This window comes from Hypanus sabinus, chromosome 28, assembly GCF_030144855.1.
Source record: "Hypanus sabinus isolate sHypSab1 chromosome 28, sHypSab1.hap1, whole genome shotgun sequence".
Taxonomy (NCBI): Eukaryota; Metazoa; Chordata; class Chondrichthyes; order Myliobatiformes; family Dasyatidae; genus Hypanus; species Hypanus sabinus.
The window spans coordinates 3,511,673-4,088,388 of NC_082733.1; the positions used below are offsets into that span (position 1 = coordinate 3,511,673).

General features: G+C 39.1%; 1 protein-coding gene across 3 annotated transcripts; it reads left to right on the top strand.

Annotated features, from left to right (window-relative positions):
• Positions 1-1,079: 1,079 nt before the first annotated feature.
• On the top strand, positions 1,080-246,147 carry cep152 (centrosomal protein 152). 3 transcript variants are annotated; one of them, XM_059952527.1, is made up of 28 exons: positions 1,080-1,213; positions 20,273-20,384; positions 77,746-77,849; positions 80,747-80,858; positions 88,917-89,073; positions 102,508-102,648; positions 104,452-104,591; positions 117,074-117,274; positions 117,609-117,756; positions 122,008-122,099; positions 122,614-122,777; positions 125,131-125,347; positions 126,787-126,906; positions 127,010-127,140; positions 133,574-133,702; positions 157,947-158,082; positions 161,036-161,215; positions 165,525-165,806; positions 171,500-171,631; positions 186,717-187,364; positions 195,537-195,672; positions 196,073-196,252; positions 199,714-199,813; positions 218,893-218,996; positions 230,733-230,889; positions 232,337-232,443; positions 234,244-234,414; positions 245,578-246,147. In XM_059952527.1, the coding sequence occupies exons 2-28, from the start codon at positions 20,298-20,300 to the stop codon at positions 245,673-245,675; spliced, it is 4,374 nt and encodes a 1,457-aa protein (XP_059808510.1). In that variant the 5' UTR covers positions 1,080-1,213; positions 20,273-20,297; the 3' UTR covers positions 245,676-246,147. The 3 variants fall into 3 exon arrangements, with proteins under 3 accessions (XP_059808510.1, XP_059808511.1, XP_059808509.1); XM_059952528.1 differs by lacking the exon at positions 245,578-246,147 and adding an exon at positions 233,779-233,864 and having other exon boundaries at positions 234,244-234,365; XM_059952526.1 differs by lacking the exon at positions 245,578-246,147 and having other exon boundaries at positions 234,244-235,629.
• Positions 246,148-576,716: the final 330,569 nt, after the last annotated feature.

Genomic DNA, 576,716 nt, shown 5'->3' on the forward strand with positions numbered 1-576,716 from the left:
ATACAGTTTTGTGTATAAATTGTGTTGCCCATAATTTATGAGTAATATAAACTCATATTTTATCATACTTTGTCAAGTATATTTTGTAAACTTGCAAATTATAATACTTTATAATTGACATACTTTTTAAAGCAGGGAACTAAGTTCTCTTAAAATGTTTATATCCCTTTTGTAGCTTATGGTATTGTAGAGATTATGAATCTATACTCATAATCCTTAATTTATCACAATCAATTATTATCACTGGCATGTAACCTGAAATTTGTTAATTTAGCAACAGCAGCAGTTCAATGCAATACATCATATAGGACAAAAAAAATAATAATTAAGTAAATCAATTACAGTACGTATATTCAATCGATTAACACGTGCAATAAACAGAAACACTAATTAAAAGTGAGGTATGATTCAATGTCCATTTAGGAATCGGATGGCAGAGGTGAAGAAGCTGTTCCTGAATCGCTGAGTGTGTGCCTTCAGGCTTCTGTACCTCCTACCTGATGGTAACAGTGAGAAAAGGGCATGTCCTGGGTGCTGGGGGTCCTTAATAATGGACACTGCCTTTCTGAAACATCGCTCCCTAAAGATATCCTGGGTACTTTGTAGGCTAGTACCGAAAGATGGAGCTGACCAGATTTACAGCCCTCTGCAGCTTCTTTTGGTCCTGTGCTCTCGCCCCTCCATACCAGACAGTGATGCAGCCAGTCAGAATGCTCTCAACGGTGCCCCGCCATAACATAACAAGTTGGTCAGAATCTCTAAAAATCATAAACACAAGGTTACCGTTATGTATGGCCGCTTTCACTAACAACTGTTTATAAATTGAATGGAGAGAGATCGCCCAATAGACTGGCACCTTTAGGTGAGATTGGTCAATAGCAACCGCTCATTGGATAAAATATGGCCAATGAGCGGCTGGCCTTTTCCCGCGGCGTTCAAGCGCCAGCTTCCATTCTACGGCGGGCGAGCGTCATTGCGTCCCAGAACAGCATCACCGGAAGTCCCGCCTCTCTGACTCTGATTGGAGACTAGCCCATTTCAAAGCTTGGTCCGACCTTGTCCTTGGCTTTATCGGATGTCAATTATGTCCGGTGTCCAGGCAAGTTTACCTCGTTGTAGTGGAAAAGGAAGAGTTAAGTGTAGTGGTCGGTGGTTGTTCCTTATGACCTCTTCACCCGTAATGACAGGGCTGTGGTGTTGAATTTAACATTTGGTAAGTGTCAGTTATTTCACCGGCTCGTGTATCACCATATTTGAGAATCGGGTCTATGTCTGCTTAAGTTCAGGCCGTGGCCGGCCTAAAGTTGCTGCAGGAGCCCGGCTCCGGGAAACTTATTACAGTCCTGGGAACATACTCTGTCGTCACCATGAGCAGCCGCTCATTACTGAGAGTTTAGATAAATACATCTTCAAATTAATGACACAGAGCAATGCAGCTTAGTATTAACTAATTTCTGCTGAATCAGTGCACACAGCCTGGTACGTAGCCCAAGCCCCATCCTTCACGTAGTTATCCAATTACTACTTAAATGAATTTATAATTAGTTCCTCTGACAGCTCATTCCATATACTCACCGCTCTGCGTTTAAAAATAAAATCCCCCTCAGGTCTTTCCTTCTCAGCCATCCGCAATTATGAATTCTCTTATCCTGGTGGAAAAAGACTGTTACCATTCTCCTGTGTCTTTCGTAATTTTATGAAACTCGAAAAAAGTCACTTCTCATTTTCCTCTGCTCCACGTAAAGATCTATCTTAGCAAAAACTCAGGCCTTCTAATTCCAGCAATATCATTGTATATCTTTGCACTCTTTCCAATTCAACCACATTTTCTTATAGTGGTAGTTATAGACAAACTCATTTAAAGTATAAAGCAACACAAGTTTACACAAATCGAGTAAACTTTGGTGTATTGGACAATGCAGTGGTTATTAAAAGTTACGGGGAGGGGATATTGATCAACTGAGGAATTGGACCTATGAATAGAAAATGGAGTTTAAATTCAGGTGATGGTGTATTTTGGAAAGTCAAATCCAGTCAGGACTTGCACAGTGAAGCACGGGACTTTGTAAAAGAGGGGACTTGAAGTATAAGCACATGGTTTACTGAAAGTGGAGTCACAGGTAGACAGCGTCATAAGGTTTACAGGATGCTGTTGAGTTTGTGCCCTGCTATAGGAAAGATATTAAACTGAAATGAATGCAGAAAAAAATACAAGGATGTTGTTAGTACTCGAGTGGGTCCATTATAGTGAGATTTTGGACACGTCAGGATTTTATTCTTCAGAGTGTAGGAACCTGATATTGTATCTCTCGGTAAAAGATGTATGAAATCATAGGATGAATTCACTCGGTCCTTTTCTCAAGGGTATGAACAGCTAGAGGGAATAGGTTTACAGAGAGAGGGGAGTTGTTTAAGAATAACTTGAAGAGCAGCTTTTTTAGCCACCCTAAGTAGTTAACTACCAGTGGACATGGTTGAAGCAAGGACAATGATAACTTTAAAAAAACATTTGAACAAGTACATGGATTGGAAAGGTTGAGAAGCTGTGGCCCAAATGGGAATGGCTTGCATGCGGCATCTTGGTTTGCACTGAGCAGTTGTATTGAAGGGTTTACTTTCATGCTCTATAAATCAACTGCTTGACTCTGATAGAAGGATCAATCAACTTGGGGTGAAAGTACTAAGTAGCTGCAATTTCCAGTCTTTTGATGTCGTTTGTCATCAGCGGAATGCTTTGATGGGACAACAAAATTAATATTGTGATCAGATAGGGATTCTATGACAATGCAAGAAGTCAGGGAAGAGATTGCTTGTCTGTTGTAGAGGTATTTGTATCATGAGCAGAATAAAGGAAATTATAGGCCAGTTAGTCTGCCCTCAGTGTGACACTGCAGTCAAATGTTAGGATGTGGTTTCAGGATAATCGGGCACATGATAAAATAGGAATAACTCAGAAAATGTGTAGCTTGGGTGGTTGATGGTTGGTTGAGTTGAGTTTCCATAATGGTGACCAGGCAACTGATTGATAAGTATATTAAGGCCAAGCATTCGGAGGACACATCACAAGTGAACAGCACACTGATCATGTCTCCTTTTATAGTGACAAAACATTTGCAATAGATTGCCGAGATTGGAAAATAACTCCACCCAACATGCCGAAGTCAGCATGGTTTCCTTAAGGTGTAATCTTACAGAACAAATCTGGAATTATTTGAAGAAATAAGGAGCAAGATAAACCAAGGAGAATTGTTTGATTTTGGATTTGCAGAAGGCTTTTGATAAGGTGCCATCCATGAGGCTGCTTAACAAGAAAAGAGCCCATAGAATTACAGGAAAGATGGATAAAGTGGTCGCAAACAAGTGAAAATCTATATGCTGGAAATGCAAGCAACACAAACAAAAAGCTGGGGGAATTCAGCAGGCCATGCAGTGCCTATGGAAAAGAGTACAGTCAACATTTCAGGCCAAGACCTTTCAGTATAGGACTGAAGCAGTGGCTGATTGCTAGGTGGGAATAAAGGGAGCCTTTTCTGGTCGGCTGCCGATGACTCGTGGTGTTGCATAAGAGTTTGTATTGGGATTGCTTTTTTATGTTATATTCAGAGATTTGGATGAAGGATTTAATGGCTTTGTGACCATGTTTGCAGACAAAATGAAGACAGGTGGAGTGGCAGGTAGTTTTGAGGAAGCAGAGAGGCTATAGAAGGACTTGGACAGATTAGGAGAATGGGCAAAGAAGTGGCACGTGGAATGCAGTGTTGGGAAGTGTATATTCATACACATTGTAGAAGAAATAAAATCTCTTTTTCTAAATGGAGGGAAAATTTAAAAAAAATCTGAGGGGCAAAGGGAATATGGAATCCTTGTGTAGGATTCCTGGAAGGTTAATTTGCAGGTTGAGTTGGTGGTGAGGAAGGGAAATTCATTTTGAGACTAGAATATAAAAGCTTTATAAAGCTTTTGTTGAGACTTCGTAAAGCACTGGTGTATTGAGAGCAGTTTTGGGCCACTTATCAAAGAAAGGATATTCCCACATTGGAGAGGGTTCAAAGGAGGTTCACAAAAATGATTCTGAGATTGAAAGGCTTGTCCTATGAGGAGCGTTTGATGGCTTTGGGCCCATACTCACTGTAAGTTCAGAAGAATGAGGGAGTATCTCATTGAATCCTATTGAATGTTGAAAGACCCCAATAGAGTGTATGTGGAGAGGAGGTGGCGGAATCTAAGACCAGATGGGCACAGCCTCAGTATAGAGTCACGTCATTTAGAATAGAGATGAGGAGGAGAAATTTCTTTAGCCAGAGGGTGAATGAAATGGTGAATTTCACCATGATGAAATGGTGGATCAGACTCCTAATTCCTGTCTTGTATCAAGTCAAGACAAATTCATTGTCATTTAACTATATAATGTAATTAGAAACGAGACAATGTTTCTCTGAACCAGGGTGTAAAGCACAGTAGTACTCATAACTCATGATGACTTATGAAGGTAAGGATAAAATCTACAGGTGAATCACAGATAAATAACAAAATAAAGTACGTTCATTTTAAATAATGGAAGATACGGAATTGATTAGCCAGTGACACTTTGAATAAGGGAGTTCCCCGGAGGAAGAAGCTTTCTCATCCTGACCGTTCTTGTTTTTATTCATTGTAGTCTCCTGCCTGATGGTAGGAAGTCGAAGGGGAAGCTGGGTGGATGGGTGTGATCTTTAATAATACCAAGGGCCCTGTGTATGTATGCAGCGCTCCTGATAAATGTTCCTGATGGATGGTAGGGAGACACCTATGATCCTCTCAGCTGTTCTCACAGACCTTTGTAGGGATTTCCGGTCCAATGCTGGACTGCTTCCATACCAGATGTAGATGCAACTTGTCAGGAGCATCATGCTTACAATGATGGTCTTGTAAAAGGTAGTTAAGACGGGGGGGTGGGAGCCACAATCTTAGTGGAGGCACGGCTGTGCTGTCTTGTTCAGGGAGGTGAACTTGATGCACTTTACTCTCTCCACCGAGGTGCCACATATTCATGGGGCATGGTTTGTCTGCACCTTCCTTTGCCATTTGTCTTAGGTTGTTCTTCTCACACCAATCCACCAGCTGCTCCATTTCCTCTTTATACTCCATCTCGTCATCGTTCTTGATAAACCCAACCACTGTTGTGTAATCCGCAAATTTGATGACGCAGTTTGAGCTGGATCCGGCAACTCGTCAAGCATCAGCAGTGTGAATGGTGGCGCCAGTGCTCAGTGTAATGGGACGAAATGCGTTGCTGCCCACATGGACTGACTATGGTCTTACTGTTATGAAGTCCAGTGTTGAGACCCAGCGAGGACGGTTTCCCCCACCAGGTTCTGGGGTAAGATGGTGTTGAACGCTGAACTGAAGTCTATATACAGCAGCCTCGCAAGTGAGACACCATTTTCCAGGTGGGACAAGACAGAGTGGAGGGCATCAGTTGATTTGTAGCTTGGAGAAATATTTTAATGTGTTCTATGACCAGCTGCTCAAAGCATTTAATAATGGTTGATAATGCCACCAGACAGTAGTCATTTGGGCAGGTTATTGTCTCCTTCTTTGGCAATGGAATGATGGTTGCTGCCTTGAAAACCGAGGGCACAATGGATTGTTCCAGAGAGGTATTGAATACATATCCATTACATCTCCGTCAGCTGGGATGTGCAGTCTTTCAGAACGTGACCTGGTAAATTATCGGGCCCTGCAGCTTCGTGTGGGTTGACTCTAGCCAGGGTCTTCCTCACCTCGGGTGCCTTCCTCGTTAGCACTTTGTTCTGTGCATCAACCTGGGTATGGAAGACATTTGGTCTTTCAGAGAGTGAAGCATCCTGGTCACTGACATGCAGGGTAGACTTGTAGTCTAATTCTCTGAATTTCCTGCTACGTGCACCTCGTGTCTGGTATCTGTTATGGTCATCTAAGCTGCAGCTGAGACATTGTGCCTCCTGTTTAAGAAAGGCTTTGTGGAAAAACTTCATATGTACAGTCCAGTGAGCCCAATGTCAGTGGTGGGTAAGTTGCTGGAGGGAATATTTAGGGACTGAATCCACCAGCATTTAGAAAGGCAAGAGCTGATCTAGGGATTGCTGGCATGGATTTGTTTGTATGAAGTTATTTCTCTTGAACTTGATAACTTTTTGAAGTGGTGAACAAGAGTTCAGATGAGGGCAATAGATGTTTTGTATGTGGATTTTAGCAAGGTCTTTGACAAGGCCTTGGATCATTTAGACCAGGGGTGGCCAACCTTTTACATTCCATGTGTCATTTTTCACATACGAGTTCAGATGAGCCGTACAACTCTTGTACCCCGATTCAATTCTTGTAAAAATATGTTAATATAGACATATTTAGCATTTTTACATGATATATTGATTTAATATAAAAACAAGATAAACATTACTTACCTTAATGAGACTTTTAACAAATATATTTTGTCTGCTTTTGATTTCTTCCTTTTTCTTAATCACATATTCTCTCCGTAACTCAAACCCAAGCACTAGCTTCAGTTTTCCTTCTATTTCAGTCTGATGTTGTGTTTTATAGTGTCTATTAAGATCATGTCTTCTATTATGTGAGGAAGTGTTTTCACAAACAATGCACAACGGTTTTCCTGATGGACCCGCTATAAATAAGAACTAATTTTCCCACTGTTCATTGAATTCGCCCTTACTATCACTTTCTGCTTTTCTTTTGCACCGTGATAGGTAACTGAATGTAAAAACAAGGCTTAATTTTCAAAAAAGGACAAAACTGAAAATGTTCACAAAGGACGAACAAAGCACAACTCCGTACGTAGTGCACGAGTGTCAGTTGTAAACTGACTGGCAAAAACCTGCAGTGCACCGTTGGTGCAGACGCTTGGTGCCTCAAACAAGCATCAAACGTGTATTGAACAGTTATGGAACGACTACAGAACAAAAGTTCTTATTTCCTAGTTTGACTCATTGAACATTTTTAAAATTTGAAAACAGGTTAATGTGAAAGAAGATAACATTTGCCAGAAGTTGTGCATGAAATAATAAAATTGAAAAGATTTAGATTTATTCTCAGTAAAACCCATTTCTAGCTCTAAGCTATTTGAATTCCTGTTATAGCTTTTTTTCTACAATTTGGTTTTTGGTTAACACTTTTTGCATGAGTATGATTTTTTTAAATTATTAATATTACTGGGATGCAATGCACCTCTTCTAATCATCCAATGTGCCACTTTTGGCGCATGCGCCATAGGTTGGCCATCCCTGAGTTAGACAATACAAACACTATGTAAGGGTGTTGTTGGTTGACTGTAACTCAGCATTTAACACCATCATTCCTACAATCCTGATTGGAAAAACTACAGAACCTGGGACTCTGTACCTCTCTCAACTTCCTATTGGAAGACCACAATCTGTGTGGATTGGTAATAACATCTCCACCTTGCTGACAATCAACACTGGCCCACTGCTCTTCTTCCTCTACACCCATGACTAGGCGTACTGTAGCTCCAATGCTATCTATAAATTTGCTAATGATATAGCCATAATTGGCAGAATCACAGATGGTGAAGAGAACACTTACAGGAGTGAGATATAGCAGCTAGTTGACTGGTGTCACAGCAATAACCTTGCACACACGTCAGTGAGACTAAAGAGCTGATTGGGTAAGTTGAGGGAACACACCAATCCTCATGGAGGGATCAGATTTCAAGAGTGAGCAGTCTCAAGTTCCTGGCTGTTAATATCTCTGAGTACTTAACCTGGTCCCAACATATGGATGCAGCTATGAAGAAGGCAAGACAGCAGTTATTTTTCATTGTGAGTTTGAGGGGATTTAATATGTCACCTAAAACATTTGAAAATTTCTGCAGATGTAGCTTGGAGAGCACTTTGATTGGCTGCATCACTATCTGGTATGGAGGGGTGGCTACTGCACAGGATCAAAGTAAGCTGCAGAGTGTTGTAAAATTGGTCATCTCCATTGTGGATACTAGCCTCCATAGTATCCAAGACCTCTTCAATGAGTGGTGCCTCAAAAAGGTGGTGTCCATCATTAAGGGCCCCCACCACTCAGCACATGTCCTTTTCTCATTGTTACCATCAGGAAGGAGGTACACACTCAGTGATTCAGGAACAGCTTCTTCTCCTCTGACAGTTGATTTCAGAATAGACATTGAACCCATGAACACTTGTCTTAAATTTCTGTTTTTACACTACCTATTTAACTATTTGACATTGATATATATACTTACTGTTATTCACTTTTTCTATATGATCATATATTGCATTATATTGCTGCTGCAAAGTTAACAAATTACATGCCATTGTCGGTGATATTAAACCTTTATTCTGATTCTGAGGTAGCTACTATAAAGTAGGCTAGTCAGAAAAGTCGATCACATTTGTTCCAGGATGAGTTAGCCAATTGGATGCAAAATTGACGATGGTATGAGACTCAGTGTTTGTGTACTAAGGAGGGCAATGAGCAGTTGGTGATGAGCCAAAGAGCCCATTTCTTTGCTATACAAAACCATAAGACATATGAGCAGAATTAGACCATTAGCCCGACGAGCCTGCTCTGCCATTCAATCATGGCTGATCCTTTTTTCCCCTCCTCATCCCCACTCCCCCGCCTTTGGTGCCATGTCCAATCAAGAATCTATGAAGCTCTCCCTTAAATAGACCCAACGACCTGGCCTCCACAGCTACTTGTGGTAACGTATTCCACGCAAATTCACCATCCTCTGGCTAAAAAAAAATTCTGCTTTTCTTTTAAATGGACGCTCCTCAATTGTGAGGCTGTGCCGTTTTGTATTAGATTCTCCCCACCATGGAAACAATCTTTCCACATCTACACTATTTAGGCCTTGCAACATTCAAAAGGTTTCATTGAGAACTCCCTCTTCCTTCTAAATTCCAGTGAGTACAGACCCAGAGCTAGCAAACATTCTTTGTTATATGGGCTATTATACAATTACAGCACGGAAAAAGGCCATCTCGGCCCTAATAGTCTGTGCCGAACGCTTACTCTCACCTAGTCCCACCGACCTGCACTCAGCCCATAATCCTCCCTTCCTTTCCTGTCCATATACCTATCCAATTTTACTTTAACTTTAAATGACAATATCGCTCCTTTCACTCCGAGAATCGCCCTTGTGAACCTCCTCTGAACCTGCTGCAATGCCAGCACATCTCTTAGATGAGGAGCCCAAAACTGTTCACAATACCCAAGGTGAGGTCTCACCAGTGCCTTATAAAGCCTCAGCCTCACATTCCTGCTCTTGTATTCTACACCTCTTGAAATGAATACTAGCATTGCATTTGGCTCCTCAACACTGACTCTACCTGCAAGTTAACCTTTAGGTTGCTCCGCACAAGGACTCCCAAGTCCCTTTGCACCTCAGATTTTTGGATTTTCTCCCTGTTCAGAAAGTAGTCTGCACATTTATTTCTACTACCAAATTGCATGAACATGCATTTTCCAACGTTGTATTTCATTTGCCACTCTCTTGCCCATTCTTCTAATCTGTCTTTCTGTAGCCTACCTGTTTCCTTAATTCCTCCAGCCCCCCCACTAATCTTCATATCACCTGCAAACTTGGCAACAAAGCTATCTATTCCATCATCTTAAATCATTGATATACAGCATAAAATGAAGTGGTCCCAAAACTGACCCCGAGGAACACCAATAGTCACTGGTGGCCAACCAGAAAATGATCCTTTTATTCCCAAATAAAAACACAAAATGCTGGCAGAACTCAGCAGGCCAGACAGCATCTATGGGAGGAGGTAGTGACAACGTTTCGGGTTGAAACCCTTCATCAGGAGTGAAGTAACATGGAATGGTGGAGAGGGGATAAGAAGTTGGGGGAGGGATGAAGTACAAAGCTGGGAAGTGATAGTCTGGAGGGAAATGTGCTTGGGGGAAGGTGGAGAATTATGGGAAATAAAAGAGAAAGAAAGATAGGGCTGGGGGGAGATTATAGTGAGGGGGAAAAAAGAGAGAGAAAGAGAACCAGACTAAAATAATAGATAGGGATGGGAGTAAGGGGAGGCAGGGGTATCAACTGAGGTCTGTGAGTTGGATGTTCATGCCAGCAGGTAGGAGGCTACCTAGGTGGGAGATAAAGTATTGCTCCATCGACCTGCGTGTGGCCTCATCTTGACGGTAGAGGAAGCCATGGATAGACATGTCGGAGTGGGAATGGTCTGTGGAATTGAAGTGTGTGGCCACGGCGAGATCCCGCCACTGCTGGAGGACCGAGCACCGGTGTTCGGCAAAATGGTCTCCCAGTCTGCGGCGGGTCTCCCCAATGTATAAATGACCATATCGGGAGCACCGGATACAGTATATCACCCCAGTTGACTCGCAGGTGAAGTGGTGCCTCACCTGAAAGGACTGTCTGGGGCCTGGGATGGTGGTGAGGGAAGAAGTGTGGGGGCAGGTGTAGCACTTCTTCTGTTTGCAGGAATTCACTCGTGTGCCGTTTATTCCCACTAGCTTTCTCCTATCAATTAGCGAATGCTCTCATCATGCCAGCAACTTTACTGTAATACTATGGGCTCTTAACTTGGTAAGCAGCCTCATGTGTGGAACCTTGTCAAAGGCCTTCTGAAAGTCCATATATACAACATCCACTGAGTCCCCTTTATCTATCCTACGTGTAATCTCCTCAAAGAATTCCAACAGGTTTGTTTCAGATTTTCCCTGAAGGAAACCATGTTGATTTTGTCCTATCTTGTCCTGTGTCTTCAAGTACTCCATATCCTCACCCTTATCAACTGACTCCAACAACTTCCTAACCACTGAGGTCAGGCTAACTGGTCTATAATTGCCTTTCTGTTGCCTCCTCTTTTCTTAAAGAGATCTTACTCTGTCTCTATAGTGAACAGTGAGTACCTGGTGTTTTTCTGGTTACCCTTTGGCATTTGTGATTTTGGTGACCGTGTCAGCTTTTTGATTAATGTTTGACAAGATTGAAAATGTTGAAGTGATAAACATGTTTAAAAAAGGGAAATGGTTCAGGGAGATTAGGGGCATCAGCATGTCGATGCAGGCATTGTGTCCTGATGATTGTTAGAGTTGAAATGTGAGCAACTTACTCAGATTTCAGCAGGAAAAGAGAATACTTTCCCGAAGCTGCTGAGCCAATCACAGATGTTTCTGGTGCCAGTATCTTTAAAGTGGGTCAACCTAACATGAGCTGATGGTGAAGCTATAAGATCAGGTTATATGGTGGAAGCTGTTGCACAAAAAAAACGTAAGGGTGCACCAACCATTTTATGGAAAATCGGCTTCCAATTTAAACTACAGTCTTGCAGTTCTAACAGCTCACAAATGACAAATTATTTGATAAATCATAATTTGTTATAATTCAAATTTATGAACAAGTTTTGATGGGTAGAGCAATATCTATGTGAGATAGAACATAGAATAGTACAGCACATTACAGGCCCTTCGGCCCACAATGTTGTGCCGACCCTCAAACCCTGCCTCCCATATACCCCCCCCACCTTAAATTCCTCCTTATTCTTGTCTAGTAGTCTCTTAAACTTCACTAGTGTGTTTGCCTCCACCACTGATTCAGGCAGTGCATTCTCTGAGTGAAAAACCTTCCTCTAATATCCCCCTTGAACTTCCCTCCCCTTACCTTAAAGCCATGTCCTCTTGTATTGAGCAGTGGTGCCCTGGGGAAGAGGCGTTGGCTGTCCACACTGTCTATTCCACTTAATATCTTGTACATCTTGTAATATCTATCATGTCTCCTCTCATCCTCCTTCTCTCCAGAGTAAAGCCCTAGCTCCCTTAATCTCTGATCATAATGCATACTCTCTAAACTAGGCAGCATCCAGTAAATCTCCTCTGTACCCTTTCCAATGCTTCCACATCCTTCCTATAGTGAGGCGACCAGAACTGGATGAATAGAAAGACAAATGTATTTTAGTAGGCTACAGTTTAAGTACCTAAATTTGGCTGTGTTTTTTCTTCTCTAGCCTTGCACAAAATCCAAGGATACGCTCAGTCAGGTCTTGGAAATTTGTCCACCTTAATGTGCTGTAAGCCTGCAAATATTTCCTCCCTAAAAATATAACTGTCTGTGATGTTGGTTTAGTGTTATTCACACCCATACTTTGAAACAAGTCGTTCAGGGTTTGAATCTGGTCGGCTCCTTGCACACTATCCATCTGTCTGGCAACTTGGCTTTGTAGAGCAGACAAACACTAAAGAAATGGCTGCCCGATGCATCAAAAAATGCATGGGGAGGAACTTCACTTTTTTTACCTTTTATAAATATCCTCTAAAACATCTTTACTTGTTTAACTTACCTTTTGAGCAACTGTATAACCATAACCATATAACAATTACAGCAGGGAAACAGGCCATCTCGGCCATTTTAGTCCATGCCAAACGCTTGCTCTCACCTAGTCCCACCGACTTGAACTCAGCCCATAACTCTTCATTCCTTTCCTGTCCATATACCTATCCAACTTTACTTTAAATGACAATATCGAACCTGCCTCTACCACTTCTACTGGAAGCTTGTTCTACACAGCTACCACTCTCTGAGTAAAGAAAGTCCCCCTCGTGTTACCCCTAAACTTTTGCCCCCTAACTCTCAGCTCATGTCCTCTTGTTTGAATCTCCCCTACTCTCAATGAAAAAAGCCTATCCACGTCAACTCTATCTATCCCCCTCATAATTGTAAATACCTCTATCAAGTCCCCCCTCAACCTTCTATGCTCCAAGGAATAAAGACCTAACTTGTTCAACCTTTCTCTGTAACTTAGGTGCTGAAACCCAGGTAACATTCTAGTAAGTCTTCTCTGTGCTCTCTCTATTTTGTTGACATCTTTCTTATAATTCGGCGACCAGAACTGTACACAATACTCCAAATTTGGCCTTACCAATGCCTTTTACAATTTTTACATTACATCCCAACTCCTATACTCAATGCTCTGATTTATAAAGGCCAGCATACCAAAAGCTTTCTGCACCACCCTATCCATATCAGATTCCACCTTCAGGGAACTATGCACCATTATTCCCAGATCACTCTGTTCTTCTGCATTCTTCCTACTATTTAACATGTATGACCTATTTTTACTATTCCTACCAAAATGCAGCAACTCACACTCATCAGCATTAAACTCCATCTGCCATCTTTCAGCCCACTCTTCTAACTGTCCTAAATCTCTCTGCAAGCTTTGAAAACCTACTTCATTATCCACAACGCCACCTATCTTAGTATCATCTGCATATTTACTAATCCAGTCTACCACCCCATCATCTGGACCTTTAATGTATATGATCTCTGAGGCACACCACTAGTCACTGGCCTTCAACCTGACAAACAGTTATCCACCACTACTCCCATCCAGCCACTGTTGAATCCATTTTACTACTTAAATATTAATACCTAACGATTGAACCTTCCTATCTATACTTCCGTGTGGAACCCTGTCAAAGGCCTTAATGAAGTCCATATATACAACATCCACTGCTCATCCCTTTTCAACTGTCCTCATAACCTCTTCAAAAAATTCAATAAGATTTGTCAAACATGACCTTCCACGCACAAATCCATGTTGACCGTTCCTAATCAGACCCTGTCTATCCAGATAATTATATATACCATCTCTAAGAATACTTTCCATTAATTTACCCACCACTGACATCAAACTTACAGGCCTATTATTGCTAGTTTTACTCTTAGAACTCTTTTTAAACAATGGAAGAACATGAGCAATACGCCAATCCTCCGGCACCATCCCCATTTCTAATGACATTTGAAATATATCTGTCAGAGCTCCTACTATTTGTACACTAACTTCCCTCAAGGTCCTAGGGAATATCACATCAGGGCCCGGAGACTTATCCACTTTTATATTCCTTAAGTGCCAGTACTTCCTCCTCTTTAATCATAGTTTCCATAACTTCCCTACTTGTTTCCCTTATCTTACACAATTCAATATCCTACTCCTTAGTGAATACTGAAGAAAATAAATTGTTCAAAATCTCCCCCATCTCTTAGCTGTCCACTCTGATTCTCTGAGAGACCAATTTTATCCCTTACTATCCGTTTGCTATTAATATAACTGTAGAAACCCTTTGGATTTATTTTCACCTTACTTGCCAAAGCAACCTCGTATCTTTTAGCTTTTCTAATTTCTTTCTTAAGATTCTTTTTACATTCTTTATATTCCTCGAGCACCTCATTTACTCCATGCTGCCTATATTTATTGTAGATCTCTCTCTTTTTCCAAACCAAGTTTCCAATATCCTTTGAAAACCATGGCTCTCTCAACCTTTTAATCTTTCCTTTCAACCTAACAGGAGCATAAAGATTCTGTACCCTCAAAATTTCACCTTTAAATGACCTCCATTTCTCTATTACGTCCTTCCCATAAAACAAATTGTCCCAATCCACTCCTTCTAAATCCTTCCGCATCTCCTCAAAGTTAGCCTTTCTCCAATCAAAAATCCCAACCCTGGGTCCAGTCCTATCCTTCTCCATAATTATATTGAAACTAATGGTATTGTGATCACTGGACCTGAAGTACTCCCCAACACATAGCTCCATCACCTGATCTATCTCATTTCCTAACAGGAGATCCAACACAGCCCCTTTTCTACTTGGTACCTCTGTGTATTGCTGCTAAAAAAAACTACTCTGCACACATTTTACAAACTCCAAACCATCTAGTCCTTTTACAGTATGGGCTTCCCAGTCTATGTGTGGAAATTTAAAATCTCCCACAATCACAACCCTGTGCTTACTACAAATATCTGCTATCTCCTTACAAATTTGTTCCTCCAATTCTCGCTCCCCATTAGATGGTCTATAATACACCCCTATTAGTGTTACTACACCTTTCCCATTCCTCAATTCCACCCAAACAGACTCCCCAGATGAGCCCTCTAATCTATTCTGCCAGAGCACCACTGTAATATTTTCTCTTACAAGCAATGCAACACCTTTGTCCCTCTAATTCTATCACACCTGAAGCAATGAAATCCAGGAATATTTAGTTGCCAATCACACCCCTCCTGCAACCATGTTTCACTAATAGCTACGATGTCATATTTCAAGATATCAATCCATGCTCTAAGCTCATCCACCTTTCTTACAATGCTCTTAGCATTAAAATAAATGCATTTAAAAAATTCTCCATCTCTTCCTCTCTGTTTATCTCTAATGGTGCAAACAACTTTACATCTTCTGTTTCTTCCTTCTCCCATACATCTGTTCCTGCACTCTGGTTCCCTTCCCCCCTTATATCTAGTTTAAATCCACTGGAGCCTCTTTAGTAAACCAACCTGCAAAAAATATTTGTTCCCTCCAGTTCAGATGTAAGCTGTCCTGCCAGAACAGGTCCCACCTTCTGTGGAAAACTGCCCAATTATCTATAAATCTGAAGTCCTCACTCCTGAATCATGCCTTCAGCCACGTGTTGATCTGTGCTATCTTACTATTTCTAAACCTGCCTGCATGTTGCACTGGTACATTGCTATCCTGGAGGTCCTGTCCTTTAACTTGGTGCCTAACTCCCTAAACTCACCTTTCAGTACCTCCTCACTCTTCCTACCCACGTCATTGGTCCCTACATGACCATGATTGTCTCCTTAGTAAAATGAGGAGATATATTTATTAAAATCCCAATCATCCCTTGTGGCTGAAGAAAGAAGTGGCCCTGCTGATCTCTAAAGGGATCTATTTTCTTCAGAGCACCCCTAATACTGCTGTATAAATCTCTTGGAATTTTCTTTAACCTTGCCTGCCAGATGCATCTCATACCCTTTCTTTGTACTGCTGATTTACCTCAGAGTATTCCTAATCTTTTTGTAGTTTTTAAGGGAATTGTTTGATTCTGACATTCTCAACTTCATGTATGCTTCTTTCTTGACAAGTATGTCTTGCTTCTTAGAGAATAGACAATAGGTGCAGAAGTAGACCATTCGGCCCTTTGAGCCTGCACTGCCATTTTGAGATCATGGCTGATCATCTACTATCAATCCCGGTTCCTGCCTTGTCCCCATATCCCTTGATTCCCCAGCCATAAGATACCTATCTAGCTCCTTCTTGAAAGCATCCAGAGAATTGGCCTCCACTACCTTCCGAGGCAGTGCATTCCAGACCCCCACAACTCTGGGAGAAGAAGTTTTTCCTTAACTCTGTCCTAAATGACCTACCCCTTATTCTCAAACCATGCCCTCTGGTACTGGACTCTCACAGCATCTGGAACATATTTCCTGCCTCTATCTTGTCCAATCCCTTATTAATCTTATATGTTTAAATCAGATCCCCTCTCAATCTCCTTAATTCCAGTGTGTACAAGCCCAGTCTCTCTAACCTCTCTGCGTAAGACAGTCCTGACATCCCAGGAATTAACCTCGTGAATCTATGTTGCGCTTCCTCTACAGCCAGGATGTCCTTCCTTAACCCTGGAGACCAAAACTGTACACAATACTCCAGGTGTGGTCTCACCAGGGCTCTGTACAAATGCAAGAGGATTTCCTTGCTCTTGTACTCAATTCCCTTTGTAATAAAGGCCAACATTCCATTAGCCTTCTTCACTGCCTGAGGCACTTGCTCATTCACCTTCACTGACTGATGAACAAGGACTCCTAGATCGCTTTGTATTTCTCCCTTACCTAACTTTACACCATTCAGATAATAATCTGCCTTCCTGTTCTTACTCCCAAAGTGGATAACCTCACACTTATTCACATTAAACATCAGCTGCCAAGTGTCTGCCCACTCACCCAGCCTATCCAAGTCACCCTGAATTCTCCTAACATCCTCATCATATGTCACACTGCCACCCAGCTTAGTATCATCAGCAAATTTGCTGATGTTATTCTCCATGGCTTCATCTAACTCGTTGACATAAATAATAAACAGCTGTGGTCCCAATACCGAGCCCTGTGGCACCCCGCTAGTCACCACCTGCCATTCCGAGAAACACCCATTCACCGCTACCCTTTGCTTTCTATCTGCCAACCAGTTTTCTATCCATGTCAATGTCTTCCCCCCGATGCCCTGAGCTTTGATTTTACCCACCAATCTCCTAAGTGGGACCTTATCGAATGCCTTCTGAAAATCGAGGTACACCACATCCACTGGATCTCTCCCGTCTAACTTCCTGGTTACATCCTCAAAAGTCCAACAGATTAGTCAAGCATGATTTACCCTTGGTAAATCCATGCTGGCTCGGCCCAATCCTATCACTGCTATCTAGATATGCCACTATTTCATCCTTAATAATGGACTCTAGCATCTTCCCCACCACCGATGTCAGTCTGACAGATCGATAGTTCTTTGTTTTCTCCCTCCCTCCTTTCTTAAAAAGTGGGATAACATTAGCCATTCTCCAATCCTAAGGAACAGATCCTGAATCTAAGGAACATTGGAAAATGATTACCAATGCATCCGCAATTTCCAGGGCCACCTCATTTAGTACCCTATGATGCAGACCATCTGGACCCGGGGATTTGTCCGCCTTCAGTCCCATCAGTCTTCTCATCACCGTTTCCTTCCTAATGTCAATCTGCTTCATTTCCCCTGTTACCCTATGTCCTTGGCCCATCCATACATCTGGGAGATTGCTTGTGTCTTCCTTAGTGAAAACAGATCTAAATTCTTCTGCCATTTCTCTGTTTCCCATAGCAATTTCACCCAATTCATTCTTCAAGGGCCCAACATTGTTCTTAACTACTTTCTCTTCACATACCTAAAAAAGCTTTTGCTATCTTCCTTTATATTCCTGGCTAGCTTGCGTTCGTACCTCATTTTTTTTCTCCCCGTATTGCCTTTTTAGTTAAGTTCTGTTGTTCCTTAAAAACTTCCCAATCATCTGTCCTCCCACTCACCTTAGCTCTGTCATACTTCCTTATTTTTAATGCTATACAATCTATGACTTCCTTTGTCAATCACTTCCCCCCTTTGAATCCTTCCTTCTCTGGGGGATGAACTGATTTTGCACCTTGTGCATTATTCCCAAGAATACCTGACATTGCTGTTCCACTGTCTTTTCTGCTCGGCTATCCATCTAGTCAGCTTTGGCCAGCTCCTCCATCATGGCTCCATAGTTTCCCCTGTTCACCTGTAACACTGACACCTCCGAGCTGCCCTTATCCTTCTCAAATTGCAGATAAAAACTTATCATATTATGATCACTACCTGCTAATGGCTCCTTTGCTGCAAGATCGCTTATCAAATCCTGTTCATTACATAACACTAAATCCAGAATAGTCTTGTCCCTACTCTCGTTCAAGCTGTTCCAAGAATGCATCCTGTAGGCACTCTACAAACTCCCTATCCTGTGGTCCAGCACCAACCTGATTCTCCCAGTTCACCTGCATATTGAAATCCCCCACAACTACTGTGACATTACCTTTGCCACATGCCAATGTTAACTCCCTATTCAACTTGCACCCAATATCCACTTACCAGTTTTACACTTCATCTCAACAGGAACTTCCTCTGAACATTTGATACACTAACTTGTATATCTTTGAAAGCATGTAAATCTTTTTCCCCCTTTCTAGATTACTGACAAATGTAAATTGTTCATGAATGATTTAAATGTATTTAACTTGATTAATTTGGAAGAGAAATGGTTGACGTTGACTTTTACTTTCCATTAAGAATAATGACCCTGCTGCACTTCTGCTAAGATAACCAGGAGTAGACTCAGATTGATTTCCTAGTCTGCATGTTAGAACTAGCATGTTTTGTGCTCTCACCTGTGGATCATGAGGAGTCCAAGTGCAGAATACAGTGATCCAGTTAATGGCTGTAACCAAATGGATGCTTGAACTTTTGCTTGTCATCTATAAAGACAATGGAGCAGAATTAGGCCATTTGGCCCATTGGATCTGCTCTGCTATTCCATCATGGCTGATCTATTATCCCTCAACCCCATTCTCCAGCTTTCTCCCTGTAACCTTTGCCACCCTTATTAATCAGAATCTATCAATTTCTGCTTTAAATGTACCAAATGATTGACATTACAGCCATCTGGAAATGAATTCCACAGATTCAAGACCCTTTGGCTAGAAAAAATTCTTACTCATTATGTTCTAAAGGGACATCTGAGGCTGTGTCTTCTGGTCTTCGACTTCGTCAGTATAGGAAACATCATCTCCACCTCCACTCTTCTAGGCCTTTCAACATTCAATAGCTTTCAATGAGATTTGGCTCCACCCTGTCATTCTTCTAAATTCCAGTGACTACAGGCCCAGGCCATCTGTTGCTCCACGTACATTAACCTTTCATTCTGTCTTCTAGACTGTTTCCAATGCCAGCATGTCTGATCTTAAATAAGTGATCACATCTACTCACAGTACTTCAAAAGGCAGTCTGACCAACACCTTAAAAACCCTCAACCTTGCATTCTTGCTTTTACATTCTAGTCCAGTTGAAATGAATGCTAACATTGCATTTGCCTTTCTTCCTTCTGACTCAACCTGCAAGTTAACCTTAGAGTATCCTGCAAGAGAACTCTTTGAACCTGATTTCTGAATTTACCCTCCATTTAGAAAATAGTCTGTCTTCTGCCCCCTGTTGCACTCAATTTTCTGGCATCCACCATGAAGACTGACAAAATATTTAAGTTCATCTGCCATTACTACTTCTCCAGTGTCATCGTCCAGTGACCAGTGATATCCATTCTTGCCTGTCTTGCTGTGATCCCTGCCAGTGTTCCCTTCCAATCAACTTTGGGCAGCTCCTCTCTCCTTCTTTAGTTCCTTTTAACCCACTATAATACTGACATATTTGATATTTAGCTTTTCCCTCGTATACTGTGCTCACTGCATTTCTAAAGATTCCTTTACCTTAATCTGCGTAATGAAATCTGGAGTTACACACACAGACACATACACAAAAAAAAACAGTTTAGAACATGTTAACTTGGATATTTTTGTGGAATATCTGTCTATTTAGCATCAGGCGGTAGTGATTTTTGACTTGGAAATGGTTACAGAAAAGTTGTTGAGGCCAAAGGGGGAATTCAACTTCAAGACACTTTTAAATTTAGGTTTTTTTTGTAAACCTGTAATGAATGGAGGATGAAACATGAGGGTATTTTAAAAAATGTTGAAGGTGACTAAAGGCATGAATGGATGTTTCACTGGGCTGAAATTATTGTTTAATAACATGTACAATGTGTTAATTTAGTTATAAAACTTCAAGTTCTTCCTTGAAATTATGTAGAGCAAAGTTGTGATATACGATCTGCATTTTAAACAAAAAATGGTTCTATTACACTGTTAGGTTTGTTACACTAAATCAGTTGAAGATGTCCATGGACTTTGACAGTGCAGCTTTGCCAACCCAACATGAAGATGAAGAGTATGACAAAGAAGATTACGAACGAGAACAGGAGGTAAATGCCAAACTACTTCTCTCTCTGCCACCCTTCCTATCTTATTTCTCAGATGGATTTTGTTTTAATTAAAATTTAATGTGTGCAGACTTTTACATGTTCATTGTGATGTTTCAAGGTCCGGTTTGCCATTCAATATGATAATGGTTATCCTTTGCTTGAACTCTTGCTTTCCTGATGGAGCTCTGCATCTTTGATGCCTCTCATGTCCTAAATTCTTATAATCCCCTAAATATGCTGGACATCCATGGTTCTCTCATATGAACAGTACAGCACAGGACAAGCTCTTTGGCCAATAAGATTGTGGTGAAATAATTAGGCCAAGTCTTCCTCATGAATTTAATCCTCCTTCCTATATTGATTCAATTTCTCCCTTCTCTGCATATTCACACGCTCTTCTAAAAATCTCTTAAATGCTCCTTTGCTATCTGGCTGCACTACCATTCATGGCAGTGCTTTCCTGGCTCACCATCACTCTTTTTAAAAGAAAAACAGTTGTTCTGCACATCTCCTTTGTGCATTCTGTCTCATTTTAGATATGGTAAAATGATGCTGGCTGCCTATATATACTTTGTATAATTTTATAAACTTTCACTAAATTTCTGCTGCTCTAGAGAAAACAGCCCTAGCTTTTTCAATCTGTTATAGCATGTCTGCCAAGCAGAAAGCATCTTGATAAACTTGTGCATTCTCTCCAAAGCCTTGACATCCTTTGTAATAACAACAATACTACAGATGAAGCCAGGAGTTCCAAGTGCTCCTGTCACGTTTTGTCACCTTGTAACCTATCCTTCAATCTCTCTGAATTATGGAGGACAGCATGTGTATAAATGTCTCTCTCCAGCAGACTTCATCATGATCATCATGACTCCAGTATTTCTACTGTTTTTAAAATGTTTCTTAATTGTACATATGATTTTTTTTAATGTTTTATTGCTGAGCAGCAATGAACCATCTGATTGGCCTATCAGAGTTCTCTTTGGAAAATAGTTGACTAAATCCACATTTCTGATCTGGCTATTGTTCACGATTGCACTTAATTTAAAAAAAACACAAAACAAAACTCAGGAGATTTATAAATATGTAACATAAGTTCCTGTCTCTTGAAATTACTGCTTCACTAATGAAGATAAACTTGCCAGTTGCTGCCTTTAGTACCCTATAAAACTTGTGTAACCACTTTTAGGGAGCCATGTACCTTGATCCCAAGGCACCTCTATTCATCATTTTTGTTAAAAGATTCTGCCACTCACAGTGTGCTCACCCTTTATGTTGGATCTTACAAAGTGCAACACTGCACATTTAAATTGAATCTGCTACTTCTGCACTCATATCCCCAACTGATCTGTATCCTTTGGCCATCCACCACGACCCTCTGTCTTCTATGGGCAAGATGATCTTGTTTCCAATTTCATGTGGTGGAGTGGAGATGCGTCTCTACCAAAGGAGGTGTAATGAGCTCCTTTGCTCCACTAGCCTTTATATTCTTGACTAGTTTACCTTCGTACTTCATTTTTTCTTGGCGTATTGCCTTTTTTGTTATTTTCTGTTGCTCTTTAAAAGCTTCCCAGTCCTCCGGTTTCCCTCTCATCTTTGCTATGTTATACTTCTCTTTTATTTTTATACTGCCCTTTACTTCCCTCGTCAGCCACGGCCGCCCCTTACTCCCTTAAGGATCTTTCTTCCGCTTTGGAATGAGCCAATCCTGCACCTTCTTCATTATTCCCAGAAATACCTGCCATTTTTGTTCCACTGTCTTCCCTGCTAGGGTATTGTTCCATTGAACTTTGGCCAGCTCCTCCCTCATAGCTCCATAGTTCCCTTTGTTCAGCTCTAATACTGACCCATTGGATTTTCCCTTCTCCTTCTCAAATTGTAGGTTAAAACATATCATATTATGGTCACTACCTCCTAATGGTTCCTTTACTTCGAGGTCCCTGATCAAATCTGGTTCATTGCACAACACTAAATGTAGAATTGCCTTCTCCCTGGTAGGCTCCAGTACAAGCTGTTCTAAGAATCCATCTCAGAGGCACTCCACAAACTCCCTTTCTTGGAGTCCAGTACCATTCTGATTCCCCCAGTCTACCTGCATGTTGAAATCCCCCATGACAACTGTATCATTACCTTTGTGACATGCCAATTTTAACTCTTCATTCAACTTAGAAGGGCCTGCACCTACTGTCTATTGGATGGTTGTATGAGTAGCTGGTGTATATCACAAGTACTGGCTATGTGACACTGCCCAGAAGACAGCCATGATAACTTATTTGTAGAAAAACTTGCCAAGAGCAGTATTGGTTATGGAAAGACCATTGATTACCCACATCATAGGACACAACACATAATGAACGAACTGATTTTGTATCCATTCAGCCAACTTGCTGTAAATCCCAAGTTTTGTCATTTCCTGAACGAGCCTTACTTGCCAAATGCTGCCTGTACAACTTCCATTAATCATTTTCATGACTTCTTCGAATAACAATCACATTAATTAGGTATGCCTTGCCCCCAGATTAAGCTTTCCTAGTTGCCTTTTATTAGTCTGCAATGATAGGCAACACACCACAGCCTGGATTACCATTAATGCTGATGCCCCATAAGGCTATCTCCTCAAGCCCCTACCTTATTTCCTGAACATTCAGGACCTGCTGTAACTCCATGTACAGGTTAGAAAACAACACCACAGTAGTGGGAAAATCTCAAATGAGCCTGAGTACAGGAAGGAGATGGACAGCCTAGTGTCAAGGTGTAGTGCCAAAACCTTCCCCTCAACGTCAGCAAAACAAGATGTGATTATTGCCTGTAGAAAGAGCTCCTGTTTATATTAATTGTGCTGAGGTCACAAAATTTCACATTCTTAAAGAGTGGTTATCACTGATAACGTGTCTTGGTCCAACCACGTAGATGCAGGAGCCAAGAAGGAGCTTCAAATTTCTGCGCTATTTCCTTCTATTTTTGCTTGACCTCAGAACTAGACATGACTACCTTAGCTTAATTAATTATGACTACATAAACCAATTCTGGATCAAATTATTTTTATAACTCTACTGATAATGTTTGCACTACCTAATGACCTCATTACATTCTCTAATTAATGTGATTTTTGTCTGTCAAGACTATTTTCATCAATTTACTCTTATGGTGTCAGTTTATGGGTAACAGAGGTAATGTTTGTTATTCTCCTCACTCAAAATTATGTAGCTCACTGATAACTGCCACTTTGAAGTGGCCTGGATATTATAGATATGCAATTTTTCAGCCATTTCTCTATAAAATTATTAAATTGTACCTTCTGAATTTGCTTATTTTATTACTTTTGGTTGTATGAAGCACACTTGTTTCTGTCACTCACTTTAACTTGTCATACCACATTACTTTAGTTGCACATTTCTTTCTGTTGGCATAGATTCATAGAATAATGCAACAAGGAAACAGGCACTTTGGCCTAACTTGTCCAAGCTGATTATGTTGCCCATCAAGCTGGTCCTATTTGCCTGCATTTGACACGTGTCCCTTCAAACCTTTTCTTATCCCTGTACCTATACAAGTCTCTGATCCTGAATTAGGGGGTCATGTTGTTAATGAAGCAGGTTACAATGAACTAAAAAGGGATCCTGATCAGTTAAACCAAGGTAAGACCTATATATTAAATGGCAGGAGAATAACTAGTGTTGTGGAACAGGGGGACCTTGAGTACGAGTGCATAGTTTGCTGAATGTAGGTGTGCAGATAGATAAGGTGGTGAAGAAGGCATTTTGCATACTGGCCTTTATCATTCAGGATATCGGGTTTAGGGGTAGACCATGTTGCAGTTAATAGTGAGACTGCAGTTGGAGTGTTGTGTACAGTTTTGGTCATCCTCTTTGTAGGAAAGACATTGTTAAGGTAGAGAGCATATACAAGATTTAGAAGGATATTACCTGGACTAGAGGGCCTGAGTTATAGGGAGAGGTTATCTGTGCTGGATCTTTATTTCTTGTGATAGAGGACAATGAGAAGTTTAAAAATTCATGGATATGGTGGATGGTCATAGTCTTTTACCCCAGGGTTGGGGAGACCAAAACAAAAGGTTAAGATACGATATGAGGGGCAACGTTTAAAAGAGATCTGAGATGTAGCGTTACGTAGAGCTGTTGCAACAGCAATTTTGCACTCGACATCAATATACTCAAGAAATTGATTGTAGACTTTAGTCTAGTAGAAGTTAGGAGAACACACTCCAGTCCTAATCAAGTGGTCAAAAGTGGACAGGTCAGCAGCTTCAAGTTCCTGAGCTTCAACTTCTTTGAAGGTCTATCCTGGATGCAACATAATTGATGCAACTGTGAAGAAGGCATGACAGTAATTGTATTTCATTAGGAATCTGAGGTTGAATTAGTACATAAGATTAGTATGTGAATTAGTACAGCAAGATTAGTAAATATCCACAGATGTTTCGTGGAGAGTACTCTGAAAAATGAATCAGTGGGGTGTAGACTCAGACAGCTCCATCATTTTCACTAGTCTCCTCACCAAGTTAGGGGACGTACCATCGAGGGCATATTCAAAAGACAATACCTTAAGGAGGCAGCATCCCTTACCATCCAGGACATACCCTCTTCTAATTCCTACTGTCAGGGAGGAGATACATAGCCTGAAGATGCACTCTGTGCTTTTGGAACAACTTCTTCCCTCCACTATCAGATATCTGAACGGTCCATGAACTATTCCCTTTTTGCACTAATTTTTAAAACATTTCTTATTGTAACTTTTAATAATTTATGTATTGTGCTACTGCAAAACAAATTTCACAATGCATGTCAGCGATAATAAACTTGATTCTGAGTACCTGTAATGAGCTGCTAGGGGAAGTGTTTGAGGTGGGTACAATTGTAACATTTGGGCTACAGTGAATTCTAGTTAATTGTGCCATTGGTTAATTGGGGCAGCTTTTTATGTTTGGGATGCTTCTTAAAAGAAAATCTTAAAAGTAGCCAGAATTTGCTTTGTTTGTTTGGGACACTGTGCTGCTTAATTGGGACAGGAGATTTGCCGAACAGTTTGAAAATAGTGTTAGTTGCGTGCACTTGTGTGACTGTTAGACACCAAGTTGCATTTAGAGCAAACCTTTTTTAGTAGGGTCAGTTGCGGTCAAAAAACAGTGATTTTTTTTGTCACTTATAGTTGGTGAAAAATAAGTAGTATGACAATTTGGAGCTGTTTTGCTCATTGCTGCTTTAAGCATGAGGCTTGGAAATGCCAGAAACCAATTTTGCTACTTCAACAGTTATACTCTCTTATGTTTTGTAACTCCAAAACATGATATTAATTGGAAGAAAAACAAGGGAGTAGGGAGGTGTGTATCTTTGTTGTTACTTTAAGCACATAATGTGGTGGCATAATGATGTATGTCATTTGTGTGCTTTTACGTATAGTCCATAATATATTTTGTAAACCACAAAAAGTATGTAATCAAACAATATATTTACAATATTACTAAAATACAACTGAAATATTAAATACATACAGTGCCTATAAAAATATTCACACCCCTCCCTTGGAAGTTTTCATGTTTTACAGCAATGAATCACAGTGGATTTAATATGGCTTTTTGACACTGATCAACAGTGAACTGTCAAAGTGAAAACGGATCTCTATAAAGTGATCTAAATTAATTACAAATGTAAAACACAAAATAATTGATTGCATAAGTATTCACCCCCTTCAAGTCAGTATTTAGTAGATGCACCTTTGGCAACAGTTATGGCCTTGAGTCTGTGTGGATAGGCCTCTATTGGCTTTGCACATCTGTACATACCCCCATTCTTCTTTAAAACACTGGTCAAGCTCTGTCAGATCATTCTCAATCGGATTGAGGTCTGGTCTCTGACTTAGCCACTCCAGGGCATTAATTTTATTGTTCTTAAGCCTTTTGTGGCTTTATTCTATGTTTGGGATCACTGTTTTGCTTGGAAACAAACCTTCCAAATTGCAGTTCTCTTGCAGACTGCATCAGGTTTTCCTCCAGGATTTCCTACTATTTTGCTGCATTCATTTAATCCTCTGTCTTCACAAGACATGGAAGGCTTGCTGTAGTGAAGCATCCCCACAGCTTGATGCAGGGATCAATAAGTCCTAGGGATAGTGCATTTTTGATGATGTGCATAAGCCAGATATAGCATTAGTCTGGCCAAAAATACTCCTTTTTAGTTTTATTAAATCATAGAACCTTCTTCCACCTGACTTTAGAATCTCCCACATGCCATCTGGCAAACTCCAGCCAAGATTTCATGTGAGATTTTTCAATAGTGGCCTTTTCTTTGCATTTTCTCATAAAGCTGCAACTGGTAAAGCACCTGGGCAACAGTTGTTGAATGCACAGTCTCTCCCATCTCAGCTACTGACGCTTGTAACTCCTCCAGAGTTGTTACAGGGCTCTTGGTGGCTTCCCTCACTAGTCCCCCTCCTTGCACTTGGTGGACATTCAGTAACTTGGAAATTTTCTTCAATCTATCTGATGTGTGCTTTTCCATAACCTTTTTGTGGAGTTGCTTGGAGTGTTCTTTTGTCTTCATGGTGTAGTTTTTGCCAGGGCACTGACTCATCAGCAGTTGAACCTTCCAGATACAGGTGTATTTTTACCACCATCAGTGGAAACACCTGAATGCACACGGGTCTCCCAAAAAAAAAATCTCCATTTAACTAATCATGTGACTTCCAAAGCTGTACAGGTGATGATTTGGTGTGTCATATTAAAGGGGGTGAGTACCTATGTAACAAATTATTTTGTGTTTTTATATTAGGTATTCATTTTGATAACTTTGTAGAGTTGAGTTTTCACTTTGCCATGGAAGTCTTTTTCTGTTGATCAGTGTCAACAAAAAACAAATTAAATCCACTATGATTTAATGTTGTAAAACAATAAAAGATGATAACTACCCCAGAGGTGAATACTTTTTGTAGACAGACACAGATAGAGACGGGCAGGCAGGCGGGGAGACACATGGGTGCAGAGGTGGAGGGGGGGTGCAGGGGGAGAGGGACCCTATAGTAAATTTTAACTGTCCCATTCAGACCTAAAGATTGAATCACTGTGGAGGATTTCTTACTTTTGAGGGATAATGTTTTTCCTGCTAAAGGTGGTCACTGCTTGTGGCAATCTCGGGTTCTGGGGCCTCCGACATTATGGTTGTAGAAGTTGATTCTGGGACCGCAGAATATGTTTTTGACAGTTCTGGATACTTCTCATCTGGATGTGGTGGCATCCTGAACAGTGCATGGCAAGCTTCACTGGACAACGTGGCTCATAATGTATGAGTACCAGTGTCTGATGTTATCATTTCTTTTGTCTTTTGGAAAACCAGCTGATGTTGCACACTGGAAAGGGTGAGTAATTTCAAATTCCTGTGTGTCATCATTTGTGAGCATCTAATCAGGGTCCAAAATATTGATGCATTTATAAACAGTGGCTGTATTTCTTTACGAGTTTGTAGAGATTTGGTATGTTAGCAAAGATGCTTGCAGATTTCTGCAGATGTAATGTGGAGAGCATTCTAACTGGCTGTGTCACTATCTGGTATGGTGGTAGGGCACTGCACAGGATCAAAAAATCTGTAGAAAGTTGTAAGCTCAATCACCTCCATCACGGACACTAACCTACCCAGCATCCACTACACCTTCAAGCAGCAATGCTTCAAAAAGGCAGCATCCATCATTAAGGACCCCCACCCACTACCTAGGTCAAGCCCTCTTATTGTTGCCATCAGGAAAGAAGCACAGTATGCTGAAGCCACGTTCCCAACAGTTTGGTAGGAAACTGTTATATTACTTGACAAATCCTAAAATGAACTGCATTTGTGATGTGGCATCCATCACTGTGTGAATTTTCTCAGCCTACTTGTGTAAAACTTAGGTGTCAATGTGTGTTTGGTTTATTGAATTCACACTTGTTGCATTATGCTCTAAGGCCATAATCTTATCTTTTCAACTCTGTCTTGAGATTTTGGTGGTGTTCCTTGTCATTTTACAGGTAATGATGTCAACTAAGTAACACTTGAGTGCCTGGGCAGCTTTGCCACACCTGGTTTATAGCTTTCTCAGCGAGCAGATGCTACTCCAAAAATAAGCCGATTGTAGCCACAAAACCCTTGTGAATCTTTACTTGATGAAAAACTTGGACCTTTCTTCCATTTCCACTGGCGTTATCCATGAACTCCACTCAACCTTGGAAAGAATTCCTGTAGATTCCGTGCAATTTTGCTCACTGGCTACTTTATCATCGATGGTATAAGCAACTGGATGGGTTTTGCAAATCTATAGATGTGGCATTTTTCATATAACACGATTTTACATATTTTAGTTTCCAGTGACATCCTTGAACACTGCTACGGCCTCATCTAGTACAGTTGGCCCTCCTTATCCACGAGAGTTTGGTTCCGGGACCACTCGCGGATACCAAAATTCATGGATGCTCAAGTCCCTTATTCAACTTGTCTCAATGCGGTGGGGCTTAGGACCCAGCGGAACCCCAGACCTTATTTAACTTGTCTCAGTGCGGTGGATATTAAGACCTGGCGGCAGAGCTCTGTATCCACAGTGTTTCTGTTCACAAAAATAATCACGATCACGATTGAAAATAAAGTGGAAATAATAAAGCGTTTGGAAAGAGGTGAAACGCCATCGGTCATTGGAAAAGCATTAGGCTACATCAGTCAATGATAGGAACAATTTTAAGGGATAAAGTGAGAAAGGCTCTGCCTGATGAAAGCTACAATCATACTAAGCAACGCAGTGGTTTAATTGTGGGGTTTTGGGTTTTTGATCTTCCACATCAACCCGGCACAGTGGAGAGCGCACTCGGGAGTGATCTGTAATTTCCGTTCCTGAGCCCGGTGCTGAAACATACGTTCTTAAGCGTTTTATATGCGTAGAAAGGTAAAATATATACTATATACTAAGACAAATTTCTTTGACTAACTGACACTAAATAATACTGGATGTAGCTGTTCCGACTTACTTAGTAAGAGAACTTCTGATTTTTTTTATCCTGATTGATGATAACCTACGCACATTATCTTGTATACTTTAAATCATCTCTACATAATACCTAATACAATGTAAATATGTAAAATAGTTGTAATACTGCATTATTTAGGGAATAATGACAAGAAAAAAAGGTCTGTACATGCTCTAACAACAAGTGCAGGAAGATCACTTCCAGGTTTTCACGATTCGCGGTTGGTTGAATTCGGGCATGCGGAATTCGTGGATAAGGAGGGCTGACTGTACTATTCTTAATTCCATTTTAATTGACTGTATTTCTGTGGATGTGACATGCAAATTGTGGACAGATTTCCAATCAAGTTGTAGTTGTCTCAGCTGCTCATTTCCATGATGCTGGTTTTCCTGTTTCTACCACATATAAGTTCAGTATGGCTTGTTAGCTGTTCTGTTTCATTATTATGAATGTCATTCCCGCAGGCTTCAGTTCAGTATCTTTAAAATACTGTTCAAACTCATTTTGTATAAAGACTGAAGCAGCTGAGTCAGTGTACAATTCCATTTTAATTATTTGCTGTTCACTTCTGGTGTAAGCCATATTGCTTGTCTATTCACAAATGTGAAAATCTGCAGATGCCAGAAGAGCTCAGTAGGCCAGGTAGATCTATGGAAATAAGCATTGTTGACTTATTGGGCCAAAGCCCTTTAGCAGAACTGGAGGGAAAAAAAATGAGTAGATTTGAAAGGTGGGGAGAAGGGAGAGAGAAAAACCAGGTGATGGGTGAAATTTGGAAGGGGAGAGATGAAGCAAATAGCTAGGAAGTTGATTGCTGAAAGAGACAGAAGGCCAAGGAAAGGTAGGGGAGGGGGAGCAGCTCCAGAGGGAGACAATGTGTGGGCAAGGAGATAAAATGAGAGAGGGAAAAGGGATTGGAAATGTTGAGGGGGGAGGCATTACTGGAAGTTTGAGAAATCAATGTTCATGCCATCAGGTTGTGGTTACCTAAATGGAATACAAGGTTTTGTTCCTCTGACCTAAGTGTGGCCTATTTCAACTGCTCTTCTAAATGCAAGTTGTGCTTCAGTGGAGGAAGGCATGGATGGATGTTTGGGAATGGGTGGCCATTGGGAGATCCTGCTTGTTCTGGCGCACAGAACGCAGATGCTTGGTGAAGCAGTCTCCCAGTCTACGTTGAGTCTCACCGACATACAGGAGGCCACATTGGGAGCATTGAACACAGTATAAGACCCCCAACAAGTGTTGCTTCACCTGGAAGGACTGCTTGGGACCCTGAATGGTAGTGAGGGAGGAGGTGTAGGGGCAGGTGTAGCACTTGTTCTGCTTGTAAGATTAAGTACCAGGAGGGAGATCGGTGGGGAAGGACAAATGGACAAGGGAGTCATGTAGGGAGTGTTCCCTGCAGAAAGTAGATAGTGGAGGGGGGGAGGGATGTGTTTGGTTAGTTTTCAGATTGTAAATATCAAGGCTACTCAGTCTTGTGTCACTTTCATAGTTATCAGATGTTTCATCGACAGCATGCAGGTTAGTGCTCTTTTTGAAACTGCAGCTTCACATTTTAGCCTTTTTCTCTTCCCTGTTACAGGCCATTTATTTTTGTTTGCCCAACATGTTCTTGGTATGTCCTCCTTTGTTGTGTTTTCTGCACATTTTGCCTTCAAACCTGTATTAGTCTGGTGCATGTGATCCCTTGCCACAATGGTAATACAGCTTGTTTGGCCAGGTTGGTTTCTGTTTCAACTTTGCAATTTTGTTCGTGCTGACTTTCGTTCCTGACTGGAACTCTATTGCATCTGCTGATTCTATTGATACAACTATTTCAACTGCTCTTCGAAATGCAAGTTGTGCTTCAGTTAGCTGTTTCTCAATGCTTTCTTGTAAGATTCCACAATCTAAATAATCTTTCAGTCCATCATTAAGTCCATCACTAAACTGAAAGTTCAGGCAGTTTCTTCAATTTAGCCCAAGGGTGGGCAAACTTTTTGACTTGTGGGCCACAAAGGGTTCTAAAATTTGACAGGGGGGCCAGACCAGGAGCAGATGGACAGAGTGTATTGGTAATACACCTCATAAGAGAAAATAAAATATCATGGGATATGCAGAAAACATGTGCTTTAATTTCAATTGAAAATGAACAAATGCAATACAACAAAATATCTGTCTTTGACCATGGTATTTAGCTATTTATTGAAATGACTTTTAAAACACTGAAAATTAAATTTAAAAAAATTAGCTTTTTTAATAGTAAAAGTTTTATTTTAAAGCACTGAAAATTCTGTTATCCTTCAAGATATTATCATCATCACTCTCCTCCTGACTGTCTTTATTTCAAAAACGGTAGGAGATGCAGGTCTACTTGTCCTGCTCCTTCTTATTCAATTGTCCCCTGTGCCAAAACTCAACAACGACCAGCACAAAGATAGAACAGTGACAGCGCGCCAGTATGCGGAGCGCGTTATTTGATCTGGAGCGCATTTTTTATTTTGAGAACGTACGTGCACCTGCGCACTACTCATGTCCATCACTTAACAGAAATGACATGTAACATGTAAGGTTTATTGAAAAAAATATTTTCAAATGCATTTTTTACATAACACAACGAAGAAACTTATTTTTAATTTCAGTGGGAACAGTGTTGTTGGTCTCCCTTTTTAGCCAGCGCATCAAAGTCTGGATTTAGTTTTGTTGTGGCGATTCTCAGGAAGGATCTGAGGTGTTGGTCAGTTAACTTGGATCTGTGGCTGGCTTTGTTGATGTTCATGACGCTGAACACCTGTTCACACAAATAGGTTGAGCCGAACAAAGAGTAAAGCGCAAATGTGGAGTAATACGCTGCACCTCAACAAAGGTCAATGTATATAGAGTGCATCATCTATTGGGAAAACGCCAGAATTGTGGGGAAAAAACGTTAACAAGGTTTATTAATATAATTTCATCAAGTTCTGCGGGCCGGATTAAAAAGCTTAACGGGCCACATATGGCCCGCGGGCCGTAGTTTGCCCATGCCTGATTTAGCCTCACTAAATGAACCCCCCCTTCATTTTGTTTCCACTTATGAAGCCTAAAGTGCTCTGTAATCAACTTTCAGTTCTAAATATTTGTAGATTACTTTCACAATCAGTAAAACCCATTTTGGCTGGTTTGGATGGAGCTGTTAATTTTCTAAGCACACTGTATGCCTTTAAACACAAAGCTGGCACCAACTTATTGTCTGTTCCATTTGCTTTCAAATATTGTGCAGTTCACTCAGTACACGTGAACCAATTATCTGTTGTGCAATCTTTTTTTTGTGTTGGCACGTGGCCTAGTGGATTAGGCATCGGACTAGTAACCTGAAGGTCACTGGTTTGAGCCTCAGCTGAGGCAGCGTGTTTGTGTCTTTGAGCAAGGCACTTAACAACACATTGCACAGTGATGTCACCAGTGCCAAGCTGCATGGGTCCTAGTGCCCTTCCCTTGGACAACATTGGTGGCGTGGAGAGGGGAAGGCCTGCACCTTGGGCAATTGTACACATTGGAATTGAGGAGATTGAGAGGGGATCTGATTGAAACGTTTAAGATAATTAAAGGATTTGATAGGATTGAGGCAGGAAATATGTTCCAGATGTTGGGAGAGTCCAGTACCAGAGGGCATGGATTGAGAATAAGAGGTCAGTTACTTAAAACAGAGTTGAGGAAGAGCTTCTTCTCCCAGAGAAGAAACCCTGCCCAGGCCTGTGCCCTGGAAACTGCAGGCGCAGATCCATGGTCTCTCGAGACAGACGGATGCCACCAATCTCTTTTTGATTTGAGTATCAGGAGAGGGAAGGGGAATAGACAGAATGAGCAGAGCACCCCGTGGCTGTTCCCATCAATAGTAAGTATACCATTTTGGATACTGTTGGTGGTGATGACTTACCAGGGACAAGTTGCAGTGGTTGCGTCTCTGGCACCGAGACTGGACCCTCAGCTCAGAAAGGAAGGAGGGAAAAGAGGAGAGCAATATTGATAGGGGATTCAATAGTTAGGGGGACAGATAAGAGGTTCTGTGGAAGTGATGGAGAATCCCAGATGGTCTGTTGCCTCCCTGGTGCCAGGGTCCGTGATATCTCAGATTGAGTTCTCTGTATTCTCAAGAGGGATGTCGTAGTCCATGTAGAGACCAATGATGTGGGTAGGAAAAGTGAGGAGGTCCTGAAAGGTGAGTTTAGGGAGTTAGGTGCCAAGTTAAAGGACAGGACCTCCAGGATAGCAATCTCAGGATTGCTACCAGTGCCATGTGCAGGTGGGTTTAGAAATAGTAAGATAGCACAGATAAACACGTGGCTGAAGACATGATGCAGGAGTGAGGGCTTCAGAATTATAGATAATTGGGCAGTTTTCCAGGGAAGGTGGGACCTGTTCCAGAGGGACGGTTTACATCTGAACTGGAGGGGGACAAATATTTTTGCAGGTAGGTTTGCTAGAGAGGCTCCAGTGGATTTAAACCAGATATGGGGGGGGGGGGGGCGGGGGAAGAGAAAACCAGAGTGTAGGAACAGATGTATAGGAGAAGGAAGAGAAAGAAGATTTAAAATTGTTTGTGCCATCAGAGATGAACAGAGAGGAAGAGGTGGAGAGTTTCTTAAATGCATTTATTTTAATGCTAGGAGCATTGTAAGAAAGGTAGATGAGCTTAGAGCATGGATGTTGAAATATGATGTTGTAGCTATTGGTGAAATATGGTTGCAGGAGGGGTGTGATTGGCAACTAAATATTCCTGGATTTAGTTGCTTCAGGTGTGATAGAATTGGAGGGACATGCAGGGGAGATGTTGCATTGCTGGTCAGAGAAAATATTACAGCGGTGCTCTGGCAGAATAGGTTATAGACCACTTAATGGGGAGCGAGAATTGGAGGATCAAATTTGTAAGGAGATAGCAGATATTTGTTGTAAGCACAGGATTGTGATTGTGGGAGATTTTAAATTTCCACACATAGACTGGGAAGCCCATACTGTAAAAGGACTAGATGGTTTGGAGTTTGTAAAATGTGTGCAGGATAGTTTTTTTGCAGCAATACATACAGGTACCAAATAGAGAAGGGGCAGTGTTAGATATCCTGTTAGGGAATGAGATAGGTCAGGTGACGGAGGTATGTGTTGGGGAGCACTTTGGGTCCGGTGATCACAATGCCATTAGTTTCAATATAATTATGGAGAAGGATAGGACTGGACCCAGGGTTGAGATTTTTGATTGGAGAAAGGTTAACTTTGAGGAGACACAGAAGGATTTAGAAGGAGTGGATTAGGACAATCTATTTTATGGGAAGGATGTAATAGAGAAATGGAGGTCATTTAAAGGTGAAATTCTGAGGGTACAGAATCTTTCTGTTATAGACAATAGACAATAGGTGCAGAAGTAGACCATTCGGCCCCTCGAGTCTGCACCGCCATTCTGAGATCATGGCTGATCATTCACTATCAATACCCAGTCCCTGCCTTGTCCCCATATCCCTTGATTCCCCTATCCATCAGATATCTATCTAGCTCCTTCTTGAAAACATCCAGAGAATTGGCCTCCACCGTCTTCCGAGGCAGTGCATTCCACACCTCCACAACTCTCTGGGAGAAGAAGCTCTTCCTCAACTCTGTTTTAAGTAACTGACGTCTTATTCTCAATCCAGGCCCTCTGGTACTGGACTCTCCCAACATCTGGAACATATTTCCTGCCTCAATCCTATCAAATCCTTTAATTATCTTAAACGTTTCAATCAGATCCCCTCTCAATCTCCTCAATTCCAGTGTGTACAAGCCCAATCTCTCCAATCTCTCTGCGTAAGACAGCCCTGCCATCCCAGGAATCAACCTAGTGAATCTACGCTGCACTTCCTCAATTGCCAGAATGTCCTTCCTTAAACTTGGAGACCAAAACTGTACACAATATTTCAGGTGTGGTCTCACCAGGGCCCTGTACAAATGCAAAAGGACATCCTTGCTCTTGTACTCAATTCCCCTTGTAATAAAGGCCAACATTCCATTTGCCCTCTTCACTGCCTGTTGCACTTGCTCATTCACCTTCATTGACTGGTGAACTAGGACTCCTAGGTCTCTTTGCATTTCTCCCTTACCTAACTCTACACCGTTCAGACAATACTCTGCCCTCTTGTTCCTGCTTCCAAAGTGGATAACTTCACATTTATTCACATTGAATGACATCTGCCAAGTATCTGCCCACTCACCCAGCCTATCCAAGTCTCCCTGTATTCTCCTAACGTCCTCTTCGCATGTCACATTGCCACCCAGTTTAGTATCGTCAGCAAACTTGCTGATATAGTTTTCAATGCCCTCATCTAAATCGTTGACATAAATCGTAAAGAGCTGTGGTCCCAATACAGAGCCCTGTGGTACCCCACTAGTCACCTCCAGCCAGTCCGAGAAACACCAATTCACTGCTACCCTTTGCTTTCTATCTGCCAACCAGTTTTCTATCCATGTTGAAACCCTGCCCCCAATGCCATGAGCTCTGATTTTACTCACCAATCTCCTATGTGGCACCTTATCGAATGCCTTCTGAAAATCTAGGTACACAACATCCACTGGCTTACCCTCGTCTAACATCCTTGTTACACCCTCAAAAAACTCCAACAGATTAGTCAAGCATGATTTGCCCTTGGTAAATCCATGCTGGCTCGGCCTAATCCTATTTCCATCAAGATGTGCCACTATTTCGTCCTTAATAATGGACTCAAGCATCTTCCCCACGACTGACGTTAGGCTAACAGGGCGATAGTTCTCCATTTTCTCCTTCCCTCCCTTCTTGAAAAGTGGGATAACATTAGCCACTCTCCAATCTTCAGGAACTGATCCTGAATCTAAGGAACATTGGAAAATGATTACCAATGCATCCGCAATTTCCTGAGCCACCTCTTTTAGAACCCTCGGATGCAGACCACCTGGACCCGGGGATTTATTAGCCTTCAGTCCTACCAGTCTACTCATCACAGTTTCTTTCCTAATGTCAATCTGTCTCAATTCCTCTGATATCTTATGACCCTGGCCCATCCATACATCTGGGAGATTGCTTGTGTCCTCCCTGGTGAAGACAGATCTAAAGTATGCATTAAATTCTGTTGCCATTTCCCTGTTTCCCATAACAATTTCTCCCAATTCATTCTTCAAGGGGCCAACATTGTTCTTAACTATCTTCTTTCTCCTCACATAGCTAAAAAAGCTTTTGCTATCTCCTTTTATATTCCTGGCTAGACTGAGATCATACCTGATTTTTTCTCTCCGTATTGCTTTTTTAGTTTTTGTTCCCGTTAGGTTGAAAGGAAAGGTTAAATGTTTGAGAGCGCCATGGTTTTCAAGGGATGTTGGAAACTTGGTTTGGAAAAAGAGAGTTATCTACATTAAATATAGGCAGCATGGAGTAAATGAGGTGCTTGGAATATAAAGAATGTAAAAAGAATCTTAAGAAAGAAATTAGAAAAGCTAAAAGAAGATACGAGGTTGCTTTGGCAAGTAAGGTGAAAATAAATCCAAAGGGTTTCTACAGTTATATTTATAGCAAAAGGATAGTGAGGGATAAAATTGGTCCCTTGGAGAATCAGAGTGGAGCCAAAAGAGATGAGGGAGATTTTGAACAATTTTTTTTTCTTCTGTATTCACTAAGGAGAAGGATATTGAATTATGTAAGGTTAGGGAAACATGTAGGGAAGTTATGGAAACTATGATTAAAGAGGAGGAAGTTCTGGCACTTTTAAGGAATATAAAAGTGGATAAATCTCCGGGCCCTGATGTGATATTCCCTAGGACCTTGAGGGAAATTAGTGTAGAAATAGTAGGAGCTCTGATAGATATATTTCAAATGTCATTAGAAATGGGGAGGATTGGCGTATTGCTCATATTGTTCCATTGTTTAAAAAGAGTTCTAAGAGTAAAACTAACAATAATAGGCCTGTAAGTTTGATGACAGTGGTGGGTAAATTAATGGAAAGTATTCTTAGAGATGGTATGTATAATTATTCGGATAGACAGGGTCTGATTAGGAACAGTCAACATGGATTTGTGCGTGGAAGGTCATGTTTGACAAATTGTATTGAATTTTTTTTGAAGAGGTTACTAGGAAAGTTGACGAGGGTAAAGCAGTGGATGTTGTCAATATGGACTTCAGTAAGGCCTTTGACAAGGTTCCGCACGGAAGGTTAGTTAGGAAGGTTCAATCGTTGGATATTAATACTGAAGTAGTAAAATAGATTCACAGTGGCTGGATGGGAGATGCCAGAGGGTAGCGTTGGATAACTTTGTCAGGTTGGAGGCCGGTGACTAGTGGTGTGCCTCAGGGATCTGTACTGGGTCCAATGTTGTTTGTCATATACATTAATGATCTGGATGGTGGGGTGGTAAATTGGATATGTAAGTATGCAGATGATACGAAGATAGGTGACGTTGTGGATAATGAAGTAGGTTTTCAAAGCTTGCATAGAGATTTAGACCAGTTCGAAGAATGGACTGAAAGATGGCAGATGGAGTTTAATGCTGATTAGTGTGAGGTGCTACATGTTGGTTGGACTAATTAAAATAGGACATACATGGTAAAAGGTAGGGCATTGAAGAATGCAGTAGAACAGAATGGTGCTTTGTTCCCTGAAGGTGGAATCTCATGTGGATAGGATGGTGAAGAAAGCTTTTGGTATGTTGGTCTTTATAAATCAGAGCATTGGGTATTGACAATAGGAGCAGAAGTAGACTATTCGGCCCCTCGAGTCTGCACCGCCATTCTGAGATCATGGCTGATCATTCACTATCAATACCCAGGCCCTGCCTTGTCCCCATATCCCTTGATTCCCCTATCCATCAGTTACCTATCTAGCTCCTTCTTGAAAGCATCCAGAGAATTGGCCTCCACCGTCTTCCGAGGCAGTGCATTCCACACCTCCACAACTCTCTGGTTGAAGAAGTTCTTCCTCAACTCTGTTTTAAATAACTGACCTCTTATTCTCAATCCATGCCCTCTGGTACTGGACTCTCCCAACATCTGGAACATATTTCCTGCCTCAATCCTATCAAATCCTTTAATTATCTTAAACGTTTCAATCAGATCCCCTCTCAATCTCCTCAATTCCAGTGTGTACAAGCCCAATCTCTCCAATCTCTCTGCGTAAGACAGCCCTGCCATCCCAGGAATCAACCTAGTGAATCTACGCTGCACTTCCTCAATTGCCAGAATGTCCTTCCTTAAACCTGGAGACCAAAACTGTACACAATATTTCAGGTGTGGTCTCACCAGGGCCCTGTACAAATGCAAAAGGACATCCTTGCTCTTGTACTCAATTCCCCTTGTAATAAAGGCCAACATTCCATTTGCCCTCTTCACTGCCTGTTGCACTTGCTCATTCACCTTCATTGACTGGTGAACTAGGACTCCTAGGTCTCTTTGCATTTCTCCCTTACCTAACTCTACACCGTTCAGACAATACTCTGCCCTCTTGTTCCTGCTTCCAAAGTGGATAACTTCACATTTATTCACATTGAATGACATCTACCAAGTATCTGCCCACTCACCCAGCCTATCCAAGTCTCCCTGTATTCTCCTAACGTCCTCTTCGCATGTCACACTGCCACCCAGTTTAGTATCGTCAGCAAACTTGCTGATATAGTTTTCAATGCCCTCATCTAAATCATTGACATAAATCGTAAAGAGCTGTGGTCCCAATACAGAGCCCTGTGGTACCCCACTAGTCACCTCCAGCCAGTCCGAGAAACATCCATTCACTGCTACCCTTTGCTTTCTATCTGCCAACCAGTTTTCTATCCATGTTGAAACCCTGCCGCCAATGCCATGAGCTCTGATTTTACTCACCAATCTCCTATGTGGCACCTTATCGAATGCCTTCTGAAAATCTAGGTATACAACAACCACTGGCTTACCCTCGTCTAACATCCTTGTTACACCCTCAAAAAACTCCAACAGATTAGTCAAGCATGATTTGCCCTTGGTAAATCCATGCTGGCTCAGCCTAATCCTATTATTGCCATCAAGATATGCCACTATTTCGTCCTTAATAATGGACTCAAGCATCTTCCCCACGACTGACGTTAGGCTAACAGGGCGATAGTTCTCTGTTTTCTCCTTCCCTCCTTCTTGAAAAGTCGGATAACATTAGCCATTCTCCAATCTTCAGGAACTGATCCTGAATCTAAGGAACATTGGAAAATGATTACCAATGCATCTGCAATTTCCTGAGCCACCTCTTTTAGAACCCTTGGATGCAGACCATCTGGTACAAGGCATTAGTAAGGCCAAATTTGGAGTATTGTGTACAGTTCTGTTCACCGAAATATAGGAAAGATGTCAATGAAATAGAGAGTACAGAGAAGGTTTACTAGAATGTTACCTGGGTTTCAGCACCTAAGTTACAGAGAAAGGTTGAACAAGTTAGGTCTTTATTCATTGGAACATGTTTAAGATTTCTTGATAGAGGTATTTAAAATTATGAGGGGGATAGATAGAGTTGACGTGGATAGGCTTTTTTCCATTGAGAGTAGGGGAGATTCAAACAAGAGGACATGAGTTGAGAGTTAGGGGTCAAATGTTTAGGGGTAACACGAGGGGGAACTTCCTTTATTCAGAGAGTGGTAGCTGTGTGGAATGAGCTTCCAGTAGAAGTGGTAGAGGCAGGTTTGATATTGTCAGTTAAAGTAAAATTGGGTAGGTATATGGACAGGAAAAGAATGGAGGGTTATGGGTTGAATGCAAGTCGGTGGGACTAGGTGAGAGTAAGCGTTCAGCACGGACTAGAATGGCCGAGATAGCCTGTTTCCATGCTGTAATTGTTATATGGTTATCACCTCGTATTCACTGATTATGAATGTGTGAATTTGTCAATTTCTTGAAAAGAAAGCATACTGTGCTTTAAAAAAAATTGACTGTCTCATTGTGCTTTTTATTTAAAACTACAATGTTTTGTTGCACTTCGATAGGTAGGTGGTTGTCTGGGGTTCATTTTAAAACTTGTTCATCGCCCCTTTTAAGTTTTGTGACTGTGAAACAAAAGTAATTGGAAGACAAACTGAGTTGGAAGATGTGCTTCTTAGTTTGATTTTCTCTTTAAGCAAAGCACAAGCGATGCCCCTTATAATAATGATCAATGAGGCACAGAGAATCTTTACTTACCAACAAATAACTTGTATTGTCTCAACTAAAAAGCACTTCTGTTCACAAACTAACTACCTGTGTGCAAACACGTGAGAATCTCTGACCCTCCGTGATTCATCAATTAAGTGAAAAGCTATTACCTGGGAAAGGAATCTGTGCTAGCCAGGTGTTTCTTGTGGTTTCATAGAAACATAGCAAAACCACAGCATAATGCAGGCCCTTAGGCCCATAATACTGTGCCGAGCATGTACACCATATCCTCGTTATATGCGTCTTCAGACTATGCGGATTCACAGTTATTCAAGGAACCTATTTCTACCAATGTCTCCTTTATGTGTCCAAAATTTGTGCGAGGAGCACTGCTTTCCCGCCAATGCAAGTCACGTGCGCGCACCTCATAATCTCACTCCTGCCAGTCTTGCATTGGTTTTGGCAAGGTGTGGATGTGCAATTTTGCGCTCTTAAATTTTTGTTGGTTTTACCAACGGTGCAGCGATTTTGTGCTTGAAATATTTAACTTTGCCTCCTAAGTGTCCGAAGTTATGTTCTGTGCCATCAGCCGAGCCGCTGAGAACCACTTTAACACTTGAAAAAAAGTTGGAAATTATAAGCAGCACAGCATCGGGTGAAGCTAACACTGCTCTGGGACACTGCAGCTGGGAACAGAATCTTGCCTTTTAAAGTTCTTTTGTTGCTTGACAATACGCCAGTCCATCCTAAACGTTTGGACAGCATTCATCCTAACTTAAATGCGTTTCCTGGCGCCTAACACAACATCGCTGATTCAGCCACTGAACCAAGGTGTGATCTGCATTCAAGCGTATTTATTTTATGGCGAACTGTCTTGCAGATGCTGCAAGCAACAGACAATTTTGAAAACCTTGGGAGTTTACCCGGTGAGGGATTGGTAGAAGTCAGAACACTTGGCAGAAATGGCGATGGACATGGACCCAAGTTTAGAACGAATTCAGCATTTCAGTTGTTCTCTGCTGTCAACCCTTCTTCCCTAGGAGCAAATTTATGCTGAAAAACAAAATGCTGCCAAGCAAACGACCCTCACCACTTTCTTCAAACCGGTGCCAGTAGTTCTAAGAGTTCTGTGAGTCTCCCTTCACCCCTTGCTTGATATGATCCTGACGACCACAACCATCCATGCACCTTATCCACGTAAAGCTGCCCAACACCACAATAACCACTCATCTCCCGGAGTGAACACACCTGCCACTGTTAGTGAGTACTGTGTATACCCTAGTATGTTAACTTTCTATTATTTATTACATTGAATATTACCTTAAATTGATGAAATATAATACGAATGTGCTTTAAGGTACTGGTTTTGTGTTGTATTGGTATGAAAATGTGAATAAATTATAGATAAAACATATTTCAGAAGCCCTCTGGAACACATCCCTATTTTCTCCATTTAAATAATTATTCACATTATGTGTCGACTTTGAGGAACCTATCCCCTGCATATAATGAGGATAGGGTGTACTTAACTTTACAAATTACCTGGTGTTACCCAAAGCCCTCTGTTTTTCTAAGCTCCATGTACCTATCCAGGAGTCTCTTAAAAGACCCTTTTGTATCTGCCTCCACCACCATCACCTACAGCCCTTTTAAGAACTGTGTTCTTAAAAAAAATCCTAACATCTCCTCTGTACCTACTTCCAAGCACCTTACAACTGTGCCCTCTCATGATAGCCATTTCAGACTATCCACACGATCAATGCTTCTCATCATCTCATACACCTCTATCAGGACACCTCATCTTCTGTCACTCCAAGCAGAAAAGGCAAGTTCACTCAACCTATTCTGGTAAGGCATACTCCCCAATCCAGGCAACATCTTTGTAAATCTCCTCTGCACCCTTTCTATAGTTTCCACATCCTCCTTGTAGTGAGGTGACCAGAACTGAGCAGCGTACTCCAAGTGGGATCTGACCAGGGTCCGATATAGCTGTAACATTACCTCAGCTTTAAACTTAATCCCTCGATTGATGAAGGCCAATGCACTGTATGCCGCCTAAACCACAGGGTCAACCTGCACAGCAGGTTTGAGTGTCCTGTGGACTTGGACTCCAAGATCCCTCTGATCCTGCACAGTGCCAAGAGTCTTACCATTAATACTATAAACTGCCATCATATTTGGCCTACCATAATGAACCATCTCACACTTATCTGGGTTGAACTCCATCTGCCACTTCTCAGCTCAGTTTTGCACCCTATCGCTGTCCGGCTGTAACCTCTGACAGCCCTCCAGATTATCCCCAATACCTCCAACCTTTGTGTCATCAGCAAATTCAGTTACCCATCCCACCACTTCCTCATCCAGGTCATTTATAAAAATCTTAAATAGAAGGTGTCCCAGAACAGATCCCTGAGGCACACCACTGGTCACCGGCCTCCATGCAGAATATGACTCGTCTACAACCACTCTTTGCCTTCTGTGGGCAAGCCAGTTCTGGATCCAGAAAGCAAGGTCCCCTTGGATCCCATTCCTCCTTACTTTCTCAATAAGCCTTACATGGGGTACCTTATCAAATGCCATATACACTACATCTACTATTCTACCATCATCAACGTGCGTAGTCACATCCTCAAATAATTCAATCAGGCTCGTTATACATGATCTGCCTTTGACAAAGCCATGTTGACTATTTCTAATCATATTATGCGTTTCCAAATGTTCATAAATCCTGCCTTTCGGGATCTTTTCCATCAACTTATCAACCTCTGAAGTAAGACTCACTGGTTAATAATTTACTCCTCTACTCCCTTTCTTGAATAATGGAACAACATCTGCAACACTCCGATCTTCCTGAACCCTCCCCCCCCCCCGTCCCCATTGATGTTGAAAACATCATTGCCAGAGGCTCAGCAATCTCTTCCCTCGCCTCCCAAAGTAGCCTGGGGTCCATCTTGTCCAGTCCCAGAGACTTTTCCAACCTGATACTTTCCATAAGCTCCAGCACATCTCCTTTCTTACTGTCTGTATGCTCAAGCTTTTCAGTCCGCTGTAAGTCATCCCTACAATTGCCAATATCGTTTTCCATAGTGAATACTGAAGCAAAGTACACATCAAGTACCTCTGCTCTCTCCTCTGGTTCCATACATACATTTCCACTGTCACACTTGATTGGTCCTTTTCTCTCACATCTTATCCTCTTGCTTTTCACATACTTGTAGAATGCTTTGGGGTTTTCCTTAATCCTGTCCACCATGGCCTTCTCATGGCCCCTTCTGGCTCTTTTAATTTCATTCTTAAGCTCCTTTCTGCTAACATAATCTTCTAGATCTCTATATCATTACCTCGTTCTTTGAACCTTTTGTAAGCTTTTCTTCTTGACTAGATTTCCAACAGCTTTTGTACACCATGGCTCCTGAATCCTACCATCCTTGTCTCATTGGAATGTCCCTATGCAGAATCCCATGCAAATATCCCCTGAACATTTGCCACATTTCTGCTGTACATTTCTCTGAGAACATCTGTTCCCAATTTATATTTCCAAGTTCCTGCCTGATAGCCTGATATTTCTCCTTAATCTAATTAAACGCTTTGCTAACCTGTCTGTTCCTATCCCTCTCTAATGCTATGATAAAGGAGGTAGAATTGTGATCACTATCTCCAAAATACTCTCCCACTGAGAGGTCTGTCACCTGACCAGGTTCATTTCCCAATACCAGGTCAAGTACAGCCTCTCCTCTTGTAGGCTTATCTACAGTGTCAGGAAACCTTCCTGAACATACCTAATAAACTCCACCCCATCTAAACCCCTTGCTCTAGCGAGATGCCAATCAATATTTAGGAAATTAAAATGTCCCACCATGACAACTCTTATTACTACATCTTTACAGAATCTGTTTCCCTATCTGCTCCTCGATGTTCCTGTTACTATCGGGTGGTCTATAAAAAACACCCAGTAGAGATATTGACCCCTTCCTGTTTCTAACTTCCACCCACAGAGACTCTGTAGACAATCCCTCCATGACTTCCTCCTTTTCTGCAGCTGTGACAGTATCTCTGATCAGCAGTGCCATGCTCCCACCTCTTTTGCCTCCCTCCCTGTCCTTTCTTTCAATACATCTTTCTTTCTTTTTCAATCTTTTTATTATTATTACTAATATCAATATAATAAGATTAATAGATAATGGGATTACAAACATACAAATTTCAACTGAACATGAAAGGATACATAAGCATAGTTACAATATAAATGAGACTTCCCAAATCATGGACGATACAAGTAACATATAAACAAAGCAAACCTAGGTATATCATAACATATATTTTAAAAAAAACAGAAAAGAGAAAAAGAAAAAAAAATTGTGCTAGAATAACTAATAAGGAAAAAATGAAAAAAGAAAAAGAAAAAAAAAAGAAAAAAGAGCTGTTTATAATATCTAACAAAAATACAAAATCATCAGTGTTGTCAACTCCGATCCTCTCAACATATGTAAAATCAAAACTGGAAAAACAAATAGGCTTGGAACAGGGTCACATTACATCATATGAAAATATTGAATAAATGGTCTCCATATCTTTTCAAATTTAATAGAAGTATCAAATACAACACTTCTAATTTTTTCTAAATTTAGACATAATTGAGAAAACCAATGAAATACTGTAGGAGGATTAATTTCTTTCCAATTCAACAAAATAGATATTCTAGCCATTAATGTAAGAAATGCAATCATTTGACAAGCAGAAGAGGATAAGTGGACTGAGTCCATCACTGGTAAACCAAAAATTGCAGTAATAGGATGAGGTTGTAAATCAATGTTCAATACCGTGGAAATAATATCAAAAATGTCTTTCCAATATTTTTTCAAAAGTGGACAAGACCAAAACATATGAGTTAAAGACGCTATCTGAGAATGACATCTGTCACAAATAGGATTTATATAGGAATAAAAATGAGCCAATTTATCCTTGGACGTATGAGCCCTATGCACAACTTTAATCTGTATTAATGAATGTTTAGCACATATAGATGATGAATTAACTAATTGAAGAATTTTATCCCAATTCTCAATAGGGATAGTAAGGTTAAGTTCTCTTTCCCAATCATTTTTAATCTTATAGAAGGGCTCTGAATGTATCTTCATAATTATATTGTAGAGTTTTGATATTACCCCTTTCTGAGAAGGAATTAGTTCAAACAAATTCTCCAAAATACCTGAAGACACAAGATTTGGAAAGGTAGGAAGTACAGTATTTAAGAAATTCCTAATCTGTAAATATCTAAAAAAAAAATGAAATCTAGGCATATTATATTTATAAGATAATTGTTCAAAAGACATAAAACAATTATTCAAAAATAAATCGGAAAATCGTAGTAATCCTTTAGTCTTCCAAGCTGAATAAGCTTGGTCTATAATAGAAGGATAAAAAAAGCAATCGGATACAATAGGAATATTTAAAGCAAACTGAGTCAACCCAAAAAATTTCCAAAATTGAAACCATATACGTAAAGTATGTTTAACTATCGGATTGTCAATTCGTTTCTGCAAGTTAGAAAGAGCAAAGGGAAGAGAAGACCCTAAAATAGAACCCAATGAAAATCCTTGTACAGATTTAATTTCCAGGTTCACCCAATGAGGGCTAAAAGATAAATCCCAATCCTTTAACCAACATATCAAATATCGGATATTGACTGCCCAATAATAAAATCTAAAATTAGGCAATGCCAATCCACCTTCCTTCCTTGCCTTCTGTAAATACTTTTTACCTAATCTAGGATTTTTATTCTGCCATATATATGAGGAAATTTTTGAATCAACATTAGCAAAAAAAGATTTTTGAATAAAAATTGGTACCGCTTGAAATATATATAAAAACTTGGGTAAAATAACCATCTTAATAGCATTAATCCAACCTATCAGAGATAAAGATAATGGTGACCATTTAGTAATCTGATCGATTAGGGGTAAAAAATTAACCTTAAATAAGTCCTTATAATTTTTTGTGATTTTAATCCCTAAGTAAATAAAAGAGTCATTAACTAATTTAAAAAGTAAATTTCCATAAATCGGAACCTGTCTATTTAAAGGAAACAATTCACTCTTATTAAGATTTAATTTATACCCAGAAAAATTACTAAATTGAGCCAACAGTGATATAACTGCAGGAATGGATTTCTCAGGATCAGAAATAAATAATAATAAATCATCTGCATATAATGATAGCTTATGTATATCCGTTCCACAAGTAATGCCAAAAATGTTCTGTGATTCTCTGTTAGCAATTGCCAAGGGTTCTAAAGCAATATCAAATAATAACAGACTAAGAGGACAGCCTTGTCTAGTACCCCAAAATAAACAAAAAAAGGGAGATCTTTGATTGTTAGTAAACACCGAGGCTACTGGAGTATGATATATCAGTTTAATCCAGGAAATGAATGTCGGATTAAAATTAAACTTCTCAAGCACGGTAAATAAGTATGGCCATTCAACTTTATCAAATGCTTTCTCCGCATCTAATGAAATGACACATTCTGAAGTGCTATGTGGAGTATGAACAATATTCAATAATCTCCTGACATTGAAAAAAGAATAGCGATTTTTAATAAAACCAGTTTGATCTTCCGAGATAATTTGAGGTAATACCTTCTCCAGCCTGGATGCCAGTAACTTGGAAAAGATCTTGGAATCTACATTCAATAAGGATATTGGTCTATAGGATGCACAGTCAGTAGGGTCTTTATCTTTCTTCAATATTAAAGAAATGGAAGCTCTATAAAAAGATTGTGGCAGATTACCCAATCTAATTGCTTCTTCAAAAACCCTGCATGACCAAGGAGAAAGAGTAGAGGAAAAACATTTTAAAAGTTCTACTGTATACCCATCTGGACCTGGTGCTTTCCCAGAATTCATAGAGGAAATAACCCCTTTAATTTCTGCATCCATAATAGGAGTTTCTAATATTGAAAGATAATCTGATGATAATTGTGGAAAATTCAATTTCCCAAGAAAATCATACATGATATTATAATCATGAGGGAATTCAGAATGATACAGGGAGGTATAAAAATCTTGAAAAGATTTGTTTATCTCATCATGGTTAACTGTCAGATCCCCATTCTGCTGACGAATCTTAATAATTTGGTGTTTAACCAAAGCATTCTTCAATTGACTAGCTAACAGTTTACCCGATTTATCACTATGTATATAAAAATCAGATCTGGTTTTTTTTTGTAAGTAATAAACTATGTTCCATTTGAAGTTCAACCCTTTGTTTGTAAAGATCCTTACTAGGAGAAGTCGAATATTTCTTGTCAATCTCTTTAATTTTATCAACCAATAAAAGAGTTTCCTCCTTAATGCATTTTCTCAAACCAACAGAATAGGAGATAATCTGTCCACATATATATGCTTTAAAAGTGTCCCAAAGTGTTCTGCAAGAAATATCATCCTTGGAATTAGTTGAAAAGAAGAAATCGATCTGTTCCTTCATAAATTTAATAAAATCCGGATCTTGCAGTAAGGTAGAATCAAATCGCCATTGTCTTGCACTAGAAGCTGTAACCGTAAATTTAATAGAAAGTTTTAATGGAGTATGGTCAGAGATGGCTATAATATCATAATTACAACCAATTACCGATGGAATGAAACAAGAGTCAATAAAAAAAATAATCAATTCTCGAGTAAGAATGATAAACATGTGAGAAAAATGAAAACTCTTTGTCCTTAGAATGCCGAAATCTCCAAATATCAAAAATTCCATTATCAGTCAAAAGAGAGTTAATATAAGTGGCCAACTTATTAGGTAAAGTCTGAGTAGATATAGATCTGTCCAACAAAGGATTTAAACAACAATTAAAGTCACCACCCATTATTAACCTATATTCATTTACATTAGGTAGAGAAGTAAATAAGGACTTAAAAAAATCAGGATAATCCACATTTGGAGCATAAACATTAACCATAGCAACCTTTTTGTTAAAAAGTAACCCAGTAATTAACAAAAATCTACCATTCGGATCTGAAAAAATATCGTGTAGGACAAATGCAATAGAGGAGTCAATAAAAATTGAAACTCCCTTTACTTTAGCATTCAAATTCGAGTGGTACTGTTGACCTCTCCAAAACGATGATTGTCCTCTTTCCTCACATGAGTTTCTTGTACAAAAATAATATGTGCATTCAATCTTTGGAATACTTTGAAAATCTTTTTCCGTTTAATCGGATGGTTTAAGCCATTAATATTCCAAGAGACAAAATTAATGGTCTGACCCATATTTCTGAAATCAACCCTTTGGTGTATAAAGGGTTAACCAAATTATGAACTCATGCACCCAGAAGAGGGGCGGACCTGGAAATGATGACATCGCGGACATTTTAGTAGTTTAAAATCAGCCCAAATGAAAAAACTAAACAAACTGATATAAAGAACATTAGATTTAGGAAAAAAACCCCACCCCCCCACCCAAGAAGAGAAAGTTATACTCCAGCCAGGAGAAGGCTGGGAAGAAAGAGAAATGAAACTAAATCTATCCCCATATCAGCAGAAGGCAACTCCGTATATAAAGGAAAAAGAAGATCCACCCAAACTCTTTAAAAAAAAGATCACTATACTAAAACCAAACTTCTTAATATAATTGCTAGTAAAAAAAAAATCAAAAAGAATATAATCACTAGTAACTTGTATATCGGGTTAAAACCCAAACAAACCAAAAAAAAAATTTAAACTGTGATAAGAAATGCATTATAGGAAGAAGACGAGAGAAAAAAAATAGCGAAATCAAAAAAAAGCAAAAAATATTTTAGAGAAGAAACCGCCATCTTAGTAAAAAAAGAATTTGCCTTCGAAGGATTAATAATAATGACCAAAGATAAAGTACAGTGATTGAAGTAAGTAAAATAAAAATATTAGTACGTCGAAAAAAAAACTTTAATTAGAGTATAAAATATAGAGTAAACCTACACCAATAGCCAGAAACTAAATCTGGTTTTGGAAACAAAAACTATCTTGTAACGATCAAAATCACTCATTTATTAGAGACGAGAATCCGCAGCAGTAGGGTAATTCTCATTCAGAAAGCATCGAGCTTCAGATGTAGAAAGGAAAACACGCCGTGGTGCATTAGGAGGCGAGATTCTGAGCTTCGCAGGGTATAAGAGCGCAGGTTTTAAATTTTTCTCCTAACATTCGGACATCAGAGGTTTAAAAAGAAGCCTTGCCTTCATTACTTCTGGACTAAAATCCTCCACTAATCGAAAATCGAATTCTTGGAATTTGACCATCCCTAACCGCCAAGCCACACGAATAAGTTGCTCTTTAACATGCACATAGTGAAATCGGACAATTACAACCGGTGGTTTAGCTGAAGCACTTGGTGATCGACGCATAATTCTGTGAGCGCGATCAAGTAACGGAGGACTGTCTGGGAATACAGAAGGGAACACATCCTTTAAAAGTTGAGCAAAATACTTCGAGGGATCCCCTTGTTCAATACCTTCCGGGAGACCAGGTATGCGTAAGTTCTGTCTTCTGGACCGATTCTCGAAGTCGACACTCTTGGCTTTAAGTGCTTCCACCTGTTTAATCGTCGAAGATAATTTCTGCTCCAGTTTTTCGATTATCAAGTCTCGCTTCCGAGCGTCCTCTTGCAAAGTTGCGATTAGAGCTTGCTGCTGGATAACTACTGAATCAGTCTTATCCAAATAATCCTGAAAAGCCTTTATATCTTGTTTGAAAATTTGTCGTTGTTCTTCAAATTTTTTCATTTAAAAGCTCCAATAATATTTCATAAGTCAATTCAGTGTGCTTAGGATCGGTCTTTTTCTTCTTTCCGTTCCCGTTAGAATCTTTCCCAGGTTCTCGCCCTTTAGATCTCAAAGCCACTTCTGTATTCATTTCTTCAAAATTCACAATAGACTCTTAAAGATAAGTCCAAAAAAGTGGCAAGGATCTTTTGGTGTAGGTAAAAGTAAGTTAAATAAGGGTGATCATAGGTTAAAAAAAATTAAGGTTATAGAGCGAATTTGAAACAGTGCTCACTCCATGAGCGTCTCCTGCTGACCTCCTGATACATCTAAAACCCGGCACTCTAAGTAACCATTCCTGCCCCTGAGCCATCCAACTCTGTAATAGCCACAACATCATAGCTTCAAGTACTGATCTGCACTCTAAGCTCATCTGCTTTGTTCATGATGCTTCCTGCATTAAAATAGACAGTACATGCTTGATAGAGCTAGTTAGAAAAGCATATAATTCAGAATGGTAGTAGAATCATTTCAAGCATGTATAAGGGGTTGCCAAATCTTAAAACACATTCGACTTCATACATTAAAACAAAATGGGAGAAGGAAGGAAGGATAATTATATCTGAGGAAGAATGGACAATAATATGGAGGTATCAATGGAAGTGTTCCAGTTCACAGAAATGGAGGGAGTTTGGATGGAAAAACTTGATAAGATATTTTATTACACCCTCTCAGAAATCCCATTATGATAGTAACCTCCCTGTTTTGCTGGAGAAATTGTGGAAATCAAAATGCAAATTATTATCATATTTTTTGGGACTGCCCTGTAATCAAAGACTATTGGAGGGGGATACACAATGCCCTACAAGACACCTTTAAATGTGAAATACCCTTAGAGAGTAAGACCATATATTTTGGCTATATACCTCAAGAATGGTTGAAAAGAAATAAATATTTAATGAATATACTGTTGGTGGCAGGTAAAAAGACTCTTACTAGGAAATGGTTATCACAGGAGAGACCAACTTTAAATGCATGGATGGAAATTACAATGGACATTTACAAAATGGAGAAGATAACAGCATCTGTTAATCATAAGCTGGAACAATTTGATTCATACTGGGAAAAATGGTTTAACTACATAATGCCTCATAGGCCTGATTTTATTCTCACAAATCAATGAATATGTTGTAAAAAAAAAAGATCACTCCCTACTTGTACATGGGTTTTTCCTTTTGCTTGTTTTTTTCTTTCCCCTCTTTTCTATGTGCATACCTCAGATAAATACTATGTGGAGATTTTTACATATATGATTATATGATATACATGTACAATGTCTGAAATACATCTTATGGAAATGTTTGATGATGAACGTCAATAAAAAAAATAAATTGCAAAAAAAAATGGACACATCTCAAACCATTGGTCTGAATGAATCCCTTCTCATCACCTGTCTATCCTTCCTCTCGCACTGTCTGCAAGTTTTCTCCATATGTGAACTAACTGCTCCTTCCTCTGTCTGTTCAGTTTGGTTCCCACCACCCCCCCCCCCCCCCCGCCAGTAATTCTAATTTAAACTCTTCCTAATAGCCTTAGCAAACCTCCCCACTGGGATACTGAACCCCTGGGATTCAAATGCAACCCATCCTTTTTGTACAGGTCATGCTTGCCCCAAAAGAGGTCCCAATGATCCAGAAATATGAATCCCTGCTCCCTGCTTCAATCCCTCAGCCACGTATTTATCCTCCACCTCATTCTATTCCTATGCTCACTGTCGTGAGACACAGGCAGTAATCCTGAGATTACTACCTTTGAGGTCCTGCTTCTCAACTTCCTTCCTAACTCCTGTAGTGTGTTTTCAGGACCTCTTCCCTTTTCCTACCTATGTCATTGGTACCAATATATACCACAATCTTTGACTGTTCTCCTTCCCGCTTCAGGATATCATGGATGCGATCAGAAACATCCTGGACCCTGGCACCTGGGAGTCAAACTACCATCCGCATTTCTTTCCTGTGTCCACAGAATCGCTTGTCTGACCCCTTAACTATAGAGTCCGCTTTTACTGTTGCCTCCTTCCTTTCCCTACCCTTCTGAGCCACAGAGTCAGCCTCTGTGCCAGAGGCGCAGCCACTGTCGCTTCCCTCAGGTAGGCTGTCTCACCCCACCCCCCCAACAGTACTCAAACAAGAGTACTTATTGTTAAGGGGGACAGCCACAGGGGTATTTTCTGGTATCTGACTCTTGACCTTCCCTCTTCTGACTTACCCACTTATCTGTCTCCCAAGTCCCCAGTGTGACTACTTGCCTATAGCTCCTCCCTATCATCTGCTCACTTTCCCTGACCAGATGAAGGTCATCGAGCTGCATCTCCAGTTCCATAACCTGATCCCCAAGGAGCTGCAACCCAACGCCCCTGGTACAGATGTGGCTGGGAGTCTCCCGGACTTCCCACATCTGACACCCAGTACAGAACACCGGCCTCACGGACATACTTCCTGTTTCTATTCCTCACAGGTAACTTAGCTCGCCAAAGCCCTACCAGTCTGCCTCAGAGCACTCCGTCGATGACCACTGCTTTGTTGACAGCTCCACTAGGCAGTGTCTCCCTTTTATGCCCAAACCTTCCCTGCTATTTAACTCATGGATCATTCTCTGGTTATTGCTGCTGATAGGCCGTGTACAATGGACTAACACACTCGAAGCTCCCTTTTTAAATAACTGTCACTGACCTATGAGAAATTCCTCTTGGTAAAACTCTCTTGATGCCGCTGATAGGCCACATACAGTAGGTTCCGATCCCCGCATGTCCGTGGGGTCCTCCTTATCCACGAGAGTTGGTGTCTGGTGCTGGAGAGTTACTGCCCCTGCATATTTAGAGCTCCTGACTCTTGTGGTGTTCCTCATCAACTGAACTGGTAGATCCTCATCCCATTGGCTCAAGGTCACCTGACTTACCTGGCTCACCTTCTTACTGGTTCTTGTACAGGGCTGCAATCAACATTATTAAATGATTCTGCTCACCCAGCCTTGTGTATTTGTATCTTTCAACTCTGACTGGTCCAAACCAGTTAAATAAGGTGACCCAGATGGAGTCTACTGAGACTGTAGGTTGCTTCTTTGGTAGGTCTGGCATTTTACAGAAAAAGTAGCTACTCATCTGAGAATGGTCTCAGATTTAGCAAGTCATTGCCTGAAGCACATTCAATTGCTCTGATTAGATTATCCAAGAACAAGAGTGAGTACAGAGTCCACAAAATGGGGGGAAATAAAGCCAACTGGTTTGTCTGCTTCCCCTGTCCTTGATTGACTGTAGTTTCTTCTGGCCCTTCTTTTAGACTGTTTCTTCTAGACTGTGTGTTTATGTGACTGCAAAATGTACTTTTACCTGCAGCCCAGAATGTATTAATTAAACAGTATTTAATATTTGAGTAATACAAAACAGGAACTTTGAACACTTTAAAGGTATTGACAATAATCTTGAGCGTTTTGATGAAAATTAAGATTTGCAGGATGCAGTCTTATCTGCACTAAGTGTCTGGATTGACTGTGATGAACAAAATCAATCAAAAGAACATAGCCACAACACTGGATAAATTCTTTTGTCGATGAACATTAGGAACTAACGCACAGTTTGATTGAACTGTAGTCATTGCCATGGCTATCTCTCGAGGTCGAGGATGATGGTCTTTGTTCCATTGATCAGATGTGGCCCACAGAGCGAAGATGCTTGTGCGTGTATTTGCTTAACGTGTACTTGATGTTGCACTCCAAGAAGCACACAATGCGTCACAAATCAGCCAACTGATTCCAATAGTATGGAAATCACAACAATTGGAGCTGATGGATTTGTTGCAGCCTTCATCCGCCTTCACACCCATTGAGTTCGAAGTAACTTCTTCCGCCTGTTCCACCGTTGAGGTCTTGGTGAATTGTATTAGTATTGCCAGAGTCCTAATTTGTTCTGTATGTCATTTAAATACATATTTTGTTACTTAGTTAAATGCTAGTTTGTCTTTTTTACTATACCTTTGAACTATTTCCATGAAATTTCAGCTAATAGGGACAGCTGCTTAATTGTGTCAAAATATACTGGTCCTCCATGTATCTCAATTAGTCAGCATTCTTGGAGGGAAGGTCTTAGAGGGCTATGGGTCAAATTCAGATACCTGGAACTAGCAGAGGGGATTTGACATGGACCAGTTGTATAGAGGGGCCTATATTCAATGCTATTTTACTGCCCCTCTGATATCCTTTCAACAAAGTTCAAGGTATCAGTCAGAAAAAAGAGGCATAAAAAAAAGGGTTAGACAAATTTTTGTGTCTAAATATTGAAGAGGAAAATGAGGGTAAATGAGATGGATCTTGCAGGTAAGGTTAAAGAAAATCCTTGGAGATTTTACCGCTATGTTAAAGATTTGAAGTGCATTCGTTATCAAAATATGTATGCAGTATATAGCCCTGAGATTTGTCTCCCTGCAGACAGCCATGAAACAAAGAAACGCCATAGATCCCATTCCTGATTTATTTAATACCGTCATTCCCACAATCCTGATTGAGAAGTTGCAGAACCTGGGCATCTGTACCTGCGTCTGCCATTGGATCCTCAACTTCCTAACTGGAAGAACACAGTCTGTGCGGGTAATATAAATTCCTCGCTAATGATCAATACTGGCACACCTCGGGTGTGTGCTAAGCCCACTGCTCTACTCTATATACACATGACTGTGTGGCTAGGCACAGCTCAAATGCCATCTATAAATTTGTTGATGATACAACCATTGTTGGTAGAAACGCAGATGGTGACGAGAGGACGAGAGGGTGAGATATGCCAACTAGTGGAATGGTGCCGCAGCAACAACCTGGCACTCAACGTCAGTAAGATGAAAGAGCTGATTGTGCACTTCAGGAAGGGTAAGATGTAGGAACACTTACCAAACCTCATGGAGGGATCAGAAGAGGATTGAGTGAGCAGCTTCAAATTCCTGGGTGTCAAGATGTAACCTGGACCCAACATATCGATGTAGTTCTAAAGAAGACAAGTCAGTGGCTATACATTATTATGAGTTTGAAGAGATTTGGCATGTCAACAAATACACTCAAAAACCTCGATAGATGTACTGCGGAGAACATTCTGACAAGCTGTATTATCATTTGGTATGGAAGTGCACAGGACTGAAAGGAGCTGCAGAGGGTTGTAAATTTAGTCAGCTCCATCTTGGGTACTAGTCTACAAAGTACCTAGGACATCTTCAAGGAGTGGTGTCTCAGAAAGGCAGCGTCCATTGCTAAGGACCTATTCTCACTGTTGCCATCAGGTACAGAAGCCTGAAGGCACACACTCAGCGATTCAGGAACAGCTTTTTCTCCTTTGCCATCTGATTCCTAAATTGACATTGAAGCTTTGGACACTACCTGACTTTTTTATAATATACAGTATTTCTGTTTTTGCACATTTAAACAAAAAATCTATTCAATACATGTAATTGATTTATTTGTTTATTATTATTGTGTTTTTTATTATTTTTTTCTGGCTGCTAGATTATGTATTGTATTGAACTGCTGCTGCTAAGTTAACAAATTTCATGTCAAATACTGGTGATAATAAACCTGATTCTGGTTCAAAGAAAACATCAAGAAAACATAGAAGTAGTAGAGGCCAGTTCAGTTGTGTCATTTAAGGTAAAATTGGATAGGTATATGGACAGGAAAGGAGTGGACGGTTATGGGCTGAGTGCGGGTAGGTGGGACTAGGTGAGATTAAGAGTTCGGCACGGACTAGGAGGGCCGAGATGGCCTGTTTCCGTGCTCTGATTGTTATATGGTTATATGTTATATCAATGTGCAAAAAGAAGTCCAAATCATGCAAATGACACGAAGCCAGTGAATAACGCATTGAATATTAAACATAAAACCACAGGGTCATTGATACAATCTAGGTTTACTTCAGTTTAGTTTATTTCAGTTCAATTTAGAGTTGTCATCTGCATGAAGGAGTTGGAGCTGGAACTTGATGAGGGGTGATAGACAGGACAGAGAGGTAGTTGCACGCAAGCTGCAGGGCATAGGAAACTGGTGACAGGAGGCTGAAAGTGGTTAAGCAGCCAATGCAGAGCACCCTTGTGGCCACCCACCTCAACAACAGGGTGCTGTTGGAGTGGATGACCGAGCAGAGGAAAGTCACAGCTGTCATATCTCTGGCACTATGGCTCAACAGGGAAGAGGGGTGAAGAGATAAGCTCTAGTGATAAGGGATTTATTAGGGGACTAGAAAGAAGATTTTGTGGATGAGCAGGAGATTCCCAGATATGTTGCCTTGCGGGTGTAGGTCCAGGGCACCTCGGATCGAGTTCTCAGCTTTCTTAAGTGAGAGACTGAGTGGCCAGAGGTCATGGTCCATATAGGTACCAATGGTAGGAACTGGGATGATGTTCTGCAATGTGAGTTAGGTGCTAAGTTAAAGGATGGGACCTCTGGAGTTATGATCTTAGAATTGCTTATGCCACCTGCTAGTGAGGCCAGAAGTTGGAAGATTGTGTAGTTTATCATGTAGCTAAGGAGTTTATGTAGGAGGGAGGTCTTCAGATTTTTTTGGATCATTGGGCTTCCTTCCAGATAAGTTGGGACCTATACAGAAGAGCTCGGGGATGGCTCAACTTGGATTCGAACTCGGGAGCCTTCGCTCTGGAGTCCGGTGCTGATGGCATTGCATCACCAGCCAGACAGAAAAGCCCAGTGAAGAAAAAAAAATGGTGTTTAACAGGTATAGTCAGGTAGTTGAATATAAAGAAGGCAAGAGAACACTTACTAAGGAAATTAAAAGGGCTATAAGAAGGCATGAGGTTGCAATAGACAAGATGGAGGAGAATCCTAAGGGCCTCCATAGAATGTTAAGAGCAAAAGGATTGCAAAGGACAAAATTAGTCTTTTGGAAGATCATAATGGTAATCTGTGCGTAGAACCAAAAGAGAGAGTAAATGGGTTTTATGCTTCTGGATTTACTTGGGAGTCTAGAGAAGTGAGGCAAAGCAGCAGTGAGCTCCAGTTAACCACATTATCATCCAGATCATTGATCTAGATGGCAAAGAACAATGGACACAGTACCAATCCCTGTGGCACTCTACTAGTCACGGGCATTTAGTCCATGTAGAAAACATCCGCTGCCTTGTACATATTACAAAGAAAGAGGTATATGCAAATCTGGGTGGACAAATCCCCAGGGCCTGATGAGGTGCTCCCTCAAACCTTGTGGGAGGCAAGTGCAGAAATCGCAGGGCCCTAGCAGAGATAATTTAAATCATACTTAGTGATGTGTGATGTGCTGAGAATTGGAGGATAGCTAAATGTTTGCTGTTTGAGAAAGGCTCTAAGAATAAACCAGGAAGTTACAAATCGGTGAGCCTGACATCAGTAGTGGGAAAGTTATTGGAAGGTATCCTGAAGGATCGGGTTTGAGTATTTGGATAGACAGGGATTGATTAGTGATAGCATAGGTTTGTGCATAGTAGGTTTTGTCTAGCCAATCTTACAGCGTTTTTGGAGGATGTTACCAGGACAGTTGTTAAAAGCAAGGCATGTTGCCCGGTCTACAAAGTTTCAAGGTTTGTTTATTATCAAAATATACAACTGCGAAACTCTTCTTCTGTAGGTGGCCATGAAACCAAGAAAGGGAAGAACTCCAGGAAAATAGAGGGCTTTGGGTAACCTTAGGTAATTTCTAAGTAAGTACATGTTTGGCACAGCATTGTGGGCCAAAGGGCTTGTATTGTGCTGTAGGTTTTCGATGTTTCTATGTTAACTGCAGCATGATCATCAACCCCCAAATCCATCCTCCATACACAAAAATATGAATAAAAATGGAACAGACACATTGAACTCCAATTCCCCCTTAAAAAAAAGAGAATGATCAGTCAAAAAAAATATAGAACATAGAACAATACAGTACAGTACAGGCCCTTCGGCCCACAATGTTGTGCCGACCTTTAAATGCTGCCTCCCATATAACCCCCCACCTTAAATTCCTCCATATACCTGTCTAGTAGTCTCTTAAGTTTCACTAGTGTATCTGCTTCCACCACGGACTCAGGCAGTGCATTCCACACACCAACCACTCTCTGAGTAAAAAACCTTCCTCTAATATCCCCCTTGAACTTTCCTCCCCATACCTTAAAGCCATGTCCTCTTGTATTGAGCAACAGTGCCCTGGGGAAGAGGAGCTGGCTGTCCACTCTATCTATTCCTCTTTACATCTTGTATACCTCTATCATGTCTCCTCTCATCCTCCTTCTCTCTAGAGAGTAAAGCCCTAGCTCCCTTAATCTCTGATCATAATGCATACTCTTTAAACCAGGCAATATCCTGGTAAATCTCCTCTGTACCCTTTCAAATGCTTCCTCATTCTTCCTATAAAGTACACAGAATATAAAAGCCTATAAGACAGGGGAAAAAAAAGGTCCAAGTCCATATCCAAAATGCAGAAAACCTAGATAACATTCTCCGTGCACAGAAGCTGGCCTTTCCCTCTCCGGCTTCAGAGTGATTTTCCACAGTGATCGAAAGGCAGTCCTACCTCTCCATAGCAGAGTGATCCCACTAGTGATCAAAAAACAGTCTCACCTCTCCATAGAAGAGGTATTTCATCAGACAGCAAGGCATTTGACAAGGAGATTGGTCAAGAAAGGTCAAGAAAGTTCAGTTTCTTGGCATTCAAGATGAGCTAGCAGATTGGATTAGACATTGGTTTTGTGGCAAATCCAAAGTGTTGTAGTATGTGGTTGCCTCTCTGGCTGGAGGCCTGTGACTAGTGGAGTGCCACGGGGATTGGATCTGGGTCTGTTGTTGTTTGTCATCTGAATTAAAGATTTGGATGTGGTTAACTGGATCTGCAAATTTGCAGTTGTAGTGGACACCGAAGAAGACTGAAAGCTTGTCAGTCTGAACCAGCTGAGAAAATGGAAGATGAAATTTAATGCAGACAAGTGTGAGGTGTTGCACTTTGGGAGGACCAACCTGGGTAGGTCTTACACAGAGACTGGTAGGGCACTAAGGAGTACAGTAGAACAAGGGGATCTGGGAATACAGGTCCATAATTTATTGAAAGAGGTATCACTAGTAGATGAGGTCATTAAGAAAACTTAACACATTGGCCTTCATAGGTCAAAGTATTGAGTACAGGAGTTGGGATATTATGTTGAAGTTGCACAAGACCAGGGGTTCCCCTTGGTTAATAATCAGGGTCCGTGGCCTAAAGATGGATGAAGGCCCCTGTATAAGATTTTGGTGAGGTCTAACTTGGAGTATTGGGTGCAGTTTTCTCACCTACCTGCACAGAAGATGTAAGTAAGTTTGAAAAAGTACAGAGAAAATTTGCAACAATATTGCTGGACCTGGTGGACCTGTTATAAGGAAAGATTGAATAGGTGAGAATTTTATTCCTTAGAAATTAGAAGACTGAGAGGAGATTTGATAGAGGTATACAAAATTATGAGGGGTATATACAAAGTAAATGCAATCAGGCTTTTGATTTTGGGGGGACAACTGGAAGTCATGATTTAAGGATGAAAGAGGAAAAGTTTAAGGGGAACATGAGAGGAAACTTCTTCAGCCATAGGGTTGTGAGAGTGTGGAACGAGCTGCCAATGTAAGTTGTCTAGTTGCCTATGAGATGGCTTTTCACAGCAGCTCGTGGTTGAGCCCACCAGAGGATCAGTTCTTCTGGATTGAGTATTGTGCAATGAACCAGAATTGATTAGAGGGCTTAAGGTAAAAGGAGCCTTGGGGGCAAGTGATCATAATATCAAATTCACCTCGAAATCTGAGAACAAGCATTAGGGTCAGATGTATCAGTGGAGTAAAGGGAATTGCAGAGGCATGAGAGAGAGGTTAGCCAAAATTGATTAGAAAACAACATCACAGGGAATTTCTGGAAGCAATTCGGAAGGCACAGGATATATACATTCCAAAGGGAAAGAAATATTCTTAAGGAAAGATGACACAACCATGGCTTACGAGAAGTCAAAGCCAACATAAAATTAAAAGAGGGTATATACAGTAGCATGCAAAAGTTTGGGTACCCCAGTCAAAATTTTTGTTACTGTGAATAGTTAAGAGTCGAGGATGAACTGATTTCCAAAAGTCATAAAGTTAAAGATGAAACATTATTTTCAACATTTTAAGCAAGGTTAGTGTATTATTTTTGTTTTGTAAAATTTTTAGAGTAAAAAAAGGAAAGGAGCACCATGCAAAAGTTTGGGCAGCCCAAGAGATTTGAGCTGTCAGATAACTTTTACCAAGGTCTTAAACCTTAATTAGCTTGTTAGGGCTATGGCTTGTTCACAGTCATCATTAGGAAAGGCTAGGTGATGCAAATTTCAAAGCTTTATAAATACCTGACTGCTCAAATCTTGTCCCAACTATCATCACCCATGGGCTCCTTGAAGCAGCTGCCTAGCACTCTGAAAATTAAAATAAATTATGCCCACAAAGCAGGAGAAGGCTATAAGAAGATAGCAAAGCGTTTTTAGGTAGCCGTTTCCTCAGTTCGTAATGTGATTAAGAAATGGCAGTTAACAGGAATGGTGGAGGTCAAGTTGAGGTCTGGAAGACCAAGAAAACTTTCCTAGAGATCCGCTCATAGGATTGCTAGAAAGGCAAATCAAACTGCCCGTTTGACTGCAAATGACCTTCAGGAAGATTTAGCAGACTCTGGAGTGGCGGTGCACTGTTCTACTGTGCAGCAACACCTGCATAAGTATGACCTTCATGGAAGAGTCGTCTGAAGAAAACCTTTCCTACGTCCTTAACACAAAATTCAACTTCAGAAGTTAAAAAGGAACATCTAAACAAGCCTGATGCGCTTTGGAAACAAGTCCTGTGGACTGATGAAGTTAAAATAGAACTTTTTGGCTGCAATGAGCAAAGGTATGTTTGGAGAAAAAGGGTGCGGAATTTCATGAAAAGAACACCTCTCCAACTGTTGAGCATGGGGGTGGATCAATCATGCTTTGGGCTTGTGTTGCATGGGGAACATTTCACTGGTAGAGGGAAGAATGAATTCAATTAAATACCAGTAAATTCTGGAAGCAAACATCAGACTGTCTGTTTAAAAAAAAAGCTGAAGATGAAAAGAGGATGGCTTCTATAACAGGATAATGAACACTCTTCAAAATCCACAATGGACTACCTCAAGAGGCGCAAGCAGGAGGTTTTGCCGTGGCCCTTACAGTCCCCAGACCTAAACATCATTGAAAATCTGTGGATAGACCTCAAAAGAGCAGTGCATGCAAGACGGCCCAAGAATCTCACAGAACTAGAAGCCTTTTGCAAGGAAGAATGGGCAAACCTCCCCCCCCCCCCCCAAACAAGAATTAAAAGACTCTTAGCTGGCAACAGAAAGCATTTACAAGCTGTGATACTTGTCAAAGAAAGCAGGATCTCCCAGTGGTCACGCATTTCAATTCCATGTCCCATTCCCATTCTGATATGTCTATCCATTGGTCTCTTTTACCGTCGGGATGAAGCCACACTCAGGTTGGAGGAACAACACCTTATATACTGGCTGGGTGGCCTCCAACCTATTTTATTTATCTTTATTCTTTATTTCTTGAGACAACACAGAATAGGCCATTCAAGCACCTCAAGCTACCCTGCCCAGCAACCCCCAATTTAACCCTGGCCTAATCATGGGACAATTTATGTTGACCAATTACTCTACCAACTAGTACATTTTTGGATTGTGTGAGGAAACTGGAGCACCCAGAGGGAATCCATGCAGTGACAGGGAGACTTACAACTTGCGGCAGTGGCTCGAATTGAACTCATATTGCTGGTTCATGTAGAAAGTGGCCAGTGAGTGAGCGGGCCAGTGAAGGAGTGATGCTTTGAGGCTTTGACTTGTGAGATTCTGGCAGTTTTGCAGTTGGACTGTGCAGTCAAGTCAATCAAGATTTGAAGAGCTCAGCAGAAAGCAGCTGATTGGGCAATTGAGGTCAGGTGACCAAGCAGTTTGAAAAGTTCAAACAAATAAATAGAGGGGTAGCTCAAGTGGAGCAGCATGTGGAAAGAGGCCAAGTGAGTGAGCGGGCCAGTGAAGGAGTGGAACTTTGAGGCTTTGACTGGAGAGGCTTCGACAAGAAGAGGTGGAAAACGAGTTTGTTCCCAGTTAGTCTTGACAATGCCTCCTGAGATAGTGATGTGCCTCTCCTGTGAGATGTGGCAGTCTTGAGGCAACTACCCTCTTCCGCAGAGTCACATCTGCCAGAAGTGCATGTGGCTGGGCAATCTGGAAGACTGTGTGAGGAACCTGGAGTAGCAGCTGGATGACCTTCGACTCATAAGGGAAAATGAGGCAGTCGTAGATGAGAGCTACCGGGACGTAGCCACACCTAGGCTGCCGGAAGCAGGTTGTTGGGTGGCAGTCAGAGGGTGGGAAAGCGAAGGTGAGTAGACAGGTAGTGCAGAGCACCCCTGTAGCCATTCCCCTGAATAATAAGTTTACCACCCTGGATACTGTTGGCAAGGACAACCGACCAGGTGTGAGCCACGGTGGCAGGGTCTCTGGCACTAAGTATGAACCTGTAGTGCAGAAGATGGGACGGAGAAGAGGAGAGCTGTCATCATTGGAGACTCTATAGCCGGGGAGCAGACAGGAGATTCTGTGGACGTGAGAAGAACACCCGCATGGTTAGTTGCCTCCCAGGTGCCAGGGTCCGGGATTTCTCTGATCTGGTGCATGACCTGGTACGAGAGGGAAAGCAACCAGAAGTCGTGATGCATATTGGTACCAACAACATAGGCAGGAAGAGGGATGAGGTCCTGAAGTGTGAGTTTTGGGAACTAGGCAGAAGGCTGAAGAACAGGACCTCAAGGGTGGCATTCTCAGGATTGCTGCAACTTCCACGTGATAGGGATGGTAAGCATTGGAGGAGATGGCAGTTGAATGCGTGGCTGAGGAATTGGTTCCGAAGGCAGGGTTTTAGATTTTTGGACCATTGGGATCTCTTCTGAGGAAGGTGGGACCTGTACGGATTGGATGGGTTTCACCTGAACTCGAGGGGGAGGAATATCCTTGCTGGTAGGTTTGCTAGCATGGTTCGGGAGGGTTTAAACTAATTTGGAAGGGGGATGGGACTCGGAGTAATAGAGCAGTGAAAGAAGTGCATGGAGTAAAGCCAGATCTAACAAATAGAGAGGCTTTGAGGAAAGAGCAGCGGAATAAAGGGTATAAGGGTAGTAAGGTAAAAGGGCTAAAGTGTGTGTACTTCAATGCAAGAAGCATCAGGGACAAAGGTGATGAACTGAGAGCTTGGATACATACATGGAATTATGATGTAGTGTCTATTACGGAGACTTGGCTGGCACCAGAGCAGGAATGGATTCTGAATATTCCTGGATTTCAGTTCTTTAAAAGCGATGGGGGGGGGGGGGGGAGCGGGGGAGGGGTGGCATTACTGGTCAGGGATACCATTACAGCTGCAGAAAGTGTGGGTAATGTAGCAGGATCCTCTTTTGAGTCAGTATGGGTGGAAGTCAGGAACAGGAAGGGAGCAGTTACTCTACTGGGGGTACTCTATTGGTCCCCTGGTAGCAGCAGAGATACCGAGGAGCAGATTGGGAGGCAGATTTTGGAAAGGTGCAAAAATAACAGGGTTGTTAACATGGGTGACTTTAACTTCCCTAATATTGATTGGCACTTGATTAGTTCCAAGAGTTTAGATGGGGCAGAGTTTGTTAAGTGTGTCCAGGATGGATTCCTGTTACAGTATGTTGACAGGCCAATTAGGGGGAATGCCATACTAGATCTAGTACTAGGTAACAAACCGGATCAGGTCACAGATCTGTCAGTGGGTGAGCATCTGGGGGACAGTGATCACTGCTCCCTGACCTTTAGCATTATCACGGGAAAGGATCGAATTAGAGAGGATAGGAAAATTTTTAATTGGGGAAAGGCAAATTATGAGGCTATAAAGTTAGAACTTGTGGGTGTGAATTGGGATGGTGTTTTTGCAGGGAAGTGTACGATGGACATGTGGTCAATGTTTAGGATCTCTTACAGGTTGTTAGGGATAAATTTGTCCCGGTGAAGGAACCATGGGTGACAAGTGAAGTGGAAGAAGGCAGCATGCATGAGGTTTAGGAAGCAAGGATCAGATGTGTCTATTGAGGAATATAGGGTAGCAAGAAAGGAACTTAAGAAGGGTCTGAGAAGAGCAAGAAGGGGGCATGAGAAGGCCTTGGCGAGTAGGGTAACAGAAAACCTCAAGGCATTCTTCAATTATGTGAAGATCAAAAGGATGACAGGAGTGAAGGTAGGACCAATTAGAGATAAAAGTGGGAAGATGAGCCTGGAGGCTGTGGAAGTGAGCGAGGTCCTCAATGAATGCTTCCCTTCAGTATTCACCACTGAAAGGGAACTTGATGACATTGAGGACAATATGAGTGAGATTGATGTCCTGGAGCATGTTGATATTAAGGGAGAGGAGATGTTGGAGTTGTTAAAATACATTAGGATGGATAAATCCCCGGAGCCTGATGAAATATTCCCCAGGCTGTTCCATGAGGCAAGGGAAGAGATTGCTGAACCTCTGGCTAGGATCTTTGTGTCCTCGTTGTCCATGGGAATGGTACCGGAGGATTGGAGGGAGGCGAATGTTGTCCCCTTCGTCAAAAAAGGTAGTAGGGATAGTCCAGGTAATTATAGACCAGTGAGCCTTACGTCTGTGATGGGAAAGCTGTTGGAAATGATTCTTAGAGACAGGATCTATGGGCATTTAGAGAATCATGGTCTGATCAGGGACAGATCAGAATGGTTTTGTGAAGGGCAGATCGTGCCTAACAAGCCTGATAGAGTTCTTTGAGGAGGTGACCAGGCATATAGATGAGAGTAGTGCAGTGGATGTGATCTACATGGATTTTAGTAAGGCATTTGACAAGGTTCCACACGGTAGGCTTATTCAGAAAGTCAGAAGGTATGGGATCCAGGAAAGTTTGGCCAGGTGGATTCAGAATTGGCTTGCCTGCAGAAGGCAGAGGGTTGTGGTGGAGGGAGTACATTCAGATTGGAGGGTTGTGACTAGTGGTGTCCCACAAGGATCTGTTCTGGGACCTCTACTTTTTGTGATTTTTATTAACGACCTGAATGTGGGGTTAGAAGGGTGGGTTGGCAAGTTTGCAGACGACACAAAGGTTGGTGGTGGTGTAGATAGTGTAGAGGATTGTCATAAAGATTGCAGAGAGACATTGATAGGATGCAGAAGTGAGCTGAGAAGTGGCAGATGGAGTTCAACCCAGAGAAGTGTGAGGTGGTACACTTTGGGGGGACAAACTCCCAAGGCAGAGTATAAAGTAAATGGCAGGATACTTGGTAGTGTGGAGGAGCAGAGGGATCTGTGGGTACATGTCCACAGATCCCTGAAAGTTGCCTCACAGGTAGATAGGGTAGTTAAGAAAGCTTATGGGGTGTTAGCTTTCATAAGTCAAGGGATAGAGTTTAAGAGACACGCTGTAATGATGCAGCTCTATAAAACTCTAGTTAGGCCACACTTGGAGTACTATGTCCAGTTCTGGTCGCTTCACTATAGGAAGGATGTGGAAGCATTGAAAAGGGTACAGAGGAGATTTACCAGGATGCTGCCTGGTTTAGAGTGTATGGATTATGATCAGAGATTAAGGGAGCTAGGGCTTTACTTTTTGGAGAGAAGGAGGATGAGAGGAGACATGATAGAGGTGTACAAGATATTAAGAGGAATAGACAGAGTGGACAGCCAGCACACCTCTGCTCAGTACAAGCGGACATGGCCTTAAGGTAAGGGGAGGGAAGTTCAAGGGGGATATTAGAGGAAGGTTTTTCACTCAGAGAGTGGTTGGTGTGTGGAATGCACTGCTTGCGTCAGTGGTGGAGGCAGATACACTAGTGAAGTTTAAGAGACTACTAGACAGGTATATGGAGGAATTTAAGGTAGGGGGTTATATGGGAGGCAGGTTTTGAGGGTCGGCACAACATTGTGGGCCGAAGGGCCTGTACTGTTCTGTGTTCAACCTGATGGCATGAACATTGACTTCTCTAACTTCTGTTAATGCCCCTCCTCCCCTTCTTACCTCATCCCTGATATATTTAGTTTCCCCCCCCCCCCTGTTTTTTTTCTCTCTCTCTGCCCATCACCCTGCCTGTTCTCCATCTCCCTCTGGTGCTCCACTCCTCCTTTCTTTCTCCCTAAGCCTCCCGTCCAATGATCGTTTCCCTTCTCCAGCTATGTATCCCTTTTGCCAATCACCTTTCCGGCTCTCAGCTTCACCCCACCTCCTCGGTTTACTCCTATCATTTCGCATTTTCCCCTCGCCCTGCTACTTTCAAGTCTCTTATTATCTTTCCTTCCAGTTAGCCCTGACAAAGGGTCTTGGCCCGAAACATCGACAGTGTTTCTCCTTATAGATGCTGCCTGGCCTGCTGTATTCCACCAGAATTTTGTGTGTGATACTTGCCAAAGGGGGATTACTAAGTATTGACAATGCACGGTGCCCAAAGTTTTGCTTTGGGCCATTTTCCTTTTTTGAATTTTGAACGATGGAAATAAAAAAGTAATCTTGCTTAAAATATTAAAGAAATGTAATTAACTTTATATCTATTGGAAATCAGGTCATCTTTTACTCGCTTAGCTATTCACAGTAACAGAAATTTTGACCAGGAGTGCCCAAACTTTTGGATACCAACGTCATAGAGCAAAAATTAGTGGGAAGTTAGAAATATTGGGAAGCTTTTCACAAACCAACAGAAGGCAACCTAAAATGTCATTAAGAAGGTGAAGATGGAATATGAAAGGAAGCTAGTCAATAATGGAGGGTACCAAAAGTTTCTTCTGATACCTAAAGAGTGGCGGGAGTGGTTATTGGACTGCTGGAAATTGCAGGAAAAGTCGTAATGGGGGGACAAGAAAATGGAGGATGAACTGAATAAGTATTTTGTGTCAATCTACACTGTGGAAGACACTAGCAGTATTGTGGAAGTTCTGGATGTCGGGTCATGAAGTGTGTGAAGTTACCCTAACTAGAGAGCAGGTTCTTGGGAAACTGAATGGTCACCTGCACCAGTTGGGTTCCAAAAGAGGTGGCTGAAGAGGTTGTGGAGACATTTGTAATGATCTTTCAAGAATCACTAGATTTTGGAATGTTTCTGGAAGACTGGGAAATTGCAAATGTCACTGCAGTCTTCAAGGAGGGAGAGGGGTAGAAGAAAAGAAACTGTAGGCCAGTTTGAGCTCAGTAGCTGGGAAGATGTTAGGGTCAATTATTAAGGCTGGGGTCTCAGGGTGCTTGAAGGGACATGATAAGATAGGCTGTAGTCAGCATAGTTTCCTCAGGGGAAAATCTTTACTGATAAATCTGTTAGAATTCTTTAAAGAAATAACAAACAAGAGAGACAAAGGTGTACTTGGATTTTCAGAAGGCCCTTGACAAGATGCCACACATGAGGCTGCTTAACAATCTATGAGCCCATGGTATTACAACAAAGATTCTAGCATTGATAAAATAGTGGCTGATTGGCAGAAGGCAAAGAGTGGGGAATAAAGGGAGCCTTTTCTGGTTGGCTGCCGGTAACTAGTGGTGTTTCACCGGGGTCTGTGTTGGGACTGATTCTTTTTACATTATATCATTGATTTGAATGATGGAATTGATGGCGTTGTTGTAAAGTTTTTGAGGAAGTGGAGAGGTTACAGAAGGACCTAAACAGGCAAGGAGAATGGGAAAGAAATGGCAGATGGAATACAGTGTTGGGAACTGTATAGTCATGCACTTTGGTAGAAGAAATGAAAGAGTTGGCTGTTTTTTAAGTGGAGAGGAGATACAAAAAACAGGGGCAAAGGGACTTGGGAGTCATTGTACAGGATTCCCTAAAGGTTAATTTGCAGTTTGAGTCTGTGGTGAGGAAGGCAATTGCAATGTTAGCATTCTTTTCAAGAGGACTAGAGTATAAATGTTGAGATGTAATGTTTAGACTTTTATCAGTCACTGGTGAGGCCTCATGGAATATTGTGAGCAGGGTTGAGCCCCCGTCTTAGAAACAATGTGCTGAAACTGGAGAGGGGTCAAAGGAGGTTCACGAAAATGATTCCAGGGTTGAATGAATGGCTTGTCATATGAAGAGCATTTGCTGACTCTGGACTAGGATGCAGAAGAGTGAAGAGTGAAACCTATGGAATGGTAAAAGGCCTTGATGGAGTGGATGTGGAGAGGATGTTTTATAACTATCTTGACTATACCTCTTCCCACCCTGCCCAATGCAAAAATGCCATTCCCTATTCCCAGTTCCTCCGCCTCCGCCACATCTGCTCCCAGGATGAGGCTTTCCGTTTCAGGACTTCTCAAATGTCCTCTTTCTTTCAGGATCGTGGTTTCCCTTCTGGCGTCATCAAAGATGCCCTCACCCGTATCTCCTCCGCTTCCCACACTTCAGCCCTTAACCCATCCTCCCGTCACCACAACAGGGACAGGGACTTGTCCTCATCTACCACCCCACCAGCCTCCGGATCCAACATATTATCCTCCACAACTTCTGCAGCCTTCAACAGGACCCCACCACCAAGCACATCTTTTCCTCCCTACCCCTCTCAGCTTTTCGCAGGGATCGTTCCCTCTGCGACTACCTGGTGCACACGTCCCTCCCCACATCCCTACAAGCGCAAATGCTACGCCTGTCCGCACACCTCCCCCCTTTACCACCATGCCTGGCCCTAGACTGTCCTTCCAGGTGAGGCAACACTTCACCTGCAAGTCTGCTGGAGTTGTCTATTGCATCCAGTGCTCCCGGTGTGGCGAGACCCGACGCAGATTGGGGGACCGCTTCGTCGAGCACCTATGCTCCATCTGTCACAATAGACAGGACCTCCCGGTTGCCACCCACTTCAACTCTGCCTCTCATTCCTATTTAGATATGTCCATACATGGCCTCCTCTACTTAATGAGGTCAAACACAGGTTGGAGGAGCAACACCAAATCCACTGTCTGGGTAGCCTCCACCATGGTGGTATGAACATTGAATTCTCCAATTTCTGGTAATTCCCTCCTCTTCCCCCTATCCCAGGTCCCTCTCTGCCACTCTCCCCTTTTAACTTTCTGCTTCTTTATCTCTACAGCTCTTTCATGCTTATCCACTCCCCTCCCCCCTTTATCTTTCCTCTGATTGGTTTTCCACCTGGCATCTCTAGGCCCTACCACCCTCCCCTATCTCTATTACTGGGCTTCGGCCCTCTCTCCCCCCCCCCCCATTCCTGATGAAGGGTCTTTGCCCAAAACGTTGGCTACTCTTTTCTCACAGGTGCTGCCTGACCTGCTGAGTTCTTCTAGCGTTGTGTACGTATTCTTTGATAGATTCTTAATTGATCAGGGCATGAAGGTGTATGGTGTATTGGCCTTCATCGATCGTGGAATTGATTTTAGGAGCCGAGAGGTGATGTTGCAGCTATATAGGACCCTGGTCAGACCCCACTTGGAGTACTGTGCTTAGTTCTGGTTGCCTCACTGCAGGATGGTTGTGGAAGCCATAGAAAGGGTGCAAAGGAGATCTACAAGGATGTTGTCTGGATTGGGGAGCATGCCTTATGAGAATAGGTTGAGTGAAGGAGGATGAGAGGTGACCTAATAGAGGTGTACAAGATGATGAGAGGCATTGATCATCCAAGAGGCTCTTAAATACCCCTAATGTTTTAGCCTCCACCACCATCCCTGGCAAGTCATTCCAGGCACTCACAACCCTCTGTGTAAAAAAACAAACAAAAAAAAACACAAACAAACTTACTCCTGATGTCTCGCCTAAACTTCCCTCCCTTAATTTTGTACCTATGCCCTCTGGTGTTTGCTATTGGTGCCCTGGGAAACAGGTACTGACTATCCACCCTATCTATGCCTCTCATAATCTTGAAGACCTCTATCAGGTCCCCTCTCATTCTTCTATGCTCCAAAGAGAAAAGTCCCAGCCCTGCTAACCTTGCTTCATATGACTTGTTCTCCAATCCAGGCAACATCCTGGTAAATCTCCTCTGCACCCTCTCCATAGCTTCCACATCCTAATTCCACATTCCATATACTATATACTGAGACAAACGTTTGACAAACTGATGCTAAATAATACCGGATGTACTTGTTCCGACTTCCATACAAATCCGACTTAAAGACGGACTCAGGAACGGAACTGGTACGTAAACTGGGGACGGCCTGTATTAACTTCTACTCCTAAGTAACTTGTGTCCTGAAACTTTTTGGTGACTGTACTTTATTAACAAAACCTGTACTCTGTATGTTTTGAGATTCCAATAGCCATTTAAAATAATAAGCACTTTTATGTGTCATTGAATACAGCATAAGAAATAAAATGGATGATCCTGAAATTCAGCTTTTGATTGGCAAGTATAATGTTGGCTGCCATTGGGAACCGAACATCCAAGCATATACAGTGTATTGGAAAGATAGGCTAGTAGGCAGAAGGGGTGGTGTGGCTCTGTGTATAAGAAATAATAATAAGTCATTAGAAAATGACATCCTTGGACCAGAAGGTGTAGAGTCTCTATGGGTTGTGTTAAGAAATGGCAAGGGTAAAAGGACCCTGATGACAATTGTATACTGGTCTTGGAATGTGGATTACAAATTACAGCAGGAGATAGAAAAGGTGTGTCAAAAGGGCAGTGTTATGATCATTGGAGATTTTAACATGAAAGTGGATTGGGAAAACCAGGCCAGTACTGAACCTCAAGAGAGAATTTGTAGAAGGTCTAAGGGATGGCTTTTTAGGACAACTTGTTGTTGAGCCCACGAGGGGATCGGCGGTGCTTGACTGGGTGTTGTGCATTGATCCAGAGGTGATAAGAGAGCTTAAGGTTAAGGAACCCTTAGGTTATTGTAATCACAATATGATCAAGTTCACTTTGAATTTTGAGAAGGAGAAACTTAATTCCAATGTGTCAGTACTTCAGTGGAATAAAGGTATGAGACCTTTAAAGGTACAATGGCATGAGAGGGGAACTGGCCAAGGTTAACTGGAAAGGGACACTAGCAGGAAGGGCAGCAGAGCAGCAATGGCTGGAGTTTCTGTGAAAAATAAGGGAAGGGCAAGACAGATATATTCCAAATAAGAAGAAATGTTTGAATGGAAGAAGGACACTACTGTGGCTGACAACTGAAGTAAGAGCCAAAGTAAAAGCAAGTGAGACGGCATACAATGAAGTCAAAGCTAGTGGGAAGATAGAGGATTTGGGAAGCTTTTTAAAAACTTGCAGAAGGAAACTAAGAAGGTCATTAGGAAGGAAAAGATTGATTATGACAGGAAGCTGGTGACTAATATCAAAGAAGATACTGAAAGCTTTTTTAAGTATATAAAGGGTAAAAGAGAGTATACGACCAGTAGAAAATGACACTGGAGATATTGTAATGAGAGATGCAGAGATGGCAGAGGAAATAAATGTGAATTTTGCATCAGTTTTCATAGTGGAAGATATCTGCAGTATACCGGACATTCAAGAGTGATCTATGTACAGTGAAAATTACGACTGAGAATGTGCTCAGGAAGCTTAATGGTCTGAAGGTTGATAAATCTCCTAGACATGATGGAATGCACCCTCGGATTCCCAAGGAAGTAGCTGCAGAGATTGTGGAGGCATTAACAATGATCTTTGAGGAATCGATAGATTCTGGCAATGTACTGGATGACTGGAAAAGTGTAAATGTTACTCCTGTTACAAACCCGTAGGTTTTGTTTACTATGGACTGTCACTTTAAGAGAGCGCTTCAGTGAGGCAAGACTATGATGTTGTTCATTGACTGACTGGCAGCTTGTTTACCTTTAAAACAAGGATGCAGACAGTCATAGTCACAGTCAGAAGAAGAGAGAGAGAGAGTGGAGCGAACCTGGAAAAGGATAGCCGCTCCAGCTTGTCGAAGCTGGGGAATTCGGAACTCTGCTACACCCTCAAGGGTGGGTTGATTATCGATCCAGTGCACATCGAATGTGTGGCTGTCACTTCGTATAATCCATAGAAGTGGATTAAGGAATGTCCTGTGGGACCACTCGAAGTTAATCCTTGCCTGGGTATGTTATGTGGTAACATTTTGAAAACGACATCCCTGCGACAGATCACTTTGGTGGTAATTCGTATGTGGATTTGGATGGAGGATCTTCGACCACTGATATTTATCAATTACCGTGGAACCTGTAGAATTCAACGTAATTGCCTTCTCTCTACATTTTACTTTGGATTACAAATATCTCTCTCCCATCATTTATTCCGTGGATGAACTGAATTTTTATACTTTACCATCTCAAGACCCTAAGCCTTGTTCCCCCAAGCTCAATAGTTTGGGAGTTATATTTACACACGTACATATGCTGCTGTTAACTTTCGTTTATCTTGTTTAAGTTACAATATTATAAGTAGTTATTAATAAAGATAGTGGTTTTAACATCAAAACCAGACTCCAGGTGTAATCTATTGCTATTGGTTTGTTTCCAAAACGTTACAGTTTGTAACACTCCACTATTTAAGAGGGGTGGGAGGCAGTAGAAAGGAAACTATATTCCTGTTAGCCTAACATTAGTGGTTGGAAAGTTGTTGGAAATGATATTTAGGGATGGGATTACGGAGTACCTGGAGGCATATGACAAGATAGGCCAAAGCCAGCATTGTTTCCTGAAAGGAAAATCCTGCATGACTAACCTATTGTAATTTTTTGGGGAAATTTCAAGCAGGCTAGACAAAGGAGATGCAGTGAATGTGGTGTATTTGGATTTCCAGAAGGCTTTGAACAAGGTGCCCCCCCAGGAAGCTGCTTAGCAAGATAAGAGCCCATGGAATTACAGAGAAGTTACTAGCATGGGTGGAGTATTGATTAATTGGCAGAAAGCAGAGAGTGAAAATAAAGGGATCCTATTCTGGCTGGCTGCAGGTTACCAGTGGAGTTCCACAAGGGTTGGTGTTGGAACCACTGCTTTTTACAATGTATGTCAAGGATTTGGACTGTGGGATTAATGGATATGTGGCTAAGTTCACCGATGATACAAAGATAGGTGAAGAATCAGATAGTGTTGAGGAAACAGAGAGCCTGCAGAGAGACTTAGATAGTTTAGGAGGAATGGGCAAAGAAGTGGCAAATGAAATACAAACACAGATATGGAAAGGGACCCTAAAGATTACCCTCCAGTTTGAATCTGTGACGAAGAAGGCGAATGCAATGTTGGTATTCATTTCTAGAGGTATAGAATATAAGAGCAGGGATGTGATGTTGAAGCTCTATAAAGCACTCCAGAGACCACACTTGGATTATTGTGTGCAGTTTTGGGCTTTTTTTTAGAAAAGATATACTGATATTGAAGAAGATTTAGAGAAGATTCCCGAGAGTGATTCCAGGAACGAAAGGGTTACTGTACGAGGAACATCGGGCAGCTCTTGGGCTGAATTCCCTGGAGTTCAGGAGAATGAGGGGGAATCTCATAGAAAAATTCTGAATGTTGAAAGGCCTGATCAGATTAGATATGGTAAAGTTATTTCCCATGGTAGGGGAGTCTAGGACAAGAGGGCACTACTTCAGAATTGAAGGACGTCTATCTGGAATAGAGATGCAGAAAAATTAATTACGTCAGAGGTTGGTAAATCTGTGGAATTGAGCGGCTGTTGTTGGGTGCATTTAAGGCAGAGATAGATAGGTTCTTGATTAGCCACAGTATCAAAGGGCATGTGGTGAAGGCAGGGGAGTTAGAATAACTAGAAGAATTGGATCAGCCATGATTGAATGGCAGAGCAGACTTGGTGGGCTGAATGGCTTACTTCTGCTCCTGTATGTTATGGTCTTATTTGGCTGTGATTTGTACTTGGGTGTCTTTTCAATTTTGCAGAAGCCATTGCTTCGTTTGTAAGTTGTTTGCCACAGACTAGGCAATGAAATAGGACAACTTGAATTACTAATCCACATAAAACCTATTGTTAAGTAGTTTTCATTGTAAAGACTGACTTCTTTTGTGTCCATTGTTGCACTTGTGCAGTAAAATGTCTCAGAAGATTGAACTTCAAAGATTGTCACATTAGACTGTGAAACAGGTCTGTAAAACAAAGGAGTCAATAAAATATAAAAATGGGTGAATCCATGCAATGCTCGGATGAAGCACTCCTCGCTCCTCATCAGCCTATCATCCTTCCCTCTGTGCAATACAGCACAGGCCAATTACACTGGACAACAAAGATTTTGCTTCCTGAATACCTTTAGGTGTATCTTATGAACCTTGGGCTACTAATCATGAAATTTCCCTATTACACCCTATTTTTTGAAATCGCTTATGTTTATTATTTCAATTCATAATTCAAGTCAATTAAAATGTTGCCTACAATGTAAGCTGGAAAGTTTCCTATCTTGTCCAGGCATGCTTGGGTATACAGCTGCTGCATGGCAGGACAGGTTTTAGTAATAATTATTGGGTTCAAGACTGTAAGGATGGAATTTGCTATCACCAGGCACAAAAATTTCTATGAAAGATTTTGATATTTGAGACAGATACTTCACAGAATAATTGATGCCAAGATTAAGGAAAGCATTTTTGTTGGTCCACAAATCAAACAGGTCATCAATGACAGGCAATTTGAAGAATTTCTAGTGGAACTGGAGAAAATCACATGGAAGGCATTTAAGGAAGTTGATGAAATTTTTCTCGGCATCTACAGAGCACCAAACTACACGCAGCTGGTTGAAAGCAAGCTTCAAGCATATAAAATCATGAAATGAAACACGTCACTAAAGATTCATTTTCTGCATTCCCATTTAGACTTCTTCCCTGCAAATCTTGGTGCTGTAGTGACGAGCATGGTGAAAGGTTTCACTAGGACATTGTGGTCATGGGGAAAAGATACCAAGGCAACTGGAATCCATCAATGCTGGTGAATTATTGTCGGACACTTAAGCGAGAAGCCTCAGGCACTGAGTACAAATGGAAGTCTTTAACAAAATATTTTTAACTTAGTTGAACTTAGTTGAAATTTCCAAGATGGCGGCGCAATGCAGCTTGCAGCGGCCACTCCGGAGCTGATTATCTGTTATTTGTGAAGTGGGGTGCCGGGCGCAATCATAATCGATTGAAAACAGACGTGGGAGCATGGAGGAACATCGGAAAATCTCCAGGAAGATCATCTTTGTTGCTGCTGCTGCTGTGAGGTCTGGGACACTGCTGGGAAGAACAGGCCCTCAGTCCTTGGGGTCGCATTGCCAATGGCCGTTGACAGGGCCGTCTTAATACACTCAGCAGAGGATGGTGCTCAGAGAAGCTGTGCCGGAGGGGATGGTCGTCGGCTCAGATCTTCGATGGACTCGGAGTCTGCTGCAGTCAGGTCGCTTTCCGTGTGTGCTGCGTCTGCGAGGCTGGGTTCGACGGAGCTTTCATTGTGTGCTGCGTCTGCGAGGCTGAGTCGGGCAGTGCCATGGAAGACCATAGCAGGGGTATTCCCTTCTGCCATCGGCGTGGGATGGCGAGTCTGTCGGGACCCTGGGGACTTGTGGAAACTGTGTGGTGATTTCTTTTGAACTTATAGTCCTTTAACATCTTTGGACTATTTTTACTAGTATATTTAACATCCATGGTCTGCTTTTTATCAATTATGCTATTGTTTGCGCTGTTGTAACTATATGGTTTTGTGCAAGTCTTGTAGTTTTAGTTTTTGGTCTTGTTTGTCTGGTGGATTTGGAGCTCCTTTCCAGGGAACGTGCTAAAATGGTAGCGCAATATTAATACGCAGCAGCCTCTCCGGACTCTGGATTGCCAAACGTTATGTGGATTTTCTGGTGTAGTCTGTTTTGTCATATGCTTTTGTGATATCATTCTGGAGGAACATTGTCTCATTTTTTAACTGCATTGCATTTGTGGTTTCTAAATGACAATAAACTGAATCTGAATCTATTGCAAAGCATCAGCACCATCATGCAATTAAATACATTATATTCAATAAAAGTTAATTTGTTGTTTCTACAAATTCCTACATGATGCAAGTAGTCTGAAATTATATTTGTGTTCATCTTCAAGCAGTCTATCATAAACAAAAAACATTCTGAGAACGCAACACTTTTGAAAAAATTTGTTGACCATTGTTATCAACCCCTATCTCGCGTCAAAAACAAAGATGGACACAACCAAATAAAGATGGTCTTACTGCACACGGGCAAGGAACAGTAGATTGCCTTCTCCAATGATAGCAGATCCAGTATAGAAATGGGTTCTTGCACCCACCTTGTCCTGTGCACTTAGTCCTGTACAGCTCGTTAATACAAATATATAATTTGCCTATCATTTGGCAGCAACTCAATGCATAAAAACATACAGACATTGTTTAGTTGTTGTTCAGGCCGAATATCAGAATGGGAAAAAAGGGATCTAACTGACTGACTGTGGAATGGTTGTTGGGACCAGACAGGGTGTTTTGAGGATCTCAGAAACTGCTGATCTCCTGCAATTTTTATGCACAAAGTCTCTGGAGCTTGCTGAGAATGATGTGAAAATTTAAAAAAGCATCCAATGATTGGGAGTTCTGTGGGTGAAAATGCCTTGTTGAGAGAAGCTAGAGAAGAATGACCAGACTAGTTCAAGCTGGCAGGAAGGTGCCAGTAACTCAAATAACCATGCCTTGCAATAGTGGTCTGCAGAATGGCATTTCTGAACAAACAATACATTGAAATATGAAGTGAATGGGCTTACAGCTACAGAAGACTACAAGCATACACTCAATGGCTATATTTTAAAGTACAGAAGGTGCTGGATAAAGTGGTTACTGTGTGTATAATATTCTATAATGATTGTAGTTTGATACAGGAATTTATGTTTCTAGTGCAATACCATCATAGAATGTGATATTTTCAGTAACCGTCCTCTTGGATAGTGACTAGTGTATATTTGACTTTATATTTTGCTATATTTAGGTTTATTATCACTGAAATATGTTGTGAAATTTGTTATGAACATATGAATGTAGCAACAATAGAGTGAAAGAGGTAAAGATTACTATAAGTTACAAAAATAAGCAGTGCAAAAGACAAATGTTGAGGTAGTGTCATGAACAGTTCAAAAATCTGATGGTAGAGGTTCAAAAGCTGTTCTTAAAATGTTCTGTGGGTCTTCATGGTTCTGTATCTCCTCCACAAAGGTGGTAATGGAGTGGTCATGTTCCAGTTGGTGAGGACCTTCAATGATGGGTGCTGACTTCTTGAAGCACCACCCCTTAAACATGCCTTGGATAGCAGAGAGGGTTGTGTATTAACTTTCTGCTGCATTTAGCATTGTACATTGTAGGCTTCATATCAGTCCGTGATTCAACCAGTCACAATGTTCTCCATTATGCATAGGTAGAAATGTGCTGATAAGTGGTAGCAAACCAAATCTCCTCAAACTTCTAATGATAAGTGGAAATCCTTTCTGTTTTGAACACAAGCATGAAATCCTTGTGGGTTAAAGGAGCAGAATATGGTATTTGGTACATGTCTGTTTAATTGTTGTACTAATGTTTTATTTATTTATTTTATACTCAGCTACACCAGTTGTTGATGACTGATCTTCCTGATGATATGTTGGAGGACAGCAGAGACATTATTTCTCCAGAGCTGAATTTCTCCAACTACACTGCTAATAACAGGTTTTTATTTTAATAATTGTTATATTTGGACTTGCATGTATTACAAATAGATGTAATTATACATTTGTTAAGAGGTTGGATATATGGAAAGGAGTGGGCCAATTGACGATGGGTACAAATATGAACCAGAAAATGTGAGTACCTGGAAATGTAATAAACCAAGATCCGGTATAATAAAGTTCATGCTGGCATCAGTGGCAATATTGATTAGAAGAAGAAGAGACTACAGTTGCTTGAATCTAAAACTTAAAAACAAGTCCTGCTAGTGACTCCAGCAGCTTGTTTAACTATTTTATCATTTAAAGAATTATGGTGGCTGGACCCAAAGTGTACGGCACGGACTAGAAGGGCCGAGATGGTCTGTTTCTGTGCTGTAATTGTTATATGTTATGTTCTCCACTGACGTATCACCCACTTGCAGAGCTTCATTTTTGAAAGGGAGATCAAAAGCCTATTTCTTAAGAGGAGCAACATTCAGCTGCTGAATGGTGTGATTTATTTGCATTTGGAAGCGCAAAGGCTGACAAAGAATAGTCAGCATGGCTTTTTGTGTGGGAAATTAATTATGTATCATGATGTGTATTTTTTGAAGAGGTGACCACAGGGAGTGACAAGCCTTTGCCAAGGTCCTGCAGGGTAGGTTGATGTGAAAGGTTAGAACATGTGAACAGGGCAGTTGGATACAGAATTGGCTTGGTGGTAGAGGCAAAGTTTTCTCAGAAAACATTCCTGAATACATTTAAGAAATTCAGTCCCATCTAATACCTTAACACTATGGCACTTAATAGTCAGTGTCAGGGAAGTTAGGGAGGTTGAAATCAGCTACAATGACAACCCTGTCATAGTTACATTTGCCTATGATTTATCTATATATTGCTCCTCTAATTCCTTCTGACTATGGAGGGAGGACCGATAGTATTATTTCATCACATCAATGTGATTACATTTACTTCTAAAATTCTACAAATGTAGCCTCACTGGGCAGGCCCCTGGGAATATCCTCTCGAAGTGCTGATGTGATGTTCATCATAATCACAAATGTAACTCCACCACCACCCGCCACTCCTCTCTTACCTCTATCTCTATCATAGCTGTAGTTTCTACATCTTGCACCATTAAGCTGCATTAACCATATAACAATCACAGCACGGAAACAGGCCATCTCGGCCCTCCTAGTCCGTGCCGAACTCTTAATCTCACCTCGTCCCACCTACCCACACTCAGCCCATAACCCTCCACTCCTTTCCTGTCCATATACCTATCCAATTTTACCTTAAATGACACAACTGAACTGGCTTCTACTACTTCTACAGGAAGCTCATTCCACACAGCTATCACTCTCTGAGTAAAGAAATACCCCCTCGTGTTTCCCTTAAACTTCTGCCCCCTAACTCTCAAATCATGTCCTCTCATTTGAATTCTTGCCCGTTGCTCAATAACTGTGACTCTAATCATCAGATATCCCTTTACCTCCTGAAAGCCTCTTGCAATCAACCTATAATAACAATAAAATTATCCCCTGTGCCAATCCATGACCCAAGATAGCCTAGCTTACCTGTCAAGTTTCTTGCTTTAAAATAAATACATTTAAGCTATCAGACCAACTTTCTCCCTGCCTTGTTTGGCCTGCTACCTGGCTTGCTCATTTTTAACCTCAATACTTTTTCATCTGTTAATTTGGGTATCAACTCCATCCAGACTGGTTTAAACCTCTTGAGTAGCTTTAGTAGATCTCCCCACCAAGCTATTGACTTTTTCCCTTCCAGTTCAGGTCCCTTGTGTACAGGACAATTCCAGTGACCCAAGAAATTCCAGTGGACCAGGAACCTGAATCCCTCCTCCTGCAACTGTTCCTCAGCCATGCACTTATCTGGCATTTCCTCCTATTCCTACTTGTGTGTGGAAGAGGGTATTGGAAACCTAGAGGTCCTATTTCTTTTACTTTTTCTTAACTCCCTGTATATACTCTGAAGGACCACATCCCTTTTTCCATCTTTGTAATTGTGTAAAATTATCTCTAACTGCTTGCCCTCCCTCTTGAGAAAGTTCTGTACTTAGTCAAAGACATCCTTAATCTTGGGAAGGAGATGCTGTAGGTGTAATGTCTCTTAACACTGTATCCCTCCTTCTCTCGCATCAGAGCCTGTTGTGCCACAAACTTGGCAGATGAAGTTGCTCTCCTCTTAAAGGCCATCTCCTTCTCTCAGCCGGCTACCCAATAGCATCCACTTGTTATTGAAAGGAATGGCTAAGTGGAAGTCCTGCACTCCATCTGCCATTTCATTCTTTCCAGTGTGGTGACCTGTTGCCTGAACCTTTTGATTAACCACCTCACTAAAACTCCTGTCTGTAAAGCATCACAAATACACTTCAGTAAGTCCAATTGTAGCTCCATCCGTGTTGTGTGGGTAGTAAGAACTGCCTTGATTTGCCATCTCTTGACCACTAAGATAACAATGCTCTGTCACTTCAGCACTTGTACTTCAAACACAGCATTTTAAAATCACACTCACTCCAAAATGGCCACTCTGCTGGAGTTTGGGTGTTTTAAACGGCTCCTTTCCCTTCTTAATCCACTTGCTAGGCTTGTTTGCCATGAGGAGTTTCATTCAGGAAGTTCCTGCAGGGAATCTACCCCAGGTAACTGCAAAACTAGCAGTTGCTTTATATCTAGAAAATTCCAGGCCATCGTGTATTAATATTAATAGGGTAACACAACACAGAATCGGTTCCCTCATCCCAACTGTTTCATGGCTTCCAAGATGCCCAACAAAGCTAGTTTAGTTTCCCAGGATTTGGATTACATACCTCTAAGCCTTTCTTATTATAAATCTTCCCTGTCCATGAATTACTTAAAAACATCTGTTTCATTTTTTATATGAAATTGTTTCTTCCAGAGGACATCAAATCTGGGAACAGAAGGGAGATTGGAATGATCATGGAGCAAACAACAGTACAACAGATGTTTGTTATTCTGCAGAAAATCCAGTGCACAAAGGGCAGAGCAGGGTAAGTTGTAAGTAACATTTATTTCAGTGTATTTAGAAGTTTTGGATCTGGATAAGAATAATATGTTTTTATTGTTCATTTATACTATGAATTTTACATATTTGTAACTAGATATTCTTAAATCCAGGTTGTAAAGTAATTGAGTCATAGAGTCAACATGAATATAAGCTCCTTGTTTTATCTGGTCCATGATGACCACAGCATCCTTCCTGCCAGTCCCAGTTGCCTGCCCATAACCTGCCCTCTATGTACCCATCCAAATGAGTTGTACCTGCCTTTATGTCAGGTCTCTCTGATATAGAGGAAGCTGCACTAGCAGCACTGGATGCAGTAGCTGACTCCAACAGGCCTGCAGATGAAGTGTTGCTTGACCTGAAAGGACTGTTTGAGAACATGAATGGTGGTGAGGGAAGAAGTGTCAGGATGGATGTAGCTTATGCAATAAGTGCCCTGAGATTACTGGGAGGAACAAGTGAACAAGAATTAGAATTGGGTTTAATGTCCCTGGCATGTGTTGTGAAATGTGCTGTTTTGTGGCAGCAGTACATTGGAATAGATAAAAACTGTCAATTAGAATAATATAATAGAAGAAATTTAAGTCAGTTGTGCAAAAAGAGAGGGTGATAATAGTGAGGTAGTGTTAGTGGGTTCATTGTCCATTTGGAAATCTGCTGATGAAAGGGAAGAAGGTGTTCCTGAAACATTGAGTGTGTGTCTTCAGGCTCCTGTACCACCTCCTTGATGGTAGCATGAGAAGAGGGAATGTTCTGGGTGATGAGGCTTTTTAATGATGAATGCTGCCTTTTTGATGGCGTTGCCTTTTGAGGATGTCCTGAATGCTGGGAAGAGTAGTACCTTTGAAGCTGGCTGAGTTTACAATGTTCTACAGATTTTCCCAAACTTGTTCAGTTGCCCAACAGTGATACAACCAGTTAGAAGGTTCTCCACAGTACATCTAGAAATTTGTGAGTGTCTTTGGTGACACACCAATTCTGCTCGAACTTGTAATGAAATGTAGCTGCTGTCGTGTCATGTTTGGAGCTTGTTGATGAGACCTGAGGGTATGATTGTGTTGAATGCTGAGCTGTAGTCAATAAACATCAGCCTAACATAGGTATTACTAATATGCAGGGGATTCAAGGTCGAGTGGTGAGCTAGTGAGATTGCATCTGCTGTAGAGCCATTATGGCGATAGACAAATCGCAGTGGGTCCAGCCATGACCAATCTCTTAAAGCTAAGTAGGTATTGATTACCACTGGATGATAGTTGTTCAGGCAGCTCACCCTTTCTTCTTCAGCACTGGTATGATTGTTGCCCACTTGAAGTAGTTGGGACCCTCTGACTGCAGCAATGAGAGATTGAAGATGTCCTTAAACAATTCCGCAAATTGGTTGGTACAGGTTTTCAGAGCCTAACCAGGTACTCCATTGGTGCGTGTCATTTTGCAAGGGTTCACTGTCTTGAAAGATATTGTGACATCAGTTTCCAAGACAGAGATCACAAGGTCACCAGATGCTGCAGCGATTCGCACAGGTGTAGTTTTATTCTCCCATTCAAAGCTTGCATAAGAGGTATTGAGTTCATCTGGGAGTGAAGCATCACAGCTATTCATGATGTTAGGTTTTGCTTTGTATGAAGTAATAGCCTTAAACGCTGCCAGAGCTGATGTGCATCTGATTCTGACTGTAACAGCAGTAAGAATTATTTTTTTGCCCTTAAAATAGTCTTCTGAAGGTCATACGTGGAATTCTCATGTAGTTCTGGATCATTGGTCTTGAATGCACAGATGTAGCTCTTAGCATACTACAAATCTCCTGGTTCATCCACTGCTTTTGCTTTGGGTACGTCCAGTATGTTCTGGAAGGCACAGACTCACCTACACGGGTCTTGCTGAAGTCAGTGACAACTGTGGTGTATTCAGGCTCAAAGATGTATTCCTAAATATTGCCCAGTCCACTAACTCAAAGCAGTCCTGTAAACTTTCCTCCCCCTCTGTTGACCATACCACTTCCAGGTCCTTACCACTGTTGCAGCAGTCTTGGAGTCCTGTATGCTTGGAGTAGAAATACAGTACATCCAAGTGATCATACTTTCCAAAGTGTGGCTGTGGGATGGTATGGTGAGCGTTCTTGATGGTAATATAACAGTGGTCATGTATGTTGGTTCCTCTGGTTCCAAAGGTGACTATATTGGTGGTAGTTGTTCAGAAACTTCTTCAAACTTGCCTGGTTGAAATCTCCCACAATTATAAGGAAGGTGTCAAGGTGCGATATTTTATGACTGCTGATTATGTTGCTCAGTGCCTGCCTGGTGCTGGCCTGAGGGGGAATGTACACCACTATCAAGATGACAGAAATCTCCCTCAATTAGAATAGACAATATTTAGCTGCTACATGTTCCAGGTCAGGTGAGCAGGATGGAAACAATACCATCATGTTTGTGCATCACGATGAGATAATCATAAAGCTACTCCACCTTCTCTGCCTTTAAGACACTGAGCTTCGCTGTCTTTGTGGACATTGGTGAAGCCATCGAGCTGCAGTTCTGTCTGAAGTGGTGGGGTATAGCCATGTTTCCATGAAGTGAAGTACACAGTGCTCCCTAATTTCTCTCTGATACAACAATCTTGCTCTGAGATCCTGATTTTTTTCCCCCAGAGACTGCATTTGCCCGCAGGATAATTGGGAGTGGAAGTCAATTATATCCGTAAACCAGCACAGTGTCCCCGCTTCCGTTTTCTTAGAGGGAACTGCGCTTGTAATCTGAGTCTGCCATCTGAGCTTTGTCAGTTTCTTCAGTTTTGAGTATTGATATTTGAAATGTCTTAAGACGATGCTGCTTATGAAGTACCCGTGGCTGTGTCTGTGGATTTCAGCTGCTGTATTCCTAAGCAGGAATATTTGATGATTCCCTTTGGAATTGTACGCAAACAGTTGCCACTTAATGGCCATCTCACAGATCTCGTTAGAGATGGCAGAAGTTATGAAAAATGATGTGATGGATGAAGAGGCTCATGAGACAGTTCCTGTTGTGGTGGCAAGGTGGGTGGATGTCCAGGAAATGGAGGAGATGCAGGGGAGGGCAGCATTGGATGCAGAGGAAGGGAAATCAGTTCATTGAAGAAGGGTGGAACCTCTGAATTTTTGGAATGGGAAACCTCATCCTGAGGATAGATGCGGTAGAGATGAAGCAACTGAGAGGGAAGTAGCATGATTTCAAGTGGCATTCTATCATGGCTGATGCAGGCTGAGTACCCTTACCTGAAATGCTTGTGGATAGAAGTGTTTTGGATTCGGGATTTTTTAGAATTTGGAGCAATGGCAGGTTTCCAGTATCCACCTATGAAGTCAAGTTTTGATTACACGGTATTTGTATTTTTTTTTAAGTTTTATGTAAGGTCTAAAAACAATCAACTACATAGACTTGTTCTGGAGCTAATTTTTCATGATCATCAGATTCTTTAAAAAGTTAATGCTGTGCCTTTTCTTAAATTTCTGTAATTAGCCTGCTGAATACTCACAATTACCTTCAATTTTTAGATTGTTGTTCATAGAACTTTGCTTGTTTTATGAACAACATACTATTAAGTGGCATATGTTCACTCCTAAGCTAACAATCTAAGATCGAGATTTTCATTTTTTGCTTTATACAGTGTTTCTCTATTCTTCTGTTCTTTATTTATGTGAGGTCACTTTTCAGAGCCGTCTGGTATGCAGAGACGTGTGCATCACCTGGGAACTTTCCTAGCACCTTGTCATAAATTAAGAATTTCACGTCATAGCAGTGTTTAAAAAAAAATCTGCGTTTGAATGTTTTCAGATTCTGGATAAGGGGTACTCAACCTGTATATTATTCTTCCCAACTCCATTTTCTTGTCTTCTCGCTATAATTTTTGACTTCCTTACAAATCAAAAACCTATCAAATACTGCTTTAAATACAGTGGCACGCAGAAGTTTGGGCACCCCTGGTCAAAATTTCTCTTACTGTGAATAATTAAGTGAGTAGAAGGTGAACTGATCTCCAAAAGTCATAAAGTTAAAGATGAAACATTCTTTTCAACATTTTAAGCAAGATTTTTGTTTTGTACAATTTTAGAGTGGAAAAAAAGGAAAGGAGTACCATGCAAAAGTTTGGGCAGTCCAAGAGATTTGAGCTCTCAGATAACTTTTACCAAGGTCTTAGACCATAATTAGCTTGTTAGGGCAATGGCTTGTTCACTGTCATTGTTAGGAAAGGCCAGGTGATGCAAATTTCAAAGCTTTATAAATACCCTGACTGCTCAAACCTTGTCCCAACAATCAGCAGCCATGGGCTCCTCTAAGCAGCCGCCTAGCACTCTGTCATCTTCTTAAGGGAAGATGCCTGGGCATGTTTAGTCTGGTGGAATTTTACCCCTGTATTCCGTCCCTCCCAATCGGCTAATCTTCATTCAATCAGGTTTCTGCTCTCCCAACTTGTTTACAATCAAATTCAAGTACTTAGAGCAATACTTTTCTTCCAGTATTATTTCAATGGCTTCTTTTACTAGGTGGTCCCAAAAGCCATTGACGTGGCATGGTAGTTTTGTGCCATTGAAGTCAATCCGATGGCCATTACAAATGCAATGTCCTGCTTCTGCTGATTTCTCTGCGTACCCCAAACGAATGCTCCTCCTATGCTCCTTGATATGTGTTTCTACCGTGTGTTCAGCCTGGCTGCCTTACATTGTTCCGTATTACAGAGACAAAAGGGCACAACCTCAGGATGGAGAGCTGCAGAGAAATTTCTTTATAAAGTAGTGGTGAATTTGTAGAATTTGTTGCCACATGCAGCTGTGGAGGCCACGTCATTGACTGTATTTAAGGCACAGATTGATTGGCTCTTAATTGGACATGGCATCAAAGGTTACGAGGAGAAGGCCAGGAACAGTGGTTGAGGATTAAAAAAAAGGATCAGCCATGATTGAATGCCAGAGTAGACTCGATGGGCCAGATGGCCTAAATCTGCTCCTATGTCTTATGGAATCCTCTGAATGGCAGCTGACCTGCGCCCCAGGTCAATTTTTGAATCATAGAATAGTACAGCATATTACAGGCCCTTCAGCCCACAATGTTGTGCTGACCCTCAAACCCTGCCCACCATATAACCCCCCCACCGTAAATTCCTCCATATGCCTGTCTAATAGTCTCTTAAGCTTCTCTAGTGTATCTTCCTCCACCACTGACTCAGGCAGTGCATTCCACGCACCAACCACTCTCTGAGTGAAAAACCTTCCTCTGATATCCCCCTTGAACTTCCCTCCCCTTACCTTAAAGCCATGTCCTCTTGTACTGTGCAGTGGTGCCCTGGGGAAGAGGTGCTGGCTGTTCACTCTGTCTGTTTCTCTTAGTATCTTGTACTCCTCTATCATGTCTCCTCTCATCCTCCTGCTCTCCAAAGAGTAAAGCCCTAGCTCCCTTAATCTCTGATCATAATGCATACCCTCTAAACCAGGCAGCATCCTGGTAAATCTGCTCTGTATCCTTTCCAATGCTTCCACATCCTTCCTATAGTGAAGCGACCAGGATTGGACATAGTACTCCAAGTGTGGCCTAACTAGAGTTTTATAGAGCTGCATCATTACCCCACGACTCTTAAACTCTATCCCTCAACTTATGAAAGCTAACACCATAAGCTTTCTAAACTACCCTATCTACCTGTGAGGCAACTTTCAGGGATCTGTGGACATGTACCCCCAGATCCCTCTGCTCCTCCACACTACCAAGTATCCTGCCATTTACTTTGCACTTTACCTTGGAGTTTATCCTTCCAAAGTGTACCACCTCACACTTCTCTGGGTTGAACTCCATCTGCCACTTCTCAGCCCACTTTCCATCCTATCACTGTCTCTCTGCAATCTTCAACAATCCTCTACACTATCTACAACACCAACAACCTTTGTGTCACCTGCAAACTTGCCAACCCACCCTTCTACCCCTACATCCAGGTCATTAATAAAAATCACAAAAAGTAGAGGTCCTAGAACAGATCCTTGTGGGATACCACTAGTCACAACCTTCCAATCTGAATATACTCAGTCCACCACGACCCTCTGCCTTTGCAGGCAAGCCAATTCTGAATCCACCTGGCCAAACTTCCCTGGATCCCATACCTTCTGACTTTCTGAATAAGCCTTTGACCCACATAAGCTGTGACTTGAGCTTTCTTATAGGTTTGTGGATGGTGTTAATCCGGTATTTCTTCAGGATCCTGGCAATCCTTCCCGAAACCGTGGAAATATAGGAAAGACAGGCGGTAGTGAAGAGTTCCTCCTTGTTTTTAAGTTTCCTGGTTTTTCTGTTAGTCCTTTTAAGGGCCTGATTGATTTCTTTCCCTTTAGCCAGTCTGTAAGAAGGATGTGCTTAATTGTCTTATTTCCTCAGAGAAACTCTCCATGTCCGTAATAGTTTTCGCACGGTTAATCAAAGTAGAAAGAACTGCTCTGCATTGGGAGGTGTGATGGTGGCTCTTATTGTTGAGGTATAAGCACGTGTGAATAGGTTTCCGATAGATTCCATGTCCAAGGCTACCGTCTAGTTTCCGTCATTATTTGTTATTACCAAATTATTTTGCTTCCACAGCCATCTGAGGCAATGAATTCCACAGATTCACCATCCTCAGGCTAAAGAAATTCATTTTTCTCTCTGCTCTAAAGGGACATTGTTGCATTCTAAGGTTGTGCCCCACTGGTCCTAGATTCCCCACTCTAGGAAGCATTCTCTCCATATCCACTGTATCTGGACCTTTCAATATTTGATCATTTTCAAAGAGATTTGCCCTGCCTCTTTTTTTCTAAACAATATAGCCCCATAGCCATCAAACACTCCTCATGGGAGAGTAAGTGTTGACTGTTTACTCTTCCGTGGATGCTGCCTGGCCTGCTGTGTTCCTCCAGCATTTTTTGTGTGTTGCTTTATTTTTAATGTTAATTTTTCAGATAAAGTATCTGGAAAAGTATTAGCATAAATGGAATGCATTGCCAGAAAGTTTAGTTGAAAGAGATAAAGTTATAATATTCAAAAGGGAATTGGATAAATATTTTCAGGAGAAGAAAGTTACCGAACTATAGGAAATGGATAAGATGATTGGGCTGATTGCTGCCTGTATTAACCACTTTACCATTGTGGATCATAGATTGGCTTCATGCTTTTCAGCTTTGGTGGCTTGGATCAGATATATCCTCTCCTTTATAATAATCGCCTTTTTTAACAAAAAATAGTGGAAATTCTCATTGTTCCATCCCGAATCTTCAAATTATTTCCTAACTGGCGTTACATTTTCTTCCTTAACCTTGAGTTAGATTAAATTCTGCTATCTATATCCTGGCACCTGGCATCCTAGCCCTCTTGATCAGTGCTTCATATTTAAAATTCCATAGTGTTCCTGTCCCTTCATTGCTTCACTTCATTTTGTCCTGTAGCCTCAGGTTTTCTCCATTACTGTGTCTTTTGTTCCACTCTTTTCACACAGCTATTGCATCATCTTTAGTTACCTTGCTTTCTCTTATAAGATAGTAAAACCATAAGATATAGGAGTAGAATTAGGCCAATTGGCTCATCAAGACTTCCCACCATTTCATCATGGTTGATCCATTTTTCCTCTCCTGTCTTCTTCCCGTATCCCTTCATGCTCTGATGAATCAAGAATCACCCTCTGCCTTAAATATACATAAGGATGGCTTCCACTGTTTTCCACAGATTCACCATTCTGTGGCTAAAGAAATTCCTCTTCATCTTTATTCTAAAAGGGCACCCTACTATTTTAAGCCTATGTCCTCTGGTCTTAGAGTCTCCCACCATAGGAAATAACATCCTTTCACCGTTTCATAGGTTTCAATTATGAATTTCAGTGAATACAGGCCCAGAGCCATCAGACATTCTTCATATGACGTGTATTTGTAGCATTGTAAATATAAGTCAATTTAAAATGGGTTGTGTTTTATTGATCAATGGTGTAGTCTAATTTGCCATGTAGCTTCTGTAGAGTTATTTATAATAATGTAGAAAACCTTAACATTTTATTTGCATACCTTCCACAGCATTTTATCACAAATGAAACTGCAGGCCTATACAAAGTGAAATATAACCCTTATCCTGCTGCTAATCCACCGGGAGAGTCTTGTAAAATAGATAAAATCCAAAGTACAGGAAACAGATTGGAGCCAAAGCAGAGCAAATTCCTCGATAGTGGAGAAGGTCAGAAATTATTCCTTTGATTTTATGTGCGTTTTGCATTTTAAGTCATGATAAGCTTGGCATTCTGAATCACAAATTAAAGAATGCATCCAATGTTATTTTTTCAAGTGTTATTTATTTAATTTTATTTATCTTTATTCTTTATTTCTTGAGACAACACAGAATAGGCCATTCAAGCACCTCAAGCTACCCTGCCCAGCAACCCCCAATTTAACCCTGGCCTAATCATGGGACAATTTATGTTGACCAATTACCCTACCAACTGGTACACTTTTGGATTGTGTGAGGAAACTGGAGCACTCAGAGGGAACCCATGCGGTGACAGGGAGACGTACAACTTGTGGCAGTGGCTCGAATTGAACTCATATTGCTGGTTCATTTAGAAAGCGGCCAGTGAGAGAGCGGACCAGTGAAGGAGCGATGCTTTGAGGCTTTGACTTGGGAGATTCTGGCAGTTTTGGCAGTTGGACTTTGCAGTCAAGTCGATCAAGATTTGAAGAGCTCAGCAGAAAGCTGTTGATTAGACAATCAAGATTTGAATAGCTCAGACTCAGCAGAAAGCAGCTGATTGGGCAATTGACATCAGGTGACCAAGCAGTTTGAAAAGTTCAAACAAATAAATAGAGGGGTAGCTCAAGTGGAGCGGCGTGTGGAAAGAGGCCGAGTGAGTGAGCGGGCCAGTGAAGGAGTGGAACTTTGAGGCTTTGACTGGAGAGGCTTCGACAAGAAGAGGTGGAAAACGAGTTTGTTCCCAGTTAGTCTTGACAATGCCTCCTGAGATAGTGATGTGCCTCTCCTGTGAGATGTGGCAGTCTTGAGGCAACTACCCTCTTCCGCAGAGTCACGTCTGCCAGAAGTGCATGTGGCTGGGCAATCTGGAAGACTGTGTGAGGAACCTGGAGTAGCAGCTGGATGACCTTCGACTCATAAGGGAAAATGAGGCAGTCGTAGATGAGAGCTACCGGGACGTAGCCACACCTAGGCTGCCGGAAGCAGGTTGTTGGGTGGCAGTCAGAGGGTGGGAAAGCGAAGGTGAGTAGACAGGTAGTGCAGAGCACCCCTGTAGCCATTCCCCTGAATAATAAGTTTACCACCCTGGATACTGTTGGCAAGGATGACCGACCAGGTGTGAGCCACGGTGGCAGGGTCTCTGGCACTGAGTATGAACCTGTAGTGCAGAAGGATGGGACGGAGAAGAGGAGAGCTGTCATCATTGGAGACTCTATAGCCGGGGAGCAGACAGGAGATTCTGTGGACTTGAGAAGAACACCCGCATGGTTAGTTGCCTCCCGGGTGCCAGGGTCCGGGATGTCTCTGATCTGGTGCATGACCTGGTACGAGAGGGAAAACAACCAGAAGTCGTGATACATATTGGTACCAACAACATAGGCAGGAAGAGGGATGAGGTCCTGAAGTGTGAGTTTTGGGAACTAGGCAGAAGGCTGAAGAACAGGACCTCAAGGGTGGCATTCTCAGGATTGCTGCAACTGCTACGTGATAGGGATGGTAAGCATTGGAGGAGATGGCAGTTGAATGCGTGGCTGAGGAGTTGGTTCCGAAGGCAGGGTTTTAGATTTTGGGACCATTGGGATCTCTTCTGGGGAAGGTGGGACCTGTACGGATTGGATGGGTTTCACCTGAACTCGAGGGGGAGCAATATCCTTGCTGGTAGGTTTGCTAGCATGGTTCGGGAGGGTTTAAACTAATTTGGAAGGGGGATGGGACCCGGAGTGATAGAGCAGTGAAAGAAGTGCATGGAGTAAAGCCAGATCTAACAAATAGAGAGGCTTTGAGGAAGGAGCAGCAGAATAAAGGGTGTAAAGGTAGTAAGGTAAAAGGGCCAAAGTGTGTGTACTTCAATGCAAGAAGCATCAGGAACAAAGGTGATGAACTGAGAGCTTGGAATCATGCATGGAATTATGATGTAGTGGCCATTACAGAGACTTGGCTGGCACCAAGGCAGGAATGGATATTCCTGGATTTCAGTGCTTTAAAGAGGGGGGAAAGTGGAGGAGGGGTGGCATTACTGGTCAGGGGTATTATTGCAGCTACAGAAAGGGTGGATAATGTAGCAGGAACCTCTTTTGAGTCAGTATGGGTGGAAATCAGGAACAAGAAGGGAGCAGTTATTCTACGGGAGGTATTTTATAGGCCCCCGGTAGCAGCAGAGATACCAAGGAGCAGATTGGGAGGCAGATTTTGGAAAGGTGTAAAAATAACAGGGTTGTTATCATGGGTGACTTTAACTTCCCTAATATTGATTGGCACTTGATTAGTTCCAAGGGTTTAGATGGGGCAGAGTTTGTTAAGTGTGTCCAGGATGGATTCCTGTTACAGTATGTTGACAGGCCAATTAGGGGGAATGCCAGACTAGATCTACTATTAGGTAACGAACCGGGTCAGGCCACAGATCTGTCAGTGGGTGAGCATCTGGGGGACAGTGATCACCGCTCCCTGGCCTTTAGCATTATCATGGAAAAGGATAGAATCAGAGAGGACAGGAACATTTTTAATTGGGGAAGGGCAAATTATGAGGCTATAAGGCTAGAACTTGCGGGTGTGTATTGGGATGATGTTTTTGCAGGGAAATGCACGATGGACATGTGGTCGATGTTTAAGGATCTCTTGCAGGATATTAGGGATAAATTTGTCCCAGTGAGGAAGATAAAGAATGGTAGCGTGAAGGAACCATGGGTGACAAGTGAGGTGGAAAATCTAGTCAGGTGGAAGAATGTTTAGGAAGCAAGGATCAGATGGGTCTATTGAGGAATATAGGGTAGCAAGAAAGGAGCTTAAGATGGGGCTGAGAAGAGCAAGAAAGGGGCATGAGAAGGCCTTGGCGAGTAGGGTAAAGGAAAACCCCAAGGCATTCTTCAGTTATGTGAAGAACAAAAGGATGACAGGAGTGAAGGTAGGACCATTAGAGATAAAAGTATTAAGATGTGCCTGGAGGCTGTGGATGTGAGCGAAGTCCTCAATGTATACCACTCTTCGGTATTCACCAATGAGAGGGAACTTGTTGACAGTGAGGACAATATGAGTGAGGTTGATGTTCTGGAGCATGTTGATATTAAGGGAGAGGAGGTGTTGGAGTTGTTAAAATATATTAGGATGGATAAGTCCCCGGGGTCTGACGGAATGTTCCCCAGGCTGCTCCACGTGGCGAGGGAAGAGATTGCTGAGCCTCTGGCTAGAATCTTTATGTCCTCGTTGTCCATGGGAATGGTACCGGAGGATTGGAGGGAGGCGAATGTTGTCCCCTTGTTCAAAAAAGGTAGTAGGTGATATTATTAGGTGATATTGAAGGGATAAAACCAAAACTCAAACTAAATAAATACCAGAAAGAATTTATAAAAATTGCACTGGCAGTAGCCAAAAAAGCTATTGCAGTTACTTGGAAATCGGATACATATTTAAGTATAGACTCTTGGAAGAAAGAAATCTATGGTTGTATTCCATTAGAAAAAATTACTTATAATTTAAGAGATAAATATGAAACATTTCTGAAAATTTGGAGCCCTTATTTACAAAAGACAGGATTAAATCTATAGATGCTCTGAAGATGAAACAATTGGTCATTTGGGGAAAGAAATAAATATGCATATTAAAGTTTTTACGAATTCCATGGATCATGTGGAGATCTTCCAACAACCAGACAATCTTTCTTTCTTTCTTTTTTTTTTTCTCTTTCTCTTTTTTTTTCTATAGGGCAGTTAGGGGGGAGGGGGGAAGGGTTATATACATTTTTTTTTCATACTTCATTTTGTAACTACTTAAAAATGCAATAAAAAAAGGTTTTCAAAAAAAAAGGTAGTAGGGATCATCCAGGTAATCATAGGACCAGTGAACCTTGCGTCTGTGGTGGGAAAGCTGTTGGAAATGATTCTTAGAGACAGGATCTATGGGCATTTAGAGAATCATGGTCTGATCAGGGACAGTCAGCATGGTTTTGTGAAGGGCAGATCGTGCCTAACAAGCCTGATAGAGTTCTTTGAGGAGGTGACCAGGCATATAGATGAGGGTAGTGCAGTGGATGTGATCTACATGCATTTGACAAGGTTCCACACAGTAGGCTTATTCAGAAAGTCAGAAGGCATGGGATCCAGGGAAGTTTGGCCAGGTGGATTCAGAGTTGGCTTGCCTGCAAAGGCAGAGGGTCGTGGTGGACGGAGTATATTCAGATTGGAAGGTTGTGACTAGTGGTATCCCACAAGGATCTGTTCTGGGACCTCTACTTTTTGTGATTTTTATTAATGACCTGGATGTAGGAGTAGAAGGGTGGGTTGGCAAGTTTGCAGATGACACAAAGGTGGTTGGTGTTGTAGATAGTGTAGAGGATTGTTGAAGATTGCAGAGAGACAGTGATAGGATGGAAAGTGGGCTGAGAAGTGGCAGATGGAGTTCAACCCAGAGAAGTGTGAGGTGGTACACTTTGGAAGGATAAACTCCAAGGTAGAGTACAAAGTAAATGGCAGGATACTTGGTAGTGTGGAGGAGCAGAGGGATCTGGGGATACATGTCCATAGATCCCTGAAAGTTGCCTCGCAAGTAGATAGAATAGTTATGGGGTGTTAGCTTTCATAAGTTGAGGAAAAGAGTTTAAGAGTCGCGATGTAATGATGCAGCTGTATAAAACTCTGGTTTGGCCACACTTGGATTACTGTGTCCAGTTCTAGTCGCCTCACCTTAGGAAGGATGTGGAAGCACTGGAAAGGGTACAGAGGCGATTTACCAGGATGCTGCCTGGTTTAGAGAGTATGGATTATGATCAGAGATTAAGGGAGCTAGGGCTTTACTCTCTGGAGAGGAGGAGAATGAGAGGAGACATGTTAGAGGTATACAAGATATTAAGAGGAATAGATAGAGTGGACAGCCAGCACCTCTTCCCCAGGGCACCACTGCACAGTACAAGAGGACATGGCTTTAAGGTAAGGGGAGGGAGGTTCAAGGGGGATGTTAGAGGAAGGTTATTCACTCAGAGAGTGGTCGGTGCGTGGAATGCACTGCCTGAGTTAGTGGTGGAGGCAGATACACTAGAGATGTTTAAGAGACTACTAGACAGGTATATGGAGGAATTTAAGGTGGGGGGTAATACGGGAGGCAGGGTTTGAGGGCCGGCACAACATTGTGGGCCAAAGGGCCTATAGTGTGCTGTACTATTCTATGTTTTGCAAAGCATTGTGCTAGCCAGTATGCTACCATGGTGCCCAATTGAATTAAGATGGAAGAAGCCTCTTATAACTTGATGTTTCTGTTTGTGTGATATTGCTGTGTGCAAATAGCCTAAAGTTTTCACAGAAATTTCCATTATAGAAAAGTGCCCTTTCAGTCCACCTCACCATGCAATCCTTGATACTTATTTATGGAAATTCCATTAGGTTGCATTGGGCCTTTATCCATCTGTGTATTCCAACTATTATAGGTGTTTTGCCGCTACCAGTTCTTCCGGCAGTTTGATCCAGATGGACCAAACCACTCCCATCTCTGTGTTTGAAAAAAAAATATAACAATAATTACCTCTTAGATTTCTTAAATTTTTCCCCTTTCACCTTTAAACCTCTTACTACTTTTATATCTCCCCTTCCCTGGGGAAATAGATTGACCATCTATATGATCTATGTCCCTCATAATTTTATAAACCTTCAGAAGGTCACCTGTGTTCCAGCTAGTCTAGTCTCTAAGGGTTATATTTCAGTACTCCATTCCAGGGCATGTATTCTCTGTTTCTTCAGTGTGGTGGCCAGAATTGTACACTATATCAGTGGGGAAAGTGGTGACTGAGTACAGCTGCAAATGTAATCATCAAATATTCCCATTTAGGGCTATCTCAGCTGAAATCCACAGTCACAGCCATGGATGCTTCAGTAAGCAACATTGTGTTAAGCTGTTTAAAAAAATCTATTGATCCTCAAACTCAGTGGACTGCAGAATTAGGTCATGAGTGCAATTTTGCTTTAATAAAAGGAAATGTGTAAAGCTTGCTGGGCTGCAGATAAGCTTGACATTCAAAGCCTCTAAGCCCGCACTTCCTACTATCTTGCTGGTGAATGTACAGTCTCTGGAAAATGAAACTGATGACCTCAGAGCTAGTTTGTAGTGCCAGGGGATATCAGAGACTGCCCTGTGCTTTGCTTCACAAAATGTGGTTCACCCTTACTATTTTGGATGCAGCGGTGCAGCCATCCACTGCATGGACAGGACAGTAGAGTCTCTTAATCAAGGTAGTGTGGGCAGAAGGTGCTTCATGGTTAACTCATTGTGGTGCATAGTCCTGCTCATCTGACCTGGAACATCTGGAAGCCAGCAATCAACTATTTTATCTGCTGAAGGAGTTTTCCACTGACATCATGTACCAATGTACATTTCACACCTGTCCAACCTGAGGTAGGCACTGGAGCAGATGAGAATCAAGATCAGTGATCATGAAACAATCTACACCAGTGCCTTCCTGATCATTGTGAGTGATTTCAACCAGGGTGGATTGAAGAAGTCTTTGACCGACTATCACCAACATACCACCAGTGAAATCAAAGGAGCCAACACCTTTGTGCAAGTCTGATCATCTGGCTGTAATTCTATTCCCAGGGCATGGGCAAAGACTAATGATTGCAGCACGTGGTGATAACTAAAGGGAGGTTTACAAGAGTGCTTTGAATCGGTGGACTGGACTGTAATCATGGGTTCATTTTCAAATCTGAATGTCGTTGACTTCATCAAGATGTGTGGATGAGTGTGTGCCTTCGTAAACATGTTGAACATACTCAAACCAAAACCCTGGATGAACCAGTAGATTTGCAGTCTGCTGAGGTGATCCAGAACTATACTGATTTGACTCACGGAAGGTTATTATAAGAATATAAAAACTATTCCATTTGAAGTTAGAGATGGAATCATATGCACATCAGCTCTGACTGGGTTTGCAGGCCATTATTTCTTACAAGTCGAAACCTAACATCATAAACAGCTGTTATGGTTCACTTCCAGCTGAGCTCAACACTTTTCATGCAGTTTTTCAAAAGGTGGATAAAACTACACCTGTGCAAATCCCTGCAGCATCTGATAATCCTGTGATCTCAGTCTCAAAGAACATCTGTCATGTGAATCCTCCCAAGCTATGTGATCCTGATGGTGTTCACTGAAAACCTGTGCTAGCCAACAGATGGGAATGTTCAAGGACATTTTCAGTCTCTCACTGCTGCGATTGGAGGTCCTCAGCTGCTTCAAGAGTCCATCAATCATACCAGTGCCCAAGAAGGGAAGGGTGAGCTGCCTCAATGACTATCGCTCAGATGCACTCATGTCTACTATGATGAAGTGGTTTGACAGTTTGGTCATGGCCAGAATCAACTCTTGGACCTACTGCAATTTGCCTATTGTCACAATTGGCCTACAGCAGATGCTTCTCACTGGCTCTCCTCTCAGCTTTGAGCCACACAGACAACAGTAATATCAATATCAGGCTGCTGTTTATTGACTGCAGCTCAGCATTCAACATTTTCATACCCTCAGTCCAAATCAACAAGCTTCAAAACCTGGGTCTCTGCAAATGAATCCTTGACATCCTCATTGGGAGACTACAGTCAGTGTGAATCAGAACTAACATCTCCTCACTGACAGCCAACACCAGTGTACCTCAAAGATGTGTTCTTAATCTATTGTTCTACTCTCTACACTGAAGACTGTGTGACAAGGCATAGCTTAAACACCATCTACAAATTTGCCAATGGTACACCTGTTGTTGGTAGAATTTCAGAGGGTGTCGAGGAGGTATGTAGAAGTGAGATAGATCAGTTGGTTGAGTGGTGTCATATTAACCTTGTGATCAACTTTAGGAAAGAGAAGTCAAGAGAATTTGCACCAGCTCTCATTGAGAGATCAGCAGTGGAAAGGGTATCAATAGCTCTGATCAGGGTATTCTGATCCCAAAATATTGATGCAATTACAAAGAAGGCATGTCATTGGCTATATTTCATTAGGAGTTTGAGTCAGTTTGGTATGTCATCAAAGTCTGTAACAAATTTCTACTGATGTATTATGGAGAGTATTCCAACTAGTTGTACCACTGTCTGGTATAGAAAATCCTCAGGCTAGGATTGGAAAAAATTGTAGAAAGTTGTAAATTCAGCTTGCTCCAGCATGGGCAGGGATAGCTGTAACATTGAGGACATCTTCAAAAGGTGATGCCTTAGAAAGGTGGTGGCACCTGTTACGAATGTGCCACAACTCTGAGGGGCCGAAGGGTACAAAGTAGCCCCCTTCTTTGTGAGAATCGCAAGATCGCTATTAATTCGGATCTGGGACCCAGGAAATGAGAGAGAGACATGCAGAATCCACAAGGGTTTGGAATGTGTCCTGGTCTCAGCAAGACGGAACCATTGATAACAGCTATTGTCTCTTGGAGACGGAATTGTGTATTGAGAACTGTACTATTCATTGACGCCCTCAGGGGATGACCAGAGTGGGCTGGTTGAGGGATTGCATCATCCCAACTTGATTGACATCTGAGACCCCATGAGTAAGGATAAAAGAGGGTCTGGGGAACAACCCCTTTAGACGCACCAGGAGAAACGCTAGAAATCCCGTGACAGCGTTTAATAGCGACGGCCGGTGGGGGGCTAGCATGCGTCCTTTTCCCTTGCCTGGGAATTGGCGGCCTCACCACGGAAGAACGGCTTTAGCTAAAGGAGAGGCCACAAGTGACCGGCCACACCAACGGAACTCTCGAAGGATCGAAATCATAAAAAGGAAAAGCTGGCAAGTTTCTAAAAATCTCTTTCTTGACTCCAACCAAAGGGTGCAGCCTGAATGAACTGAGTGACTTTTATATTTCCATCGGACAATACATTATTCCCTAGACAACGATAGAGCTTATTTCTTATTGATTATTATTTTACCCGCACTTTTAGATTTAGTATTGACGATGTATATTATCTGTATGTTTGCATTGATATTATTTTTGTGTATTTTTACTAATAAATACTGTTAAAAATAGTACCATCAGACCTCTCTATCTTTGCTGGTAAGTGACCCAGTTATGGGGTTCATAACACACCCATCACCCAGGACATGCCGATTTCTCATTGCTGTCATGAAAGAGGAGGTACTGGAGCTTGAAGACACACACTCAGTGTTTTAAGAACAGCTTCTTCATCTCCATGGACAACACAGCTGCAAAACAACATGACTTGGGCCAGTGTAATTAGCCCTGATTCTGATTCTACATACAGAATGTTGTCTAAGTAATGTTTGTGTATTTGTGTAGAACAACTTTTTTCCCTTCCACCACCATCACTCCGCAATTCTGTCTCTCTCAGTTCCATCGCCAGCTCTTGGCCCCTTGGAGACTTCATCTTCCTCTCACCCCACCATCCCTGAACACCCCAAACCTCCCTTCTCCTCAGACACTACCAATCCCTTCCCCCCCCCCCCCCCCTCCGATTTGTGCCAGGTTTTCACCATTCCCTCTGGCCTTACTCTCTCTCAGAGGCTGAACGTTCTGTCCTCAGTTTGCACCCATCTCAGATAGTTCTGTGCCTGCCATGACTGAGAATTTCTTTCACCACCTCCATCTCCAAACCTACTTCTTTGGCAAGGACTCCCCACCCCACACCGATGGCCTCTTCTCCGGTCTTCAATCCTCATCCTCTTCCCGGATACTCCACCATGGTCTTCTGTCTGCTCCAGACCTTTTCATTGCCAACTGCCATCAACTATCCCAACTTCTGCACTCCTCTCCAATGCCAACCTCACCCCTTCAAACACTCTGCTCTCCACTCCCTCCACACTAATCTTAACCTCACCATCAAACTGCATATAAAGGGAGTGATGTAGTATTCTGGTGAACTGACCTCTACCTTGCTGAGGCCCAGCGACAGCTCTCAGATACTTCTTCTTACTTCCCCTTCAAACAGGATCTGACTAACCGCAACCAGCTTCATAGTTCCCGCACTCTGCACTTCCCACTTCTACCTCCTACCCAAGATCCACAAATCCGTTTGCCAAGGTAGACCCATTGTTTCAGCTTGTTCCACTGAACTCTTATTTGCATACCTCAACTCTGTCTTATCCCCTGGTCCGGTCCCTTCCTATTAACATCCGTGACACTTCACATGCTCTGAATCTTTTCAGTGATTTCAAGTTCTCTGACCCCCATTAGCTTATTTTCACTCTGGATGTCCAGTCCCTATAGACCTCCATTCCCCATCAGGAAGGACTCAAAGCTCTCTGTTTCTTTCTGGACACTAGACCCAACCAGTTTCCCTTCACCACTACCCTCCTCTGACTGGCGGAACTTGTCCTCGCTCTTAATAACTTATCCTTTGGCTCCTCCCTCTTCCTACAAACGAAAGGTATAGCGATGGGCACTTGCATGAGTTCCAGCAATGACTGCCTTTTTGTCAGCTACATGCAACAGTCAATGCTCTTAAGCCCCCCACTTTTCCTACGCTACATCGACGATTGCAGTGGTGCTGCTTCCTGCACCCATGCTGAACTCGTCGACTTCATCTTGCCTCCAACTGCGACCTGCCCTCAAATTTATCTGGTCTATTTCCAACACCTCCCTCTCCTTTTTCGATCTCATTATCTCTATCTCTGGAGACAGCTTATCTACTGATGTCTATTATAAACCCACAGATTCTCACAGCTACCTGGACTATACCTCTTCCCACCCTGTTACTTGTAAAAATGCCATCCCTTTCTCTCAATTCCTCCATTTCCGCCTCAGCTGCTCTCAGGATGCGGCTTTTCATTCCAGAATGAAGGAAATGTCCTTCTTTTTCAAAGAAAAGGGCTTCCCTTCCTCCACCATCAATGCTGCCCTAAACCACATCTCTTCCAATCAATGCATGTCTGCTCTTAACCCATTCTGCCACCACTCTATCAGCCTCTGCGTTCAGGTACGCTTCCAAAAGGACCCTTCTTTTCCTCACCTAGTATCCCACCAGCCTCTGCGTCCAGCATATAATTCTCTGAAACTTCCGCCACCTCCAACGGGATCCCACTACTAAGCACATCATTCCCTCCCCCACGTTCTGCTTTCCACAGGGATCGTTCCCTATGTGACTCCCTTGCCCATTCGTTCCTCTCCATTAATCTCCCTCCTGGTACTTACCCTTGCAAGTGGAACAGGTGCTACACCTGCCCCTACACCTCCTCCCTCACTACCATTCAGAGTCCCAAACAGTCCTTCCAGATGAGGCAACAGTTCACTTGTGTGTCTTTTGGGGTCAGATACTGTGTCTGGTGCTCCCAGTGTAGCCTCCTGTATATCGGTGAAACCCAACGTAGATTGGGAGACTGTTTCACCAAGCACCTATGCTCCCTCCACCAGAACAAGTGGGATCTCCCAGTAGCCACCCATTTTAATTTCACTTGCCATTTCCATTCCAATGTGTCAATCCATGGCCTCTTCTACTGTTGTGATGAGGCACACTCAGGTTGGAGGAACACCTTATCATCTGGGTAGCCTCCAACCTGATGGCATGAATAACGATTTCTCGAACTTTGGTAATGTACCATCCCCCCCTCCATTACCCATCCCCTTTTTCCTCTCTCACCTTATCTCCTTGCCTGCCCATCGCTTCCCTCTGGTGCTCCTTTTCTTTCTTCCATGGCCTATTCTATCGGACTCCACCCCCCCCCCCCACCCCTGCTCCAGCCCTGTATCTCTTTCACCAAATCAACTTCCCAGCTGTTTACTTCATCCCTCCCCCTTCCGGTTTCACCTATCACCTCGTGTTTCTCTCTTTCCTCCCCCATCTTTTAAATCTACTCCCCATCTTTTTTCTCTCCAGTCCTGTCAAAGTGTCTTGGCCCAAAAAATCAACTGCTTTTTTGCATAGATGCTGCCTGGCCTGCTGAGTTCCTCCGGCATTTTGTGTGGTGCTTGGATTTCCAGCATCTGCAGATTTTTTCGTTTTGTATAGTTTTATTGGTACTGTATTTGTTTTATACAAACTAGAAATAGGAACTCTTACATTTATTAAGTATATGAACAAGCACTTGAATCGCAAAAGGGTGGAAGGTTATGGAACAACTGTTGTTAAATGGGATTGACATAGATGGGTAGTTGATGATTGGCCAGCTATTCAGGAATGATCGTGGTTTGGTATCACACTGTAATAAAAGAACGAAAGGAGGCAAACGGACTGGGATAGCTGCCCAAAATGTCTGACATATTTCCTCCACTCACCCTATTTAACTTCTCAAAATGCATCACTTCCCACTTTCTAGAGTTAAATTCCAAAAGTAATTCCCTACCTGACTTTCCCAGTTGATCGACATCCTGTTGCAGCTGTAAACAGCCTTTTCGCTGTCCACAATGCCACCAATTTTAGTGTCATCTTCAAACTTACATGCCACTTGTGCTCTCACAACATGTATCAAGGTGTTTGTAAAGAAAGTTCACTTAGGTAATTTCAGAAGTTGTTAAACGTTAGCATAAGGAATTCTGCTTTTAATATATTGTGCCTACCCTTAGTCATATATGATAAATGGAATGCAATGTATGCTCAAATTTAGTGTTGACTTTGTAACTTTGCAGCATTTTTATTATATGCTACTTAAGTGTTTTAAGCTAAAAATTAAACATTTTTCTTCTTCAAAATCAAAGAATTTGTAATTTTATATTTAATGTGTGCCAAATACAGTGAAATATAATCTGGCTTTAATTGCCTTGTTAAGCCATTTGAAGTGTGCTATTCATCCTGATGAATACACTCTAGGTGGCCACTTTATTAGATAAATCCTGATTAAATGGCATGTTCATGGTCTTCCTCTACTGTAGCCCATCCACTACAAGTTTCGATGTGTGTTCAGAGTTGCTCTTCTGCACACCACTGTTGTAACGTATGGTTGTTTGATTACTGTCATCTTCTTGTCAGCTTGAACCAATCTGGCCATTCTCCTCTGATATTTCTCATTAACAAAGCATTTTCACCTAAGACCTGCCACTCACAGGATATTTGTAGATTTTCACACCATTCTGTGTAAACTCTAGAGACTGTTGTGCATGAAAATCCCAGGAAATCACCAACTTCAGAGATACTCAAACCTCCCTATATGACACTAACCACTTTTCCACAGTCAGAGTCACTTAGATCGTATTTCTTCCCCATTTTGATGCTTGGCCTGAACAACAACTTTTATAGATTGAGCTGCTGCTTGTGATGTTTGCATTGACCAGCAGGTGTACTGGTCTTTCTAATAAATTGGCCACTGAGTGCACGTTTGTGCTGGATGCCATGTATGTTAGGCAAAGTAGAGTAAGAAGATTCAGGGTTACATTTTCCTAAAATAAGGGTAATTATTTTGTGATTTATGTTTGATTTCATTTTGCAGCTGTATCAAATACATATTTTTTTTAAAAGCTAATGTTTGTCTATCTTAATATTCTCATTTGTTTCTATCACTAAAAGATTACCTCTTCTACAGGTTCCATGGAAGCTCATCGATTTGCACAGTTACAGATACTTTATGATGCACGAGGAAGAATGATAGAGGAAATGCAACAAAAGGGAGAGGAATGTGCCCGTGAAATCAGATATTTGAATCATCAGCTGGCAATGACTAAAGGTAACAGAAAAATTTAAATATTCAGCAGATATTAAATAATGATTTTAAAAAGTCAAATTGGCCAGTGTTATTGATAATATGCTGTTGTTTATGATGAATCACCAGGGAGGAAAATGTTGATAGGTTAGGCACAAGCCACAGCTGAGCTTGTTACAAAAGGATAACTCTTTCATATTGGAATGTGCTCTGCAGCCAAATAAAGAGAGGCAGCTCTGTGCAAGTGAAGATGGTGAGAGACCAAGAGATCTGGGTGGCCGACAAATACCAGAAACAGCTGTTGTTACTCCTTCACTGTGCCGGCCAGTGGTGAGCCCTGACCCCTCATCACAGCTCATTGCTGAGCCAAGCATGCTTAACACCTGACCTTACCCCTACCGGTAGCCTCGACTGTTGTTTTGCTAGTGAAATGTCAGCATAGGGATGCAACAATTGAGCTCCTCATTTTGGCAAGTAGGGAGGTGAAGTTCATGCCAACACAACTCAAACAGATATCTCTTTAAGTTGGGGAGATTCACCATTGTAAATCAGCACACTATTGGATGGTCCTAACTGGGATACCAGTGTATTCTGTTCATGGCTTTCAAACTGAGAGTACAGAATCTTGGCCTTTTTGAAATCTATCTGATTTTGAAATTGATTTGAAGTAGATTTATCATTTAAGGGAGGGTGGAGCTAGAAACAGGCTGGAAACACAAGAGGTTACAGTTGCTGTATTGTGACGAGAGTGGATGAGGCTGAGAGAGAATCTGATTAAGTTTAAAAACAAAAAATTATGATTAGCTTAAATAATAGTTAACTCCCCCATGGACAGTCCCAAGTCTGACTGCCGAAGTAGCAGGGTTGGGCACGGGACTAGTAACCTTATCCCACAAAAACCCAGTGCTACAGAAAGGCCCACAGAAACTCCAAAGACCTCATCCCTAGCAGAGGAAGGAGCTTTTTCTGGAAGACTTACAGATGGGCTACACCTGCATTTGAAATACTGACCCAGGATAGGGAACTCTGGAAAGCTGCTGTTGGGAGCCGTAGGAGTGATGGACATAAGAAGATAGATAATAGGAGACTCTTCACCAAAGCAGTGTCATCTAAAACCAGGGATATCAGATTGGAGTGAAGAGTAAGAGCTTAAAGGGATATGTTGAAGAAATTCTTTACTCAGAGGGTGGTTGGAATGTGGAAGACGATACCCAAGCGGTCATTAGAGGTAGGTACACTCTCAATATTTAAGAGGTATGTAGACAGAAAGCACGAAAGCATAAAAGGCTGTGGACCAAATGATGGTAAACTGGATGTGTACTTGATGGATCAGGATGGACATGGTGAGCTGTGCTGTAAAGAGTAATATTTCTGTAGTGAAATAGTAATATTTACTTTAGGAAAGATGTAACTAATTATTATTAAGAAAATAATTAATTTTACTTAATATTTTTGTGTATTTCATTTGCCCAGTGCTGAGAAAGGAAAATTAATTTGTATTCACTGCTATTGTCGCAGAAATGCAGAGAGGGAGATGAACAACAAAGGCTTTAGTGGTGCAGCAGTAAGTGATGGCTCAGGCAATGGAACAGCATTCTTGTACATTGAATCAGAATATTTGAGGTTTTACTTGTGTAAACAGCATTCTAATTTAACATGCTGCATACTAAACACATCCAAAAATACAAAGCTGTGATAGAAAATGCCAGCAAGCATTACATCCTGGAGCATAATTGACAGTCTTGAGTATACCTTGATTCTTGTACTGACGAATTTTAATGTAAGTGATTAGTAAGCAATTTTTCACTAAGGTATATTGCTTTACAGGGGAAAAAGAAGGTATCACTATTAGTTGTCAGGAATTAAAGAAATTACTTCAAGATGCTAAGGAACATGAAGTTCAACTAGAAGGTCAAATTAAAGCACTGGAATCCAGAATTGAAGACCTGAGTGCAAGTGAAAAAGAGGTAAATATAAATTATAACATTAGATTTCTACATTCCTGTAACTTTAACAGATCTTAATTTCAGGTTTTAAGTCATATTCAGGTTAACTGATTTGCCTTTATATTCAGTAATTTCACTCTTTTTGCTGAAAAATATCAGTTTCTTTTATCTATAACATTATAAAACTCTGGTTAGGCCACATCTGGAGTATCGTATACAGTTCTCGTCGCCCCACTGTAGCAAGGATTTGAGGCTTTGGAAAGGGTGCAGAATAGGTTTACCAGGATGTGAACACGAGGAAATCTGCAGATGCTGGAAATTTAAACAACCCACACAAAATGCTGGTGGAACACAGCAGGCCAGGCAGCATCTATAAGGCGAAGCACTGTAGCATTAATGTGACTCGGACACCACAGTATTAAATACACATGTTTATTCACCAGACTTCCATTTTACAAAACCCACGTGCTGATGTCATATGCACTCTGACCTACGAATACTCACATAATACATTACATCCCCCTTCTCAGGTTTTTTTTAACAATACTGTGTATTACCAAAACAATGCCTCTAGGTATGACTTTCTAATATTACAACAGCCATGACATAAACTAATAAAAATCTTAACTTATACTGTACTCTACATTGTATCTTACAATACTAACAGCAGTATATTTTCTTTTACTAACATAGACTAATAAACCTTTTATTTCACACCTTGGAACTTATAACATGTGTGATTTTGTCTCAAGCTGTGTGAGACTGTAAGTAGATCTAGTCTCTGTATCTCGCTGGAAGTTTGACTTGTCTCCCAGACTTTGTGCGATAGAACTGTGACTGTGCTTGTCTTTCAGAGTCAGTCTCTCGAGTAACCTCTGTGTCTGCATTTCCACCTCGGTCTGTCTGCGCCGAACTTTCACCGTCATTGCGTTGTGGGGTTTCGTCACGCCCCTCACTCTTGGTGTCGTTTGTTTCCATGTCTGTATCCGTGGAAATGTCCTGTGTATCTGTACGTGGAAACACCCTCTCACCTGTCTTCAGCAGATGCTTCCTGTTCCTCCTGTAGACTCTTCCATCCGGCGTGTGAACTATGAAGGATCTTGGTTGCTGATACCTGTTCACAACCACAGCCGGCTGCCAAGTGTCTCCTCTCTGTATTCTGACATTTTCACCTATATGCAGATCTGGTAACTGTCTTGTATGTCTGTCGTAGTAGCTCTTTTGCTTTATTTGCTTGTACTTTAGCTTGTCATGTACTTGAGTGTTACTTTCAGGAGTCAGTGGAGTTGTGGATGTTGGCAGCTTGGACTTCAGACGACCTCCCATCAACAGCTGTGCAGGAGAGAACCCCACACCTTCAATCGGTGTGTTGAGGTATTCAAGCAGAGCAATGTATGGGTCACTGTTGTTGCTTTGTTCCTTCTTGAGCATGTTCTTCACAGTTTGTACAGATCTCTCTGCTTGTCCATTAGACTGAGCGTGCCCAGGACTGGAAGTAACACGTTGAAATTCCCAGCTTTCTGAAAACTCTCTAAACTCACCACTGGCATATTGTGGACCATTGTCACTGACGACAATATCTGGAATACCATGTCTTGCAAATGTCGACTTCATTGCGGTAATGACACCTTGACTGGACGTGTCACTTAACTTGGTGATTGGAACATCTTTTCTTTCTGTTGGCCATCCATTCATTGTAATGTCTCTTAGCATTTGCATTTCAGGATCTTCTGCAGTCGTTTTCCTGAACATGTTCAACTTCTCCTCAGAAATAGGTAGCTGAGGTGTAACCCAGTTGACCTCCAGCTCTCTTCCTAGCAACTCTTCCTTTTGTTCTTTGAGGTAAGCACGGCTAAAAGCATCAGCGATGTGCAGTTCCTTTCCTGGCTTATAGGTAACTGTGAGAGTGTACCTCTGTAGCCTGAGAAGCATCCTTTGCAGCCTCATAGGAGCTTGATGAAGTGGCTTTTTGAAGATGCTCTCAAGTGATTTGTGATCACTCTCAACCTGGATTTCTTTGCCATATACATAGTGGTGGAACTTCTCACACCCATAAACTATGGCAAGTAATTCCTTCTCGATTTGAGAATATCGGCGTTGACAGTCTGTAAGTGCTCGTGATCCATACGCCACAGGCCTCCCATCCTGCAGTATAACAGCTCCTATTCCTTCCGAACTGGCTCCACAGACATTGTCACCGGTTTATTGACATTATAGAACTTGAGTGCTGGTGCATTGGTAACCAACTGCTTCAATGTGTCAAAACTTTTCTTTTGTTCATCTTCCCAATGCCATTCAGTGTTGCTCTCTAGTAGCTTTCGAAGTGGAGCACTGACCTCCGATAAGTTGGGAATGAACTTGGCAAGATACTGTGTCATGCCCACGAACCTCAAAAGCCCTTGCTTGTCTTCAGGTGGTGGTAGCTGTACTACAGCCCTGACCTTTTCATTATCTGGTTTTAGCCCATCAGCGCTGAGTACGTGACCTATGTATTTGATCTCTGTAGTTCTGATCCTACATTTACTTTTGTTCAGTTTTAGGTTGTACTCACGTGCTCTCTCTAGAAGCTTCCTCAATTTCTGATCATGCTCCTCAATGGTGTCACCCCATATCAGCAAATCATCAATGATACTGACCACTCCATCCAGGCCTTCAATCATTTGTGCCGCTGACCTCTGGAATACCTCTGATGCAGAAGAAATCCCAAAGGGTAGACACAGGAAACAATATCTCCCTAAGTGCATAATTTGGAACTTTCTTCATCCAGCTTGATCTGCCAGAAACCTTGATTTGCATCCAATGCTGAAAAGTATTTTGCATTAGGCATGTGGGAGACAACCTCTTCAACCGTGAGCAGCGGATAGTGCTCTCTTTTGATGGCTCGGTTGAGATCTTGTGGATCCATGCAAATCCTGATCTTTTTCTCTGTGACCATTGTCACCATACTATTCACCCAGTCGGTCGGTTCAATTTGTCTCGTTATGACTCCCATCTGTTCCATTCTGTGTAGCTCCTCCACTACTCGATCCCTGAAAGCTACTGGAACCTTCCTCGGAGCATGCACGACTGGTGCAACAGTTGGAGGCGTGGGTTCGAATCCCACTTCTGACACCATGTAGCGTTAATGTGACTCGGACACACACGTTTATTCACCAGACTTCAATTTTACAAAACCCGTGTTCTGACGTCATATGCACTCTGACCTACGAATATTCACATAATACATTACAAGCACTGTTGACGTTTCGGGCCAAGACCCTTCGTCAGGACTAACTGAAAGGAAAGATAGTAAGAGATTTGAAAGTAGTGGGGGGAGGGGGAAATGCAAAGGTCCGCCAGAGTATATTGGTGAGACCTGACGCAGACTGGGAGACCGTTTGGCTGAACACCTATGCTTGGTCTGCCAGAGAAAGCAGGATCTCCCAGTGGCCACACATTTTAATTCCATGTCCCATTCCCATTCTGATGTGGCTATCCATGGCCTCCTGTATTGTCAAGATGAATCCACATTCAGGTTGGAGGAACAACACCTTATAACAACGGCTGGGTAGCCTCCAACCTGATGACATGAACATTCACTTCTCTAACTTCCGTTAGTACTCCTCCTCCCCTTCTTACCCCATCCCTGACATATTTAGTTGTTTTTTCTCTCTCTCTCTCTCTCTCTCTCTCTCTCTCTCTCTCTGTCTCTGCTCATCACTCTGCCTGTTCTCCATCTCCCTCTGGTGCTTTCTCCCCCTCCCCCTTTCTTTTTCCCAAGGCCTCTCGTCCCATGATCCTTTCCCTTCTCCAGCTCTGTATCACTTTTGCCAATCACCTTTCCAGCTCTTAGTTTCATCCCACCCCCTCCGGTCTCCTATCATTTTGCATTTCCCCCTCCCCCCACTACTTTCAAATCTCTTACTCTCTTTCCTTTCAGTTAGACGAAGGGTCTCGGCCCAAAATGTTGACAGTGCTTCTCCTTATAGACGCTGCCTGGCCTGCTGTGTTCCACCAGCATTTTGTGTGTGTTGTTTAAATTACCAGGATGCTGCTTGGTTTAGGGAGCATGTAATATCACAAAAGACTGAATATACTTGGGTTGTTTTCTCTGGAGCACTGGTGCTAAGGGAAGATCTGATAGAGGTTTACAAGATTATGAGAGGCATAGATAGAGTGGAGAGAGAGTATCTGTTTCGCAGGGATAAAATCTCTAATACCAGAGTGCATGAATTGAAGACGTACAAAAAAGCTGGATGAACTCAGCAGGTTGGGCAGCATCCGTTGAAAGGAGCAATCAATGTTTCAGGTCGAGACCCTTCGTCAGGGCTAAAGAAGGAGGGGGCAGGGGCCCTATAAAGAAGGTGGGGAGAGGGTGGAAAACCAATCAGAGGAAAGATCAAGGGGTGGGGGAGGGGATAGGCAGGATAGGTGAAGAAGAAATTAAGGGGAAAGCACTATGGGTAGTAGAAGAAGGCAGGGTCACGAGAGGTGATAGGCAGCTAGAAGAGGAGACAGTGTGAAGGTGGGATGGGGGAAGAGAGAGGGAGGGAATTACCGGAAGTTGGAGAATTCGATGTTCATACCAAGGGGCTGGAGACTACCCAGACGGTAGATGAGATGTTGTTCCTCCAACCGAAGTTTGGCCTCATCATGGCAGTAGAGGAGGCCATGTATGGACATATCCGAATGGGAATGTGAAGGAGAGTTAAAGTGAGTGGCAACCGGGAGATCCTGTCTGTTGTAGGTGCTCGACGAAGCGGTCCCCCAATCTGTGTTGGGTCTCGCTGATGTAGAGGAGGTCGCACCGGGAGCACCGGATGCAATAGATTACCCCAACAGACTCACAAGTGAAGTGTTGCCTCACCTGGAAGGACTTTTTGGGGCCCTGAATGGTGGCAAGAGATGAGGTATAGGGACAGGTGTAGCACTTATGCTTGCAGGGATAAGTGCCAGTTGGGAGATCTGTAGGGAGGGTCGTGTGGACCAGGCAGTCACGGAGGGAACGATCCCTGCGAGAAGCAAAGAGGGGTAGAGAGGGAAAGATGTCCTTAGTGGTGGGGTCCTGTTGAAGGTGGCGGAAGTTGTGGAGGATAATATGCTGGATCTGGAGATTGGTGGGGTGATAGGTGACGGGAGGATAGGGTGAGGGCTGAAGTGCGGGAAATGGAGGAGATGTGGGTGAGGGCATCACTGATGACGGCAGAAGGAAACCACAATTCTTAAAGAAGGAGGACATTTGGGATGTCCTGGAACGGAAAACCTCATCCTTGGAGCAGATGCGGCAGAGACGGAGGAACTGGGAATAAGGGATTGAATTTTTGCATTTGGCAGGGTGGGAAGAGGTATAATCAAGGTTAGTTATGGGAGTCAGTGGGTTTATAGAAGATGTCAGTGGACCGTCTATCTCTAGAGATAGAGATCGAGAGAGGAGAGAGAAGTGTCTGAGATGGACCATGTGAATTTGAGGGCTGGGTGAAAGTTAGAGGCAAAGTCAATGAAATTGACGAGCTCAGCATGGGTGCAGGAAGCAGCACCAGTGTAGTCGTCAATGTATCAAAGGAAAAGTTGGGAAGCAGTACCAGTATAGATTTGAAGCATAGACTGTTCCACATAACCCACGAAGAGGCAGGCTTAGCTAGGGCCCATGCTCATAGTGCTCATAACTACACGCTTGGTCTGGAGAAAGTGGGAGGAGCCGAAAGAGAAGTTATTAAGTGTGAGTACCAGTTCTGCCAACCTGAGGAGTCTGGTGGTGTTGGGGAACTGGTGAGGTCTATTGTCCAAAAAGTGGAGGGCTTTGAGGCCTTCTGGATGGAGAATTGAAGTGTATAAGGATTGGACATCCATTGTGAAAATGAAGTGGTCAGGACCGGGGAACTGGAAGTTATTGAAGAGGTGGAGGGCATGGGATGTATCCTGGATGTAGGTAGGGAGGGACTGAACTATGGGTGACAAAATGGAGTCGAGGTAGGCAGATACAAGTTCACTTATCCTGCCTATCCCCTCCCTGCTTCCCCTCCCCCACCCCTTGATCTTTCCTCTTATTGGTTTTCCACCCACCCCCCACCTCATCTCTTACCACCATTCAGTGCCCCAAAAAGTCCTTCCAGGTGATGCAACACTTCACTTGTGAGTCTGTTGGGGTAATCTATTGCATCCGGTGCTCCCGGTGCGGCCTCCTCTACATCGGCAAGACCCGACACAGATTGGGGGACCGCTTTGTTACAACAGACAGGATCTCCCGGTTGCCACTCACTTTAACTCTCCTTCACATTCCCATTCGGATATGTCCATACATGGCCTCCTCTACTGCTATGATGAGGCCAAACTTCGGATGGAGGAACAACATCTCATATACCGTCTGGGTAGTCTCCAGCCCCTTGGTATGAACATCGAATTCTCCAACTTCCGGTAATTCTCTTCCCTCTCCCTTCCCCCATCCCACCTTCACTCTATCTCCTCTTCTAGCTGCCTATCACCTCTCATGACTCTGCCTTCTTCTACTACCCATAGTGCTTTCCCCTTAGATTTCTTCTTCACCTCTCCTGCCTATCCCCTCCCCCACCCCTTGATCTTTCCTCTGATTGGTTTTCCACCCTCCCCCACCTTCTTTATAGGGCCCCTGCCCCCTCCTTCTTTAGTCCTGACGAAGGGTCTCGACCCAAAACGTTGACTGCTCCTTTCAACGGATGCTGCCCAACCTGCTGAGTTCATCCAGCTTTTTTGTACGTCTTGATTTGACCACAGCATCTGCAGTGCACTTTGTGCTTGCATGAATTGAAGCTGGGGGGGAGGGTAGGTTCAAAGTGGATGTGAGCAGTAAGTTTTTTACTCAGTCGTGGATGCTTGGAATGTGAGGTCTGATATGGTGGTGGAGGTAAATACATCGGAGGCTTTTAAAAAACATTTGGATAAGTACATGGATGTAAAGAAGATGAAGAGATATGGACATGGAGTTCTATGTGTAAAGTAAAGATTTTTTGCTCCAAAGCATTAAGTTTGTGGTAAAGGGAATCGTGGAGTATGGGGATAGGTGGGAAAGTAATACAAAGGTACAAGATAACCCTCTATCATACTGAATGCCCTATTCCTGCTTGGGCTGATTGTATTCTTACAATAATGATGTTGTGGCAACCCACTTCCCAGCGTACTCGAACCAGCTCACAAAATGGTGCGCGCCGTCATTGAGGCCGGTCCCAAAGAGGGCGCCAGGCCTGCTTCACCAGCAAGGGGAGAAGCCCGTGCGCGGGACGAGACTGTGAATACAGCATTCCCCCCCCAGAGAGGGTGGGAACAGGAAGGCTTTATAACGAGGCCACGATGTTTGAATAACCCTCTTTTGCAACTGCAGCTGACCGACTACATGTCGTTATTTCAGCGCTGCGTGTAGCACACCGCTACAATTGGTGACCCCGACAGCCCAAATGATATTTGGACCGGAGATGAACGACACCGCATCTGTTCATGCAGTTTCGTTAAAACTGCCAAGCTTCTGGACGCTGTAACCTTGCCTGTGGTTCCAGCAAGCAGAAGCCCAATTCCACATTCGGCAGATAACCTCGGATGCCACACGTTACTGCTACGTGGTGAGCTCCCTCGACCAGGAGACAGCCGCCCAGGTTGAGGAGTTCATACAGTCGCCCCCGGAGGACGGCAAATACACAGAATTCAAAGCCTTGCTCATAAGGACTTTCGGACTCTCACGGCGTGAGCGAGCTGCCTGCTTACTGCACCTGGATGGTTTGGGGGCCAGGCCACTGTCGGCTTTGATGAACGAGATGCTGTCCCTGGCCGGAGGTCACAAGCCCTGCCTCATGTTTGAGCAGGCGTTCCTAGCGCATCTGCCCGAGGACATACACCTGCTGCTGTCCGACGCGGATTTCAGCGACCCCCAGAAGATGGCGGCCCAGGCGGACGTGCTGTGGAAAGCCGCACAAAGATCACAGATCACCAGGCCACACTCCCAGCAGCAAACCAGACCAGGCCCGGCTGCAGAGCCTGCTAACCCCAGAGGCAGGAGTGAGGAAACCAACTTCTACCACCAGCGGTGGGGCACAGAAGCCCGCTGCTGTAGCCTGCCCTGCAAGTTCCCAGGAAACGCCAGGGCCAGCTACGGGATAGCCTCCTGTATGTCTGAGACAAGCAGTCAGGACGCCACTTTTTGGTCGACACTGGAGCCAAGATCAGCATCTTACCTCCGACGAGTTACGACACCCGCAACAGAGAACCGGGTTGCACCCTGACAGCCGCGAACGGCAGCACAGTAAGGACCTATGGCACCCGTACGGTGCGGCTACAGTTCAGCTCCAGCCGGTTCACGTGGGACTTCACACTGGCCACTGTAGCCCCAACCGCTCCTGGGAGCGGATCTTTTGCGAGCTCACAGCCTACTGGTCAACCTGCCAAGGAAGAGACTGGTCCACGCCGAGACCTTTCAAACATTCTCCCTGGGTGCAGCCCAGTTGCCGGCCCCACACCTAGACTCCATCACGCTGTCCGACAACGACTTCACCAGAGTCCTGGCGGATTTCCCATCGGTTCTGGCACCGCAGTTCACGGCAGCCATGCCCAGACACGGCATACAGCACCACATCCCGACCCAGGGACCACCCCTCCACGCCCTTGCTTGAAGGCTTCCCCCGGACAAGCTCCGACTGGCGAAGGAGGAGTTCAAGAGGATGGAGGAATTGGGGATCATACGGCGGTCCGACAGCCCATGGGCCTCCCCCCTGCACATGGTGCCCAAAGCAACAGGGGGCTGGAGACCATGCGGCGACTACCGCAGACTGAACGAGGCTACAACACCGGACCGCTACCCAGCGCTGCACTTTCAGGACTTTGTAGCAAACCTGCACGGCGCACGGATCTTCTCCAAGGTAGACCTCGTCCGGGGATACCATCAAATCCCGATGCATCCGGACGACGTCCCCAAAACTGCACTCATCACCCCATTCGGCCTTTTCAAGTTCTTCCACATGCCGTTCGGCCTAAAGAATGCTGCACAGACGTTTCAGCGGTTAATGGACGCGGTGGGACGCGACCTGGACTTCGCTTTCATCTATATGGATGACATCCTCATAGCCAGCGGCAGTCGTCAGGAGCATCTGTCCCACCTCCGTCAACTCTACGCCCGACTGAGTGAATACGGCCTGACAATCAACCCGGCCAAATACCAGTTCAGGCTCGACACCATCGACTTCCTAGGCCACAGGATTACTAAAGACAGGGCAACCCCTCTGCCTGCCAAGGTAGACGCGGTCTGCCATTTCCCCCGACCCAACACAATCAAAGGCCTTCAGGAATTCGTGGGCATGATGTCAGGTAAGGGCAAGTACATTACCTGGGACGAGGAGTCCGCCGCCGCTTTCATTAAAACCAAAGAAGCCTTGGCAAATGCCGCGATGCTAGTGCACCCCAGAACGGACATCCCTACCGCCCTCACAGTGGATGCATCTAACACGGCAGTTGGTGGTGTGCTGGAACAACTCATCGAGGGGCGCTGGCAACCCCTGGCGTTTTTCAGCAAACACCAACGACCACCCGAGCTCAAATACAGTGCTTTCGACCTGGAACTGTTGGCACTATACCTGGCAATCCAGCATTTCAGGTACTTCTTAGAAGGTAGGCCCTTCACCGCGTTCACAAACCACAAACCTCTTACCTTTGCGTTCACGAAAGCATCCGATCCCTGGTCGTCCCGCCAGCAGCAACATCTGTCCTACATCTCCGAATACACGACGGATGTCCGGCATGTCTCGGGAAAGGACAATGTTGTGGCAGTCGCCCTCTCCCGCCCTAACATCCAAGCCCTGCCCCAGGGGGTAGACTATGAAGCGCTGGCGGAGGCGCAGCAGGCAGACGAGGAGATCCCTAGTTACAAAACTGCAGTCTCTGGTTTGCAGCTCCAGGACCTCCCTGTTGGCCCAGGTGAGAGGACCCTACTCTGTGATGTCACCACCTGCCAACCCCGTCCCGGCAGCCTGGCGGCGGCGCGTTTTCAACTCCATTCACAACTTAGCGCACCACTCCATCAGGTCAACCGTCCGGATGGTAGCCAACAGGTTCGTTTGGCACGTATTCCGCAAGCAAGTCAGTGAATGGGCCAAAACATGCATGCACTGCCAAACAGCCAAGGTGCAGCGGCACACCAAAGCCCTGCCGCAGCAGTTCCACCCCACCTGCCGGCGTTTCGACCACATTCATGTGAATATCGTGGGCCCCCTGCCAATGTCGCGAGGAGCACGGCACCTCCTGATTATCGTGGACTGGTTCACAAGATGGCCAGAGGCCAACCGACACCACCTCCGAATCTTGTGCCCGAGCACTGATTGCAACCTGGGTATCTCGCTTTGGTGTACCGGCCCACATTACCTCTGACAGAGGGGCCTAGTTCACCTCCAGCCTGTGGTCAGCTATGGCCAGCCTTTTGGGGACACAGCTGGACCACACAACTGCCTACCACCCACAGTCGAATGGACTAGTGGAGCATTTCCACCGTCACCTGAAGTCGGCTCTCATGGCCCACCTCAAAGGGCCTAACTGGGTGGACGAGCTTCCCTGGGTCCTGCTGAGAATCCGCATGGTGCCCAAAGAGGATCTGCACACCTGGCCGGCCGAGTTGGTGTATGGCACACCCTGGTCGTCCCAGGAGAGTTCATACCAGCCCCAAGGGGGCAAGAGGAAGAACCCGCAGCAGTCCTGGGCAGAGTACGCGAGAGGCTCGGTAACCTGGCTCCCATACCCACTTCAAAGCATGGGCAGAACCCAACCTGCATACCCAGAAACCTGCAAATCTGTAAGTTTATTTTTGTACGACAGGGCGGACATCGGGCACTGCTACAGCGGCCCTATGAGGGGCTGTTTCCGGTGATCAGAAACAACGGGTCCACGTATGTTCTGGACATTGGGGGGAAAGAGGAGGTTTTCACAGTGGACTGACTCAAACCAGCCCACGTGGACTTGGCGCAGCCGGTCGAGATTCAGGCACTGTGGCGCAGAGGCAGACCTCCCAAACAGAGTCCGACCCAGACTGAGGACATTGGGGGGTTCTCAGGGGGGATTATGTGGCGACCCACTTCCCAGCGCACTCGAACCAGCTCAAAGTGGCGCACGCTGGCATTGAGGCCGGTCCCAAAGAGGGCACCAAGCCAGCAAGGGCACCAGCAAGGGGAAAAGCCCGCGCGCAGGACGGGACTGTGAATACAGCATTCCTGCCCGGGAAGGGCGGAAACAAGAAGACTTTAAAGCGAGGCTGCTCTTTTGCAACTGCAGCTCACCGACTACATGTCGTTATTTCAGCGCTGTGTGTAGCACACCACTACAATGTAATGTAAAGAATTTCTCCATGTATTTTTAATCTTCATCGCAGAAACAACTGCATAGAATATTTTACAAAGTTTTGTGCTTAAATTTTCTTTCAGTTGTGAGAGTTTTTAATGGTAGAATCATGCTCCTATGTCCACTAAAATGAAGCAACATGCATGTAATTATGTTTGAAATAATAGTTGGTTTGTCTGCTTATGCCTACCTCGTTATTCAATAAGGTTATTGCTGATATTTTGCCTGTGGAGCTGACTAATTTTATAACTTTCTGTGGCTTCTTGTGATCCTGTGCAGTAGTCCTCCCCATCCATACCAGACAGTAATGTAGTATGGTACATCTGTAGAAGTTTCTGAGTGTGTTAGGTGACAAACCAAATCTCTTCAAACTCCTAATGAAATATAGCTGCTGTTTTGCCATCTTTATAGCTGCAACTATATGTTGGAACCATGTTAGATCCTCAGAGCCATAGACACCCAGAAACTTGAAATTGCTCATTCCCTTTATAGATCTGAATAGATTAACATAGACAGATCTGAATTGGACTCGCATATGAACCCACATATGAAGGAGAAAATTCTCATTCACACTCTGATCCAGTGAGAATAATTTATTTAAATTTATAATTATTGGGTGGCATTTGTACTACTGATCAAATAAAAATCATATTGCATATGAAAACTTGCCAGCTGATTTGTGTCTACTTGAAATAACTCAGAGTCGTAGAGTAACACAGCAGGGAAACAGATCCTTCAGCCCAAGGTAGCCATGTCGATTTAGGTGCTTTAGCTTGTTCCATTTCCCTGTATCCCTCTAAAGCCTTTCCAATCCATGTTCTTAACCATTTTTAAAAATTGTCTTTATTTTATCTTCCCCAGTTAACTTCTCTGGCAGCTCATTGCACTTATGTCGCACTCACTGCATGGAAGTTGCCCTTTAGTTCTATTTCAAATCTCTTCACTGGCACCTTAAGCTTATGTCCTCTTAATTTTCATTCCCTTTCCCTGTTACAAAGATTGTGTGCATTCACTTTTTCTAGGCCACTCATGATTTGATACACTTCAGTCCAAGGAATTCCTGGGAACATATGTTTTCTCTGACACTAGTAATATTTTATTTAGTGTTCTTGATTCAGATTCAAATTAGAATAATAATTATATTCTCAGCTTTAATTGTGCATGTTATTTGTTTTCCTATACAGTCACTGAAGAACCAGAAAATTGCAGAAGCAGCCATGGAAAGCATGCAGCAACAGCTATCAGAACTCAGTCGCTCAGAATCTCTTACTCGTGCCAGAGAACAGCATGAAAATATTATTGGTGCGCTTAAAGAAAAACATGAGGCAATTATCTTGACAATGCAGCAGACACTTGATGCAACTAGTATCTCTTTGGAAGAACAGGTTAGAACTGGTATAATTTTGTTGCATTTGTATGGTTTGCTGGAAATTTCTCAAAAATATAAAATTATTTAATAGTAGAAGGACAGTAGAAGCTAGATGAAAACCACAGTTGACAACTGTTTTCCTGTGAATGCTTTGGAAGGAATAAATGTTCTGATAACACATTGGACCATTGGTAAAAGTTAGATATTTAATGTACATTTAATTTCTGAATGTTAGATGTTTCAGGCACTATGTGAGTGTATGTGTGTGCATGTATGTGTGCGTGCACAGAAGAGAGATTTTACTGTTTAAAATTATGAATAATACTTTCTCTATTTATCTTTTCTATAAGAAAGAGAATTGTAAACGACTTCAGGAACAAGTAAAGCAGTTGCAACGAGAGCAAGAAGAAGCCAAAGTGGAGAAAGCAGACATAATTAATGGTCTGACAAAAAGTCTAGAGATGAGCCAGCAACAATGCAGGGATTTACTACAAACAGGTTGGAAGAGAGAAAATTCTCATTCATTGTTCAAATCTGTTGTAGATACTGTTTTGGGAATAATTTGTTTAAATATACAATTAGGAAATGCAGAAGAGATTTACTGGGATGTTTCCTGAAATGGATAGCTGTATTAATAAAGAAGGAATTAGATAGGATGGTTTTATTCACATTGGAATATAGGAGGTTTAAGGGTGACCTAAAGATTTTCAAAATTATGAGGGACATCGATAGGATATATAGTCAGAGTCTTTTTCCAGGAGCAGATAGAGGGGATGGGGTTGAAGTTGTGAAAAGAGAAACTTAAAGGATGTCAGAGAGGATAAGTTTTAGAGGGTGAGATTATCTGGAATGAGGATGTTTTAATATTGAACATTTAAAAGGCATTCGCACAAGTACTTGGTAGTCTGATGAAGATGGTGCAGTGACCAATGTGATCAAAGGCAACATCCTTCAACCAGTTCACAAAACTACTTCTTTTACTTTTACTTCTATCAAATATGATTCTGCTGCTAACTTGTGTGCAATTGGAACCTGTGAATTATATTTTGGTGGTGTATTTTCTGGCCGATTGAACGATCTGGTGCTTTGCTGTCACTGAGGGAATTTGGTAATGTTTCATGCCGAGTGTGTGGCCCCTCTCTCACTTGCAATTTCTGCTCCTGGAGGAAGGTGCCTGAGTTTGGCTGGTCTCATTCTCTTGCTCAATGCAGAGGGAGCAAGATTTAATCGACAGGGTTTGTGGATTGGGCTCTGCAGTTCATGTTACATGTGTTTCTAGCTACTCCTTTTTTATTGCTGTTTGTGTAATTTTGATTGGGATGGTCTGGCTCTGTGGCCTGCAATCAATTAACAAACAGTGTTAAATTTAACCGAACTGAACTAAATTGAACATTTCCTAGATTGTTTCAATGGTTTTGTTTTGGTGTTTTATATTCTATGTTTTCTGCTCTTTTTTGTCGTTTGCATGATTTGTTTTTCAATGGGTTCCATGCTGTTTCTTTGTGGCTGTCTGGGAAGAGGAATCTCAGTGTTGTATACTGCAAACATAGTAAAGTCTAAATAAGTTTGGTAATAAATATACTTTGAATGTTTCAGTGTGTGTGAGGAGTCAACCATAAAATCATAATACATAGGAGTAGAATACGGCCATTTGGCCCATTGAGTCTGCTCCATCATTTGATCATAGCTGATTTATTTCCCTTCTCAGCCCCATTCTTCTGTCTTTTCCCCCAAAACATTTGACATCCATATTAATAAAGCCCCACTCAATATTTACTTCACGACCGACTGTGGTAGTAAATTCCACAGATTCACCACCTTTGGGTAAAGAAATTCTTTCTCATCACTGTTCTGAAGGGGCATCTTCTATTCTGAGGCTGCACCCTCTGCTCTCAGACTCTCCCAATGTTGGAATCATCCTCTCCATGTCCACCTTATCTCAGCCTTTCTATGATATTCCCTCTCATTCTTCTAAACTCTAGTAAATACAGGCCCAGAGCCATCAAATGCTCTTCATATGTTAACCATTTCATTCCTGTGATCATTCTCGTAAACCTCTTCTGAACCCTCTCAGATGCCAGAACTTCCTTTCATTGATATGGGGCCTAAAATTGCTCCAAATGTGGTCTGACCAATGCTTTATAACGCCTCAGTTTAAACTAATAACACACAAACAATTGTACTACTTCTCGTCAATGTTAAATACACCATTTAAACAATCACAGTCTAAGTTCACAAAAGTATGTGAACTTCTGGGGTAATGGCTTCTACAAAAGCTGTTTGGAGTGAGGAGTTCCAATCAATGAAATGGAATTGGAGGTGTGGGTTGCAGAGGTGTCCTGCCCAATAAAGAGACACACAAAGTTCTGTCACTGTATGTGCACCATGCCTCGATCAAAACAACTTTCAGAGGACCTTAGAAAGAGAATCGTAGAGATGCATGAAGCTGTAAAAGGCTATGAAAGCATTTAGACCCAAGTGTTCATCAGCCTGCAGTAAAAAAAAATCTACAAATGGTGGAAATTCAGTACTGTTGCTACCCTTCTTAGGAGTAGACGTCCTGCAAAGATCACAGCAAGAGCGAAGTGCGAAATGCAGAAGGAGGTGAAAAAGAACCCAAGGGTATATCAGAAAAAGACCTGCAGAAATGTCTAGAACTTGCTAAAGCCTTTGTCATGTGTCCATTATAAGAAAAACTCTGAACAAGAACAGTGTTCATGGAAGGACGCCATAGAAGAAACCACTGCTCTCAAAAAAAATGTTGTTGAATGTCTTAATTTTGCAAAAGACCACCTAGATGTTCCTTAGTGCTTCTGGGAAATGTTCTGAAGACAGATGAGACAAAAGTTAAATTTTTTGGCAGGAACGCACACTGCTACGTTTGGAGGGAATAGGGTACTGCACATTAGCGCCAAAGCCTCATCACAACTGTGAAGCATGGTGGAAGAAAGGAGCATCACGGTTTGGGGCTGCTTTGCTGTTTCAGGCCTGGACAGCTTGCAGGAACAATAAATCCAATATTTCATTAAGACATTTTACAGGAGCATGTCAGGGTGGCAGTCCATCACCTGAAGCTGAGTAGAAGTTGGATGATGCAACAAGATAATGATCCGAAACACAAGAGTCAGAATCAGGTTTATTATCACCAGCATGTGTTGTAAAATTTGTTAACTTAGCAGCAGCAGTTCAATGCAATACATAATATAGAAGAAAAAAAGTAAGAATAATAAGTAAGTCAATTTCAGCAAATGTATATTGAATAGATTAAAATCATGCAAAAAACAGAAATATATACTAAAAAAGTGAAGTAGTGTATCAATGTCCATTTAGGAATCAGATGGTAGAGGGCAAAAAACTGTTCCTGAATTGCTGTGTGTGTGGCTTCGGGCTTCTATACCTCCTACAGTGAGAAAAGAGCATGCCCCCTTGGGGCTGGTCCTTAATAATGGCTTTTCTGAGACATCATTTTTTGAAGATTCCTGGGTACTTTGTAGGTTAATACCCAAGATGGAGCCAACTAAATTTACAACCCTCTGTAGCTTCTTTCGGCCCCTCCATACCAGACAGTGATGGTGCCTGTCAGAATGTTCTCCATGGTACATTTATTATAGTGTTTGAGTGTATTTGTTGACGTGCCAAATCTGTTCAAACTCCTAATGAAGTATAGTCACTGTCTTGCCTCCTTATAACTGCATCGATATGTTGGGACCAGGTTAAATCCTCAGAGATCTTGACACCCAGGAACTTGAAACTGCTCACTCTCTCCACTTCTGATCCCTCTGAGTTCCATTGTCTTACCCTTTCTGAAGTCCACAATCAGCTCGTTCATTTACTAATGTTGAGTGCCAGGTTATTGCTGCGGCCCCATTCCACTAGTTGGCATATCTCTCTCCTGCACACCCTCTTGTCACCATCTGAGATTCTACCAACAATGGTTGTATTATCAGCAAATTTATAGGTAGTATTTGAGCTATGCCTAGCCATGGGTGTAGAGAGAGTAGAGCAGTGGGCTAAGCACACACCCCTGAGATGCACCAGTGTTGATCGTCAGCAAGGAGGAGATGTTATCACCAATCCACACAGATTGTGTTCTTCCAGTTAAGAAGTCGAGGATCCAATTGCAGAGGGAGATACAAAGGCCCAGGTTCTATAGCTTCTCAATCAGGATTGTGGAATGGTGGTGTTGAATGCTGAGCTGTAGTTGATGAACAGCATCCTGACATAGGTGTTTATGTTGTCCAGCTGGTATAAAGCCATGTGAAGAGCCGTTGACCTATTGTGGCGATAGACAAATTGCTGAGGCAGGAGTTCAGTCTAGTCATGACCAACCTCTGTAAATGACCAACACTGTAGATGTGAGTGCTACCGGGAGATAGTCATTAAGGTAGCTCACATTATTTTTCTTGGTGTAAATCAATAACAGAATGTTTAAAAAAAAGGAAAGACTGCAGTTCCCAGTTGGTATTTTCTGCAGAGGTGACTATCATCAGTTGATTGTTGCAATTTCATACTTCCTACAGGTACGGTATGGCTTTGAAATATTGAAGCGTTCCAAAGCCCATATATAATACATATAATAACAGTTGCTGAGTTACAGAAATTACATTCTGTAGTAAATCAAGCAGATGTAAATCAAAATCTTGTGTAAAATATCCACCAACTTTTAACGCATTTTTCAAATGAGTGATAGCGTAATGTGCATTTTTGTACAAAATTTCTAGGTCATTAACAATGTTATTTGTGTTTCAGGTTCAATACAGGAGATCAGTGAACTTCGAATCCAACTTCAGCAAGTTCAGTCTGCTAGGAATGTCAGTGACCAGATGAATAAAGCTTTACAGGTCCTGATGTAATCACTGCTACTCAATACGGCAAATTGTCCAAATCTCTATTTTTTTTATTGCTAATACATCTTGACTTTCTGCATATTTGAAAAATATAATTCAAATAAAATTTAAGGAAATGAGGTGGAACAAACTGAAACAGCAGATCCCTAATACATGTAAACGTGTATGGTGACAAAAGGCTGAAATGAATAATATAAGCAAGCGTAAATGTAACTAAAGGACTCCTTAAAGGCTGTTATACCTAAGAACTGAAGAAGCTTTAGAACTCTTATTTTAATATAAAAGGATGGTAGAGCCCCAATACACTTGTTTGGTCTATTTGTGACCAATGAATTTGAAGCATGAAATTGTTGTATTGTTTACATTGCTGCAGGTTATTTTTCTGAAACATGCCAAATGTAGTTGATTATTTGCTTTACTTCAGACCTACATTCTTCTGTTCATCTCTGAATTGGTCTCATCATAAATCCTGTGTAAATTAATGTTAAGCAGACTTGTTTATTTTTAGGAAGAACTGACTGACTTGAAAGAACAAATTGCTCTGTATGAATCTGCCGCTAAGATCAATGCCATCATTAAAGAAGCCCCAGAAGAATTAGAAGGTCCATTATCAGATTCATTTGTGGCCCTCTGCATTAAGAATGAGAACCTGAAAATACCCAGGCTACAAAGGTAGAAATTGAAATGGCTTTCATGATAGGACTTGCAAATTGCAGCATTTTATGGTGCATTTTTAAAATTTTCTTCTTTCACAACAAATTTGGAAAATCCTTTTAGGTTATCTTTTGCAATTGTGTATTTGGATATGAATATCAGCATGTATGACAAAGCTATTACAGCTCTAGGTATTAGAGTTCGGTGCTGACACTGACCATACGAAGTTTGTATTTCCTTCCTTTGAGCATGTCTTTCCTTCAGGTGCAACAGTTTCCTCCCACATTCTAAAGACGTGCCAGTTAGTAGGTTAATAAGTCATTGTGAATTGTCCTGTGATTAGACCATAAGACATGAGAGTGGAATTAGGCCATTTGGCCCATCGAGTCCGCTCCACCATCCAATCATGGCTGATCCTTTTCTCGCTCCTCAACCTCACTCCCCGGCCTTCTCCCTCTAACCAGTCAAGTCAAGAACCTGTCGATCTCTGCTTTAAATACAATCATTGCCTTTGCCTCCACAGCTGCCTGTGGTGACAACTTCCACAAATTCACCACCTTCTGGCTAAAGAAATCTCTTTGCATTTTTATTTTAAATGGACACCCCTCTAGCCTGAGGCTGTGTCCTCTTGTCCTAGACCTGCCCAGCATGGGAAGTGTCCTTTCCACATCTACGCTGTCTAGGTCTTTCAACATTTAAAAGGTTTTATTGAGATCCCCCCCCATTGTCCTTAATTCCAGCAAGTACAGGCACAGAGACATTAAACGTTCCACAAGTGGTAACGTTTCATTCCCAGAATCATCCTTGAAACTCTTTCCAATACCAGCACATCTTTTCCTAGATGAGGAGCCCAAATTTGTTCACAATACTCAAGGTAAGGCTTCACCAGTGCCTTATAAAGCCTCAGCATCACATCCCTGCTCTTGTATTCTAGACCTCTTGAAATGAATGCTAACATTGCATTTGTCTTCCTCACCACCGACTCTACCTGCAAGTTAACCTTTAAGGTGTTCTGCACAAGAACTCCCAAGTCTCTTTGCATCTCAGTTTTGGATTTTCTCCCCACTTAAAAAATAGTCTGCACATTTATTTCTACTAGCAAAGTGCATGACTATGTATTTTCCAACATTGTATTTCATTTACCACTTTCTTGCCTATTCTCCTAATCTGCCTTGACCTTTTGCAGTCTACCTGCCCCTCCACCTATCTTCGTATCATCTGCAAACTTGGTAACAAAGCCATCTATTCCATCATCTAAATCATTGAAGTACAGCATAAAAAGAAGCGGTCCCAACATTGACTCCCGCGGAACACCACTAGTCACTGGCAGCCTAGCAGACAAGGATCCTTTTATTCCCGCTTGCTGCCTCCTATCAATCAACCAATGCTGTACCCATGTTATTAAATTTCCTATAATATCATAGGCTCTTAACTTGGTAAGCAGCCTCATGTGTGGCACCTTGTCAAAGGCCTTTTGGAAGTCCAAATATACAACATCCACTAAATCCCCTTTATCTATCCTACTTGTAATCTCCTCAAAATATTTCAACAGGTTCGTCAGGCAACATTAAGAAAACCATGCTGACTTTGTCCTATCTTGTCCTGCATCACCAAGTATTCCATAACTTCTTCCTTAACAGTTGACTCCAACATCTTCCCAACCACTGAGGTCAGGCTAACTAGTCTATAATTCCCTTTCTGTTGCCTCCCTCTCTCTTAAAGAGTGGAGTGACATTTGCAGTTTTCCAGTCCTCAGGCAACATGCCAGAGTCCAATAATTTTTGAAAGATCATTGCCAATTAGGCTAGGGTTAAATAGGTGGGTTGCTAGATGGTGTGGCTCTTTGGGCCACAAGGGCCTGTTCTGTGCTGTATCTCTAAATAAATAAATTTCAGTTAATACTTAATTTGATTCATTCATTGGTCAACATTTGAAGTTGTAGCATGTGATATAAAGTTAACTGTTATACTGTGAATAAAGAATCATATCTTTGTCTTATTTGCAATAAATGAAGAACAAGGACTGAACTTAGGGGTAGATAATGGGCAACTGAGATCCAGAGCAAATTGCAAATAGAAAAATTCTCAAAAATTTAAAATTTCAAAATTTGCTGGCATTCTTTACAAATAAAGAAACCTTTTGGTGGCTGATGAGGCAATAATTTTTATGCACAGTTATATATAGACCAACGTGCTAGAGGCAATGCAAAAGAAATTATTCTTGGTAATATATAGTTCATTAGGGTATTGTTAGCATTGACTAGTTTGATACAGAAGAAATCTGTTTCTTTGTGTGCTGTATTGTTCAGAAATTTCATAAGGTAATTGGGAGTGATAGTATATTATCCTTTCACTTTCCCTCTTTCTACCAGTTCAAATGTAATGTGCCAGGGAGATTCAGAAAAGACCTTGTGCAAGGATGAGGTAATACAAGAATTGAAGACTGAACTGGAAAGATCACTAAGTAACATCAAAGCAAAGCGCCATCAAGTGACTCAACTTCAGAATGAAGCTAAAGAAAATCAAAAACAAATAGCTGAGCTAAAGAAAATGTTACAAAATGCTGAAAAATTAGCAAGAAGTCATGAGGTTGGTTGAATCTGTTTTAAACTGTGAATACTGAAAATTAGTGCCCATATGTGTTTTTAATTGGTTGTTTGTAAACAGGTTTTTAAAGCATTTTTTGACTTCCTGCTTGACTATACATTGCTACTGGCCCTCAAATGACAACAGCAAATATATCTTTACTTATTATGCAGTTAGGGAGCATATTCCTTGTGATTATTTGAATTGCTGATATTGCTAAATCCCTCAGCAATTTTGAGTAGCATGCTTTCTTTGTATGTTTCATTTTTCCTCTGTAAGTAATAGTGGTGATTATATGAGAAAAAAAGTTGGCTTCAGTTCACTGACTGTTCAACTCTTCAGAGAAGAGGCTGTAAATGTAAAATAAAAACTGAAAGGCTATGGAAGAAAAACAGTTAACAATTCAGTTTCTTTAGTCACCAGTACTGAAAGGCTGGAATTTTGCTGATGTATTGTTTTTAGGAAAGATTGCAAGGACAAGCCAGGAATCTGAGGAAATCAAACCAAAATAGAATGCACAGTGACGTTGGGAATATAGGCACCTAGGATTACAAGGACATTATTCGCCAAAAGTAGAATCACAAGTAGGCAGAGTGATGAAAAGGGCGTTTGGAATACTTTTAGGGCATGAGACTGCAAATGCTGCAGTCTAAAACAACACGTAAAATGCTGGAGAAACATAGCAGGTCAGGCAGCATCTGTGGAGAGAATGGGCAATTAGCATTTTAGATTGAGACCATCTAGGTTGAAATGTGCCTCAGAATGTTTCCTATTTTTTGCATTAAAGACATTTTGGTTTCCAACTGAGCTCTGTAGATTGTAGATAAGATGCATAAGGATGTTGCTGGGACTGGAAGCTTTAATTTGTAAGGGGAGTTTGAACAGGCTTTTGAGGCAATGGATGCTGAGGGGTCATCATTTATAAAATCATGAGATGCATTGATAATGAGTATCCAGGAGAGAAGAGTAAGGCTAAAGGGCACAGATTGGTGAGAAGAGAAATGTGTAAAGGGATCCTATCAGGCAAGTTTTTTCTAGACAGGAAGTGGTGAAAATATGGAATAAGCAGCCAGGGAAATGATAGATGATGGTACAGTTACATCGTTTTACAATATACTTGGATAGCTTTATGTATAGGAGCGAGCTAGAGACATGTAGGCCAATGCAGGAAAATGGAACTAACTCAGGAAGGCACATTGGTTAGCATGGACGAGTTAAGCTGAGGGGCCTATTTCTGTTCTGAGAATTTGTTCTGATAGTTTTTTTTAATAAAACATACACTGTAGTTCTCTTTTTTTTCTCATACATGCATTCACTCAGCTGGTTTCTGAAAGTTCCTTTGTAGATGTAACATTTCACTCAGTAAATAAGCATTTTCTCCCCCATGACATATTGTGTGCTCATCGAGATAACATAACTGAATTTTGACTGTCTGCATTCAGGTAAGGGCCATTTCTTTAGAAAAGGAGTTGGAAGCAATAGGATCTGCTCCTGAAAAGACTCTTCAAGATGAAATTGAGCAACTAACGTGTGAAACTCAGGATCTACGCAAAGAAATTGAGGTGAAATTTGAATTTTTGCTGAAGGTGGAAATCTTTTGTGTATCCCAATGTGTGCACTTCTCAATTTGATGCATGTTTTAAATCAGTCTTTTCTCTTGTTCAGGGTAAACAACAAGAAATTGAAAAACTAACCAGTAGTGAAAAACAATTTAAAGAAGCAAACCAAGAATTGTACAATGAAATGCGCCAAGTGATCCAGGATTTTGAACAGGATAAGCAAGACGCTATTGACAGGTACAGGATGAAATACTTCACAATGAAGCTAACAGTGGTATGCAAGAAAATAAATATTCTGCTGTAGCCCTGTGACTGTATTTAAATTCACAGTTCCAGTTGCTGCAAGTGATCTGTAACATAGAGGTATTTATAAGTGGCAGGAAAGGTGATGTTCGGTGCTGTCCACAAATTTCCTTGAAATCAGGGGTATTTGAAGTTGTTGAAAAATTAACAAAATGAAATGTATTTTAATAATTTGATATAAATTTTAAAAAGTGAAATTAATCAGAAGTGCACACTGCTGCCAATGAAGTAGAATGTAAATATACTGTAAAATAAATAAGAAAAAGCTTTTCTAGATTTCTCCTACTGAGATTGGGCAACAGTGCTGAGCTGATGCACAAGCAGTTGCTGTTGTGAACCTCATAGGCTAGATACAAAGATAACCTGGCTCGTAGCTTAGAAAGTTATGGAATCGTAGAGATTATAAATGTTGATTTAGCAGAGTCTAGATGCAGGAGTCACATGCACATGTATCTGACTTCCAGTACATTCCTTTCTAACTGCAGGCTAGTGGTTGGTCTGTTCCATTTATTGGATCGATCAAGAATGGGATCCATAGGGATTTGGTAGTTTGGATTCAGAATTGGCTTGCATGGGAGGCTGTTATGCTGGCTGGAGATGTGTGACTGGTGTTTTGCAAGCATCTGTACTGGGACCTCTGTTTTGTGATAATATATGTAAAAACATAGATGAAAATATATTTAGTAAGTATGCAGATGACAGAGATTATTGAAGCTGTAGACAATAAAGAAAGTTGTCAAAGGATACAAAGAGTCAAGTGCTGCTTCACATAGAAGGACTGTTCTGGATCTTGAATGGAGGAAGAGACTAGTGGGCAAGTGTAGCACTTCTGCCACTTGCAGGGATAAGTACCAGGAGGTAGTGAAGAGTGATGAATCACAAAGGAAATACAAAGGAATCACAAAGGAAATAATCCCTGTGGAAAGCAGAGAGGGGTGTGGGGAGGTATAGGTATGTATGGTGACCTTGTCCTAGAAACATAGAAAACCTACAGCACAATACAGGCCCTTTGGCCCACAAAGCTGTGCCAAACATGTCCTTACTTGAGAAATTACCTAGGGTTACCCATAACACTATTTTTGTAAGTTCCATATACCTATCCAGGAGTCTCCTAAGAGACCCTATCATATCTGCCTCCACCTCCGTTGCCAGCAGTCCATTTCACACACTTGCTACTCTCTGCGTAAGTTTTTTTAAACCTGATATCTCCTCTGTACCTACTTCCAAGCTCCTTAAAACTGTGCCCTCTTGTGGTAGCCATTTCAGCCCTAGGAAAAAGCTTCTGACTATCCACACGATCAATGCCTCTCATCATCTTATACACCTCTATTAGGTCACCTCTCATCCTCTGTCACTCCAAGGGTAAAAGGCCAAGTACAGTCAATTTATTCTCATAAGGCATACTCCCCTATCCAAGCATCCTTGTAAATCTCCTTTGTACCCTTTCTGTGGTTTCTACATTCTTCCTATAGTGAGGTGACCAGAACTGAGCACAGCACTCCAAGTGGGGTCTGTGCAGGATCCTATATAGATGCAACATTACCTCTTGGCTCCTAAACTTCATTCCAAAGTTGATGAAGGCCAATGCACCATGTGCCTTCTTAACCACAGAGTCAAACTGCACAGCAGCTTTGAGTGTCCTATGGACTCGGACCACAAAATCCTTCTGATCCTCCACACTGCCAATAGTCTTACCATAATACTATATTCTGTCATCATGTTTGACCTGAACCACCTCACACTTAAGTGGGTTGAACTCCATCTGCCACTTAAGCCCAGTTTTGCATCCTATCAATGTCCTGCTGTAACCTCCGACCGCCCTCCACTTGATCCACAACACCTCCAACCTTTGTGTCATCAGCAAATTTACTAACTCATCCCTCCACTTCTTCATCCAGGTTATTTATAAAAGTCATGAAGAGTAGGGGTCCCAGAACAGATCCCTGAGGCACCCGACCTCCATGCAGAATATGACCCATCTACAACCACTCTTTGCCTTCTGTGGGCAAGTCGGTTCTGGATTCACAAAGCAAGGTCCCCTTGGATCCCATGACTCCTTACTTTCTCAATAAGCCTTGCATGGGGTACCTTGTCAAATGTCTTCCTGAAATCCATATCTCTACATCCACTGCTCTACCATCATCAATGTGTTTAGTCACATTGTCAATAAATTTAATCAGGTTCGTAAGGCTTGACCTGCCTTTGACAAAGCCATGTTGACTATTCTTAATCACATTATGCCTCCCCAAATGTTCATAAATCCTGCCTCTCGGGATCTTCTCCATCAACTTACCAACCACTGAGGTAAGACTCACTGGTCTATAATTTCCTGACCTATCTCTATTCCCTTTCTTGAATAATGGAACAACATTCGCAACCCTCCAATCCTCCGGAACCTCTCCCGTCCCCATTGATAATGCAAAGATCATCGTCAGAGGCTCAGCAATCTCCTCCCTCGCCTCACACAGTAGCCTGTGGTACATCTGCTCCAGTCCTGGTGACTTATCCAACTTGATGCTTTCCAAAAGCTCCTGCACATTCTCCTTCTTAATATCTACATGTTCAATCTTTTCAGTCCGCTGTAAGTCATCCCTACAACTGCCAACATCCTTTACTGTAGTGAATACTGAAGCAAAGTACTCATTAAGTACCTCTGCTATCTCCTCCAGTTCCATACACACTTTTCCACTGTCACACTTGATCGGTCCTATTCTTTCACATCTCATCTTCTTGCTCTTCACGTACTTGTAGAATGTCTTGTGGTTTTCCTTAATCCTGTCCACCAAGGCCTTCTCATGGCCCCTTCTGGCTCTCCTAATTTCTTTCTTGAGCTCCTTCCTGCTAGCCTTATAATCTTCTAGCTCTTCAAAAACCTAGCTTTTTGAACCTTTTGGAAGCTCCTCTCTTCTTCTTGACTAGATTTACAGCAGCCTTTGTACACCACCGTTCCTGTACCCTGTCTCATTGGAACGTACCTATGCAGAACTCACACAAATATCCCCTGAACATTTGCCACATTGCTTCCGTATATTTTCCTGAGAACATCTGTTCCCAATCAAGTTCCTGCCTGATAGCCTCATATTTCCCTTTACTCCAATTGAACGTTGTCCTAACTTGTCTGTTCCTATCCCTCTCCAATGCTATCGTAAAGGAGACAGAATTGTGATCACTATCTCCAAAATGTTCTCTCATTGAGAGATCAGTCACCTGACCAGGTTCATTTCCCAATACCAGATCAAGTACAGTCTCTCCTGTTGTCGGCTTACCTACGTATTGTGTCAAAAACCTTCTTGAATACAGCTAACAAACTACACACCATCTAAACCAAGGGACATGCCAATCGATATTTGGGAAATTTAAATCTCTCACCACAGCAACCCTGTTATTATTACACCTTTCCAGAATCTGTCTCTCTATCTGCTCCTCGATATCCCTGTTACTATTGGGTGGTCTATGAAAAACACCCAGTAGAGTTATTGACCCCTTCCTGTTCCTAACTTCCAAGCACAGAGACTCCATAGATAATCCCTCCACGTCTTCCTCCTTTTCTATGGCCCTGACACTATCTCTGATCAACTGTCCCATGCCCCCACCTCTTTTGCCTCCCTCCCTGTCCTTTCTGAAACATCTAAAGTCTGGCATTCGAAGTAATTCTTCCTGCCCCTGAGCCATCCAAGTCTCTGTAATGGCCACAGCATCATTGCTAAACACAGTAACTGCGGCCACAAGATAATAGACAAACATAATCTGTCTAAACTAATAATATAGAGACAATTGTACTCTTTATGGCTTTATTAAACACACTGTTTAATTCCAGACTGGAAAATGTATGTGAACCCTTGTATTTAATACCTAGTAGATTCTCTTTTAGTATCAATAACCTCCACCAAATGTTTCCTGTTGCTGCTGGTCAGACTTGCACGACGGTATTTTCGACAGAATTTTCGATCATTCCTCCATACAAAACTATTTCAGTTCATTAATATTTCTGGGATACCTCGCGTGAAAAGCCCTCTTCAGGTAATGCCACAGCATCTCAATTGGGTTAAGGTCTGGACTCTGAGTTGGCTGTTCCAAAACACAAATTTTCTTCGTTTTAAACCATTCTGTTCTTGATTTACTCTTGTGTTTCCTATCATTACCTTGTTGCATCATCCAACTTCTATTAAGCTTCAGGTGACAGACCGCTACTCTGATATTCTTCTATAAAATGTCGTGATACAATTTTGAATTGATTGTTCCCTCAACAATTGCAAGCTGTTCAGGCCCTGAGGCAGCAAAGCAGCCCCAAACCATGATGCTCCTTCCACCATGCTTAACAGTTGTGAAAAAGTTTTGGTGTTCATGAGCAGTGTTCTTTACTCCAAATATAGTGGTGTGCATTTCTTCCAAAATGTTCATCCTTTGTCTGTCTATGGAACACTGTCCCAGAAGTGTTGTGAAACATTCGCGTAGTCTTTTGCAAACTTGATGTTCAGCAATTTTTTTTTTTAGCAACACACACAAAATGATGGTGGAATGCAGCAGGCCAGGCAGCATCTATAGGAAGAAGCACTGTCGATATTTCAGGACAAGACCCTTCGTCAGGTCTAACTGAAGGAAAAAATGTTAAGAGATTTGGAAGTAGCACAGGGAGGGAGAAATGCGAAATGATAGGAGAAGACCGGAGGGGGTGGGGTGAAGCTAAGATTTGGAAAGGTGATTGGCAAAAGGGATACAGAGCTGGAGAAGGGAAAGGATCATGGGACGGGATGCCTAGGGAGAAAGAAAGGGGGAGGGGAGCACCAGAGGGAGATGGAGAACAGGCAGAGTGATGGGCAGTTAAAGAACAAAAAAGGAGGGGGAAAATAAATAAATCAGGGATGGGGTAAGAAGGGGAGGAGTGGCATTAATGGAAGTTAGAGGAGTCAAGGTTCATTCCATCAGGTTGGAGGCTATCCAGACAGTATGTAAGGTTTTGTTCCTCCAACCTGACTGTGGCTTCATCTTGACAGTAGAGGAGGCCATGGATATCCTCCTGCCCTTCCAAGGTCCGCCATCTTAGCGTGGGCTTCGGTTAGGATTGACTTCGATGGCACAAAACCATTATGCTGTGCCAATGGCTTTTGGGACTAGCTAGTAAAGGAAGCCATTGAAATAAAACTAGAGGAAAATAATTTTAACAAAGATGAAGGTCTCAGTCTTAGTAAAAACTGCAATGCAATTGTAAACAAGGTAGGAGAGCAGAAACCTGATTGGATAAGGACTAACCAATCAGGAGGGATGGAGTACAGGGGATAAATACCACTGGACAACCCACTCAGACATCATTCCTGATGAAGGTGGCGGAGTTTGTCATCGAAATGTTGTTTATAATCCATATATGTACCCAGCTGGAAGCTCAAGAAGAGTTTATTGGTGCAGGAGAGGTTTCGAGGATGCCATGTCGATAAAAGGGTATGAGCTAATAAGGTGAGGTTGGACAAACTTGGTTTGTTTTCTCTGGAACTTTGGGAGCTGTGGGGATACATGATAGAAGATTGTAAAACTGTGAGAGGTTGTGAGTTTTTTACCCAGAGTAGAAATATCAAATTCACTGAAGCAGAAAGATGAAAAGTTTAAAATAAATTTCCGAGCAAATTTTTTTATAGGTGCCTGGGATGGGGTGCCAGGATTTGGCGGTGGCAGCAGATATGAATGATAGTGCTATTTAAGGCTTTCAGGTAGACATGTTAATGTGCAGGGTGTTGAAGCCATGTACCTATTTTCTGTCTGTAGGAGGCATGTATCTGTTTTCTGTCTCTATTGTGTTTGCAATGTTCTTATTACGGTAATCTGTCACTTGGGTTGCGGAGTGTAGAAGCAAGGTTACATATTTATGTTCTGTCTTGATTCAGTTTAGTGAAGAGGGAGTGAGTGACGGGGAATGGTATTTTCTGTGAATGCTAAACATTCTATTATACCACTTAGTATTGTTACTATCACTATTAAACTGTTAATTAGATTGTTTTATCGCTAATTTAGTTTTGTTAATTTCTTTTTGCTACAAGGTTGTTTGTCCATGCTAGTTTTGTAATAAAGGAACAAACGTATCTTTTTTGATTCTGAAATTCATTATTTGGAAATGTGTCCATACAGTGTGGATTCTCCTGGCTTAGTCTCTCTGCAGTTGTGTTTTGTTTTCAAATAACAGCGACACAAGGAATGGAGAGATACAGATCATGACCTGAGATTTTACATAGTGTTCAGCACAGACACCAGGAGTGAAAGGGCCTGTCTGTGTGTTGTACTCTTGGACTGAAAGCTTTAGTTAATTTTAGTTGGAGCAAAATAAAAACTTCATTAAAATCTTTCTTTTTCTGATTCTTAACGTGACAAATGGCTGTAGATGTGAGCGTATTCATCAGCAACATCATGAGGATTCCAAATGTCGACTGAAGCAAGAACTGATGGAACAGCATGAACTGGAGAAAGCTCAACTAACTCAGTTATATGAACAGCAGCTCACACGAGTTAAGTGAGTTTTAAGTTTACCTCCATGAAGTAATCTTGTAAATTGAATTTAGAATAGAAATTGTTAACTGAACATATTGGTTATGGTAAACACAAGGAAATCTGCAAGTGCTGGAAATTCAAGCAACACACACAAAATGCTGGTGGAACACAGCAGGCCAGACAGCATCTATAGGAGAGACACTCGATGTTTCGGGCCGAGACCCTTCTTCCGGACTAATGTTAGTCCTGACGAAGGGTCTCAGCCCGAATCATCGACATTGCTTCTCCTGTAGATGCTGCCTGGCCTGCTGTGTTCCACCAGCATTTTGTGTGTGTTGCTTGATAATGATAACACCATTTTCAAAACCTTTATCTACTTTAATGGAAAATTCAGTGTAATAAGCATATTTTGATGTATATTTACCTAGCAAACATCTTGCACCATCTAATAATTATAGGTTAATTTCTGACCTCCAGTAATGTCTGTGTGGAGTTACATGTTTCCCCGTGATTGTGTTGGTATTCTCCAAGCACCTCAGTGCTTCCTGCAGTCATTGAGTCATACAGCATGGAAACAGGCCCTTTGGTCTATCCACCTGCGCAGACCAAGATGCCCATCTTCTCCAAATCCAAGGCTCATATAGTTTTCTTCCTTTCCTATCCACGTATGCACTCAGTGGCCACTTTATTATGTACCCAATAAAGTAGGCACCGAATGTATGTTTATGGTCCTCTGCTTCTGTAGCCTATCTACTTCAAGGTCTGAAGTGTTGTACATTCAGAGATGCTCTTCAGCATACCACTTTTGGAACACATGGTTATTTGAGTTAATGTCACCTTTCTATCAGTTTGAACCATTCTGTCCAATCTCTTCTATTCTCTCTCTCATTAAGAAGGCTTTTTTGTCCACAGAACTGCCACTCACTGGATGTTTTTTGTAAACTTTGGAGACTTTGGAGATTGTTGTTCATGAAAATCCCAGGTGATCAGCAGCATTTGAGATACTCAAGCCACTCTACCTGGCACCAACAATCAGTTAGAGTCACTTAAATCACATTTCTTCCCCATTCCAGTGTTTGGTCTGTACAAATGAACCTCTTGACCATATTTGTATGCTTTTATGCATTGAGTTACTGCCACATGACGGCTGATTAGATATTGTATTAAGATTATTGTATTAGGTGTACCTAATAAAGTGGCCACTAAGTATATGTGCAAATCTTTTTAAATACAATGATTTTCAAGAAGCGGCATCTACTACTACCTCAGAGCTTGTTCCATATACCAGCACCCTCTGTGTGTCGAATCCTGCCCTAAAATATCCTATAAATCTCCACCCTTCACCTTAAAACTATATTCTCTATTTTTAGACTCTGCTGCCACTGGATAAAAAATATCCCAGACTTTCCATATCTACATCCCTCATAATTTTATAACAAAATCACTCCACAGCCTTCTATGCTCTATAAGAATAGTCACTACTCCATCTCTCTATTCTAAGGAAAATCCTGCTCAATCTCTTCTGCTTTCTTTCTAGATCCTTTCCGTTGCGTGCTGACCAAAATTGCATACTATATCATAAGTATCTTGGACAATGAATTTAAGTAAGCTCAGTGCTTCGTTCACTACCGTAACCATCTTTGTGACCATTTTTAAGAAGCTGTGAAATGGCCCAGCATTGTTATTTCTAAGTTTTCTGCAATTTATTGAATACATCTCGCTGGTATTCAACAACACAAAGTGCATTACATCACACTTGTCTGGATTAAATTCTCTCTGCCCAGCTTTCCAGTTCATCTCTGCTATCTGTATCTTCATTATCTGCAGCTTCAGCAACCTCATGTTGTTAGTAAACTTCCTTATCAAACAGAGAAGGTCCCAGCACCAATCCCTGTTGTACACTTCTAGCTACATTGTTCCAGTCAGGAAAACAACCTTCCACCACTTCCCATCGCCAAGCCATTTTTGGATCTTGCCTGCTAAAACACCTACATTCCCTAACTTTCTGAGCCAACCTACCATTCAGACTTGCTAAATCCTTGTCAACTGCAGCTACTGCCTTGCCTTCATCAATTTTCTTAGTAACCTCCTCAAAAAAACTCAGACAGACTATGCCGAATCCCCCTAATTAGTGCATTTCCAAGTGATCATAAATTACTTGGGTGCCATGGTAACATGGCAGTTAGCCCAATGCTATTACAGCACAGGGCATTCCGGAGTTCGGAGATCAGTTCTGGTGTCATTCTGTAAGGAGTTTGTTCCTACTGCAACCTCCTGTTTGTTGTACTAAAATCTGGAGCTTTGATCTTTAACCTCTGCTTGTATGCAGATAAGTGATTAATTTACTGAAATGTGGTCTTCGTATGGAACAGTAGGCATTCCTTATCTTAAAATAATGGTGGTCTATTCTGTTGTGACCTTTAGTGCCACAGGTTATATGATGATGGTAATTGGGCAGGTTTTTCTTATATAGCCCTCTATTTTACTAAGTTCCATGTACCTATCTAAAAGTCTCTTAAAAGACCCTATTGTATCTGCCTCCACCACCGTTGCCGGCAGCCCATTCCACGCACTCACCACTCTCTGAGTAAAAAAACCTAACCCTGACATCTTCTCTGTACCTACACCCCAGCACCTTAAACCTGTGTCCTCTTGTGGTAATCATTTCAACACTGGGAAAAAGTCTCTGACTATCTACACGATCAATGCCTCTCATCATCTTATGCATCTTATGGACCACCAAATCTCTCTGTATATCAATGCTCCTAAAGGTCCTACCATTCACATTATATCCTCTTCATTTGACTTTCCATAGTCCAACAATTCACGTGAGAAAGATAAGCAAGTCCACTACTGACTACAGGTAGTCCCCGAGTTACGAACGTCTGACTTACGGACAACTCGTACTTACGAACCAATGAAGGAGAATGCTGTCCACCATTTTAAGTCATTGCAGTTGACACTATGTTGAGTGTTTTGAGTGTTTAACTTTTTATTTGGCTTAAATTTTTCTTAGTAAGATTCACCCTGATCCCCCCCCCCCCCCTCTGGTCGGCTGGTGGTACAGTCTGATCAGCACCGGGCTAGAGAACAGAGATTCCTGAGTTCGAATTAGTGACAGACCGCTCCCATGCTGGGTTGATGCCAATCCAGTGACTCATGTACCATCCATGCCAGGTTGATGTCGAGCTCGCAACTCAACGTCACAAAAAGAAACACTGCCAACTCCAGTCTAAATTCCCATGTGGAATATTGTGGAGGATCAAATACCCAAACCCAGCACAGCCCCCACTTGTCCCATTTAACCTGTCTCAGTGTGGTGCAGTTTAGGACCCAGCGGACCTCGGGAACGGCGCAGGTTGGGACCCGCCGCCCGCAGTGTTTCTGTTCCATTGACGGGATGCGATCGCGATTGAAAATAAAGTACAAATAATAAAGAGTTTGGAAAGAGGTGAAATGCCATCAGTCATTGGAAAAGCGTTAAGCTACAGTTGGTCAACGGTCGGAACAATTTTAAGGGATAACGGATAAAGCGAGAATAATGGAGCATGTGAAAGGTCCTGCCCTGATGAAAGCTACAATTATTACTAAGCAACGCAGTGGTTTAATTATTGGAATACATACGTTTCTTAAGTGTTTTATATGAATAGAAAGGTAAAATATATACTATATACTGAGACAAACATTTGACTAACTGACGCTAAATAATACCGGATGTACTTGTTCTGACTTATACAAATCTGACTTAAAGACGGACTCAGAAATGGAATTCATACGTAACCCGGGGACTGCCTGTATGTATAGAAAACCTACTTCTTCCTGACTGTAATAGGTTTATCAATATTTACTTATTTACATCAACATGATCGATTCTTTAGATACGTTCAGCCAAAGCAAAAAACCTAAAACATTTTCCAACTTATAAATAAGCCATGCAATTATAGAACATAGAACACTTTTTTGGCCCTTGGTATCTGTGCCAAGGAAAATGCCTAATGAAGATTCAAAGTGAATTTATTACCAAAGTACTATATGTACAAAGTACTGCCCTGAGATTCATTTTCTTGCAGGCATTTACAGAAAAAAAGAAAATACATTTGCTTTTACGAAAAGTTATACATAAACAAAGACTGGCAAACAACCAATGTGCAGAAGAAGATAAATTGTAAATAATACTGAGAGCATGAGAGAATGAATTCCCTACACACTATCCGTACCCCTCCATTTCCTTAATACTCTAGTGCCTGTTAAAAATCTCAGGAACACCACTAACATGTCTGTTTTCACACTGGCAGCACATTCTAGGCACCTACCTCTGTATAAAAATAAAATACCTGGTCAAAATTCCCACCTCAGAAGTCTGTGTCTTCTGGTTTTAGACTCCTGTAACATGGTATTCCAACCCCTATACTCAGTGCCCTGACTGATGAAGGCAAGTATGCCAAAAGCCACCTTCACCACTTTGTTTTTCTGTGGCACCACTTTTAGGTAAAGTGTATCTATTATCCTTAGGTGTCTTTGTTCTACACTACTCTCCACAGCTCTGCTATTTATTGTGCAAGTCCTCCCCCGGGTAGCTGACCAAAATGCAACACAATGCACTTGTCTGAGTTAAATGCTATCTGCCTCTTTCTTATTTCATCTAGATCCTATTGTAATCATAAGATCTTCCTTACTGTCCTCTACACCGTCCCTAAATTTACTGACGTTGTCCTCCTAATTGTTTATATATAATAGTGGTCCCTGAACTAATCCCTGTGGTTCATCAGTTTGAAAAAACAACCATTTCTTTCACCAGGCCAATTTTGCATCCAGTTGGCTAGTTCGCCCTTGATGAGCAAGGCAATCGAGGTTAAACTCCATGTGATGCAATCTTTATTCACTTGAGTAACTGCCTTACACAATTGTGGTTATCGTTTCCAAAGGTTCCACCACTTGCTTATTTGTGTTAGAGCACATCTCCCTCACTACTAGAACTTTATACATACTGGTTTTAAAAAGCTTACTGGGTGCATTCAGCATACTTCACCCAAATATAGGCTCTTTTCACTAAAGCAATCCTAGATAATACTGGGAAAGTTAAAGTCACCTACTACTACAAATTTGCTTTTATATTTGTTCTGACTGGGATTTGTCAGTCTGGCAATTCTGACTAGCCTTTACTATAATCCCATTGTTCCTTTCATATTTATAAGTTCTACTCATATATTAATTTGCTGATTCCCTCCCTGCACTGTGCTATTGTGCTCCCCCTGATCAATAGTGTAATTTCTCCTTTTTTTTTGTACACTGCCACCCCCTTCACCCTGAATCATGCCTGAAAATGCGATATTCAAGAGAATAGAGCTGCCTATCTTACCTATGCCTCAGTCACGTTTCTGTGATTATCATAATATCTTAATCCACCTCTCAACTCACCTTCGCCATCTTATGCTCCACCGCCCATTTCTGGCTGCTCTGCAACCACATTTCTTCACTTACAACATATACACTCTTATAAGATACCCAGTGGAACCCAATGTAGTCTTCTGATGCTGCAGTGCATCTGTTTCAAGGTTTGATGTGTTGTGTGTTCTGAGATGTTCTTCTGCATATCACCATTAGAATGCATAATTATTTGAGTTACTGTCATCTTCCTGTCAGTTTGAACCAGTCTGGCCATTCTCCTCTGACCTGTAGCATTATATTTTCACCACACAACTGATGCTCACTGGATTTTTTTTTTTGAAACCCTCTCTCCGGGGCTTGTCACAAACTTGTTAACTCTGTTAAGAGCCATGTGACTCAGCAGAGAGAAGGCAACCTTCCAGAAGCAGCACACCTTTAGGATCAGTATGATTTAGGTTCAATCAAACAACAAAGTTGAAATGTCCTGGGCAGGGACGTGAATTGTAGTGAATGCTGTGTACTGTTCCATGCAAAGTTATTATTTGCATACACCAACATAAAATTATAAAGGAAGTATTTTACTGATTTTTCAACTTAAACAGAAAAAGAAAGGAAAAATAAAAGGACCCATTACAATAAAAGAAGTCTAAATGTGCACATGAATGTTGCAGCTCATTTCTGGAGTAATTGGGTGTATTGCTTTCCTCATGCGCAGAGCCCACACTCTGCCTGAAAGTCATCAGCCGTAGTTTGAACTTGCCTCAATGACCATCTTGAGCGAACTGGCTAACTCAGGAATATTGACACTTCCCCCTTGGAACTTTTCATCTGCACAAAGCACATCTTACAACGGCATTCGAGTGGCATTCTGCGAGTATCTTCCCTTCTCCTCTGCAGCCCCTGCGGAATGGTCCCCAAACCAGAGTACTGTCCTTCAGAAATCTGATTGGTGAAAGCATCAAAAGATATGACAAGAATGCATGATGGAATGTCAATGTGGCCTAATTCTGCTTCCCTGTCTTATGTTTCTTATCCCACTGGGCAAATATCCCAAGACCAAACTCGATTGGCAGACTCAACGTACCTGAGTTGGACAAAATAATTCCTTGTTTTTAGCCGAAGCCAAAACACAAGTCTGTGAAGCTTACTAACAGGACACACTGTGTTTGCAGAAAACTGCTCAAATAAAAATACCTCACAGCATAGCAGTAGAGATCTTAACCAGGGCATTACATTCTCCCCCACCAAAAATAGTCATTGGCTTATGACTTTGTAAGCCTTTGGAACTTATCAAACCATTATTAATAACTCAGCATTCAAATGTATTCCGTGATTTCACAACCTCCAATCCATTTGTAAGTGGAAATAACATAATGGATGGTAGCATTGGCTATATCATCTATTGGAAACCCACTCATGTGGACTTGCACCATAACAATAACAGCCACCAACACACCTCCCAGTGTAGAGCAGTTATTTCTGCTTTGATAAACCATGTGAAAACTATTTCAGACCAGTCAAGTCTCTTCAAGGAAATAAGATTATTACACATGACGTTCCTACAGAATGAATACAAAGTGAAGGAAATCAATTGGGCCTTTAAAAGGGCTGACAGAAAAACCAGGAAACCTAACAACGAGGAGGAACCTGTCACTACTGCCTGTCTTTCTTACGTTTCCATGGTTCCGGAAGGATCGCCATGATCCTGAAGAAATACTAGATTAGCACCATCCACGAACCTGTAAGGAAGTCACAGCTTATTGGGTCAAAGATAACCTGGGAGTCAGACTAGCTGAGGTTTGCAGGATTCCCTTTGAATACGGAGCAGTGTATATTGGCAAGGTGAAATCCTGCATCATGGAGCACAGGATGGTTTGGTGCATTTGGTTTGGCAGTAACAGAACACTGCATTTACAATGGCCATAGTATTGACTTTGACAGCTACTACTGTGAAAACTACTGTGCTGCGCCTTTTGGCAAGGTGAATACCTGTTATAGGAAGCCATTGGAATAAAACTAGAGGAAAAGAATTTTAACAAAGATGAAGGTCCTGCTCTAAGTAAGAACTGGAATTTGATTGTAAACAAGATGGGAGAGCGGAAACCTGACGGTCTACATCTGAACCGGAGGGGTACTAACATTCTTGCAGGAGTGTTTGCCAGTGCTGCTCGGGGGGGTTTAAACTAGATGTGCAGGGGGCAGGTCAGAAGGAGCATGGGGTTAAATGTGTAGAAGGTTTGGGTGATCTTGAGAAGGTCATCAAAATTCAGGGTGCAATTAGCCCGATGGAAGTTCAAGGAGCTGGGTTAGGTACAGTAGACAGTGTTTTAAGCAAAGAGAGGAGGAATGGGCTCAGAATTCTATACTTGAATGCGCGTAGTGTCAGAAATAAGACAGGTGAGCTTGAAGCTCAAATAAAAATGGGGAACTACAATATTGTTGGGATAACGGAGACATGGCTGCAAGGGGATCAGGCCTGGGAATTGAGTGTACCAGGGTATACGTGCTATCGTAGAGACTGAAATATGGGAAGAGGGGGTGGGGTGGCCCTGTTGGTGAGGAATGAGATTCAGTCCTTAGCAAGAGGTGACTTGGGAACAGGGGAAGTAGAGTCTGTGTGGATTGAGCTGAGGAACAGTAAGGGTAAAAAGACCCTAATGGGTGTTGTGTACAGGCCCCCAAACAGTAGCGTGGATATTGGGTACAAGTTGATTAGGGAGTTAACATTGGCATGTGCTAAAGGTAATGCAGTCGTTATGGGAGATTTCAACATGCAGGTGAACTGGGAGAATCAGGTAGGTGCTGGACCCCAGGATAGGGAGTTTGTGGAGTGTTTAAGGGATGTATTTTTGGAACAGCTTGTGCTTGAGCCAACCAGGAACGAGGCTATTTTGGACGGTGATGTGTAATGAACAGGAATTGATAAGTGATCTTGAAGTAAAGGAGCCATTAGGAAGTAGTGATCATAACATGATAAGTTTTGATCTACAATTTGAAAGGGATAAGGGCAGATCAGAGGTGTCAGTGTTGCAATTAAATAAAGGAGACTACGGAGCCATGAGGGAAGAGCTGGCCAAAGTTAAATGGGCGGATGCCCTGGCAGGAAAGACAGTGGATCAGCAGTGGCAGATATTCTTGGGCATAATACAAAAGATGCAAAAGCAGTTCATTCCAATGAGAAGGAAGGATTCAAAGAGGGGGAAGGGGCCACAGTGGTTGACAAAGGAAGTCAGAGATTGTATAGCATTAAAGAAAAAGAAGTATGACAGGGTAAGATGAGTGGGAATACAGATGATTGGGAAAGTTTTAAGGAACAGCAGATCTTAACTAAAAAAGCAATACGGAGAGAAAAAATCAGGTATGAGCTCAGTCTAGCCAGGAATATAAAAGGGGATAGCAAAAGCTTTTTTAGCTATGTGAAGAGAAAGAAGATAGTTAAGAACAATGTTGCCTTGAAGAATGAATTGGGAGAAATTGTTATGGGAAACAGGGAAATGGCAACAGAATTTAATGCGTACTTTAGATCTGTCTTCACCAGGGAGGACACAAGCAATCTCCCAGATGTATGGATGGGCTAGGGTCATAAGATATCAGAGGAATTGAGACAGATTGACATTAGGAAAGAAAATGTGATGAGTGGACTGATAGGACTGAAGGCTAATAAATCCCCGGGTCCAGATGGTCTGCATCTGAGGGTTCTAAAAGAGGTGGCTCAGGAAATTGCGGATGCATTGGTAATCATTTTCCAATGTTCCTTAGATTCAGGATCAGTTCCTGAAGATTGGAGAGTGGCTAATGTTATCCCACTTTTCAAGAAGGGAGGGAAGGAGAAAACGGAGAACTATCGCCCTGTTAGCCTAACGTCAGTCGTGGGGAAGATGCTTGAGTCCATTATTAAGGACGAAATAGTGGCATATCTTGATGGCAGTAATAGGATTAGGCCGAGCCAGCATGGATTTACCAAGGGCAAGTCATGCTTGACTAATCTGTTGGAGTTTTTTGAGGGTGTAACAAGGATGTTAGACGAGGGTAAGCCAGTGGATGTAGTGTACCTAGATTTTCAGAAGGCATTCGATAAGGTGCCACATAGGAGATTGGTGAGTAAAATCAGAGCTCATGGCATTGGGGGCAGGGTTTCAACATGGATAGAAAACTGGTTGGCAGATAGAAAGCAAAGGGTAGCAGTGAATTGGTGTTTCTCGGACTGGCTGGAGGTGACTAGTGGGGTACCACAGGGCTCTGTATTGGGACCGCAGCTCTTTACGATTTATGTCAACGATTTAGATGAGGGCATTGAAAACTATATCAGCAAGTTTGCTGACGATACTAAACTGGGTGGCAATGTGACATGCGAAGAGGACTTTAGGAGAATACAGGGAGACTTGGATAGGCTGGGTGAGTGGGCAGATACTTGGCAGATGTCATTCAATGTGAATAAATGTGAAGTTATCCACTTTGGAAGCAGGAACAAGAGGGCAGAGTATTGTCTGAACGGTGTAGAGTTAGGTAAGGGAGAAATGCAAAGAGACCTAGGAGTCCTAGTTCACCAGTCAATGAAGGTGAATGAGCAAGTGCAACAGCAGTGAAGAGGGCAAATGGAATGTTGGCCTTTGTTACAAGGGGAATTGAGTACAAGAGCAAGGATGTCCTTTTGCATTTGTACAGGGCCCTGGTGAGACCACACCTGAAATATTGTGTACAGTTTTGGTCTCCAGGTTTAAGGAAGGACATTCTGGCAACAATTGAGGAAGTGCAGCGTAGATTCACTAGGTTGATTCCTGGGATGGCAGGGCGGTCTTACGCAGAGAGATTGGGCTTGTACACGCTGGAATTGAGGAGATTGAGAGGGGATCTGATTGAAATGTTTAAGATAATTAAAGGATTTGATAGGATTGAGGCAGGAAATATGTTCCAGATGTTGGGAGAGTCCAGTACCAGAGGGCATGGATTGAGAATAAGAGGTCAGTTATTTCAAACAGAGTTGAGGAAGAGCTTCTTCTCCCAGAGAGTTGTGGAGGTGTGGAATGCACTGCCTCGGAAGACGGTGGAGGCCAATTCTCTGGATGCTTTCAAGAAGGAGCTAGATAGATATCTGATGGATAGGGGAATCAAGGGATATGGGGACAAGGCAGGGACTGGGTACTGATAGTGAATGATCAGCCATGATGTCAGAATGGCGGTGCAGACTCGAGGGGCCGAATGGTCTACTTCTGCACCTATTGTCTATTGAATGAGGACTTGTCATTCAGGCGGGATGGACTATGAAGGTATTAATACCATCGGTCTGGGCATGCCCAGGCATTATCCCTGAAGAAGATGGCAGAGTTTGTTATTGGTTATAAACGTTGGTTATAATCAACAGCTGGAAGCCTGAGGAAGAGTTTATTCCTAGGTGCATCATATGCCAGCCTATCTGGGAGCTTCCTGACTCTGAGACTGCCTTAGCTTCAACTTTTTCAGCCTCAGCCTCTCTTTGTGACCATTCCTGTATACCCTGTCTATCAGTTGTACCTTCCAGTAACGCAGTTTCCTCTGCCCCTGACTGAACTCAGCTTCTTTCAGTTTAAGCAGGTGCTGTCAACCTCCACTGAGAGTCCTCTCTCAGAAAGTGGTGTCCTCAATCACTCTACCTACTCCTCCAGGTTTAGACCGGGTGTACAACATAATTCCTCATCATTCTGCTTAGGAGGAACTTGCACCTTCTCAAAAGCAGCTCTGAACACTGAGTGAATGGACATTACAGGAAAGATACTGTCCTGCATCGAGGAATGGCTGACAGGCAGGAGGCAGCGAGTGGGAATAAAGGGAACCTTTTGTGGTTGCCTGCCAGTGACTAGTGCTGTTCCTCAGGGGTCAGTATTTTTCACATTATTTGTCAGTGATTTAGATAATGGAATTGATGGTTTTGTGGCAAAATTTGTGGATGGTACAAAGCTTGCTAAAGGAGTAAGTTGTGCTGAGGAAGCAATGAGATTGCAACAAGACTTAGACAAATTGGAAAAATGGACAAAAAAGTGGCATATGAAATACAGTGTTGGGAAATGTATCATAATACAGTTTCTGGTAAAAGGAACAGTAGTGCAGACTATTAGTTAAATGGAGAGAAAATTCAAACATCAGAGATGCAGAGGGACTTGGGAGTCCTCATGCAAGACTCCCAGAAGATTAAATCACAGGTTGACTATGTGGTAAAGAAGGCAAATGCAAGGAGATGATGCTGAAGCTTTATAAGAAACTAGTCAGGCTGCACTTGGAGAACTGTCAATAGCTTTGGGCCCTGTATCTCAGAAAGGATGGATTTGGCAGCTTTGGGCCTGTACTGACTGGAATTTGGGAGAATGTGTGGGGATCTCATTGAAATCTACCAAATGTTGAAAAGACTAGATAAGGTGGACATGGAGAGGTTGTTTCCTCTGGTGGGAATATCAGAGCTAGAGGATACAGTTTCAAGATTGAGGGGCGACCTTTTAGAACACAAGTAAGGAGGAATTTTTTTTTTTAGCTAAAGAATGGTGAATCTGTGGAATGCTTGGCCACAGACTGCGATAGAGGCCAAGTCTGTGGGTATACTGATTGGTTGGGACATCGAGGGATATGGTGAGAGGGCAGGTGTATGGAGTTGAATGGGATCCAGGACCTGCCATGAGTGGACTCAATGGGTTAAATGGCCTAATTTTGCTCTATGTCTTATGGTCTAAGGTTTTCAGGAAATTCTCTTCATTTTCTTTTCTTACATGCTCCTGCGTGCCTTCTCACAATGGGAGTATTTGTTTCCATGTGAATGGAAGCTTCACGTTTTTCAACTGGATCCGACAAACCAATATTAATGTGTCAATAGTCTCAGCTACTCTGACATCTGCTTCCAAAACCTCCAGTTTCAACGACAAATAATTGTTCTACGGGTAATCATCAGCACTAAGCCCCCAAGTCTCAAAGGCACTGAGTGGTGTCAATGGTAAATGCCTCAAATACTGGTTATAAAAAAATTTATAAAATAAAGTAACTTGAGAACCAGTGTCAAGTTTGACTCTAGCATAAGTACCTTCCATAGAAACATAGAAAATAGGTGCAGGAGTAGGCCATTCAGCCCCTCGAGCCTGCACCGCTATTCAGTATGATCATGGCTGATCATCCAACTCCAAACCCTGTACCTGCTTCCTCTCCATAGCCCATGATCCCTTTAGCCACAAGAGCCATATCTAACTTCCTCTTAAATATAGCCAAAGAACTGACCTCAACTGTATCCTGTGGCAGAGAATTCCACAGATTCACCACTCCCTGTGTGAAGAAGTTTTTCTCATCTTGGTCCTAAAAGGCTTCCCCTTTATCCTTAAACTGTGACCCCTTGTTCTGGACTTCCCCAACATCGGAAACAATCTTCCTGCATCTAGCCTGTCCAATCCCTTTAGAATTTTATACGTTTCAATAAGATCCCCCCTCAATCTTCTAAATTCCAGCGAGTCTAAGCCTAGTCGATCTATTCTTTCTTCATATGAAAGTCCTGCCATCCCAGGAATCAATCTGGTGAACCTTCTTTGTACTCCCTCTATGGCAAGAATGTCTTTCCTCAGATTAGGGGACCAAAACTGCACACAATACTCCAGCTGTGGTCTCTCCAAGGCCTTGTACAACTGCAGTAGAACCTCCCTACTCCTGTACTCGAATCCTCTTGCTATGAATGCCAACATACCATTTGCCCTTTTCACCGTCTGCTGTACCTGCATGCCCACCTTCAATGACTGGTGTACAATGACACCCAGGTCTCGTTGCACTTCCCCTTTTCTTAATCGGCCACCATTCAGATAATAATCTGTTTTCCTGTTCTTGCAACCAAAGTGGATAACCTCACATATATCCACATTAAATTCCATCTGCCATGAATTTGCCCACTCACCTAACCTATCCAAGTCACCCTGCATCCTCTTAGCATCCTCCTCACAGCTAACACCGCCGCCCAGCTTCGTGTCATGCGCAAACTTGGAGATGCTGCATTTAATTCCCTTGTCTAAATCATTAATATATATTGTATACATCTGGGGTCCCAGCACTGAGCCTTTCGGTACCCCTCTAGTCACCAACTGCCAATCTGAAAAGGTCCAGTTTATTCCCACTCTTTGCTTCCTGCCTGCCAACCAATTCTCTATCCACATCAATACCATACCCCCAATACCATGTGCTTTAAGTTTGCACACTAATCTCCTGTGTGGGACCTTGTCAAAAGCCTTTTGAAAATCTAAATATACCACATCCACTGGCTCTCCCCTATCCACTTTACTAGTTACATCTTCAAAAAATTCTATAAGATTTGTCAGACATGATTTTCCTTTCACAAATCCATGCTGACTTTGTAAGATGATTTCACCTCTTTCCAAATGTGCTGTTATCACATCTTTGATAACCAACTCTAGCATTTTCCCCACCACCGATGTCAGGTTTCTCTCTCCCTCCTTTTTTAAAAAGTGGGGTTACATTAGCCACCCTCCAATCCTCAGGAACTAATCCAGAAACTAAGGAGTTTTGAAAAATTATCACTAATGCATCCACTATGTCTTGGGCTACTTCCTTAAGCACTCTGGGATGCAGACCATCTGGCCCTGGGGATTTATCTGCCTTTAATCCCTTCAATTTACCTAACACCACTTCACTACTAACATGTATTTCCCTCAGTTCCTCCATCTCACTAGACCCTCAGTCCCCTACTATTTCCAGAAGATTATTTATGTCCTCCTTAGTGAAGACAGAACCAAAGTAGTTATTCAGTTGGTCTGCCATGTCCTTGTCCCCATGATCAATTCACCTGTTTCTGGCTGTAAGGGACTTACATTTGTCTTGACCAATCTTTTACTTTTCACATATCTATAAAAGCTTTTACAATCAGTTTTTATGTTCCCTGCCAGCTTTCTCTCATAATCTTTTTTTCCTTTCCTAATTAAGCCCTTTGTCCTCCTCTGCTGGACTCTGAATTTCTCCCAGTCCTCAGGTATGCCGTTTTTTCTGGCTAATTAGTATGTTTCTTCCTTAGAATTGATACTATTCTTAATTTCCCTTGTCAGCCACGGGTGCACTACCTTCCCTGTTTTTGCCAAACTGGGATGAACACTTGTTGTAGTTCATCCATGTGATCTTTAAATGCTTGCCATTGCATATCCACTGTCAACCCTTTAAGTATCATTTGCCAGTCTACCTTAGCTAATTCATGTCTCATACCTTCAAAGTTACCCTTCTTTAAGTTCAGAACCTTTGTTTCTGAATTAACTATGTCAGTCTTCATCTTAATGAAGAATTCCACCATATTATGGTCACTCTTACCCAAGGGGTCTCGCACGACAAGATTGCTAACTAACCCTTCCTCATTGCTCAATACCCAATCTAGAATGGCCTGCTCTTTAGTTGGTTCCTCAACATGTTGGTTCAGAAAACCATCCCGCATACATTCCAAGAAATCCTCTTCCTCAGCACCCTTACCAATTTGGTTCACCCAGTCTATATGTAGATTGAAGTCACCCATTATAACTACTGTTCCTTTATTGCACACATTTCTAATTTCCTGTTTAATGCCATCCCCAACCTCACTACTACTGTTAGGTGGCAGTACACAACTCCCACCAGCGTTTTCTGCCCCTTAGTGTTATGCAGCTCTACCCATATCGATTCCACATCCTCCAGGCTAATGTCCTTCCTTCCTATTGCATTAATCTCCTCTCTATCCAGCAACGCTACTCCGCCTCCTTTTCTTTCCTGGCAATCCCTCCTGAATATTGAATATCCGTGGATGTTGAGCTCCCATCCTTGGTCACCATGGAGCCATGACTCTGTGATCCCAACTATATCATATTCATTAATAACTATCTGCACATTCAATTCATCCACCTTGTTATGAATGCTCCTCGCATTGACACACAAAGCCTTCAGGTTTGTTTTTACAACACTCTTAGCCCTTATACAATAAAGTTGAAAAGTGGCCCTTTTTGATTTTTGCCCTGGATTTGTCTGCCTGCCACTTTTACTTTTCACCTTACTACTTTTTGCTTCTACCCTCATTTTACACCCCTCTGTCTCTCTGCACTTGTTCCCATCCCTCTGCCACATTAGTTTAAATCCTCCTGAACAGCAGTAGCAAACGCTCCCCCTAGGACATTGGTTCCAGTCCAGCCCAGGTGCAGACCATCCTGTTTATACCAGTCCCACCTCCCCCAGAATTGGTTCCAATGCCCCAGAAATTTGAATCGCTCCCCCTTGCACCATTTTTCAAGCCACGTATTCATCTGAAATATCCTCCTATTTCTACTCTGACTAGCATGTGGCACTGGTAGTAATCCAGAGATTATTACCTCTGTGCTCTTACTTTTTAGTTTATCTCCTAACTCCCTAAATTCACCTTGTAGGACCTCGTCCCATTTTTTACCTATATCGTTGGTACCTATGAGCACCACGACCACTGGCTGTTCACCCTCCCACTCCAGAATGTCCTGCAGCTGCTCAGAAACATCCTTGACCCTTGCCCCAGGGAGGCAACATACCATCCTGGAGTCTCATTTGTGGCCGCAGAAACGCCTATCTATTCCCCTTACAATCAAATCCCCTATCACTATAGCTCTCCCACTCCTTTTCCTTCCCTCCTGTGCCGCAGAGCCACCCATGGTGCAATGAACTCAGTTGCTGTTGCCTTCCCCTCATGAAATGTCTCCCCCAACAGTATCTAAAACAGTATATCTGTTTAGGAGGGAGATGACCTCAGGGGACTCCTGCACTACCTGCCTACTGCTACGCTATCTAGTGGCCACCCATTCCCTTTCTGCCTGTGTAGCCTTTACCCGTGGTGTGGCCAACTCAATGAACATTCTATTCACGACTTTCTCAACATCTCGGATGCTCCAGTATGAATCCATTCGCAGCTCCAGCTGCTCAGTGCAGTCTGCCAGAAGCTGCAGATGCTGTGGTCAAATCAAGATGTACAAAAAAGCTGGATGAACTCAGCAGGTCGGGCAGCATCTGTTGAAAGGAGCAGTCAACGTTTCGGGTTCAATGATACCCTCACCCGCATCTCCTACATTTCCCGCACTTCAGCCCTCACCCCATCCTCCCATCACCACACCAGGGACCGTGTCCCCCTTGTCCTCACCTATCACCCCACCGGCCTCCGGATCCAACATATTATCCTCTGCAACTTCCGCCACCTTCAACAGGACCCCACCACTAAGGACATCTTTCCCTCTCTACCCCTCTCTGCTTTTCGTAGGGATTGTTCCCTCCATGACTGCCTGGTCCACACGACCCTCCCCACAGATCTCCCAACTGGTACTTATCCCTGCAAGTGTAAGTGCTACACCTATCCCTACACCTCATCTCTTGCCACCATTCAGGGCCCCAAACAGTCCTTACAGGTGAGGCAACACTTCACTTGTGAATCTGTTGGGGTAATCTATTGCATCCGGTGCTCCTGTAGCCCTCTCTACATCGACAAGACCCGACGCAGATTGGGGGACCGCTTCGTCCAGCACCTACACTCCGTCTGCCACAACAGACAGGATCTCCCGGTTGCCACTCAATATGTCCATACATGGCCTCCTCTACTGCCATGATGAGGCCAAACTTCAGTTGGAGGAACAACATCTCATCTACCGTCTGGGTAGTCTCCAGCCCCTTGGTATGAACATCGAATTCTCCAACTTCCAGTAATTCCCTCCCTCTCCCTTCCCCCATCCCACCTTCACTCTGTCTCCTCTTCTAGCTGCCTATCACCTCTCATGACTCTGCCTTCTTCTGCTACCCATAGTGCTTTCCCCTTAGATTTCTTCTTCACCTATCCTGCCTATCATCTCCCTGCTTCCCCTCCCCTACCCCTTGATCTTTCCTCTGATTGGTTTTCCACCCTCCCCCACCTTCTTTGTAGGTCCCCTGCCCCCTCCTTCTTTAGTCCTGACGAAGGGTCTCGACCCGAAAATCTGACTGCTCCTTTCAACGGATGCTGCCTGACCTGCTGAGTTCATCCAGCTTTTTTATACGTTTGCACACATAGTCGTCAGGGACATTGGAAGTATCCCTGATTTCCCACATGCTGCAGGATGAACAAACCACAGGGCCGATCTCAGCTGACATGACCTACCCAATACGTTGCCTCAACTTTTGAAACGTTCTCCTTTTAAAGAAACTTACCTGGCCTTATCTCACTTGGAGTGAAGCTCGTCCTCAGCCTCTTCTCGCCGAAGCCTCTCGAGTCAAAGCCTTCCTACTCGGTCTCTCTCTACTCCGTCGCCCACTACAACGTCGCCCGCTCCATCTAACTGCTCTCTTTAAATTCTCCCGCTGCCTCACAGTCCGACTTACACACGCTTGCGCAGTCATGCCCCCGTTAAACTGCCGAAGTAAGTATGGATACATCAGAGCTTGATACCACTAAATCTTTCGGAATAGTTTTTTGCACTTTAGTATTTCCCTTGACACATTGTTTTGGAATGTATTCTCTCTGAGATGTCAGTCTATTCCTTTTCTGGGCCCCTCCAGAGTTTTGCTGCTTTTCTTCTCTGTTTGATTAACCGCTGACTTAACTTTTGAAAAATTTTTGTCCCTCACAGTTTAGCTTGAAGTGTCCATATTCTCCACAGTTTTAACAGAAAATACTAATCAGCTCTCTGGTCAGAGACACTTTTCAGCCGCATTCCTCTGCTTAATAAGTCCTACAGGTGGGTCAGGTTTCCTAGTGGACATGTCAAGTTTAGCTGAAACATTAACAGACAGCCATTAGGTCAGCTCAGCTCAAAGGCTTTTAACCTCATTTCTCAAAAGTTCTATCTCGGTGGCATCATAGGTCATTTTAGCAACAGACACTACCACTGAAGACATTACTTGGCTTTTAGAAACATTCTGCTTTTCAATAAATCTTTTCCTCCTCTCTAACTTCTCCGGAGTAACTCTGTAAAAGATGGAGGAGAGCGCATCTTGTGTAAAACAATCATGTACACCCTTCACAACTTGCTCTACCCTTAAGCAATTTCTGCCAGACAGTTGAATGCCCCTTTGTGGCACAAACAGTGCAGCAGTTTCTGCAACCCGAAAAGGTAGGCAGACAGCTTCTCTCCTTTCCCCTGGAAATTGTGCCCAACCTTCATCATAAGGTCAGCCGAATTTTCAGTTGTGACAAAAACATCTTTCAGAGCATGCTGACATGGCTAATAGGTTTTCTGCCTTTAGGAAGCTCATTGTATCAGCCACCAGACCCTTTAAACTCTCTACTAGTCTCTGTTTTTTCATATTATCTAAGCACTGCCATGGATCCAGTAACTGAGATGTCTGCTCAATCAAAGCCTCATATTCTTCTTCCCCATCAGGTGTGGGCTTGACTCCAGAGAATATTCTCAGCCTATGATAGCTTTGGCACTTATCAACCAGTGATGTAGTAGTTGAAACAAATTCAGAATTTCAGTCTACACCTAAAGGACTTACTAGATATTTCACATCAGACAGAGTCTTCCCTCACTCCATAGAAAAGATCATAAGACATGGGAGCAGAATTAGGCCATTCAACTCATCGAGTCTGCTCCACCATTCCATCATGGCTGAACTTGGAATCCACTCAACCCCATATACCTGCCTTCTCGCCATTTCCTCTGATGCCCTGACTGATCAGGAAACAATTAACTTCTGCCACGGACTTGGCCTCCACTGCAGTCTGTGGCAAAGCATTCCACAGATCCACTACTCTCTTGCTAAAAAACACCCTCCTTACCTTTGTTCTAAAAGGTCACCTTTCAGTTTTGAGGCTGTGTCTTCTAGTTCTGGATTACCCCCCCCCCCCCCCCATAGGAAACATTCTCTCCACATCCACCCCATCTAGTCCTTAAAACATTCGATAGGTTTCAATGAGATCCCCCTGCATTCTTCTAAATTCCAGTGAGTACAGGCCTAAGGCTGCAGGACACTCTTCATATGTTAACCCCTTCATTTGAGGAATAATCCTCGAGAGCCTCCTCTGGTCTCTCTTCAATGACAATACATCCTTTCTGAGATATGGGGCCCGAAACTTTTGACAATGCTCCAAGTGCGGCCTTACTTTTAAAGCTTCAGCATTAACTCATTTTTATATTCTATTCCCCTTGAAATAAGTGCCAACATTGCATTTGCCTTCTTTACCACCTTAAGACCTTTGAGTTTGCCTGGCACTTTTTCCTTTGTATTCTCGGGTTCACTCACTCCTGCTCCCTGACACTCACATCCTGCTGTTGTCTTCATGAAGACAGATACAAAATACCCATTAGGTTCATCTGCTATTTCTTTGTCTCCAATTACAACCTCACCAGCATTATTTTCCAGTGGTCCAATATCAATTCTCACCTCCCTTTTACTTTTTATATAACTGAAAAATCTTTGGTATCTGGCTTTATATTATTGGCCAGGTTGCCCTCATATTTTATCTTTTTCCTTCTTATGGCTTTTTAGTTGCCTTTTGTTGGATTTTAAAAGCTTCCTAATCATCCAACTTCCCACTCACTTTTGCTACCTTACATGCCCTTTCTTCGGCTTTTATGCAGTCCTTAACTTCCTTTGTTGCCTACCCCTGCCATTTGAGAGCTTCTTTCTCAAAGGGACATACCTATCCTGTGGTTTGTGAGCTAATCCCAGAAATTTAAGCCATCTCTGCTCTGCCGTTGTCCTCCTCCAATCCACCTGGGCAAGCTACTCTCTCATGCCTGTGTAATTCTCTTTACTAATACATCTGATTCTACTTCTCACTCTCAAATTGCAGTATGAGTTCAATTATATAATGATTACTGTCTCCTAAGGGTTCCTTTACGTTAAGCTCCCCAGTAAGATCTGGGTTATTTTTATTTATTCATTTATAGGATGTGGGCATGGCCAGCTAAGCCACTTGAGAAGGTGGTGATGAGCTGCCTTCTTGAACAACTGCAGTCCCCGAGGTATAGGTGCACCCACAGTGCTGTTAGAGAAGGAATTCCATGACTTTGACCCAGCAACAATGAAGGAATGGCAATATGTTTCCAAGTCAGGATGGTGAGTGACTTGGAGGGGGATTTCCAAGTGGTGGTGTTCTCAGGTATCTGCTGTTCTTGTCCTTCTAGATGGTAGTGGCCGTGGGTCTGGAAGGTACTGCCTTAGGAACTTTGGTGTGTTGTTGCAGTGCATCTTGTAGATAATATACACTGCTGCAACAGTTTGACGATGGTGGAGGGATTGGATGCTTCTAGAAGAGGTGCCAATCAAGTGGGCTGCCTTGTACAGGATGGTGTCGAGCTTTGTAAGTGTTGATGGAGCTGCACTCATCCAGGCGAGTGGCAAGTATTCCACTACACTCCTGATCTGAGCCTTGTAGATGGTGAACAGGCTTTGGGGAGTCAGGAGGTGAGTTACACACCACAAGACTCCTAGCCTTTGACCTGCTCTGGTAGCCACGGTGTTTATATGGCTAGACCAGTTCAGTTTCTTGTCAATGGTAAACCCCAGGATGTTGATACTAGAGGATTCAGTGATAGTAATACCACTGAATGTCAAGGGATGATGGTTAGAGCCTCTCTTGTTGGAGATGATCATTGCCTGGCACTTGCATGGCTCGAATATTACTTGCCACTTGTCAGCCCAAACCCAGATATTTTCCAGGTCCTTCTGCATTTAGGTATGAACTGCTTTGAGGAGTCACAAATGGTGCAGCACATTGTGCAGACATCTGTGAACACCTCCACTTCTGACCTTATGATGGAAGGAAGGTTATTGGTGAAGCAGCTGAAGATGGTTGGTCCTAGGACATTTCCCTCAGGAATTCCTGCAGTGATGTCCTGAGTGTGAGATGACTGACCTCCAACCACCACAACTATCTTCCTTTGTGCCAGGTATGATTCTAATCAGTGGAGGGTTTTCCTTTAATTCCCCTTGACTCCATTTTAGCTGGGCATCTTGATGCCATACTCAGTCAAATGCTGCCTTGATGTCAAGGGCTATCACTCTCACCTCATCTCTGGTACTTAGCTCTTCGGTCCATGTTTGGACCAAGAAGGTCAGGAGCTGAGTTGCCTTGACTGGGGAAATTTGGTGTAATGGTAATTTCCACTGGATCAGTAATCCAGAGACCCAGCTATACGCTGAGGACATGAGTTTGAATCCTATCATGGCAGATGGTGAATTTAAATTCAATAAAAATATCTGATGACCATGAAACCATGTTGATTTTTGTGAAAAAAAACATCTGGTTCACTAATGTCCTTTAGGGGAGAAATCCTGCTGCCCTCACCTGGTCAGGCCTATATGTGAATCCAGACCCACAGCAATGTGATTGACTCTTAATGCCTTCTGAAATGGCCTAGCAAGTCATTCATAGAACCATAGAACATTACAGCACAGAAACAGGCCTTTTGACCCTTCGTGGCTGTGCCAAACCATTTTTCTGCCTAGTCCCACTGACCTGCACCTGGGCCACATCCCTCCAAACCCCCCTCATCCATAATAGAACCATAGAACTCAGTTGTATCCAACCACTAAAACAAAAATATTACTCAACACCCAATCTGAGGTGATCTTTCCCCGAGTAGGCTCAAGCACAAGCTGCTCTAAAAAGCCATTTCATAGGAATTCAGCAAATTTCCTCTCTAGCTATTCAATATTAATGTGATATTCCCAATACTCTTGCATATCGAAGTCTTCCCATTACAATTGTATCATTATCCTTATTACATGCCTTTTCCAGCTCCCTGTTGAATCTCAATCCCACATCTTTGCTACTATTTGGTTTATATATGATTCTCATAATGTTTTTTCTACCCTTGACGTTTTTTACTCCACCCACAAAAATTCAACCTTCTCTTAACCTATGTCACCTCTTTCTAAAGATGTAATTCCATTTCTTACCAACAGTGCCACACCACCTATGCCTTCCTAACTGTCCTTCCGATACAAAGTATATCCTTTGACGTTAAGCTCCCAACCATGATCTTCTTGCAGCCACGACTCAGTGATGCCCACAATGCTACACACACTTAAGTACAGTACCTTCTGTCCTACATTCTTTGCCCTTTTGAATTTTGCCTCTGTGGTAATATTTAACTCTTTGCTCTCTCTTCATTTGTACCCAGTCATTGGCTTGTTCTTCCTTACATTCATGATACACCCATCATCGACTTGCAAACCTGCTCGCTCATATTCAGCCTCTATCATACTGGTTCCCATCCCCATATTAGTTTAAAACACTCTCAACAGCTCTAGTAAATTTGCCTCCAAGAATATTGGTCCCCCTCAGGTTCAAGTGCAACCTGTCCCATTTTACAGGTCCCACCTGCCCCAGAAGAGGTCCCAATTATCCAGAAATCTGAATCTCTGCCCCCTGCTCCAACTCTTCAACCACACATTTATCTACCACTTCATTCTATTCCTCTCCTCACTGTCACATGGTACAGGCAGCAATCCTGAGATTACTACTTTTGAGGTCCTGCTTCTCAGCTTCCTCTTAACTCCCTGTATTCTGTTTTCAGGACACCCCCCCCCCCCCCACCTATGTCGTTGGTACCAATATGTACCATTACTTAGGGCTGCGCAACCTACCTTTTCAGGATATTGTGAACACGTTCAGAAACATCGCGGACCCTGGCTCCTGGGAGGCAAACTACCATCCGTTTCTTTGCACATCCACAGAATCACCTGTCTGTCCCCCTGATTATTGAGTCCCCTGTGTCTGCTGCCATCCTGTTCAGTTCCCTACCCTTCTGAGCCATAGGGCCAGGCTCAATGCTAAAGGCACGGCTACTCATGCTTCCCCCAGGTAGGTCATCCCCGCTAACAGTACTCAAAATGGAGTACTTATTGTTGAGGGGGGCAACCACAGGGGTGCTCTCCACTATCTGACATTCTCCGTTTCCTCTCCTGACAGTCACCTGTGTGGCCATTGGGGAGAATGGGAGTCTCCTGGAAATCCCATATCTGACACCCAGAACAGAGCACTGGCTCTGTAGATATTCTCCCTATTCTCTCAAGATTTGAATGAGAAATAAGGAATGAACTTAACTGCTTACCTTGCTTCTACCTGTTCTCACCAAAACCTTGTTGAACCAAAGCCTTTCTACTCTGCCTCAGACTACTCCGCCAAGTGGTGCTTGTTATTTATAGAAACTGGGTTTTTATACAGGGGAACACTTGTTGCATCTGAGCAGTTCTCCAATGAATAAAGAACAACTTGGCCTTTTAAAATCTTCACCCTCAGCTACATTCTCGCCATCTCTAGTGATATGAACCGGCCATGGCCCCACCTCACCAGGTACCCCTATCCTATCAGCCAGTGTGTCTTATGTCATGTCACTGGTAGTTGTATTGCATATGACCTTAATATCTGTATTATCCATCATAAAGTACTTCCCACAGTATCCATCATAAATTTCCACAAAATATTGGCTTAAACACACAAATATGCCACTTAATCAGTCCTTATACAGCATTCAATCTCTGGATGAGCACCCCACATTTTATTTTTTGCATCATTCTTAGTAAACTCTGCGGACTGTTGTGCGTGAAAATCCCAGGAGTCTAGCAGTTTCTGAGATAATCAAACCACCGCATATGGCATTAACCATCCCTGCATGGTCAAAGTCACATAGATCACATTTCTTCCCCATTCTGATGTTTGGTCTGAACAACAACTGAACCTCTTGACCATGTCTGGATGCTTTTATGCATTGAGTTGTTGCTACATCATTGGCTGATTGATATTTGCGTTATCGATCGTTTACAGGTGTACCTAATAAGTGTACATAATATTATAAACTTTGAACACTAGTATCTGCTGAAATATTACCATGTTGATGAAATAAAAGCTGGAGTTATATATTTTTCTTCTTCATTTTCAGAACTATATTTTATTTTATGCTTTGTTCTTCATGTATTAGTGCTCAACTGGAACAGCTCAATCAAGAGATGTCTGGAGTGCAAGAGTGTTACATTGCCATCTGTAAAGAAAAAGACTCATTGGAGAGCCAATTAAAGAAGGAAATGTCCCTCAAATTAACAACAGTGGAACAGGAAGTTAGTGAGAAACGTTTTTGTTATTTGTTATTGGATTTTTTTTAACTGAACCTCTTTGAGGTGTTCATTGACACTTTATTTTCTCCATTGCACATTGTAACTTTTTTCCTTACATTTAATGAGCCTCATGTTAGTACTTCTGGTGTGTAGGATTGGCGGAATATTGAGTGGAAAATTATCCGGTCTTACTAAATCCAGCCATTGAAAGATTCTCCAGCAGAGCCTTGAGTAGGTTTTACTGACTTTGATATTAGACCTGTAGCACTGATACAATTTTATGCAACTTGTGGTATGTCTAGGTGTTTGACAAGGAACCACACGATAGGCTTATCCAAAAAGTCGGAAGGCATGGAATCCAGGGAAGTTTGGCCAGATGGATTAAGAATTGGCTTGCCTGCAGAAGGCAGAGGGTCGTGATGGAGGGTGTACATTCGGATTGGAGGGTTGTGACTAGTGGTGTCTCACAAGGATCGGTTCTGGGACCTCTACTTTTTGTGATTTTTGTTAAAGACCTGGATGTGGGGGTAGAAAGCAAACACGAGGAAATCTGCAGATGCTGGAAACTCAAACATCAACACAAACAAAATGCTGGTGGATCACAGCAGGCCAGGCAGCATCTATAGGGAGAAGTACTGTCGACATTTCAGGCCAAGACCCTTCGTCAGGACATTCCTGATGAAGGGTCTCGGCCCAAAACGTCGACAGTGCTTCTCCCTATTGATGCTGCCTGGCCTGCTGTGTTCCACCAGCATTTTGTGTGTGTTATTGTGGGGGTAGAAAGGTGGGTTGGCAAGTTTGCAGACAACAGAAAGGTTGGCAGTGTTGTGGATAGTGTAAAGGATTGTTGAAGATTACAGAGAGACATTGATGGGATGCAGAAGTGGGCTGAGAAGTGGCAGATAGAGTTTAACCCAGAGAAGTGTGAGATGGTACTCTTTGGAAGGACAAAATCCAAGGCAGAGTACAAAGTAAATGGCAGGATACTTGGTAGTGTGAAGGAGCAGAGGGATCTGGGGGTACATGTCCACAGATCCCTGAAAGTTGTCTCACAGGTAGATAGGGTAGTTAAGAAAGCTTATGGAGAGCTAGCTTTCATAAGTCGAGGGATAGAGTTTAAGAGTTGCAGAGTAATGATGCAGCTCTATAAAACTTTGGTTAGGCCACACTTGGAGTACTGTGTCCAGTTCTGGTCGCCTCACTATAGGAAGGATGTGGAAGCATTGGAAAGGGTACAGAGGAGATTTACCAGGATGCTGCCTGATTTAGAGAGTGTGCATTATGATCAGAGATTAATGGAGCTAAGACTTTACTTTCTGGAGAGAAGGAGGATAAGAGGAGACATGATAGAGGTATACAAGATATTAAGAAGAATAGATAGAGTGGACATCCAGCGCCTCTTCCCCATGGCAGCACTGCTCAATACAAGAGGACATGGCTTTAAGGTAAGGGGTGGGAAGTTCAAAGGCGATATTAAAGGAAGTTTTTTACTCAGGGAGTGGTTGGTGCGTGGAATGCACTGCCTGAGTCAGTGGTGGAGGCAGATACACTAGTGAAATTTAAGAGAATACTAGGCAGGTATATGGAGGAATTTAAGTTGGAAGGTAATATGGGAGGCAGTGTTTAAAGGTCGGCACAAAATTGTGGGCTGAAGTGCCTGTACTGTGCTGTATTGTTCTATGTTAATCAAGTGTCTATCTTTAATCACACAGATGAGAAAATCTGCAGATACTGGAGGTCCAAACCAATGCTGATGAAGGGTCTCAGCCCAAAACTTGACTGATTAAGGCTGATTTATACTTGTGCATTGCATCGACGCTGTAGGTTACGTGTACCCTATGCCACTATGCCACCCTATACCCTATACCCACTGTACCCTACACTGTAGGGTGACTTGCACCTCTCCAGAAGAGTTACTCACGTGTCGCGGCGATGCAGACCACAACAACTGGTCTGCTTGGTAACATCGCATTTCCTCCTATGCATTTCCGGTTGCTTCTTCTCCACCATGTCTGTAGGCTGTGCGTACACCAATGCGAAATAGATGAACCATATTGCCAAATCTACCTGCCGACATGCAAAAATGTTTGAAATGGATTTCCTCATCCATGTCTCTCACAAAGAAACTCAACACAGTGGCATAGAAACCCCAGCGCCAACTAGCGTTTTGGTGTACACCAATGCATGCTTGCTACGGTGTAGACCGACGCAGATGTGAAAATCAGGGTTATGGCATAGGCTGCAGCGTAGCCTGTACGCACAAGTATAAATCAGCCTTTACTCTTTTCCATAGATGCTGTCTGGTCTGCTGAGTTCCTCCAGCATTTTGTGTGTGTGTGGTTATGTTTAATTTCCTCTTGTCAATAACAGTATGTATTTGATATTTTGCCTGTTTTCAGTTTGTTATTTATACACTGAATGAGAAAACTTAAAAAGAAAATAATTTAATAGAAATTGAATTTGAAGAAAGGCCAGTTTTTGTATTTATTTACTATGTTGTCCCTTTGCCTCCGAAAATCAGGGTTCAAGTTCAGTCACAATTTGATCCTAAGTTAAAGCCAATTCGAAGAGATTTCTCACTTCCTTTTTATGGTTTCTTATCCACTGATAAATGAATCCACTTTGTGAAATGGAAATATTGCACTGGAAATATTGCCATTCATATGAGGAAACATTAGCGTAAGTTAACTTCAAAATACAGTGTCAGTTAACCAAATTATTAAATCGTCTTTCTACGCATTAGTAGAAAGAATGTACTGGTAGAATAATGTACAATTCCTGTGGCCCTGGGCCATAACATCCAGCGTGCAAAATATTCAGAAAATAGCAAATTTTGACCGAGGCTTTCTTTACAGTGTTAACATTCATATCAGTTGGAGAAGATGTATTTGCACTTGGTCGTAAATACAATTGCTTTGTTTGTACAGTAACTGAATTATATATTCATATTTTTCAGTTAAAAAGGACATTTTTAGCAGAATTGCAAGAGAATTTGAATGGGCTTAATGAAAAACATGAGTCTGCAATGCAAGCTGCAAAACAACAATGGATGAGAGAAGAAGAAACCAACATGAAGTTACAAGTTGAGAACCAATTAAAGCTAGCCAAAGCACAGTGGCAAGAAGAACAGCAAAAAGTAATATTCTTGACAATTAAATGAATGTAGGGAAAATGTAATTCGATGCTGAGCTGTGCAGAGATTATGAATTGTGCCTTTTTTTAATGATATATCTTTTCTATACTCAAAATTTCCCTGCTGTTTCTTTAAAACAGTAAATTATTGATTTACTTGTTTATTTATTATGTTTTATTTTATTTATTATATTTCTGTCTGTTTGATTACTTATTGTATTGAACTGCTGCTGCTAAGTTAACAAATTTCACGTCACATGCCCCTGATAATAAACCTGATCCTGATTCTGAAAAGTTTTTTAATGCTTTTTTTTAATGATTGTTTTGTTTGATTTTATTTTATTTTTTAAGTTGTGTATTTTATTGTGCCTGTAATTTTGTTTTTCCAACTACTTCCACTCTATCGAAGAAAATAAGACATAGGAGCAGAATGAGGTCATTTGGCCCATTGAATCTGTTCCGTCATTCAGTCATGGCTGATCCTCCTCTCCTTACCCACCCCCCCACTTCATTCCCTGGCCTTTTCCCTGTGAGTTTTGATGTTCTGTCCAATCAAGAACCTATCAATCTCTGCCTTAAGTACATCCAATGACCTGGCCTCCAAAGCTACCTGTGGTAATAGATTCTACAAATTCACCACCCTCTGGCTAAAGAAATTTCTCGGCATCTCTGTTTTAAATGGACACCCTCTATATACTGAGGCTGTGCTCTCTTGTCCTAGAGCCCCCCACCATGGGAAACATCATTTCCACATCTATTCTGTCTAGGCCTTTTAACATTTGAAAGGTTTCAGTGAGATCCTCCCTATTATCCTTCTAACTTCCAGTGAGTACAGACCAAGAACCATCAAATGTCCCTCGTATGACAACCCCAGAATCATCCTTGTGAACTGTTCCTGTACCCTCTCCAATGCCAGCACTAAGATGAAGGCCCCAAAATTGTTCACAATACTCAAAGTGCATCCTCACCAGAGCCTTGTAAACCCTCAGCATCACATCCCTGCTCTTGTATTCTAGCCCTCTTGAAATGAATGCTAGCATTCCATTTGCCTCCTCACCACTGACTCAGCCTTCAAGTTAACCTTTCGGTTGCTCTGCACAAGGACTCCCGAGTCCCTTTGTAACTCAGGTTTTTGAATTTTCTCCCCATTTAGAAAATGGTCTGCACATTTATTTCTACTACCAAAGTGCATGACCATGTAGATAGGGTAGTTAAGAAAGCTTATGGGGTGTTAGCTTTCATAAGTTGAGGGATAGAGTTTAAGAGATGCGATGTAATGATGCAGCTCTATAAAACTCTAGTTAGGCCTCACTTGGAGTACTGTGTCCAATTCTGGTCGCCTCACTATAGGAAGGATGTGGAAGCATTGGAAAGGGTACAGAGGAGATTTACCAGGATGCTGCCTGGTTTAGAGTGTATGGATTATGATCAGAGATTAAGGGAGCTAGGGCTTTACTCTTTGGAGAGGAGGAGGGATAAGAGGAGACATGATAGAGGAGATATTAAGAGGAATAGACAGAGTGGACAGCCAGTGGCTGTTCTCCAGGGCATCACTGCTCAGTACAAGAGGACATGGCTTTAAGGTAAGGGGAGGGAAGTTCAAGGGGGATATTAGAGGAAGGTTTTTCACTCAGAGAGTGGTTGGTGTGTGGAATGCACTGCCTGAGTCAGTGGTGGAGGCAGATACACGTGAAGTTTAAGAGACTACTAGACAGGTATATGGAGGAATTTAAGGTGGGAGGCAGGGTTTGAGTGTCGGCCCAACATTATGGGCTGTAATGTGCTGTACTATTCTATGTGTCTATGTATTTTCCAGAATTGCATTTCATTTGCCACTTTCTTGCCCATTCTCCTATTCTATCTTAAGTCCTTCTACAGCCTACCTGTTTCATCAACTCTACTTGTTGCTCCACCAGTCTTATTATCAGCTGCAAACTTGGCAACAAAGCCATCTATTCCATCATCTAAATCCTTGATATACAGTATATAAAAAAAAGCTATCCCAACATCGACTCCTTGAGGAACACCACGAGTTTCTGGCAGCCAACCAGACAAGGATCCTTTTATTCCCAGCTGTTGCCTCCTACCTATCAGCCAATGCTCTAACCATATTAGTAACTTTCCTGTAATACCATGGGCTGTTAACTTGGTAAGCAGCCTCATGTATGGTACATTGTCAAAAGCCTTCTAAAAGTCCATATATACAACATCCACTGAATCCCCTTTATCTATCCTACTTGTAATCTCTTCAGAAAATTCTAACAGGTTAGTCAGGCAAGATTTTCCCTTAAGAAACCATGTTGACTTTGTCCTATCTTGTCTTACTTCACTGTAGATTTTAACAGACTTAAATATGTTCCATTAATTGTAACACTTTACATTGTTATTTTGCATAAACACACTGACTTTTCCTGATTTAAATTTAAAAAGCTATGTGGCTTAACAAAATGGTAGTAATTCCTCATTTCACGTCCAGTTCAGTACTCCAAAGAGTAATTGTTGCTGGATACAGTATCGTGACCATAAAGCAAAGTTCTAAAAGTAGCAAAGCAGCAGTGACAATAATTTTCATATTTAATTATGTTTGTCTTTTGTGGGAATCCTTATTCCTTATTAATAGTGTGGTCATCTGAGAGGGCAGATTTTTACAATGTTGATTGCTTTTAGTGTGTAGAAAGTTACTCATTCCAAAAAATTGAAGCAGTGAGAACTTGTGTAGTTTTCAGGACAAAAGCCCATCTATTATGATGTCATTAGAACAGAATTGATACCCAGGTTTGGATGTAGTCATCAGAAAGTTCCGTTTGCATGCTAGATGACTATGAAAATGCATCACTGCTAATTTTAGGTACTGTCACTGACGTTTCCTGAACTTTTTTTCCCAATTAAAATAAAAGGTTCTTAGATTGCATAATTTCTGTTCATTGTATGTAACATGCCAATAATGGCCTCAGGTACTGGGAAATTGAAAAGGTGCTTTGTCATGCAAGTATTTGTGCTAATCCTTATTCATAGAGGTTGTGAATGCTTTAGTATCTATTGAAATGGCAAGTGTTCAATAGTCAACTTAATAGTTTAATTTACCAGACTGCATGATAACAATAGAACAGTTGATATAATTTACTTGGACTTTCAGAAGGCTTTTGACAAGGTATTCCATGAGAGGCTAATAATAAAACTACAGGAGGTAGGGATTCTGGGTAAGGTGTGCAAATAGATGCAGAATTAGCTCAATAACAGAAAAGAATAAATTATGGAGAGAGGATTATTTTCATACCTAGAAGATGTTTAAAATGGGATTCTGCAGGAATCGATTTTGGGGCTGATGCTGTTTTTAATTTACATTAATGATTTTGATAAGCACGTTAACCAAATAGACTAAAGTTTGCGGATAACCCAAAATTGGGTGGGGGGGGGGCGCAGGCTAATAACATTCAAGTAGCAGAATCAATACAGTTAGATCTAAACAAAATCCAGATGTTGCCAGGTAAATGGCAGATGAAATTTAATGTAAGTAAGTGTAAAGTATTACATATAGGAAGTAGAAAAATTAGCTATAAATATATAAGGGGGGGGGGGGATTGAGTTCAAAAGGATTTGGATGTCCTAGTAGACTCATCACTATCAACATCTAGGCAAAACACATGTTAGGAGGAAGGCCAATTGAATGTTGCACTTAGTGCGCTCAGTGGAGTTCAAATCAAGGGATGTTCTCCTTAAGCTGTATAATGCACTTGTGAGGCCACACCTTGAAGGCTGTGTGCAATTTTGGTCTGTATTGTGTGAAGGCACTAGAGAGATTCCAGATAAGGACAACTAGATATTCCAGATGATCTGAGTATGAGCTTTAAAGAAGGGTCGAAAGAATTAAATCTTTTTAGCCTAAGTAGACGTAGAATTGGAGGAGACATGATAGAAGTGCTCAAAATCATGAAGGATATCAGTAAAGTGGATGCCAGCTGCTACTTCAAAATTAGTCCATCATCAAGGACACAGGGCCATAGGTGGAAACTGGTTAAAAAGAGATGTCAGACTGGCATCAGGAAGCATTTCTTTACAGAGCGAGTTGTGGACACAGGAAACAAATTACCAAGTTGTGTAGTTGAGACTGGTACCTTAGAGATTTTCAAATCTAAACTAGATTGTTATTTCAACACACTATGTGAATAGGAATTGGGCCAACTTTTTTGGGGTGAATGGCCTGTTCTTATCAAAAAACTTTATAATGTTCTAATATTCTAATGTTCATTAAAATCTCATTGAGGGTGTTGTAATTCTAGATATTGTTTTGTTGTGCCTTTTCTTGATTTTAGGTTACAGAATGTGTGATACGTGCAGTTGAAACAGAATGGCGTCTTTGTCTTCATAAAGCCATGGAACAGAAGGCTTCTTCAAAGAGAGAGGAAGTTTGTGAAAATCAGGAAGCAATTAACACTGAGGTTTATATATGCCAAGAATTAGAAGCTTGGCCTCCAAGCCATAATTTGACAATGGAGCAGCAAACAAAGGAGGAAAGAATAACAGCAGTTAATGAAGCGTTACAAAAAATTGAACTAGAACTGCAGAAAAAGTATGAAGATAACTTGGCCAAACAGGCAAGATGTGAAAATTGTACCTCTATATAATGTGAAAAGACAGAATAAGAAGAGTTCTAAAGAAGTTACTATTTAATTGGAATGAATTGGAAAAAATTTCAAGCATTTCTTAAACAGAAGAGATACTGCAAGTATTAAGCAACACAATGCTGGAGAAACTCAGTTGGAGAGTATCAACAGAGCAGAATAAGCAGTTGACTTTTTTGAGCTGAGACCCTTCATCAGGATTGGAAAGCAAGGGGACTGGCTGAAGTATCATCTCATCTGGAGCAATATCTTGGGGGTCAGAAAGATAGTCCAAATAATAATTACTCCCCTGTCCACCCCCTACCTCTTTTTCTATTCACATTCTGCTTTCTGTCCTGATAAGAACATAAGAAATAGGAGCAGGAGTAGGCCATCTTGTAAGTGTGAGGTGATGCATTTTGGAAGAACAAACTAGAAGACTGAGTACAGGATTAATGGTCAGTTACTAAAGAGTGTGGTTGAACAAAGGGACCTTGGGGTTCAAATCAATTACCATATAACCATATAACAATTACAGCACGGAAATAGGCCATCTTGGCCCTTCTAGTCTGTGCTGACGCTTACTCTCACCTAATCCCAGTGGCCCGCATTCAGCCCATAAGCCTCCATTCCTTTCCTGTCCATATACCTATCCAATTTTACTTTAAGTGACAACACCGAACCTGCCTCTACCACTTCCACTGGAAGCTCCTTCCACACAGTTACCACTCTCTGAGTAAAGAAATTCCTCCTTGTGTTACCCTTAAACTTTTGCCCCCTAACTCTAAAATCATGTCCTCTTGTTTGAATCTCCCCTACTCTCAAAGCCTATCCACGTCAACTCGATCTAATACCTCTATCAAGTCCCCCCCTCAATCTTCTACACTCCAAAGAATAAAGACCTAACTTGTTCAACATTTCCCTGTAACTTAGGTGCTAAAACCCAGGTAACATTCTAGTAAATCTTCTCTGTACTCTCTCTATTTTGTTGACATCTTTCCTATAATTCGGTGACCAGAACTGTACACAATACTCCAAATTCGGCCTTACCAATGCCTTGTACAATTTTAACATTACATCCCAACTCCTATACTCAATGCTCTGATTTATAAAGGCCAGCATCCCAAAAGCTTTCTTCACCACCCTATCCACATGAGATTCCACCTTCAGGGAACTATGCACCAATATGCCTAGATCACTCTGTTCTGCTGCATTCTTCGCTGCCCTACCATTTACCATGTATGTCCTATTTGGATTATTCCTACCAAAATGTAGCACCTCACACTTATACATCCCTGAAGGTCACTGCGCAGGTTGGTAGGGTAGTTAAGAAGGCCTATGGGATGCTAGTCTTCATTAATAGGGGGATTGAGTTCAAGAGTAGAGAGGTCATGTTGCAACTCTACAAATCTCTGGTGAGACCGCACTTAGAGTATTGTGTTCAATTCTGGTCATCTCATTATAGGAAGGATGTGGAAGCTATGGAGAGGGTGCAGAGGAGATTTACCAGGATGTTGCCTGGTTTGGAGAACAAGTCATATGAAGCAAGGTTAGCAGAGCTGGGACTTTTCTCTTTGGAGAGTAGAAGAATGAGAGGGGACTTGATAGAGGTCTACAAGATTATGAGAGGCATAGATAGGGTGGATAGTCAGTACCTGTTTCCCAGGGCACTAATAGCAAACACCAGAGGGCATATGTACAAAATTAAGGGAGGGAAGTTTAGGGGAGATACCAGGGGTAAATTTTTTACACAGAGGGTTGTGAGTGCCTGGAATAACTTGGCAGGGATGGTGGTGGAAGCTAAAACATTAGGGGTATTTAAGAGCCTCTTGGACAGGCACATGGATGAAAGAAAAATAGAGGGTTATAGGGTAGTGTGGGTTTAGTCTTCTTTTGAGGATTATATGGGTCAGCACAACATGGAGAGCTGAAGGGCCTGTACTGTGCTGTAATGTTCTGTGTTTCTATCTGGCCCATCAAACCTGCTCCACCACTCAATAAGATCATGGCTGATTTGGCCATGGACTCATTTCCACCTACCTGCCTTTTCCCCTTAACCCTTAATTGCCCTACTATGCAAAAATCTATCCAACCTTGCCTTAAATATGTTTACTGAGGTAGCCTCCACTGCTTCATTGGGCAGAGAATTCCACAGATTCACCACTCTCTGGGAAAAGCAGTTCATCCTCGTCTCCATCCTAAATCTACTCCCCCTGAATCTTGAGGCTATGTCCCCTAGTTCTTGTCTTACCTGCCAGTGGAAACAACTTTCCTTCCTCTATCTTATCTATCCCTTTAATAATTTTATATGTTTCTATAAGATTTCCTTTCATTCATCTGAATTCCTGCAAGTACAATACCAGGCAACTCGATCTCCCCTCATAGTCTGACCCCCTGATCTTTGGAATTAACCTGGTGAACCTCCTCTGCACCACCTCCAAAGCCAGTATACCCTTCCTCAAGTAAGGAGACCAGAACAGCATGTAGTACTCCAGGTGCAGCCTCACCAGTACCCTGTACAGTTGCAGCATAACCTCCCTGCTCCTAAATTCAATCCCTTTAGCACTGAAGGCCAGTGTTCCATTGGCTTTCTTGATAACCTGCTGCACCTGCAAACCAACCTTTTGTGATTCATGCACAGGCATTCTCCAAGTCCCCCTGCACAGCAGCATGCTACAACTTTTACTGGTCTTCTATTTTTCCTCCCAAAGTGGATGACCTCGCATTTACTAACATTGTACTCTGTCTGCCAGACCCTTGCCTACTCACTTAACCTATCTATATCACTTTGCAGACTCTCTGTATCTTCTGCACAATTTGCTTTTCCACTCAACGGTGGTGGAGGTGGATATGATAGGGTCTTTTAAGGAGCTTAGCAAAATAGAAGGCTATGGGTAACCCTAGCTAATTTCTAAAGTAAGTACATGTTCAGCAAAGCATTCTGGGCCGAAGGGCCTGTAGGTTTTCTGTGTTTCAATGTTATCCAAGGTTGGCTCTCCCCACCCTAACTCTCCTTGCTTTTAACTGGAATATAGTTTTGTTGAACATCACAAAAAATCTCTTTGAAAGTCTTCCACTGTTCCTCAACCATCCCACCATACAGCCTGAGTTCCCAGCCTACGCTAGCCAATCCTCTCATACCATTGTAGTCCCCATTGTTTAGGGTCTCAGCCCAATATGTTGACTGTTTATTTCACTCCATAGATGTTGCCTGACTGTTGAGTTCCTCCAGCATTTTGTGTGTGAAGCATACCTTTTCCTTTAATGTCTCAACTGTTTTGAGACAGGGTTTCACACTAAAACTATTTTGAAGTAGTGTAAATGTGGTATCCATATCAATGGAGGAGAGAATTGCACAAGAACAATTGAAAAGAACAACAGTGGGCATTTTGGCCCCTTGAGCCAACTCACCATTCAACAATCTGATCTTCCAGTTTTCTATCCTGTATTTCCTTTGATCACCCTTTGATTCCTCCAGGACCTATAATTGTCATTTCCTAGTTTCGATGAATGATATTCCATAGTCTGCCTGAGTAGATATTCCAAATAGTTAGCATGCTTTAATATGAAGAATTTTTCTTGCATTCCTCAGTGGCTGCCCTTTATTTTGGGATTACCATAGTTCTGCCAGGAGTTACACCCTTTCTGTATTTATCCTACTGCAGATTTTCTCTTGTTTGTGATTTGATCACTGCTCTGTGAAGACTTTTCCAGGGATGCCTACCCTGAAGAAGTTTAAATCTTCCCTTCGACAAGAGTTCAGTGAAACTCTCTCTCACTGCTCCCCTGCTGTGATCCCTGCTGCTTTCCAACTCTGACCACGTGCTTACCCAGACCCACTACTCTCTCAAGCCTTCAGTAATGCCTCCCCACCTTCACCATTTCCCATCCCCTTGTCCCTTTCTCATGTTATCTCCTTGCTCACCCATCACCTCCTTCTAGTGTGCCTCCCACCCCCTCCTTTTTTCTTTCTTCCTTGGCCTCCTGTCTCTTTCACCAATCAACTTCTTAGCTCTTTGCTTCATCCCTCCCCTTCCAGGTTGCACCTGTCACATGGTTTTTCTCTCTCCCCTCTCCCCACCTTTCAAACCTACTCCTTAGCATTTTTTCTCCAGTCCCACCAAAGGGTTTCAGCCCGAAATGTTGACTGTACTTTTTTCCATAGATGCTGCCTGGCCTGCTGAGTTCCTCCTGCATTTTGTGTGTGTGTTGCTATAATCTGCTGAGACGAAGCGCAGACTAGGTGATCACATTGCAGAACATCTGTGCTTCGTCTACCGTGACTGGAGCTCCTGCTTGTGAGCCATTTAATTTCTGCCATTCCTGCACTGGTACATCTGTCCTCAGCCTCCTCTGCTGACAGGGTGAAGCTAAACATAAACTAGAACAGCAGCTCACATTCTGACTGGGTAGTCTATAACTTGATAGCAAGAACATTGAATTTGCTAACTTTCAGTAAAGTGTTTCAATTCTTACTCTTTCTGATCTACCTAGTTCCACCTTTACTCTATCCCATCACCTAATTTCTTTCACCAGCTCCATCCACTCCATCTGCCCATCACCCATGCACTCCTCACACTGTATCCCTTCCCCACCATACCACCCCACTTATTCGATTTTATCCTGCACTTATCCTATAAGATTCTATCACCTGCAGCCCTTGGTGACCTCCACCTATCACCTCCCACACTCTGTTTCTATCGTCATCTTCCTTCTTCTGCCTATCACCCTTCCTTCCCTGAATCCCATCACTTGCCAGCTCTTGTTCCACCTCTTTATCCCCCCACTATTCCCAGTGTAATCCAGATAGCGCATCTTGACCCAAAATGTGAACTGTCCACTTTCATTTACACATGTTTCCTCACTCACTGAGTTCCTCTTGCATCTTGTTTCTTGGAAGGGACTCAGCCATTCAGCTGTCTATACTGCCTCAATTAACTTCCACTCATCAAATCAAGCAAATTCCTTTTGTCCTGGCCCTGAAGTAGTAAGCCTCTCTTTTACTTCCTCCTATCAGCTATACCTTTTTACCCAGGTACTGCTTCATGGGTCTTAATGTTGAAGTTGGTCAAGTGAATGGAACATTGTGATGTAGGTTCTCAACCCAAAATATTAACCCAGCCCGGACCTCAACTGTTGCTGCCCAACCCATTGAGTTCCTCCAACAAACTATTTTTTGCTGTTGTGACAGCATCTACAGTCTCTCATGTCAACACTGTGTAGTCTACTTATCAAATTACTTGTGAACAACACTACTCATTAGCTAAGGCAGAGGAAAATATGACGTTTGGTGTAATATTTTACCCCTTCATTTGTATTACTTAAAATAAGTCATTCTGTCTTATTAACCTCTGCACAGTGAGAAAGGACTTCAGAAGTACTTGGGGAATTGAACTTGGTTGACTTTTTTCAAAGATACTTTACAAATTGAAATTGACCCTGTAAATCCAAGAAATTGACCATAAATGAATGAAAATCCGAATTTTGTGGTGAAGCAGAAATAGCTTAAATTTGAAGGTTAATTATTTGAGAATTGAACAATTCTTTAAAAGCTTGTTTTATGGATCAGAATACCTAGTTAATCATTTAACATTATTTGAAGGAAAACTGTTCTTTTTTTAAACTGCAAAATTTTGGAAGAGTAAGTTAAAGTAAGTATGATGAAATAACATGTCTTATTTTCTAAGGTTGAAATAGCATTAACAAAAGCTCATGACCGTTGGTTGGAAGAATTGTGTGATCTGCCTGAGTACAGGGCCAATTTACAAATTGAGGAAATGAAGTGGAAGAGAAAGTATGAAAAAGATGTAGCAATGCAGGTAAAATGTTTCAGCCTTACCATTTTACCTAGACTGTCAAAATAGGCTATAAATAATGTTTATCATTTGAGAAATTTAAAAAGATAACTGAGATTTTATTTTATTCAGAAATGATGAGACTTACTGCAACTTTTACTAAAATATTACTTGTAATCATTAATACCCAACTTGTCTAGAATTTCTTCTGTTTGTTGTGCTAAACATGTGCTGCATACAACACTAGCACTCTATTCAAAACTGATGTTAAAAATTGCACTATAGTGGTTTAGAACTCTCTAGCACCTTGTCTGGCTCCCAGCTGCTATATCTTCACCATGCTGATCATTAGGAAAGAGTCATTCACTTGTTATGTGTTGTGTTGTGTGTCTTTCCTTAACCATGCTTGTTCATGACAAATTTCGCTGCAGGAGTGGTTTGCCATTGCCCTCTTCTGGGCAGTGTCTTTACAAGATAGGTGACCCCAGACATTATTAACACTCTTCAGAGATTGTCTGCATAGTGTCAGTGGTTGTGTAACCAGGACTTGTGATGTACACCAGCTGCTCATATAAACATCCTCCACCTGATCCCATGGCTTCACGTGACCCTGTTCAGGGGGCTAAGCAGGTATTACCCCTTGCCCAAGGGTGACCTGCAGACTAGCAGATGGAAGGAGTGCCTTACACCTTCTTTGGTAGAGATATATCTCCACCCCGTCACCCAAGTTAGGAAGGATGCCAGGCCTTTAAAGGAGCTCTCCCCTTGTACCTGCTAAATAGCTACAAAATATTGTGTAGTGCAGCTGAGTGAAACTACAAGGTGGGAGGAAATATGCAGGAATCCTCTTGATAGGTATCTGTCATGATTGAATCCATGCATTGAGGAAGATCATTGAGATAGAAATCACAACAGAGCTTTTTTTTACTTTGTGGTGAGAGTTCAAACATGCTGATTATTGGAAACAACTGCCTTGTGCTGTGTGCAGAGCAATTTTGTAGGAGTAGAAGTTCTTTAATTGGTATCTCATTGCCAATCTTAGTGCACCATGTTCATAGTTTGTCAGTCTTCAGTGAAGGTTAGTCCAGGATAATGCTTTCCTTCAACAACTACTTCACTAATTGCTGATCAATCAATATCCACCATCTCTCCTAAAAAAAACCTCCTTAAGCCCCCCCACCTTAAGAGTATGCTTTCTAGTATCTGACTTCCCATCATGACTGTCTACCTTATCTATGCTTCTCTCAGTTTTATACACTTCTATCAGATCATTTCTGAACCTCAGTCAATCCAAGTTTGTTCAACCTCATTTTATAATTAATACTCTCTAATCCAAGTAACCCCTTGGGGAATCTCTTCTGCAACCTCTCTAAAGCAAAACCTTTATGCAGGGACCAGAACTGTACACAACACTCCAAATGTTGTAGATCAGTGCTGCTAAAGGTTGTGACATTTATCATAAACTTTCATTTGACTTCCCATAGTGTAATGTTTCAAATTGTCCAGTTTGTCTGCTATTTATCTATCCACATTCCTGACTGGTTTGCAATCCTGCTGAATTTCACTTTTGTAGTGGTGGCCCCATTCTTGAAGGAGGCAGAAGAAAGGAAAATTAAAGGCCAGTTCACCTTTAATCAGTGGTTGAGAAGAGTATCGGCAAGTACTGCAGTACTTGGAGTATTGTGAGCAGTTTCGGGCCCCTTTATTGGTGAAAAAATTTGGTGGCATTAGAGAGGCTCCAGAGAAAGTTCATAGGAATTATTATGGGTATGAAAGAGTTAACGTATGAGGAACTGTTGATAGCTCTGGGCCTGTAGTCACCAGAGTTCAGAAGAATAAGTGGGTAGATCTCACTGGATATTGAAAGGTCTGGATCGAGTGGATGTGGAGAGGATGTTTCCTATAGTGGGTGAGTCTAGGACCAGAGGGCACAGCCTCAAAATAGAGGGATGTCCATTTAGAACATCATGAGAAATTTCTTAAGCCAGAGGATAGTGAATCTGTGAAATTCATTGCCACAGGTGGCTATGTAGACCAATTCATTGTCTATATTTGAAGCAGAAGTTGATAAGTTCTTGATAAGTTGATGAGCACTACAATTTTTACAGGGAGAGGGCAGAAGAATGGATTGGGAGGAATAATAAATCAACCAAGATGAAATCACAGAGCAGGCTGGATGGGTGAATGGCCTAATTCTGCTTTTATGGTTTTATCTGCTGTAGACCTATTTTACCGGAAGGTAAATTGCAGCAAATGTAGACCCTTGCTTAGATGGGGGTTAATTCTAGCCATGATCAGCCTCTCAGAGCACTTCACAGTAAATATGAGTGCAACTGGATGATAGTCATTGAGGCAGCTTGCCCTGTTCTTTTTGGGCACCAGTGAGGTTGCTGTCCTTTTGAAGCAGGTGGGAAACTGCAACAGTGAGAGATTGAAGATGTTCTTGAACACTCCAGCCGCCAGTTGGCTTGCGCTTCATTGTCTTATCTGGTACACTAATGTAGAGCTATATCATTAACTCATTATTCTTGATCATAATCCTAAAACTAATGAAGACAAATACACCAAAAGCCTTCTTAACCAATGTGTCTACTTGTGCTGCAAACTTGAAGGATCTTTGAACTTGCAACCCAAGATCCCTCCAATTTTCCACACTTTTAAGATTCCTCCCATTACTTCTGTTTTCAGTCTTCAAGTTCAATATTCAAAAGTGTATCATTTCACTCTTTACCAGATTGAATTCCATTTGCCCCCTCTTCTCAGCTTTGCACCCTATCAGTGTCCATGTGTAACCCTGGACACCCAAACAAGTCAAGTCGTCAACTTTTATTGTCATTTCGACCATAACTGCTGGTACAATGCATAGTAAAAATGAGACAACATTTTTCAGGACCATGGTTTACATGACACAGTACAAAAAACTAGACTGAACTACGTAATAAAAAAAAAACACAAAGCTACACTAGACTACAGACCTACACTGGACTGCATAAAGTGCACAAAAACAGTGCAGGCATTACAATAAATAATAAACAGGACAGTAGGGCAAGGTGTCAGTCCAGGCTTCGGGTATTGAGGAGTCTAATAGCTTGGGGGAAGAAACTGTTATATAGTCTGCTCGTGAGAGCCCAAATGCTTCGGAGCCTTTTCCCAGATGGCAGGAGGGAGAAGAGATTGTATGAAGGGTGCATGGGGTCCTTCATAAAGCTGTTTCCTTTGCGGATGCAGTGTGTAGTGTAAATGTCCGTGATGGCGGGAAGAGAGACCCCGATGATCTTCTCAGCTGACATCACTATCTGCTGCAGGGTCTTGCGATCCGAGATGGTGCAATTTCCGAACCAGGCAGGGGATGCAACCCCTGTAGAATGTGATGAGGATGGGGGGTGGGAGATGGACTTTCCTCAGCCTTCGCAAAAAGTAGAGACGCTGCTGGGCTTTCTTTGTTATGGAGCTGGTGTTGAGGGACCGGGTGAGATTCTCTGTCAGGTGAACATCAAGAAATTTGGTGCTGTTTATGATCTCTACTGAGGAGCCGTTGATGTTCAGGGGGGAGTGGTCGCTCCGTGCCCTCCTGAAGTCAACAACCATCCCTTTTGTTCACGTTAAGAGACAGGTTGTTGGCTCTGCACCAGACCATTAGCCGCTGCACCTCCTCTCTGTAAGCTGACTCATCGTTCTTGCTGATGGGACCCACCACGGTCGTGTCATCAGCGAACTTGATGATGTGGTTCGAGCTGTGTGTTGCAGCACAGTCGTGGGTCAGCAGAGTGAACAACAGTGGTCTGAGCACGCAACCCTGGAGATCCCCCGTGCTCAGTGTGATGGTGTTGGAGATGCTGCTCACGATCCAGACTGAGATCTCCCGGTCAGGAAGTCTAGGATCCAGTTGCAGAGGGAGGTGTTCAAGCCCAAAAGGCTCAGCTTTCCATTCAGTTTCTGAGGGATGATTGTGTTGAATGCTGAACTAAAGTCTATAAACAGCATCCGAACGTATGTGTCTTTTTTCTCCAGGTGGGTTAGGGCCAGGTGGAGGGTGGTGGCAATGGCGTCATCTGTTGAGCGGTTGGGACGGTACGCAAACTGCAGGGGGTCCAGTAAGGGGGCCAGCAGAGTCTTGATATGCCTCATGACGAGCCTCTTGAAACACTTCATGTTGATGTATGTGAGTGCAACGGGACGGTAGTCATTTAGGCAGGACACTGAAGACTTCTTCAGCATGGGGATGAAGGTGGTGGCCTTGAAGCACGTTGGAATGGTGGCGCTGCTCAGGGAGATGTTGAAGATGTCAGTGAGAACATCTGCTAGCTGGTCTGCACATCCTTTGAGCACTCTACCAGGGATGTTGTCTGGTACAGCAGCCTTCCGTGGGTTGACCCTGCACAGGGTTCTTCTCACGGCGGCCACGGAGAGACACAGCACCTGGTCATTCGCCACGTTATTTTCAGAGGAAGGTCAAGGTGGTCGGGTCTTTGGCACTGAGTATGGCTCAAGGGTGGGAGATGAGGCATGTTGTGGTGACAGGGAATTTGTTAGGGGAACAGACAGGAGCTTCTCTGGGCAAGATGAGATTCTCAGATGGTACGTTGCCTACAGTGGCCAGGGCCTGGGACATCTTGGATCGAGTCCTCAGCATTCTTAAATGGGAGAATGAACAGCCAGAGGTCATGGTCCATGTAGGTACTAATGATGTGGACAGAGTTCTGCATAGGGAGTTAGGTGCTAAGTTAGAGAGCGGGACCTCCAGGGTTATGATCTCAGGATTGATACATATTGATGCAACTATAAAGAAGGCAAGACATTGACTATGTTTCATTAGGAGTTTGAAAAGATTTAGTTTGTCACATGAAACACTTGAAAATTTCTATAACCATATAACAATTGCAGCACGGAAACAGGCCAGCTCGGCCCTTCTAGTCCGTGCCGAACGCTTACTCTCACCTAGTCCCACCGACTCGCACTCAGCCCATAACCCTCCATACCTTTCCTGTCCGTATTATACCTATCCAATTTTTTTTTTTAATGACAATATCAAACCTGCCTCTACCACTTCTACTGGAAGCTCATTCCACAGAGCTACCACTCTGAGTAGAGAAGTTCTCCCTCGTTTTACCCCTAAACTTTTGCCCCCTAACTCTCAACTCATGTCCTCTTGTTTAAATCTCCCCTACTCTCAGTGGATAAAGCCTATCCACGTCAACTATATCTACCCTCTCATAATTTTAAATACCTCTATCAAGTACCCCCTCAACCTTCTATGCTCCAAAGAATAAAGACCTAACTTGTTCAACCTATAGATGTACTGTGGACAGTATTCTGACGGGCAGTGTCACTATCTATAAGACCATAAGACATAGTTGCAGAAATTAGGCCATTTGGCCCATTGAGTCTGTTCTGCCCTTCTATAATGGCCGATCCATTTTTCCCCTACTCACTCCCATGGTCCATAACCTTTGATGGCATGTCCCGTCAAGAACCTATCAATCACTGCCGTAAATATATCAAATGAACTGGCCTTCACAGCTGCTTGTGGTAATTAATTCCACAAATTTCTCTGCATCTCTGTTTTAAATGGACGTCTCTCTTTCCGCTTGCTCTAGACTCCCCCACAATGGGAAACTTTTGTTCCACATCCAGTCTGGTTTCAATGAAATTCCCCCCTTGTGTTTCTAAATTCCTGCATGAACAGGCTCAGAGCCATCAAATGTTCCTCATATGATAACGTTTTCAGTCATGGAATCATCCTCTGATCTCTCTCTCATGGCAGCACATCTTTTAGATAAGGAGCCTAAAACTGTTCACAGTACTCAAGGTGAGGCTTCACCAGTGCCATATAAAGCTTCAGCATCACATTCCTGCTCTTGTATTCTAGACCTCTTCAAATGAATGCTGCATTGCATTTGTCTTCCTCATCATCGACTCAACCTGCAAGTTAACCTTTAGGGTGTCAGCAGGTTGGGCAGCATCCGTGGAAATGAACACTCAACGTTTCGGACCGAGACCCTGAGGAAGGGTCTCTGCCTGAAACATTGACTGTTTGTCTGCACAGATGCAGCCCAACCTGCTGAATTCCTCCAGCGTGTTGTGCGTGTTGCTTTGACCCCAGTATCTGTAGAGTATTTTGTGTTAACCTTCAGGGTATTCTGCACAAGGACTTCCAAGTCCCTTTGCAACTCAGATTTTTGAATTTTCTCCCCATTTAGAAAATAGTCTACACAGTTATTTCTACTACTGAAGTTCATGGCCATGCATTTTCCAACATTATAATTAATTTGCCATTTTCTTGCCCACTCTCCTAATCTGTCTAAGTCCTTCTTCATCGTACCTGATTCACCAACTCTAGCTGTCCTTCCACCAATCTTGGTACCATCTGCAAAATTGGCAATAAAGCCAGCTTACAGAGAGGAGGTGCAGCGGCTAACAGACTGGTGCAGGGCCAACAACCTGTCTCTTAATGTGAACAAAACAAAGGAGATGGTTGTTGACTTCAGCAACCACTCCCCGCTGAACATCGACGGCTCCTTGGTAGAGATCGTAAAGAGCACCAAATTTCTTGGTGTTCACCTGACTTTGGCATCCGTTGTGGGAAAGTTATTGGAAGGTATCCTAAGGGACCAGATATATAAGTATTTGGATAGACATGGACTTATTGTAGATAATCATCATGTCTTCGTGGACGGTAGGTCATGCCTAACAAATGTTGTAGAGTTTTTCGAGGCAGTTACCAGGAAAGTTGATGAAGGCAAGGCAGTGGATGTTGTCTCCATGGAATTTAGTAAGGCATTTGACAAGATCCCGCATGAGAAGCTGGTCAAGAAGCTTCAGTTGCTTGGCATTCAGGATGAGGTAATAAATTGGGTTAGACATTGGTTTTGTGGGAGAAGCCAAGAGAGTAGTCATACAGGGTTGCCTCTTTGGCTGGAGTCCTGTGGCTAGTGGGGTGCTGCAGGGATCAATGCTGGGTCCTTTGTTGTTTGACATCTATGTCAATGATCTGGATGATAATGCAGTTAACTGGATCAGCAAATTTGTGGATGGCACCAAGATTGGGAATGTAGTGGACAGTGTGGAAGGCTATCATGGCTTGCAGAGGGATATGCATCAGATGGTAAAATGGGCTGCGCAATGGAAGCTGGAAATTAATGCAGACAAGTGCAAGGTTTTGCATTTTGAAAGGACCAACTGTAGTAGGTCTTACACAGTGAATAACAGGACACTTCAGAGTGTGGTCGAACAAAGGGATCTAGGAATACAGGTACATAATTAGTTGAAAACGGTATCACAGGTAGATTAGGTTGTAAAGACCTATTGGTCTTCATAAATGAATGTATTCAGGAGTATTGTGTGCAGTGTGCACCTACTTAGAGGAAAGATATAAACAAGGTTGAAAAAGTGCAGAGAAAATTTTCAAGGATGTTGCCGGATCTGGAGGACCTGAGTTATTAGCAAAGATTGAATAGGTTAGGACTGTATTCTTCAGAACATAGAAGATTGAGAGGAGATTTGATAGAGCAAGATTGGGTAAGTGCAAGCAGGCTTTTATCACTGAGGTTGGGTGGGACTACTAGAGTCATGGCTTAAGGGTGAAAGGTGAGAAGTTTAAAGGGAACATGAGGGAAAGCTTCTTCATTCATAGAGACATGAGAGTGTGGAATGAGCTGCCAGGACAAGTGGTCGATGCAAGCTTGATTTCAGCATTTAAGAAAATTTTCTATAGATACGTGGGTAGTTGGGATATCAATGGATATGGTCCTGGTGCTAATAATTGGGAAAAGGCTGTTAAAATGGTTTCGGCATGGACTAGTTGAGTTGAAGAGCCTGATTCTATGCCGTATTTCTCTCTGACTGTATGACCCTAACTATCCACTACGCTATCAACCTTTGTGTCAACAAACATGAGAAAATCTGCAAATGCTGAAAGTCCAAAATAACACACACAAAATTCGGGAGGAACTCAGCAAGCCAGGCAGCATCTATGTAGACAGTCGACATGTACAGTATTAGTTGTTTATTTTTTTTATTAGTATTTGCACATTGGATGTTTGTTGGTCTTTGTTATGGTTTTTTTTTGGATTTTATTGTATTTCTTTGTTTTTCTGTGGGAGTCTGCAAGAAAACGAATCTCAGGTTGTATATAATATGCATACTTTGATAATAAATGTGCTTTGATTTTTGAAACTTTGACACCCCGTCTGGTCTTGGAGACTTATCTATCCTAATTCTTTTCAAAAGTTTCAGCAAATCCTCTTTCTTAACATCGACGTGTTGCAGCATATACCAGCCGGTACTATACTGACACAATCTTCACCAAGGTCCCCCTCAGTAATGAATATTAAAGTGAAGTATTAATCACAAACTTTGACTAACTCCTCAGAGTATAGGCATATGCTTCCTCTTTTATCCTCAGTCTAGTCAACCTCCTGTTCTTTATGAATTCATTGGTATTTTCTTTAATTCTACTTGCCAAGTTCTTCTCATGCCCCTTATAGCTCACCTAAGTCCATTCTCCTTCTTGTCAACCTTATACTTTAGCTTTCAAGAGCTCTGTCTGATCTTCACTCTCCAATCCTTAAGTGTGCTTCTTTCTTCCTCTTGACTAGATGTTCCATGTCTCTTGTCAACCACGGTTCCTTCACCTTACCATATATTCTCAGCTTCAGTGGAACTAACCTATCCAGAACTGCATGTAGGTATTCCCTAAACTCCTCATTTCTGTTGTGCATTTCCTTGAGTACATCAATTCCTAATGTACACTTCTAATTTCCTGCCTCATAGCATCATAATTTGCCCCTTCCTATTAGAATATTTTCCCATACTGTCTGCTTCTATCAGGGAGCTATGGTCACTGTGGTCTGAAATGTTCATACTACACTGATCTTTATTCATGGGAGACCTGGTCTTAAAAATTTGATATATTTTTTTAAAGTAGCCAAGAAGATAAATTGGGACAGGGTGGTGGATGGGGTCTATATGGATTTCAGTAAGGCCATTAACCTTTATTCAGTAATCAAGTTATGAGTTAAGGATGAAAGGTGAAATGTTTAAGGGAAACATGAGGGAAAACTTTTTCACTGAAAGGGTGGTGAGAGTGTGGAACAAGCTGTCAATGCAAGTCGTGGATCTGATTTAGATTCAACGTTTAAGGGAAGTAGGGTGGAAAGGGTATGGAGGGCTATGATCGATGGACCCTAATGCATTTTAAATGGTTTGGCACTAGATGGGCCAAAGGGCCTGTTTGTGTGCTGTAGTTTACTATGACTTATGACTAATCCTGGTCAGTAGTTTTATTGTATGCAGCATATTGCTTTGTTCCTTTGAATCTTACTTCCAATGATTTCAGTGGAATGGAGTTTCAGGGGTGGTGTAATTTGTACTGTAACCATTCTTTTAGTGATCAGTTTTAGCTGATCAGTTGGAATACAGTAATGTGTTAAGGTCAGGACCAGGAAAATTGGGTGGCAAGCTGTAAGCATAGATTTTTGCAAATCCAGAATAATGGCCACACACACCTTTACTTGGTCAATTTGAAGAGATCTGCCAAATGGAATTGTTATTCATTCCTTTTTATAGAATTTTTGAAATAATACTCTGGCAGAAAGTGTTCTGCAAGGCTGGGTTCTGGATCTCTTTTTGCAGTACGAATCACCTACACTCACTGGAACACAGCAGGTCAGGCAGCATCTACAGGAGAAGCACTGTTGACGTTTCGGGCCGAGACCCTTCATCAGGACTAATGTGCTTTTCCTATAGATGCTACCTGGCCTGCTGTGTTCCACCAGCATTTTGTGGGTGTTGCTTGAATTTCCAGCATCTGCAGATTTCCTCATGTTTGCACCTACACTCAGTAGTTACTTTATTAGGTACGGAAGGTACTTAATAATGTGGCCACTGAGTGTATGTTCATGGTCTTCTGCTGCTGTAGCCCATCCACTTCAAGATTTGGTGTATTGTGTGTTCAGAAATCCTTTGGCCCATGTGCTGAACCATTAGTCAGCTTAGTTCCATCAACCTGCACTCTGGACTGTGTGCTAGTGTACACAAGGCTTTCAAGGTATTATGAATCTGTATTCCAGGATCCCTTTGATTTACCTCACTCCTCAGTGCCCCCTACCACTCACTGTGTAAGACCTATCCTGGATGGTCGTCCCAAAGTGCACCACCTCACACTTGACTGCATTGAATTCCTTCTGCTATTTTTCAGCCTGTTTTATCAACTGGTTCAGATCCTGCAGGAAGCTTTAAGTCTCCCTTGCTCTCCACTACATCTCCAATCTTGGAGTCATCTGCAAATTTGCTGATACCACACTATCATCCAGATTGTTGGTATAGCTGATAAAGAATAATGGACCCAGCACTGAATCCTATGGCACTTCACTAGTCACAGGCCTCCAGTCAGAGTGGCAACCACCTACTATCACTCTGGCTTCTTCTGCGAAGTCGGTGTCCAATCCAATGTATTATTTCATCTTGAATGCCAAACAACTGAAGTTTCTTGACCTATCTCCCACATGGCTTTGCTAAAATCCATGTAGATAACATTCAGTGTCTTGTCTTTATCAATTTTCCAGGTAACTTCCTCAAAAACCTCTAAACACGACATACCACAGACAAAGCCAAGTTGACTATCCATAGACCCATAGAACATTACAGCACAGAAACAGGCCTTTTGGCCCTTTTTGGCTGTGCCGAACCATTTTTCTGCCTAGTCCCACTGACCTGCACCTGGCCCATATCCCTCAATACGCCTCTCATCAATGTACCTGTCCAAGTTTTTCTTAAATGTTAAAAATGAGTCTGTATTTACTACTTCATCTGCCAGCTCATTCCACACTCCCACCACTCTCTGTGTGAAGAAGCCCCCCCCCCCATGTTCCCTTTAAATTTTTTCCCCTTCACCCTCAACCCATGTTCTCTGATAGTTTTTCTCCCCTAGCCTCAATGGAAAAACCCTGTTTGCATTCATTCTATCTGTACCCATCATAATCTTATGTACCTCTAACAAATCTCCCCTCATTCTTCTATGCTCCAGGGAATGAAGTCCTAACCTATTCAACCTTTCTTTGTAACTCAGTTTCTCAAGTCCCGGCAACATCCTTGTAAACCTTCTCTACACTTTTTCAACCTTATTAATATCCTTCCTGTAATTTGGTGACCAAAACTGCACACAATACTCCAAATTCGGCCTCACCAGTGCCTTCTACAACCTCACTGTAACATTCCAACTCTTATACTCAATACTTTGATTTATAAAGGTCAATGTACCAAAAGCTCTTTTTACAACCCTATCTACCTGTGATGCCACTTCTAGTGAATTTTGTATCTGTATTCCCAGATCCCTCTGTTCTATTGCACTCCTCAGTGCCCTACCATTTACCTTGTATGTTCTACCTTGGTTTTTCCTTCCAAAGTGCAATACCTCACACTTGTCTGTATTAAACTCCATCTGCCATTTCTCACCCCATTTTTCCAGCTGGTCTAAATCCCTCTGCAAGCTTTGAAAACCGACCTCACTGTCCACTATACCTCCAATCTTTGTGTCATCAGTAAATTTGATGATCCAATTTACTACATTGTCATCCAGATCATTGATACAGACGACAAATAACATTGGACCCAGCACTGATCCCTGTGACACATCACTAGTCACAGGCCTCCACTCAGAGAAGCAATCCTCCACTACCACTCTGGCTTCTCCCATTGAGCCAATGTCTAACCCAATTTACTACCTTACCATGTATACCTAGTAACTGAATCTTCCTAATTAACCTCCCATGTGGGACCTTGTCAAAGGCCTTACTGAAGTCCATGTAGACAACCTCCATTGCCTTCCCTTCATCCACTTTCCTGGTAACCTCCTCGAAAAACTCTTAATAGATTTGTTAAACATGATCTACCACGCACAATGCCATGTTGACTCTCCCTAGTAAGACCCTGTCTATCCAAATACTTGTAGATCCTATCTCTTTAGTACTCCTTCCAATAATTTACCTACTACCGACATCAAACTTACCAGCCTATAATTTCCCAGATTACTTTTAGAACCTTTTTTAAACAATGGAACAACATGAGCTATCCTCCAATCCTCCTGCAATTCACCCGTAGATACTGACATTTTAAATATATCTGCCAAGGCCCCTGTAATTTCAACACTAGTCTCCTTCAGGTCTGAGGGAATACCCTGTCAGGTCCTGGGGATTCATCTGCTCTGATTTGCCTCAAGATAACAAGCACCTCTTCCTCTTCAATCTGTATAGGTTCCATGACCTCACTACTTGTTTGCCTTATTTCCATTGACTAGTTTCCTTAGTAAATACAGACGCAAAAAACCTGTTTAAGATCTCCCCCATTTCTTTTGGTTCCATACATAGCCGACCACTCTGATCTTCAAGAGGACCAATTTTATCCCTTACTATCCTTTTGCTCTTAATATACCTGTAGAAGCTCTTTGTATTATCCTTCACTTCATTGATCCCTAATCAATCCTTGTCTAACCAAATATTTATATGTGTGGTCTTCCCAGAACATCTTCCAATAACTTTCACACTGCAGGTTCACTGACCTATAATTCCTAGCTTATCTTAGAGCCTTTCTTAAACAGCAGAGCAACATTTATTATTCTCCTAATTTAAACTTCTCTGCTAGAGCCCTTTCAATTTTTGCAGTAGCCTCCCCCAGGGTTCGAGGGAGCACATTGTCAGGCCCTAACACAGTCATATCACCTTATTCCTCACTTCTAACCATAAAGCCATCAGTTGCAGCCTCCTTGAACATGTGCCAGTCAGTGTGCTCAAAGCAGTCTTGAAAAGCAGAGGTGGCCAGGTTTTCACCTGCTTCTGAACTGGTCTGGAGCGCCTGATGAGCAGTGTGTATGCATAACATAGATGTGGTCTGAGTATCCAAGATGGGGGCGGGGCTCCACTGGGTACGCGTCGGGGATGTTTGTGTAAACAAGGTTCAACCCATCCTCCCCCCCCCCCCCCCTTGTTGCAAAGTCCACATACTGATGGAATTTGGGGAGCACTGTCTTGAGGTTCATCTGGTTAAAATCGCCGTCAACAATAAACAGTCCATCAGAGTGTGCATTCTGCAGTTCGCTAGTAGCCCTGTACAGTTCTCAGAGCGCCTCCTTAGCATTAGCGCTAAGACACCGACTATAAGGACTGTGGTGAATTCCTGTGTTAAATAGAATGGTCTGCATCTAACTGTCACAAACTCCAGTCCTGTTCCTCCTGAATCAAAGATTTGTTAATGGCTACAATGTCATGATTCCATGTGCTGATCCATTCCGTAAACTCATTTACCTTTGCTATAATACACCTTGCATTGAAATGTATGCAGCTCAGAACAGAACATCAGTCCCACCATGCTCAACCTTTTAATTCCTGACTTTGTGTATTGGCTTAACAACATCCTGAAAGGACACACTTAAATGTTCAACAACAGCCCCTTCTCTTCTGCCATCCAATTTCTGAATGAACATTGAACCCACAAACACTAATTCACTACTTTTTTATTTCTATTTTTTGCACTACCTATTTAATTTAACTATTTATATATATATATATATATATGATCTTCCTATTCCTGGCCTCACTAGCACATATCATGAGCAACAGTCCTTAGACAATGGAACACTTCTATTATTACATCTTTCCAGAATCTGTCTCCCTATCTGCTAATGTCTCTGTTACTAATGGGTGGTCTATAAACAACACCCGTTAGAGTTATTGACCCCTTCCTGCTCCTAACTTCCACCCACAGAGACTCAGTAGAAAATCCCTCCATGACATCCTCCTTTTCCACCGTCGTGACAATATCTCTGATTAGAAGTGCCACACCCTCACTTCTTTTGCCTCCTTCCCTGTCCTTTCTGAAACATCTAAATCCTGGCACTCTTAAGAAACCATTCCTGCCCCTGAGCCATCCAAGTCTCTGTAATGGTCACAACATCATAGCTCCAAATACTGATCCACGCTCTTTAAGCTCATCTGCTTTGTTCATAATACTCCTTGCATTAAAATAGACACATCTCAGACCATCGGTGTGAGCGTGTCCCTTCTCTATCACCTGCCTGTCCTCCCTCTCACACTGTCTACAAGCTTTCTCGATTTGTGAGCCAACTGCCCCTTCCCCCTTCTCTTCAGTTCGGTTTCCGCCCCGCAGCAATTTAGTTTAAACTCTCCCCAGTAGTAAACCTCCCTGCCAAGATAATGGTCCCCCTCGGATTCAAGTACAACTCGTCCTTTCTGTACAGGTCACTCCTGCCCCAAAAGAGGTCCCAATGATCCAGAAATCTGAATCCCTGCCCCCTGCTCCAATCCATCAGTCACGCATTTATCCTCCGCCTCACTCTATTCCTATACTCACTGTCGCGTGGCACAGGCAATAATCCTGCGATTACTACCTTTGAGATCCTGCTCAATTTCCTTCCTAACTCCCTGTAGTCTGTTTTCAGGACTTCTCCCCTTTTCCTACCAATATGTACCACGACCTCTAGCTCTTCACCTTCCCACTTCAGGATATTGTGGATGTAATCAGAAACATCCCAGACTCTGGCACCTGGGAGGCAAACTACCATCCGTGTTTCTTTCCTGCATCCACAGAATCGCCTTTCTGACCCTCTAACTATAGAGCCCTCCACCACTGCTGCCATCCTCTTCCTTTCCCTACCCTTCTGAGCCACAGGGCCTGACTCTGTGCCAGAGGTGCTGCCACTGTTGCTTCCCCCAGATATGCCACCCCCCCAACACTACTCAAACGGGAGTACTTATTGATGATAGAAGTGCAATCCACAGGTATTTAAGTGAAACCCAAAGCCCATAATTTGCGAGACTTTGTACTGTGAGCTGAACAATGGAATTTTTGACCAGAATATGTTGAGTGGTCTTCTTTCACTGCCATGAATTTATCTGATATCATCAATTTAAAATCCACTAGAAAAACTTGTGTGACTGTCGAGATAGCATTCATGATGTGAAAGAAGGCAATGGGGAGGGAAAGAGCTTTGGATCATGTCATTATTATATAAATTACATTAATGGGTAGGAATGAAGAAATATTGTTTTATCATTAAGATAGATTTGTTGATTTGATTTTTACTTGTAATTTCCAGATCTCAATTGCATTGAAAGAAAATGAAGAGAAATGGAAACAATATTCTTTGAAAGAAATTGATGAAGCAGGATCTAGTTTTAAAATTGCTGAACTGCAGGAAAAAATAGACATTCTTGAACATAAATTAGAACGTCAGAAACAAGAAGCATCAGCAGCTGCTAAAACTGAACTAGCAAAAGTTCAAGCCCAGTGGAATAAGGAAAAACAAGAAGAGATAAACAGAATTTATGAATTAAATGAAAATGATTATCAAACCTTCTTGGATGAGCATAGAAATAAACTCAATGAAGTTCTTAAAGCAGCTAAAGAGGACTTTTTGAGGCAGAGGAGTGAGATTCTTGCACAAAAGGAGACAGAATTAAACCTATGCATCATCGAGAAACAAAAGGAATGGTCTGCCCGCCAAGAGGAACAGATTAGGCATGAAAAACAGCAGTATGAATCTGAGCTTGTTGCTGAAATTGAGCATTATCTGAGACAGATCTCAAAACATTTTATTATAAATTCAAACTCTGCATATTTCAGAATAGAAGAACATTGTAACCCTGTCAAACCCATCCATGCACAGACTGACAAAGTGAAGGACCGTCTCCAGAAAGTTTGTACAAAGCTAGTTGAGGACATCATAGAGACTCTACACAAAGAGGTAGTGAAAAGTAACTTTATGTTGACAATTTGAATATTTTAAAAACATTACTCCACATTAAGTCCACATGGGCTGGTTTGAGTCGGTCCACAGTGAAAACCTCCTCTTTACCCCCAATGTCCAGAACATACGTGGACCCGTTGTTGTTGATCACCTTGAACGGCCCCTCGTATGGCCGCTGTAACAGTGCCTTCGTACAAACACAAACTTACAGTCCTGCAGGTCTTTGGGTACATGGGTCTGGGTCCATCCGTGCTGTGAAGTTGGCACGGGGCCAGGTTGCCGAGCCTTTCGCATAGTCTGTCCAGGACTGCTGCGGGTTCTTCCTCTTGCCCCCTTGGGGCTGGTATGAACTCTCCTGGGATGGCCAGGGGTGTGCCGTACACCAACTCGGCCGACGAGGCGTGCAGATCCTCTTTAGGCGCTGTGCGAATTCCAAGCAGGACCCAAGGAAGCTTGTCCACCCAGTTAGGTCGTCTCAGGCGGACCATGAGAGCCGACTTCAAGTGACGTTGGAAGCGTTCCACTAGTCCGTTCGACTGTGGGTGGTAGGCAGTAGTGTGGTGTAGCTGCGTTCCCAACAGGCTGGCCACAGTCGACCACAGGCTGGAGGTGAATTGGGCGCCTCTGTAGGAGGTAATGTGGGCCAGTATCCCGAAACGTGCTACCCAGGTTGCGATCACTGCTCGGGCGCAGGAATCGGCAGATGTGTCGGTGACCGGGACTGCCTCTGGCCACCTTGTGAACCGGTCTACCATAGTTAGGAGGTACCGCGCTCCTCGGGACACTGGTAGGGGGCCCACGATATCCACATGAATGTGGTCGAACCTCAGGTGGGTGGGTTTGAACTGCTGCGGCGGGGCTTTAGTGTGCCGCTGCACCTTGGCTGTTTGGTACTGCGCGCACGTTCTGGCCCATTCACTGACCTGCTTGCGAAGTCCATGCCACACGAACTTGCTGGAGACCAGCCGGATGGTTGTCCTGATAGATGGGTGCGCCAAACCGTGTATGGAGTCGAAAACTCGCCGCCTCCAGGCTGCCGGGATGATGGGTCGAAGTTGGCCGGTAGCTATGTCGCACAGGAGGGTCCTATCGCCTGGGCCTATGAGAAAGTCTTGCAGCTGCAAACTCAAGACTGCGGTCCTGTAGCTGGGCATCTCGTCATCTGCCTGCTGCACCTCCACCAGTGCTGCATAGTCCACCTCCAGGGACAGGGCCTGTACAGCTGGTCTGGAGAATGCGTCTGCCACGACGTTGTCCTTTCCCGAGACATGCTGGAGGTCCGTCGTGTACTTGGAGATGTAGGACAGGTGTCGCTGCTGGCGAGCCGACCAGAGATCAGACACCTTCGTGAACGCGAAGGTCAATGGTTTGTGGTCCGTGAACGCGGTGAAGGCCTGCCTTCTAAGAAGTACTTGAAATGCCGGATTGCCAGATACAGTGCCAACAGTCCCCGCTCGAAAGCACTGTACTTGATTTCGGGTGGTCGTACGTGCTTGCTGAAGAACACCAGGGGTTGCCAGCGCCCCTCAGTGAGTTGTTCCAGCACCCCACTGACTGCTGTGTCGGATGCGTCCACCATGAGAGTGGTTGGAACGTCCATCCTGGAGTGCACCAGCATCACAGCATCTGCCAAGGCTTCCTCCGCTTTAATGAAAGCGGCCACAGCCTCCTAGTCCAAAGTAATGTCCTTGCATTTACCCAACATCAGGGTGTACAAAGGGCGCATGATACAATAGACAATAGACAATAGGTGCAGAAGTAGACAATTCGGCCCCTCGAGTCTGCACCGATATCCCTTGATTCCCCTATCCATCAGATATCTATCTAGCTCCTTCTTGAAAGCATCCAGAGAATTGGCCTCCACCGCCTTCCAAGGCAGTGCATTCCACACCTCCACAACTCTCTGGGAGAAGAAGCTCTTCCTCAACTCTGTTTTAAATAACTGACCTCTTATTCTCAATCCATGCCCTCTGGTACTGGACTCTCCCAACATCTGGAACATATTTCCTGCCTCAATCCTATCAAATCCTTTAATTATCTTAAACATTTCAATCAGATCCCCTCTCAATCTCCTCAATTCCAGTGTGTACAAACCCAATCTCCAATCTCTCTGCGTAAGACAGCCCTGCCATCCCAGGAATCAACCTAGTGAATCTACGCTGCACTTCCTCAATTGTTGCCAGAATGTCCTTCCTTAAACCTGGAGACCAAAACTGTACACAATATTTCAGGTGTGGTCTCACCAGGGCCCTGTACAAATGCAAAAGGACATCCTTGCTCTTGTACTCAATTCCCCTTGTAACAAAGGCCAACATTCCATTTGCCCTCTTCACTGCCTGTTGCACTTGCTCATTCACCTTCATTGACTGGTGAACTAGGACTCCTAGGTCTCTTTGCATTTCTCCCTTACCTAACTCTACACCGTTCAGACAATACTCTGCCCTCTTGTTCCTGCTTCCAAAGTGGATAACTTCACATTTATTCACATTGAATGACATCTGCCAAGTATCTGCCCACTCACCCAGCCTATCCAAGTCTCCCTGTATTCTCCTAAAGTCCTCTTCGCATGTCACATTGCCACCCAGTTTAGTATCGTCAGCAAACTTGCTGATATAGTTTTCAATGCCCTCATCTAAATCGTTGACATAAATCGTAAAGAGCTGTGGTCCCAATACAGAGCCCTGTGGTACCCCACTAGTCACCTCCAGCCAGTCCGAGAAACACCAATTCACTGCTACCCTTTGCTTTCTATCTGCCAACCAGTTTTCTATCCATGTTGAAACCCTGTCCCCAATGCCATGAGCTCTGATTTTACTCACCAATCTCCTATGTTGCACCTTATCAAATGCCTTCTGAAAATCTAGGTACACTACATCCACTGGCTTACCCTCGTCTAACATCCTTGTTACACCCTCAAAAAACTCCAACAGATTAGTCAAGCATGACTTGCCCTTGGTAAATCCATGCTGGCTCGGCCTAATCCTATTACTGCCATCAAGATATGCCACTATTTCGTCCTTAATAATGGACTCAAGCACCTTCCCCACGACTGACATTAGGCTAACAGGGCGATAGTTCTCCGTTTTCTCCTTCCCTCCCTTCTTGAAAAGTGGGATAACATTAGCCACTCTCCAATCTTCAGGAACTGATCCTGAATCTAAGGAACATTGGAAAATGATTACCAATGCATCCGCAGTTTCCTGAGCCACCTCTTTTAGAACCCTCAGATGCAGACCATCTGGACCCGGGGATTTATTAACCTTCAGTCCTATCAGTCTACTCATCACATTTTCTTTCCTAATGTCAATCTGTTTCAATTCCTCTGATATCTTATGACCCTGGCCCATCCATACATCTGGGAGTTTGCTTGTGTCCTCCCTGGTGAAGACAGATCTAAAGTATGCATTAAATTCTGTTGCCATTTCCCTGTTTCCCATAACAATTTCTCCCAATTCATTCTTCAAGGGCTGCTGAGGGGAGGAAACGGTGGTAGAAGTTCACCATACCAACGAACTCCTGCAGGCCTTTGACCGTATTGGGCCGGACAAAGTGGCGGATAGCGTCTACCTTGGCGGGCAGAGGTGTTGCCCCGTCTTTGGTCATCCTGTGGTCCAGGATGTCGATGGTATCGAGACCGAACTGGCATTTGGCCGGGTTGATTGTGAGGCTGAAATCACTCAGGCGGGAGTAGAGCTGGCGGAGGTGGGACAGATGCTCCTGGTGACTACTGCTGTCTATAAGGATGTCGTCCAAATAGATGAACGCAAAGTCCAGGTCGCGTCCCAGCGCATCCATTAGCCGCTGGAATGTCTGTGCGGCATTCTTCAGGCCGAATGGCATTCGGAGAAACTTGAACAGGCCGAACGGAGTGATGAGTGCTGTTTTGGGGATGTCTTCAGGGTGCACCGGGATTTGATGGTATCCCTGGACGAGGTCTACTTTGGAAAAGATTCTTGCCCCGTGCAGGTTTGCTGCAAAGTCCTTTATGTGCGGCACGGGGTAGCGGTCTGGAGTTGTAGCCTCATTCAGTCTGCGGTAGTCGCCGCATGGTCTCCAACCCCCAGCTGCTTTGGGCACCATGTGCAGGGGGGAGGCCCATGGGCTGTCGGACCTCCGTACGATCCCCAATTCCTCCATCCTCTTGAACTCCTCCTTCACCAGCCGGAGCTTGTCCAGGGGGAGCCTTCGTGCGCGGGCATGGAGGGGTGGTCCCTGGGTCGGGATGTGGTGCTGTACCCCGTGTCTGGGCATGGCTGCTGTGAACTGCGGTGCCAGAATCGATGGAAAGTCCGCCAGGATTCTGGTGAATTTGTTGTCCGACAGCGTGATGGAGTCTAGGTGTGGGGCCGGTAACTTGGCTTCACCCAGGGAGAACGTCTGGAAGGTCTCGGCAGTGGTTGGGCCACGGCGGCCAGTGTGAAGTCCCACGTGAACCGGCTGGCGCCGAACTGCAGCTGCACTGTGCGGGTGCCATAGGTCCGTATCGTTCTACTGTTTGCGGCCCTCAGGGTGGGTCCTGGCTTCCTGTTGCGGGTGTCGTACCCCGTCAGGGGCAAGATGCTGAGTTCCGTTCTGACGTTGACCAAGAAGCGGCGTCCTGACTGTTTGTCCTAGACGTACAAGAGGCTGTCCTGGTGGCCAGCCGCCATAGTCATTAGCGGCAGCTGGCCCTGGCCCTTGCAGGGCAGGCAACAACGGCGGGCTTCTGTGCCCTACCACTGGTGGCAGAAACACCACTGTTCACTGTCCTCCTCACTCCTGCCTCTGTGTTGTGTGCGCCCCCCTGCTGGGCCTGGTCTGGTCTACTGTTGGGCACGTGGCCTGGTAATCTGACCGATGGATGCCACGCTCTCCCTCTTGGCTTTCCACAGCACATCTGCCCGGGCCGCCACCTTCCGGGGTCGCTGAAATCTGCGTCGGCCAGCAGCTGCCAGTATGTCCTCGGGCAGTTGCTCCAGGAACGCCTGCTCAAACATGAAGCAGGCCTTGTGTCCGTCAACCAGAGACAGCATCTCGTTCATCAATGCTGACGGCACCCTGTCTCCCAAACCGTCCAGGTGAAGCAGGCGGGCACCCCACTCATGCTGTGAGAGGCCAAAGGTCCCAATGAGCAGCGCTTTGAATGCTTCATATTTGCCTTCTTCCGGGGGCAACTGTATGAAATCCACAACTGGGCAGCCGTCTCCTGGTCACAGGTGCTCACCACATGATAGTAACGCGTGGAATCAGAAGATATCTGCCGAATCTGGAACTGGGCTTCTGCTTGGCTAAACCACACGCGTGGTCACAGTGTCCAGAAAGTCGACAGTTTCAGCAAAACTGCATGAACAGATGAAGAGTCGGTCATCTTTAGTCCAAATCCCGTTTGGACCATCAGGGTCACCAATGTAGCGATGTACTACATACAGAGCTAGAGACGACACGCAGTCGGTAAGTTGTTTTGATACTAGTTTATTCAAACTTCGCAGCGCTGGCATTTAATCCCTAGCACCCGCCCTCTCTGGGCGGAAATGACATCAGAGGTGCATTACCAAAGTCTCTCCCCGCGCACTGGCTATTTGTGAGCCAGTTTGCTGGTGCAGAAGGTGATTACCACAATATGTGATTATATGATTTATATGTACAATGTCCGAAATACATCTTATGGAAATGTTTGTTGATGAACTTCAATAAAAAAATTAAATTACAGAAAGTGTCCACAGATGGGTGATTGATAAGTTTATGGCCTAAGGTAGAAGGAGATGCATTATACAGCTCTCGTTATATGCACATGCAGGTCACCTCTTTGAGTGATTATGCAGAACGTTTGAAGTTAACCCATCTCCTTCTACCTTAGGCCACGAACTTATCAGTCACCCCTGATGAGTTATTAACTTAAAACTTTCTGCATAATCACTCAGAGTTGAACTGCATGTGCATGTAACAAGAGCTGTATAACCAATTGCCACAGCTATTTCTATACCAACTTCCCTCAAGGTCCTAGGGAATATCCTGTCAGGACCCGGAGAATTGTCCATTTTTATATTCCCTAAAAGTGCCAGTACTTTTTCCTCTTTAATTGTCATAGTTTCCAATACTTCCCTACTTGTTTCCCTTACCTTACACAATTCAATATCCTTCTCCTTAGTGAATACAGAAGAAAAGAAATTGTTCAAAATCTCCCCCATCTCTTTCGGTTCCACACATAACTGTCTACTCTGATTCTCTAAGGGACCAATTTAGAGAGGAGGAAGTACTGGCAGTTTTAAGGAATATAAAAGTGGGTAAATCTCCGGGTCCTGACAGGATATTCCCAAGGACCTTGAGGGAAGTTGGTGTAGAACTAGCAGGGGCTCTGACAGAAATATTTCAGATGTTATTAGAAACGGGGATGGTGCCGGAGGATTGGTATATTGCTCATTCCATTGTTTAAAAAGGGTTCTAAGAGTAAACCTAGCAATTATAGGCCTGTCAGTTTGATGTCAGTGGTGGGTAAATTAATGGAAAGTATTCTTAGAGATGGTATATATAATTATCCGGATAGACAGGGTCTGATTAGGAACGGTCAACATGGATTTGTGTGTGGGAAGTCATGTTTGACAGATCTTACTGAATTTTTTGAAGAGGTAATGAGGAAAGTTGACTAGGGTAAAGCGGTGGATGTTGTCTATTTGGACTTTGACAAGGCTCCGCACGGAAGGTTAATTAGGAAGGTTCAATTGTTGGGTATTAATATTGAAATAGTGAAATTGATTCAACAGTGGCTGGATGGGAGATGCCAGAGAGTAGTGGTGGATAACTGTTTTGTCAGATTGGAGGCCGCTGACTAGTGGTGTGCCTCAGGGATCTGTACTGGGTCCAATGTTGTTTGTCATATACGTTAATGATCTGGATGATGGGGTGGTAAACTGGATTAGTAAGTATGCAAATGATATTAAGGTAGGTGGTGTTGTGGATAATGAAGTAGGTTTTCAAAGTTTGCAGAGAGATTTAGGCCAGTTAGAAAAGTGGGCTGAACGATGGCAGATGGAGTTTAATGCTGATAAGTGTGAGGTGCTACATTTTGGTAGGAATAATCCAAATAGGACATACATGGTCAATGGAAGGGCATTGAAAGATGCAGTAGAACAGAGTGATCGAGGAGTAATGGTGCATAGTTCCCTGAAGGTGGAATCCCATGAGGATTGGGTGGTGAAGAAAGCTTTTGGTATGCTGGCCTTTATAAATCAGAGCATTAATTATAGGAGTTGGGATGTAATGTTAAAATTGTACAGTTGTACAATTGTAAAATTGGTAAGGCCAAATTTGGAGTATTGTGTACAGTTCTGGTCACCGAATTATAGGAAAGATGTCAACAAAATAGAGAGTACAGAGAAGATTTACTAGAATGTTACCTGGGTTTCAGCACCTAAGTTACAGGGAAAGGTTGAACAAGTTAGGTCTTTATTATTTGGAGCGTAGAAGGTTGAGGGAGAATTTGATAGAGGTATTTAAAATATTGAGGAGGATAGATCGAGTTGACGTGGATAGGCTTTGAGAGTAGGGGAGATTCAAACAAGAGGACATGATTTGAGAGTTAAGGGGCAAAAGTTTAAGGGTAACACGAGGAGGAATTTCTTTACTCAGAGTGTGATAGCTGTATGGAAGGAGCTTCCAGTAGAAGTGGTAGAGGCAGGTTCGGTATTGTCATGTAAAGAAAAATTGGATAGGTATATGGATAGGAAAGGAATGGGGGATTATGGGCTGAGTGCGGGCCAGTGGGACTAGGTAAGTGTAAGCGTCGGCACGGACTAGAAGGGCCGAGATGGCCTGTTTCTGTGCTGTAATTGTTATATGGTTATAACTCATCTCCTACCTTAAGCCACAAACTTATCAATCACCCCTGCTGTGGACACTTTCTGGAGGTCCAAGATCCGTATGCTCCACGATCGCTGGATTAAGTGTAAATGTACAAGGGGACTATTGTTGAAAAATAAATGCTAGTTTTTCTAGAATTGACTCCTTCTACCTTAGGCCATGAACTTATCAATCATCCCTTGTATTTTGGACAGATTGTGGAGTGGCATTGTGACAAGTTGTCCCTTTCACATATGTACTTTCAGATGGGAAAAGGAAAGTTCATGTGTATGCTTCTCATTCTTCTAAAATGGTGTAGGCAATATTATTTATACATTATCTTTTTTCCTTTAGAATAAATTAGATCTACAGAATGCACTAATAGAAATGGAAAAGCAACACAAAGAATATAAAACCCAAAAGGAGGCGCAGCTTAGAAAACTTGAGATGTCAGAACTTCAGATCAAGCAAGAACTAGATTATATGCGACGTAAGTTATATACCAGTATACAGCAAAATGAAAGTAAATGTGGTATTTCACTTACTCTTTCTAAATTCAAAAACTAAGACTGGTTGATGTCTTAATAAAATTGTTTATATAGACAGAGTGCCCATTTGATTTATTTCAGTGAGGCATGACATTTGACGACAAGTTAAAATAAACAATATCTGTTAAGATATGAAGGAGTTTTATTTGTTCTCTTATCATGAGACTTAAAGTTTAGAATGTACAGAAAAGAAATTTAATTTCACTCTAATCATTTCAAAGCTTTTAATCTTGTTATGAATACTTATATAAGAAAGTGATCCAGAACCTTAGCATTAAAAAGTTTTTTTAAGAATAGTAATGAAAATTTGTGAATTTTTCCCATTAAAAATTTACTTCACAGATCAGCTTTCTGGAAAGGAAAACTTCAATCCTGAATACCAACCATGTGATGAACAACATAGCACACAAGTAAAGCAATTTCAACAAGAATGTCACCAACTCAAGAAAAAGCTCGATAAAATGGGTCAGCAGCTTCAACTCACTGTTCAAGAACATAAAATTTACGTACTAAACCTTAAAGGTCAGTTTCATGTCTCATTCAAGTGAGAGTGGAGTTGTTTCTGCCACCTCTTTGGTATCACCAGGTACTGGCATTGGGCTATTGAGTTATCCTTACTTTCCTATTCTGCAGAGCTAAAACCATTCAAACCTCGACTACAATCTGAATAGTTAACATGGTCCAATGCCTCTTTGGGGTCCAGAAAAACATGTGGAGTCGAATCTTTGGAAAATAATTTTAATCAGGCTGGATATTGAAGTGATGGGAATAATCCCTTATCATAGGCTATCTTCATGATTGGAATGAATTTAGACCGTGGGTCCATAACTTCCCATGGATAATCTTCATAAAAATGAATCTCAGAACCTTTAAATTTAGAAATTCTTTGTTTCCTTGCATATTTTATGATTTGGTCTTTAATTTTAAAATTAAGGAAGCAGACCAAAACTGACATTGGTTTATCTCAAGATGTCGCAGTGAAAATTCTATGTGCTCTTTCAAAGTCAGGAGGTTGAGGTAAAATATCCAGAAACAGAGATTAAAACAAGTTAGCAAAATAGTCTAATAATCTCCAGTCTCATACCCTTCCTTCAATCCAACAATTCAAATATTATTCTGACGAGATCTTGCTTCCAAATCGATAATCTTATGTTGACACTTTTCCAAGCGAGTTGAAATCTCCACGATTTGCCTCTTTAAATTCAGAATTCAGGGAAATAATGTTTTCCTGCACAAATTGAAAACTCTTTCATAACGACTTCATCTCAGAAGAGGTAGCATCAAGTTTTACTGTGTTTTTTTTATTAAGCAAAATATACTTTACTCAAAAATAAAACTATGTACAATAAACCATTCAATGGCTCTTAATTGTTTACAAATGTTTCCATTACGGTCTTTACATTTCCATATCCTTTTGCCACCCAGGTGGGACTCCGTTATTCCATATTTACATACCCTAATTGAGGGGTATACACCACGCCCCCCCACCCCTCAACTCCCACGGGAGAAGAACCCTAGACTGTGGTCCTTCCCCACCGGGCCCTTGCGGTGGCTGCACCAAGTTTCAGTGCGGCCCTCAGCACGTACTCCTACAGCCGAGAATGTGCCAGTCAGCAGCATTCTCCCACGACCATCTCCATGTGCTGATAGACCATCAAGTTTCGGGCCGACCAAAGAGCGTCTTTCACCAAGTTGATGATCTGCGAGCAGCACCGGATGTTGGTCTCCTTGTGCGTCCCCGAGAACAGCCCGTAGATCAGAGAGACCTCTGTTACGTAGCTGCTGGGGATGAATCTCGACACTGTCCTTTCCATCCTCCTCCATATCATCTCTGCGAACCCAAGGTGCGCAAAGAGTTGCGTCACCGACTCCTCCTCACTGCAGTCATCCCGTGGGCAGCGGGATGTGGAGACGACGTTCTGGGCGTATAGGAGAGATCTGACTGGGAGGGCCCCTCTCACCGCCAGCCAGACGAGGTCTTGGTGCCTGCTGGTGGGGTCTGGCGATGAGGCATTTTGCCAGATGAACTTGATGGTCTGCTCAGGGACCCACCCCACTGTGTCCATCACATCCTTCTGCAATGCCTGCAGGACCTTACTGCCTGATGGCCCTGTGGTCAAAGGCGTTGACTTGAAAGAACTTTTCTACAAAGGACAGGTATGGCGGCAACGACCAGCTGACAGGGGTGTTGCGCGGGAAAGGGGCCAGACCCATCCTTCGTAGCCAGGGCGACAGGTAGAATCTGGGCACCGTGTTGTTGTCTATCTTCTTATCGAAACCCATCAGCGAATTTTCTTGACGCTCAGCCCAAGCTGGTGTTTCCTCCGACTTTTTCTCCTTTCCATTGCTGGATTCAGGAAGCTGCTTTCCACTTCTTAAAGATTGTGACATAGTAACAACTATTCCCCTCTAAGATCCGACAAATAAAAGTTAAAAATTCAAAGTTTAAACTGGGGAAAAGGAAGAATTAATTGCAGCCACACAAATCTGTGTCACTCCATTAAACAGTAGGCGGAGTCTCTCCCAGTGGAGATATCAGGGGTAAGTTTTTTTTACTCAGAGAGCGGTGAGTGCGTAGAATGGGCTGCCGGCAAAGGTGGGGGAGGCGGCTACAATAGGGTCTTTTAAGAAGCTTTTAGATAGGTACATGGAGCTTTGTAAAATAGAGGGCTATGGGTAAGCCTAGGTAATTTCTGAAGTAGGGACATGTTCAGCACAGCTTTGTGGGCTGAAGGGCCTGTATGCACTGTAGATTTTCTATGTTCTGTGTCTATAACACAGGTCCTCAATATCTTTCCTGCAGGTAGATGACCAGAGCAATACACAATATACCCAGATTAGGCCTCTCCAACACCTTGTGCAATCTCACATCCTAACTCCTACACTCAATCCTTTGATGCATGAAAGCTGAGGGTTTTAACGCACTCTTTTCCTAGATACTACTGGCCTGCTGAGTTCCTTCAGCATTTTGTTTAATGTGCCAAAAGCCCTTTTCACTACATGTGATGCCACTTTTACTTTATTTATTTAAAGGTTCAGCACAGAACAGGCCATTCCAACTGAACAAGCCACGCCACCCAGCAACCTACTAATTTAACCCTCGCCTCATTGCAGGACATTTTACAATAACCAATCAACTTTCTAACTGGTACATCTTTAGACTGTGCAGAAAGCCAAAATATCTGGAGGAATCTCATCCGCTCACAAAGTTTCTTACAGAGGAAGCTGGAAGTGAACTTTTGATGCCCTGAGCTGCAATATTGTTGCGCTAACCACTATGCTATGTGGTGCTCACTTTGAGGGAGTTATGAAACTTCATTCCCAGATCCATCTACTACTGCACTACTTGCCCTACTGTGTAATGTCTAGCCTGAGTTTTTTTTCTCCCGAAGCGCAACACTTCACACTTGTCTCTGTTAAATTCCATCTGCCATTTTTCAGCCCATTTTTCCAGCTGGTCCCAATCCCACTGCAAGCTTTGAAAACCTTCCTCACTGTCAACTCTGCCTGCAATTTTGATGTTATCTTCAAATTTGCTGATCCAATTTACTACAATATCATCCAGATTGTTGACGTATTGGACACACGACTAGTGAAAGGCCTCCAATCAAAGGGGCAACCATCAATTTCCACTCTCTTGCTTTTTCCTTGAAGCCAATTTTTAATCCAATTTAATACCTCATCTTGTATGCTAAGTGACTGAACCTTCTTGGTCAACATCCCCTATGGGACCTTGTCTTGATTCTTAATAAGTGACAAAGCCATTGTTTGCATAGTAAGAAAATGACAGAAATGTGTATTAGCTCCTGTAACTTTGACCAAACAGATCTGGAGTTCTACATTTAGGAAAGTAAGTTTTAGTAGACTTTTCACTTGAGTTATTAATTCATAGAGTGTCCACAAAATAAATCAAAATTAATAATTTTCATAGTCTCTCTTTTGATCGAAAATTAATTCTGAAATTCTACTATGATATTTCACAGAAGAACATGAAAGAACAATAAAGCTCATGCAAAATGAAAAGGATGAACTTCTGAAAAGACTGAAAGAAAACAAATCAATCATCAATATAACAAATACTTGGTACGTTTGTAATGAAATGTATTATCTGTCCTAGAGAACATTAGTGAGAGTTTTATTATTTTATAAGTTTGTTTTATGATAAAATCAGTTATGATCAAGTCTTCACCCAATTTTGACATTGTGGTATCATACTATTTTTCTCTCAAAAATATTCCATCCTTATGTATTATTGCAGATTTTGCTTTGCAGAATTTACTTCTTAATTTCCTTGTTCAAAATGACTTGGCTTTAATTGGCCAAAGCATTTGTTTTGCAGGGTTGAAGGGGGAAGCAGAGTCTGCAAGAATTTGGGCTGGATCAATGATTTTTTAATGTCTTCACTTGTGCGGAATAATAAATTTTTTTAACCCAATGCAAGTCAACAGATAATCAATAGACTTAAAATAACTTGGAGAAGCTAGATTAGAATTTGAGCTAGGGTATATAATGATTATTTATCATCTGTTGATAAACTGTAGGATTGTGTGTCTTATCAGTACTCACTTCCTAACATATATTCCTAACATTACTTGCTCTCCCATACTGAGACAGAAAACGATTTTTAGGTATGCATATGAACATGTTTCCTCTTAATTTCCTGATACAGAGATCTTGAACAGGAACTGATAGAGTCATAGAGCACTGCAACACAGAAAGTCCTTCTGGCCCATCTGATCTGTATGTTCAAAATGTTCTACCTATACCCATCAACACACACCAGAACCATACTCTCCATACCCATCTCTTAGATATTGCAATTGAACCTGCATCGCCCACTTGTGCTGGCAACTTGTTCCATGCTTGATCCACCTTCTGAGTGAGTGAAGTTCTTCATAAACATTTAACCTACAACTTCTGGTTCTAGTCTCACCCATTCGCTGTAAAAAAGAAGCCTCCTTGCATTTAAACTACCTATACCTTGTCAAATCTGTATTTTCCTTGATCCTATCTCCTCTCATTCTGCTATGCTCCAGGGAATAAATTCCTAATATATTCAACTTTTTCCTATAACTCAGGTAGTAATGATAATATATACCTGAAGCTTCTAATAAAAATAAGACGTCTCTAGTCTTGTCTTGATAGTTTTAAGAAGTATGATAAATTACAATATTTTAATACTTCTGCTTTATGTAATATGATAATATTTGAACCTTTCTGGATCACTGAAGTGCAACACAGTTGAAATAAACAACATGGTGTGTACACTCCTTCCCAATGCTTTGATGAGGAAGATGTTATTTCATCGGCCACTGTGTCCAACATGAATTAAATTTGCACAGTCATGAGAGTTATAGCCCTACTACTAGACAAGGTCCAGCTGTGCATCTGAAAGGGAACTCTGACATGCAATTCCAATTGTTTTACAATCATATGAGATTACTTGTGCAAAAGTGAAATTATTTTATTCAATCACTATAATTTTCATGCTGAAGATAATCTCCAGATATTTTTCAGTCAGCTTTTAGTTTTCATTTTTAAAGTTGAGGCCTCAATAGACTATAACTATATGACAGATGCTTTTATTTATTAAATGAAATGTGACATTATTGTTGTTTGGCATTTCTTACATCCAACAAGTAGAGAATATTCCTTTTTTTATCTCATGTTCATTTGATACCCTCTGTTCGATCCTGTGAATATAAAGAAATTGCTGTTTCAGATCATGTCCCGATCTTTTTATCTGTAAATCTTCCAGGTGTTTCTCGATCAAACAGATTTTGGTGTTTTAATCCAATTTTATTATCAGATAAGACTTTTTTAAAATTTTTAGGAAGTCAAATTACTTTTTTCTTTGAAGAGAATATGCTAAATGGCACTTCTAGCCTTATTATTTGGGATGCTTTCAAGGCTTATATTAGAGGCCAATTTAGTTCCTATACAGCAAGTATTATGAAAAAAGCTAATAAGGAGAGAACTGATATAGCCAATCAGCTGAAACATTTAGATCATAAATGCACTTCTGATCTGGAATCTGGATCCCATCTTATATAAAAGACGTGTTGAAATTAAAACTAAATATGATCTGTTCTTAACTTACCCTGTTGAAACTCAACTTTTAAAAGATTAAAGTCAATTTTACGTTCATGGTGATAAAATGGGCAAACTTTTGGGTAATCAACTTAAAACTTTAATAGTTAAGTGTCAAATTAACTAAATCTCCAAAGTGAATGGTAATATAACTTCTGATTAATTAGAAATAAACGATACTTTTAGCGAATTTTACTCTAAACTGTATAGCTCCGATTCTCCTAAAGCCATTTTTGCTATGAATAATTTTCTAGATCATTTAAATATTTCCCTCACTTTCTGAGGTTAATCAAAAATGGTTAGATCAACTTTTTTCTTCTGAGGAAATTATCCAGGTTGTTCATTCTCTGAGTTCAGGGAAGGCTCCTGGTCCTGATGGATTTTCTGGAGAGTTTTATAAGACTTTTGCTCCTTTGCTTATTCTTCACTTACTTTCTGTTTTTTCTGACTCTTTTAAATTAGGCAGGTTGCCACAATCTTTTTATGATGCCTCTATTTCACTTATTCTCAAAAAGAATAAAGATCCAAATGATTGTTCTTCCTACAGACCTATTTCTTTACTTAATGTTGATGCTAAAACTTTTATCTGAACTTCTGCTCATAGAATGGAAAACATTAGCCTTCTATTATTTCTGATGACCAGACCGGATCTATTAACAATTGTTATTCTCATTTTAGCATTCGTCATTTACTGAATGTTAGTTACTCTCTCTCTAAAGTAACTTTGGAATGCGTGATCTCTTTAGGTGCTGAGAAAGCCCTTGATCGGGTTGAATGGAATTATTTATTTAAAATATTAGAAAAATTTAACTTTGGGTCCAGTTTCAGTTAATAGATTAAATTACTTTATTTATCTCCCACTGCAAAGGTTCTTACTAACTCTCTGAGTTCTAAACTATTTAATCTCCAATGTGGTACCAGACAAGGATGTCCTTTGAGCCCTTGGCTTTTTGATTTGGCTTTAGAGCCTTTAGCCATCGTGTTTTGTGAATCCGTTGATATCTCGGGTATTTTAAGGAGGGGTATCACTCATAAGTTGTCGCTTTATGCTGATGACCTTTTGCTCTACATCTCTAATGTGGAGTCCTCTCTACCCTCAGTACTTTTACTTTCTGAATTCAGTCAGTTCTCAGGATATAAACTTAATCTTCACAAGAATGAACATTTTCCTTTGAATAATTTGGTATCAGTCAACTCTAACCTTTTAAAATTGTAAGAAATCAATTTACTTATTTGGGTATAACAATTACTAGAAATTATAAATTTCTTTTTAAAGAAAACTTTATCACTCTTTTGGAATATGTTAAGAAGGTACTATCAAACTGGACTCCCCTTTCCGTATCGCTGATTGGATGTATCAATTCTACTAAAATTGAATATTTTGCCTAAATTTTTATATTTATTTCAAGCCCTACCTGTTTTTATTCCTAAATCCTTTTTTTGACTCTTTTAGACTCGATTATATCTTCTTATTTATGGAAGAATAAAACCCCCTGATTAAACAAAGTTCACGTTCAGAAAACTAAAAAAAAAATGAGGGATTAGCTCGACCCAATTTTAGGTTTTACTACTGGGCAGTCAACATAAGCTACCTTATGTTTTGGTTATATTATATTAATCGTGATGACTGTCCAGTTTGAGTCTCTTCAGAAGTTAATTCTGTTAATAAATTTTCTATCATTTACTTTATTTTATTGTCACCAAACAATTGATACTAGAGCGTACAATCATCACAGTGATATTTGTTTCTGCGCTTCGCGCTGCCTGAAGTACAAATCAAAGTAAATATAATAAAAATTTAAATTATAAATCATAATTAGAAAAATAGAAAAGGGAAAGTAAGGTGGTGCAAGTCAGGTCCAGATATTTGGAAGGTATAGCCCAGATCCGGGTCAGGATCTGTTCAGCAGTCTGATCACAGTTGGAAAGAAACTGTTCCCAAATCTAGCCGTACGAATCTTCATGCTCTTATACCTTTTTGTGGGACAGAAAGACTTCTTCTACTACCCATAGTACTTTCCCCTTAGATTCCTTCTTCACCTCTCCTGCCTATCACCTCCCTGCTTCCCCTCCCCCACCCCTTGATCTTTCCTCTGATGGGTTTTCCACCCTCTCCCCACCTTTTTTATAGGGCCCCTGCCCCCTCCTTCTTTAATCCTGACGAAGGGTTTTGACCCGAAACATTGACTGCTTCTTTCAACGGATGCTGCCCGACCTGCTGAGTTCATCCAGCTTTTTTGTACGTCTCGAACTTCCATACCAGGTTGTGATGCACCCTAGAAGAATGCTTTCTATGGCACACCTATAAAAATTAAACATTTGTCTTCTTGGTTCTTCAATTCCTCTATCCTTAAGTAATTTAACTGATAATTATATAGTTAAACATTCTTTGAGAATTTGGTTACAATTTAGAAAATTCTTTAGGAAATTTGGTTATTCACTCTCTAGTCCCATTTTTTCTAATTACTTTTTAAACCTTCTTTAACTGATGTAGTTTTTAAACGGTGGAATAGACTAGGTATTAAATGTTTTTAGGATCTGTTTATTGGAGATGGTCTTTCCTCATTTGATCAAATATCTATTATATAATCTTCGTAAAGCTCACTTTTTTAGATATTTACGAATTAGAGACTTCTTGCGTTCTCAACTTCATACATTTCCTAAATGTCCAGATAAGAATTTAATTGATACCATTTTTACTCTGAAACCTTTTCATAATGGATCTATTTCTAATATTTATAGTATGTTGTTGGCAATGAGAAACGTTCCATTAGACAAAATTTAAAAATCTCTGGGAACAAGACATACAGTTTTCAATTGATGAGGATACTTGGAATGAAATTTTTAAACTTGTTCACATCTCTTCATTATGTTTGTGTCACTCTCTTTTACAATTTAACGTCATTCATAGAGCCTATATGACTAAAGATAAGCTCTCTCGTTTTTACTCAGATTTTTCTCCATACTGTAATAGGTGTAATGTTGAAGAGGCCTCTCATTCATATGTTTTGGTCCTGCCCGCGGCTTCATAAATTTTGGAAAGAAGTATTTCAAACTTTTTTGGAGCTTTTTAAAGTAAACTCTAAACCCAACCCTCTGAATGCCTTGTTTGGCATTGTTGGAGGAAATAATTTTACTCTTAAGCTGAATAATCTGCATATTTTGGCTTTTATTTCTTTTTTAGCCAGAATAGTTTTGTTGCTTAAATGGAAAGATGCCGCTCCGCCTACTCATGCCCATTGGTTGATTGATGTTATAGAACATAGACAGAGAACAATATAGCACAGTACAGGAACTTCGGCCCACAATGTTGTGCCGTCTCTTAAACCCTACCTCCCATATAACCCCAACCTGAAATTCCTCCATATACCTGTCTAGTAGTCTCTTAAATTTCACTAGTGTATCTGTCAGACAATGCATTCCACACACCAACCATTCTCTGAGTAAAAAACGTCCCTCTAATATTCCCATAGAACCACAGAACGTTACAGCACAGAAACAGGCCTTTTGGCCCTTCTTGGCTGTGCCGAACCATTTTTCTGCCTAGTCCCACTGACCTGCACCTGGGCCATATCCCTTCAAACCCCTCTCATCCATATCCTTGTCCAAGTTTTTCTTTTTTTTTGTAATTTTTTTTATTGAAGTTCATCATCAAAAAAACATTTCCATAAGATGTATTTCAGACATTGTACATATGTATCATATAATCATATATATCACAAATCTCCACAAAGTATTTATCTGAGGTATACACTTATAGAAAAGAGTGGAAAGAAAAAACAAGCAAAAGGAAATAACTATGTACAAGTAGGGAGTTTTTTTTTTACAACATATTCATTGATTTGTGAGAATAAAATCAGGCCTATGAGGCATTATGTAGTTAAACCATTTTTCCCAGTATGAATCAAATTGTTCCAGCTTATGATTAACAGATGTTGTTATCTTCTCCATTTTGTAAATGTCCATCGTAATTTCCATCTGTGTATTTAAAGTTGAGCTCTCCTGTGATAACCATTTCCCAGTAAGAGTCTTTTTACCAGCCACCAATAGTATATTCATTAGATATTTATCTCTTTTCAACCATTCTTGAGGTATATATCCAAAATATATGGTCTTACTCTCTAAGGGTATTTCACATTTAAAGATGTCTTGTAGGGCATTGTGTATCCCCCTGCAATAATTTTTGATAACAGGGCATCCCAAAAATATGATTTGATTTTGATTTCCACAATTTCTCTAGCAAACAGGGAGGTTACTATCATAATGGGATTTCTGAGAAGGTGTGTTACGTATCCCGTAACTGGATAACTTGATAGAGAGGTCTGTTGAAGTCTGTTGTCACTATTTTCAAGCGTTTTATTCGTAAAGGGACACAAAAGTAGGGTTAATACATACATTCAGATAGGTCACATTGTCAACACTCAATCTAAAGCGCGGGTATATTAATAATCATCATTCTTAAATAAGCTCTGCTGATGTCTAGGGGTTAATAGATTGTCCGTTGGAAATATAAAAGTCACTCTGAAAGTCTGCCGGCCTCAGCCCGTTGGAAATGGCTGGGTTTTTTCGTGGGATGACCGAGAGAGAGAGATTGGGGGGAGAAGAGAAAGAACTTGCCGAGTCTCGATGAATCTTCCGTGAAAATCGGGGGGAGCGTTAGTTTCCTCTCCCTGATGTTAGTTAAAAGCAGTTTCCTGTGATTCCAGCCACAGATCCCAATCCCGGAACCTAACGCATGTGGCTTCCTTCAGAATGGCTTCCCACTGCTGCGGGACACTCTCGTGTCTTCTTGGTGCGTCTGAGGGGCTGTCCCCCTGAGACTCTCCTTTATACTTCCTCACGGGGTCGCAGGTGTCAATCAGGTTGGGATGATGCAATCTCTCTCTCAACCAGCCCACCCCTGCCCAAAGGCTTTTCACGTGGTCTCCATGAGACAATAGTCACTGTTGTCTTTATTCTGTATCGCTGGTGGTACCTGCAATTTGGCATGTCTCTCTCTCTCTCTCTCTCCGACTGGGTCTACTGACCCCCCCCCCCCCCCCTTCAACGGGTGCTCTTGCGATTCTCACAAGGGAGGGGGCTGGAATCATAACACCTCCCCTCTTAAAAAGCCGTTTTACCAGCGATTAAAATGGAGTGGTCCACAGTCTTACAGGAGTTTTGGATCTAACACAATACAAAAGTTTTTCTTTTCACAAAATACTACCGTTATACATTCAAGTCAGTATCTAAATAGTTAACGATTACAGTGTCCCTTTCTTTAATATCTTAACATTGCGAACCGTACATCAGACTTCAATTCAATAGCCACCTATTTATTTTTTTTCCTAAGCAACAAAACTAAGGAGGCGTGACCTTAGCTTAGGTGCATTTACAAAAGTTTACGCGAATACTAATCGTTTCAGTCGTTTAACTTAACCAGCAGGTCTCCAAAGGGCTGTCTTTATTATTCACAGGCTTTGGCGCAAACCTGTTCAACCTGCTTGGCAGTCTAACAATGGCATCCCCATTAACCGTCGCCTCTTTTTCGGCGAGTCCCCCCGTGGGGAACTTGAGTAGTTTTTCGTGGTGAACTCCCGCCCGCCCCACTCATCAGGGTTATTTTAGCAACACCATGCCCCAGACTTAGACCATTTCCACCCAACTCTTTGATTTTACCCAGGTGGCTGGCCCTTTTATCAGTCCCCTTCAGGCTATTGGTGTTTGATTCTAACTCTTCGCTTGCATATCATGGCGAAGGCGGCCTCTTCACACCCCAACCTGGCATAACAATAGAGTGGGAGGCCCCGCTATTCCCCGGCTCACTCTGTGAGCGATCTGCCAGGTTTAAGGTTTCTTCCTTCGATCTGGAAACTACAGGCTTTGCGTTTCCTTCGCCAACAATCCTCACCCCCCCATTCTTAAATTCTGCATTAACTTTGAACACTCCTTCGAGTACAGACGCCGGGGAGCTCACACTTTCCCCTGTTACCAAGGTTAACCCTTTTCCCACTGAACCGAGTCCATCTGACCCACAAGGACGGCCGCCCTGTTCCACTGAATCAGATACCTCAGACTTCTTCTGAGCTCCGTTACTAGGTTCAACACCTCGTGCATCCTCATCTCGGACACACTCAAACGGGACATTGGCCTCTTCCAGGCTTTCAACACCCGTACCTTTTTCAAATTCTAACCTCCCCCGATCCTCCCAGTTACTCTCTGGGCAGCTCCCACCCGGGGAAGGCGCAATCCTGCGAGCTGAAACAACCTCCTCGGCCCTTTTAGCAGACTCCTTCGAGGCAAGGGTATCCGTTCCATCTAGGACTGCCCTCCTCTCGTTATCGGTAACACCTTTAGAACTCTCAAGTTCTTCAAACCAGACAGATCATCCATGTCCAACTCTGGACCTTTTAACAGCTTTATCTGTTTCTCATCTTTATTTCCTACCTTTAGGACCTTTCTCTTCGCTAAAGGCAGATCTATCTCCTCTCCCTTACCCCCTTTCACTTTACTACTCTTCGTCTTACCACCCTCGGGGCACAAGGTCGGCAAAGACATCTCGGCCAAATCAAAACTGGCCAGATTTAAACTGCTCTCGTTCACAGGTCTCTCTCTCGACAGGCTGTGAGTGACCGCGCCGGCGAGATGGTCCTTGGGCGCTAGGGACGGGGCCACCACACTCTCTGGTCGGCAGGTCGGCAGCATGGCTGACCAAACCTTACCCCCTGCTAAGTCGTTTCCCAGCAAGATGTCCACGTCATCTCTCGGGAATTCTGAGGGCACCCCTATTTCAACTGGTCCATACACTAGCTCACAATCCAAAATGACCTTATATAAGGGCACCATTTCTATCCGTTTATTTATTCCTTCCACCTTTACCATGCCCGTTTCCCGACCAAATTCTAGTACCTTACGGCTAACCAGGGATAATTCAGAGCCCGCATCCCTCCAGATTCGTACGGAAACTGGGGTGTCTCCCTCCGTCACAGACACGGTTCCGTGTGACAGACAACTCCCAGAGCCCTCTCGTACTCTGTCTACCCTCGGCTCTCTGGTCGATCTGCTGATTACCACGGCACACCCGATAGGGACGGTGGTTTTCCCTCTTCCTATCTCCTTCCTCGGAGCAAAGCATCAAGATGCAATGTGCCCCTCCTTTCCACAATTAAAACAGGTCAAACCCGGAGCCCTCTGGCCGTCTTGCCTTTCCCCCTCAACCTTACCGCTAGCTCCCGGTGGAACCGCTGCCTCACTCGTCGGACTTTCTCGATCGTTCCCACTGTCTCTCTGGGGACCTTTATTCGAGGGAGTCTTTGTCTTGTGGGTTAGGGCATATTCGTCCACCAACCTGGCAAATTCTGAAATGGACTTATCCGGCTTCTCATTCAAATACACCCGGATCTCCTCCGGAACACAACTTTTAAATTCCTCAATCAAAAACAACTCCCTGAGATGCCCATAATCCTCGCCCACTCTTTCCGCGGTGCACCAACAGTCCAAGAGCACCCCCTTCTCATGGGCTAGCTTGATTCCACCCTTTTCTTAAATTTCTAAACCTTTGTCTATAGGCTTCAGGTACCAATTCGTATGTCCGGAAAATGGCCTTTTTTACCTCATCATAATTCTCCGCTTCTCCCTCCTCCAGGGACAAGGCCGCATATGCGCGTTGGGCTTTCCCCTTTAACACACTTTGTAACAACGCCACCCACTGCTCTTTTGGCAACTTCTGATTTACTGCCACCTTTTCAAAAAGCAAGAAGTAGCTATCGACATCTGTCTCCTCAAACGGGGGCACCAATCTCAAATCCCTACTAACATTAAACCGCTCTGCTTGGTCTAACCCTTGATCTCTTTGTTCGTTCCTCATCTTCTCAATTTCACGGTCATGTTGCCTCTGTTTCTCTTTCCCTTTTGCTTCTAGCTTCTTTAGGTTAATTTCATCCTGCCTTTGCCTTTCCCTCTCTCTCTCTTGCCTTTCCCTCTCAGCCGCTTCCAGCTCTTTTAGCTTAATTTCATGTTCCAACTTCAATTTCTCCACCTCTAACTGAACTGTCCCACTTGATGGTATCTCTTCAGGGATATCTCCCAATACCTCAGCTCCAAACACCTTCTTCCCAATGTAATACTGGGTTATAGCCCTTCGTACCTCCTGCTTTTTCATAGACGACCTCACTTCTGTGAGGTTCAACCCCTTCGCTAAATTTAACAAGTCTGATTTGGTGGCCGTCTCTAGCACCCCCACTGTCGGGTTTTCCATAAATTCACCCACGTCCATCTTTGCTGGTTTCCCGTCTGGCTACCCATGTAACCAGATTCAAGTTTTGGACTACAAGCTCGATTCACTGGCCTTCCAATTTGGTGTCAAATCCTGAGACGAGAAACCCCAAGTTGTTACGTATCCCGTAACTGGATAACTTACCAGCAAAGATAGAGAGGTCTGTTGAAGTCTGTTGTCACTATTTTCAAACGTTTTATTCGTAAAGGGACACAAAAGTAGGGTTAATACATACATTCAGATAGGTCACATTGTCAACACTCAATCTAAAGCATGGGTATATTAATAATCATCATTCTTAAATGAGCTCTGCTGATGTCTAGGGGTTAATAGATTGTCCGTTGGAAATATAAAAGTCACTCTGAAAGTCTGCCGGCCTCCGCCCATTGGAAATCGCTGGGTTTTTTCGTGGGACGACCGAGAGAGAGAGATTGGGGGGAGAAGAGAAAGAACTTGCTGAGTCTCGATGAATCTTACGTGAAAATCGGGGGGAGCGTTGGTTTCCTCTCCCCGATGTTAGTTAAAAGCAGTTTCCTGTGATTCCAGCCACAGATCCCAATCCCGGAATCTAATGCACGTGGCTTCCTTCAGAATGGCTTCCCGCCTGCTGCGGGACACTCTCGTGTCTTCTTGGTGCGTCTGAGGGGCTGTCCCCCGAGACTCTCCTTTATACTTCCTCACGGGGTCGCAGGTGTCAATCAGGTTAGGATGATGCAATCTCTCTCTCTCAACCAGCCCACCCTGCCCAAAGGCTTTTCACGTGGTCTCCATGAGACAATGAGACATGCCGAACTCACTTAGTCACGTGGGACTCACCTAGTCCCACTGACCCGCATTCAGTCCATAGCCCTCCATTCCTTTCCTGTCCATATACCTATCCAATTTTACCTTAAATGACAATTATCGAACCTGCCTCTACCTTCTACTGGAAGCTCATTCCACACTGCTACCACTCTCTGAGCAAAGAAATTCTCCCTCGTGTTACCCTTAAACTTTTGCCCCCTAACTCTCAACTCATGTCCTCTTGTTTGAATCCCCCCTACTCTCAATGGAAAAAACCTATCCATGTCAACTCTATCTATCCCCCTCATAATTTTAAATACCTCTATCAAGTCCCCTCTCAACCTTCTATGCTCCAAAGAATAAAGACCTAACTTGTTCAACCTTTCCCTGTAACTTAGGTGCTGAAACCCAGGTAACGTTCTAGTAAATCTTCTCTGTACTTTCTCTATTTTGTTGACATCTTTCCTATAATTTGGTGACCAGAACTGTACACAATACTCCAAATTCGACCTTACCAATGCCTTGTACAATTTTAACATTACATCCCAATTCCTATATTCAATGCTTTGCTTTATAAAGGCTAGCATACCAAAAGCTTTCTTCACCACCCTATCCACATGAAATTCCACCTTCAGGAAACTATGACCCATTATTTCTAGATCACTCTTTTCTACTGCATTCTTCAATGCCCTACCATTTTACCATATATGTCCTATTTGGATTATTCCTACCAAAATGTAGCACCTCACACTTATCAGCATTAAACTCCATCTGCCCACTTTTCTAACTGGCCTAAATCTCTCTGCAAACTTTGAAAACCTACTTCATTATCCACAACGCCACCTACCTTAATATCATCTGCGTACTTGCTAATCCAATTTACCACCCCATCATCCAGATCATTAACGTATATGACAAACAACATTGGACCTAGTACAGATCCCTGAGGCACACCACTAGTCACCGGCCTCCAATCTGACAAAACAGTTATCCATCACTACTCTCTGGCATCTCCCATCCAGCCACTGTTGAATCAATTTCACTACTTCAATATTAATACCCAACGATTGAACCTTCCTAGCTAACCTTCCGTGCGGAACCTTGTCAAAGGCCTTACTCAAGTCCATATAGACAACATCCACCGCCTTACCCTCGTCAACTTTTCTCGTAACCTCTTCAAAAAGTTCAATAAGATTTGTCAAACATGACCTTCCACGCACAAATCCATGTTGACTATATCTAATCATACCCTGTCTATCCAGATAATTATATATACCATCTCTAAGAATACTTTCCATTAATTTACCCACCACTGACATCAAACTGACAGGCCTATAATTGCTAGGTTTACTCTGAGAAACCTTTTTAAACAATGGAACCACATGAGCAATACGCCAATCCTCCAGCACCATCCCCGTTTCTAATGACATTTGAAATATTTCTGTCAGAGCCCCTCCTATTTATACACTAACCTCCCTCAAAGTCCTAGGGAATATCCTGTCTGGACCAGGAGATTTATCCACTTTTATATTCCTTAAAAGCACCTGTATTTCCTCCTCTTTAATCGTCATAGTTTCCATAACTTCCCTACTTGTTTCCCTTACCTTACACAATTCAATATCGAAGTGAATACCTTAGTGAATGTCAAAGAAAAGAAATTGTTCAAAATCTTCCCCATCTCTTTTAGCTCCACACATAGATCTCCACTCTGATTCACTAAGGGACCAATTTTATCACTCACTATACTTTTGTTATTAATATAACTGTAGAAACCCTTCAGATTTATTTCCACCTTACTTGCCAAAGCAACCTTGTATCTTCTTTTATCTTTTCTAATTTCTTTCTTAAGATTCTTCTTACATTCTTTATATTCCTCGAGCACCTCATTTACTCCGTGCTGCCTATATTTATTGTAGATATCTCTCTTTTTCCTAACCAATTTTCCAAAACCTTGAAAACCATGGCTCTCTCAAACTTTTATCCTTTCCTTTCAACCTAACAGGAACATAAAGATTCTGTACCCTCAAAATTTCACCTTTAAATGACCACTATTTCTCTATTACATCCTTCCCATAAAACAAATTGTCTCAGTCCACTCCTTCTAAATCCTTTCACATCTCCTCAAAGTTAGCCTTTCTCAAATCAAAAATCTCAACCCTGGGTCCAGTCCTATCCTTCTCCATAATTATATTGAAACTAATGGCATTGTGATCACTGGACCTGAAGTGCTCCTCAACACATACCTCTGTCACCTGACCTATTTCATTCCCGAACAGAAGATCCAACACTGCCCCTTCTCCAGTTGGTATCTCTACTATGTATTGCTGCAAAAAACTATCCTGCACACATTTTACGAACTCCAAACCATCCATCTCTTTTACAGTATGGGCTTCCCAGTCTATGTGTGGAGGATTAAAATCTCCCACAATCACCTTCCTGTGCTTACTACAAATATCTGCTATCTCCTTGCAAATTTGCTGCTCCAATTCTCACTCCCTAATTCTCACCTAATAAGGTGGTCTATAATACACCCGTATAAGTGTTACTACACCTTTCCCATTCCTCAATTCCACCCAAATAGTCTCCCTAGACGAGCCCTCTAATCTATCCTGCCTGAGCACCGCTGTAATATTTTCTCTGACAAGCAATGCAACACCTCCCCCTCTTGTCCCTGCAATTCTATCACACCTGAAGCAATGAATATTTAAGCAAGGAATATTTAGTTGCCAATCACACCGCTCCTGCAACCATGTTTCACTAATAGCTACAACATCATGTTTCCAGGTATCAATCCATGCTCATCCATCTTTCTTACAATGCTCCTAGCATTAAAGTAAATGCATTTAAGAAATTCTCCATCTCTTCCTCTCTGTTGATCTCTAACAGTACAAAGAACTTTACTATCTTCTTTTTCTTCCTTCTCCCATACACCTTTTCCTACACTCTGGTTCCCCTCCCCTCTGTTACCTAATTTAAATCCACTGGAGCCTCTCTAGCAAACCTACCTGCAGGAATATTTGTCCCCCTCCAGTTAAGATGTAAACCGTCCCACCTTCCCTAGAAAACTGTTGATGGGAACAGCCACAGGGGTGCTCTGCTCTTCCTGTCTATTTTCCTTCCCTCTCCTGACGGTCACCCAACTAACTACCTGTCTCCTGACTCCTAGGGGTGACTATTTCTCTGAAACTCCTGTCTATTTCTGCCTCTGCCTCCCGAATGATCGGAAGTTCATGCAGCTGCAGCTCCAGTTCCAGTTCCCTAACGCAGTTTTTCAGGAGCTGCAGCTGGATGTATCTTTTGCAGGTGTAGTCATCAAGGACAACAGTGCTCATCCTGACTTCCCAAATACTGCAAATGGAGCATTCAGCTGCCCTAAATGCTGCCTCCATTACCTACTCCTAATCTAATTAGATTAATTAAAGGAGCTTACCCAGCCTTACCTCACCTGGAGTGAAGCTCGTACTCAGCCTCTGCTCGCTTTTTAAATTCCCCTGCTGATCTCAGAGGTCGACTTACACACGCCTGCGCAGTCTAGTCTCTTTGCCGCGATCAGTTTAAAAAAAACAGCTTCTTTCCGAGCTTCTTTTACCTCTTCCCTCTCCGCCTCTTGCTGCGATTTAAAATCCTTGTAAACCTTCTCTGCACTCTTTCAACGTTATTAATATCCTTCCTGTAATTAAGTGACCAAAACTGCACACGATACTCCAAATTCGGTCTCACCAATGTCTTATACAACCTCACCATTAAATTCCAACTCTTATACTCAATACTTTGTTTTATAAAGGCCAATGTACCAAAAGCTCTCTTTACTACCCCGTGATGTCACTTTTAGGGAATTATGTATCTGTGCTCCCAGATCCCTCTGTTCTACTGCACTCCTCAGTGTCCTACCATTTACCTTGTATGTTCTACCTTGGTTTGACCTTCCGAAGTGCAGTACCTCACACTTGTCTGTATTAAACTCCATCTGCCATTTTTCAGCCCATTTCTCCAACTGGTCCAAATCCCTCTGAAAGCTTTGAAAACATTCCTTACTGTTCACTACAAATCCAATCTTTGTATCATCAGCAAATTTGATGATCCAATTTGCCACATTATCATCCAGATCATTGATATAGATGACAAATAACAATGGACCTAGCACTGATCCCTGTGGCACACCACTAGTCACAGGCCTCCACTCAGAGAAGCAATCCTCCACTACCACTCTCTGGCTTCTTCCATTGAGCCAATGTCTAATCCAGTTTACTACCTCTCCATGTATACCTAGCGACTGAATCTTCCTAACTAACCTCCCATGCAGGACCTTATCAAAGGCCTTACTGAACTCCATGTAGACAACATCCACTGCCTTCCCTTCATCCACTTTCCTGGTAATTTCCTCGAAAAACCCTAATAGATTTGTTACAGATGACGTACCATGCGCAAAGCCATGCTGACTTTTTCTAATAAGTCCCTGTCTATCCAAATACTTGTAAATCGTATCTCTTAGTACTCCTTCCAATAATTTACCTGCTACCAATGTCAAGCCTACCGGCCTATAATTTCCCTTGAACTTTCCACCCCTTTCTCCATCTATTCCTCTTAATATCTTGTATACTTCTATCATGTCTCCTCTCATCAGCCTTCTCTCAAAAGAGTAAAGCCCTAGCACCCTTAATCTCTGATCATAATGCATACTCTCTAAACCAGGCAGCATCCTGGTAAATCTCCTCTGTACCCTTTCCAATGCTTCCACATCCTTCCTATAGTGAGGTGACCAGAACTGGACATAGTACTCCAAGTGTGGCCTAACTAGAGTTTTATAGAGCTGCATCATTATCCCGCGACTCTTAAACTCTATCCCTCGACTTATGAAAGCTAACACTCCATAAGCTTTCTTAACTACCCTATCTACCTGTGAGGCAACTTTCAGGGATCTGTGGACATGTACCCCCAGATCCCTCTGCTCCTCCACACTACCAAGTATCCTGCCATTTACTTTGTACTCTGCCTTGGTGTTTGCCCTTCCGAAGTGTACCACCTCACTCTTCTATGGGTTGAACTCCATCTGCCACTTCTCAGCCCATTTCTGCATCCTGTGGTTGACAAAGGAAGTCAGAGATTGTATAGCATTAAAGAAAAAGAAAAAGAAGTATGACAGGGCTAAGATGAGTGGGAATACAGATGATTGGGAGAGTTTTAAGGAACAGCAGATCTTAACTAAAAAAAGCAATACGGAGAGAAAAAATCAGGTAAAATCAGGTATGAGAGTCTAGCCAGGAATATAACAGGGGATAGCAAAAGCTTTTTTAGCTATGTGAAGAGAAAGAAGATAGTTAAGAACAATGTTGGCCCCTTGAAGAATGAATTGGGAGAAATTGTTATGGGAAACAGGGAAATGGCAACAGAATTTAATGCGTACTTTAGATCTGTCTTCACCAGGGAGGACACAAGCAATCTCCCAGATGTATGGATGGGCCAGGGTCATAAGATATCAGAGGAATTGAGACAGATTGACATTAGGAAAGAAACTGTGATGAGTAGACTGGTAGGACTGAAGGCTAATAAATCCCCGGGTCCAGGTGGTCTGCATCCGAGGGTTCTAAAAGAGGTGGCTCAGGAAATTGCGGATGCATTGGTAATCATTTTCCAATGTTCCTTAGATTCAGGATCAGTTCCTGAAGATTGGAGAGTGGCTAATGTTATCCCACTTTTCAAGAAGGGAGGGAAGGAGAAAATGGAGAACTATCGCCCTGTTAGCCTAACGTCAGTCGTGGGGAAGATGCTTGAGTCCATTATTAAGGACGAAATAGTGGCACATCTTGATGGAAATAGGATTAGGCCGAGCCAGCATGGATTTACCAAGGGCAAATCATGCTTGACTAATCTGTTGGAGTTTTTTGAGGGTGTAACAAGGATGTTAGACGAGGGTAAGCCAGTGGATGTTGTGTACCTAGATTTTCAGAAGGCATTCGATAAGGTGCCACATAGGAGATTGGTGAGTAAAATCAGAGCTCATGGCATTGGGGGCAGGGTTTCAACATGGATAGAAAACTGGTTGGCAGATAGAAAGCAAAGGGTAGCAGTGAATTGGTGTTTCTCGGACTGGCTGGAGGTGACTAGTGGGGTACCACAGGGCTCTGTATTGGGACCACAGCTCTTTACGATTTATGTCAACGATTTAGATGAGGGCATTGAAAACTATATCAGCAAGTTTGCTGACGATACTAAACTGGGTGGCAATGTGACATGCGAAGAGGACGTTAGGAGAATACAGGGAGACTTGGATAGGCTGGGTGAGTGGGCAGATACTTGGCAGATGTCATTCAATGTGAATAAATGTGAAGTTATCCACTTTGGAAGCAGGAACAAGAGGGCAGAGTATTGTCTGAACGGTGTAGAGTTAGGTAAGGGAGAAATGCAAAGAGACCTAGGAGTCCTAGTTCACCAGTCAATGAAGGTGAATGAGCAAGTGCAACAGGCAGTGAAGAGGGCAAATGGAATGTTGGCCTTTGTTACAAGGGGAATTGAGTACAAGAGCAAGGATGTCCTTTTGCATTTGTACAGGGCCCTGGTGAGACCACACCTGAAATATTGTGTACAGTTTTGGTCTCCAGGTTTAAGGAAGGACATTCTGGCAACAATTGAGGAAGTGCAGCGTAGATTCACTAGGTTGATTCCTGGGATGGCAGGGCTGTCTTACGCAGAGAGATTGGGCTTGTACATGCTGGAATTGAGGAGATTGAGAGGGGATCTGATTGAAATGTTTAAGATAATTAAAGGATTTGATAGGATTGAGGCAGGAAATATGTTCCAGAGAGAGTCCAGTACCAGAGGGCATGGATTGAGAATAAGAGGTCAGTTATTTCAAACAGAGTTGAGGAAGAGCTTCTTCTCCCAGAGAGTTGTGGAGGTGTGGAATGCACTGCCTCGGAAGACGGTGGAGGCCAATTCTCTGGATGCTTTCAAGAAGGAGCTATTATGATATTATGATATTATTTTGATTTTGTTTTAGATTAGAATAAAATATACCTTTTCAATATTATTATTAATTCACTATACCTAGATATGGGGCATTTCAACCGTTTTTGTTACCATAATACCATAATATCTGATGGATAGGGGAATCAAGGGATATGGGGACAAGGCAGGGACTGGGTATTGATAGTGAATGATCAGCCATGATCTCGGAATGGCGGTGCAGACTCGAGGGGCCAAATGGTCTACTTCTGCACCTATTGTCTATTGTCTATCTTCGACAATCCTCTACACTATCCACAACATCACCAATCTTTGTTGGCTGCAAACTTGCAAACCCATCCTTCTACCTGCACATCCAGGTCGTTAATAAAAATCACGAAAATGTTAAATGGTATGTCATGTTTAAATCTATAGAAGATTAAATGTTTTATTTCTATACCTAGACAAGATTTTTTTCACATTATCGGGACCTTTTTGGAACTACTTTCACAATCTTTGACTTGTTCAGCAATGATGATGGCTCCTATATGTTTGAATTTACGATTATATATCCAAGATTTTTTTAATCGTTTCTTTTAACCAAACAGCTGCTTTTTTTTTTTGTTTTGGGGTTTTGATTTTGTTTTAGATTAGAATAAAATATACCTTTTCAATATTATTATTAATTCACTATACCTAGATATGGGGCATTTCAACCGTTTTTGTTACCATAATATCATAATGTATTTTGTATTGATCTATTCAAGTAATTAATAAAAATATTGAAAAAGAACCACGATCACTGGCGCTATAACAGCATTATGCTAACCACTCCTATTAAACTAGAAAGCATACAGAAAAGATTTACCAGGGTGTAGTCTAGGGTACAAGGAGAGGTTACACAGACTAGGACTTCATTCCCCAGAAGATAAGCGATTGAGCGATTATGTGTATATAAGATTATGAGGGGTATAGGCAGGGTAATAGTACATAGGGAGAAGCTTGAATATTACTTGCTCATCATTTATACTTTTATTGCGTTCTTGTATAATTTTAATTAAGCAGGGAATTAACATTTTTGGCTTAATTTCAGTTTACAGCAGCAAGGCAGTTCTAAAAATTCATCTAAGTTGATCTCTACAAAAGGATTAGAAGAAATTCGCCATCAATATCTGACGGCTGTGAACAAAATTAGAGGTACCTGACTCTAATTTAATTACCATACTGTAAAAAGCTAGAATAAGATGGTGGCAAGAGGGGAGGGAGTACAAGCTGGTGGGTCATATGTGAAATCAATTAAGGGGATAGGTGGGTAGTAAACAAAACAACGTAAGTTTGTCTTGGTCATTCTGCCTATTGCAAAATAGAATGATAAAATAGTGAATTATCATTAAAAATTCTGGATAGGTGATGGTGTAAGTGGAAACTATGTAACAATTCTGAACTACAGAGTTAAATTCAAAGGTTGACCATAATAGTAGTTCAGAGTATTAACATTTTTGGAAGAATAATACTTCTGTGTGAGTGATCAAGTCATTTAAATGCAATTTACCAAATACTTTTTGGAATCCTTATGTTTCCTTCCTGATATTTTGTAGTGAAGGTAAATTAGAACAATACCAATTTACTGAAGAAAATTTACAAGTAAAGTACTTTAATTTTTCCAAACTATTTCAGTATTTAAATTTACATGCATTGGAAGCACTTTCATACAGAGGTGCATATCCAAGTTCAACTCCATATCCAAACTTGAATTTGTAGTCTGGCCAGGCATTTTACCATTGCGACATTCTTCCTCAGTTTGCTTAAATTAGAATATTGTAGTGGGAGCACCAGAACAATACCTGGCAAACAATTTGGGACACCATTTGAAATAAAGTGCATATTTACTGATAAAATATTACAGTACAAAAATATTTCAGTATGGTTTTCTTGAAGATTTTTCAACATCATAAAATGCTTTATAAAGCGAATTTAGCTTTCATGTATTAAGTAACAGATATAGCTTATTGTGTACATGAGATTCTGTGGCTGCTGAAAATCTTAACACGTAAAATTCTGGAGGATACTGTAAAAGGGATGGATGGTTTGGAGTTTGTAAAATGTGTGCAGGATAGTTTTTTGCAGCCAACTAGAGGTACCAACTAGAGAAGGGGCAGTGTTGGATCTTCTGTTAGGGAATGAAATAGGTCAGGTGACAGAGGTATGTGTTGGGGGAGCACTTCGGGTCCTGTGATCACAATGCCATTAGTTTCAACATAATTATGGAGAAGGATAGGACTGGACCCAGGGTTGAGATATTTGATTGGAGAAAGGCTAACTTTGAGGCGATGTGAAAGGATTTAGAAGGAGTGGATTGGGACAATTTGTTTTATGGGAAGGATGTAATAGAGAAATGGAGGTCATTTAAAGGTGAAATTTTGAGGGTACAGAATCTTTATGTTCCTGTTAGGTTGAAAGGAAAGGTTAAAAGTTTGAGAGAGCCATGGTTTTCAAGGGATATTGGAAACTTGATTAGGAAAAAGAGAGATATCTACAATAAATATAGGCAGCATGGAGTAAATGAGATGCTCAAGGAATATAAAGAATGTAAAAAGAATCTTAAGAAAGAAGTTAGAAAATCTAAAAGAAAATACGAGGTTGCTTTGGAAAGTAAGGTGAAAATACATCCAAAAGGTTTCTACAGTTATATTAATAGCAAAAGGATAGTGAGGGATAAAATTAGTCCCTTAGAGAATCAGAGTGGACAGCTATGTGTGGAGCCGAAAGAGATGGGGGAGATTTTGAACAATTTCTTTTCTTCAGTATTCACTAAGGAAAAGGATATTGAATTGTGTAAGGTAAAGGAAACAAGTAGGGAAGTTATGGAAACTATGACGATTAAAGAGGAGGAAATACTGGCGCCTTTAAGGAATATAAAAGTGGATAAGTCTCCTGGTCCTGACAGGATATTCCCTCAGACCTTGAGGGAGATTAGCGTAGAAATAGCAGAGGCTCTGACAGAAATATTTCAAATGTCATTAGAAACGGGGATGGTGCCAGAGGATCGGTGTATTGCTCATGTGGTTCTGTTGTTTAAAAAGGGTTCTAAGAGTAAACCTATCAATTATAGGCCTGTCAGTTTGATGTCAGTGGTGGGTAACTTATAATGGAAAGTATTCTTAGAGATGGTATATATAATTATCTGGATAGACAGGGTCTGATTAGGAACAGTCAACATGGATTTGTGCGTGGAAGGTCATGTTTGACAAATCTTATTGAAAATTTTGAAGAGATTATGAAGAAAGTTGACGAGAGTAAAGCAGTGGATGTTGTCTATATGGACTTCAGTAAGGCCTTTGACAAGGTTCCACATGGAAGGTTAGTTAGGAAGGTTCAATCGTTAGGTATTAATATTGAAGTAGTAGAATGGATTCAACAGTGGCTGGATGGGAGACGCCAGAGAGTAGTGGTGGATAACTGTTTGTCAGGTTGGAGGCCGGTGACTAGTGGTGTGCCTCAGGGATCAATGTTGTATGTCATGTATGTTAATAATCTGGATGATGGATTGGTAAATTGGATTAGTAAGTATGCAGATGATACTAAGTTAGGTGGCATTGTGGATAATGAGGTAGGTTTTCAAAGTTTGCAGAGAGATTTAGGCCAGTTAGAAGAGTGGGCTGAACGATGGCAGATGGAGTTTAATGCTGATAAGTGTGAGGTGCTACATTTTGGTAGGAATAATCCAAATAGGACATATATGGTAAAATGGTAGGGCATTGAAGAATGCAGTAGAAAAGAGTGATCTAGAAATAATGGTGCATAGTTTCCTGAAGGTGGAATTTCATGTGGATAGGGTGGTGAAGAAAGCTTTTGGTATGCTAGCCTTTATAAAGCAAAGCATTGAATATAGGAGTTGGGATGTAATGTTAAAATTGTACAAGGCATTGGTAAGGCCGAATTTGGAGTATTGTGTACAGTTCTGGTCACCAAATTATAGGAAAGATGTCAACAAAATAGAGAGAGAGTACAGAGAAGATTTACTAGAATGTTACCTGGGTTTCAGCACCTAAGTTACAGGGAAAGGTTGAACAAGTTAGGTCTTTATTCTTTGGAGCGTAGAAGGTTGAGAGGGGACTTGATAGAGGTATTTAAAATTATGAGGGGGATAGATAGAGTTGACATGGATAGGCTTTTTCCATTGAGAGTAGGGGGGATTCAAACAAGAGGACATGAGTTGAGAGTTAGGGGGCAAAAGTTTAAGGGTAACGCGAGGGAGAATTTCTTTGCTCAGAGAGTGGTAGCAGTGTGGAATGAGCTTCCTGTAGAAGGTAGAGGCAGGTTCAATATTGTCATTTAAGGTAAAATTGGATAGGTATATGGACAGGAAAGGAATGGAGGGCTATGGACTGAATGCGGGTCAGTGGGACTAAGTGAGTCCCATGTGACTGAGTTCGGCATGGGCTAGAAGGGCCGAGATGGCCTGTTTCCATGCTGTAATTGTTATATGGTTATTTGGTTATAACTTAACAATGATGAGGAACCTGAGGAAGGGGATGGACAGGTGAGGTGAGAAGAGAATGGATGAGAGGGGAACCAGAATGGGTACAGGAAAAGAAAGAAGGTAAAGGGGGATGATATTATTGGAAGTAAAAAAAAATGATAGCTTGTGTCATCAGGTTGGAGGCTACCCAAATGGAGATAAAGTTTTGCTCCTCCAGTTTGAGTGTGGGCTCATTGTGGCAGTTGAGGAGGTCATGTTAGAATGTAATGGGAAGTCAAATTGGGGATGAGTGCACAAGGGAGTCACTTAGAGATCACTCCCCAGAGAAAGTGGAAGTGAGTAGAAGAAAAGGTATGCCGAGTGACATGGGAGCATAATTACGCTATTCAGCCCATCAGGTCTACTCCATCGTAGCTAATTTATTATCTCTCAATTTCATTCTCCTGCCTTCTCCCAATAATCTTTGATGCCCTAACTAATCAAGAACCTATCAACCTCCATTTTCAATATACCCATTGACTTGACCTCCACGGCTGTCTGTGACAATGAATTCCAAATATAAGAAATTCCTTCTCATCTCTGTTCTTTAATGAGGCTGTGCCCTTTGGTCCTAAACTCACCCACTATAGGAAACATTCTTCACCCGCCTTCATCCACTTAACCCAAACCTTTCAGCATTTGTTAGGTTTCAGTGGGATTCCCCTTCATTCTTCTAAATTCCAGTGAGTACAGGCCCAGAGCCATTAACCGTTCCTCATATGTTAACCCTTTCATTCCTGGAATCACTGTTGTGAACCTCCTCTGGGCCCTCTCTAACGCCAACATATCTTTTCTTAGATAAGGGGCTAAAACTGCACCAATACTACAAGTGTAGTCTGTCCAATGCCTTATAAAGCCTCAGCATTTCATCTTTGTGTTTATATTCAAGTTCTCTCAAAATGCATGTTAACATTGCATTTATTTTCTTCAAGGTTAACCTTGAAGTTAACCTTTCGGGAATCCTGCAGATGACCCCCCCAAGTCTCCTTGCACCTCTGAGTTTTGAATTCTTCCCCCTTTATTCCTTCTACCAAAGTGAGTGATCACACACTATATTCCATCTACAACTTTTTTTTACCCATTCTCCCAATCTGTCCAGGTCCTTCTGTAGACTTACTGCTTTATTAACACTACCTGCCCCTCCACCAATCTTCGTATCATCCACAAACTTGGCCACAAAGCCATCAATTCTGTCATCCATCACTGGCATTTAACGTGAAAAGAAGCTTTCCCAACACTGACTCCTGCGGAACACCACTAGACACTGGTAGCCAATCAGAAATATCCCCTTTATTGCTCTCTTTGCCTCCTGCCAACCAGCCAATCCTCTATCCATGCTAATATCTTTCCTGTAATATCATGGATTTTTATCTTGTTAAGCAGCCTCATGTGTGGCACCCTGTCAAAGGCTTTCTGAAAATCCAAGAAAACAACGTCCACTGAGTCACCTGTTATTTCTTCAAATATTTGCAACAGATTTGTCAGGAAATATTTCCCCTTAATAAAGCTATACTGAGTTTGGCCTATTTTAGCATGTGCCTCTAAATACCTCAAAACCTTATGTATACTAATGGATTCCGACATCTTCTCAACTACTGAAGTCAGGCTAACTGGCTAATAGTTTCCTTTCTTCTGCTTTCCTCCTTTCTTAAAGAGTGGAGCAATATTTGCAATTTTCAAGAATCTAGTGATTCTTGAAAGATCATTATGAACGCCTCCACAATCTCTTCAGCTATCTCTTTCAGAACCCTAGGGTATAGTTCATCTGGCCTAGGTGACTTGTTTACCGTCAGATGTTTCTCCTTAGTAATAGTAACTATAGTCACCCCTTGCCCACACTCTGGAATTTCTGGCACACTTCTAGTGTCTTCCACAGTAAAGACAGATGCAAAATACTTAGGATCATCCACCTTTTCTTTGTCTCCCATTAGTACCTCTTTAGCATCATTTTACCGTGATCCAGTATCCACTCTCACCTCCCTTTTATTCTATATATTTGACGAAACCTTTGGTATCCCCTTTTATTACTGACTAGCCTACCTTAGTATTTCATCTCTTCCTATTGCTTTTTTAGTTACCTTCTGTTGGTTTTTAAAAGCTGAATCCTCTAATTTCCAACTTTTTCTCTCTATATTATATGCCCTTCATTTTCTTTTCATGCCTTCACAGTTGCCTCATTATCCCTTTAGAATACTTCTTCATCTTTGTGATGTATCTATTCTGCACCTTCCAAATTGCCCCCAGAAACTCCAGCCATTTCTGCTCTGGCATCATCCCTTCCATTGTGTCTTCCAATCAACTTTTACCATATCCTCTCTCATGCCTCTAATACCCTTTACTCCACAGTAACGCTCCTGCATCAGACTTTGTCTTCTCCCTCTCAAACTGCAGGGTGGATTCTGTAATTTTATGATTGAAGGTTTCCTTTACCTTATGCTTCCTAATCAGAATCAGATTTAATATCACCAGCATATGCGGTGAAATTTGTTAACTATACAACAGCAGTACAATGAAATACATGATAAATAAATACAGAGAAAAAACTGAATTGTATTAAGTAATATATGCCTATTAAATAGTTAAGTTAAAAATAAGTGATGCAAAATAAATAAAAAGTAGTGTGGTAGTGTTCATGGATCAAATCTGAAAAGAGATCAAATCTAGTTCATTACACAACACCCAGTCCTGAATTGCCTTTCTCCTTGGGCTCAACCACAAGCTGCTCTAAAAAGCCATCTTGTAGGCATTCTACAAATTCTCTCTCTTGGGAATTTGATTTTCCCAATAAACATGGATACTGTATTGAAATCCCCGATCACTGTCATAATGTTGCCTTTTTACATGTCATTTATATCTCCCATTGAAATTTGTATCCCACATCTTAGCTACTATTTGGGGGCCTGAATATAACTCCCATCAGGGTCTTTTTACACTTACAGTTTCTTAATTATACCAACAAGGATTCTATCAGATCTTCTGACCCTCTGTCATTTTTTTCAAAGGATTTGAATTTTTTTAAACTGATAGAGCCACCCTACCCACTCTGCCTACCTGCCTGACCTCTCAATACAATGATACCCTCTGATATTGAGCTTCTAACTATAATCTTTCTGTCACTACTCAGTGATCCCACAGTTATACCTCCCAATCTCTAATTTTGCTACAAGATGATCTTCCTTATTCCATAGGCTGCATGCATTCAAAAGTGACAACTTCAATCCTCAATTCATCACCCTTTTTGACTTTATTTCATGTTACTCTTCAATACATCCCACTGACTACAATATTTTTCCTATCAACCGCTGGACATTCCTCATAGTCTCACTGTACCTACTTGTATACCAGTTGCCCAAACCTCAACTCTGTTGTTCTGGTTCCCATCCCTGATGCTATTGTTGATGGCAAAAGTTACAGAGAATAATGTCCTGAGTATGGAGGCTTGTTGAGTGAAGGCAATGGGAATCCTATTATGTCAGGAGGAAAATGGGGCGAAGGCAGATGTGCAAGAAATAGAAAGGGTGTGGGTGAGTGCAGCATCAATGGTGGTGGCCCTTTTCTTTGAAGAAAGAGGATATCTGAGATGTGAATAGAAAGCTTCATCATGAGAACAGATGTGACAGATGGAGGAACAGAGAAAATAAAATGGCATTTTTACAAGTGTCATTTTGGGAAGAGATATAATCAAGAGAGCTGTGAGATTCAGCAGGTTTATAAAAGATACACCCTATCCTCGTTACTTGCGGGGATACATTCCGATGACACATAGTATGGGATACGCATAATGTGAATAATTGTTTGGATTAGATTGTGAGGATACTCAGTCCTCATTTATTGTCATTTAGTAATGCATGCATTAAGAAATGATACAATGTTCCTCCAGTATGATATCACAAAAACACAAGACAGACCAAGACTAACTTACAAAAACCACATAATTATAACATATAGTTACAACAGTGCAAAGCAATGCCGTAATTTGATCAGGGCAGACCATGGACATGGTAAAAAGTCTCAAAGTCCTCGATAGCCCATCATCTCACGTTGACGGTAGAAGGAAGAAAAACTCCTCCTGCCATGAACCTCCAGTGCCGCAGAGCTTCCTGATGCAGCCTCTCGAAGCGTTCGACCACAGCCAACTCTGAGTCCATCCGAAAAACTCTGAGCCTCCGACCAGCCCTCCAACACCGAGCACCATCTCTGTTGAGTGCCCTGGCCGCCAAGCAACAGGCAAAGATGAGGATTCGGAGCCTTCCTCTCCGGAGAATTTTCTTTCTTTTTTTTTCTTCTTTTTCAATCTTTTTATTGTTATTATTAATATCAACAAAATAAAATTGGTACATAGATAATGGGATTACAAACATACACAATTCAACTGAACTTGAAAGAATATATAAGCAATGATTACAGTATAAATGGGTATTCCCAAATCATAGATGATACAATATACAAACAAACAAGGCAAACCTATGTATATTATAATATATATCAATAAATTAGAGAGAGTGCAGAGACAATTTACTAGGATGTTACCTGGGTTTCAGCACTTAAGTTACAGAGAAAGGTTGAACAAGTTAGGTCTCCATTCATTGGAGCGTAGAAGGTTGAGGGGGGATTTGATCGAGGTATTTAAAATTTTGAGAGAGATAGATAGAGTTGACGTGAATAGGCTGTTTCCATTGAGAGTAGGGGAGATTCAAACGAGAGGACATGATTTGAGAGTTAGGGGGCAGAAGTTTAAGGGAAACACGAGGGGGTATTTCTTTACTCAGAGAGTGATAGCTGTGCGGAATGAGCTTCCTGTAGAAATAGTAGAGGCTAGTTCAGTTGTGTCATTTAAGGTAAAATTGGATAGGTATATGGACGGGAAAGGAGTGGAGGGTTATGGGCTGAGTGCGGGTAGGTGGGACTAGGTGAGATTAAGGGTTCGGCATGGACTAGGAGGGCCGAGATGGCCTGTTTCCATGCTGTGATTGTTATATGGTTATATAATAAAAAAAACAGAAAAAAGAAAAAAAAAGAGAAAAAAATTATGCAAAAAAACTAATCTAATAATCTAGTAACTAATAAGGGAAAAAAACAAAAAAAGAAAAAATGAAAAAAGAAAAAAAAAGGGCTGTTTATAATATCTCACAAAAATACAAAGTCATCAGTGTCATCAACTCCGATCCTCTCAACATATATAGAATCAAAACTGGAAAATCAAATAGGCCTGAAACAGGGTCATATTACATCATGAAAATATTGAATAAATGGTCTTTTCAAATTTAATAGAAGTATCAAATACACCACATCTAATTTTTTCTAAATTTAGACATAACATAGTTTGAGAAAACCAATGAAATGCAGTGGGAGGATTAATTTCTTTACAATTCAACAAAATAGATCTTCTAGCCATTAGTGTAAGAAATGCAATCATTCGACAAGCGGAAAAGGATAAATGGAGTGAGTCCATCATTGGTAAACCAAAAATTGCAGTAATAGGATGAGGTTGTAAATCAATGTTCAATACCGCAGAGATAATATCAAAAATATCTTTCCAATATTTTTCCAAAAGCGGACACGACCAGAACATATGAGTTAAAGACACTATCTCAGACTGACATCTATCACAAATAGGATTTATATAGGAATAAAAAAATGAGCCAATTTATCCTTGGACGTATGAGCCCTGTGCACAACTTTAAACTGTATTAGTGAATGTTTAGCATATATAGATGATGTATTAACTAATTGAAGAATTTTATCCCAATTCTCAATAGGGATAGTAAGGTAAAGTTCTCTTTCCCAATCATTTTTAGTCTTATAAAAGGGCTCTGAACGTATCTTCATAATTATATTGTGAAGTTTTAATAATAGCCCTTTCTGAAAGGGGCTTAGTTCAAACAAATTCTCCAAAATGCCTGAAAACACAAAATTTGGAAAAGTAGGAAGTACAGTATTTAAGAAATTCCTAATCTGTAAATATCTAAAAAAAATGAAATCTAGGCAAATTATATTTATTAGATAATTGCTCAGAAGGCATAAAACAATTATCCAAAAATAAGTCGGAAAATCGTAGTAATCCTTTAGTTTTCCAAGCTGAATAAGCTTGGTCTATAATAGAAGGATAAAAAAAACAATTGGATACAATAGGAATTTTTAAAACAAACTGAGTCAACCCAAAAAATTTCTGAAATTGAAACCACATACGTAAAGTATGTTTAACTATCAGGTTGTCAATTCGTTTAGGCAATTTAGAAAGAGCAAAGGGAAGAGAAGTCCCTAAAATAGAACCCAGTGCAAATCCTTGTACAGATTTAATTTTCAGGTTCACCCAATGAGATATGTGATAATCCAGGCCGGGGTTGGTAGTTTTACCACTTGAAGACGGTACCTCAGTGATAAGCTACTGTTGGTGATAATCCATATGTGGATTTTGTTTGAGTATCCTGTGACCACCACTTTGGGATGACCCGTAGCTGAATTTGGGTGTGGTACCACTTGTGTTGAAAGGATATTCGTTGAAGATCACTGTCGGTGATACTTCGTGTGTGGAGTGGAACAACTTCAGAGATAAAACCTACTGCTGTTGCTTAGTTACTCATAAACACTATTAGTTTATAGCAATACCAGACTCCAGTGTGTTTTCCATTTCTGCTGGTTCCTAAAGCCTGACAATTAACAAACTTAGAATACTATCCCCTACTCGCATCAAAGCTAACAATATCACATGACACTTCCTCACTGGCCTCCGAACAAAGGCGACCATAAATTTCCAAAGCTTTCATACAAAGATGATCGGAACTAAGTGTTGTTTTTTTCTTTCTTTCACGCTCAATGTACAAACTCAACATTTTCTCCATTTTTGACATAATCAAGTTACATACTTTGGTAACAATCTTTGAAGACACTTGTGATGAATCAATCACTGCACTTTCTATTTTCTCAGCATTTTTCTTTATGTTTCTAATCGTGGACTCACCTAAGCCGAAGTAGGGTCCCAGAGCTGTGTTACTTTCACCTGACACCACCCTGTTTATAATTTCCAATTCTTTTTCAAGTGTTAAAGTGGTTCTCTGCCTCTTGGCTGATGGCCCAGGACTTGACATAGGAGGCATAGTTAAATATTTCAAGCACAAAATCACTGCACCATAGGTAATAACAGCAAAAGTTTAAGAGCCCAAGATCACACATCCACACGCTGCCAGAACCAATGCGGAACTGGCGGGAGTGAGACTGTGAGGCGTGCACATGTGACATATTGGCGGGAAAGTGGTGCTTCTCCTCCCAACAGCCTCGCATAACTGTGAGTTTTGGATGCATATAAGGAGAAGTCGGTTGAAATAGGTTTGACACATAACTGTGAATCCACATTGTATGAAGGCGCATATAATGAGGATAGGGGGTATTAATAGACAGTCTGTCTTCAGAGATGAGCCAAGTAAATTTAAGGGCAGGGTGGAAAATTGCAGCAAAGTTGATGAAATTGATGCAAGAAGCAACACCAATAAGATATCCTTGTAACATGGAAAGAGTTGAGGAGCATTACTTGTGTAGGCTTGGAGCATAGACAAGCCTTCAAACAGGCAGGCATAGCTTCAGCTCATGTGGGCGTCCATGGCTACACCTTGGGTTTGGAGAAAGTGGGAGAAGCCAAAAGAGAAATTGTCGAGGGTGGAAACCAGTTTCACAAGGTGGATGAGTGGGGTGGTGAGAGGGAATTGGTTAGCTATATTGTCCACAAAGAAACAGGAACACTTTAAGACCTTCCTATAGCAGTATCTTTAGTGAAAAAGAGCCAATCACTTGGTGATTCAAGTGTCACGGGCGTAGGCTGGAAGGGACTGAACCAACGGTGACAAAATGGAGTCAAGGTGTGTGGACACAAGTTAAGTGGGGGAGCAGACAGAAACATTGGGTCAACTGGGATAGACATATTTGTGGATCTAAGTAGGAGATATAAATGAACAGTATGAGGTTAAAAAATTATAAGCTTGTTGTATATGAAAGTACTGGAACTCTGGCTTCTGAGGCAATTGTGAGTTCAATCCTTACCCCAGAATTTTGTAGTTGACATTTCAGTGCAGTACTGGTCAAAATAATGCTAATATTAATTCTGGTCTGTTATACCAATTTGGTAATAAAGATAACTAGGCACCATCAAGGAAGACCAGAATAGACAAGATTTTGTATTTCATGTTAATATCTCAATCTATGTCACAAAATAGATTAGGTCATTCCTTTGGGAGTGAACACTAAAATATGTTTTTATATTAGCAATGAATGTGCTTTAAAATGTGTCATTGGGTGTGTAACACTTAGAGCGTGCTGACCTTGCAATTGGTGTTACATAAAATATTTTTTCTGAGATTGACATTTATAAATTCTGGTAAATGTGACTGTATCCCAAGAGATTTGCTTGCTTTGTGCAGAAGATATGCTGTACTACATTCAAGAGAGCAAGGTACGAGCAGCTGAAATGATTCGTGCAGAAGTATTAAGAGAACGCCAACAAACTGCACGGAAAATGCGGAAGTACTATTTGACTTGTCTCCATCAACTACTGGCCGATGGTGGAAACAGTGAAGGGTAAAAATCTTAATGTTCTGTCAGAATATTGTCTGATGTGATTACCAATTAATTAAAGACTGCAGCACTATTTGAATCAATTTTTGAGATTTGAGACAACACAAAACCCTGAAATAAAGCTGTTCCTACTGTCAGAGACTTAAGCCCAACCTAGAAAGTTATCACTTTGAGCTAAATGTCCTAATAGTAATTTAAATATATTTTTGTTAAATAATGACCTTCAGCTTAAGCTCACGTGCTCAATCAAAGGCTATAATCTGAGATGAGCATGAGCTACTGACAACTGGTGACTCCTTATGGAACTGCTAGCTGTCAGTCAGCTAGAATCAGTTCAATAATTTGTTGCTGAAAACTATCTGCCTTGATTTTAATCTGCTTTTAACTGAGAAACATATGAAAGTTTGTAAGTGTAGAGCAATAGATGTGATTTACGTTGTCTTTAGTAAAACCCTTGACATGGTCTTTGTGGTATGTTTGTAGAGAAGTTTAAGGTTCAAAGTTTAAGGTTTAAGGAGTGTTGCCAAACTGTATCTTAAATTGGCCTGGTGATAGAAGGCAGAGGATTATGGTGGGTGGGTGTTTTTCTTAGAAGTCTACAAGTAGTGTAGGGCAGGGATCAATGCAGGTACCATAGCTATTTAGAAACAGAAAAGCTACAGCACAATACAGGCCCTTTGGCCCACAATGCTGTGCCAAACATGTACTTACTTTAGAAATTACCTAGGGTTACCCATAGCCCTCTATTTTTCTAAGTTCCATGTACCTATCCAAGAGTCCCTGTCATATCCACCTCCACCACTGTCGCTGGCAGCCCATTCCACGCACTTGTTATATAAGTAAAGTACTTTGAGAATGTAGGTGGTCTGATTGATAAGTTTGCAGACAGCATGGTAATTGGTGGAGTCTTGATTATCAAAGAAGATTGTCCAAGAGTACAAAAAGCATAGATCAGCTGGCAAATTGAGAGACATAGTGCCAGCTGGAATTTAATCCTGACAAATGTGATGTAATGCAATTTGTGAGGTCTAGTTCTGATTCAAAATGTTCTTAATGAGTATTCTGTATAGTTCGGGTTGGCAAACTGATGGAAGAAAGTGGTAGTAGAAGAGATTCACCTGGATGTTGCCTGGAATGGAGGACAATATGAAAAAAGATTTGATAAGTAGAGTATTTTTTTCTCGTGAGTCTAGGTTTAAAATAGGAGTGCAGAAAGTTAAGGTATTTCTATGGGGCAATTTATTCCACACAAAATGATCTTTTAACAGCAGAGGCCTAAAGAAATATGAGCCAGATGTGAGCAAATGGAGTCAGCAAGGGTGAGGTGTGTCAGAAATTCAGTTTTCTGTGCTGTATGATTATGAAAGTTCTTTGCTGAAATAGAAATTGGTTGTTTAGAATTTATGGGTAGTTTAACTTCATACTAAAATACCTATATAATTATTTACAGTGCTGAAAAGAAGATAATGAGTGCTGCTAGCAAATTGGCTGCAGTAGCCAAAGCTATAGAAACACCTCTTGTGAATCGAAAACGTGATAAATGTGAAATCCACAAGGGTATGTATGACAGTTTGAAATTTGCAATTCAAGATTTTGATTTTTGGACTTTGTGTAGCTCACGCAGTGCAAATTTGATTGAGTTTTTTTGAGGAGGGAATTGATCAAAGTAGAGGTGTGGATATTGTGAAACATGGACAATATCCACAGCCAAGATGTTTGACAATGTTCCTCATGGTAATTTGATTAAGAAGATTTAAGATGCATGGGATCCATGGGGACTTGATGGTTTAGATTCAGAATGAGCTTGTCCATAGAAGACACAGGATATTGGTGAAGGGGTGTTATTCTGTGACCAGTGGCATTCTAGTGGGATCAGTACTGGGACCACTGTTGCTTGTGATGTATCTAAATCATATAGATAAAAATATAGATGTGCTGATTTGAAGTTTGCAAATGATACAAAAATTGGTGGATCTGCAGACTGTGATGAAGGGTGTCAAAGTATCTACAGGATATAGATGAGTAGCAGATAGGAGCGTTGTGTAAGATTGAAGAAGTCACAATGCAGGCCACACTTGGAGTTTTGTGTACAGTTCTGGTCACTCATTACAGGAAGTTATCTGGAGGCTTTAGAGAAGGTGCAGAAGAGGTTCATCATGATATTGCCTGAATTAGAGAGTATGACTAATAAGGAGAGATTGGACAAACTTGGATTGTTTTCTGTGGAGCATTGGAGGCTGAAGGGAGTCCTGATAACAGTTAATAAAAATTATGAGAGGTATTGATAAAGTAGGCAGCCAGAATCTACTTGTACCCAGGGCGCAAGTGGAAAGTTTAACCAGCAGGAGTTTTGTACAGGGAATGGTGGTGCCTGGAATAATGCTGAAGGTACAGGAATATGGAGTGATGTGGATCATGTGCGGGCAGTAGGGATTAATTTAATTTGTCTTCATGCTTGGCATAAGAGACTGTTGCTGTGCAGTACTTGTTTCTAAGTATGCATGGATTATATATAAGATGGAAAATGTTTAAAACTTTATTTGAACATTTATTTAGAAACAACCATGCTGATGAAAATAAGTAATACTGAGTTACTGAACTTGTGTCGTGTAGCTGTTTTCCCCACCAGACAGCTTTTAATAAGTACGTAGTAGGTTTTTTATCTTTCTATTCAATAATGGATTTGATAAGCATTCTAGTCAATAATGGCAGGTAACAAAATGGAAAATAACTTATCCTATCTACTGAAAGGCTAGGATAAGATGGTAATTTTTGATAAATGCAGATATAAATTCATGCTCTACATTTCAATTAACATACCAGTCCTGATTATCGCACCTTATTTGACTGATTTTTTCTTATTAATATAAACATGTTATCCCTTTAATGTAGATGCAGAAATATTGTTTTGTTTGAAGCAACTTTGTAATGAACTTTAAATCGACTACAAAGAGAATTGATAAAGTTGATTGATCAAGGTAAATGCATAAGATCTTGAGATCAGTGGTGAATTGAATTGAATTTTTACAGTTAAAATTTGTGTTGCATGCATCATAAATAAAGGATGTGATGCAATGGTAACTCAGTACTATTGAAGCATATTGGGTTATCCAAACCTTTTAAAATGAGTGTTCAGTTTTATTTTCCAATTTAATAATGAACTATTTTTACAAGGGTGTTGCTATTTAATAATAACAATATGAGTTAAGTAATTATTTTTTGTACAAGCTATCATATTGTAATTGACATCTTTCTGGACAAATTGCTAGATTTTAATCAGTACCAGTATTTGCAGACTGTTTATAACATTTGAGTGAGTTTTATGCTATGTTTTTATTAATATCTTTCTGTCTAAAGCACAACTTATGAAGAAGAGTTCAGAACCAACTCGAAATATTTCTGATAACTGTGGAGGGAGTCCAGCATCAGCACACATGCTGACAAACCAAAGTGAGAAGTTCTCTTCCAGCAAAGACCGAATCCAACAATTCGTACAGAGCACAGCCAGCAATGCATCTGTGCCACAAGGTTTGAACAGATCATTATTCAGTGCTACTATTGAAAATGGCACATCAGGTGAACACTTGTCAACTGATAAACAAGATAATGTGCATAAACTTAATGCTGGCATTTCCTCCAAGGATGCTTCTTCCTTGTCAAATGATGCTGTGTCAGAACCAAAGTATCATAAAGCTAGTGGTGTAGCCTCTTGTCAAAATTCAGCCACGTTTCTGACCCTTGCATCTCTCAACAAAACACATGTATTCAGCTCAACTGATAATTGTTCTGATAAAGCACCGTTACAAAGATTATGCAGACAAATGGGGATCACACCTTTAAAAGAAACTGTTCATTTGGAAATGGCATGCGATCATAATGGTGTCCCATCTTCAAAGTATTCCTCAAAAGTGTATATCTGTCCTGAAACTTTGACTGGGGCATCTTCTGACATTTGTGAATCCCCTGAGAGAGATGAAGGTAGTTATGTTGTTAACTTCGAAGCTGCTAACTGTCGTAAAATAGGCACTTTCGGTTTTAGGCCGACAGGTAGAAACACTTGTCATCTAGATGATTATAGCATGAGTATTAAATGTTCTAAGTTAAGTGCTGGGTCTACACCCTCTTCATATACAAACATGCAACATAAACCATTTTCTATGGCAAGTGGTATTGCACAATTATGCCCCTCAGTTTCCTCTGCAGCCTCTGGCATTAGTTCTTTTTCTGTTGATGAAAATGCTTTTTCAGGATTGCATATAGAGCAAGAGCGAGAAGTTTTAAATCCTGTCCCTACAATAAATAATAGTGCCCAGTTGGGCCCAAGGACAGAAACATGTGTATCACATCTAACTAAAGGCTGTAGTCAAAAGAAGCATCCTTTATTCAAGCCACAAAATACAAACAATATTCAACAGGACAGTGGATTTGATAGCCCATTCTTTAATTTTCGTTAGTCAAAAGCTATGTCTTACAAATTTTCTTTTATGCCACTAAACCTTTTGTGCAGATATTTTGAGTAAATTGCAGCTATTCTTTGACACTTGATTTTGCAGGTTAAATTATAATTGATGTAAAAGGAGTATAGGCATTTGACGTGCTGTCAGGTATTTGAGAATTTTTTAAAATCTATCTTTGCCATACACATTATGATTTATATTTTCTCAATTTGTATATTTGGGTGTTTTTTTGGTAAAAATGTTTCTTTTATGATTCTTTGCTAATAAAGTGTTCTTTTTTAATCAGTGAATTGGGAGTTTGTATTTGTAACTATTGGGAGATTATCAAAATATGTTATTCTAATATGGTTAAATTCCTGTATTTTCCTACATATTGTGTGCAGCAGATCTGAAAACATTAATCAGACATATAGCCAGAGATAAAGTTTAACACTTATTATCAATCATCAAGTTGGGAGAAAGTTTGAAGGAAACTAATTTTAAGATCCAGTAAAATTCTGAAGGTGAGGAAAGAACAAAAAGAAATCTCTGAGCCAGGGATGGTTATGTAACCAGATTCAGCAGTGCTTTTTGATGAGGATAGCAATTGAACAAGTGGAGGTATAAACAAAAGAGCCAGTATCTAGAGGAAAATATTGTTGATAGTGGAAATCTGAAAGTAGGCCACTGGGTAAGGGCATATAGAGATTTATAAAATCATAGGGGTGGAGGGGTAGGTAAGGCGGATAGACATAACATTGTTCCTAAAGTAGAAGTGTCTAAAACTGGCATCTGTTTAAAGGTAAAATGGAAAATATTATCTCAGGATAAGCATTTTTACACCAAGGTTGGAGGGTACAGAGAACAAGCTGCCAGAAGAAGTCATCAAAGTGGATGCAATTATTATTTTTAATAGGACATTTAATATTTAATAATGTGGATCGAAAAAGCCCAGAGGGATTTGGGCCAAACGCAGGCAAATGGAGCTAATTCAGAGTGGACTAAGTATGTAGTACCTTGTAGCAACCAGTTTTGTTTGCTTTATGTTATTACGATGAATTGATTGGTAGCATTTGTTTCATTGTAAGCGTGACAGGGTAGATTCAATGGTATTACAAAACATTCAGTTTGTCAAAATCTGTATTTCCAAACCAATCTTCATACAATTGGCACTTTCTACAATAAAAAATCAAACAGAAACTTTTTCAGTCAACCTAATTTGATGTACTTCATGGTGCTGACTTCATTAGCTCTGCACTCAACCCTGAAACAACTTCAACAGCAAAGATATACATACACATCAGGATGCTCTTTATCAACTACAGCTTGGCTTTCAATACCATCAACCCGTCAAAACTAATCAATAAGCTTAAAGACTTTGGCCCCAATGCCTCCCTGTGCAATTGGATCACCGGTTTCTGAACCCCAGTCAATTCCTTGTAATTTATTTTTTTATTGAAGTTCATCATCAAACAAACATTTCCATAAGATGTATTTCAGACATATATGTCACAAATCTCCACATAGTATTTATCTGAGGTATACACTTATAGAAAAGTGGAAAGAAAAAAACAAGCAAAAGGAAAAAAAACTATGTACAAGTAGGGAGTTATCTTCTTCTCACAACATATTCATTGATTTGTGAGAATAAAATCAGGCCTATGAGGCATTATGTAGTTAAACCATTTTTCCCAGTATGAATCAAATTGTTCCAGCTTATGATTAACAGATGCTGTTATCTTCTCCATTTTGTAAATGTCCATTGTAATTTCCATCCACGCATTTAAAGTTGGTATCTCCTGTGATAACCATTTCCTAGTAAGAGTCTTTTTACCAGTCACCAACAGTATAGTCATTAAATATTTATCTCTTTTCAACCATTCATGAGGTAGATATCCAAAATATATGATCTTACTCTAAGGGTATTTCACATTTAAAGATGTCTTGTAGGGCATTGTGTATCCCCCTCCAATAGTCTTTGATAAACAGGGCAGTCCCAAAAAATATGATAATAATTTGCATTTTGATTTCCACAATTTCTCTAGCAAACAGGGAGGTTACTATCATAATGGGATTTCTGAGATAAATATCTTATCAAGTTTTTCCATCTGAACTGTTATATGGTTACTGCATCGGTCATTAGTGAGGAGACCTACAGGAGGATATGGGGGTCCAACCTGCCTCGCATTAGACTGTCTAAGCTCAAACTCAGGACAGCTCATACCTCATTTAGGAGTGTTATATGTGGATATTTCAGCCGGGGGTCAAAAGGCTGAAGCCAGGCTGGTGATAGCTAAGGGCAATGGGCCCAGTCTTTTGGGCTGTGATTGGCTTCGCAAAATCCAGCTCAAGTGGCATGAAATTAAGTATGCACACATGACGGAGGACATTCTGCAGCAGTACAGTGATGTTTTCAGGGACGAGCGGGGCACACTGAAGGGCGTGACCATGAAACTCCATGTCGACCCTGAGACCACACCATGTTTTGTTAAGCCCTATGCCATGAAAGGCAAAGTCGAGGTGGAGCTGAGCATCATTGAGCCCGTCCAGTTTTCAAGGTGGGCAACTCCCATTGTTCCAGTTTTGAAGGGAGATGAAACAGTGAGGATATGTGGGGACTACAAGCTTATGGTGAATCAGGTCTCTAAGCTGGAGGAGTACCCATTGCCACGGGTGGATGACCTGTTTGCGATCCTGTCAGGGTAAGCTGTTCACAAAGCTGGACATGAGCAATGCCTACCAACAGCTTCTGCTCGATAAGGATTCAAAGGAGGATGTCACAATCAATACGCAAAAGGGATTATTCAAATATAATTGCCTGGTGTTTGGAGTGGCATCTAGACCCACCATTTTCCAAAGGACAATGAACCCTTTGCTGCAGGGGATTCTGCACGTAACAATGTATCTTGAAGATATTTTGATCATGGAAGCCATGGAGGGAAAGTATCTGGCTAACTTAGAACAGGTGCTGAAGAAGCTCTCAGACACAGGGCTGCAATTGAAACGTGGAAAATGTGTGTTCCTGGCTCTGAGTGTGATCGACCTGGGACACAAGATTACAGCTGAGGGGCTTTGCCCAGTGTAAGACAAAGTGAGAGCTATCAAGGAGGCCCCAAGCCCCAAGAACTCAGATCATTTTTGGGCATGGTGAAATATTATGGTTAGTTTATCCCTGAACTCTCAAAGGTTTTGGCCCCACTGTATAAGCTGCTTCATAATGACACTAAGTGGCGATGGGGTGAAGAGCAGGAGGAAGCTTTCAAGGAAGTGAAAGAACTCCTACACTTAGCGAAGCTGCTTGTTCACTATGACCCAGACAAGGAGATCACCCTTTCATGCGACACTTCGCCCTATGGAGTCCAGGCAGTTCTTTCTCACGTAATGGAGGGCTGTTCAGAGAAGCCTACTGGTTTTGCTTCACATACCCTGACGGCTGCTGAGAAGGGATATTCACAGCTAGACAAAGGAGGTCTGGTTGTTGTTTTTGCAGTCAAACGCTTTCATCAGTATCTCTATGGACGTGCATTCACAATTTATACAAACCATAAACCACTGATGAGCCTTTTTAGGGAGACCAGATGCTAGCTTCAGCCAGGATACAGCGTTGGGCTCTCACATTGTCAGCCTACCAGTATACTATAGTGCACAGAGCGGGTGGGGACAATGCAAACGCTGATGCACTGAGTCGACTCCTTTTACCTGAGACACCTGTTACCTCCAGAGACTGTTTTCATTGGAGAGGCTGTCAGAGACACCTGTAAAGGCAACCCAGATGAAGCAATGGACAAAGAGGGTCCCAGTCCTATCTCAAGTCAAGACTTCCCTTTTGCAAAGTTGGCCCAGAGTCGTGGAAGGAGAGGATTTGTGTCCTTATGCCAAATGCAAGACAGAACTGGGTGTTTGGAGGTCAAGGAGGAAATGTTGGCCCTCCTAATGAGTATAAAAGTGGAAATGTCCCCAGGGTCTGATGGGTTTTTTTGCCAGGTTATTGAAAAGGGCATGGGATGAGACTGCTGGAGCCTTAACTGCTATCTACATGGCCTCTTTAGCCACAGGAGAGGTCCGGAGCACTGATGTTGTACCTCTGTTTCAGGAGGGAATCAGAGATAATCCTGGGAACTAGGATTCGCAACAGTGGTTGCGAACTTGCTGGAGAATATTCTCAGTGACAGGATAGATGAGTATTTGGTCGTAGCAGATTTCCTCTTAAATCTCCTTTTGACCTACTTTCGCTGCAATCTACAGCATGTGAATTTCTCTTGGTAACGGACTATGAAATTATATCTCAAGTTCGATGGTTAAGTGTGGAGCAGTTAAGCACGATGCCTTTAAGGGTTAAATGCCAAAGCCAAGGCTGAAAACATGGCAGGAGAGGCAGGATTCAAACCAGGCTGAAGTGCAGAGGGATAAGGCCTCCTCTGCCTTCCATCTTGTTGGTGAATGTAGTCACTTGGAAATAAGATTGATGATCTCAGGGCAAGGCTGCTGTATCAGAGGCAGATGAGGACAATCTCAATTGTTTGTTGCATTGCGACCTGGTTAACAGCAAACACGCCGGACACAGTTATCTGACCAGAAGGTTGTACGATTTTCAGAATGGATTGAACCTTGAGTTCTGGTAAGGCCAATGCTTTTTAGTCAATTCTCATTGGTGCACAGACGTTGGGGTTATGTCGACTTTCCCCAAGTTAGAACAATTAACGATTAAGTGTAGACCATTCCATTTGCCATAGGAGTTGTCATCTGTGATCCTGACTGCAGTTTACATACCACCAGCAGCCGACTACAAGCAAGCAGTCACAAAACTGCACAATGCTGTCTGTAAACTAGAAACAGCCCATCATTTCAAATTATAGCTGATGGCTTTAACCAGGCCTGTATGAAGGAAACTCTGCCCAGTTATCACCAGCACGTAACCTGTTGCACCAGAGGTCCCAACACGCTAGACCACAGCTACACTACAATAAGGAATGTCTTTCAGTTCTTCCCAATACCATATTTTGGCAAGTCGGATCATTTGGCTGTATTCCTGCTACCTGCAAACAGAGGGATCCTAAATATAAAGGCTTCAGAGATCAGACAACTAAGAGGTGGAAGGCTGAGGAATGATTACAGTGTTGCCTTGAGTCTGTGGATAGGGCCATGTTCAAGCACTCGTCTGAGGACCTGAATGACTACACAAGGGTGGTTACAGAATTTATTAAAACAGCTGTGGATGAGTGTGTCGCCACTAAATCATTCAGGGTTTTCCCCAATGGAAGCCCTGGATGAACAATGAAATCCAGAACCTGCTAAAAGCCAGCTCAGAGGCATTCAAGTCTGGAGATCAAGAATGCTTCAAGAGGTGCAGGTATGATCTCCAGCAAGACATCTTTCAGGCAAAGTGGACATTCTGGACTTGACTAGAATCAACAAGGGATGCTGACAGCTGTGGCAGGGTTTGAAAGCCATAATCTCCTACAAATCTAAATCTTGCAACAAACAGATGAGCTGAGTGCTCACTTTGACAACCAGAACAAGGAGGAACAATGTCTCCTGATGACTCTTTGGTTTCAGTATCTGAAGATGATGTGTGGGCTGCCTTCAAGAGAATGAATCCAAGGAAAGCATCCAGTCTGGATGGAGTACCTGGGCAAGTACTGAAGACCTGTGTAGTCATAGAACAATAAAACCATAGAACATTACAAGCACAGAAACAGGCCTTTTGGCCCTTGGCTGTGCCGAACCATTTTTCTGCCTAGTCCCACTGTCCTGCACCTGGACCATATCCCTCCATACGCCTCTCATCCATGTACCTGTCCAAGTTTTTCTTAAATGTTAAACATGAGCCTGCATTTACCACTTCATCTGGCAGCTCATTCCACACTCCCACCACTCTCTGTGTGAAGAAGCCCCCTCCCCCAATGTTCCCTTTAAACTTTTCCCTCTTCACCCTTAATCCATGATGTTCAGTGGTGGTTCTACATAACAGCAATCCAATGAATCAGAGTCTCCCAGACTGTATTCCAGTCCTCTGGAATCAATGGGCTTGACCCTGTTGACGATGGTCTTGAACAGCATCTTGCAGTCTACACATAACAGCAAGATGGGTCTCCAATTCCTGATGCTATCACTGCCTTCTGCTTGTAAATGAGGGAAATGGAGTCTGATACACTGACAGTCAGATGCACAACGTTGTACACTTCTAGCAGGTCCAGAGTCATCCAGTGCCACTGAACCCAACATAACTCAGCCAGTCAGCCATCACTTCTGAGAGTTTTACTCAAGTTGTATGATGAGATGGCATCAGTCTGTTCCTCCAGAACCAGTTGCTAGTCCAGACTCTCCTATCTGCTGCCATCCAACCTCCATGATAGGGGATGAAACACTCAAATATTCCACAAATCAGCATAAGATTTTGGAGCAGATATAGGGAATACAGCCCAGAGTCTGCTCCACCATTTCATCAATGCTGATCCATTTCCTTCTCAGCCCCAATCTCCTGCCTTCTCCCCAGTTCCCTTCATGCCCAGACTACCCAAGAACCTGCCTTTCCATGTTCTTACATCCTTCACTATCTTGACCACTAGTGCAACCTCTCCTCTTTTGAGTCATTTTTTACATAGAATGTAGCACAGGAACAGGCCATTCAGCCCACAATGTTGTGTTAAACCAGATAAAAACCAATCAAAAATATTTAGACATTCATCCCTCCTACCCACACAATGTCCATAACCTTCCATCTTCCTTCCGTCCATGTGCTTATCCAAACATCTCTTCCAAGCCTCTGACCACCAGATCAAGCAGTGCAATCTGGGCATCCACAACTTTGAGTAGAAAACTCACCCTTCACATCCACCTCAAATGACAATCTCACCTTCAATACACGCCCTCTGGAATTAGACACTTCAACCCTGGGAAACAGATACTCCCTGTCCTCTCTATCTATGCCTCTCATTATCTTATCAGTCTTTATCAGATCCCTCATCAACCTTCGGCGCTCCACAGAAAACAACCAAAGTTTATCCATCCTCCCCTATAGTAAATGCCCTCTAAATCAGTAATAATGAGTCTCTTCAGGGCAGCTCATGGAGTAAGACAAGTGTTGGTTCTACTCCTTCCTTTTACAACCTACTTTCCACTGCTACTTTTGTTTAAACTTTGAAGATTTATTACTTTTAGTGAAGGATTTACGATGGCTGGAACCCAAACTGGAATGGAATTAAGACGTGGCAAAATTGTTTCTGAAACTGAACAAACAAAGAAGGCAGAGGAAGCCTTTACTCCAGAAAGAATGCTTTCTTTGATGCAAGGTATTAATACCAAGATGGGAATGGTGGACTCTAAAATTGATAAACTGACGAATGCTAATGAAAAGCTTGAAAAACTGTCTGCTGTCCAGGAATCTTTGAGGAATCTCAATATCAAATGCTTAAAAAGGACAATAGAATCGGAAGACAACAGGAGACAATATCAAGTGATTAAAGAACAGGAATTAAAGATTTCTACCATGGAAAAGAAAATTGTTGAGGTTCCTTCAGAATTATCAAGAATTAAGAATACAATTGATCTGGAAAGCAGAAGTCGAGGGATAAATTTACGTTTACTGGGTTTGCCTGAAAACATGGAAACCAATGAGCCATTGAAGTTTTTTACAAATATGTTATACTCACTTTTTAGTGAGATACTCAAAACTTCTCTGTTAATAGATAGAGCTCACCGAATCCCCTGCCCGAAGCCTTCAGTCAAGATGAAGCCACGTTCAGTGATTCTATGTCTGCATTACTATGCTACTAAAGAAACAATTCTTCGAGATGCTAATTTATAATGGAGTAGAGCTTTATATAGTTGAAGATTTTGCCTGTGGTTTATGCAGAAAGAATTAAATGATGGCTGAATGATGGAAGTGATGGCTGAACTTTATAAGAAGAACTGTCATCCCTCTCTGCGTTATCCAGCTCGTTTGATAATTTTTCCACCGAACATCCGTGCAAAATAACTTGATTCCCCAGAGGAGACTTGGAAATTTGTCAACGAGCTTAAGACTGTCATGTAAGCAACTGCAACACTACCTGCTTTGCAAGCAACACCAACACTTAATCAGCTGAAAGTCGTTTGCAACTGAATCGTTGAAAGTTCAATCTATGTTCTATGTCTGCACAGACATCGCTTTGGCTCTTTTTTTTTCTTTAGCATTTGTAAGAATTTAACACCAGTCATAACATATTATTTGCTTGGATCTATCTTTTGAATATATGATCAATTTTTATTAAATGAATTTAAGATGGCCACTGTTAATTATGTTCTAACATCTATTAGACATAATATCAAATTTAATCTTTAGCTGAGAGTCGTTTGCAGCTGAATTGTTGAAAGTTCAATTTAAGTTCTATGTCAGTCCAGACATTGTTTGGGCTGTTTTATTTTTTTACTTTTTTCTTTAGGATTTGTAAGAGTTTAATATCAGTCGTAACATATTATTTGGTTGTATCTATCTTTTTTGACTATATGATCAATTTTTATTAAACGAGTTTAAGGGCCACTGTTAACTACATTAACAGTTAGGCATAATATCAAAATATTTGGAAATTCTCTTTTTCTTTATGTACTTGATGTTGTGTTTTTAGTCAGTGGCGTCAGTATATAACTTTTTTTTAAAAAAAGAGTCTGCCTATTAGAGACAAAGGGTTTAGGGTGTTCAGGTTAGCGTGCTGTCCGCCTATTGGATGGCTTTTTTTTTTGGCTTTGGGGGGAAGAGGGGTGGGGCTATTAGTTTAGTTTTTATTGACCTGGCAGTCCTGAGAGGTTTACCTGACAATTATGTTGCATTGTTTTTGTTTCTGATCGAATCCATAATTTGTTCTTCCATGTGGGTTTGGTTTGTGTCGGCGCACTAATTTATAAAACTTTAAATTAAAGTCTTAGTATGGATGTTAATAAAATTAATATAATTACCTAGAACCTAAATGGCTTGAACCAACCTATTAAGTGTAAAAAGATCTTTAAGAAATTTAAAACACTTCAAGCCGATATTATTTTTGCGCAAGAGACCCACATCTGTAGGGAAGATGAAGGCCGTTTTTTTAAATTTTGAAAGATCTCTCAGTTTCACTCTTCATCAGTAACTAAAATTAGAGGGGTGTCTTTTTATTAATTTTAAAGTCTCTTTTGTACGTTTTAATACTGTCACTGATTAAATTGGAAGATACTGGCTTGTTATATGGTCAAAAGGTGGCTTTGGTGTGTGTGTGTATGCACCTAATGTAGATAGCCCTGAATTTTTTAAGATGTTATTTTCTGCCCTGCCGAATTTAAATGAATATAAGTTGATTATGGGCGGTGACTTTAACTGCTGTCTCAATCCCTTGGTCATCAACCAATCTGTGCCTTCCTAATAAGGCTGCGTCCTGTATTAATTCCTTTTTACTAGAATACGGTTTGGTTGATATTTAGAGATTTCTTTATCCTAAAGATGAGGATTTTTCTTTTTTTTACATGTACATCATAAATATTCAAGAATTGATCATTTTTTGTTAGATGTGATTGGTGTCTTTTGTTGCTGATTGTGCGCATGACACTATTGTGCTGTTGGATCATGCGCCCATGAGACTAATACTGAAGCTCCCTGATAATACGTTTGTACATGGAATGTATCTCAGTGGAGATTTAATGCTACATGATTCAGCATTCGTAAGTTTTAATAAAGAACAAATCTCGTTATTTTTTGAATTAACTACAACTGAGGGTGTGTCAAATTTGGTTATTTGGGATGTGATGAAATCTTTTCTTAGGAGACAGGTAATTTCATATTCAGCAGCTTTAAAAAGGAAGACTAAAGCAGAGCTTTTAGTGATTACTAACAGGATTAAAGAAATAAAGTTTATTCAGTATCACCTACTGAAGATTTATATAAGGAAAGGGTGAAACTTGCTATTGACATCCCATTGAGCAGCTACTTTTGAAATCTAAAAGTCAATTTCATATACATGGAGATAAGTCAGGTAAATTGTTGGCTGCTCAACTCAAAGCAACTATGGCTAGAAGCCAGATTTTGAAAATATGTTGAACTGAAACATCAGATTGTCAGGAAATTAATAAGGTATTTTTGGACTTCTAGTCTAATCTTTATAAATGTGATTTGCCAGACAACACTACCTTTATGAATAAATTTCTGCAAAATTGAGTATACTCAAAATCTCTACCCAAGATATGAATACATTAGATGCACCCATTAATTGAGAGGAAATAGCAAGAGATGTATCCTCTTTTCAATCAGGTAAAGCTCCGGGACCAGATGGATTTACGGTAGAATTTACCATGGACATGGACACCCTCGGGCTATGTGGGGGTGGAGATTGCATCCCCCTACTTTGATGGACATCTACAAGTCTGCAAGTGAAGATAAAAGCGGACTGCAGGAGGCAGTACCCTAGCGATGCACCAGAAGAACTTGCTCGCTCAACGCTCCCGTGAGAGCTGGAAGCCACTCAACGCCACGTGTGCTCCTAACTCCTTTGCCTGGGGAGCGGGTGGCTGATAATACCGAGAAGGACTTCGAACTAACAACAGGGAAAACAACGCTCCCCTGATTTTAACGGAGTGGCTTCATAAAGTCACGGGCAAGTTTTCTTTTCGTTTTCACCGATCCCTCTAAAACACGTAAAACCCAACGATTCCTCGAAAGGCTAAAGTCTGCAGACTTCTGAATGACTTTTTATATTTCCAATGGACAAAACTATTATAACAGCCGAGATTACTTCTTAATGATGATTATTACTGTACCCACGCTTTAGATTGAGTATTGGTGATGTGCATTATCTGAATGTTTGCATTAACCTTACTTTTGTGCTCCTTTATAAATAAAAACGTTTGAAAATAGTGACATCAGACTTCAACGGACCTCTCTATCTTTGCTGGTAAGTTCTCCAGTTACGGGATACATAACAATTCCAACTCTTATACTCAATACTTTGATTTATAAAGGCCAATGTACCAAAATCTCTCTTTACTACCCTATCTACCTGTGACGCCACTTTTAGGGAATTTTGTATCAGTATTCCCAGATCCCTCTGTTCTACTGCACTCCTCAGTGCCCTACCATTTACCTTGTATGTTCTACCTTGGTTTGTCGTTCCAAAGTGCAATACCTCACACTTGTCTGTATTAAACTCCATCTGCCATATTTCAGCCCATTTTTCCAGATGGTCCAAATCCCTCCGCAAGCTTTGAAAACCTTCCTCACTGTCCACTATACCTCCAATCTTTGTAACATCAGCAAATTTGCTGATCCAATTTACCACATTATCATCCAGATCATTGATATAGATGACAAATAACAATGGACCCAGCACTGATCCCTGTGGCACACCACTAGCCACAGGCCTCCACTCAGAGAAGCAATCCTCCACTACCACTCTGACATCTCCCATTGAGCCAATCTCTAATCCAATTTACTACCTCGCCATGTGTATCTAGCAACTGAATCTTCCTAACTAACTTTGTTAGATGTCTTGTTAGTTCATATTTCAAATCCTAAGAAATCTATTCCTGCTATGTTATATATATTTTCTGAATTTAGTAGTTTTACTGGATATAAATTAAATCTGCACAAAGGTGAGTTATTTCCTATTAACAACTATTTGGATCAATATGACCAAATTCCCTTTAGTATTGATGAAAATAACTTCACTTATCTTGGTATTAAAATTACAAAAATTTTATGGACCTGTATAAATATAACTTTCTTCCATTAATTGAGTACACACAATAAGTACCTCCTAAATGGTCTCCTATGACATATGCGTAGAATAGAAAGTAATGCATTCAGCTCAATAGAGTGTAAAGTTGAATTTTGCTGAAAACTACTATGTGCTAACGATGTAAACCTTATTATTTTACTTACCATATGATTTACAGTAGTCTGCAACCAATTTTATCAGTGCTACCAATGTTCGAGAAGCTACCTTAAGTAACTTCACCTTTTTACACAATTGAACATTAGCGACTACAGAACGAAACAAAGATATTGGCTGTTCCACTCTAAATTTTATTAGGTAGGTTCCTGAATACAGCTTGAATTTGAGTATTCCATGCCTCTGAGTAGTATACATGCAATATCTATACAGTTCAAACTCACCCTAAGTAGTTATGTACACATTCGTAACTCAAAATACATAGAATAGAAAGTGATGCATGCAACTCAATAGAGAGTAGAATTGAATTTTGCTGAAAACTACTTTGTGGTAACGATGTAACCATTATTAATTTACTTTCCATATGACTTAAAGTAGTATGCAACAAACTTTATGAGGGTGCTACCAAAGTTCGAGAACTTACATTCAGTAACATCACCTTTTGTACACAATGGAACATTAGCGCTAACAGAACGAAACAAATATATTCGCTGTTCCACTCTAATTGTTATGAGGTAGGTTCCTGAATTCAGCTTGCATGTGAGTATTCCATGGCTCTGAGTAGTATATATGCAATATTCATACAGTTCCAACTCACCCTGAATAGTTTTGAACACATCCTTTACTCAAAATGCGTCGAATAGAAAGTAATGCATTCAGCTCAATAGAGCGTAGAGATGAATTTTGCTGAAAACTACTATGTGCTAACTTGATATAAACATTATTTTACCTACCATATGATTTAGATTAGTATGAAACTAATTTTATGAGAGTGCTGCCAAGGTTCGAGAAGTTACATTCAGCAACATCACCTTTTGTACACAATGGAACATTGGCGTTTACGGAACTACCACTCTAAATGTTAAGAGGTAGGTGGCTGAATTCAGCTTGCATTTGAGTATTCCATGGTTCTGAGTTGTATACATGCAATATCTATACAGATCCAGCACACCCCGAGTACTTGTGTACACATCCTTTACTCAAAGTGCAGAGAATAGATAGTAATGCATTCAGCTGAATAGAGTGTAGATTTGAATTTTGCTGAAATCTACTATGTGCTAATGGTGTAAACCTTATTATTTTACTTACCATATGATTTAGAGTAGTCTACAACCAATTTTATCAGTGCTAACAATATTCGAGAAGCTACCTTCAGTAACCACCTTTTTACACAATTGAACATTAGCGACTACAGAACTAAATAAAGATATGGGCTGTTCCTCTCTAAATGTTAAAAGATTTACATAATAAGAATAAGAAATAAATAATAAGATTTACATCAAGTTAGCAGATAGTAGCTTTCAGCGATATTCAACTCTACACTCTATTGAGCTGAATGCATTACTTTCTCAGTAGACGGTAGAGTTGAATATCGCTGAAAGCTACTTTTATTTTATTTTTTTTTTATTTTATTTTATTTATTTTATTTTTTATTAATTTTTATTAAACATTTATTTTACTTACCATATGATTTAGAGTAGTCTGCAACCAATTTTATCAGTGCTACCAATGTTCGAGAAGCTACCTTCAGTTACCACCTTTTTACACAATTGAACATTAGTGACTACAGAACTAAACAAAGATATGGGCTGTTCCACTCTAAATTTTATTAGGTATGTTCCTGAATTCAGCTTTCATTTGAGTATTCCATGGCTCTTAGTATACATGCAATATCTATACAGTTCCAACTAAACCTGAGTAGTTATGTACAAATCCTTATCTCAAAATGCACAGAATTCAAAGTAATGCATTCAGCTCAATATAGTGTAGAGATGAATTTTGCTGAAAACTACTATGTGCTAACTTGATATAAACCTTATTATTTTACCTACCATATGATTTACATTAGTATAGAACTAATTTTATTAGTGTGCTGCCAAGGTTCGAGAAGTTACATTCAGCAACATCACCATGGAACAGAGGCGTTTACAGAACTACCACTCTACATGTTAGGAGGTAGGTGGCTGAATTCAGCTTGCATTTCAGTATTCCATGCCTCTTAGTATAGTATACATGCAATATCTATACAGTTCCAACTAAACCTGTGTAGTCATGTACAAATCCTTATCTCAAAATGCACAGAATAGAGAGTAATGCATTCAGCTCAATAGAGTGTAGAGTTGAATATCACTGAAAGCTACTATCTGCTAACTTGATGTAAATCTTATTATTTTACTTACCATATGATTTAGAGTAATCTGCAACTAAATTTATGAGTGTGCTACCAATTTCGAGAAGTACTTTCAATAACTTCACATTTTGTTCACAATTGTGCATTAGCGTTTACAGAATGAAACAAAGATATTGGCTGTTCCAGTCTAAATTTTATTAGGTTGGGTCCTGAATACAGATTGCAATTGAGTATTCCATGCCTCTGAGTAGAATACATGCAATATACAGTTCAAACTCACCCTGAGTAGTTATGTGCACATCTTTTACTCAAAATGCGTAGAATAGAAAGTAATGAATGCATTCAGATCAATAGAGTGTAGAGATGAATTTTGCTGAAAACCACTATGTGCTAACGATGTAAACCTTATTATTTTACTTACCATATGATTTAGAGTAGTCTGCAACCAATTTTATCAGTGCTACCAATGTTCGAGAAGTTACCTTCAGTAACCACCTTTTTATACAATTGAACATTAGTGACTACAGAACTAATCAAATATATGGGCTGTTCCACTCTAAATTTTATTAGGTATGTTCCTTAATTCAGCTTTCATTTGAGTATTCCATGGCTCTTAATATACATGCAATATCTATACAGTTCCAACTAAACCTGAGTAGTTATGTACAAATCCTTATCTCAAAATGCACAGAATTCAAAGTAATGCATTCAGCTCAATATAGTGTAGAGATGAATTTTGCTGAAAACTACTGTGCTAACTTGATATAAACCTTATTATTTTACCTACCATATGATTTACATTAGTATGAAACTAATTTTATTAGTGTGCTGCCAAGGTTCGAGAAGTTACATTCAGCAACATCACCATGGAACAGAGGCGTTTACAGAACTACCACTCTACATGTTAAGCGGTAGGTGGCTGAATTCAGCTTGCATTTGAGTATTCCCATGCCTCTGAGCAGAATACATGCAATATCTATACAGGTCCAGCACACCCTGAGTACTTGTGTACACATCCTTTACTCAACGTGCAGAGAATAGATAATAATGCATTCAGCTGAATAGAGTGTAGATTTGAATTTTGCAGAAATCTAGTATGTGCTAATGATGTAAACGCTGTAATTTTACTTACCATGTGATTTAGAGTAGTCTGCAACCAATTTTATCAGTGCTACCAATGTTCGAGAAGCTACCTTCAGTAACCACCTTTTTACACAATTGAACATTAGCGACTAGAGAACTAAACAAAGATATGGGCTGTGCCACTCTAAATTTTATTAGGTATGTTCCTGAATTCAGCTTTCATTTGAGTATTCCATGGCTCTTAATATACATGCAATATCTATACAGTTCCAACTAAACCTGAGTAGTTATGTACAAATCCTTATCTCAAAATACACAGAATAGATAGTAATGCATTCAGCTCAATAGAGTGTAGAGTTGACTATCACTGAAAGCTACTATCTGCTAACTTGATGTAAATCTTATTATTTTACTTACCATATGATTGAGAGAAATCTGCAACCAAATTTATGAGTGTGCTACCAATTTCGAGAAGTACTTTCAGTAACTTCACATTTTGATCACAATTGTGCATTAGCGCTTACAGAACGAAACAAACATATTGGCTGTTCCACTCTAAATTTTATAACCACATGATTTAGAGGTCTGCAACCAATTTTATGAGTGTGCTACCTAAGCTCCAGAAGTTACTTACAGTAACATCACGTTGTCTACAAAGAGGAACATCAGAGTTTACAGATCCAACGCAAGTCATTGGCTGTTCCACTCTAAATGTTACTAGTTAGATTCCTGAATTTAGCTTGCTTTGGAGTATTCCATGACACTGAGCACTTTACATGGAATATCTGTACAGTTCCAAATCACCCTTAGTTATATACACAACCATGTCACAAAATGCATTGAGTAGAAAGTAATGCATTCATCTCAATGGAGTGTACAGTTCAATTTTGATGAAAACTAGTATGTGCTAACATGATGTACACCTTATCATTTTACTTACCATATGATTTAGGGTAGTCCGCAATGAATTTCATGAGTGTGCTACCTAAGCTCCAGAAGTTACTTTCAGTAACATCAGGTTCTCTACACATGGAACATTGACGTTTAAACAACTAAAGCAAGTCATTGGCTGTTGCACTCTAAATGTTACCAGGTAGGTTCCTGAATTCAGCTTGCATTTCAGTATTTCATGGCACTGAGCACTCTTCATGCAATATCTATGCAGTTCCAAATCACCCTGTAGTATTGTACCCATCGTTAACTCAAAATGCATTGAATATAAAGTAATGCATTCAACTCAATGTGTACAGTTCAATTTTGCTGAAAACTAGTATGTGCTAACATGATGTAAACCTTATAACCACATGACTTAGATGTCTGCAACCAATTTTATGAGAGTGCTACCTACATTAACACGTAATGTACATCACGTTGAACATTAGCTTTTGCAGAACTGAACCAAGTGAAAGGCTGTTCCACTGTAAATGAATGAATGAATTCAGCTTGCATTGGATTATTACATGGCACTGAGCACTCTACATGCAATATCTATACAGTTCGAAATCACCCTGAGTAGTTATGTACACAAAATGCATTGAATAGAAAGTACTGCTTTCAACTCAATGGAGTGTACAGTTCAATTTTGCTAAAAACTTGTATCTGCTAACATGATGCAAACTTTATAATTATACTCAGCATATGATTTAGAGTAGTCTGCAACCAATTTTATGAGAGTGCTACCTAAGCTCCAGAAGTTACTTTCAGTAACATCAAGATTTCTACACAGTTGAACATTAGCGTTTGCAGAAATAAAGCAAGCCAATGGCAGTTCCACTATAAATGGTACCAGGTAGGTTACTGAAATCAGCTTGCACTGGAGTATTCCATGGCACTGAGCACTCTACATGCAATATCTATACATTTCCAAATTACCCTGAGTAGTTACGTACACAACCTTATCACAAATTGCATTGAGTATAAAGTAATGCATTCTCCTTAATGGAGTGTACAGTTCAATTTTGCTGAAAACCAGTATGCGCTAACATGATGTAAACATTATTATTATACTCAGCATATGATTTAGAGTAGTCTGCAACCAATTCTAACAGTGTGCTACCTAAGCTAAAGAAGTTACTGTCAGTAACATCAGCTTCTCTACACAGTGGAACATTAGCGTTTGCAGAAGCAAAGCAAGTCAATGGCTGTTCCACTGTAAATGGTACCAGGTTGGTTACTGACTTCAGCTTGCATTGGAGTATTGTATGGCACTGAGCACTCCACATTCAATATCTATACAGTTCCACATCACCCTGAGTAATTATGTACACAAACCTATCACAAAATGCATTGAATAGAACGTAAAGGATTCAACACACTGTAATGTACAGTTCACTTTTACCTAAAAGTGCTATGTGCTAACATGATGTAAACCTTAGTATTATACTCACAATATGATTTAGAGTAGTCTGCAACCAATTTTTTGAGTGTGCTACCTAAGCTCCAGAAGTTACTTTCAGTAACATCATGTTTTCTACACAGTAGAACATTACCTTTACAGAACTAAACCAAGTCACTGGCTGTTCCACTGCAAATGGTACCAGGTAGGTTACTGAATTCAGCTTGCATTGGATTATTACATGGCACTGAGCACTCTACATGCAATATCTATACAGTTCGAAATCACCCTGAGTAGTTATGTACACAAAATGCATTGAATAGAAAGTACTGCTTTCAACTCAATGGAGTGTACAGTTCAATTTTGCTAAAAACTTGTATCTGCTAACATGATGCAAACTTTATAATTATACTCAGCATATGATTTAGAGTAGTCTGCAACCAATTTTATGAGAGTGCTACCTAAGCTCCAGAAGTTACTTTCAGTAACATCAAGATTTCTACACAGTTGAACATTAGCGTTTGCAGAACTAAACCAAGTGAAAGGCTGTTCCACTGTAAATGGTACCAGGTAGGTTACTGAATTCAGATTGCATTGGAGTATTGCATGGCACTGAGCACTTTACATGCACTATCTATACAGTTCCAAATCACCCTGAGTAGTTATGTACACAAACTTATCACAAATTGCATTGAGTATAAAGTAATGCATTCTCCTCAATGGAGTGTACAGTTCAATTTTGCTGAAAACAAGTATGTGGTAACATGATGTAAACCTTAATATTATACTCACTATATGATTTAGAGTAGCCTGCAACCAATTTTTTGACTGTGATTCCTAAGCTCCAGAAGTTCCTTTCAGGAACATCAGGTTCTCTACACAGTAGTACATTACCAATTGCAGAACTAAACCAAGTCATTGGCTGTTCCACTCCAAATGGTACCAGGTAGGTTACTGAATTCAGCTTGCATTGGAGTATTGCGGTGCACTGAGCACTCAGTCATTTGAATCGGGAGCAAGTTACAGCTTGTGATTCAGCTGGGAGCTCAGAGAATTCGACCGTGTAGGAATTTAAGCCTACCTGGTCAATACCTGTGGAGGAGGGGGAACTGCGCAGGCGCGAATGACGTCAGAGTCGAGCGCGCACTTTAAAAGGCAGGACTTCTTTTCAGAGCGGGCAGCGGAGTCCGTGGAAGCAGAGTCCTGGGCTTTGGCTAAGTGGGCTTCGGCGTAAGGGGACTTCGGTAAGGCTGTGTGATTGCTCGCTGAGGGGAAGAAGGTAAGGTCGCTAGGTGCTTTTTAGACATTCTATTAATTCAGTTCAGGTATGGGGGAGACAGTCAGAGCAGTGGTGTGCTCCGTATGCAGTATGTGGGAGGTCAGGGTCAACACAGTTGTCCCTGATGACCACACCTGCAAGAGGTGCGTCCAGCTGCAGCTCCTATCAGCCCGAGTTAGGGAGTTGGAGCGGGAGCTGGATGAACTACGGATCATTCGGGAGGCAGAGGCAGAGATAGATAGGAGTTATCAGGAGGTAGTCACACCAAAGAACCAAGATTTAGGCAGATGGGTGACGGTCCAGAGAGGCAGGGGGAGCAGGCAGAGAGAGCAGAGCACCCCTGCGGCCATTCCCATTAACAATAAGTATACCGTACTGGATACTGTTGATGGGGATGACCTACCAGGAATGAGTTGCAGTGGTCCTGCCTCTGGCACAGAGATTGAACCCTCAACTAGAAAGGAGAGGAGGGAAGAGAAGAGAGCGATAGTTTTAGGGGATTCTATAGTCAGGGGGGCAGATAGGAGATTTTGTGGGGCAGATCGGGAGTCTCAGATGGTATGTTGCCTCCCTGGTGCCAGGGTCCGGGACATCTCAGATCGAGTGCAGGCTATTCTTGAGAACGAGGGCATGAACCCAGATGTAGTGGTCCATGTAGGGACCAACGATGTAGGTAAGGTGAGTGAGGGGGTCCTGCTTAGAGAGTTCAGGGAGTTAGGAGTGAAGCTGAAAGGCAGGACCTCCAGGGTGACAATCTCGGGATTGCTACCTGTGCCACGTGCGAGTGAGGCGAAGAATAGAATGATTATGCACATTAATACGAGGCTGAGAGCGTGGTGCAGGAAGGAAGGGTTCAGGTTTTTGGATAATTGGTCTTTGTTCCAGGGACATTGGGATCTGTTTCGAAGGGACGGTCTACATCTGAACCGGAGGGGTACGAGCATTCTTGCAGGAGTGTTTGCCAGTGCTGCTCTGGGGGGGTTTAAACTAGATGTGCAGGGGGCAGGGATCCAGATCCAGAGGGTTGGTCAGAAGGAGCATGGGATTAAATGTGTAGAAGGTTTGGGTAATCTTGAGAAGGTCATCAAAATTCAGGGTGCAATTAGCCCGATGGAAGTTCAAGGAGCTGGGTTAGGTACAGTAGACAGTCTTTTAAGAAAAGAGAGGAGGAATGGGCTAAGAATTCTATACTTGAATGCACGTAGTGTCAGAAATAAGGCAGATGAGCTTGAAGCTCAGATGAAAATGGGGAACTACGATATTATTGGGATAACGGAGATATGGCTGCAAGGGGATCAGGCCTGGGAATTGAGTGTACCAGGGTATACGTGCTATCGTAGAGACAGAAATATGGGAAGAGGGGGTGGGGTGGCCCTGTTGGTAAGGAATGAGATTCAGTCCTTAGCAAGAGGTGACTTGGGAACAGGGGAAGTAGAGTCTGTGTGGATTGAGCTGAGGAACAGCAAGGGTAAAAAGACCCTAATAGGTGTTGTGTACAGGCCCCCAAACAGTAGCGTGGATATTGGGTACAAGTTGATTAGGGAGTTAACATTGGCATGTGCTAAAGGTAATGTAGTCGTTATGGGAGATTTCAACATGCAGGTGAACTGGGAGAATCAGGTAGGTGCTGGACCCCAGGATAGGGAGTTTGTGGAGTGTCTAAGGGATGTATTTTTGGAACAGCTTGTGCTTGAGCCAACCAGGAACAAGGATATTTTGGACTTGGTGATGTGTAATGAACAGGAATTGATAAGTGATCTTGAAGTAAAGGAGCCATTAGGAAGTAGTGATCATAACATGATAAGTTTTGATCTACAATTTGAGAGGGATAAGGGCAGATCAGAGGTGTCAGTGTTGCAATTAAATAAAGGAGACTACGGAGCCATGAGGGAAGAGCTGGCCAAAGTTAAATGGGCGGATGCCCTGGCAGGAAAGACAGTGGATCAGCAGTGGCAGATATTCTTGGGCATAATACAAAAGATGCAAAAGCAGTTCATTCCAATGAGAAGGAAGGATTCAAAGAGGGGGAAGGGGCCACAGTGGTTGACAAAGGAAGTCAGAGATTGTATAGCATTAAAGAAAAAGAAGTATGACAGGGTAAGATGAGTGGGAATACAGATGATTGGGAAAGTTTTAAGGAACAGCAGATCTTAACTAAAAAAGCAATACGGAGAGAAAAAATCAGGTATGAGCTCAGTCTAGCCAGGAATATAAAAGGGGATAGCAAAAGCTTTTTTAGCTATGTGAAGAGAAAGAAGATAGTTAAGAACAATGTTGGCCCCTTGAAGAATGAATTGGGAGAAATTGTTATGGGAAACAGGGAAATGGCAACAGAATTTAATGCGTACTTTAGATCTGTCTTCACCAGGGAGGACACAAGCAATCTCCCAGATGTATGGATGGGCCAGGGTCATAAGATATCAGAGGAATTGAGACAGATTGACATTAGGAAAGAAACTGTGATGAGTAGACTGGTAGGACTGAAGGCTAATAAATCCCCGGGTCCAGATGGTCTGCATCCGAGGGTTCTAAAAGAGGTGGCTCAGGAAATTGCGGATGCATTGGTAATCATTTTCCAATGTTCCTTAGATTCAGGATCAGTTCCTGAAGGTTGGAGAGTGGCTAATGTTATCCCACTTTTCAAGAAGGGAGGGAAGGAGAAAACGGAGAACTATCGCCCTGTTAGCCTAACGTCAGTCGTGGGGAAGATGCTTGAGTCCATTATTAAGGACGAAATAGTGGCACATCTTGATGGAAATAGGATTAGGCCGAGCCAGCATGGATTTACCAAGGGCAAATCATGCTTGGCTAATCTGTTGGAGTTTTTTGAGGGTGTAACAAGGATGTTAGACAAGGGTAAGCCAGTGGATGTTGTGTACCTAGATTTTCAGAAGGCATTCGATAAGGTGCCACATAGGAGATTGGTGAGTAAAATCAGAGCTCATGGCATTGGGGGCAGGGTTTCAACATGGATAGAAAACTGGTTGGCAGATAGAAAGCAAAGGGTAGCAGTGAATGGGTGTTTCTCGGACTGGCTGGAGGTGACTAGTGGGGTACCACAGGGCTCTGTATTGGGACCACAGCTCTTCACGATTTATGTCAATGATTTAGATGATGGCATTGAAAACTATATCAGCAAGTTTGCTGACGATACTAAACTGGGTGGCAGTGTGACATGCGAAGAGGAAGTTAGGAGAATACAGGGAGACTTGGATAGGCTGGGTGAGTGGGCAGATACTTGGCAGATGTCATTCAATGTGAATAAATGTGAAGTTATCCACTTTGGAAGCAGGAACAAGAGGGCAGAGTATTGTCTGAACGGAGTAGAGTTAGGTAAGGGAGAAATGCAAAGAGACCTAGGAGTCCTAGTTCACCAGTCAATGAAGGTGAATGAGCAAGTGCAACAGGCAGTGAAGAAGGCAAATGGAATGTTGGCCTTTGTTACAAGGGGAATTGAATACAAGAGCAAGGATGTCCTTTTGCATTTGTACAGGGCCCTGGTGAGACCACACCTGGAATATTGTGTACAGTTTTGGTCTCCAGGTTTAAGGAAGGACATTCTGGCAGTTGAGGAAGTGCAGCGTAGATTCACTAGGTTGATTCCTGGGATGGCAGGGCTGTCTTACTTGGAGAGATTGGGATTGTACACGCTGGAATTGAGGAGATTGAGAGGGGATCTGATTGAAAGGTTTAAGATAATTAAAGGATTTGATAGGATTGAGGCAGGAAATGTGTTCCAGATGTTGGGAGAGTCCAGTACCAGAGGGCATGGATTGAGAATAAGAGGTCATTTATTTAAAACAGAGTTGAGGAAGAGCTTATTCTCCCAGAGAATTGTGCAGGTGTGGAATGCACTAACTAGGAAGACGGTGGAGCCCAATTCTCTGGATGCTTTCAGGAAGGAGCTAGAGAGATATCTGATGGATAGAGGAATCAAGGGATATGGGGACAAGGCAGGGACTGGGTATTGATAGTGAATGATCAGCGATGATCTCAGAATGGCGGTGCAGACTCGAGGGGCCGAATGGTCTAATTCTGCACCTATTGTCTAGTGTCTACAAGCAATACCTATACAGTTCCAAATCACCCTGAGTAGTTATATACACAAACGGATCACAAAAATGCTTCGAATAGAAATAAAGCACTCAATACAATGGAGTGTATAGTTCACTTTTGCCTAAAAGTGGGATTTGCTAACATGATGTAAACCTTATTATTATACTCAGCATAGGATTTAGAGTAGTCTGCAACCAATTTTATGAGTGTGCTACCTAAGCGCCAGATGTTACTGTCAGTAACATCATCTTCTCTGCACAGTGGAACATTAGCGTTTGCAGAAGCAAAGCAAGTCAATGGCTGTTCCACTGTAAATGGTACCAGGTTGGTTACTGACTTCAGCTTGCATTCGACTATTGTATGGCACTGAGCACTCCACATTCAATATCTATAGAGTTCCACATCACCCTGAGTAGTTATGTACACAACCTTTTCACAAAATGCATTGAATACAAAGTAATGCATTCTACTCAATATACAGTTGAATTTTGTTGAAAACTAGTATGTACTAACATGATGTAAACGTTATTATAATACTCACCATATGATTTACAGTAGTCTGCAACCAATTCTAAGAGTGTGCTACCTCAACTGCAGAAGTTGCTTTCAGTAACATCAGGTTCTCTATACAGTAGAACATTACCGTTTACAGAACTCAACCAAGTGATTGGCTGTTCCACTCCAAATGGTACCAGGTACGTTACTGAATTCAGCTTGCATTGGAGTATTGTATGGCACTGATCACACTACGTTCAATATCTATACAGTTCCATATCACCATGAGTAGTTATGTAGACAAACTTATCACAAAATACATGGAATAGAAAATAAAGCATTCAACACAATGGAGTGTACAGTTCACTTTTACCCCAAAGTGCTATGTGCTAACATGATGTAAACCTTATTATTGTACTCACCATATGATTTAGAGTAGACTGCAACCAATTTAATGAGAGTGCTACCTAAGCTCCAGATGTTACTTTCAGTAACATCATGTTTTCTAAACAGTTGAACATTACCGTTTACAGAACTAAACCAAGTCATTGGCTGTTCCACTCCAAATGGTACCAGGTAGGTTACTGATTTCAGCTTGCACTGTTTTATTAGATGGCACTGAGCACCCGACAAGCAATAGCTATACAGTTCCAAATCACCCTGAGTAGTTATATACACAACCTTATCACAAAATGCTTTGAATAGAAAGTAAAGCATTCAACACAATGGAGTGTACAGTTCAGTTTTGCTGAAAACTAGTTTCTGCTAGCATGACGTAAACCATATTATTATACTCAGCATATGATTTAGAGTACTCTGTAACCAATTTTATGAGTGTGCTACCTAAGCTCCAGAAGTTACTGTCAGTAACATTACCTTCTCTACACAGTGGAACATTAGCGTTTGCAGAATTAAAGCAAGTCATTGGCTGTTCCACTGTAAATGGTACCAGGTAGGGTACTGAATTCAGCTTGCATTAGAGTATTGTATGGCACTGAGCACTCCACATTCAATATCTATACAGTTCCACATCACCCTGAGTAGTTATGTACAGAAACCTATCACAAAATGCATTGAATAGAAAGTAAAGCATTCAACACAATGGAGTGTACAGTTCACTTTTGCCTAAAAGTGCTATGTGCTAACTTGATGTAAACATTATTATACTCTCAATATGATGTAGAATAGTCTGCAACCAATTTTTTGAGTGTGATTCCTAAGCTTCAGAAGTTACTTTCAGTAACATCACGTTCTCCACACAGTAGAACATTACCGTTTACAGAACTAAACCAAGACATTGTCTGTGCCGCTCTAAATGGTACCAGGTAGGTTACTGAATTCAGCTTGCATTAGAGTATTCTATGGCACTGAGCACTCCACATGCAATATCAATACATATGCAAATCAACCTGAGTAGTTATGTACACAAACCTATCACAAAATGCATTGAATATAAAGTAATGCATTCTACTCAAAGCAGTGTACAGTTGAAATTTGTTAAAATCTAGTATGTGCTAACATGATGTAAACCTTACTATTATACTCACCATATGATTTCGAGTAGTCTGCAACCAATTCTAAGAGTGTGCTACCTAACCTAAAGAAGTTCCTTTCAGTAACATCAGGTTCTCTATACAGTAGAACTTTACCGTTTACAGAACTCAACCAAGTCATTGGCTGTTCCACTCCAAATGGAACCAGGTAGGTGACTGAATTCAGCGTGTACTGGAGTATTGCATGGCATTGAGCACTCTACAAGCAATACCTATACAGTTCCAAATCACCCTGAGTAGTTATATACACAACCGTATCACAAAAATGCCTCGAATACAAACAACAGCATTCCATACAATGGAGTGTACAGTTCACCTTTGCCTAAAAGAAGGATGTGTCAACATGATGTAAACCTAATCAATATACTCACAATATGATTTAGAGTAGTCTGCAACCAATTTTATGACTGTGCTACCTAAGCTCCAGAAGTTACTTGCAGTAACATCATGCTTTCTACACAGTTGACCATTATCTTTTGCAGAACTAAACCAAGTCATTGGCTGTGCCGCGCTAAATGGTACCAGTTAAGTTTCTGAATTCATCTTGCGCTGTTGTATTGCATGGCACTGAGCACCCTACACGCAATACCTATACAGTTCCAAATCATCCTGAGTAGTTATGTACAGAAACTTATCACAAAATGCATTGAATATAAAGTAATGCATTCTACTCAAAGCAGTGTACAGTTGAAATTTGCTGAAAACTAGTATGTGCTAACATGATGTAAACCTTATTATTATACTCACCATATGATTTAGAGTAGTCTGCAACCAATTCTAAGAGTGTGCTACCTAAGCTAAAGAAGTTCCTTTCAGTACCATCAGGTTCTCTATGCAGAAGAACATTACCGTTTACAGAACTCAACCAAGTCATTGGCTGTTCCACTCCAAATGGTACCAGGTAGGTTACTAAATTCAGCTTGCATTGGAGTATTGTATGGCACTGAGCACTCCACTTTCAATATCTATACAGTTCCACATCACCCTGAGTAGTTATGCACAGAAACTTATCACAAAATGCATTGAATAAAAGTAAAGCATTCAACACAATGGAGTGTACAGTTCACTTTTGCCTAAAAGTGCTATGTGCTAACTTGATGTAAACCTTATTATTATACTCTCAATATGATTTAGAGTAGTCTGCAAACAATTTTATGAGTGTGCTACCTAAGCTCCAGAAGTTACTGTCAGTAACATCACGTTCTCTACACAGTGGAACATTACCGTTTACAGAATTAAACCAAGTCATTGGCTGTGCCGCGCTAAATGGTACCAGTTAAGTTTCTGAATTCATCTTGCGCTGTTGTATTGCATGGCACTGAGCACCCTACACGCAATACCTATACAGTTCCAAATCACCAAGAGTAGTTATATACACAACCTTATCACAAAATGCTTTGAATGGAAATTAAAACATTCAACACAATGGAGTGTACAGTTCACTTTTGCCTGAAAGTGGATCGTGTAAACCTTATTATTATACTCGTTGTAAACCTTATTATTATACTCACCATATGATTTAGAGTAGACTGCAACCAATTTAATGAGAGTGCTACCTAAGCTCCAGAGGTTACTTTCAGTAACATCATGTTTTCTAAACAGTTGAACATTACCGTTTAGAGAACCAATTGGCTGTTCCATTCCAAACGGTATCAGGTAGGTCACTGAATTCAGCTTGCACTGTTGTATTGCATAGCCCTGAGCTCCCTACAAGCAATACCTATACAGTTCCAAATCACACTGAGTAGTTATCCACAGAATCTTATCACAAAATGCATTGAATAGAAAGTAATGCATTCTACTCAATGGAGTGTACAGTTCAATTTTGCTGAAAACTAGTATGTGCTAATATGATGTAAACATTATTATACTCCCCATATCATTTAGAGTAGTCTGCAACCAATTTTATGAGTGTGCTACCTAAGCTCCAGAAGTTACTGTCAGTAACATCACCTTCTCTACAGAGTGGAACATTAGCGTTTGCAGAAGTAAAACAACTCAATGGCTGTTCCACTCTAAATGGTACCAGGTAGGTTACTGAATTCAGCTTGCATTAGCATATTCCAAGGCACTGAGCACTCTACATGCAATATCTATACAGTTCCACATCACCCTGAGTAGTTACGTGCACAAACGTATCACAAAATGCATTGAATAGAAAGTAACGCATTCAACACAATGTAATGTACAGTTCACATTTGCCTAAAAGTGCTATGTGCTAACATGATGTAAACCTTATTGTTATAATCACAATATGATTTAGAGTAGTCTGCAATGAACTTTTTGAAGGAGATTCCTAAGATCCAGAAGTTACTTTCAGTAAAATCAGGTTTTCCTCACAGTAGAAGATTACCGTTTACAGAACTAAACCGTCATTGGCTGTTCCACTCCAAATGGTACCAGGTAGGTTACTGAATTCAGCTTGCACTTTATTCGATGGAACAGAGCACCCTACAAGAAATACCTATACAGTTCCAAATCACCCTGAGTAGATATGTACACAACATCACAAAATGCATTTAATATAAAGTAATGCATTCTACTCAATGGAGTGCACAGTTGAATTTTGCTGAAAAGTGCTATGTGCTAACATGATGTAAACCTTATTATTATACTCACAATATGATTTAGAGTAGTCTGCAACCAATTTTGTGAGTGTGGTTCCTAAGCTCCAGAGGTTACTTTCAGTAACATCACGTTCTCTAAACAGTAGAACATTACCATTTACAGAACTCAACCAAGACATTGGCTGTTCCACTCCAAATGGTACCAGGTAGCTTACTAAATTCAGCTTGCATTGGAGTATTCTATGGCACTGAGCACTCCACATTCAATATCTATACAGTTCCACATCACCCTGAGTAGTTATGTACACAACCTTATCACAAAATGCATTGAATATAAAGTAATGCATTCTACTCAAAGCAGCGTACAGTTCACTTTTGCCTAAAAGTGTTATGTGCTAACTTGATGTAAACCTTATTATTATACACTCAATATGATTTGGAGTAGTCTGCAACCAATTTTTTGAGTGTGATTCCTAAGCTCCAGAAGTTACTTTCAGTAACATCAGGTTCTCTACAGAGTACAACATTAACATTTACAGAACTAAACCAAGTCATTGGCTGTGCCGCTCTAAATGGTACCAGTTCGTTTTCTGATTTCAGCTTGTGCTGTTGTATTGCATGGCACTGAGCACCCTACAAGCAATACCTATACAGTTCCAAATCACCATGAGTAGTTATATACACAACCTTATCACAAAATACTTTGAATGGAAAATAAAGCATTCAACACAATGGAGTGTACAGTTCACTTTTGCCTGAACATGGGATGTGTTAACATGTTGTAAACCTTATTATTATACTCCCCATATCATTTAGAGTAGTCTGCAGCAAATTTTATGAGTGTGCTATCAAAGCTCCAGAAGTTACTGTCAGTAACATCACCTTCTCTACACAGTGGAACATTACCGTTTACAGAACTAAACCAAGTCATTGGCTGTTCCATTCCAAACGGTACAAGGTTGGTTACTGAATTCAGCTTGCACTGTTGTATTGCATGGCACTGAGCACCCTACAAGCAATACCTATACAGTTCCAAATCACACTGAGTAGTTATCTACAGAACCTTATCACAAAATGCATTGAATAGAAAGTAAAGCATTCTACTCAATGGAGTGTACCATTCAATTTTGCTGAAAACTAGTATGTGCTAACATGATGTAAACATTATTATACTCCCCATATCATTTAGAGTAGTCTGCAGCCAATTTTATGAGTGTGCTACCTAAGCTCCAGAAGTTACTGTCAGTAACATCACCTTCTCTACACAGTGGAACATTAGTGTTTGCAGAAGTAAAGCAACTCAATGGCTGTTCCACTGTAAATGGTACCAGGTAGGTTACTGCATTCAGCTTGCATTAGCATATTCCAAGGCACTGAGCACTCTACATGCAATATCTATACAGTTCCACATCACCCTGAGTAGTTATGTACACAAACGTATCACAAAATGCATTGAATAGGAAGTAATGCATTCAACACAATGTAATGTACAGTTCACATTTGCCTAAAAGTGCAATCAGCTAACATTATGTAAACATTATTATACTCACAATATGATTTAGAGTAGTCTGCAACCAATTTTTTGAACGAGATCCCTAAGCTCCAGTAGTTACTTTCAGTAAAATCAGGTTTTCTACACAGTAGAACATTGCCGTTTACAGAACTAAACCAAGTCATTGGCTGTGCCGCTCTAAATGGTACCAGTTAGTTTGCTGATTTCAGCTTCCACTGTTGTACTGCATGGCACTGAGCACCCGACAAGCAATACCTATACATTTGCAAATCACCATGAGTAGTTATATACACAACCTTATTACAAAATGCTTTGAATAGAAAGTAAAGCATTGAACACAATGGAATGTACAGTTCAATTTTGCTGAAAACTAGTTTCTGGTAACATGACGTAAACCTTATTATTATACTCACAATATGATTTAGAGTAGTCTGCAAACAATTTTCTGAGTGTGCTACCTAAGGTCCAGAAGTTACTGTTAGTAACATCAGCTTCTCTACACAGTCAGACATTAGCGTTTGCAGAAGTAAAGCAAGTCAATGGCTGTTCCACTGTAAATGATACCAGGTAGGTTACTGAATTCAGCTTGCATTAGAGTATTCCATGGCACTGAGCACTCCACATGCAATATCAATACATATGCAAATCAACCTGAGTAGTTATGTACACAAACCTATCACAAAATGCATTGAATAGAAAGTAATGCATTCAACACAATGTAATGTACAGTTCACATTTGCCTAAAAGTGCTATGTGCTAACATGATGTAAACCTTATTATTATACTCACCATATGATTTAGAGTAGTCTGCAACCAATTCTAAGAGTGTGCTACCTAAGCTAAAGAAGTTGCTTTCAGTAACATCAGGTTCTCTATACAGTAGAACATTACCGTTTACAGAACTCAACCAAGTCATTGCTTGTTCCACTCCAAATGGTACCAGGTAGGTGACTGAATTCAGCGTGCACTGGAGTATTGCATTGCACTGAGCACTCTACAAGCAATACCTATACAGTTCCAAATCACCCTGAGTAGTTATATACACAACCTTATCACAAAAATGCCTCGAATACAAAGTACAGCATTCAATACAATGGAGTGTACAGTTCACTTTTGCCTAAAAGTGCTATGTGCTAACTTGATGTAAACCTTATTATTATACTCTCAATATGATTTAGAGTAGTCTGCAACCAGTTTTTTGAGTGTGATTCCTAAGCTCCAAAAGTTACGTTCAGTAACATCAGGTGCTCTACACAGTAGAACATTACTGTTTACAGAAGTAAACCAAGTCATTGGCTGTGCCGCTCTGAATGGTACCAGTTAGTTTTCTGATTTCAGCTTGCGCTGTTGTATTGCATGGCACTGAGCACCCTATAAGCAATACCTATACAGTTCCAAATCACCATGAGTAGTTATATACACAACCTTATCACAAAATGCTTTGAATGGAAAGTAAAGCATTCAACACAATGGAGTGTACAGTTCACTTTTGCCTGAAAGTGGGATGTGTTAACATGTTGCAAACCTTATTATTATACTCCCCATATCATTTAGAGTAGTCTGCAGCAAATTTTATGAGTGTGCTATCAAAGCTCCAGAAGTTACTGTCAGTAACATCACCTTCTCTACACAGTGGAACATTACCGTTTACAGAACTAAACCAAGTCATTCGCTGTTCCACTCCAAAAGGTACAAGGTTGGTTACTGAATTCAGCTTGCACTGTTGTATTGCATGGCACTGAGCACCCTACAAGCAATACCTATACAGTTCCAAATCACACTGAGTAGTTATATACACAACCTTATCACAAAATGCTTTGAATAGAAAGTAATGCATTCTACTCAATGGAGTGTACCGTTCAATTTTGCTGAAAACTAGTATGTGCTAACATGATGTAAACATTATTATACTCCCCATATCATTTAGAGTAGTCTGCAGCCAATTTTATGAGTGTGCTACCTAAGCTCCAGAAGTTACTGTCAGTAACATCACCTTCTCTACACAGTGGAACATTAGTGTTTGCAGAAGTAAAGCAACTCAATGGCTGTTCCACTGTAAATGGTACCAGGTAGGTTAATGAATTCAGCTTGCATTAGCATATTCCAAGGCACTGAGCACTCTACATGCAATATCTATACAGTTCCACATCACCCTGAGTAGTTATGTACACAAACGTAACAGAAAATGCATTGAATAGAAAGTAATGCATTCAACACAATGTAATGTACAGTTCACATTTGCCTAAAAGTGCAATCAGCTAACATGATGTAAACATTATTATACTCACAATATGATTTAGAGTAGTCTGCAAACAATATTTTGAACGAGATTCCTAAGCTACAGTAGTTACTTTCAGTAAAATCAGGTTCTCTACACAGTAGAACATTGCCGTTTACAGAACTAATCCAAGTCATTGGCTGTGCCGCTCTAAATTGTACCAGTTAGTTTTCTGATTGCACCTTCCGCTGTTGTATTGCATGGCATTGAGCACCCTACAAGCAATGCCGATACATTTGCAAATCACCATGAGTAGTTATATACACAACCTTATTACAAAATGCTTTGAATAGAAAGTAAAGCATTGAACACAATGGAGTGTACAGTTCAATTTTGCTGAAAACTAGTTTCTGGTAACATGACGTAAACCTTATTATTATACTCACAATATGATTTAGAGTAGTCTGCAAACAATTTTCTGAGTGTGCTACCTAAGGTCCAGAAGTTACTGTTAGTAACATCAGCCTCTCTACACAGTCAGACATTAGCGTTTGCAGAAGTAAAGCAAGTCAATGGCTGTTCCACTGTAAATGATACCAGGTAGGTTACTGAATTCAGCTTGCATTAGAGTATTGTATGGCACTGAGCACTCCACATTCAATATCTATACAGTTCCACGTCACCCTGAGTAGTTATGTACAGAAACGTATCACAAAATGCATTGAATATAAAGTAATGCATTCTACTCAAAGCAGTGTGCAGTTGAAATTTGCTGAAAACTAGTATGTGCTAACATGATGTAAACCTTATTATTATACTCACCATATGATTTAGAGTAGTCTGCAACCAATTCTAAGAGTGTGCTACCTAAGCTAAAGAAGTTCCTTTCAGTAACATCAGGTTCTCTATACAGTAGAACTTTACCGTTTACAGAACTCAACCAAGTCATTGGCTGTTCCACTCCAAATGGAACCAGGTAGGTGACTGAATTCAGCGTGTACTGGAGTATTGCATGGCATTGAGCACTCTACAAGCAATACCTATACAGTTCCAAATCACCCTGAGTAGTTATATACACAACCTTATCACAAAAATGCCTCGAATACAAACAACAGCATTCCATACAATGGAGTGTACAGTTCACCTTTGTCGAAAAGAAGGATGTACCAACATGATGTAAACCTAATCAATATACTCACAATATGATTTAGAGTAGTCTGCAACCAATTTTATGACTGTGCTACCTAAGCTCCAGAAGTTACTTGCAGTAACATCATGCTTTCTACACAGTTGAACATTATCTTTTGCAGAACTAAACCAAGTGAATGGCTGTTCCACTGTAAATGGTACCAGGTAGGGTACTGAATTCAGCTTGCATGGGAGTATTGTATGGCACTGAGCACTCCACATTCAATATCTATACAGTTCCACATCACCCTGAGTATTTATGTACAGAAACCTATCACAAAATGCATGGAATATAATATAATGCATTCTACTCAAAGCAGTGTACAGTTGAAATTTGCTGAAAACTAGTATGTGCTAACATGATGTAAACCTTATTATTATACTCACCATATGATTTAGAGTAGTCTGCAACCAATTCTAAGAGTGTGCTACCTAAGTTAAAGAAGTTACTGTCAGTAACATCAGCTTCTCTACACAGTGGAACATTAGGGTTTGCAGAAGTAAAGCAAGTCAATGGCTTTTCCACTGTAAATGGTACCAGGTAGGTGACTGAATTCAGCTTGCATTAGAGTATTCCATGGCACTGAGCACTCCACATGCAATAAATATACAGTTCCACAACACCCTGAGTAGTTATGTACACAAATGTATCACAAAATGCATTGAATAGAAAGTAATGCATTCAACACAATGTAATGTACAGTTCACATTTGCCTAAAAGTGCTATGTGCTAACATGATGTAAACCTTATTATTATACTCACCATATGATTTAGAGTAGTCTGCAACCAATTCTAAGAGTGTGCTACCTAAGCTAAAGAAGTTGCTTTCAGTAACATCAGGTTCTCTATACAGTAGAACATTACCGTTTACAGAACTCAACCAAGTCATTGCTTGTTCCACTCCAAATGGTACCAGGTAGGTGACTGAATTCAGCGTGCACTGGAGTATTGCATTGCACTGAGCACTCTACAAGCAATACCTATACAGTTCCAAATCACCCTGAGTAGTTATATACACAACCTTATCACAAAAATGCCTCGAATACAAAGTACAGCATTCAATACAATGGAGTGTACAGTTCACTTTTGCCTAAAAGTGCTATGTGCTAACTTGATGTAAACCTTATTATTATACTCTCAATATGATTTAGAGTAGTCTGCAACCAGTTTTTTGAGTGTGATTCCTAAGCTCCAAAAGTTACGTTCAGTAACATCAGGTGCTCTACACAGTAGAACATTACTGTTTACAGAAGTAAACCAAGTCATTGGCTGTGCCGCTCTGAATGGTACCAGTTAGTTTTCTGATTTCAGCTTGCGCTGTTGTATTGCATGGCACTGAGCACCCTATAAGCAATACCTATACAGTTCCAAATCACCATGAGTAGTTATATACACAACCTTATCACAAAATGCTTTGAATGGAAAGTAAAGCATTCAACACAATGGAGTGTACAGTTCACTTTTGCCTGAAAGTGGGATGTGTTAACATGTTGCAAACCTTATTATTATACTCCCCATATCATTTAGAGTAGTCTGCAGCAAATTTTATGAGTGTGCTATCAAAGCTCCAGAAGTTACTGTCAGTAACATCACCTTCTCTACACAGTGGAACATTACCGTTTACAGAACTAAACCAAGTCATTCGCTGTTCCACTCCAAAAGGTACAAGGTTGGTTACTGAATTCAGCTTGCACTGTTGTATTGCATGGCACTGAGCACCCTACAAGCAATACCTATACAGTTCCAAATCACACTGAGTAGTTATATACACAACCTTATCACAAAATGCTTTGAATAGAAAGTAATGCATTCTACTCAATGGAGTGTACCGTTCAATTTTGCTGAAAACTAGTATGTGCTAACATGATGTAAACATTATTATACTCCCCATATCATTTAGAGTAGTCTGCAGCCAATTTTATGAGTGTGCTACCTAAGCTCCAGAAGTTACTGTCAGTAACATCACCTTCTCTACACAGTGGAACATTAGTGTTTGCAGAAGTAAAGCAACTCAATGGCTGTTCCACTGTAAATGGTACCAGGTAGGTTAATGAATTCAGCTTGCATTAGCATATTCCAAGGCACTGAGCACTCTACATGCAATATCTATACAGTTCCACATCACCCTGAGTAGTTATGTACACAAACGTAACAGAAAATGCATTGAATAGAAAGTAATGCATTCAACACAATGTAATGTACAGTTCACATTTGCCTAAAAGTGCAATCAGCTAACATGATGTAAACATTATTATACTCACAATATGATTTAGAGTAGTCTGCAAACAATATTTTGAACGAGATTCCTAAGCTACAGTAGTTACTTTCAGTAAAATCAGGTTCTCTACACAGTAGAACATTGCCGTTTACAGAACTAATCCAAGTCATTGGCTGTGCCGCTCTAAATTGTACCAGTTAGTTTTCTGATTTCACCTTCCGCTGTTGTATTGCATGGCATTGAGCACCCTACAAGCAATGCCGATACATTTGCAAATCACCATGAGTAGTTATATACACAACCTTATTACAAAATGCTTTGAATAGAAAGTAAAGCATTGAACACAATGGAGTGTACAGTTCAATTTTGCTGAAAACTAGTTTCTGGTAACATGACGTAAACCTTATTATTATACTCACAATATGATTTAGAGTAGTCTGCAAACAATTTTCTGAGTGTGCTACCTAAGGTCCAGAAGTTACTGTTAGTAACATCAGCCTCTCTACACAGTCAGACATTAGCGTTTGCAGAAGTAAAGCAAGTCAATGGCTGTTCCACTGTAAATGATACCAGGTAGGTTACTGAATTCAGCTTGCATTAGAGTATTCTATGGCACTGAGCACTCCACATGCAATATCAATACATATGCAAATCAACCTGAGTAGTTATGTACACAAACCTATCACAAAATGCATTGAATATAAAGTAATGCATTCTACTCAAAGCAGTGTACAGTTGAAATTTGTTAAAATCTAGTATGTGCTAACATGATGTAAACCTTACTATTATACTCACCATATGATTTCGAGTAGTCTGCAACCAATTCTAAGAGTGTGCTACCTAACCTAAAGAAGTTCCTTTCAGTAACATCAGGTTCTCTATACAGTAGAACTTTACCGTTTACAGAACTCAACCAAGTCATTGGCTGTTCCACTCCAAATGGAACCAGGTAGGTGACTGAATTCAGCGTGTACTGGAGTATTGCATGGCATTGAGCACTCTACAAGCAATACCTATACAGTTCCAAATCACCCTGAGTAGTTATATACACAACCGTATCACAAAAATGCCTCGAATACAAACAACAGCATTCCATACAATGGAGTGTACAGTTCACCTTTGCCTAAAAGAAGGATGTGTCAACATGATGTAAACCTAATCAATATACTCACAATATGATTTAGAGTAGTCTGCAACCAATTTTATGACTGTGCTACCTAAGCTCCAGAAGTTACTTGCAGTAACATCATGCTTTCTACACAGTTGACCATTATCTTTTGCAGAACTAAACCAAGTGAATGGCTGTTCCACTGTAAATGGTACCAGGTAGGGTACTGAATTCAGCTTGCATTAGGGTATTGTATGGCACTGAGCACTCCACATTCAATATCTATACAGTTCCACATCACCCTGAGTAGTTATGTACAGAAACCTATCACAAAATGCATGGAATATAATATAATGCATTCTACTCAAAGCAGTGTACAGTTGAAATTTGCTGAAAACTAGTATGTGCTAACATGATGTAAACCTTATTATTATACTCACCATATGATTTAGAGTAGTCTGCAACCAATTCTAAGAGTGTGCTACCTAAGCTAAAGAAGTTACTGTCAGTAACATCAGCTTCTCTACACAGTGGAACATTAGGGTTTGCAGAAGTAAAGCAAGTCAATGGCTTTTCCACTGTAAATGGTACCAGGTAGGTTACTGAATTCAGCTTGCATTGGAGTACTCCATGGCACTGAGCACTCCACATGCAATAAATATACAGTTCCACAACACCCTGAGTAGTTATGTACACAAACGTATCACAAAATGCATTGAATAGAAAGTAATGCATTCAACACAATGTAATGTACAGTTCACATTTGCCTAAAAGTGCTATGTGCTAACATGATGTAAACCTTATTATTATACTCACCATTTAACTTAGAGTAGTCTGCAAACAATTTTATGAGTGTGCTACCTAAGCTCCAGAAGTTACTGTCAGTAACCTCACCTTCTCTACTCAGTGGAACATTAGCGTTTGCAGAATTAAAGCAAGTCAATGGCTTTTCCACTGTAAATGGTACCAGGTAGGGTACTGAATTCAGCTTGCTGTAGAGTATTGTATGGCACTGAGGACTCCACATTCAATATCTATACAGTTCCACATCACCCTGAGTAGTTATGTACAGAAACCTATCACAAAATGCATTGAATAGAAAGTAATGCATTCTACTCAAAGCAGTGTTCAGTTGAAATTTGCTGAAAACTAACATGATGTAAACCTTATTATTATACTCACCATATGAATTTGAGTAGTCTGCAAACAATTTTATGAGTGTGCTACCTAAGCTCCAGAAGTTACTGCCAGTAACCTCACCTTCTCTACTCAGTGGAACATTAGCGTTTGCAGAATTAAAGCAAGTCAATGGCTGTTCCACTGTAAATGGTACCAGGTAGGGTACTGAATTCAGCTTGCTTTAGAGTATTGTATGGCACTGAGCACTCCACATTCAATATCTATAGTGTTCCACATCAACCTGTGTAGTTATGTACACAAGCCTATCACAAAATGCATTGAATATAAAGTAATGCATTCTACTCAAAGCAGTGTACAGTTGTGATTTGCTGAAAACTAGTATGTGCTAACATGATGTAAACCTCATTATTATACTCACCATATGATTTAGAGTAGTCTGCAACCAATTCTAAGAGTGTGCTACCTAAGCTCCAGAAGTTACTTTCAGTAACATCATGTTTTCTACACAGTTGAACATTATCTTTTGCAGAACTAAACCAAGTGAAAGGCTGATCCTTTGTAAATGGTACCGGGTAGGTTACTGAATTCAGCTTGCATTCGATTATTACATTGCACTGAGCACTCTACATGCAATATCTATACAGTTCGAAATCACCCTGAGTAGCTATGTACACAACCTTATCACAAAATGCATTGAATACAAAGTAATGCATTCTACTCAAAGGAGAGGACAGTTGAATTTTACTGAAAACTAGTATGTGCTAACATGATGTAAACCTTATCATTATACTCCCCATATCATTTAGAATACTCTGCAAACAATTTAATGAGTGTACTACCTAAGCTCCAGAAGTTACTGTCAGTAACATCAGCTTCTCTACACAGTGGAACATTAGCGTTTGCAGAAGTAAAACAACTCAATGGCTGTTCCACTGTAAATGGTACCAGGTAAGTTAATGAATTCAGCTTGCATTAGCATATTCCAAGGCACTGAGCACTCTACATGCAATATCTATACAGTTCCAAATCACCCTGAGTAGTTATATACACAACCTTATCACAAAATGCTTTGAATAGAAAGTAATGCATTCAACACAATGTAATGTACAGTTCACATTTGCCTAAAAGTGCTATTTGCTAACATGATGTAAACCTTATTATTATACTCACAATATGATTTAGAGTAGTCTGCAACCAACATTTTGAAGGAGATTCTTAAGATCCAGAAGTTACTTTCAGTAAAATGAGGTTCTCTACACAGTAGAACATTACCGTTTACAGAACTAAAACAAGTCATTGGCTGTTCCACTCCAAATGGTACCAGGTAGGTTACTGAATTCAGCTTGCACTTTATTCGATGGAACAGAGCACCCTACAAGAAATATCTATACAGTTCCAAATCACCCTGAGTAGATATGTAAACAACATCACAAAATGCATTTAATATAAAGTAATGCATTCTACTCAATAGAGTCCACAGTTGAATTTTGCTGAAAAGTGCTATGTGCTAACATGATGTAAACCTTATTATTATACTCACAATATGAGTTAGAGAAGTCTGAAACCAATTTTCTGAGTGTGGTTCCTCAGCTCCAGAAGTTCCTTTCAGTAACATCAGGTTCTCTACACATTAGAACATTACCGTTTACAGAACTAAACCAAGTCATTAGCTGTTCCACTCGAAAAGGTACCAGGTTGGTTACTGAATTCAGCTTGCAATTTATTCGATGGAACTCAGCACCCTACAAGCAATAGCTATACAGTTCCAAATCACCCTGAGTAGTTAAATACACAACCTTATCACAAAATGCTTTCAATACAAAGTAAAGCATTCAACACAATGGAGTGTACAGTTCAATTTTGCAGACAACTAGTTTCTGCTAAAATGACGTAAACCATATTATTATACTCAGCATCTGATTTAGAGTACTCTGTAACCAATTTTATGACTGTGCTACCTAAGCTACAGAAGTTACTTTCAGTAACATCATGTTTTCTACACAGCTGAACATTAGCTTTCGCAGAACTAAACCAAGTGAAAGGCTGTTCCTTTGTAAATGGTACCGGGTAGGTTACTGAATTCAGCCTGCATTGGATTATTACATGGCACTGAGCACTCTACATGCAATATCTATACAGTTCAAAATCACCCTGAGTAGTTATGTACACAACCTTATCACAAAATGCATTGAATAGAAAGTAATGCATACTACTCAAAGGAGAGGACAATTGAATTTTACTGAAAACCAGTATGTGCTAACATGATGTAAACCTTATTATTATACTCACCATATCATTTAGCGTACTCTGCAATCAATTTTATGAGTGTGCTACCTAAGCTCCAGAAGTTACTGTCAGTAACATCACCTTCTCTACACAGTGGAACATTAGCGTTTGCAGAAGTAAAGCAAGTCAAAGGCTGTTCCACTGTAAATGGTACCAGGTAGGTTACTGAATTCAGCTTGCATTAGAGTATTCCATGTCACTGAGAACTCCACATGCAATATCTATACATTGCCAAATCAACCTGAGTAGTTATGTACACAAGCCTATCACAAAATGCATTGAATATAAAGTAATGCATTCTACTCAAAGCAGTGTACAGTTGAAATATGCAGAAAACTAGTATGTGCTAACATGATGTAAACCTTATTATTATACTCACCATTTAATTTAGAGTAGTCTGCAACCAATTCTAAGAGTGTGCTACCTGAGCTGAAGAAGTTCCTTTCAGTAACATCAGGTTCTCTATACAGTAAGAACATTACCGTTTACAGAACTCAACCAAGTCATTGGCTGTTCCACTCCAAATGGTACCAGGTAGGTGACTGAATTCAGCGTGTACTGGAGTATTGCATGGCATTGAGCACTATACAAGCAATACCTATACAGTTCCAAATCACCCTGAGTAGTTATATACACAACCTTATCACAAAAATGCCTCGAATAGAAAGCAAAGCGTTCAACACAATGGAGTGTACAGTTCAATTTTGTTGAAAACTAGTTTCTGCTAATGACGTAAACCATATTATTATACTCAGCATATGATTTAGAGTAGTCTTCAAATAAATTTTATGAGTCTGCTACCTAAGCTCCTGAAGTTACTTTCAGTAACATCATGTTTTCTACACAGTTGAACATTAGCTTTTGCAGAACTAAACCAAGTGAAAGGCTGTTCCACTGTAAATGGTACCAGGTAGGTTACTGAATACAGCTTGCATTAGCATATTCCAAGGCACTGAGCACTCTACGTGCAATATCTATACAGTTCCACATCACCCTTAGTTATGTACACAAACTATCACAAAATGCATTGAATAGAAAGTAATGCATTCAACACAATGTAATGTACAGTTCACATTTGCCTAAAAGTGCTATGTGCTAACATGATGTAAACCTTATTATTATACTCACAATATGATTTAAAGTAGTCTGAAACCAATTTTCTGAGTGTGGTTCCTAAGCTCCAGAGGTTACTTTCAGTAACATCAGGTTCTCTACACATTAGAACATTACCGTTTACAGAACTAAACCAAGTCATTAGCTGTTCCACTCGAAAAGGTACCAGGTTGGTTACTGAATTCAGCTTGCACTTTATTCGATGGAACTCAGCACCCTACTAGCAATACCTATACAGTTCCAAATCACCCTGAGTAGTTAAATACACAACCTTATAACAAAATGCTTTGAATAGAAAGTAAAGCATTCAACACAATGGAGTGTACAGTTCAATTTTGCTGAAAACTAGTTTCTGCTAACATGACGTAAACCATATTATTATACTCAGCATATGATTTAGAGTAGTCTGCAACCAATTTTATGACTGTGCTACCTAAGCTCCAGAAGTTACTTTCAGTAACATCATGTTTTCTACACAGTTGAACATTAGCTTTCGCAGAACTAAACCAAGTGAAAGGCTGTTCCTTTGTAAATGGTACCGGGTAGGATACTGAATTCAGCTTGCATTGGATTATTACATGGCACTGAGCACTCTACATGCAATATCTATACAGCTCGAAATCACCCTGAGTAGTTATGTACACAACATTAGCACAAAATGCATTGAATAGAAAGTAATGCTTTCTACTCAAAGGAGAGGACAATTGAATTTTACTGAAAACCAGTATGTGCTAACATGACGTAAACCATATTATTATACTCACCATATGATTTAGAGTACTCTGCAAACAATTTTATGAGTGTGCTACCTAAGCTCCAGAAGTTACTGTCAGTAACATCAGCTTCTCTACACAGTGGAACATTAGCGTTTGCAGAAGTAAAGCAAGTCAAAGGCTGTTCCACTGTAAATGGTACCAGGTAGGTTACTGAATTCAGCTTGCATTGGAGTATTCCATGTCACTGAGCACTCCACATGCAATATCTATACATCGCCAAATCAACTTGAGTAGTTATGTACTCAACATCACAAAATGCATTTAATATAAAGTAATGCATTCTACTCAATGGAGTGCACCGTTGAATTTTGCTGAAAAGTGCTATGTGCTAACATGATGTAAACCTTCTTTTTATACTCACCATATGATTTTAGAGTAGTCTGCAACCAATTCTAAGAATGTGCTACCTAAGCTAAAGAAGTTCCTTTCATTAACATCAGGTTCTCTATACAGTAGAACATTACCGTTTACAGAACTCAACCAAGTCATTGGCTGTTCCACTCCAAATGGTACCAGGCAGGTGACTGAATTAAGCGTGCACTGGAGTATTGCATGGCATTGTGTACTCTACAAGCAATACCTATACCATTCCAAATCACCCTGAGTAGTTATATACACAACATTATCACAAAAATGCCTCGAATTGAAACTACAGCATTCAATACAATGGAGTGCACAGTTCACCTTTGCCTAAAAGTGGGATGTGCTAACGTGATGTAAACATAATCAATGTACTCACAAAATGATTTAGAGTAGTCTGCAACCAATTTTATGAGTGTGCTACCTAAGCTCCAGAAGTTACTGTCAGTAACATCACCTTCTCTACACAGTAGAACTTTAGCCTTTGCAGAATTAAACTAAGTCAATGGGTGTTCCACTCTAAATGGTAACAGGTAGGTTACTGAATTCAGCTTGCATTGGAGTATTCCATGGCACTGAGCACTCTACATGCAATATCTATACAGTTCCAAACCACCCAGAGTAGTTATGTACACAACCTTACCACAGAATGCATTGAATATAGTAATGAAATTCTACTCAAAGAAGTGTACAGTTGAAATTTGCTGAAAAGTAGTATGTGCTAACATGATGTAAACATTATTATACTCCCCATAACATTTAGAGTAGTCTGCAGCCAATTTTATGAGTGTGCTACCTAAGGTTCAGAAGTTACTGTCAGTGACATCACCTTCTCTGCACCATGGAACATTAGCGTTTGCAGAAGTAAAACAACTCAATGGCTGTTCCACTGTAAATGGTACCAGGTAGGTTACTGAATTCAGCTTGCATTAGAGTATTCCATGGCAGTGAGCACTCTACATGCAATATCTATACAGTTCGAAATCACCCTTAGTTATGTTCACAACCTTATCACAAAATGCATTGAATAGAAAGTAATGCATTCTACTCAAAGGAGCAGACAGTTGAATTTAGCTGAAAACCAGTATGTGCTAATATGATGTAAACCTTATTACTATACTCACCATTTAATTTAGAATAGTCTGCAACCAATTCTAAGAGTGTGCTACCTGAGCTAAAGAAGTTCCTTTCAGTAACATCAGGTTCTCTATACAGTAAGAACATTACCGTTTACAGAACTCAACCAAGTCATTGGCTGTTCCACTCCAAATGGTACCAGGTAGGTGACTGAATTCAGCGTGTACTGGAGTATTGCATGGCATTGAGCACTCTACAAGCAATACCTATACAGTTCCAAATCACCCTGAGTAGTTATGTACACAACCTTATCACAAAAATGCCTCGAATAGAAAGCAAAGCATTCAACACAATGGAGTGTACAGTTCAATTTTGTTGAAAACTAGTTTCTGCTAATGACGTAAACCATATTATTATACTCAGCATATGATTTAGAGTAGTCTTCAAATAAATTTTATGAGTCTGCTACCTAAGCTCCTGAAGTTACTTTCAGTAACATCATGTTTTCTACACAGTTGAACATTAGCTTTTGCAGAACTAAACCAAGTGAAAGGCTGTTCCACTGTAAATGGTACCAGGTAGGTTACTGAATACAGCTTGCATTGGATTATTACATGGCACTGAGCACTCTACATGCAATATCTATACAGTTCGAAATCACCCTGAGTAGTTATGTACACAACCTTATCACAAAATGCATTGAATAGAAAGTAATGCATTCTACTCAAAGGAGTGGACAGTTGAATTTTGCTGACAACTAGTATGTGCTAATATGATGTGAACCTTATTATTATACTCACCATTTAACTTAGAGTAGTCTGCAAACAATTTTATGAGTGTGCTACCTAAGCTCCAGAAGTTACTGTCAGTAACATCACCTTCTCTACACAGTGGAACATTAGCATTTGCAGAAGTAAAACAACTCAATGGCTGTTCCACTGTAAATGGTACCAGGTAAGTTAATGAATTCAGCTTGCATTAGCATATTCCAAGGCACTGAGCACTCTACGTGCAATATCTATACAGTTCCACATCACCCTTAGTTATGTACACAAACTATCACAAAATGCATTGAATAGAAAGTAATGCATTCAACACAATGTAATGTACAGTTCACATTTGCCTAAAAGTGCTAACATGATGTAAACCTTATTATTATACTCACAATATGATTTAAAGTAGTCTGAAACCAATTTTCTGAGTGTGGTTCCTAAGCTCCAGAGGTTACTTTCAGTAACATCAGGTTCTCTACACATTAGAACATTACCGTTTACAGAACTAAACCAAGTCATTAGCTGTTCCACTCGAAAAGGTACCAGGTTGGTTACTGAATTCAGCTTGCACTTTATTCGATGGAACTCAGCACCCTACTAGCAATACCTATACAGTTCCAAATCACCCTGAGTAGTTAAATACACAACCTTATAACAAAATGCTTTGAATAGAAAGTAAAGCATTCAACACAATGGAGTGTACAGTTCAATTTTGCTGAAAACTAGTTTCTGCTAACATGACGTAAACCATATTATTATACTCAGCATATGATTTAGAGTAGTCTGCAACCAATTTTATGACTGTGCTACCTAAGCTCCAGAAGTTACTTTCAGTAACATCATGTTTTCTACACAGTTGAACATTAGCTTTCGCAGAACTAAACCAAGTGAAAGGCTGTTCCTTTGTAAATGGTACCGGGTAGGATACTGAATTCAGCTTGCATTGGATTATTACATGGCACTGAGCACTCTACATGCAATATCTATACAGCTCGAAATCACCCTGAGTAGTTATGTACACAACATTAGCACAAAATGCATTGAATAGAAAGTAATGCTTTCTACTCAAAGGAGAGGACAATTGAATTTTACTGAAAACCAGTATGTGCTAACATGACGTAAACCATATTATTATACTCACCATATGATTTAGAGTACTCTGCAAACAATTTTATGAGTGTGCTACCTAAGCTCCAGAAGTTACTGTCAGTAACATCAGCTTCTCTACACAGTGGAACATTAGCGTTTGCAGAAGTAAAGCAAGTCAAAGGCTGTTCCACTGTAAATGGTACCAGGTAGGTTACTGAATTCAGCTTGCATTGGAGTATTCCATGTCACTGAGCACTCCACATGCAATATCTATACATCGCCAAATCAACTTGAGTAGTTATGTACTCAACATCACAAAATGCATTTAATATAAAGTAATGCATTCTACTCAATGGAGTGCACCGTTGAATTTTGCTGAAAAGTGCTATGTGCTAACATGATGTAAACCTTCTTTTTATACTCACCATATGATTTTAGAGTAGTCTGCAACCAATTCTAAGAATGTGCTACCTAAGCTAAAGAAGTTCCTTTCATTAACATCAGGTTCTCTATACAGTAGAACATTACCGTTTACAGAACTCAACCAAGTCATTGGCTGTTCCACTCCAAATGGTACCAGGCAGGTGACTGAATTAAGCGTGCACTGGAGTATTGCATGGCATTGTGTACTCTACAAGCAATACCTATACCATTCCAAATCACCCTGAGTAGTTATATACACAACATTATCACAAAAATGCCTCGAATTGAAACTACAGCATTCAATACAATGGAGTGCACAGTTCACCTTTGCCTAAAAGTGGGATGTGCTAACGTGATGTAAACATAATCAATGTACTCACAAAATGATTTAGAGTAGTCTGCAACCAATTTTATGAGTGTGCTACCTAAGCTCCAGAAGTTACTGTCAGTAACATCACCTTCTCTACACAGTAGAACTTTAGCCTTTGCAGAATTAAACTAAGTCAATGGGTGTTCCACTCTAAATGGTAACAGGTAGGTTACTGAATTCAGCTTGCATTGGAGTATTCCATGGCACTGAGCACTCTACATGCAATATCTATACAGTTCCAAACCACCCAGAGTAGTTATGTACACAACCTTACCACAGAATGCATTGAATATAGTAATGAAATTCTACTCAAAGAAGTGTACAGTTGAAATTTGCTGAAAAGTAGTATGTGCTAACATGATGTAAACATTATTATACTCCCCATAACATTTAGAGTAGTCTGCAGCCAATTTTATGAGTGTGCTACCTAAGGTTCAGAAGTTACTGTCAGTGACATCACCTTCTCTGCACCATGGAACATTAGCGTTTGCAGAAGTAAAACAACTCAATGGCTGTTCCACTGTAAATGGTACCAGGTAGGTTACTGAATTCAGCTTGCATTAGAGTATTCCATGGCAGTGAGCACTCTACAAGCAATATCTATACAGTTCGAAATCACCCTTAGTTATGTTCACAACCTTATCACAAAATGCATTGAATAGAAAGTAATGCATTCAACACAATGTAATGTACAGTTCACATTTGCCTAAAAGTGCTATGTGCTAACATGATGTAAACCTTATTATTATACTCACAATATGATTTAGAGTAGTCTGCAACCAGCATTTTGAAGGTGTTTCTTAAGATCCAGAAGTTACTTTCAGTAAAATCAGGTTCTCTGCACAGTAGAACATTACCGTTTACAGAACTAAACCATGTCATTGGCTGTTCCACTCCAAATGGTACCAGGTAGGTTACTGAATTCAGCTTGCACTTTATTCGATGGAACAGAGCACCCTACAAGAAATACCTATACAGTTCCAAATCACCCTGAGTAGATATGTACACAACATCACAAAATGCATTGAATAGAAAGTAATGCATTCTACTCAAAGGAGCGGACAGTTGAATTTTGCTGAAAACCAGTATGTGCTAATATGATGTAAACCTTATTATTATACTTACCATTTAATTTAGAATAGTCTGCAACCAATTCTAAGAGTGTGCTACCTGAGCTAAAGAAGTTCCTTTCAGTAACATCAGGTTCTCTATACAGTAAGAACATTACCGTTTACAGAACTCAACCAAGTCATTGGCTGTTCCACTCCAAATGGTACCAGGTAGGTGACTGAATTCAGCGTGTACTGGAGTATTGCATGGCATTGAGCACTCCACAAGCAATACCTATACAGTTCCAAATCACCCTGAGTAGTTATATACACAACCTTATCACAAAAATGCCTCGAATAGGAAGCAAAGCATTCAACACAATGGAGTGTACAGTTCAATTTTGTTGAAAACTAGTTTCTGCTAAAATGACGTAAACCATATTATTATACTCAGCATCTGATTTAGAGTAGTCTGCATCCAATTTTATGACTGTGCTTCCTAAGCTCCAGAAGTTACTTTCAGTAACATCATGTTTTCTACACAGTTGAACATTAGCTTTTGCAGAACTAAACCAAGTGAAAGGCTGTTCCACTGTAAATGGTACCAGGTAGGTTACTGAATACAGCTTGCATTGGATTATTACATGGCACTGAGCACTCTACATGCAATATCTATACAGTTCGAAATCACCCTGAGTAGTTATGTACACAACCTTATCACAAAATGCATTGAATAGAAAGTAATGCATTCTACTCAAAGGAGTGGACAGTTGAATTTTGCTGACAACTAGTATGTGCTAATATGATGTGAACCTTATTATTATACTCACCATTTAACATAGAGTAGTCTGCAGCCAATTTTATGAGTGTGCTACCTAAGGTTCAGAAGTTACTGTCAGTAACATCACCTTCTCTGCACAGTGGAACATTAGCGTTTGCAGAAGTAAAACAACTCAATGGCTGTTCCACTGTAAATGGTACCAGGTAGGTTAATGAATTCAGCTTGCATTAGCATATTCCAAGGCACTGAGCACTCTACATGCAATATCTATACAGTTCCACATCACCCTGAGTAGTTATGTACACAAACTATCACAAAATGCATTGAATAGAAAGTAATGCATTCAACACAATGTAATGTACAGTTCACATTTGCCTAAAAGTGCTATGTGCTAACATGATGTAAACCTTATTATTATACTCACAATATGATTTAGAGTAGTCTGCAACCAGCATTTTGAAGGTGTTTCTTAAGATCCAGAAGTTACTTTCAGTAAAATCAGGTTCTCTGCACAGTAGAACATTACCGTTTACAGAACTAAACCATGTCATTGGCTGTTCCACTCCAAATGGTACCAGGTAGGTTACTGAATTCAGCTTGCACTTTATTCGATGGAACAGAGCACCCTACAAGAAATACCTATACAGTTCCAAATCACCCTGAGTAGATATGTACACAACATCACAAAATGCATTGAATAGAAAGTAATGCATTCTACTCAAAGGAGCGGACAGTTGAATTTTGCTGAAAACCAGTATGTGCTAATATGATGTAAACCTTATTATTATACTTACCATTTAATTTAGAATAGTCTGCAACCAATTCTAAGAGTGTGCTACCTGAGCTAAAGAAGTTCCTTTCAGTAACATCAGGTTCTCTACACATTAGAACATTACCGTTTACAGAACTAAACCAAGTCATTAGCTGTTCCACTCGAAAAGGTACCAGGTTGGTTACTGAATTCAGCTTGCACTTTATTCGATGGAACTCAGCACCCTACTAGCAATACCTATACAGTTCCAAATCACCCTGAGTAGTTAAATACACAACCTTATCACAAAATGCTTTGAATACAAAGTAAAACATTCAACACAATGGAGTGAGTGTACAGTTCAATTTTGCTGAAAACTAGTTTCTGCTAACATGACGTGAACCATATTATTATACTCAGCATATGATTTACAGTAGTCAGCAACCAATTTTATGACTGTGCTACCTAAGCACCAGAAGTTACTTTCAGTAACATCATGTTTTCTACACAGTTGAACATTAGCTTTCGCAGAACTAAACCAAGTGAAAGGCTGTTCCTTTGTAAATGGTACTGGGTTGGTTACTGAATTCAGCTTGCATTGGATTATTACATGGCACTGTGCACTCTACATGCAATATCTATACAGTTCGAAATCACCCTGAGTAGTTATGTACAGAAACCTATCACAAAATGCATTGAATATAAAGTAATGCATTCTACTCAAAGCAGTGTACAGTTGAAATTTGCTGAAAACTAGTATGTGCTAACATGATGTAAACCTTATTATTATAGTCAGAATATGATTCAGAGTAGTCTGCAACCAATTTTGTGAGTGTGTTTCCTAAGCTCCAGAGGTTACTTTCAGTAACATAAGGAACTCTACACATTAGAACGTTACCGTTTACAGAACGAAACCAAGTCATTAGCTGTTCCACTCCAAAAGGTACCAGGTTGGTTACTGAATTCAGCTTGCACTGTTGTATTGCATGGCACTGAGCACCCTACAAGCAATACCTATACAGTTCCAAATCACCCTGAGTAGTTATACACACAACTTTATCACAAAAATGCCTCGAATAGAAACTACAGCATTCAATACAATGGAGTGCACAGTTCACCTTTGCCTAAAAGTGGGATGTGCTAACATGATGTAAACCTAATCAATATACTCACAATATGATTTAGAGTAGTCCACAAGCAATTTTATGAGTGTGCTACCTAAGCTAATGAAGTTCCTTTCAGTAACATCACCTTCTCTACACAGTGGACCATTAGCGTTTGCAGAAGTAAAACAACTCAATGGCTGTTCCACTGTAAATGGTACCAGGTAGGGTACTAAATTCAGCTTGCATTAGAGTATTGTATGGGACTGAGCACTCCGCATTCAATATCTGTACAGTTCCACGTCACCCTGAGTAGTTATGCACAGAAACCTATTACAAAATGCTTTGAATAGAAAGTAATGCATTCTACTCAAAGGAGAGGACAGTTGAATTTTACGGAAAACTAGTATGTGCTAACATGATGTAAGCCTTATTATTGTACTCACTATATCATTTAGAGTACTCTGCAAACAATTTTATGAGTGTGCTACCTAAGCTCCAGAAGTTACTGTCAGTAACATCAGCTTCTCTACACAGTGGAACATTAGCGTTTGCAGAGGTAATGCAAGTCAATGGCTGTTCCACTGTAAATGGTACCAGGTTGGTTACTGAATTCAGCTTGCATTAGAGTATTCCATGGCACTGAGCACTCCACATGCAAAATCTATACATATCCAAATCAACTTGAGTAGTTATGTACACAAGCCTATCACAAAATGCATTGAATATAAAGTAATGCATTCTACTCAAAGCAGTGTACAGTTGAAATTTGCTGAAAACTAGTATGTGCTAACATGATGTAAACCATTTTATTATACTCACCATATGATTTAGAGTAGTCTGCAACCAATTCTAAGAGTGTGCTACCTAAGCTAAAGAAGTTCCTTTCAGTAACATCAGGTTCTCTATACAGCAGAACATTACCGTTTACAGAACTCAACCAAGTCATTGGCTGTTCCACTCCAAATGCTACCAGGTAGGTTACTAAATTCAGCTTGCATTGGAGCATTGTATGGCACTCAGCACTCCACATTCAATATCTATACAGTTCCACATCACCCTGAGTAGTTATGTACAGAAACCTATCCAAAATGCATTGAATAGAAAATAAAACATTCAACACAATGGAGTGTACAGTTCACTTTTGCCTAAAAGTGCTATGTGCTAACTTGATGTAAACCTTATTATTATAATATGATTTAGAGTAGTCTGCAACCAATTTTTTGAGTGTGATTCCTAAGCTCCAGAAGTTACTTTCAGTAACATCAGGTTCTCTACACAGTGGAGCATTAGCGTTTGTAGAGGTAAAGGAATTCAATGGCTGTTCCACTGTAAATGTTACCAGGTAGGTTACTGAATTCAGCTTGCAATAGAGTATTCCATGGCACTGAGCACCCCGCATGCAAAATCTATACATATCCAAATCATCCTGAGCAGTTATGTACTCAAGCGTATCACAAAATGCATTGAATACAAAGTAATGCATTCTACTCAAAGCAGTGTACAGTTGAAATTTGCTGAAAACTAGTACGTGCTAACATGATGTCAACCTTATTATTATACTCACCATATGATTTAGAGTAGTCTGCAACCAATTCTAAGAGTGTGCTACCTAAGCTAAAGAAGTTCCTTTCAGTAACATCAGGTTCTCTATACAGTAGAACATTACCGTTTACAGAACTCAAACAAGTCATTGGCTGTTCCACTCCAAATGCTACCAGGTAGGTTACTAAATTCAGCTTGCTTTGGAGCATTGTATGACACTGAGCACTCGACATTGAATATCTATACAGTTCCACATCACCCTGAGTAGTTATGTACAGAAACCTATCACAAAATGCATTGAATAGAAAGTAAAACATTCAACACAATGGAGTGTACAGTTCACTCTTGCCTAAAAGTCCTATGTGCTAACTTGATGTAAACCTTATTATTATACTCTCAATATGATTTAGAGTGGTCTGCAAGCAATTTTTTGTGTGTGATTCCTAAGCTCCAGAAGTTACTTTCAGTAACATCAGGTTCTCTACACAGTAGAACATTACCGTTTACAGAACTAAACCAAGTCATTAGATGTTCCACTCCAAAAGGTACAAGGTTGGTTACTGAATTCAGCTTGCACTGTTTTATTGCATGGCACTAAGCACCCTACAAGCAATAGCTATACAGTTCCAACTCACACTGAGTAGTTATATACACAAACTTATCACAAAATGCTTTGAATAGAAAGTAATGCATTCTACTCAAAGGAGAGGACAGTTGAATTTTACTGAAAACTAGTATGTGCTAACATGATGTAAGCCTTATTATTGTACTCACCATATCATTTAGAGTACTCTGCAAACAATTTTATGAGTGTGCTACCTAAGCTCCAGAAGTTACTGTCAGTAACATCAGCTTCTCTACACAGTGGAACATTAGCGTTTGCAGAGGTAATGCAAGTCAATGGCTGTTCCACTGTAAATGGTACCAGGTAGGTTACTGAATTCAGCTTGCATTAGAGTATTCCATGGCACTGAGCACTCCACATGCAAAATGTATACATATCCAAATCAACCTGAGTAGTTATGTACACAAGCCTATCACAAAATGCATTGAATATAAAGTAATGCTTCTACTCAAAGCAGTGTACAGTTGAAATTTGCTGAAAACTAGTATGTGCTAACATGATGTAAACCTTATTATTATACTCACCATATGATTTATAGTAGTCTGCAACCAATTCTAAGAGTGTGCTACCTAAGCTAAAGAAGTTCCTTTCAGTAACGTCAGGTTCTCTATACAGTAGAACATTACCGTTTACAGAACTCAACCAAGTCTTTGGCAGTTCCACTCCAAACGGTACCAGGTTGGTTACTAAATTCAGCTTGCATTGGGGTATTGTATGGCACTGAGCACTCCACATTCAATATCTATACAGTTCCACATCACCCTGAGAAGTTATGTACAGAAACCTATCACAAAATGCATTGAATAGAAAGTAAAACATTTAACACAATGGAGTGTACAGTTCACTTTTGCCTAAAAGTCCTATGTGCTAACTTGATGTAAACCTTATTATTATACTCACCATATGATTTAGAGTAGTCTGCAACCAATTCTAAGAGTGTGCTACCTAAGCTCCAGAAGTTACTTTCACTAACATCAGGTTCTCTACACAGTAGAACATTACCGTTTACAGAACTAAACCAAGTCATTAGCTGTTCCACCCCAAAAGGTTGGTTACTGAATTCAGCTTGCACTGTTTTATTGCATGGCACTGAGCACCCTACAAGCAATAGCTATACAGTTCCAACTCACACTGAGTAGTTATATACACAACCTTATCACAAAATGCTTTGAATATAAAGTAATGCATTCTACTCAAAGAAGTGTACAGTTGAAATTTGCTGAAAACTAGTACGTGCTAACATGATGTCAACCTTATTATTATACTCACCATATGATTTAGAGTAGTCTGCAACCAATTCTAAGAGTGTGCTACCTAAGCTAAAGAAGTTCCTTTCAGTAACATCAGATTCTCTATACAGTAGAAGATTACCGTTTACAGAACTCATTTACAGACATTGAATATCTATACAGTTCCACATCACCCTGAGTAGTTATGTACAGAACCCTATCACAAAAATGCCTCGAATAGAAAGTAAAACATTCAACACAATGGAGTGTACAGTTCACTTTTGCCTAAAACTGCTATGTGCTAACTTGATGTAAACCTTATTATTATAATATGATTTAGAGTAGTCTGCAACCAATTTTTTGACTATGATTCCTAAGCTCCAGAAGTTACTTTCAGTAACATCAGGTTCTCTACACAGTGGAACATTAGCGTTTGCAGAGGTAAAGCAAGTCAATGGCTGTTCCACTGTAAATGGTATCAGGTTGGTTACTGAATTCAGCTTGCATTAGAGTATTCCATGGCACTGAGCACTCCAAATGCAAAATCTATACATATCCAAAGCAACCTGAGCAGTTATGTAGACAAGCGTATCACAAAATGCATTGAATATAAAGTAATGCATTCTACTCAAAATAGTGTACAGTTGAAATTTGCTGAAAACTAGTACGTGCTAACATGATGTAAACCTTATTATTATACTCACCATATGATTTAGAGTAGTCTGCAACCAATTCTAAGAGTGTGCTACCTAAGCTAAAGAAGTTCCTTTCAGTAACATCAGGTTCTCTATACAGTAGAACATTACTGTTTACATAACTCAACCAAGTCATTGGCTGTTCCACTCCAAATGGTACCAGGTAGGTTACTAAATTCAGCTTGCTTTGGAGCATTGTATGACACTGAGCACTCGACATTCAATATCTATACAGTTCCACATCACCCTGAGTAGTTATGTACAGAAACCTATCACGACATGCATTGAATACAAAGTAAAACATTCAACACAATGGAGTGTACAGTTCACTTTTGCCTAAAAGTCCTATGTGCTAACTTGATGTAAACCTTATTATTATACTCACCATATGATTTAGAGTAGTCTGCAACCAATTCTAAGAGTGTGCTACCTAAGCTCCAGAAGTTACTTTCACTAACATCAGGTTCTCTACACAGTAGAACATTACCGTTTACAGAACTAAACCAAGTCATTAGCTGTTCCACCCCAAAAGGTACAAGGTTGGTTACTGAATTCAGCTTGCACTGTTTTATTGCATGGCACTGAGCACCCGACAAGCAAAAGCTATACAGTTCCAACTCACACTGAGTAGTTATATACACAACCTTATCACAAAATGCTTTGAATATAAAGTAATGCATTCTACTCAAAGCAGTGTACAGTTGAAATTTGCTGAAAACTAGTACGTGCTAAGATGATGTCAACCTTATTATTATACTCACCATATGATTTAGAGTAGTCTGCAACCAATTCTAAGAGTGTGCTACCTAAGCTAAAGAAGTTCCTTGCAGTAACATCAGGTTCTCTATACAGTAGAACATTACCGTTTACAAAACTCAAACAAGTCATTGGCTGTTCCACTCCAAATGGTACCAGGTAGGTTACTAAATTCAGCTTGCATTGGAGCATTGTATGACACTGAGCACTTGACATTGAATATCTATACAGTTCCACATCACCCTGAGTAGTTATGTACAGAAACCTATCACAAAATGCATTGAATAGAAAGTAAAACATTCAACACAATGGAGTGTACAGTTCACTCTTGCCTAAAAGTCCTATGTGCTAACTTGATGTAAACCTTATTATTATAATATGATTTAGAGTAGTCTGCAACCAATTCTAAGAGTGTGCTACCTAAGCTCCAGAAGTTACTTTCACTAACATCAGGTTCTCTACACAGTAGAACATTACCGTTTACAGAACTAAACCAAGTCATTAGCTGTTCCACCCCAAAAGGTACAAGGTTGGTTACTGAATTCAGCTTGCACTGTTTTATTGCATGGCACTGAGCACCCTACAAGCAAAAGCTATACAGTTCCAACTCACACTGAGTAGTTATATACACAACCTTATCACAAAATGCTTTGAATATAAAGTAATGCATTCTACTCAAAGCAGTGTACAGTTGAATTTTACTGAAAACTAGTATGTGCTAACATGATGTAAACCTTATTATTGTACTCACCATACCATTTAGAGTACTCTGCAAACAATTTTATGAGTGTGCTATCTAAGCTAAAGAAGTTCCTTTCAGTAACATCAGGTTCTCTATACAGTAGAACATTACCGTTTACATAACTCAACCAAGTCATTGGCTGTTCCACTCCAAATGGTACCAGGTAGGTTACTAAATTCAGCTTGCTTTGGAGCATTGTATGACACTGAGCACTCGACATTGAATATCTATACAGTTCCACATCACCCTGAGTAGTTATGTACAGAAACCTATCACGAAATGCATTGAATACAAAGTAAAACATTCAACACAATGGAGTGTACAGTTCACTTTTGCCTAAAAGTCCTATTTGCTAACTTGATGTAAACTTTATTATTATCCTCTCAATATGATTTAGAGTAGTCTGCATCTAATTTTTTGAGTGTGATTCCTAAGCTCCAGAAGTTACCTTCAGTAACATCAGGTTCACTACACAGTAGAACATTACCGTTTACAGAACTAAACCAAGTCATTGGCTGTTCCACTCCAAAAGGTACAAGGTAGTTTACTGAATTCAGATTGCACTGTTGTATTCCATGGCACTGAGCACCCTACAAGCAATAGCTATACAGTTCCAAATCACACTGAGTAGTTATATACACAAACTTATCACGAAATGCTTTGAATAGAAAGTAATGCATTCTACTCAAAGGAGAGGACAGTTGAATTTTACTGAAAACTAGTATGTGCTAACATGATGTAAGCCTTATTATTGTACTCACCATATCATTTAGAGTACTCTGCAAACAATTTTATGAGTGTGCTACCTAAGCTCCAGAAGTTACTGTCAGTAACATCAGCTTCTCTACACAGTGGAACATTAGCGTTTGCAGAGGTAATGCAAGTCAATGGCTGTTCCACTGTAAATGGTACCAGGTAGGTTACTGAATTCAGCTTGCATTAGAGTATTCCATGGCACTGAGCACTCCACATGCAAAATGTATACATATCCAAATCAACCTGAGTAGTTATGTACACAAGCCTATCACAAAATGCATTGAATATAAAGTAATGCTTCTACTCAAAGCAGTGTACAGTTGAAATTTGCTGAAAACTAGTATGTGCTAACATGATGTAAACCTTATTATTATACTCACCATATGATTTATAGTAGTCTGCAACCAATTCTAAGAGTGTGCTACCTAAGCTAAAGAAGTTCCTTTCAGTAACGTCAGGTTCTCTATACAGTAGAACATTACCGTTTACAGAACTCAACCAAGTCTTTGGCAGTTCCACTCCAAACGGTACCAGGTTGGTTACTAAATTCAGCTTGCATTGGGGTATTGTATGGCACTGAGCACTCCACATTCAATATCTATACAGTTCCACATCACCCTGAGAAGTTATGTACAGAAACCTATCACAAAATGCATTGAATAGAAAGTAAAACATTTAACACAATGGAGTGTACAGTTCACTTTTGCCTAAAAGTCCTATGTGCTAACTTGTTGTAAACCTTATTATTATACTCACCATATGATTTAGAGTAGTCTGCAACCAATTCTAAGAGTGTGCTACCTAAGCTCCAGAAGTTACTTTCACTAACATCAGGTTCTCTACACAGTAGAACATTACCGTTTACAGAACTAAACCAAGTCATTAGCTGTTCCACCCCAAAAGGTTGGTTACTGAATTCAGCTTGCACTGTTTTATTGCATGGCACTGAGCACCCTACAAGCAATAGCTATACAGTTCCAACTCACACTGAATAGTTATATACACAACCTTATCACAAAATGCTTTGAATATAAAGTAATGCATTCTACTCAAAGAAGTGTACAGTTGAAATTTGCTGAAAACTAGTACGTGCTAAGATGATGTCAACCTTATTATTATACTCACCATATGATTTAGAGTAGTCTGCAACCAATTCTAAGAGTGTGCTACCTAAGCTAAAGAAGTTCCTTTCAGTAACATCAGGTTCTCTATACAGTAGAAGATTACCGTTTACAGAACTCATTTACAGACATTGAATATCTATACAGTTCCACATCACCCTGAGTAGTTATGTACAGAACCCTATCACAAAAATGCCTCGAATAGAAAGTAAAACATTCAACACAATGGAGTGTACAGTTCACTCTTGCCTAAAAGTCCTATGTGCTAACTTGATGTAAACCTTATTATTATACTCTCAATATGATTTAGAGTGGTCTGCAAGCAATTTTTTGTGTGTGATTACTAAGCTCCAGAAGTTACTTTCAGTAACATCAGGTTCACTACACAGTAGAACATTACCGTTTACAGAACTAAACCAAGTCATTAGATGTTCCACTCCAAAAGGTACAAGGTTGGTTGCTGAATTCAGCTTGCACTGTTTTATTGCATGGCACTGAGCACCCTACAAGCAATAGCTATACAGTTCCAACTCACACTGAGTAGTTATATACACAACCTTATCACAAAATGCTTTGAATAGAAAGTAATGCATTCTACTCAAAGGAGAGGACAGTTGAATTTTACTGAAAACTAGTATTTGCTAACATGATGTCAACCTTATTATTGTACTCACCATATCATTTAGAGTACTCTGCAAACAATTTTATGAGTGTGCTACCTAAGCTAAAGAAGTTCCTTTCAGTAACATCAGGTTCTCTATACAGCAGAACATTACCGTTTACAGAACTCAAACAAGTCATTGGCTGTTCCACTCCAAATGCTACCAGGTAGGTTACTAAATTCAGCTTGCATTGGAGCATTGTATGACACTGAGCACTCGACATTGAATATCTATACAGTTCCACATCACCCTGAGTAGTTATGTACAGAAACCTATCACAAAATGCATTGAATAGAAAGTAAAACATTCAACACAATGGAGTGTACAGTTCACATTTGCCTAAAAGTCCTATGTGCTAACTTGATGTAAACCTTATTGTTATACTCTCAATATGATTTAGAGTGGTTTGCAAGCAATTTTTTGTGTGTGATTCCTAAGCTCCAGAAGTTACTTTCAGTAACATCAGGTTCTCTACACAGTAGAACATTACCGTTTACAGAACTAAACCAAGTCATTAGATGTTCCACTCCAAAAGGTACAAGGTTGGTTACTGAATTCAGCTTGCACTTTTTTATTGCATGGCACTGAGCACCCTACAAGCAATATCTATACAGTTCCAACTCACACTGAGTAGTTATATACACAACCTTATCACAAAATGCTTTGAATAGAAAGTAATGCATTCTACTCAAAGGAGAGGACAGTTGAATTTTACTGAAAACTAGTATGTGCTAACATGATGTAAACCTTATTATTGTACTCACCATATCATTTGGAGTACTCTGCAAACAATTTTATGATCGTGCTACCTAAGCTCCAGAAGTTACTGTCAGTAACATCAGCTTCTCTACACAGTGGAACATTAGCGTTTGCAGAGGTAATGCAAGTCAATGGCTGTTCCACTGTAAATGGTACCAGGTAGGTTACTGAATTCAGCTTGCATTAGAGTATTCCATGGCACTGAGCACTCCACATGCAAAATGTATACATATCCAAATCAACCTGAGTAGTTATGTACACAAGCCTATCACAAAATGCATTGAATATAAAGTAATGCTTCTACTCAAAGCAGTGTACAGTTGAAATTTGCTGAAAACTAGTATGTGCTAACATGATGTAAACCTTATTATTATACTCAGCATATGATTTAGAGTAGTCTGCAACCAATTCTAAGAGTGTGCTACCGAAGCTAAAGAAGTTCCTTTCAGTAACATCAGGTTCTCTGTACAGTAGAACATTACCGTTTACAGAACTCAACCAAGTCATTGGCAGTTCCACTCCAAATGGTACCAGGTTGGTTACTAAATTCAGCTTGCATTGGGGTATTGTATGGCACTGAGCACTCCACATTCAATATCTATACAGTTCCACATCACCCTGAGAAGTTATGTACAGAAACCTATCACAAAATGCATTGAATAGAAAGTAAAACATTCAACACAATGGAGTGTACAGTTCACTTTTGCCTAAAACTGCTATGTGCTAACTTGATGTAAACCTTATTATTATAATATGATTTAGAGTAGTCTGCAACCAATTTTTTGACTATGATTCCTAAGCTCCAGAAGTTACTTTCAGTAACATCAGGTTCTCTACACAGTAGAACATTACCGTTTACAGAACTAAACCAAGTCTTTGGCTGTTCCACTCCAAAAGGTACAAGGTAGTTTACTGAATTCAGATTGCACTGTTGTATTCCATGGCACTGAGCACCCTACAAGCAATAGCTATACAGTTCCAAATCACACTGAGTAGTTATATACACAAACCTATCACAAAATGCTTTGAATAGAAAGTAATGCATTCTACTCAAAGGGGAGGACAGTTGAATTTTACAGAAAACTAGTATGTGCTAACATGATGTAAACCTTATTATTATACTCACCATATCATTTAGATTACTCTGCAAACAATTTTATGAGAGTGCTACCAAAGCTCCAGAAGTTACTGTCAGTAACATCAGCTTCTCTACACAGTGGAACATTAGCGTTTGCAGAGGTAAAGCAAGTCAATGGCTGTTCCACTGTAAATGGTATCAGGTTGGTTACTGAATTCAGCTTGCATTAGAGTATTCCATGGCACTGAGCACTCCAAATGCAAAATCTATACATATCCAAAGCAACCTGAGCAGTTATGTAGACAAGCGTATCACAAAATGCATTGAATATAAAGTAATGCATTCTACTCAAAATAGTGTACAGTTGAAATTTGCTGAAAACTAGTACGTGCTAACATGATGTAAACCTTATTATTATACTCACCATATGATTTAGAGTAGTCTGCAACCAATTCTAAGAGTGTGCTACCTAAGCTCCAGAAGTTACTTTCACTAACATCAGGTTCTCTACACAGTAGAACATTACCGTTTACAGAACTAAACCAAGTCATTAGCTGTTCCACCCCAAAAGGTACAAGGTTGGTTACTGAATTCAGCTTGCACTGTTTTATTGCATGGCACTGAGCACCCGACAAGCAAAAGCTATACAGTTCCAACTCACACTGAGTAGTTATATACACAACTTTATCACAAAATGCTTTGAATATAAAGTAATGCATTCTACTCAAAGCAGTGTACAGTTGAAATTTGCTGAAAACTAGTACGTGCTAAGATGATGTCAACCTTATTATTATACTCACCATATGATTTAGAGTAGTCTGCAACCAATTCTAAGAGTGTGCTACCTAAGCTAAAGAAGTTCCTTGCAGTAACATCAGGTTCTCTATACAGTAGAACATTACCGTTTACAGAACTCAAACAAGTCATTGGCTGTTCCACTCCAAATGCTAACAGGTAGGTTACTAAATTCAGCTTGCATTGGAGCATTGTATGACACTGAGCACTTGACATTGAATATCTATACAGTTCCACATCACCCTGAGTAGTTATGTACAGAAACCTATCACAAAATGCATTGAATAGAAAGTAAAACATTCAACACAATGGAGTGTACAGTTCACATTTGCCTAAAAGTCCTATGTGCTAACTTGATGTAAACCTTATTATTATACTCTCAATATGATTTAGAGTGGTCTGCAAGCAATTTTTTGTGTGTGATTCCTAAGCTCCAGAAGTTACTTTCAGTAACATCAGGTTCACTACACAGTAGAACATTACCGTTTACAGAACTAAACCAAGTCATTAGATGTTCCACTCCAAAAGGTACAAGGTTGGTTGCTGAATTCAGCTTGCACTGTTTTATTGCATGGCACTGAGCACCCTACAAGCAATAGCTATACAGTTCCAACTCACACTGAGTAGTTATATACACAACCTTATCACAAAATGCTTTGAATAGAAAGTAATGCATTCTACTCAAAGGAGAGGACAGTTGAATTTTACTGAAAACTAGTATTTGCTAACATGATGTCAACCTTATTATTGTACTCACCATATCATTTAGAGTACTCTGCAAACAATTTTATGAGTGTGCTACCTAAGCTAAAGAAGTTCCTTTCAGTAACATCAGGTTCTCTATACAGCAGAACATTACCGTTTACAGAACTCAAACAAGTCATTGGCTGTTCCACTCCAAATGCTACCAGGTAGGTTACTAAATTCAGCTTGCATTGGAGCATTGTATGACACTGAGCACTCGACATTGAATATCTATACAGTTCCACATCACCCTGAGTAGTTATGTACAGAAACCTATCACAAAATGCATTGAATAGAAAGTAAAACATTCAACACAATGGAGTGTACAGTTCACATTTGCCTAAAAGTCCTATGTGCTAACTTGATGTAAACCTTATTGTTATACTCTCAATATGATTTAGAGTGGTTTGCAAGCAATTTTTTGTGTGTGATTCCTAAGCTCCAGAAGTTACTTTCAGTAACATCAGGTTCTCTACACAGTAGAACATTACCGTTTACAGAACTAAACCAAGTCATTAGATGTTCCACTCCAAAAGGTACAAGGTTGGTTACTGAATTCAGCTTGCACTTTTTTATTGCATGGCACTGAGCACCCTACAAGCAATATCTATACAGTTCCAACTCACACTGAGTAGTTATATACACAACCTTATCACAAAATGCTTTGAATAGAAAGTAATGCATTCTACTCAAAGGAGAGGACAGTTGAATTTTACTGAAAACTAGTATGTGCTAACATGATGTAAACCTTATTATTGTACTCACCATATCATTTGGAGTACTCTGCAAACAATTTTATGAGCGTGCTACCTAAGCTCCAGAAGTTACTGTCAGTAACATCAGCTTCTCTACACAGTGGAACATTAGCGTTTGCAGAGGTAATGCAAGTCAATGGCTGTTCCACTGTAAATGGTACCAGGTAGGTTACTGAATTCAGCTTGCATTAGAGTATTCCATGGCACTGAGCACTCCACATGCAAAATGTATACATATCCAAATCAACCTGAGTAGTTATGTACACAAGCCTATCACAAAATGCATTGAATATAAAGTAATGCTTCTACTCAAAGCAGTGTACAGTTGAAATTTGCTGAAAACTAGTATGTGCTAACATGATGTAAACCTTATTATTATACTCAGCATATGATTTAGAGTAGTCTGCAACCAATTCTAAGAGTGTGCTACCAAAGCTAAAGAAGTTCCTTTCAGTAACATCAGGTTCTCTGTACAGTAGAACATTACCGTTTACAGAACTCAACCAAGTCATTGGCAGTTCCACTCCAAATGGTACCAGGTTGGTTACTAAATTCAGCTTGCATTGGGGTATTGTATGGCACTGAGCACTCCACATTCAATATCTATACAGTTCCACATCACCCTGAGAAGTTATGTACAGAAACCTATCACAAAATGCATTGAATAGAAAGTAAAACATTCAACACAATGGAGTGTACAGTTCACTTTTGCCTAAAACTGCTATGTGCTAACTTGATGTAAACCTTATTATTATAATATGATTTAGAGTAGTCTGCAACCAATTTTTTGACTATGATTCCTAAGCTCCAGAAGTTACTTTCAGTAACATCAGGTTCTCTACACAGTAGAACATTACCGTTTACAGAACTAAACCAAGTCTTTGGCTGTTCCACTCCAAAAGGTACAAGGTAGTTTACTGAATTCAGATTGCACTGTTGTATTCCATGGCACTGAGCACCCTACAAGCAATAGCTATACAGTTCCAAATCACACTGAGTAGTTATATACACAAACCTATCACAAAATGCTTTGAATAGAAAGTAATGCATTCTACTCAAAGGGGAGGACAGTTGAATTTTACAGAAAACTAGTATGTGCTAACATGATGTAAACCTTATTATTATACTCACCATATCATTTAGATTACTCTGCAAACAATTTTATGAGAGTGCTACCAAAGCTCCAGAAGTTACTGTCAGTAACATCAGCTTCTCTACACAGTGGAACATTAGCGTTTGCAGAGGTAAAGCAAGTCAATGGCTGTTCCACTGTAAATGGTATCAGGTTGGTTACTGAATTCAGCTTGCATTAGAGTATTCCATGGCACTGAGCACTCCAAATGCAAAATCTATACATATCCAAAGCAACCTGAGCAGTTATGTAGACAAGCGTATCACAAAATGCATTGAATATAAAGTAATGCATTCTACTCAAAATAGTGTACAGTTGAAATTTGCTGAAAACTAGTACGTGCTAACATGATGTAAACCTTATTATTATACTCACCATATGATTTAGAGTAGTCTGCAACCAATTCTAAGAGTGTGCTACCTAAGCTCCAGAAGTTACTTTCACTAACATCAGGTTCTCTACACAGTAGAACATTACCGTTTACAGAACTAAACCAAGTCATTAGCTGTTCCACCCCAAAAGGTACAAGGTTGGTTACTGAATTCAGCTTGCACTGTTTTATTGCATGGCACTGAGCACCCGACAAGCAAAAGCTATACAGTTCCAACTCACACTGAGTAGTTATATACACAACTTTATCACAAAATGCTTTGAATATAAAGTAATGCATTCTACTCAAAGCAGTGTACAGTTGAAATTTGCTGAAAACTAGTACGTGCTAAGATGATGTCAACCTTATTATTATACTCACCATATGATTTAGAGTAGTCTGCAACCAATTCTAAGAGTGTGCTACCTAAGCTAAAGAAGTTCCTTGCAGTAACATCAGGTTCTCTATACAGCAGAACATTACCGTTTACAGAACTCAAACAAGTCATTGGCTGTTCCACTCCAAATGCTACCAGGTAGGTTACTAAATTCAGCTTGCATTGGAGCATTGTATGACACTGAGCACTCGACATTGAATATCTATACAGTTCCACATCACCCTGAGTAGTTATGTACAGAAACCTATCACAAAATGCATTGAATAGAAAGTAAAACATTCAACACAATGGAGTGTACAGTTCACATTTGCCTAAAAGTCCTATGTGCTAACTTGATGTAAACCTTATTGTTATACTCTCAATATGATTTAGAGTGGTTTGCAAGCAATTTTTTGTGTGTGATTCCTAAGCTCCAGAAGTTACTTTCAGTAACATCAGGTTCTCTACACAGTAGAACATTACCGTTTACAGAACTAAACCAAGTCATTAGATGTTCCACTCCAAAAGGTACAAGGTTGGTTACTGAATTCAGCTTGCACTTTTTTATTGCATGGCACTGAGCACCCTACAAGCAATATCTATACAGTTCCAACTCACACTGAGTAGTTATATACACAACCTTATCACAAAATGCTTTGAATAGAAAGTAATGCATTCTACTCAAAGGAGAGGACAGTTGAATTTTACTGAAAACTAGTATGTGCTAACATGATGTAAACCTTATTATTGTACTCACCATATCATTTGGAGTACTCTGCAAACAATTTTATGAGTGTGCTACCTAAGCTCCAGAAGTTACTGTCAGTAACATCAGCTTCTCTACACAGTGGAACATTAGCGTTTGCAGAGGTAATGCAAGTCAATGGCTGTTCCACTGTAAATGGTACCAGGTAGGTTACTGAATTCAGCTTGCATTAGAGTATTCCATGGCACTGAGCACTCCACATGCAAAATGTATACATATCCAAATCAACCTGAGTAGTTATGTACACAAGCCTATCACAAAATGCATTGAATATAAAGTAATGCTTCTACTCAAAGCAGTGTACAGTTGAAATTTGCTGAAAACTAGTATGTGCTAACATGATGTAAACCTTATTATTATACTCACCATATGATTTAGAGTAGTCTGCAACCAATTCTAAGAGTGTGCTACCGAAGCTAAAGAAGTTCCTTTCAGTAACATCAGGTTCTCTATACAGTAGAACATTACTGTTTACATAACTCAACCAAGTCATTGGCTGTTCCACTCCAAATGGTACCAGGTAGGTTACTAAATTCAGCTTGCTTTGGAGCATTGTATGACACTGAGCACTCGACATTCAATATCTATACAGTTCCACATCACCCTGAGTAGTTATGTACAGAAACCTATCACGAAATGCATTGAATACAAAGTAAAACATTCAACACAATGGAGTGTACAGTTCACTTTTGCCTAAAAGTCCTATGTGCTAACTTGATGTAAACCTTATTATTATAATATGATTTAGAGTAGTCTGCAACCAATTTTTTGACTATGATTCCTAAGCTCCAGAAGTTACTTTCAGTAACATCAGGTTCTCTACACAGTGGAACATTAGCGTTTGCAGAAGTAAAGCAAGTCAATGGCTGTTCCACTGTAAATGGTATCAGGTTGGTTACTGAATTCAGCTTGCATTAGAGTATTCCATGGCACTGAGCACTCCAAATGCAAAATCTATACATATCCAAAGCAACCTGAGCAGTTATGTAGACAAGCGTATCACAAAATGCATTGAATATAAAGTAATGCATTCTACTCAAAATAGTGTACAGTTGAAATTTGCTGAAAACTAGTACGTGCTAACATGATGTAAACCTTATTATTATACTCACCATATGATTTAGAGTAGTCTGCAACCAATTCTAAGAGTGTGCTACCTAAGCTAAAGAAGTTCCTTTCAGTAACATCAGGTTCTCTATACAGTAGAACATTACTGTTTACATAACTCAACCAAGTCATTGGCTGTTCCACTCCAAATGGTACCAGGTAGGTTACTAAATTCAGCTTGCTTTGGAGCATTGTATGACACTGAGCACTCGACATTCAATATCTATACAGTTCCACATCACCCTGAGTAGTTATGTACAGAAACCTATCACGAAATGCATTGAATACAAAGTAAAACATTCAACACAATGGAGTGTACAGTTCACTTTTGCCTAAAAGTCCTATGTGCTAACTTGATGTAAACCTTATTATTATACTCACCATATGATTTAGAGTAGTCTGCAACCAATTCTAAGAGTGTGCTACCTAAGCTCCAGAAGTTACTTTCACTAACATCAGGTTCTCTACACAGTAGAACATTACCGTTTACAGAACTAAACCAAGTCATTAGCTGTTCCACCCCAAAAGGTACAAGGTTGGTTACTGAATTCAGCTTGCACTGTTTTATTGCATGGCACTGAGCACCCGACAAGCAAAAGCTATACAGTTCCAACTCACACTGAGTAGTTATATACACAACCTTATCACAAAATGCTTTGAATATAAAGTAATGCATTCTACTCAAAGCAGTGTACAGTTGAAATTTGCTGAAAACTAGTACGTGCTAAGATGATGTCAACCTTATTATTATACTCACCATATGATTTAGAGTAGTCTGCAACCAATTCTAAGAGTGTGCTACCTAAGCTAAAGAAGTTCCTTGCAGTAACATCAGGTTCTCTATACAGTAGAACATTACCGTTTACAAAACTCAAACAAGTCATTGGCTGTTCCACTCCAAATGGTACCAGGTAGGTTACTAAATTCAGCTTGCATTGGAGCATTGTATGACACTGAGCACTTGACATTGAATATCTATACAGTTCCACATCACCCTGAGTAGTTATGTACAGAAACCTATCACAAAATGCATTGAATAGAAAGTAAAACATTCAACACAATGGAGTGTACAGTTCACTCTTGCCTAAAAGTCCTATGTGCTAACTTGATGTAAACCTTATTATTATAATATGATTTAGAGTAGTCTGCAACCAATTTTTTGAGTGTGATTCCTAAGCTCCAGAAGTTACTTTCAGTAACATCATGTTCTCTACACAGTAGAACATTACCGTTTACAGAACTAAACCAAGTCATTGGCTGTTCCACTCCAAAAGGTACAAGGTAGTTTACTGAATTCAGATTGCACTGTTGTATTCCATGGCACTGAGCACCCTACAAGCAATAGCTATACAGTTCCAAATCACACTGAGTAGTTATATACACAAACTTATCACGAAATGCTTTGAATAGAAAGTAATGCATTCTACTCAAAGGGGAGGACAGTTGAATTTTACTGAAAACTAGTATGTGCTAACATGATGTAAACCTTATTATTATACTCACCATATCATTTAGATTACTCTGCAAACAATTTTATGAGAGTGCTACCAAAGCTCCAGAAGTTACAGTCAGTAACATCAGCTTCTCTACACAGTGGAACGTTAGCGTTTGCAGAGGTAAAGCAAGTCAATGGCTGTTCCACTGTAAATGGTATCAGGTTGGTTACTGAATTCAGCTTGCATTAGAGTATTCCATGGCACTGAGCACTCCAAATGCAAAATCTATACATATCCAAATCAACCTGAGTAGTTATGTACACAAGCGTATCACAAAATGCATTGAATATAAAGTAATGCATTCTACTCAAAATAGTGTACAGTTGAAATTTGCTGAAAACTAGTACGTGCTAAGATGATGTCAACCTTATTATTATACTCACCATATGATTTAGAGTAGTCTGCAACCAATTCTAAGAGTGTGCTACCTAAGCTAAAGAAGTTCCTTGCAGTAACATCAGGTTCTCTATACAGTAGAACATTACCGTTTACAGAACTCAAACAAGTCATTGGCTGTTCCACTCCAAATGCTAACAGGTAGGTTACTAAATTCAGCTTGCATTGGAGCATTGTATGACACTGAGCACTTGACATTGAATATCTATACAGTTCCACATCACCCTGAGTAGTTATGTACAGAAACCTATCACAAAATGCATTGAATAGAAAGTAAAACATTCAACACAATGGAGTGTACAGTTCACATTTGCCTAAAAGTCCTATGTGCTAACTTGATGTAAACCTTATTATTATACTCTCAATATGATTTAGAGTGGTCTGCAAGCAATTTTTTGTGTGTGATTCCTAAGCTCCAGAAGTTACTTTCAGTAACATCAGGTTCACTACACAGTAGAACATTACCGTTTACAGAACTAAACCAAGTCATTAGATGTTCCACTCCAAAAGGTACAAGGTTGGTTGCTGAATTCAGCTTGCACTGTTTTATTGCATGGCACTGAGCACCCTACAAGCAATAGCTATACAGTTCCAACTCACACTGAGTAGTTATATACACAACCTTATCACAAAATGCTTTGAATAGAAAGTAATGCATTCTACTCAAAGGAGAGGACAGTTGAATTTTACTGAAAACTAGTATTTGCTAACATGATGTCAACCTTATTATTGTACTCACCATATCATTTAGAGTACTCTGCAAACAATTTTATGAGTGTGCTACCTAAGCTAAAGAAGTTCCTTTCAGTAACATCAGGTTCTCTATACAGCAGAACATTACCGTTTACAGAACTCAAACAAGTCATTGGCTGTTCCACTCCAAATGCTACCAGGTAGGTTACTAAATTCAGCTTGCATTGGAGCATTGTATGACACTGAGCACTCGACATTGAATATCTATACAGTTCCACATCACCCTGAGTAGTTATGTACAGAAACCTATCACAAAATGCATTGAATAGAAAGTAAAACATTCAACACAATGGAGTGTACAGTTCACATTTGCCTAAAAGTCCTATGTGCTAACTTGATGTAAACCTTATTGTTATACTCTCAATATGATTTAGAGTGGTTTGCAAGCAATTTTTTGTGTGTGATTCCTAAGCTCCAGAAGTTACTTTCAGTAACATCAGGTTCTCTACACAGTAGAACATTACCGTTTACAGAACTAAACCAAGTCATTAGATGTTCCACTCCAAAAGGTACAAGGTTGGTTACTGAATTCAGCTTGCACTTTTTTATTGCATGGCACTGAGCACCCTACAAGCAATATCTATACAGTTCCAACTCACACTGAGTAGTTATATACACAACCTTATCACAAAATGCTTTGAATAGAAAGTAATGCATTCTACTCAAAGGAGAGGACAGTTGAATTTTACTGAAAACTAGTATGTGCTAACATGATGTAAACCTTATTATTGTACTCACCATATCATTTGGAGTACTCTGCAAACAATTTTATGAGCGTGCTACCTAAGCTCCAGAAGTTACTGTCAGTAACATCAGCTTCTCTACACAGTGGAACATTAGCGTTTGCAGAGGTAATGCAAGTCAATGGCTGTTCCACTGTAAATGGTACCAGGTAGGTTACTGAATTCAGCTTGCATTAGAGTATTCCATGGCACTGAGCACTCCACATGCAAAATGTATACATATCCAAATCAACCTGAGTAGTTATGTACACAAGCCTATCACAAAATGCATTGAATATAAAGTAATGCTTCTACTCAAAGCAGTGTACAGTTGAAATTTGCTGAAAACTAGTATGTGCTAACATGATGTAAACCTTATTATTATACTCAGCATATGATTTAGAGTAGTCTGCAACCAATTCTACGAGTGTGCTACCGAAGCTAAAGAAGTTCCTTTCAGTAACATCAGGTTCTCTGTACAGTAGAACATTACCGTTTACAGAACTCAACCAAGTCATTGGCAGTTCCACTCCAAATGGTACCAGGTTGGTTACTAAATTCAGCTTGCATTGGGGTATTGTATGGCACTGAGCACTCCACATTCAATATCTATACAGTTCCACATCACCCTGAGAAGTTATGTACAGAAACCTATCACAAAATGCATTGAATAGAAAGTAAAACATTCAACACAATGGAGTGTACAGTTCACTTTTGCCTAAAACTGCTATGTGCTAACTTGATGTAAACCTTATTATTATAATATGATTTAGAGTAGTCTGCAACCAATTTTTTGACTATGATTCCTAAGCTCCAGAAGTTACTTTCAGTAACATCAGGTTCTCTACACAGTAGAACATTACCGTTTACAGAACTAAACCAAGTCTTTGGCTGTTCCACTCCAAAAGGTACAAGGTAGTTTACTGAATTCAGATTGCACTGTTGTATTCCATGGCACTGAGCACCCTACAAGCAATAGCTATACAGTTCCAAATCACACTGAGTAGTTATATACACAAACCTATCACAAAATGCTTTGAATAGAAAGTAATGCATTCTACTCAAAGGGGAGGACAGTTGAATTTTACAGAAAACTAGTATGTGCTAACATGATGTAAACCTTATTATTATACTCACCATATCATTTAGATTACTCTGCAAACAATTTTATGAGAGTGCTACCAAAGCTCCAGAAGTTACTGTCAGTAACATCAGCTTCTCTACACAGTGGAACATTAGCGTTTGCAGAGGTAAAGCAAGTCAATGGCTGTTCCACTGTAAATGGTATCAGGTTGGTTACTGAATTCAGCTTGCATTAGAGTATTCCATGGCACTGAGCACTCCAAATGCAAAATCTATACATATCCAAAGCAACCTGAGCAGTTATGTAGACAAGCGTATCACAAAATGCATTGAATATAAAGTAATGCATTCTACTCAAAATAGTGTACAGTTGAAATTTGCTGAAAACTAGTACGTGCTAACATGATGTAAACCTTATTATTATACTCACCATATGATTTAGAGTAGTCTGCAACCAATTCTAAGAGTGTGCTACCTAAGCTCCAGAAGTTACTTTCACTAACATCAGGTTCTCTACACAGTAGAACATTACCGTTTACAGAACTAAACCAAGTCATTAGCTGTTCCACCCCAAAAGGTACAAGGTTGGTTACTGAATTCAGCTTGCACTGTTTTATTGCATGGCACTGAGCACCCGACAAGCAAAAGCTATACAGTTCCAACTCACACTGAGTAGTTATATACACAACTTTATCACAAAATGCTTTGAATATAAAGTAATGCATTCTACTCAAAGCAGTGTACAGTTGAAATTTGCTGAAAACTAGTACGTGCTAAGATGATGTCAACCTTATTATTATACTCACCATATGATTTAGAGTAGTCTGCAACCAATTCTAAGAGTGTGCTACCTAAGCTAAAGAAGTTCCTTGCAGTAACATCAGGTTCTCTATACAGTAGAACATTACCGTTTACAGAACTCAAACAAGTCATTGGCTGTTCCACTCCAAATGCTAACAGGTAGGTTACTAAATTCAGCTTGCATTGGAGCATTGTATGACACTGAGCACTTGACATTGAATATCTATACAGTTCCACATCACCCTGAGTAGTTATGTACAGAAACCTATCACAAAATGCATTGAATAGAAAGTAAAACATTCAACACAATGGAGTGTACAGTTCACTCTTGCCTAAAAGTCCTATGTGCTAACTTGATGTAAACCTTATTATTATACTCTCAATATGATTTAGAGTGGTCTGCAAGCAATTTTTTGTGTGTGATTCCTAAGCTCCAGAAGTTACTTTCAGTAACATCAGGTTCTCTACACAGTAGAACATTACCGTTTACAGAACTAAACCAAGTCATTAGATGTTCCACTCCAAAAGGTACAAGGTTGGTTACTGAATTCAGCTTGCACTTTTTTATTGCATGGCACTGAGCACCCTACAAGCAATATCTATACAGTTCCAACTCACACTGAGTAGTTATATACACAACCTTATCACAAAATGCTTTGAATAGAAAGTAATGCATTCTACTCAAAGGAGAGGACAGTTGAATTTTACTGAAAACTAGTATGTGCTAACATGATGTAAACCTTATTATTGTACTCACCATATCATTTGGAGTACTCTGCAAACAATTTTATGAGTGTGCTACCTAAGCTCCAGAAGTTACTGTCAGTAACATCAGCTTCTCTACACAGTGGAACATTAGCGTTTGCAGAGGTAATGCAAGTCAATGGCTGTTCCACTGTAAATGGTACCAGGTAGGTTACTGAATTCAGCTTGCATTAGAGTATTCCATGGCACTGAGCACTCCACATGCAAAATGTATACATATCCAAATCAACCTGAGTAGTTATGTACACAAGCCTATCACAAAATGCATTGAATATAAAGTAATGCTTCTACTCAAAGCAGTGTACAGTTGAAATTTGCTGAAAACTAGTATGTGCTAACATGATGTAAACCTTATTATTATACTCACCATATGATTTAGAGTAGTCTGCAACCAATTCTAAGAGTGTGCTACCGAAGCTAAAGAAGTTCCTTTCAGTAACATCAGGTTCTCTGTACAGTAGAACATTACCGTTTACAGAACTCAACCAAGTCATTGGCAGTTCCACTCCAAATGGTACCAGGTTGGTTACTAAATTCAGCTTGCATTGGGGTATTGTATGGCACTGAGCACTCCACATTCAATATCTATACAGTTCCACATCACCCTGAGAAGTTATGTACAGAAACCTATCACAAAATGCATTGAATAGAAAGTAAAACATTCAATACAATGGAGTGTACAGTTCACTTTTGCCTAAAACTGCTATGTGCTAACTTGATGTAAACCTTATTATTATAATATGATTTAGAGTAGTCTGCAACCAATTTTTTGACTATGATTCCTAAGCTCCAGAAGTTACTTTCAGTAACATCAGGTTCTCTACACAGTGGAACATTAGCGTTTGCAGAAGTAAAGCAAGTCAATGGCTGTTCCACTGTAAATGGTATCAGGTTGGTTACTGAATTCAGCTTGCATTAGAGTATTCCATGGCACTGAGCACTCCAAATGCAAAATCTATACATATCCAAAGCAACCTGAGCAGTTATGTAGACAAGCGTATCACAAAATGCATTGAATATAAAGTAATGCATTCTACTCAAAATAGTGTACAGTTGAAATTTGCTGAAAACTAGTACGTGCTAACATGATGTAAACCTTATTATTATACTCACCATATGATTTAGAGTAGTCTGCAACCAATTCTAAGAGTGTGCTACCTAAGCTAAAGAAGTTCCTTTCAGTAACATCAGGTTCTCTATACAGTAGAACATTACTGTTTACATAACTCAACCAAGTCATTGGCTGTTCTACTCCAAATGGTACCAGGTAGGTTACTAAATTCAGCTTGCTTTGGAGCATTGTATGACACTGAGCACTCGACATTCAATATCTATACAGTTCCACATCACCCTGAGTAGTTATGTACAGAAACCTATCACGAAATGCATTGAATACAAAGTAAAACATTCAACACAATGGAGTGTACAGTTCACTTTTGCCTAAAAGTCCTATGTGCTAACTTGATGTAAACCTTATTATTATACTCACCATATGATTTAGAGTAGTCTGCAACCAATTCTAAGAGTGTGCTACCTAAGCTCCAGAAGTTACTTTCACTAACATCAGGTTCTCTACACAGTAGAACATTACCGTTTACAGAACTAAACCAAGTCATTAGCTGTTCCACCCCAAAAGGTACAAGGTTGGTTACTGAATTCAGCTTGCACTGTTTTATTGCATGGCACTGAGCACCCGACAAGCAAAAGCTATACAGTTCCAACTCACACTGAGTAGTTATATACACAACCTTATCACAAAATGCTTTGAATATAAAGTAATGCATTCTACTCAAAGCAGTGTACAGTTGAAATTTGCTGAAAACTAGTACGTGCTAAGATGATGTCAACCTTATTATTATACTCACCATATGATTTAGAGTAGTCTGCAACCAATTCTAAGAGTGTGCTACCTAAGCTAAAGAAGTTCCTTGCAGTAACATCAGGTTCTCTATACAGTAGAACATTACCGTTTACAAAACTCAAACAAGTCATTGGCTGTTCCACTCCAAATGGTACCAGGTAGGTTACTAAATTCAGCTTGCATTGGAGCATTGTATGACACTGAGCACTTGACATTGAATATCTATACAGTTCCACATCACCCTGAGTAGTTATGTACAGAAACCTATCACAAAATGCATTGAATAGAAAGTAAAACATTCAACACAATGGAGTGTACAGTTCACTCTTGCCTAAAAGTCCTATGTGCTAACTTGATGTAAACCTTATTATTATAATATGATTTAGAGTAGTCTGCAACCAATTTTTTGAGTGTGATTCCTAAGCTCCAGAAGTTACTTTCAGTAACATCATGTTCTCTACACAGTAGAACATTACCGTTTACAGAACTAAACCAAGTCATTGGCTGTTCCACTCCAAAAGGTACAAGGTAGTTTACTGAATTCAGATTGCACTGTTGTATTCCATGGCACTGAGCACCCTACAAGCAATAGCTATACAGTTCCAAATCACACTGAGTAGTTATATACACAAACTTATCACGAAATGCTTTGAATAGAAAGTAATGCATTCTACTCAAAGGGGAGGACAGTTGAATTTTACTGAAAACTAGTATGTGCTAACATGATGTAAACCTTATTATTATACTCACCATATCATTTAGATTACTCTGCAAACAATTTTATGAGAGTGCTACCAAAGCTCCAGAAGTTACAGTCAGTAACATCAGCTTCTCTACACAGTGGAACGTTAGCGTTTGCAGAGGTAAAGCAAGTCAATGGCTGTTCCACTGTAAATGGTATCAGGTTGGTTACTGAATTCAGCTTGCATTAGAGTATTCCATGGCACTGAGCACTCCAAATGCAAAATCTATACATATCCAAATCAACCTGAGTAGTTATGTACACAAGCGTATCACAAAATGCATTGAATATAAAGTAATGCATTCTACTCAAAATAGTGTACAGTTGAAATTTGCTGAAAACTAGTACGTGCTAAGATGATGTCAACCTTATTATTATACTCACCATATGATTTAGAGTAGTCTGCAACCAATTCTAAGAGTGTGCTACCTAAGCTAAAGAAGTTCCTTGCAGTAACATCAGGTTCTCTATACAGTAGAACATTACCGTTTACAGAACTCAAACAAGTCATTGGCTGTTCCACTCCAAATGCTAACAGGTAGGTTACTAAATTCAGCTTGCATTGGAGCATTGTATGACACTGAGCACTTGACATTGAATATCTATACAGTTCCACATCACCCTGAGTAGTTATGTACAGAAACCTATCACAAAATGCATTGAATACAAAGTAAAACATTCAACACAATGGAGTGTACAGTTCACATTTGCCTAAAAGTCCTATGTGCTAACTTGATGTAAACCTTATTATTATACTCTCAATATGATTTAGAGTGGTCTGCAAGCAATTTTTTGTGTGTGATTCCTAAGCTCCAGAAGTTACTTTCAGTAACATCAGGTTCACTACACAGTAGAACATTACCGTTTACAGAACTAAACCAAGTCATTAGATGTTCCACTCCAAAAGGTACAAGGTTGGTTGCTGAATTCAGCTTGCACTGTTTTATTGCATGGCACTGAGCACCCTACAAGCAATAGCTATACAGTTCCAACTCACACTGAGTAGTTATATACACAACCTTATCACAAAATGCTTTGAATAGAAAGTAATGCATTCTACTCAAAGGAGAGGACAGTTGAATTTTACTGAAAACTAGTATTTGCTAACATGATGTCAACCTTATTATTGTACTCACCATATCATTTAGAGTACTCTGCAAACAATTTTATGAGTGTGCTACCTAAGCTAAAGAAGTTCCTTTCAGTAACATCAGGTTCTCTATACAGCAGAACATTACCGTTTACAGAACTCAAACAAGTCATTGGCTGTTCCACTCCAAATGCTACCAGGTAGGTTACTAAATTCAGCTTGCATTGGAGCATTGTATGACACTGAGCACTCGACATTGAATATCTATACAGTTCCACATCACCCTGAGTAGTTATGTACAGAAACCTATCACAAAATGCATTGAATAGAAAGTAAAACATTCAACACAATGGAGTGTACAGTTCACATTTGCCTAAAAGTCCTATGTGCTAACTTGATGTAAACCTTATTGTTATACTCTCAATATGATTTAGAGTGGTTTGCAAGCAATTTTTTGTGTGTGATTCCTAAGCTCCAGAAGTTACTTTCAGTAACATCAGGTTCTCTACACAGTAGAACATTACCGTTTACAGAACTAAACCAAGTCATTAGATGTTCCACTCCAAAAGGTACAAGGTTGGTTACTGAATTCAGCTTGCACTTTTTTATTGCATGGCACTGAGCACCCTACAAGCAATATCTATACAGTTCCAACTCACACTGAGTAGTTATATACACAACCTTATCACAAAATGCTTTGAATAGAAAGTAATGCATTCTACTCAAAGGAGAGGACAGTTGAATTTTACTGAAAACTAGTATGTGCTAACATGATGTAAACCTTATTATTGTACTCACCATATCATTTGGAGTACTCTGCAAACAATTTTATGAGCGTGCTACCTAAGCTCCAGAAGTTACTGTCAGTAACATCAGCTTCTCTACACAGTGGAACATTAGCGTTTGCAGAGGTAATGCAAGTCAATGGCTGTTCCACTGTAAATGGTACCAGGTAGGTTACTGAATTCAGCTTGCATTAGAGTATTCCATGGCACTGAGCACTCCACATGCAAAATGTATACATATCCAAATCAACCTGAGTAGTTATGTACACAAGCCTATCACAAAATGCATTGAATATAAAGTAATGCTTCTACTCAAAGCAGTGTACAGTTGAAATTTGCTGAAAACTAGTATGTGCTAACATGATGTAAACCTTATTATTATACTCAGCATATGATTTAGAGTAGTCTGCAACCAATTCTACGAGTGTGCTACCGAAGCTAAAGAAGTTCCTTTCAGTAACATCAGGTTCTCTGTACAGTAGAACATTACCGTTTACAGAACTCAACCAAGTCATTGGCAGTTCCACTCCAAATGGTACCAGGTTGGTTACTAAATTCAGCTTGCATTGGGGTATTGTATGGCACTGAGCACTCCACATTCAATATCTATACAGTTCCACATCACCCTGAGAAGTTATGTACAGAAACCTATCACAAAATGCATTGAATAGAAAGTAAAACATTCAACACAATGGAGTGTACAGTTCACTTTTGCCTAAAACTGCTATGTGCTAACTTGATGTAAACCTTATTATTATAATATGATTTAGAGTAGTCTGCAACCAATTTTTTGACTATGATTCCTAAGCTCCAGAAGTTACTTTCAGTAACATCAGGTTCTCTACACAGTAGAACATTACCGTTTACAGAACTAAACCAAGTCTTTGGCTGTTCCACTCCAAAAGGTACAAGGTAGTTTACTGAATTCAGATTGCACTGTTGTATTCCATGGCACTGAGCACCCTACAAGCAATAGCTATACAGTTCCAAATCACACTGAGTAGTTATATACACAAACCTATCACAAAATGCTTTGAATAGAAAGTAATGCATTCTACTCAAAGGGGAGGACAGTTGAATTTTACAGAAAACTAGTATGTGCTAACATGATGTAAACCTTATTATTATACTCACCATATCATTTAGATTACTCTGCAAACAATTTTATGAGAGTGCTACCAAAGCTCCAGAAGTTACTGTCAGTAACATCAGCTTCTCTACACAGTGGAACATTAGCGTTTGCAGAGGTAAAGCAAGTCAATGGCTGTTCCACTGTAAATGGTATCAGGTTGGTTACTGAATTCAGCTTGCATTAGAGTATTCCATGGCACTGAGCACTCCAAATGCAAAATCTATACATATCCAAAGCAACCTGAGCAGTTATGTAGACAAGCGTATCACAAAATGCATTGAATATAAAGTAATGCATTCTACTCAAAATAGTGTACAGTTGAAATTTGCTGAAAACTAGTACGTGCTAACATGATGTAAACCTTATTATTATACTCACCATATGATTTAGAGTAGTCTGCAACCAATTCTAAGAGTGTGCTACCTAAGCTCCAGAAGTTACTTTCACTAACATCAGGTTCTCTACACAGTAGAACATTACCGTTTACAGAACTAAACCAAGTCATTAGCTGTTCCACCCCAAAAGGTACAAGGTTGGTTACTGAATTCAGCTTGCACTGTTTTATTGCATGGCACTGAGCACCCGACAAGCAAAAGCTATACAGTTCCAACTCACACTGAGTAGTTATATACACAACTTTATCACAAAATGCTTTGAATATAAAGTAATGCATTCTACTCAAAGCAGTGTACAGTTGAAATTTGCTGAAAACTAGTACGTGCTAAGATGATGTCAACCTTATTATTATACTCACCATATGATTTAGAGTAGTCTGCAACCAATTCTAAGAGTGTGCTACCTAAGCTAAAGAAGTTCCTTGCAGTAACATCAGGTTCTCTATACAGTAGAACATTACCGTTTACAGAACTCAAACAAGTCATTGGCTGTTCCACTCCAAATGCTAACAGGTAGGTTACTAAATTCAGCTTGCATTGGAGCATTGTATGACACTGAGCACTTGACATTGAATATCTATACAGTTCCACATCACCCTGAGTAGTTATGTACAGAAACCTATCACAAAATGCATTGAATAGAAAGTAAAACATTCAACACAATGGAGTGTACAGTTCACTCTTGCCTAAAAGTCCTATGTGCTAACTTGATGTAAACCTTATTATTATACTCTCAATATGATTTAGAGTGGTCTGCAAGCAATTTTTTGTGTGTGATTCCTAAGCTCCAGAAGTTACTTTCAGTAACATCAGGTTCTCTACACAGTAGAACATTACCGTTTACAGAACTAAACCAAGTCATTAGATGTTCCACTCCAAAAGGTACAAGGTTGGTTACTGAATTCAGCTTGCACTTTTTTATTGCATGGCACTGAGCACCCTACAAGCAATATCTATACAGTTCCAACTCACACTGAGTAGTTATATACACAACCTTATCACAAAATGCTTTGAATAGAAAGTAATGCATTCTACTCAAAGGAGAGGACAGTTGAATTTTACTGAAAACTAGTATGTGCTAACATGATGTAAACCTTATTATTGTACTCACCATATCATTTGGAGTACTCTGCAAACAATTTTATGAGTGTGCTACCTAAGCTCCAGAAGTTACTGTCAGTAACATCAGCTTCTCTACACAGTGGAACATTAGCGTTTGCAGAGGTAATGCAAGTCAATGGCTGTTCCACTGTAAATGGTACCAGGTAGGTTACTGAATTCAGCTTGCATTAGAGTATTCCATGGCACTGAGCACTCCACATGCAAAATGTATACATATCCAAATCAACCTGAGTAGTTATGTACACAAGCCTATCACAAAATGCATTGAATATAAAGTAATGCTTCTACTCAAAGCAGTGTACAGTTGAAATTTGCTGAAAACTAGTATGTGCTAACATGATGTAAACCTTATTATTATACTCACCATATGATTTAGAGTAGTCTGCAACCAATTCTAAGAGTGTGCTACCGAAGCTAAAGAAGTTCCTTTCAGTAACATCAGGTTCTCTGTACAGTAGAACATTACCGTTTACAGAACTCAACCAAGTCATTGGCAGTTCCACTCCAAATGGTACCAGGTTGGTTACTAAATTCAGCTTGCATTGGGGTATTGTATGGCACTGAGCACTCCACATTCAATATCTATACAGTTCCACATCACCCTGAGAAGTTATGTACAGAAACCTATCACAAAATGCATTGAATAGAAAGTAAAACATTCAATACAATGGAGTGTACAGTTCACTTTTGCCTAAAACTGCTATGTGCTAACTTGATGTAAACCTTATTATTATAATATGATTTAGAGTAGTCTGCAACCAATTTTTTGACTATGATTCCTAAGCTCCAGAAGTTACTTTCAGTAACATCAGGTTCTCTACACAGTGGAACATTAGCGTTTGCAGAAGTAAAGCAAGTCAATGGCTGTTCCACTGTAAATGGTATCAGGTTGGTTACTGAATTCAGCTTGCATTAGAGTATTCCATGGCACTGAGCACTCCAAATGCAAAATCTATACATATCCAAAGCAACCTGAGCAGTTATGTAGACAAGCGTATCACAAAATGCATTGAATATAAAGTAATGCATTCTACTCAAAATAGTGTACAGTTGAAATTTGCTGAAAACTAGTACGTGCTAATATGATGTAAACCTTATTATTATACTCACCATATGATTTAGAGTAGTCTGCAACCAATTCTAAGAGTGTGCTACCTAAGCTAAAGAAGTTCCTTTCAGTAACATCAGGTTCTCTATACAGTAGAACATTACTGTTTACATAACTCAACCAAGTCATTGGCTGTTCTACTCCAAATGGTACCAGGTAGGTTACTAAATTCAGCTTGCTTTGGAGCATTGTATGACACTGAGCACTCGACATTCAATATCTATACAGTTCCACATCACCCTGAGTAGTTATGTACAGAAACCTATCACGAAATGCATTGAATACAAAGTAAAACATTCAACACAATGGAGTGTACAGTTCACTTTTGCCTAAAAGTCCTATGTGCTAACTTGATGTAAACCTTATTATTATACTCACCATATGATTTAGAGTAGTCTGCAACCAATTCTAAGAGTGTGCTACCTAAGCTCCAGAAGTTACTTTCACTAACATCAGGTTCTCTACACAGTAGAACATTACCGTTTACAGAACTAAACCAAGTCATTAGCTGTTCCACCCCAAAAGGTACAAGGTTGGTTACTGAATTCAGCTTGCACTGTTTTATTGCATGGCACTGAGCACCCGACAAGCAAAAGCTATACAGTTCCAACTCACACTGAGTAGTTATATACACAACCTTATCACAAAATGCTTTGAATATAAAGTAATGCATTCTACTCAAAGCAGTGTACAGTTGAAATTTGCTGAAAACTAGTACGTGCTAAGATGATGTCAACCTTATTATTATACTCACCATATGATTTAGAGTAGTCTGCAACCAATTCTAAGAGTGTGCTACCTAAGCTAAAGAAGTTCCTTGCAGTAACATCAGGTTCTCTATACAGTAGAACATTACCGTTTACAAAACTCAAACAAGTCATTGGCTGTTCCACTCCAAATGGTACCAGGTAGGTTACTAAATTCAGCTTGCATTGGAGCATTGTATGACACTGAGCACTTGACATTGAATATCTATACAGTTCCACATCACCCTGAGTAGTTATGTACAGAAACCTATCACAAAATGCATTGAATAGAAAGTAAAACATTCAACACAATGGAGTGTACAGTTCACTCTTGCCTAAAAGTCCTATGTGCTAACTTGATGTAAACCTTATTATTATAATATGATTTAGAGTAGTCTGCAACCAATTTTTTGAGTGTGATTCCTAAGCTCCAGAAGTTACTTTCAGTAACATCATGTTCTCTACACAGTAGAACATTACCGTTTACAGAACTAAACCAAGTCATTGGCTGTTCCACTCCAAAAGGTACAAGGTAGTTTACTGAATTCAGATTGCACTGTTGTATTCCATGGCACTGAGCACCCTACAAGCAATAGCTATACAGTTCCAAATCACACTGAGTAGTTATATACACAAACTTATCACGAAATGCTTTGAATAGAAAGTAATGCATTCTACTCAAAGGGGAGGACAGTTGAATTTTACTGAAAACTAGTATGTGCTAACATGATGTAAACCTTATTATTATACTCACCATATCATTTAGATTACTCTGCAAACAATTTTATGAGAGTGCTACCAAAGCTCCAGAAGTTACAGTCAGTAACATCAGCTTCTCTACACAGTGGAACGTTAGCGTTTGCAGAGGTAAAGCAAGTCAATGGCTGTTCCACTGTAAATGGTATCAGGTTGGTTACTGAATTCAGCTTGCATTAGAGTATTCCATGGCACTGAGCACTCCAAATGCAAAATCTATACATATCCAAATCAACCTGAGTAGTTATGTACACAAGCGTATCACAAAATGCATTGAATATAAAGTAATGCATTCTACTCAAAATAGTGTACAGTTGAAATTTGCTGAAAACTAGTACGTGCTAAGATGATGTCAACCTTATTATTATACTCACCATATGATTTAGAGTAGTCTGCAACCAATTCTAAGAGTGTGCTACCTAAGCTAAAGAAGTTCCTTGCAGTAACATCAGGTTCTCTATACAGTAGAACATTACCGTTTACAGAACTCAAACAAGTCATTGGCTGTTCCACTCCAAATGCTAACAGGTAGGTTACTAAATTCAGCTTGCATTGGAGCATTGTATGACACTGAGCACTTGACATTGAATATCTATACAGTTCCACATCACCCTGAGTAGTTATGTACAGAAACCTATCACAAAATGCATTGAATAGAAAGTAAAACATTCAACACAATGGAGTGTACAGTTCACATTTGCCTAAAAGTCCTATGTGCTAACTTGATGTAAACCTTATTATTATACTCTCAATATGATTTAGAGTGGTCTGCAAGCAATTTTTTGTGTGTGATTCCTAAGCTCCAGAAGTTACTTTCAGTAACATCAGGTTCACTACACAGTAGAACATTACCGTTTACAGAACTAAACCAAGTCATTAGATGTTCCACTCCAAAAGGTACAAGGTTGGTTGCTGAATTCAGCTTGCACTGTTTTATTGCATGGCACTGAGCACCCTACAAGCAATAGCTATACAGTTCCAACTCACACTGAGTAGTTATATACACAACCTTATCACAAAATGCTTTGAATAGAAAGTAATGCATTCTACTCAAAGGAGAGGACAGTTGAATTTTACTGAAAACTAGTATTTGCTAACATGATGTCAACCTTATTATTGTACTCACCATATCATTTAGAGTACTCTGCAAACAATTTTATGAGTGTGCTACCTAAGCTAAAGAAGTTCCTTTCAGTAACATCAGGTTCTCTATACAGCAGAACATTACCGTTTACAGAACTCAAACAAGTCATTGGCTGTTCCACTCCAAATGCTACCAGGTAGGTTACTAAATTCAGCTTGCATTGGAGCATTGTATGACACTGAGCACTCGACATTGAATATCTATACAGTTCCACATCACCCTGAGTAGTTATGTACAGAAACCTATCACAAAATGCATTGAATAGAAAGTAAAACATTCAACACAATGGAGTGTACAGTTCACATTTGCCTAAAAGTCCTATGTGCTAACTTGATGTAAACCTTATTGTTATACTCTCAATATGATTTAGAGTGGTTTGCAAGCAATTTTTTGTGTGTGATTCCTAAGCTCCAGAAGTTACTTTCAGTAACATCAGGTTCTCTACACAGTAGAACATTACCGTTTACAGAACTAAACCAAGTCATTAGATGTTCCACTCCAAAAGGTACAAGGTTGGTTACTGAATTCAGCTTGCACTTTTTTATTGCATGGCACTGAGCACCCTACAAGCAATATCTATACAGTTCCAACTCACACTGAGTAGTTATATACACAACCTTATCACAAAATGCTTTGAATAGAAAGTAATGCATTCTACTCAAAGGAGAGGACAGTTGAATTTTACTGAAAACTAGTATGTGCTAACATGATGTAAACCTTATTATTGTACTCACCATATCATTTGGAGTACTCTGCAAACAATTTTATGAGCGTGCTACCTAAGCTCCAGAAGTTACTGTCAGTAACATCAGCTTCTCTACACAGTGGAACATTAGCGTTTGCAGAGGTAATGCAAGTCAATGGCTGTTCCACTGTAAATGGTACCAGGTAGGTTACTGAATTCAGCTTGCATTAGAGTATTCCATGGCACTGAGCACTCCACATGCAAAATGTATACATATCCAAATCAACCTGAGTAGTTATGTACACAAGCCTATCACAAAATGCATTGAATATAAAGTAATGCTTCTACTCAAAGCAGTGTACAGTTGAAATTTGCTGAAAACTAGTATGTGCTAACATGATGTAAACCTTATTATTATACTCAGCATATGATTTAGAGTAGTCTGCAACCAATTCTAAGAGTGTGCTACCAAAGCTAAAGAAGTTCCTTTCAGTAACATCAGGTTCTCTGTACAGTAGAACATTACCGTTTACAGAACTCAACCAAGTCATTGGCAGTTCCACTCCAAATGGTACCAGGTTGGTTACTAAATTCAGCTTGCATTGGGGTATTGTATGGCACTGAGCACTCCACATTCAATATCTATACAGTTCCACATCACCCTGAGAAGTTATGTACAGAAACCTATCACAAAATGCATTGAATAGAAAGTAAAACATTCAACACAATGGAGTGTACAGTTCACTTTTGCCTAAAACTGCTATGTGCTAACTTGATGTAAACCTTATTATTATAATATGATTTAGAGTAGTCTGCAACCAATTTTTTGACTATGATTCCTAAGCTCCAGAAGTTACTTTCAGTAACATCAGGTTCTCTACACAGTAGAACATTACCGTTTACAGAACTAAACCAAGTCTTTGGCTGTTCCACTCCAAAAGGTACAAGGTAGTTTACTGAATTCAGATTGCACTGTTGTATTCCATGGCACTGAGCACCCTACAAGCAATAGCTATACAGTTCCAAATCACACTGAGTAGTTATATACACAAACCTATCACAAAATGCTTTGAATAGAAAGTAATGCATTCTACTCAAAGGGGAGGACAGTTGAATTTTACAGAAAACTAGTATGTGCTAACATGATGTAAACCTTATTATTATACTCACCATATCATTTAGATTACTCTGCAAACAATTTTATGAGAGTGCTACCAAAGCTCCAGAAGTTACTGTCAGTAACATCAGCTTCTCTACACAGTGGAACATTAGCGTTTGCAGAGGTAAAGCAAGTCAATGGCTGTTCCACTGTAAATGGTATCAGGTTGGTTACTGAATTCAGCTTGCATTAGAGTATTCCATGGCACTGAGCACTCCAAATGCAAAATCTATACATATCCAAAGCAACCTGAGCAGTTATGTAGACAAGCGTATCACAAAATGCATTGAATATAAAGTAATGCATTCTACTCAAAATAGTGTACAGTTGAAATTTGCTGAAAACTAGTACGTGCTAACATGATGTAAACCTTATTATTATACTCACCATATGATTTAGAGTAGTCTGCAACCAATTCTAAGAGTGTGCTACCTAAGCTCCAGAAGTTACTTTCACTAACATCAGGTTCTCTACACAGTAGAACATTACCGTTTACAGAACTAAACCAAGTCATTAGCTGTTCCACCCCAAAAGGTACAAGGTTGGTTACTGAATTCAGCTTGCACTGTTTTATTGCATGGCACTGAGCACCCGACAAGCAAAAGCTATACAGTTCCAACTCACACTGAGTAGTTATATACACAACTTTATCACAAAATGCTTTGAATATAAAGTAATGCATTCTACTCAAAGCAGTGTACAGTTGAAATTTGCTGAAAACTAGTACGTGCTAAGATGATGTCAACCTTATTATTATACTCACCATATGATTTAGAGTAGTCTGCAACCAATTCTAAGAGTGTGCTACCTAAGCTAAAGAAGTTCCTTGCAGTAACATCAGGTTCTCTATACAGTAGAACATTACCGTTTACAGAACTCAAACAAGTCATTGGCTGTTCCACTCCAAATGCTAACAGGTAGGTTACTAAATTCAGCTTGCATTGGAGCATTGTATGACACTGAGCACTTGACATTGAATATCTATACAGTTCCACATCACCCTGAGTAGTTATGTACAGAAACCTATCACAAAATGCATTGAATAGAAAGTAAAACATTCAACACAATGGAGTGTACAGTTCACTCTTGCCTAAAAGTCCTATGTGCTAACTTGATGTAAACCTTATTATTATAATATGATTTAGAGTAGTCTGCAACCAATTTTTTGAGTGTGATTCCTAAGCTCCAGAAGTTACTTTCAGTAACATCATGTTCTCTACACAGTAGAACATTACCGTTTACAGAACTAAACCAAGTCATTGGCTGTTCCACTCCAAAAGGTACAAGGTAGTTTACTGAATTCAGATTGCACTGTTGTATTCCATGGCACTGAGCACCCTACAAGAAATACCTATCCAGTTCCAAATCACCCAGAGTAGTTGAACACAACCTTACCACAGAATGCATTGAATAGAAAGTAATGCATTCAACTCAATGGAGTGTATAGTTCAATTTTGCTGTTAACTACTATGTGCTAACATGATGCAAACATTGTTAGTACACTAACCATATGATTTAGAGTTGTCTGCAACCAATTTAATCAGTGTGCTACCTATGCCCCAGAAGTTACTTTCAGTGACATTACCGTCTCAACACAGTACAACTTCAGCTTTTGCAGAATTAAACCAAGTCAGTGGCTGTTTCACTGTAAATGGTACCAGGTAGGTTACTGAATTCAGCTTGCATTGGAGTATTCCATGGCACTGAGCACTCTCCATGCAATATCTATACAGTTCCAAATCACACAAAATAGTTATGTGCACAACCATACCACAGAATGCATTGAATAGGAAGTAATGCTTTCAACTCAATGGAGTGTACAGTTCAATTTTGCTGATAACTACTATGTGTTAACATGATGTAAACATTGTTCGCAGACGAACCATATCATTTAGAGTTGTCTGCAAATAATTTTATGAGTGTGCTACCTATGCTCCAGAAGTTAATTTCAGTAGCATTACCTTCTCTGCATATTGGAACTTTAGCCTTTGCAGAATTAAACCAAGTCAATGGCTGTTCCACTGTAAATGGTAAAAGGTAGGTTACTGAATTCAGCTTGCATTGGAGTATTCCATGGCACCTAGCACTCTACATGCAATATCTATACAGTTCCAAATCTCCCAGAGTAGTTATGTACACAACCTTACCACAGAATGCATTGAATAGAAAGTAATGCATTCAACTCAAAGGAGTGTACAGTTAAATTTTGCTGATAACTACTATGTGTTAACATGATGTAAACATTGTTCGCAAACGAACCATATCATTAAGAGTTCTCTGCAAATAATTTTATGAGTGTGCTACCTATGCTCCTGAAGTTAATTTCAGTAGCATTACCTTCTCTACACATTGGAACATTAGCCTTTGCAGAATTAAACCAAGTCAATGGCTGTTCCACTGTAAATGGTAAAAGGTAGGTTACTGAATTCAGCTTGCATTGGAGTATTCCATGGCACCTAGCACTCTCCATGCAATATATATACAGTTCCAAATCACCCAGAGTAGTTATGTACACAACCTTACCACAGAATGTATTGAATAGAAAGTAATGCATTCAACTCAATGGAGTGTACTATTCAATTTTGCTGATAACTACTATGTGCTAACATAATGTAAACGTTGGTAGCACACTAACCATATGATTTAGAGTTGTCTCCAAGCAATTTTATGAGTGTGCTACCTAAGCTCCAGAAGTTACTTTTGGTAACTTTACCTTCTCTGCACATTGGAACTTTAGCCTTTGCAGAATTAAACCAAGTCAATGGCTGTTCCACTGTAAATGGTACCAGGTAGGTTACTGAATTCAGCTTGCATTGGAGTACTCCATGGCACTGAGCACTCTACATGCAATATTTATTTAGTTCCAAATCACGCTGAGTAGTTATGTACACAACCATACCACAGAATGCATTGAATAGAAAGTAATGCATTCAGCTCAATGGAGTGTACAGTTCAATATTGCTGATAACTACTATGTGCTAACATGATGTAAACATTGTTAGCACACTAACCATATGATTTAGAGTTGTCTGCAACCAATTTTATGAGTGGGCTACCTATACTCCAGAAGTTACTTTCAGTGACATTACGGTCACTACACTGTGGAACTTCAGCTTTTGCAGAATTAAACCAAGTCAGTGGCTGTTTCACTGGAAATGGTACCATGTAGGTTACTGAATTCAGCTTGCATTGGAGTACTCTATGGCACTGAGCTCACTACATGCAATATCTATGCAGTTCCAAATCACCCAGAGTAGTTATCTACACAACCTTACCCCAGAATGCATTGAATAGAAAGCAATGCATTCAACTCAATGGAGTGTACAGTTCAATTTTGCTGATAACTACTATGTGCTAACATGATGTAAACATTGTTAGCACACTAACCATATGATTTAGAGTTGACTGCAACCAGTTTTATGAGTGTGCTACCTATGCTCCAGAAGTTACTTTCAGTAACATTCCCTTCTCTGCCCAGTGGAGCTTCAGCTTTTGCAGAATTAAACCAAGTCAGTGGCTGTTTCACTGTAAATGGTACCATGTAGGTTACTGAATTCAGCTTGCATTGGAGTATTCCATAGCACTGAGCACTATACATGCAATATCTATACAGTTCCAAATCACACAAAGTAGTTATATACACAACTATACCACAGAATGCATTGAATAGAAAGTAATGCTTTCAACTCAATGGAGTGTACAGTTCAATTTTGCTGATAACTACCATGTGCTAACACGATGTAAGCATTGTTAGCACACTAACCATATGATTTAGAGTTGTCTGCAACCAATTTTATGAGTGTGCTTCCTCTGCTCCAGAAGTTACTTTCAGTAACATTACCTTCTCTACACAGTGGATCTTTAGCCTTTTCGAATTAAAACAAGTCAATGGCTGTTCCACTGTAAATGGTAACAGGTAGGTTACTGAATTCAGCTTGCATTGGAGTATTCCATGGCACCTAGCACTCTCCATGCAATATATATACAGTTCCAAATCACCCAGAGTAGTTATGTACACAACCTTACCACAGAATGTATTGAATAGAAAGTAATGCATTCAACTCAATGGAGTGTACTATTCAATTTTGCTGATAACTACTATGTGCTAACATAATGTAAACGTTGGTAGCACACTAACCATATGATTTAGAGTTGTCTGCAAGCAATTTTATGAGTGTGCTACCTAAGCTCCAGAAGTTACTTTTGGTAACTTTACCTTCTCTGCACATTGGAACTTTAGCCTTTGCAGAATTAAACCAAGTCAATGGCTGTTCCACTGTAAATGGTACCAGGTAGGTTACTGATTTCAGCTTGCATTGGAGTACTCCATGGCACTGAGCACTCTACATGCAATATTTATTTAGTTCCAAATCACGCTGAGTAGTTATGTACACAACCATACCACAGAATGCATTGAATAGAAAGTAATGCATTCAGCTCAATGGAGTGTACAGTTCAATATTGCTGATAACTACTATGTGCTAACATGATGTAAACATTGTTAGCACACTAACCATATGATTTAGAGTTGACTGCAACCAGTTTTATGAGTGTGCTACCTATGCTCCAGAAGTTACTTTCAGTAACATTACCTTCTCTGCCCAGTGGAGCTTCAGCTTTTGCAGAATTAAACCAAGTCAGTGGCTGTTTCACTGTAAATGGTACCATGTAGGTTACTGAATTCAGCTTGCATTGGTGTATTCCATAGCACTGAGCACTATACATGCAATATCTATACAGTTCCAAATCACACAAAGTAGTTATATACACAACTATACCACAGAATGCATTGAATAGAAAGTAATGCTTTCAACTCAATGGAGTGTACAGTTCAATTTTGCTGATAACTACCATGTGCTAACACGATGTAAGCATTGTTAGCACACTAACCATATGATTTAGAGTTGTCTGCAACCAATTTTATGAGTGTGCTTCCTATGCTCCAGAAGTTACTTTCAGTAACATTACCTTCTCTACACAGTGGAACTTTAGCCTTTTCGAATTAAACCAAGTCAATGGCTGTTCCACTGTAAATGGTAACTGGTAGGTTACTGAATTCATCTTGCATTGGAGTATTCCATGGCACTGAGCACTCTACATGCAATATCTGTACAGTTCCAATTCACCCAGAGTAGTTATGTACACAACCTTACCACAGAATGCATTGAATAGAAAGTAATGCATTCAACTCAATGGAGAGTACAATTCAATTTTGCCGATAACTACTATGTGTTAACATGATGTAAACATTGTTCGCAAACGAACCATATCATTAAGAGTTCTCTGCAAATAATTTTATGAGTGTGCTACCTATGCTCCTGAAGTTAATTTCAGTAGCATTACCTTCTCTACACATTGGAACATTAGCCTTTGCAGAATTAAACCAAGTCAATGGCTGTTCCACTGTAAATGGTAAAAGGTAGGTTACTGAATTCAGCTTGCATTGGAGTATTCCATGGCACCTAGCACTCTCCATGCAATATATATACAGTTCCAAATCACCCAGAGTAGTTATGTACACAACCTTACCACAGAATGTATTGAATAGAAAGTAATGCATTCAACTCAATGGAGTGTACTATTCAATTTTGCTGATAACTACTATGTGCTAACATAATGTAAACGTTGGTAGCACACTAACCGTATGATTTAGAGTTGTCTGCAAGCAATTTTATGAGTGTGCTACCTAAGCTCCAGAAGTTACTTTTGGTAACTTTACCTTCTCTGCACATTGGAACTTTAGCCTTTGCAGAATTAAACCAAGTCAATGGCTGTTCCACTGTAAATGGTACCAGGTAGGTTACTGAATTCAGCTTGCATTGGGGTACTCCATGGCACTGAGCACTCCACATGCAATATTTATTTAGTTCCAAATCACGCTGAGTAGTTATGTACACAACCATACCACAGAATGCATTGAATAGAAAGTAATGCATTCAGCTCAATGGAGTGTACAGTTCAATATTGCTGATAACTACTATGTGCTAACATGATGTAAACATTGTTAGCACACTAACCATATGATTTAGAGTTGTCTGCAACCAATTTTATGAGTGGGCTACCTATATTCCAGAAGTTACTTTCAGTGACATTACGGTCACTACACTGTGGAATTTCAGCTTTTGCAGAATTAAACCAAGTCAGTGGCTGTTTCACTGGAAATGGTACCATGTAGGTTACTGAATTCAGCTTGCATTGGAGTACTCTATGGCACTGAGCTCACTACATGCAATATCTATGCAGTTCCAAATCACCCAGAGTAGTTATCTACACAACCTTACCACAGAATGCATTGAATAGAAAGCAATGCATTCAACTCAATGGAGTGTACAGTTCAATTTTGCTGATAACTTCTATGTGCTAACATGATGTAAACATTGTTAGCACACTAACCATATGATTTAGAGTTGACTGCAACCAGTTTTATGAGTGTGCTACCTATGCTCCAGAAGTTACTTTCAGTAACATTACCTTCTCTGCCCAGTGGAGCTTCAGCTTTTGCAGAATTAAACCAAGTCAGTGGCTGTTTCACTGTAAATGGTAGCATGTAGGTTACTGAATTCAGCTTGCATTGGAGTATTCCATAGCACTGAGCACTATACATGCAATATCTATACAGTTCCAAATCACACAAAGTAGTTATATACACAACTATACCACAGAATGCATTGAATAGAAAGTAATGCTTTCAACTCAATGGAGTGTACAGTTCAATTTTGCTGATAACTACCATGAGCTAACACGATGTAAGCATTGTTAGCACACTAACCATATGATTTAGAGTTGTCTGCAACCAATTTTATGAGTGTGCTTCCTATGCTCCAGAAGTTACTTTCAGTAACATTACCTTCTCTACACAGTGGAACTTTAGCCTTTTCGAATTAAACCAAGTCAATGGCTGTTCCACTGTAAATGGTAACAGGTAGGTTACTGAATTCAGCTTGCATTGGAGTATTCCATGGCACTGAGCACTCCACATGCAATATCTGTACAGTTCCAATTCACCCAGAGTAGTTATGTACACAACCTTACCACAGAATGCATTGAATAGAAAGTAATGCATTCAACTCAATGGAGAGTACAATTCAATTTTGCCGATAACTACTATGTGCTAACATAATGTAAACATTGTTAGCACACTAACCATATGATTTAGAGCTGTCTGCAACCAGTTTTATGAGTGTGCTACCTATGCTCCAGAAGTTACTTTCAGTAACATTACCTTCTCTACACAGTGGAACTTTAGCCTTTTAGAATTAAACCAAGTCAATGGCTGTTCCACTGTAAATGCTACCAGGTAGGTTACTGAATTCAGATGCATTGGAATATTCCATGGCACTGAGCACTCTGCATGCAATATCAATACAGTTCCAATTCACCCAGAGTATTTATGTACACAACCGTACCACAGAATGCATTGAATTGAAAGTAATGCATTCAACTCAATGGAGTGTACAGTTCAATTTTGCTGATAACTACTATGTGATAGCATGATGTAAACATTGTTAGCAGACTGCCCATATGATTTAGAGTTGTCTGCAACCAATTTTATGAGTGTGCTACCTATGCTCCTGAAGTTAATTTCAGTAGCATTACCTTCTCAACACATTGGAACTTTAGCCTTTGCAGAATTAAACCAAGTCAATGGCTGTTCCACTGTAAATGGTAAAAGGTAGTTTACTGAATTCAACTTCCATTGGAGTATTCCATGGCACCTAGCACTCTCCATGCAATATCTATACAGTTCCAAATCTCCCAGAGTAGTTATGTACACAACCTTACCACAGAATGCATTGAATAGAAAGTAATGCATTCAACTCAATGGAGTGTACAGTTCAATTTTGCTGATAACTACTATGTGCTAACATGATGTAAACATTGTTAGCAGACTACCCATATGATTCAGAGTTGTCTGCAACCAATTTTATGAGTGTGCTACCTATGCTCCAGAAGTGAATTTCAGTAACATTACGTTCTCTACACATTGGAACTTTAGCCTTTGCAGAATTAAACCAAGTCAATGGCTGTTCCACAGTAAATGGTACCAGGTTGGTTACTGAATTCAGCTTGCATTGGAGTATTCCATGGCAACTTGCACTCTACATGCAATATATATACAGTTCCAAATCACCCAGAGTAGTTATGTACACAACCTTACCACAGAATGCATTGAATAGAAAGTAATGCATTCAACTCAATGGAGTGTACAGTTCAATTTTGCTGATAACTACCATGTGCTAACACGATGTAAGCATTGTTAGCACACTAACCATATGATTTAGAGTTGTCTGCAACCAATTTTATGAGTGTGCTTCCTCTGCTCCAGAAGTTACTTTCAGTAACATTACGTTCTCTACACATTGGAACTTTAGCCTTTGCAGAATTAAACCAAGTCAATGGCTGTTCCACAGTAAATGGTACCAGGTTGGTTACTGAATTCAGCTTGCATTGGAGTATTCCATGGCAACTTGCACTCTACATGCAATATATATACAGTTCCAAATCACCCAGAGTAGTTATGTACACAACCTTACCACAGAATGCATTGAATAGAAAGTAATGCATTCAACTCAATGGAGTGTACAGTTCAATTTTGCTGATAACTACTATGTGATAGCATGATGTAAACATTGTTAGCAGACTACCCATATGATTTAGAGTTGTCTGCAACCAATTTTATGAGTGTGCTACCTATGCTCCTGAAGTTAATTTCAGTAGCATTACCTTCTCGACACATTGGAACTTTAGCCTTTGCAGAATTAAACCAAGTCAATGGCTGTTCCACTGTAAATGGTACCAGGTAGGTTACTGATTTCAGCTTGCATTGGAGTACTCCATGGCACTGAGCACTCTACATGCAATATTTATTTAGTTCCAAATCACGCTGAGTAGTTATGTACACAACCATACCACAGAATGCATTGAATAGAAAGTAATGCATTCAACTCAATGGAGTGTACAGTTCAATATTGCTGATAACTACTATGTGCTAACATGATGTAAACATTGTTAGCACACTAACCATATGATTTAGAGTTGTCTGCAACCAATTTTATGAGTGGGCTACCTATACTCCAGAAGTTACTTTCAGTGACATTACGGTCACTACACTGTGGAACTTCAGCTTTTGCAGAATTAAACCAAGTCAGTGGCTGTTTCACTGGAAATGGTACCATGTAGGTTACTGAATTCAGCTTGCATTGGAGTACTCTATGGCACTGAGCTCACTACATGCAATATCTATGCAGTTCCAAATCACCCAGAGTAGTTATCTACACAACCTTACCACAGAATGCATTGAATAGAAAGCAATGCATTCAACTCAATGGAGTGTACAGTTCAATTTTGCTGATAACTACTATGTGCTAACATGATGTAAACATTGTTAGCACACTAACCATATGATTTAGAGTTGACTGCAACCAGTTTTATGAGTGTGCTACCTATGCTCCAGAAGTTACTTTCAGTAACATTACCTTCTCTGCCCAGTGGAGCTTCAGCTTTTGCAGAATTAAACCAAGTCAGTGGCTGTTTCACTGTAAATGGTACCATGTAGGTTACTGAATTCAGCTTGCATTGGAGTATTCCATAGCACTGAGCACTATACATGCAATATCTATACAGTTCCAAATCACACAAAGTAGTTATATACACAACTATACCACAGAATGCATTGAATAGAAAGTAATGCTTTCAACTCAATGGAGTGTACAGTTCAATTTTGCTGATAACTACCATGTGCTAACACGATGTAAGCATTGTTAGCACACTAACCATATGATTTAGGGTTGTCTGCAACCAATTTTATGAGTGTGCTTCCTATGCTCCAGAAGTTACTTTCAGTAACATTACCTTCTCTACACAGTGGAACTTTAGCCTTTTCGAATAAAACCAAGTCAATGGCTGTTCCACTGTAAATGGTAAAAGGTAGGTTACTGAATTCAGCTTGCATTGGAGTATTCCATGGCACCTAGCACTCTCCATGCAATATATATACAGTTCCAAATCACCCAGAGTAGTTATGTACACAACCTTACCACAGAATGTATTGAATAGAAAGTAATGCATTCAACTCAATGGAGTGTACAGTTCAATTTTGCTGATAACTACTATGTGCTAACATAATGTAAACGTTGGTAGCACACTAACCGTATGATTTAGAGTTGTCTGCAAGCAATTTTATGAGTGTGCTACCTAAGCTCCAGAAGTTACTTTTGGTAACTTTACCTTCTCTGCACATTGGAACTTTAGCCTTTGCAGAATTAAACCAAGTCAATGGCTGTTCCACTGTAAATGGTACCAGGTAGGTTACTGAATTCAGCTTGCATTGGAGTACTCCATGGCACTGAGCACTCTACATGCAATATTTATTTAGTTCCAAATCACGCTGAGTAGTTATGTACACAACCATACCACAGAATGCATTGAATAGAAAGTAATGCATTCAGCTCAATGGAGTGTACAGTTCAATATTGCTGATAACTACTATGTGCTAACATGATGTAAACATTGTTAGCACACTAACCATATGATTTAGAGTTGTCTGCAACCAATTTTATGAGTGGGCTACCTATATTCCAGAAGTTACTTTCAGTGACATTACGGTCACTACACTGTGGAAATTCAGCTTTTGCAGAATTAAACCAAGTCAGTGGCTGTTTCACTGGAAATGGTACCATGTAGGTTACTGAATTCAGCTTGCATTGGAGTACTCTATGGCACTGAGCTCACTACATGCAATATCTATGCAGTTCCAAATCACCCAGAGTAGTTATCTACACAACCTTACCACAGAATGCATTGAATAGAAAGCAATGCATTCAACTCAATGGAGTGTACAGTTCAATTTTGCTGATAACTACTATGTGCTAACATGATGTAAACATTGTTAGCACTCTAACCATATGATTTAGAGTTGTCTGCAACCAATTTTATGAGTGTGCTTCCTATGCTCCAGAAGTTACTTTCAGTAACATTACCTTCTCTGCCCAGTGGAGCTTCAGCTTTTGCAGAATTAAACCAAGTCAGTGGCTGTTTCACTGTAAATGGTACCATGTAGGTTACTGAATTCAGCTTGCATTGGAGTATTCCATAGCACTGAGCACTATACATGCAATATCTATACAGTTCCAAATCACACAAAGTAGTTATATACACAACTATACCACAGAATGCATTGAATAGAAAGTAATGCTTTCAACTCAATGGAGTGTACAGTTCAATTTTGCTGATAACTACCATGTGCTAACATGATGTAAGCATTGTTAGCACACTAACCATATGATTTAGGGTTGTCTGCAACCAATTTTATGAGTGTGCTTCCTATGCTCCAGAAGTTACTTTCAGTAACATTACCTTCTCTACACAGTGGAACTTTAGCCTTTTCGAATAAAACCAAGTCAATGGCTGTTCCACTGTAAATGGTAACAGGTAGGTTACTGAATTCATCTTGCATTGGAGTATTCCATGGCACTGAGCACTCTACATGCAATATCTGTACAGTTCCAATTCACCCAGAGTAGTTATGTACACAACCTTACCACAGAATGCATTGAATAGAAAGTAATGCATTCAACTCAATGGAGAGTACAATTCAATTTTGCCGATAACTACTATGTGCTAACATAATGTAAACATTGTTAGCACACTAACCATATCATTTAGAGTTGTCTGCAACCAATTTTATGAGTGTGCTTCCTATGCTCCAGAAGTTACTTTCAGTAACATTACCTTCTCTACACAGTGCAACTTTAGCCTTTTAGAATTAAACCAAGTCAATGGCTGTTCCACTGTAAATGGTAACAGGTAGGTTACTGAATTCAGCTTGCATTGGAGTATTCCATGGCACTGAGCACTCTACATGCAATATCTGTACAGTTCCAATTCACCCAGAGTAGTTATGTACACAACCTTACCACAGAATGCATTGAATAGAAAGTAATGCATTCAACTCAATGGAGAGTACAATTCAATTTTGCTGATAACTACTATGTGCTAACATAATGTAAACATTGTTAGCACACTAACCATATGATTTAGAGTTGTCTGCAACCAGTTTTATGAGTGTGCTACCTATGCTCCAGAGGTTACTTTGAGTAACATTACCTTCTCTACACAGTGGAACTTTAGCCTTTTAGAATTAAACCAAGTCAATGGCTGTTCCACTGTAAATGCTACCAGGTAGGTTACTGAATTCAGATGCATTGGAATATTCCATGGCACTGAGCACTCTACATGCAATATCAATACAGTTCCAAATCACCCAGAGTAGTTATGTACACAACCGTACCACAGAATGCATTGAATTGAAAGTAATGCATTCAACTCAATGGAGTTTACAGTTCAATTTTGCTGATAACTACTATGTGCTAACATGATGTAAACATTGTTAGCAGACTACCCATATGATTTAGAGTTGTCTGCAACCAGTTTTATGAGTGTGCTACCTAAGCTCCAGAAGTTACTTTTGGTAACTTTACCTTCTCTGCACATTGGAACTTTAGCCTTTGCAGAATTAAACCAAGTCAATGGCTGTTCCACTGTAAATGGTACCAGGTAGGTTACTGAATTCAGCTTGCATTGGAGTACTCCATGGCACTGAGCACTCTACATGCAATATTTATTTAGTTCCAAATCACGCTGAGTAGTTATGTACACAACCATACCACAGAATGCATTGAATAGAAAGTAATGCATTCAGCTCAATGGAGTGTACAGTTCAATATTGCTGATAACTACTATGTGCTAACATGATGTAAACATTGTTAGCACACTAACCATATGATTTAGAGTTGTCTGCAACCAATTTTATGAGTGGGCTACCTATATTCCAGAAGTTACTTTCAGTGACATTACGGTCACTACACTGTGGAACTTCAGCTTTTGCAGAATTAAACCAAGTCAGTGGCTGTTTCACTGGAAATGGTACCATGTAGGTTACTGTATTCAGCTTGCATTGGAGTACTCTATGTCACTGAGCTCACTACATGCAATATCTATGCAGTTCCAAATCACCCAGAGTAGTTATCTACACAACCTTACCACAGAATGCATTGAATAGAAAGCAATGCATTCAACTCAATGGAGTGTACAGTTCAATTTTGCTGATAACTACTATGTGCTAACATGATGTAAACATTGTTAGCACACTAACCATATGATTTAGAGTTGACTGCAACCAGTTTTATGAGTGTGCACCTATGCTCCAGAAGTTACTTTCAGTAACATTACCTTCTCTGCCCAGTGGAGCTTCAGCTTTTGCAGAATTAAACCAAGTCAGTGGCTGTTTCACTGTAAATGGTACCATGTAGGTTACTGAATTCAGCTTGCATTGGAGTATTCCATAGCACTGAGCACTATACATGCAATATCTATACAGTTCCAAATCACACAAAGTAGTTATATACACAACTATACCACAGAATGCATTGAATAGAAAGTAATGCTTTCAACTCAATGGAGTGTACAGTTCAATTTTGCTGATAACTACCATGTGCTAACATGATGTAAGCATTGTTAGCACACTAACCATATGATTTAGGGTTGTCTGCAACCAATTTTATGAGTGTGCTTCCTATGCTCCAGAAGTTACTTTCAGTAACATTACCTTCTCTACACAGTGGAACTTTAGCCTTTTCGAATAAAACCAAGTCAATGGCTGTTCCACTGTAAATGGTAACAGGTAGGTTACTGAATTCATCTTGCATTGGAGTATTCCATGGCACTCAGCACTCTACATGCAATATCTGTACAGTTCCAATTCACCCAGAGTAGTTATGTACACAACCTTACCACAGAATGCATTGAATAGAAAGTAATGCATTCAACTCAATGGAGAGTACAATTCAATTTTGCCGATAACTACTATGTGCTAACATAATGTAAACATTGTTAGCACACTAACCATATCATTTAGAGTTGTCTGCAACCAATTTTATGAGTGTGCTTCCTATGCTCCAGAAGTTACTTTCAGTAACATTACCTTCTCTACACAGTGCAACTTTAGCCTTTTAGAATTAAACCAAGTCAATGGCTGTTCCACTGTAAATGGTAACAGGTAGGTTACTGAATTCAGCTTGCATTGGAGTATTCCATGGCACTGAGCACTCTACATGCAATATCTGTACAGTTCCAATTCACCCAGAGTAGTTATGTACACAACCTTACCACAGAATGCATTGAATAGAAAGTAATGCATTCAACTCAATGGAGAGTACAATTCAATTTTGCTGATAACTACTATGTGCTAACATAATGTAAACATTGTTAGCACACTAACCATATGATTTAGAGTTGTCTGCAACCAGTTTTATGAGAGTGCTACCTATGCTCCAGAGGTTACTTTGAGTAACATTACCTTCTCTACACAGTGGAACTTTAGCCTTTTAGAATTAAACCAAGTCAATGGCTGTTCCACTGTAAATGCTACCAGGTAGGTTACTGAATTCAGATGCATTGGAATATTCCATGGCACTGAGCACTCTACATGCAATATCAATACAGTTCCAAATCACCCAGAGTAGTTATGTACACAACCGTACCACAGAATGCATTGAATTGAAAGTAATGCATTCAACTCAATGGAGTTTACAGTTCAATTTTGCTGATAACTACTATGTGCTAACATGATGTAAACATTGTTAGCAGACTACCCATATGATTTAGAGTTGTCTGCAACCAGTTTTATGAGTGTGCTACCTATGCTCCAGAAGTTACTTTGAGTAGCATTACCTTCTCTACACATTGGAACATTAGCCTTTGCAGAATTAAACCAAGTCAATGGCTGTTCCACTGTAAATGGTAAAAGGTAGGTTACTGAATTCAGCTTGCATTGGAGTATTCCATGGCACCTAGCACTCTCCATGCAATATATATACAGTTCCAAATCACCCAGAGTAGTTATGTACACAACCTTACCACAGAATGTATTGAATAGAAAGTAATGCATTCAACTCAATGGAGTGTACAGTTCAATTTTGCTGATAACTACTATGTGCTAACATAATGTAAACGTTGGTAGCACACTAACCGTATGATTTAGAGTTGTCTGCAAGCAATTTTATGAGTGTGCTACCTAAGCTCCAGAAGTTACTTTTGGTAACTTTACCTTCTCTGCACATTGGAACTTTAGCCTTTGCAGAATTAAACCAAGTCAATGGCTGTTCCACTGTAAATGGTACCAGGTAGGTTACTGAATTCAGCTTGCATTGGAGTACTCCATGGCACTGAGCACTCTACATGCAATATTTATTTAGTTCCAAATCACGCTGAGTAGTTATGTACACAACCATACCACAGAATGCATTGAATAGAAAGTAATGCATTCAGCTCAATGGAGTGTACAGTTCAATATTGCTGATAACTACTATGTGCTAACATGATGTAAACATTGTTAGCACACTAACCATATGATTTAGAGTTGACTGCAACCAGTTTTATGAGTGTGCTACCTATGCTCCAGAAGTTACTTTCAGTAACATTACCTTCTCTGCCCAGTGGAGCTTCAGCTTTTGCAGAATTAAACCAAGTCAGTGGCTGTTTCACTGTAAATGGTACCATGTAGGTTACTGAATTCAGCTTGCATTGGAGTATTCCATAGCACTGAGCACTATACATGCAATATCTATACAGTTCCAAATCACACAAAGTAGTTATATACACAACTATACCACAGAATGCATTGAATAGAAAGTAATGCTTTCAACTCAATGGAGTGTACAGTTCAATTTTGCTGATAACTACCATGTGCTAACACGATGTAAGCATTGTTAGCACACTAACCATATGATTTAGAGTTGTCTGCAAACAATTTTATGAGTGTGCTTCCTATGCTCCAGAAGTTACTTTCAGTAACATTACCTTCTCTACACAGTGGAACTTTAGCCTTTTCGAATTAAACCAAGTCAATGGCTGTTCCACTGTAAATGGTAACAGGTAGGTTACTGAATTCAGCTTGCATTGGAGTATTCCATGGCACTGAGCACTCTACATGCAATATCTGTACAGTTCCAATTCACCCAGAGTAGTTATGTACACAACCTTACCACAGAATGCATTGAATAGAAAGTAATGCATTCAACTCAATGGAGAGTACAATTCAATTTTGCCGATAACTACTATGTGCTAACATAATGTAAACATTGTTAGCACACTAACCATATGATTTAGAGTTGTCTGCAACCAGTTTTATGAGTGTGCTACCTATGCTCCAGAAGTTACTTTCAGTAACATTACCTTCTCTACACAGTGGAACTTTAGCCTTTTAGAATTAAACCAAGTCAATGGCTGTTCCACTGTAAATGCTACCAGGTAGGTTACTGAATTCAGATGCATTGGAATATTCCATGGCACTGAGCACTCTGCATGCAATATCAATACAGTTCCAATTCACCCAGAGTATTTATGTACACAACCGTACCACAGAATGCATTGAATTGAAAGTAATGCATTCAACTCAATGGAGTGTACAGTTCAATTTTGCTGATAACTACTATGTGATAGCATGATGTAAACATTGTTAGCAGACTACCCATATGATTTAGAGTTGTCTGCAACCAATTTTATGAGTGTGCTACCTATGCTCCTGAAGTTAATTTCAGTAGCATTACCTTCTCTACACATTGGAACTTTAGCCTTTGCAGAATTAAACCAAGTCAATGGCTGTTCCACTGTAAATGGTAAAAGGTAGGTTACTGAATTCAGCTTCCATTGGAGTATTCCATAGCACTGAGCACTCTCCATGCAATATCTATACAGTTCCAAATCTCCCAGAGTAGTTATGTACACTACCTTACCACAGAATGCATTGAATAGAAAGTAATGCATTCAACTCAATGGAGTGTACAGTTCAATTTTGCTGATAACTACTATGTGCTAACATAATGTAAACGTTGGTAGCACACTAACCGTATGATTTAGAGTTGTCTGCAAGCAATTTTATGAGTGTGCTACCTAAGCTCCAGAAGTTACTTTTGGTAACTTTACCTTCTCTGCAGATTGGAACTTTAGCCTTTGCAGAATTAAACCAAGTCAATGGCTGTTCCACTGTAAATGGTACCAGGTAGGTTACTGAATTCAGCTTGCATTGGAGTACTCCATGGCACTGAGCACTCTACATGCAATATTTATTTAGTTCCAAATCACGCTGAGTAGTTATGTACACAACCATACCACAGAATGCATTGAATAGAAAGTAATGCATTCAGCTCAATGGAGTGTACAGTTCAATATTGCTGATAACTACTATGTGCTAACATGATGTAAACATTGTTAGCACACTAACCATATGATTTAGAGTTGTCTGCAACACATTTTATGAGTGGGCTACCTATATTCCAGAAGTTACTTTCAGTGACATTACGGTCACTACACTGTGGAACTTCAGCTTTTGCAGAATTAAACCAAGTTAGTGGCTGTTTCACTGGAAATGGTACCATGTAGGTTACTGAATTCAGCTTGCATTGGAGTACTCTATGGCACTGAGCTCACTACATGCAATATCTATGCAGTTCCAAATCACCCAGAGTAGTTATCTACACAACCTTACCACAGAATGCATTGAATAGAAAGCAATGCATTCAACTCAATGGAGTGTACAGTTCAATTTTGCTGATAACTACCATGTGCTAACACGATGTAAGCATTGTTAGCACACTAACCATATGATGTAGAGTTGTCTGCAACCAATTTTATGAGTGTGCTTCCTATGCTCCAGAAGTTACTTTCAGTAACATTACCTTCTCTACACAGTGGAACTTTAGCCTTTTCGAATTAAACCAAGTCAATGGCTGTTCCACTGTAAATGGTAACAGGTAGGTTACTGAATTCAGCTTGCATTGGAGTATTCCATGGCACTGAGCACTCTACATGCAATATCTGTACAGTTCCAATTCACCCAGAGTAGTGATGTACACAAACTTACCACAGAATGCATTGAATAGAAAGTAATGCATTCAACTCAATGGAGAGTACAATTCAATTTTGCCGATAACTACTATGTGCTAACATAATGTAAACATTGTTAGCACACTAACCATATGATTTAGAGTTGTCTGCAACCAGTTTTATGAGTGTGCTACCTATGCTCCAGAAGTTACTTTCAGTAACATTACCTTCTCTACACAGTGGAACTTTAGCCTTTTAGAATTAAACCAAGTCAATGGCTGTTCCACTGTAAATGCTACCAGGTAGGTTACTGAATTCAGATGCATTGGAATATTCCATGGCACTGAGCACTCTGCATGCAATATCAATACAGTTCCAATTCACCCAGAGTATTTATGTACACAACCGTACCACAGAATGCATTGAATTGAAAGTAATGCATTCAACTCAAGGGAGTGTACAGTTCAATTTTGCTGATAACTACTATGTGATAGCATGATGTAAACATTGTTAGCAGACTACCCATATGATTTAGAGTTGTCTGCAACCAATTTTATGAGTGTGCTACCTATGCTCCTGAAGTTAATTTCAGTAGCATTACCTTCTCTACACATTGGAACTTTAGCCTTTGCAGAATTAAACCAAGTCAATGGCTGTTCCACTGTAAATGGTAAAAGGTAGGTTACTGAATTCAGCTTCCATTGGAGTATTCCATGGCACCTAGCACTCTCCATGCAATATCTATACAGTTCCAAATCTCCCAGAGTAGTTATGTACACTACCTTACCACAGAATGCATTGAATAGAAAGTAATGCATTCAACTCAATGGAGTGTACAGTTCAATTTTGCTGATAACTACTATGTGCTAACATAATGTAAACGTTGGTAGCACACTAACCGTATGATTTAGAGTTGTCGGCAAGCAATTTTATGAGTGTGCTACCTAAGCTCCAGAAGTTACTTTTGGTAACCTTACCTTCTCTGCACATTGGAACTTTAGCCTTTGCAGAATTAAACCAAGTCAATGGCTGTTCCACTGTAAATGGTACCAGGTAGGTTACTGAATTCAGCTTGCAATGGAGTACTCCATGGCACTGAGCACTCTACATGCAATAATTATTTAGTTCCAAATCACGCTGAGTAGTTATGTACACAACCATACCACAGAATGCATTGAATAGAAAGTAATGCATTCAGCTCAATGGAGTGTACAGTTCAATATTGCTGATAACTACTATGTGATAGCATGATGTAAACATTGTTAGCAGACTACCCATATGATTTAGAGTTGTCTGCAACCAATTTTATGAGTGTGCTACCTATGCTCCTGAAGTTAATTTCAGTAGCATTACCTTCTCTACACATTGGAACTTTAGCCTTTGCAGAATTAAACCAAGTCAATGGCTGTTCCACTGTAAATGGTAAAAGGTAGGTTACTGAATTCAGCTTCCATTGGAGTATTCCATGGCACCTAGCACTCTCCATGCAATATCTATACAGTTCCAAATCTCCCAGAGTAGTTATGTACACTACCTTACCACAGAATGCATTGAATAGAAAGTAATGCATTCAACTCAATGGAGTGTACAGTTCAATTTTGCTGATAACTACTATGTGCTAACATAATGTAAACGTTGGTAGCACACTAACCGTATGATTTAGAGTTGTCTGCAAGCAATTTTATGAGTGTGCTACCTAAGCTCCAGAAGTTACTTTTGGTAACTTTACCTTCTCTGCACATTGGAACTTTAGCCTTTGCAGAATTAAACCAAGTCAATGGCTGTTCCACTGTAAATGGTACCAGGTAGGTTACTGAATTCAGCTTGCATTGGAGTACTCCATGGCACTGAGCACTCTACATGCAATATTTATTTAGTTCCAAATCACGCTGAGTAGTTATGTACACAACCATACCACAGAATGCATTGAATAGAAAGTAATGCATTCAGCTCAATGGAGTGTACAGTTCAATATTGCTGATAACTACTATGTGCTAACATGATGTAAACATTGTTAGCACACTAACCATATGATTTAGAGTTGTCTGCAACCAATTTTATGAGTGGGCTACCTATATTCCAGAAGTTACTTTCAGTGACATTACGGTCACTACACTGTGGAACTTCAGCTTTTGCAGAATTAAACCAAGTCAGTGGCTGTTTCACTGGAAATGGTACCATGTAGGTTACTGAATTCAGCTTGCATTGGAGTACTCTATGGCACTGAGCTCACTACATGCAATATCTATGCAGTTCCAAATCACCCAGAGTAGTTATCTACACAACCTTACCACAGAATGCATTGAATAGAAAGCAATGCATTCAACTCAATGGAGTGTACAGTTCAATTTTGCTGATAACTACCATGTGCTAACACGATGTAAGCATTGTTAGCACACTAACCATATGATTTAGAGTTGTCTGCAACCAATTTTATGAGTGTGCTTCCTATGCTCCAGAAGTTACTTTCAGTAACATTACCTTCTCTACACAGTGGAACTTTAGCCTTTTCGAATTAAACCAAGTCAATGGCTGTTCCACTGTAAATGGTAACAGGTAGGTTACTGAATTCAGCTTGCATTGGAGTATTCCATGGCACTGAGCACTCTACATGCAATATCTGTACAGTTCCAATTCACCCAGAGTAGTTATGTACACAACCTTACCACAGAATGCATTGAATAGAAAGTAATGCATTCAACTCAATGGAGAGTACAATTCAATTTTGCCGATAACTACTATGTGCTAACATAATGTAAACATTGTTAGCACACTAACCATATGATTTAGAGTTGTCTGCAACCAGTTTTATGAGTGTGCTACCTATGCTCCAGAAGTTACTTTCAGTAACATTACCTGCTCTACACAGTGGAACTTTAGCCTTTTAGAATTAAACCAAGTCAATGGCTGTTCCACTGTAAATGCTACCAGGTAGGTTACTGAATTCAGATGCATTGGAATATTCCATGGCACTGAGCACTCTGCATGCAATATCAATACAGTTCCAATTCACCCAGAGTATTTATGTACACAACCGTACCACAGAATGCATTGAATTGAAAGTAATGCATTCAACTCAAGGGAGTGTACAGTTCAATTTTGCTGATAACTACTATGTGATAGCATGATGTAAACATTGTTAGCAGACTACCCATATGATTTAGAGTTGTCTGCAACCAATTTTATGAGTGTGCTACCTATGCTCCTGAAGTTAATTTCAGTAGCATTACCTTCTCTACACATTGGAACTTTAGCCTTTGCAGAATTAAACCAAGTCAATGGCTGTTCCACTGTAAATGGTAAAAGGTAGGTTACTGAATTCAGCTTCCATTGGAGTATTCCATGGCACCTAGCACTCTCCATGCAATATCTATACAGTTCCAAATCTCCCAGAGTAGTTATGTACACTACCTTACCACAGAATGCATTGAATAGAAAGTAATGCATTCAACTCAATGGAGTGTACAGTTCAATTTTGCTGATAACTACTATGTGCTAACATAATGTAAACGTTGGTAGCACACTAACCGTATGATTTAGAGTTGTCGGCAAGCAATTTTATGAGTGTGCTACCTAAGCTCCAGAAGTTACTTTTGGTAACTTTACCTTCTCTGCACATTGGAACTTTAGCCTTTGCAGAATTAAACCAAGTCAATGGCTGTTCCACTGTAAATGGAACCAGGTAGGTTACTGAATTCAGCTTGCAATGGAGTACTCCATGGCACTGAGCACTCTACATGCAATATTTATTTAGTTCCAAATCACGCTGTGTAGTTATGTACACAACCATACCACAGAATGCATTGAATAGAAAGTAATGCATTCAGCTCAATGGAGTGTACAGTTCAATATTGCTGATAACTACTATGTGCTAACATGATGTAAACATTGTTAGCACACTAACCATATGATTTAGAGTTGTCTGCAACCAATTTTATGAGTGGGCTACCTATATTCCAGAAGTTACTTTCAGTGACATTACGGTCACTACACTGTGGAACTTCAGCTTTTGCAGAATTAAACCAAGTCAGTGGCTGTTTCACTGGAAATGGTACCATGTAGGTTACTGAATTCAGCTTGCATTGGAGTACTCTATGGCACTGAGCTCACTACATGCAATATCTATGCAGTTCCAAATCACCCAGAGTAGTTATCTACACAACCTTACCACAGAATGCATTGAATAGAAAGCAATGCATTCAACTCAATGGAGTGTACAGTTCAATTTTGCTGATAAGTTCTATGTGCTAACATGATGTAAACATTGTTAGCACACTAACCATATGATTTTGAGTTGACTGCAACCAGTTTTATGAGTGTGCTACCTATGCTCCAGAAGTTACTTTCAGTAACATTACCTTCTCTGCCCAGTGGAGCTTCAGCTTTTGCAGAATTAAACCAAGTCAGTGGCTGTTTCACTGTAAATGGTACCATGTAGGTTACTGAATTCAGCTTGCATTGGAGTATTCCATAGCACTGAGCACTATACATGCAATATCTATACAGTTCCAAATCACACAAAGTAGTTATATACACAACTATACCACAGAATGCATTGAATAGAAAGTAATGCTTTCAACTCAATGGAGTGTACAGTTCAATTTTGCTGATAACTACCATGTGCTAACACGATGTAAGCATTGTTAGCACACTAACCATATGATTTAGAGTTGTCTGCAACCAATTTTATGAGTGTGCTTCCTATGCTCCAGAAGTTACTTTCAGTAACATTACCTTCTCTACACAGTGGAACTTTAGCCTTTTCGAATTAAACCAAGTCAATGGCTGTTCCACTGTAAATGGTAACAGGTAGGTTACTGAATTCAGCTTGCATTGGAGTATTCCATGGCACTGAGCACTCTACATGCAATATCTGTACAGTTCCAATTCACCCAGAGTAGTTATGTACACAACCTTACCACAGAATGCATTGAATAGAAAGTAATGCATTCAACTCAATGGAGAGTACAATTCAATTTTGCCGATAACTACTATGTGCTAACATAATGTAAACATTGTTAGCACACTAACCATATGATTTAGAGTTGTCTGCAACCAGTTTTATGAGTGTGCTACCTATGCTCCAGAAGTTACTTTCAGTAACATTACCTTCTCTACACAGTGGAACTTTAGCCTTTTAGAATTAAACCAAGTCAATGGCTGTTCCACTGTAAATGCTACCAGGTAGGTTACTGAATTCAGATGCATTGGAATATTCCATGGCACTGAGCACTCTGCATGCAATATCAATACAGTTCCAATTCACCCAGAGTATTTATGTACACAACCGTACCACAGAATGCATTGAATTGAAAGTAATGCACTCAACTCAATGGAGTGTACAGTTCAATTTTGCTGATAACTACTATGTGATAGCATGATGTAAACATTGTTAGCAGACTACCCATATGATTTAGAGTTGTCTGCAACCAATTTTATGAGTGTGCTACCTATGCTCCTGAAGTTAATTTCAGTAGCATTACCTTCTCTACACATTGGAACTTTAGCCTTTGCAGAATTAAACCAAGTCAATGGCTGTTCCACTGTAAATGGTAAAAGGTAGGTTACTGAATTCAGCTTCCATTGGAGTATTCCATGGCACCTAGCACTCTCCATGCAATATCTATACAGTTCCAAATCTCCCAGAGTAGTTATGTACACTACCTTACCACAGAATGCATTGAATAGAAAGTAATGCATTCAACTCAATGGAGTGTACAGTTCAATTTTGCTGATAACTACTATGTGCTAACATGATGTAAACATTGTTAGCAGACTACCCATATGATTCAGAGTTGTCTGCAACCAATTTTATGAGTGTGCTACCTAAGCTCCAGAAGTTACTTTTGATAACTTTACCTTCTCTGCACATTGGAACTTTAGCCTTTGCAGAATTAAACCAAGTCAATGGCTGTTCCACTGTAAATGGTACCAGGTAGGTTACTGAATTCAGATTGCATTGGAGTACTCCATGGCACTGAGCTGTCTACATGCAATATCTGTACAGTTCCAATTCACCCAGAGTAGTTATGTACACAACCTTCCCACAGAATGCATTGAATACAAAGTAATGCATTCAACTCAATGGAGTGTACAATTCAATTTTGCTGATAACTATTATGTGCTAACATGATGTAAACATTGTTACCAGCCTACCCATATGATTTAGAATTGTCTGCATCCAATTTTATGAGTGTGCTACCTATGCTCAAGAAGTTAATTTCAGTATCATTACCTACTCTACACAGTGGAACTTTAGCCTTTTCTGAATTAAACCAAGTCAATGGCTGTTCCACTGTAAATGGTAACAGGTAGGTTACTGAATTCAGCTTGTATTGGAGTACTCCATGGCACTGAGCACTCTACATGCAATATCTATACAGTTCCAAATCACCCAGAGTAGTTATGTACACAACCTTACCACAGAATGCATTGAATAGAAAGCAATGCATTCAACTCAATGGAGTGTACTCTTCAATTTTGCTGTAAACCACTATCTGCTAACATGATGTAAACATTGTTAGTGCACTAACCATATGATTTAGAGTTGTCTGCAACCAATTTGACGATTGTGCTACCTATGCTCCAGAAGTTAATTTCAGTAACATTACAATCTCTACACAGTGGAACTTTAGCCTTTGCAGAATTAATCCAAGTCAATGGCTGTTCCACTGTAAATGGTAACAGGTAGGTTACTGAATTCAGCTTCCATTGTAGTATTCCATGGCACTGAGCACTCTACATGCAATATCTATACAGTTCCAATTCACCCAGAGTATTTATGTACACAACCTTAGCACAGAATGCATTGAATACAAAGTAATGCATTCAACTCAATGTAGTGTACAGTTAAATTTTGCTGATAACTACTATGTGCTAACATGATGTAAACATTGTTAGCACACTAACCATATGATGTAGAGTTGTCTGCAACCAATTTTATCAGTGTGCAAACCTATGCTCCAGAAGTTAATTTCAGTAACATTACCTTCTCCACACAGTGGAACTTTAGCCTTTGCAGAATTAAACCAAGTCAATGGCTGTTCCACTGTAAATGGTACCAGGTAGGTTACTGAATTCAGCTTGCATTGGAGTACTCCATGGCACTGAGCACTCTACATGCAATATCTATATAGTTCCAAATCACCCTGAGCAGTTATGTACACAACCTTACCACAGAATGCATTGAATAGAAAGTAATGAATCAACTCAAAGGAGTGCACAGTTAAATTTTGCTGATAACTACTATCTGCTAACATGATGTAAACATTGTTAGCACACTAACCATATGATTTAGAGTTGTCTGCAACCAATTTTATGAGTGTGCTACCTGTGCTCCAGAAGTTACTTTCAGTAACATTACCTTCTCTACACAGTGGAACTTTAGCCTTTTAGAATTAAACCAAGTCAATGGCTGTTCCACTGTAAATGGTACCAGGTAGGTTACTGAATTCAGCTTGCATTGGAGTACTCCATGGCACTGAGCACTCTACATGCAATATCTATATAGTTCCAAATCACCCTGAGCAGTTATGTACACAACCATACCACAGAATGCATTGAATAGAAAGTAATGCATTCAACTCAAAGGAGTGTACAGTTAAATTTTACTGATAACTACTATGTGTTAACATGATGTAAACATTGTTCGCAAACGAACCATATCATTAAGAGTTCTCTGCAAATAATTTTATGAGTGTGCTACCTATGCTCCTGAAGTTAATTTCAGTAACATTACCTTCTCTACACATTGGAACTTTAGCCTTTGCAGAATTAAACCAAGTCAATGGCTGTTCCACTGTAAATGGTAAAAGGTAGGTTACTGAATTCAGCTTGCATTGGAGTACTCCTTGGCACTGAGCACACGACATGCGATATCTATATAGTTCCAAATCACCCTGAGTAGTTATGTACACAACCTTACCACTGAATGCTTTGAATGCAAAGTAATGCATTCAACTCAATGGAGTGTACAGTTAAATTTTGCTGATAACTACTATGTGCTAACATGATATAAACATTGTTAGCACTCTAACCATATGATTTAGAGTTGTCTGCAACCAATTTTATGAGTGTGCTACCTAAGCTCCAGAAGTTACTTTTGGTAACTTTACCTTCTCTGCACTTTGGAACTTTAGCCGTTGCAGAATTAAACCAAGTCAATGGCTGTTCCACTGTAAATGGTACCAGGTAGGTTACTGAATTCAGCTTGCATTGGAGTATTCCATGGCACTGAGCACTCTACATGCAATATCTATACAGTTCCATTTCACCCAGAGAAGTTATGTACACAACCGTACCACAGAATGCATTGAATTGAAAGTAATGCATTCAACTCAATGGAGTTTACAGTTCAATTTTGCTGATAACTACTATGTGCTAACATGATGTTATCATTGTTAGCAGACTACCCATATGATTTAGAGTTGTCTGCAACCAATTTTATGAGTGTGCTACCTATGCTCCAGAAGTTACTTTCAGTAACATTACCTTCTCTACACAGTGGAACTTTAGCCTTTTAGAATTAAACCAAGTCAATGGCTGTTCCACTGTAAATGCTATCAGGTAGGTTACTGAATTCAGATGCATTCGAATATTCCATGGCACTGAGCACTCTACATGCAATATCAATACAGTTCCAAATCACCCAGAGTAGTTATGTACACAACCGTACCACAGAATGCTTTGAATACAAAGTAATGCATTCAACTCAATGGAGTGTACAATTAAATTTTGCTGATAACTACTATGTGCTAACATGATGTAAACATTGTTAGCACACTAACCATATGATTTAGAGTTGTCTGCAACCAATTTTATCAGTGTGCTACCTATGCTCCAGAAGTTAATTTCAGTAACATTACAATCTCTACACAGTGGAACTTTAGCCTTTGCAGAATTAATCCAAGTCAATGGCTGTTCCACTGTAAATGGTAGCAGGTAGGTTACTGAATTCAGCTTCCATTGTAGTATTCCATGGCACTGAGCACACTACATGCAATATATATACAGTTCCAATTCACCCAGAGTATTTATGTACACAACCTTACCACAGAATGCTTTGAATACAAAGTAATGCATTCAACTCAATGTAGTATACAGTTAAATTTTGCTGATAACTACTATGTGCTAACATGATATAAACATTGTTAGCACTCTAACCATATGATTTAGAGTTGTCGGCAACCAATTTTATGAGTGTGCTACCTAAGCTCCAGAAGTTACTTTTGGTAACTTTACCTTCTCTGCACATTGGAACTTTAGCCTTTGCAGAATTAAACCAAGTCAATGGCTGTTCCACTGTAAATGGTACCAGGTAGGTTACTGAATTCAGCTTGCATTGGAGTATTACATGGCACTGAGCACTCTACATGCAATATCTATACAGTTCCATTTCACCCAGAGTAGTTATGTACACAACCGTACCACAGAATGCCTTGAATTGAAAGTAATGCATTCAACTCAATGGAGTTTACAGTTCAATTTTGCTGATAACTACTATGTGCTAACATGATGTAAACATTGTTAGCAGACTACCCATATGATTTAGAGTTGTCTGCAACCAATTTTATGAGTGTGCTACCTATGCTCCAGAAGTTACTTTCAGTAACATTACCTTCTCTACCCAGTTAAGCTTCTGCTTTTGCAGAATTAAACCAAGTCAGTGGCTGTTTCACTGTAAATGGTACCATGTAGGTTACTGAATTTAGCTTCCATTGGAGTATTCCATAGCACTGAGCACTATACATGCAATATCTATACAGTTCCAAATCACACAAAGTAGTTATATACACAACTATACCACAGAATGCATTGAATACAAAGCAATGCATTCAACTCAATGGAGTGTACAGTTCAATTTTGCTGATAACTACTATCTGCTAACATGATGTAAACATTGTTAGCACACTAACCATATCATTTAGAATTGTCTGCAACCAATTTTATGAGTGTGCTACCTATGCTCCAGAAGTTAATTTCTGTAACATTACCTTCTCTACACAGTGGAACTTTAGCCTTTGCAGAATTAAACCAAGTCAATGGCTGTTCCACCGTAAATGGTAACAGGTAGGTTACTGAATTCAGCTTGCGTTGTAGTATTCCATGGCACTGAGCACTCTACATGCAATATCTATACAGTTCCAATTCACCCAGAGTATTTATGTACACAACCTTACCACAGAATGCTTTGAATACAAAGTAATGCATTCAACTCAATGGAGTATACAGTTAAATTTTGCTGATAACTACTATGTGCTAACATGATGTAAACATTTCTAGCACACAAACCTTATGGTTTAGAGTTGTCTGCAACCAATTTTATGAGTGTGTACCTATGCTCCAGAAGTTAATTTCAGTAACATTACCTTCTCTACACAGTGGAACTTTAGCCTTTTCAGAATTAATCCAAGTCAATGGCTGTTCCACTGTAAATGGTAGCAGGTAGGTTACTGAATTCAGCTTCCATTGTAGTATTCCATGGCACTGAGCACACTACATGCAATATATATACAGTTCCAATTCACCCAGAGTATTTATGTACACAACCTTACCACAGAATGCTTTGAATACAAAGTAATGCATTCAACTCAATGTAGTGTACAGTTAAATTTTGCTGATAACTACTATGTGCTAACATGATGTAAACATTGTTAGCACACTAACCATATGATTTAGAGTTGTCTGCAACCAATTTTATGAGTGTGCTACCTGTGCTCCAGAAGTTACTTTCAGTAACATTACCTTCTCTACACAGTGGAACTTTAGCCTTTTAGAATTAAACCAAGTCAATGGCTGTTCCACTGTAAATGGTACCAGGTAGGTTACTGAATTCAGCTTGCATTGGAGTACTCCATGGCACTGAGCACTCTACATGCAATATCTATATAGTTCCAAATCACCCTGAGTAGTTATCTACACAACCTTACCACTGAATGCTTTGAATGCAAAGTAATGCATTCAACTCAATGGAGTGTACAGTTAAATTTAACTGATAACTACTATGTGCTAACATGATATAAACATTGTTAGCACTCTAACCATATGATTTAGAGTTGTCGGCAACCAATTTTATGAGTGTGCTACCTAAGCTCCAGAAGTTACTTTTGGTAACTTTACCTTCTCTGCACATTGGAACTTTAGCCTTTGCAGAATTAAACCAAGTCAATGGCTGTTCCACTGTAAATGGTACCAGGTAGGTTACTGAATTCAGCTTGCATTGGAGTATTACATGGCACTGAGCACTCTACATGCAATATCTATACAGTTCCATTTCACCCAGAGTAGTTATGTACACAACCGTACCACAGAATGCCTTGAATTGAAAGTAATGCATTCAACTCAATGGAGTTTACAGTTCAATTTTGCTGATAACTACTATGTGCTAACATGATGTAAACATTGTTAGCAGACTACCCATATGATTTAGAGTTGTCTGCAACCAATTTTATGAGTGTGCTACCTATGCTCCAGAAGTTACTTTCAGTAACATTACCTTCTCTACCCAGTGGAGCTTCTGCTTTTGCAGAATTAAACCAAGTCAGTGGCTGTTTCACTGTAAATGGTACCATGTAGGTTACCGAATTTAGCTTCCATTGGAGTATTCCATAGCACTGAGCACTATACATGCAATATCTATACAGTTCCAAATCACACAAAGTAGTTATATACACAACTATACCACAGAATGCATTGAATAGAAAGTAATGCTTTCAACTCAATGGAGTGTACAGTTCAATTTTGCTGATAACTACTATGTGCTAACACGATGTAAACATTGTTAGCACACTAACCATATGATTTAGAGGTGTCTGCAACCAGTTTTATGAGTGTGCTACCTATGCTCCAGAAGTTACTTTCAGTAACATTACCTTCTCTACACAGTGGAACTTTAGCCTTTTAGAATTGAACCAAGTCAATGGCTGTTCCACTGTAAATGCTACCAGGTTGGTTACTGAATTCAGATGCATTCGAATATTCCATGGCACTGAGCACTCTACATGCAATATCAATACAGTTCCAAATCACCCAGAGTAGTTATGTACACAACCGTACCACAGAATGCTTTGAATACAAAGTAATGCATTCAACTCAATGGAGTGTACAATTAAATTTTGCTGATAACTACTATGTGCTAACATGATGTAAACATTGTTAGCACACTAACCATATGATTTAGAGTTGTCTGCAACCAATTTTATCAGTGTGCTACCTATGCTCCAGAAGTTAATTTCAGTAACATTACAATCTCTACACAGTGGAACTTTAGCCTTTGCAGAATTAATCCAAGTCAATGGCTGTTCCACTGTAAATGGTAGCAGGTAGGTTACTGAATTCAGCTTCCATTGTAGTATTCCATGGCACTGAGCACTCTACATGCAATATCTATACAGTTGCAATTCACCCAGAGTATTTATGTACACAACCTTACCACAGAATGCATTGAATTGAAAGTAATGCATTCAACTCAATGGAGTTTACAGTTCAATTTTGCTGATAACTACTATTTGCTAACATGATGTAAACATTGTTAGCGCACTAACCATAAGATTTAGAGTTGTCTGCAAACAATTTTATAAGTGTGCTACCTATACTCCAGAAGTTACTTTCAGTAACATTACCTTCTCTACACAGTGGAACTTTAGCCTTTTAGAATTAAACCAAGTCAATGGCTGTTCCATTGTAAATGGTAACAGGTAGGTTACTGAGCTCAGCTTGCATTGGAGTATTCCATGGCACTGAGCACACTACATGCAATATCTGTACAGTTCCAATTCACCCAGAGTAGTTATGTACACAACCGTACCACAGAATGCTTTGAATAGAAAGTAATGCATTCAACTCAATGGAGTGTACAGATAACTTTTTACTGATAACTACTATGTGCTAACATGATGTAAACATTGTTAGCACACTAACCATATGATTTAGAGTTGTCTGCAACCAATTTTATGAGTGGGCTACCTATACTCCAGAAGTTACTTTCAGTGACATTACGGTCACTGCACAGTGGAACTTCAGCTTTTGCAGAATTAAACCAAGTCAGTGGCTGTTTCACTGGAAATGGTACAAGGTAGGTTCCTGGATTCAGCTTGCATTGGAGTACTCCATGGCACTGAGCTCACTACATGCAATATCTATACAGTTCCAAATCACCCAGAGTAGTTATGTACACAACCTTACCACAGAATGCATTGAATAGAAAGTAATGCATTCAACTCAATGGAGTGTACAGTTCAATTTTGCTGATAACTACTATCTGCTAACGTGATGTAAACATTGTTAGCACACTAACCATATCATTTAGAATTGTCTGCAACCAATTTTATGAGTGTGCTACCTATGCTCCAGAAGTTACTTTCAGTAACATTACCTTCTCTACACAGTGGAACTTTAGCCATTTAGAATTAAACCAAGTCAATGGCTGTTCCACTGGAAATGGTACCAGGTAGGTTACTGAATTCAGCTTGCATCGGAGTACTCCATGGCACTGAGCTCACTACATGCAATATCTATACAGTTCCAAATCACCCAGAGTAGTTATGTACACAACCGTACCACAGAATGCTTTGAATAGAAAGTAATGCATTCAACTCAATGGAGTGTACAGATAACTTTTTACTGATAACTACTATGTGCTAACATGATGTAAACATTGTTAGCACACTAACCATATGATTTACAGTTGTCTGCAACCAATTTTATGAGTGGGCTACCTATACTCCAGAAGTTACTTTCAGTGACATTACGGTCACTGCACAGTGGAACTTCAGCTTTTGCAGAATTAAACCAAGTCAGTGGCTGTTTCACTGGAAATGGTACAAGGTAGGTTCCTGGATTCAGCTTGCATTGGAGTACTCCATGGCACTGAGCACTCTACATGCAATATCTATACAGTTCCATTTCACCCAGAGAAGTTATGTACACAACCGTACCACAGAATGCATTGAATTGAAAGTAATGCATTCAACTCAATGGAGTTTACAGTTCAATTTTGCTGATCACTACTATGTGCTAACATGATGTTATCATTGTTAGCAGACTACCCATATGATTTAGAGTTGTCTGCAACCAATTTTATGAGTGTGCTACCTATGCTCCAGAAGTTACTTTCAGTAACATTACCTTCTCTACCCAGTGGAGCTTCTGCTTTTGCAGAATTAAACCAAGTCAGTGGCTGTTTCACTGTAAATGGTACCATGCAGGTTACTGAATTCAGCTTCCATTGGAGTATTCCATAGCACTGCGCACTATACATGCAACATCTATACAGTTCCAAATCACACAAAGTAGTTATATACACAACTATACCACAGAATGCATTGAATAGAAAGTAATGCTTTCAACTCAATGGAGTGTACAGTTCAATTTTGCTGATAACTGCTATGTGCTAACATGATGTAAACATTGTTAGCACACTAACCATATGATTTAGAGTTGTCTGCAACCAATTTTATGAGTGTGCTTCCTATGCTCCAGAAGTAACTTTCAGTAACATTACCTTCTCTACACAGTGGAACTTTAGCCTTTTCGAATTAAACCAAGTCAATGGCTGTTCCACTGTAAATGGTAACAGGTAGGTTACTGAATTCAGCTTGCATTGGAGTATTCCATGGCACTGAGCACTCTACATGCAATATCTGTACAGTTCCCATTCACCCAGAGTAGTTATGTTCACAACCTTACCACAGAATGCATTGAATAGAAAGTAATGCATTCAACTCAATGGAGAGTACAATTCAATTTTGCTGATAACTACTATGTGCTAACATAATGTAAACATTGTTAGCACACTAACCATATGATTTAGAGGTGTCTGCAACCAGTTTTATGAGTCTGCTACCTATGCTCCAGAAGTTACTTTCAGTAACATTACCTTCTCTACACAGTGGAACTTTAGCCTTTTAGAATTAAACCAAGTCAATGGCTGTTCCACTGTAAATGCTACCAGGTAGGTTACTGAATTCAGATGCATTCGAATATTCCATGGCACTGAGCACTCTACATGCAATATCAATACAGTTCCAAATCACCCAGAGTAGTTATGTACACAACCGTACCACAGAATGCTTTGAATACAAAGTAATGCATTCAACTCAATGCAGTGTACAATTAAATTTTGCTGATAACTACTATGTGCTAACATGATGTAAACATTGTTAGCACACTAACCATATGATTTAGAGTTGTCTGCAACCAATTTTATCAGTGTGCTACCTATGCTCCAGAAGTTAATTTCAGTAACATTACAATCTCTACACAGTGGAACTTTAGCCTTTGCAGAATTAATCCAAGTCAATGGCTGTTCCACTGTAAATGGTAGCAGGTAGGTTACTGAATTCAGCTTCCATTGTAGTATTCCATGGCACTGAGCACACTACATGCAATATATATACAGTTCCAATTCACCCAGAGTATTTATGTACACAACCTTACCACAGAATGCTTTGAATACAAAGTAATGCATTCAACTCAATGTAGTGTACAGTTAAATTTTGCTGATAACTACTATGTGCTAACATGATATAAACATTGTTAGCACTCTAACCATATGATTTAGAGTTGTCGGCAACCAATTTTATGAGTGTGCTACCTAAGCTCCAGAAGTTACTTTTGGTAACTTTACCTTCTCTGCACATTGGAACTTTAGCCTTTGCAGAATTAAACCAAGTCAATGGCTGTTCCACTGTAAATGGTACCAGGTAGGTTACTGAATTCAGCTTGCATTGGAGTATTACATGGCACTGAGCACTCTACATGCAATATCTATACAGTTCCATTTCACCCAGAGTAGTTATGTACACAACCGTACCACAGAATGCCTTGAATTGAAAGTAATGCATTCAACTCAATGGAGTTTACAGTTCAATTTTGCTGATAACTACTATGTGCTAACATGATGTAAACATTGTTAGCAGACTACCCATATGATTTAGAGTTGTCTGCAACCAATTTTATGAGTGTGCTACCTATGCTCCAGAAGTTACTTTCAGTAACATTACCTTCTCTACCCAGTTAAGCTTCTGCTTTTGCAGAATTAAACCAAGTCAGTGGCTGTTTCACTGTAAATGGTACCATGTAGGTTACTGAATTTAGCTTCCATTGGAGTATTCCATAGCACTGAGCACTATACATGCAATATCTATACAGTTCCAAATCACACAAAGTAGTTATATACACAACTATACCACAGAATGCATTGAATAGAAAGTAATGCTTTCAACTCAATGGAGTGTACAGTTCAATTTTGCTGATAACTACTATGTGCTAACACGATGTAAACATTGTTAGCACACTAACCATATGATTTAGAGGTGTCTGCAACCAGTTTTATGAGTGTGCTACCTATGCTCCAGAAGTTACTTTCAGTAACATTACCTTCTCTACACAGTGGAACTTTAGCCTTTTAAAATTAAACCAAGTCAATGGCTGTTCCACTGTAAATGCTACCAGGTTGGTTACTGAATTCAGATGCATTTGAATATTCCATGGCACTGAGCACTCTACATGCAATATCAATACAGTTCCAAATCTCCCAGAGTAGTTATGTACACAACCGTACCACAGAATGCTTTGAATACAAAGTAATGCAATCAGCTCAATGGAGTGTACAATTAAATTTTGCTGATAACTACTATGTGCTAACATGATGTAAACATTGTTAGCACACTAACCATATGATTTAGAGTTGTCTGCAACCAATTTTATCAGTGTGCTACCTATGCTCCAGAAGTTAATTTCAGTAACATTACAATCTCTACACAGTGGAACATTAGCCTTTGCAGAATTAATCCAAGTCAATGGCTGTTCCACTGTAAATGGTAGCAGGTAGGTTACTGAATTCAGCTTCCATTGTAGTATTCCATGGCACTGAGCACTCTACATGCAATATCTATACAGTTCCAATTCACCCAGAGTATTTATGTACACAACCTTACCACAGAATGCATTGAATTGAAAGTAATGCATTCAACTCAATGGAGTTTACAGTTCAATTTTGCTGATAACTACTATTTGCTAACATGATGTAAACATTGTTAGCGCACTAACCATAAGATTTAGAGTTGTCTGCAACCAATTTTATAAGTGTGCTACCTGTGCTCCAGAAGTTACTTTCAGTAACATTACCTTCTCTACACAGTGGATCTTTAGCCTTTTAGAATTAAACCAAGTCAATGGCTGTTCCACTGTAAATGGTATCAGGTAGGTTACTGAATTCAGCTTGCATTGGAGTACTCCATGGCACTGAGCACTCTACATGCAATATCTATATAGTTCCAAATCACCCTGAGCAGTTATGTACACAACCATACCACAAAATGCATTGAATAGAAAGTAATGCATTCAACTCAAAGGAGTGTATAGTTAAATTTTGCTGATAACTACTATGTGTTAACATGATGTAAACATTGTTCGCAAGCGAACCATATCATTAAGAGTTCTCTGCAAATAATTTTATGAGTGTGCTACCTATGCTCCTGAAGTTAATTTCAGTAGCATTACCTTCTGTACACATTGGAACTTCAGACTTTGCAGAATTAAACCAAGTCAATGGCTGTTCCACAGTAAATGGTACCAGATAGGTTACTGAATTCAGCTTGCATTGGAGTATTCCATGGCACCTAGCACTCTACATGCAATATATACACAGTTCCAAATCACCCAGAGTAGTTATGTACACAACCTTACCACAGAATGCATTGAATAGAAAGTAATGCATTCAACTCAATGGAGTGTACAGATAACTTTTTGCTGATAACTACTATATGCTAACATGATGTAAACATTGTTAGCACACTAACCATAAGATTTAGAGTTGTCTGCAAACAATTTTATAAGTGTGCTACCTATACTCCAGAAGTTACTTTCAGTAACATTACCTTCTCTACACAGTGGAACTTTAGCCTTTTAGAATTAAACCAAGTCAATGGCTGTTCCATTGTAAATGGTAACAGGTAGGTTACTGAGAGCTTGCATTGGAGTATTCCATGGCACTGAGCACACTACATGCAATATCTGTACAGTTCCAATTCACCCAGAGTAGTTATGTACACAACCTTTCCAGAGAATGCATTGAATAGAAAGTAATGCATTCAACTCAATGGAGTGTACAGTTCAATTTTGCTGATAACTACTATCTGCTAACGTGATGTAAACATTGTTAGCACACTAACCATATCATTTAGAATTGTCTGCAACCAATTTTATGAGTGTGCTACCTATGCTCCAGAAGTTACTTTCAGTAACATTACCTTCTCTACACAGTGGAACTTTAGCCTTTTAGAATTAAACCAAGTCAATGGCTGTTCCATTGTAAATGGTAACATGTAGGTTACTGAGCTCAGCTTGCATTGGAGTATTCCATGGCACTGAGCACACTACATGCAATATCTGTACAGTTCCAATTCACCCAGAGTAGTTAAGTACACAACCGTACCACAGAATGCTTTGAATAGAAAGTAATGCATTCAACTCAATGGAGTGTACAGTTCAATTTTGCTGATAACTACTATCTGCTAACGTGATGTAAACATTGTTACCACACTAACCATATCATTTAGAATTGTCTGCAACCAATTTTATGAGTGTGCTACCTGTGCTCCAGAAGTTACTTTCAGTAACATTACCTTCTCTACACAGTGGAGCTTCTGCTTTTGCAGAATTAAACTAAGTCAGCGGCTGTTTCACTGTAAATGGTACCATGTAGGTTACTGAATTCAGCTTGCATTGGAGTATTCCCTGGCACTGAGCACTCTACATGCAATATCTATACAGTTCCAATTCACCCAGAGTAGTTATGTACACAACCTTACCACAGAATGCTTTGAATAGAAAGTAATGCATTCAACTCAATGGAGTGTACAGTTCAATTTTGCTGATAACTACTATCTGCTAACATGATGTAAACATTGTTAGCACACTAACCATATGATTTAGAGTTGTCTGCAACCAATTTGATGAGTGTGCTACCTATGCTCCAGAAGCTACTTTCAGGAACATTACCTTCTCTACAAAGTGGAGCTTCAGCTTTTGCAGAATTAAACCAAGTCAGTGGCTGTTTCACTGTAAAGGGTACCATGTAGGTTACTGAATTCAGTTTGCATTGGAGTATTCCATGGCACTGAGCACTCTACAGGCAATATCTATACAGTTCCAAATCACACAAATTAGTTATATACACAACTATACCACAGAATGCATTGAATAGAAGGTAATGCTTTCAACTCAATGCAGTGTTCAGTTCAATTTTTGCTGATAACTACTATGTGCTAACATGATGTAAACATTGTTAGCACACTAACCATATGATTTAGAGTTGTCTGCAACCAATTTTATGAGTGTGCTACCTATGCTCCAGAAGATACTTTCAGTAAAATTACCTTCTCTGCACAGTGGAGCTTCAGCCTTTTAGAATTAAACCAAGTCAAAGGCTGTTCCACTGTAAATGGTACCAGGTAGGTTACTGAATTCAGCTTGCATGGGAGTATTCCATGGCACTGAGCACTCCACATACAATATCTATACAGTTCCAAATCACCCAGAGTAGTTATGTACACAACCTTACCACAGAATGCATTGAATAGAAAGTAATGCATTCAACTCAATGGAGTGTACAGTTCAATTTTGCTGATAACTACTATGTGCTGACATGATGTTAACATTGTTAGCACACTAACCATATGATTTAGAGTTCTCTGCAACCAATTTTATATGTGTGCTACCTATGCTCCTGAAGTTACTTTCAGTAACATTACCTTCTCTACACAGTGGAACTTTAGCCTTTTAGAATTAAACCATGTCAATGGCTGTTCCACTGTAAATGGTACCAGGTAGGTTACTGAATTCAGCTTGCATGTGAGTATTCCATGGCACTGAACACTCTACATGCAATATCTATACAGTTCCAAATCACCCAGAGTAGTTATGTACACAACCTTACCACAGAATGCATTGAATAGAAAGTAATGCATTCAACTCAATGGAGTGTACAGTTCAATTTTTCTGATAACTACTATGTGCTAACATGATGTAAACATTGCTAGCACACTAACCATATGATTTAGAGTTGTATGCAACCAATTTTATGAGTGGGCTACCTATACTCCAGAAGTTACTTTCAGAGACATTACGGTCACTACACTGTGGAACTTCAGCTTTTGCAGAATTAAACCAAATCAGTGGCTGTTTCACTGGAAATGGTACCAGGTAGGTTATTGGATTCAGCTTGCATTGGAGTGCTCCATGGCACTGCGCTCACTAAATGCAATATCTATACAGTTCCAAATCACCCAGAGTAGTTATGTACACAACCTTACCACATAATGCATTGAATAGAAAGCAATGCATTCAACTGAATGGAGTGTACAGTTCAATTTTGCTGATAACTACTATCTGCTAACATGATGTAAACATCATTAGCACACTAACCATATGATTTAGAGTTGTCTGCAACCAATTTGATGAGTTTGCTACCTATGCTCCAGAAGTTACTTTCAGTAACATTACCTTCTCTACACAGTGGAACTTTAGCCTTTTAGAATTAAACCAAGTCAATGGCTGTTCCACTGGAAATGGTACCAGGTAGGTTACTGAATTCAGCTTGCATCGGGGTACTCCATGGCACTGAGCTCACTACATGCAATATCTATACAGTTCCAAATCACCCAGAGTAGTTATGTACACAACCTTACCACAGAATGCATTGAATAGAAAGCAATGCATTCAACTCAATGGAGAGTACAGTTCAATTTTGCTGATAACTACTATCTGCTAACATGATGTAAACATCGTTAGCACACTAACCATATGATTTAGAGTTGTCTGCAACCAATTTGATGAGTGTGCTACCTATGCTCCAGAAGCTACTTTCAGTAATATTACCTTCTCTACAAAGTGGAGCTTCAGCTTTTGCAGAATTAAACCAAGTCAGTGGCTGTTTCACTGTAAATGGTAACATGTAGGTTACTGAATTCAGCTTGCATTGGAGTATTCCATGGCACTGAGCACTCTACATGCAATATCTATACAGTTCCAATTCACCCAGAGTAGTTATGTACACAACCTTACCACAGAATGCTTTGAATAGAAAGTAATGCATTCAACTCAATGGAGTGTACAGTTCAATTTTGCTGATAACTACTATGTGCTAACATGATGTAAACATTGCTAGCACACTAACCATATGATTTAGAGTTGTCTGCAACCAATTTTATGAGTGTGCTACCTATACTCCAGAAGTTACTTTCGGTGACATTACGGTCACTACACAGTGGAGCTTCAGCTTTTGCAGAATTAAACCAAGTCAGTGGCTGTTTCTCTGTAAATGGTACCATGTAGGTTACTGAATTCAGTTTGCATTGGAGTATTCCATGGCACTGAGCACTCTACATGCAATATCTATACAGTTCCAAATCACACAAATTAGTTATATACACAACTATACCACAGAATGCATTGAATAGAAGGTAATGCTTTCAACTCAGTGCAGTGTTCAGTTCAATTTTTGCTGATAACTACTATGTGCTAACATGATGTAAACATTGTTAGCACACTAACCATATGATTTAGAGTTGTCTGCAACCAATTTTATGAGTGTGCTACCTATGCTCCAGAAGATACTTTCAGTAAAATTACCTTCTCTGCACAGTGGAGCTTCAGCCTTTTAGAATTAAACCAAGTCAATGGCTGTTCCACTGTAAATGGTACCAGGTAGGTTACTGAATTCAGCTTGCATGGGAGTATTCTATGGCACTGAGCACTCCACATGCAATATCTATACAGTTCCAAATCACCCAGAGTAGTTATGTACACAACCTTACCACAGAATGCATTGAATAGAAAGTAATGCATTCAACTCAATGGAGTGTACAGTTCAATTTTTCTGATAACTACTATGTGCTAACATGATGTAAACATTGCTAGCACACTAACCATATGATTTAGAGTTGTATGCAACCAATTTTATGAGTGGGCTACCTATACTCCAGAAGTTACTTTCAGAGACATTACGGTCACTACACTGTGGAACTTCAGCTTTTGCAGAATTAAACCAAATCAGTGGCTGTTTCACTGGAAATGGTACCAGGTAGGTTATTGGATTCAGCTTGCATTGGAGTGCTCCATGGCACTGCGCTCACTAAATGCAATATCTATACAGTTCCAAATCACCCAGAGTAGTTATGTACACAACCTTACCACATAATGCATTGAATAGAAAGTAATGCATTCAACTCAATGGAGTGTACAGTTCAATTTTGCTGATAACTACTATCTGCTAACGTGATGTAAACATTGTTACCACACTAACCATATCATTTAGAATTGTCTGCAACCAATTTTATGAGTGTGCTACCTGTGCTCCAGAAGTTACTTTCAGTAACATTACCTTCTCTACACAGTGGAGCTTCTGCTTTTGCAGAATTAAACTAAGTCAGCGGCTGTTTCACTGTAAATGGTACCATGTAGGTTACTGAATTCAGCTTGCATTGGAGTATTCCCTGGCACTGAGCACTCTACATGCAATATCTATACAGTTCCAATTCACCCAGAGTAGTTATGTACACAACCTTACCACAGAATGCTTTGAATAGAAAGTAATGCATTCAACTCAATGGAGTGTACAGTTCAATTTTGCTGATAACTACTATCTGCTAACATGATGTAAACATTGTTAGCACACTAACCATATGATTTAGAGTTGTCTGCAACCAATTTGATGAGTGTGCTACCTATGCTCCAGAAGCTACTTTCAGGAACATTACCTTCTCTACAAAGTGGAGCTTCAGCTTTTGCAGAATTAAACCAAGTCAGTGGCTGTTTCACTGTAAAGGGTACCATGTAGGTTACTGAATTCAGTTTGCATTGGAGTATTCCATGGCACTGAGCACTCTACAGGCAATATCTATACAGTTCCAAATCACACAAATTAGTTATATACACAACTATACCACAGAATGCATTGAATAGAAGGTAATGCTTTCAACTCAATGCAGTGTTCAGTTCAATTTTTGCTGATAACTACTATGTGCTAACATGATGTAAACATTGTTAGCACACTAACCATATGATTTAGAGTTGTCTGCAACCAATTTTATGAGTGTGCTACCTATGCTCCAGAAGATACTTTCAGTAAAATTACCTTCTCTGCACAGTGGAGCTTCAGCCTTTTAGAATTAAACCAAGTCAAAGGCTGTTCCACTGTAAATGGTACCAGGTAGGTTACTGAATTCAGCTTGCATGGGAGTATTCCATGGCACTGAGCACTCCACATACAATATCTATACAGTTCCAAATCACCCAGAGTAGTTATGTACACAACCTTACCACAGAATGCATTGAATAGAAAGTAATGCATTCAACTCAATGGAGTGTACAGTTCAATTTTGCTGATAACTACTATGTGCTGACATGATGTTAACATTGTTAGCACACTAACCATATGATTTAGAGTTCTCTGCAACCAATTTTATATGTGTGCTACCTATGCTCCTGAAGTTACTTTCAGTAACATTACCTTCTCTACACAGTGGAACTTTAGCCTTTTAGAATTAAACCATGTCAATGGCTGTTCCACTGTAAATGGTACCAGGTAGGTTACTGAATTCAGCTTGCATGTGAGTATTCCATGGCACTGAACACTCTACATGCAATATCTATACAGTTCCAAATCACCCAGAGTAGTTATGTACACAACCTTACCACAGAATGCATTGAATAGAAAGTAATGCATTCAACTCAATGGAGTGTACAGTTCAATTTTTCTGATAACTACTATGTGCTAACATGATGTAAACATTGCTAGCACACTAACCATATGATTTAGAGTTGTATGCAACCAATTTTATGAGTGGGCTACCTATACTCCAGAAGTTACTTTCAGAGACATTACGGTCACTACACTGTGGAACTTCAGCTTTTGCAGAATTAAACCAAATCAGTGGCTGTTTCACTGGAAATGGTACCAGGTAGGTTATTGGATTCAGCTTGCATTGGAGTGCTCCATGGCACTGCGCTCACTAAATGCAATATCTATACAGTTCCAAATCACCCAGAGTAGTTATGTACACAACCTTACCACATAATGCATTGAATAGAAAGCAATGCATTCAACTGAATGGAGTGTACAGTTCAATTTTGCTGATAACTACTATCTGCTAACATGATGTAAACATCATTAGCACACTAACCATATGATTTAGAGTTGTCTGCAACCAATTTGATGAGTTTGCTACCTATGCTCCAGAAGTTACTTTCAGTAACATTACCTTCTCTACACAGTGGAACTTTAGCCTTTTAGAATTAAACCAAGTCAATGGCTGTTCCACTGGAAATGGTACCAGGTAGGTTACTGAATTCAGCTTGCATCGGGGTACTCCATGGCACTGAGCTCACTACATGCAATATCTATACAGTTCCAAATCACCCAGAGTAGTTATGTACACAACCTTACCACAGAATGCATTGAATAGAAAGCAATGCATTCAACTCAATGGAGAGTACAGTTCAATTTTGCTGATAACTACTATCTGCTAACATGATGTAAACATCGTTAGCACACTAACCATATGATTTAGAGTTGTCTGCAACCAATTTGATGAGTGTGCTACCTATGCTCCAGAAGCTACTTTCAGTAATATTACCTTCTCTACAAAGTGGAGCTTCAGCTTTTGCAGAATTAAACCAAGTCAGTGGCTGTTTCACTGTAAATGGTAACATGTAGGTTACTGAATTCAGCTTGCATTGGAGTATTCCATGGCACTGAGCACTCTACATGCAATATCTATACAGTTCCAATTCACCCAGAGTAGTTATGTACACAACCTTACCACAGAATGCTTTGAATAGAAAGTAATGCATTCAACTCAATGGAGTGTACAGTTCAATTTTGCTGATAACTACTATGTGCTAACATGATGTAAACATTGCTAGCACACAAACCATATGATTTAGAGTTGTCTGCAACCAATTTTATGAGTGTGCTACCTATACTCCAGAAGTTACTTTCGGTGACATTACGGTCACTACACAGTGGAGCTTCAGCTTTTGCAGAATTAAACCAAGTCAGTGGCTGTTTCTCTGTAAATGGTACCATGTAGGTTACTGAATTCAACTTGCATTGGAGTATTCCATGGCACTGAGCACTCTACATGCAATATCTATACAGTTCCAAATCACACAAATTAGTTATATACACAACTATACCACAGAATGCATTGAATAGAAGGTAATGCTTTCAACTCAGTGCAGTGTTCAGTTCAATTTTTGCTGATAACTACTATGTGCTAACATGATGTAAACATTGTTAGCACACTAACCATATGATTTAGAGTTGTCTGCAACAAATTTTATGAGTGTGCTACCTATGCTCCAGAAGATACTTTCAGTAAAATTACCTTCTCTGCACAGTGGAGCTTCAGCCTTTTAGAATTAAACCAAGTCAATGGCTGTTCCACTGTAAATGGTACCAGGTAGGTTACTGAATTCAGCTTGCATGGGAGTATTCCATGGCACTGAGCACTCCACATACAATATCTATACAGTTCCAAATCACCCAGAGTAGTTATGTACACAACCTTACCACAGAATGCTTTGAATAGAAAGTAATGCATTCAACTCAATGGAGTGTACAGATAACTTTTTGCTGATAACTACTATGTGCTAACATAATGTAAACATTGTTAGCACACTAACCATATGATTTAGAGTTGTCTGCAACCAATTTTATATGTGTGCTACCTATGATCCAGAAGCTAATTTCAGTAACATTACCTTCTCTACAAAGTGGAGCTTCAGCTTTTGCAGAATTAAACCAAGTCAGTGGCTGTTTCACTGTAAATGGTAACATGTAGGTTACTGAATTCAGCTTGCATTGGAGTATTCCATGGCACTGAGCACACTATATGCAATATCTGTACAGTTTCAATTCACCCAGAGTAGTTATGTACACAACCGTACCACAGAATGCTTTGAATAGAAAGTAATGCATTCAACTCAATGGAGTGTACAGATAACTTTTTGCTGATAACTACTATGTGCTAACATAATGTAAACATTGTTAGCACACTAACCATATGATTTAGAGTTGTCTGCAACCAATTTTATGAGTGTGCTTACTATGCTCCTGAAGTTACTTTCAGTAACATTACCTTCTCTACACAGTGGAACTTTAGCCTTTTAGAATTAAACCATGTCAATGGCTGTTCCACTGTAAATGGTACCAGGTAGGTTACTGAATTCAGCTTGCATGTGAGTATTCCATGGCACTGAACACTCTACATGCAATATCTATACAGTTCCAAATCACCCAGAGTAGTTATGTACACAACCTTACCACAGAATGCATTGAATAGAAAGTAATGCATTCAACTCAATGGAGTGTACAGTTCAATTTTTCTGATAACTACTATGTGCTAACATGATGTAAACATTGCTAGCACACTAACCATATGATTTAGAGTTGTATGCAACCAATTTTATGAGTGGGCTACCTATACTCCAGAAGTTACTTTCAGAGACATTACGGTCACTACACTGTGGAACTTCAGCTTTTGCAGAATTAAACCAAATCAGTGGCTGTTTCACTGGAAATGGTACCAGGTAGGTTATTGGATTCAGCTTGCATTGGAGTGCTCCATGGCACTGCGCTCACTAAATGCAATATCTATACAGTTCCAAATCACCCAGAGTAGTTATGTACACAACCTTACCACATAATGCATTGAATAGAAAGCAATGCATTCAACTGAATGGAGTGTACAGTTCAATTTTGCTGATAACTACTATCTGCTAACATGATGTAAACATCATTAGCACACTAACCATATGATTTAGAGTTGTCTGCAACCAATTTGATGAGTTTGCTACCTATGCTCCAGAAGTTACTTTCAGTAACATTACCTTCTCTACACAGTGGAACTTTAGCCTTTTAGAATTAAACCAAGTCAATGGCTGTTCCACTGGAAATGGTACCAGGTAGGTTACTGAATTCAGCTTGCATCGGGGTACTCCATGGCACTGAGCTCACTACATGCAATATCTATACAGTTCCAAATCACCCAGAGTAGTTATGTACACAACCTTACCACAGAATGCATTGAATAGAAAGCAATGCATTCAACTCAATGGAGAGTACAGTTCAATTTTGCTGATAACTACTATCTGCTAACATGATGTAAACATCGTTAGCACACTAACCATATGATTTAGAGTTGTCTGCAACCAATTTGATGAGTGTGCTACCTATGCTCCAGAAGCTACTTTCAGTAATATTACCTTCTCTACAAAGTGGAGCTTCAGCTTTTGCAGAATTAAACCAAGTCAGTGGCTGTTTCACTGTAAATGGTAACATGTAGGTTACTGAATTCAGCTTGCATTGGAGTATTCCATGGCACTGAGCACTCTACATGCAATATCTATACAGTTCCAATTCACCCAGAGTAGTTATGTACACAACCTTACCACAGAATGCTTTGAATAGAAAGTAATGCATTCAACTCAATGGAGTGTACAGTTCAATTTTGCTGATAACTACTATGTGCTAACATGATGTAAACATTGCTAGCACACTAACCATATGATTTAGAGTTGTCTGCAACCAATTTTATGAGTGTGCTACCTATACTCCAGAAGTTACTTTCGGTGACATTACGGTCACTACACAGTGGAGCTTCAGCTTTTGCAGAATTAAACCAAGTCAGTGGCTGTTTCTCTGTAAATGGTACCATGTAGGTTACTGAATTCAGTTTGCATTGGAGTATTCCATGGCACTGAGCACTCTACATGCAATATCTATACAGTTCCAAATCACACAAATTAGTTATATACACAACTATACCACAGAATGCATTGAATAGAAGGTAATGCTTTCAACTCAGTGCAGTGTTCAGTTCAATTTTTGCTGATAACTACTATGTGCTAACATGATGTAAACATTGTTAGCACACTAACCATATGATTTAGAGTTGTCTGCAACCAATTTTATGAGTGTGCTACCTATGCTCCAGAAGATACTTTCAGTAAAATTACCTTCTCTGCACAGTGGAGCTTCAGCCTTTTAGAATTAAACCAAGTCAATGGCTGGTCCACTGTAAATGGTACCAGGTAGGTTACTGAATTCAGCTTGCATGGGAGTATTCTATGGCACTGAGCACTCCACATGCAATATCTATACAGTTCCAAATCACCCAGAGTAGTTATGTACACAACCTTACCACAGAATGCATTGAATAGAAAGTAATGCATTCAACTCAATGGAGTGTACAGTTCAATTTTGCTGATAACTACTATGTGCTGACATGATGTTAACATTGTTAGCACACTAACCATATGATTTAGAGTTGTCTGCAACCTATTTTATGAGCGGGCTACCTATACTCCAGAAGTTACTTTCAGTGACTTTACCGTCTCTACACAGTGGAACTTCAGCTTTTGCAGAATTAAACCAAGTCAGTGGCTGTTTCGCTGTAAATGGTACCATGTAGGTTACTGAATTCAGCTTGCATTTGAGTACTCCATGGCACTGAGCTCACTACATGCAATATCTATACAGTTCCAAATCACCCAGAGTAGTTATGTACACAAACTTACCACAGAATGCATTGAATAGAAAGTAATGCATTCAACTCAATGGAGTGTACAGTTCAATTCTGCTGATAACTAATATCTGCTAACGTGATGTAAACATTGTTAGCACACTAACCATATGATTTAGAGTTGTCTGCAACCAATTTTATGAGTGTGCTACCTATGCTCCAGAAGATACTTTCAGTAAAATTACCTTCTCTGCACAGTGGAGCTTCAGCCTTTTAGAATTAAACCAAGTCAATGGCTGTTCCACTGTAAATGGTACCAGGTAGGTTACTGAATTCAGCTTGCATGGGAGTATTCTATGGCACTGAGCACTCCACATGCAATATCTATACAGTTCCAAATCACCCAGAGTAGTTATGTACACAACCTTACCACAGAATGCATTGAATAGAAAGTAATGCATTCAACTCAATGGAGTGTACAGTTCAATTTTGCTGATAACTACTATGTGCTGACATGATGTTAACATTGTTAGCACACTAACCATATGATTTAGAGTTGTCTGCAACCTATTTTATGAGCGGGCTACCTATACTCCAGAAGTTACTTTCAGTGACTTTACCGTCTCTACACAGTGGAACTTCAGCTTTTGCAGAATTAAACCAAGTCAGTGGCTGTTTCACTGTAAATGGTACCATGTAGGTTACTGAATTCAGCTTGCATTGGAGTATTCCATGGCACTGAGCACTCTACATGCAATATCTATACAGTTCCAATTCACCCAGAGTAGTTATGTACACAACCTTACCACAGAATGCTTTGAATAGAAAGTAATGCATTCAACTCAATGGAGTGTACAGTTCAATTTTGCTGATAACTACTATCTGCTAACATGATGTAAACATTGTTAGCACACTAACCATATGATTTAGAGTTGTCTGCAACCAATTTGATGAGTGTGCTACCTATGCTCCAGAAGCTACTTTCAGTAACATTACCTTCTCTACAAAGTGGAGCTTCAGCTTTTGCAGAATTAAACCAAGTCAGTGGCTGTTTCACTGTAAATGGTAACATGTAGGTTACTGAATTCAGCTTGCATTGGAGTATTCCATGGCACTGAGCACACTACATGCAATATCTGTACAGTTCCAATTCACCCAGAGTAGTTATGTACACAACCGTACCACAGAATGCTTTGAATAGAAAGTAATGCATTCAACTCAATGGAGTGTACAGTTCAATTTTGCTGATAACTACTATCTGCTAACATGATGTAAACATTGTTAGCACACTAACCATATGATTTAGAGTTGTCTGCAACCAATTTGATGAGTGTGCTACCTATGCTCCAGAAGCTACTTTCAGTAACATTACCTTCTCTACAAAGTGGAGCTTCAGCTTTGGCAGAATTAAACCAAGTCAGTGGCTGTTTCACTGTAAATGGTAACATGTAGGTTACTGAATTCAGCTTGCATTGGAGTATTCCATGGCACTGAGCACACTACATGCAATATCTGTACAGTTCCAATTCACCCAGAGTAGTTATGTACACAACCGTACCACAGAATGCTTTGAATAGAAAGTAATGCATTCAACTCAATGGAGTGTACAGATAACTTTTTGCTGATAACTACTATGTGCTAACATGATGTAAACTTTGTTAGCACACTAACCATATGATTTAGAGTTGTCTGCAACCAATTTTATGAGTGTGCTTCCTATGCTCCTGAAGTTACTTTCAGTGACATTACGGTCACTATACTGTGGAACTTCAGCTTCTGCAGAATTAAACCAAGTCAGTGGCTGTTTCACTGGAAATGGTACCAGGTAGGTTACTGAATTCAGCTTGCATTGGAGTACTCCATGGCACTGAGCTCACTACATGCAATATCTATACAGTTCCAAATCACCCAGAGTCTTTATGTACATAACCTTACGACAGAATGCATTGAATAGAAAGCAATGCATTCAACTCAATGGAGTGTACAGTTCAATTTTGCTGATAACTACTATCTGCTAACATGATGTAAACATCGTTAGCACACTAACCATATGATTTAGAGTTGTCTGCAACCAATTTTACGAGTGTGCTACCTATGCTCCAGAAGTTACTTTCAGTAACATTACCTTCTCTACACAGTGGAAATTTAGCCTTTTAGAATTAAACCAAGTCAATGGCTGTTCCGTTGGAAATGGTACCAGGTAGGTTACTGAATTCAGCTTGCATCGGAGTACTCCATGGCACTGAGCTCACTACATGCAATATCTATACAGTTCCAAATCACACAGAGTAGTTATGTACACAACCTTACCACAGAATGCATTGAATAGAAAGCAATGCATTCAACTCAATGGAGTGTACAGTTCAATTTTGCTGATAACTACTATGTGCTAACATGATGTAAACATTGCTAGCACACTAACCATATGATTTAGAGTTGTCTCCAACCAATTTTATGTGTGGGCTACCTATACTCCAGAAGTTACTTTCAGTGACATTACGGTCACTACACTGTGGAACTTCAGCTTCTGCAGAATTAAACCAAGTCAGTGGCTGTTTCACTGTAAATGGTACCAGGTAGGTTACTGAATTCAGCTTGCATTGGAGTACTCCATGGAACTGAGCTCACTACATGCAATATCTATACAGTTCCAAATCACCCAGAGTTGTTATGTACACAACCTTACCACAGAATACATTGAATAGAAAGTAATGCATTCAACTCAATGGAGTGTACAGTTCAATTTTGCTGATAACTACTATCTGCTAACGTGATGTAAACATTTTTAGCACACTAACCATATCATTTAGAATTGTCTGCAACAAATTTTATGAGTGTGCTACCTATGCTCCAGAAGTTACTTTCAGTAACATTACCTTCTCTACACAGTGGAGCTTCAGCTTTTGCAGAATTAAACTAAGTCAGTGGCTGTTTCACTGTAAATGGTACCATGTAGGTTACTGAATTCAGCTTGCATTGGAGTATTCCATGGCACTGAGCACTCTACATGCAATATCTATACAGTTCCAATTCACCCAGAGTAGTTATGTACACAACCTTACCACAGAATGCTTTGAATAGAAAGTAATGCATTCAACTCAATGGAGTGTACAGTTCAATTTTGCTGATAACTACTATCTGCTAACATGATGTAAACATTGTTAGCACACTAACCATATGATTTAGAGTTGTCTGCAACCAATTTGATGAGTGTGCTACCTATGCTCCAGAAGCTACTTTCAGGAACATTACCTTCTCTACAAAGTGGAGCTTCAGCTTTTGCAGAATTAAACCAAGTCACTGGCTGTTTCACTGTAAATGGTACCATGTAGGTTACTGAATTCAGCTTGCATTGGAGTATTCCATGGCACTGAGCACTCTACATGCAATATCTATACAGTTCCAAATCACACAAATTAGTTATATACACAACTATACCACAGAATGCATTGAATAGAAAGCAATGCATTCAACTCAATGGAGTGTACAGTTCAATTTTGCTGATAACTACTATCTGCTAAGATGATGTAAACATTGTTAGCACACTAAACATATGATTTAGAGTTGAGTCCAACCAATTTTATGTGTGGGCTACCTATGCTCCAGAAGTTAATTTCAGTAACATCACCTTCTCTACACAGTGGAACTTTAGCCTTTTAGAATTAAACCAAGTCAATGGCTGTTCCACTGTAAATGCTACCAGGTCGGTTACTGAATTCAGCTTGCATGGGAGTATTCCATGGCACTGAGCACTCTACATGCAATATCTATGCAGTTCCAAATCACACAGAGTAGTTATGTACACAACCTTACCAGAGAATGCATTGAATACAAAGCAATGCATTCAACTCAATGGAGTGTACAGTTCAATTTTGCTGATAACTACTATGTGCTAACATGTTGTAAGCATTGTTAGCAGACTACCCATATGATTTAGAGTTGTCTGCAACCAATTTTATGAGTGTGCTACCTATGCTCCTGAAGTTACTTTCAGTAAGATTACCTGCTCTGCACAGTGGAACTTTAGCCTTTTAGAATTAAACCAAGTCAATGGCTGTTCCACTGGAAATGCTACCAGGTCGGTTACTGAATTCAGCTTGCATTGGAGTATTCCATGGCACTGAGCACACTACATGCAATATCTATACAGTTCCAAATCATCCAGAGTAGTTATGTACACAACCTTACCACAGAATGCATTGAATAGAAAGTAATGCATTCAACTCAATGGAGTATACAGTTAAATTTTGCTGATAACTACTATGTGCTAATATGATGTAAACATTTCTAGCACACAAACCTTATGGTTTAGAGTTGTCTGCAACCAATTTTATGAGTGTGTACCTATGCTCCAGAAGTTAATTTCAGTAACATTACCTTCTCTACACAGTGGAACTTTAGCCTTTTCAGAATTAAACCAAGTCAATGGCTGTTCCACTGTAAATGGTAACAGGTAGGTTACTGAATTCAGCTTGCATTGTAGTATTCCATGGCACTGAGCACTCTACATGCAATATCTATACAGTTCCAATTCACCCAGAGTATTTATGTACACAACCTTACCACAGAATGCTTTGAATGCAAAGTAATGCATTCAACTCAATGGAGTGTACAATTAAATTTTGCTGATAACTACTATGTGCTAACATGATGTAAACATTGTTAGCACACTAACCATACGTTTTAGAATTGTCTGCAACCAATTTTATGAGTGTGCTACCTATGCTCCAGAAGTTAATTTCAGTAACATTACCTTCTCTACACAGTGGAACTTTAGCCTTTGCAGAATTAAACCAAGTCAATGGCTGTTCCACTGTAAATGCTACCAGGTCGGTTACTGAATTCAGCTTGCATGGGAGTATTCCATGGCACTGAGCACTGTACATCCAATATCTATACAGTTCCAATTCACCGAGAGTAGTTATGTACACAAACTTACCACAGAATGCTTTGAATGCAAAGTAATGCATTCAACTCAATGGAGTGAACAATTAAATTTTGCTGATAACTACTATGTGCTAACATGATGTAAACATTGTTAGCACACTAACCATACGTTTTAGAATTGTCTGCAACCAATTTTATGAGTGTGCTACCTATGCTCCAGAAGTTAATTTCAGTAACATTACCTTCTCTACACAGTGGAACTTTAGCCTTTGCAGAATTAAACCAAGTCAATGGCTGTTCCACTGTAAATGCTACCAGGTCGGTTACTGAATTCAGCTTGCATGGGAGTATTCCATGGCACTGAGCACTGTACATCCAATATCTATACAGTTCCAAATCACCCAGAGTAGTTATGTACACAACCTTATCACAGAATGCATTGAATAGAAAGTAATGCATTCAACTCAATGGAGTGTACAGTTCAATTTTGCTGATAACTACTATGTGCTAACATGATGTAAACATTGTTAGCACACTAACCATATGATTTAGAGTTGTCTGCAACCAATTTGATGAGTCTGCTACCTATGCTCCAGAAGTTACTTTCAGTAACATTACCTTCTCTACAAAGTGGAGCATCAGCATTTGCAGAATTAAACCAAGTCAGTGGCTGTTTCACTGTAAATGGTACCAGGTAGGTTACTGAATTCAGCTTGCATTGGAGTACTCCATGGCACTGAGCTCACTACAGGCAATATCTATACAGTTCCAAATCACCCAGAGTAGTTATGTACACAACCTTACCACAGAATGCATTGAATAGAAAGCAATGCATTCAACTCAATGGAGTATACAGTTCAATTTTGCTGATAACTACTATCTGCTAACATGATGTAAACATTGTTAGCACACTAACCATATCATTTAGAATTGTCTGCAACCAATTTTATGAGTGTGCTACCTATGCTCCAGAAGTTAATTTCTGTAACATTACCTTCTCTACACAGTGGAACTTTAGCCTTTGCAGAATTAAACCAAGTCAATGGCTGTTCCACCGTAAATGGTAACAGGTAGGTTACTGAATTCAGCTTGCGTTGTAGTATTCCATGGCACTGAGCACTCTACATGCAATATCTATACAGTTCCAATTCACCCAGAGTATTTATGTACACAACCTTACCACAGAATGCTTTGAATACAAAGTAATGCATTCAACTCAATGGAGTATACAGTTAAATTTTGCTGATAACTACTATGTGCTCACATGATCTAAACATTGCTAGCACACAAACCTTATGGTTTAGAGTTGTCTGCAACCAATTTTATGAGTGTGTACCTATGCTCCAGAAGTTAATTTCAGTAACATTACCTTCTCTACACAGTGGAACTTCAGCCTTTTCAGAATTAAACCAAGTCAGTGGCTGTTCCACCGTAAATGGTAACAGGTATGTTACTGAATTCAGCTTGCGTTGTAGTATTCCATGGCACTGAGCACTCTACATGCAATATCTATACAGTTCCAATTCACCCAGAGTATTTATGTACACAACCTTACCACAGAATGCTTTGAATACAAAGTAATGCATTCAACTCAATGGAGTAAACAGTTAAATTTTGCTGATAACTACTATGTGCTAACATGATGTAAACATTGTTAGCACACTAACCATATGATTTAGAGTTGTCTGCAACCAATTTTATGAGTGTGCTTCCTATGCTCCAGAAGTTACTTTCAGTAACATTACCTTCTCTACACAGTGGAACTTTAGCCTTTTAGAATTAAACCAAGTCAATGGCTGTTCCACTGTAAATGCTACCAGGTCGGTTACTGAATTCAGCTTGCATGGGAGTATTCCATGGCACTGAGCACTCTACATGCAATATCTATGCAGTTCCAAATCACACAGAGTAGTTATGTACACAACCTTACCAGAGAATGCATTGAATACAAAGCAATGCATTCAACTCAATGGAGTGTACAGTTCAATTTTGCTGATAACTACTATGTGCTAACATGTTGTAAGCATTGTTAGCAGACTACCCATATGATTTAGAGTTGTCTGCAACCAATTTTATGAGTGTGCTACCTATGCTCCTGAAGTTACTTTCAGTAAGATTACCTCCTCTGCACAGTGGAACTTTAGCCTTTTAGAATTAAACCAAGTCAATGGCTGTTCCACTGGAAATGCTACCAGGTCGGTTACTGAATTCAGCTTGCATTGGAGTATTCCATGGCACTGAGCACACTACATGCAATATCTATACAGTTCCAAATCATCCAGAGTAGTTATGTACACAACCTTACCACAGAATGCATTGAATAGAAAGTAATGCATTCAACTCAATGGAGTGTACATTTAAATTTTGCTGATAACTACTATCTGCTAACATGATGTAAACATTGTTAGCACACTAACCATATGATTTAGAGTTGTCTGCAACCAATTTTATGAGTGGGCTAGCTATACTCCAGAAGTTACTTTCAGTGACATTACGGTCACTGCACTGTGGAACTTCAGCTTTTGCAGAATTAAACCAAGTCAGTGGCTGTTTCACTGTAAATGGTACCAGGTAGGTTACTGAATTCAGCTTGCATTGGAGTACTCCATGGCACTGAGCTCACTACATGCAATATCTATACAGTTCCAAATCACCCAGAGTAGTTATGTACACAACCTTACCACAGAATTTATTGAATACAAAGCAATGCATTCAACTCAATGGAGTGTACAGTTCAATTTTGCTGATAACGACTATATGCTAACATGATGTAAACATTGTTAGCACACTAACCATATCATTTAGAATTGTCTGCAACCAATTTTATGAGTGTGCTACCTATGCTCCAGAATTTACTTTCAGTAACATTACCTTCTCTACACAGTGGAGCTTCAGGTTTTGCAGAATTAAACCAAGTCAGTGGCTGTTTAACTGTAAATGGTACCATGTAGGTTACTGAATTCAGCTTGCATTTGAGTATTCCATGGCACTGAGCACTCTACATGCATTATCTATACAGTTCCAATTCACCCAGAGTAGTTATGTACACAACCTTACCACAGAATGCTTTGAATAGAAAGTAATGCATTCAACTCAATGGAGTGTACAGTTAAATTTTGCTGGTAACTACTATGTGCTAACATGATGTAAACATTGTTAGCACACTAACCATATGATTTAGAGTTGTCTGCAACCAATTTTATGAGTGTGCTACCTATGCTCCTGAAGTTCCCTTCAGTAGCATACCTTCTCTACACATTGGAACTTTCGCCTTTGCAGAAGTAAACCAAGTCAATGGCTGTTCTACTGTAAATGGTACCAGGTAGGTTACTGAATTCAGCTTGCATTGGAGTATTCCATCGCACCTAGCACTCTACATGCAATATGTATACAGTTCCAAATCACCCAGAGTAGTTATGTATACAACGTTACCACGGAATGCATTGAATAGAAAGTAATGCATTCAACTCAATGGAGTGGAAAATTCAATTTTGCTGATAACTACTATGTGCTAACATGATGTAAACATTGTTAGCACACTAACCATACGTTTTAGAATTGTCTGCAACCAATTTTATGAGTGTGCTACCTATGCTCCAGAAGTTAATTTCAGTAACATTACCTTCTCTACACAGTGGAACTTTAGCCTTTGTAGAATTAAAGCAAGTCAATGGCTGTTCCACTGTAAATGGTAACAGGTCGGTTACTGAATTCAGCTTGCATGGGAGTATTCCATGGCGCTGAGCACTCTACATGCAATATCTATACAGTTCCAATTCACCCAGAGTAGTTATGTACACAACCTTACCACAGAATGCATTGAATAGAAAGTAATGCATTCAACTCAATGGAGTGTACAGTTCAATTTTGCTGATAACTACTCTGTGCTAACATGATGTAAACATTGTTAGCACACTAACCATATGATTTAGAGTTGTCTGCAACCAATTTTATGAGTGGGCTAGCTATACTCCAGAAGTTACTTTCTGTGACATTACGGTCACTGCACTGTGGAACTTCAGCTTTTGCAGAATTAAACCAAGTCAGTGGCTGTTTCACTGTAAATGGTACCAGGTAGGTTACTGAATTCAGCTTGCATTGGAGTACTCCATGGCACTGAGCTCACTACATGCAATATCTATACAGTTCCAAATCACCCAGAGTAGTTATGTACACAACCTTACCACAGAATGCATTGAATACAAAGCAATGCATTCAACTCAATGGAGTGTACAGTTCAATTTTGCTGATAACGACTATCTGCTAACATGATGTAAACATTGTTAGCACACTAACCAGATCATTTAGAATTGTCTGCAACCAATTTTATGAGTGTGCTTCCTATGCTCCAGAATTTACTTTCAGTAACATTACCTTCTCTACACAATGGAGCTTCAGGTTTTGCAGAATTAAACCAAGTCAGTGGCTGTTTCACTGTAAATGGTACCATGTTGGTTACTGAATTCAGCTTGCATTGGAGTATTCCATGGCACTGAGCACTCTACATGCATTATCTATACAGTTCCAATTCACCCAGAGTAGTTATGTACACAACCTTACCACAGAATGCTTTCAATAGAAAGTAATGCATTCAACTCAATGGAGTGTACAGTTAAATTTTGCTGGTAACTACTATGTGCTAACATGATGTAAACATTGTTAGCACACTAACCATATGATTTAGAGTTGTCTGCAACCAATTTTATGAGTGTGCTACCTATGCTCCTGAAGTTCCCTTCAGTAGCATACCTTCTCTACACATTGGAACTTTCGCCTTTGCAGAATTAAACCAAGTCAATGGCTGTTCCACTGTAAATGGTACCAGGTAGGTTACTGAATTCAGCTTGCATTGGAGTATTCCATCGCACCTAGCACTCTACATGCAATATGTATACAGTTCCAAATCACCCAGAGTAGTTATGTATACAACCTTACCACGGAATGCATTGAATAGAAAGTAATGCATTCAACTCAATGGAGTGGACAATTCAATTTTGCTGATAACTACTATGTGCTAACATGACGTAAACATTGTTAGCACACTAACCATACGATTTAGAATTGTCTGCAACCAATTTTATGAGTGTGCTACCTATGCTCCAGAAGTTAATTTCAGTAACATTACCTTCTCTACACAGTGGAACTTTAGCCTTTGTAGAATTAAAGCAAGTCAATGGCTGTTCCACTGTAAATGGTAACAGGTCGGTTACTGAATTCAGCTTGCATGGGAGTATTCCATGGCACTGAGCACTCTACATGCAATATTTATACAGTTCCAATTCACCCAGAGTAGTTATGTACACAACCTTACCACAGAATGCATTGAATACAAAGCAATGCATACAACTCAATGGAGTGTACAGTTCAATTTTGCTGATAACGACTATCTGCTAACATGATGTAAACATTGTTAGCACACTAACCATATCATTTAGAATTGTCTGCAACCAATTTTATGAGTGTGCTACCTATGCTCCAGAATTTACTTTCAGTAACATTACCTTCTCTACACAGTGGAGCTTCAGGTTTTGCAGAATTAAACCAAGTCAGTGGCTGTTTCACTGTAAATGGTACCATGTAGGTTACTGAATTCAGCTTGCATTGGAGTATTCCATGGCACTGAGCACTCTACATGCATTATCTATACAGTTCCAATTCACCCAGAGTAGTTATGTACACAACCTTACCACAGAATGCTTTCAATAGAAAGTAATGCATTCAACTCAATGGAGTGTACAGTTAAATTTTGCTGGTAACTACTATGTGCTAACATGATGTAAACATTGTTAGCACACTAACCATATGATTTAGAGTTGTCTGCAACCAATTTTATGAGTGTGCTACCTATGCTCCTGAAGTTCCCTTCAGTAGCATACCTTCTCTACACATTGGAACTTTCGCCTTTGCAGAAGTAAACCAAGTCAATGGCTGTTCTACTGTAAATGGTACCAGGTAGGTTACTGAATTCAGCTTGCATTGGAGTATTCCATCGCACCTAGCACTCTACATGCAATATGTATACAGTTCCAAATCACCCAGAGTAGTTATGTATACAACCTTACCACGGAATGCATTGAATAGAAAGTAATGCATTCAAAACAATGGAGTGTACAATTCAATTTTGCTGATAACTACTATGTGCTAACATGATGTAAACATTGTTAGCACACTAACCATATGTTTTTGAATTGTCTGCAACTAATTTTATGAGTGTGCTACCTATGCTCCAGAAGTTAATTTCAGTAACATTACCTTCTCTACACAGTGGAACTTTAGCCTTTGTAGAATTAAAGCAAGTCAATGGCTGTTCCACTGTAAATGGTAACAGGTCGGTTACTGAATTCAGCTTGCATGGGAGTATTCCATGGCACTGAGCACTCTACATGCAATATCTATACAGTTCCAATTCACCCAGAGTAGTTATGTACACAACCTTACCACAGAATGCATTGAATAGAAAGTAATGCATTCAACTCAATGGAGTGTACAGTTCAATTTTTCTGATAACTACTATGTGCTAACATGATGTAAACATTGTTAGCACACTAACCATATGATTTAGAGTTGTCTGCAACCAATTTTATGAGTGGGCTAGCTATACTCCAGAAGTTACTTTCAGTGACATTACGGTCACTGCACTGTGGAACTTCAGCTTTTGCAGAATTAAACCAAGTCCGTGGCTGTTTCACTGTAAATGGTACCAGGTAGGTTACTAAATTCAGCTTGCATTGGAGTATTCCATGGCACTGAGCACTCTACATGCATTATCTATACAGTTCCAATTCACCCAGAGTAGTTATGTACACAACCTTACCACAGAATGCTTTGAATAGAAAGTAATGCATTCAACTCAATGGAGTGTACAGTTCAATTTTGCTGTTAACTACTATCTGCTAACATGATGTAAACATTGTTATCACACTAACCATATGATTTAGAGTTGTCTGCAACCAATTTGATGAGTGTGCTACCTATACTCCAGAAGCTACTTTCAGTAACATTACCTTCTCTACACAGTGGAACTTTAGCCTTTTAGAATTAAACCAAGTCAATGGCTGTTCCACTGTAAATGGTAACAGGTAGGTTACTGAATTCAGCTTGCATTGTAGTATTCCATCGCACCTAGCACTCTACATGCAATATGTATACAGTTCCAAATCACCCAGAGTAGTTATGTACACAACCTTTCCACTGAATGCATTGAATAGAAAGTAATGCATTCAACTCAATGGAGTGTACAATTCAATTTTGCTGATAACTACTATGTGCTAACATGATGTAAACATTGTTAGCAGCCTACCCATATGATTTTGAGTTGTCTGCAACCAATTTTATGAGTGTGCTACCTATGCTCCAGAAGTTAATCTCAGTAACATTACCTTCTCTACACAGTGGAAGTTTAGCCTTTTCAGAATTAAACCAAGTCAATAGCTGTTCCACTGTAAATGCTACCAGGTCGGTTACTGAATTCAGCTTGTGTTGTAGTATTCCATGGCACTGAGCACTGTACATGCAATATCTATACAGTTCCAATTCACCCAGAGTATTTATGTACACAACCTTACCACAGAATGCTTTGAATTGAAAGTCATGCATTCAACTCAATGGAGTGTACAGTTCAATTTTGCTGATAACAACTATGTGCGAACATGATGTAAACATTGTTAGCACACTAGCCATATGATTTAGTGTTGTCTGCAAGCAATTTTATGAGTGGGCTACCTATACTCCAGAAGTTAATTTCAGTGACATTACGGTCACTACACTGTGGAACTTCAGCTTTTGCAGAATTAAACCAAGTCAGTGGCTGTTTCACTGGTAATGGTACCAGGTAGGTTACTGAATTCAGCTTACATTGGAGTACTCCATGGCACTGAGCTCACTACATGCAATATCTATACAGTTCCAAATCACCCAGAGTAGTTATTTACACAACCTTACCACAGAATGCATTGAATAGAAAGCAATGCATTCAACTCAATGGAGTGTACAGTTCAATTTTGCTGATTACTACTATCTGCTAACATGATGTAAACATTGTTAGCACACTAACCATATGATTTAGAGTTGTCTGCAACTTATTTGATGAGTGTACTACCTATGCTCCAGAATTTACTTTCAGTAACATTACCTTCTCTACAAAGTGGAGCTTCAGCTTTTGCAGAATTAAACCAAGTCAGTGGCTGTTTCACTGTAAATGGTACCATGTATGTTACTGAATTCAGCTTGCATTGGAGTATTCCAAGGCACTGAGCACTCTACATGCAATATCTATACAGTTCCAATTCACCCAGAGTAGTTATGTACACTACCTTACCACAGAATGCTTTGAATAGATAGTAATGCATTCAACTCAATGGAGTGTACAGTTAAATGTTGCTGATAACTACTATGTGCTAACATGATGTAAACATTGCTAGCACACTAACCATATGATTTAGAGTTGTCTGCAACCAATTTTATGAGTGTGCTACCTATGCTCCTGAAGTTCCCTTCAGTAGCATTACCTTCTCTACACTTTGGAACTATACCTTTGCAGAATTAAACCAAGTCAATGGCTGTTCTACTGTAAATGGTACCAGGTAGGTTACTGAATTCAGCTTGCATTGGAGTATTCCATCGCACCTAGCACTCTACATGCAATATGTATACAGTTCCAAATCAGTCAGAGTAGTTATGTACACAACCTTTCCACGGAATGCATTGAATAGAAAGTAATGCATTCAACTCAATGGAGTGTACAATTCAATTTTGCTGATAACTACTATGTGCTAACATGATGTAAACATTTTTAGCAGCCTACCTATATGATTTTGAGTTGTCTGCAACCAATTTTATGAGTGTGCTACCTATGCTCCAGAAGTTAATCTCAGTAACATTACCTTCTCTACACAGTGGAAGTTTAGACTTTTCAGAATTAAACCAAGTCAATAGCTGTTCCACTGTAAATGGTAACAGGTAGGTTACTGAATTCAGCTTGCATTGGAGTATTCCATGGCACTGAGCACTCTACATGCATTATCTATACAGTTCCAATTCACCCAGAGTAGTTATGTACACAACCTTACCACAGAATGCTTTGAATAGAAAGAAATGCATTCAACTCAATGGAGTGTACAGTTAAATTTTGCTGGTAACTACTATGTGCTAACATGATGTAAACATTGTTAGCACACTAACCATATGATTTAGAGTTGTCTGCAACCAATTTGATGAGTGTGCTACCTATACTCCAGAAGCTATTTTCAGTAACATTACCTTATCTACACAGTGGAACTTTAGCCTTTTAGAATTAAACCAAGTCAATGGCTGTTCCACTGTAAATGGTAACAGGTAGGTTACTGAATTCAGCTTGCATTGTAGTATTCCATGGCACTGAGCACTCTACATGCAATATCTATACAGTTCCAATTCACCCAGAGTATTTATGTACACAACCTTACCACAGAATGCTTTGAATACAAGGTAATGCATTCAACTCAATGGAGAGTACAATTAAATTTTGCTGATAACTACTATGTGCTAACATGATGTAAACTTTGTTAGCTGCCTACCCATATGATTTAGAGATGTCTGCATCCAATTTTATGAGTGTACTACCTATGCTCCAGAAGTTAATTTCAGTAACATTACCTTCTCTATACAGTGGAACTTTAGCCTATTCAGAATTAAACCAAGTCAATGGCTGTTCCACTGTAAATGGTAACAGGTAGGTTACTCAATTCAGCTTGCATTGGAGTACTCCATGGCACTGAGTACTCTAAATGCAATATCTATACAGTTCCAAATCATCCAGAGTAGTTATATACACAACCTTACCACAGAATGCATTGAATAGAAAGTAATGCATTCAACTCAATGGAGTGTACAGTTAAATTTTGCTGATAACTGCTATCTGCTAACATGATGTAAACATTGTTAGCACACTAACCATATGATTTAGAGTTGTCTGCAACCAATTTTATGAGTGTGCTACCTATGCTCCTGAAGTTCCCTTCAGTAGCATTACCTTCTCTACACTTTGGAACTATACCTTTGCAGAATTAAACCAAGTCAATGGCTGTTCTACTGTAAATGGTACCAGGTAGGTTACTGAATTCAGCTTGCATTGGAGTATTCCATCGCACCTGGCACTCTACATGCAATATGTATACAGTTCCAAATCACCCAGAGTAGTTATGTACACAACCTTTCCACGGAATGCATTGAATAGAAAGTAATGCATTCAACTCAATGGAGTGTACAATTCAATTTTGCTGAGAACTACTATGTGCTAACATGATGTAAACATTGTTAGCAGCCTACCCATATGATTTAGAGTGGTCTGCAACCAATTTTATGAGTGGGCTACCTATACTCCAGAAGTTACTTTCAGTGACATTACGGTCACTACACTGTGGAACTTCAGCTTTTGCAGAATTAAACCAAGTCAGTGGCTGTTTCACTGGAAATGGTACCAGGTAGGTTACTGAATTCAGCTTACATTGGAGTACTCCATGGCACTGAGCTCACTACATGCAATATCTATACAGTTCCAAATCACCCAGAGTAGTTATGTACACAACCTTACCACAGAATGCATTGAATAGAAAGCAATGCATTCAACTCAATGGAGTGTACAGTTCAATTTTGCTGATAACTACTATGTGCTAACATGATGTAAACATTGTTAGCACACTAACCATATGATTTAGAGTTGTCTGCAACCAATTTCATGAGTGGGCTAGCTATACTCCAGAAGTTAATCTCAGTAACATTACCTTCTCTACACAGTGGAAGTTTAGCCTTTTCAGAATTAAACCAAGTCAATAGCTGTTCCACTGTAAATGCGACCAGGTCGGTTACTGAATTCAGCTTGTGTTGTAGTATTCCATGGCACTGAGCACTGTAGATGCAATATCTATACAGTTCCAATTCACCCAGAGTAGTTATGTACACAACCTTACCACAGAATGCTTTGAATAGAAAGTAATGCATTCAACTCAATGGAGTGTACAGTTAAATTTTGCTGGTAACTACTTTGTGCTAACATGATGTAAACATTGTTAGCACACTAACCATATGATTTAGAGTTGTCTGCAACCAATTTTATGAGTGTGCTACCTATGCTCCTGAAGTTCCCTTCAGTAGCATTACCTTCTCTACACATTGGAACTTTCGCCTTTGCAGAATTAAACCAAGTCAATGGCTGTTCCACTGTAAATGGTACCAGGTAGGTTACTGAATTCAGCTTGCATTGGAGTATTGCATCGCACCTAGCACTCTACATGCAATATGTATACAGTTCCAAATCACCCAGAGTAGTTATGTACACAACCTTACCACGGAATGCACTGAATAGAAAGTAATGCATTCAACTCAATGGAGTGTACAATTCAATTTTGCTGATAACTACTATGTGCTAACATGATGTAAACATTGTTAGCACACTAACCATACGTTTTAGAATTGTCTGCAACCAATTTTATGAGTGTGCTACCTATATTCCAGAAGTTAATTTCAGTAACATTACCTTCTCTACACAGTGGAACTTTAGCCTTTGCAGAATTAAAGCAAGTCAATGGCTGTTCCACTGTAAATGGTAACAGGTCGGTTACTGAATTCAGCTTGCATGGGAGTATTCCATGGCACTGAGCACTCTACATGCAATATCTATACAGTTCCAATTCACCCAGAGTAGTTATGTACACAACCTTACCACAAAATGCATTGAATAGAAAGTAATGCATTCAACTCAAAGGAGTGTACAGTTCAATTTTGCTGAGAACTACTATGTGCTAACATGCTGTAAACATTGTTAGCACACTAACCATATGATTTAGAGTTGTCTGCAACCAATTTTATGAGTGTGCTACCTATGCTACTGAAGTTACTTTCAGTAGCATTACCTTCTCTACTCATTGGAACTTTGGACTTTACAGAATTAAACCAAGTCAATGGCTGTTCCACTGTAAATGGTACCAGGTATGTTACTGAATTCAACTTGCATTGGAGTATTCCATGCCAGCTAGCACTCTACATGCAATATCTATAGAGTTCCACATCAGTCTGAGTAGTTATGTACAGAAACTTATCACAAAATGCATTGAATAGAAAGTAATGCATTCAACACAAAGGAGTGTACAGTTCAATTTTGCTGATAAGTACTATGTGCTAACAGGATGTAAACATTGTTAGCACACTAACCATATGATTTAGAGTTGTCTGCAACCAATTTTATGACTGTGCTACCTATGCTCCAGAAGTTACTTTCAGTAACGTTACCTTCTCTACACATTGGAATTTTAGACTTTACAGAATTAAACCAAGTCAATGGCTGTTCCAGGGTAAATGGTACCTGGTAGGTTACTGAATTCAACTTGCATTGCAGTATTCCATGCCACCTAGCACTCTACATGCAATATCTATACAGTTCCACATCAGTCTGAGTAGTTATGTACAGAAACTTATCACAAAATGCATTGAATACAAAGTAATGCATTCAACTCAAAGGAGTGTACAGTTCAATTTTGCTGAGAACTACTATGTGCTAACATGATGTAAACATTGTTAGCACACTAACCATATGATTTAGAGTTGTCTGCAACCAATTTTTTGAGTGTGCTACCTATGCTACTGAAGTTACTTTCAGTAGCATTACCTTCTCTACTCATTGGAACTTTGGACTTTACAGAATTAAACCAAGTCAATGGCTGTTCCACTGTAAATGGTACCAGGTAGGTTACTGAATTCAGCTTGCATTGGAGTATTCCATGGCACCTAGCACTCTACATGCAATATCTATAGAGTTCCACATAAGTCTGAGTAGTTATGTACAGAAACTTATCACAAAATGCATTGAATAGAAAGTAATGCATTCAACTCAAAGGAGTGTTCAGTTCAATTTTGCTGAGAACTACTATGTGCTAACATGATGTAAACATTGTTAGCACACTAACCATATGATTTAGAGTTGTCTGCAACCAATTTTTTGAGTGTGCTACCTATGCTACTGAAGTTACTTTCAGTTGCATTACCTTCTCTACTCATTGGAACTTTAGACTTTACAGAATTAAACCAAGTCAATGGTTGTTCCACTGTAAATGGTACCAGGTAGGTTACTGAATTCAACTTGCATTGGAGTATTCCATGCAACCTAGCACTCTACATGCAATATCTATACAGTTCCACATCAGTCTGAGTAGTTATGTACAGAAACTTATCACAAAATGCATTGAATAGAAAGTAATGCATTCAACTCAAAGGAGTGTACAGTTCAATTTTGCTGAGAACTACTATGTGCTAACATGATGTAAACATTGTTAGCACACTAACCATATGATTTAGAGTTGTCTGCAACCAATTTCATGAGTGGGCTAGCTATACTCCAGAAGTTAATCTCAGTAACATTACCTTCTCTACACAGTGGAAGTTTAGCCTTTTCAGAATTAAACCAAGTCAATAGCTGTTCCACTGTAAATGCGACCAGGTCGGTTACTGAATTCAGCTTGTGTTGTAGTATTCCATGGCACTGAGCACTGTAGATGCAATATCTATACAGTTCCAATTCACCCAGAGTAGTTATGTACACAACCTTACCACAGAATGCTTTGAATAGAAAGTAATGCATTCAACTCAATGGAGTGTACAGTTAAATTTTGCTGGTAACTACTTTGTGCTAACATGATGTAAACATTGTTAGCACACTAACCATATGATTTAGAGTTGTCTGCAACCAATTTTATGAGTGTGCTACCTATGCTCCTGAAGTTCCCTTCAGTAGCATTACCTTCTCTACACATTGGAACTTTCGCCTTTGCAGAATTAAACCAAGTCAATGGCTGTTCCACTGTAAATGGTACCAGGTAGGTTACTGAATTCAGCTTGCATTGGAGTATTCCATCGCACCTAGCACTCTACATGCAATATGTATACAGTTCCAAATCACCCAGAGTAGTTATGTACACAACCTTACCACGGAATGCACTGAATAGAAAGTAATGCATTCAACTCAATGGAGTGTACAATTCAATTTTGCTGATAACTACTATGTGCTAACATGATGTAAACATTGTTAGCACACTAACCATACGTTTTAGAATTGTCTGCAACCAATTTTATGAGTGTGCTACCTATATTCCAGAAGTTAATTTCAGTAACATTACCTTCTCTACACAGTGGAACTTTAGCCTTTGCAGAATTAAAGCAAGTCAATGGCTGTTCCACTGTAAATGGTAACAGGTCGGTTACTGAATTCAGCTTGCATGGGAGTATTCCATGGCACTGAGCACTCTACATGCAATATCTATACAGTTCCAATTCACCCAGAGTAGTTATGTACACAACCTTACCACAAAATGCATTGAATAGAAAGTAATGCATTCAACTCAAAGGAGTGTACAGTTCAATTTTGCTGAGAACTACTATGTGCTAACATGCTGTAAACATTGTTAGCACACTAACCATATGATTTAGAGTTGTCTGCAACCAATTTTATGAGTGTGCTACCTATGCTACTGAAGTTACTTTCAGTAGCATTACCTTCTCTACTCATTGGAACTTTGGACTTTACAGAATTAAACCAAGTCAATGGCTGTTCCACTGTAAATGGTACCAGGTATGTTACTGAATTCAACTTGCATTGGAGTATTCCATGCCAGCTAGCACTCTACATGCAATATCTATAGAGTTCCACATCAGTCTGAGTAGTTATGTACAGAAACTTATCACAAAATGCATTGAATAGAAAGTAATGCATTCAACACAAAGGAGTGTACAGTTCAATTTTGCTGATAAGTACTATGTGCTAACAGGATGTAAACATTGTTAGCACACTAACCATATGATTTAGAGTTGTCTGCAACCAATTTTATGACTGTGCTACCTATGCTCCAGAAGTTACTTTCAGTAACGTTACCTTCTCTACACATTGGAATTTTAGACTTTACAGAATTAAACCAAGTCAATGGCTGTTCCAGGGTAAATGGTACCTGGTAGGTTACTGAATTCAACTTGCATTGCAGTATTCCATGCCACCTAGCACTCTACATGCAATATCTATACAGTTCCACATCAGTCTGAGTAGTTATGTACAGAAACTTATCACAAAATGCATTGAATACAAAGTAATGCATTCAACTCAAAGGAGTGTACAGTTCAATTTTGCTGAGAACTACTATGTGCTAACATGATGTAAACATTGTTAGCACACTAACCATATGATTTAGAGTTGTCTGCAACCAATTTTTTGAGTGTGCTACCTATGCTACTGAAGTTACTTTCAGTAGCATTACCTTCTCTACTCATTGGAACTTTGGACTTTACAGAATTAAACCAAGTCAATGGCTGTTCCACTGTAAATGGTACCAGGTAGGTTACTGAATTCAGCTTGCATTGGAGTATTCCATGGCACCTAGCACTCTACATGCAATATCTATAGAGTTCCACATAAGTCTGAGTAGTTATGTACAGAAACTTATCACAAAATGCATTGAATAGAAAGTAATGCATTCAACTCAAAGGAGTGTTCAGTTCAATTTTGCTGAGAACTACTATGTGCTAACATGATGTAAACATTGTTAGCACACTAACCATATGATTTAGAGTTGTCTGCAACCAATTTTTTGAGTGTGCTACCTATGCTACTGAAGTTACTTTCAGTTGCATTACCTTCTCTACTCATTGGAACTTTAGACTTTACAGAATTAAACCAAGTCAATGGTTGTTCCACTGTAAATGGTACCAGGTAGGTTACTGAATTCAACTTGCATTGGAGTATTCCATGCAACCTAGCACTCTACATGCAATATCTATACAGTTCCACATCAGTCTGAGTAGTTATGTACAGAAACTTATCACAAAATGCATTGAATAGAAAGTAATGCATTCAACTCAAAGGAGTGTACAGTTCAATTTTGCTGAGAACTACTATGTGCTAACATGATGTAAACATTGTTAGCACACTAACCATATGATTTAGAGTTGTCTGCAAACAATTTTTTGAGTGTGCTACCTATGCTACTGATGTTACTTTCAGTAGCATTACCTTCTCTACTCATTGGAACTTTAGACTTTACAGAATTAAACCAAGTCAATGGCTGTTCCACTGTAAATGGTACCAGGTAGGTTACTGAATTCAGCTTTCATTGGAGTATTCCATGGCACCTAGCACTCTACATGCAATATCTATACAGTTCCACATCAGTCTGAGTAGTTATGAACAGAAACTTATCACAAAATGCATTGAATAGAAAGTAATGCATTCAACTCAAAGGAGTGTACAGTTCAATTTTGCTGAGAACTACTATGTGCTAACAGGATGTAAACATTGTTAGCACACTAACCATATGATTTAGAGTTGTCTGCAACCAATTTTATGACTGTGCTACCTATGCTCCAGAAGTTACTTTCAGTAACGTTACCTTCTCTACACATTGGAACTTTAGTCTTTCCAGAATTAAACCAAGTCAATGGCTGTTCCACTGTAAATGGTACCAGGTAGGTTACTGAATTCAACTTGCATTTGAGTATTCCATGCCACCTAGCACTCTACATGGAATATCTATACAGTTCCACATCAGTCTGAGTAGTTATGTACAGAAACTTATCACAAAATGCATTGAATACAAAGTAATGCATTCAACTCAAAGGAGTCTAGAGTTCAATTTTGCTGAGAACTACTATGTGCTAACATGATGTAAACATTGTTAGCACACTAACCATATGATTTAGAGTTGTCTGCAACCAATTTTATGAGTGTGCTACCTATGCTCCAGAAGATACTTTCAATAGCATTACCTTCTCTACTCATTGGAACTTTAGACTTTACAGAATTAAACCAAGTCAATGGCTGCTCCACTGTAAATGGTACCAGGTAGGTTACTGAATTCAGCTTGCATTGGAGAATTCCATGGTACCTAGCACTCTACATGCAATATCTATAGAGTTCCACATCAGTCTGAGTAGTTATGTACAGAAACTTATCACAAAATGCATTGAATAGAAAGTAATGCATTCAACACAAAGGAGTGTACAGTTCAATTTTGCTGATAACTACTATGTGCTAACAGGAGGTAAACATTGTTAGCACACTAACCATATGATTTAGAGTTGTCTGCAACCAATTTTTTGAGTGTGCTACCTATGCTACTGAAGTTACTTTCAGTAGCATTACCTTCTCTACTCATTGGAACTTTAGACTTTACAGAATTAAACCAAGTCAATGGCTGTTCCACTGTAAATGGTACCATGTATGTTACTGAATTCAACTTGCATTGGAATGTTCCATGCCATCTGGCACTCTACATGCAATATCTATACAGTTCCACATCAGTCTGAGTAGTTCTGTACAGAAACTTATCACAAAATGCATTGAATAGAAAGTAATGCATTCAACTCAAAGGAGTGTTCAGTTCAATTTTGCTCAGAACTACTATGTGCTAACATGATGTAAACATTGTTAGCACACTAACCATATGATTTAGAGTTGTCTGCAACCAATTTTTTGAGTGTGCTACCTATGCTACTGAAGTTACTTTCAGTAGCATTACTTTCTCTACTCATTGGAACTTTGGACTTTACAGAATTAAACCAAGTCAATGGCTGTTCCACTGTAAATGGTACCAGGTAGGTTACTGAATTCAGCTTGCATTGGAGTATTCCATGGCACCTAGCACTCTACATGCAATATCTATACAGTTCCACATCAGTCTGAGTAGTTATGTACAGAAACTTATCACAAAATGCATTGAATAGAAAGTAATGCATTCAACTCAAAGGAGTGTACAGTTCAATTTTGCTGATAACTACTATGTGCTAACAGGAGGTAAACATTGTTAGCACACTAACCATATGATTTAGAGTTGTCTGCAACCAATTTTTTGAGTGTGCTACCTATGCTACTGAAGTTACTTTCAGTAGCATTACCTTCTCTACTCATTGGAACTTTAGACTTTACAGAATTAAACCAAGTCAATGGCTGTTCCACTGTAAATGGTACCATGTATGTTACTGAATTCAACTTGCATTGGAATGTTCCATGCCATCTGGCACTCTACATGCAATATCTATACAGTTCCACATCAGTCTGAGTAGTTCTGTACAGAAACTTATCACAAAATGCATTGAATAGAAAGTAATGCATTCAACTCAAAGGAGTGTTCAGTTCAATTTTGCTCAGAACTACTATGTGCTAACATGATGTAAACATTGTTAGCACACTAACCATATGATTTAGAGTTGTCTGCAACCAATTTTTTGAGTGTGCTACCTATGCTACTGAAGTTACTTTCAGTAGCATTACTTTCTCTACTCATTGGAACTTTGGACTTTACAGAATTAAACCAAGTCAATGGCTGTTCCACTGTAAATGGTACCAGGTAGGTTACTGAATTCAGCTTGCATTGGAGTATTCCATGGCACCTAGCACTCTACATGCAATATCTATACAGTTCCACATCAGTCTGAGTAGTTATGTACAGAAACTTATCACAAAATGCATTGAATAGAAAGTAATGCATTCAACTCAAAGGAGTGTTCAGTTCAATTTTGCTGAGAACTACTATGTGCTAACATGATGTAAACATTGTTAGCACACTAACCATATGATTTAGAGTTGTCTGCAACCAATTTTATGACTGTGCTACCTATGCTCCAGAAGTTACTTTCAGTAACGTTACCTTCTCTACACATTGGAATTTTAGACTTTACAGAATTAAACCAAGTCAATGGCTGTTCCAGGGTAAATGGTACCTGGTAGGTTACTGAATTCAACTTGCATTGCAGTATTCCATGCCACCTAGCACTCTACATGCAATATCTATACAGTTCCACATCAGTCTGAGTAGTTATGTACAGAAACTTATCACAAAATGCATTGAATACAAAGTAATGCATTCAACTCAAAGGAGTGTACAGTTCAATTTTGCTGAGAACTACTATGTGCTAACATGATGTAAACATTGTTAGCACACTAACCATATGATTTAGAGTTGTCTGCAACCAATTTTTTGAGTGTGCTACCTATGCTACTGAAGTTACTTTCAGTAGCATTACCTTCTCTACTCATTGGAACTTTGGACTTTACAGAATTAAACCAAGTCAATGGCTGTTCCACTGTAAATGGTACCAGGTAGGTTACTGAATTCAGCTTGCATTGGAGTATTCCATGGCACCTAGCACTCTACATGCAATATCTATAGAGTTCCACATAAGTCTGAGTAGTTATGTACAGAAACTTATCACAAAATGCATTGAATAGAAAGTAATGCATTCAACTCAAAGGAGTGTTCAGTTCAATTTTGCTGAGAACTACTATGTGCTAACATGATGTAAACATTGTTAGCACACTAACCATATGATTTAGAGTTGTCTGCAACCAATTTTTTGAGTGTGCTACCTATGCTACTGAAGTTACTTTCAGTTGCATTACCTTCTCTACTCATTGGAACTTTAGACTTTACAGAATTAAACCAAGTCAATGGTTGTTCCACTGTAAATGGTACCAGGTAGGTTACTGAATTCAACTTGCATTGGAGTATTCCATGCAACCTAGCACTCTACATGCAATATCTATACAGTTCCACATCAGTCTGAGTAGTTATGTACAGAAACTTATCACAAAATGCATTGAATAGAAAGTAATGCATTCAACTCAAAGGAGTGTACAGTTCAATTTTGCTGAGAACTACTATGTGCTAACATGATGTAAACATTGTTAGCACACTAACCATATGATTTAGAGTTGTCTGCAAACAATTTTTTGAGTGTGCTACCTATGCTACTGATGTTACTTTCAGTAGCATTACCTTCTCTACTCATTGGAACTTTAGACTTTACAGAATTAAACCAAGTCAATGGCTGTTCCACTGTAAATGGTACCAGGTAGGTTACTGAATTCAGCTTTCATTGGAGTATTCCATGGCACCTAGCACTCTACATGCAATATCTATACAGTTCCACATCAGTCTGAGTAGTTATGAACAGAAACTTATCACAAAATGCATTGAATAGAAAGTAATGCATTCAACTCAAAGGAGTGTACAGTTCAATTTTGCTGAGAACTACTATGTGCTAACAGGATGTAAACATTGTTAGCACACTAACCATATGATTTAGAGTTGTCTGCAACCAATTTTATGACTGTGCTACCTATGCTCCAGAAGTTACTTTCAGTAACGTTACCTTCTCTACACATTGGAACTTTAGTCTTTCCAGAATTAAACCAAGTCAATGGCTGTTCCACTGTAAATGGTACCAGGTAGGTTACTGAATTCAACTTGCATTTGAGTATTCCATGCCACCTAGCACTCTACATGGAATATCTATACAGTTCCACATCAGTCTGAGTAGTTATGTACAGAAACTTATCACAAAATGCATTGAATACAAAGTAATGCATTCAACTCAAAGGAGTCTAGAGTTCAATTTTGCTGAGAACTACTATGTGCTAACATGATGTAAACATTGTTAGCACACTAACCATATGATTTAGAGTTGTCTGCAACCAATTTTATGAGTGTGCTACCTATGCTCCAGAAGATACTTTCAATAGCATTACCTTCTCTACTCATTGGAACTTTAGACTTTACAGAATTAAACCAAGTCAATGGCTGTTCCACTGTAAATGGTACCAGGTAGGTTACTGAATTCAACTTGCATTGGAGTATTCCATGCGACCTAGCACTCTACATGCAATATCTATACAGTTCCACATCAGTCTGAGTAGTTATGTACAGAAACTTATCACAAAATGCATTGAATAGAAAGTAATGCATTCAACTCAAAGGAGTGTACAGTTCAATTTTGCTGAGAACTACTATGTGCTAACATGATGTAAACATTGTTAGCACACTAACCATATGATTTAGAGTTGTCTGCAACCAATTTTTTGAGTGTGCTACCTATGCTACTGAAGTTACTTTCAGTAGCATTACCTTCTCTACTCATTGGAACTTTAGTCTTTCTAGAATTAAACCAAGTCAATGGCTGTTCCACTGTAAATGGTACCAGGTAGGTTACTGAATTCAACTTGCATTTGAGTATTCCATGCCACCTAGCACTCTACATGCAATATCTATACAGTTCCACATCAGTCTGAGTAGTTATGTACAGAAACTTATCACAAAATGCATTCAATACAAAGTAATGCATTCAACTCAAAGGAGTCTACAGTTCAATTTTGCTGAGAACTACTATGTGCTAACATGATGTAAACATTGTTAGCACACTAACCATATGATTTAGAGTTGTCTGCAACCAATTTTATGACTGTGCTACCTATGCTCCAGAAGTTACTTTCAGTAACGTTACCTTCTCTACACATTGGAATTTTAGACTTTACAGAATTAAACCAAGTCAATGGCTGTTCCAGGGTAAATGGTACCTGGTAGGTTACTGAATTCAACTTGCATTGCAGTATTCCATGCCACCTAGCACTCTACATGCAATATCTATACAGTTCCACATCAGTCTGAGTAGTTATGTACAGAAACTTATCACAAAATGCATTGAATACAAAGTAATGCATTCAACTCAAAGGAGTGTACAGTTCAATTTTGCTGAGAACTACTATGTGCTAACATGATGTAAACATTGTTAGCACACTAACCATATGATTTAGAGTTGTCTGCAACCAATTTTTTGAGTGTGCTACCTATGCTACTGAAGTTACTTTCAGTAGCATTACCTTCTCTACTCATTGGAACTTTGGACTTTACAGAATTAAACCAAGTCAATGGCTGTTCCACTGTAAATGGTACCAGGTAGGTTACTGAATTCAGCTTGCATTGGAGTATTCCATGGCACCTAGCACTCTACATGCAATATCTATAGAGTTCCACATAAGTCTGAGTAGTTATGTACAGAAACTTATCACAAAATGCATTGAATAGAAAGTAATGCATTCAACTCAAAGGAGTGTTCAGTTCAATTTTGCTGAGAACTACTATGTGCTAACATGATGTAAACATTGTTAGCACACTAACCATATGATTTAGAGTTGTCTGCAACCAATTTTTTGAGTGTGCTACCTATGCTACTGAAGTTACTTTCAGTTGCATTACCTTCTCTACTCATTGGAACTTTAGACTTTACAGAATTAAACCAAGTCAATGGTTGTTCCACTGTAAATGGTACCAGGTAGGTTACTGAATTCAACTTGCATTGGAGTATTCCATGCAACCTAGCACTCTACATGCAATATCTATACAGTTCCACATCAGTCTGAGTAGTTATGTACAGAAACTTATCACAAAATGCATTGAATAGAAAGTAATGCATTCAACTCAAAGGAGTGTACAGTTCAATTTTGCTGAGAACTACTATGTGCTAACATGATGTAAACATTGTTAGCACACTAACCATATGATTTAGAGTTGTCTGCAAACAATTTTTTGAGTGTGCTACCTATGCTACTGATGTTACTTTCAGTAGCATTACCTTCTCTACTCATTGGAACTTTAGACTTTACAGAATTAAACCAAGTCAATGGCTGTTCCACTGTAAATGGTACCAGGTAGGTTACTGAATTCAGCTTTCATTGGAGTATTCCATGGCACCTAGCACTCTACATGCAATATCTATACAGTTCCACATCAGTCTGAGTAGTTATGAACAGAAACTTATCACAAAATGCATTGAATAGAAAGTAATGCATTCAACTCAAAGGAGTGTACAGTTCAATTTTGCTGAGAACTACTATGTGCTAACAGGATGTAAACATTGTTAGCACACTAACCATATGATTTAGAGTTGTCTGCAACCAATTTTATGACTGTGCTACCTATGCTCCAGAAGTTACTTTCAGTAACGTTACCTTCTCTACACATTGGAACTTTAGTCTTTCCAGAATTAAACCAAGTCAATGGCTGTTCCACTGTAAATGGTACCAGGTAGGTTACTGAATTCAACTTGCATTTGAGTATTCCATGCCACCTAGCACTCTACATGGAATATCTATACAGTTCCACATCAGTCTGAGTAGTTATGTACAGAAACTTATCACAAAATGCATTGAATACAAAGTAATGCATTCAACTCAAAGGAGTCTAGAGTTCAATTTTGCTGAGAACTACTATGTGCTAACATGATGTAAACATTGTTAGCACACTAACCATATGATTTAGAGTTGTCTGCAACCAATTTTATGAGTGTGCTACCTATGCTCCAGAAGTTACTTTCAATAGCATTACCTTCTCTACTCATTGGAACTTTAGACTTTACAGAATTAAACCAAGTCAATGGCTGCTCCACTGTAAATGGTACCAGGTAGGTTACTGAATTCAGCTTGCATTGGAGAATTCCATGGTACCTAGCACTCTACATGCAATATCTATAGAGTTCCACATCAGTCTGAGTAGTTATGTACAGAAACTTATCACAAAATGCATTGAATAGAAAGTAATGCATTCAACACAAAGGAGTGTACAGTTCAATTTTGCTGATAACTACTATGTGCTAACAGGAGGTAAACATTGTTAGCACACTAACCATATGATTTAGAGTTGTCTGCAACCAATTTTTTGAGTGTGCTACCTATGCTACTGAAGTTACTTTCAGTAGCATTACCTTCTCTACTCATTGGAACTTTAGACTTTACAGAATTAAACCAAGTCAATGGCTGTTCCACTGTAAATGGTACCATGTATGTTACTGAATTCAACTTGCATTGGAATGTTCCATGCCATCTGGCACTCTACATGCAATATCTATACAGTTCCACATCAGTCTGAGTAGTTCTGTACAGAAACTTATCACAAAATGCATTGAATAGAAAGTAATGCATTCAACTCAAAGGAGTGTTCAGTTCAATTTTGCTCAGAACTACTATGTGCTAACATGATGTAAACATTGTTAGCACACTAACCATATGATTTAGAGTTGTCTGCAACCAATTTTTTGAGTGTGCTACCTATGCTACTGAAGTTACTTTCAGTAGCATTACTTTCTCTACTCATTGGAACTTTGGACTTTACAGAATTAAACCAAGTCAATGGCTGTTCCACTGTAAATGGTACCAGGTAGGTTACTGAATTCAGCTTGCATTGGAGTATTCCATGGCACCTAGCACTCTACATGCAATATCTATACAGTTCCACATCAGTCTGAGTAGTTATGTACAGAAACTTATCACAAAATGCATTGAATAGAAAGTAATGCATTCAACTCAAAGGAGTGTTCAGTTCAATTTTGCTGAGAACTACTATGTGCTAACATGATGTAAACATTGTTAGCACACTAACCATATGATTTAGAGTTGTCTGCAACCAATTTTTTGAGTGTGCTACCTATGCTACTGAAGTTACTTTCAGTTGCATTACCTTCTCTACTCATTGGAACTTTAGACTTTACAGAATTAAACCAAGTCAATGGCTGTTCCACTGTAAATGGTACCAGGTAGGTTACTGAATTCAACTTGCATTGGAGTATTCCATGCGACCTAGCACTCTACATGCAATATCTATACAGTTCCACATCAGTCTGAGTAGTTATGTACAGAAACTTATCACAAAATGCATTGAATAGAAAGTAATGCATTCAACTCAAAGGAGTGTACAGTTCAATTTTGCTGAGAACTACTATGTGCTAACATGATGTAAACATTGTTAGCACACTAACCATATGATTTAGAGTTGTCTGCAACCAATTTTTTGAGTGTGCTACCTATGCTACTGAAGTTACTTTCAGTAGCATTACCTTCTCTACTCATTGGAACTTTAGTCTTTCTAGAATTAAACCAAGTCAATGGCTGTTCCACTGTAAATGGTACCAGGTAGGTTACTGAATTCAACTTGCATTTGAGTATTCCATGCCACCTAGCACTCTACATGCAATATCTATACAGTTCCACATCAGTCTGAGTAGTTATGTACAGAAACTTATCACAAAATGCATTCAATACAAAGTAATGCATTCAACTCAAAGGAGTCTACAGTTCAATTTTGCTGAGAACTACTATGTGCTAACATGATGTAAACATTGTTAGCACACTAACCATATGATTTAGAGTTGTCTGCAACCAATTTTATGAGTGTGCTACCTATGCTCCAGAAGTTACTTTCAGTAGCATTACCTTCTCTACTCATTGGAACTTTAGACTTTACAGAATTAAACCAAGTCAATGGCTGTTCCACTGTAAATGGTACCAGGTAGGTTACTGAATTCAGCTTGCATTGGAGTATTCCATGGCACCTAGCACTCTACATGCAATATCTATAGAGTTCCACATCAGTCTGAGTAGTTATGTACAGAAACTTATCACAAAATGCATTGAATAGAAAGTAATTCATTCAACACAAAGGAGTGTACAGTTCAATTTTGCTGATACGTACTATGTGCTAACAGGATGTAAACATTGTTAGCACACTAACCATATGATTTAGAGTTGTCTGCAACCAATTTTTTGAGTGTGCTACCTATGCTACTGAAGTTACTTTCAGTAGCATTACCTTCTCTACTCATTGGAACTTTAGACTTTACAGAATTAAACCAAGTCAATGGCTGTTCCACTGTAAATGGTACCAGGTATGTTACTGAATTCAACTTGCATTGGAGTATTCCATGCCATCTAGCACTCTACATGCAATATCTATACAGTTCCACATCAGTCTGAGTAGTTCTGTACAGAAACTTATCACAAAATGCATTGAATAGAAAGTAATGCATTCAACTCAAAGGAGTGTTCAGTTCAAATTTGCTCAGAACTACTATGTGCTAACATGATGTAAACATTGTTAGCACACTAACCATATGATTTAGAGTTGTCTGCAACCAATTTTATGAGTGTGCTACCTATGCTACTGAAGTTACTTTCAGTTGCATTACCTTCTCTACTCATTGGAACTTTAGACTTTACAGAATTAAACCAAGTCAATGGCTGTTCCAGTGTAAATGGTACTAGGTAGGTTACTGAATTCAACTTGCATTGGAGTATTCCATGCCACCTAGCACTCTACATGCAATATCTATACAGTTCCACATCAGTCTGAGTAGTTATGTACAGAAACCTATCACGAAATGCATTGAATAGAAAGTAATGCATTCAACTCAAAGGAGTGTTCAGTTCAATTTTGCTGAGAACTACTATGTGCTAACATGATGTAAACATTGTTAGCACACTAACCATATGATTTAGAGTTGTCTGCAACCAATTGTTTGAGTGTGCTACCTATGCTACTGAAGTTACTTTCAGTAGCATTACCTTCTCTACTCATTGGAACTTTGGACTTTACAGAATTAAACCAAGTCAATGGCTGTTCCACTGTAAATGGTACCAGGTAGGTTACTGAATTCAACTTGCATTGGAGTATTCCATGCGACCTAGCACACTACATGCAATATCTATACAGTTCCACATCAGTCTGAGTAGTTATGTACAGAAACTTATCACAAAATGCATTGAATAGAAAGTAATGCATTCAACTCAAAGGAGTGTTCAGTTCAATTTTGCTGAGAACTACTATGTGCTAACATGATGTAAACATTGTTAGCACACTAACCATATGATTTAGAGTTGTCTGCAACCAATTTTTTGAGTGTGCTACCTATGCTACTGAAGTTACTTTCAGTTGCATTACCTTCTCTACTCATTGGAACTTTAGACTTTACAGAATTAAACCAAGTCAATGGCTTTCCACTGTAAATGGTACCAGGTAGGTTACTGAATTCAACTTGCATTGGAGTATTCCATGCGACCTAGCACTCTACATGCAATATCTATACAGTTCCACATCAGTCTGAGTAGTTATGTACAGAAACTTATCACAAAATGCATTGAATAGAAAGTAATGCATTCAACTCAAAGGAGTGTACAGTTCAATTTTGCTGAGAACTACTATGTGCTAACATGATGTAAACATTGTTAGCACACTAACCATATGATTTAGAGTTGTCTGCAACCAATTTTTTGAGTGTGCTACCTATGCTACTGAAGTTACTTTCAGTAGCATTACCTTCTCTACTCATTGGAACTTTAGACTTTACAGAATTAAACCAAGTCAATGGCTGTTCCACTGTAAATGGTACCAGGTAGGTTACTGAATTCAGCTTTCATTGGAGTATTCCATGGCACCTAGCACTCTACATGCAATATCTATACAGTTCCACATCAGTCTGAGTAGTTATGAACAGAAACTTATCACAAAATGCATTGAATAGAAAGTAATGCATTCAACTCAAAGGAGTGTACAGTTCAATTTTGCTGAGAACTACTATGTGCTAACAGGATGTAAACATTGTTAGCACACTAACCATATGATTTAGAGTTGTCTGCAACCAATTTTATGACTGTGCTACCTATGCTCCAGAAGTTACTTTCAGTAAGGTTACCTTCTCTACACATTGGAACTTTAGTCTTTCTAGAATTAAACCAAGTCAATGGCTGTTCCACTGTAAATGGTACCAGGTAGGTTACTGAATTCAACTTGCATTTGAGTATTCCATGCCACCTAGCACTCTACATGCAATATCTATACAGTTCCACATCAGTCTGAGTAGTTATGTACAGAAACTTATCACAAAATGCATTGAATACAAAGTAATGCATTCAACTCAAAGGAGTCTACAGTTCAATTTTGCTGAGAACTACTATGTGCTAACATGATGTAAACATTGTTAGCACACTAACCATATGATTTAGAGTTGTCTGCAACCAATTTTATGAGTGTGCTACCTATGCTCCAGAAGTTACTTTCAGTAGCATTACCTTCTCTACTCATTGGAACTTTAGACTTTACAGAATTAAACCAAGTCAATGGCTGTTCCACTGTAAATGGTACCAGGTAGGTTACTGAATTCAGCTTGCATTGGAGTATTCCATGGCACCTAGCACTCTACATGCAATATCTATAGAGTTCCACATCAGTCTGAGTAGTTATGTACAGAAACTTATCACAAAATGCATTGAATAGAAAGTAATTCATTCAACACAAAGGAGTGTACAGTTCAATTTTGCTGATACGTACTATGTGCTAACAGGATGTAAACATTGTTAGCACACTAACCATATGATTTAGAGTTGTCTGCAACCAATTTTTTGAGTGTGCTACCTATGCTACTGAAGTTACTTTCAGTAGCATTACCTTCTCTACTCATTGGAACTTTAGACTTTACAGAATTAAACCAAGTCAATGGCTGTTCCACTGTAAATGGTACCAGGTATGTTACTGAATTCAACTTGCATTGGAGTATTCCATGCCATCTAGCACTCTACATGCAATATCTATACAGTTCCACATCAGTCTGAGTAGTTCTGTACAGAAACTTATCACAAAATGCATTGAATAGAAAGTAATGCATTCAACTCAAAGGAGTGTTCAGTTCAATTTTGCTCAGAACTACTATGTGCTAACATGATGTAAACATTGTTAGCACACTAACCATATGATTTAGAGTTGTCTGCAACCAATTTTTTGAGTGTGCTACCTATGCTACTGAAGTTACTTTCAGTTGCATTACCTTCTCTACTCATTGGAACTTTAGACTTTACAGAATTAAACCAAGTCAATGGCTGTTCCAGTGTAAATGGTACTAGGTAGGTTACTGAATTCAACTTGCATTGGAGTATTCCATGCCACCTAGCACTCTACATGCAATATCTATACAGTTCCACATCAGTCTGAGTAGTTATGTACAGAAACCTATCACAAAATGCATTGAATAGAAAGTAATGCATTCAACTCAAAGGAGTGTTCAGTTCAATTTTGCTGAGAACTACTATGTGCTAACATGATGTAAACATTGTTAGCACACTAACCATATGATTTAGAGTTGTCTGCAACCAATTGTTTGAGTGTGCTACCTATGCTACTGAAGTTACTTTCAGTAGCATTACCTTCTCTACTCATTGGAACTTTGGACTTTACAGAATTAAACCAAGTCAATGGCTGTTCCACTGTAAATGGTACCAGGTAGGTTACTGAATTCAACTTGCATTGGAGTATTCCATGCGACCTAGCACACTACATGCAATATCTATACAGTTCCACATCAGTCTGAGTAGTTATGTACAGAAACTTATCACAAAATGCAGTGAATACAAAGTACTGCATTCAACTCAAAGGAGTGTACAGTTCAATTTTGCTGATAAGTACTATGTGCTAACATGATGTAAACATTGTTAGCACACTAACCATATGATTTAGAGTTGTCTGCAACCAATTTTTTGAGTGTGCTACCTATGCTACTGAAGTTACTTTCAGTAGCATTACCTTCTCTACTCATTGGATCTTTAGACTTTACAGAATTATACCAAGTCAATGGCTGTTCCACTGTAAATGGTACCAGGTAGGTTATGAATTCAGCTTGCATTGGAGTATTCCATGGCACCTAGCACTCTACATGCAATATCTATACAGTTCCACATCAGTCTGAGTAGTTATGAACAGAAACTTATCACAAAATGCATTGAATAGAAAGTAATGCATTCAACTCAAAGGAGTGTACAGTTCAATTTTGCTGAGAACTACTATGTGCTAACAGGATGTAAACATTGTTAGCACACTAACCATATGATTTAGAGTTGTCTGCAACCAATTTTATGACTGTGCTACCTATGCTCCAGAAGTTACTTTCAGTAAGGTTACCTTCTCTACACATTGGAACTTTAGTCTTTCTAGAATTAAACCAAGTCAATGGCTGTTCCACTGTAAATGGTACCAGGTAGGTTACTGAATTCAACTTGCATTTGAGTATTCCATGCCACCTAGCACTCTACATGCAATATCTATACAGTTCCACATCAGTCTGAGTAGTTATGTACAGAAACTTATCACAAAATGCATTGAATACAAAGTAATGCATTCAACTCAAAGGAGTCTACAGTTCAATTTTGCTGAGAACTACTATGTGCTAACATGATGTAAACATTGTTAGCACACTAACCATATGATTTAGAGTTGTCTGCAACCAATTTTATGAGTGTGCTACCTATGCTCCAGTAGTTACTTTCAGTAGCATTACCTTCTCTACTCATTGGAACTTTAGACTTTACAGAATTAAACCAAGTCAATGGCTGTTCCACTGTAAATGGTACCAGGTAGGTTACTGAATTCAGCTTGCATTGGAGTATTCCATGGCACCTAGCACTCTACATGCAATATCTATAGAGTTCCACATCAGTCTGAGTAGTTATGTACAGAAACTTATCACAAAATGCATTGAATAGAAAGTAATTCATTCAACACAAAGGAGTGTACAGTTCAATTTTGCTGATACGTACTATGTGCTAACAGGATGTAAACATTGTTAGCACACTAACCATATGATTTAGAGTTGTCTGCAACCAATTTTTTGAGTGTGCTACCTATGCTACTGAAGTTACTTTCAGTAGCATTACCTTCTCTACTCATTGGAACTTTAGACTTTACAGAATTAAACCAAGTCAATGGCTGTTCCACTGTAAATGGTACCAGGTATGTTACTGAATTCAACTTGCATTGGAGTATTCCATGCCATCTAGCACTCTACATGCAATATCTATACAGTTCCACATCAGTCTGAGTAGTTCTGTACAGAAACTTATCACAAAATGCATTGAATAGAAAGTAATGCATTCAACTCAAAGGAGTGTTCAGTTCAATTTTGCTCAGAACTACTATGTGCTAACATGATGTAAACATTGTTAGCACACTAACCATATGATTTAGAGTTGTCTGCAACCAATTTTTTGAGTGTGCTACCTATGCTACTGAAGTTACTTTCAGTTGCATTACCTTCTCTACTCATTGGAACTTTAGACTTTACAGAATTAAACCAAGTCAATGGCTGTTCCAGTGTAAATGGTACTAGGTAGGTTACTGAATTCAACTTGCATTGGAGTATTCCATGCCACCTAGCACTCTACATGCAATATCTATACAGTTCCACATCAGTCTGAGTAGTTATGTACAGAAACCTATCACAAAATGCATTGAATAAAAGTAATGCATTCAACTCAAAGGAGTGTTCAGTTCAATTTTGCTGAGAACTACTATGTGCTAACATGATGTAAACATTGTTAGCACACTAACCATATGATTTAGAGTTGTCTGCAACCAATTGTTTGAGTGTGCTACCTATGCTACTGAAGTTACTTTCAGTAGCATTACCTTCTCTACTCATTGGAACTTTGGACTTTACAGAATTAAACCAAGTCAATGGCTGTTCCACTGTAAATGGTACCAGGTAGGTTACTGAATTCAACTTGCATTGGAGTATTCCATGCGACCTAGCACACTACATGCAATATCTATACAGTTCCACATCAGTCTGAGTAGTTATGTACAGAAACTTATCACAAAATGCAGTGAATACAAAGTACTGCATTCAACTCAAAGGAGTGTACAGTTCAATTTTGCTGATAAGTACTATGTGCTAACATGATGTAAACATTGTTAGCACACTAACCATATGATTTAGAGTTGTCTGCAACCAATTTTTTGAGTGTGCTACCTATGCTACTGAAGTTACTTTCAGTAGCATTACCTTCTCTACTCATTGGATCTTTAGACTTTACAGAATTATACCAAGTCAATGGCTGTTCCACTGTAAATGGTACCAGGTAGGATATGAATTCAGCTTGCATTGGAGTATTCCATGGCACCTAGCACTCTACATGCAATATCTATAGAGTTCCACATCAGTCTGAGTAGTTATGTACAGAAACTTATCACAAAATGCATTGAATAGAAAGTAATGCATTCAACACAAAGGAGTGTACTGTTCAATTTTGCTGATAAGTACTATGTGCTAACAGGATGTAAACATTGTTAGCACACTAACCATATGATTTAGAGTTGTCTGCAACCAATTTTTTGAGTGTGCTATCTACGCTACTGAAGTTACTTTCAGTAGCATTACCTTCTCTACTCATTGGAACTTTGGACTTTACAGAATTAAACCAAGTCAATGGCTGTTCCACTGTAAATGGTACCAGGTAGGTTACTGAATTCAGCTTGCATTGGAGTATTCCATGGCACCTAGCACTCTACATGGAATATCTATACAGTTCCACATCAGTCTGAGTAGTTATGTACAGAAACTTATCACAAAATGCATTGAATAGAAAGTAATGCATTCAACTCAAAGGAGTCTACAGTTCAATTTTGCTGAGAACTACTATGTGCTAACATTATGTAAACATTGTTAGCACACTAACCATATGATTTAGAGTTGTCTGCAACCAATTTTATGAGTGTGCTACCTATGCTCCAGAAGTTACTTTCAGTAGCATTACCTTCTCTACTCATTGGAACTTTAGACTTTACAGAATTAAACCAAGTCAATGGCTGTTCCACTGTAAATGGTACCAGGTAGGTTACTGAATTCAGCTTGCATTGGAGTATTCCATGCCACCTAGCACTCTACATGCAATATCTATACAGTTCCACATCAGTCTGAGTAGTTATGTACAGAAACCTATCACAAAATGCATTGAATAGAAAGTAATGCATTCAACTCAAAGGAGTGTTCAGTTCAATTTTGCTGAGAACTACTATGTGCTAACATGATGTAAACATTGTTAGCACACTAACCATATGATTTAGAGTTGTCTGCAACCAATTGTTTGAGTGTGCTACCTATGCTACTGAAGTTACTTTCAGTAGCATTACCTTCTCTACTCATTGGAACTTTGGACTTTACAGAATTAAACCAAGTCAATGGCTGTTCCACTGTAAATGGTACCAGGTAGGTTACTGAATTCAACTTGCATTGGAGTATTCCATGCGACCTAGCACACTACATGCAATATCTATACAGTTCCACATCAGTCTGAGTAGTTATGTACAGAAACTTATCACAAAATGCAGTGAATACAAAGTACTGCATTCAACTCAAAGGAGTGTACAGTTCAATTTTGCTGATAAGTACTATGTGCTAACATGATGTAAACATTGTTAGCACACTAACCATATGATTTAGAGTTGTCTGCAACCAATTTTTTGAGTGTGCTACCTATGCTACTGAAGTTACTTTCAGTAGCATTACCTTCTCTACTCATTGGATCTTTAGACTTTACAGAATTATACCAAGTCAATGGCTGTTCCACTGTAAATGGTACCAGGTAGGTTATGAATTCAGCTTGCATTGGAGTATTCCATGGCACCTAGCACTCTACATGCAATATCTATAGAGTTCCACATCAGTCTGAGTAGTTATGTACAGAAACTTATCACAAAATGCATTGAATAGAAAGTAATGCATTCAACACAAAGGAGTGTACTGTTCAATTTTGCTGATAAGTACTATGTGCTAACAGGATGTAAACATTGTTAGCACACTAACCATATGATTTAGAGTTGTCTGCAACCAATTTTTTGAGTGTGCTATCTACGCTACTGAAGTTACTTTCAGTAGCATTACCTTCTCTACTCATTGGAACTTTGGACTTTACAGAATTAAACCAAGTCAATGGCTGTTCCACTGTAAATGGTACCAGGTAGGTTACTGAATTCAGCTTGCATTGGAGTATTCCATGGCACCTAGCACTCTACATGGAATATCTATACAGTTCCACATCAGTCTGAGTAGTTATGTACAGAAACTTATCACAAAATGCATTGAATAGAAAGTAATGCATTCAACTCAAAGGAGTCTACAGTTCAATTTTGCTGAGAACTACTATGTGCTAACATTATGTAAACATTGTTAGCACACTAACCATATGATTTAGAGTTGTCTGCAACCAATTTTATGAGTGTGCTACCTATGCTCCAGAAGTTACTTTCAGTAGCATTACCTTCTCTACTCATTGGAACTTTAGACTTTACAGAATTAAACCAAGTCAATGGCTGTTCCACTGTAAATGGTACCAGGTAGGTTACTGAATTCAGCTTGCATTGGAGTATTCCATGCCACCTAGCACTCTACATGCAATATCTATACAGTTCCACATCAGTCTGAGTAGTTATGTACACAACCTTACCACAAAATGCATTGAATAGAAAGTAATGCATTCAACTCAAAGGAGTGTACAGTTCAAATTTGCTGAGAACTACTATGTGCTAACATGCTGTAAACATTGTTAGCACACTAACCATATGATTTAGAGTTGTCTGCAAGAAAATTTTTTGAGTGTGCTACCTATGCTACTGAAGTTACTTTCAGTAGCATTACCTTCTCTACTCATTGGAACTTTGGACTTTACAGAATTAAACCAAGTCAATGGCTGTTCCACTGTAAATGGTACCAGGTAGGTTACTGAATTCAGCTTGCATTGGAGTATTCCATGCCACCTAGCACTCTACATGCAATATCTATACAGTTCCACATCAGTCTGAGTAGTTATATACACAACCTTACCACAAAATGCATTGAATAGAAAGTAATGCATTCAACTCAAAGGAGTGTACAGTTCAAATTTGCTGAGAACTACTATGTGCTAACATGCTGTAAACATTGTTAGCACACTAACCATATGATTTAGAGCTGTCTGCAACCAATTTTTTGAGTGTGCTACCTATGCTACTGAAGTTACTTTCAGTAGCATTACCTTCTCTACTCATTGGAACTTTGGACTTTACAGAATTAAACCAAGTCAATGGCTGTTCCACTGTAAATGGTACCAGGTAGGTTACTGAATTCAGCTTGCATTGGAGTATTCCATGGCACCTAGCACTCTACATGCAATATCTATAGAGTTCCACATCAGTCTGAGTAGTTATGTACAGAAACTTATCACAAAATGCATTGAATAGAAAGTAATGCATTCAACACAAAGGAGTGTACAGTTCAATTTTGCTGATAAGTACTATGTGCTAACAGGATGTAAACATTGTTAGCACACTAACCATATGATTTAGAGTTGTCTGCAACCAATTTTTTGAGTGTGCTACCTATGCTACTGAAGTTACTTTCAGTAGCATTACCTTCTCTACTCATTGGAACTTTGGACTTTACAGAATTAAACCAAGTCAATGGCTGTTCCACTGTAAATGGTACCAGGTAGGTTACTGAATTCAGCTTGCATTGGAGTATTCCATGGCACCTAGCACTCTACATGCCATATCTATACAGTTCCACATCAGTCTGAGTAGTTATGTACAGAAACTTATCACAAAATGCATTGAATAGAAAGTAATGCATTCAACTCAAAGGAGTCTACAGTTCAATTTTGCTGAGAACTACTATGTGCTAACATGATGTAAACATTGTTAGCACACTAACCATATGATTTAGAGTTGTCTGCAACCAATTTTATGAGTGTGCTACCTATGCTCCAGAAGTTACTTTCAGTAGCATTACCTTCTCTACTCATTGGAACTTTAGACTTTACAGAATTAAACCAAGTCAATGGCTGTTCCACTGTAAATGGTACCAGGTAGGTTACTGAATTCAACTTGCATTGGAGTATTCCATGCCACCTAGCACTCTACATGCAATATCTATACAGTTCCAAATCACACAGAGTAGTTATGTACACAACCTTACCACAAAATGCATTGAATAGAAAGTAATGCATTCAACTCAAAGGAGTGTACAGTTCAATTTTGCTGAGAACTACTATGTGCTAACATGATGTAAACATTGTTAGCACACTAACCATATGATTTAGAGTTGTCTGCAACCAATTTTTTGAGTGTGCTACCTATGCTACTGAAGTTACTTTCAGTTGCATTTCCTTCTCTACTCATTGGAACTTTAGACTTTACAGAATTAAACCAAGTCAGTGGCTGTTCCACTGTAAATGGTACCAGGTAGGTTACTGAATTCAGCTTGCATTGGAGTATTCCATGGCACCTAGCACTCTACATGCAATATCTGTAGAGTTCCACATCAGTCTGAGTAGTTATGTACAGAAACTTATCACAAAATGCATTGAATAGAAAGTAATGCATTCAACACAAAGGAGTGTACAGTTCAATTTTGCTGATAAGTACTATGTGCTAACAGGTTGTAAACATTGTTAGCACACTAACCATATGATTTAGAGTTGTCTGCAACCAATTTTTTGAGTGTGCTACCTAAGCTACTGAAGTTACTTTCAGTAGCATTACCTTCTCTACTCATTGGAACTTTGGACTTTACAGAATTAAACCAAGTCAATGGCTGTTCCACTGTAAATGGTACCAGGTAGGTTACTGAATTCAGCTTGCATTGGAGTATTCCATGGCACCTAGCACTCTACATGCAATATCTATAGAGTTCCACATCAGTCTGAGTAGTTATGTACAGAAACTTATCACAAAATGCATTGAATAGAAAGTAATGCATTCAACACAAAGGAGTGTACAGTTCAATTTTGCTGATAAGTACTATGTGCTAACAGGATGTAAACATTGTTAGCACACTAACCATATGATTTAGAGTTGTCAGCAACCAATTTTTTGAGTGTGCTACCTAAGCTACTGAAGTTACTTTCAGTAGCATTACCTTCTCTACTCATTGGAACTTTGGACTTTACAGAATTAAACCAAGTCAATGGCTGTTCCACTGTAAATGGTACCAGGTAGGTTACTGAATTCAGCTTGCATTGGAGTATTCCATGGCACCTAGCACTCTACATGCAATATCTATAGAGTTCCACATCAGTCTGAGTAGTTATGTACAGAAACTTATCACAAAATGCATTGAATAGAAAGTAATGCATTCAACACAAAGGAGTGTACAGTTCAATTTTGCTGATAAGTACTATGTGCTAACAGGATGTAAACATTGTTAGCACACTAACCATATGATTTAGAGTTGTCTGCAACCAATTTTTTGAGTGTGCTACCTACGCTACTGAAGTTACTTTCAGTAGCATTACCTTCTCTACTCATTGGAACTTTGGACTTTACAGAATTAAACCAAGTCAATGGCTGTTCCACTGTAAATGGTACCAGGTAGGTTACTGAATTCAGCTTGCATTGGAGTATTCCATGGCACCTAGCACTCTACATGCAATATCTATACAGTTCCACATCAGTCTGAGTAGTTATGTACAGAAACTTATCACAAAATGCATTGAATAGAAAGTAATGCATTCAACTCAAAGGAGTCTACAGTTCAATTTTGCTGAGAACTACTATGTGCTCACATGATGTAAACATTGTTAGCACACTAACCATATGATTTAGAGTTGTCTGCAACCAATTTTATGAGTGTGCTACCTATGCTCCAGAAGTTACTTTCAGTAGCATTACCTTCTCTACTCATTGGAACTTTAGACTTTACAGAATTAAACCAAGTCAATGGCTGTTCCACTGTAAATGGTACCAGGTAGGTTACTGAATTCAGCTTGCATTGGAGTATTCCATGCCACCTAGCACTCTACATGCAATATCTATACAGTTCCAAATCACACAGAGTAGTTATGTACACAACCTTACCACAAAATGCATTGAATAGAAAGTAATGCATTCAACTCAAAGGAGTGTACAGTTCAAATTTGCTGAGAACTACGATGTGCTAACATGCTGTAAACATTGTTAGCACACTAACCATATGATTTAGAGTTGTCTGCAACCAATTTTATGAGTGTGCTACCTATGCTACTGAAGTTACTTTCAGTAGCATTACCTTCTCTACTCATTGGAACTTTGGACTTTACAGAATTAAACCAAGTCAATGGCTGTTCCACTGTAAATGGTACCAGGTAGGTTACTGAATTCAACTTGCATTGGAGTATTCCATGCCACCTAGCACTCTACATGCAATATCTATACAGTTCCAAATCACACAGAGTAGTTATGTACACAACCTTACCACAAAATGCATTGAATAGAAAGTAATGCATTCAACACAAAGGAGTGTACAGTTCAATTTTGCTGATAAGTACTATGTGCTAACAGGATGTAAACATTGTTAGCACACTAACCATCTGATTTAGAGTTGTCTGCAACCAATTTTTTGAGTGTGCTACCTAAGCTACTGAAGTTACTTTCAGTAGCATTACCTTCTCTACTCATTGGAACTTTGGACTTTACAGAATTAAACCAAGTCAATGGCTGTTCCACTGTAAATGGTACCAGGTAGGTTACTGAATTCAGCTTGCATTGGAGTATTCCATGGCACCTAGCACTCTACATGCAATATCTATAGAGTTCCACATCAGTCTGAGTAGTTATGTACAGAAACTTATCACAAAATGCATTGAATAGAAAGTAATGCATTCAACACAAAGGAGTGTACAGTTCAATTTTGCTGATAAGTACTATCTGCTAACAGGATGTAAACATTGTTAGCACACTAACCATATGATTTAGAGTTGTCTGCAACCAATTTGTTGAGTGTGCTACCTACGCTACTGAAGTTACTTTCAGTAGCATTACCTTCTCTACTCATTGGAACTTTGGACTTTACAGAATTAAACCAAGTCAATGGCTGTTCCACTGTAAATGGTACCAGGTAGGTTACTGAATTCAGCTTGCATTGGAGTATTCCATGCCACCTAGCACTCTACATGCAATATCTATACAGTTCCAAATCACACAGAGTAGTTATGTACACAACCTTACCACAAAATGCATTGAATAGAAAGTAATGCATTCAACTCAAAGGAGTGTACAGTTCAAATTTGCTGAGAACTACGATGTGCTAACATGCTGTAAACATTGTTAGCACACTAACCATATGATTTAGAGTTGTCTGCAACCAATTTTTTGAGTGTGCTACCTATGCTACTGAAGTTACTTTCAGTAGCATTACCTTCTCTACTCATTGGAACTTTGGACTTTACAGAATTAAACCAAGTCAATGGCTGTTCCACTGTAAATGGTACCAGGTAGGTTACTGAATTCAACTTGCATTGGAGTATTCCATGCCACCTAGCACTCTACATGCAATATCTATACAGTTCCAAATCACACAGAGTAGTTATGTACACAACCTTACCACAAAATGCTTTGAATAGAAAGTAATGCATTCAACACAAAGGAGTGTACAGTTCAATTTTGCTGATAAGTACTATGTGCTAACAGGATGTAAACATTGTTAGCACACTAACCATATGATTTAGAGTTGTCTGCAACCAATTTTTTGAGTGTGCTACCTAAGCTACTGAAGTTACTTTCAGTAGCATTACCTTCTCTACTCATTGGAACTTTGGACTTTACAGAATTAAACCAAGTCAATGGCTGTTCCACTGTAAATGGTACCAGGTAGGTTACTGAATTCAGCTTGCATTGGAGTATTCCATGGCACCTAGCACTCTACATGCAATATCTATAGAGTTCCACATCAGTCTGAGTAGTTATGTACAGAAACTTATCACAAAATGCATTGAATAGAAAGTAATGCATTCAACACAAAGGAGTGTACAGTTCAATTTTGCTGATAAGTACTATCTGCTAACAGGATGTAAACATTGTTAGCACACTAACCATATGATTTAGAGTTGTCTGCAACCAATTTTTTGAGTGTGCTACCTACGCTACTGAAGTTACTTTCAGTAGCATTACCTTCTCTACTCATTGGAACTTTGGACTTTACAGAATTAAACCAAGTCAATGGCTGTTCCACTGTAAATGGTACCAGGTAGGTTACTGAATTCAGCTTGCATTGGAGTATTCCATGGCACCTAGCACTCTACATGCAATATCTATACAGTTCCACATCAGTCTGAGTAGTTATGTACAGAAACTTATCACAAAATGCATTGAATAGAAAGTAATGCATTCAACTCAAAGGAGTCTACAGTTCAATTTTGCTGAGAACTACTATGTGCTAACATGATGTAAACATTGTTAGCACACTAACCATATGATTTAGAGTTGTCTGCAACCAATTTTATGAGTGTGCTACCTATGCTCCAGAAGTTACTTTCAGTAGCATTACCTTCTCTACTCATTGGAACTTTAGACTTTACAGAATTAAACCAAGTCAATGGCTGTTCCACTGTAAATGGTACCAGGTAGGTTACTGAATTCAGCTTGCATTGGAGTATTCCATGCCACCTAGCACTCTACATGCAATATCTATACAGTTCCAAATCACACAGAGTAGTTATGTACACAACCTTACCACAAAATGCATTGAATAGAAAGTAATGCATTCAACTCAAAGGAGTGTACAGTTCAAATTTGCTGAGAACTACGATGTGCTAACATGCTGTAAACATTGTTAGCACACTAACCATATGATTTAGAGTTGTCTGCAACCAATTTTTTGAGTGTGCTACCTATGCTACTGAAGTTACTTTCAGTAGCATTACCTTCTCTACTCATTGGAACTTTGGACTTTACAGAATTAAACCAAGTCAATGGCTGTTCCACTGTAAATGGTACCAGGTAGGTTACTGAATTCAACTTGCATTGGAGTATTCCATGCCACCTAGCACTCTACATGCAATATCTATACAGTTCCAAATCACACAGAGTAGTTATGTACACAACCTTACCACAAAATGCTTTGAATAGAAAGTAATGCATTCAACACAAAGGAGTGTACAGTTCAATTTTGCTGATAAGTACTATGTGCTAACAGGATGTAAACATTGTTAGCACACTAACCATATGATTTAGAGTTGTCTGCAACCAATTTTTTGAGTGTGCTACCTAAGCTACTGAAGTTACTTTCAGTAGCATTACCTTCTCTACTCATTGGAACTTTGGACTTTACAGAATTAAACCAAGTCAATGGCTGTTCCACTGTAAATGGTACCAGGTAGGTTACTGAATTCAGCTTGCATTGGAGTATTCCATGGCACCTAGCACTCTACATGCAATATCTATAGAGTTCCACATCAGTCTGAGTAGTTATGTACAGAAACTTATCACAAAATGCATTGAATAGAAAGTAATGCATTCAACACAAAGGAGTGTACAGTTCAATTTTGCTGATAAGTACTATGTGCTAACAGGATGTAAACATTGTTAGCACACTAACCATATGATTTAGAGTTGTCTGCAACCAATTTTTTGAGTGTGCTACCTACGCTACTGAAGTTACTTTCAGTAGCATTACCTTCTCTACTCATTGGAACTTTGGACTTTACAGAATTAAACCAAGTCAATGGCTGTTCCACTGTAAATGGTACCAGGTAGGTTACTGAATTCAGCTTGCATTGGAGTATTCCATGGCACCTAGCACTCTACATGCAATATCTATACAGTTCCACATCAGTCTGAGTAGTTATGTACAGAAACTTATCACAAAATGCATTGAATAGAAAGTAATGCATTCAACTCAAAGGAGTCTACAGTTCAATTTTGCTGAGAACTACTATGTGCTAACATGATGTAAACATTGTTAGCACACTAACCATATGATTTAGAGTTGTCTGCAACCAATTTTATGAGTGTGCTACCTATGCTCCAGAAGTTACTTTCAGTAGCATTACCTTCTCTACTCATTGGAACTTTAGACTTTACAGAATTAAACCAAGTCAATGGCTGTTCCACTGTAAATGGTACCAGGTAGGTTACTGAATTCAGCTTGCATTGGAGTATTCCATGCCACCTAGCACTCTACATGCAATATCTATACAGTTCCAAATCACACAGAGTAGTTATGTACACAACCTTACCACAAAATGCATTGAATAGAAAGTAATGCATTCAACTCAAAGGAGTGTACAGTTCAAATTTGCTGAGAACTACGATGTGCTAACATGCTGTAAACATTGTTAGCACACTAACCATATGATTTAGAGTTGTCTGCAACCAATTTTTTGAGTGTGCTACCTATGCTACTGAAGTTACTTTCAGTAGCATTACCTTCTCTACTCATTGGAACTTTGGACTTTACAGAATTAAACCAAGTCAATGGCTGTTCCACTGTAAATGGTACCAGGTAGGTTACTGAATTCAACTTGCATTGGAGTATTCCATGCCACCTAGCACTCTACATGCAATATCTATACAGTTCCAAATCACACAGAGTAGTTATGTACACAACCTTACCACAAAATGCATTGAATAGAAAGTAATGCATTCAACTCAAAGGAGTGTACAGTTCAATTTTGCTGAGAACTACTATGTGCTAACATGATGTAAACATTGTTAGCACACTAACCATATGATTTAGAGTTGTCTGCAACCAATTTTTTGAGTGTGCTACCTATGCTACTGAAGTTACTTTCAGTTGCATTACCTTCTCTACTCATTGGAACTTTAGACTTTACAGAATTAAACCAAGTCAATGGCTGTTCCACTGTAAATGGTACCAGGTAGGTTACTGAATTCAACTTGCATTGGAGTATTCCATGCCACCTAGCACTCTACATGCAATATCTATACAGTTCCAAATCACACAGAGTAGTTATGTACACAACCTTACCACAAAATGCATTGAATAGAAAGTAATGCATTCAACACAAAGGAGTGTACAGTTCAATTTTGCTGATAAGTACTATGTGCTAACAGGATGTAAACATTGTTAGCACACTAACCATCTGATTTAGAGTTGTCTGCAACCAATTTTTTGAGTGTGCTACCTAAGCTACTGAAGTTACTTTCAGTAGCATTACCTTCTCTACTCATTGGAACTTTGGACTTTACAGAATTAAACCAAGTCAATGGCTGTTCCACTGTAAATGGTACCAGGTAGGTTACTGAATTCAGCTTGCATTGGAGTATTCCATGGCACCTAGCACTCTACATGCAATATCTATAGAGTTCCACATCAGTCTGAGTAGTTATGTACAGAAACTTATCACAAAATGCATTGAATAGAAAGTAATGCATTCAACACAAAGGAGTGTACAGTTCAATTTTGCTGATAAGTACTATCTGCTAACAGGATGTAAACATTGTTAGCACACTAACCATATGATTTAGAGTTGTCTGCAACCAATTTTTTGAGTGTGCTACCTACGCTACTGAAGTTACTTTCAGTAGCATTACCTTCTCTACTCATTGGAACTTTGGACTTTACAGAATTAAACCAAGTCAATGGCTGTTCCACTGTAAATGGTACCAGGTAGGTTACTGAATTCAGCTTGCATTGGAGTATTCCATGGCACCTAGCACTCTACATGCAATATCTATACAGTTCCACATCAGTCTGAGTAGTTATGTACAGAAACTTATCACAAAATGCATTGAATAGAAAGTAATGCATTCAACTCAAAGGAGTCTACAGTTCAATTTTGCTGAGAACTACTATGTGCTAACATGATGTAAACATTGTTAGCACACTAACCATATGATTTAGAGTTGTCTGCAACCAATTTTATGAGTGTGCTACCTATGCTCCAGAAGTTACTTTCAGTAGCATTACCTTCTCTACTCATTGGAACTTTAGACTTTACAGAATTAAACCAAGTCAATGGCTGTTCCACTGTAAATGGTACCAGGTAGGTTACTGAATTCAGCTTGCATTGGAGTATTCCATGCCACCTAGCACTCTACATGCAATATCTATACAGTTCCAAATCACACAGAGTAGTTATGTACACAACCTTACCACAAAATGCATTGAATAGAAAGTAATGCATTCAACTCAAAGGAGTGTACAGTTCAAATTTGCTGAGAACTACGATGTGCTAACATGCTGTAAACATTGTTAGCACACTAACCATATGATTTAGAGTTGTCTGCAACCAATTTTTTGAGTGTGCTACCTATGCTACTGAAGTTACTTTCAGTAGCATTACCTTCTCTACTCATTGGAACTTTGGACTTTACAGAATTAAACCAAGTCAATGGCTGTTCCACTGTAAATGGTACCAGGTAGGTTACTGAATTCAACTTGCATTGGAGTATTCCATGCCACCTAGCACTCTACATGCAATATCTATACAGTTCCAAATCACACAGAGTAGTTATGTACACAACCTTACCACAAAATGCTTTGAATAGAAAGTAATGCATTCAACACAAAGGAGTGTACAGTTCAATTTTGCTGATAAGTACTATGTGCTAACAGGATGTAAACATTGTTAGCACACTAACCATATGATTTAGAGTTGTCTGCAACCAATTTTTTGAGTGTGCTACCTAAGCTACTGAAGTTACTTTCAGTAGCATTACCTTCTCTACTCATTAGAACTTTGGACTTTACAGAATTAAACCAAGTCAATGGCTGTTCCACTGTAAATGGTACCAGGTAGGTTACTGAATTCAGCTTGCATTGGAGTATTCCATGGCACCTAGCACTCTACATGCAATATCTATAGAGTTCCACATCAGTCTGAGTAGTTATGTAAAGAAACTTATCACAAAATGCATTGAATAGAAAGTAATGCATTCAACACAAAGGAGTGTACAGTTCAATTTTGCTGATAAGTACTATCTGCTAACAGGATGTAAACATTGTTAGCACACTAACCATATGATTTAGAGTTGTCTGCAACCAATTTTTTGAGTGTGCTACCTACGCTACTGAAGTTACTTTCAGTAGCATTACCTTCTCTACTCATTGGAACTTTGGACTTTACAGAATTAAACCAAGTCAATGGCTGTTCCACTGTAAATGGTACCAGGTAGTTTACTGAATTCAGCTTGCATTGGAGTATTCTATGGCACCTAGCACTCTACATGCAATATCTATACAGTTCCACATCAGTCTGAGTAGTTATGTACAGAAACTTATCACAAAATGCATTGAATAGAAAGTAATGCATTCAACTCAAAGGAGTCTACAGTTCAATTTTGCTGAGAACTACTATGTGCTAACATGATGTAAACATTGTTAGCACACTAACCATATGATTTAGAGTTGTCTGCAACCAATTTTATGAGTGTGCTACCTATGCTCCAGAAGTTACTTTCAGTAGCATTACCTTCTCTACTCATTGGAACTTTAGACTTTACAGAATTAAACCAAGTCAATGGCTGTTCCACTGTAAATGGTACCAGGTAGGTTACTGAATTCAGCTTGCATTGGAGTATTCCATGCCACCTAGCACTCTACATGCAATATCTATACAGTTCCAAATCACACAGAGTAGTTATGTACACAACCTTACCACAAAATGCATTGAATAGAAAGTAATGCATTCAACTCAAAGGAGTGTACAGTTCAAATTTGCTGAGAACTACGATGTGCTAACATGCTGTAAACATTGTTAGCACACTAACCATATGATTTAGAGTTGTCTGCAACCAATTTTTTGAGTGTGCTACCTATGCTACTGAAGTTACTTTCAGTAGCATTACCTTCTCTACTCATTGGAACTTTGGACTTTACAGAATTAAACCAAGTCAATGGCTGTTCCACTGTAAATGGTACCAGGTAGGTTACTGAATTCAACTTGCATTGGAGTATTCCATGCCACCTAGCACTCTACATGCAATATCTATACAGTTCCAAATCACACAGAGTAGTTATGTACACAACCTTACCACAAAATGCATTGAATAGAAAGTAATGCATTCAACTCAAAGGAGTGTACAGTTCAATTTTGCTGAGAACTACTATGTGCTAACATGATGTAAACATTGTTAGCACACTAACCATATGATTTAGAGTTGTCTGCAACCAATTTTTTGAGTCTGCTACCTATGCTACTGAAGTTACTTTCAGTTGCATTACCTTCTCTACTCATTGGAACTTTAGACTTTACAGAATTAAACCAAGTCAATGGCTGTTCCACTGTAAATGGTACCAGGTAGGTTACTGAATTCAACTTGCACTGGAGTATTCCATTCGACCTAGCACACTGCATGCAATATCTATACAGTTCCACATCAGTCTGAGTAGTTATGTACAGAAACTTATCACAAAATGCATTGAATACAAAGTACTGCATTCAACTCAAAGTAGTGTACAGTTCAATTTTGCTGATAAGTACTATGTGCTAACATGATGTAAACATTGTTAGCACACTAACCATATGATTTAGAGTTGTCTGCAACCAATTTTTTGAGTGTGCTACCTATGCTACTGAAGTGACTTTCAGTAGCATTACCTTCTCTACTCATTGGAACTTTAGACTTTACAGAATTAAACCAAGTCAATGGCTGTTCCACTGTAAATGGTACCAGGTAGGTTACTGAATTCAGCTTGCATTGGAGTATTCCATGGCACCTAGCACTCTACATGCAATATCTATAGAGTTCCACATCAGTCTGAGTAGTTATGTACAGAAACTTATCACAAAATGCATTGAATAGAAAGTAATGCATTCAACACAAAGGAGTGTACAGTTCAATTTTGCTGATAAGTACTATGTGCTAACAGGATGTAAACATTGTTAGCACACTAACCATATGATTTAGAGTTGTCTGCAACCAATTTTTTGAGTGTGCTACCTACGCTACTGAAGTTACTTTCAGTAGCATTACCTTCTCTACTCATTGGAACTTTGGACTTTACAGAATTAAACCAAGTCAATGGCTGTTCCACTGTAAATGGTACCAGGTAGGTTACTGAATTCAGCTTGCATTGGAGTATTCCATGGCACCTAGCACTCTACATGCAATATCTATACAGTTCCACATCAGTCTGAGTAGTTATGTACAGAAACTTATCACAAAATGCATTGAATAGAAAGTAATGCATTCAACTCAAAGGAGTCTACAGTTCAATTTTGCTGAGAACTACTATGTGCTAACATGATGTAAACATTGTTAGCACACTAACCATATGATTTAGAGTTGTCTGCAACCAATTTTATGAGTGTGCTACCTATGCTCCAGAAGTTACTTTCAGTAGCATTACCTTCTCTACTCATTGGAACTTTAGACTTTACAGAATTAAACCAAGTCAATGGCTGTTCTACTGTAAATGGTACCAGGTAGGTTACTGAATTCAGCTTGCATTGGAGTATTCCATGCCACCTAGCACTCTACATGCAATATCTATACAGTTCCAAATCACACAGAGTAGTTATGTACACAACCTTACCACAAAATGCATTGAATAGAAAGTAATGCATTCAACTCAAAGGAGTGTACAGTTCAAATTTGCTGAGAACTACGATGTGCTAACATGCTGTAAACATTGTTAGCACACTAACCATATGATTTAGAGTTGTCTGCAACCAATTTTTTGAGTGTGCTACCTATGCTACTGAAGTTACTTTCAGTAGCATTACCTTCTCTACTCATTGGAACTTTGGACTTTACAGAATTAAACCAAGTCAATGGCTGTTCCACTGTAAATGGTACCAGGTAGGTTACTGAATTCAACTTGCATTGGAGTATTCCATGCCACCTAGCACTCTACATGCAATATCTATACAGTTCCAAATCACACAGAGTAGTTATGTACACAACCTTACCACAAAATGCATTGAATAGAAAGTAATGCATTCAACTCAAAGGAGTGTACAGTTCAATTTTGCTGAGAACTACTATGTGCTAACATGATGTAAACATTGTTAGCACACTAACCATATGATTTAGAGTTGTCTGCAACCAATTTTTTGAGTGTGCTACCTATGCTACTGAAGTTACTTTCAGTTGCATTACCTTCTCTACTCATTGGAACTTTAGACTTTACAGAATTAAACCAAGTCAATGGCTGTTCCACTGTAAATGGTACCAGGTAGGTTACTGAATTCAACTTGCATTGGAGTATTCCATTCGACCTAGCACACTGCATGCAATATCTATACAGTTCCACATCAGTCTGAGTAGTTATGTACAGAAACTTATCACAAAATGCATTGCATACAAAGTACTGCATTCAACTCAAAGGAGTGTACAGTTCAATTTTGCTGATAAGTACTATGTGCTAACAGGATGTAAACATTGTTAGCACACGAACCATATGATTTAGAGTTGTCTGCAACCAATTTTTTCAGTGTGCTACCTATGCTACTGAAGTTACTTTCAGTAGCATTACCTTCTCTACTCATTGGAACTTTGGACTTTACAGAATTAAACCAAGTCAATGGCTGTTCCACTGTAAATGGTACCAGGTAGGTTACTGAATTCAGCTTGCATTGGAGTATTCCATGGCACCTAGCACTCTACATGCAATATCTATACAGTTCCACATCAGTCTGAGTAGTTATGTACAGAAACTTATCACAAAATGCATTGAATAGAAAGTAATGCATTCAACACAAAGGAGTCTACAGTTCAATTTTGCTGATAAGTACTATGTGCTAACAGGATGTAAACATTGTTAGCACACTAACCATATGATTTAGAGTTGTCTGCAACCAATTTTTTCAGTGTGCTACCTATGCTACTGAAGTTACTTTCAGTAGCATTACCTTCTCTACTCATTGGAGCTTTGGACTTTACAGAATTAAACCAAGTCAATGGCTGTTCCACTGTAAATGGTACCAGGTAGGTTACTGAATTCAGCTTGCATTGGAGTATTCCATGGCACCTAGCACTCTACATGCAATATCTATACAGTTCCAAATCACACAGAGTAGATATGTACACAACCTTACCACAAAATGCATTGAATAGAAAGTAATGCATTCAACTCAAAGGAGTGTACAGTTCAATTTTGCTGAGAACTACTATGTGCTAACATGATGTAAACATTGTTAGCACACTAACCATATGATTTAGAGTTGTCTGCAACCAATTTTTTGAGTGTGCTACCTATGCTACTGAAGTTACTTTCAGTAGCATTACCTTCTCTACTCATTGGAACTTTGGACTTTACAGAATTAAACCAAGTCAATGGCTGTTCCACTGTAAATGGTACCAGGTAGGTTACTGAATTCAGCTTGCATTGGAGTATTCCATGGCACCTAGCACTCTACATGCAATATCTATACAGTTCCACATCAGTCTGAGTAGTTATGTACAGAAACTTATCACAAAATGCATTGAATAGAAAGTCATGCATTCAACTCAAAGGAGTCTACAGTTCAATTTTGCTGAGAACTACTATGTGCTAACAGGATGTAAACATTGTTAGCACACTAACCATATGTTTTAGAGTTGTCTGCAACCAATTTTATGAGTGTGCTACCTATGCTCCAGAAGTTACTTTCAGTAGCATTACCTTCTCTACTCATTGGAACTTTGGACTTTACACAATTAAACCAAGTCAATGGCTGTTCCACTGTAAATGGTAACAGGTAGGTTACTGAATTCAGCTTGCATTGGAGTATTCCATGGCACCTAGCACTCTACATGCAATATCTATACAGTTCCACATCAGTCTGAGTAGTTATGTACAGAAACTTATCACAAAATGCATTGAATAGAAAGTAATGCATTCAACTCAAAGGAGTGTACAGTTCAATTTTGCTGAGAACTACTATGTGCTAACATGATGTAAACATTGTTAGCACACTAACCATATGATTTAGAGTTGTCTGCAACCAATTTTATGACTGTGCTACCTATGCTCCAGAAGTTACTTTCAGTAACGTTACCTTCTCTACACTTTGGAACTTTAGTCTTTCTGGAATTAAACCAAGTCAATGGCTGTTCCAGTGTAAATGGTACCAGGTAGGTTACTGAATTCAACTTGCATTGGAGTATTCCATGCCACCTAGCACTCTACATGCAATATCTATACAGTTCCACATCAGTCTGAGCAGTTATGTACTGAAACTTATCACAAAATGCATTGAATACAAATTAATGCATTCAACTCAAAGGAGTGTACAGTTCAATTTTGCTGATAAATACTATGTGCTAACATGATGTAAACATTGTTAGCACACTAACCATATGATTTAGAGTTCTCTGCAACCAATTTTTTGAGTGTGCTACCTATGCTACTGGTTACTTTCAGTTGCATTACCTTCTCTACTCATTGGAACTTTAGACTTTACAGAATTAAACCAAGTCAATGGCTGTTCCACTGTAAATGGTACCAGGCAGGTTACTGAATTCAGCTTGCATTGGAGTATTCCATGGCACCTAGCACTCTACATGCAATATCTATACAGTTCCAAATCACCCAGAGTAGTTATGTACACAATCTTACCAAAGAATGCATTGAATAGAAAGTAATGCATTCAACTCAAAGGAGTGTACAATTCAATTTTGCTGATAACTAATAGGTGCTAACATGATGTAAACATTGTTAGCACACTAACCATATGATTTAGAGTTGTCTGCAACCAATTTTTTGAGTGTGCTACCTATGCTACTGAAGTTACTTTCAGTAGCATTACCTTCTCTACTCATTGGAACTTTGGACTTTACAGAATTAAACCAAGTCAATGGCTGTTCCACTGTAAATGGTACCAGGTAGGTTACTGAATTCAGCTTGCATTGGAGTATTCCATGGCACCTAGCACTATACATGCAATATCTATAAAGTTCCACATCAGTCTGAGTACTTATGTACAGAAACTTATCACAAAATGCATTGAATAGAAAGTAATGCATTCAACTCAAAGAGTGTACAGTTCAATTTTGCTGAGAACTACTATGTGCTAACATGATGTAAACATTGTTAGCACACTAACCATATGATTTAGAGTTGTCTGCAACCAATTTTATGACTGTGCTACCTATGCTCCAGAAGTTACTTTCAGTAACGTTACCTTCTCTACACATTGGAACTTTAGTCTTTCTCGAATTAAACCAAGTCAATGGCTGTTCCAGTGTAAATGGTACCAGATAGGTTACTGAATTCAGCTTGCATTGGAGTATTCCATGGCACCTAGCACTCTACATGCAATATCTATAGAGTTCCACATAAGTCTGAGTAGTTATGTACAGAAACTTATCACAAAATGCATTGAATGGAAAGTAATGCATTCAACTCAAAGAGTGTGCAGTTCAATTTTGCTGAGAAAAACTATGTACTAACATGATGTAAACATTGTTAGCACACTAACCATATGATTTAGAGTTGTCTGCAACCAATTTTTTGAGTGTGCTACCTATGCTACTGGTTACTTTCAGTTGCATTACCTTCTCTACTCATTGGAACTTTAGACTTTAAAGAATTAACCCAAGTCAATGGCTTTTCCACTGTAAATGGTACCAGGCAGGTTACTGAATTCAGCTTGCATTGGAGTATTCCATGGCACCTAGCACTCTACATGCAATATCTATACAGTTCCAAATCACCCAGAGTAGTTATGTACACAATCTTACCAAAGAATGCATTGAATAGAAAGTAATGCATTCAACTCAATGGAGTGTACAATTCAATTTTGCTGATAACTAATAGGTGCTAACATGATGTAAACATTGTTAGCACACTAACCATATGATTTAGAGTTGTCTGCAACCAATTTGTTGAGTGTGCTACCTATGCTCCAGAAGTTACTTTCTGTAACGTTACCTTCTCTACACATTGGAACTTTAGTCTTTCTAGAATTAAACCAAGTCAATGGCTGTTCCACTATAAATGTTACCAGGTAGGTTACTGAATTCAACTTGCATTGGAGTATTCCATGCCACCTAGCACTCTACATGCAATATCTATACAGTTCCACATCAGTCTGAGTATTTATGTACAGAAACCTATCACAAAATGCATTGAATACAAAGTAATGCATTCAACTCAAAGGAGTGTACAGTTCAAATTTGCTGATAAGTACTATGTGCTAACATGATGTAAACATTGTTAGCACACTAAACATATGATTTAGAGTTGTCTGCAACCAAATTTTTGAGTGTGCTACCTATGCTACTGAAGTTACTTTCAGTAGCATTACCTTCTCTACTCATTGGAACTTTAGACTTTACAGAATTAAACCAAGTCAATGGCTGTTCCACTGTAAATGGTACCAGATAGGTTACTGAATTCAGCTTGCATTGGAGTATTCCATGGCACCTAGCACTCTACATGCAATATCTATAGAGTTCCACATAAGTCTGAGTAGTTATGTACAGAAACTTATCACAAAATGCATTGAATAGAAAGTAATGCATTCAGCTCAAAGAGTGTGCAGTTCAATTTTGCTGAGAAAAACTATGTACTAACATGATGTAAACATTGTTAGCACACTAACCATATGATTTAGAGTTGTCTGCAACCAATTTTTTGAGTGTGCTACCTATGCTACTGGTTACTTTCAGTTGCATTACCTTCTCTACTCATTGGAACTTTAGACTTTACAGAATTAAACCAAGTCAATGGCTGTTCCACTGTAAATGGTACCAGGCAGGTTACTGAATTCAGCTTGCATTGGAGTATTCCATGGCACCTAGCACTCTACATGCAATATCTATACAGTTCCAAATCACCCAGAGTAGTTATGTACACAATCTTACCAAAGAATGCATTGAATAGAAAGTAATGCATTCAACTCAAAGGAGTGTACAATTCAATTTTGCTGATAACTAATAGGTGCTAACATGATGTAAACATTGTTAGCACACTAACCATATGATTTAGAGTTGTCTGCAACCAATTTTTTGAGTGTGCTACCTATGCTCCAGAAGTTACTTTCAGTAACGTTACCTTCTCTACACATTGGAACTTTAGTCTTTCTAGAATTAAACCAAGTCAATGGCTGTTCCACTATAAATGTTACCAGGTAGGTTACTGAATTCAACTTGCATTGGAGTATTCCATGCCACCTAGCACTCTACATGCAATATCTATACAGTTCCACATCAGTCTGAGTATTTATGTACAGAAACCTATCACAAAATGCATTGAATACAAAGTAATGCATTCAACTCAAAGGAGTGTACAGTTCAAATTTGCTGATAAGTACTATGTGCTAACATGATGTAAACCTTGTTAGCACACTAAACATATGATTTAGAGTTGTCTGCAACCAAATTTTTGAGTGTGCTACCTATGCTACTGAAGTTACTTTCAGTAGCATTACCTTCTCTACTCATTGGAACTTTAGACTTTACAGAATTAAACCAAGTCAATGGCTGTTCCACTGTAAATGGTACCAGATAGGTTACTGAATTCAGCTTGCATTGGAGTATTCCATGGCACCTAGCACTCTACATGCAATATCTATAGAGTTCCACATAAGTCTGAGTAGTTATGTACAGAAACTTATCACAAAATGCATTGAATAGAAAGTAATGCATTCAGCTCAAAGAGTGTGCAGTTCAATTTTGCTGAGAAAAACTATGTACTAACATGATGTAAACATTGTTAGCACACTAACCATATGATTTAGAGTTGTCTGCAACCAATTTTTTGAGTGTGCTACCTATGCTACTGGTTACTTTCAGTTGCATTACCTTCTCTACTCATTGGAACTTTAGACTTTACAGAATTAAACCAAGTCAATGGCTGTTCCACTGTAAATGGTACCAGGCAGGTTACTGAATTCAGCTTGCATTGGAGTATTCCATGGCACCTAGCACTCTACATGCAATATCTATACAGTTCCACATCAGTCTGAGTAGTTATGTACAGAAACATATCACAAAATGCTTTGATTAGAAAGTAATGCATTCAACTCAAAGGAGTCTACAGTTCAATTTTGCTGAGAAATACTATGTGCTAACATGATGTAAACATTGTTAGCACACTAACCATATGATTTAGAGTTGTCTGCAACCAGTTTTATGAGTGTGCTACCTATGCTCCAGAAGTTACTTTCAGTAACGTTACCTTCTCTACACAATGGAACTTTAGTCTTTCTAGAATTAAACCAAGTCAATGGCTGTTCCACTATAAATGGTACCAGGTAGGTTACTGAATTCAACTTGCATTGGAGTATTCCATGCCACCTAGCACTCTACATGCAATATCTATACAGTTCCACATCAGTCTGAGTAGTTATGTACAGAAACTTATCACAAAATGCATTGAATAGAAAGTAATGCATTCAACTCAAAGGAGTGTACAGTTCAATTGTGCTGATAAATACTATGTGCTAACATGATGTAAACATTGTTAGCACACTAACCATATGATTTAGAGTTGTCTGCAACCAATTTTATCAGTGTGCTACCTATGCTCCAGAAGTTACTTTCAGTAACGTTACCTTCTCTACACATTGGAACTTCAGTCTTTCTAGAATTAAACCAAGTCAATGGCTGTTCCACTGTAAATGGTACCAGGCAGGTTACTGAATTCAGCTTGCATTGGAGTATTCCATGGCACCTAGCACTCTACATGCAATATCTATACAGTTCCAAATCACCCAGAGTAGTTATGTACACAATCTTACCAAAGAATGCATTGAATAGAAAGTAATGCATTCAACTCAATGGAGTGTACAATTCAATTTTGCTGATAACTAATAGGTGCTAACATGATGTAAACATTGTTAGCACACTAACCATATGATTTAGAGTTGTCTGCAACCAATTTTTTGAGTGTGCTACCTATGCTCCAGAAGTTACTTTCAGTAACGTTACCTTCCTACACATTGGAACTTTAGTCTTTCTAGAATTAAACCAAGTCAATGGCTGTTCCACTATAAATGTTACCAGGTAGGTTACTGAATTCAACTTGCATTGGAGTATTCCATGCCACCTAGCACTCTACATGCAATATCTATACAGTTCCACATCAGTCTGAGTAGTTATGTACAGAAACCTATCACAAAATGCATTGAATACAAAGTAATGCATTCAACTCAAAGGAGTGTACAGTTCAAATTTGCTGATAAGTACTATGTGCTAACATGATGTAAACATTGTTAGCACACTAAACATATGATTTAGAGTTGTCTGCAACCAAATTTTTGAGTGTGCTACCTATGCTACTGAAGTTACTTTCAGTAGCATTTCCTTCACTACTCATTGGAACTTTAGACTTTACAGAATTAAACCAAGTCAATGGCTGTTCCACTGTAAATGGTACCAGATAGGTTACTGAATTCAGCTTGCATTGGAGTATTCCATGGCACCTAGCACTCTACATGCAATATCTATAGAGTTCCACATAAGTCTGAGTAGTTATGTACAGAAACTTATCACAAAATGCATTGAATAGAAAGTAATGCATTCAACTCAAAGAGTGTGCAGTTCAATTTTGCTGAGAAAAACTATGTACTAACATGATGTAAACATTGTTAGCACACTAACCATATGATTTAGAGTTGTCTGCAACCAATTTTTTGAGTGTGCTACCTATGCTACTGGTTACTTTCAGTTGCATTACCTTCTCTACTCATTGGAACTTTAGACTTTACAGAATTAAACCAAGTCAATGGCTGTTCCACTGTAAATGGTACCAGGCAGGTTACTGAATTCAGCTTGCATTGGAGTATTCCATGGCACCTAGCACTCTACATGCAATATCTATACAGTTCCAAATCACCCAGAGTAGATATGTACACAATCTTACCAAAGAATGCATTGAATAGAAAGTAATGCATTCAACTCAAAGGAGTGTACAGTTCAATTGTGCTGATAAATACTATGTGCTAACATGATGTAAACATTGTTAGCACACTAACCATATGATTTAGAGTTGTCTGCAACCAATTTTATCACTGTGCTACCTATGCTCCAGAAGTTACTTTCAGTAACGTTACCTTCTCTACACATTGGAACTTTAGTCTTTCTAGAATTAAACCAAGTCAATGGCTGTTCCACTGTAAATGGTACCAGGTAGGTTACTGAATTCAACTTGCATTGGAGTATTCCATGCCACCTAGCACTCTACATGCAATATCTATACAGTTCCACATCAGTCTGTAGTTATGTACAGAAACTTATCACAAAATGCATTGAATAGAAAGTAATGCATTCAACTCAAAGGAGTGTACAGTTCAATTGTGCTGATAAATACTATGTGCTAACATGATGTAAACATTGTTAGCACACTAACCATCTGATTTAGAGTTGTCTGCAACCAATTTTTTGAGTGTGCTACCTATGCTACTGAAGTTACTTTCAGTTGCATTACCTTCTCTACTCATTGGAACTTTAGACTTTACAGAATTAAACCAAGTCAATGGCTGTTCCACTGTAAATGGTACCAGGTAGGTTACTGAATTCAGCTTGCATTGGAGTATTCCATGGCACCTAGCACTCTACATGCAATATCGATACAGTTCCAAATCACCCAGATTAGTTACGTACACAATCTTACCAAAGAATGCATTGAATAGAAAGTAATGCATTCAACTCAAAGGAGTGTACAATTCAATTTCGCTGATAACTAATAGGTGCTAACATGATGTAAACATTGTTAGCACACTAACCATATGATTTAGAGTTGTCTGCAACCAATTTTTTGAGTGTGCTACCTATGCTACTGAAGTTACTTTCAGTAGCATTACCTTCTCTACTCATTGGAACTTTAGACTTTACAGAATTAAAACCAAGTCAATGGCTGTTCCACTGTAAATGGTACCAGGTAGGTTACTGAATTCAGCTTGCATTGGAGTATTCCATGGCACCTAGCACTCTACATGCAATATCTATACAGTTCCACATCAGTCTGAGTAGTTATGTACAGAAACTTATCACAAAATGCATTGAATAGAAAGTAATGCATTCAACTCAAAGGAGTCTACAGTTCAATTTTGCTGAGAACTACTATGTGCTAACCTGATGTAAACATTGTTAGCACACTAACCATATGATTTAGAGTTGTCTGCAACAAATTTTATGAGTGTGCTACCTATGCTCCAGAAGTTACTTTCAGTAACGTTACCTTCTCTACACATTGGAACTTTTGTCTTTCTAGAATTAAACCAAGTCAATGGCTGTTCCACTGTAAATGGTACCAGGTAGGTTACTGAATTCAACTTGCATTGGAGTATTCCATGCCACCTAGCACTCTACATGCAATATCTATACAGTTCCACATCAGTCTGAGTAGTTATGTACAGAAACATATCACAAAATGCATTGAATAGAAAGTAATGCATTCAACTCAAAGGAGTCTACAGTTCAATTTTGCTGAGAACTACTATGTGCTAACCTGATGTAAACATTGTTAGCACTCTAACCATATGATTTAGAGTTGTCTGCAACCAATTTTATGAGTGTGCTACCTATGCTCCAGAAGTTACTTTCAGTAACGCTACCTTCTCTACACATTGGAACTTTAGTCTTTCTATAATTAAACCAAGTCAATGGCTGTTCCACTGTAAATGGTACCAGGTAGGTTACTGAATTCAACTTGCATTGGAGTATTCCATGCCACCTAGCACTCTACATGCAATATCTATACAGTTCCACATCAGTCTGAGTAGTTATGTACAGAAACCTATCACAAAATGCATTGAATAGAAAGTAATGCATTCAACTCAAAGGAGTGTACAGTTCAAATTTGCTGATAAGTACTATGTGCTAACATGATGTAAACATTGTTAGCACACTAAACATATGATTTAGAGTTGTCTGCAACCAATTTTTTGAGTCTGCTACCTATGCTACTGAAGTTACTTTCAGTAGCATTACCTTCTCTACTCATTGGAACTTTAGACTTTACAGAATTAAACCAAGTCAATGGCTGTTCCACTGTAAATGGTACCAGGTAGGTTACTGAATTCAGCTTGCATTGGAGTATTCCATGGCACCTAGCACTCTACATGCAATATCGATACAGTTCCACATCAGTCTGAGTAGTTATGTACAGAAACTTATCACAAAATGCTTTGATTAGAAAGTAATGCATTCAACTCAAAAGAGTCTACAGTTCAATTTTGCTGAGAAATACTATGTGCTAACATGATGTAAACATTGTTAGCACACTAACCATATGATTTAGAGTTGTCTGCAACCAATTTTATGACTGTGCTACCTATGCTCCAGAAGTTACTTTCAGTAACGTTACCTTCTCTACACATTGGAACTTTAGTCTTTCTAGAATTAAACCAAGTCAATGGCTTTTCCAGTGTAAATGGTACCAGGTAGGTTACTGAATTCAACTTGCATTGGAGTATTCCATGCCACCTAGCACTCTACATGCAATATCTATACAGTTCCACATCAGTCTGAGTAGTTATGTACTGAAACATATCACAAAATGCATTGAATACAAAGTAATGCATTAAACTCAAAGGAGTGTACAGTTCAATTTTGCTGATAAGTACTATGTGCTAACAGGATGTAAACATTGATAGCACACTAACCATATGATTTAGAGTTGTCTGCAACCAATTTTTTGAGTGTGCTACCTATGCTACTGAAGTTACGTTCAGTAGCATTACCTTCTCTACTCATTGGAACTTTAGACTTTACAGAATTAAACCAAGTCAATGGCTGTTCCACTGTAAATGGTACCAGGTAGGTTACTGAATTCAACTTGCATTGGAGTATTCCATGCCACCTAGCACTCTACATGCAATATCTATACAGTTCCACATCAGTCTGTGTAGTTATGTACAGAAACTTATCACAAAATGCATTGAATAGAAAGTAATGCATTCAACTCAAAGGAGTCTACAGTTCAATTTTGCTGAGAACTACTATGTGCTAACCTGATGTAAACATTGTTAGCACACTAACCATATGATTTAGAGTTGTCTGCAACCAATTTTATGAGTGTGCTACCTATGCTCCAGAAGTTACTTTCAGTAACGTTACCTTCTCTACACATTGGAACTTTAGTCTTTCTAGAATTAAACCAAGTCAATGGCTGTTCCACTGTAAATGGTACCAGGTAGGTTACTGAATTCAACTTGCATTGGAGTATTCCATGCCACCTAGCACTCTACATGCAATATCTATACATTTCCACATCAGTCTGAGTAGTTATGTACAGAAACCTATCACAAAATGCATTGAATAGAAAGTAATGCATTCAACTCAAAGGAGTCTACAGTTCAAATTTGCTGATAAGTACTATGTGCTAACATGATGTAAACATTGTTAGCACACTAAACATATGATTTAGAGTTGTCTGCAACCAATTTTTTGAGTCTGCTACCTATGCTACTGAAGTTACTTTCAGTAGCATTACCTTCTCTACTCATTGGAACTTTAGACTTTACAGAATTAAACCAAGTCAATGGCTGTTCCACTGTAAATGGTACCAGGTAGGTTACTGAATTCAGCTTGCATTGGAGTATTCCATGCCACCTAGCACTCTACATGCAATATCTATACAGTTCCACATCAGTCTGAGTAGTTATGTACAGAAACTTATCACAAAATACTTTGATTAGAAAGTAATGCATTCAACTCAAAGGAGTCTACAGTTCAATTTTGCTGAGAAATACTATGTGCTAACATGATGTAAACATTGCTAGCACACTAACCATATGATTTAGAGTTGTCTGCAACCAATTTTATGAGTGTGCTACCTATGCTCCAGAAGTTACTTTCAGTAACGTTACCTTCTCTACACATTGGAACTTTAGTCTTTCTAGAATTAAACCAAATCAATGGCTGTTCCACTGTAAATGGTACCAGGTAGGTTACTGAATTCAACTTGCATTGGAGTATTCCATGCCACCTAGCACTCTACATGCAATATCTATACAGTTCCACATCAGTCTGTGTAGATATGTACAGAAACCTGTCACAAAATGCATTGAATAGAAAGTAATGCATTCAACTCAAAGGAGTGTACAGTTCAATTTTGCTGATAAGTACTATGTGCTAACATGATGTAAACATTGTTAGCACACTAACCATATGATTTAGAGTTGTCTGCAACCAATTTTTTGAGTGTCCTACCTATGCTACTGAAGTTACTTTCAGTAGCATTACCTTCTCTACTCATTGGAACTTTAGACTTTACAGAATTAAACCAAGTCAATGGCTGTTCCACTGTAAATGGTACCAGGTAGGTTACTGAATTCAGCCTGCATTGGAGTATTCCATGGCACCTAGCACTCTACATGCAATATCGATACAGTTCCACATCAGTCTGAGTAGTTATGTACAGAAACTTATCACAAAATGCTTTGATTAGAAAGTAATGCATTCAACTCAAAAGAGTCTACAGTTCAATTTTGCTGAGAAATACTATGTGCTAACATGATGTAAACATTGTTAGCACACTAACCATATGATTTAGAGTTGTCTGCAACCAATTTTATGACTGTGCTACCTATGCTCCAGAAGTTACTTTCAGTAACGTTACCTTCTCTACACATTGGAACTTTAGTCTTTCTAGAATTAAACCAAGTCAATGGCTTTTCCAGTGTAAATGGTACCAGGTAGGTTACTGAATTCAACTTGCATTGGAGTATTCCATGCCACCTAGCACTCTACATGCAATATCTATACAGTTCCACATCAGTCTGAGTAGTTATGTACTGAAACATATCACAAAATGCATTGAATACAAAGTAATGCATTCAACTCAAAGGAGTGTACAGTTCAATTTTGCTGATAAGTACTATGTGCTAACAGGATGTAAACATTGATAGCACACTAACCATATGATTTAGAGTTGTCTGCAACCAATTTTTTGAGTGTGCTACCTATGCTACTGAAGTTACGTTCAGTAGCATTACCTTCTCTACTCATTGGAACTTTAGACTTTACAGAATTAAACCAAGTCAATGGCTGTTCCACTGTAAATGGTACCAGGTAGGTTACTGAATTCAACTTGCATTGGAGTATTCCATGGCACCTAGCACTCTACATGCAATATCTATACAGTTCCACATCAGTCTGAGTAGTTATGTACAGAAACTTATCACAAAATACTTTGATTAGAAAGTAATGCATTCAACTCAAAGGAGTCTACAGTTCAATTTTGCTGAGAAATACTATGTGCTAACATGATGTAAACATTGCTAGCACACTAACCATATGATTTAGAGTTGTCTGCAACCAATTTTATGAGTGTGCTACCTATGCTCCAGAAGTTACTTTCAGTAACGTTACCTTCTCTACACATTGGAACTTTAGTCTTTCTAGAATTAAACCAAATCAATGGCTGTTCCACTGTAAATGGTACCAGGTAGGTTACTGAATTCAACTTGCATTGGAGTATTCCATGCCACCTAGCACTCTACATGCAATATCTATACAGTTCCACATCACTCTGTGTAGATATGTACAGAAACCTGTCACAAAATGCATTGAATAGAAAGTAATGCATTCAACTCAAAGGAGTGTACAGTTCAATTTTGCTGATAAGTACTATGTGCTAACATGATGTAAACATTGTTAGCACACTAACCATATGATTTAGAGTTGTCTGCAACCAATTTTTTGAGTGTCCTACCTATGCTACTGAAGTTACTTTCAGTAGCATTACCTTCTCTACTCATTGGAACTTTAGACTTTACAGAATTAAACCAAGTCAATGGCTGTTCCACTGTAAATGGTACCAGGTAGGTTACTGAATTCAGCCTGCATTGGAGTATTCCATGGCACCTAGCACTCTACATGCAATATCGATACAGTTCCACATCAGTCTGAGTAGTTATGTACAGAAACTTATCACAAAATGCTTTGATTAGAAAGTAATGCATTCAACTCAAAAGAGTCTACAGTTCAATTTTGCTGAGAAATACTATGTGCTAACATGATGTAAACATTGTTAGCACACTAACCATATGATTTAGAGTTGTCTGCAACCAATTTTATGACTGTGCTACCTATGCTCCAGAAGTTACTTTCAGTAACGTTACCTTCTCTACACATTGGAACTTTAGTCTTTCTAGAATTAAACCAAGTCAATGGCTTTTCCAGTGTAAATGGTACCAGGTAGGTTACTGAATTCAACTTGCATTGGAGTATTCCATGCCACCTAGCACTCTACATGCAATATCTATACAGTTCCACATCAGTCTGAGTAGTTATGTACTGAAACATATCACAAAATGCATTGAATACAAAGTAATGCATTCAACTCAAAGGAGTGTACAGTTCAATTTTGCTGATAAGTACTATGTGCTAACAGGATGTAAACATTGATAGCACACTAACCATATGATTTAGAGTTGTCTGCAACCAATTTTTTGAGTGTGCTACCTATGCTACTGAAGTTACGTTCAGTAGCATTACCTTCTCTACTCATTGGAACTTTAGACTTTACAGAATTAAACCAAGTCAATGGCTGTTCCACTGTAAATGGTACCAGGTAGGTTACTGAATTCAACTTGCATTGGAGTATTCCATGGCACCTAGCACTCTACATGCAATATCTATACAGTTCCACATCAGTCTGAGTAGTTATGTACAGAAACTTATCACAAAATACTTTGATTAGAAAGTAATGCATTCAACTCAAAAGAGTCTACAGTTCAATTTTGCTGAGAAATACTATGTGCTAACATGATGTAAACATTGCTAGCACACTAACCATATGATTTAGAGTTGTCTGCAACCAATTTTATGAGTGTGCTACCTATGCTCCAGAAGTTACTTTCAGTAACGTTACCTTCTCTACACATTGGAACTTTAGTCTTTCTAGAATTAAACCAAATCAATGGCTGTTCCACTGTAAATGGTACCAGGTAGGTTACTGAATTCAACTTGCATTGGAGTATTCCATGCCACCTAGCACTCTACATGCAATATCTATACAGTTCCACATCAGTCTGTGTAGATATGTACAGAAACCTGTCACAAAATGCATTGAATAGAAAGTAATGCATTCAACTCAAAGGAGTGTACAGTTCAATTTTGCTGATAAGTACTATGTGCTAACATGATGTAAACATTGTTAGCACACTAACCATATGATTTAGAGTTGTCTGCAACCAATTTTTTGAGTGTCCTACCTATGCTACTGAAGTTACTTTCAGTAGCATTACCTTCTCTACTCATTGGAACTTTAGACTTTACAGAATTAAACCAAGTCAATGGCTGTTCCACTGTAAATGGTACCAGGTAGGTTACTGAATTCAGCCTGCATTGGAGTATTCCATGGCACCTAGCACTCTACATGCAATATCGATACAGTTCCACATCAGTCTGAGTAGTTATGTACAGAAACTTATCACAAAATGCTTTGATTAGAAAGTAATGCATTCAACTCAAAAGAGTCTACAGTTCAATTTTGCTGAGAAATACTATGTGCTAACATGATGTAAACATTGTTAGCACACTAACCATATGATTTAGAGTTGTCTGCAACCAATTTTATGACTGTGCTACCTATGCTCCAGAAGTTACTTTCAGTAACGTTACCTTCTCTACACATTGGAACTTTAGTCTTTCTAGAATTAAACCAAGTCAATGGCTTTTCCAGTGTAAATGGTACCAGGTAGGTTACTGAATTCAACTTGCATTGGAGTATTCCATGCCACCTAGCACTCTACATGCAATATCTATACAGTTCCACATCAGTCTGAGTAGTTATGTACTGAAACATATCACAAAATGCATTGAATACAAAGTAATGCATTCAACTCAAAGGAGTGTACAGTTCAATTTTGCTGATAAGTACTATGTGCTAACAGGATGTAAACATTGATAGCACACTAACCATATGATTTAGAGTTGTCTGCAACCAATTTTTTGAGTGTGCTACCTATGCTACTGAAGTTACGTTCAGTAGCATTACCTTCTCTACTCATTGGAACTTTAGACTTTACAGAATTAAACCAAGTCAATGGCTGTTCCACTGTAAATGGTACCAGGTAGGTTACTGAATTCAACTTGCATTGGAGTATTCCATGGCACCTAGCACTCTACATGCAATATCTATACAGTTCCACATCAGTCTGAGTAGTTATGTACAGAAACTTATCACAAAATGCATTGAATAGAAAGTAATGCATTCAACTCAAAGGAGTGTTCAGTTCAATTTAGCTGATAAGTACTATGTGCTAACAGGATGTAAACATTGTTAGCACACTAACCATATGATTTAGAGTTGTCTGCAACCAATTTTTTGAGTGTGCTACCTATGCTACTGAAGTTACTTTCAGCAGCATTACCTTCTCTACTCATTGGAACTTTGGACTTTACAGAATTAAACCAAGTCAATGGCTGTTCCACTGTAAATGGTACCAGGTAGGTTACTGAATTCAACTTGCATTGGAGTATTCCATGCCACCTAGCACTCTACATGCAATATCTATACAGTTCCACATCAGTCTGTGTAGTTATGTACAGAAACTTATCACAAAATGCATTGAATAGAAAGTAATGCATTCAACTCAAAGGAGTCTACAGTTCAATTTTGCTGAGAACTACTATGTGCTAACCTGATGTAAACATTGTTAGCACACTAACCATATGATTTAGAGTTGTCTGCAACCAATTTTATGAGTGTGCTACCTATGCTCCAGAAGTTACTTTCAGTAACGTTACCTTCTCTACACATTGGAACTTTAGTCTTTCTAGAATTAAACCAAGTCAATGGCTGTTCCACTGTAAATGGTACCAGGTAGGTTACTGAATTCAACTTGCATTGGAGTATTCCATGCCACCTAGCACTCTACATGCAATATCTATACATTTCCACATCAGTCTGAGTAGTTATGTACAGAAACCTATCACAAAATGCATTGAATAGAAAGTAATGCATTCAACTCAAAGGAGTCTACAGTTCAAATTTGCTGATAAGTACTATGTGCTAACATGATGTAAACATTGTTAGCACACTAAACATATGATTTAGAGTTGTCTGCAACCAATTTTTTGAGTCTGCTACCTATGCTACTGAAGTTACTTTCAGTAGCATTACCTTCTCTACTCATTGGAACTTTAGACTTTACAGAATTAAACCAAGTCAATGGCTGTTCCACTGTAAATGGTACCAGGTAGGTTACTGAATTCAGCTTGCATTGGAGTATTCCATGCCACCTAGCACTCTACATGCAATATCTATACAGTTCCACATCAGTCTGAGTAGTTATGTACAGAAACTTATCACAAAATACTTTGATTAGAAAGTAATGCATTCAACTCAAAGGAGTCTACAGTTCAATTTTGCTGAGAAATACTATGTGCTAACATGATGTAAACATTGCTAGCACACTAACCATATGATTTAGAGTTGTCTGCAACCAATTTTATGAGTGTGCTACCTATGCTCCAGAAGTTACTTTCAGTAACGTTACCTTCTCTACACATTGGAACTTTAGTCTTTCTAGAATTAAACCAAATCAATGGCTGTTCCACTGTAAATGGTACCAGGTAGGTTACTGAATTCAACTTGCATTGGAGTATTCCATGCCACCTAGCACTCTACATGCAATATCTATACAGTTCCACATCAGTCTGTGTAGATATGTACAGAAACCAGTCACAAAATGCATTGAATAGAAAGTAATGCATTCAACTCAAAGGAGTGTACAGTTCAATTTTGCTGATAAGTACTATGTGCTAACATGATGTAAACATTGTTAGCACACTAACCATATGATTTAGAGTTGTCTGCAACCAATTTTTTGAGTGTCCTACCTATGCTACTGAAGTTACTTTCAGTAGCATTACCTTCTCTACTCATTGGAACTTTAGACTTTACAGAATTAAACCAAGTCAATGGCTGTTCCACTGTAAATGGTACCAGGTAGGTTACTGAATTCAGCTTGCATTGGAGTATTCCATGCCACCTAGCACTCTACATGCAATATCTATACAGTTCCACATCACTCTGAGTAGTTATGTACAGAAACTTATCACAAAATGCATTGAATAGAAAGTAATGCATTCATCTCAAAGGAGTGTACAGTTCAATTTTGCTGAGAACTACTATGTACTAACATGATGTAAACATTGTTAGCACACTAACCATATGATTTAGAGTTGTCTGCAACCAATTTTATGAGTGTGCTACCTATGCTCCAGAAGTAACTTTCAGTAACGTTACCTTCTCTACACATTGGAACTTTAGTCTTTCTAGAATTAAACCAAGTCAATGGCTGTTCCACTGTAAATGGTACCAGGTAGGTTACTGAATTCAACTTGCATTGGAGTATTCCATGCCACCTAGCACTCTACATGCAATATCTATACAGTTCCACATCAGTCTGAGTAGTTATGTACAGAAACCTATCACAAAATGCATTGAATAGAAAGTAATGCATTCAACTCAAAGGAGTGTACAGTTCAAATTTGCTGATAAGTACTATGTGCTAACATGATGTAAACATTGGTAGCACACTAACCATATGATTTAGAGTTGTCTGCAAACAATTTTTTGAGTGTGCTACCTATGCTACTGAAGTTACTTTCAGTAGCATTACCTTCTCTACTCATTGGAACTTTAGACTTTACAGAATTAAACCAAGTCAATGGCTGTTCCACTGTAAATGGTACCAGGTAGGTTACTGAATTCAGCTTGCATTGGAGTATTCCATGCCACCTAGCACTCTACATGCAATATCTATACAGTTCCACATCAGTCTGAGTAGTTATGTACAGAAACCTATCACAAAATGCATTGAATAGAAAGTAATGCATTCAACTCAAAGGAGTGTACAGTTCAAATTTGCTGATAAGTACTATGTGCTAACACGATGTAAACATTGTTAGCACACTAAACATATGATTTAGAGTTGTCTGCAACCAATTTTTTGAGTGTGCTACCTATGCTACTGAAGTTACTTTCAGTAGCATTACCTTCTCTACTCATTGGAACTTTAGACTTTACAGAATTAAACCAAGTCAATGGCTGTTCCACTGTAAATGGTACCAGGTAGGTTACTGAATTCAGCTTGCATTGGAGTATTCCATGGCACCTAGCACTCTACATGCAATATCTATACAGTTCCACATCAGTCTGAGTAGTTATGTACAGAAACTTATCACAAAATGCATTGAATAGAAAGTAATGCATTCAACTCAAAGGAGTCTACAGTTCAATTTTGCTGAGAACTGCTATGTGCTAACCTGATGTAAACATTGTTAGCACACTAACCATATGATTTAGAGTTGTCTGCAACCAATTTTATGAGTGTGCTACCTATGCTCCAGAAGTTACTTTCAGTAACGTTACCTTCTCTACACATTGGAACTTTTGTCTTTCTAGAATTAAACCAAGTCAATGGCTGTTCCACTGTAAATGGTACCAGGTAGGTTACTGAATTCAACTTGCATTGGAGTATTCCATGCCACCTAGCACTCTACATGCAATATCTATACAGTTCCACATCAGTCTGAGTAGTTATGTACAGAAACATATCACAAAATGCATTGAATAGAAAGTAATGCATTCAACTCAAAGGAGTCTACAGTTCAATTTTGCTGAGAACTACTATGTGCTAACCTGATGTAAACATTGTTAGCACTCTAACCATATGATTTAGAGTTGTCTGCAACCAATTTTATGAGTGTGCTACCTATGCTCCAGAAGTTACTTTCAGTAACGCTACCTTCTCTACACATTGGAACTTTAGTCTTTATATAATTAAACCAAGTCAATGGCTGTTCCACTGTAAATGGTACCAGGTAGGTTACTGAATTCAACTTGCATTGGAGTATTCCATGCCACCTAGCACTCTACATGCAATATCTATACAGTTCCACATCAGTCTGAGTAGTTATGTACAGAAACCTATCACAAAATGCATTGAATAGAAAGTAATGCATTCAACTCAAAGGAGTGTACAGTTCAAATTTGCTGATAAGTACTATGTGCTAAAATGATGTAAACATTGTTAGCACACTAAACATATGATTTAGAGTTGTCTGCAACCAATTTTTTGAGTCTGCTACCTATGCTACTGAAGTTACTTTCAGTAGCATTACCTTCTCTACTCATTGGAACTTTAGACTTTACAGAATTAAACCAAGTCAATGGCTGTTCCACTGTAAATGGTACCAGGTAGGTTACTGAATTCAGCTTGCATTGGAGTATTCCATGCCACCTAGCACTCTACATGCAATATCTATACAGTTCCACATCACTCTGAGTAGTTATGTACAGAAACTTATCACAAAATGCATTGAATAGAAAGTAATGCATTCATCTCAAAGGAGTGTACAGTTCAATTTTGCTGAGAACTACTATGTACTAACATGATGTAAACATTGTTAGCACACTAACCATATGATTTAGAGTTGTCTGCAACCAATTTTATGAGTGTGCTACCTATGCTCCAGAAGTTACTTTCAGTAACGTTACCTTCTCTACACATTGGAACTTTAGTCTTTCTAGAATTAAACCAAGTCAATGGCTGTTCCACTGTAAATGGTACCAGGTAGGTTACTGAATTCAACTTGCATTGGAGTATTCCATGCCACCTAGCACTCTACATGCAATATCTATACAGTTCCACATCAGTCTGAGTAGTTATGTACAGAAACCTATCACAAAATGCATTGAATAGAAAGTAATGCATTCAACTCAAAGGAGTGTACAGTTCAAATTTGCTGATAAGTACTATGTGCTAACATGATGTAAACATTGGTAGCACACTAACCATATGATTTAGAGTTGTCTGCAAACAATTTTTTGAGTGTGCTACCTATGCTACTGAAGTTACTTTCAGTAGCATTACCTTCTCTACTCATTGGAACTTTAGACTTTACAGAATTAAACCAAGTCAATGGCTGTTCCACTGTAAATGGTACCAGGTAGGTTACTGAATTCAGCTTGCATTGGAGTATTCCATGCCACCTAGCACTCTACATGCAATATCTATACAGTTCCACATCAGTCTGAGTAGTTATGTACAGAAACCTATCACAAAATGCATTGAATAGAAAGTAATGCATTCAACTCAAAGGAGTGTACAGTTCAAATTTGCTGATAAGTACTATGTGCTAACACGATGTAAACATTGTTAGCACACTAAACATATGATTTAGAGTTGTCTGCAACCAATTTTTTGAGTGTGCTACCTATGCTACTGAAGTTACTTTCAGTAGCATTACCTTCTCTACTCATTGGAACTTTAGACTTTACAGAATTAAACCAAGTCAATGGCTGTTCCACTGTAAATGGTACCAGGTAGGTTACTGAATTCAGCTTGCATTGGAGTATTCCATGGCACCTAGCACTCTACATGCAATATCTATACAGTTCCACTTCAGTCTGAGTAGTTATGTACAGAAACTTATCACAAAATGCATTGAATAGAAAGTAATGCATTCAACTCAAAGGAGTCTACAGTTCAATTTTGCTGAGAACTACTATGTGCTAACCTGATGTAAACATTGTTAGCACACTAACCATATGATTTAGAGTTGTCTGCAACCAATTTTATGAGTGTGCTACCTATGCTCCAGAAGTTACTTTCAGTAACGTTACCTTCTCTACACATTGGAACTTTTGTCTTTCTAGAATTAAACCAAGTCAATGGCTGTTCCACTGTAAATGGTACCAGGTAGGTTACTGAATTCAACTTGCATTGGAGTATTCCATGCCACCTAGCACTCTACATGCAATATCTATACAGTTCCACATCAGTCTGAGTAGTTATGTACAGAAACATATCACAAAATGCATTGAATAGAAAGTAATGCATTCAACTCAAAGGAGTCTACAGTTCAATTTTGCTGAGAACTACTATGTGCTAACCTGATGTAAACATTGTTAGCACTCTAACCATATGATTTAGAGTTGTCTGCAACCAATTTTATGAGTGTGCTACCTATGCTCCAGAAGTTACTTTCAGTAACGCTACCTTCTCTACACATTGGAACTTTAGTCTTTCTATAATTAAACCAAGTCAATGGCTGTTCCACTGTAAATGGTACCAGGTAGGTTACTGAATTCAACTTGCATTGGAGTATTCCATGCCACCTAGCACTCTACATGCAATATCTATACAGTTCCACATCAGTCTGAGTAGTTATGTACAGAAACCTATCACAAAATGCATTGAATAGAAAGTAATGCATTCAACTCAAAGGAGTGTACAGTTCAAATTTGCTGATAAGTACTATGTGCTAACATGATGTAAACATTGTTAGCACACTAAACATATGATTTAGAGTTGTCTGCAACCAATTTTTTGAGTCTGCTACCTATGCTACTGAAGTTACTTTCAGTAGCATTACCTTCTCTACTCATTGGAACTTTAGACTTTACAGAATTAAACCAAGTCAATGTCTGTTCCACTGTAAATGGTACCAGGTAGGTTACTGAATTCAACTTGCATTGGAGTATTCCATGCCACCTAGCACTCTACATGCAATATCTATACAGTTCCACATCAGTATGAGTAGTTATGTACAGAAACTTATCACAAAATGCATTGAATAGAATGTAATGCATTCAACACAAAGGAGTGTTCAGTTCAATTTTCCTGAGAACTACTATGTGCTAACATGATGTAAACATTGTTAGCACACTAACCATATGATTTAGAGTTGTCTGCAACCAATTTTTTGAGTGTGCTACCTATGCTACTGAAGTTACTTTCAGTAGCATTACCTTCTCTACTCATTGGAACTTTGGACTTTACAGAATTAAACCAAGTCAATGGCTGTTCCACTGAAAATGGTACCAGGTATGTTGCTGAATTCAACTTGCATTGGAGTATTCCATGCCACCTAGCACACTACATGCAATATCTATACAGTTCCACATCAGTCTGAGTAGTTATGTACAGAAACTTATCACAAAATGCATTGAATAGAAAGTAATGCATTCAACACAAAGGAGTGTACAGTTCAATTGTGCTGATAAATACTATGTGCTAACATGATGTAAACATTGTTAGCACACTAACCATATGATTTAGAGTTGTCTGCAACCAATTTTTTGAGTGTGCTACCTATGCTACTCAAGTTACTTTCAGTTGCATTACCTTCTCTACTCATTGGAACTTTAGACTTTACAGAATTAAACCAAGTCAATGTCTGTTCCACTGTAAATGGTACCAGGTAGGTTACTGAATTCAACTTGCATTGGAGTATTCCATGCCACCTAGCACTCTACATGCAATATCTATACAGTTCCACATCAGTCTGAGTAGTTATATACAGAAACTTATCACAAAATGCATTGAATAGAAAGTAATGCATTCAACTCAAAGGAGTGTACAGTTCAATTTTGCTGAGAACTACTATGTGCTAACATGATGTAAACATTGTTAGCACACTAACCATATGATTTAGAGTTGTCTGCAACCAATTTTATGACTGTGCTACCTATGCTCCAGCAGTTACTTTCAGTAACGTTACCTTCTCTACACATTGGAACTTTAGTCTTTCTAGAATTAAACCAAGTCAATGGCTGTTCCAGTGTAAATGGTACCAGGTAGGTTTCTGAATTCAACTTGCATTGGAGTATTCCATGCCACCTAGCACTCTACATGCAATATCTATACAGTTCCACATCAGTCTGAATAGTTATGTACTGAAACTTATCACAAAATGCATTGAATAGAAAGTAATGCATTCAACTCAAAGGAGTGTACAGTTCAATTTTGCTGATAAGTACTATGTGCTAACAGGATGTAAACATTGTTAGCACACTAACCATATGATTTAGAGTTGTCTGCAACCAATTTTTTGAGTGTGCTACCTATGCTACTGAAGTTACTTTCAGTAGCATTACCTTCTCTACTCATTGGAACTTTGGACTTTACAGAATTAAACCAAGTCAATGGCTGTTCCACTGTAAATGGTACCAGGTAGGTTACTGAATTCAACTTGCATTGGAGTATTCCATGCCACCTAGCACTCTACATGCAATATCTATACAGTTCCACATCAGTCTGAGTAGTTATGTACAGAAACTTATCACAAAATGCATTGAATAGAAAGTAATGCATTCAACTCAAAGGAGTCTACAGTTCAATTTTGCTGAGAACTACTATGTGCTAACCTGATGTAAACATTGTTAGCACACTAACCATATGATTTAGAGTTGTCTGCAACCAATTTTATGAGTGTGCTACCTATGCTACTGAAGTTACTTTCAGTAGCATTACCTTCTCTACTCATTGGAACTTTAGACTTTACAGAATTAAACCAAGTCAATGGCTGTTCCACTGTAAATGGTACCAGGTAGGTTACTGAATTCAGCTTGCATTGGAGTATTCCATGGCACCTAGCACTCTACATGCAATATCTATACAGTTCCACATCAGTCTGAGTAGTTATGTACAGAAACTTATCACAAAATGCTTTGATTAGAAAGTAATGCATTCAACTCAAAGGAGTCTACAGTTCAATTTTGCTGAGAAATACTATGTGCTAACATTATGTAAACATTGTTAGCACACTAACCATATGATTTAGAGTTGTCTGCAACCAATTTTATCAGTGTGCTACCTATGCTCCAGAAGTTACTTTCAGTAACGTTACCTTCTCTACACATTGGAACTTTAGTCTTTCTAGAATTAAACCAAGTCAATGGCTGTTCCACTGTAAATGGTACCAGGTAGGTTACTGAATTCAGCTTGCATTGGAGTATTCCATGCCACCTAGCACTCTACATGCAATATCTATACAGTTCCACATCAGTCTGAGTAGTTATGTACAGAAACCTATCACAAAATGCATTGAATAGAAAGTAATGCATTCAACTCAAAGGAGTGTACAGTTCAAATTTGCTGATAAGTACTATGTGCTAACACGATGTAAACATTGTTAGCACACTAAACATATGATTTAGAGTTGTCTGCAACCAATTTTTTGAGTCTGCTACCTATGCTACTGAAGTTACTTTCAGTAGCATTACCTTCTCTACTCATTGGAACTTTAGACTTTACAGAATTAAACCAAGTCAATGGCTGTTCCACTGTAAATGGTACCAGGTAGGTTACTGAATTCAGCTTGCATTGGAGTATTCCATGGCACCTAGCACTCTACATGCAATATCTATACAGTTCCACATCAGTCTGAGTAGTTATGTACAGAAACTTATCACAAAATGCATTGAATAGAAAGTAATGCATTCAACTCAAAGGAGTCTACAGTTCAATTTTGCTGAGAACTGCTATGTGCTAACCTGATGTAAACATTGTTAGCACACTAACCATATGATTTAGAGTTGTCTGCAACCAATTTTATGAGTGTGCTACCTATGCTCCAGAAGTTACTTTCAGTAACGTTACCTTCTCTACACATTGGAACTTTTGTCTTTCTAGAATTAAACCAAGTCAATGGCTGTTCCACTGTAAATGGTACCAGGTAGGTTACTGAATTCAACTTGCATTGGAGTATTCCATGCCACCTAGCACTCTACATGCAATATCTATACAGTTCCACATCAGTCTGAGTAGTTATGTACAGAAACCTATCACAAAATGCATTGAATAGAAAGTAATGCATTCAACTCAAAGGAGTGTACAGTTCAAATTTGCTGATAAGTACTATGTGCTAACACGATGTAAACATTGTTAGCACACTAAACATATGATTTAGAGTTGTCTGCAACCAATTTTTTGAGTGTGCTACCTATGCTACTGAAGTTACTTTCAGTAGCATTACCTTCTCTACTCATTGGAACTTTAGACTTTACAGAATTAAACCAAGTCAATGGCTGTTCCACTGTAAATGGTACCAGGTAGGTTACTGAATTCAGCTTGCATTGGAGTATTCCATGGCACCTAGCACTCTACATGCAATATCTATACAGTTCCACATCAGTCTGAGTAGTTATGTACAGAAACTTATCACAAAATGCATTGAATAGAAAGTAATGCATTCAACTCAAAGGAGTCTACAGTTCAATTTTGCTGAGAACTACTATGTGCTAACCTGATGTAAACATTGTTAGCACACTAACCATATGATTTAGAGTTGTCTGCAACAAATTTTATGAGTGTGCTACCTATGCTCCAGAAGTTACTTTCAGTAACGTTACCTTCTCTACACATTGGAACTTTTGTCTTTCTAGAATTAAACCAAGTCAATGGCTGTTCCACTGTAAATGGTACCAGGTAGGTTACTGAATTCAACTTGCATTGGAGTATTCCATGCCACCTAGCACTCTACATGCAATATCTATACAGTTCCACATCAGTCTGAGTAGTTATGTACAGAAACATATCACAAAATGCATTGAATAGAAAGTAATGCATTCAACTCAAAGGAGTCTACAGTTCAATTTTGCTGAGAACTACTATGTGCTAACCTGATGTAAACATTGTTAGCACTCTAACCATATGATTTAGAGTTGTCTGCAACCAATTTTATGAGTGTGCTACCTATGCTCCAGAAGTTACTTTCAGTAACGCTACCTTCTCTACACATTGGAACTTTAGTCTTTCTATAATTAAACCAAGTCAATGGCTGTTCCACTGTAAATGGTACCAGGTAGGTTACTGAATTCAACTTGCATTGGAGTATTCCATGCCACCTAGCACTCTACATGCAATATCTATACAGTTCCACATCAGTCTGAGTAGTTATGTACAGAAACCTATCACAAAATGCATTGAATAGAAAGTAATGCATTCAACTCAAAGGAGTGTACAGTTCAAATTTGCTGATAAGTACTATGTTCTAACATGATGTAAACATTGTTAGCACACTAAACATATGATTTAGAGTTGTCTGCAACCAATTTTTTGAGTGTGCTACCTATGCTACTGAAGTTACTTTCAGTAGCATTACCTTCTCTACTCATTGGAACTTTAGACTTTACAGAATTAAACCAAGTCAATGGCTGTTCCACTGTAAATGGTACCAGGTAGGTTACTGAATTCAGCTTGCATTGGAGTATTCCATGGCACCTAGCACTCTACATGCAATATCTATACAGTTCCACATCAGTCTGAGTAGTTATGTACAGAAACTTATCACAAAATGCATTGAATAGAAAGTAATGCATTCAACTCAAAGGAGTCTACAGTTCAATTTTGCTGAGAACTACTATGTGCTAACCTGATGTAAACATTGTTAGCACACTAACCATATGATTTAGAGTTGTCTGCAACAAATTTTATGAGTGTGCTACCTATGCTCCAGAAGTTACTTTCAGTAACGTTACCTTCTCTACACATTGGAACTTTTGTCTTTCTAGAATTAAACCAAGTCAATGGCTGTTCCACTGTAAATGGTACCAGGTAGGTTACTGAATTCAACTTGCATTGGAGTATTCCATGCCACCTAGCACTCTACATGCAATATCTATACAGTTCCACATCAGTCTGAGTAGTTATGTACAGAAACATATCACAAAATGCATTGAATAGAAAGTAATGCATTCAACTCAAAGGAGTCTACAGTTCAATTTTGCTGAGAACTACTATGTGCTAACCTGATGTAAACATTGTTAGCACTCTAACCATATGATTTAGAGTTGTCTGCAACCAATTTTATGAGTGTGCTACCTATGCTCCAGAAGTTACTTTCAGTAACGCTACCTTCTCTACACATTGGAACTTTAGTCTTTCTATAATTAAACCAAGTCAATGGCTGTTCCACTGTAAATGGTACCAGGTAGGTTACTGAATTCAACTTGCATTGGAGTATTCCATGCCACCTAGCACTCTACATGCAATATCTATACAGTTCCACATCAGTCTGAGTAGTTATGTACAGAAACCTATCACAAAATGCATTGAATAGAAAGTAATGCATTCAACTCAAAGGAGTGTACAGTTCAAATTTGCTGATAAGTACTATGTGCTAACATGATGTAAACATTGTTAGCACACTAAACATATGATTTAGAGTTGTCTGCAACCAATTTTTTGAGTCTGCTACCTATGCTACTGAAGTTACTTTCAGTAGCATTACCTTCTCTACTCATTGGAACTTTAGACTTTACAGAATTAAACCAAGTCAATGGCTGTTCCACTGTAAATGGTACCAGGTAGGTTACTGAATTCAGCTTGCATTGGAGTATTCCATGGCACCTAGCACTCTACATGCAATATCGATACAGTTCCACATCAGTCTGAGTAGTTATGTACAGAAACTTATCACAAAATGCTTTGATTAGAAAGTAATGCATTCAACTCAAAAGAGTCTACAGTTCAATTTTGCTGAGAAATACTATGTGCTAACATGATGTAAACATTGTTAGCACACTAACCATATGATTTAGAGTTGTCTGCAACCAATTTTATGACTGTGCTACCTATGCTCCAGAAGTTACTTTCAGTAACGTTACCTTCTCTACACATTGGAACTTTAGTCTTTCTAGAATTAAACCAAGTCAATGGCTTTTCCAGTGTAAATGGTACCAGGTAGGTTACTGAATTCAACTTGCATTGGAGTATTCCATGCCACCTAGCACTCTACATGCAATATCTATACAGTTCCACATCAGTCTGAGTAGTTATGTACTGAAACATATCACAAAATGCATTGAATACAAAGTAATGCATTCAACTCAAAGGAGTGTACAGTTCAATTTTGCTGATAAGTACTATGTGCTAACAGGATGTAAACATTGATAGCACACTAACCATATGATTTAGAGTTGTCTGCAAATAATTTTTTGAGTGTGCTACCTATGCTACTGAAGTTACGTTCAGTAGCATTACCTTCTCTACTCATTGGAACTTTAGACTTTACAGAATTAAACCAAGTCAATGGCTGTTCCACTGTAAATGGTACCAGGTAGGTTACTGAATTCAACTTGCATTGGAGTATTCCATGGCACCTAGCACTCTACATGCAATATCTATACAGTTCCACATCAGTCTGAGTAGTTATGTACAGAAACTTATCACAAAATGCATTGAATAGAAAGTAATGCATTCAACTCAAAGGAGTGTTCAGTTCAATTTAGCTGATAAGTACTATGTGCTAACAGGATGTAAACATTGTTAGCACACTAACCATATGATTTAGAGTTGTCTGCAACCAATTTTTTGAGTGTGCTACCTATGCTACTGAAGTTACTTTCAGCAGCATTACCTTCTCTACTCATTGGAACTTTGGACTTTACAGAATTAAACCAAGTCAATGGCTGTTCCACTGTAAATGGTACCAGGTAGGTTACTGAATTCAACTTGCATTGGAGTATTCCATGCCACCTAGCACTCTACATGCAATATCTATACAGTTCCACATCAGTCTGTGTAGTTATGTACAGAAACTTATCACAAAATGCATTGAATAGAAAGTAATGCATTCAACTCAAAGGAGTCTACAGTTCAATTTTGCTGAGAACTACTATGTGCTAACCTGATGTAAACATTGTTAGCACACTAACCATATGATTTAGAGTTGTCTGCAACCAATTTTATGAGTGTGCTACCTATGCTCCAGAAGTTACTTTCAGTAACGTTACCTTCTCTACACATTGGAACTTTAGTCTTTCTAGAATTAAACCAAGTCAATGGCTGTTCCACTGTAAATGGTACCAGGTAGGTTACTGAATTCAACTTGCATTGGAGTATTCCATGCCACCTAGCACTCTACATGCAATATCTATACATTTCCACATCAGTCTGAGTAGTTATGTACAGAAACCTATCACAAAATGCATTGAATAGAAAGTAATGCATTCAACTCAAAGGAGTCTACAGTTCAAATTTGCTGATAAGTACTATGTGCTAACATGATGTAAACATTGTTAGCACACTAAACATATGATTTAGAGTTGTCTGCAACCAATTTTTTGAGTCTGCTACCTATGCTACTGAAGTTACTTTCAGTAGCATTACCTTCTCTACTCATTGGAACTTTAGACTTTACAGAATTAAACCAAGTCAATGGCTGTTCCACTGTAAATGGTACCAGGTAGGTTACTGAATTCAGCTTGCATTGGAGTATTCCATGCCACCTAGCACTCTACATGCAATATCTATACAGTTCCACATCAGTCTGAGTAGTTATGTACAGAAACTTATCACAAAATACTTTGATTAGAAAGTAATGCATTCAACTCAAAGGAGTCTACAGTTCAATTTTGCTGAGAAATACTATGTGCTAACATGATGTAAACATTGCTAGCACACTAACCATATGATTTAGAGTTGTCTGCAACCAATTTTATGAGTGTGCTACCTATGCTCCAGAAGTTACTTTCAGTAACGTTACCTTCTCTACACATTGGAACTTTAGTCTTTCTAGAATTAAACCAAATCAATGGCTGTTCCACTGTAAATGGTACCAGGTAGGTTACTGAATTCAACTTGCATTGGAGTATTCCATGCCACCTAGCACTCTACATGCAATATCTATACAGTTCCACATCAGTCTGTGTAGATATGTACAGAAACCTGTCACAAAATGCATTGAATAGAAAGTAATGCATTCAACTCAAAGGAGTGTACAGTTCAATTTTGCTGATAAGTACTATGTGCTAACATGATGTAAACATTGTTAGCACACTAACCATATGATTTAGAGTTGTCTGCAACCAATTTTTTGAGTGTCCTACCTATGCTCCAGAAGTTACTTTCAGTAAAGTTACCTTCTCTACTCATTGGAACTTTAGACTTTACAGAATTAAACCAAGTCAATGGCTGTTCCACTGTAAATGGTACCAGGTAGGTTACTGAATTCAGCCTGCATTGGAGTATTCCATGGCACCTAGCACTCTACATGCAATATCGATACAGTTCCACATCAGTCTGAGTAGTTATGTACAGAAACTTATCACAAAATGCTTTGATTAGAAAGTAATGCATTCAACTCAAAAGAGTCTACAGTTCAATTTTGCTGAGAAATACTATGTGCTAATATGATGTAAACATTGTTAGCACACTAACCATATGATTTAGAGTTGTCTGCAACAAATTTTATGAGTGTGCTACCTATGCTCCAGAAGTTACTTTCAGTAACGTTACCTTCTCTACACATTGGAACTTTAGTCTTTCTAGAATTAAACCAAGTCAATGGCTGTTCCACTGTAAATGGTACCAGGTAGGTTACTGAATTCAACTTGCATTGGAGTATTCCATGCCACCTAGCACTCTACATGCAAAATCTATACAGTTCCACATCAGTCTGAGTAGTTATGTACTGAAACATATCACAAAATGCATTGAATACAAAGTAATGCATTCAACTCAAAGGAGTGTACAGTTCAATTTTGCTGATAAGTACTATGTGCTAACAGGATGTAAACATTGATAGCACACTAACCATATGATTTAGAGTTGTCTGCAACCAATTTTTTGAGTGTGCTACCTATGCTACTGAAGTTACGTTCAGTAGCATTACCTTCTCTACTCATTGGAACTTTAGACTTTACAGAATTAAACCAAGTCAATGGCTGTTCCACTGTAAATGGTACCAGGTAGGTTACTGAATTCAACTTGCATTGGAGTATTCCATGGCACCTAGCACTCTACATGCAATATCTATACAGTTCCACATCAGTCTGAGTAGTTATGTACAGAAACTTATCACAAAATGCATTGAATAGAAAGTAATGCATTCAACTCAAAGGAGTGTTCAGTTCAATTTAGCTGATAAGTACTATGTGCTAACAGGATGTAAACATTGTTAGCACACTAACCATATGATTTAGAGTTGTCTGCAACCAATTTTTTGAGTCTGCTACCTATGCTACTGAAGTTACTTTCAGTAGCATTACCTTCTCTACTCATTGGAACTTTAGACTTTACAGAATTAAACCAAGTCAATGGCTGTTCCACTGTAAATGGTACCAGGTAGGTTACTGAATTCAGCTTGCATTGGAGTATTCCATGCCACCTAGCACTCTACATGCAATATCTATACAGTTCCACATCAGTCTGAGTAGTTATGTACAGAAACTTATCACAAAATACTTTGATTAGAAAGTAATGCATTCAACTCAAAGGAGTCTACAGTTCAATTTTGCTGAGAAATACTATGTGCTAACATGATGTAAACATTGCTAGCACACTAACCATATGATTTAGAGTTGTCTGCAACCAATTTTATGAGTGTGCTACCTATGCTCCAGAAGTTACTTTCAGTAACGTTACCTTCTCTACACATTGGAACTTTAGTCTTTCTATAACTAAACCAAGTCAATGGCTGTTCCACTGTAAATGGTACCAGGTAGGTTACTGAATTCAACTTGCATTGGAGTATTCCATGCCACCTAGCACTCTACATGCAATATCTATACAGTTCCACATCAGTCTGTGTAGATATGTACAGAAACCTGTCACAAAATGCATTGAATAGAAAGTAATGCATTCAACTCAAAGGAGTGTACAGTTCAATTTTGCTGATAAGTACTATGTGCTAACATGATGTAAACATTGTTAGCACACTAACCATATGATTTAGAGTTGTCTGCAACCAATTTTTTGAGTGTCCTACCTATGCTACTGAAGTTACTTTCAGTAGCATTACCTTCTCTACTCATTGGAACTTTAGACTTTACAGAATTAAACCAAGTCAATGGCTGTTCCACTGTAAATGGTACCAGGTAGGTTACTGAATTCAGCTTGCATTGGAGTATTCCATGCCACCTAGCACTCTACATGCAATATCTATACAGTTCCACATCACTCTGAGTAGTTATGTACAGAAACTTATCACAAAATGCATTGAATAGAAAGTAATGCATTCATCTCAAAGGAGTGTACAGTTCAATTTTGCTGAGAACTACTATGTACTAACATGATGTAAACATTGTTAGCACACTAACCATATGATTTAGAGTTGTCTGCAACCAATTTTATGAGTGTGCTACCTATGCTCCAGAAGTTACTTTCAGTAACGTTACCTTCTCTACACATTGGAACTTTAGTCTTTCTAGAATTAAACCAAGTCAATGGCTGTTCCACTGTAAATGGTACCAGGTAGGTTACTGAATTCAACTTGCATTGGAGTATTCCATGCCACCTAGCACTCTACATGCAATATCTATACAGTTCCACATCAGTCTGAGTAGTTATGTACAGAAACCTATCACAAAATGCATTGAATAGAAAGTAATGCATTCAACTCAAAGGAGTGTACAGTTCAAATTTGCTGATAAGTACTATGTGCTAACATGATGTAAACATTGGTAGCACACTAACCATATGATTTAGAGTTGTCTGCAAACAATTTTTTGAGTGTGCTACCTATGCTACTGAAGTTACTTTCAGTAGCATTACCTTCTCTACTCATTGGAACTTTAGACTTTACAGAATTAAACCAAGTCAATGGCTGTTCCACTGTAAATGGTACCAGGTAGGTTACTGAATTCAGCTTGCATTGGAGTATTCCATGCCACCTAGCACTCTACATGCAATATCTATACAGTTCCACATCAGTCTGAGTAGTTATGTACAGAAACCTATCACAAAATGCATTGAATAGAAAGTAATGCATTCAACTCAAAGGAGTGTACAGTTCAAATTTGCTGATAAGTACTATGTGCTAACACGATGTAAACATTGTTAGCACACTAAACATATGATTTAGAGTTGTCTGCAACCAATTTTTTGAGTGTGCTACCTATGCTACTGAAGTTACTTTCAGTAGCATTACCTTCTCTACTCATTGGAACTTTAGACTTTACAGAATTAAACCAAGTCAATGGCTGTTCCACTGTAAATGGTACCAGGTAGGTTACTGAATTCAGCTTGCATTGGAGTATTCCATGGCACCTAGCACTCTACATGCAATATCTATACAGTTCCACATCAGTCTGAGTAGTTATGTACAGAAACTTATCACAAAATGCATTGAATAGAAAGTAATGCATTCAACTCAAAGGAGTCTACAGTTCAATTTTGCTGAGAACTGCTATGTGCTAACCTGATGTAAACATTGTTAGCACACTAACCATATGATTTAGAGTTGTCTGCAACCAATTTTATGAGTGTGCTACCTATGCTCCAGAAGTTACTTTCAGTAACGTTACCTTCTCTACACATTGGAACTTTTGTCTTTCTAGAATTAAACCAAGTCAATGGCTGTTCCACTGTAAATGGTACCAGGTAGGTTACTGAATTCAACTTGCATTGGAGTATTCCATGCCACCTAGCACTCTACATGCAATATCTATACAGTTCCACATCAGTCTGAGTAGTTATGTACAGAAACATATCACAAAATGCATTGAATAGAAAGTAATGCATTCAACTCAAAGGAGTCTACAGTTCAATTTTGCTGAGAACTACTATGTGCTAACCTGATGTAAACATTGTTAGCACTCTAACCATATGATTTAGAGTTGTCTGCAACCAATTTTATGAGTGTGCTACCTATGCTCCAGAAGTTACTTTCAGTAACGCTACCTTCTCTACACATTGGAACTTTAGTCTTTCTAGAATTAAACCAAGTCAATGGCTGTTCCACTGTAAATGGTACCAGGTAGGTTACTGAATTCAACTTGCATTGGAGTATTCCATGCCACCTAGCACTCTACATGCAATATCTATACAGTTCCACATCAGTCTGAGTAGTTATGTACAGAAACCTATCACAAAATGCATTGAATAGAAAGTAATGCATTCAACTCAAAGGAGTGTACAGTTCAAATTTGCTGATAAGTACTATGTGCTAACATGATGTAAACATTGGTAGCACACTAACCATATGATTTAGAGTTGTCTGCAAACAATTTTTTGAGTGTGCTACCTATGCTACTGAAGTTACTTTCAGTAGCATTACCTTCTCTACTCATTGGAACTTTAGACTTTACAGAATTAAACCAAGTCAATGGCTGTTCCACTGTAAATGGTACCAGGTAGGTTACTGAATTCAGCTTGCATTGGAGTATTCCATGCCACCTAGCACTCTACATGCAATATCTATACAGTTCCACATCAGTCTGAGTAGTTATGTACAGAAACCTATCACAAAATGCATTGAATAGAAAGTAATGCATTCAACTCAAAGGAGTGTACAGTTCAAATTTGCTGATAAGTACTATGTGCTAACACGATGTAAACATTGTTAGCACACTAAACATATGATTTAGAGTTGTCTGCAACCAATTTTTTGAGTGTGCTACCTATGCTACTGAAGTTACTTTCAGTAGCATTACCTTCTCTACTCATTGGAACTTTAGACTTTACAGAATTAAACCAAGTCAATGGCTGTTCCACTGTAAATGGTACCAGGTAGGTTACTGAATTCAGCTTGCATTGGAGTATTCCATGGCACCTAGCACTCTACATGCAATATCTATACAGTTCCACATCAGTCTGAGTAGTTATGTACAGAAACTTATCACAAAATGCATTGAATAGAAAGTAATGCATTCAACTCAAAGGAGTCTACAGTTCAATTTTGCTGAGAACTGCTATGTGCTAACCTGATGTAAACATTGTTAGCACACTAACCATATGATTTAGTGTTGTCTGCAACCAATTTTATGAGTGTGCTACCTATGCTCCAGAAGTTACTTTCAGTAACGTTACCTTCTCTACACATTGGAACTTTTGTCTTTCTAGAATTAAACCAAGTCAATGGCTGTTCCACTGTAAATGGTACCAGGTAGGTTACTGAATTCAACTTGCATTGGAGTATTCCATGCCACCTAGCACTCTACATGCAATATCTATACAGTTCCACATCAGTCTGAGTAGTTATGTACAGAAACATATCACAAAATGCATTGAATAGAAAGTAATGCATTCAACTCAAAGGAGTCTACAGTTCAATTTTGCTGAGAACTACTATGTGCTAACCTGATGTAAACATTGTTGGCACTCTAACCATATGATTTAGAGTTGTCTGCAACCAATTTTATGAGTGTGCTACCTATGCTCCAGAAGTTACTTTCAGTAACGCTACCTTCTCTACACATTGGAACTTTAGTCTTTATATAATTAAACCAAGTCAATGGCTGTTCCACTGTAAATGGTACCAGGTAGGTTACTGAATTCAACTTGCATTGGAGTATTCCATGCCACCTAGCACTCTACATGCAATATCTATACAGTTCCACATCAGTCTGAGTAGTTATGTACAGAAACCTATCACAAAATGCATTGAATAGAAAGTAATGCATTCAACTCAAAGGAGTGTACAGTTCAAATTTGCTGATAAGTACTATGTGCTAAAATGATGTAAACATTGTTAGCACACTAAACATATGATTTAGAGTTGTCTGCAACCAATTTTTTGAGTCTGCTACCTATGCTACTGAAGTTACTTTCAGTAGCATTACCTTCTCTACTCATTGGAACTTTAGACTTTACAGAATTAAACCAAGTCAATGGCTGTTCCACTGTAAATGGTACCAGGTAGGTTACTGAATTCAGCTTGCATTGGAGTATTCCATGCCACCTAGCACTCTACATGCAATATCTATACAGTTCCACATCAGTCTGAGTAGTTATGTACAGAAACCTATCACAAAATGCATTGAATAGAAAGTAATGCATTCAACTCAAAGGAGTGTACAGTTCAAATTTGCTGATAAGTACTATGTGCTAACACGATGTAAACATTGTTAGCACACTAAACATATGATTTAGAGTTGTCTGCAACCAATTTTTTGAGTGTGCTACCTATGCTACTGAAGTTACTTTCAGTAGCATTACCTTCTCTACTCATTGGAACTTTAGACTTTACAGAATTAAACCAAGTCAATGGCTGTTCCACTGTAAATGGTACCAGGTAGGTTACTGAATTCAGCTTGCATTGGAGTATTCCATGGCACCTAGCACTCTACATGCAATATCTATACAGTTCCACATCAGTCTGAGTAGTTATGTACAGAAACTTATCACAAAATGCATTGAATAGAAAGTAATGCATTCAACTCAAAGGAGTCTACAGTTCAATTTTGCTGAGAACTACTATGTGCTAACCTGATGTAAACATTGTTAGCACACTAACCATATGATTTAGAGTTGTCTGCAACCAATTTTATGAGTGTGCTACCTATGCTCCAGAAGTTACTTTCAGTAACGTTACCTTCTCTACACATTGGAACTTTTGTCTTTCTAGAATTAAACCAAGTCAATGGCTGTTCCACTGTAAATGGTACCAGGTAGGTTACTGAATTCAACTTGCATTGGAGTATTCCATGCCACCTAGCACTCTACATGCAATATCTATACAGTTCCACATCAGTCTGAGTAGTTATGTACAGAAACATATCACAAAATGCATTGAATAGAAAGTAATGCATTCAACTCAAAGGAGTCTACAGTTCAATTTTGCTGAGAACTACTATGTGCTAACCTGATGTAAACATTGTTAGCACTCTAACCATATGATTTAGAGTTGTCTGCAACCAATTTTATGAGTGTGCTACCTATGCTCCAGAAGTTACTTTCAGTAACGCTACCTTCTCTACACATTGGAACTTTAGTCTTTCTATAATTAAACCAAGTCAATGGCTGTTCCACTGTAAATGGTACCAGGTAGGTTACTGAATTCAACTTGCATTGGAGTATTCCATGCCACCTAGCACTCTACATGCAATATCTATACAGTTCCACATCAGTCTGAGTAGTTATGTACAGAAACCTATCACAAAATGCATTGAATAGAAAGTAATGCATTCAACTCAAAGGAGTGTACAGTTCAAATTTGCTGATAAGTACTATGTGCTAACATGATGTAAACATTGTTAGCACACTAAACATATGATTTAGAGTTGTCTGCAACCAATTTTTTGAGTCTGCTACCTATGCTACTGAAGTTACTTTCAGTAGCATTACCTTCTCTACTCATTGGAACTTTAGACTTTACAGAATTAAACCAAGTCAATGGCTGTTCCACTGTAAATGGTACCAGGTAGGTTACTGAATTCAGCTTGCATTGGAGTATTCCATGGCACCTAGCACTCTACATGCAATATCGATACAGTTCCACATCAGTCTGAGTAGTTTAGTACAGAAACTTATCACGAAATGCTTTGATTAGAAAGTAATGCATTCAACTCAAAAGAGTCTACAGTTCAATTTTGCTGAGAAATACTATGTGCTAACATGATGTAAACATTGTTAGCACACTAACCATATGATTTAGAGTTGTCTGCAACCAATTTTTTGAGTCTGCTACCTATGCTACTGAAGTTACGTTCAGTAGCATTACCTTCTCTACTCATTGGAACTTTAGACTTTACAGAATTAAACCAAGTCAATGGCTGTTCCACTGTAAATGGTACCAGGTAGGTTACTGAATTCAACTTGCATTGGAGTATTCCATGCCACCTAGCACTCTACATGCAATATCTATACAGTTCCACATCAGTCTGAGTAGTTATGTACAGAAACATATCACAAAATGCATTGAATAGAAAGTAATGCATTCAACTCAAAGGAGTCTACAGTTCAATTTTGCTGAGAACTACTATGTGCTAACCTGATGTAAACATTGTTAGCACTCTAACCATATGATTTAGAGTTGTCTGCAACCAATTTTATGAGTGTGCTACCTATGCTCCAGAAGTTACTTTCAGTAACGCTACCTTCTCTACACATTGGAACTTTAGTCTTTCTATAATTAAACCAAGTCAATGGCTGTTCCACTGTAAATGGTACCAGGTAGGTTACTGAATTCAACTTGCATTGGAGTATTCCATGCCACCTAGCACTCTACATGCAATATCTATACAGTTCCACATCAGTCTGAGTAGTTATGTACAGAAACCTATCACAAAATGCATTGAATAGAAAGTAATGCATTCAACTCAAAGGAGTGTACAGTTCAAATTTGCTGATAAGTACTATGTGCTAACATGATGTAAACATTGTTAGCACACTAAACATATGATTTAGAGTTGTCTGCAACCAATTTTTTGAGTCTGCTACCTATGCTACTGAAGTTACTTTCAGTAGCATTACCTTCTCTACTCATTGGAACTTTAGACTTTACAGAATTAAACCAAGTCAATGGCTGTTCCACTGTAAATGGTACCAGGTAGGTTACTGAATTCAGCTTGCATTGGAGTATTCCATGGCACCTAGCACTCTACATGCAATATCGATACAGTTCCACATCAGTCTGAGTAGTTTAGTACAGAAACTTATCACAAAATGCTTTGATTAGAAAGTAATGCATTCAACTCAAAAGAGTCTACAGTTCAATTTTGCTGAGAAATACTATGTGCTAACATGATGTAAACATTGTTAGCACACTAACCATATGATTTAGAGTTGTCTGCAACCAATTTTATGACTGTGCTACCTATGCTCCAGAAGTTACTTTCAGTAACGTTACCTTCTCTACACATTGGAACTTTAGTCTTTCCAGAATTAAACCAAGTCAATGGCTTTTCCAGTGTAAATGGTACCAGGTAGGTTACTGAATTCAACTTGCATTGGAGTATTCCATGCCACCTAGCACTCTACATGCAATATCTATACAGTTCCACATCAGTCTGAGTAGTTATGTACTGAAACATATCACAAAATGCATTGAATACAAAGTAATGCATTCAACTCAAAGGAGTGTACTGTTCAATTTTGCTGATAAGTACTATGTGCTAACAGGATGTAAACATTGATAGCACACTAACCATATGATTTAGAGTTGTCTGCAACCAATTTTTTGAGTCTGCTACCTATGCTACTGAAGTTACGTTCAGTAGCATTACCTTCTCTACTCATTGGAACTTTAGACTTTACAGAATTAAACCAAGTCAATGGCTGTTCCACTGTAAATGGTACCAGGTAGGTTACTGAATTCAACTTGCATTGGAGTATTCCATGGCACCTAGCACTCTACATGCAATATCTATACAGTTCCACATCAGTCTGAGTAGTTATGTACAGAAACTTATCACAAAATGCATTGAATAGAAAGTAATGCATTCAACTCAAAGGAGTGTTCAGTTCAATTTAGCTGATAAGTACTATGTGCTAACAGGATGTAAACATTGTTAGCACACTAACCATATGATTTAGAGTTGTCTGCAACCAATTTTTTGAGTGTGCTACCTATGCTACTGAAGTTACTTTCAGCAGCATTACCTTCTCTACTCATTGGAACTTTGGACTTTACAGAATTAAACCAAGTCAATGGCTGTTCCACTGTAAATGGTACCAGGTAGGTTACTGAATTCAACTTGCATTGGAGTATTCCATGCCACCTAGCACTCTACATGCAATATCTATACAGTTCCACATCAGTCTGTGTAGTTATGTACAGAAACTTATCACAAAATGCATTGAATAGAAAGTAATGCATTCAACTCAAAGGAGTCTACAGTTCAATTTTGCTGAGAACTACTATGTGCTAACCTGATGTAAACATTGTTAGCACACTAACCATATGATTTAGAGTTGTCTGCAACCAATTTTATGAGTGTGCTACCTATGCTCCAGAAGTTACTTTCAGTAACGTTACCTTCTCTACACATTGGAACTTTAGTCTTTCTAGAATTAAACCAAGTCAATGGCTGTTCCACTGTAAATGGTACCAGGTAGGTTACTGAATTCAACTTGCATTGGAGTATTCCATGCCACCTAGCACTCTACATGCAATATCTATACATTTCCACATCAGTCTGAGTAGTTATGTACAGAAACCTATCACAAAATGCATTGAATAGAAAGTAATGCATTCAACTCAAAGGAGTCTACAGTTCAATTTTGCTGAGAACTACTATGTGCTAACCTGATGTAAACATTGTTAGCACACTAACCATATGATTTAGAGTTGTCTGCAACCAATTTTATGAGTGTGCTACCTATGCTCCAGAAGTTACTTTCAGTAACGTTACCTTCTCTACACATTGGAACTTTAGTCTTTCTATAATTAAACCAAGTCAATGGCTGTTCCACTGTAAATGGTACCAGGTAGGTTACTGAATTCAACTTGCATTGGAGTATTCCATGCCACCTAGCACTCTACATGCAATATCTATACAGTTCCACATCAGTCTGTGTAGTTATGTACAGAAACCTATCACAAAATGCATTGAATAGAAAGTAATGCATTCAACTCAAAGGAGTGTACAGTTCAATTTTGCTGATAAGTACTATGTGCTAACATGATGTAAACATTGTTAGCACACTAACCATGTGATTTAGAGTTGTCTGCAACCAAATTTTTGAGTGTCCTACCTATGCTACTGAAGTTACTTTCAGTAGCATTACCTTCTCTACTCATTGGAACTTTAGACTTTACAGAATTAAACCAAGTCAATGGCTGTTCCACTGTAAATGGTACCAGGTAGGTTACTGAATTCAGCTTGCATTGGAGTATTCCATGCCACCTAGCACTCTACATGCAATATCTATACAGTTCCACATCAGTCTGAGTAGTTATGTACAGAAACTTATCACAAAATGCATTGAATAGAAAGTAATGCATTCAACTCAAAGGAGTCTACAGTTCAATTTTGCTGAGAACTACTATGTGCTAACCTGATGTAAACATTGTTAGCACACTAACCATATGATTTAGAGTTGTCTGCAACCAATTTTATGAGTGTGCTACCTATGCTCCAGAAGTTACTTTCAGTAACGTAACCTTCTCTACACATTGGAACTTTAGTCTTTCTAGAATTAAACCAAGTCAATGGCTGTTCCACTGTAAATGGTACCAGGTATGTTACTGAATTCAACTTGCATTGGTGTATTCCATGCCACCTAGCACTCTACATGCAATATCTATACAGTTCCACATCAGTCTGAGTAGTTATGTAAAGAAACTTATCACAATATTCATTGAATAGAAAGTAATGCATTCAACTCAAAGGAGTCTACAGTTCAATTTTGCTGAGAACTACTATGTGCTAACCTGATGTAAACATTGTTAGCACACTAACCATATGATTTAGAGTTGTCTGCAACCAATTTTATGAGTGTGCTACCTATGCTCCAGAAGTTACTTTCAGTAACGTAACCTTCTCTACACATTGGAACTTTAGTCTTTCTAGAATTAAACCAAGTCAATGGCTGTTCCACTGTAAATGGTACCAGGTATGTTACTGAATTCAACTTGCATTGGAGTATTCCATGCCACCTAGCACTCTACATGCAATATCTATACAGTTCCACATCAGTCTGAGTAGTTATGTAAAGAAACTTATCACAATATTCATTGAATAGAAAGTAATGCATTCAACTCAAAGGAGTCTACAGTTCAATTTTGCTGAGAACTACTATGTGCTAACCTGATGTAAACATTGTTAGCACACTAACCATATGATTTAGAGTTGTCTGCAACCAATTTTATGAGTGTGCTACCTATGCTCCAGAAGTTACTTTCAGTAGTATTACCTTCTCTACTCATTGGAACTTTAGACTTTACAGAATTAAACCAAGTCAATGGCTGTTCCACTGTAAATGGTACCAGGTAGGTTACTGAATTCAACTTGCATTGGAGTATTCCATGCCACCTAGCACTCTACATGCAATATCTATACAGTTCCACATCAGTCTGAGTAGTTATGTACTGAAACATATCACAAAATGCATTGAATACAAAGTAATGCATTCAACTCAAAGGAGTGTACTGTTCAATTTTGCTGATAAGTACTATGTGCTAACAGGATGTAAACATTGATAGCACACTAACCATATGATTTAGAGTTGTCTGCAACCAATTTTTTGAGTCTGCTACCTATGCTACTGAAGTTACGTTCAGTAGCATTACCTTCTCTACTCATTGGAACTTTAGACTTTACAGAATTAAACCAAGTCAATGGCTGTTCCACTGTAAATGGTACCAGGTAGGTTACTGAATTCAACTTGCATTGGAGTATTCCATGCCACCTAGCACTCTACATGCAATATCTATACAGTTCCACATCAGTCTGAGTAGTTATGTACAGAAACATATCACAAAATGCATTGAATAGAAAGTAATGCATTCAACTCAAAGGAGTCTACAGTTCAATTTTGCTGAGAACTACTATGTGCTAACCTGATGTAAACATTGTTAGCACTCTAACCATATGATTTAGAGTTGTCTGCAACCAATTTTATGAGTGTGCTACCTATGCTCCAGAAGTTACTTTCAGTAACGCTACCTTCTCTACACATTGGAACTTTAGTCTTTCTATAATTAAACCAAGTCAATGGCTGTTCCACTGTAAATGGTACCAGGTAGGTTACTGAATTCAACTTGCATTGGAGTATTCCATGCCACCTAGCACTCTACATGCAATATCGATACAGTTCCACATCAGTCTGAGTAGTTTAGTACAGAAACTTATCACAAAATGCTTTGATTAGAAAGTAATGCATTCAACTCAAAAGAGTCTACAGTTCAATTTTGCTGAGAAATACTATGTGCTAACATGATGTAAACATTGTTAGCACACTAACCATATGATTTAGAGTTGTCTGCAACCAATTTTATGACTGTGCTACCTATGCTCCAGAAGTTACTTTCAGTAACGTTACCTTCTCTACACATTGGAACTTTAGTCTTTCCAGAATTAAACCAAGTCAATGGCTTTTCCAGTGTAAATGGTACCAGGTAGGTTACTGAATTCAACTTGCATTGGAGTATTCCATGCCACCTAGCACTCTACATGCAATATCTATACAGTTCCACATCAGTCTGAGTAGTTATGTACTGAAACATATCACAAAATGCATTGAATACAAAGTAATGCATTCAACTCAAAGGAGTGTACTGTTCAATTTTGCTGATAAGTACTATGTGCTAACAGGATGTAAACATTGATAGCACACTAACCATATGATTTAGAGTTGTCTGCAACCAATTTTTTGAGTCTGCTACCTATGCTACTGAAGTTACGTTCAGTAGCATTACCTTCTCTACTCATTGGAACTTTAGACTTTACAGAATTAAACCAAGTCAATGGCTGTTCCACTGTAAATGGTACCAGGTAGGTTACTGAATTCAACTTGCATTGGAGTATTCCATGGCACCTAGCACTCTACATGCAATATCTATACAGTTCCACATCAGTCTGAGTAGTTATGTACAGAAACTTATCACAAAATGCATTGAATAGAAAGTAATGCATTCAACTCAAAGGAGTGTTCAGTTCAATTTAGCTGATAAGTACTATGTGCTAACAGGATGTAAACATTGTTAGCACACTAACCATATGATTTAGAGTTGTCTGCAACCAATTTTTTGAGTGTGCTACCTATGCTACTGAAGTTACTTTCAGCAGCATTACCTTCTCTACTCATTGGAACTTTGGACTTTACAGAATTAAACCAAGTCAATGGCTGTTCCACTGTAAATGGTACCAGGTAGGTTACTGAATTCAACTTGCATTGGAGTATTCCATGCCACCTAGCACTCTACATGCAATATCTATACAGTTCCACATCAGTCTGTGTAGTTATGTACAGAAACTTATCACAAAATGCATTGAATAGAAAGTAATGCATTCAACTCAAAGGAGTCTACAGTTCAATTTTGCTGAGAACTACTATGTGCTAACCTGATGTAAACATTGTTAGCACACTAACCATATGATTTAGAGTTGTCTGCAACCAATTTTATGAGTGTGCTACCTATGCTCCAGAAGTTACTTTCAGTAACGTTACCTTCTCTACACATTGGAACTTTAGTCTTTCTAGAATTAAACCAAGTCAATGGCTGTTCCACTGTAAATGGTACCAGGTAGGTTACTGAATTCAACTTGCATTGGAGTATTCCATGCCACCTAGCACTCTACATGCAATATCTATACATTTCCACATCAGTCTGAGTAGTTATGTACAGAAACCTATCACAAAATGCATTGAATAGAAAGTAATGCATTCAACTCAAAGGAGTCTACAGTTCAATTTTGCTGAGAACTACTATGTGCTAACCTGATGTAAACATTGTTAGCACACTAACCATATGATTTAGAGTTGTCTGCAACCAATTTTATGAGTGTGCTACCTATGCTCCAGAAGTTACTTTCAGTAACGTTACCTTCTCTACACATTGGAACTTTAGTCTTTCTATAATTAAACCAAGTCAATGGCTGTTCCACTGTAAATGGTACCAGGTAGGTTACTGAATTCAACTTGCATTGGAGTATTCCATGCCACCTAGCACTCTACATGCAATATCTATACAGTTCCACATCAGTCTGTGTAGTTATGTACAGAAACCTATCACAAAATGCATTGAATAGAAAGTAATGCATTCAACTCAAAGGAGTGTACAGTTCAATTTTGCTGATAAGTACTATGTGCTAACATGATGTAAACATTGTTAGCACACTAACCATGTGATTTAGAGTTGTCTGCAACCAAATTTTTGAGTGTCCTACCTATGCTACTGAAGTTACTTTCAGTAGCATTACCTTCTCTACTCATTGGAACTTTAGACTTTACAGAATTAAACCAAGTCAATGGCTGTTCCACTGTAAATGGTACCAGGTAGGTTACTGAATTCAGCTTGCATTGGAGTATTCCATGCCACCTAGCACTCTACATGCAATATCTATACAGTTCCACATCAGTCTGAGTAGTTATGTACAGAAACTTATCACAAAATGCATTGAATAGAAAGTAATGCATTCAACTCAAAGGAGTCTACAGTTCAATTTTGCTGAGAACTACTATGTGCTAACCTGATGTAAACATTGTTAGCACACTAACCATATGATTTAGAGTTGTCTGCAACCAATTTTATGAGTGTGCTACCTATGCTCCAGAAGTTACTTTCAGTAACGTAACCTTCTCTACACATTGGAACTTTAGTCTTTCTAGAATTAAACCAAGTCAATGGCTGTTCCACTGTAAATGGTACCAGGTATGTTACTGAATTCAACTTGCATTGGTGTATTCCATGCCACCTAGCACTCTACATGCAATATCTATACAGTTCCACATCAGTCTGAGTAGTTATGTAAAGAAACTTATCACAATATTCATTGAATAGAAAGTAATGCATTCAACTCAAAGGAGTCTACAGTTCAATTTTGCTGAGAACTACTATGTGCTAACCTGATGTAAACATTGTTAGCACACTAACCATATGATTTAGAGTTGTCTGCAACCAATTTTATGAGTGTGCTACCTATGCTCCAGAAGTTACTTTCAGTAACGTAACCTTCTCTACACATTGGAACTTTAGTCTTTCTAGAATTAAACCAAGTCAATGGCTGTTCCACTGTAAATGGTACCAGGTATGTTACTGAATTCAACTTGCATTGGAGTATTCCATGCCACCTAGCACTCTACATGCAATATCTATACAGTTCCACATCAGTCTGAGTAGTTATGTAAAGAAACTTATCACAATATTCATTGAATAGAAAGTAATGCATTCAACTCAAAGGAGTCTACAGTTCAATTTTGCTGAGAACTACTATGTGCTAACCTGATGTAAACATTGTTAGCACACTAACCATATGATTTAGAGTTGTCTGCAACCAATTTTATGAGTGTGCTACCTATGCTCCAGAAGTTACTTTCAGTAGTATTACCTTCTCTACTCATTGGAACTTTAGACTTTACAGAATTAAACCAAGTCAATGGCTGTTCCACTGTAAATGGTACCAGGTAGGTTACTGAATTCAACTTGCATTGGAGTATTCCATGCCACCTAGCACTCTACATGCAATATCTATACAGTTCCACATTAGTCTGTGTAGTTATGTATAGAAACCTATCACAAAATGCATTGAATAGAAGTAATGCATTCAACTCAAAGGAGTGTACAGTTCAATTTTGCTGATAAGTACTATGTGCTAACATGATGTAAACATTGTTAGCACACTAACCATATGATTTAGAGTTGTCTGCAACCAATTTTTTGAGTGTGCTACCTATGCTACTGAAGTTACTTTCAGTAGCATTACCTTCTCTACTCATTGGAACTTTGGACATTACAGAATTAAACCAAGTCAATGGCTGTTCCACTGTAAATGGTACCAGGTAGGTTACTGAATTCAGCTTGCATTGGAGTATTCCATGCCACCTAGCACTCTACATGCAATATCTATACAGTTCCACATCAGTCTGAGTAGTTATGTACAGAAATTTATCACAAAATGCATTGAATAGAAAGTAATGCATTCAACTCAAAGGAGTCTACAGTTCAATTTTGCTGAGAACTACTATGTGCTAACATGATGTAAACATTGTTAGCACACTACCCATATGATTTACAGTTGTCTGCAACCAATTTTATGAGTGTGCTACCTATGCTCCAGAAGTTACTTTCAGTAGCATTACCTTCTCTACTCATTGGAACTTTAGACTTTACAGAATTAAACCAAGTCAATGGCTGTTCCACTGTAAATGGTACCAGGTAGGTTACTGAATTCAGCTTGCATTGGAGTATTCCATGCCACCTAGCACTCTACATGCAATATCTATACAGTTCCACATCAGTCTGAGTAGTTATGTACAGAAACTTATCACAAAATACTTTGATTAGAAAGTAATGCATTCAACTCAAAGGAGTCTACAGTTCAATTTTGCTGAGAAATACTATGTGCTAACATGATGTAAACATTGCTAGCACACTAACCATATGATTTAGAGTTGTCTGCAAACAATTTTATGAGTGTGCTACCTATGCTCCAGAAGTTACTTTCAGTAACGTTACCTTCTCTACACATTGGAACTTTAGTCTTTCTAGAATTAAACCAAATCAATGGCTGTTCCACTGTAAATGGTACCAGGTAGGTTACTGAATTCAACTTGCATTGGAGTATTCCATGCCACCTAGCACTCTACATGCAATATCTATACAGTTCCACATCAGTCTGTGTAGATATGTACAGAAACCTGTCACAAAATGCATTGAATAGAAGGTAATGCATTCAACTCAAAGGAGTGTACAGTTCAATTTTGCTGATAAGTACTATGTGCTAACATGATGTAAACATTGTTAGCACACTAACCATATGATTTAGAGTTGTCTGCAACCAATTTTTTGAGTGTCCTACCTATGCTACTGAAGTTACTTTCAGTAGCATTATCTTCTCTACTCATTGGAACTTTAGACTTTACAGAATTAAACCAAGTCAATGGCTGTTCCACTGTAAATGGTACCAGGTAGGTTACTGAATTCAGCTTGCATTGGAGTATTCCATGCCACCTAGCACTCTACATGCAATATCTATGCAGTTCCACATCAGTCTGAGTAGTTATGTACAGAAACTTATCACAAAATGCATTGAATAGAAAGTAATGCATTCATCTCAAAGGAGTGTACAGTTCAATTTTGCTGAGAACTACTATGTACTAACATGATGTACACATTGTTAGCACACTAACCATATGATTTAGAGTTGTCTGCAACCAATTTTATGAGTGTGCTACCTATGCTCCAGAAGTTACTTTCAGTAACGTTACCTTCTCTACACATTGGAACTTTAGTCTTTCTAGAATTAAACCAAGTCAATGGCTGTTCCACTGTAAATGGTACCAGGTAGGTTACTGAATTCAACTTGCATTGGAGTATTCCATGCCACCTAGCACTCTACATGCAATATCTATACAGTTCCACATCAGTCTGAGTAGTTATGTACAGAAACCTATCACAAAATGCATTGAATAGAAAGTAATGCATTCAACTCAAAGGAGTGTACAGTTCAAATTTGCTGATAAGTACTACGTGCTAACATGATGTAAACATTGTTAGCACACTAACCATATGATTTAGAGTTGTCTGCAACCAATTTTATGAGTGTGCTACCTATGCTCCAGAAGTTACTTTCAGTAACGTTACCTTCTCTACACATTGGAACTTTAGTCTTTCTAGAATTAAACCAAATCAATGGCTGTTCCACTGTAAATGGTACCAGGTAGGTTACTGAATTCAACTTGCATTGGAGTATTCCATGCCACCTAGCACTCTACATGCAATATCTATACAGTTCCACATCAGTCTGTGTAGATATGTACAGAAACCTGTCACAAAATGCATTGAATAGAAAGTAATGCATTCAACTCAAAGGAGTGTACAGTTCAATTTTGCTGATAAGTACTATGTGCTAACATGATGTAAACATTGTTAGCACACTAACCATATGATTTAGAGTTGTCTGCAACCAATTTTTTGAGTGTCCTACCTATGCTACTGAAGTTACTTTCAGTATCATTACCTTCTCTACTCATTGGAACTTTAGACTTTACAGAATTAAACCAAGTCAATGGCTGTTCCACTGTAAATGGTACCAGGTAGGTTACTGAATTCAGCTTGCATTGGAGTATTCCATGCCACCTAGCACTCTACATGCAATATCTATACAGTTCCACATCAGTCTGAGTAGTTATGTACAGAAACTTATCACAAAATGCATTGAATAGAAAGTAATGCATTCATCTCAAAGGAGTGTACAGTTCAATTTTGCTGAGAACTACTATGTACTAACATGATGTAAACATTGTTAGCACACTAACCATATGATTTAGAGTTGTCTGCAACCAATTTTATGAGTGTGCTACCTATGCTCCAGAAGTTACTTTCAGTAACGTTACCTTCTCTACACATTGGAACTTTAGTCTTTCTAGAATTAAACCAAGTCAATGGCTGTTCCACTGTAAATGGTACCAGGTAGGTTACTGAATTCAGCTTGCATTGGAGTATTCCATGCCACCTAGCACTCTACATGCAATATCTATACAGTTCCACATCAGTCTGAGTAGTTATGTACAGAAATTTATCACAAAATGCATTGAATAGAAAGTAATGCATTCAACTCAAAGGAGTCTACAGTTCAATTTTGCTGAGAACTACTATGTGCTAACATGATGTAAACATTGTTAGCACACTACCCATATGATTTACAGTTGTCTGCAACCAATTTTATGAGTGTGCTACCTATGCTCCAGAAGTTACTTTCAGTAGCATTACCTTCTCTACTCATTGGAACTTTAGACTTTACAGAATTAAACCAAGTCAATGGCTGTTCCACTGTAAATGGTACCAGGTAGGTTACTGAATTCAGCTTGCATTGGAGTATTCCATGCCACCTAGCACTCTACATGCAATATCTATACAGTTCCACATCAGTCTGAGTAGTTATGTACAGAAACTTATCACAAAATACTTTGATTAGAAAGTAATGCATTCAACTCAAAGGAGTCTACAGTTCAATTTTGCTGAGAAATACTATGTGCTAACATGATGTAAACATTGCTAGCACACTAACCATATGATTTAGAGTTGTCTGCAAACAATTTTATGAGTGTGCTACCTATGCTCCAGAAGTTACTTTCAGTAACGTTACCTTCTCTACACATTGGAACTTTAGTCTTTCTAGAATTAAACCAAATCAATGGCTGTTCCACTGTAAATGGTACCAGGTAGGTTACTGAATTCAACTTGCATTGGAGTATTCCATGCCACCTAGCACTCTACATGCAATATCTATACAGTTCCACATCAGTCTGTGTAGATATGTACAGAAACCTGTCACAAAATGCATTGAATAGAAGGTAATGCATTCAACTCAAAGGAGTGTACAGTTCAATTTTGCTGATAAGTACTATGTGCTAACATGATGTAAACATTGTTAGCACACTAACCATATGATTTAGAGTTGTCTGCAACCAATTTTTTGAGTGTCCTACCTATGCTACTGAAGTTACTTTCAGTAGCATTACCTTCTCTACTCATTGGAACTTTAGTCTTTCTAGAATTAAACCAAGTCAATGGCTGTTCCACTGTAAATGGTACCAGGTAGGTTACTGAATTCAACTTGCATTGGAGTATTCCATGCCACCTAGCACTCTACATGCAATATCTATACAGTTCCACATCAGTCTGTGTAGATATGTACAGAAACCTGTCACAAAATGCATTGAATAGAAAGTAATGCATTCAACTCAAAGGAGTGTACAGTTCAATTTTGCTGATAAGTACTATGTGCTAACATGATGTAAACATTGTTAGCACACTAACCATATGATTTAGAGTTGTCTGCAACCAATTTTTTGAGTGTCCTACCTATGCTACTGAAGTTACTTTCAGTATCATTACCTTCTCTACTCATTGGAACTTTAGACTTTACAGAATTAAACCAAGTCAATGGCTGTTCCACTGTAAATGGTACCAGGTAGGTTACTGAATTCAGCTTGCATTGGAGTATTCCATGCCACCTAGCACTCTACATGCAATATCTATACAGTTCCACATCAGTCTGAGTAGTTATGTACAGAAACTTATCACAAAATGCATTGAATAGAAAGTAATGCATTCATCTCAAAGGAGTGTACAGTTCAATTTTGCTGAGAACTACTATGTACTAACATGATGTAAACATTGTTAGCACACTAACCATATGATTTAGAGTTGTCTGCAACCAATTTTATGAGTGTGCTACCTATGCTCCAGAAGTTACTTTCAGTAACGTTACCTTCTCTACACATTGGAACTTTAGTCTTTCTAGAATTAAACCAAGTCAATGGCTGTTCCACTGTAAATGGTACCAGGTAGGTTACTGAATTCAACTTGCATTGGAGTATTCCATGCCACCTAGCACTCTACATGCAATATCTATACAGTTCCACATCAGTCTGAGTAGTTATGTACAGAAACCTATCACAAAATGCATTGAATAGAAAGTAATGCATTCAACTCAAAGGAGTGTACAGTTCAAATTTGCTGATAAGTACTATGTGCTAACATGATGTAAACATTGGTAGCACACTAACCATATGATTTAGAGTTGTCTGCAACCAATATTTTGAGTCTGCTACCTATGCTACTGAAGTTACTTTCAGTAGCATTACCTTCTCTACTCATTGGAACTTTAGACTTTACAGAATTAAACCAAGTCAATGGCTGTTCCACTGTAAATGGTACCAGGTAGGTTACTGAATTCAGCTTGCATTGGAGTATTCCATGCCACCTAGCACTCTACATGCAATATCTATACAGTTCCACATCAGTCTGAGTAGTTATGTACAGAAATTTATCACAAAATGCATTGAATAGAAAGTAATGCATTCAACTCAAAGGAGTCTACAGTTCAATTTTGCTGAGAACTACTATGTGCTAACATGATGTAAACTTTGTTAGCACACTAACCATATGATTTAGAGTTGTCTGCAACCAATTTTTTGAATGTGCTACCTATGCTCCAGAAGTTATTTCAGTAGCATTACCTTCTCTACTCATTGGAACTTTAGACTTTACAGAATTAAACCAAGTCAATGGCTGTTCCACTGTAAATGGTACCAGGTAGGTTACTGAATTCAGCTTGCATTGGAGTATTCCATGCCGCCTGGCACTCTACATGCAATATCTATACAGTTCCACATCAGTCTGAGTAGTTATGTACAGAAATTTATCACAAAATGCATTGAATAGAAAGTAATGCATTCATCTCAAAGGAGTGTACAGTTCAATTTTGCTGAGAACTACTATGTACTAACATGATGTACACATTGTTAGCACACTAACCATATGATTTAGAATTGTCTGCAACCAATTTTATGAGTGTGCTACCTATGCTCCAGAAGTTACTTTCAGTAACGTTACCTTCTCTACACATTGGAACTTTAGTCTTTCTAGAATTAAACCAAGTCAATGGCTGTTCCACTGTAAATGGTACCAGGTAGGTTACTGAATTCAACTTGCATTGGAGTATTCCATGCCACCTAGCACTCTACATGCAATATCTATACAGTTCCACATCAGTCTGAGTAGTTATGTACAGAAACCTATCACAAAATGCATTGAATAGAAAGTAATGCATTCAACTCAAAGGAGTGTACAGTTCAAATTTGCTGATAAGTACTACGTGCTAACATGATGTAAACATTGTTAGCACACTAACCATATGATTTAGAGTTGTCTGCAACCAATTTTTTGAGTGTGCTACCTATGCTCCAGAAGTTACTTTCAGTAGCATTACCTTCTCTACTCATTGGAACTTTAGACTTTACAGAATTAAACCAAGTCAATGGCTGTTCCACTGTAAATGGTACCAGGTAGGTTACTGAATTCAGCTTGCATTGGAGTATTCCATGCCACCTAGCACTCTACATGCAATATCTATACAGTTCCACATCAGTCTGAGTAGTTATGTACAGAAACTTATCACAAAATACTTTGATTAGAAAGTAATGCATTCAACTCAAAGGAGTCTACAGTTCAATTTTGCTGAGAAATACTATGTGCTAACATGATGTAAACATTGCTAGCACACTAACCATATGATTTAGAGTTGTCTGCAACCAATTTTTTGAGTGTGCTACCTATGCTACTGAAGTTACTTTCAGTTGCATTACCTTCTCTACTCATTGGAACTTTAGACTTTACAGAATTAAACCAAGTCAATGTCTGTTCCACTGTAAATGGTACCAGGTAGGTTACTGAATTCAACTTGCATTGGAGTATTCCATGCCACCTAGCTCTACATGCAATATCTATACAGTTCCACATCAGTCTGAGTAGTTATATACAGAAACTTATCACAAAATGCATTGAATAGAAAGTAATGCATTCAACTCAAAGGAGTGTACAGTTCAATTTTGCTGAGAACTACTATGTGCTAACATGATGTAAACATTGTTAGCACACTAACCATATGATTTAGAGTTGTCTGCAACCAATTTTATGACTGTGCTACCTATGCTCCAGCAGTTACTTTCAGTAACGTTACCTTCTCTACACATTGGAACTTTAGTCTTTCTAGAATTAAACCAAGTCAATGGCTGTTCCAGTGTAAATGGTACCAGGTAGGTTTCTGAATTCAACTTGCATTGGAGTATTCCATGCCACCTAGCACTCTACATGCAATATCTATACAGTTCCACATCAGTCTGAATAGTTATGTACTGAAACTTATCACAAAATGCATTGAATAGAAAGTAATGCATTCAACTCAAAGGAGTGTACAGTTCAATTTTGCTGATAAGTACTATGTGCTAACAGGATGTAAACATTGTTAGCACACTAACCATATGATTTAGAGTTGTCTGCAACCAATTTTTTGAGTGTGCTACCTATGCTACTGAAGTTACTTTCAGTAGCATTACCTTCTCTACTCATTGGAACTTTGGACTTTACAGAATTAAACCAAGTCAATGGCTGTTCCACTGTAAATGGTCCAAGGTAGGTTACTGAATTCAACTTGCATTGGAGTATTCCATGCCACCTAGCACTCTACATGCAATATCTATACAGTTCCACATCAGTCTGAGTAGTTATGTACAGAAACTTATCACAAAATGCATTGAATAGAAAGTAATGCATTCAACTCAAAGGAGTCTACAGTTCAATTTTGCTGAGAACTACTATGTGCTAACCTGATGTAAACATTGTTAGCACACTAACCATATGATTTAGAGTTGTCTGCAACCAATTTTATGAGTGTGCTACCTATGCTACTGAAGTTACTTTCAGTAGCATTACCTTCTCTACTCATTGGAACTTTAGACTTTACAGAATTAAACCAAGTCAATGGCTGTTCCACTGTAAATGGTACCAGGTAGGTTACTGAATTCAGCTTGCATTGGAGTATTCCATGGCACCTAGCACTCTACATGCAATATCTATACAGTTCCACATCAGTCTGAGTAGTTATGTACAGAAACTTATCACAAAATGCATTGAATAGAAAGTAATGCATTCAACTCAAAGGAGTGTACAGTTCAATTTTGCTGAGAACTACTATGTGCTAACATGATGTAAACATTGTTAGCACACTAACCATATGATTTAGAGTTGTCTGCAACCAATTTTTTGAGTGTGCTACCTATGCTACAGAAGTTACTTTCAGTAGCATTACCTTCTCTACTCATTGGAACTTTAGACTTTACAGAATTAAACCAAGTCAATGGCTGTTCCACTGTAAATGGTACCAGGTAGGTTACTGAATTCAGCTTGCATTGGAGTATTCCATGCCACCTAGCACTCTACATGCAATATCTATACAGTTCCACATCAGTCTGAGTAGTTATGTACAGAAACTTATCACAAAATGCATTGAATAGAAAGTAATGCATTCAACTCAAAGGAGTGTACAGTTCAATTTTGCTGATAAGTACTATGTGCTAACATGATGTAAACATTGTTAGCACACTAACCATATGATTTAGAGTTGTCTGCAACCAATTTTTTGAGTGTGCTACCTATGCTACTGAAGTTACTTTCAGTAGCATTACCTTCTCTACTCATTGGAACTTTGGACATTACAGAATTAAACCAAGTCAATGGCTGTTCCACTGTAAATGGTACCAGGTAGGTTACTGAATTCAGCTTGCATTGGAGTATTCCATGCCACCTAGCACTCTACATGCAATATCTATACAGTTCCACATCAGTCTGAGTAGTTATGTACAGAAATTTATCACAAAATGCATTGAATAGAAAGTAATGCATTCAACTCAAAGGAGTCTACAGTTCAATTTTGCTGAGAACTACTATGTGCTAACATGATGTAAACATTGTTAGCACACTACCCATATGATTTACAGTGGTCTGCAACCAATTTTATGAGTGTGCTACCTATGCTCCAGAAGTTACTTTCAGTAGCATTACCTTCTCTACTTATTGGAACTTTAGACTTTACAGAATTAAACCAAGTCAATGGCTGTTCCACTGTAAATGGTACCAGGTAGGTTACTGAATTCAGCTTGCATTGGAGTATTCCATGCCACCTAGCACTCTACATGCAATATCTATACAGTTCCACATCAGTCTGAGTAGTTATGTACAGAAACTTATCACAAAATACTTTGATTAGAAAGTAATGCATTCAACTCAAAGGAGTCTACAGTTCAATTTTGCTGAGAAATACTATGTGCTAACATGATGTAAACATTGCTAGCACACTAACCATATGATTTAGAGTTGTCTGCAACCAATTTTATGAGTGTGCTACCTATGCTCCAGAAGTTACTTTCAGTAACGTTACCTTCTCTACACATTGGAACTTTAGTCTTTCTAGAATTAAACCAAATCAATGGCTGTTCCACTGTAAATGGTACCAGGTAGGTTACTGAATTCAACTTGCATTGGAGTATTCCATGCCACCTAGCACTCTACATGCAATATCTATACAGTTCCACATCAGTCTGTGTAGATATGTACAGAAACCTGTCACAAAATGCATTGAATAGAAAGTAATGCATTCAACTCAAAGGAGTGTACAGTTCAATTTTGCTGATAAGTACTATGTGCTAACATGATGTAAACATTGTTAGCACACTAACCATATGATTTAGAGTTGTCTGCAACCAATTTTTTGAGTGTCCTACCTATGCTACTGAAGTTACTTTCAGTAGCATTACCTTCTCTACTCATTGGAACTTTAGACTTTACAGAATTAAACCAAGTCAATGGCTGTTCCACTGTAAATGGTACCAGGTAGGTTACTGAATTCAGCTTGCATTGGAGTATTCCATGCCACCTAGCAGCTACATGCAATATCTATGCAGTTCCACATCAGTCTGAGTAGTTATGTACAGAAACTTATCACAAAATGCATTGAATAGAAAGTAATGCATTCATCTCAAAGGAGTGTACAGTTCAATTTTGCTGAGAACTACTATGTACTAACATGATGTACACATTGTTAGCACACTAACCATATGATTTAGAGTTGTCTGCAACCAATTTTATGAGTGTGCTACCTATGCTCCAGAAGTTACTTTCAGTAACGTTACCTTCTCTACACATTGGAACTTTAGTCTTTCTAGAATTAAACCAAGTCAATGGCTGTTCCACTGTAAATGGTACCAGGTAGGTTACTGAATTCAACTTGCATTGGAGTATTCCATGCCACCTAGCACTCTACATGCAATATCTATACAGTTCCACATCAGTCTGAGTAGTTATGTACAGAAACCTATCACAAAATGCATTGAATAGAAAGTAATGCATTCAACTCAAAGGAGTGTACAGTTCAAATTTGCTGATAAGTACTACGTGCTAACATGATGTAAACATTGTTAGCACACTAACCATATGATTTAGAGTTGTCTGCAACCAATTTTTTGAGTGTGCTACCTATGCTACTGAAGTTACTTACAGTAGCATTACCTTCTCTACTCATTGGAACTTTAGACTTTACAGAATTAAACCAAGTCAATGGCTGTTCCACTGTAAATGGTACCAGGTAGGTTACTGAATTCAGCTTGCATTGGAGTATTCCATGCCACCTAGCACTCTACATGCAATATCTATACAGTTCCACATCAGTCTGAGTAGTTATGTACAGAAACTTATCACAAAATACTTTGATTAGAAAGTAATGCATTCAACTCAAAGGAGTCTACAGTTCAATTTTGCTGAGAAATACTATGTGCTAACATGATGTAAACATTGCTAGCACACTAACCATATTATTTAGAGTTGTCTGCAACCAATTTTATGAGTGTGCTACCTATGCTCCAGAAGTTACTTTCAGTAACGTTACCTTCTCTACACATTGGAACTTTAGTCTTTCTAGAATTAAACCAAATCAATGGCTGTTCCACTGTAAATGGTACCAGGTAGGTTACTGAATTCAACTTGCATTGGAGTATTCCATGCCACCTAGCACTCTACATGCAATATCTATACAGTTCCACATCAGTCTGTGTAGATATGTACAGAAACCTGTCACAAAATGCATTGAATAGAAAGTAATGCATTCAACTCAAAGGAGTGTACAGTTCAATTTTGCTGATAAGTACTATGTGCTAACATGATGTAAACATTGTTAGCACACTAACCATATGATTTAGAGTTGTCTGCAACCAATTTTTTGAGTGTCCTACCTATGCTACTGAAGTTACTTTCAGTAGCATTACCTTCTCTACTCATTGGAACTTTAGACTTTACAGAATTAAACCAAATCAATGGCTGTTCCACTGTAAATGGTACCAGGTAGGTTACTGAATTCAGCTTGCATTGGAGTATTCCATGCCACCTAGCACTCTACATGCAATATCTATACAGTTCCACATCACTCTGAGTAGTTATGTACAGAAACTTATCACAAAATGCATTGAATAGAAAGTAATGCATTCATCTCAAAGGAGTGTACAGTTCAATTTTGCTGAGAACTACTATGTACTAACATGATGTAAACATTGTTAGCACACTAACCATATGATTTAGAGTTGTCTGCAACCAATTTTATGAGTGTGCTACCTATGCTCCAGAAGTTACTTTCAGTAACGTTACCTTCTCTACACATTGGAACTTTAGTCTTTCTAGAATTAAACCAAGTCAATGGCTGTTCCACTGTAAATGGTACCAGGTAGGTTACTGAATTCAACTTGCATTGGAGTATTCCATGCCACCTAGCACTCTACATGCAATATCTATACAGTTCCACATCAGTCTGAGTAGTTATGTACAGAAACCTATCACAAAATGCATTGAATAGAAAGTAATGCATTCAACTCAAAGGAGTGTACAGTTCAAATTTGCTGATAAGTACTACGTGCTAACATGATGTAAACATTGTTAGCACACTAACCATATGATTTAGAGTTGTCTGCAACCAATTTTTTGAGTGTGCTACCTATGCTACTGAAGTTACTTTCAGTAGCATTACCTTCTCTACTCATTGGAACTTTAGACTTTACAGAATTAAACCAAGTCAATGGCTGTTCCACTGTAAATGGTACCAGGTAGGTTACTGAATTCAGCTTGCATTGGAGTATTCCATGCCACCTAGCACTCTACATGCAATATCTATACAGTTCCACATCAGTCTGAGTAGTTATGTACAGAAACTTATCACAAAATACTTTGATTAGAAAGTAATGCATTCAACTCAAAGGAGTCTACAGTTCAATTTTGCTGAGAAATACTATGTGCTAACATGATGTAAACATTGCTAGCACACTAACCATATGATTTAGAGTTGTCTGCAACCAATTTTATGAGTGTGCTACCTATGCTCCAGAAGTTACTTTCAGTAACGTTACCTTCTCTACACATTGGAACTTTAGTCTTTCTAGAATTAAACCAAATCAATGGCTGTTCCACTGTAAATGGTACCAGGTAGGTTACTGAATTCAACTTGCATTGGAGTATTCCATGCCACCTAGCACTCTACATGCAATATCTATACAGTTCCACATCAGTCTGTGTAGATATGTACAGAAACCTGTCACAAAATGCATTGAATAGAAAGTAATGCATTCAACTCAAAGGAGTGTACAGTTCAATTTTGCTGATAAGTACTATGTGCTAACATGATGTAAACATTGTTAGCACACTAACCATATGATTTAGAGTTGTCTGCAACCAATTTTTTGAGTGTCCTACCTATGCTACTGAAGTTACTTTCAGTAGCATTACCTTCTCTACTCATTGGAACTTTAGACTTTACAGAATTAAACCAAGTCAATGGCTGTTCCACTGTAAATGGTACCAGGTAGGTTACTGAATTCAGCTTGCATTGGAGTATTCCATGCCACCTAGCACTCTACATGCAATATCTATACAGTTCCACATCAGTCTGAGTAGTTATGTACAGAAACCTATCACAAAATGCATTGAATAGAAAGTAATGCATTCAACTCAAAGGAGTGTACAGTTCAAATTTGCTGATAAGTACTATGTGCTAACATGATGTAAACATTGTTAGCACACTAACCATATGATTTAGAGTTGTCTGCAACCAATTTTTTGAGTGTGCTACCTATGCTACTGAAGTTACTTTCAGTAGCATTACCTTCTCTACTCATTGGAACTTTAGACTTTACAGAATTAAACCAAGTCAATGGCTGTTCCACTGTAAATGGTACCAGGTAGGTTACTGAATTCAGCTTGCATTGGAGTATTCCATGCCACCTAGCACTCTACATGCAATATCTATACAGTTCCACATCATTTTGAGTAGTTATGTACAGAAATTTATCACAAAATGCATTGAATAGAAAGTAATGCATTCAACTCAAAGGAGTCTACAGTTCAATTTTGCTGAGAACTACTATGTGCTAACATTATGTAAACTTTGTTAGCACACTAACCATATGATTTAGAGTTGTCTGCAACCAATTTTTTGAATGTGCTACCTATGCTCCAGAAGTTATTTCAGTAGCATTACCTTCTCTACTCATTGGAACTTTAGACTTTACAGAATTAAACCAAGTCAATGGCTGTTCCACTGTAAATGGTACCAGGTAGGTTACTGAATTCAGCTTGCATTGGAGTATTCCATGCCACCTAGCACTCTACATGCAATATCTATACAGTTCCACATCAGTCTGAGTAGTTATGTACAGAAATTTATCACAAAATGCATTGAATAGAAAGTAATGCATTCAACTCAAAGGAGTCTACAGTTCAATTTTGCTGAGAAATACTATGTGCTAACATGATGTAAACATTGCTAGCACACTAACCATATGATTTAGAGTTGTCTGCAACCAATTTTATGAGTGTGCTATCTATGCTCCAGAAGTTACTTTCAGTAACGTTACCTTCTCTACACATTGGAACTTTAGTCTTTCTAGAATTAAACCAAATCAATGGCTGTTCCACTGTAAATGGTACCAGGTAGGTTACTGAATTCAACTTGCATTGGAGTATTCCATGCCACCTAGCACTCTACATGCAATATCTATACAGTTCCACATCAGTCTGTGTAGATATGTACAGAAAACTGTCACAAAATGCATTGAATAGAAAGTAATGCATTCAACTCAAAGGAGTGTACAGTTCAATTTTGCTGATAAGTACTATGTGCTAACATGATGTAAACATTGTTAGCACACTAACCATATGATTTAGAGTTGTCTGCAACCAATTTTCTGAGTGTCCTACCTATGCTACTGAAGTTACTTTCAGTAGCATTACCTTCTCTACTCATTGGAACTTTAGACTTTACAGAATTAAACCAAGTCAATGGCTGTTCCACTGTAAATGGTACCAGGTAGGTTACTGAATGCAGCTTGCATTGGAGTATTCCATGCCACCTAGCACTCTACATGCAATATCTATACAGTTCCACATCAGTCTGAGAAGTTATGTACAGAAACTTATCACAAAATGCATTGAATAGAAAGTAATGCATTCAACTCAAAGGAGTGTACAGTTCAATTTTGCTGAGAACTACTATGTACTAACATGATGTAAACATTGTTAGCACACTAACCATATGATTTAGAGTTGTCTGCAACCAATTTTATGAGAGTGCTACCTATGCTCCAGAAGTTACTTTCAGTAGCATTACCTTCTCTACACATTGGAACTTTAGTCTTTCTATAATTAAACCAAATCAATGGCTGTTCCACTGTAAAAGGTACCAGGTAGGTTACTGAATTCAGCTTGCATTGGAGTATTCCATGCCACCTAGCACTCTACATGCAATATCTATACAGTTCCACATCAGTCTGAGTAGTTATGTACAGAAATTTATCACAAAATGCATTGAATAGAAAGTAATGCATTCAACTCAAAGGAGTCTACAGTTCAATTTTGCTGAGAACTACTATGTGCTAACATGATGTAAACTTTGTTAGCACACTAACCATATGACTTAGAGTTGTCTGCAACCAATTTTTTGAATGTGCTACCTATGCTCCAGAAGTTATTTCAGTAGCATTACCTTCTCTACTCATTGGAACTTTGGACTTTACAGAATTAAACCAAGTCAATGGCTGTTCCACTGTAAATGGTACCAGGTAGGTTACTGAATTCAACTTGCATTGGAGTATTCCATGCCACCTAGCACTCTACATGCAATATCTATACAGTTCCACATCAGTCTGAGTAGTTATGTACAGAAACCTATCACAAAACGCATTGAATAGAAAGTAATGCATTCAACTCAAAGGAGTCTACAGTTCAATTTTGCTGAGAACTACTATGTACTAACATGATGTAAACATTGTTAGCACACTAACCATATGATTTAGAGTTGTCTGCAACCAATTTTATGAGAGTGCTACCTATGCTCCAGAAGTTACTTTCAGTAGCATTACCTTCTCTACACATTGGAACTTTAGTCTTTCTATAATTAAACCAAATCAATGGCTGTTCCACTGTAAAAGGTACCAGGTAGGTTACTGAATTCAGCTTGCATTGGAGTATTCCATGCCACCTAGCACTCTACATGCAATATCTATACAGTTCCACATCAGTCTGAGTAGTTATGTACAGAAATTTATCACAAAATGCATTGAATAGAAAGTAATGCATTCAACTCAAAGGAGTCTACAGTTCAATTTTGCTGAGAACTACTACGTGCTAACATGATGTAAACTTTGTTAGCACACTAACCATATGATTTAGAGTTGTCTGCAACCAATTTTTTGAATGTGCTACCTATGCTCCAGAAGTTATTTCAGTAGCATTACCTTCTCTACTCATTGGAACTTTGGACTTTACAGAATTAAACCAAGTCAATGGCTGTTCCACTGTAAATGGTACCAGGTAGGTTACTGAATTCAACTTGCATTGGAGTATTCCATGCCACCTAGCACTCTACATGCAATATCTATACAGTTCCACATCAGTCTGAGTAGTTATGTACAGAAACCTATCACAAAACGCATTGAATAGAAAGTAATGCATTCAACTCAAAGGAGTCTACAGTTCAATTTTGCTGAGAACTACTATGTGCTAACATGATGTAAACTTTGTTAGCACACTAACCATATGATTTAGAGTTGTCTGCAAACAAGTTTTTGACTGTGCTACCTATGCTCCAGAAGTTATTTCAGTAGCATTACCTTCTCTACTCATTGGAACTTTAGACTTTACAGAATTAAACCAAGTCAATGGCTGTTCCACTGTAAATGGTACCAGGTAGGTTACTGAATTCAGCTTGCATTGGAGTATTCCATGCCACCTAGCACTCTACAAGCAATATCTATACAGTTCCACATCAGTCTGAGTAGTTATGTACAGAAATTTATCACAAAATGCATTGAATAGAAAGTAATGCATTCAACTCAAAGGAGTCTACAGTTCAATTTTGCTGAGAAATACTATGTGCTAACATGATGTAAACATTGCTAGCACACTAACCATATGATTTAGAGTTGTCTGCAACCAATTTTATGAGTGTGCTACCTATGCTCCAGAAGTTACTTTCAGTAACGTTACCTTCTCTACACATTGGAACTTTAGTCTTTCTAGAATTAAACCAAATCAATGGCTGTTCCACTGTAAATGGTACCAGGTAGGTTACTGAATTCAACTTGCATTGGAGTATTCCATGCCACCTAGCACTCTACATGCAATATCTATACAGTTCCACATCAGTCTGTGTAGATATGTACAGAAACCTGTCACAAAATGCATTGAATAGAAAGTAATGCATTCAACTCAAAGGAGTGTACAGTTCAATTTTGCTGATAAGTACTATGTGCTAACATGATGTAAACATTGTTAGCACACTAACCATATGATTTAGAGTTGTCTGCAACCAATTTTATGAGTGTGCTACCTATGCTCCAGAAGTTACTTTCAGTAACGTTACCTTCTCTACACATTGGAACTTTAGTCTTTCTAGAATTAAACCAAGTCAATGGCTGTTCCACTGTAAATGGTACCAGGTAGGTTACTGAATTCAACTTGCATTGGAGTATTCCATGCCACCTAGCACTCTACATGCAATATCTATACAGTTCCACATCAGTCTGAGTAGTTATGTACAGAAACCTATCACAAAATGCATTGAATAGAAAGTAATGCATTCAACTCAAAGGAGTGTACAGTTCAAATTTGCTGATAAGTACTACGTGCTAACATGATGTAAACATTGTTAGCACACTAACCATATGATTTAGAGTTGTCTGCAACCAATTTTTTGAGTGTGCTACCTATGCTACTGAAGTTACTTACAGTAGCATTACCTTCTCTACTCATTGGAACTTTAGACTTTACAGAATTAAACCAAGTCAATGGCTGTTCCACTGTAAATGGTACCAGGTAGGTTACTGAATTCAGCTTGCATTGGAGTATTCCATGCCACCTAGCACTCTACATGCAATATCTATACAGTTCCACATCAGTCTGAGTAGTTATGTACAGAAACTTATCACAAAATACTTTGATTAGAAAGTAATGCATTCAACTCAAAGGAGTCTACAGTTCAATTTTGCTGAGAAATACTATGTGCTAACATGATGTAAACATTGCTAGCACACTAACCATATTATTTAGAGTTGTCTGCAACCAATTTTATGAGTGTGCTACCTATGCTCCAGAAGTTACTTTCAGTAACGTTACCTTCTCTACACATTGGAACTTTAGTCTTTCTAGAATTAAACCAAATCAATGGCTGTTCCACTGTAAATGGTACCAGGTAGGTTACTGAATTCAACTTGCATTGGAGTATTCCATGCCACCTAGCACTCTACATGCAATATCTATACAGTTCCACATCAGTCTGTGTAGATATGTACAGAAACCTGTCACAAAATGCATTGAATAGAAAGTAATGCATTCAACTCAAAGGAGTGTACAGTTCAATTTTGCTGATAAGTACTATGTGCTAACATGATGTAAACATTGTTAGCACACTAACCATATGATTTAGAGTTGTCTGCAACCAATTTTTTGAGTGTCCTACCTATGCTACTGAAGTTACTTTCAGTAGCATTACCTTCTCTACTCATTGGAACTTTAGACTTTACAGAATTAAACCAAATCAATGGCTGTTCCACTGTAAATGGTACCAGGTAGGTTACTGAATTCAGCTTGCATTGGAGTATTCCATGCCACCTAGCACTCTACATGCAATATCTATACAGTTCCACATCACTCTGAGTAGTTATGTACAGAAACTTATCACAAAATGCATTGAATAGAAAGTAATGCATTCATCTCAAAGGAGTGTACAGTTCAATTTTGCTGAGAACTACTATGTACTAACATGATGTAAACATTGTTAGCACACTAACCATATGATTTAGAGTTGTCTGCAACCAATTTTATGAGTGTGCTACCTATGCTCCAGAAGTTACTTTCAGTAACGTTACCTTCTCTACACATTGGAACTTTAGTCTTTCTAGAATTAAACCAAGTCAATGGCTGTTCCACTGTAAATGGTACCAGGTAGGTTACTGAATTCAACTTGCATTGGAGTATTCCATGCCACCTAGCACTCTACATGCAATATCTATACAGTTCCACATCAGTCTGAGTAGTTATGTACAGAAACCTATCACAAAATGCATTGAATAGAAAGTAATGCATTCAACTCAAAGGAGTGTACAGTTCAAATTTGCTGATAAGTACTACGTGCTAACATGATGTAAACATTGTTAGCACACTAACCATATGATTTAGAGTTGTCTGCAACCAATTTTTTGAGTGTGCTACCTATGCTACTGAAGTTACTTTCAGTAGCATTACCTTCTCTACTCATTGGAACTTTAGACTTTACAGAATTAAACCAAGTCAATGGCTGTTCCACTGTAAATGGTACCAGGTAGGTTACTGAATTCAGCTTGCATTGGAGTATTCCATGCCACCTAGCACTCTACATGCAATATCTATACAGTTCCACATCAGTCTGAGTAGTTATGTACAGAAACTTATCACAAAATACTTTGATTAGAAAGTAATGCATTCAACTCAAAGGAGTCTACAGTTCAATTTTGCTGAGAAATACTATGTGCTAACATGATGTAAACATTGCTAGCACACTAACCATATGATTTAGAGTTGTCTGCAACCAATTTTATGAGTGTGCTACCTATGCTCCAGAAGTTACTTTCAGTAACGTTACCTTCTCTACACATTGGAACTTTAGTCTTTCTAGAATTAAACCAAATCAATGGCTGTTCCACTGTAAATGGTACCAGGTAGGTTACTGAATTCAACTTGCATTGGAGTATTCCATGCCACCTAGCACTCTACATGCAATATCTATACAGTTCCACATCAGTCTGTGTAGATATGTACAGAAACCTGTCACAAAATGCATTGAATAGAAAGTAATGCATTCAACTCAAAGGAGTGTACAGTTCAATTTTGCTGATAAGTACTATGTGCTAACATGATGTAAACATTGTTAGCACACTAACCATATGATTTAGAGTTGTCTGCAACCAATTTTTTGAGTGTCCTACCTATGCTACTGAAGTTACTTTCAGTAGCATTACCTTCTCTACTCATTGGAACTTTAGACTTTACAGAATTAAACCAAGTCAATGGCTGTTCCACTGTAAATGGTACCAGGTAGGTTACTGAATTCAGCTTGCATTGGAGTATTCCATGCCACCTAGCACTCTACATGCAATATCTATACAGTTCCACATCAGTCTGAGTAGTTATGTACAGAAACCTATCACAAAATGCATTGAATAGAAAGTAATGCATTCAACTCAAAGGAGTGTACAGTTCAAATTTGCTGATAAGTACTATGTGCTAACATGATGTAAACATTGTTAGCACACTAACCATATGATTTAGAGTTGTCTGCAACCAATTTTTTGAGTGTGCTACCTATGCTACTGAAGTTACTTTCAGTAGCATTACCTTCTCTACTCATTGGAACTTTAGACTTTACAGAATTAAACCAAGTCAATGGCTGTTCCACTGTAAATGGTACCAGGTAGGTTACTGAATTCAGCTTGCATTGGAGTATTCCATGCCACCTAGCACTCTACATGCAATATCTATACAGTTCCACATCATTTTGAGTAGTTATGTACAGAAATTTATCACAAAATGCATTGAATAGAAAGTAATGCATTCAACTCAAAGGAGTCTACAGTTCAATTTTGCTGAGAACTACTATGTGCTAACATTATGTAAACTTTGTTAGCACACTAACCATATGATTTAGAGTTGTCTGCAACCAATTTTTTGAATGTGCTACCTATGCTCCAGAAGTTATTTCAGTAGCATTACCTTCTCTACTCATTGGAACTTTAGACTTTACAGAATTAAACCAAGTCAATGGCTGTTCCACTGTAAATGGTACCAGGTAGGTTACTGAATTCAGCTTGCATTGGAGTATTCCATGCCACCTAGCACTCTACATGCAATATCTATACAGTTCCACATCAGTCTGAGTAGTTATGTACAGAAATTTATCACAAAATGCATTGAATAGAAAGTAATGCATTCAACTCAAAGGAGTCTACAGTTCAATTTTGCTGAGAAATACTATGTGCTAACATGATGTAAACATTGCTAGCACACTAACCATATGATTTAGAGTTGTCTGCAACCAATTTTATGAGTGTGCTATCTATGCTCCAGAAGTTACTTTCAGTAACGTTACCTTCTCTACACATTGGAACTTTAGTCTTTCTAGAATTAAACCAAATCAATGGCTGTTCCACTGTAAATGGTACCAGGTAGGTTACTGAATTCAACTTGCATTGGAGTATTCCATGCCACCTAGCACTCTACATGCAATATCTATACAGTTCCACATCAGTCTGTGTAGATATGTACAGAAAACTGTCACAAAATGCATTGAATAGAAAGTAATGCATTCAACTCAAAGGAGTGTACAGTTCAATTTTGCTGATAAGTACTATGTGCTAACATGATGTAAACATTGTTAGCACACTAACCATATGATTTAGAGTTGTCTGCAACCAATTTTCTGAGTGTCCTACCTATGCTACTGAAGTTACTTTCAGTAGCATTACCTTCTCTACTCATTGGAACTTTAGACTTTACAGAATTAAACCAAGTCAATGGCTGTTCCACTGTAAATGGTACCAGGTAGGTTACTGAATGCAGCTTGCATTGGAGTATTCCATGCCACCTAGCACTCTACATGCAATATCTATACAGTTCCACATCAGTCTGAGAAGTTATGTACAGAAACTTATCACAAAATGCATTGAATAGAAAGTAATGCATTCAACTCAAAGGAGTGTACAGTTCAATTTTGCTGAGAACTACTATGTACTAACATGATGTAAACATTGTTAGCACACTAACCATATGATTTAGAGTTGTCTGCAACCAATTTTATGAGAGTGCTACCTATGCTCCAGAAGTTACTTTCAGTAGCATTACCTTCTCTACACATTGGAACTTTAGTCTTTCTATAATTAAACCAAATCAATGGCTGTTCCACTGTAAAAGGTACCAGGTAGGTTACTGAATTCAGCTTGCATTGGAGTATTCCATGCCACCTAGCACTCTACATGCAATATCTATACAGTTCCACATCAGTCTGAGTAGTTATGTACAGAAATTTATCACAAAATGCATTGAATAGAAAGTAATGCATTCAACTCAAAGGAGTCTACAGTTCAATTTTGCTGAGAACTACTATGTGCTAACATGATGTAAACTTTGTTAGCACACTAACCATATGACTTAGAGTTGTCTGCAACCAATTTTTTGAATGTGCTACCTATGCTCCAGAAGTTATTTCAGTAGCATTACCTTCTCTACTCATTGGAACTTTGGACTTTACAGAATTAAACCAAGTCAATGGCTGTTCCACTGTAAATGGTACCAGGTAGGTTACTGAATTCAACTTGCATTGGAGTATTCCATGCCACCTAGCACTCTACATGCAATATCTATACAGTTCCACATCAGTCTGAGTAGTTATGTACAGAAACCTATCACAAAACGCATTGAATAGAAAGTAATGCATTCAACTCAAAGGAGTCTACAGTTCAATTTTGCTGAGAACTACTATGTACTAACATGATGTAAACATTGTTAGCACACTAACCATATGATTTAGAGTTGTCTGCAACCAATTTTATGAGAGTGCTACCTATGCTCCAGAAGTTACTTTCAGTAGCATTACCTTCTCTACACATTGGAACTTTAGTCTTTCTATAATTAAACCAAATCAATGGCTGTTCCACTGTAAAAGGTACCAGGTAGGTTACTGAATTCAGCTTGCATTGGAGTATTCCATGCCACCTAGCACTCTACATGCAATATCTATACAGTTCCACATCAGTCTGAGTAGTTATGTACAGAAATTTATCACAAAATGCATTGAATAGAAAGTAATGCATTCAACTCAAAGGAGTCTACAGTTCAATTTTGCTGAGAACTACTACGTGCTAACATGATGTAAACTTTGTTAGCACACTAACCATATGATTTAGAGTTGTCTGCAACCAATTTTTTGAATGTGCTACCTATGCTCCAGAAGTTATTTCAGTAGCATTACCTTCTCTACTCATTGGAACTTTGGACTTTACAGAATTAAACCAAGTCAATGGCTGTTCCACTGTAAATGGTACCAGGTAGGTTACTGAATTCAACTTGCATTGGAGTATTCCATGCCACCTAGCACTCTACATGCAATATCTATACAGTTCCACATCAGTCTGAGTAGTTATGTACAGAAACCTATCACAAAACGCATTGAATAGAAAGTAATGCATTCAACTCAAAGGAGTCTACAGTTCAATTTTGCTGAGAACTACTATGTGCTAACATGATGTAAACTTTGTTAGCACACTAACCATATGATTTAGAGTTGTCTGCAAACAAGTTTTTGACTGTGCTACCTATGCTCCAGAAGTTATTTCAGTAGCATTACCTTCTCTACTCATTGGAACTTTAGACTTTACAGAATTAAACCAAGTCAATGGCTGTTCCACTGTAAATGGTACCAGGTAGGTTACTGAATTCAGCTTGCATTGGAGTATTCCATGCCACCTAGCACTCTACAAGCAATATCTATACAGTTCCACATCAGTCTGAGTAGTTATGTACAGAAATTTATCACAAAATGCATTGAATAGAAAGTAATGCATTCAACTCAAAGGAGTCTACAGTTCAATTTTGCTGAGAAATACTATGTGCTAACATGATGTAAACATTGCTAGCACACTAACCATATGATTTAGAGTTGTCTGCAACCAATTTTATGAGTGTGCTACCTATGCTCCAGAAGTTACTTTCAGTAACGTTACCTTCTCTACACATTGGAACTTTAGTCTTTCTAGAATTAAACCAAATCAATGGCTGTTCCACTGTAAATGGTACCAGGTAGGTTACTGAATTCAACTTGCATTGGAGTATTCCATGCCACCTAGCACTCTACATGCAATATCTATACAGTTCCACATCAGTCTGTGTAGATATGTACAGAAACCTGTCACAAAATGCATTGAATAGAAAGTAATGCATTCAACTCAAAGGAGTGTACAGTTCAATTTTGCTGATAAGTACTATGTGCTAACATGATGTAAACATTGTTAGCACACTAACCATATGATTTAGAGTTGTCTGCAACCAATTTTTTGAGTGTCCTACCTATGCTACTGAAGTTACTTTCAGTAGCATTACCTTCTCTACTCATTGGAACTTTAGACTTTACAGAATTAAACCAAGTCAATGGCTGTTCCACTGTAAATGGTAGCAGGTAGGTTACTAAATGCAGCTTGCATTGGAGTATTCCATGCCACCTAGCACTCTACATGCAATATCTATACAGTTCCACATCAGTCTGAGAAGTTATGTACAGAAACTTATCACAAAATGCATTGAATAGAAAGTAATGCATTCAACTCAAAGGAGTGTACAGTTCAATTTTGCTGAGAACTACTATGTACTAACATGATGTAAACATTGTTAGCACACTAACCATATGATTTAGAGTTGTCTGCAACCAATTTTATGAGAGTGCTACCTATGCTCCAGAAGTTACTTTCAGTAGCATTACCTTCTCTACACATTGGAACTTTAGTCTTTCTATAATTAAACCAAATCAATGGCTGTTCCACTGTAAAAGGTACCAGGTAGGTTACTGAATTCAGCTTGCATTGGAGTATTCCATGCCACCTAGCACTCTACATGCAATATCTATACAGTTCCACATCAGTCTGAGTAGTTATGTACAGAAACCTATCACAAAACGCATTGAATAGAAACTAATGCATTCAACTCAAAGGAGTCTACAGTTCAATTTTGCTGAGAACTACTATGTGCTAACATGATGTAAACTTTGTTAGCACACTAACCATATGATTTAGAGTTGTCTGCAACCAAGTTTTTGAATGTGCTACCTATGCTCCAGAAGTTATTTCAGTAGCATTACCTTCTCTACTCATTGGAACTTTAGACTTTACAGAATTAAACCAAGTCAATGGCTGTTCCACTGTAAATGGTACCAGGTAGGTTACTGAATTCAGCTTGCATTGGAGTATTCCATGCCACCTAGCACTCTACATGCAATATCTATACAGTTCCACATCAGTCTGAGTAGTTATGTACAGAAATTTATCACAAAATGCATTGAATAGAAAGTAATGCATTCAACTCAAAGGAGACTACAGTTCAATTTTGCTGAGAAATACTATGTGCTAACATGATGTAAACATTGCTAGCACACTAACCATATGATTTAGAGTTGTCTGCAACCAATTTTATGAGTGTGCTACCTATGCTCCAGAAGTTACTTTCAGTAACGTTACCTTCTCTACACATTGGAACTTTAGTCTTTCTAGAATTAAACCAAATCAATGGCTGTTCCACTGTAAATGGTACCAGGTAGGTTACTGAATTCAACTTGCATTGGAGTATTCCATGCCACCTAGCACTCTACATGCAATATCTATACAGTTCCACATCAGTCTGAGTAGTTATGTACAGAAATTTATCACAAAATGCATTGAATAGAAAGTAATGCATTCAACTCAAAGGAGTCTACAGTTCAATTTTGCTGAGAACTACTATGTGCTAACATGATGTAAACTTTGTTAGCACACTAACCATATGATTTAGAGTTGTCTGCAACCAATTTTTTGAATGTGCTACCTATGCTCCAGAAGTTATTTCAGTAGCATTACCTTCTCTACTCATTGGAACTTTGGACTTTACAGAATTAAACCAAGTCAATGGCTGTTCCACTGTAAATGGTACCAGGTAGGTTACTGAATTCAACTTGCATTGGAGTATTCCATGCCACCTAGCACTCTACATGCAATATCTATACAGTTCCACATCAGTCTGAGTAGTTATGTACAGAAACCTGTCACAAAACGCATTGAATAGAAAGTAATGCATTCAACTCAAAGGAGTCTACAGTTCAATTTTGCTGAGAACTACTATGTGCTAACATGATGTAAACTTTGTTAGCACACTAACCATATGATTTAGAGTTGTCTGCAACCAAGTTTTTGAATGTGCTACCTATGCTCCAGAAGTTATTTCAGTAGCATTACCTTCTCTACTCATTGGAACTTTAGACTTTACAGAATTAAACCAAGTCAATGGCTGTTCCACTGTAAATGGTACCAGGTAGGTTACTGAATTCAGCTTGCATTGGAGTATTCCATGCCACCTAGCACTCTACATGCAATATCTATACAGTTCCACATCAGTCTGAGTAGTTATGTTCAGAAATCTATCACAAAATGCATTGAATAGAAAGTAATGCATTCAACTCAAAGGAGTCTACAGTTCAATTTTGCTGAGAAATACTATGTGCTAACATGATGTAAACATTGCTAGCACACTAACCATATGATTTAGAGTTGTCTGCAACCAATTTTATGAGTGTGCTACCTATGCTCCAGAAGTTACTTTCAGTAACGTTACCTTCTCTACACATTGGAACTTTAGTCTTTCTAGAATTAAACCAAATCAATGGCTGTTCCACTGTAAATGGTACCAGGTAGGTTACTGAATTCAACTTGCATTGGAGTATTCCATGCCACCTAGCACTCTACATGCAATATCTATACAGTTCCACATCAGTCTGTGTAGATATGTACAGAAACCTGTCACAAAATGCATTGAATAGAAAGTAATGCATTCAACTCAAAGGAGTGTACAGTTCAATTTTGCTGATAAGTACTATGTGCTAACATGATGTAAACATTGTTAGCACACTAACCATATGATTTAGAGTTGTCTGCAACCAATTTTTTGAGTGTCCTACCTATGCTACTGAAGTTACTTTCAGTAGCATTACCTTCTCTACTCATTGGAACTTTAGACTTTACAGAATTAAACCAAGTCAATGGCTGTTCCACTGTAAATGGTAGCAGGTAGGTTACTGAATGCAGCTTGCATTGGAGTAGTCCATGCCACCTAGCACTCTACATGCAATATCTATACAGTTCCACATCAGTCTGAGAAGTTATGTACAGAAACTTATCACAAAATGCATTGAATAGAAAGTAATGCATTCAACTCAAAGGAGTGTACAGTTCAATTTTGCTGAGAACTACTATGTACTAACATGATGTAAACATTGTTAGCACACTAACCATATGATTTAGAGTTGTCTGCAACCAATTTTATGAGAGTGCTACCTATGCTCCAGAAGTTACTTTCAGTAGCATTACCTTCTCTACACATTGGAACTTTAGTCTTTCTATAATTAAACCAAATCAATGGCTGTTCCACTGTAAAAGGTACCAGGTAGGTTACTGAATTCAGCTTGCATTGGAGTATTCCATGCCACCTAGCACTCTACATGCAATATCTATACAGTTCCACATCAGTCTGAGTAGTTATGTACAGAAATTTATCACAAAATGCATTGAATAGAAAGTAATGCATTCAACTCAAAGGAGTCTACAGTTCAATTTTGCTGAGAACTACTATGTGCTAACATGATGTAAACTTTGTTAGCACACTAACCATATGATTTAGAGTTGTCTGCAACCAATTTTTTGAATGTGCTACCTATGCTCCAGAAGTTATTTCAGTAGCATTACCTTCTCTACTCATTGGAACTTTGGACTTTACAGAATTAAACCAAGTCAATGGCTGTTCCACTGTAAATGGTACCAAGTAGGTTACTGAATTCAACTTGCATTGGAGTATTCCATGCCACCTAGCACTCTACATGCAATATCTATACAGTTCCACATCAGTCTGAGTAGTTATGTACAGAAACCTATCACAAAACGCATTGAATAGAAACTAATGCATTCAACTCAAAGGAGTCTACAGTTCAATTTTGCTGAGAACTACTATGTGCTAACATGATGTAAACTTTGTTAGCACACTAACCATATGATTTAGAGTTGTCTGCAACCAAGTTTTTGAATGTGCTACCTATGCTCCAGAAGTTATTTCAGTAGCATTACCTTCTCTACTCATTGGAACTTTAGACTTTACAGAATTAAACCAAGTCAATGGCTGTTCCACTGTAAATGGTACCAGGTAGGTTACTGAATTCAGCTTGCATTGGAGTATTCCATGCCACCTAGCACTCTACATGCAATATCTATACAGTTCCACATCAGTCTGAGTAGTTATGTACAGAAATTTATCACAAAATGCATTGAATAGAAAGTAATGCATTCAACTCAAAGGAGTCTACAGTTCAATTTTGCTGAGAAATACTATGTGCTAACATGATGTAAACATTGCTAGCACACTAACCATATGATTTAGAGTTGTCTGCAACCAATTTTATGAGTGTGCTACCTATGCTCCAGAAGTTACTTTCAGTAACGTTACCTTCTCTACACATTGGAACTTTAGTCTTTCTAGAATTAAACCAAATCAATGGCTGTTCCACTGTAAATGGTACCAGGTAGGTTACTGAATTCAACTTGCATTGGAGTATTCCATGCCACCTAGCACTCTACATGCAATATCTATACAGTTCCACATCAGTCTGTGTAGATATGTACAGAAACCTGTCACAAAATGCATTGAATAGAAAGTAATGCATTCAACTCAAAGGAGTGTACAGTTCAATTTTGCTGATAAGTACTATGTGCTAACATGATGTAAACATTGTTAGCACACTAACCATATGATTTAGAGTTGTCTGCAACCAATTTTTTGAGTGTCCTACCTATGCTACTGAAGTTACTTTCAGTAGCATTACCTTCTCTACTCATTGGAACTTTAGACTTTACAGAATTAAACCAAGTCAATGGCTGTTCCACTGTAAATGGTACCAGGTAGGTTACTGAATGCAGCTTGCATTGGAGTATTCCATGCCACCTAGCACTCTACATGCAATATCTATACAGTTCCACATCAGTCTGAGAAGTTATGTACAGAAACTTATCACAAAATGAATTGAATAGAAAGTAATGCATTCAACTCAAAGGAGTGTACAGTTCAATTTTGCTGAGAACTACTATATACTAACATGATGTAAACATTGTTAGCACACTAACCATATGATTTAGAGTTGTCTGCAACCAATTTTATGAGAGTGCTACCTATGCTCCAGAAGTTACTTTCAGTAGCATTACCTTCTCTACACATTGGAACTTTAGTCTTTCTATAATTAAACCAAATCAATGGCTGTTCCACTGTAAAAGGTACCAGGTAGGTTACTGAATTCAGCTTGCATTGGAGTATTCCATGCCACCTAGCACTCTACATGCAATATCTATACAGTTCCACATCAGTCTGAGTAGTTATGTACAGAAATTTATCACAAAATGCATTGAATAGAAAGTAATGCATTCAACTCAAAGGAGTCTACAGTTCAATTTTGCTGAGAACTACTATGTGCTAACATGATGTAAACTTTGTTAGCACACTAACCATATGATTTAGAGTTGTCTGCAACCAATTTTTTGAATGTGCTACCTATGCTCCAGAAGTTATTTCAGTAGCATTACCTTCTCTAATCATTGGAACTTTGGACTTTACAGAATTAAACCAAGTCAATGGCTGTTCCACTGTAAATGGTACCAAGTAGGTTACTGAATTCAACTTGCATTGGAGTATTCCATGCCACCTAGCACTCTACATGCAATATCTATACAGTTCCACATCAGTCTGAGTAGTTATGTACAGAAACCTATCACAAAACGCATTGAATAGAAACTAATGCATTCAACTCAAAGGAGTCTACAGTTCAATTTTGCTGAGAACTACTATGTGCTAACATGATGTAAACTTTGTTAGCACACTAACCATATGATTTAGAGTTGTCTGCAACCAAGTTTTTGAATGTGCTACCTATGCTCCAGAAGTTATTTCAGTAGCATTACCTTCTCTACTCATTGGAACTTTAGACTTTACAGAATTAAACCAAGTCAATGGCTGTTCCACTGTAAATGGTACCAGGTAGGTTACTGAATTCAGCTTGCATTGGAGTATTCCATGCCACCTAGCACTCTACATGCAATATCTATACAGTTCCACATCAGTCTGAGTAGTTATGTACAGAAATTTATCACAAAATGCATTGAATAGAAAGTAATGCATTCAACTCAAAGGAGTCTACAGTTCAATTTTGCTGAGAAATACTATGTGCTAACATGATGTAAACATTGCTAGCACACTAACCATATGATTTAGAGTTGTCTGCAACCAATTTTATGAGTGTGCTACCTATGCTCCAGAAGTTACTTTCAGTAACGTTACCTTCTCTACACATTGGAACTTTAGTCTTTCTAGAATTAAACCAAATCAATGGCTGTTCCACTGTAAATGGTACCAGGTAGGTTACTGAATTCAACTTGCATTGGAGTATTCCATGCCACCTAGCACTCTACATGCAATATCTATACAGTTCCACATCAGTCTGTGTAGATATGTACAGAAACCTGTCACAAAATGCATTGAATAGAAAGTAATGCATTCAACTCAAAGGAGTGTACAGTTCAATTTTGCTGATAAGTACTATGTGCTAACATGATGTAAACATTGTTAGCACACTAACCATATGATTTAGAGTTGTCTGCAACCAATTTTTTGAGTGTCCTACCTATGCTACTGAAGTTACTTTCAGTAGCATTACCTTCTCTACTCATTGGAACTTTAGACTTTACAGAATTAAACCAAGTCAATGGCTGTTCCACTGTAAATGGTACCAGGTAGGTTACTGAATGCAGCTTGCATTGGAGTATTCCATGCCACCTAGCACTCTACATGCAATATCTATACAGTTCCACATCAGTCTGAGAAGTTATGTACAGAAACTTATCACAAAATGCATTGAATAGAAAGTAATGCATTCAACTCAAAGGAGTGTACAGTTCAATTTTGCTGAGAACTACTATATACTAACATGATGTAAACATTGTTAGCACACTAACCATATGATTTAGAGTTGTCTGCAACCAATTTTATGAGAGTGCTACCTATGCTCCAGAAGTTACTTTCAGTAGCATTACCTTCTCTACTCATTGGAACTTTGGACTTTACAGAATTAAACCAAGTCAATGGCTGTTCCACTGTAAATGGTACCAAGTAGGTTACTGAATTCAACTTGCATTGGAGTATTCCATGCCACCTAGCACTCTACATGCAATATCTATACAGTTCCACATCAGTCTGAGTAGTTATGTACAGAAACCTATCACAAAACGCATTGAATAGAAACTAATGCATTCAACTCAAAGGAGTCTACAGTTCAATTTTGCTGAGAACTACTATGTGCTAACATGATGTAAACTTTGTTAGCACACTAACCATATGATTTAGAGTTGTCTGCAACCAAGTTTTTGAATGTGCTACCTATGCTCCAGAAGTTATTTCAGTAGCATTACCTTCTCTACTCATTGGAACTTTAGACTTTACAGAATTAAACCAAGTCAATGGCTGTTCCACTGTAAATGGTACCAGGTAGGTTACTGAATTCAGCTTGCATTGGAGTATTCCATGCCACCTAGCACTCTACATGCAATATCTATACAGTTCCACATCAGTCTGAGTAGTTATGTACAGAAATTTATCACAAAATGCATTGAATAGAAAGTAATGCATTCAACTCAAAGGAGTCTACAGTTCAATTTTGCTGAGAAATACTATGTGCTAACATGATGTAAACATTGCTAGCACACTAACCATATGATTTAGAGTTGTCTGCAACCAATTTTATGAGTGTGCTACCTATGCTCCAGAAGTTACTTTCAGTAACGTTACCTTCTCTACACATTGGAACTTTAGTCTTTCTAGAATTAAACCAAATCAATGGCTGTTCCACTGTAAATGGTACCAGGTAGGTTACTGAATTCAACTTGCATTGGAGTATTCCATGCCACCTAGCACTCTACATGCAATATCTATACAGTTCCACATCAGTCTGTGTAGATATGTACAGAAACCTGTCACAAAATGCATTGAATAGAAAGTAATGCATTCAACTCAAAGGAGTGTACAGTTCAATTTTGCTGATAAGTACTATGTGCTAACATGATGTAAACATTGTTAGCACACTAACCATATGATTTAGAGTTGTCTGCAACCAATTTTTTGAGTGTCCTACCTATGCTACTGAAGTTACTTTCAGTAGCATTACCTTCTCTACTCATTGGAACTTTAGACTTTACAGAATTAAACCAAGTCAATGGCTGTTCCACTGTAAATGGTACCAGGTAGGTTACTGAATGCAGCTTGCATTGGAGTATTCCATGCCACCTAGCACTCTACATGCAATATCTATACAGTTCCACATCAGTCTGAGAAGTTATGTACAGAAACTTATCACAAAATGCATTGAATAGAAAGTAATGCATTCAACTCAAAGGAGTGTACAGTTCAATTTTGCTGAGAACTACTATATACTAACATGATGTAAACATTGTTAGCACACTAACCATATGATTTAGAGTTGTCTGCAACCAATTTTATGAGAGTGCTACCTATGCTCCAGAAGTTACTTTCAGTAGCATTACCTTCTCTACACATTGGAACTTTAGTCTTTCTATAATTAAACCAAATCAATGGCTGTTCCACTGTAAAAGGTACAGGTAGGTTACTGAATTCAGCTTGCATTGGAGTATTCCATGCCACCTAGCACTCTACATGCAATATCTATACAGTTCCACATCAGTCTGAGTAGTTATGTACAGAAATTTATCACAAAATGCATTGAATAGAAAGTAATGCATTCAACTCAAAGGAGTCTACAGTTCAATTTTGCTGAGAACTACTATGTGCTAACATGATGTAAACTTTGTTAGCACACTAACCATATGATTTAGAGTTGTCTGCAACCAATTTTTTGAATGTGCTACCTATGCTCCAGAAGTTATTTCAGTAGCATTACCTTCTCTACTCATTGGAACTTTGGACTTTACAGAATTAAACCAAGTCAATGGCTGTTCCACTGTAAATGGTACCAGGTAGGTTACTGAATTCAACTTGCATTGGAGTATTCCATGCCACCTAGCACTCTACATGCAATATCTATACAGTTCCACATCAGTCTGAGTAGTTATGTACAGAAACCTATCACAAAACGCATTGAATAGAAAGTAATGCATTCAACTGAAAGGAGTCTACAGTTCAATTTTGCTGAGAAATACTATGTGCTAACATGATGTAAACATTGTTAGCACACTAACCATATGATTTAGAGTTGTCTGCAAACAATTTTTTGAGTGTGCTACCTATGCTACTGAAGTTACTTTCAGTAGCATTACCTTCTCTACACATTGGAACTTTAGTCTTTCTATAATTAAACCAAATCAATGGCTGTTCCACTGTAAATGGTACCAGGTAGGTTACTGAATTCAACTTGCATTGGAGTATTCCATGCCACCTAGCACTCTACATGCAATATCTATACAGTTCCACATCAGTCTGTGTAGTTATGTACAGAAACCTATCACAAAATGCATTGAATAGAAAGTAATGCATTCAACTCAAAGGAGTGTACAGTTCAATTTTGCTGATAAGTACTACGTGCTAACATGATGTAAACATTGTTAGCACACTAACCATATGATTTAGAGTTGTCTGCAACCAATTTTTTGAGTGTCCTACCTATGCTACTGAAGTTACTTTCAGTAGCATTACCTTCTCTACTCATTGGAACTTTAGACTTTACAGAATTAAACCAAGTCAATGGCTGTTCCACTGTAAATGGTACCAGGTAAGTTACTGAATTCAGCTTGCATTGGAGTATTCCATGCCACCTAGCACTCTACATGCAATATCTATACAGTTCCACATCAGTCTGAGTAGTTATGTGCAGAAATTTATCACAAAATGCATTGAATAGAAAGTAATGCATTCAACTCAAAGGAGTCTACAGTTCAATTTTGCTGAGAAATACTATGTGCTAACTTGATGTAAACATTGTTAGCACACTAACCATATGATTTAGAGTTGTCTGCAACCAATTTTTTGAGTGTGCTACCTATGCTACTGAAGTTACTTTCAGTTGCATTACCTTCTCTTCTCATTGGAACTTTAGACTTTACAGAATTAAACCAAGTCAATGGCTGTTCCACTGTAAATGGTACCAGGTAGGTTACTGAATTCAGCTTGCATTGGAGTATTCCATGGCACCTAGCACTCTACATGCAATATCTATACAGTTCCACATCAGTCTGAGTAGTTATGTACATAAACTTACCACAAAATGCATTGAATAGAAAGTAATGCATTCAACTCAAAGGAGTCTACAATTCAATTTTGCTGAGAACTACTATGTGCTAACATGATGTAAACATTGTTAGCACACTAACCATATGATTTAGAGTTCTCTGCAACCAATTTTATGAGTGTGCTACCTATGCTCCAGAAGTTACTTTCAGTAGCATTACCTTCTCTACTCATTGGAACTTTAGACTTTACAGAATTAAACCAAGTCAATGGCTGCTCCACTGTAAATGGTACCAGGTAGGTTACTGAATTCAGCTTGCATTGGAATATTCCATGGCACCTAGCACTCTACATGCAATATCTATACAGTTCCACATCAGTCTGAGTAGTTATGTACAGAAACTTATCGCAAAATGCTTTGAATAGAAAGTAATGCATTCAACTCAAAGGAGTCTACAGTTAAATTTTGCTGAGAAATACTATGTGCTAACATGATGTAAACATTGTTAGCACACTAACCATATGATTTAGAGTTGTCTGCAACCAATTTTATGAGTGTGCTACCTATGCTACTTAAGTTACTTTCAGTAACGTTACCTTCTCTACACATTGGAACTTTAGTCTTTCTAGAATTAAACCAAATCAATGGCTGTTCCACTGTAAATGGTACCAGGTAGGTTACTGAATTCAACTTGCATTGGAGTATTCCATGCCACCTAGCACTCTACATGCAATATCTATACAGTTCCACATCAGTCTGTGTAGTTATGTACAGAAACCTAGCACAAAATGCATTGAATAGAAAGTAATGCATTCAACTCAAAGGAGTGTACAGTTCAATTTTGCTGATAAGTACTATGTACTAACATGATGTAAACATTGTTAGCACACTAACCATATGATTTAGAGTTGTCTGCAACCAATTTTATGAGTGTGCTACCTATGCTCCAGAAATTACTTTCAGTAACGTTACCTTCTCTACACATTGGAACTTTAGTCTTTCTATAATTAAACCTTGTCAATGGCGGTTCCACTGTAAATGGTACCAGGTAGGTTACTGAATTCAGCTTGCATTGGAGTATTCCATGCCACCTAGCACTCTACATGCAATATCTATACAGTTCCACATCAGTCTGAGTAGTTATGTACAGAAACTTATCACAAAATGCATTGAATAGAAAGTAATGCATTCAACTCAAAGGAGTCTACAGTTCAATTTTGCTGAGAACTACTATGTGCTAACCTGATGTAAACATTGTTAGCACACTAACCATATGATTTAGAGTTGTCTGCAACCAATTTTATGAGTGTGCTGCCTATGCTCCAGAAGTTACTTTCAGTAACGTTACCTTCTCTACACATTGGAACTTTAGTCTTTCTATAATTAAACCAAGTCAATGGCTGTTCCACTGTAAATGGTACCAGGTAGGTTATTGAATTCAACTTGCATTGGAGTATTCCATGCCACCTAGCACTCTACATGCAATATCTATACAGTTCCACATCAGTCTGTGTAGTTATGTACAGAAACCTATCATAAAAGGCATTGAATAGAAAGTAATGCATTCAACTCAAAGGAGTGTACAGTTCAAATTTGCTGATAAGTACTATGTGCTAACATGATGTAAACATTGTTAGCACACTAAACATATGATTTAGAGTTGTCTGCAACCAATTTTTTGAGTGTGCTACCTATGCTACTGAAGTTACTTTCAGTAGCATTACCTTCTCTACTCATTGGAACTTTAGACTTTACAGAATTAAACCAAGTCAATGGCTGTTCCACTGTAAATGGTACCAAGTAGGTTACTGAATTCAGCTTGCATTGGAGTATTCCATGGCACCTAGCACTCTACATGCAATATCTATACAGTTCCACATCAGTCTGAGTAGTTATGTAGAGAAACTTATCACAAAATGCTTTGATTAGAAATTAATGCATTCAACTCAAAGGAGTCTACAGTTCAATTTTGCTGAGAAATACTATGTGCTAACATGATGTAAACATTGTTAGCACACTAACCATATGATTTAGAGTTGTCTGCAACCAATTTTTTGAGTGTGCTACCTATGCTACTGAAGTTACTTTCAGTAGCATTACCTTCTCTACTCATTGGAACTTTGGACTTTACAGAATTAAACCAAGTCAATGGCTGTTCCACTGTAAATGGTACCAGGTAGGTTACTGAATTCAGCTTGCATTGGAGTATTCCATGGCACCTAGTACTCTACATGCAATATCTATACAGTTCCACATCAGTCTGAGTAGTTATGTACAGAAACTTATCACAAAATGCTTTGATTAGAAAGTAATGCATTCAACTCAAAGGAGTCTACAGTTCAATTTTGCTGAGAAATACTATGTGCTAACTTGATGTAAACATTGTTAGCACACTAACCATATGATTTAGAGTTGTCTGCAACCAATTTTTTGAGTGTGCTACCTATGCTACTGAAGTTACTTTCAGTTGCATTACCTTCTCTTCTCATTGGAACTTTAGACTTTACAGAATTAAACCAAGTCAATGGCTGTTCCACTGTAAATGGTACCAGGTAGGTTACTGAATTCAGCTTGCATTGGAGTATTCCATGGCACCTAGCACTCTACATGCAATATCTATACAGTTCCACATCAGTCTGAGTAGTTATGTACAGAAACTTACCACAAAATGCATTGAATAGAAAGTAATGCATTCAACTCAAAGGAGTCTACAATTCAATTTTGCTGAGAACTACTATGTGCTAACATGATGTAAACATTGTTAGCACACTAACCATATGATTTAGAGTTGTCTGCAACCAATTTTTTGAGTGTGCTACCTATGCTACTGAAGTTACTTTCAGTAGCATTACCTTCTCTACTCATTGGAACTTTGGACTTTACAGAATTAAACCAAGTCAATGGCTGTTCCACTGTAAATGGTACCAGGTAGGTTACTGAATTCAACTTGCATTGGAGTATTCCATGCCACCTAGAACTCTACATGCAATATTTATACAGTTCCACATCAGTCTGAGTAGTTATGTACAGAAACTTATCACAAAATGCATTGAATAGAAAGTAATGCATTCATCTCAAAGGACTGTACATTTGAATTGTGCTGATAAATACTATGTGCTAACATGATGTAAACATTGTTAGCACACTAACCATATGATTTAGAGTTGTCTGCAACCAATTTTATGAGTGTGCTACCTATGCTCCAGAAATTACTTTCAGTAACGTTACCTTCTCTACACATTGGAACTTTAGTCTTTCTATAATTAAACCAAGTCAATGGCTGTTCCACTGTAAATTGTACCAGGTAGGTTACTGAATTCAACTTGCATTGGAGTATTCCATGGCACCTAGCACTCTACATGCAATATCTATAGAGTTCCACATCAGTCTGAGTAGTTATGTACAGAAACTTATCACAAAATGCATTGAATAGAAAGTAATGCATTCATCTCAAAGGACTGTACATTTGAATTGTGCTGATAAATACTATGTGCTAACATGATGTAAACATTGTTAGCACACTAACCATATGATTTAGAGTTGTCTGCAACCAATTTTTTGAGTGTGCTACCTATGCTACTGAAGTTACTTTCAGTTGCATTACCTTCTCTACTCATTGGAACTTTAGACTTTACAGAATTAAACCAAGTCAATGGCTGTTCCACTGTAAATGGTACCAGGTAGGTTACTGAATTCAGCTTGCATTGGAGTATTCCATGGCACCTCGCACTCTACATGCAATATCTATACAGTTCCACATCAGTCTGAGTAGTTATGTACAGAAACTTACCACAAAATGCATTGAATAGAAAGTAATGCATTCAACTCAAAGGAGTCTACAGTTCAATTTTGCTGAGAACTACTATGTGCTAACATGATGTAAACATTGTTAGCACACTAACCATTTGATTTAGAGTTGTCTGCAACCAATTTTATGATTGTGCTACCTATGCTCCAGAAGTTACTTTCAGTAGCATTACCTTCTCTACTCATTGGAACTTTAGACTTTACAGAATTAAACCAAGTCAATGGCTGCTCCACTGTAAATGGTACCAGGTAGGTTACTGAATTCAGCTTGCATTGGAGTATTCCATGGCACCTAGCACTCTACATGCAATATCTATACAGTTCCACATCAGTCTGAGTAGTTATGTACAGAAACTTATCACAAAATGCATTGAATAGAAAGTAATGCATTCAACTCAAAGGAGTGTACAGTTCAATTTTGCTGATAAGTACTATGTACTAACATGATGTAAACATTGTTAGCACACTAACCATATGATTTAGAGTTGTCTGCAACCAATTTTATGAGTGTGCTACCTATGCTCCAGAAGTTACTTTCAGTAACGTTACCTTCTCTACACATTGGAACTTTAGTCTTTCTAGAATTAAACCAAGTCAATGGCTGTTCCACTGTAAATGGTACCAGGTAGGTTACTGAATTCAACTTGCATTGGAGTATTCCATGGCACCTAGCACTCTACATGCAATATCTATAGAGTTGCACATCAGTCTGAGTAGTTATGTACAGAAACTTATCACAAAATGCATTGAATAGAAAGTAATGCATTCAACTCAAAGGAGTGTACAGTTCAATTTTGCTGAGAACTACTATGTGCTAACATGATGTAAACATTGTTAGCACACTAACCATATGATTTAGAGTTGTCTGCAACCAATTTTTTGAGTGTGCTACCTATGCTACTGAAGTTACTTTCAGTAGCATTACCTTCTCAACTCATTGGAACTTTAGACTTTACAGAATTAAACCAAGTCAATGGCTTTTCCACTGTAAATGGTACCAGGTAGGTTACTGAATTCAGCTTGCATTGGAGTATTCCATGCCACCTAGCACTCTACATGCAATATCTATACAGTTCCACATCAGTCTGAGTAGTTATGTACAGAAACTTATCACAAAATGCATTGAATAGAAAGTAATGCATTCAACTCAAAGGAGTGTACAGTTCAATTTTGCTGATAAGTACTATGTGCTAACATGATGTAAACATTGTTAGCACACTAACCATATGATTTAGAGTTGTCTGCAACCAATTTTATGAGTGTGCTACCTATGCTCCAGAAGTTACTTTCAGTAACGTTACCTTCTCTACACATTGGAACTTTAGTCTTTCTATAACTAAACCAAGTCAATGGCTGTTCCACTGTAAATTGTACCAGGTAGGTTACTGAATTCAACTTGCATTGGAGTATTCCATGGCACCTAGCACTCTACATGCAATATCTATAGAGTTCCACATCAGTCTGAGTAGTTATGTACAGAAACTTATCACAAAATGCATTGAATAGAAAGTAATGCATTCATCTCAAAGGACTGTACATTTGAATTGTGCTGATAAATACTATGTGCTAACATGATGTAAACATTGTTAGCACACTAACCATATGATTTAGAGTTGTCTGCAACCAATTTTTTGAGTGTGCTACCTATGCTACTGAAGTTACTTTCAGTTGCATTACCTTCTCTACTCATTGGAACTTTAGACTTTACAGAATTAAACCAAGTCAATGGCTGTTCCACTGTAAATGGTACCAGGTAGGTTACTGAATTCAGCTTGCATTGGAGTATTCCATGGCACCTCGCACTCTACATGCAATATCTATACAGTTCCACATCAGTCTGAGTAGTTATGTACAGAAACTTACCACAAAATGCATTGAATAGAAAGTAATGCATTCAACTCAAAGGAGTCTACAGTTCAATTTTGCTGAGAACTACTATGTGCTAACATGATGTAAACATTGTTAGCACACTAACCATTTGATTTAGAGTTGTCTGCAACCAATTTTATGATTGTGCTACCTATGCTCCAGAAGTTACTTTCAGTAGCATTACCTTCTCTACTCATTGGAACTTTAGACTTTACAGAATTAAACCAAGTCAATGGCTGCTCCACTGTAAATGGTACCAGGTAGGTTACTGAATTCAGCTTGCATTGGAGTATTCCATGGCACCTAGCACTCTACATGCAATATCTATACAGTTCCACATCAGTCTGAGTAGTTATGTACAGAAACTTATCACAAAATGCATTGAATAGAAAGTAATGCATTCAACTCAAAGGAGTGTACAGTTCAATTTTGCTGATAAGTACTATGTACTAACATGATGTAAACATTGTTAGCACACTAACCATATGATTTAGAGTTGTCTGCAACCAATTTTATGAGTGTGCTACCTATGCTCCAGAAGTTACTTTCAGTAACGTTACCTTCTCTACACATTGGAACTTTAGTCTTTCTAGAATTAAACCAAGTCAATGGCTGTTCCACTGTAAATGGTACCAGGTAGGTTACTGAATTCAACTTGCATTGGAGTATTCCATGGCACCTAGCACTCTACATGCAATATCTATAGAGTTGCACATCAGTCTGAGTAGTTATGTACAGAAACTTATCACAAAATGCATTGAATAGAAAGTAATGCATTCAACTCAAAGGAGTGTACAGTTCAATTTTGCTGAGAACTACTATGTGCTAACATGATGTAAACATTGTTAGCACACTAACCATATGATTTAGAGTTGTCTGCAACCAATTTTTTGAGTGTGCTACCTATGCTACTGAAGTTACTTTCAGTAGCATTACCTTCTCAACTCATTGGAACTTTAGACTTTACAGAATTAAACCAAGTCAATGGCTTTTCCACTGTAAATGGTACCAGGTAGGTTACTGAATTCAGCTTGCATTGGAGTATTCCATGCCACCTAGCACTCTACATGCAATATCTATACAGTTCCACATCAGTCTGAGTAGTTATGTACAGAAACTTATCACAAAATGCATTGAATAGAAAGTAATGCATTCAACTCAAAGGAGTGTACAGTTCAATTTTGCTGATAAGTACTATGTGCTAACATGATGTAAACATTGTTAGCACACTAACCATATGATTTAGAGTTGTCTGCAACCAATTTTATGAGTGTGCTACCTATGCTCCAGAAGTTACTTTCAGTAACGTTACCTTCTCTACACATTGGAACTTTAGTCTTTCTATAACTAAACCAAGTCAATGGCTGTTCCACTGTAAATGGTACCAGGTAGGTTACTGAATTCAACTTGCATTGGAGTATTCCATGCCACCTAGCACTCTACATGCAATATCTATACAGTTCCACATCAGTCTGTGTAGTTATGTACAGAAACCTATCACAAAATGCATTGAATAGAAAGTAATGCATTCAACTCAAAGGAGTGTACAGTTCAAATTTGCTGATAAGTACTATGTGCTAACATTATGTAAACATTGTTAGCACACTAAACATATGATTTAGAGTTGTCTGCAACCAATTTTTTGAGTGTGCTACCTATGCTACTGAAGTTACTTTCAGTAGCATTACCTTCTCTACTCATTGGAACTTTAGACTTTACAGAATTAAACCAAGTCAATGGCTGTTCCACTGTAAATGGTACCAAGTAGGTTACTGAATTCAGCTTGCATTGGAGTATTCCATGGCACCTAGCACTCTACATGCAATATCTATACAGTTCCACATCAGTCTGAGTAGTTATGTACAGAAACTTATCACAAAATGCTTTGATTAGAAAGTAATGCATTCAACTCAAAGGAGTGTACAGTTCAATTTTGCTGAGAAATACTATGTGCTAACATGATGTAAACATTGTTAGCACACTAACCATATGATTTAGAGTTGTCTGCAACCAATTTTTTGAGTGTGCTACCTATGCTACTGAAGTTACTTTCAGTAGCATTACCTTCTCTACTCATTGGAACTTTGGACTTTACAGAATTAAACCAAGTCAATGGCTGTTCCACTGTAAATGGTACCAGGTAGGTTACTGAATTCAACTTGCATTGGAGTATTCCATGCCACCTAGCACTCTACATGCAATATTTATACAGTTCCACATCAGTCTGAGTAGTTATGTACAGAAACTTATCACAAAATGCATTGAATAGATAATGCATTCATCTCAAAGGACTGTACATTTGAATTGTGCTGATAAATACTATGTGCTAACATGATGTAAACATTGTTAGCACACTAACCATATGATTTAGAGTTGTCTGCAACCAATTTTTTGAGTGTGCTACCTATGCTACTGAAGTTACTTTCAGTTGCATTACCTTCTCTACTCATTGGAACTTTAGACTTTACAGAATTAAACCAAGTCAATGGCTGTTCCACTGTAAATGGTACCAGGTAGGTTACTGAATTCAGCTTGCATTGGAGTATTCCATGGCACCTAGCACTCTACATGCAATATCTATACAGTTCCACATCAGTCTGAGTAGTTATGTACAGAAACTTATCACAAAATGCTTTGATTAGAAAGTAATGCATTCAACTCAAAGGAGTCTACAGTCCAATTTTGCTGAGAAATACTATGTGCTAACATGATGTAAACATTGTTAGCACACTAACCATATGATTTAGAGTTGTCTGCAACCAATTTTATGAGTGTGCTACCTATGCTCCAGAAGTTACTTTCAGTAACGTTACCTTCTCTACACATTGGAACTTTAGTCTTTCTAGAATTAAACCAAATCAATGGCTGTTCCACTGTAAATGGTACCAGGTAGGTTACTGAATTCAACTTGCATTGGAGTATTCCATGCCACCTAGCACTCTACATGCAATATCTATACAGTTCCACATCAGTCTGTGTAGTTATGTACAGAAACCTATCACAAAATGCATTGAATAGAAAGTAATGCATTCAACTCAAAGGAGTGTACAGTTCAATTTTGCTGATAAGTATTATGTGCTAACATGATGTAAACATTGTTAGCACACTAAACATATGATTTAGAGTTGTCTACAACCAATTTTTTGAGTGTCCTACCTATGCTACTGAAGTTACTTTCAGTAGCATTACCTTCTCTACTCATTGGAACTTTAGACTTTACAGAATTAAACCAAGTCAATGGCTGTTCCACTGTAAATGGTACCAGGTAGGTTACTGAATTCAACTTGCATTGGAGTATTCCATGCCACCTAGCACTCTACATGCAATATCTATACAGTTCCACATCAGTCTGAGTAGTTATGTACAGAAACCTATCACAAAATGCATTGAATAGAAAGTAATGCATTCAACTCAAAGGAGTGTACAGTTCAAATTTGCTGATAAGTACTATGTGCTAACATGATGTAAACATTGTTAGCACACTAAACATATGATTTAGAGTTGTCTGCAACCAATTTTTTGAGTGTGCTACCTATGCTACTGAAGTTACTTTCAGTAGCATTACCTTCTCTACTCATTGGAACTTTGGACTTTACAGAATTAAACCAAGTCAATGGCTGTTCCACTGTAAATGGTACCAGGTAGGATACTGAATTCAACTTGCATTGGAGTATTCCATGCCACCTAGCACTCTACATGCAATATTTATACAGTTCCACATCAGTCTGAGTAGTTATGTACAGAAACTTATCACAAAATGCATTGAATAGAAAGTAATGCATTCATCTCAAAGGACTGTACATTTGAATTGTGCTGATAAATACTATGTGCTAACATGATGTAAACATTGTTAGCACACTAACCATATGATTTAGAGTTGTCTGCAACCAATTTTTTGAGTGTGCTACCTATGCTACTGAAGTTACTTTCAGTTGCATTACCTTCTCTACTCATTGGAACTTTAGACTTTACAGAATTAAACCAAGTCAATGTCTGTTCCACTGTAAATGGTACCAGGTAGGTTACTGAATTCAGCTTGCATTGGAGTATTCCATGGCACCTAGCACTCTACATGCAATATCTATACAGTTCCACATCAGTCTGAGTAGTTATGTACAGAAACTTATCACAAAATGCTTTGATTAGAAAGTAATGCATTCAACTCAAAGGAGTCTACAGTCCAATTTTGCTGAGAAATACTATGTGCTAACATGATGTAAACATTGTTAGCACACTAACCATATGATTTAGAGTTGTCTGCAACCAATTTTATGAGTGTGCTACCTATGCTCCAGAAGTTACTTTCAGTAACGTTACCTTCTCTACACATTGGAACTTTAGTCTTTCTAGAATTAAACCAAATCAATGGCTGTTCCACTGTAAATGGTACCAGGTAGGTTACTGAATTCAACTTGCATTGGAGTACTCCATGCCACCGAGCACTCTACATGCAATATCTATACAGTTCCACATCAGTCTGTGTAGTTATGTACAGAAACCTATCACAAAATGCATTGAATAGAAAGTAATGCATTCAACTCAAAGGAGTGTACAGTTCAATTTTGCTGATAAGTATTATGTGCTAACATGATGTAAACATTGTTACCACACTGAACATATGATTTAGAGTTGTCTGCAACCAATTTTTTGAGTGTCCTACCTATGCTACTGAAGTTACTTTCAGTAGCATTACCTTCTCTACTCATTGGAACTTTAGACTTTACAGAATTAAACCAAGTCAATGGCTGTTCCACTGTAAATGGTACCAGGTAGGTTACTGAATTCAACTTGCATTGGAGTATTCCATGCCACCTAGCACTCTACATGCAATATCTATACAGTTCCACATCAGTCTGAGTAGTTATGTACAGAAACCTATCACAAAATGCATTGAATAGAAAGTAATGCATTCAACTCAAAGGAGTGTACAGTTCAAATTTGCTGATAAGTACTATGTGCTAACATGATGTAAACATTGTTAGCACACTAAACATATGATTTAGAGTTGTCTGCAACCAATTTTTTGACTGTGCTACCTATGCTACTGAAGTTACTTTCAGTAGCATTACCTTCTCTACTCATTGGAACTTTGGACTTTACAGAATTAAACCAAGTCAATGGCTGTTCCACTGTAAATGGTACCAGGTAGGTTACTGAATTCAACTTGCATTGGAGTATTCCATGCCACCTAGCACTCTACATGCAATATCTATACAGTTCCACATCAGTCTGAGTAGTTATGTACAGAAACTTATCACAAAATGCATTGAATAGAAAGTAATGCATTCAACTCAAAGGAGTCTACAGTTCAATTTTGCTGAGAAAAACTATGTGCTAACCTGATGTAAACATTGTTCGCACACTAACCATATGATTTAGAGTTGTCTGCAACTAATTTTATGAGTGTGCTACCTATGCTCCAGAAGTTACTTTCAGTAACGTTACCTTCTCTACACATTGGAACTTTAGTCTTTCTAGAATTAAACCAAGTCAATGGCTGTTCCACTGTAAATGGTACCAGGTAGGTTACTGAATTCAACTTGCATTGGAGTATTCCATGCCACCTAGCACTCTACATGCAATATCTATACAGTTCCACATCAGTCTGAGTAGTTATGTACAGAAACTTATCACAAAATGCATTGAATAGAAAGTAATGCATTCAACTCAAAGGAGTGTACAGTTCAAATTTGCTGATAAGTACTATGTGCAAACATGATGTAAACATTGTTAGCACACTAAACATATGATTTAGAGTTGTCTGCAACCAATTTTTTGAGTGTGCTGCCTATGCTACTGAAGTTACTTTCAGTAGCATTACCTTCTCTACTCATTGGAACTTTGGACTTTACAGAATTAAACCAAGTCAATGGCTGTTCCACTGTAAATGGTACCAGGTAGGTTACTGAATTCAACTTGCATTGGAGTATTCCATGCCACCTAGCACTCTACATGCAATATCTATACAGTTCCACATCAGTCTGAGTAGTTATGTACAGAAACTTATCACAAAATGCATTGAATAGAAAGTAATGCATTCAACTCAAAGGAGTCTACAGTTCAATTTTGCTGAGAACTACTATGTGCTAACCTGATGTAAACATTGTTAGCACACTAACCATATGATTTAGAGTTGTCTGCAACTAATTTTATGAGTGTGCTACCTATGCTACAGAAGTTACTTTCAGTAACGTTACCTTCTCTACACATTGGAACTTTAGTCTTTCTAGAATTAAACCAAGTCAATGGCTGTTCCACTGTAAATGGTACCAGGTAGGTTACTGAATTCAACTTGCATTGGAGTATTCCATGCCACCTAGCACTCTACATGCAATATCTATACAGTTCCACATCAGTCTGAGTAGTTATGTACAGAAACTTATCACAAAATGCATTGAATAGAAAGTAATGCATTCAACTCAAAGGAGTCTACAGTTCAATTTTGCTGAGAACTACTATGTGCTAACCTGATGTAAACATTGTTAGCACACTAACCATATGATTTAGAGTTGTCTGCAACTAATTTTATGAGTGTGCTACCTATGCTCCAGAAGTTACTTTCAGTAACGTTACCTTCTCTACACATTGGAACTTTAGTCTTTCTAGAATTAAACCAAGTCAATGGCTGTTCCACTGTAAATGGTACCAGGTAGGTTACTGAATTCAACTTGCATTGGAGTATTCCATGCCACCTAGCACTCTACATGCAATATCTATACAGTTCCACATCAGTCTGAGTAGTTATGTACAGAAACTTATCACAAAATGCATTGAATAGAAAGTAATGCATTCAACTCAAATGAGTCTACAGTTCAATTTTGCTGAGAACTACTATGTGCTAACCTGATGTAAACATTGTTAGCACACTAACCATATGATTTAGAGTTGTCTGCAACCAATTTTATGAGTGTGCTACCTTTGCTCCAGAAGTTACTTTCAGTAACGTTACCTTCTCTACACATTGGAACTTTAGTCTTTCTAGAATTAAACCAAATCAATGGCTGTTCCACTGTAAATGGTACCAGGTAGGTTACTGAATTCAACTTGCATTGGAGTACTCCATGCCACCTAGCACTCTACATGCAATATCTATACAGTTCCACATCAGTCTGTGTAGTTATGTACAGAAACCTATCACAAAATGCATTGAATAGAAAGTAATGCATTCAACTCAAAGGAGTGTACAGTTCAATTTTGCTGAGAACTACTATGTGCTAACCTGATGTAAACATTGTTAGCACACTAACCATATGATTTAGAGTTGTCTGCAACTAATTTTATGAGTGTGCTACCTATGCTACAGAAGTTACTTTCAGTAACGTTACCTTCTCTACACATTGGAACTTTAGTCTTTCTAGAATTAAACCAAGTCAATGGCTGTTCCACTGTAAATGGTACCAGGTAGGTTACTGAATTCAACTTGCATTGGAGTATTCCATGCCACCTAGCACTCTACATGCAATATCTATACAGTTCCACATCAGTCTGAGTAGTTATGTACAGAAACTTATCACAAAATGCATTGAATAGAAAGTAATGCATTCAACTCAAAGGAGTCTACAGTTCAATTTTGCTGAGAACTACTATGTGCTAACCTGATGTAAACATTGTTAGCACACTAACCATATGATTTAGAGTTGTCTGCAACTAATTTTATGAGTGTGCTACCTATGCTCCAGAAGTTACTTTCAGTAACGTTACCTTCTCTACACATTGGAACTTTAGTCTTTCTAGAATTAAACCAAGTCAATGGCTGTTCCACTGTAAATGGTACCAGGTAGGTTACTGAATTCAACTTGCATTGGAGTATTCCATGCCACCTAGCACTCTACATGCAATATCTATACAGTTCCACATCAGTCTGAGTAGTTATGTACAGAAACTTATCACAAAATGCATTGAATAGAAAGTAATGCATTCAACTCAAATGAGTCTACAGTTCAATTTTGCTGAGAACTACTATGTGCTAACCTGATGTAAACATTGTTAGCACACTAACCATATGATTTAGAGTTGTCTGCAACCAATTTTATGAGTGTGCTACCTTTGCTCCAGAAGTTACTTTCAGTAACGTTACCTTCTCTACACATTGGAACTTTAGTCTTTCTAGAATTAAACCAAATCAATGGCTGTTCCACTGTAAATGGTACCAGGTAGGTTACTGAATTCAACTTGCATTGGAGTACTCCATGCCACCTAGCACTCTACATGCAATATCTATACAGTTCCACATCAGTCTGTGTAGTTATGTACAGAAACCTATCACAAAATGCATTGAATAGAAAGTAATGCATTCAACTCAAAGGAGTGTACAGTTCAATTTTGCTGATAAGTATTATGTGCTAACATGATGTAAACATTGTTAGCACACTAAACATATGATTTAGAGTTGTCTGCAACCAATTTTTTGAGTGTCCTACCTATGCTACTGAAGTTACTTTCAGTAGCATTACCTTCTCTACTCATTGGAACTTTAGACTTTACAGAATTAAACCAAGTCAATGGCTGTTCCACTGTAAATGGTACCAGGTAGGTTACTGAATTCAACTTGCATTGGAGTATTCCATGCCACCTAGCACTCTACATGGAATATCTATACAGTTCCACATCAGTCTGAGTAGTTATGTACAGAAACCTATCACAAAATGCATTGAATAGAAAGTAATGCATTCAACTCAAAGGAGTGTACAGTTCAAATTTGCTGATAAGTACTATGTGCTAACATGATGTAAACATTGTTAGCACACTAAACATATGATTTAGAGTTGTCTGCAACCAATTTTTTGAGTGTGCTACCTATGCTACTGAAGTTACTTTCAGTAGCATTACCTTCTCTACTCATTGGAACTTTGGACTTTACAGAATTAAACCAAGTCAATGGCTGTTCCACTGTAAATGGTACCAGGTAGGTTACTGAATTCAACTTGCATTGGAGTATTCCATGCCACCTAGCACTCTACATGCAATATCTATACAGTTCCACATCAGTCTGAGTAGTTATGTACAGAAACGTATCACAAAATGCATTGAATAGAAAGTAATGCATTCAACTCAAAGGAGTCTACAGTTCAATTTTGCTGAGAACTACTATGTGCTAACCTGATGTAAACATTGTTAGCACACTAACCATATGATTTAGAGTTGTCTGCAACTAATTTTATGAGTGTGCTACCTATGCTCCAGAAGTTACTTTCAGTAACGTTACCTTCTCTACACATTGGAACTTTAGTCTTTCTAGAATTAAACCAAGTCAATGGCTGTTCCACTGTAAATGGTACCAGGTAGGTTACTGAATTCAACTTGCATTGGAGTATTCCATGCCACCTAGCACTCTACATGCAATATTTATACAGTTCCACATCAGTCTGAGTAGTTATGTACAGAAACTTATCACAAAATGCATTGAATAGAAAGTAATGCATTCATCTCAAAGGACTGTACATTTGAATTGTGCTGATAAATACTATGTGCTAACATGATGTAAACATTGTTAGCACACTAACCATATGATTTAGAGTTGTCTGCAACCAATTTTATGAGTGTGCTACCTATGCTCCAGAAATTACTTTCAGTAACGTTACCTTCTCTACACATTGGAACTTTAGTCTTTCTATAATTAAACCAAGTCAATGGCTGTTCCACTGTAAATGGTACCAGGTAGGTTACTGAATTCAACTTGCATTGGAGTATTCCATGGCACCTAGCACTCTACATGCAATATCTATAGAGTTCCACATCAGTCTGAGTAGTTATGTACAGAAACTTATCACAAAATGCATTGAATAGAAAGTAGTGCATTTATCTCAAAGGACTGTACATTTGAATTGTGCTGATAAATACTATGTGCTAACATGATGTAAACATTGTTAGCACACTAACCATATGATTTAGAGTTGTCTGCAACCAATTTCTTGAGTGTGCTACCTATGCTACTGAAGTTACTTTCAGTTGCATTACCTTCTCTACTCATTGGAACTTTAGACTTTACAGAATTAAACCAAGTCAATGGCTGTTCCACTGTAAATGGTACCAGGTAGGTTACTGAATTCAGCTTGCATTGGAGTATTCCATGGCACCTCGCACTCTACATGCAATATCTATACAGTTCCACATCAGTCTGAGTAGTTATGTACAGAAACTTACCACAAAATGCATTGAATAGAAAGTAATGCATTCAACTCAAAGGAGTCTACAGTTCAATTTTGCTGAGAACTACTATGTGCTAACATGATGTAAACATTGTTAGCACACTAACCATTTGATTTAGAGTTGTCTGCAACCAATTTTATGATTGTGCTACCTATGCTCCAGAAGTTACTTTCAGTAGCATTACCTTCTCTACTCATTGGAACTTTAGACTTTACAGAATTAAACCAAGTCAATGGCTGCTCCACTGTAAATGGTACCAGGTAGGTTACTGAATTCAGCTTGCATTGGAGTATTCCATGGCACCTAGCACTCTACATGCAATATCTATACAGTTCCACATCAGTCTGAGTAGTTATGTACAGAAACTTATCACAAAATGCATTGAATAGAAAGTAATGCATTCAACTCAAAGGAGTGTACAGGTCAATTTTGCTGAGAACTACTATGTGCTAACATGATGTAAACATTGTTAGCACACTAACCATATGATTTAGAGTTGTCTGCAACCAATTTTTTGAGTGTGCTACCTATGCTACTGAAGTTACTTTCAGTAGCATTACCTTCTCAACTCATTGGAACTTTAGACTTTACAGAATTAAACCAAGTCAATGGCTTTTCCACTGTAAATGGTACCAGGTAGGTTACTGAATTCAGCTTGCATTGGAGTATTCCATGCCACCTAGCACTCTACATGCAATATCTATACAGTTCCACATCAGTCTGAGTAGTTATGTACAGAAACTTATCACAAAATGCATTGAATAGAAAGTAATGCATTCAACTCAAAGGAGTGTACAGTTCAATTTTGCTGATAAGTACTATGTGCTAACATGATGTAAACATTGTTAGCACACTAACCATATGATTTAGAGTTGTCTGCAACCAATTTTATGAGTGTGCTACCTATGCTCCAGAAGTTACTTTCAGTAACGTTACCTTCTCTACACATTGGAACTTTAGTCTTTCTATAACTAAACCAAGTCAATGGCTGTTCCACTGTAAATGGTACCAGGTAGGTTACTGAATTCAACTTGCATTGGAGTATTCCATGCCACCTAGCACTCTACATGCAATATCTATACAGTTCCACATCAGTCTGTGTAGTTATGTACAGAAACCTATCACAAAATGCATTGAATAGAAAGTAATGCATTCAACTCAAAGGAGTGTACAGTTCAAATTTGCTGATAAGTACTATGTGCTAACTTTATGTAAACATTGTTAGCACACTAAACATATGATTTAGAGTTGTCTGCAACCAATTTTTTGAGTGTGCTACCTATGCTACTGAAGTTACTTTCAGTAGCATTACCTTCTCTACTCATTGGAACTTTAGACTTTACAGAATTAAACCAAGTCAATGGCTGTTCCACTGTAAATGGTACCAAGTAGGTTACTGAATTCAGCTTGCATTGGAGTATTCCATGGCACCTAGCACTCTACATGCAATATCTATACAGTTCCACATCAGTCTGAGTAGTTATGTACAGAAACTTATCACAAAATGCTTTGATTAGAAAGTAATGCATTCAACTCAAAGGAGTGTACAGTTCAATTTTGCTGAGAAATACTATGTGCTAACATGATGTAAACATTGTTAGCACACTAACCATATGATTTAGAGTTGTCTGCAACCAATTTTTTGAGTGTGCTACCTATGCTACTGAAGTTACTTTCAGTAGCATTACCTTCTCTACTCATTGGAACTTTGGACTTTACAGAATTAAACCAAGTCAATGGCTGTTCCACTGTAAATGGTACCAGGTAGGTTACTGAATTCAACTTGCATTGGAGTATTCCATGCCACCTAGCACTCTACATGCAATATTTATACAGTTCCACATCAGTCTGAGTAGTTATGTACAGAAACTTATCACAAAATGCATTGAATAGATAATGCATTCATCTCAAAGGACTGTACATTTGAATTGTGCTGATAAATACTATGTGCTAACATGATGTAAACATTGTTAGCACACTAACCATATGATTTAGAGTTGTCTGCAACCAATTTTTTGAGTGTGCTACCTATGCTACTGAAGTTACTTTCAGTTGCATTACCTTCTCTACTCATTGGAACTTTAGACTTTACAGAATTAAACCAAGTCAATGGCTGTTCCACTGTAAATGGTACCAGGTAGGTTACTGAATTCAGCTTGCATTGGAGTATTCCATGGCACCTAGCACTCTACATGCAATATCTATACAGTTCCACATCAGTCTGAGTAGTTATGTACAGTAACTTATCACAAAATGCTTTGATTAGAAAGTAATGCATTCAACTCAAAGGAGTCTACAGTCCAATTTTGCTGAGAAATACTATGTGCTAACATGATATAAACATTGTTAGCACACTAACCATATGATTTAGAGTTGTCTGCAACCAATTTTATGAGTGTGCTACCTATGCTCCAGAAGTTACTTTCAGTAACGTTACCTTCTCTACACATTGGAACTTTAGTCTTTCTAGAATTAAACCAAATCAATGGCTGTTCCACTGTAAATGGTACCAGGTAGGTTACTGAATTCAACTTGCATTGGAGTATTCCATGCCACCTAGCACTCTACATGCAATATCTATACAGTTCCACATCAGTCTGTGTAGTTATGTACAGAAACCTACTACAAAATGCATTGAATAGAAAGTAATGCATTCAACTCAAAGGAGTGTACAGTTCAATTTTGCTGATAAGTATTATGTGCTAACATGATGTAAACATTGTTAGCACACTAAACATATGATTTAGAGTTGTCTACAACCAATTTTTTGAGTGTCCTACCTATGCTACTGAAGTTACTTTCAGTAGCATTACCTTCTCTACTCATTGGAACTTTAGACTTTACAGAATTAAACCAAGTCAATGGCTGTTCCACTGTAAATGGTACCAGGTAGGTTACTGAATTCAACTTGCATTGGAGTATTCCATGCCACCTAGCACTCTACATGCAATATCTATACAGTTCCACATCAGTCTGAGTAGTTATGTACAGAAACCTATCACAAAATGCATTGAATAGAAAGTAATGCATTCAACTCAAAGGAGTGTACAGTTCAAATTTGCTGATAAGTACTATGTGCTAACATGATGTAAACATTGTTAGCACACTAAACATATGATTTAGAGTTGTCTGCAACCAATTTTTTGAGTGTGCTACCTATGCTACTGAAGTTACTTTCAGTAGCATTACCTTCTCTACTCATTGGAACTTTGGACTTTACAGAATTAAACCAAGTCAATGGCTGTTCCACTGTAAATGGTACCAGGTAGGATACTGAATTCAACTTGCATTGGAGTATTCCATGCCACCTAGCACTCTACATGCAATATTTATACAGTTCCACATCAGTCTGAGTAGTTATGTACAGAAACTTATCACAAAATGCATTGAATAGAAAGTAATGCATTCATCTCAAAGGACTGTACATTTGAATTGTGCTGATAAATACTATGTGCTAACATGATGTAAACATTGTTAGCACACTAACCATATGATTTAGAGTTGTCTGCAACCAATTTTTTGAGTGTGCTACCTATGCTACTGAAGTTACTTTCAGTTGCATTACCTTCTCTACTCATTGGAACTTTAGACTTTACAGAATTAAACCAAGTCAATGTCTGTTCCACTGTAAATGGTACCAGGTAGGTTACTGAATTCAGCTTGCATTGGAGTATTCCATGGCACCTAGCACTCTACATGCAATATCTATACAGTTCCACATCAGTCTGAGTAGTTATGTACAGAAACTTATCACAAAATGCTTTGATTAGAAAGTAATGCATTCAACTCAAAGGAGTCTACAGTCCAATTTTGCTGAGAACTACTATGTGCTAACATGATGTAAACATTGTTAGCACACTAACCATATGATTTAGAGTTGTCTGCAACCAATTTTATGAGTGTGCTACCTATGCTCCAGAAGTTACTTTCAGTAACGTTACCTTCTCTACACATTGGAACTTTAGTCTTTCTAGAATTAAACCAAATCAATGGCTGTTCCACTGTAAATGGTACCAGGTAGGTTACTGAATTCAACTTGCATTGGAGTACTCCATGCCACCTAGCACTCTACATGCAATATCTATACAGTTCCACATCAGTCTGTGTAGTTATGTACAGAAACCTATCACAAAATGCATTGAATAGAAAGTAATGCATTCAACTCAAAGGAGTGTACAGTTCAATTTTGCTGATAAGTATTATGTGCTAACATGATGTAAACATTGTTAGCACACTAAACATATGATTTAGAGTTGTCTGCAACCAATTTTTTGAGTGTCCTACCTATGCTACTGAAGTTACTTTCAGTAGCATTACCTTCTCTACTCATTGGAACTTTAGACTTTACAGAATTAAACCAAGTCAATGGCTGTTCCACTGTAAATGGTACCAGGTAGGTTACTGAATTCAACTTGCATTGGAGTATTCCATGCCACCTAGCACTCTACATGCAATATCTATACAGTTCCACATCAGTCTGAGTAGTTATGTACAGAAACCTATCACAAAATGCATTGAATAGAAAGTAATGCATTCAACTCAAAGGAGTGTACAGTTCAAATTTGCTGATAAGTACTATGTGCTAACATGATGTAAACATTGTTAGCACACTAAACATATGATTTAGAGTTGTCTGCAACCAATTTTTTGACTGTGCTACCTATGCTACTGAAGTTACTTTCAGTAGCATTACCTTCTCTACTCATTGGAACTTTGGACTTTACAGAATTAAACCAAGTCAATGGGTGTTCCACTGTAAATGGTACCAGGTAGGTTACTGAATTCAACTTGCATTGGAGTATTCCATGCCACCTAGCACTCTACATGCAATATCTATACAGTTCCACATCAGTCTGAGTAGTTATGTACAGAAACTTATCACAAAATGCATTGAATAGAAAGTAATGCATTCAACTCAAAGGAGTCTACAGTTCAATTTTGCTGAGAAAAACTATGTGCTAACCTGATGTAAACATTGTTCGCACACTAACCATATGATTTAGAGTTGTCTGCAACTAATTTTATGAGTGTGCTACCTATGCTCCAGAAGTTACTTTCAGTAACGTTACCTTCTCTACACATTGGAACTTTAGTCTTTCTAGAATTAAACCAAGTCAATGGCTGTTCCACTGTAAATGGTACCAGGTAGGTTACTGAATTCAACTTGCATTGGAGTATTCCATGCCACCTAGCACTCTACATGCAATATCTATACAGTTCCACATCAGTCTGAGTAGTTATGTACAGAAACTTATCACAAAATGCATTGAATAGAAAGTAATGCATTCAACTCAAAGGAGTGTACAGTTCAAATTTGCTGATAAGTACTATGTGCAAACATGATGTAAACATTGTTAGCACACTAAACATATGATTTAGAGTTGTCTGCAACCAATTTTTTGAGTGTGCTGCCTATGCTACTGAAGTTACTTTCAGTAGCATTACCTTCTCTACTCATTGGAACTTTGGACTTTACAGAATTAAACCAAGTCAATGGCTGTTCCACTGTAAATGGTACCAGGTAGGTTACTGAATTCAACTTGCATTGGAGTATTCCATGCCACCTAGCACTCTACATGCAATATCTATACAGTTCCACATCAGTCTGAGTAGTTATGTACAGAAACTTATCACAAAATGCATTGAATAGAAAGTAATGCATTCAACTCAAAGGAGTCTACAGTTCAATTTTGCTGAGAACTACTATGTGCTAACCTGATGTAAACATTGTTAGCACACTAACCATATGATTTAGAGTTGTCTGCAACTAATTTTATGAGTGTGCTACCTATGCTACAGAAGTTACTTTCAGTAACGTTACCTTCTCTACACATTGGAACTTTAGTCTTTCTAGAATTAAACCAAGTCAATGGCTGTTCCACTGTAAATGGTACCAGGTAGGTTACTGAATTCAACTTGCATTGGAGTATTCCATGCCACCCAGCACTCTACATGCAATATCTATACAGTTCCACATCACTCTGAGAAGTTATGTACAGAAACCTATCACAAAATGCATTGAATAGAAAGTAATGCATTCAACTCAAAGGAGTGTACAGTTCAAATTTGCTGATAAGTACTATGTGCTAACATGATGTAAACATTGTTAGCACACTAAACATATGATTTAGAGTTGTCTGCAACCAATTTTCTGAGTGTGCTACCTATGCTACTGAAGTTACTTTCAGTAGCATTACCTTCTCTACTCATTGGAACTTTAGACTTTACAGAATTAAACCAAGTCAATGGCTGTTCCACTGTAAATGGTACCAGGTAGGTTACTGAATTCAGCTTGCATTGCAGTATTCCATGGCACCTAGCACTCTACATGCAATATCTATACAGTTCCACATCAGTCTGAGTAGTTATGTACAGAAACTTATCACAAAATGCTTTGATTAGAAAGTAATGCATTCAACTCAAAGGAGTCTACAGTTCAATTTTGCTGAGAAATACTATGTGCTAACATGATGTAAACATTGTTAGCACACTAACCATATGATTTAGAGTTGTCTGCAACCAATTTTATGAGTGTGCTACCTATGCTCCAGAAGTTACTTTCAGTAACGTTACCTTCTCTACACATTGGAACTTTAGTCTTTCTAGAATTAAACAAAATCAATGGCAGTTCCACTGTAAATGGTACCAGGTAGGTTACTGAATTCAACTTGCATTGGAGTATTCAATGCCACCTAGCACTCTACATGCAATATCTATACAGTTCCACATCAGTCTGTGTAGTTATGTACAGAAACCTATCACAAAATGCATTGAATAGAAAGTAATGCATTCAACTCAAAGGAGTGTACAGTTCAATTTTGCTGATAAGTACTACGTGCTAACATGATGTAAACATTGTTAGCACACTAACCATATGATTTAGAGTTGTCTGCAACCAATTTTTTGAGTGTCCTACCTATGCTACTGAAGTTACTTTCAGTAGCATTACCTTCTCTACTCATTGGAACTTTAGACTTTACAGAATTAAACCAAGTCAATGGCTGTTCCACTGTAAATGGTACCAGGTAGGTTACTGAATTCAGCTTGCATTGGAGTATTCCATGCCACCTAGCACTCTACATGCAATATCTATACAGTTCCACATCAGTCTGAGTAGTTATGTACAGAAATTTATCACAAAATGCATTGAATAGAAAGTAATGCATTCAACTCAAAGGAGTCTACAGTTCAATTTTGCTGAGAAATACTATGTGCTAACTTGATGTAAACATTGTTAGCACACTAACCATATGATTTAGAGTTGTCTGCAACCAATTTTTTGAGTGTGCTACCTATGCTACTGAAGTTACTTTCAGTTGCATTACCTTCTCTTCTCATTGGAACTTTAGACTTTACAGAATTAAACCAAGTCAATGGCTGTTCCACTGTAAATGGTACCAGGTAGGTTACTGAATTCAGCTTGCATTGGAGTATTCCATGGCACCTAGCACTCTACATGCAATATCTATACAGTTCCACATCAGTCTGAGTAGTTATGTACAGAAACTTACCACAAAATGCATTGAATAGAAAGTAATGCATTCAACTCAAAGGAGTCTACAATTCAATTTTGCTGAGAACTACTATGTGCTAACATGATGTAAACATTGTTAGCACACTAACCATATGATTTAGAGTTCTCTGCAACCAATTTTATGAGTGTGCTACCTATGCTCCAGAAGTTACTTTCAGTAGCATTACCTTCTCTACTCATTGGAACTTTAGACTTTACAGAATTAAACCAAGTCAATGGCTGCTCCACTGTAAATGGTACCAGGTAGGTTACTGAATTCAGCTTGCATTGGAATATTCCATGGCACCTAGCACTCTACATGCAATATCTATACAGTTCCACATCAGTCTGAGTAGTTATGTACAGAAACTTATCGCAAAATGCTTTGAATAGAAAGTAATGCATTCAACTCAAAGGAGTCTACAGTTCAATTTTGCTGAGAAATACTATGTGCTAACATGATGTAAACATTGTTAGCACACTAACCATATGATTTAGAGTTGTCTGCAACCAATTTTATGAGTGTGCTACCTATGCTACTTAAGTTACTTTCAGTAACGTTACCTTCTCTACACATTGGAACTTTAGTCTTTCTAGAATTAAACCAAATCAATGGCTGTTCCACTGTAAATGGTACCAGGTAGGTTACTGAATTCAACTTGCATTGGAGTATTCCATGCCACCTAGCACTCTACATGCAATATCTATACAGTTCCACATCAGTCTGTGTAGTTATGTACAGAAACCTAGCACAAAATGCATTGAATAGAAAGTAATGCATTCAACTCAAAGGAGTGTACAGTTCAATTTTGCTGATAAGTACTATGTACTAACATGATGTAAACATTGTTAGCACACTAACCATATGATTTAGAGTTGTCTGCAACCAATTTTATGAGTGTGCTACCTATGCTCCAGAAATTACTTTCAGTAACGTTACCTTCTCTACACATTGGAACTTTAGTCTTTCTATAATTAAACCTTGTCAATGGCGGTTCCACTGTAAATGGTACCAGGTAGGTTACTGAATTCAGCTTGCATTGGAGTATTCCATGCCACCTAGCACTCTACATGCAATATCTATACAGTTCCACATCAGTCTGAGTAGTTATGTACAGAAACTTATCACAAAATGCATTGAATAGAAAGTAATGCATTCAACTCAAAGGAGTCTACAGTTCAATTTTGCTGAGAACTACTATGTGCTAACCTGATGTAAACATTGTTAGCACACTAACCATATGATTTAGAGTTGTCTGCAACCAATTTTATGAGTGTGCTGCCTATGCTCCAGAAGTTACTTTCAGTAACGTTACCTTCTCTACACATTGGAACTTTAGTCTTTCTATAATTAAACCAAGTCAATGGCTGTTCCACTGTAAATGGTACCAGGTAGGTTATTGAATTCAACTTGCATTGGAGTATTCCATGCCACCTAGCACTCTACATGCAATATCTATACAGTTCCACATCAGTCTGTGTAGTTATGTACAGAAACCTATCATAAAAGGCATTGAATAGAAAGTAATGCATTCAACTCAAAGGAGTGTACAGTTCAAATTTGCTGATAAGTACTATGTGCTAACATGATGTAAACATTGTTAGCACACTAAACATATGATTTAGAGTTGTCTGCAACCAATTTTTTGAGTGTGCTACCTATGCTACTGAAGTTACTTTCAGTAGCATTACCTTCTCTACTCATTGGAACTTTAGACTTTACAGAATTAAACCAAGTCAATGGCTGTTCCACTGTAAATGGTACCAAGTAGGTTACTGAATTCAGCTTGCATTGGAGTATTCCATGGCACCTAGCACTCTACATGCAATATCTATACAGTTCCACATCAGTCTGAGTAGTTATGTAGAGAAACTTATCACAAAATGCTTTGATTAGAAATTAATGCATTCAACTCAAAGGAGTCTACAGTTCAATTTTGCTGAGAAATACTATGTGCTAACATGATGTAAACATTGTTAGCACACTAACCATATGATTTAGAGTTGTCTGCAACCAATTTTTTGAGTGTGCTACCTATGCTACTGAAGTTACTTTCAGTAGCATTACCTTCTCTACTCATTGGAACTTTGGACTTTACAGAATTAAACCAAGTCAATGGCTGTTCCACTGTAAATGGTACCAGGTAGGTTACTGAATTCAGCTTGCATTGGAGTATTCCATGGCACCTAGTACTCTACATGCAATATCTATACAGTTCCACATCAGTCTGAGTAGTTATGTACAGAAACTTATCACAAAATGCTTTGATTAGAAAGTAATGCATTCAACTCAAAGGAGTCTACAGTTCAATTTTGCTGAGAAATACTATGTGCTAACTTGATGTAAACATTGTTAGCACACTAACCATATGATTTAGAGTTGTCTGCAACCAATTTTTTGAGTGTGCTACCTATGCTACTGAAGTTACTTTCAGTTGCAATACCTTCTCTTCTCATTGGAACTTTAGACTTTACAGAATTAAACCAAGTCAATGGCTGTTCCACTGTAAATGGTACCAGGTAGGTTACTGAATTCAGCTTGCATTGGAGTATTCCATGGCACCTAGCACTCTACATGCAATATCTATACAGTTCCACATCAGTCTGAGTAGTTCTGTACAGAAACTTACCACAAAATGCATTGAATAGAAAGTAATGCATTCAACTCAAAGGAGTCTACAATTCAATTTTGCTGAGAACTACTATGTGCTAACATGATGTAAACATTGTTAGCACACTAACCATATGATTTAGAGTTGTCTGCAACCAATTTTTTGAGTGTGCTACCTATGCTACTGAAGTTACTTTCAGTAGCATTACCTTCTCTACTCATTGGAACTTTGGACTTTACAGAATTAAACCAAGTCAATGGCTGTTCCACTGTAAATGGTACCAGGTAGGTTACTGAATTCAACTTGCATTGGAGTATTCCATGCCACCTAGAACTCTACATGCAATATTTATACAGTTCCACATCAGTCTGAGTAGTTATGTACAGAAACTTATCACAAAATGCATTGAATAGAAAGTAATGCATTCATCTCAAAGGACTGTACATTTGAATTGTGCTGATAAATACTATGTGCTAACATGATGTAAACATTGTTAGCACACTAACCATATGATTTAGAGTTGTCTGCAACCAATTTTATGAGTGTGCTACCTATGCTCCAGAAATTACTTTCAGTAACGTTACCTTCTCTACACATTGGAACTTTAGTCTTTCTATAATTAAACCAAGTCAATGGCTGTTCCACTGTAAATGGTACCAGGTAGGTTACTGAATTCAACTTGCATTGGAGTATTCCATGGCACCTAGCACTCTACATGCAATATCTATAGAGTTCCACATCAGTCTGAGTAGTTATGTACAGAAACTTATCACAAAATGCATTGAATAGAAAGTAGTGCATTCATCTCAAAGGACTGTACATTTGAATTGTGCTGATAAATACTATGTGCTAACATGATGTAAACATTGTTAGCACACTAACCATATGATTTAGAGTTGTCTGCAACCAATTTTTTGAGTGTGCTACCTATGCTACTGAAGTTACTTTCAGTTGCATTACCTTCTCTACTCATTGGAACTTTAGACTTTACAGAATTAAACCAAGTCAATGGCTGTTCCACTGTAAATGGTACCAGGTAGGTTACTGAATTCAGCTTGCATTGGAGTATTCCATGGCACCTCGCACTCTACATGCAATATCTATACAGTTCCACATCAGTCTTAGTAGTTATGTACAAAAACTTACCACAAAATGCATTGAATAGAAAGTAATGCATTCAACTCAAAGGAGTCTACAGTTCAATTTTGCTGAGAACTACTATGTGCTAACATGATGTAAACATTGTTAGCACACTAACCATTTGATTTAGAGTTGTCTGCAACCAATTTTATGATTGTGCTACCTATGCTCCAGAAGTTACTTTCAGTAGCATTACCTTCTCTACTCATTGGAACTTTAGACTTTACAGAATTAAACCAAGTCAATGGCTGCTCCACTGTAAATGGTACCAGGTAGGTTACTGAATTCAGCTTGCATTGGAGTATTCCATGGCACCTAGCACTCTACATGCAATATCTATACAGTTCCACATCAGTCTGAGTAGTTATGTACAGAAACTTATCACAAAATGCATTGAATAGAAAGTAATGCATTCAACTCAAAGGAGTGTACAGTTCAATTTTGCTGATAAGTACTATGTACTAACATGATGTAAACATTGTTAGCACACTAACCATATGATTTAGAGTTGTCTGCAACCAATTTTATGAGTGTGCTACCTATGCTCCAGAAGTTACTTTCAGTAACGTTACCTTCTCTACACATTGGAACTTTAGTCTTTCTAGAATTAAACCAAGTCAATGGCTGTTCCACTGTAAATGGTACCAGGTAGGTTACTGAATTCAACTTGCCTTGGAGTATTCCATGGCACCTAGCACTCTACATGCAATATCTATAGAGTTGCACATCAGTCTGAGTAGTTATGTACAGAAACTTATCACAAAATGCATTGAATAGAAAGTAATGCATTCAACTCAAAGGAGTGTACAGTTCAATTTTGCTGAGAACTACTATGTGCTAACATGATGTAAACATTGTTAGCACACTAACCATATGATTTAGAGTTGTCTGCAACCAATTTTTTGAGTGTGCTACCTATGCTACTGAAGTTACTTTCAGTAGCATTACCTTCTCAACTCATTGGAACTTTAGACTTTACAGAATTAAACCAAGTCAATGGCTTTTCCACTGTAAATGGTACCAGGTAGGTTACTGAATTCAGCTTGCATTGGAGTATTCCATGCCACCTAGCACTCTACATGCAATATCTATACAGTTCCACATCAGTCTGAGTAGTTATGTACAGAAACTTATCACAAAATGCATTGAATAGAAAGTAATGCATTCAACTCAAAGGAGTGTACAGTTCAATTTTGCTGATAAGTACTATGTGCTAACATGATGTAAACATTGTTAGCACACTAACCATATGATTTAGAGTTGTCTGCAACCAATTTTATGAGTGTGCTACCTATGCTCCAGAAGTTACTTTCAGTAACGTTACCTTCTCTACACATTGGAACTTTAGTCTTTCTATAACTAAACCAAGTCAATGGCTGTTCCACTGTAAATGGTACCAGGTAGGTTACTGAATTCAACTTGCATTGGAGTATTCCATGCCACCTAGCACTCTACATGCAATATCTATACAGTTCCACATCAGTCTGTGTAGTTATGTACAGAAACCTATCACAAAATGCATTGAATAGAAAGTAATGCATTCAACTCAAAGGAGTGTACAGTTCAAATTTGCTGATAAGTACTATGTGCTAACATTATGTAAACATTGTTAGCACACTAAACATATGATTTAGAGTTGTCTGCAACCAATTTTTTGAGTGTGCTACCTATGCTACTGAAGTTACTTTCAGTAGCATTACCTTCTCTACTCATTGGAACTTTAGACTTTACAGAATTAAACCAAGTCAATGGCTGTTCCACTGTAAATGGTACCAAGTAGGTTACTGAATTCAGCTTGCATTGGAGTATTCCATGGCACCTAGCACTCTACATGCAATATCTATACAGTTCCACATCAGTCTGAGTAGTTATGTACAGAAACTTATCACAAAATGCTTTGATTAGAAAGTAATGCATTCAACTCAAAGGAGTGTACAGTTCAATTTTGCTGAGAAATACTATGTGCTAACATGATGTAAACATTGTTAGCACACTAACCATATGATTTAGAGTTGTCTGCAACCAATTTTATGAGTGTGCTACCTATGCTCCAGAAATTACTTTCAGTAACGTTACCTTCTCTACACATTGGAACTTTAGTCTTTCTATAATTAAACCAAGTCAATGGCTGTTCCACTGTAAATGGTACCAGGTAGGTTACTGAATTCAACTTGCATTGGAGTATTCCATGGCACCTAGCACTCTACATGCAATATCTATAGAGTTCCACATCAGTCTGAGTAGTTATGTACAGAAACTTATCACAAAATGCATTGAATAGAAAGTAGTGCATTCATCTCAAAGGACTGTACATTTGAATTGTGCTGATAAATACTATGTGCTAACATGATGTAAACATTGTTAGCACACTAACCATATGATTTAGAGTTGTCTGCAACCAATTTTTTGAGTGTGCTACCTATGCTACTGAAGTTACTTTCAGTTGCATTACCTTCTCTACTCATTGGAACTTTAGACTTTACAGAATTAAACCAAGTCAATGGCTGTTCCACTGTAAATGGTACCAGGTAGGTTACTGAATTCAGCTTGCATTGGAGTATTCCATGGCACCTCGCACTCTACATGCAATATCTATACAGTTCCACATCAGTCTTAGTAGTTATGTACAAAAACTTACCACAAAATGCATTGAATAGAAAGTAATGCATTCAACTCAAAGGAGTCTACAGTTCAATTTTGCTGAGAACTACTATGTGCTAACATGATGTAAACATTGTTAGCACACTAACCATTTGATTTAGAGTTGTCTGCAACCAATTTTATGATTGTGCTACCTATGCTCCAGAAGTTACTTTCAGTAGCATTACCTTCTCTACTCATTGGAACTTTAGACTTTACAGAATTAAACCAAGTCAATGGCTGCTCCACTGTAAATGGTACCAGGTAGGTTACTGAATTCAGCTTGCATTGGAGTATTCCATGGCACCTAGCACTCTACATGCAATATCTATACAGTTCCACATCAGTCTGAGTAGTTATGTACAGAAACTTATCACAAAATGCATTGAATAGAAAGTAATGCATTCAACTCAAAGGAGTGTACAGTTCAATTTTGCTGATAAGTACTATGTACTAACATGATGTAAACATTGTTAGCACACTAACCATATGATTTAGAGTTGTCTGCAACCAATTTTATGAGTGTGCTACCTATGCTCCAGAAGTTACTTTCAGTAACGTTACCTTCTCTACACATTGGAACTTTAGTCTTTCTAGAATTAAACCAAGTCAATGGCTGTTCCACTGTAAATGGTACCAGGTAGGTTACTGAATTCAACTTGCCTTGGAGTATTCCATGGCACCTAGCACTCTACATGCAATATCTATAGAGTTGCACATCAGTCTGAGTAGTTATGTACAGAAACTTATCACAAAATGCATTGAATAGAAAGTAATGCATTCAACTCAAAGGAGTGTACAGTTCAATTTTGCTGAGAACTACTATGTGCTAACATGATGTAAACATTGTTAGCACACTAACCATATGATTTAGAGTTGTCTGCAACCAATTTTTTGAGTGTGCTACCTATGCTACTGAAGTTACTTTCAGTAGCATTACCTTCTCAACTCATTGGAACTTTAGACTTTACAGAATTAAACCAAGTCAATGGCTTTTCCACTGTAAATGGTACCAGGTAGGTTACTGAATTCAGCTTGCATTGGAGTATTCCATGCCACCTAGCACTCTACATGCAATATCTATACAGTTCCACATCAGTCTGAGTAGTTATGTACAGAAACTTATCACAAAATGCATTGAATAGAAAGTAATGCATTCAACTCAAAGGAGTGTACAGTTCAATTTTGCTGATAAGTACTATGTGCTAACATGATGTAAACATTGTTAGCACACTAACCATATGATTTAGAGTTGTCTGCAACCAATTTTATGAGTGTGCTACCTATGCTCCAGAAGTTACTTTCAGTAACGTTACCTTCTCTACACATTGGAACTTTAGTCTTTCTATAACTAAACCAAGTCAATGGCTGTTCCACTGTAAATGGTACCAGGTAGGTTACTGAATTCAACTTGCATTGGAGTATTCCATGCCACCTAGCACTCTACATGCAATATCTATACAGTTCCACATCAGTCTGTGTAGTTATGTACAGAAACCTATCACAAAATGCATTGAATAGAAAGTAATGCATTCAACTCAAAGGAGTGTACAGTTCAAATTTGCTGATAAGTACTATGTGCTAACATTATGTAAACATTGTTAGCACACTAAACATATGATTTAGAGTTGTCTGCAACCAATTTTTTGAGTGTGCTACCTATGCTACTGAAGTTACTTTCAGTAGCATTACCTTCTCTACTCATTGGAACTTTAGACTTTACAGAATTAAACCAAGTCAATGGCTGTTCCACTGTAAATGGTACCAAGTAGGTTACTGAATTCAGCTTGCATTGGAGTATTCCATGGCACCTAGCACTCTACATGCAATATCTATACAGTTCCACATCAGTCTGAGTAGTTATGTACAGAAACTTATCACAAAATGCTTTGATTAGAAAGTAATGCATTCAACTCAAAGGAGTGTACAGTTCAATTTTGCTGAGAAATACTATGTGCTAACATGATGTAAACATTGTTAGCACACTAACCATATGATTTAGAGTTGTCTGCAACCAATTTTTTGAGTGTGCTACCTATGCTACTGAAGTTACTTTCAGTAGCATTACCTTCTCTACTCATTGGAACTTTGGACTTTACAGAATTAAACCAAGTCAATGGCTGTTCCACTGTAAATGGTACCAGGTAGGTTACTGAATTCAACTTGCATTGGAGTATTCCATGCCACCTAGCACTCTACATGCAATATTTATACAGTTCCACATCAGTCTGAGTAGTTATGTACAGAAACTTATCACAAAATGCATTGAATAGATAATGCATTCATCTCAAAGGACTGTACATTTGAATTGTGCTGATAAATACTATGTGCTAACATGATGTAAACATTGTTAGCACACTAACCATATGATTTAGAGTTGTCTGCAACCAATTTTTTGAGTGTGCTACCTATGCTACTGAAGTTACTTTCAGTTGCATTACCTTCTCTACTCATTGGAACTTTAGACTTTACAGAATTAAACCAAGTCAATGGCTGTTCCACTGTAAATGGTACCAGGTAGGTTACTGAATTCAGCTTGCATTGGAGTATTCCATGGCACCTAGCACTCTACATGCAATATCTATACAGTTCCACATCAGTCTGAGTAGTTATGTACAGAAACTTATCACAAAATGCTTTGATTAGAAAGTAATGCATTCAACTCAAAGGAGTCTACAGTCCAATTTTGCTGAGAAATACTATGTGCTAACATGATGTAAACATTGTTAGCACACTAACCATATGATTTAGAGTTGTCTGCAACCAATTTTATGAGTGTGCTACCTATGCTCCAGAAGTTACTTTCAGTAACGTTACCTTCTCTACACATTGGAACTTTAGTCTTTCTAGAATTAAACCAAATCAATGGCTGTTCCACTGTAAATGGTACCAGGTAGGTTACTGAATTCAACTTGCATTGGAGTATTCCATGCCACCTAGCACTCTACATGCAATATCTATACAGTTCCACATCAGTCTGTGTAGTTATGTACAGAAACCTATCACAAAATGCATTGAATAGAAAGTAATGCATTCAACTCAAAGGAGTGTACAGTTCAATTTTGCTGATAAGTATTATGTGCTAACATGATGTAAACATTGTTAGCACACTAAACATATGATTTAGAGTTGTCTACAACCAATTTTTTGAGTGTCCTACCTATGCTACTGAAGTTACTTTCAGTAGCATTACCTTCTCTACTCATTGGAACTTTAGACTTTACAGAATTAAACCAAGTCAATGGCTGTTCCACTGTAAATGGTACCAGGTAGGTTACTGAATTCAACTTGCATTGGAGTATTCCATGCCACCTAGCACTCTACATGCAATATCTATACAGTTCCACATCAGTCTGAGTAGTTATGTACAGAAACCTATCACAAAATGCATTGAATAGAAAGTAATGCATTCAACTCAAAGGAGTGTACAGTTCAAATTTGCTGATAAGTACTATGTGCTAACATGATGTAAACATTGTTAGCACACTAAACATATGATTTAGAGTTGTCTGCAACCAATTTTTTGAGTGTGCTACCTATGCTACTGAAGTTACTTTCAGTAGCATTACCTTCTCTACTCATTGGAACTTTGGACTTTACAGAATTAAACCAAGTCAATGGCTGTTCCACTGTAAATGGTACCAGGTAGGATACTGAATTCAACTTGCATTGGAGTATTCCATGCCACCTAGCACTCTACATGCAATATTTATACAGTTCCACATCAGTCTGAGTAGTTATGTACAGAAACTTATCACAAAATGCATTGAATAGAAAGTAATGCATTCAACTCAAAGGAGTGTACAGTTCAAATTTGCTGATAAGTACTATGTGCAAACATGATGTAAACATTGTTAGCACACTAAACATATGATTTAGAGTTGTCTGCAACCAATTTTTTGAGTGTGCTGCCTATGCTACTGAAGTTACTTTCAGTAGCATTACCTTCTCTACTCATTGGAACTTTGGACTTTACAGAATTAAACCAAGTCAATGGCTGTTCCACTGTAAATGGTACCAGGTAGGTTACTGAATTCAACTTGCATTGGAGTATTCCATGCCACCTAGCACTCTACATGCAATATCTATACAGTTCCACATCAGTCTGAGTAGTTATGTACAGAAACTTATCACAAAATGCATTGAATAGAAAGTAATGCATTCAACTCAAAGGAGTCTACAGTTCAATTTTGCTGAGAACTACTATGTGCTAACCTGATGTAAACATTGTTAGCACACTAACCATATGATTTAGAGTTGTCTGCAACTAATTTTATGAGTGTGCTACCTATGCTACAGAAGTTACTTTCAGTAACGTTACCTTCTCTACACATTGGAACTTTAGTCTTTCTAGAATTAAACCAAGTCAATGGCTGTTCCACTGTAAATGGTACCAGGTAGGTTACTGAATTCAACTTGCATTGGAGTATTCCATGCCACCTAGCACTCTACATGCAATATCTATACAGTTCCACATCAGTCTGTGTAGTTATGTACAGAAACCTATCACAAAATGCATTGAATAGAAAGTAATGCATTCAACTCAAAGGAGTGTACAGTTCAAATTTGCTGATAAGTACTATGTGCTAACATGATGTAAACATTGTTAGCACACTAAACATATGATTTAGAGTTGTCTGCAACCAATTTTTTGAGTGTGCTACCTATGCTACTGAAGTTACTTTCAGTAGCATTACCTTCTCTACTCATTGGAACTTTGGACTTTACAGAATTAAACCAAGTCAATGGCTGTTCCACTGTAAATGGTACCAGGTAGGTTACTGAATTCAACTTGCATTGGAGTATTCCATGCCACCTAGCACTCTACATGCAATATCTATACAGTTCCACATCAGTCTGAGTAGTTATGTACAGAAACGTATCACAAAATGCATTGAATAGAAAGTAATGCATTCAACTCAAAGGAGTCTACAGTTCAATTTTGCTGAGAACTACTATGTGCTAACCTGATGTAAACATTGTTAGCACACTAACCATATGATTTAGAGTTGTCTGCAACTAATTTTATGAGTGTGCTACCTATGCTCCAGAAGTTACTTTCAGTAACGTTACCTTCTCTACACATTGGAACTTTAGTCTTTCTAGAATTAAACCAAGTCAATGGCTGTTCCACTGTAAATGGTACCAGGTAGGTTACTGAATTCAACTTGCATTGGAGTATTCCATGCCACCTAGCACTCTACATGCAATATTTATACAGTTCCACATCAGTCTGAGTAGTTATGTACAGAAACTTATCACAAAATGCATTGAATAGAAAGTAATGCATTCATCTCAAAGGACTGTACATTTGAATTGTGCTGATAAATACTATGTGCTAACATGATGTAAACATTGTTAGCACACTAACCATATGATTTAGAGTTGTCTGCAACCAATTTTATGAGTGTGCTACCTATGCTCCAGAAATTACTTTCAGTAACGTTACCTTCTCTACACATTGGAACTTTAGTCTTTCTATAATTAAACCAAGTCAATGGCTGTTCCACTATAAATGGTACCAGGTAGGTTACTGAATTCAACTTGCATTGGAGTATTCCATGGCACCTAGCACTCTACATGCAATATCTATAGAGTTCCACATCAGTCTGAGTAGTTATGTACAGAAACTTATCACAAAATGCATTGAATAGAAAGTAGTGCATAAATCTCAAAGGACTGTACATTTGAATTGTGCTGATAAATACTATGTGCTAACATGATGTAAACATTGTTAGCACACTAACCATATGATTTAGAGTTGTCTGCAAACAATTTTTTGAGTGTGCTACCTATGCTACTGAAGTTACTTTCAGTTGCATTACCTTCTCTACTCATTGGAACTTTAGACTTTACAGAATTAAACCAAGTCAATGGCTGTTCCACTGTAAATGGTACCAGGTAGGTTACTGAATTCAGCTTGCATTGGAGTATTCCATGGCACCTCGCACTCTACATGCAATATCTATACAGTTCCACATCAGTCTGAGTAGTTATGTACAGAAACTTACCACAAAATGCATTGAATAGAAAGTAATGCATTCAACTCAAAGGAGTCTACAGTTCAATTTTGCTGAGAACTACTATGTGCTAACATGATGTAAACATTGTTAGCACACTAACCATTTGATTTAGAGTTGTCTGCAACCAATTTTATGATTGTGCTACCTATGCTCCAGAAGTTACTTTCAGTAGCATTACCTTCTCTACTCATTGGAACTTTAGACTTTACAGAATTAAACCAAGTCAATGGCTGCTCCACTGTAAATGGTACCAGGTAGGTTACTGAATTCAGCTTGCATTGGAGTATTCCATGGCACCTAGCACTCTACATGCAATATCTATACAGTTCCACATCAGTCTGAGTAGTTATGTACAGAAACTTATCACAAAATGCATTGAATAGAAAGTAATGCATTCAACTCAAAGGAGTGTACAGTTCAATTTTGCTGATAAGTACTATGTACTAACATGATGTAAACATTGTTAGCACACTAACCATATGATTTAGAGTTGTCTGCAACCAATTTTATGAGTGTGCTACCTATGCTCCAGAAGTTACTTTCAGTAACGTTACCTTCTCTACACATTGGAACTTTAGTCTTTCTAGAATTAAACCAAGTCAATGGCTGTTCCACTGTAAATGGTACCAGGTAGGTTACTGAATTCAACTTGCATTGGAGTATTCCATGGCACCTAGCACTCTACATGCAATATCTATAGAGTTGCACATCAGTCTGAGTAGTTATGTACAGAAACTTATCACAAAATGCATTGAATAGAAAGTAATGCATTCAACTCAAAGGAGTGTACAGGTCAATTTTGCTGAGAACTACTATGTGCTAACATGATGTAAACATTGTTAGCACACTAACCATATGATTTAGAGTTGTCTGCAACCAATTTTTTGAGTGTGCTACCTATGCTACTGAAGTTACTTTCAGTAGCATTACCTTCTCAACTCATTGGAACTTTAGACTTTACAGAATTAAAACAAGTCAATGGCTTTTCCACTGTAAATGGTACCAGGTAGGTTACTGAATTCAGCTTGCATTGGAGTATTCCATGCCACCTAGCACTCTACATGCAATATCTATACAGTTCCACATCAGTCTGAGTAGTTATGTACAGAAACTTATCACAAAATGCATTGAATAGAAAGTAATGCATTCAACTCAAAGGAGTGTACAGTTCAATTTTGCTGATAAGTACTATGTGCTAACATGATGTAAACATTGTTAGCACACTAACCATATGATTTAGAGTTGTCTGCAACCAATTTTATGAGTGTGCTACCTATGCTCCAGAAGTTACTTTCAGTAACGTTACCTTCTCTACACATTGGAACTTTAGTCATTCTATAACTAAACCAAGTCAATGGCTGTTCCACTGTAAATGGTACCAGGTAGGTTACTGAATTCAACTTGCATTGGAGTATTCCATGCCACCGAGCACTCTACATGCAATATCTATACAGTTCCACATCAGTCTGTGTAGTTATGTACAGAAACCTATCACAAAATGCATTGAATAGAAAGTAATGCATTCAACTCAAAGGAGTGTACAGTTCAAATTTGCTGATAAGTACTATGTGCTAACATTATGTAAACATTGTTAGCACACTAAACATATGATTTAGAGTTGTCTGCAACCAATTTTTTGAGTGTGCTACCTATGCTACTGAAGTTACTTTCAGTAGCATTACCTTCTCTACTCATTGGAACTTTAGACTTTACAGAATTAAACCAAGTCAATGGCTGTTCCACTGTAAATGGTACCAAGTAGGTTACTGAATTCAGCTTGCATTGGAGTATTCCATGGCACCTAGCACTCTACATGCAATATCTATACAGTTCCACATCAGTCTGAGTAGTTATGTACAGAAACTTATCACAAAATGCTTTGATTAGAAAGTAATGCATTCAACTCAAAGGAGTGTACAGTTCAATTTTGCTGAGAAATACTATGTGCTAACATGATGTAAACATTGTTAGCACACTAACCATATGATTTAGAGTTGTCTGCAACCAATTTTTTGAGTGTGCTACCTATGCTACTGAAGTTACTTTCAGTAGCATTACCTTCTCTACTCATTGGAACTTTGGACTTTACAGAATTAAACCAAGTCAATGGCTGTTCCACTGTAAATGGTACCAGGTAGGTTACTGAATTCAACTTGCATTGGAGTATTCCATGCCACCTAGCACTCTACATGCAATATTTATACAGTTCCACATCAGTCTGAGTAGTTATGTACAGAAACTTATCACAAAATGCATTGAATAGATAATGCATTCATCTCAAAGGACTGTACATTTGAATTGTGCTGATAAATACTATGTGCTAACATGATGTAAACATTGTTAGCACACTAACCATATGATTTAGAGTTGTCTGCAACCAATTTTTTGAGTGTGCTACCTATGCTACTGAAGTTACTTTCAGTTGCATTACCTTCTCTACTCATTGGAACTTTAGACTTTACAGAATTAAACCAAGTCAATGGCTGTTCCACTGTAAATGGTACCAGGTAGGTTACTGAATTCAGCTTGCATTGGAGTATTCCATGGCACCTAGCACTCTACATGCAATATCTATACAGTTCCACATCAGTCTGAGTAGTTATGTACAGAAACTTATCACAAAATGCTTTGATTAGAAAGTAATGCATTCAACTCAAAGGAGTCTACAGTCCAATTTTGCTGAGAAATACTATCTGCTAACATGATGTAAACATTGTTAGCACACTAACCATATGATTTAGAGTTGTCTGCAACCAATTTTATGAGTGTGCTACCTATGCTCCAGAAGTTACTTTCAGTAACGTTACCTTCTCTACACATTGGAACTTTAGTCTTTCTAGAATTAAACCAAATCAATGGCTGTTCCACTGTAAATGGTACCAGGTAGGTTACTGAATTCAACTTGCATTGGAGTATTCCATGCCACCTAGCACTCTACATGCAATATCTATACAGTTCCACATCAGTCTGTGTAGTTATGTACAGAAACCTATCACAAAATGCATTGAATAGAAAGTAATGCATTCAACTCAAAGGAGTGTACAGTTCAATTTTGCTGATAAGTATTATGTGCTAACATGATGTAAACATTGTTAGCACACTAAACATATGATTTAGAGTTGTCTACAACCAATTTTTTGAGTGTCCTACCTATGCTACTGAAGTTACTTTCAGTAGCATTACCTTCTCTACTCATTGGAACTTTAGACTTTACAGAATTAAACCAAGTCAATGGCTGTTCCACTGTAAATGGTACCAGGTAGGTTACTGAATTCAACTTGCATTGGAGTATTCCATGCCACCTAGCACTCTACATGCAATATCTATACAGTTCCACATCAGTCTGAGTAGTTATGTACAGAAACCTATCACAAAATGCATTGAATAGAAAGTAATGCATTCAACTCAAAGGAGTGTACAGTTCAAATTTGCTGATAAGTACTATGTGCTAACATGATGTAAACATTGTTAGCACACTAAACATATGATTTAGAGTTGTCTGCAACCAATTTTTTGAGTGTGCTACCTATGCTACTGAAGTTACTTTCAGTAGCATTACCTTCTCTACTCATTGGAACTTTAGACTTTACAGAATTAAACCAAGTCCATGGCTGTTCCACTGTATATGGTACCAGGTAGGTTACTGAATTCAGCTTGCATTGGAGTATTCCATGGCACCTAGCACTCTACATGCAATATCTATACAGTTCCACATCAGTCTGAGTAGTTATGTACAGAAACTTATCACAAAATGCATTGAATAGAAAGTAATGCATTCAACTCAAAGGAGTGTACAGTTCAATTTTGCTGATAAGTACTATGTGCTAACATGATGTAAACATTGTTAGCACACTAACCATATGATTTAGAGTTGTCTGCAACCAATTTTTTGAGTGTGCTACCTGTGCTACTGAAGTTACTTTCAGTAGCATTACCTTCTCTACTCATTGGAACTTTAGACTTTACAGAATTAAACCAAGTCAATGGCTGTTCCACTGTAAATGGTACCAGGTAGGTTACTGAATTCAGCTTGCATTGGAGTATTCCATGGCACCTAGCACTCTACATGCAATATCTATAGAGTTCCACATAAGTCTGAGTAGTTATGTACAGAAACTTATCACAAAATGCATTGAATAGAAAGTAATGCATTCAACTCAAAGGAGTGTACAGTTCAATTTTGCTGATAAGTACTATGTGCTAACAGTATGTAAACATTGTTAGCACACTAACCATATGATTTAGAGTTGTCTGCAACCAATTTTTTGAGTGTGCTACCTATGCTACTGAAGTTACTTTCAGTAGCATTACCATCTCTACTCATTGGAACTTTGGACTTTACAGAATTAAACCAAGTCAATGGCTGTTCCACTGTAAATGGTACCAGGTAGGTTACTGAATTCAACTTGCATTGGAGTATTCCATGCCACCTAGCACTCTACATGCAATATCTATACAGTTCCACATCAGTCTGAGTAGTTATGTACAGAAACCTATCACAAAATGCATTGAATAGAAAGTCATGCATTCAACTCAAAGGAGTGTACAGTTCAAATTTGCTGATAAGTAATATGTGCTAACATGATGTAAACATTGTTAGCACACTAAACATATGATTTAGAGTTGTCTGCAACCAATTTTTTGAGTGTGCTACCTATGCTACTGAAGTTACCTTCAGTAGCATTACCTTCTCTACTCATTGGAACTTTAGACTTTACAGAATTAAACCAAGTCAATGGCTGTTCCACTGTAAATGGTACCAGGTAGGTTACTGAATTCATCTTTCATTGGAGTATTCCATGGCACGTGGCACTCTACATGCAATATCTATACAGTTCCACATCAGTCTGAGTAGTTATGTACAGAAACTTATCACAAAATGCATTGAATAGAAAGTAATGCATTCAACTCAAAGGAGTGTACAGTTCAATTTTGCTGATAAGTACTATGTGCTAACATGATGTAAACATTGTTAGCACACTAACCATATGATTTAGAGTTGTCTGCAACCAATTTTTTGAGTGTGCTACCTGTGCTATTGAAGTTACTTTCAGTAGCATTACCTTCTCTACTCATTGGAACTTTAGACTTTACAGAATTAAACCAAGTCAATGGCTGTTCCACTGTAAATGGTACCAGGGAGGTTACTGAATTCAACTTGCATTGGAGTATTCCATGCCACCTAGCACTCTACATGCAATATCTATACAGTTCCACATCAGTCTGAGTAGTTATGTACAGAAACTTATCACGAAATGCATTGAATAGAAAGTAATGCATTCAACTCAAAGGAGTCTACAGTTTAATTTTGCTGAGAACTACTATGTGCTAACCTGATGTAAACATTGTTAGCACACTAACCATATGATTTAGAGTTGTCTGCAACCAATTTTATGAGTGTGCTACCTATGCTCCAGAAGTTACTTTCAGTAACGTTACCTTCTCTACACATTGGAACTTTAGTCTTTCTATAATTAAACCAAGTCAATGGCTGTTCCACTGTAAATGGTACCAGGTAGGTTACTGAATTCAACTTGCATTGGAGTATTCCATGCCACCTAGCACTCTACATGCAATATCTATACAGTTCCACATCAGTCTGAGTAGTTATGTACAGAAACCTATCACAAAATGCATTGAATAGAAAGTACTGCATTCAACTCAAAGGAGTGTACAGTTCAAATGTGCTGATAAGTACTATGTGCTAACATGATGTAAACATTGTTAGCACACTAACCATATGATTTAGAGTTGTCTGCAACCAATTTTTTGAGTGTGCTACCTATGCTACTGAAGTTACTTTCAGTAGCATTACCTTCTCTACTCATTGGAACTTTAGACTTTACAGAATTAAACCAAGTCAATGGCTGTTCCACTGTAAATGGTACCAGGTAGGTTACTGAATTCAGCTTGCATTGGAGTATTCCATGGCACCTGGCACTCTACATGCAATATCTATACAGTTCCACATCAGTCTGAGTAGTTATGTACAGAAACTTATCACAAAATGCATTGAATAGAAAGTAATGCATTCAACTCAAAGGAGTGTACAGTTCAATTTTGCTGATAAGTACTATGTGCTAACATGATGTAAACATTGTTAGCACACTAACCATATGATTTAGAGTTGTCTGCAACCAATTTTTTGAGTGTGCTACCTGTGCTACTGAAGTTACTTTCAGTAGCATTACCTTCTCTACTCATTGGAACTTTAGACTTTACAGAATTAAACCAAGTCAATGGCTGTTCCACTGTAAATGGTACCAGGTAGGTTACTGAATTCAGCTTGCATTGGAGTATTCCATGGCACCTAGCACTCTACATGCAATATCTATAGAGTTCCACATAAGTCTGAGTAGTTATGTACAGAAACTTATCACAAAATGCATTGAATAGAAAGTAATGCATTCAACTCAAAGGAGTGTACAGTTCAATTTTGCTGATAAGTACTATGTGCTAACAGGATGTAAACATTGTTAGCACACTAACCATATGATTTAGAGTTGTCTGCAACCAATTTTTTGAGTGTGCTACCTATGCTACTGAAGTTACTTTCAGTAGCATTACCATCTCTACTCATTGGAACTTTGGACTTTACAGAATTAAACCAAGTCAATGGCTGTTCCACTGTAAATGGTACCAAGTAGGTTACTGAATTCAACTTGCATTGGAGTATTCCATGCCACCTAGCACTCTACATGCAATATCTATACAGTTCCACATCAGTCTGAGTAGTTATGTACAGAAACCTATCACAAAATGCATTGAATAGAAAGTCATGCATTCAACTCAAAGGAGTGTACAGTTCAAATTTGCTGATAAGTAATATGTGCTAACATGATGTAAACATTGTTAGCACACTAAACATATGATTTAGAGTTGTCTGCAACCAATTTTTTGAGTGTGCTACCTATGCTACTGAAGTTACCTTCAGTAGCATTACCTTCTCTACTCATTGGAACTTTAGACTTTACAGAATTAAACCAAGTCAATGGCTGTTCCACTGTAAATGGTACCAGGTAGGTTACTGAATTCATCTTGCATTGGAGTATTCCATGGCACCTGGCACTCTACATGCAATATCTATACAGTTCCACATCAGTCTGAGTAGTTATGTACAGAAACTTATCACAAAATGCATTGAATAGAAAGTAATACATTCAACTCAAAGGAGTGTACAGTTCAATTTTGCTGATAAGTACTATGTGCTAACATGATGTAAACATTGTTAGCACACTAACCATATGATTTAGAGTTGTCTGCAACCAATTTTTTGAGTGTGCTACCTGTGCTACTGAAGTTACTTTCAGTAGCATTACCTTCTCTACTCATTGGAACTTTAGACTTTACAGAATTAAACCAAGTCAATGGCTGTTCCACTGTAAATGGTACCAGGTAGGTTACTGAATTCAACTTGCATTGGAGTATTCCATGCCACCTAGCACTCTACATGCAATATCTATACAGTTCCACATCAGTCTGAGTAGTTATGTACAGAAACTTATCACGAAATGCATTGAATAGAAAGTAATGCATTCAACTCAAAGGAGTCTACAGTTTAATTTTGCTGAGAACTACTATGTGCTAACCTGATGTAAACATTGTTAGCACACTAACCATATGATTTAGAGTTGTCTGCAACCAATTTTATGAGTGTGCTACCTATGCTCCAGAAGTTACTTTCAGTAACGTTACCTTCTCTACACATTGGAACTTTAGTCTTTCTATAATTAAACCAAGTCAATGGCTGTTCCACTGTAAATGGTACCAGGTAGGTTACTGAATTCAACTTGCATTGGAGTATTCCATGCCACCTAGCACTCTACATGCAATATCTATACAGTTCCACATCAGTCTGAGTAGTTATGTACAGAAACCTATCACAAAATGCATTGAATAGAAAGTACTGCATTCAACTCAAAGGAGTGTACAGTTCAAATGTGCTGATAAGTACTATGTGCTAACATGATGTAAACATTGTTAGCACACTAACCATATGATTTAGAGTTGTCTGCAACCAATTTTTTGAGTGTGCTACCTATGCTACTGAAGTTACTTTCAGTAGCATTACCTTCTCTACTCATTGGAACTTTAGACTTTACAGAATTAAACCAAGTCAATGGCTGTTCCACTGTAAATGGTACCAGGTAGGTTACTGAATTCATCTTGCATTGGAGTATTCCATGGCACCTGGCACTCTACATGCAATATCTATACAGTTCCACATCAGTCTGAGTAGTTATGTACAGAAACTTATCACAAAATGCATTGAATAGAAAGTAATGCATTCAACTCAAAGGAGTGTACAGTTCAATTTTGCTGATAAGTACTATGTGCTAACATGATGTAAACATTGTTAGCACACTAACCATATGATTTAGAGTTGTCTGCAACCAATTTTTTGAGTGTGCTACCTGTGCTACTGAAGTTACTTTCAGTAGCATTACCTTCTCTACTCATTGGAACTTTAGACTTTACAGAATTAAACCAAGTCAATGGCTGTTCCACTGTAAATGGTACCAGGTAGGTTACTGAATTCAACTTGCATTGGAGTATTCCATGCCACCTAGCACTCTACATGCAATATCTATACAGTTCCACATCAGTCTGAGTAGTTATGTACAGAAACCTATCACAAAATGCATTGAATAGAAAGTCATGCATTCAACTCAAAGGAGTGTACAGTTCAAATTTGCTGATAAGTAATATGTGCTAACATGATGTAAACATTGTTAGCACACTAAACATATGATTTAGAGTTGTCTGCAACCAATTTTTTGAGTGTGCTACCTATGCTACTGAAGTTACTTTCAGTAGCATTACCTTCTCTACTCATTGGAACTTTAGACTTTACAGAATTAAACCAAGTCAATGGCTGTTCCACTGTATATGGTACCAGGTAGGTTACTGAATTCAGCTTGCATTGGAGTATTCCATGGCACCTAGCACTCTACATGCAATATTTATACAGTTCCACATCAGTCTGAGTAGTTATGTACAGAAACTTATCACAAAATGCATTGAATAGAAAGTAATGCATTCAACTCAAAGGAGTGTACAGTTCAATTTTGCTGATAAGTACTATGTGCTAACATGATGTAAACATTGTTAGCACACTAACCATATGATTTAGAGTTGTCTGCAACCAATTTTTTGAGTGTGCTACCTGTGCTACTGAAGTTACTTTCAGTAGCATTACCTTCTCTACTCATTGGAACTTTAGACTTTACAGAATTAAACCAAGTCAATGGCTGTTCCACTGTAAATGGTACCAGGTAGGTTACTGAATTCAGCTTGCATTGGAGTATTCCATGGCACCTAGCACTCTACATGCAATATCTATAGAGTTCCACATAAGTCTGAGTAGTTATGTACAGAAACTTATCACAAAATGCATTGATTAGAAAGTAATGCATTCAACTCAAAGGAGTGTACAGTTCAATTTTGCTGATAAGTACTATGTGCTAACAGGATGTAAACATTGTTAGCACACTAACCATATGATTTAGAGTTGTCTGCAACCAATTTTTTGAGTGTGCTACCTATGCTACTGAAGTTACTTTCAGTAGCATTACCATCTCTACTCATTGGAACTTTGGACTTTACAGAATTAAACCAAGTCAATGGCTGTTCCACTGTAAATGGTACCAGGTAGGTTACTGAATTCAACTTGCATTGGAGTATTCCATGCCACCTAGCACTCTACATGCAATATCTATACAGTTCCACATCAGTCTGAGTAGTTATGTACAGAAACCTATCACAAAATGCATTGAATAGAAAGTCATGCATTCAACTCAAAGGAGTGTACAGTTCAAATTTGCTGATAAGTAATATGTGCTAACATGATGAAAACATTGTTAGCACACTAAACATATGATTTAGAGTTGTCTGCAACCAATTTTTTGAGTGTGCTACCTATGCTACTGAAGTTACTTTCAGTAGCATTACCTTCTCTACTCATTGGAACTTTAGACTTTACAGAATTAAACCAAGTCAATGGCTGTTCCACTGTAAATGGTACCAGGTAGGTTACTGAATTCAGCTTGCATTGGAGTATTCCATGCCACCTAGCACTCTACATGCAATATCTATACAGTTCCACATCAGTCTGAGTAGTTATGTACAGAAACCTATCACAAAATGCATTGAATAGAAAGTCATGCATTCAACTCAAAGGAGTGTACAGTTCAAATTTGCTGATAAGTAATATGTGCTAACATGATGAAAACATTGTTAGCACACTAAACATATGATTTAGAGTTGTCTGCAACCAATTTTTTGAGTGTGCTACCTATGCTACTGAAGTTACTTTCAGTAGCATTACCTTCTCTACTCATTGGAACTTTAGACTTTACAGAATTAAACCAAGTCAATGGCTGTTCCACTGTAAATGGTACCAGGTAGGTTACTGAATTCATCTTGCATTGGAGTATTCCATGGCACCTGGCACTCTACATGCAATATCTATACAGTTCCACATCAGTCTGAGTAGTTATGTACAGAAACTTATCACAAAATGCATTGAATAGAAAGTAAAGCATTCAACTCAAAGGAGTGTACAGTTCAATTTTGCTGATAAGTACTATGTGCTAACATGATGTAAACATTGTTAGCACACTAACCATATGATTTAGAGTTGTCTGCAACCAATTTTTTGAGTGTGCTACCTGTGCTACTGAAGTTACTTTCAGTAGCATTACCTTCTCTACTCATTGGAACTTTAGACTTTACAGAATTAAACCAAGTCAATGGCTGTTCCACTGTAAATGGTACCAGGTAGGTTACTGAATTCAACTTGCATTGGAGTATTCCATGCCACCTAGCACTCTACATGCAATATCTATACAGTTCCACATCAGTCTGAGTAGTTATGTACAGAAACTTATCACGAAATGCATTGAATAGAAAGTAATGCATTCAACTCAAAGGAGTCTACAGTTCAATTTTGCTGAGAACTACTATGTGCTAACCTGATGTAAACATTGTTAGCACACTAACCATATGATTTAGAGTTGTCTGCAACCAATTTTATGAGTGTGCTACCTATGCTCCAGAAGTTACTTTCAGTAACGTTACCTTCTCTACACATTGGAACTTTAGTCTTTCTATAATTAAACCAAGTCAATGGCTGTTCCACTGTAAATGGTACCAGGTAGGTTACTGAATTCAACTTGCATTGGAGTATTCCATGCCACCTAGCACTCTACATGCAATATCTATACAGTTCCACATCAGTCTGAGTAGTTATGTACAGAAACTTATCACAAAATGCATTGAATAGAAAGTAATGCATTCAACTCAAAGGAGTGTACAGTTCAATTTTGCTGATAAGTACTATGTGCTAACAGGATGTAAACATTGTTAGCACACTAACCATATGATTTAGAGTTGTCTGCAACCAATTTTTTGAGTGCGCTACCTATGCTACTGAAGTTACTTTCAGTAGCATTACCTTCTCTACTCATTGGAACTTTGGACTTTCTAGAATTAAACCAAGTCAATGGCTGTTCCACTGTAAATGGTACCAGGTAGGTTACTGAATTCAACTTGCATTGGAGTATTCCATGCCACCTAGCACTCTACATGCAATATCTATACAGTTCCACATCAGTCTGATTAGTTATGTACAGAAACCTATCACAAAATGCATTGAATAGAAAGTACTGCATTCAACTCAAAGGAGTGTACAGTTCAAATTTGCTGATAAGTACTATGTGCTAACATGATGTAAACATTGTTAGCACACTAAACGTATGATTTAGAGTTGTCTGCAACCAATTTTTTGAGTGTGCTACCTATGCTACTGAAGTTACTTTCAGTAGCATTACCTTCTCGACTCATTGGAACTTTAGACTTTGCAGAATTAAACCAAGTCAATGGCTGTTCCACTGTAAATGGTACCAGGTAGGTTACTGAATTCAGCTTGCATTGGTGTATTCCATGGCACCTAGCACTCTACATGCAATATCTATACATTTCCACATCAGTCTGAGTAGTTATGTACAGAAACTTATCACAAAATGCTTTGATTAGAAAGTATTGCATTCAACTCAAAGGAGTCTACAGTTCAATTTTGCTGAGAAATACTATGTGCTAACCTGATGTAAACATTGTTAGCACACTAACCATATGATTTAGAGTTGTCTGCAACCAATTTTATGAGTGTGCTACCTATGCTCCAGAAGTTACTTTCAGTAACGTTACCTTCTCTACACATTGGAACTTTAGTCTTTCTATAATTAAACCAAGTCAATGGCTGTTCCACTGTAAATGGTACCAGGTAGGTTACTGAATTCAACTTGCATTGGAGTATTCCATGCCACCTAGCACTCTACATGCAATATCTATACAGTTCCACATCAGTCTGAGTAGTTATGTACAGAAACTTATCACAAAATGCATTGAATAGAAAGTAATGCATTCAACTCAAAGGAGTGTACAGTTCAATTTTGCTGATAAGTACTATGTGCTAACAGGATGTAAACATTGTTAGCACACTAACCATATGATTTAGAGTTGTCTGCAACCAATTTTTTGAGTGCGCTACCTATGCTACTGAAGTTACTTTCAGTAGCATTACCTTCTCTACTCATTGGAACTTTGGACTTTCTAGAATTAAACCAAGTCAATGGCTGTTCCACTGTAAATGGTACCAGGTAGGTTACTGAATTCAACTTGCATTGGAGTATTCCATGCCACCTAGCACTCTACATGCAATATCTATACAGTTCCACATCAGTCTGATTAGTTATGTACAGAAACCTATCACAAAATGCATTGAATAGAAAGTACTGCATTCAACTCAAAGGAGTGTACAGTTCAAATTTGCTGATAAGTACTATGTGCTAACATGATGTAAACATTGTTAGCACACTAAACGTATGATTTAGAGTTGTCTGCAACCAATTTTTTGAGTGTGCTACCTATGCTACTGAAGTTACTTTCAGTAGCATTACCTTCTCTACTCATTGGAACTTTAGACTTTGCAGAATTAAACCAAGTCAATGGCTGTTCCACTGTAAATGGTACCAGGTAGGTTACTGAATTCAGCTTGCATTGGTGTATTCCATGGCACCTAGCACTCTACATGCAATATCTATACATTTCCACATCAGTCTGAGTAGTTATGTACAGAAACTTATCACAAAATGCTTTGATTAGAAAGTATTGCATTCAACTCAAAGGAGTCTACAGTTCAATTTTGCTGAGAAATACTATGTGCTAACATGATGTAAACATTGTTAGCACACTAACCATATGATTTAGAGTTGTCTGCAACCAATTTTATGAGTGTGCTACCTATGCTCCAGAAGTTACTTTCAGTAACGTTACCTTCTCTACACATTGGAACTTTAGTCTTTCTAGAATTAAACCAAATCAATGGCTGTTCCACTGTAAATGGTACCAGGTAGGTTACTGAATTCAACTTGCATTGGAGTATTCCATGCCACCCAGCACTCTACATGCAATATCTATACAGTTCCTCATCAGTCTGAGAAGTTATGTACAGAAACCTATCACAAAATGCATTGAATAGAAAGTAATGCATTCAACTCAAAGGAGTGTACAGTTCAAATTTGCTGATAAGTACTATGTGCTAACATGATGTAAACATTGTTAGCACACTAAACATATGATTTAGAGTTGTCTGCAACCAATTTTCTGAGTGTGCTACCTATGCTACTGAAGTTACTTTCAGTAGCATTACCTTCTCTACTCATTGGAACTTTAGACTTTACAGAATTAAACCAAGTCAATGGCTGTTCCACTGTAAATGGTACCAGGTAGGTTACTGAATTCAGCTTGCATTGGAGTATTCCATGGCACCTAGCACTCTACATGCAATATCTATACAGTTCCACATCAGTCTGAGTAGTTATGTACAGAAACTTATCACAAAATGCTTTGATTAGAAAGTAATGCATTCAACTCAAACGAGTCTACAGTTCAATTTTGCTGAGAAATACTATGTGCTAACATGATGTAAACATTGTTAGCACACTAACCATATGATTTAGAGTTGTCTGCAACCAATTTCATGAGTGTGCTACCTATGCTACTGAAGTTACTTTCAGTAGCATTACCTTCTCTACTCATTGGAACTTTAGACTTTACAGAATTAAACCAAGTCAATGGCTGTTCCACTGTAAATGGTACCAGGTAGGTTACTGAATTCAGCTTGCATTGGAGTATTCCATGGCACCTAGCACTCTACATGCAATATCTATACAGTTCCACATCAGTCTGAGTAGTTATGTACAGAAACTTATCACAAAATGCTTTGATTAGAAAGTAATGCATTCAACTCAAAGGAGTCTACAGTTCAATTTTGCTGAGAAATACTATGTGCTAACATGATGTAAACATTGTTAGCACACTAACCATATGATTTAGAGTTGTCTGCAACCAATTTCATGAGTGTGCTACCTATGCTCCAGAAGTTACTTTCAGTAACGTTACCTTCTCTACACATTGGAACTTTAGTCTTTCTAGAATTAAACCAAATCAATGGCTGTTCCACTGTAAATGGTACCAGGTAGGTTACTGAATTCATCTTGCATTGGAGTATTCCGTGGCACCTGGCACTCTACATGCAATATCTATACAGTTCCACAGCAGTCTGAGTAGTTATGTACAGAAACTTATCACAAAATGCATTGAATAGAAAGTAAAGCATTCAACTCAAAGGAGTGTACAGTTCAATTTTGCTGATAAGTACTATGTGCTAACATGATGTAAACATTGTTAGCACACTAACCATATGATTTAGAGTTGTCTGCAACCAATTTTTTGAGTGTGCTACCTGTGCTACTGAAGTTACTTTCAGTAGCATTACCTTCTCTACTCATTGGAACTTTAGACTTTACAGAATTAAACCAAGTCAATGGCTGTTCCACTGTAAATGGTACCAGGTAGGTTACTGAATTCAGCTTGCATTGGTGTATTCCATGGCACCTAGCACTCTACATGCAATATCTATACATTTCCACATCAGTCTGAGTAGTTATGTACAGAAACTTATCACAAAATGCTTTGATTAGAAAGTATTGCATTCAACTCAAAGGAGTCTACAGTTCAATTTTGCTGAGAAATACTATGTGCTAACATGATGTAAACATTGTTAGCACACTAACCATATGATTTAGAGTTGTCTGCAACCAATTTTATGAGTGTGCTACCTATGCTCCAGAAGTTACTTTCAGTAACGTTACCTTCTCTACACATTGGAACTTTAGTCTTTCTAGAATTAAACCAAATCAATGGCTGTTCCACTGTAAATGGTACCAGGTAGGTTACTGAATTCAGCTTGCATTGGAGTATTCCATGGCACCTAGCACTCTACATGCAATATCTATACAGTTCCACATCAGTCTGAGTAGTTATGTACAGAAACTTATCACAAAATGCTTTGATTAGAAAGTAATGCATTCAACTCAAAGGAGTCTACAGTTCAATTTTGCTGAGAAATACTATGTGCTAACATGATGTAAACATTGTTAGCACACTAACCATATGATTTAGAGTTGTCTGCAACCAATTTCATGAGTGTGCTACCTATGCTACTGAAGTTACTTTCAGTAGCATTACCTTCTCTACTCATTGGAACTTTAGACTTTACAGAATTAAACCAAGTCAATGGCTGTTCCACTGTAAATGGTACCAGGTAGGTTACTGAATTCAGCTTGCATTGGAGTATTCCATGGCACCTAGCACTCTACATGCAATATCTATACAGTTCCACATCAGTCTGAGTAGTTATGTACAGAAACTTATCACAAAATGCTTTGATTAGAAAGTAATGCATTCAACTCAAAGGAGTCTACAGTTCAATTTTGCTGAGAAATACTATGTGCTAACATGATGTAAACATTCTTAGCACACTAACCATATGATTTAGAGTTGTCTGCAACCAATTTCATGAGTGTGCTACCTATGCTCCAGAAGTTACTTTCAGTAACGTTACCTTCTCTACACATTGGAACTTTAGTCTTTCTAGAATTAAACCAAATCAATGGCTGTTCCACTGTAAATGGTACCAGGTAGGTTACTGAATTCATCTTGCATTGGAGTATTCCATGGCACCTGGCACTCTACATGCAATATCTATACAGTTCCACATCAGTCTGAGTAGTTATGTACAGAAACTTATCACAAAATGCATTGAATAGAAAGTAAAGCATTCAACTCAAAGGAGTGTACAGTTCAATTTTGCTGATAAGTACTATGTGCTAACATGATGTAAACATTGTTAGCACACTAACCATATGATTTAGAGTTGTCTGCAACCAATTTTTTGAGTGTGCTACCTGTGCTACTGAAGTTACTTTCAGTAGCATTACCTTCTCTACTCATTGGAACTTTAGACTTTACAGAATTAAACCAAGTCAATGGCTGTTCCACTGTAAATGGTACCAGGTAGGTTACTGAATTCAACTTGCATTGGAGTATTCCATGCCACCTAGCACTCTACATGCAATATCTATACAGTTCCACATCAGTCTGAGTAGTTATGTACAGAAACTTATCACGAAATGCATTGAATAGAAAGTAATGCATTCAACTCAAAGGAGTCTACAGTTCAATTTTGCTGAGAACTACTATGTGCTAACCTGATGTAAACATTGTTAGCACACTAACCATATGATTTAGAGTTGTCTGCAACCAATTTTATGAGTGTGCTACCTATGCTCCAGAAGTTACTTTCAGTAACGTTACCTTCTCTACACATTGGAACTTTAGTCTTTCTATAATTAAACCAAGTCAATGGCTGTTCCACTGTAAATGGTACCAGGTAGGTTACTGAATTCAACTTGCATTGGAGTATTCCATGCCACCTAGCACTCTACATGCAATATCTATACAGTTCCACATCAGTCTGAGTAGTTATGTACAGAAACTTATCACAAAATGCATTGAATAGAAAGTAATGCATTCAACTCAAAGGAGTGTACAGTTCAATTTTGCTGATAAGTACTATGTGCTAACAGGATGTAAACATTGTTAGCACACTAACCATATGATTTAGAGTTGTCTGCAACCAATTTTTTGAGTGCGCTACCTATGCTACTGAAGTTACTTTCAGTAGCATTACCTTCTCTACTCATTGGAACTTTGGACTTTCTAGAATTAAACCAAGTCAATGGCTGTTCCACTGTAAATGGTACCAGGTAGGTTACTGAATTCAACTTGCATTGGAGTATTCCATGCCACCTAGCACTCTACATGCAATATCTATACAGTTCCACATCAGTCTGATTAGTTATGTACAGAAACCTATCACAAAATGCATTGAATAGAAAGTACTGCATTCAACTCAAAGGAGTGTACAGTTCAAATTTGCTGATAAGTACTATGTGCTAACATGATGTAAACATTGTTAGCACACTAAACGTATGATTTAGAGTTGTCTGCAACCAATTTTTTGAGTGTGCTACCTATGCTACTGAAGTTACTTTCAGTAGCATTACCTTCTCTACTCATTGGAACTTTAGACTTTGCAGAATTAAACCAAGTCAATGGCTGTTCCACTGTAAATGGTACCAGGTAGGTTACTGAATTCAGCTTGCATTGGTGTATTCCATGGCACCTAGCACTCTACATGCAATATCTATACATTTCCACATCAGTCTGAGTAGTTATGTACAGAAACTTATCACAAAATGCTTTGATTAGAAAGTATTGCATTCAACTCAAAGGAGTCTACAGTTCAATTTTGCTGAGAAATACTATGTGCTAACATGATGTAAACATTGTTAGCACACTAACCATATGATTTAGAGTTGTCTGCAACCAATTTTATGAGTGTGCTACCTATGCTCCAGAAGTTACTTTCAGTAACGTTACCTTCTCTACACATTGGAACTTTAGTCTTTCTAGAATTAAACCAAATCAATGGCTGTTCCACTGTAAATGGTACCAGGTAGGTTACTGAATTCAACTTGCATTGGAGTATTCCATGCCACCCAGCACTCTACATGCAATATCTATACAGTTCCACATCAGTCTGAGAAGTTATGTACAGAAACCTATCACAAAATGCATTGAATAGAAAGTAATGCATTCAACTCAAAGGAGTGTACAGTTCAAATTTGCTGATAAGTACTATGTGCTAACATGATGTAAACATTGTTAGCACACTAAACATATGATTTAGAGTTGTCTGCAACCAATTTTCTGAGTGTGCTACCTATGCTACTGAAGTTACTTTCAGTAGCATTACCTTCTCTACTCATTGGAACTTTAGACTTTACAGAATTAAACCAAGTCAATGGCTGTTCCACTGTAAATGGTACCAGGTAGGTTACTGAATTCAGCTTGCATTGGAGTATTCCATGGCACCTAGCACTCTACATGCAATATCTATACAGTTCCACATCAGTCTGAGTAGTTATGTACAGAAACTTATCACAAAATGCTTTGATTAGAAAGTAATGCATTCAACTCAAAGGAGTCTACAGTTCAATTTTGCTGAGAAATACTATGTGCTAACATGATGTAAACATTGTTAGCACACTAACCATATGATTTAGAGTTGTCTGCAACCAATTTCATGAGTGTGCTACCTATGCTCCCGAAGTTACTTTCAGTAACGTTACCTTCTCTACACATTGGAACTTTAGTCTTTCTAGAATTAAACCAAATCAATGGCTGTTCCACTGTAAATGGTACCAGGTAGGTTACTGAATTCAACTTGCATTGGAGTATTCCATGCCACCTAGCACTCTACATGCAATATCTATACAGTTCCACATCAGTCTGTGTAGTTATGTACAGAAACCTATCACAAAATGCATTGAATAGAAAGTAATGCATTCAACTCAAAGGAGTGTACAGTTCAATTTTGCTGATAAGTACTATGTGCTAACATGATGTAAACATTGTTAGCACACTAACCATATGATTTAGAGTTGTCTGCAACCAATTTTTTGAGTGTGCTACCTGTGCTACTGAAGTTACTTTCAGTAGCATTACCTTCTCTACTCATTGGAACTTTAGACTTTACAGAATTAAACCAAGTCAATGGCTGTTCCACTGTAAATGGTACCAGGTAGGTTACTGAATTCAACTTGCATTGGAGTATTCCATGCCACCTAGCACTCTACATGCAATATCTATACAGTTCCACATCAGTCTGAGTAGTTATGTACAGAAACCTATCACAAAATGCATTGAATAGAAAGTCATGCATTCAACTCAAAGGAGTGTACAGTTCAAATTTGCTGATAAGTAATATGTGCTAACATGATGTAAACATTGTTAGCACACTAAACATATGATTTAGAGTTGTCTGCAACCAATTTTTTGAGTGTGCTACCTATGCTACTGAAGTTACTTTCAGTAGCATTACCTTCTCTACTCATTGGAACTTTAGACTTTACAGAATTAAACCAAGTCAATGGCTGTTCCACTGTATATGGTACCAGGTAGGTTACTGAATTCAGCTTGCATTGGAGTATTCCATGGCACCTAGCACTCTACATGCAATATCTATACAGTTCCACATCAGTCTGAGTAGTTATGTACAGAAACTTATCACAAAATGCATTGAATAGAAAGTAATGCATTCAACTCAAAGGAGTGTACAGTTCAATTTTGCTGATAAGTACTATGTGCTAACATGATGTAAACATTGTTAGCACACTAACCATATGATTTAGAGTTGTCTGCAACCAATTTTTTGAGTGTGCTACCTGTGCTACTGAAGTTACTTTCAGTAGCATTACCTTCTCTACTCATTGGAACTTTAGACTTTACAGAATTAAACGAAGTCAATGGCTGTTCCACTGTAAATGGTACCAGGTAGGTTACTGAATTCAGCTTGCATTGGAGTATTCCATGGCACCTAGCACTCTACATGCAATATCTATAGAGTTCCACATAAGTCTGAGTAGTTATGTACAGAAACTTATCACAAAATGCATTGAATAGAAAGTAATGCATTCAACTCAAAGGAGTGTACAGTTCAATTTTGCTGATAAGTACTATGTGCTAACAGGATGTAAACATTGTTAGCACACTAACCATATGATTTAGAGTTGTCTGCAACCAATTTTTTGAGTGTGCTACCTATGCTACTGAAGTTACTTTCAGTAGCATTACCTTCTCTACTCATTGGAACTTTAGACTTTACAGAATTAAACCAAGTCAATGGCTGTTCCACTGTAAATGGTACCAGGTAGGTTACTGAATTCAGCTTGCATTGGAGTATTCCATGGCACCTGGCACTCTACATGCAATATCTATACAGTTCCACATCAGTCTAAGTAGTTATGTACAGAAACTTATCACAAAATGCATTGAATAGAAAGTAATGCATTCAACTCAAAGGAGTGTACAGTTCAATTTTGCTGATAAGTACTATGTGCTAACATGATGTAAACATTGTTAGCACACTAACCATATGATTTAGAGTTGTCTGCAACCAATTTTTTGAGTGTGCTACCTGTGCTACTAAAGTTACTTTCAGTAGCATTACCTTCTCTACTCATTGGAACTTTAGACTTTACAGAATTAAACCAAGTCAATGGCTGTTCCACTGTAAATGGTACCAGGTAGGTTACTGAATTCAGCTTGCATTCGAGTATTCCATGGCACCTAGCACTCTACATGCAATATCTATACAGTTCCACATCAGTCTGAGTAGTTATGTACAGAAACCTATCACAAAATGCTTTGATTAGAAAGTAATGCATTCAACTCAAAGGAGTGTACAGTTCAATTTTGCTGAGAACTACTATGTACTAACATGATGTAAACATTGTTAGCACACTAACCATATGATTTAGAGTTGTCTGCAACCAATTTTATGAGTGTGCTACCTATGCTCCAGAAGTTACTTTCAGTAAAGTTACCTTCTCTACACATTGGAACTTTAGTCTTTCTAGAATTAAACCAAGTCAATGGCTGTTCCACTGTAAATGGTACCAGGTAGGTTACTGAATTCAACTTGCATTGGAGTATTCCATGCCACCTAGCACTCTACATGCAATATCTATACAGTTCCACATCAGTCTGAGTAGTTATGTACAGAAACTTATCACAAAATGCATTGAATAGAAAGTAATGCATTCAACTCAAAGGAGTGTACAGTTCAAATTTGCTGATAAGTACTATGTGCTAACATGATGTAAACATTGTTAGCACACTAAACATATGATTTAGAGTTGTCTGCAACCAGTTTTTTGAGTGTGCTACCTATGCTACTGAAGTTACTTTCAGTAGCATTACCTTCTCTACTCATTGGAACTTTAGACTTTACAGAATTAAACCAAGTCAATGGCTGTTCCACTGTAAATGGTACCAGGTAGGTTACTGAATTCAGCTTGCATTGGAGTATTCCATGGCACCTAGCACTCTACATGCAATATCTATACAGTTCCACATCAGTCTGAGTAGTTATGTACAGAAACTTATCACAAAATGCTTTGATTAGAAAGTAATGCATTCAACTCAAAGGAGTCTACAGTTCAATTTTGCTGAGAAATACTATGTGCTAACATGATGTAAACATTGTTAGCACTCTAACCATATGATTTAGAGTTGTCTGCAACCAATTTTATGAGTGTGCTACCTATGCTCCAGAAGTTACTTTCAGTAACGTTACCTTCTCTACACATTGGAACTTTAGTCTTTCTAGAATTAAACCAAATCAATGGCTGTTCCACTGTAAATGGTACCAGGTAGGTTACTGAATTCAACTTGCATTGGAGTATTCCATGCCACCTAGCACTCTACATGCAATATCTATACAGTTCCACATCAGTCTGAGTAGTTATGTACAGAAACTTATCACAAAATGCATTGAATAGAAAGTAATGCATTCAACTCAAAGGAGTGTACAGTTCAAATTTGCTGATAAGTACTATGTGCTAACATGATGTAAACATTGTTAGCACACTAAACATATGATTTAGAGTTGTCTGCAACCAGTTTTTTGAGTGTGCTACCTATGCTACTGAAGTTACTTTCAGTAGCATTACCTTCTCTACTCATTGGAACTTTAGACTTTACAGAATTAAACCAAGTCAATGGCTGTTCCACTGTAAATGGTACCAGGTAGGTTACTGAATTCAGCTTGCATTGGAGTATTCCATGGCACCTAGCACTCTACATGCAATATCTATACAGTTCCACATCAGTCTGAGTAGTTATGTACAGAAACTTATCACAAAATGCTTTGATTAGAAAGTAATGCATTCAACTCAAAGGAGTCTACAGTTCAATTTTGCTGAGAAATACTATGTGCTAACATGATGTAAACATTGTTAGCACTCTAACCATATGATTTAGAGTTGTCTGCAACCAATTTTATGAGTGTGCTACCTATGCTCCAGAAGTTACTTTCAGTAACGTTACCTTCTCTACACATTGGAACTTTAGTCTTTCTAGAATTAAACCAAATCAATGGCTGTTCCACTGTAAATGGTACCAGGTAGGTTACTGAATTCAACTTGCATTGGAGTATTCCATGCCACCTAGCACTCTACATGCAATATCTATACAGTTCCACATCAGTCTCTGTAGTTATGTACAGAAACCTATCACAAAATGCATTGAATAGAAAGTAATGCATTCAACTCAAAGGAGTGTACAGTTCAATTTTGCTGATAAGTACTATGTGCTAACATGATGTAAACATTGTTAGCACACTAACCAAATGATTTAGAGTTGTCTGCAACCAATTTTTTGAGTGTCCTAACTATGCTACTGAAGTTACTTTCAGTAGCATTACCTTCTCTACTCATTGGAACTTTAGACTTTACAGAATTAAACCAAGTCAATGGCTGTTCCACTGTAAATGGTACCAGGTAGGTTACTGAATTCAACTTGCATTGGAGTATTCCATGCCACCTAGCACTCTACATGCAATATCTATACAGTTCCACATCAGTCTGAGTAGTTATGTACAGAAACCTATCACAAAATGCATTGAATAGAAAGTAATGCATTCAACTCAAAGGAGTGTACAGTTCAAATTTGCTGATAAGTAATATTTGCTAACATGATGTAAACATTGTTAGCACACTAAACATATGATTTAGAGTTGTCTGCAACCAATTTTTTGAGTGTGCTACCTCTGCTACTGAAGTTACTTTCAGTAGCATTACCTTCTCTACTCATTGGAACTTTAGACTTTACAGAATTAAACCAAGTCAATGGCTGTTCCACTGTAAATGGTACCAGGTAGGTTACTGAATTCAGCTTGCATTCGAGTATTCCATGGCACCTAGCACTCTACATGCAATATCTATACAGTTCCACATCAGTCTGAGTAGTTATGTACAGAAACCTATCACAAAATGCTTTGATTAGAAAGTAATGCATTCAACTCAAAGGAGTCTACAGTTCAATTTTGCTGAGAAATACTATGTGCTAACATGATGTAAACATTGTTAGCACACTAACCATATGATTTAGAGTTGTCTGCAACCAAATTTATGAGTGTGCTACCTATGCTCCAGAAGTTACTTTCAGTAACGTTACCTTCTCTACACATTGGAACTTTAGTCTTTCTAGAAGTAAACCAAATCAATGGCTGTTCCACTGTAAATGGTACCAGGTAGGTTACTGAATTCAGCTTGCATTGGAGTATTCCATGGTACCTAGCACTCTACATGCAATATCTATACAGCTCCACATCAGTCTGAGTAGTTATGTGCAGAAACTTATCACAAAATGCTTTGATTAGTAAGTAATGCATTCAAATCAAAGGAGTCCACAGTTCAATTTTGCTGAGAAATACTATGTGCTAACATGATGTAAACATTGTTAGCGCACTAACCATATGATTTAGAGTTGTCTGCAACCAATTTTATGAGTGTGCTACCTATGCTCCAGAAGTTACTTTCAGTAACGTTACCTTCTCTACACATTGGAACTTTAGTCTTTCTAGAATTAAACCAAATCAATGGCTGTTCCACTGTAAATGGTACCAGGTAGGTTACTGAATTCAACTTGCATTGGAGTATTCCATGCCACCTAGCACTCTACATGCAATATCTATACAGTTCCACATCAGTCTGTGTAGTTATGTACAGAAACCTATCACAAAATGCATTGAATAGAAAGTAATGCATTCAACTCAAAGGAGTGTACAGTTCAAATTTGCTGATAAGTAATATTTGCTAACATGATGTAAACATTGTTAGCACACTAAACATATGATTTAGAGTTGTCTGCAACCAATTTTTTGAGTGTGCTACCTATGCTACTGAAGTTACTTTCAGTAGCATTACCTTCTCTACTCATTGGAACTTTAGACTTTACAGAATTAAACCAAGTCAATGGCTGTTCCACTGTAAATGGTACCAGGTAGGTTACTGAATTCAGCTTGCATTGGAGTATTCCATGGCACCTAGCACTCTACATGCAATATCTATACAGTTCCACATCAGTCTGAGTAGTTATGTACAGAAACTTATCACAAAATGCTTTGATTAGAAAGTAATGCATTCAACTCAAAGGAGTCTACAGTTCAATTTTGCTGAGAAATACTATGTGCTAACATGATGTAAACATTGTTAGCACACTAACCATATGATTTAGAGTTGTCTGCAACCAAATTTATGAGTGTGCTACCTATGCTCCAGAAGTTACTTTCAGTAACGTTACCGTCTCTACACATTGGAACTTTAGTCTTTCTAGAAGTAAACCAAATCAATGGCTGTTCCACTGTAAATGGTACCAGGTAGGTTACTGAATTCAGCTTGCATTGGAGTATTCCATGGCACCTAGCACTCTACATGCAATATCTATACAGTTCCACATCAGTCTGAGTAGTTATGTGCAGAAACTTATCACAAAATGCTTGGATTAGAAAGTAATGCATTCAACTCAAAGGAGTCTACAGTTCAATTTTGCTGAGAAATACTATGTGCTAACATGATGTAAACATTGTTAGCGCACTAACCATATGATTTAGAGTTGTCTGCAACCAATTTTATGAGTGTGCTACCTATGCTCCAGAAGTTACTTTCAGTAACGTTACCTTCTCTACACATTGGAACTTTAGTCTTTCTAGAATTAAACCAAATCAATGGCTGTTCCACTGTAAATGGTACCAGGTAGGTTACTGAATTCAACTTGCATTGGAGTATTCCATGCCACCTAGCACTCTACATGCAATATCTATACAGTTCCACATCAGTCTGTGTAGTTATGTACAGAAACCTATCACAAAATGCATTGAATAGAAAGTAATGCATTCAACTCAAAGGAGTGTACAGTTCAATTTTGCTGATAAGTACTATGTGCTAACATGATGTAAACATTGTTAGCACACTAATCATATGATTTGGAGTTGTCTGCAACCAATTTTTTGAGTGTGCTACCTATGCTACTGAAGTTACTTTCAGTAGCATTAGCTTCTCTACTCATTGGAACTTTAGACTTTACAGAATTAAACCAAGTCAATGGCTGTTCCACTGTAAATGGTACCAGGTAGGTTACTGAATTCAGCTTGCATTGGAGTATTCCATGGCACCTAGCAGTCTACATGCAATATCTATACAGTTCCTCATCAGTCTGAGTAGTTATGTACAGAAACTTATCACAAAATGCTTTGATTAGAAAGTAATGCATTCAACTCAAAGGAGTCTACAGTTCAATTTTGCTGAGAAATACTATGTGCTAACATGATGTAAACATTGTTAGCGCACTAACCATATGATTTAGAGTTGTCTGCAACCAATTTTATGAGTGTGCTACCTATGCTCCAGAAGTTACTTTCAGTAACGTTACCTTCTCTACACATTGGAACTTTAGTCTTTCTAGAATTAAACCAAATCAATGGCTGTTCCACTGTAAATGGTACCAGGTAGGTTACTGAATTCAACTTGCATTGGAGTATTCCATGCCACCTAGCACTCTACATGCAATATCTATACAGTTCCACATCAGTCTGTGTAGTTATGTACAGAAACCTATCACAAAATGCATTGAATAGAAAGTAATGCATTCAACTCAAAGGAGTGTACAGTTCAAATCTGCTGATAAGTACTATGTGCTAACATGATGTAAACATTGTTAGCACACTAAACATATGATTTAGAGTTGTCTGCAACCAATTTTTTGAGTGTGCTACCTATGCTACTGAAGTTACTTTCAGTAGCATTACCTCTACTCATTGGAACTTTAGACTTTATAGAATTAAAGCAAGTCAATGGCAGTTCCACTGTAAATGGTACCAGGTAGGTTACTGAATTCAGCTTGCATTGGAGTATTCCATGGCACCTAGCACTCTACATGCAATATCTATACAGTTCCACATCAGTCTGAGGAGTTATGTACAGAAACTTATCACAAAATGCTTTGATTAGAAAGTAATGCATTCAACTCAAAGGAGTCTACAGTTCAATTTTGCTGAGAAATGCTATGTGCTAACATGATGTAAACATTGTTAGCACTCTAACCATATGATTTAGAGTTGTCTGCAACCAATTTTATGAGTGTGCTACCTATGCTCCAGAAGTTACTTTCTGTAACGTTACATTCTCTACACATTGGAACTTTAGTCTTTCTAGAATTAAACCAAATCAATGGCTGTTCCACTGTAAATGGTACCAGGTTGGTTACTGAATTCAACTTGCATTGGAGTATTCCATGCCACCTAGCACTCTACATGCAATATCTATACAGTTTTACATCAGTCTGTGTAGTTATGTACAGAAACCTATCACAAAATGCATTGAATAGAAAGTAATGCATTCAACTCAAAGGAGTGTACAGTTCAATTTTGCTGATAAGTACTATGTGCTAACATGATGTAAACATTGTTAGCACACTAACCATATGATTTAGAGTTGTCTGCAACCAATTTTTTGAGTGTGCTACCTATGCTACTGAAGTTACTTTCAGTAGCATTACCTTCTCTACTCATTGGAACTTTAGACTTTACAGAATTAACCCAAGTCAATGGCTGTTCCACTGTAAATGGTACCAGGTAGGTTACTGAATTCAGCTTGCATTGGAGTATTCCATGGCACCTAGCACTCTACATGCAATATCTATACAGTTCCACATCAGTCTGAGTAGTTATGTACAGAAACTTATCACAAAATGCTTTGATTAGAAAGTAATGCATTCAACTCAAAGGAGTCTACAGTTCAATTTTGCTGAGAAATACTATGTGCTAACATGATGTAAACATTGTTAGCACTCTAACCATATGATTTAGAGTTGTCTGCAACCAATTTTATGAGTGTGCTACCTATGCTCCAGAAGTTACTTTCAGTAACGTTACCTTCTCTACACATTGGAACTTTAGTCTTTCTAGAAGTAAACCAAATCAATGGCTGTTCCACTGTAAATGGTACCAGGTAGGTTTCTGAATTCAACTTGCATTGGAGTATTCCATGCCACCTAGCACTCTACATGCAATATCTATACAGTTCCACATCAGTCTGTGTAGTTATGTACAGAAACCTATCACAAAATGCATTGAATAGAAAGTAATGCATTCAACTCAAAGGAGTGTACAGTTCAATTTTGCTGATAAGTACTATGTGCTAACATGATGTAAACATTGTTAGCACACTAACCATATGATTTAGAGTTGTCTGCAACCAATTTTTTGAGTGTCCTACCTATGCTACTGAAGTTACTTTCAGTAGCATTACCTTCTCTACTCATTGGAACTTTAGACTTTACAGAATTAAACCAAGTCAATGGCTGTTCCACTGTAAATGGTACCAGGTAGGTTACTGAATTCAGCTTGCATTGGAGTATTCCATGCCACCTAGCACTCTACATGCAATATATATACAGTTCCACATCAGTCTGAGTAGTTATGTACAGAAACTTATCACAAAATGCATTGAATAGAAAGTAATGCATTCAACTCAAAGGAGTGTACAGTTCAATTTTGCTGAGAACTACTATGTACTAACATGATGTAAACATTGTTAGCACACTAACCATATGATTTAGAGTTGTCTGCAACCAATTTTATGAGTGTGCTACCTATGCTCCAGAAGTTACTTTCAGTAACGTTACCTTCTCTACACATTGGAACTTTAGTCTTTCTATAATTAAACCAAGTCAATGGCTGTTCCACTGTAAATGGTACCAGGTAGGTTACTGAATTCAACTTGCATTGGAGTATTCCATGCCACCTAGCACTCTACATGCAATATCTATACAGTTCCACATCAGTCTGAGTAGTTATGTACAGAAACCTATCACAAAATGCATTGAATAGAAAGTACTGCATTCAACTCAAAGGAGTGTACAGTTCAAATGTGCTGATAAGTACTATGTGCTAACATGATGTAAACATTGTTAGCACACTAAACATATGATTTAGAGTTGTCTGCAACCAATTTTTTGAGTGTGCTACCTATGCTACTGAAGTTACTTTCAGTAGCATTACCTTCTCTACTCATTGGAACTTTAGACTTTACAGAATTAAACCAAGTCAATGGCTGTTCCACTGTAAATGGTACCAGGTAGGTTACTGAATTCAGCTTGCATTGGAGTATTCCATGGCACCTAGCAATCTACATGCAATATCTATACAGTTCCACATCAGTCTGAGTAGTTATGTACAGAAACTTATCACAAAATGCTTTGATTAGAAAGTAATGCATTCAACTCAAAGGAGTCTACAGTTCAATTTTGCTGAGAAATACTATGTGCTAACATGATGTAAACATTGTTAGCACACTAACCATATGATTTAGAGTTGTCTGCAACCAATTTTATGAGTGTGCTACCTATGCTACTGAAGTTACTTTCAGTAACGTTACCTTCTCTACACATTGGAACTTTAGTCTTTCTAGAATTAAACCAAGTCAATGGCTGTTCCACTGTAAATGGTACAAGGTAGGTTACTGAATTCAACTTGCATTGGAGTATTCCATGCCACCTAGCACTCTATATGCAATATCTATACAGTTCCACATCAGTCTGAGTAGTTATGTACAGAAACTTATCACAAAATGCATTGAATAGAAAGTAATGCATTCAACTCAAAGGAGTCTACAGTTCAATTTTGCTGAGAACTACTATGTGCTAACCTGATGTAAACATTGTTAGCACACTAACCATATGATTTAGAGTTGTCTGCAACCAATTTTATGAGTGTGCTACCTATGCTCCAGAAGTTACTTTCAGTAACGTTACCTTCTCTACACATTGGAACTTTAGTCTTTCTATAATTAAACCAAGTCAATGGCTGTTCCACTGTAAATGGTACCAGGTAGGTTACTGAATTCAACTTGCATTGGAGTATTCCATGCCACCTAGCACTCTACATGCAATATCTATACAGTTCCACATCAGTCTGAGTAGTTATGTACAGAAACCTATCACAAAATGCATTGAATAGAAAGTAATGCATTCAACTCAAAGGAGTGTACAGTTCAAATTTGCTGATAAGTACTATGTGCTAACATGATGTAAACATCGTTAGCACACTAAACATATGATTTAGAGTTGTCTGCAACCAATTTTTTGAGTGTGCTACCTATGCTACTGAAGTTACTTTCAGTAGCATTACCTTCTCTACTCATTGGAACTTTAGACTTTACAGAATTAAACCAAGTCAATGGCTGTTCCACTGTAAATGGTACCAGGTAGGTTACTGAATTCAGCTTGCATTGGAGTATTCCATGGCACCTAGCACTCTACATGCAATATCTATACAGTTCCACATCAGTCTGAGTAGTTATGTACAGAAACTTATCACAAAATGCTTTGATTAGAAAGTAAGGCATTCAACTCAAAGGAGTCTACAGTTCAATTTTGCTGAGAAATACTATGTGCTAACATGATGTAAACATTGTTAGCACACTAACCATATGATTTAGAGTTGTCTGCAACCAATTTTATGAGTGTGCTACCTATGCTCCAGAAGTTACTTTCAGTAACGTTACCTTCTCTACACATTGGAACTTTAGTCTTTCTAGAATTAAACCAAATCAATGGCTGTTCCACTGTAAATTGTACCAGGTAGGTTTCTGAATTCAACTTGCATTGGAGTATTCCATGCCACCTGGCACTCTACATGCAATATCTATACAGTTCCACATCAGTCTGTGTAGTTATGTACAGAAACCTATCACAAAATGCATTGAATAGAAAGTAATGCATTCAACTCAAAGGAGTGTACAGTTCAATTTTGCTGAGAACTACTATGTACTAACATGATGTAAACATTGTTAGCACACTAACCATATGATTTAGAGTTGTCTGCAACCAATTTTTTGAGTGTGCTACCTATGCTACTGAAGTTACTTTCAGTAGCATTACCTTCTCTACTCATTGGAACTTTAGACTTTACAGAATTAAACCAAGTCAATGGCTGTTCCACTGTAAATGGTACCAGGTAGGTTACTGAATTCAGCTTGCATTGGAGTATTCCATGGCACCTAGCACTCTACATGCAATATCTATACAGTTCCACATCAGTCTGAGTAGTTATGTACAGAAACTTATCACAAAATGCTTTGATTAGAAAGTAATGCATTCAACTCAAAGGAGTCTACAGTTCAATTTTGCTGAGAAATACTATGTGCTAATATGATGTAAACATTGTTAGCACACTAACCATATGATTTAGAGTTGTCTGCAACCAATTATATGAGTGTGCTACCTATGCTCCAGAAGTTACTTTCAGTAACGTTACCTTCTCTACACATTGGAACTTTAGTCTTTCTAGAAGTAAACCAAATCAATGGCTGTTCCACTGTAAATGGTACCAGGTAGGTTTCTGAATTCAACTTGCATTGGAGTATTCCATGCCACCTAGCACTCTACATGCAATATCTATACAGTTCCACATCAGTCTGTGTAGTTATGTACAGAAACCTATCACAAAATGCATTGAATAGAAAGTAATGCATTCAACTCAAAGGAGTGTACAGTTCAATTTTGCTGATAAGTACTATGTGCTAACATGATGTAAACATTGTTAGCACACTAACCATATGATTTAGAGTTGTCTGCAACCAATTTTCTGAGTGTCCTACCTATGCCACTGAAGTTACTTTCAGTAGCATTACCTTCTCTCCTCATTGGAACTTTAGACTTTACAGAATTAAACCAAGTCAATGGCTGTTCCACTGTAAATGGTACCAGGTAGGTTACTGAATTCAGCTTGCATTGGAGTATTCCATGCCACCTAGCACTCTACATGCAATATCTATACAGTTCCACATCAGTCTGAGTAGTTATGTACAGAAACTTATCACAAAATGCATTGAATAGAAAGTAATGCATTCAACTCAAAGGAGTGTACAGTTCAATTTTGCTGAGAACTACTATGTACTAACATGATGTAAACATTGTTAGCACACTAACCATATGATTTAGAGTTGTCTGCAACCAATTTTTTGAGTGTGCTACCTATGCTACTGAAGTTACTTTCAGTAGCATTACCTTCTCTACTCATTGGAACTTTAGACTTTACAGAATTAAACCAAGTCAATGGCTGTTCCACTGTAAATGGTACCAGGTAGGTTACTGAATTCAGCTTGCATTGGAGTATTCCATGGCACCTAGCACTCTACATGCAATATCTATACAGTTCCACATCAGTCTGAGTAGTTATGTACAGAAACCTATCACAAAATGCATTGAATAGAAAGTAATGCATTCAACTCAAAGGAGTGTACAGTTCAAATTTGCTGATAAGTACTATGTGCTAACATGATGTAAACATTGTTAGCACACTAAACATATGATTTAGAGTTGTCTGCAACCAATTTTTTTTGAGTGTGCTACCTATGCTACTGAAGTTACTTTCAGTAGTATTACCTTCTCTACTCATTGGAACTTTAGACTTTACAGAATTAAACCAAGTCAATGGCTGTTCCACTGTAAATGGTACCAGGTAGGTTACTGAATTCAGCTTGCATTGGAGTATTCCATGGCACCTAGCACTCTACATGCAATATCTATACAGTTCCACATCAGTCTGAGTAGTTATGTACAGAAACTTATCACAAAATGCTTTGATCAGAAAGTAATGCATTCAACTCAAAGGAGTCTATAGTTCAATTTTGCTGAGAAATACTATGTGCTAACATGATGTAAACATTGTTAGCACACTAACCATATGATTTAGAGTTGTCTGCAACCAATATTATGAGTGTGCTACCTATGCTCCAGAAGTTACTTTCAGTAACGTTACCTTCTCTACACATTGGAACTTTAGTCTTTCTAGAATTAAACCACATGAATGGTTGTTCCACTGTAAATGGTACCAGGTAGGTTTCTGAATTCAACTTGCATTGGAGTATTCCATGCCACCTAGCACTCTACATGCAATATCTATACAGTTCCACATCAGTCTGTGTAGTTATGTACAGAAACCTATCACAAAATGCATTGAATAGAAAGTAATGCATTCAACTCAAAGGAGTGTACAGTTCAAATTTGCTGATAAGTACTATGTGCTAACATGATGTAAACATTGTTAGCACACTAAACATATGATTTAGAGTTGTCTGCAACCAATTTTTTGAGTGTGCTACCTATGCTACTGAAGTTACTTTCAGTAGCATTACCTTCTCTACTCATTGGAACTTTAGACTTTACAGAATTAAACCAAGTCAATGGCTGTTCCACTGTAAATGGTACCAGGTAGGTTACTGAATTCAGCTTGCATTGGAGTATTCCATGGCACCTAGCACTCTACATGCAATATCTATACAGTTGCACATCAGTCTGAGTAGTTATGTACAGAAACTTATCACAAAATGCTTTGATTAGAAAGCAATGCATTCAACTCAAAGGAGTCTACAGTTCAATTTTGCTGAGAACTACTATGTGCTAACATGATGTAAACATTGTTAGCACTCTAACCATATGATTTAGAGTTGTCTGCAACCAATTTTATGAGTGTGCTACCTATGCTCCAGAAGTTACTTTCAGTAACGTTACCTTCTCTACACATTGGAACTTTAGTCTTTCTAGAATTAAACCAAATCAATGGCTGTTCCACTGTAAATGGTACCAGGTAGGTTACTGAATTCAACTTGCATTGGAGTATTCCATGCCACCTAGCACTCTACATGCAATATCTATACAGTTCCACATCAGTCTGAGTAGTTATGTACAGAAACTTATCACAAAATGCATTGAATAGAAAGTAATGCATTCAACTCAAAGGAGTCTACAGTTCAATTTTGCTGAGAAATACTATGTGCTAACATGATGTAAACATTGTTAGCACACTAACCATATGGTTTAGAGTTGTCTGCAACCAATTTTATGAGTGTGCTACCTATGCTCCAGAAGTTACTTTCAGTAACGTTACCTTCTCTACACATTGGAACTTTAGTCTTTCTAGAATTAAACCAAATCAATGGCTGTTCCACTGTAAATGGTACCAGGTAGGTTATTGAATTCAACTTGCATTGTAGTATTCCATGCCACCTAGCATTCTACATGCAATATCTATACAGTTCCACATCAGTCTGTGTAGTTATGTACAGGAACCTATCACAAAATGCATTGAATAGAAAGTAATGCATTCAACTCAATGGAGTGTACAGTTCAAATTTGCTGATAAGTACTATGTGCTAACATGATGTAAACATTGTTAGCACAATAAACATATGATTTAGAGTTGTCTGCAACCAATTTTTTGAGTGTGCTACCTATGCTACTGAAGTTACTTTCAGTAGCATTTCCTTCTCTACTCATTGGAACTTTAGACTTTACAGAATTAAACCAAGTCAATGGCTGTTCCACTGTAAATGGTACCAGGTAGGTTACTGAATTCAGCTTGCATTGGAGTATTCCATGGCACCTAGCACTCTACATACAATATCTATACAGTTCCACATCAGTCTGAGTAGTTATGTACAGAAACTTATGACAAAATGCTTTGATTAGAAAGTAATGCATTCAACTCAAAGTAGTCTACAGTTCAATTTTGCTGAGAAATACTATGTGCTAACATGATGTAAACATTGTTAGCACACTAACCATATGATTTAGAGTTGTCTGCAACCAATTTTATGAGTGTGCTACCTATGCTCCAGAAGTTACTTTCAGTAACGTTACCTTCTCTACACATTGGAACTTTAGTCTTTCTAGAAGTAAACCAAATCAATGGCTGTTCCACTGTAAATGGTACCAGGTAGGTTTCTGAATTCAACTTGCATTGGAGTATTCCATGCCACCTAGCACTCTACATGCAATATCTATACAGTTCCACATCAGTCTGTGTAGTTATGTACAGAAACCTATCACAAAATGCATTGAATAGAAAGTAATGCATTCAACTCAAAGGAGTGTACAGTTCAATTTTGCTGATAAGTACTATGTGCTAACATGATGTAAACATTGTTAGCACACTAACCATATGATTTAGAGTTGTCTGCAACCAATTTTATGAGTGTCCTACCTATGCTACTGAAGTTACTTTCAGTAGCATTACCTTCTCTACTCATTGGAACTTTAGACTTTACAGAATTAAACCAAGTCAATGGCTGTTCCACTGTAAATGGTACCAGGTAGGTCACTGAATTCAGCTTGCATTGGAGTATTCCATGCCACCTAGCACTCTACGTGCAATATCTATACAGTTCCACATCAGTCTGAGTAGTTATGTACAGAAACTTATCACAAAATGCATTGAATAGAAAGTAATGCATTCAACTCAAAGGAGTGTACAGTTCAATTTTGCTGAGAACTACTATGTACTAACATGATGTAAACATTGTTAGCACACTAACCATATGATTTAGAGTTGTCTGCAACCAATTTTTTGAGTGTGCTACCTATGCTACTGAAGTTACTTTCAGTAGCATTACCTTCTCTACTCATTGGAACTTTAGACTTTACAGAATTAAACCAAGTCAATGACTGTTCCACTGTAAATGGTACCAGGTAGGTTACTGAATTCAGCTTGCATTGGAGTATTCCATGGCACCTAGCACTCTACATGCAATATCTATACAGTTCCACATCAGTCTGAGTAGTTATGTACAGAAACTTATCACAAAATGCTTTGATTAGAAAGTAATGCATTCAACTCAAAGGAGTCTACAGTTCAATTTTGCTGAGAAATACTATGTGCTAACATGATGTAAACATTGTTAGCACACTAACCATATGATTTAGAGTTGTCTGCAACCAATTTTATGAGTGTGCTACCTATGCTCCAGAAGTTACTTTCAGTAACGTTACCTTCTCTACACATTGGAACTTTAGTCTTTCTAGAAGTAAACCAAATCAATGGCTGTTCCACTGTAAATGGTACCAGGTAGGTTTCTGAATTCAACTTGCATTAGAGTATTCCATGCCACCTAGCACTCTACATGCAATATCTATACAGTTCCACATCAGTCTGTGTAGTTATGTACAGAAACCTATCACAAAATGCATTGAATTGAAAGTAATGCATTCAACTCAAAGGAGTGTACAGTTCAATTTTGCTGATAAGTACTATGTGCTAACATGATGTAAACATTGTTAGCACACTAACCATATGATTTAGAGTTGTCTGCAACCAATTTTCTGAGTGTCCTACCTATGCTACTGAAGTTACTTTCAGTAGCATTACCTTCTCTACTCATTGGACCTTTAGACTTTACAGAATTAAACCAAGTCAATGGCTGTTCCACTGTAAATGGTACCAGGTAGGTTACTGAATTCAGGTTGCATTGGTGTATTCCATGGCACCTAGCACTCTACATGCAATATCTATACAGTTCCACATCAGTCTGAGTAGTTATGTACAGAAACTTATCACAAAATGCATTGAATAGAAAGTAATGCATTCAACTCAAAGGAGTGTACAGTTCAATTTTGCTGAGAACTACTATGTACTAACATGATGTAAACATTGTTAGCACACTAACCATATGATTTAGAGTTGTCTGCAACCAATTTTTTGAGTGTGCTACCTATGCTACTGAAGTTACTTTCAGTAGCATTACCTTCTCTACTCATTGGAACTTTAGACTTTACAGAATTAAACCAAGTCAATGGCTGTTCCACTGTAAATGGTACCAGGTAGGTTACTGAATTCAGCTTGCATTGGAGTATTCCATGGCACCTAGCACTCTACATGCAATATCTATACAGTTCCACATCAGTCTGAGTAGTTATGTACAGAAACTTATCACAAAATGCTTTGATTAGAAAGCAATGCATTCAACTCAAAGGAGTCTACAGTTCAATTTTGCTGAGAAATACTATGTGCTAACATGATGTAAACATTGTTAGCACTCTAACCATATGATTTAGAGTTGTCTGCAACCAATTTTATGAGTGTGCTACCTATGCTCCAGAAGTTACTTTCAGTAACGTTTCCTTCTCTACTCATTGGAACTTTAGACTTTACAGAATTAAACCAAGTCAATGGCTGTTCCACTGTAAATGGTACCAGGTAGGTTACTGAATTCAGCTTGCATTGGAGTATTCCATGGCACCTAGCACTCTACATACAATATCTATACAGTTCCACATCAGTCTGAGTAGTTATGTACAGAAACTTATGACAAAATGCTTTGATTAGAAAGTAATGCATTCAACTCAAAGTAGTCTACAGTTCAATTTTGCTGAGAAATACTATGTGCTAACATGATGTAAACATTGTTAGCACACTAACCATATGATTTAGAGTTGTCTGCAACCAATTTTATGAGTGTGCTACCTATGCTCCAGAAGTTACTTTCAGTAACGTTACCTTCTCTACACATTGGAACTTTAGTCTTTCTAGAAGTAAACCAAATCAATGGCTGTTCCACTGTAAATGGTACCAGGTAGGTTTCTGAATTCAACTTGCATTGGAGTATTCCATGCCACCTAGCACTCTACATGCAATATCTATACAGTTCCACATCAGTCTGTGTAGTTATGTACAGAAACCTATCACAAAATGCATTGAATAGAAAGTAATGCATTCAACTCAAAGGAGTGTACAGTTCAATTTTGCTGATAAGTACTATGTGCTAACATGATGTAAACATTGTTAGCACACTAACCATATGATTTAGAGTTGTCTGCAACCAATTTTCTGAGTGTCCTACCTATGCTACTGAAGTTACTTTCAGTAGCATTACCTTCTCTACTCATTGGAACTTTAGACTTTACAGAATTAAACCAAGTCAATGGCTGTTCCACTGTAAATGGTACCAGGTAGGTCACTGAATTCAGCTTGCATTGGAGTATTCCATGCCACCTAGCACTCTACGTGCAATATCTATACAGTTCCACATCAGTCTGAGTAGTTATGTACAGAAACTTATCACAAAATGCATTGAATAGAAAGTAATGCATTCAACTCAAAGGAGTGTACAGTTCAATTTTGCTGAGAACTACTATGTACTAACATGATGTAAACATTGTTAGCACACTAACCATATGATTTAGAGTTGTCTGCAACCAATTTTTTGAGTGTGCTACCTATGCTACTGAAGTTACTTTCAGTAGCATTACCTTCTCTACTCATTGGAACTTTAGACTTTACAGAATTAAACCAAGTCAATGACTGTTCCACTGTAAATGGTACCAGGTAGGTTACTGAATTCAGCTTGCATTGGAGTATTCCATGGCACCTAGCACTCTACATGCAATATCTATACAGTTCCACATCAGTCTGAGTAGTTATGTACAGAAACTTATCACAAAATGCTTTGATTAGAAAGTAATGCATTCAACTCAAAGGAGTCTACAGTTCAATTTTGCTGAGAAATACTATGTGCTAACATGATGTAAACATTGTTAGCACACTAACCATATGATTTAGAGTTGTCTGCAACCAATTTTATGAGTGTGCTACCTATGCTCCAGAAGTTACTTTCAGTAACGTTACCTTCTCTACACATTGGAACTTTAGTCTTTCTAGAAGTAAACCAAATCAATGGCTGTTCCACTGTAAATGGTACCAGGTAGGTTTCTGAATTCAACTTGCATTAGAGTATTCCATGCCACCTAGCACTCTACATGCAATATCTATACAGTTCCACATCAGTCTGTGTAGTTATGTACAGAAACCTATCACAAAATGCATTGAATTGAAAGTAATGCATTCAACTCAAAGGAGTGTACAGTTCAATTTTGCTGATAAGTACTATGTGCTAACATGATGTAAACATTGTTAGCACACTAACCATATGATTTAGAGTTGTCTGCAACCAATTTTCTGAGTGTCCTACCTATGCTACTGAAGTTACTTTCAGTAGCATTACCTTCTCTACTCATTGGACCTTTAGACTTTACAGAATTAAACCAAGTCAATGGCTGTTCCACTGTAAATGGTACCAGGTAGGTTACTGAATTCAGGTTGCATTGGTGTATTCCATGGCACCTAGCACTCTACATGCAATATCTATACAGTTCCACATCAGTCTGAGTAGTTATGTACAGAAACTTATCACAAAATGCATTGAATAGAAAGTAATGCATTCAACTCAAAGGAGTGTACAGTTCAATTTTGCTGAGAACTACTATGTACTAACATGATGTAAACATTGTTAGCACACTAACCATATGATTTAGAGTTGTCTGCAACCAATTTTTTGAGTGTGCTACCTATGCTACTGAAGTTACTTTCAGTAGCATTACCTTCTCTACTCATTGGAACTTTAGACTTTACAGAATTAAACCAAGTCAATGGCTGTTCCACTGTAAATGGTACCAGGTAGGTTACTGAATTCAGCTTGCATTGGAGTATTCCATGGCACCTAGCACTCTACATGCAATATCTATACAGTTCCACATCAGTCTGAGTAGTTATGTACAGAAACTTATCACAAAATGCTTTGATTAGAAAGCAATGCATTCAACTCAAAGGAGTCTACAGTTCAATTTTGCTGAGAAATACTATGTGCTAACATGATGTAAACATTGTTAGCACTCTAACCATATGATTTAGAGTTGTCTGCAACCAATTTTATGAGTGTGCTACCTATGCTCCAGAAGTTACTTTCAGTAACGTTTCCTTCTCTACACATTGGAACTTTAGTCTTTCTAGAATTAAACCAAATCAATGGCTGTTCCACTGTAAATGGTACCAGGTAGGTTACTGAATTCAACTTGCATTGGAGTATTCCATGCCACCTAGCACTCTACATGCAATATCTATACAGTTCCACATCAGTCTGAGTAGTTATGTACAGAAACTTATCACAAAATGCATTGAATAGAAAGTAATGCATTCAACTCAAAGGAGTCTACTGTTCAATTTTGCTGAGAAATACTATGTGCTAACATGATGTAAACATTGTTAGCACACTAACCATATGATTTAGAGTTGTCTGCAACCAATTTTCTGAGTGTCCTACCTATGCTACTGAAGTTACTTTCAGTAGCATTACCTTCTCTACTCATTGGAACTTTAGACTTTACAGAATTAAACCAAGTCAATGGCTGTTCCACTGTAAATGGTACCAGGTAGGTTACTGAATTCAGCTTGCATTGGAGTATTCCATGCCACCTAGCACTCTACATGCAATATCTATACAGTTCCACATCAGTCTGAGTAGTTATGTACAGAAACCTATCACAAAATGCATTGAATAGAAAGTAATGCATTCAACTCAAAGGAGTCTACTGTTCAATTTTGCTGAGAAATACTATGTGCTAACATGATGTAAACATTGTTAGCACACTAACCATATGATTTAGAGTTGTCTGCAACTAATTTTCTGAGTGTCCTACCTATGCTACTGAAGTTACTTTCAGTAGCATTACCTTCTCTACTCATTGGAACTTTAGACTTTACAGAATTAAACCAAGTCAATGGCTGTTCCACTGTAAATGGTACCAGGTAGGTTACTGAATTCAGCTTGCATTGGAGTATTCCATGCCACCTAGCACTCTACATGCAATATCTATACAGTTCCACATCAGTCTGAGTAGTTATGTACAGAAACTTATCACAAAATGCATTGAATAGAAAGTAATGCATTCAACTCAAAGGAGTGTACAGTTCAATTTTGCTGAGAACTACTATGTACTAACATGATGTAAACATTGTTAGCACACTAACCATATGATTTAGAGTTGTCTGCAACCAATTTTTTGAGTGTGCTACCTATGCTACTGAAGTTACTTTCAGTAGCATTACCTTCTCTACTCATTGGAACTTTAGACTTTACAGAATTAAACCAAGTCAATGGCTGTTCCACTGTAAATGGTACCAGGTAGGTTACTGAATTCAGCTTGCATTGGAGTATTCCATGGCACCTAGCACTCTACATGCAATATCTATAGAGTTCCACATAACTCTGAGTAGTTATGTACAGAAACTTATCACAAAATGCATTGAATAGAAAGTAATGCATTCAACTCAAAGGAGTGTACAGTTCAATTTTGCTGATAAGTACTATGTGCTAACAGGATGTAAACATTGTTAGCACACTAACCATATGATTTAGAGTTGTCTGCAACCAATTTTTTGAGTGTGCTACCTATGCTACTGAAGTTACTTTCAGTAGCATTACCTTCTCTACACATTGGAACTTTAGTCTTTCTATAATTAAACCAAGTCAATGGCTGTTCCACTGTAAATGGTACCAGGTAGGTTACTGAATTCAACTTGCATTGGAGTATTCCATGCCACCTAGCACTCTACATGCAATATCTATACAGTTCCACATCAGTCTGAGTAGTTATGTACAGAAACCTATCACAAAATGCATTGAATAGAAAGTACTGCATTCAACTCAAAGGAGTATACAGTTCAATTTTGCTGATAAGTACTATGTGCTAACATGATGTAAACATTGTTAGCACACTAACCATATGATTTAGAGTTGTCTGCAACCAATTTTCTGAGTGTCCTACCTATGCTACTGAAGTTACTTTCAGTAGCATTACCTTCTCTACTCATTGGAACTTTAGACTTTACAGAATTAAACCAAGTCAATGGCTGTTCCACTGTAAATGGTACCAGGTAGGTTACTGAATTCAGCTTGCATTGGAGTATTCCATGCCACCTAGCACTCTACATGCAATATCTATACAGTTCCACATCAGTCTGAGTAGTTATGTACAGAAACTTATCACAAAATGCATTGAATAGAAAGTAATGCATTCAACTCAAAGGAGTGTACAGTTCAATTTTGCTGAGACCTACTATGTACTAACAAGATGTAAACATTGTTAGCACACTAACCATATGATTTAGAGTTGTCTGCAACCAATTTTTTGAGTGTGCTACCTATGCTACTGAAGTTACTTTCAGTAGCATTACCTTCTCTACTCATTGGAACTTTAGACTTTACAGAATTAAACCAAGTCAATGGCTGTTCCACTGTAAATGGTACCAGGTAGGTTACTGAATTCAGCTTGCATTGGAGTATTCCATGGCACCTAGCACTCTACATGCAATATCTATACAGTTCCACATCAGTCTGAGTAGTAATGTACAGAAACCTATCACAAAATGCATTGAATAGAAAGTACTGCATTCAACTCAAAGGAGTCTACAGTTCAATTTTGCTGAGAACTACTATGTGCTAACCTGATGTAAACATTGTTAGCACACTAACCATATGATTTAGAGTTGTCTGCAACCAATTTTATGTGTGCTACCTATGCTCCAGAAGTTACTTTCAGTAACGTTACCTTCTCTACACATTGGAACTTTAGTCTTTCTATAATTAAACCAAGTCAATGGCTGTTCCACTGTAAATGGTACCAGGTAGGTTACTGAATTCAGCTTGCATTGGAGTATTCCATGGCACCTAGCACTCTACATGCAATATCTATACAGTTCCACATCAGTCTGAGTAGTTATGTACAGAAACTTATCACAAAATGCTTTGATTAGAAAGTAATTCATTCAACTCAAAGGAGTCTACAGTTCAATTTTGCTGAGAAATACTATGTGCTAACATGATGTAAACATTGTTAGCACACTAACCATATGATTTAGATTTGTCTGCAACCAATATTATGAGTGTGCTACCTATGCTCCAGAAGTTACTTTCAGTAACGTTACCTTCTCTACACATTGGAACTATAGTCTTTCTAGAATTAAACCACATGAATGGTTGTTCCACTGTAAATGGTACCAGGTAGGTTTCTGAATTCAACTTGCATTGGAGTATTCCATGCCACCTAGCACTCTACATGCAATATCTATACAGTTCCACATCAGTCTGTGTAGTTATGTACAGAAACCTATCACAAAATGCATTGAATAGAAAGTAATGCATTCAACTCAAAGGAGTGTACAGTTCAAATTTGCTGATAAGTACTATGTGCTAACATGATGTAAACATTGTTAGCACACTAAACATATGATTTAGAGTTGTCTGCAACCAATTTTTTGAGTGTGCTACCTATGCTACTGAAGTTACTTTCAGTAGCATTACCTTCTCTACTCATTGGATCTTTAGACTTTACAGAATTATACCAAGTCAATGGCTGTTCCACTGTAAATGGTACCAGGTAGGTTACTGAATTCAGCTTGCATTGGAGTATTCCATGGCACCTAGCACTCTACATGCAATATCTATACAGTTCCACATCAGTCTGAGTAGTTATGTACAGAAACTTATCACAAAATGCTTTAATTAGAAAGTAATGCATTCAACTCAAAGGAGTCTACAGTTCAATTTTGCTGAGAAATACTATGTGCTAACATGATGTAAACATTGTTAGCACACTAACCATATGATTTAGAGTTGTCTGCAACCAATTTTATGAGTGTGCTACCTATGCTCCAGAAGTTACTTTCAGTAACATTACCTTCTTTACACATTGGAACTTTAGTCTTTCTAGAATTAAACCAAATCAATGGCTGTTCCACTGTAAATGGTACCAGGTAGGTTATTGAATTCAACTTGCATTGGAGTATTCCATGCCACCTAGCATTCTACATGCAATATCTATACAGTTCCACATCAGTCTGTGTAGTTATGTACAGGAATCTATCACAAAATGCATTGAATAGAAAGTAATGCATTCAACTCAATGGAGTGTACAGTTCAAATTTGCTGATAAGTACTATGTGCTAACATGATGTAAACATTGTTAGCACAATAAACATATGATTTAGAGTTGTCTGCAACCAATTTTTTGAGTGTGCTACCTATGCTACTGAAGTTACTTTCAGTAGCATTTCCTTCTCTACTCATTGGAACTTTAGACTTTACAGAATTAAACCAAGTCAATGGCTGTTCCACTGTAAATGGTACCAGGTAGGTTACTGAATTCAACTTGCATTGGAGTATTCCATGCCACCTAGCACTCTACATGCAATATCTATACAGTTCCACATCAGTCTGAGTAGTTATGTACAGAAACCTATCACAAAATGCATTGAATAGAAAGTAATGCATTCAACTCAAAGGAGTGTACAGTTCAAATTTGCTGATAAGTAATATGTGCTAACATGATGTAAACATTGTTAGCACACTAAACATATGATTTAGAGTTGTCTGCAACCAATTTTTTTCAGTGTGCTACCTATGCTACTGAAGTTACTTTCAGTAGCATTACCTTCTCTGCTCATTGGAACTTTAGACTTTACAGAATTAAACCAAGTCAATGGCTGTTCCACTGTAAATGGTACCAGGTAGGTTACTGAATTCAGCTTGCATTGGAGTATTCCATGGCACCTAGCACTCTACATGCAATATCTATACAGTTCCACATCAGTCTGAGTAGTTATGTACAGAAACTTATCACAAAATGCTTTGATTAGAAAGTAATGCATTCAACTCAAAGTAGTCTACAGTTCAATTTTGCTGAGAAATACTATGTGCTAACATGATGTAAACATTGTTAGCACACTAACCATATGATTTAGAGTTGTCTGCAACCAATTTTATGAGTGTGCTACCTATGCTCCAGAAGTTACTTTCAGTAACGTTACCTTCTCTACACATTGG

Excerpts from the sequence above, each read along its gene's own strand:
- cep152 (XM_059952526.1), top strand. The coding sequence starts at position 20,298 with ATGTCCATGGACTTTGACAGTGCAGCTTTGCCAACCCAACATGAAGAT. Across the intron at positions 126,907-127,009 it reads ATCTACGCAAAGAAATTGAG|GGTAAACAACAAGAAATTGA; the intron begins GTGAAATTTGAA and ends TCTCTTGTTCAG. Across the intron at positions 161,216-165,524 it reads GGCAAGAAGAACAGCAAAAA|GTTACAGAATGTGTGATACG; the intron begins GTAATATTCTTG and ends TCTTGATTTTAG.